Below are 436,809 nucleotides of genomic sequence, written 5' to 3' on the forward strand. Positions count from 1 at the left end.
AGATCTTTCTGCTTTGAATTGACATCTGTCTTCTTGCCGGGAGAGAAGAGGTCTGGACAAAGGGACAGATTATAGGAAATGAAACGGCAGGAAACTTACTGCACGTCCGGGGTAGCAGTCCACGGGTCTGCTTTCCTCCAAGGTGAGGTCCTGCCCCGCTGAAGAAGGGGCCTCGGATTAAAATCATCATTGGCTCTGATTAGACTCCTCAATGAGCCACCAGCTTCATTAGCAGCTAAATGGCTGTGTGAGAAGAGACTGCATATTTAAGCCCAGACAGCTGAACATAATTGTAAAGTACTTCTATAAATTTTAACAAATTTAACCGGGAATTAGGCATTCGGCAACTAGGACAGACAACAGCTTAAACAGTTCAAAACAGCCACAAAGAAGATCTATAAAAAAAAAAAAAAAAATTGAATAACTAGGCTGTATTTTAATCAAACATCAATTAATCCAATTTAGCTGTGACCTAATTAATGTCTGAGACACAGGCGGGTTCAGAACAGCAGCTTTAATTTACTCCTCTGTGATGTTGCATGATTCATTCGTTTCGGTACGCTCCCCGTCTCAGGTTGCTTAATGAGACGTGTCTGCAGACCAGGAGCGGAATATTTCCGCAGCAATACAACCGCACGCATCATCCTGGGAAATCACGTATGAAGTTCTCTTTAAATGCTACGCACATGGGAAACAGAAGCTGGTGGCAAACGTAACGACTCCCATGCATTGCTCTTCCTTGCGGTCCCTCCAAATTTAGCTCCAGTTGGTTGCACAAAGTCATGTTTCACTTGGGAACTCACCCGAGCATGCACTTGTCCCCTACCATATCCTTCCTTTCTTCCTTCCAGGTTTCTAAATCCCTTTGAAGATCTGCTTTTGGGACCAACCTACTTATAACTGCTTTGCAGGCCAACTTTTTAGGTTCTTTTAGAAGACAGCATCCCGGAAGGGACTCAGGGAAACTTTGCAGCTTTCCCTTCTTTACGGATTGCCATAAAGGCAGAATCTGCATTAAAAATAGAATAAATTGGTTTCCCCCCATCTAGCCCCTTGCAGCAGCACCGTGGTGCTCCCATTGCCTCCACTAATGCTTCCGGGTTCACGTGCAAGCTTTGTCGGAACGAGGAACGGCGCATATTTCTCGCAGTGGATGCAGCTGGACGCCGCGTGCCTGCAAAGTGCAAACGAGGGGAAGCCCTTTTGGAGAGCTAAAGGGCTGAAAACGATGCAGCCTCCCGGCACAGGGCACGATAACCTGAGCTAACTGGCAGAAGGCCCCTTGGCTGCTGTTATCAGGTGTTGCAGTTTAGGGTAGTCCAGGGGTTGCTCTTTATCATTATGCAGCTGCTGAAACAAGACCAAAGAGGGATCAAGGGGTCGTAACACGTACAAATGCAATGTTTCTCTGTGCAACATGTACCTTGGCATTGCGAAGTACATGCTTTACATGGCCTGGCATCTACTTCTTCGTGCCCTGCCAGACCTTTAGCAGTACCTGCAGCAGCAGGCGGAGAGGAGAAGCTGCTCAGGACTGACCGCCGTGAGCGGGCCATATGTAATCAAGCACCTCTGACACGGGCGTCCAGGGTCTTTGCTCCAAGGAGGCAAAGATTTCTCCGCACACCGCCTGCCCCTCCTGGGCTCTCACGTCCAGAAACATTTTGTGACCGTACCTTGCTGTTCTGCACCTCTGTCTTCTGGAGTCATGCGTCACCGCTCCTCCAAATAGTCAGCATTTTGGTTCATGCGCTGGAAGAGGACGTCATTGTTTTGTCCGTGACATAAGCAAAGTAACGAATAGTTTTTAATCTAGTCTCAGCAGTAAATAGGAAAAGCCTCCTTTGCATGGCATCAGCAGGCGTGTCTGCCAGACGACTGCTGTGCGGCCCCGGGGTGGCAGAGTTACGAGCTGACTTCTGCCAGGACGAGCAAAGCCAGACCTGGGAGGACGAGCTTCCTCGTGCGTGCAGCTGTCACAACGCTAAACAGACGTGTCAGTAAAATCACTGCAATAAAAACCCGCACCAGCGGCATGCGTTATAATTCTCTTTTTCATGTTACCTCCCTCTCGGCCCCCGCTTGCGCTGGTATTTGGGAACCCGCAAGATGAGGGCAGCAAGTCAGGGCCAAAGAGCCACGCTCCCTCCTGCAAGGCCGTTTTGCGTGTGTGTACGTACGTGTGCATACGTGAGGTTGTGCGCTTAATGCCGTGCTGGCTTGGATCCCTCTCCTATCAGCTTCCCCTGATGCCCCTTCTTCGTGCATGGGGTGGAGCCTGCAGCTCCTCGCATTTGACCCCGGGGCAGCTCGCGGATGCTGGACCGGGGAGCAGCCCAGCCCTGGTGAAGTCTGCCTGTGCTCTCAGGCTTCTTCATCACGGGGCAGTCGCTGCAACGTCTCAGTGCCCACAAATGGAGCTGCAGCCCCATACCCTGCCACGCGTGACAACAGGCGTGATGCTGCGTGTGCCAAGGCAGCTCGTGACCCTCCAAACCTCCCTATAGCACTGGCCGCTGGTACCGCTGGGTCGCGGTCCATCGCAGAGGCTGCGGATGCCTTTCCAGTGGGACTGAATGGGAGCAGGACTCTGGCTACACACAGCCATCGCTTTTGTGGCTGGATCAGCTGTGCTGGTACGTGTCGTGGCACAGCTGCTGCAGGTAGGGACGTCGGACCACGGGGCTGGGCTCCTGTCACTTCCAGGGCTTCAGGGGCCTGATTGCATGGAACAATGGCTCTGGTTGCTTGGCCCTGACCCAGGGCATGCATCTGAAAGCTTAGGGAGCCCCCCCGGGGGTCCCCAGTCTGTGCTCGCAGATGCACACGCAGGGTTGGGACAGGGGAATCCCTGGGGGAAGGGAACACGGGGCATATTGTGCCATGAATGTACAGACATCCACCACGATAAAGCACGGAGAACTGATAGCAGGGACCATCGTGCAACCCTTCTGGAGTATCGGGGCAGGGACGTCTGTACACCCATGCTCTGTCCCGCCATGAGAAGTTGCACGGCAGGACAGGAGCGACGTCTGCTTGCAGCCTCTGTCGTCCGGCACTTGCCCGCTCTCTGATATAACGTCTCTCGGCTACTTGCGGCCTGGGCTGAACCAAAAACTGCTCCCGACCCATGAGCCGTCCTCCCGGACAGAGCAGGGCTGCCCCGGGAAACAGCGCCCTGCCCCGGTGCACGCGTGGCACGGACGTGATGCCTGAATCCCCACGCTGGCTTTGGGCCCCCGGGACTCACCGGTGCCTCCTTGAGGGGTTGCTACTGTTGACCCAAGGGGTATGAGGCCGGGTTGTTGGCCTCCAAATCATGCAAAATTTGGGGCCCAAATCATGGAAAATTTGGGGCCCACGCTGTCCTCAGTGTCTTGAAAGGAACAACTAACGGGCACAAGATAAGCAGCTTGCAATTACCGAATGATAACCCACCGCTGGGTTCACATGGCAGCCCAAACAGACCTCTGAAGGGCACGGACCGGTGGGAGGCTCTTGGCAGTCAAGGAAATCCTGGGTTAGGATCGGCTTGTGCCAATGGTACCGCCAAATGGCATGCCTCGCGTTTGACCCAGGAGATACCAGCGTGTCGAAACACTGGTTTCCCCTTCTCCCTGGTCTGTTCATGGCGCCGCAGCTGTGTCCGCGTGACCCCGAGCTCCGGGATCCGGTCCGCGAAGGATTTCCTGGGCCACCTGCGTGCCTGGCTGCTTTGGAAAAGGAGGGCTTCCACCCGCCGCTGCTTCCAAGGATGGGTTTCCGCTCTTCCAGCTCAAGTCTCGGGGAAAGCAAGGAGATCTGCATGTTGTGGCTGTAAAGCACATCACGTCTGAGCAGAGACCCAAGCGCACGCTTCCCCCAGATATCTCCAGAGCAGGACTTCTGAAAGCGTGCAAGAGGTAACTGCAGGAGAGGCCGAGCGGTTGGGAGGAGGACGTGACGAAATGCAACCATTTTTTAACCCCTCAACACTGTCACTTTTCATAGAAGTGGAGACTCACCTCTCTGAGGGCTGGAAGGGCGAGGACGTTTGCTGGTGTGAAGATCCTGGGCCGCAGCCGTCGGAAAAAATCCAGTACCTGCTCTGGCTCTTTTCATAAGTATACATTTTAATGGAGGGTAGGGGGAAATGAGGTGTTATTTCTTTGATGAAAAACCCATAAAAATAAAATTAAGTAAGAATGATTAAATCAACAAACTTTCTTTAATAAATTAATAGCAGCATCACAAAACCCTGGTGTGACGAACCAAAGGGATGTCGGGTAGGTGACAGCATTGAACCATTCACAAAGATGTTTCTCATCTGATGGCGGGGTGGGGGGATTGTAAGGCAATCCTCTTGCATGTCTAAACAGATCATGTACATCGAAATGGGCTCGGCTGAGAAGCAGCGCTTACCATATTTACAGTTCTCGTGTTCAAATGGTTTCCCATTTTTAAACATCTATAAAAGTTTGGTAGACTCGGTGTTAAATTCTCAGTATTTACATCCAAATACAGCAGGAGCTTTCTTTGCCCTCGAACGACAGAGTCGGCCTGGACCGGCTGCACGGTGCCCAGTCCAGGATGACCCTGGCCAGTGGACTTGGCTAGATGTTTGGATGTCAGGACACGTGAACTATTCACACACGTGCTATAAGCTCTTGTCGTTCAACTTATTGCTTGATGCTTTTAAAGTCTGTGGTTGCTTTTTCAACCTACAGAGATGTCGAGATTTATGTTTTGGAAAAGACGTGCTGTGAATTTGCCCTGCCAAAACACCCAGCAAAAGAAAGCACAGCTCCGATTTGCTCCAGTGCTTGCAGGACCCAAAGCTGAAGCCGGGAGCGGGGCAGCCCCCACGGACGGACGCGAGCTGGTCTCAACGGCTCAGTCCTTTCCTGCCGGCACTGATGCTTGCAGGGAGGTGCCCGTGGGAGCAGGAGTAACGCTCGGGGCCGTGGCTGGCCCCTGCCGGGTGCATGCTGCCTTCCTACGCGTGGCAGGGTGGGCCCCCACTGCCGCACCACCCCCTTTCCCACTGATTTCAATTAAATGACTCTGGCTTTATGCCGATGTGAACAAAACCCATCGGCTTCAGGGGAGCAAGCCCAGACGTCGTATTTCTGTGACGGCCCCATTCAGATTGCTGGATACAACGCAATTCAACAGCATCGCTGGTCCGCTAAGACGGCAGCTCAGGCTGGCAGTTCCCGGACCTTGATATCTGCCGCTCACAGACCCAACAAGTAAAGCCAGCTCTGTTAGTCAAATGCAACTTGTTCTGGACCTGCAACAAGCCACGCTACTCTCGAGCTGCTCCTAAGCAGAGGCTGCCACACGCTCCCACGTGCACCTACCGCGCAGCAGCAGTGTCGGATCGGGGCATTAGCTGATGGAGCTGTAAAACAGTACGGGCTAGATCTGATGCTAAGTGATGCTCTGAGCACGAGGTGGCATGTGAAATGTATCCCTCCCAAGGGCACCGGCTCAAGCAGCACGTGCCCGAGAGCTCACCGACAGCGGCACAATCAGAAAAATCAGTCCAAATTACCTAGGATGCTGACTGCAAGTGCCTTGGTTCACCTGCATTGCAACCTGGTGTGGATGCGCTTGCTCACTTCAATGGGACGTTGCATCAATTTAGCTCGTTTCAGTTGGGAAGTCAGGTGGACTCATTCAGATCCACACCAGGGTTCAATACAGTTTAATCCACTCTAAGGTGAATTCAGATGACCTTTCCTGAGCATCCCCATGTAGACCAGCCTTCAGCTGCAACTTCCCCCCAGCCTCCTTCCTCCTTGCTGCGGGGTAGGACTTCCTTTCTGCTCTGCACCACCAGCACGCGATGACACCCGGCGCTCCCCACACTGGCTCTCCTGGCCCCGGGGGTTTCCGACACCCCTTCAAGTCACTCTCTGCCTCCGCACAAGCCTGGTGCCTGGTGTCTGCAGGGATGGCGCATGGAAAGCAAAGCTCCCGCTCCCGAATTTTAACCCTGCCAATCCCAGGACCTGCAAAAGCAGCATGTCAACATGCAAAGAAATGGCCGAGTTGAAAGACTGGGAGAGGATGCAAACCCGAGCTCTCTGGGACCAGGGCTCTCTTTCCCGGGTAAAACGAACAGCCTGGTGCCACAGGATGCCAAAGGCAGAGGGCTGGCCCTGATGGGGCTACATCCTATCGGTCTGGCCCGCGACCTCCGTGCACCAGCACGCCAGGAGAGGTCTGAAGTCCCTCCTCACTCGGCCGCTGGCCCAATTTGTCCTTTGCAAGGAAGATGTTGCATGGCATGAGTGAGGTCTGGGCCACTGCTGGCTCTGCGGCTGGGGCCGGGCCAGGCGTCTATGAACCGAGGGTGCTCTGGAGAGAAGGGATGCCAAGAAGCTTATGGGGTGGGGGGTGTGGCGGCTTGCACGCTCCCTTGCCCCAGCTGCTGCTGTAAGAAGCGCAGACCTGCCTGCCTGCTAGCCCTGGCACCCCAGGGTGCTCCCTGCTGCTGCCCCCAAGCAGGCTGAGAACAGAAAGCCAATGTGGGGTGTCCCAGCCTGGGAAGCTGCAGGGCCTGTCTCCACGTGGGCAGAGCCTTGCCCCGGCAGCATGCTCCCAGCGGCGCGGAGCAGGGCAGACAATCCCTTGGCACTGCTGGGATCCCAGGACCAGCTCGCACCAACACGCTGAGGTTGCACAGCGGTCCTGGGACGGTCCCCCTCCCCTGCGGACATGAATGAACATGTTTTAGTGCCCAGGAGCCCACCGATCTCGGCTGCCACGGACCTGCGGTCAGAGCCGACCAACATCGCGTCTACCGTGCCCCGGCTGCCGCGGCTGCGTCTCGGCGGGGCGCTGGTTTCCTTCCAGGGTTGTGGCAAGATGAATTCCTGCACTGCTTGCCTTTTCATGGCCCCTGACATGGGTGAGGATTAAAGTACATATTTACTGTCAACCTGGAAAAAAGTTAGACTGACCAAGACCATTTTCCTGTATTCAATATATAAGTATTAATAGGTCATTCTGGACTCCAGCAAACACCACCTGAGATAAATATTCAGCATTTTTGTTCATGCACTGGAAGAGGAAGTCATCGTTTAGTCCATGACATAAGCAAAGTAACGAATAGTTTTTGATCTACTATCAACAGTAAATAGAACCTTAAACTTCACTGCGGTGTATATATATATCTGTGTGTATATATATATATGTATATATGAGTTAAAGTACTGGACCGGAAAGATGGATGTTTAAAAAAAAAGCTTTGTTCGGAAGCAGTATTTACAACGCTCTTCGACGGAGACGCACATTGTTACACAACCGTGTTTGGGCTGCAGACGCATCGCCGCAGACGGCTGCAGCCGCGGGGCTCTGCTACACGCAGCTCACCCTTTCGCTTACAACATTGCAGCTATTTATCGACAACTGTGAAGTCCCTGGCTGCATTTCTAAGCCCTCCTCAATGTCACCCAGCTCCATGCTGTTGAATTCATTGCCATTTCGATAGCTGTTTAAATTGAGGTCCTTCCCGTACGAAGCTGTAGAGGGGACGTTTGGACATTGGTTTTGTCTCAGAGTCGATGTTTTATTGGCCTTGTATTGGCAGCGGATGTAGTTGGAGAAAGCCCTGCGATAGGTTTTATTGAAGAGTGTGTACACAAGGGGATTGACCCCGGAGCAGACGTAACCCACCCACACAAACACGTCCAGGAGTTCGGCCAGGAGGTCTTCGCTGCAGGTCTCCGTGCAAAGCACAGACATGACGTTAGTGATGAAAAACGGGCACCACATGATAAGGAACAAAAAGAAGACGATGCCCAGGACCTTGGAAGCCCTCCGCTCATTGTTGATGGACTGCATGGTCCCCTTCCGAAAGAGCACGGCCTCCTTGTTCGCGGGGGAGTTTAAGTGAGAGGTCCCCTCGTGGTTCTGGAGCATGGAGATGTTCTCGGTGGTGTTTTCCTTCTTGAGGCAGCTCATGCTGCTCCGTCTCTGCTTGGGCATCTCCCCGTACATGAACACGGTGGCTTGCCTCTGCAGCACCTGCACCGTCAGGCAGTACGTGATCACCATGATGACGAGCGGGACGAAGAACGCCACGAAGGACCCGACGAGGACAAATTTCCTTTCGTTCAGGACGCACCTCCCGCTGACGAACACCCGGGAATCGTCCTGCAAACCTATGACGGGAATGGGCGAGGAGATCCCTGGAACGGGGAATAAAAACAGACCGTTACGACAAGCCGAGGCCCGGAGCACGCGGGGCAGGGACGCGCGCCCTACGTTCGCCGGGCTGCATATTCAACCCATTCAACCCACGTCACTATCCTCTGGAGGAAACAAAGACTCCCCTTTGCCGCGCGGAGGCTCGCTAGATGGCACTCCAGCTCCAGCGAGAGGACGAGCTGCCGTCTCGACCGTCTACATAGGTATGCCATTGCGGATCCATGCACTGAATCGCCTCCCCAAGGTCTCGCTGTAACTCAGCTACCGGGCTGTCCTTTCTCTGACATTCGTTTTGCCCTGCAGATGCTCTCCCAGTTGCACACGCGGTGGCTATTTACAACACGCGCGGGCAACCCCGGTTTGGAGAGACTGTGAGAGCATGAGGGTAGATTTGGGTAGATGCAATAGCTTTTATTAGACCAACTAAACAGGTGGAAAAATGGTTCTTTGCCCGCTTCCGCCCTTCTTCAGGCCTGGGGAGAGTCTGCTGGGCTTGGGGCGCTCTCCCAGGTGGGGTGGAAGCCAACATGCAAAATGCAGGCCTGTGAAAATGCAAATGCGTGGGACATGCATGCGGGGAGCACAGACACTCTTAGCCACTGAGGGAGGAATCAATCACATGCAAGAGAGCTGCATCCATCCAGCTTTTAAGGGCTGATCCATGCAACAGGGTTGAAATGGGTCCGACAGATAAACAGCCGCCTTCTCCATGGCATCGTGGCCACGTGCTCAAGGCGAAGTATTTGCTGGTTTTGGTCTGATCCTGAGTGGAGCTGACAGGTGCTCAGTGCCTCTCAGGATCCAGCCCCGTGCCTGTATTGCTCGGGGAGTGCAGACATCCCGGCGGGGATGTCTGCAGGCTGCGAGCGCCTCTGGGAGCGGTGCTGCCAGCACAGTCGGACTCGCTGGCACTCTGCAGGCAGCTTGGTGAGACCCAAGCAGGGTTTGCCTTGCTCCTGTCCCCACGCAGCGCAGGCTGGCAGGGGAGGGCAGCGAGGCCCCAAACCCCGGGCGCCTTGTGTTCCTGCCAGGGCGGTGAGGAGGCACCCGCGCACGGGCCGGTCTGCGATCTGGAGCCAGAGCACAGCAACCAGGCTTCGGGCTGAAGGCATGCAAACTTGAAATGAATTCACTACACTGGTAGCTGTGCGCAGCGTCTGCGTCTCCGAGCCCCAGGCCTCCAGACGAAACCCCAGAAGTCACCAAACTTCGAGTGGGTTTTTGCTGTCTGACACCTTGTGCTATTCCTGCCGAGAGGCAGATCTGTTGAGGACAGGATGACAAATGCGAGATGAGGGAAGAGGACTCTCTCCTTCCCCACCCTGCTTTGCTTGGCAGGCTGTGCTGTCCTGGCACGCTGCCGAGCTCGTCTCCGGGGCCAAGGCCTCTCTCTGGCCACGGCGCTTGCTTGCTGCAAAGGGAGAAAACGCAGCCGGCAGCAGCGATCACATCGACAGCAAAACAGCCCTGCTCTGGGGGCTCGGGGCCGGGGAGGGATGTCAGGGAGACCATCACAATGAAACGGCCTGGAAATACAGGCACGCTAAACTACCCCGTCTCTCTACCAAGACTTTAGCCTCTGCAAAAGCACTTAGTGAATACGGGACAGAGAGGGTGGGTCTCAACGGGGGTCTGATTCCCACCTTTTCAAGCTGTAGCACAAGTGCAATGGAGAAGAATACGCAGAGACTGGGGGAAAACAGATGACGAGAGGAATCAGGTGCGTTTCAGGCTCCTTCAGCAAGATGGCAAAACTAGCAGTGGCAAAGGAAAGCAGGCTGGTAGGAAACAACGTGAATGTCAGATTTCCAAGGGAATATAATGAACGCCGGCGTGTGACACAAAACTACTAGTCGAAACAACCCGCGGTGGACAGACGTCTCCGTCTCCTTCTCCTACTCCATGCATTATTATTTACTGAGCAGTACTACAGGAGCTGCTTCGGACACCGGATCTGCTGGGGCCCATGGTGCCAGGTGCTGCTTGAACACACGACAAGGGGTGGTTTCTTCCCAGAAAAATTGATGCACTAAAGCAGCGGTCAGCAAGGCTCTGGAGCCGCGGGACAGGTGGGCTGGTGTCCCCCGAACTGGCCAGTTGTCGCTGTTTCCCCTCCCTGCCCGGCCACGGCACAAAGCCTCGTCCCCACCTCCCGGCACAAAGCTCCAGCGACGGCTCTGCAGGCCATATCCGGCTCGAGAGCTGTACCCTGCCAATCTCTGATCTAAACAGGCAAGGCAGGCAAAGCCTTGGGTAAAGGGAGCGCTGCTATCCCTGCTTTGCTCATGAGGCACCGAGGCCCAGATTGGGGCATCTACTCCCCCCGGTGCCTTGGGACTCCCCGGCCCTGGGGTCACACTGGCAGCTTGTGCCAGAGCCAGGAACTGGACTTGAATAAAAGTGTAAAAAATAAAACAACATGAAAATAACACTCAGTCTGTGGCTGCCGTCTCCCTCATTTGGGGGCCACGGGTCTATTCAGTTTGCCCGCGAATGCTCCCCTGTGCAACCACGTTGGGCGGTCTTCGTCCCGGGACAGTCCACTGTAGTCAGTGAAGTTGTGCAGTAATTGCTAATCAACCAGACAACAGCAAAAATATAAGTGTAGGATGCAAATATATTAAAAGATCCGCAATGATAAGAGATGAGCTGAAGCCATTCTGCTCCTGGATGCCAGTCCCCCCACCTCCTGCTGCTAGTTCAGTGGTTCATTTCACTCCCAGAATGACCTACATCTCTAGCAAGTCTCTCTCACCAGGTGATTATGTGAAAAGGAAAATGGGAAAAACCAGAGTTTGCAAAGCCATGGCCCATGCACATCGATGACATGAAGCCCAAAATGGTTTGTATCTTCAAGACGAGTGCTAAATGCAGGGAAGAATGAACCGTGGCAATTTTCCTGTTCGAGTGAAGTGGCTTTCTTGGAGTATATCTGCAGAGTATATCCAAGACCTGTCAGCACCATAGATGTAGCCTTTCCCAGGAAGTCATTAAGGGGATTTCTGCTGAACAGCAGTGACCTTACGAATGTTTCACAAGCATGCACAAGCTGTGCCCCTCCTAGCCCAAGCTCCGGCTCCAGCATCCAACCTTCTCTCTCTGTTCAGACTGGAAAAGGTAGCATCAGCAGTCGCTGGCCACCCTCACCACCTCCGCTCCAACTCGGACTACTAGGATCTCAATCCAGCCTGTCTCAGTGTCCTTTTGCAATGCAGTCTGGGAAGCAAATGCGCCTGCCGTGTGCAGAAATCAACAGCAAATTCACCCATGGTGCCGCTTCACTGAGTTCCCGGGAGTTTCACCGGAGTTGGCTTTCGCCCGTGGTGCTTATATGAATGGTCCAGGTATCACTAATGACTAACCGGAAGATCTTGTGCATATTTTGGGCCTAATTCCTTCCCCACTGGCATAAATCAGGAATATATTTACATCCTACACTTACATTTGCAGTCAAAACAGAGTTCTGGGGAAGGAGCACACCGAGCAGTACCGTTTGGATCTAGCCCAGTCATTCACAGGCACAAATGCTTGGGAAAATGTTCTTAAGACCTATTCTTGTGAAATGCTGTTATCCCGAAAATTGACTGTTTGGCAAACAAATCGGGGCAAAGCGGCCACTTGTCGAAACGGAGCGGGGAACTTCCACATCTGCAAAAATTAACTAAAATTAACTACTTGCTGATGATGCCTGACAAGAATATTCTGCTCTAAGTGTTTCTAATGTGAGTCATATTTCTTAATAAAACACATGGGTTTTTAACTGTTGTGACATGGCTAAGAGGGTTGAACTGAAGGACCCCGTTCCTGGCTGGGAGGAGGGGGGAACTCTCCCTCGGATCCGACCAGGTGGAAGAAAATGATTGCGGGATTGGTGCCAACATCTGAATCTGTTTCAGGCCTTGAGACATCCAGGGCGCGTCTACACAAGACACTTACCGCACATTAGCCTAATAACATGCAGTAGCCGGGCACTTAAAAACCATGCAAATAGCAGTGTTATTAGGCTAGCGAGCAGTAAGCATCCCCAAAAATCATCTGCCAGTGCTACTGCGTAATAACTCTAGTTACTGCACATTTAGTTAGTACATTATTAAGCAAGCACTAAATTAAATGTGCAGTATCTAAGGGGTGTTGGTTGCAGCCGTGTTGGTGTAAGGATGGGCTCTTTGGGTGTCTAAGGTGCACTGATGAACATGTAGATGCACCCCCAGGGTCAGATGGGACCACGAGATCATTCAAAGCCATTCACTTCCACCTACTCATCCAAATATTGGGTCTGAGAACTCACGTCTGACAAAAGCACCATTATCAGCTCAAGAGAGAGAGGATCCACTGTCTCTCTGGGAAGCACGTGCACCCCAGAGCCAGAGGCAGCATGCCAGGGTCGGTCATGTCAGTGCCGCACACAAAGCAGAGCCCACGTCTCCTCGCCGCTCCCCTGCTTACAAAGCCAAGCGTGGCACTCGCCCTTCTGCCGTGGCGGTGCACGGGGAGCTCGGGTCCAGGTGCCTGCCGGGGGAGAGCTGTGCCTGCCAGCTACACAGCGCCCCTCGCACAGGGGAAGACAAAGCATCCCCCTGGCCCGCAGCTGCCAACAGCTGCACCTCGGGTAGCGGCTGCCCAGCGCATTAGACATTGCCGTCTGTCTTGTCCACGGCCCCTGCCCCCCGAGCTTGCACACCGGACTCGGTCTGCAGGCGCCAGGGCTCTCCAGGTGAGCAGCTATCACCTGTGTGGGCACAAGTGCTGCGAGCATCACCGGGTAAGGGCGTGCTTGCACTGCAGCCGCCGCCAACTACGCTTGCTGGGGCTCTGATCCAACCTGCAAGCATTGCTTTCGCCCCAGACGGGGATTTCTGTGGGAGTGCTCAAGCTGGATGCTGCGTGGGCCCACGGGACTTCCTTCCAGCACAAGGACGGAGGAGCTGGCCCTCTGCAAATCACCCCGCTCCCACTTGACTCAAGCGATGCAACCCATGCTGACGCTGCCTACAAGACGACACTAGAAGAGACTCAGCTGGGGAAGGAAAGCCAAGCTTTCTAGCAGCAGGACGCTGCTGGAAGCCAAAAATCAGCCCGGAGCAGACAAAGCCGAGAGCTGCTTCTGCCTGAGAGTGCTCGGCGAGCAGCTGGGAGCTGTCTGCTTGCCCCGTGCTTGGATCCAGGGCAGTCTCGCCTGATGCTCCCTCGGCGGAGGACCGACACGCCGCCCCGACGAGGGGGATGCCCGTTCCTGCTGACACCAATGACCACCCCTCTCTTACCCCGGGCAACAGCTCTCCTGACACTGGCCCCGCATGCTCCCAAAGCACAGGCCTAGATCATTTATTACAAAGCCAATTTTAGGTCTCTGGTGCAAGCCCATTTTTTTTCCTGGGTTTGTACAGCCCCGAGCACCATGGCCCCAGCAGCTCTGTAATGAAGCCCGGCGGCCTTTTCCCTGCTCAGATACTGTGGACGAGCCACAGGGCAGTTAAAATGCCCAACCGCACGCGGCACGGAGGTGTCCTACGTGCCATTTCGGCTGTTCTGTTCTCCGTGAAAGACGCGTCGCAACCTTTCCCTTTTCCTCTTGCTTTTACGTTTCTGCATCTCCCTGTTACCCCAGGGACAGCAGAGGGACGTGGAGATGGAGGGGGGCCCGTCGGATGACAAACTCGATTACGGTTGTTGTCCTCGTGCCTATTTCTTGTCATGTCTAAGCTCTTCTCCAGCCAGCGCTCAGCTCTCCCAATGTTACTGAAATGCCGTGACAGACACGGAGGGGCAGATGCTCTTCGCAGCATATCCCCCATTAATAAAACAAAAGCCCAATGACCTCAGATATCTCTCTGTAAAATATTCAAGAACTGGCCCCAGAGAGACAGCCTTTTGGAAGAAAAACGTCCAATCGTACAGAGGACAGTCAGAAATTTCGGCTTCGGTGAAAAAGTGCGTTCGGTATCTTGCTTTCCGCAGAGAAAGCCTACCAGACTAATGGAGATTACTGGCACGATAAAGCCCTCAATGATGGATCCTACTAAAAATGTAAGTAATGGCCATTTTTTCTTCTTCTCTCAAACAAGCGAAAGAAAGGAGCACAGTCCTCCAGGGACAGAGCCTCATTAGAGAAAATAAGAGACCGTGTTTGGCTTGCTTTCTTTTGCTGCTTATTTTTCCTTGTAAAATGTTCACAGATGGAAACCAGGGTGTTCTCCTTTGATCACTAGACGCAGCCCGGGGACACCCACCACAATCCTTCTGCTTCCCCGTCTGAGCCGACGCTCGGTGAAGTCCACGGGAAGACGTCCGCTGACCCTGGCAGGCTTTGGATCTGTGACCAAACCCCCCTGATGGTTAGCGACCAGCTTCAAGATGACATTTGGGGGCATGCTCCCCAGTGAAGAACGAGCCGCAGGATGGGTTTCTCCCCAGAAACTCCAGGTCACTTCTTAAAACAGGTACCATGTACAGTCCTGCTGCGTGCCTCGGATGTGCCTGCAGCTGCTCAGCACGCACAAGCCGATGCATTTGGGTTGGAGGGAGGAGCGGAGGGCAGGATCTGGACCGCCCGGTGCAGCTGGTTGCCTCGTCTCTGCGTGAAGTCCATGGTTGGACCGTCCTCAGCTGCCAGCTTCCAGCCAGGGAGCCTGGGGCGATGCCTAACGTGTCCGACCTACTTTTGCTGTGAACGAGAGTGAAAGCGCTATGACATTGCGACGGCCATCCCGGGATTTAAAAAACCATATTTGACAGGCTGTCTCTCCACGCCGTGGCTATGTCAGATCGACGGCCCCAAAAACACTGTCTAGCTGTGTCTCAGCAGCTGCTGCACCACTTCCACTCAAGACCGCTCCGGGAGACAAGGTGTTAATTTTTCTCGATTCTCCCCAAAACCATTGCCCAAAAAAAAAAAAAAGGAGCAAATGATTTTGTTTCCTAACAAGAAGCATCTGGTGAAGGGCCTTGATAAAACTTTAGTAGTAAAATAAAGGCCCGCAGGCAGGAAGTCATCCTGGGGAGATGGCATCTACTCCTGCTAATGAACTGGAAGATGAGAAGGCCGTTTCAGAAACTCGGCTCTTTCCAGACACACAGAAAAGAAAAACTGGGCTTTTGAAATCCTTCGAGTTCTTTGAGACTTGAAATGAGACTAAGCCACCCCACGCCGGAGGCTCCCAGCGTGGCGGCAGATACGTCCCTGTGCACTACGTGCGTGATGACAGCAGTGAAAGACTTGTGCGGCAGGACCAGGTCTGGGTTTGTCTCAGAGAAAAATAATACAAGTCTTGCACTGGTTGAATGCAAGATAGAAGAGGACTGAATTACGCACGTACTTAAGTGGTGCTCCTAAGTGAGATGTAATTATGTCCTGTGCATCAAGAAAGCTGTTGGTCTTCATTTAGCTATGACGGGAAGGCTGAATCGCCCGGGCTGGAAGGGACCCTTGCAAATGCCACTCAAGGGGCGAAGAAATGGATGATTGTCTCACCTTCACCTGTCCCCAAAAGCGCCCTCCAGCAAGACCGCACGTGGCCGACTACCCTCCGCACCCGGCACTTGCATCCCACCTGTGTGGAGCTCTCATATCACAGGAAGGAGAGGAATTGCTCTGTGGTATTGCCTTCAAGCAACCTAATAAAGGAGGCCAAGGGCTTGCTTTTATCTTGAAGTGCTCGGTCACTCAAGGTATCCAGGTTTTTTAAGGGCTGATCAAGCCAGTAGCTGTCACCAGATACCTGCTAGCAGAGGCGGGTTATCTTGCTGCAAGCTGAGGACAAAACCCAACAGAGCAAAAAGCCAAGTCCAGGCTTCTTTGGTGGGAGTCATCCTGCGACTGCCTCCAAAGAGGTGTTGTTAGCCCACGGCAACCCTCACGGTAGCGAGATCAATGCCCCAGCGTGGTGGACAGACACAGCAAATACACCGGGAGAAGACCGGCTGGGCCCTGGAGAGCTTCGCAGCCACTCTACGCAGAGAGATCACAGACAGAAAGAGGAGACGGACGAAGCAACGGGTCTTAATGAGTGGTGACAGAGGCCCAGGAGAGCTAAACGACTGCGGCTGAGCTGGGACCAGAGCCCAGGTCACCCGGGTCCCAGCGGGGTCCTGTACAAAACTGCCCAGAAGCCAACAGGAATGAAGTTTGGGAGTTATTCAGCCCCCTCTGATCCCTGCGGGCTGCTACGGGAAGTGGCATTGCACACACAGCGTAGCAAACACCCCCTGGTTTGGTCAGTCGAAGGACGTCAACCCGATGACCGCTCTCAGCCCCACATTTTCTGCTCCCGTCCCCGGTGCATGATTCTGTCTCTCCGTGGCTTCCTCTGTCGTCGCAGCACTTACTTTGTGAACTGCTAAAGCTGCGCCTCAAACCACTCAGCGCGTTACCGGATGAGCTTCTGGGCCACACCTGGACTTGGACCGCTGGCACACCCGGGGCTAGTGTGAGCGGGCAGAGCCTTCGCGCCATCCATGGAGATTTACTACCGCTGCTTCGGAGCAGGACCTGCCTGCTCGGAAAGGCCGGGGGCAGCCGCTGCTGAGGAGTACCGGCGGCCAAACCCTGGTGCTCTCCTAGCATGAATGAAGCTGTGACAATTTATATCTGCTGAGGATGCAAGAGAAGGATTTTGGCCACAACAGGGGTTGAACAGATTTGGCATGCCCATTGCCATTTTCAAGCCAGAAGCAATATCGCTGCCTGCCTTCAGCACTGGGGAAAGTGTGTCGTTGCCCTGGATGAGCTTTCATTAATATGCATCGCCTTCACTGTTCTCAGCAATACTATTGCTGCACCTCCCACAGAAGGAGAGCTCAGAGGCAGGATTTTGCAGGAGAATTTATGCTGTTTTCCAGAAGGTGAAACGAGCCTGTTTAACCTTTGCTTCGCTCTTGACAGCTCTTCTATTTATTACGGACTTTCTTGTCTCCGAATGACGAGCCACGCACGGAAAGGGTCCACCCCAACGAAAAGGTTCGAGCAAAATCCCGGTAGCATATTTAGACTGCCCATCTGTTGTCCTACCCAATACCCGCGTTCGTGCCAATTCTGTTCCTTGCAACATGTGGCCTCAGCCTTGTTTGCTAACTTCGGGGTTGAGTCTGCAAACAGTTTCGTGTGCGCACCCTTGCTTCTCCGTGGAGTCCCGCCGGCCGAGCGAGGACCCTGCCCAGACCCCGGGAATGCACCTGTTTGCTTTAGGTGATATCCTTCCTCGCTGAGAAAGTGCCCAGAAAGGCAAGAATTCAAGCCAAACCAAATCAATCTCAAACCTCTCAAAGAAGGACGCCAGCAAGAGAAGAGTCAGCCTACCCATTGCTAATACCCCACGCCTTGCTCGTGTCTTATGAGCTTGAAAACTATCTCCAAAATCTGGCTGCCGTGAGCATTAGGGCCTAGTCCTACTGGGCGGGGTGGTGTCTGGTTTGCTCCCTAATGGGCCTCGTTAGGACTCCTTGCAGAGGAGGGGCTGCTTGGCGTGAGCACATCCTGACAGCTGTGACTACAAGAGAGTCACGTAATCAGTGCTAAGCAGTCACTGACCTATCCCTAAGTTGTTCGTATCGCCCAGTCTCACGGGGAAAGCATTACAATGCTGAGGGAGTCAAACACGGGCATGAAGGCCTGTTTAATGTGCTATTACGTACGTGATTGAACCTCTCTGTCTGAGACCAGAGCGGGGATATACTGCGGGCGTTGCGAGACAACAGACAGGAGGACGGCCTTGTTCCAACGTAGCATATATGTGCTTGACTATGCACATGCCTGTTTTTCTCCTTTCTTTAGTTATTTGTTCTGTCTTCAAGCCACAGAAGACTTGCTTAGCAAGGTACTTTCTTGAAATGGTAGGAAGCCCCCCATGGTATTCACAATTAATATTACATAAACAAGACATGTGGTGCTCTGTGGTTCATTAAGACATAATGTCAGGATGCCAAAGAGAAGTCGCAGCTGCTCTCTGCGAGGAGGAATACGTTCGAGACATGCCAATTACTTCGCTGTCGTGCGGTGCAGGAGACCTCCGCTGTCCCGATGCCAGACGGCAAGGGTGTCAGGAGAGCGGGCCGGGTAATAGATTGCAAGTACAGCAGGCTTCGACAACGGGCTTTCTTTGGAAGTGGGACGAGGAATGGATAGACGCGAACACCGCAGACTCTCAACAGGAACAGAGAAAAACGGGGGCTCTTCCATTCTCCGGCAACGATGACAATGTCAGATGAATGCCGCTACAGACACAGCAAATGTCATTCCCAACTAGGAACCCGCACGCTCGTCCGTGGCCGGGAGGGATGCTACGCAATGCTGCCGACGGGGAAGCTGGAACAGGCCCATTGCAGCTCTGCCTTCCTCCACAGAGAGGTGGGTGTGCAACACGCCCGCCGTGCCTGCTACACCCCCTCCGCTCGGACATACCAGACTAACCCCACTAGCAGCTGGAAATGGTGCCCGCACACATCGCCAGCTCCACAGGCGACTATAATAATACAGGAACCCAAAATGCATTTTGACTTTACCCCTGACCTCTGGCTCCGGATGAGAGGAAAGATGGGAAGTGAACCTGAGCTGGGGTTCATAGGACCCTAGAAAACGAGGGTTGGAAGGGACCTCAGGAGTCCAGCCCCTGCTCACACTAGCACCAGCCCCAACTGCCAAGGCTTTGTCTACCTGGGTCTTAAACACCTCCAAGGATGGAGACTGCACCGCCTCTCTGGGTAACCCATCCCAGTGCTTCACCACCCTCCTAGTGAGAGAGTTTTTCCTAATATCCAACCTCAACTTGCCTTGCTGCAGCTTGAGCCCATTGCTCCTTGTCCTGCTATCTGCCCCCACTGAGACCAGCCCAGCTCCATCCTCTTTGCAGCCCCCCTGCAGGGAGGTGAGGGCTGCTATTCAATCCCCCTCGGTCTTCTCTTCTCCAGACTCAATCAGCCCATTTCCCTCGGCCTCTCCTCACCAGTCCTGTCCCCCAGCCCCACAACGATTGTCATTGCCCTCTGTGGGACTCTCTCCAATGTGTCCCCATCCTTTCTGCAGTGGAGGGGGCACAGCTGGACACAGGATCCAGATGTGGCCTCCCCAGTGCTGAATAGAGGGGAGAATCACTTCCCTCGATCTGCTGGCAGCGCTCCTACCGATGCAGCCCAGGATGCCAGTAGCCTTCTTGGCACCGAGGGCACACTGCTGGCTCCTGTTCAGCTCCTTGTCCCCTGTCCCCCCAGGTCCTTTCCTGCAGAGCTGCTGCCCAGCCCATCACCCCCAGCCTGCCCCGGTGCAGGGGATCGCTTCCTCCTCAATGCAGGACTTTGCACTTGAGTTGGGGGTGTTTTAATCCCCATCCATAGTTAGTCACACGCGGTAACGCGGCTGACTTGGACGGCAGCAGCACCCTGAAGCTTTGGGGCCCCAACACTGGCTGCATCTTGAAGCTCATTCCCAGGTTTGCTCCCATGCTTGCTCAGGGGAAGCCCCACATACCTGCTGGGGGATGTGATCGGATCCGAAAGGTTCAGAACTGAAACCCACTATGTATGCTCACGGCAGCTGCAGCCGCAGCACACAGATGCAAATCCACTTCAGGAACCACTACGACATTTCTTTTGAAACCATATTGCCCTGTTTGTGCTTCTTCCTGGGCAACAAAATGCACCGAGCGGGTGCCTTTGTGCTGCTCACATCCCGCACACAACTATACGGGAGGCTCCATCTTGCACTAAACCGAACTGGAGAAGGGCAGCACTCCCTAGGCCAGCGCCATGGCACAGGGAGCCAGGAGCTGCGGGTTCAATCTCACGCTCCGGTGCTAGCTAACTACCAAATAACAGGTTAAAACAATGAATTCCCCGGTCTCTCCATCTGCAAAATGGAGATAACAGCTACTCTCACACAAGCTGCTGGTAAAAGGTTCTCTATTACACAAATTACCACCTTTGTCAGAGGGCATTTCCCATGGCATGCATGCTCTGGCCTCAACCTCTCAAAATTGTGGTTGATGAGAGACAGGTCTGTGATTTTTTTTGTGAATAATGGGATACGTGTAGGCCATGCTAGATGCAGTGCAATGGCTAAGGTGGTGGCTACAAAGAAAGGAGGAAGGAATTCATGTCGAACTGTTTCCACTCCACAAACAAACGCAGGTATTTCACGTGCACAAAGGAAGGGCTAGTAAAAGCTGCAGCATTGCTAAGATCTGAGACTCCTTTTCTCTCTTTCTTCTCTTTTTTCAGTTTTGCCAGTTCAGAATACCGCTCTTACTACCCTGTGTCACAGGCGGCTGTCATATCATCCATCTTACCCTATTAAAACATAACAGAAAGCAGAGATAAAAGGACCTCTGTTCCCATAGGAATCTTCCTTACTGCACATTATTTCTCCTACAACAATGCACGGATGCCCCAGTCCGGATCAGGCCCACCTCTGCCTCGGGAACAAAAACCAGAAGCAAAAAGCTGTCCTAATCCATCTCGCCTCACGTTGCCGTACGGGTACCCGAGCGGCGGCTGTGTGTGTGATCTTCCTGGAGGGAGTGAACACAACAGACAATCTCGAGACCTTGTGAACTCTGCTCATGAGAAAGTGAGGCTGCACGTCCCGTTAACTGGGCCCTCTCTGGTTCTGCATTATGGTTCTTTAAGGGCAATTACACTCTTGGCTAACCTCTCATTATCTACAGGTCGCATGGCAAGAGACTTCCCTTGCTATCTAAAAGGAAGCATCAGGGCTTTAACTGGAGGCGAACAGCGGCGCTCGGTTTAGATTGCCTGACTAAACCGCGTCGCAGCCTCTCAGCGGCTCGTGCAGCTCTCGTTCGGAGAGCCCTGCACCGTGCTTGCTCCACTTGGCCCTTGCAGGTGAGAGGGAAAGCACCCCAAGTCTCTGATCCTTGTAACCCCAAGAAGTCGTGCCTAGATGACAGGTTGCACAGCCCAGGTCTGTGCCTAGCCCTTCATGGCTGTTGGCTGTGCTACTTCCAGAGCAGGGCTTGCAGTTGCCTAGACCTGAATCCAGGGGCTTTGGGCACCTTCTTGTCCTCCGTCCCTTCTTGCAGTCTCCTTGTTTTAAACTAATACAACAGAAGGAAAGACTGGTTTTGCCACATCCTGTTCCTGCAAGATTGCGGCACTGTGGACACGGTCCCTCCCCATACAGAAATCAACAGTACGTCCCCCATCTCAGTCAGCTTGTGCAAGCTGGCACGTTCACGGCTCGAGGAGCAAAGCATCTGCCCTGCATGCTTCCTGCCAGCGAAGTCAAGGACAGTGGAAGAGCCCAAGCCACTCAATTAGACAAACTACAATCAATTCCCCCTTCCCAGTGCTGGAGCAGGCTGCCCTCTCTATTCAGACAGCTCTGAAGAGGCACTAATATCCTGCTGTAGAGGGATTTAAATGCATGCTGGCAGTTCAGCAAGTGCTTAAGTGCTGCGTGCATCGCGGACGTACTGAAGATGGTCCTTGCGATACCTGCATCGAGGGCGAAGGTGAATTTTATTTAGCCGGTTCCTTTCTCTTGAACACCACATTTTCAACAGGCTTTTAAGCTCGGAGGTGCGGAGGGGCATTTGCCATGACTACGGTCACATCGTGCAACAGCTCAGACTCCCTCGTTTCCTGTTGCGGAGCATCTCAACTCGACAATCCTTGGATGAGTCAGTTTACCTAACCTCATCGCGGGGCGCTCACGAGAGTCGTGCTCTTTGCCGGGATGGTAGCATGCACACAAGTATGTGTGTCTAATGCCTGTCCCTGGCCCAGGTTGGAATCGGTGACGTGCATTTTTACATCTGTCATTTTCTATAGCTCCCTAGGAAGCCCCTGGCGCCCTACAGACATCGGCATTGCATCCCATTCCAGTGATGAATAGCTCATTTTGGAGGCAAGAGGCTAGGCTGGTTCAGTAAAGTGAGAAACCAGGATGCATTTTTCATTTGTATACAGCGGAAAGCCACGGCTGACAGAGGGAGAAAAGGACTTTCCGTCACGTGCTCAATCTTGGCAGGCTGCTTCTCATGCGAGCGAGTGAATGTAACGGAGCAGAGCAATGAAGGCCCCGCAAACTCCTCTCACCTACATCTCAATGCAATATTTTAACAAACCTTCCCCGCATTATTCCCAGCTTGGGACTGCAATGCCTGCCACTGCTTCCCCCGGGCCTCCTAACTGAGCCCGAGTTTCCTTGTATTGAAGCAGACACAGGAGGGTCAGTCTTTTCCCTGCTGCAACCTCCCCGTGATGCAGACACGCACGGATTAGCTTTCCGGCCGAGGTGCAGCTAGCTGTGCGACTGCAGCAACCAGAGCTCAGCAGCGGCTGCAAAATCTACCTGAGAAGGGGGATAAAGAGGGGAACGGTTATCCTGTGCCGAGGGCACAGACGGCTCCCGGGCCTTGAGCTAGCTACTTCCACTGCAGGCACCGCAGTGCAGACACGCTCTCTGCACTGGCTCTTTTACTTGCCGACTCTTTGCTAATGCCACGTCCCTTCCGTAGCTGCTTTATTTACACACGGCAGTTTGATAGCCCCATTAGCTTGTCTTATGACAGTTTATGGCTTTTATTGGCATATTGATATCTATATAGTGATGCTCAGACATGCAAAATAACTGCGCTGCGAGAATCCGTGGCTTCGTGTGGTCTTGGGCCAGTCAGAAAGAAAGGTTTCTCCTTCCCGGTAGCCATTCATTATATTCAGTCATGCAGCCCGGGGAAATTAATTGGCACGGCCTATTAAAAATCCCCAGTGACAACAAGCGTAATGCCATTATGCATTCAAGAGAGTTCGAGTGCGAGTCGCGGTGCTTACCTATGGATATGGTCCAAACTGCAGCAATTTTCATAATAGCCTTGGTGCGGGAATTGAAGCGGCTGTGCTCGATGGGATTGCGTATTGCTACATACCGGTCGAGGGAGATGGCACAGAGATGCATGATAGATGCGGTTGAAAAGAGGACATCTAGGGAAATCCATATGGGGCACAACTGTTTAGGCAAAGGCCACGCATAATCTGAAACACAGAGAGAAAAGGAATGAAAAGAAAGAGGGAAGAAAACGGCTTGGGAAACTAGGCCAGCCTCCACCCTCAAACCATTCAAGTATTTTAACTCAGCGCCATTCATGGAAGGGGTGTGGGGTGGGGGGGTGTGCGCGCGTGTGTGAGTGTGCTTGGCTGGGAGCCACCTTCTGCATTTCCATCCATATGGTCCATGGCTCCAGACATCCAAGCAGGTCTCAGGCAGAGAACGTATGTTCTGCATTTCCCATCCCCACGTTCTCCATCACCTGCGCGTGCACCGGGTGAGACGCCGCGTCCGGATCACGAACTGTTGCACCTACAATTAGATGCTTCTGTGCATCCTCTCTAATCTGGTTGCATATTTTTCATATCTCCCCCAAAGCTGAAGGGCTGCATATTGCACCGCTCTAGTTACTTGGCTCCAGACCCCGGGGTAGCCTTCCCCGGAAGGACTCTGACTGGCTTCAAATTCTCCCTTGAAAAGATGTCCTGTCGCTTTCTCGCAAGCAATCTGGCATGTAGCACCACGGCACTGTTAGCGCTGAATTTTGCTTTGCAGTCACTCCCCGACGTGGCTGGTTTTAATAACTGAATAATACTTGCCTGCCTTACAGAGCGGCTGCCGTGATTGATTAGCTGAAGTTTGCAAAGGGTTTAAAAGCTGTAAAGTGCTAGGCATTATTATTTACAAAAACAAGTATCAGCAAACTGAACAGAGTAGATAGGTTCATTTGACTAGTGTTGGCACATAGCTAATAGTGTGGTGTCTATATTTATTTAGCAGTTTATGCTGCAGTGAAGTGCGGAGTGAGAATAAAACTGACCCGGGACGATTCTCAGGGGGCATCGGTATTTAAATCAAGGCTGAGAGAAAATTGACTTTTGAACGATACCCTCCACGTGTTAATACCCAGACTGGCTTGCACCAGATCAATACAGCATCTTGCCAACCTCTGTGCTCCCATCTTGCTCATCAAAGTAATGTAATCAATAGCATCTATAGCAGCTGGACATGCGAGACGCTTCTTAACATTTAAATAACGAGGCACTCCTCCACCAACAGCTAGTTGTTCCTCATTTCGAACATGGCTTTCTAAGGCATTTGCTGTGGATTAAAACTAGCAGTTTCTAGAGGAGCAACATTTTATGAAGAACAATATTCTCATCTTTAATGGAAAAGGCAAACCATTAGACCAAGCTTTGCTGAAACCTTTCCAAAACTGGTCACCTGGGAGAACAGGGACCCTGAGTTGCCTTACACAGAAAATCTGAAACGCAGGGTGCGTCTACACGTGCACATTTACTGCACAGTAACCAAAATTACTGCACAGTATGGGCATGCGTCTACACATGCCTGCCAGTACTGCACAGTAATACAGCGACTTACACCGACTTGAGTGCAAATTTGATCCCTGCATCATTTGATCCCTGCATCATGCATCATATGTTGTCCCTGCATCATGCAGGGATCAAATTTACGCCCTATTAGTTACTGCGCAGTAATGCACGTGTAGACACCTTACGGCACAGTAACACTGTGTGTGTGGACTAACCGTAGTCCCAAGTCAGTCCACACACAACATTAATGTACTTTGATGCCTGCGTGTGTAGAGGCGGGCCTATTTCCACTTACTGCGCAGTAAATTTAAGCCAGTGTAAGTGCACGTGTAGACATGCCCGCCGTGAACCAAATTAGAAAATTAAAAACTGGCCCAGTGGAGATCAGAAACACTTAGAACTCAGAGACGGAGGAAGACAGGTTCGCCCCACTTTACACACATGAAAATGGATGGAGAGCGTGGCTGAGGAGATGGCTGAATGGAAAGCTCCACTTCAGGAACACGCTTAGGCACATGCCAAATCTCACTGATACAAAGGAAACTACTCGTACATTCAAGGTCAGGTGCATGCTTCGACGGACAAGGTCCTTTGGGTAAATCTGGTATCTTCTATTAGACCAACTCAAATAGTTGGTGTATGCTGAAGCACCTTCCTGAACTCAGGAGATGTGGGACCCAGCCTGCTCCCGACCTTGCTGGCACCAGATCAGCTCATATAGCACGTTGCTGTTCTCCCATTCCCTAGGTCCAGCCCAGCCAGCAGGCACAAACTTCGTAGAAATCCCTCTTTCTGGAAACCACCATTTTTAGTCAAGCAGGTCACTGCAGGCTTGTTTCCCACCGCCAGTTTGGACACGTATCACCTGCGCTGCACCGACGAGCTCTGGCTTGGATACCGCTCCGTGAATCAGATGCCCACACTTCCCTCCTAGCGTTTGCTATATGTGCGACATGTCAGAGTGTCACGAGGGAGCCCGCGCCCTTTGCTGAGCCTCCACCTTGGCGGCACGACATAATGGACGGCAGCAGGATACGCAAGCTGCATCCGATCTGCTGGCCGCACTTCCTAACAATTAGGAAGAAGTGGCTAATCAGCCCTGAGGAGCGAGCTCTCGGAGACCCTTCCCGGCTGGAGCATCTTCAGTGCAAAAGGTGTCTGCGCCACGTGGAATCAAACAGCCGAGCTAGCTCATGACCAAACCTGTATGTGAGAGGCGAGATCAAATGTAAAGCCTCCTGATCCAGGTCACGTTTGGAAACAGCTACCGACTGGAAAACGCGTGCAAAGCTTTAGCCAAGAGCAGCTCGTATTTGCTGGATCTTTACCACATTGCTGGTGCTAATACCAATTCTGTTCCCTTGCTGCCGGCACCGTGAGGGTCAGGAGGTTGGTCCCATGACTGTCCGCAGCAGATGTTTCAGGAAAGAGATTGTGGTCTTCTCTAGGGTAGATCAGCGAAGTCCAGGCTCAACGTCATCAGTCCCAGTTAATCCCTTGCTTGGAGAGGACTTTCTCATGTGGACGAGCATAAGAAGAGAAGAGAGAAACCTTTCCAGATGACTGTACGCAGCGGCGGACCCCGTGGCCGGCTGACCGTGTAGCGGACGGACGGATCCATGCATCCGTCTCCGCTCACGAGGTACGTGAAGGAAGAGCTGCGTGCCGTGGGCCGGCCCCTTGATTTCTGCCAGGCAGACCCTGAGCAGGAAAGCCGTGGCGTGACTGACTGTCCGCACGGCGCGGAGGCCCTGTCCCGTGTGCCGGGGGCTCTGGGTGCTGACGCTGTTGCATGAAGAGGAGCGTGCAATGCCCGCCGACTCTGCAGCATCATTTTGAACTTGCTGTGCGCACCCCTTTGCTTGTACCTGGCTCTCACCCGGGGTGCAGCGGCATGGTTGCACCCCCCTTTCGGACTGGACCACACATGGGAGCCCCCAGGGACTTTTTAGAGTACCTAAAGCCAGTGAAAATACTCTCTCCCTTCCCCTTCCTGCTCCAAGAAGCCCCCCGTCCCACCCCTTCCCCCCATTTCTGCCCTCCTCCTCCTCCTGCCCCGCCTGCCTCTGAGCAGGAAAGGGAAGGGAGCAGTCTCCAACACAGCCAGTATCTGCTTAAACTCCTAACGATGAGACGAGCGGCTTAGCTCCCTGGTAGTTAATCCTTTTATTCATTATTAGCCCGGAGCGCAGGAGTCCAACCCCGTGCTTGAGGCTGCGAGGGCAAGTCCATCCACTCGGGAGAGCACAACGTCTCCAAATTTATTCTGTGATATTAAAAATGTCACTCTTCCGACTCCTGAGATTCAGCGGCTGCGTATAGCAAACGACTAGGACTTCATACAAAAGGCCATAGCATACAGCCTAGTGACAAAAAACAATTAATTCTCAGTAGGGTCCACGCGAGCATTTGAAAATCATCTACCTGAGATACAAAGCCACTCATTCGTGTAAAGAAATCATAATATTTCACTCCATTTGCATTTTGTATGCAATTTAACGGCAGATGTGCCGCACAACATGACTGAAAAGGATATAAATGAAGGGAAGAACGTGTTTGTTTTAAGCATATAATCTTTAAGATCTCCTGTTCTCAACAGGCAACACTTGGAAAGTTTTTTCATTTCACTTTGAGTTGCAATGGGGATGGCGCCCTTCTCAGACGTGCGGGTAGCCGGATCAGTAGCGGACAGACCCGTAGACTCAAGCAATTCTGAACGTTGATGTGCGTGCGTATACGTTTGCAACTTTCCACCAGAGAACGGGTTGCACCCGACCCGCAGCACGCCGCACGTTCGGATGCACGTCTCTGCTCCGTGGCTCAGATTAATCCAGCTCAGACGCTGCCGAGCACCTCTGCCTCCTGCGTCGTGTATGGACTCGTCAACCTTTCAGGGCAGCGTCTCTGGCCTGGGCTCGTCAGGAAGAAGAGAGAAAAACTGGACGGCACGTACAGGCGTCCTTGTGATGACACCTAGTGAAACCGCTGGCAGAAAGCTGTGTGTTTGAGGCAACATTTGGCACCGACAGAAGCCATCCATTTGGAGTCTGGCAACTGAATCCGCCAGCTGCCTCGCCGGCGGGAGAGCGAGCACGGTGTCTGGGGCTGCATCATGAGCAAGGACCGCGAGGTGCATGGGGAGCTCTTCCCCCCTCCTTGTTCCCCGAGCCTTTTTGCAGGACGGTTCGCCGGGGCTCGCTGAGGTTGCAGCAGCATGCTCCGAGCCTGGAAATGCAGCCAGGTGCCCATCGCCAGTCTCCAAGGTGCTTGAGAGGGGCAGTCAAAAGCCCCTTTCCCCCAACCTCACAAGGGCAATTCTGGCGAGAGGGGAAGGGCTGAGAAAGGTGGGCTCGGGGGCATCTCAGCTGGGGCATATCGTGACGGGACACAGCCCCGGGCCAGCCAACGCCTCCTCGGGTGCACCGCGGCCGTGGCAGTTCTCCGACAGCTCTGTCGTAGGAAGACCATGCAAGGGGGCACCGTGGGAGAGGCAGCCTGGCTGCGAAGCCCCGCTCATAGGGAAGAGTAAAGGCATGGTCACAACCACCCCAGCCCAGATGAACACACGTGCAACCCCAGCCCGACCAGACACATTTCCCCTCTAGGACACGTGAACCAGAAATGACATTTCCCATGCAAGAGAGAGACAGAAAATCCCAGTCTGCTTCCGTCTCCCACGGACTGTGCCCTGTGACACTTCTCTTCACCTCTTGGTCCCCATCTGCCAGATGCCGACAAAAAGGTTTAATTGCCTTTGGTAGCGCTGCGACATGCAAGGAGGAAAAGCCCCACTCCAGCGCGCTATTAGCTTCACCATGGAAGAAGCAGCGGGACCAGCCAGGTGAGCAGGAGGTGTCTGCATTAATCCAGGGCACAGCACAAGGGAGCAAGGTTAAACCTTGGTAACAGCAGCGCAGAGCTAGTGCCTGTTGTCCGCACCCTCCTGCGCAGGAGAAACACCGGCGCCGCAACCTGGGCATGAAGACATCCCTCGCGGCTGCACAACTGAGTGCAATGGCGCCGCACACCTGCCCTCCACAGACTACACCACAAAGCTGAGAGCTTTGCACACATTTTCTCTAGCGAGGAAGGATGGTATTTTGGTCAACGGCCCTGCCACATGTCTCTAGTGACCAAAGGGAAAAGACCCCACAGCATGGCATGTTACTAGATCTAGATCTCCTCTAGAAGAAACTGGCTGTCTTCTCTCAAGTGAGGACCATGGGAAGACCTGCCCTTCTGCACGACCGATGTTAACCCCGCTTCTTAGCTCTGTCAGTGAAGATGGGTACACCCACCTTCTACTTGGCATCGCGGCATTTTGTTAAAGCACCTCGAATTTCCTGATGTTTGGAGCCGTGTCCCAGCGTCAGGGTCCCTGAAATGGGATTTGTCCTGAATTTGAAAAATCGGTACTTAATTTCCTGTCTTGCCCCCTCGCAGCTGCCCAAAACCTTCCCGCGGCATCAGGGAGCGTGCTGGTGTGCCAGCAGACACGGCAACAAGTGGTCTGATGCGTGCGAGTGTGACTGATCTGGAAGGTGGCTGCAGGCGGCCTCCTCCATGGGAAGGGGTACAGCCACTGCCCCGCGTCCGGGCCGTGCCCAGCACACCTGGCTCCCCCATCGCACCGCATTCAGAGAGCGATGCTACTGGTACTGGAAGTTGCATGGAGCCCTCCTGCTCCTGGAGTTGTGCGACACCTGGGACTGCACCCTGGGCTTTGCTGCCTCGAAGCTGGCCACTTTGCATTTCGTTTAGTACCATCAGGCATCTGAAACGGAGAGTCGTGCTCTTTGCTTCCACTTCTGCATACTTATTGCAGCTCCGGTCCGGCCCAATAACAAACAGTCCTTGAAGTTACCCCCGAAACCTGCGGGATGCCATGGTGTTTCGGTGACTCTGGACCACGACGAAGACCTGACCTCACGCGCAGCATTTACTGCACCGGGTAGGAAGCAGAGCGTGTTTAAGCTGCTGTGTTAATCCCTGGATTTCCAAAATCTAACCTGCACTGGCCTGCACCCTACTCGGGTACAACTTCTCCTATCTTGACACTCCTCCAGTTTCATGGAAAATGAAAATATTGTTCTCATTTTGCAGCTGCTTCATCTAATTAATGAGAGAGTCATGCCACAACACTTAATGAGAGTATTCAGTCAGCCTGTGTCTGTGTAACCCAACGTCTCTACCACCAGGCAGTCCTCCTAGGACGGCAGCCCAGGAGATGCCACCTTCAGTGGATAGTTTTGGGCAGTTTTCCACTTCTCAGCCCGGGGTGGGGAAACAGTCCGGCTATCTCCCTCGCTAAAAGTTTAGAAGCTGCTTTATGCAGCAATAATATATTGCGATTGAAGGGTTTTATATTAACCCTGCTTTCCTATATTCACTTTAACATTTCATAGCTGCCATAGACTTTACAAAAATAGAAAAGCAATTACCTATGGTTTTAACTTTACTGCACTGCACTCTTCTCGAGGGAACTTCAGACTTTAATGATGCTCATTCATCTGATCTGAAAAGCAAAGTATTTCTTAGCCCGAAAGCTCACATCACTCGATGTAAAGCTATGTATCGCTCTTTCACTAATTTCCTTCCGTCTAATTTACCCCCGCAGAAAAGCGATTCAGCACCTGAGAGTCGTACAACGGAGTGCATGTTAAAATCCACGTCCTTCTTGAGAGGTGCAGCAACTCTTGTTTAATCGCCTGCAATTTTCAGCGATTGCCTTCCTCCTTTACAGAACAAGTGACACTCGGGCAGCCCAGCTCCCCGAGCCGGGAGCAGCCGGCCTTGAGGGCAGCGTCGCCAACACCCCTGGTTTTCCTGCGAGTCCGATGCTCGGGGTTTTCTTAGGGGGCTCCTGGCACCAGGGGACAACATGAAAACCATAGATCACGCTTTGAAAAGATATAAATGCCTTGCTCCCACATTTCTTCAGGAAAGGGGATGGTCTGCAGCTCTAGAGACTCAACAACCCAAAGGTGAATAGAAGAAAGCCCCAATTAATTGCTTTTTTAAGTCCTCGTGCTCGTTTAGGACCTGACTTTGATTCGTGAATGCGCGGAGTCGTCGGTACTGCACAAGGAAACACGAGTGTCCGCAAGCCCCTCGGGATGCTAAAACCATCAACCAGGAGGTGGAAGAAGGTAACGTCAATCAATGCACGTCTCTGTTCTGGGTTTGGAAAACGTAGGGTGATGAATTCACCTTTTACACTGATAAACCCAGTCTCTTCCCTCCTGGACTGGGGAGGGTGCTAAACCACATCCATGCGAGCTAAGACTTTTGTTTAAACCCATGGGACTGGCTATCCTGTCCCCGGAAACCTTCAAACACTGGCGGCCGAAGAGCGCTCTAAATCATTCGTGTGTTTTTCACAAATCCCTGAACAAGGATGCAGCTCCAGGAGACTGAAAGAGTAAAAAAGGGGCTAATATCACATCCGTGTCTAAAGAAAATGGCAGCACAACTAAGACTAGTTAATAGGGTTTTTTACAGAGAGAAACGTGTTGTCAGACAAACTTGATATTGCTGGCTGATGTGAGCACAAGTGTGGTACATGGAGGTGATTGTGTAACACGCTTAGACCCACGTGACCTTCCGATAAAAAGTGAGGCTTGTCATCGTGGCTCCCATCAGACGGGTCAAAACCAGTCGACGGTCGACTGCAAAACAAAATCACCGTCAGCACACAGCACAACGGGGACTGTTTTGCATGACCTGGTACGATGCACTTATCTGAAGATGTGTATAGTAACCCGGCCAAATGCACGGCCGGATAATTAGGCACAAAGACCAGCCATGACTTATAAGATGGGGAGTGTCAGTGTATCCCGAAATGCGCTCAGTCTGATACAGGACTTCCGGGCCGTGCCGTGCTGTGCAAGGGGCCGAACCGAGGGCTGTGGCTGCGGGGGACGCAGGAGATGGTCAAGCAGGAATAAGGAGTCGTAGAGGAGCAGGGACGTCCAGAGGTCGTCTAGCCCGTGTCACCGGCTTCCCATCCAAACGGAGCCGTCCCGCAGGCCCCGAGCGCTGCCTTTTGTTCTGCATCGTGGCACTATCTGTGCACGGTGACAGCATCGAGCGGGGAGAATAACCCTCGACCGAGCGCGCTGACAGTTCACCCTCCCCTGGAAATTGCCCGAGTGACAGGCGCTTCCCGACTCCGACTGACAAGTGCCAACCGAGCCGGCGGTGCTCATCCAGGCCTTTCACTTCTTTTCTCGCAGGCTGCACCTGCTAATTGACACATGACTGGATTTTACAGCAAATCCAGCAATTACCCCCATTATGGAAATGCTGCTAGCCATAATACCAACAGCTACGTTAGATCTTGCTCTCTAATCACCAGGGCAATGACGTGGAGCCTCGAGAAGACATCTAAGAAAAGTGCAAATTTAAGCCCCGGGCTGATTTAACGATTCGATTCAGAGAAAGGGTGGTGGAGGATCATTTCAGGATCGGGAACTCCCGTTGCGGGACTTTATCAGACACGGTATTTCAAAACACCCCTCGCAGCAGCCTATTTGCTAGGAGGAAAAAAATGAAAAAAACCGTATTTACATTTCCAAAGACGACGTCTGTATATGCAGAGAAATCTTCTGCGCCCTGCAGCACGGGCTGTCGTTCACTGAGTCCGTATGCAAAAGCAACGCCTCTCTTCCTTGCGCGTACGGGAAATTTGAGCACAGGCGCAGCGATGTCTCGCTTTCAGCTCAAGTACCATGAGTTATCTTCTGGAGCCTGCATCAGTATGCCAGGGTAGTTAGCAGAGTGATGACGCGATTGAATCAACCGCATAAATAGCTCGATACAACGACTTCCCTTCGTGCATTTTAACGCACACTGAGAACTGGTCCCCACTAATGGCAGCGAGACAGAGGATGTTCATAGGGGCTTATCAAACCGGCAGACCCCCAGGTCTATAAAGAAAGTACGTGCTAAAAAAGCGGTCTAATGCCCTCGTGTGTCCGGAGAGTTCCCCTCTGTATGTAAAACTTGCTCACAGGTAAGAGTAAGGATTAAAACGATCCCAATTGCATTTAAACAGCAAACAGGACTGTTCAATTGCTGTCAGAGTGGGAAACAATATGATCTGTGCAGGGAGAGGCCTAACAACGCCCCAATAACGCCCCTGAAGCGAGAAGGAAAACACATCCTCCAAGCCGCTCCTAGCCACAAGCAGAACCTCGAAAATCACAGGTGATCCATTTTCACCAAAAAAAACATCTGCCAAGCCATGCAGGTAATTTATATGCATAATTTGAAAGGCAAGGTCTTATGCATGACATATAACTGCTCAGCCACCAGCTCCCTTGTTTCAAAGCACAAGACCATCTGCCTGGAAGTCAAGTGCTGATGTGTAGGACATGGCAGTGCCGGGGGGGCTTGTGTGGCTTTGGTGACCTGGAATAGGGCAGAGAGTTGTCCAGTTTTTCTAGGTCACTGGTCTGATTGCAGCACAGGCCAGTCCCGGCCAAAAGCCATTGGCGTCTTGACAGCTTGCTCCTTGGTGGCCCATCTGCAATGAATCCGTTTCCTCGCCACCCCACCTAGTAAAGAAGCATGAAAAAATGGGCCTTTTGCACCCTGACTCTTGCAGCCCACGTGTTCAGGGTGAATTTAAGACGAGCTTCCACTAATTAGAGTCTGTACAAGGAAAATTACAACGACTTAGACATTTCCCCATGTACAGCATCTAATTATTGGGGGATGGGTCTTAAATTCAAAGTCGTCTTGGATTCAGGTAAATGCACTATGTGCATACCGACCATACAGTTGTTCCAATAACAGACCTCACCCACGAGACTCCTTGCTTCTTGGACACTTTTCTGCAACACTGCTCCAAGGGAGAGCGGCTACAGCTGCAGCTACATGATCCTAACTATATGATTAACTATGTTCATTAAAAATGTCTGCTGTTCATAATTTTAAGATTACCCCTAATGGCTTTGTCCATTGCTGTGGCTTTCAATTTGCAAAACACTGAAATATGTGCTGACGTCTTACCGAGCCAGCGGGAAGTAAAAAGCTTGGACAAGCTGGGGTCTAGAAAAGTAAAGCAGTGAGTTAGCCCGATCACGTGCAGCACAGGATCCCTTATTTAATAGGCTGAAAGCTGGGGGAGATGATGGATTAATTTGCTGACTGAACTCTAAGCCATCATAAAGTTAGTGGCATTTTGCTTGTCTGACAAGGTCAAAAGCCACGAGCATCAGCCTTTGTCGCAGCCTGTTCAGTGGGACCGATACGCCCCCGATAGCGGCAGGGAGGGGAACACGCGGCATCTTTGTCACGCAACGGGTCCACTTTTTTTCCATCCCTTCCCCGGCGCAGCAGACTTTCAATCTCCATTCCTCATCGGATCTGCTCTCTGCCTCTGGGGCTATAACATTTTTCCTAGCACGCTTCATGCCACCGTGGGTGAAAAGACTGATGCGAGGAGCTGTGTGGATAAAGCCATTTCCTACAAACAACTTTTGCTGGTCCTACCAAACCCAGAAGCTCTGCTACAGATCCTTGAGAGCTGTCTATAGGCGCCTGGCCTGTTAGCTAGTCACATATGCATGTCTCATTTACGGAGCACGCCTGTAGCAGTGCACACGCGCCCCCTCCCGCTCACACCTATCGCAAGGGGGAAAGGGAGAAGCATTTCTGCCTAGATAAAAAGTTCCAGTCTGGAAAAACCAGGGATTATCTCAGAAGGGGAAACCGTCACTGAGGCCCCTGCGACACATCACATATATTACGCAGCTGACCGGTTAAGTGTGCAATACATTTAAACTGGCCGCACACACAAAGCGAGACTGGCCACAGGTGCAGTCATGGCTGCAGAGTTAACTGGTTAAACATGCTATAAATTTAAACCAGCCCCACGTGCAAAGTCATGACCTCAGCTATAAAAAGAGCCGACCAGCTATAAAGTTAGTGCTTGAAAATGCGTCACAACTCAGGAGCTGGTTTCTATCCAGCTTTTCTTTGGACGTGTAGGAGCTGAAACTGGTGACACAGGGCGAATGCCGCCTCTGCACATCCTGCTGTCCCGCTCAGGCCCCGCTCCCAGAGCTGGGGCAAACGCAGCCGGGCCCCCGGCACAACCGGCGTCGCTGGCATCACCACAGAAGGGCTTCAACTTTCCAAACCAGCTTTCACCTGGACACGACCGCTAGACCTTGTGAGCACCGGCTCTGTTAGACGCTATGGGGGGCTCTTTCTTGAGGGCCCGCGTGCACGGGGGATGTACTACCTCCAATGCTAAAACAGACAACGTAACAAGAAACAGCGGTATTCCCTTCGCCAGAACAGGCTGCAGGGACCCCAAAGCCTTTCCTGGTTAGCTCTCTGCCCACTCCTGGGCCACCCCCCCTCCCACCCTAACCACCTCCTAACCTAGCCTGAAGCCCCTGGGCTTTTGATGGGGCAAACCTCCCGTTTACAGGGTCAGACATATCTAATGTGCTCCTGGGCAAATGCAGGCTGGAAAGCCCCGAAATGCTTAATGCTGCACTGCTCCAGTTGTTGTTTTAAATAAAAGGCCAAGGCTTTGTGTGGATCAGACAGGCCACACCTCAGCAAGACGTACCAGGTGCCACAAGTATTTGACCTCTTCCAGATGCTGACTATAAAGGATTACGGCACGATTTGAACAGAGCTGGTCAAAGCGGGGAGGCCAAGTTTTATTTGCGGTGACTATCCAATCTGACGATCGCATCGTATGATGTTTAAGGGGCCATGTGCTGCCAGAAGCTCAGTGTTGGAGTTCGTTTTCAACTGACGGGGTTTTGCGCCTTTGCACTGCAGCGTGCACAGTCCCGCAAGCCATTCTCATAAGTAATTGGACATGTTTGGGTCAGTCAGGATTGCCATCGAACAGATCCATAATTACCTGAATAAGCGCAAGCCAGGAGTGACTACAAATGCATGGATATCCAATTGCCAGAAGGTTTCAAGCAGGGTAAAAAAGGGCCAATTACCATTTTTATGAATGACTTGGGTATAGGAATGGAGAGCTTCCGGATCGAGTCTGCAGAGGATACGAAAGGGAGAAGGGTTGCAACCACTTTGCAGGATGGGACAAGGACTGGCAAAGACCTCGAGAGGCAGCTATAAATTAAACGTGAAATTCAACACAGAAAAGGTGTTCAGTATCGGGGAGAAATGACCGAACAGGGGCCGTCTGACCTGGCCGTAACGCGGCTGCGAAGGAGCTGGGACCGACGATGAATCACCAGTTCAGCGTGAGTCAGCATTGCGATGCTGTAATAACAAAAGCAAATGCAATTTTTGGCTGCAATACCAGCAGGAAGACATGGGAGGTGATGACACCACAGTCTGCTAGGTCCTGGCTGGGCCTCCCTGCAGCAGCGTGTGCAGCTGTGGGAACTGCTTTTTAGGAAGGATGTCAAGAAATCAGAAAGATGCTAACGGGGTAGAAATGCAAGCCGCCACACGAGGCAGAGCTAAAGGAACGAGGTGTCGTCAGTCTGGAGCGGGGACGCGATAGCAATTTTCAAATCGTTGCAGCTACAAAGAGGAGGAAGATCGACGGGTCTCCCTCCCCACAGTGTGGGGCACGAGTCGACGGGTTTAAACTGCAGCGGTTCAGATTTCCATTAAATCCTCCTAAGCACAAGACTTGCAGGGCAACGGCACAAGCTGCATCGGGATGCGGCATGGCCTCCTTTACCGTGAAGAGCACCGACAGCGGCACCTGCCTGGGGCGGTTCAGCAAGAACGCCGCTTGTCTTTGTGCAGGGGCTCAGGCTACGCGACCCCCCAGGTCGCTTCCAACCCTACGGCCCCGGGACCCTGTGAAAACGCTGCCTCGTGAAACGGCTGCAGACAGACAGCCCTCAGGAGAGTCGAATCTTTAGGGAAAGACCGCCATATCGCTTCGCCTTTTTTAAGGAAACCTCCAACAAACACATAGACCCCAGAAAGGGTTTTTGAACCCGAAAGCTTGCTTAATAACTATTCTCCAACCATTTGGGTTGGTCTAATAAAAGATATCAAATTCACCCAAGGAACCTTGTCTGCCTAGACCCCAGAAAGGCATTTGTTATCTTCTGCTTCCTGTGGATTAGAAAAGGAAAGAGTGGAAAAGCCTATCATGGTGTGCAGGTGTTTGCAGACTACACCCGAATCTATTTCTATTCGGAAAGAAACAGACTTTTATTCCCAAAATATTTTTTAAAAGCACAGCATTGAGGGGACTTCTCCCGCCCATCAGAAGGCAAACGTGGGTTGGCCGTAGATAACTACTGCACTTCCCCACATCTTCAGCCCAGCTGGAGAAGAGGGCTGGCTGCCAACTCCTCCATGGTGCTATGAAAACGCTTGCCTATAGCACGTCTGGAGCAAAGCTAGCTTGCCCACTTGCACCCACCATGCGCGCCTGGGCTTGCAGATGTATAGCGCAAAAGGTTTAGCCCAGTCCCGACACTACGTCCAGGCACCGTGCATAGGGTCTCCGATTTGAGACACATCTCTAGTAGCAATCCTGTCGACTCTACGGGCTCCAATGCCCAAAAGAGAGATGCTACCTCCCATGGGATGTCTCCAGGTGCCCACGGGATGTGTCCAGGCTGTGGGTTTACATGCAAGACTGCAGGGCAGAGCAGAGATACCGGAGCTGGCTTTCAGCGAGGCCAGCTGGGCCGTGGCAGCTATGTGCCAGGGCAGCGTGGAGTTCAGCGGGCACAGCGTGGGGCTGCCGTGCTATCTCTGTGGCTAGCCAAATGCCGGTGGGGTAGGTCAGGAGGCAGCGGCGGTAAGGCTTTGCTTAGCAAGAGGCAAGGATTTCTTTTATTGGATAAGCTGTATTATAAAAGATGTCACCCTGAGAAATCCCTGCCTCTTGCATAATCTCTGGCCCATCACGGCTACAGCATCACTTTGTTTAACACATCTGTTACCAGCACAAATGTTTAAGGGTTTAACTTGTATCGCCAAGGGGGAAACACTCAAGGGGTTTCTCTGTCCGGGCACCCCAAAGAACAAAACCGAACCAGTTCTTGAAGGGCCTTTGGCAGGTATCAATTCAGATTTCCAACTCTGGGTCCTAGGATGAGCTCTGCACCTGAACTGTTCATTAGTCACAGCCTGTAAATGGCTTCTTTCCCTTATTAATGCACTTTATGCAGACTGAGTGTGAAAGCACACCGGTACTTGGGTCAGCGTGTTAGTCGCAGAGCATTATGGGGAAACAGGCCCTTCCCTAGGCATATGGTCATGTTGCGTAAATCACTCAAAATGATCAGAAGGAATGCAAAAATCCAGACCTCTTGGTTCAGAGATGATACCTTTTACTAGACCGACCGAGACATGGCAAAAATAAATAAATAACCCTCCCCCCCCCCCTTTCTGCACATTCATCTCAAAACCAAATACATCCCAAATGATCAGTACACTTGACCAGCCTGCAGCAGTATTTGTCACGTCCATAAAGTATTTCGGCGTTAACTAGTGCAATGGATATGGATAAAGTCATACTTTTGTTTGGTGCACATGACCTTGTCTCCCTAGACCAGCTATCGCAGCCCGCTCAATAGCCGGCCGCTCACTTCATTAGCTTGATTTGGATGAAGCTAATGCTTGTTCCAGACTCACAGATGTTGAGAAGCCTCCTTTTTAGCTCCACTGTCTTTTTACCACGAACCACACAGCACGGATGCTACGTGCGCAGGGGCTGGACCCCACGATCTGGAAGGTCCCTAACGACGGTGAAACAGAGCTGGGCAGCCACCGCTACATATAAATGCACCACTCAATATAAATGCCTACCAATGCCTCTTTGAGTCAGGTGGGAACAGTGTTGGTAGGCAGCTATATGCGCTCTATGACAGCACTGGGGTCAGTTAGTTTTTTGATCCAGGTCTGGGATTTTAGCATCAACTTCCTACAGCTTAACAAGCCACAAACCTCATCAGTAGGATGTCCAACAACTTAGCTTTCTGTCCAGGAACACCTGCCAAAAGGTGAAGACACATTTTCCAGCAGTCCTTCAGAGAATCATCATGCAGGTAGGAAAGCAACAGTAAAATGATCGTTATTTTCCAGGTCAGATTTAATAAAGCCAAGTTAGTAGACAAGCATGAAGAAGTAAGAGGTCCAGGCCGCAGGTTCGTTAACTCAACCTTGGAAACATCATGCAGAGCCTGTGCAACTCAGCAGAGAGCATGGACTCTGGAGTGGACCTCTCGCTCCGGGAATATGCTTTCATCTCTTGACTGTTACTGAAGTCTCAGTAAGAAGAAGAAATCCCAGTAACAAGAAAGCCCGGAGCCAGCGTCGACATACCCTGGGAACGATCCCCGAGAACTGTGTTACCGCTTGCTGGGAACTGCTGTGAAACACGAGCTCCCCGCCTCGGTGTCATCCTCCTCGAGTAGGCTCGCGGGGAGAGATGGAGGGAACGTGCCCAGCAAAAAACAATGCCCCGGAGATATTTTTGTCCTTTTTGTCCTTTAGTGGAATGAGCTCTGGGCAGCTCCTGGGAGGTTGATGGGGCACGAGGTAGAAGCAAGGCACAAGGGCTGACTTGGCATGTTGAAGGCAGGTGGGAAGGGAGGAAAGTCACGGCAGTGGTGGGGCTGGGGTGGCCACCTCGGTGCTCCAAGCCTTGATGCCACCATATGTTAAGTGCCATTTCCCACCCCCCGGCGCCGCTGCACTGCTCACCTCTCCCTCCAGCCTCTCACGGGATTTATTATTTGCTTGGGGGGGAAAAAAAGTGTGATTTACAAAAATGAATGAATCCAAATGTCATGTCCTGAGCACATCCCAGGCATACTCTGAGAGCGCTTGGGTAGGCAGCATGCATTTTAACCAGGTCTCTCTCCAGACTCATGCACAAGGGAAGGGGGTGGACTAGCCTCTCAAACCGAACCGGTTCACAATAGTGCACCAGGAAGGACGTCCTGATCCCAAGGGCGTGACGGCACGAGAACTGCACAGCAAAGACACCGGACTTCAAAAGGGAAGATTGCACCAGTTGCAAGTACCAGTAGATAAACTGGAGGAACTATAAGGGAGAGGAATCCCAGAGGGGCGGCAGCTGCAAAGGGCATGACGCCGAGGGCTCGATGACAAGCCATTTCAGCACAGAAGAGCCACAGGAGACTGATGCTGGCAACACACAAGGGACTTTTTAGCTACCTGGAAATCAAACCAGTGGAAAGAAGCTAATGCGTGGAAAAACACGGCACTAAAGAAGGATGCAGAGGAACAGCAGACACGGTTCTCTGGGCAGATGTGATATCTTGCATTAGACCAACCGGGTAGTTGTAAAAGAAATGTTCTTTGCAAGCTTTCGGGCACAAACACCCTTCCTAAAGCATGGAAGAGATTGAACGTTGCCATTTGAAATGGAAACGTCACAACATGCTACCGATACCCTTACACCAACATGGCTACAACCAACACCCACGAAGGACCGGCACAAATAGGTAGGGATGGGTACCATCCGCAGAAACCCAAAGCCAGTGCTCCCGGGGCTCAGTGAAGCCGTGCTCAGCGCAGGATGTCATGTGCAACCGCGATTCTTTGCTACCTTGAAAGCTAGGAGCTATGAAGGGTGCCGGGGCATGCAGGGGGGGACTTGCATTGGCTAGAGTAACTCCAGTTCATCTGTGAATACCTGCAGGGCTCCCATAGGACCACGGTGGCAGCCAAAACCTCTGCAGTACGGTGCCCCCTTCGCCTCTCTCCCTCACTACCTGGGATGGCTTTTCAGCGCCAGAAGGGATGTGGCCCGAGACCTCAACCGCGCAGGTTTGTTCTGCGAAGCGACGGCAGATGGCTGCTGAAGACCTTCCAGCCCTCTGCGCTACAAAATCCTCCAGCGTTAGCTTGCAAAGCCTGCAGAGGAGCATCACGTACGTAGCTAAGTATGGGAATCTGCCATGTGCATTCAGTAAGATCTAGTCTGAGCGAAATACTTCTTGAGAAGGCTGTGCTCTAAAAATAATCTTCATTGTTGTCAAGTATTTGCAATTCTAGTCTGGTGACCACTTTCCTCCTCATGGAAAAAGGGCCAGTAAAAATAACTTAGGAAATATTGCTAACTTTTGTCTTTTTTAATGACTATTTCACCAAAACATATGGCACCACATAACAAACTGACAATTTCTTCTTTACAGCAGTTGAACATCAACTCATTATTCTTGTTATTTATATATTGCCTGAACACTTTCTGACTGTTAGCTTTATTTCTGTTGTTATCCTTTATCCCCTTTTTGTTTTGCCACAACACGCATAAGTTTTCATTTCTCTTGGAAAAAACCCATAAAAGTTAATTACAAGGAGAGGGAACACATGCATATGGTCCCTGCTGGAGCTAATGGAAGGGCTACTGGCACGGAGGAAACACAGACCTCATGCACGCTCAAGCCCATTTAGCTCCACTGATCTCTAAACACATCGGGCACGAGGATGTTGCACCGACAGCGCTGGGTTTTATTCAGATGGACAACAGGGATCACATAGGGCAAAAATGCAACTAAATACTACGTGTCTGCTGGGCCCCAGTGATCAAGTCAGGGACCTTAATGCCCTACGTACGGGTCACGGCACAGCTTGTACACACAGCTCCCCGTCCAGGCGTGCGCAAGCAAAGGAGCCAGCTCAACACAACTGACATTCACCTTTTAAAACACGTGCAGGGTGAAGTTCAGCGTCTCCTTGTGGTTTTGCTGGCGGATGGAGCGCTGCTAATTGCTGCAGCATCGAGGTGGGATGAAGCCTGTTGGTTGTGTTACGCGTGTCGGGCGCTATTTTAGGGGGATAGCACAGCTCTCAGCCAAGCCATACGACTAGATTACTGCAATCTGCTCTACGTGGAGCTGTATCTGGTCACGGACCTGCTAAGTGGTCGTATTGTAAACTGAAAGCCTCGTTCAGGTCTGGAGACCAGTGGTTATCATCGACGCACCCGGAGCCTGGTTTTTTGCTCACCATCTCTAACGGGCATGACCGGCCACCTCTCTCCCAGGTTTGCCCTCTCTCAGCTGCTGGCAGCGAAGGTGCGGATCGACGTCCTTGCCGAGGGAGCAGCGGGCCCCGCTGCACATTTGTCAGGGCATGCTCCATGGCCCCTTAATTTCTCCTTACAGAAGACTACGGGCATGTGTGTGGGGGGGGGGAAATTGCATTACAGAATTGGGCGTTCCTATTAAGCGCTGTGGCTTGCCAGAAAAACTGAAGTTGACTGAGATATGCATTTTGATTTGATGTATTTAATAACCTGGCAAGGTACCCGGGGCCTTGGCAGCAGAGCTGTGTGTTGCTGTACACTGAAATAAGCTAACTAAATACATGCAGATGCTGGCTTTGCAGCCCGCTGGTGGGCAGATCGGAAGGGAATTAGGGAGATGATGCCTCTGGCTGAGTGCCCGAGGCGGCAGGGGCGGGAGTCGGCGACCCGCGAGGTCCCTTCTCCTCCTAAGAGTCACAACTTCGAATCGGGGAACTTTCTCCTTGCAGAACTGCAACGGAGGCTATCTGCAATATCCAGGTGCAACCTTAACTATGGCTTTGCTCCCGCACCATTATAAGGAGGCTAAATTACAACCCTGCTGTTTGGTACTACGTGACAGAATTAAACAAAATAATGAGGTGACAGCTTAGGTGCCGTCGCTGCACGGACAGACAGACACAGGGCAGGCAAAGGGCTTCCTGGTCTTATTTTTTGCAGATAGATCGTACCCGTCAGCAAAAACACAACGCCTCTCTTTGAGAAGCTAAATGAAATGGCTTCCTCTGCCAGGTTCAAGCTGACTGCTTCTTGCTCACATAACGCTAGATCAGCTATTGCGGGCAAACCACCGCTCATATTTTTTACCTGAATCCTGAATGCACAGGGCAGGCTCAGCTAATCAGAGACCCAGGGGAAACACCACGCATTTTGTCTTCTGCGACCTCTACCAGGAGCGAACTGTGAGCAGCAGCCTCGTGGGCAAGCAAAAAAATGCAGTCAGCTTTTTATCCAAAATTTGCAGGTCCGAACACATCTGCAATGAAACGCTTTGCAAACCGAGGCTCCGGTCTTGAGAAGACTTGACTGCAGGTAGACCTTTCCACCCCTCCTACTGCTGTCAGCAAGGCTTGCTATTGCTCTGGGCACACGTGTCAGTGGGTTTGAACCGAGTGCCAGACAGGCTTTGAGCTGAATGCTCCACGTATCAGTCGTGTTAAGTCAGCTGTCGCAGGCCTGCTGCACTGTACGATGTCCGCGGGACGGCTGCCTGCACGTCGTGTCCTGGCGCGAGCGGAGCTGCTCCACGGAGGGAGCTGCACTGCCGTGGTGCAGGAAGCGATTAGTAACGCGTCGTTAGCGGGTGGAATTCATTGCCACGGGAGGTGGTGGGGACACGCAGCACGACCAGGTTCGAAAGGGACTGGATAAATTCTGCATGACGGACCTACTGATGGCTACAAACCAGACCAGTTGGAGGTTTTTCCTCCCACATCTCTAACCTGATGAATGGTGGAGCCAGGGAGGGTATCGAATAGGGGATGGGTCATTAGAGACACCCGGTTCGATGCTCTCCCTGGATAGCATCCGTTTCTGCCAGCGGTCCCGTACTCAGCAAGGGGCAGCTGGGCTCCGTGCCTGGGGCTGCGTGTGTCCGAAAAGCCACGGACAACAGGGCGCTGCCCTGAGCCAAAGCCCCAGGGTTGTCCCTTGCCCAGAGCCATGCATGGGGATGCCAGAGGTTGGGTTTTGGGGAGAGGCATGTTCCTCCCTGTGCCCTGGGACTCACCAGGTAGCTGCCGTGCACAGCGGTCCTAGGTGGCCTGCTCACTGCTGTGCACACCAAGGTCACGTCCGCATTAACAGTGCACGTGCATCCATCTGGAGATGCACACCATTTAGGACATTATAGAGAGCACAAGGGAGCTGGGGGGTGGCTCTGATCCCACTGACACTTCTGGTGTTTTCCTCCCTCTCCCTGCGTGCGTGCACAGACCCCACACCTGCTTCGGGACGGCAACAGAGATCTAGCCCAGTTTCTTGGTGAAAGCAAACAAGCAAAGGAAACAGTGCAACGAGGCAACATGAACGGGCAGGTGCCAGATACGCTAGAGCAGTCCCACGGTCCGGAGACCATATCCTTGCAACCTTGCAGGATGAAAAGCCACCGCCAGGCGGGATCCCGCAGACGCCCGTGAGCAGTTTCTCGTGCTCGGCCTATGGAGTCCGGTTGACTTTGCTGTTTTAACTGCCTGGGGACGTGACCCTTGACAGGTCGCAGAACAAAATGGTGAAGAGGAGGTGAAACGCAGCCGGTGCACGGTAACGGCATCGGAAGATACGATCGGATGGCAAAAGTTTAACTGCTTCTGCCTCCGACGGGAGAGCTCAGCCTTTGGCGTACAGGAAACTCGCGGATCGATGATGGAGGTTACCAAATAGGCTCGCTGATAGAATAAGAGACTGGCACAAAGCCTCTGGGCCAAGACAGCCCATTCATTAGCTCAGCTCGAAGTAGGTTTCCGTTCAAACCTTCTTTAAGGAGTGCTAGTTTACGAGGCGGCACGTGTGGCTGGTTCCTAACCACCACCCGGTGCACGTGGGGGAGGTCTCGGCATGGTGGAGTGGGTGCATTTCAGCATCGCAGGGGAACGGGATTTGGGCAGGGGTGGCCAAACCGCAGCCTGGGCTTGCTGTGAGCTGCAGCGGATGAGCAGCAATTAGCAGGCTGGCTGCGAAAAGCATAGGGTCGTGGTTGGGGGATGGAGGATGCCATGGTCCTGGCCTGCCCCTCTTCCCCCTGACGCACGCACAGGTGGGCAGAGCCTGCCGCCTCCGGCACAGGTGCATCAACCAGTCCTTGTCCTTGCACGCCAGCGAGCAGCACCGTTCCTGCAGGGCAGCTGCATCCCTCCCCGAGTGCTGGAGCACACTCCTGAAGGGCTCTTGCTGCTAAAGCAGATCGCACTTTAATGTCGTTCTGCATTGCAACAAACACGAGCCATTCCTGCCTGTACAGCTGTCTCGTATCTGTTTGCAGAACAGAGGTTTCAGCTGAAAGCTGGGCGCAGGGGGTCGCACCGGCGGCGTCCAAGTTCATGAGCTTTGTGATTCAGGGCACAGAAGGTTTTTTTGTCCCCGGTTGCTTTGAATCAGGATTCAACCAAATCTAGTCCCACATCGCAGTCCATGCCCAGTTTGGGTGTGGGGGTACACTTGTGTGCCCAAAGTGGGGAGAGAGACTCAATCACTCCCTGCTGAAAGCTGTTGAAGCTGGCATGTCTCTGCTTCCAACTACATTTGATTTAGGCGAACGTCTTCCACCCAGCATTACCTGTGGCAAGGTGTGCGCTGCCAAAACTACTGCACCAGAGGCACTTGCCTTTCGAATGCAGGCGACGGCCCAGCCCGGAGAAGTCCAGCGCACGGACTAACTAACACGCTCAAGTCAAACACGGGTGCTCGGGCAGCAGAAACAAGGATGCTCAGAGAGCAAGAGAGTCCATCACCAGCTTCCCAGGAATGCAAAGTCTCTCCTGCAATGCTGCCTCAGGGAGCAGGGTCTCTGCCTGTGACTTGTGCTCCTCGGTGCTATGGTAACACGAATCATCATGGTAACAGAAATTTAGCTTTGATAAAAATGCTCACTTCCAGCACAGGCAGCAAAGGAAAATGACAACGACGCTGGTTTTCAAAAGGAAGCGACACCTGGCAGACTCCGACCTTGACTCCTCCGCTCAGGGAAGTTAATGAAGCCTTGCCGAGAGTCCAGAAGGGACAGGCAGGCATTCGTTACAGCCCGTCATTTATATCCAGTGAACCTGCTTCGCCTTATGCAACAGATGGCGACTGAGCAAAGATTTATACCGATGTATCGGTACGTTCCTGCGATAATTGCATTCATTTGTGCCCGGGTGTTTTATGCCCCTTAGGACTTGCTGTGACTTTGGACTTTGCTTGTATGCAGCAAAGCACAGGCTGTGAGCTCGAGTCCCCAGCAAAGGACAGTTAGACTTGGCACAGCAGACAGCCTGTGATCTGGCACCGGCCCGCCTGGCTTGGCGTACGTGCGGGATGCGGTGCCAAGTGCACGGAGGAAGCCGGTCATTCTCCCGCGTTGCCCTGGGGAAAGGGAAGAAGATCTGCGGTGGATCTTGGAAGATGATTCAGGAGACACCCAGAAAGCCAGCCAAGGTTTCAGTGAAACCTGCGTTTTCATGGGGAGGATACTTCCCAAATGAAAGGCGAGAGGCTGCACGCTCTGTGCTCTCAGCTGCAGCCCTGCGTAGAGCTATTGGCTCGGTTACTGCTAAAGGACGGACTTCGCCGCCTCAAGCGAGGGGTCAGACATCTGGCAATTCATTACAGTTGTATCTGCTCCCAGAGATGCCATTAACAGCCTCAGCAGGCGGGCACAGCTTGAGAGAGCTGCAAGATAGTGTTCCCTGCAGGAGGCGAGCAGACCCCCGCTGTGCAGTCTGGAGTGGCGACACCACGCCAGCATGGCTCCCTAGGAAGATAATGGAAGCTCCACCACCCAAATTTGCTCGCTAAATGATCTCAGGCGCCGGCAAACCTTAGGAGCACCCACTTCCACGTCGTGCATGTGCTGCATCTTCCCGGCGGTGCTCTGTTTGCAGAGGAGCGACTCCGATGGGCAGGCCTTGCGTTGCGTTGGTTTTTCTGCAGCTCTTCATGCAACCGCATACAGAAGAGTCCTCTCCTTCCACGTGATCTGCTCTCATCCGACCTTCACTTGCCCTCTTTCTCAGGCTGGTTAGGGCCAAGATGCCAGCTTCAGTCATACTGTGGGGGGAGACCGAAAATCACCTGCATTTCGAGAACAGGTAGGGTGCAGCTGGCCTGACGCTCCACTCAAGCCAATGACAATAGGACACGAGAGCCTTGCAACCTGAACACACCATGGGAGATCCCCTCCTGGGATCTGACTGCCTCCCCGAGCCGGGATCAGGGCAAACAAGTTACTCTTGGCATGTTTCACCTGAGAGCTGCGATTCCCTTGCGCTTTGGTACGCGGCTTCTGCGATGCCCTTGCGCTTTGGTACGCCGCTTTTGCGATTCCCTTGTGCTTTGGTACGCGGCTTCTGCGATTCCCTTGCGCTTTGGTACGCCGCTTTTGCGATTCCCTTGCGCTTTGGTACGCCGCTTCTGCGATTCCCTTGCGCTTTGGTACGCGGCTTCTGCGATGCCCTTGCGCTTTGGTACGCGGCTTCTGCGATGCCCTTGCGCTTTGGTACGCGGCTTTTGTGATTCCCTTGTGCTTTGGTATGCGGCTTCTGCGATTCCCTTGCGCTTTGGTACGCCGCTTTTGCGATTCCCTTGCGCTTTGGTACGCGGCTTCTCCGATTCCCTTGCGCTTTGGTACGCGGCTTCTGCGATTCCCTTGCGCTTTGGTACATGACTTGCCCAGGACAGTTATACAGAAACCAGCACTGCCTTCATAGCCTAGCTAAATATGAAGAGCTATATTTTTCTGGTACAGACCTAAGAGGCATCACGGACAAAACTGCTCTAGGAAGCAGCAGTCCGAATACTTAAACAATAAGGTGTAGCAGGAATTGATGGCTTTGGGGTAATGGGATGTGACGCCTTTTGCTCCTGCACTGCTGGCACAGAGCAGGCTCCTGTTGTCAGGCGCTGGCCTGTGTCACACGACATATGCTGGTGATTTCAGTCCAGCAAAGGCCATTAGCTTTCACCCGCTGCCCTCGCACGGAGCCCAATGACTCGGGCTTGGCTAACATGCTTTTCCAGAAAGCTGTCCAATCTGGATTTGGAGGCATAGAAAGATGGCGAGTCCAACCTTTGCCTTGGCAGCTCAGTCCAGGGTTTAATCACCTTCCCTGTTAAACATTTGTGTCTAATCTGATCTGAATTCCTCTGGCTTCAGCTTCGCCCATTCCCGCTTGCCTTTCTTTGCTAGTCTAACGAGCCCCTTTCTACGCCGGGTGAAGTGTTTCGACACTGCAACGGGCTCACCTCTCAGGCTCTGCAACAAGCTACACAAACACCCTCTCGCTGGTGTTTCTCCCAGCTCTCCAATCATCTTGGTAACTCGTTTCCAGGTCCTTTCCAACGTTCGAACCAACACAGTAAGGAGCAGCCCCGAGTGCAGAGGGAAAGTCACCGCCCTGCTCCTGCTCGGGATGACACCGGCCCCCTCAGCCATGGCATCACGCTGGGAGAGGGCGCTGGGCCACTCGTCCTCTCTGCCCCGGCTCCTGGTCCCACGTGCTCTCTCCAGGAGACAGACACGCGGTCTGCAGGTGTGGCCTGTGCTCCGTCTTCCTCGGGGTAACCCTGCCGACGGCCGTGGGAATGTCGTTTGAAATGACCCGGTTTAGCAAGCAGCCCAGATTGCTGCATCCTCCCCGTGTCCTCTGCAGATTGATGGGCGGTGATTTTACATTTCTCTTTGCAGCTGCCAAGCAGCACCAGGCTTAGCAAACAGTTATGTATTTTCAGCACAAAAAAAAGGCATTATTCCATTTTTTTAAAATGTTTTTCAAGAGCATTTTTAGTTTTTCCACCACCCTCCAAACCAGATTTTTGTCATTCAAATTTTGAGCTTCAAAGACCAGAAAATCTGATTTTTAATATTTTTTTTTAAAAGTATATCATTTTCACTGAAACAAAACTTCATGCAAAATATTGTTTTTCCCCCCAAAATGAAAGTTTTGATGAAATGTTTTAGTCTGGTAGTTGTACTAAGTGGGAAGAGGAGTGCCGAGGGGTGGCAGAGGAGGCACCAGGGCTGCTGCCAGGTGAAACAAATTGAACTTTTACTCAGACAGAAAGTGAACGGCTGTCTGGGTGCTGGCCATACTTGTACTATCCAGCAAGTAATAAATTTGATTTCCTGCTTCCAGCACCTCGTTGTGCTTTCAGACCATACACTAACAGTGCTAAAATAAATGCCAAAGGGACAAGAAAGCAGGAGCTGAAGAGCGGAACGAGTTAAACTGCTCGGCCCCTTTCCCCGCACGCGTTTGTAAGAGCGGCAGGGAGAGCAAGGCGACGCTCTCCACGGCAGCCAAGATCTTTACTTCAGCATGCACTTGCTTCCCGCTCCCTAGTAGCCACGATTCACTGTGGTACGGCGATAAATCCAGTGTTAGGGACCATATAAAAATGAACTTAAGAGAGACAAAAGACAGAGCTGATAACCTTGCAGATAAAGTCATAAATTAAGTGTAGAAGAATGACCACGGGCAGCGCTGTGGTAGCTTTCTGTGCAGGACTTACAAGCTAAAAGCTGCTATTATTTATTTTTAATTTTTTTAACCTTTTTAGGAGACTTTGTTGCTAACAGAAGTGGTTGGACAGAAGCGGGGCACGTGCCACATAACCACCCCTGCCAGTGACTTCTTCTCCGGTCTGAGCAGCTCTCAGCTACTCCGACTGTCGGTCCTGACCCTATAAGCCTCCCAGTGCCAGGTTTTCAGGGCATTTAGGCAGGTAATGATATTTTCAAAGGTGGAAGTGAGGTACCTGGGCAATCTGGAAAACTCCAGTCCTAGGGGTTCTGCTTCTGTTTCAGGTGCCTAAACACCTTGAAAAGTCTGTGCCCTCAATGATCAATGGTAAGGGACAAATGTCTGGGAGGCTACTGACTAGTTTTTCAGACCCCAAACATGATGGAAAGTCTGGGTACCAGGACGGGAAGTCTTTGCGCTTCGAGGTTTGAGTTACTGACTGTGGCAATAGATGGCAACCTTTTTTGCCGAAAATACATAGCTGTTCGCTAGGGCCGGTGCTGCTTAGCAGTTACACGGAGAAACATAAAATCACCACGATCACATTTGCAGAGGTTCGCAGGTTAGCGCTATCTGTTACATAAAGCAAAAGCATAATGAATAATTTCTAATGTGCTGTGAATTCAGCAACAGGGTGACCTACCTTCTAAACTGTTCAATACATTGGAAAAGTGCATATTGAATGCCAGAAAACGTGGTATTTAACCAGTTAATACAATGTATTTAACAGTTAATACATGGTTAAATACCACGTTGTCTGGCATTCAGCATGCGTTTTTCCCCAGCGGCTGGAAACTCGAGTGCACGTTGCATGTGTATGAGCAGTTTCTGCCATTTACCGGGAAAAAACGAAAGTCAAGTCTGAGATCCACGGGGAACAGAGCAACGAGCAGCCGTGGCTCTCCAGGTCCTGCCACTCAGCTACAAGGAAAGACCTTTTTTAGTTCACTCTTTCAGAAACGAAGCACGTAACTTATTCTGGGGAGCACGACGCGATGAAGGATAATACATCTTGCTAATCATCTGAAAAGGGCTAAACAGTAAAACGGCAACTTTTCAGGTGATTTAGGATAGCAAAGCCTACAAAAAACCAAGAATGCTGCTTTGTTTTCAGTGGAGATGAAGGTAAGGGAATCAGCCAAAGCAGTTAATAGTTTCCTAGTTCCTCTCTGCTAGCTTCCTCCTGGCCTTTGCCTTCGAAGCAGCCTTCCTCTCCCTCGCTGTTCACGGGGGACCATGGCTGCATATTTAGCTCGTACTGGCAGCGGTTCTACTCTCCCTCTCCCAAAGTGATGCAAGCACCAAGAGCCTTTTGGGCCTTGGGAAATTCAAGTTTCGAATGGTTTCTTATCTCCCCTGTGGCTCCGGCACTGTTTCTCTCCCCCGATTGTCTCCTACCGTGTAGCACCGGCTCTTGCTGGACCTTGCAGAATTACTCTGAACTCTTGGCACATTAGTGAAAATGTTTCTGCGTGCTCCCTGCAACAAAACCTGCACTTCTTCTAGTCTGAATGTTTTCACGCACAAAAAAATGAAGGGTGCTTGTGCAGGCATAACACTGGCATTTTGCTACACGCTCGGTCCTTGAGGAACTAGGAGATTTCCTCTCTCACCAATGCAGATGCCAAACAATGCAACGCTTCATCATTTGACCACTTGTGCTGATCAGTCAGGGCTCGCTGACAGAAATGGAAACCGCTTTGCAACCGCCTTCCAAATGCTCACGAACCTGTCAGCCAGTTGCCATGAATAACTTCTACCTTTCCCATCGGTGGACTGGCTTGAAAGGGCGTCACCTTAACAGGAATGGATTTTAGCCTTCTCATTATCATAATCATATTAATACTTAATACAAACCGTATTCATATTTAATACCGTGCCAGGATGTTTTGAGAAGAAATTAGTTAATGTCTGTGCAGAATTAGGAAAACACGATGTGCTACATGTGATGAATATTCATATTACCACAATTACTGGAGATGCCTGTGGGGTTCTCTGCAGACGCAGCCCTGGTGCTACTTCACTCCGCCTTGTTCTTGCTCCTGCTTTTATCTCTTCTCGCTCCGTGGTGCATACTGCACCGTGGCCCCTCGTGCCGCGACACTGAGACTGGCTTGACAGCACCTGGCTGTGCCGTGACAATTGCTGTCATTGCTGCATCCTTGTGTCTGTGACATTCACACTTCTGTGTCTTCAAATCTTCTCAGATCGAGTGTCTACAAGGCCTCTGGCTCAAGTCACCTAGAGCGAATAGCCGGGACAGCGGCCATTCTTGGACTGCACCGAAACCAGCTGCAATGGAGACAACAGCCTCTGTATCCTGCCTTTCTACAGGCCTCTAGATGCATTAACAGCCAAAGGAATTTAATTTAATTTAATTTAATTTGAAGGATCCCCAGAGTTCATCAGGACTGCCACGACGCAAGAAGGATGAAAGCATCCGCACCGAGTGCAAAATGATTCATTGGGAGAGGCTGTGTCGGGGAGGAGACACTCTTCAGCATCACTTCATGGGTGCTGCGATGCCAAAGGCCTGTTTTCCTGAACAACTGACAAATTGCCTACATGGGTTGTTCAATTAATGTGGAAAGTTTAACAAGTTAGTTATGAGTTGGTGAAAAGAAGGAGATAATGACTGATGATGAGAACACAAAAACAGCCCGGAAATCTGGGACAAGTGGGGGCTGGCTCGCTGCCGTAAACCGCTCACCGCTGTCATTTAGATATACATGACTGCAGTCATTTCACTTCATGCTACGGTGGCAGAATGAACTAATTGATATGGTAAATAAGATAAATGAGGATTTCTACTGTACGACGCATCGCTTCTCTTCCTGCTTCGTTTCTCCCTCCCTCTCCATATGATGCGACATGTAGGGACAACCAAAAACCTCGCTGGCACTCAGAGAGACTTCATATTTTACCTTTTGTCCATACTCACACAGGCCTTTTCTTCAGACATTCAATTCTGACTCATGCATTTGAGGTTGGGTGGCCTGAGCTCAGAGTTCATACAGTCTTTTGAATCACTGCTATAAGTGATTAGCAAATCCACGTGGTGGGTGGCTCCTTCTAGTAAAGCAGTATGTTTTCCTACACTGCAGTATCAGAAAATACCAAGCATTTTCAATGCACGTGGCCTGTGTTAAGATTGCATAATAAAACTTTGGCAATTTCAAAGCAAAGAGCTATTTGGTACGGGGCACGGTCCCTTCATCGCACGTGTTTACTCGGGATGGCAGGTGAGGAGGGGCTAAATCTATCTTTGCAGGCATCGCGCTGCCCACCTAGTATCAAGCAACTCATTTTCCAATACCTCATTGTAGTCTTGCTTGATTCAAGACTTTCATCGTGACTAGCCAATGTCCCTCTGCTCTGCAAGACAGGGCCAGGCAAAACTAGACGGCTGAATGGGTCACTTGACCCGACAGCTGGTCCTATTCTCTCCGTTCTGCGGAGGGAATAAACAGATGAGTCTCCCACAAGTGCCAGGCGCCTCGCTGTCACTAGATAAATAATGATGATAATTATAAATAATAACAATAATCGGGTTGCAAAACCGCTCCGGCAGTTGGAGGTAACGCGCGCTGCATCTAATACCCGTCTCCCTGGAAGCTGCGGGAAGACGTCGCTTTTACATTGCCTCTTAGGAGAGCTGGGACATCGGGGCCCTCTAGTCGCAGCACACGGTGCTGGCCACTGCTCTCCACCACCTGCTATTAGCCATCGTTAACGTGTTCGTTCAAACCAAAGACAGTTCTTCCCTTTCTGCTGGAGTTTGTAACACATTTCACAGTGACTTCTGCTAGCAAGAATTGCTGGGACCATCGTGTAAACCACAGGGAAAATAACTCATGCACACGCTCAATCCGACCTCTGCCTGCTTGTAACGAGCAGTCAGGCAAGCAACCTAACGTCATACATCTTAACTCAGGACCATCCTAATTAACTGAAGGATCTTCGTCTATCATCCGAAACCACAACACCTCCAGAAAAGCTGATAACCTTACCTTATACTTCAGAAGCTGTTTGCCACAAGATCAGGCCGTGTGTCCCAAAACACTAAAGAAGTGTTCATTTCTCATCAACCTATTTATGTATTAGCAAACTCACTTACTTAGTGCTTTAGGCACTGCATGCCATGGAAAGCATCTTAGGCTGTCAATGCCAGAAATATTCCAACTGCTAACTTTCTCAGAGCATTGATTAATTGGTGAAAGATCTGGCCTTACGCTACCCATCATTACTTGCTTTGTAATAAGTTTTAGGTACTGCTGGACAACTTGACATTTTAACATTTAAAAAAAATATACGCAGAAGCCTTTGCAGAGAGTGTCTATTTAATTTCCCAGCTATGCTTCAAATGAAATGTGCTTAATCTACTTCATTAGATGAAAATTGAGGAAATGGACCTATCTGGCAAACCCAAATTTATCACCAGGCCTGAGCAAGCTCCTGTAGAAATCCATAAGTAACTTAATTTCTCATCTATTGAATATCTCATTTGCTGAGTTGTGTGAGGTTCCTCCCTGATTGCATACATCAGAAATCAGTTTATAAACCCGGCTCTGTTCTGCTGCATGTATTTAAAGTGACTAGCACAGGGCTCCTCTGAAACAGGTGCCTGCCATGATCTTCTGCATAGGTGACAAAAGGTGCCCGGCAGAAACCACCCTGTGACGTTATCACAGCTCACGACCGTGTCCTCGGCAGCATTTCACCCCTGATTACAGCTGCACTCATGCCACACACACCGGCCCCAGCTCCGGCACAGGAATCACGCGTGGCATCACATGTGTTGCACCTCTCCAGCCCCTTGCACAAGTGCTTCTAAGTTCATGAATCTCTTACCCTGGAAACAGGAGCTAGTGCTAATGATCACTACAGGATCACAAGGACTAGAGGTCTGTTTCCACAGCAGGGGAGGGTGAGGATTTATTTCTGCATTGCACATCTATGTATGTAAGTCGACAATGACAGCAATGATCAGGGAATCAGGGGAAACCAGAGCTGGAAGGACCTCAAGAAGTCTTTTCTCCAGTCCAACCCCTGCTGAAGGCAGGGAACACAGGTGAGGTTGCAACCAATGCAAACGGACGCTGGAGTACGTCACGTCACCGGGAAGTGCTTCAGAGTTGCTCCTCTTTTATCCAGGGTCATTTTTATATGACTAGGGCAGATTTGTAATGCTACAGAGCCATGCACCATCTGTCGCTTCACCTTGTAGAGTGCTTTTAAGGCACGTGAAGCACTACTATATCCGTCCACAAGCCTGGCTTGGCTTCACTTCCCAGTTTCCTTAGAAAAGCTGCCCTCTACCACGCACGCCGCACGCGCATTCTGTGCCCAAGGGACGAGGCGGTCAGATTTGGCTTTGAAAAACAACTCTTGTTGCTTTTAAAAGCTAAATCTTTCCATCTTTCTTTCGGTATCACTTTAAATGAGCATTTCAATAGGCAGAATGGAAACCCTCTTTCCCCATCCAGGGAAAAAGTATGTGCATGCTGCAGTGCAAACAGCAGTGGAGCGCAGGGATCAGTCAAAGAGTCAATAAAACATGGGAATACTCACTGGTAGTGATGTTTTCCATAGTCCCTCTCTTCACCCACGTGGAAGGTAAGCCGTCACCTGGGGCTTTGGCTTGATTCACTAGAATCGGGAGGTAAAAAAAGCCTGTTGGTCTGAATCAGTCATATCAGATGGCTCCTTTACAATGCTCCCAATCACGAACTTTCCCAAAGTCTCTGATCGAGAGTTTAGCAGGAAGGACAGAGAGCGGGTGAAAGGAAAGAGACTTAATTGCCACGGAGAGTTACCCGGTCTTCAGCGGTCCAGAATATAACGCCGGATTTTGGGGAGCTGGTGGGCGGTAAGCAAAGAGAGAAGCTGCTAAGTTTAACAATAGTCATTTAATCAAATGGACTAGCACATCCAAGAGTCAAGGCCTGGGAGCTGGAGATAAGCACAGCCAGATGAGCAGTAAGGTCCAGGTTCTTAACGGTGAAGGTTATTAACCACAGCAACAACTGGAGCAAGTCTGCGGTGGATTCTCCATCCCCAGAAATCCTTGACTCAAGAATGGATGTGTTCCTAAATAGACACGCTCCAGTTTGTACAGGAATGAAGCCAGGGAAGTACTCTGTCCTGTGCTATGCAGGACGTCAGGCTGGATGATCAGCACAGCTCCTTCTGGCTTCTTAATCAATGAATCTCCAACAGACTTGGAGCGGGTGCAGGAGGAGATGCATCTTATGGCACTTAGGAAAAGGAGGTAAGAAAGAGCAGATTGCACCTAGGAGGACCCAGCTCAAATTCAGCATCAGCACTTGTTACCAGGGTCATGAATGCAAGATAGCCAGGTGCTGCTAACACATGTAGAAATAAGGACTTGTTTGCTGCAGTCGGTTGTGGCAGCAGCGTTGCTGGAGGTATTTAGGCTGAATGTCTGTCTGTTCAACAAGGGCAAATCTGCAGTCTGAAGGATGCCTGGTCCATGGGGCACTGCCAGCGGGCAGAGCGGGGGATACCACGCCTGATCTCGGCAGGTGTGCTGCCCAATACAAGTTGCTTTGCTAGGACTGGGTGCTATTGTACCTACTTCTAGCAAATAAGCAGGCTTTCCTTTTTTATTGTATGCCTCTGGCTTCAAGAAGACAGGCAGTCAAACCCCAGAAGACTTACCTTCACAGCAAGAGAAACGGAAAGCGGGCCTTGGTCCAATGCCAGAGTCAGCTCCTGACAGTTAATTACGTAAGGCAAGGATTTTTGTGGGCGATGTCTTGGACTGGGCCGATTGCGTGGTTGGAATAAACTGTTAATTAAACACTTGAGCATGTCAAGAACTGGAAAGGAAAGCAAAAAATGGGTGAAGGCCATACTCCCCAGTTCAGAAGACAGAAAGGAGCTGCTTATGCCTTTTGTTGTCTGGGAAAGTCTGCAAGGGTCAGACAAGCTGCCACTAAAGGAGCACAGGAGACACAGCCCAGGAAAGGCCTTGAAACTCTATTTCCACCATCTTAATCACCTCTGGGGCAGGAGAACAGCTGGGCACACCTTCCCTTTGGGACAAACCCATTTTGAGTCTGTGATTTATCAGTCCTTAGCAGCTAAAAAGCCCCTGGTCTTCATACAGTGACTGTGAACACTTGCTATTGCTGTTTCCTGAGTCCTCCTGGGAAAGGAGAAAGCCACGATAATCCAAATGACAGAGAAACAGGAGTCAACGTTCAAGAAGGGAAGAGAAAGAAGGACACAGAAGTTGAGAAGTAGAAGTCCTACAGAGAACAAGCCGACTAGGGTTTGGGCATGAAGGCAGAGCTAGAGCGCTACCAGACGCAGGATCTGGAGGTCCTAAAGGTTGAAATTTGCTTTTGAGGCAATTCCAGGAGCTGAGCTATGGGGACTGTTAGGTCAGGCATGTGTACAGGGAAGACCCGCCTGACTCTGAAAGCCCAGCATTGGAGTCAGTCTTCTGGATGTGGAGTCCAGGCTAGCAAGCTGAGCGTGCAAAGCCAGTGAAGGAGTCACGGCAAGAGCATCCTTGGAAGGAGTGGAGGTCAGGCACCATAAAGCAGGTTGCGGTGCAATGTCTGGAGCTAGGACCCAGTAATGTCTCCAACAGCACAGACCCAAAGCAAATACTTCTCCCTGGGATCCTCTCTGGTAGGTGCCGTGGGCAAGAGGAGAAGGCACTGGGGTGGGACTGGAAAAAAAAAGGGCAATTGGCCACTCTTGCACACAGCTCCCTTGAAGCCTCCGCTCGGCACGCTGCGTCACTGCTTCCTTGCATCCTTAGAAAATCAGCTAATTAAAACAGAGCATGGGAAGACTTCGGTTATGGGAAAGGGGGGACTGTTTAAAGGGACAATGGCATTGCTTAGGTAAAATACCTTCAACCAACATACATTTGTACACAATACATATTAAATAAGACTTTTCTGTGTGTGTGTGTGTGTGTGTGTGTGTGTGTGACAATATTTGTATGTGTGTGTATTCACACGTAGGGGTATTTTATCCAAACCCCTCCCACCACGCCACATCTTGTTTTACAACACCCAACCCTGGCTGATGAATCGGGATATCGGCTGCATGGCCCATCCCTCACCTCTGCACGCTGCATACGCTCCCCAAACGGCATTCAGAGACGTGGCCACTGTTTCGTTAGCATTATGCCCAGGTAAAGTTCACCTGTTTTGAGGGACCAGCACAAGATCTATGGGCCAGATAAGCCCGTGCAGCTTAGCTGGATGCATTAGTGCACTGACGAGAGCTGCAGAAGGAAACGAGCAAGTGAAAGGAGGAACTTTGCTCATCTACGAATAACGCTGCTGTCCTGGCACTTCCCAGCAGAAAGCTGTTTTCTGGTGCTTCCCCGTCCCGTGTATCATGTCTTCATTTTCTGTACAGCACCACGTCGCACGTGGCACACTCTGGACAGATACAAATCAGGCTTCCTGCCACTTTATATGCCAAGATAAAACAGCAGACAGAGCCCCAGCAGTGGTGGGAGAGGGACAGGAGAGCGTGCAGCAAAAGAGACAAATGCACAAGGCAGCTGATTTAAAAAGAATGACTGCATAGTAAGAGAAGTGCTGCTTTTCAAGGGTTTGTTCACAGACACGCATTCAAACGTTTATGTCATGAAACAGCCGCACTTCTAAATGTTCTTCCTTTGACCCAGTGGCTCTCAACCTTTTTTTAGACTTAAGGCACCCTTGTTTGACTCAAGGCACCTTCATCAGACTCAAGGCACCCTTTGTCAGACTCAAGGCACCCTCATCAGACTCAAGACACCCTCATCAGACTCAAGACACCCTCGTGCAACTCAAGGCACCCTCGTGCGACTTAAGTCACGGCTCTGTAACTTCTGGGGACTGAGTGGCACCCTGTTGCAAAAACAAATGTATTTATTGCAGAAGGGCCAGGCAGGGCGAGCCTGAACCTGCCCGTATCTGCTTATGTCCTGTGGCACCCTTCAAAGGACCTCGCAGCACCCCAGTTCCCTGGTTGGGAATCACCACCCTAAACACAGCTTCAGCACAGCTCCACAACACACCTGCTCAGCTGGCATGGAGATTACAGAGGCAAATAAGTGGTCCAGCACATCACCCAGCACGTGCTACCATACAGACTGCCCTCGCCTCCAAGCAGGATGCAACTAAAACAAGAAAAGATCCAAGGAAGGGCTGTGAAGATAATAAAAGCATGAAAAGTCAGGGCTACTTCCTTGGAGGAAAGACACAGAAGTGGAGACCTGAGAGCTGCCTGAAATGGTACCTGCTAGAGTGGAAACACTAGTGATAGGAGGAGGGAGAACTAGTCAATGGACGTAGACAGCGGAAACACGGTAACAGGAACTGTAGGACTGGCCAGGGGAACGTAAGGTTAAGAGCTAAACAGGATTAACAACAGCACATTACATATGGATAAGAGAAATAAAATACTCATCTCCCATCCCTGGAGCTGGAAGAGGAGTATCCTCCTGCTTCAGGTCATGAACGAGCTAATAATTGTCTGGGGTTAGGAAGAAACTCCTGCTGCATCCCTACTACTGCATGACCGTTCATCGTGATGGTTTGATGCCTTCTTCCCGGGCTCCAGGAAGCAGGACACTGACCCAGGGGTTGGGTCCAGCTGGATGCATCCTATGCTGAGGTCCACGCTATTAGTATTGGCTGCGGGTAGATCACATCCACAAATGCCAGGAAATGGAAAGACAAGCTTCCCGAGTTCATCTTTATCGAACCAGCTCTCTTTGCTGCTGCCAGACGGCATTTTCGGAGCAGAGAACGCTGCAGGATCTCATGGGCAGGATGATGCATGCGCCTCTCTCAAGGCCCAGCAGCAGGAGCTGAGCCTGGCGTGGGGAACGTCCTACTTCTGAGGCTTTCAGGAAAAAAAATGTAATTTTGACACTGAGCCCTTGTTTCTGCTGGTTCACACTGAAATGCCAGGACCTTCTTCCCCCAACCAGCTGCCTTCCCGTCTGCAACCGACTGCTTTAGAGTTCAAATCTGCATTCACCCCTCGGAGTGACTCCGACCAGAAAAGGACAGAGAAGGCTAGAAAGACAGAGCCAGAATAAGTGGGTAAAAAAGAAGGAACTGGAGGTAATGGCACAATAAAAAGGTGAGCACGCCAGTGTTACAGGGCTGTATTATGCAGGCAAGTTTTCCAGGGGACAAAAAGGTTCAGCTCGTATATCCTTTACTCCAGAAGGCTTTAATGTGCTAATGTTAAGGAAGAACAACTCAAATGAAGGGAGCTCGTTCCATTTCCCTGAACTTGGAGATGCAATTTTAAGCTTTCGTTCCTCTGATTTAGTTAAGAGTTGCTAGCAACCAGCTGCCCGAGCTCCGACGCAAAGTGCTACGTCTCTGAATTATACAACTTCACGCTTAGTGCAACACAAATGGAGCCTGCACAATCTTGCGCTGGGGCAGCACGTTTCATCTACAAAAGGCAGCGCGCGGGACAAGCGCGCTCCAGGGCAGAAATCCTTGCGGTTGCACCTGGGATGCATCAGCCCTGCGTGAAGTGCAGAGAACTTGCAAAGGAAGGTCGCTTGTGGGCTGATCTAAGCCAGGGGTATCTGAGCCATATGATCCAGGGCATGGGTCTCAGACCGACCCCGCACGCGGAGGGCAGCTGACCCACAGACCAGCATCCAGCGCGTGGAGCCGTGAGCTTGACACCGCCAATGTAATCAGTCATTGTACCTGTCGGCAGCCGCCGATATTCTGCTTTTACGATGCCCTGCCGGCACGACGCTCCACATGCGATCACGCCGAGCGTCAGGCTGGCGGGCAGGACTCGGAGGCTTTGCAGGGAGTCTGCTGTGAAGTAGGGGCACAGAAGCCCCGAACAGGCGTGCAGAAAAAAGCGGCGGGACTCCTTGATAGTCGTTTCTGGGTAATCAAAGGCACCGAGCTGTTCTGGAGCCGGCTGTCTTTTCTGTTGGCTCGTGCTAGGCCTTGCAGAGCCTCTAAGAGCATAAGCACCCGGGGGAAAACCTTGCTTTGTCAAAAAATCATAATGAAGCTTTTGTTGTGGTGGCCGGTCCAGGATCACTGACTCCAGCCAGTCCTATTACTGCCTGAGAAAACTCCCAACTCGCCGAGCGGGAAAACGGAAGCCAGGAATATGGGAACTTGTAGGCACATCTACACGTGCACTACTGCACCTTTTCTAACGTGCATTAAATTTAGTTCCTCCAATGTGAGGTGATCAATTGAGGTGCATGAGGCTGTGCTAGCTACACACCAGCCCTCCTCTTGTCTCCCGTCCTCCTCATCCGGGGACAGACTCCTGGCTCTCCTCCGCCTGCGCCCCAGCTTGCCTCCTTGCACTATGCAGGTAATAGTGAGGTGGAAGGAGAAGGGATCCCCCAGTCGCAGGAGCCCGCTGGGCCCTGCTCCCCGACCTCGGTCCCAAAGCTCTTCCATGCACGGCGATTCCTCCGCCAAGCGAAGACAAGCAGGCACGGTCAATGGTGAGGGAAGCAGGAAAGCCGGTGCCCGTGGCCTTACTGCTGGTAGACAAGGCCCGGGAGCTCTCAGCCACATTTCCAGAGGTCATTTCCAAAAATGATTCATGCACATCCTGAGCAGAAAAGGATTACTGAAACCCCCACAAGCCTTCCTCCAGCAGTACGCAGCAACTTGCCTACGCAGGATTTTGCCATCGTCAGCTGTTAGTCCAGGCACTCAGAGAAGGAAAAATAATTACAAATGACCCCATTCATCTCTGTAGATCACTGTATATTTATTTGCTTCCAAAAATGCAACGTGCAGGAACTGGATGCTTTAACCTGAAGTAAGCAGAACTAATTTGCTGTTTAGACTGCACAAAAAATGTATTCCCAGGTGTTGTGGGAGCCTCCGACGGCTCCCTTGCATAAATTCACTTTCGGTCAAGCCAGGAAGTCACGCAGCCTGTAGATGGTCCCTTTTGAGCTCCAGGACACACGGGATATCGCAGTAAGACATCGTTTACTCGCATAAGGACTTTGCAAGCTCTCATCAGCATCGAGCGAAGCCAAACCAGCGGCTCTCTCCTCATCACTGTGCGACTCCATTTCTGGCTGGGTAAGTCTGAGTACTGGCAGAAGCATAAAAAACACCTAAAAACACAAACTCGGGAACTTCTGGGATTGCCAGACACGTCCGAGTCGAGGCCAGGTGGATCGCTCCAAATTAAATGCTTTCTGCATAAGATCGAAGCGATGCCACAATGATGCCCCAGTCAGATTTACCCCGCTGCAGACCCGGCACGTCGCTGGAGGAGCACGCGCACTTGGTCACTGGATTAAAAATGGAAACGCTGTCTGACTTGCTGTTTCAATCAAATGAAAAAGGCACATAAATATCCCTACTTTTAACTTTACCAGCCAGCAAACCAATCCAATCAGGCTCTTAAGTAAACAGCCTAATTTGTTTCTGAGGAATATTAGGGTTTTTTTGTTTTTTTTACACAGACAAGACCTGTCAGAAACGACGGCAGCTTCGTCTCCCTGATGGATGTAGACGACTGGAAACCCACCAGTAATGCTGTGGCTCAGCAAACAGACTGCGACGTCTAGCAAGACTTACCCACTTGGTTTCCTAGCCCTGGAAGATGCTCACGCTAGAAAGGCAATACTTTAGTAGGGTGTGGTACAGGTCCTCCCAAACAGCACGCATACACCGTACGCATGCACGCACACGCATACATGTGCACAGGAGTTAGTGGCACAGTTAAATAGCCCGCTACAGCACTTAGCTCCTGTATAGAGAGATCTCAAAGCACTCTGAGCTTCAGGGTACTGTGATTCTCATTCGACAGACAGGAACAGCAAAGCAAAGAAAGGCAAAGGGATTTGCTCGTAGAAAGGCAGTAGCAGAGCTGGGAATAGGACAAAAGTGTCAAGAGTCTTAGCTGCACCACATCTGCCCAGGTGTGTGCGCCCAGACCCGGGGAGCGCCCTGCGGCAGCGGTACCCCCCGCGACCACCACCTCTTGCAGACCCCACCTCGGCCGGCTCCCAGCATGGCACATCACTCCACTGAAATACTGCTTGCAATCACTTGGTGCTTCAAGGTGGCTCAGAAAGACCTTGCTGCCAGTGGGTTTTTTTCCCTGAGACGGTTTCTTTGAAGGAGTTGCTGATTCTCACTGGAGTGGGGTTTCTGCCAGATCAGGGCCTGACTTGAGCCTACACGGAGGGAGGGAGACGGGCATTAATGCCCAACTCTGCCACCAAATGATGGAGGCTCCTGCCTTCAAAGGCTGCTGGTAAAGCACATGGCTTCACACCCTTGGGAGGAAGCTCAGCAGCACAGCAGGAGCAATGGAGGTGCGTGGGGGGTGCGAGGGGCATTAGCTCCTCCGTAGGATTTCGGAGAACTGTTAGCAGGCCAGACACTCGGACCGACCCTGTCTGGGCCGGAGAAGGGAAAGGCAATGGGCCAGGCGCTGCCCCTGCGCCGTGACTCCCAGACCTTCATTGCTTACCCAGGGTAGAGAAGTAGTCTGACATCCAGGAATCATTTAACTCGTGTCTTGGGGTCTCAACGCTATGCATGCGGGGCCAAATTGACTGCTTTCCTCCAGGGCATATGCCCAAGACTTGGCCCAGCGCACGCTTTGCTGCAGCGAGCCTTTGACAGCGACAGGCGCATTACTGAACTCAAGTCCAGTTCTCCGTACGCTAGGATCCAAGCTCGCGGGCCGACGGCTGTTCTCAAGTCCCGAAGAAACCAGCACAAGTGCAAGGCACTCAGCTTTTCTCAAGAAGGGTCTCCGGTCTTACCAAAAGAGAAGTGGGTTTGGGTTGGTGGGTAACATGCAGTTACATCTTCGCTGCGCTCTTCGAGAATAGGTTTCACCAAAACCACTGGCGGCAGCTTGCTTGAGAAGGAAAACGATTCCTTAGCCCCGCTGTGCTCAGCAGCACGGGTCATTACTCAAATGTTTTAGGAGATCGTGCCCTCAAGACAGCACGGGAACAAAACCTGTTTTCAAAGGAACATGCATCCCACTAGCATAACCTGAGATATAACCTTCCTTCTGCGTGTCCTCGGGACAGGGCATTTAGCAGAATTTGCTGGAATAGGACAGGCCGCACCATGAACGCTTCTGCTACGGCCTTGAACTTGCAACCTCTCGGAGAGTCAACCGCGCACCTTAGCACCGTGCCACCCTACCACGGAGACGTGACAGTCGGGCCCGTTACTGATGCCATATTTAGACTCTGCAAAGGACGTACACCGTATGACGCCATTCACAGCGACCCCGGACACCACCACACTGCCAAACCTGTTCAGCGGGACGGGAGGAAAAATTCAAGTCACTTACCGTAGAGAACTGTAACGAGGGACACGGGCATGACTAGGATCCCCACCAACATATCCGCCACCGCCAAGGACATCAGGAAGTAATTCGTGGCGTTCTGCAGCTTCTTCTCCAAGGAGACGGCCATGATCACCAGGATGTTCCCTCCGATAGTTAGCACAATGATAACCAAGATCAGGAGGGCCGGCCAGTTCTTCTCCCTAATGGACATACGAGAGACTTCTTCCTTCTCCGAGGTATTGAAAGGATCGAACGTGGGCAAACTCTGATTCAGAGTCAAATTGCTGCTTAACGGCCAAGCCATCAGACCACCGTGCAGACTGAAATCCAGAGTCTCAGACACCGTCGTTAAGCTGACGAATATTCCAGCACCACTTAAAGTGCTCATCATCTGGGACTGGTTTTCCACTCCCTCAATTGTGCCTGGAAGCGAGTTTCATTTTCAAATGGACGGTCCACGGCAGGAGCCGAACTTCAAAACACGAGAGCCGTAAAACGGTTTGATCTTCCATAGTGGAGCAAACGTGGCAGGAGCGAGCGCGGCGCTCGTCAGGGTGACCTCAGGGACGACGGGAGGTGACCACCGGCTCGTAACGCGGAGGAGGTGGCGGCGTGGTGACGTCCAGCTCGCTTTCCTGCTCATCGTTCTGTAAAGACAAGAAAAAGGCACCTTCTTTTTCAATGAAATCACGACATACTCAACATTTCTATATCCCCACACCAGCAACATACTTCCTCTCTCTTCCTGCTGGCTAGCGTGCTCTCCAGACTGCCAGTAATTTATCTTAAGCATACAGACCATGCCTCTAATTATGTAGTGGGGGGGGGGGGGGGGGAATCACATCAGTGTGTTCTGGCTGGTTAAAAGCAGATTATCATTAATTAAATATTTGTGAAACCTGCAAAAGCAAGTCTGAAGAGCAAGACGTTTCAACTGATAGCCACTTCACAGAGCGTCTCCCTCCGCACCCGGTCGTGCACGGACAGTGCCAGCGATCCCAGCCCACTATTACCGCGACTTGAAACAGAAGTGTTTGGATATACTCTGTATGCGCCGCACTGGAGCACAGGTGTCATCAAAACACCACCAGAGAAGCGATTAACCCTCCCGCAGGAAAGCAAGCTGTATTTGATGTTTATTTTGGCAAACGCCTGGTAAAACTCCCCCCGCAGCGCTGTCGACGGTACGCTGCCAGCCTCTCCGAACAAACACGCCAAGCAAAGAAGGGGGAGACAAACCTTTGCAAAAGCTGAGCTGCATTTTAATGCATTTCCCTCCTCCCTGTGCTTCTGGGCCCGGGCACGCTTAACTGGGGGGTCTGGACGTGCCCCCTACCCTGGGGGAAGCTGGCCCGCGGCCCGGGTGCCCCCGTCGTGCTCAGCACAGGAGCATCGGACATTGTCATAGTAGTTACTGGTTTTTAGCTTAGATTTCCTACTCCTATCTTTCACTCACTCTCTTCTCACAGACGTGTTCATCAGGCCAGGCGGTGCCAGCAGACCGTCCAGCAAGATCTCCTGTGTGAGACAGGCCGGACAAACGAGTCCTGTCACTCCTTTAGTAATCTCAATACCATTGTTTTAGATCTCGGTTCAGCAAAGCGCTTAATCACGTGCTTAAGTTTAGGCACCTGCGTAAGTCCACGGGCGCCAAACAGACGTGCAGTAATAATTAGCTGGCCTGAACCACAGCTCAGCTGCTACTGCACCGCTGAGATTTCCGCTATTCATTTCCCCTGGAGTGGGATCAAGCTGGCAAGGAAAAGAAAAACTTTACAGTAATGAGAAATGGGGGGAAATATGGACAAAAAGCCCAGAAAGGATCATAAAGGGCAAGCAAGATGGCTTGTTTTGAGCACCCCGCCCGTCTCAGCTCCCCGCTGCACCCTGTAACGTTCAAGCTCTTGCGTCAGCCTTACAAAGCCAGATGAGAGAGATGTCAGCTCCCTAACATGGTCCGCACGCAACCCGGCACTTCGCTATCCAGGGATCAAAAGGTAAATGCAATTTGCAGGATTAAATTAAATTCTGGGTAAGGAAAAGAAGTGCTCAGAGTCCTGTAATAAAACGCTTAGCATTCATGGAGGCGTTGGTTACTTACTAATGGGCCTCACATGGAAAAACACTTCTTAAATGAGCAGCGTGCACAATGAACCCAGATTTGTCTCTAGACTAGAGTTAATTACTCCCAAAGGTTCTGCAGACCTCTTATTTAGGAAGAAATCTGTGCAATTTGCACAGAAAATAACAGTGCTTTCACACATGCAAATGAAACAACCAATAATTGCTGGAAAGGCTCAACTGCAGAGCTCGGAAAAAAACGCTCGTCACAAAATGGCAGCACCCTTCCAGAATATTTGTGCGAAACACGGTTCACTTTCAAGTCCGACGTGAAAACAGACTTTACTAGCACTTGTGTTCGCTCTGCCAACAGCGTGCTATCGAATGCCGCATCCCTCGAGCAGCCTCGTCGGAGAAGGTCGAGGTTGGCGACGTGATCCGCCCCCTATGAAAGCCAACAGGATTTATTGCGGGGTCTGATCATCCCGCGTGTGACGCTGGAACGAACGGGACCTGTGCACGGGGGGAAGAGGAGCGCCGCCTGCAACGGTACAGATGCGGTAAAACAGCATGACAGGCGGCAACTTGCTCAGCAGAGCAAAGCAAAGAGATTTCCCCCCCACACACTTGTTCTGGTAAACTGAAAAAAGCCATAATAGCCAACTGTCAAATAGCACAGCGACGCTGATGAATGGCAGGGGCAGTTTGCAATATCGAAGGAGTTTCAGGCAGGCATCGAACTTCAACGTCCCAGAACATCAATAGGTCTGAACGGAAGAGGAAATCCTCAGTGTCCGAGCCAATACTAGAGATGCCAAAGGTGCAAGTCTGCGACCCCACGCTCGCACGAGCTGCTCTGGTGACTTCTACGATGATGACTATTGACGGCAAGCAACGCAAGCAGGCTTTGCCTCTCCATTTCAACGTGACAGTAAAACCGAGCTGTGGTTATTGCTGCTGCTCCTTCCCCGCTGCCTTTGACATGTCTTTACAAGTAAGGCTCCCTGAAAGGGGCAACGTGCAAACATCCGCAGTAGATCGCTGTGTAGCAGAAAGCCCCTTTTCCTCTTACCTGCAGTTGCTCTCCCCTCCTTGGATATGTTTTTCCTCTTCTACCTTTTCTTCCTTCCTCTTTGTTTCACTTTAAGATAAGGAATTGTGTTTTGAAATTTGTATGTGTGCATTTTGTATCTCCCCTTGTATTTTGGTATTTTTATCTATGTGTGCGCCATGGCATTACTTTTGTAGCTTATATTTTATACTCCTCACCTTTCAACTTTCAACTAAATGTGTTTTAGTAACTTATACATTGTAACAATGTTAACAAGGGAGGAATCAAACTGTCCTTCCCTGTATCAGGCTGGCCCCTGAAAGAGCGAGTGAATCAGTGATTGAATGTGTAACAAGGTAGCACACAGAAATTATCACCTGGAAACTGCAGATCAACCAAGGGAAGAACTCAATAGAAGACAATGTAACAACCGGGACATCTCTAAACGTCACTGTTCAAGGACTAGAAGCCCTGGCCTGAGTTAATCAACGCCAGAGACCAACTTTTGGGCTGAATATCTCCAGATCGACCACTCCCAGAGCCCTATTCTAAATTCATCAACGGACTCCCAAACCTGCATGTACATGCGGACGACCCCTGGGGCTGAGAGATGCCATCCAGTAGCCACCGAGGGGGAAGTCCCACGAGGGTCAATGACCCCTGGATTGGGCAAACCTGAAAACTGGGGAGTCACCAAAGTCTGCCAAGGACAGATAAAAGGCAGTGAAAAGTGACCCTCAGCGGCGCCCTCTTGAGCTCCAACTTGACCAGACCTGTCCAGCCAGAAGGACCAGCCGGCGACCCCCTTCTGGAAGATAACACCACGCTGGAAGAAGCCTCAACGGCAGACTCCAGCGCCTGTGGGATAGCTATACCTGACTCTGTAGCCTGCTAGTGTGTGTGTGTGGGGGGGGGGGGACCAGCCCCAAGGTTTATGATTACAGTGTTTCAATCCGCCTAATAAACTAGAATTTTAAGGATCCCGAGTTGGACATTTGTAGCCAACAGCTGCACTGAATGAGCAAGGACGCTCATTTGACAAAAGTGCAGGCAAAACGTGCGCGGATAAAAGCAGCACAGGTAAAACAGATGCGGTGTGACGAATGCACATGCAAATATCCTCCTGATGCGGAGAATGCGTGGCATCATGAAGGCTGTTAAAAATGAGGCCCCACTCTGGATGCCAAAAGGAAGAAGAAGGAAAGGTGTCTGAGAAGGGACTTCACACCAGACACGATTAACTGGGTGGAGATGGTGCAAGCAGCTGAATGAAAGTTTCCCAGGGAAGAGAAGTCTGATGCAAACAAGGAACAAAAAAAAAATCTCAGACTCAATAATTACGTTCCATTTTGCAGAAATATGAAGTGTGAAGTTTCATCACATAAAAATCCCAGAGACAGCAGCCATCCTTACGTGCCGTACCCGGCGAGCGGCAGGGACACTCAGCGATGCTGGCACGGAGGCTGAACCGGTCAGCAATTGACTCCATCTCCAGGTGCCACGTTTGCTGTGCTCATGAAGAGCGGCAAGCCTGGCCCAGTATCGCTGCGAGGAACTTCAGAGAAGTCATTAGCACTTTCGTTTCTGAACAGATTTCATTAAGAAAGAAAGATAAAAGAAGTAAGTATGTGTCGAGCAAACCCTGAACAGGGTGGCAAAGGGATTTCAGCAGCCATAGGGAGTCCCAGAGATGGGTTTCCTGAACCCAAAGGGTCCAGTCCCAAAATCAATGGAGACAGAGGAAAGCTGGTGCACGCGCACACCAGGGCCACGCGCAAGCAGACAAAAAACCGAAACACTCATTTATTCCTGTGAAGTCTCCTTCTTCGGATACTGCCACGCGTCAAAGCACTAAGGGGCACAAAGCCACGTTTGATTCCCACAAATACAATTTGCATTAAATTAAATGATTATGAAAAAGAGAAGCTGTTTATCAGCCACAGACTTCAAAACTCATCTTCTTGCTAGCAACGAGCTGATTTGCATATGCAGAGACAGAGCCTTGCTGAGACGCCGCTCATGCCAAATGCATTTTGCAAATCTCATAGAAACGTACCCAAAATTTCAAATGGCAGTTGAGCCCCGCAAAGTCTATAGCTGGCTTCCCAATATACCTGCTGGCAGGTAGCCCTGCACACCCATCAGGAGCAGAATTTGGCTATGAATTTCAGGGATAAAATAAGGGTGGAACTATTAGAAACAATTTAGTTCGCTCTCCAGATTCTTCTTTTGCTGAGAAAACTAAACAGTGTGGTCTCAAACTCAGTGCATTAGCTTGGTGATTTTTCCCAGGGATGCAAGAGAAGAACTCAGTTGCCCTTTAGTTCAGGGGTGCAATGCAGCGCTCACAAAACAGGACCTAAAACGAACATTTTTCAGCTCAGGGATAAAATCCGTACGAAAACCGATGAAAATCTTCACGTGGCTACAGGAAAGCTGAGTAAGCTGGGAGAGGAAGGACTGGTCATCTCATGGGAGCTCTCCTGGAAGGCAAGAGCAGAAACCACAAAGTTTCCATTTGAGCTAGCAGAAAACATTGCTTTGGTACAGCACAGCTCTTTTATCCCCTCACACTGGAGCTGTCAGCCAGCAAAAGGATGGAGGCTTTCAAAGGAACGAAGATCCTGTGCAGGGCACTCAATCAGTGCCCGCTGCATCGGAGAACCAGCCCCTGTGCCACACCGAGACGGCCAGCCCCTGCCCGTCTCCGCAGACAGCTGCCGGCTCTCGGCTACAGGATCCCTGGCAGTCGGGGCTGAGCCAAGAGAGCCAAGGTCTGCAGACGCAGCGCGTGCCGTCTTCTCTGGAGCGGTCCCATGTCTTCATCCATCGCTTTGCAACCTCAATCGACTCTGCGTCAGCGAGGCGGGCAGTGCAGGGCGGGCAGAAATGACCAGGAGGGGCTAGCACCCGGGGGGGGGGTGCAGTTACATCCTCCTTTGACTCCTGCTCCACTCAAAACTTTAAAACCAATTTCCTGGGAGGGTCAGCAGCATTTCTTCCTTAAGGGAGTCCGTTCACTTAATGGCTTGTTATCGTCTACCCGATTCCTGCTAATCTCTCTTCACTCCACAGCTGTTAATAATGACCCTCTCCCCTCTTTTATGGTCTTGATGTGCCGCTCGTCAAGATTTCCTTTCTTCCACAACGTTTCTGTCTGTTATCCATCCCTGCCTGGTAATCTCTCCTCTATTTTACAGCTCTGCTGTTAGTTAGTTCTAGCTAAAAACCTTAACTCAGGTGTGGTAATATTAACTAAGGTGAACATTAACCGAGGTGTGGAAATGGCTGATAATGAAGTGTTGGATGCACTGGCATGCTCAAGAAGGCTACATTTTGTTTTATGAGTCTGAATAACAGATATACATTTCACTATAATGACTATTGGGGTAATAAAACAATATCTTTTGACTATTTTTGCCTAGTTTGTTGGATTGTTTGAGCTTAATATAAAACCATGCATATTAGTGCACATTTCAATAAAGTTGTATTTGTTTTTGCTGCATAATATAGCGCTGGGCCCCTACAATATTAGTAAATCTTCTAGTTTCTCTGGAACTGGAGAAAAATGTGCGCTGTGTTGTATGTAAGGATGCTCATGGCACCTGCACCCCCTTTTCAGATCCTGGATCTGCCCACGGCGAACGTTTGCTTCGTACTCTTGCATCCCTGGGCATGAGGATGTGAGCCACGAAAAAGGGAAGGCAGAGACAGCCGGTGGCATCCTTAGCCCATAAACATGAATCTGGGTTGCACCAGACTGCTTTTCTATTTTCCTGGAACAGGAATGTCCCAGAGAAGCTGTCAGGACAGAAAGCTATTCAAGAAAGCCATCTGACCTAGGGTATAACTGATACTCTAATTAAACAGTATAAAGGTAATCCAGGAATCTTTCCACCTAAGTTGATTTTGCATGCTAATACAGGAAACTTAACCAGCACCGTGTTGATGGGGGGCTTCGTCTTCCAAACATGCCCACAGTATTCAGCACCCAGGAATGTTACTCTAATACGTTCTTTAATAAGATGAACATGAAAATATCGGTTTCTTGGTAGCAGCCATCAAGTACCTTTCCCAGTACATCTTTTAGTAACAATGAAGGAAAATGCCGATGACTAATTTCTTCAGCCAGAGTCATCTAAGCATATCACTACAGCATAAAATGACTTGTTTTATTCCTGAATTCTGCATCTATTTTAAAAGTATCTCCATCACTTTAAACATTTTTTTTTCCTCTCACAGGTTTTGCTAATAGTTAACATCCAAGTGTATAATCTAGATCCTAAAGCTTATTACCAACAGCGGATCGATATGTCGCCGACAGTTCTCAACACGATGGTTGAGGTGTGACTAGAACGAACCCTATTCGGTGCCCTACATCTTTTGGCTGGGGAGGCGGGTGAGTGGGGCAACAAAAACCCTGTAATTCTTTGATCTATTAACTTGGTCCCTTGTGTACTGAAGCAGAGCGACATTTTCATTTATATTCGATGGAGAAGGCATGAATTATTTAAAGCGCGGGTTTGATAGGCTGCTGATCAGCAATGTGCTGGGAGGTAGAGTCAATGGGAAACTCGAGTTATGCAGGTGTGTAAGTCTGCAAGGTGCCAGCCATCGGGGGGATGGCGCTCTGTTCAGAACCACCTGCCATTGCAACTCAGCCCCTAACAGGGAACAAACAGCACATAAACCTTCTTGCAATATCCACCATCATTTTCCCTAGAAGGGGATATAGTCATCTTTAACTGTTGCAGACTTCACAGCTCAGGACAGATGGGTAGGCAATGATTTCCTTGGAAGAAAGCCAGCTCTCTGCTGGTAAATTTTCAAATCCCTGGAAGCAAAACTGATTCTGCCCAGGCAGGCAGAGGAGCTCTGGAGCGCCCATAAATCAGCCACGTTCGCCCTCGGAGGAGTTGATAGCTGAAACGTGATAAACTCCATTTGAAATTGGCCACAGCCGTATATGCATTGGCCACCTTCGTTGTCTTGGCACACTGTACACGGAAAGGTACACAGCCAGCTCACACTCATTCTGGTGGGGAAATTCAACAGCAGTACACACAGGGCTTGGCAAATCAGAAGTGCTCAATAACTCAAGAAAGTCGATGACTCTCAATAGTCCCTACTGCAAGGGATCAGTGAATGATACGGTGACTTGCCAAAGGGACAAGAAATCAAATATTGCATCAAAACGCACAGAGGCACATGATTATCTGAGCCTCCTTCATGATTTACACCATATCCAGGGGAAGGAATTATTTCTTCAGCAAGAGATTGTAAAATGGCTCAAAATTGAGTCTAGTAAAAAGGGTTTTATAACAAAAGCTTTTCTTGTTGTCTAGATCACAATGAGAGGCAGAAGAAAGCGCAAATCAAGTATCACTGAACTGCACATACTGTAACTTTCCATAAGAAAGATGACGGTGTCTTCTATTGCTTTGTCTTATAATATGTGGGTCATTTTCCTGGCTGGCATAAATTGTGCTTGGCGCCACGGAGATATGACAAACTGACAATTGGTAATGCTATAATGAGATACACACTGCAAGACATAGGGGAATACATTTAAAGACTAGGTTCTGAAAAAACGTCTGTATTTTCTGACATTTAAGTCTTTGACTTTTAAATATACAATACAGTGGGCACGTCTACAGGAGATGCTTACTGCACAGTAGCCTAACAACACTGCGCAGTGGCGTGGCAGTCAAAACCGTGCTAATAGCCTACTGCGCAGTAAGCATCACAAGAAAACATGCGCCCATACTAAGTGTAATGAGCATTTAGTTAGTGTTTCATTAAGCAAGTACTAAACTAAACGCACAATAACTACTGCACATTAATGAATGTGTAGACACACCCAGTGCTAATTTTTTTTATTTTTTTTTTAGAGTTGCTTTAACATCTCTCTTTGCAGGGAACCTATAGGAACCAGCTCCAGCAAACTGCACTAGTTTTATTGGCACAGGATATATTTAATCACCTCAGGACACACCACACCTGAGTTACATGAGTTGTTTGTATCTACTTATTTCTGAGAATTACCTCCATATTAGTCATTTGTGACTCTTCTTTCTCCCTATTGTATTAGTGCTGTTACTCATCATTAATCCCACAGAGATCTAAAATGGAGCGAAAGCTGTTTTATGTTCATCACAGCCTAACAAATGTAAATTTATTATACAGCAGAGTGATCACCAATAAAGTCACTGATTGCAACCTAGCATCTAAGACACCAGAGTTTCACTTTGACTTTTTAATGTTGACGTTATATTTTCAATCCTGTGTTAATAGGGAGAAGCCAAAATCCAAGACGTAACCTAGGGAAGAAAACTGATTACCATCTGGAAACTTGGGTTACTTCTTAAAAAGACCGTAGGATGCTAAGAGACCCACATCTCAAATGTGTTTTTATCCTGAGAGTGTGGACAATCAAGGCGAGAAGCCTGGGTTGCTGCCCCTTTGTGCTTTTAGGAGATCCTCACATCCTTTACAAGTAATAGCCTGATCCTGGACTATTAAACATCAATGCAAGTTTTACCATTGGCTTCACTGGGAGCAAGATTAGTCCTTAAATATGTGATTACATGAGACTCTACACCTACTCTAAAATTAACTCAGCACGAATCCAGCTTACTTAAGCTCTTTCCTGAACGCTTCCTGAATGGGGGCCAAAGGACTACCATTTGGCTTGAGTTCATCCTTTCATTGCAGGTATCGAAACAGTCTCCTAAGCTATTTTGTGCCTCCAGTGGCATAAGATGAGTGCTCGCAACCAATTAATGTGAAAAACATTTAATACCATCTCAAAGAGACTTCGCTGAAGTCAACTTTTTAACAATGGCTTTTTCATGTGCCGTTTAATCACATGCACAATAATAAATAGATAAATTCATCCTTCACTGCAAGAGAAAAATGGATTATCTTAAATAAACGATTTGGTAATTATATTTCTTTGGGTCATAATAATGAATCATTGCCATTCAGTCCAAAAACAAATGGCATTAGTATTCCCCTCCCATATCTCTCCTCATGCCGTGTCAGGAAGGCAGTAATTTATTTCCAGGTCTCTTTCTTCAAAACAAGGCTTAGAGAAGACATCTTAATCTGTCTTCAGTCCACAAGGCTAGCGCCTTTCTATTTAACTCTAGGCTGGTGTCAGATGCTGAGCACTCACTGGAGATGTTGGCATGCTCAACATCCTCTTAAGAAGATTTGTTTGCTATTCAGCTAAACTTTAGCAAAGAGCATTGCAAGGGGATGACTCAGGGTCTCACATAATGTTCCAACTGTGCAAGGATCGTTCTATAACCACTGATATTTTACCATTTATACATTTCTTTTCCTCCCTTCTTTCTTTGAAAAAAATTGGAAACACATTCACTAGCAATTTAATTCCATCTTTTTAGTGTTACAGTGAATTAAGTTTGCCAGGTAGAAAAGACAGTTCTCCCTCCCTTAGGTAACATATATGTCTTTTGCCAGCTCACTACACCCAAAATGGTGTCTGTTTAGGGTATGCCATGTTGCAAATCCTGGTTCAAGACAACACTTAAAAATGTACAGAACTAAGTATATGCTTAAGTTGCACTGAACTGCCTCGGGGTTAAGCACTTCCTGCCACTGGCATGGCCATCTCTCAAGTCTCTCTTAGCTTCAGCTGAAACCTGTGGCAGACCACGGCCCTGGTACGAGTCTGCAGTGTGACACCCACCGCCACACAAAAGGCGAATGTGATTTTGGGAGGCATCAACAGAAGCATCAGGTGCAAGACGTGGGAGGTGGTCGAGCCTCTCCACTTGGCACCGGTTTGGCCTCATCGGGCTCCGGTGTGAAGTTCTGGGGTCCACATTTCAAAAAGGACGTGGAGAAGTTAGAAAGGGTCCAGATGTGGGCAACAAAGATGATAAAGAGCTTGGACGGCAAGTCATCGGAGGACAGGCTGAAGGAGCTGGGCATGTTCAGCTTGTGGAAATGGTGCATATGAGGCAACATGACAGCAGTCTTCAAGCACTTGAAGAGCATCATGCAGGTATCAAATTTATGCCCAAACGAGTTACTGCACAGTATGCATGTGTAGACTCTTTACTACGCACTAACACTGTGTGAGTGGACCAACTCGGGACTAACTTTAGTCCCAAGTCAGTCCACACACAGCATTAATGCACTTTAATACCTGCACGTGTCGATGCCAGCCTTTTTCTGCCTACTGCACAGAAATGTACTTCACAGTAAATTTCAGCTGGTGTTAATGTATGTGTAGACATGCCCACTATGGAGGGGTTTTGCCTTCCTCTGTAGCAGGGGCATGGCCCTCTACCCGGGATCTCTTGAACACATCTTGACACCATTTTATAGAAGCAGGATGTTGGCTGCCCTGCTTTACCTGTGGCAGGTTAGAGGGTAGGTTGGGGTTAGATGATGCATGGTCCAGGATGGTGTGGACAGGGCTGGTCCAGCCTCAGGCAGGGGCTTGGACTGGACGTGACCTGCGGAGATCCCTGCCAGCCCCGCGGCTCTACGAGTCTACGAATGTCAAGGTAATCTCTTGGAAGGACGTGCTGTGTCAGTTTTTCACCCCGATCTCTGCTCTCACTGCTGCCGTAGCAGACAGTATATTGCATTTTTCTTTTGTTCAGCTCTGACTCCCTCACACTCCTCACGGTCTGCCATCAATCTTTCTTTCCTGTCTTCACAAACCTAATTTCTGCAGTCCTCCGATTATTGTGCATGTAATGGGAGGGAACAAGCCCTATTCAATCTGCTTCCCAAGTCCACAAAAAAAGTTCAAAACATCAAAACCTCTTATTTCCTTGTGTGTCTGGATTTCTCAGGGAGGCTGGGGTGGATGTTTAAAAGCCAGACTGAAGATTAGGTTATGCCCAGATTTGTAGAAAGCATGAAAGAATTAGCTGCTCATCTGTATGCCGTAACTGCACGTACCCGAGCCCCGTTACCCCCGTCCACGAGCCCTCCATTGACCCCCAGCACACGCACACCACAGCAGACGTGCCAGACTTTCTAGGCCTTCCTTGTGTGCCTTTCATTTCCATTGCTACAAATCTAATACACATGCCTTTTAAGATATTGCTGTACATATGCCAGGAGATGTTAGATGTTCGCACTACTTCCCGCTATAAAATTATTTTCCCAATGAGAAGAGAAATGTTTGCTTTCCACGAGGGTGGACATCGGCGCTAGGTAGCCGCGGTGAGATTTCTGGAAGAGTCTTGTGGGAATTTCATGCTGGGTGCTAGCCAGGAATGCGGGCGATTTGATTTTGTGAACAAAGCACGTTGGTGCTTTGAAAACGTCTTGTTGCCAGATCAGACCAGGCAAGGTGAAGCCCCAAACCCAGGCAAATCTTTTTCAGGAAGCTGCATGGGATCTCCCCAAAACTACATTTGGAAACAGATTCCACTAAACAAATCCATCAAAAACTGACACCATGTCACATCCCACCGCTTACCACCTCCTACCAATGTTTAGCTGACGACGGAAAATCCTACACTTCCTTCACTAGCAAAGTTTAAATCTTCAAATCAGCTTGTTTCTTTTAGCCCAGAACCCCCTATAAAGATTTCCCCAACTGTCGGCTGCAAACAGATGGCCTTACAGCGGTATGCGGATGCTGCTCGGCGCCAAAGTTCCTCCGCAAGGAAAATATTTTCCCCCTGTATTAACGGGGGACAACTTTTTCACTGTCATCATCTTGGAAAGATGAAGAAGCCAGGCAGAAACATTAATGAAGTTCTCTCATTTCCAGAAAAGTTCATATGAATGTAATATTATTTGTCTTGTCAATTAATACTGTGTGGAAGGCTTAGGAGATGTATCTGTACCTGTAGCTATATCATATACACATATGCACACACACACACATACATGCATTTAAATTAGATATCTATTTACAGATATACATCCAAACAATAAACAAACACACACACACACACATATCTGTTTATTATTTGGAAGGCCTAAGATATATATCTAATTTAAATACATGTGTGTGTGTGTCTATATCTATAAAGTAAAGATGCAGTAACAATTGGCATTAGAACAATTAGACTTCAGGAAAAAACCTCAAGTATACAATTGTAATAGCAGAAAGGAATGGGCCCGGAGTACACTTCTAGAGGTGAACTGTGGGATGCAGAGATGTATACATCCACCTCCCACATTTCACCTCTAAAAATGTACATATAAATGTATATACATGCATGCACATGCATGCACAAGTATGTGCGTGCATGCATGTGCGTGTATGTGTGCGCATTTCTCCATCCCACAGCTCACCTCCAGAGCTGTACTTCCAGCCCCATTCATTTCTGCTGTTACAATTGCACACCTGAGCTTTTTTCTAAAGTCTAATTGCTCCAGCGCCCGTCGGTCCTGCATCTTTACTTAGCTAGGAGGCAACTTGTTACTGACTTCAAACCAGTGTATTATGCACATGCCTTAGTTCTTTTCTCAGCTTCCTGTCTGAGTGCATCCTCACTGGTATAGATAGACCTGAAAGTACAAAATATTTAATAGGTCTTTTCTACTTGTTGGGATGAGACATTGCTAATACAGACTGTGACAGCTGTCCTTTATTCTAAGCATTGTTTGAACTTCTTTAAAAAGCCCCCACAGAATGAAACGAAGGGGGTGGGGAAGAAAGGGATGGAAAGAAGTCATACAAATAGTGTGTTTAATGAACTGGAAAACTGCCCACAGTTTTCCCCATAAATGTAATTAAACAGTAGCAATGAGGTAGATCAGCTATGACTAAAAACTCATTGTTACCCACAAAAATACATACCTACGGCGCAGGTGACAGCCATCAGGAGGCGTATTATTGGAAGAATAAATGATCATTTGACTTCTCCTTGTTTCGCCACCGACAACGGCTGCTGTGAGCATCCCCGAACCACTCGCACGTGTCGCCAGAGCAGCCAGGACGATGCCTCTCCACGGAGCTGCAACTGCGGTGCGGTGCAGGAACACCAGCCAGAGGATGCCCCCTCCTTCAGGTTTCTTTTTTTGCCATCGACATACGTTGAACAGCCATTTCAACGCTGATTTTCGGTGGCAAAAAATGAACCCAACCCCTGGCTCCTTTTGGCAGTGCCCCGGGCTCGTGTCCCATTGCGATCACCCACTGTGATGCTACTGACTCTATGGATGAAACTTGGGAGCGGGTCAAACTGGCTCCCCCATGCCCAGGACAAGATGGTGTTGGCCTCCCGTGCCTTGCTGCCAACTTGGCTGTCAGACCGGGAGGCCGTGGGCTCAGCAAGCGGCCCGAGCTCCACCGCCCGCTCGCTGCCTCCCTTCACGGTTGCTGGGGCGAGCGTCCTGCCTGCGGTCTGCCTCCGGCACGCTCGCTATAGGAGAAACGCTGAGTCTCCTCGGCCTGTTGTTTATTGATTATCCCTAAAGGCAAAACGAAGCTGATTTTTATGCAAGTGATGTGCTGCAGGTTTGGAAATCATTTGTTAAAGGCGGCGATGGATCAATGCTATTGAAAGATGGAAGTAGTCCGTTGCTTTTCTTCTTGAGCCGTTTCCTTCTCGGTCTAGTTTGAAATGGAAGAAGGCCCAGGCGGGGTATTTACTGGGGAACCAGCTTTCAGTGCCGTTCGCGCAGAAACTGCGTATGGTTTTGTGCGAGTTGCAAAAGAATCAACCCGCCTCTCGCTGCCTCGTGGGAGCAAGGCAGCTGCATCTCACAGCCTTTGCTTTTGATGTACAGCAAATCAGATGAAGCCATCACCAAGTATTAATATTTCCTCTCTCTTTGGAGAGACTGGTTTCAGGAGATATAACCAGAGCCAAATTGTTTCCCGTGCAGCCCCTAAGATTTCAAACACACCATTCTGCAAGTCTTCTCGTATCTACGTCTCTCTTCCAACACCGCCCTTCAATAAACGAAGGAAGAATTTGCATCTTGGGAGGTTACAGCACGCAACTATCTTATGCAAGGTAAGCGAGGGAGCTGCTCAGCGATATTAAAAACTGAAAACTGTAATATAGCATGAGACTCTTAGAAACAGCAGTCCAATCTATTTTGGGAGATTGATCCATCTGTACCGAAAGGGGATGAGTGTCACTGTACAAGCAGGAAGCCAGCACTTCTTTGATCTGATTATATAGCATTTGGATATTTTGGTAATGGATATTAAAGGAAACCTTGAGAGAGCAGTACAGTGGAAAGAAAGGAAAACCTTTAGCTACAGGTGTAACCATGAAGGATGAAAACTGCAATGGCATATGGGGAGGCTGGAGAGAGCTGGCACAAGACCCGGCAAGTCTGTCAGCTAGGATTTTTACTAACTCGATTAAGTTGGGGTGGCATAACACGACGGGAGAACGGCAAATGTAGCACCTGCGTGTAAAGGGGGGGAAAAAGTGGCCCAGGCAACTACGAGTCTGTTAGTGCGACCTCAAAAGTATGCAAGGCCTCAACCAAATTTGAAGGAAAGAATATTTAAAGACATGAAGATAAATGGAAAGAAGGGTAAAATGCAGCGTGGGTTGGCCACACTTTGATCTAATCTGGTAGCTTTCTTTAGTGAGATAACCGACTGTCCAGACAAAGAAAATGCAGGAGACTTAAATGATCTGGACTTCGAGATAGCATCCGATATGGGAGCACTTGGGAAAGTTTCAGCCGAGCTGGAGAAGACGGGGCTGAGCAAGCGCAAAAGGACCGACCGGTGAAAGGGAAGATGACGCCAGGCGGGACTGCAAGGGGAGGCGGTTACAAGTGGAGTCCCTAAATTCAATTAAAGTAAATTAACACAGCACAAACAGCATGCACAGACACATGCACCGTGCTGGAGGAGCCGTCTTGGTAGTCTCTAGGCAAAGTCTCTCAATGCTGTACTTTTTTATTCAAAGAATTCCCTGCATTGGCTCTTGAATCATGCCTTGACATGAAAGTACTCGGCCTCATCAGATACTCCATTAGCTCCCAAATCCATTCTTCCGAAAGCACAGGGTGATTTCTTCACCGTCCAACACAACAGTTTCCTTCCCACCCAGCAAACCACGATGCCAGGAGAAGCCTCGTCACAAACCTGAAGCTGCTGATGCCGAGCGGACAACCGTTAGGAAGAAATCTGGCTCTGATGTGGCCTCTTCGGCCTCCGCTGCTGCCCCTTCTCTCCCTGGGCCTGGCAGGGCAGTGGGAGGAATAACAGCCTCCCCCCAGGTAACGAGCAGCAGATGGCTCCCAGGTGCTGGCCCCTGCTCGTTAGCACGGTTTGAGATGCGAGTGCCCCCAAACCCAGCTCACCAGCTTCATTTAGCTTTTGATAAAACCCAGCAAAAGTCACCCCATCGCTCTCCACCCCTGGGGCTCAATGGGCTCGTACTCTCCGACATGGCAAGACAAGCGCCCGGAGCTCAGGCTGCATCCCTCCAGACACACGATTCCCACAGCACTACGGCATGTTTTTACCTCCTCCCCCCTTTTCTTCCTAAATTTCACTTTCTTGTTTTCTATTCTTCCCTCCACCTGTGCCAACTTCCATCAGGGTGCCTGTTCATCCCCCCTTACAGCAGAGCATCCGACTTATCTTTCATTTTCAGCACTGACTGGAGCCTGTTGAAATGCTTTCACTGCACAAGTTTTCCAAATAAAAATGTATTTTTCACTAACTGATCACTATCAATCTGCCAAAATTTTTAGGCTTTGCAATAAATGAGCCTCCCTTTCCTTCCCATCCTTTTCTGCCAGGGGAAGAGGGAACAAGTGGGACCCACAGATCAGATTTCTTTCTGTCTGGTTTTTGTTTGTTAGAAAGGGAGGGGAAAAAAGAAAAATGGCACAAAACTATTATTATTCAAATTTTTTTTTTAAATACTTGCCCTATTTCAACCAGCTCCAGTGTTAACTAAGTTCTGCTGGTGATTTTCTTAATACAATGGCTTACATTATAAAATGCTGAGCAGAATTTCAGAACTTCCCAGTTTCCGCTTTGTTTTCTAATTTCAGCTCAGGCTCCTGCTACCAACATACACACCAGGTAATTTGCTTCTAATTGTCATGAAGCTGAAAATGAAGCCTTACTCATTTGCACCTGTGGTAATGGGGGTTTTGCATCTCATTCACCCCTTAGCAGAGTGCAATCATTAGCAGCAAGTGTTTTTCCATATGCTCCGTTTTCGAAGCGAGCCTTGCGCAGTTTGACAATACCGGCTTTGAACGCGAACTTCCTTGCATGACAGAGGATGCTTTAGTTTGCAATGCCTAGCAGGAGAAAATCCAGTTGCAAGTTGCTGCTCCTAGAATAAGCCAGGGAGAGAAATCTGATTTCATATGGGTGTAAATCAAGAATAGCTCCATTAAAACTAATGCGTCTGATTCTCCTCTCGTGCCAAAATGCAAATGTGCTGACTTGCATGTAGTCACTCTTGATTTGTACTGGAAAAGAAGGCCCACTGGAGTTAAATCACATTGACTGAGGTGAGGACACAGCTCTGTCTTTACAGAGATCATAAAACTATTTGAGGATTTGAACAGGCATCATCTGTGAATGAGTCAGGGTGGGTAATGTACCTGAAGCAAGGAGAATAAAGGCTCATTACTTCGACAGAGCAGAGAGACGGGCCAATCCGGGCGCAGCCCCGGCCGTTCTGTATTACGTAAAAGAGGTAAGTGTGATGAGTGGAACCGCACGCACACACACGCGCGTGCACAAACACACACACACACACACTATTTGCAGAATTCATCTCTATGGCAGTAAATTGCAATGACACACACAATCACTTATGACATCAGGAAATGAGTCAGGCCAAAAGAAGCAAAGGAGGATAAAGACCATAGAAAATACTTCTGTTTTTCAGATGCATACATCCTAAACAGGCCACGACCAGGGCAGCAGTATAGAAATGTGGTGCCCACAGGTGTCCCAATTCAACCGTTCAGAATCTGCCAACAGGAGGAAAACCATGACGTTTGCTGCACTTACACACTAGCTTTGTGCTCACTTCTCCACCTCCAACCTCAACCTCCAAATTCCAAAATGCAATGAAAACCACAAGGGAATTAGTTTTTCCCTCGTGGCTGGTGTGAGGATTGGGGAATCCAGTCAATTAGGGGGGGAATAAACCTATTCCAAGTGGTGGGAGGCACCGCACCTGTCCCCAGGTCCACTGCAAGGTTCAGTAGCTTCTCAACCCTACTTTCCAGTCCGCTTGAAACCCGGTGTCTCTCTGCCCCTGGCTGACAAAGCCCACAACCCGGACAGGGGCTTGTTCTCCGTGCTTCCTTCCAGTTCCCAACACGTGCCCAGAGGGACCAACAGGTTTGCCCGCAAGTCGCTGGAACAAACTGAACCCACAGAGCGGCTCATCTGGAGAATCGTGGGCTGCGAGGCAGACGTCCTGGCTGCCCCACGCCCGCGAGCCCGGCGGCTCCTGTGCGGATGCAGCTCAGTGCACGTGTGCCAGGTACCCATGCCGCGCGGGTGCTCGTGCCCGGGGCAGCGGGGGCTTCTCAGCTGAGCGAATGCTGCAGTCCAGATGCACCTTTTCATAGCCGTGCACAGAGAAGGCAGGACACAATCCGGACTCGTCGTGCAGGTGATATCTTCTATTAGACCAACTAGATTTTTGCCAAAAAAAAAAAAAAGGCAAAATAAATTTGCAAAGATCTAGTTGGTCTAATAAAAGAGATCACCTCTACCACGAGTCCCGATTCCTTTTGCCTCTAGACCAATATGGCTACAACCCAGATACCAGACAGAGGAAGATGTGCGACAGCATACAGGGACCGGGACAGTAACGGGTTAACACCGAGGCAATAAAAAAGAAAGACGACATTCACTTTGTTTTGAGCATAAAACATGAATTATGGGCCTCTCCCCAGTTTTAACAACACATTTCTTTGCTTTTCTTTCACTTCTGTCCCTTTGCATCCTAAATCTACCGTGAGAGTTAATGCCCAAGACAGTCTCTTTAATTCCATCTTTTATCCCTCGGAGAGCGCCGGCGATCAGTCGCTGCGTTCAGAATTATTTGGCTTGACCTGCTTAGCAAACATGAATGTGATTTGTGCTAATTTTGCTCTGTTTATGAATATATGCAGAAACGAAGGCCGGATCCAATTTGGATTCTGTTGGGGATAAGGTTTGAATACAAAACGGTACAAACAGAATGAGAAGAAAGCCTCGGAAACATGGTTTAAACGTAGCAAGGAGCCTTACAGTCGTCAGGGTTGCAAAACAGCACGTCAAGGACTGCTCGGTGGCATTTTCGGGCCTGGGCTAGAAGCGAAGAACGTAAAAATAAGACAAAGCAATGGTGGAGAGGAAGAAAGCAGAGAGAGACTGGACTGGGAAAAGTAAACTGCCAGGCAGACCCTACAGCCCAAACGACAGTCTGAGCGGATGACCTAGTGCCTAAAAAGTACCCAAAAAACCCAAAACTGCTAAGTGGCCATTTTCCTTTTTAGAAGTCTTTTCTCCTGGAATAGAAACCGAGACATTAGAGCAAAACTGCCAGGAGGATCAGACCATCTTTTACAGCAGAGCACGAGCAATTATGATATTTTGGGTGGCTAGATTAATACCGAGAATAAAAGACAAAGCTTTGACTGCCTAAATAATTGATCGAAGGGGATCAATGCGGTCTTCCGCGAGCGAGAGGAGGCAGAGGTGCAGAGGACACATAGCCAAATGCACTTTTAATAAACTCAAATGAAGGAAAACAACGAAACCATCAAAACAATTCATAAATGAATTCAGGCAGCGTCTGCCCTTTAACTGCTGCAACAATGGCAACCGAACTGTAATGGAGTCAATTTTCTCTCGAAAATGATTACTAAATTGCCTACATTTTGTCAGCAAGCTAATACCGATGCGAACAGCTGAAAGTTAAGGAGATAACCAACTATCAATTGTCAGCAGAAGGAAATGCGGTACGGGTTTTTTCTTTGCAAATCGTGTTTGAAAAAATATCGCAGAAGCCAGGAGCTTTCCAGGGCAAAACACAAACAGCTTCCAAACGGAAAAATGAGTCCGGTTGTTTCTAATGATGGGGCTCATTACTCTGATGGCTCTTGGTCTTCCTCAGCCTCAGTACTGCTGTGTGTAAAGCCAGGGAGAAGTCGATGGGCAGTTTGCACTTGGCTGCAGTGGACATAGAAAGGGCAAACTTCTGGCCGGCGTCCGAAGGAGAGGACATGAGTTTGAATGACCGCTTCTCCAGCGCCCGATGCCTCTGACTCCAGACTCATGGTCCCGTTAAAAGCTCCCTAGCCCAGAGGGAAGTTGCTCGCTGTTTGGAAAGGTGCCGGGGCCAGTTCTGCGGGCCAGGCTGGACGATGACATTCGTCTGAAAGCCTATTAGACAAACCAAGAGAAAAGCCAGGGAAGAAAACCCGAGGGACTCGCTGCCTGGGTTCATGAGTCACTTACTGCAAGGAGCTACCTTGTGATTCTGGATTTCGCCGTGCTGCTAAGTTGCCTGGTCTGCACCAAAAGGACAAAGAACCGCGGGTAGATTAAGGCAGATGTGATTTCATGTGACCTTAAAAAATTTGTAGACTTGGCTTAACTTTAATGCTCATCTAACATTTACCCAAACATCCCGTTCTACTGATTTCACCAGAAGGGACCGTTTTCCAAGACAGCTGCTACTTTCTGGTGCGACAGGAATCGTGAGGAGCGCCGGGCACTTCTTTCCCACCGCGCACAACACAAACCCCAGTGTAAATGTCTACTGACAGACACTCGGGAGATGCCCGGCGGGTTGACATGTAAATGACACCAATCACGTGCAGCTCGTTTGCCAGCGAGCCTTACGCCACAGACTCGTAGACAGCGAGGGGGCAGGGAGCTCAGGACGTCACATCCTGTGCAACCCCCTGCTCACACCAGGACCAGCCCCAGCTCCAGCATCCCAGACAAGGCTTTGTCTACCCAGGTCTTCAACACCTCCAAGGATGGAGACTGCACCACCTCTCTGGGTAACCTGGTCCAGTGCTTCCACCCTCCTAGGGAGAAAGTTTTTCCTAATATCCAACCTCAACTTGCCTTGCTGCAGCTTGAGCCCATTGCTCCTTGTCCTGCCATCTGCCCCCACTGAGAGCAGCCCAGCTCCATCCTCTTTGCAGCCCCCCTGCAGGGAGGTGAAGGCTGCTATTCAATCCCCCTCGGTCTTCCCTTCTGCAGACTCGATCAGCCCAGGTCCCTCAGCCTCTCCTTGCCAGTCCTGTCCCTCAGCCCCACAACCATTGTCACTGCCCTCCGCTGGACTCTCTCCAACATGTCCACATCCTTTCTGTCGGGATGCCCACAGCTGGACACAGGACTCCAGATGTGTCCTCCCCAGTGCTGAACACAGGGGAAGGATCACTGCCCTCCATCTGCAGGCAACACTCCTCCCAATGCAGCTACCAATCCTACCAATACCCCCTCCATGCCAAGTCCACCAAGGAGAAGAGTCTGCTACAACTTTTAACCAGAGAACGTGGCTCGCAGCTGTACAGACTTGGGTTAATAATATCTCCCGAGGTCTCTGGGTCAAGAGGCAGTTGGCCAAGGTAGCAGTCATCACATGCACTGGGGGCCGTAACAAAAGCAAATAAGGACAGCATCTCATTCCCCAATTTGAGGCTTCAGCTCAACAAGATGATGCAGGTGCAAAGGTGGAGCCTTCCAGTGTCTGCAGGAAAGTAAAGAAACCCAGCATCATAAGACACACCATTAACAAGCACATCTTCAGAGGAGAGCCAGCTTCTAACACCAACTAGCACGCGCCAGTGAGTGTGCGCACGCTTAGTCCCAAGGGCCTAGTATTGATTGGCAGACACCACTTTCTCCTCCAAGGGTAACCCACCGTATAAGACCGGACGGGCAGAGCCATCAGAAGTGAACAACAACAGAAGAAAAATTGTCTGAGGAGCCCTCTAAAGGTATAAAACTGGGGGCCATAACACGGCCGGGTATGAAACTCAACCAACAAACTATTAGCAGTTTGTAACCCAAGAGGAAAGCTCCCCAACCCAATGACATCAGCCGAGCTTTAAGCCCTTTTTCTGCCAAGAAGTGCCTTATCCTTTTAAACTATCCATTCCTCCTTGCGCTGAAAACCTGTTGATGTCATCAGCGCTCAACAAAGACGTCAGACATAACCGTGTTGGACAAGAAATGATAGAGTTGCTCCGATCGGCCTTCCGGCCTGCGCAGACCGCTCACATGGGCAGTAAACACACTTGTTTAACGGCAGGGAACGACTGGGCTAGAAAGACATCCTCCTCCTCCTCCTTCCTGCACGCCCGGGGCGCTCGAAAAGGAGCGCACCCGCCGATCGGACCGGGCCTTCGATGGAAGCTGCCTCCCCAGCGCGCCCGGAAGATGTCTTCATCCCAGACACGCGCGCCGACAGCAGCTTTCAGAAAAATTACCTGAATCAATACTCTGCTATGTGTTTCGCAAAGACTTCTGTTTGAATCTTCTCTTCCCCCACAGGCCCAGCGCTCAGAAACAACTCTCCCACGGAGAAGTCTGGCCCGCGGCAAAGAGAAGGAACAAAGCGTCAGGCTCGAGAGCGGTTTCTCTCCAAGCTACTGCCTCACTCTTTCGTCGTCAGCTCTTTCGAGTGCTATTAATTTGGGGAGTTTTAAAAGAAAGTGCTAATGTTTTTTACCTAAAGCTTTAAAAACCTTCAGAGGATGTTACAGTGCCTGGAAAGGCTCCAAGATTTCCTGGAGAGAGATTTGACAACGCTTCTTCTTTCCGGTGCCGCTCCGCTGGGACGCTGCGATGCCGGCAGAATTCGCATCAGGCACGCGGCAGAAGAGCTCGCCTTCCCCTGGGTAAATGCTTCCAGATTATTTTTCAGGATGGAGATGATATCCCCAACCCCGGGGTCCGATTAGCACAAGTTAATTCTTTCTCCTGCAGTTTACTTGTAAAGGTTATTTTTTGCAATGGAGCTGTGCAAAAATATTTCCTTTCAAATGGAAAACACTGAAATTTTGCTTCATTTCAAAAACGGAGTTGTCTCTGGGATGTCTCCTGCCAGCAAATATTTGGCAAAAGGGGCTTGCAGCTTTGCAGCTGGAAAGCAGGGACACGGAAATGCAATTTCCGTGGCAGAATTTCACCATTGGAGCGGGAAGGGGTGGGCTGGGGCTCAGCGGCGGCCCCTTCAGCACCCGGGTGGGTCACTTCTCCGTGCTGAGGAGGGAGAGCAGAAGCCCTCCTGACCGCTTGCCAAGACCTCGGGGAGGGAGGAGGGAGACGTCCCACCGCCGAGAGACAGCTTCCAGACAAGTCCTGCACCCCTTCGTCCGCCCCGGGGAGCTAGAGCCAGGCTCTCTGTCACAGGACCGGTGCGGGGGACGGAGGCTGGTGGTCTCCAGAGCCATATTTTAGCCTGAGAGACCCAGATCACTTAAAAGGCAGCCTTGTCCCCAAAATAAATGCCAGCCCTGTCAAGGTTTGTCCATAAGTAGTATTTTAGGATGCCTTCTGCAGAGCACTGTTCACCGAGCTTGCTCCGGTGCCGCTTTGCTGGGCTCACAGCACCTTCCTTGCACTTCACCCAGCTTTGTCCTAATGGCTCGCTCTGCCCTTTTCCATCCCGCCTTCACAGCGAGAAAGCGGCTTGGCTGGATGCCCTGTCCACGGCCTGCTTTTCTTTTCATTCCTCGTCCCATCCCCAGAAGTGGACAAGAAACCCAGTAGGAGACAACCAGCTCAGACTGGGACCTCCAGACAAACGGATAGTTCAATAATCATTTCATCAATGCTTTGTACGCTCGGAAACATCCGCTTTGCTGCTTCACATTTCATAGCTTACATACGAGCACAGAACCACGGGGTCATGGTGGCTTTCGACTAGATAATACCATGCTGGGGCTTATACTTTTTAGGTGGCTTCCACCATGAGTCCACCCTAAATCCCATTACTTTCCTGCCCTGTAGATACATGACCTTACATTTCATGGCATTCAATCTCAAGATGTTCATCTTATTAAGCGATCCAGACTGCTATGGATCTTATTAAGCGATGCAGATTGCTATGGATCTTATTAAGCGATGCAGATTGCTATGGATCTTATTAAGCGATGCAGATTGCTATAGATCTTATTAAGTGATCTGGATTGCTATGGTCTATCACTACTCGCCACCACATCCATTCCCATATCATCTGCAAAATTTACCATGGGGGATGTTACCTTTTCTTACAGAGCCCTGAAAAGGTATTGAAGAGTTCAAAAGAGATTCTTCTGGATGCCACTAAAACCACCTCCTTGGAGTGCCTGGTCCCTATCAGACCTGCTTCTGAGATCCATCAGTTAGCCAGCTCTTAATCAACTAATACAAGTGCTAACGTTACTTTTCAATCAGGATGTCACGTGATGCGATGCCAACCCCTTTTTCAAGTTATGTGCACCCAGTTAATTTTGTTAGCCATCCAAACAGGCAAATATAGTTTGTTTGACAAGACCTACTTTGCATAATACCGTGTTGCTTACCCATGAAATTAGGGGTGTCCTCTTTTGTTCTCCGTGTTCAGCAGTCTATCCATCTTCTCCCCCCCCACCAAGCTGCACCAGCAGCTTCCTCTTCCCTCCTCTTTTCCATTGCAAAAGTGTGTATGAACAAATGCTTATTATTATGTAAATTATAAGTTTGTCTCTCTCCACTACCCTCCATTCTCTCTTTCTAAAAGAAAAAAAATTAAAAGTGGCCAACTGTCCTATTTCTTCTTCTACTGAGAATTTTGTGAGCATAAATTTTTGGGCAAAAATGGCTTTTGGAAGCATACCGGATTTGATGAGAAAAGTACAAGCAGGCCTAAAATTTTAGAGCCAAAGGAAATTTTGAATGCACAAAACCCTAGAACAGAATATTTTGGGGTTGTTTGTTCAGTACTTCACAAACACCAACGTCCCTCCCAGCCCCTATTTACGCACAGTGAACATCTCCGCTATCGCGGAGCGCTGCTCGCAGTAAAGGCTGGCCAGGGCAGGACGTTGCACGGTGCTTTTTCACATAATTAGCTCCAATTAACTGGCCGTTGATAACTCCTAGGAAATGACTTGTTTCTCGCACTCCTGCCAAGCACACGGATGCAACCTCTTGGTGCCGAAGCATCAACATAAAAGAAACGCACACAATCAATCACTACCGCTCTTGCCTAACGTGCTCAGGAAACGATGCCCGCAGCCCAGAAACACCTGGTCGCAGCAGCTTAGTTTTCTATTCTGATCTAACGAGTCCATCTTCAGCAGGAACAGGGCTCCAGCTTTCATTATGCCTAAAATGGAAACACTCGCTGGAAGGAAAACAGCGTACGGTTCTTCTGATGGCACGTAGCTTGATGAGCGGTTATGCGTGCTTGCCCTTCTAGCACACCACTATCCTCTTGTCACTGCCAACTAAAGGACTGCCGGGGCAGGGGCTTCGTTTTAGCTGCAGCTTCCCCAAGGGGGTTTGCCACGTCCCTGGTTGGAAGGAGGTAGGCAGGCGATTGGGAGGTGCTGAGAAACAACCCCGCGGCCCGCGCACACCAGACCTCGGCTGTGCAAGCACGAAGCATCCTGATACTGCTCCTTGATACAGGTATCCAGGCTGGGGCCAAATGGGTCCGTGGCAAAAGCAATCAGGACTTGTGGCACAGGAGTCCCGATTGCTCCTTGACACAGGAACTCGGCATCACACTGCCGAGCATCGTCTCTGCTCAGCTGCCTGCTAATACATAAGAATAAATAATATTCTTTATTTGGGACTGACTTGCCGTCAGCCAAGAATGCAAAAGAAAGGGCGCGGAGCCACATCTCGGGGCCTCGCACTTGTTGTCGGTGACGCGAGGGGTGAGATTATTACACACAAGCCTACTGCTGATGCCATTAAAAGATCCACACCAAACGCTCCCATCTACGCACTAATTCTCTCTAGTTACCTAGGTGCAAGTTTCCCTTTGTCTGCGTGAGAGCTCATTTCCTCTTCTCACGTACTTCTGCCAATCGGGAACGCAACTAGCTCTACAGTCCATCTGAAACCTGGAAAGAGGGCAGAGAAAAGCTCTCATTACGCTCCTAATTCACTCACCGGGTGTCGTGAAAGCGGCTGATGCGTGCTGAGAAGTAAAGCATTTGATAGGCACTGAAACACTTGCACGCAACAAATTCCAGGTGAACAGGAAGCCGCCAGTCTGTACTTTGATCTTCTTAATGCTTCAAGCCAGAAACATCACATTACTATTATTATTTATTATTATTAATGGGACTGTCTTCTTATCATGGCTTATTTTTCATAATAGTTTTCCCTCCATATTCTTTGGCAGAAGGACTTGGTGTTGTGTATAATGAAAGAGAAATAGTATTTGGAGCTGCAAATGAGATGCTTGCAGGTCTCTGTCGGGTAGAGAGAAGAGAGTCTAGCTCAAGGCATGTCTCAAAGTTTCACCTTCCTGCAATTTCTGTCAGTATTTCTGATGGACGTGCTGACCGCTGCGCCCCAAGACCAGCCGGTCACACTCCCTGCAACGGAGACCAGGAAACTCTGAAAGCAAGGAAATGTGAATGCAATCCGGCTGTCAGCTGCCTTGCGCGGCTGTGTGGGAGGACACGCATTGTTCAAACGCAGGTTTTAGGAGGAGAAAAAAAAAACCACCCAGAGATTGTAACTTCATTGAGGATTCAAAATGCATCCTGATGCCAACCGAGTTTTTGCTATTTGATGCTTCTGTATCGTTAGATTCGTTTTGGGGACTCAAAGGCATGTGTTTTGTACTTTCTACATAAAAGGGCCATTGTAGTCATTCTGATGTAAAAGGGCGCTATTCAGCTGAAAATATCGACAAGCTACTGCAGTGTATGAACCTGCGGCAGGCCCGAACACTGTGAAACTTGTCTCTCCATCAGGCCAAGTGATTCATTCAAAAATCAGGATGCTGCGCTCCCCCACCCCCTGCCTCGCTCCCACACAGCGATGATATCAGAAGTTTATTATGTTCCACGTACGGCACTGGGGCAAAACCGCATTTCTTCCTGACTCCCGTAAAAAGGACAACTCCATTACTCGGTTCCAAATGAGCCGAGGTCCCTCCAGCTGGAGCGGCACGTGGGGGCTGGAAGGAGATGAAGATGGGGGCTTTGCTCTGGATACCTAGCTTGTTTGCAGCGGCATGCGTGCTTACAGCACCACAGCAAGACCCCAGAGGCGCCTGGACCCCCCGCACCCACACCTGGGAGAGGATGAGAGAGAAACGGTCGTATGGGAGCAGTGTGAGGGCACAGAGACATGAACCGCTTACCCAGTAACTGCTCACATGCTTCCCTGCTCCCTCGCAGAAGTAAATGCAAGCTCAGCTGCTGCAGCCGAGGCCTTTTGCAGGGAGGGATAAACTCCCGCAGGGGAGCTTGCATTCACCCTGTCCCAGGAGCATGCCTGCGGGATGTCTCTGTGGCCCAGTCAATCCCTGCTCCCTTTCACCTTGCCGTAACTTGCTGATTGATGCGCACGGGCCCACAGCCACCTTCGTGTGATGCACAACTGGAAGGTATCTCGACATGATGGGACGAAAGATGAGACAAGACCCTGAATAGGAAGAGAAAACCTTTCTGGAGCAAAGCAGGGATTAGACCGCCGCAAGAGCGACGCCGCTGTCACATGCTCGCTGGTACTCGATGGCAAGCCGATCCCTTTTTATGACGAAGGGAGCTCCCAGCTTGGCACGGCAATGCCAGCGACAGCTATTTGTACTCCTACTTCCCGCTGTGGCTGGGAAGGAAAGGGCAGGCCCGACGTTGCGGCTCTCACCGTTTTAATCGTGAGTCTTCTGCTGTTTGGTGCTGATGAAACCTCCACCTCTTGGCATCAGGCGATGGTGTAAGCATCTTAGCTTTTCATTTTACGAAAGGAGTTTGTTTGGGGGTCTCCTGGCTGCGGAAACATCCCAGCAAGCTTGATCCTTCAAGGCTCAAAAACCAGAATGCAAACAAAGATAAGACAAGAGGTGGTAGCTGCTAAACCACGAGATCTGCCTGCACCTGAGCCCCTGTCTTCTGGGATATCAAGGGCTGGTGAAACTTCAGTCAAAAGTTTAAACAAGAATTGAAAAGACTGGAGCCCCACATGCCGAGCAGCCTTGTCGGCATTAGGAGAAGCAAGCCTTAATAATGAAGACTTTTACTTGAAAGGTGCCCTCCTAACTCGTACTAAAAGACAGGTCATGAGCTTTTGCAGGCGACAGAGTTTCATCAGCTATTTGACAAAGCAAGAAAGCTTGCGCCTCTCTGAACCAGTTAGTCCCGAAGGTGCCACGCTGCTGTATCCTCCACCCCCCCATGTAATATTTCCCCCAAATGAAGATTTTAGTTTGGTGGAACAGGCGCACAAGGGACCAACTCACCACCTCCAACCCCGTGACTGAACCGTGCTCGGACAAATGGACGACAAGGTGAATGCTGGTGCCCGTCCTGCTGGCTTGGCAGCCTTACCTCCCTGCTCACCCTCGCGCGGCAAGGATGCCGATGGGGATCCAGATCCTCCGAGGGAGCGAGCAGCAGAGAAGGAAAATCCTGGCTCTCAGCTACAGCACTGGACACATCACTTGGGTGACCTGCATTTCAGTTTGCCCACCTTTACAACACGGCCCTGCCTCCGTGCCGTATATAGGTGCTGCCTGGATCGAGATACAAGTCCTGATCCTAAAGCTGGGCTGAACTGTACATGGGGCAGGACTTGTGTGCTTAGCCAATATACTGGAGTATCTCTGATGCTGGCAGGAGCTGGAGCCAGCTCAGCCTCTGCAGCTACATCACCAGCATTACTACCCAAAACCAAATGATGATCTCGTGAGGTCCCTTCCAGCCCTGACACCTGTGCAATCGATGAAATGGGGAAGATCTAGCGCGTGGGAACCCCTGGTCCCTGGTGACGTGGCCTGCTGGGTGTACGTGCTTTCCCCCAGGGCACTCTGGGGAAAGAGGGGACTCGAGTCAGCTTGCACAGGGCTCAAAAAGTGTGAAGTGGAAGATCAAGTCTAAGTATTATCATCATCCGCGTTGCCTCGGTCTTATGCTGCAGCTTCAGCAGCTAGCCGAATAGATTTCCTTTCCGGTGCAACGAGAATGCCTCATTAGATAGGTCTAAAACAGAGAATGGATTAATCTTCATTGCCAGCACCATGACAGAAAGCTAACTGCGAAAAATGTGAAGCAAAAATGAATTATAAGCATGTAAACACGCACAGGTCCTAACCTCCCATCTCCCAGGCCTGTCAAGATAAGCTTATTGCATTTGCATCGAAGAGCTGATAAAATAATGCAAATGGGGCCGCAGCAGTTTACACCCATCAGCTGCATCGCCTGATCGCGTTTCACCCCTAAGCGAGCAGAACCGCCTGCACGGCTTGGCTCCGCATCGTTAGGAGATCAGAAAATGAAGCTGTTGCAGGCAGTGGCACCCCTCCCCTCCCGTCCCCTCCAGCCCCCCACAAACAATCCTCGCAGGGGAAGATGGCAGGAGGAGACAGACCTTTACCAATATATTCCTGGCTGCTCTCTTGCCGTGGAAAGCTTGTTTGGAAAGCTGTGTTTAAAAAACGCCAGCAGGAGGGTTGTTCGCTCTGGTGTACCTCACTGTGGGGCAGATGGCTGTCAAAAGCACGTATGCATGCACACACAGCACACGTGTACACACACACGCACACATGCACGAGGTGGGCGTGCATTCGCAGCTGCACTGAAGTAGGTATTCCCGTAACGCAGTCCCGACTGTTTAGACTCACTCCCCAGACGGGGCGGCGGCGACCTGTCCAGCCGCAGTGCACGGGACCGTCCGTCACTGGTTTCAAAGCATCCCGTGCATGGCAGGGCAGGGCAGGGCAGCACCAGCGCAGCCCTCTGCAACTCCAAACCTCGAGATGACTAGCTCTCCGTTAAAGATCTTGGTTGAGACTGGTCACACGCTCGGGATGGCATCGGGGGAAGTGTGTGCGAAGCAACACGTGGCCAGCTCCTGCGGTCATTAAACGGTTCAGCTCCGCTCCAGCGATTTACTCGCGAGCAAAAGCTGTTTATCATCTCGTGTGCTCTTGTGCCAGGAATGCTGCTCCTTAAAAATATATTTAAAGTGAATCTACTTTATCTCGATGACCGATAAAACCCAGCCGCGTCGCGACTGCATTTGCCGCACCTTCGGGGGGTTCGCTGGACCGGCAGCAAGGGAGAGAGCGGTTAGCACGAGACACGGACGGGAATTTTGTGACCAAACATTTTTTCATTGAAAGATGCTAATTTGTCAAAACTGAAGGTTATTGCCGGAAAAGGTCGTTTTTGATGAATTTCTCAAACTGAAAAAATTGGGGGAGAATTATGTTTTTGTAAGCGTCTCACGCTGACATTTTCAGAACAAACAAGTCCCGTTTTCCTGCTTTGTGGTGACTTCTTGTTGTGACATTCAAGCTGCTCAGAGCAACAGGCAGGAACCCTGAAAGGCTTGAAATCAAAACAAAAGGGTGACAAATATCGGAGCGAGAGACTTTGATTGACCTAAGCCTGTTTTTTCCGTAGATTTTTGGTTTACTGATTTCTCCAGTGTTGACGTCCAGTCTCGACTCCAAATAGGGAAAAATACTTGCAATCTTGGGTAGACTCAGAAAAATCATTTTCTGCCATCCTCGCTGCGAGGTCAGCCGTCCCGGGAGCGCTCGAGCTGCGGTACAATTTGCTCCGTGGATCCAAACACCTCCTCTAGCACGTTCAGATTAAAACGTGTGAATGCGTGCTACAAGGAACACCGAGTTCATTGTTTTTCTTTCCCTAACGAACTCTGCGAAGAATACACCATAATTATGCCTCTATAAGAAACTACCATGCTCTGAGACACACCAAGAAATGCTGCTTGTTGGCTAGCACCCATCTCTGCAAATGCTGTCACAACAGTCTCCAAACTGTCACTCCAGCAAGTGCCCCGCAAAGGAAAAAACATATTTCTTCTAATTAGACCAAATTCCAGCTCCATGCTCTAAGAGTATAATTTGATCTTTTCACTACAAACTCATTAACCACTTGAGTTTAATTATTAACATTTGCTTAAAAATGCACGGCATTAGCTCGCAATTGAGGAACTGTAGCTCTTCATTTGTCGAGACCGCGCCTGTCGCCGCGGCATCTGGGCACATCCCGCTGCGTGGCGGCGCGGGGCGGGCTCAGGGGACTGGGCTGGGAGTCGGGGGACGTGGGCTCCATTTCTGGCTCCGCGACGGATGTGCCACGTGACGGTGGGCAAGCTGCTTCCCATCGCCGGGATTTCTTTTCCCCTCCCTCCTTGTGCTCGTCTGCTCTATTCGGACCGCAGCCTTGGGGGCGAAGACGGTCTTTCCCCGCGTAGGATGGGTGTGTCACCGCTGCTGCAAAAGCAATAACGGCGAGAGCTAAGATTTCATCTACTCAGTGCTGCCAGTGAGCGCTTCACGCCAAATGGCACCATCCCTCCTTCGAGCATCTCAGCCCCAAGACCTGGCCTCAGTTACTGGGAAGACCCTGCATGGGCCCGGAGGGACCGAGGAGCAGAGAGCCGGGCAGGGGCCCTCGCTACAGCAGTGCCGCGGCTCCCCATGGGCGCCGCAGAGCAAGGTCTCAGGAACAGGCCAAGGAAGCTGCTGAGCTGAGAGCTGCCCGTGCATTTTAAACTCCCCTCTAGTAAGGGGGTGAACATATAAGCCATTTATGGGAAGGTAAATGGGAAGAGGGCGTCACCGTGCATCAGCTGCTGCACAATAACTGCCCGCGCGCATGCTGTTACTGCCGGGTAAATGAAAGCCAGACTTGGGTAACTTGCCCCTCTTTTACCAGGGGCTAAACTACCACTAGCTTCCACTCACCGTGGGAAGAGCCTGCGCAGGAGCAGGTACTGACGTGCGATGAAGCATCTCTTCCTTTCCCCCATACATTGTTCGTATTCCCAGGCTTTCGGTTTAACGAGGTAGACAACCACAGCAGTTCAGGCGGGAGTAGCTGTAACGTATGATGTCGATGACATGGAGATGTGGCATGAAATCCTTCCTTCCACTCATCTTCTCCAATTAAAGTGAGACTTGCTTCTCTGCTCCTGTGAGCATCAGAGAAGTGAATGCACTTGTGGGCATCCTTTAAAAGAGACCTGCCAGGCTACAGGGCCTTCTCTTGCCTCCTGAAAACAATCCTGTATCAACCATGGGTAGGTTTATACCCACAATAAGACATCCACAGACTTCCAGAGCAGGCTTTAGGGGCTCCCTTGATGTGCATAAGGATCCCGCAGTCGGTGCTCTTGAACGCGTGGTTATCTGTAGCGCTCCCCAGAAAACTGCCCTACTCTGGCACCAGCTCTCCAGGATCTGGACTGCTACATTCATCTTTGCTGCCTTTGCATCACAGCGCAGCACAGGGTCTAACAACGGTGATTCTGGCCTGGGCCAGACTCAGCGAGCTTCTTCTTTGGTGATATAAAAGCTCTGGGCTGAAAAATAAGCGCTTCTGTGCTGCCAGTTCCAACAGGGTTTTCAGAGGGGAATAAAAATATAAACTTATGCAAAAAACCCGCCCTAAATTCCTATTCAGGGTCTCAGGTGCAATCACACGATCTTTGCGTTTGGTAAATTCAGGTGTAGTCATTTCGGAAGTCCTTTGGCTCTTCCAAGCACGCACGATCGACAGCGTCTGCACGCCGTCTCCGCCACAGCGCGGTGACTGACAACCCCTTGGTGGATCGCCCAGGCAGCCTAGCAATGTCATTGTTCTCGACTAATTGCCTGCCTTTTGTTTCTTAAAGTGTTGATTAGGGTTCAACTACCAATCACTCATCACTAGAGCTTTCGAAAGTTCATTTAGACCCCCCCGTTGTGAAGTTTGCTCAGTGATGGGTCTGGTCCCGTGAACCACGGAAGTGGGAATTGGGAGAGGCAAACATCCTTGTCCCTGGGTGCTGCTCGTAGGACCGAGCGCCGCGCCGTTGCTGCTTGCTCTGGCAGCGAGCACGTACGAAAGCCCCAACGCATCAAGGGCCCTGCTCAGCCACGTATGCCAGTCCTGGCTCTGGCATTCATCCCTGCGTGCTCAGCCACGGATATTTCATGGAGAATGTGAAATACATCTTTGCTGAGAAGTCAGAAGTGCCCCTAACATATGCACATAGAAAGTAGACGCCTGTGTATCTGAGGCCAGAGGCCTGCGTGGGAACCGCGTGCTTGCATCTGAGTTCAGTGCGTTTGGCACAGTCTACCATTGATGAGCTACTCAGGATGGGCAGCTTGTTTAATTTCTGCCGAAAGAAATAATTAAGATTTTCCATCTAACAGAGAGATCACTTTCAAAAACGATGCAAAGTCAGGGAACAGACACGTACGTAGCTGGCAGAAAGCCAGGTGCCAAGAGGCGATGCTTTCTGAAGATCGCTGCGATTTGGATCTTTATGAAGTCCAATTAAACTCTTTTTTTTTTTATATGAAGGGTACTATTACATTGCATATGGCTCTGTCAATGTATGCATTAGGGAAGGATGGATTTTGGGTAGCAATTCATAAGTCATTCGCCCGTTACAAAAGCCAAATGTGAGCTGAATCAGATCTGGGGGTTGGACGTGGAGCTGGTCCACCTCCCTTCTGCACCAGGGCTGGAAGTAGAGGTCGCAGCAGAAATCCTGTCCTCGGGAGGGAGAGTCCCTGGCTGGAGCCTCACAAAGCGTCCCACTTTTGCTAAAAAAGCAGTGGGAATGAACCGTCGCTGAACGAAAAGGACTCATGAGGACAGGTGCAAAGAGCCAGGGTTACGTGGTCGGGTCAAGAGAAGACTGAGGGGGATCTGATCACGGTCTGCAAACACCTGCGGGGCGATTACAGCGAGGACGGAGATGGGCTTTCCTCTGTGCCCGCAGGGGACAGGACTCAGAGCAACAGCCTCAAGCTGCAGCAAGGAAAACGTCGGGCGGAGATTAGGGCGAGGATAAGGGGGTCAAGCGCTGGAGCAGGCAGCCTGGCGAGGCTGTGAAACTCTCTGCGTGGCAGGTTTCAAGAGCCAGTTAGACAGACGCTTGCCTGGGACAGTGATTAGTCAGGGATGAGAAAACTTTAAGTCTTTTTGAATTGTCAGAATTTGTCTTTGTCGTCGTTGTTGTTGTCATCTTTTCGAGCCATCTTCAAAGCCCTGCCTGCTGCACGGAGTCTGTCTGCGGACGAGCACATCCCCTTGGGATAGTCTCACCAGGTAGCAATGGCACGTGCCTGGAGAAGCTCTGGTTGCACGTTGGCTGGAGAAAGCAGTGCTGCAATGCCCAGGTTATTTTTGCCAGAGCCTTGTGGCATTAGAGCTGGGCCCCGTCCTACTTTGGTATTTATCTTCAGCTCTGCATGAGACCAAGCCAGGGATGGGCAGCTTTACTTGAAAATGCTTGTTCTCTCAGAGGCTCCCTCCTGGGGTATTGCTTCTGTGGCAACATCTTCTCCAGAAGAAACAAGCTGTCTCACTCCAGTTCATATTTCTGTAATGACTATTGCATGTCCCCTGCCGCTCTGCAGACGGTAGTTAAAAGCTGCCCTGCAGAAGGGCTCTCACCACGAGCCAGTGGCACGGTTAGGATCTCTGCAGGTCCAGGATATGCTCTTGCTAAACGGCGAATAACAAAGACATCCAAGGTGGTGCTCTCATTCTGCAGTGCATTGCACTCCTCAGAGCTGGAAGGACTTTAAGGCTCGTTTGAAAAGTTTTGCAAAAACTGTTTTCTAACAACTTAAGAGGACCTCAGCTTTTCTCCAAATTTCTTCCTTCTGACTCTGTGCTGTGTAGGCATTCATCTGGGTGGCAACCTTCAGAGCTGCCCAATCAAACCAAGCCTGGCACTTGCTTGAAAAGCCAGGGTTTATATTTGATGGAAGAATGAAAAAGACAGGGATTCACGTGCGGGGCCTGGCTCTGGAAAGGTTCATACTTGTAACAGAGCTTCCTATTCTTGCACTTAAGTACCAGACCCCTGGAAAAACAGAAGCAGACTTGAAAAGACTGTGGTGATGGGTTGGAATGATTTCTACTGAAGTATCCTGCAAAAACCATACGGGCTACTTACTCTGGGAAGGTACCGATCGCTCTTCTAGAAGGGAACACCAGCTTTCACATCTGGCAGCCTACGAGGCATTGCAGTGCCAGAACGGGGTACTAGCAGTCAAAAAAGCGATTGTGAGTAGGCAACGCACTAGGCCCTGCCTGTACCTACATCCTGGCGCACGAGGACCACGGGGCACCCCAGTCACTTTCGAACAAGCCGCTGGATCCGTGTGGACTCTGCACCAGCAGCTCAGAGGCAGGACCAAGGCCTGCTTTTGCACACGAGTACCTTTGTGGCCACATTTATTGCAAGTGCAAACCAGTAAACACGTGCCCCAGCCGGGCAGCCCAGTACCAACGGGCTCGTTCTACTCATCACAATTTGCGCTCACAGATTAAAAGCTGTGTCGGGGCCAGCTGAACATTTGGGCCTTTATGCTTTGTTAATTTGCTTTCTGCTACTTCTGAATGTGACCAGCATATTGATAGGCTCAGCGCTGACTGTACTGTCTACCGCCCTGGCCTCCATGCTTAATTGTGCACAAAATTGGTTTTGTTATCTATTGTTTTCTTCGTATTTTAAATGTACCGGACACTGCCTCGAATTTGTATTTGGGTTTATAATTGCCTATGGATTTCTATAAGGCTCATTATGCATCATTTTAATGGCTATCGGCTATTGCTTGACTACGTGAATGCGGATCCGTCAGCCAGCATCCTTGCTGAAGCCAATGCTACCGGCACGGAGTGGGTTGATCCTCAAGCACCAACTTTGCTGGACCGGACAGCGCGTGCAAATGGCTGACCCTTGCCTCCCAAAACAAGAGCTCTACTCCCAGCTAAGCGGTGACTTGAGAGCTCGGGGTGGCCAGAGGAAACACTACGAAGACGTGCTGAAGGCAGACCTCAAGAAAACGGCTGTCGACCTGCAGAGCTGGGAGGAGCTGGCTGCCAACCCACCCAGCGGCAGCCCGTTTTGAGGGAAATCTTCCTGCCCTGGAAGCAGAGGAAAGAGAGTGGAGGAAAGAAAAGGAGAGGAATCCCAGCCCATAGCGCGCTGCCCTGTGGAAAGACCTGCAACGGCTGCGGACAGAGCTGTGGCTCAAGGATTTGGACTCTTACGTCATCTCTAGACCAACGGATGAGCCGCGGTAGAAATCATCCTCGAATCGAGCGATTGCTGATGACAATGATGACGATTTGAATGCGGACAAGGAAGGCGAGTACAAACCACACAGAAGTTACAAAGCACAATGCTAAGTTTTGGCAAAAGCCCCTCTGTCTGCTACGTTCGCATGCGCCATGCGAAAGAGCTAAGGGCCACCACCATCTCCTGCCGCGCTTCCCAAGTCGACTGCACCCCTGAGACGTCCGCGTCTCCTTCGGGGGACCCCAAGGAGACCTGCTCCAAGCATGGTTTCATTCACGTCCTTCACTTCTATAAAGCACGATCCACTTTAGGCAGTGGTTACTTACCCAGAGATCCCACAACCCCTGCGGTAGAGGAAGGCAAAACCCTACACATGTTCATTAATGCGCTGTAGTTACGGTGCATTAAGGTTAACCAAGTACTAATTCAATGCACGGTAACTCGTGCGACTGAGCAGTAGCACCGGTGCATGCTTTTTAATAACACTGACTGCAACGTAGCCTAATAACACGGCACGGTAGCGTATTCGCATGGGGTCTGCCCAGCACACTACCGCACAGTGGTATTAGGCAACTGTGCAGTAAGTGTCTCGTGTAGACGTGCCCAATCTGTACCAGTTTGACCACAGTGTAAAACTCCTTCCTAATCCCAAATGTCACCATACTTGTTTATGGACGGTGTGACTATTTAACCAAATCATCTCCTTGGGCACATCTCTGCCGCGTGACACAGGAACATAGCCCTGAAAGGTGGAGACACAGCGGTCAGATAGCCGACAGCCCGTCTTGGGCACGTTGGTAAAACATAGATGTTTTTGGCAGGTATTTGAAGCTCAAGCTGCAGTAGAAAAATGGTTGGTTTTGAGAAAAAGCAAATGCAAGCATGTATGGCTCCCCTGTTCCCATCCTGGGCTCCGCCTCCAGCACCGCTAGCAAGAAGCCAGCTGTGCAACCACCGAGAGCAGCCCGTGCTGTGCTACGTGCATTGAAATGGGTGCAGCACAGCCCGCAATGCTGAGGTCTCCACGTTGCGGAGGGTGGCGTGAACACGTCTGCTGAGCGTTTGCTCTCCTCTCAAGCCCCCCTTTGCTTGACCCCAGGTTTCGCTTTGAGTTTGGGGTTGGAAGGAGCCAGGTGACACTCAGATTATTAATGACGTGTTAGTCCGACGTGGTACGAAGCCCTAACTCAGCCTGGGCTCCTTCTTTGTACTCACACCCCTCGGAGGGGCCTTCGGTGACCCGTGGCTGGCGTCGAGCTTGCAGCAAGCAGAGAACTCGAGCCCGAGTAGCACGATCTGGGAATTCACTATGAACAAGCTGAACAGCTCTAATTAGATATGGAGGGATGAGACTTAAGTCTTAATTAGCTAATTTTGTCACCTAATTGCTACTGTAACAACCTGTATGTTCCTAATGATCTTCCTCGATTTATGTTTCCTCGCAAGCGCGTCCAGACGCTGAGAAATTAAGAAATATTTAAGTTCCACTTTCATCAACTGTTTATCGGATCAGCCGAGTCCATTTTGTTTAGCGCCGCGTGCTCATTTACAAAAACAAATTCCCGTCCTTATTAAAGCACTCAGGTAGTTAAGGCAGTGACTAATTCCTCAAGTCCTAGTTCTGTGATCAAGATGTGATATATTATTAATAAGAAATCTCAAATTGGCATGAAAATGCTTTTATCTCAACATGTGCTTTTAATTCAAGAATGAATTAAATGAAGATAGAAAAAGTAAATTATGTTACTGGATATAATGGAGTCTGGGAAACTGAACTAAATCATTTTAACATTTCAAAGGTGATATTGGGACCAATCTGGTTTAATAGATCTGTATAAAAAGATCTGGAATGTGAGTGTATTGATTAAATTACAAATGCATCAAAGCTGAACGTATTTCACATAAACTCAACAGAGAATACAGAGAAACACAGAGAGGCGTAAACTGGGGACTGGATAAGCAATTCCTCTGCGTATGCAATACAAAACAATTACCAGATATCCGTGGGTTGAAGCAATATTCTGGGTTTAATTAATTTAATGTCCTTTTTCATTAGTTTTTACCTGTAGGCCCTGATTAAACTGAGAAAAGATGGGTTTAAAATGTGCTGTATAATGTATATTAACTAACATGTTTCAAACAGTTCTTGGCACCGACGCTAAAAAAAAAAATGCTAGCTGATTTGGTCAAGGCTGCATGTTTTTAGCAGTACGAGGTGGCATTTAAATCCCTACAGTTGGTTCAAATGAGTCTATTAAGGCATAGTAGGTAACACATTTTATTAAAAGTGTGTTCACGCCTAATCTAGCTAGGGTTTCTGAGACAGAGCCTGGAATATGTTCACAGCTTTGCTGTCATGTCAGGGCAGTACCGCAGCCTTCGCGCCCACGGCAAGGGGAGACCTCGGCGGTGCTTAGGCTAGTCTTGGGCTTTGGGATGGGAATGAATTTCCCCCAGGAGGAGTTACTGCACGTCGAGGGGCACCTACCTCTACATGCAATATTACTGAGGGCACCTTCCTGCAGCACTGGTGCGATTTATCCCTGCAATTTGCTGCTCTTGCCTAAAGAGTCTGACAATTATTCCCAGGAACTTCTGTGCCGGGGAAGTTTTGAATGCCGCCCTCTTGCTGTGAGCTGGGTCATCTAGTTAGCTTTCAAGTCTAAGACTTCGGAAAGAAAGAGCATTGCTGAACAGAAATAATCTTCCTGCCTGGCAAATGAAACATACTGTGTGCTCCACCTCCACCACGTTATTAGCCTCAGAAGTGCCACTGAGTAGGGAAGAATAATTACTTCCACCGCATTAATTACTCAGTGACAATCTCTGGGCTGCGCTATGCAGCAGTGCAGATTCGGTAATCACCGTAATCCCTTTTGACCTTAAAATAAATTAATCTGTTCCTCAGAATCCGGCATCCCCGAGGCGGTTTCTACTTGTTGGCTTGCCCGGGCACCCCTTCTTCCGGAGCCGGGACCCCTCGTGCGGAGGGTGGGAGCTGGCACGAGGGAGGGCATCTGCCAGCACGGCCCCTGCCTTGCCCTCACCCACCGCCACGGCCGCTGCTCAGACTGAAGGAGAAAGGCCCTGGGTCGTGAACAACACCCAAGGGGCAAACTCGGTGAGCATCAGGTGTCACTCAAATGTTCCTGGACCAGATCCACCTGGGGATAAATCACTGCATCTCTCTTGGCTTTAATGGAGCCCCACTAATGTATAACGGATGAAGATCTGGCCCCAGGGCCTTAGGCTCAATTAGCAAGTTCCTGAGTCTGCAAAACTGGCCTGGAAGTGTTGCCAGAAAAGCATCTCTCATGAGACTGTCAGCAGCTCCTGCTTCAACCAGGCTAATTAGCACGAGGTCAAGCTAATTGGCATGCTAAAAGCACCACACTAACACAGCCATGCTGGTTCTGGTTTAGCAGGCAGCCCAGAAGGATACGCAGCCAGCCCGCCACGCAGATGTGCATTTAAAGCCAACAGCCACATTCTTCTAGCCCAAGACATCCCTCAGCTAAAAAGCACCCGTGAATGTTGGCATCCTAATTGTTCCCCTAACGCATATTGTAGCAGCTCCTGCACGCTCGGTACACTTGATCAGTCCGAAGTAGCGGAGGCTCGGGGAAGAGGAAGCAAGCCGCAGGCTCCTAAAAGAATAAACTTTTGGAAACGTTATCACCTGAACCAGCTCTTGCACGTACTGTCAGCTTGTGCTGGATCAAGCTGCAGGTTCTTTAAAAACCATACATCTTTTCACTCACTTGAGCTAATCAGGAGCTATTTCCCACTGCAAACTGAAGGCACTTGGGAAGTCTCAGGAGGTCTCTTATGCTCATAACCACGTGTAAGTTAAAACTAACAACCTGGAAGAGATGGGCTAACCAGCTCTGCCAAAAGCAGGAGTGGTGGTGTCTTTGCTAAAGGAAAAGGCAGATATCATTATGCCTCAGGAAATGCATCTGCTCCAAAACACATTAAGACTGTCAACAACTTGGCTTGGTTGCTCACAGCATGATACACAAAATAAAACAGCTCCAAAGCTACAGTATATAATAAAACTTGGCTCTTCGCACTGATGGTAAGTATCTGAACAGGCAAGGGGCATGCATGCTCCTTATTTAGATCTGTGAGTCACTTGGCTTAGCGGAGGAATCATTGTGGGTGAAATCTTCTCGCCTGTGTTAGACACAAGGTTAAACCATGGTCCCTGCTTACGTGGACTGTTAACACAGCCGTCCCCGTATTTTTCCATTACCTGCCTGTTCAAAGTGCAGATCTACTGCAAAGTTACCTTGCAGACTTGCTGCCATTCGTGCAGAAGCTACCAATCCTACTGAACGCGGTACTGGGACTGCCTATAGGACCCTGACTGAGCAGGGTGACAATAAGGACTACATTGAGCCCGATCAGTCAAATCTGTCCATTTATCTAAGGACTTTCTGGGAGGTAGAGCAAAATAAAACTGACCCAGAGATTCAAACTTTGGAAAAGCAACGACTCAGCCAGATTAATCCATGGGATATACTGGAAACTACCCCTTGCAACTGAGGGACTTGTCCACCATGGAGCTAGGACTTTGAAAGGGGGCGCAGCTGGTGTGCAACATCATCACATATAACCCAGAACATATTTGCCCCCTTTTAAAGAGAAATGAGGAGTTTTACTAAGTGCTAGATACCTATCACTATATTATTCATCTTAAGATCAAAGCAGAAAACAAATATAACTATTGGAGCACGCGCTCATTTTCTAGACTATATAAAAGTTTAAAAAACAGTGCACTGGGCAAAAAAATAGTCCAAGAATATTGTCTCATTAGTCCTGCCGTCATTGCAGTTAAATGTGCATCTCTTACTCGGATTCATAAAACAAAATCTCGCCTTTCTGAATGTCTTGACAGCGCCTCCAACACTCTCCTGCCAGTCATTTCTACACCCCGGGTAAGACTACCCAGCCTGAGTTAAGGTTTTTTGCTAGAGGTAAAAGCAGCCTGCAGGCCTGTAAATGAGAAGAGAAACATCACCAGGAATGGCTAATGGGCATCAAGATCAGAGAAGAAAAGACAGTTTGAATAGTGAAACATGAAGACCTTTACAAAGGAGAGAGGGGCGTCAACACCGGTGGAGTGCAAAGAGATTAACAGGAATCAAGGAGAGGATGATTAGCCGTGAGGTCAACGCGCTCCCTCGGCACCGCCCCTCCCAGGCACTTGGGTTGAAAGTTGAGGAGCACCCCTCTGGATCCCCCTGCTCCCACCTGGAAATGCAGACTAATACTGGGCACGTACTGAAGAATTTATCCATGAACTGTGAATACATCACAGGACAGATATTTTTAAACTTAGATACATTATTGAACACCCAAATGTAATGCAGTATTTCGGTGACAGCACACATGCATCAGGAAACTGCAGATGCAAAGGCTACATATTGCACATTATTCACTTAGCCACATGGACAGTTCTTGTCAAAATTAAATGTGCAGTTTTGTGGGTAATGTTAAAAACTTGCCCTGGTTTGAAAAAAGTAGCGCCCATTTGGGTCTCCGTTCTGCCTTTCCAACACAAAAATGATATCTCATACCTATAAAATGTTTCCATTTTATAGAAAACCAGGGTAAGAATTGTCCTGATACCTGCTAAAACAATAAGGCGTCTGTAGGGTGAAATGCAGCTCTCTTCTAGACAGTGGTTGATATCAATGATCAGCTCTACAATATATCAAAAGATATACAGATTGCAGAGCAGAGCAGGTATTTTTGATGGCACCGGTTCCCTTTTACCATTTGTACTCATCTCACTCCTGCAGAGAGTAATCGTGAATCAGGACTAGAGCAGGATAAATCACCGGCTGCACTTGAGGCAAAGCGCTGACGGATGTGCGCAAAAATGCGGTCCAGAAGGCAAACGGCTGCAGGAGGAGCCTCCGTCTCTGCTCCGGTCACAATCCTGCTCCGAACCTCTTTCTGTGCGTGCTTTTTGTGCAATGATTTTGGGTGAAACCCTTCTGCTATCGTCTTCTCGCCATTCAGCCAACGTTGTGCGCTGCACTAATGCACGTGGTGGTCGAGAGGTTCACCAAGGCTCAATGGTGCGGGAAATGGTAACGGACACGGGGTACAGACTCAAACCGTGGAAAGAACAGCGTGTGCCCACCTGGTCCAGGTCCCTGAGCATCAACCCTGGACACGAGGTGGGGAGGGAGCCGCGGGGACACCCCAACACCTCCGCTTCAGGGGGAGGCAGAGGCAGGGCTGATTCTCACGAGAGCACCGGAAGTCTCCGCTGCTGCAGTGCAGACACACCTGCAGACAGACGTCTGCATCGAGACAGATTTACAGCAACACGGAAGCAAGACGCAGACACGAGGCACATGAAATAATCTACGGCGCCGAAATGCCACGCTCTCCTCTCTCATCTCGCAACCCCAAAGAGAGAGACTCATTTACAAATGTAGCCTCTTTTCCTCTCTCTGCCCATGTAAAGGCATCTTGAAGGGGACCCAAGTTAGTGTTTGGCTACACTTGGTTAATTAGTCACTGGGAAACTGGTTTATTAGTCACTGGGATAAGCTGTCACTATGGTCGTGGTAGCTGGTTCACTGAATCACTGCCAGAGGACCATTGATTTGTAAACAAACCGCTCAGGATAATTCATCCTGTGTTAAAAGGTACTCAGTCATTTGGAAAGGTAAGCGCCCGTGCTAAACAACAAGGGAATTTGCTCCTGGTAATTAGGAAGCTGAAAAGGCAGTGAAGGATGCCCTCCGGGGCACCTCTCCCCCCAACTGATGCTCCCAAAACGCTGGCTTCTCTCCAACTTTCCTTGGCCCAACAAGACACAGAGGACTCTCAGGGATCCTGGTTGTCTCCGATTTTAAAAAAATCCCCACTTTTCGGTTAAAAAAAAAAAAAATCCTAAATCCCCATTTTTCCATGATTAAAATGAAACACCACTATATATGCATCTATATATTAGTAGTGTTTCATTTAAATCATGGGAAAATGTGGATTTGGGGTTACTTTTTTTTTTTTTTTTTTAAATAAAAAATTGGGGATTTTTTTAAATCAGAGAAAACCAGCGTCCTTGTAAAATGAGGAACCTTTCCACTCTGCAGAATACTCTTCTATTTTGGTATGTATTTTTAAGCATGGCAAATACTGGATTCTGGATGACAGTGGTGATAAGTGCACATACGAGAGCAAGGCAAAAATTTTGACTGATTATTTTACTCCCCCATAATCATGTAAGAATGTAGCAGGAACTCAGAGTTTTTGTAGTACGACATTGTAAAATGCAGCGGTATAATCACAGTTTGCACCGAGCACACCGGAGCGTGCACACTCGGCACGCATCATTTTTGTATTATAAAGTGCCAAAAAATAATTCTTTCCCATGCTCAATAAGATATGCAAAATACATCTTACAGAAAGTTGCAAAAGGCTAACTGCTGATAATTATCACCCCTGGATAATTAGTCATTATTACCCATCTCCTTGGAGTGATGAATTAACTAGCTTCCACGGTAGCTAATTTAGAACAGGTTATTTATGGCGGAATGAGAGTTTCTTGTTACAAATCAGCTTTAATCAGAGTTGGCCTTACAGGAAGAGAAAAGCTGAGCCTAAAAGAAATGAAAAGGCAGCACACAGAAACCTGAGAAAAGGCGCTCTTTGTGCGTACAGCGCAGCAACCTGTGGCACCCACCAGCACAGGCTGCAGCAAGCTTCCCAACGTCACGTCTCTGCACGGCAAGACTGTCATCTGCAGTTACCCAGCTCTGATTTACAAAGGATGTGAACGCTCATGACTGTGCCATAAATCAACTATTATTTGTGCAAGGCTGCAGGAAACTTCCTCCACCGGCCGCCTGGCCGGGCCCTGCAGGAACAACCACTGTCAGAAACTCATCGCTGATCTCAAAACCCAGCCACGTTGATGCCTTCATCTAATGCTGCAAGCACGGCCACAAGCGAGGAGCCCCCGGGGTGCTTGCATGCATCTTCTGCTGAAGTCACCGGGAGCAGCGTGCGTGCTCTCGAGGACCGACCCATTCGTGCCAACGAGCTGCTGCTATTCAGGCAGCATCTGCAGCAGCTATTTGCTTCCCTCCCTAAGCCAGCGATGTTTCATCTTTAATAGACACAGCTTCACCCACATCTTCCTGTACCTGCTACAGGCCTGCTGGCCCCAAACTTGCAGGAGAGCAATCCTGTCCCACCCAGGCAGGTGTGCAGTTGTTTCAGGATGGCACCTGCACAGCCTGCCGACTTCAACGGCGCAGAATCATGCCTGCAAAATGAGATCCACGGGTGTCGAGATGGCGAGCCTCAGCCACCTCTTTTCGTAGAATCACAGACAAGGAGGGTGGGAGGGAGCTCAGGGGGTCACATCCAGTCCAGCCCCTGCTCCAAGCAGGACCAGCCCCAACTGCATCATCCCAGCCAAGGCTTTGTCTACCCCGGTCTTCAACACCTCCAAGGATGGAGATTGCACCACCTCTCTGGGTGACCTGCTCCACTTTGCTACCCTCCTAACGAGAAGTTTTTCCTAATATCCAACCTGTTTCCCTTGCTGCAGCTGGAGCCCATTGCTCCTTCTGTCATCTGCCCCCACTGAGACCAGCCCAGCTCCATCCTCTTTGCAGCCCCCCTGCAGGGAGGTGAAGACTGCTATTCAATCCCCCTCGGTCTTCTCTTCTCCAGACTAAATCAGCCCAGGTCCCTCGGCCTCTCCTCACCAGTCCTGTGCCCCAACTCCCTACGTGATCCCCAGTCATGATCTCCATCCCTACAATCGAGCCCAGAGAGAGGGAGGGAGCAACCCCGCGCTCCCTGGCTGTGACCTTTTCAGCGCTGGACGGCTCTGCGCCGACAGCCTTGCTGAGCCGAGGAGGAGGAGGAGGATGCACTTTGGAGAGACAACCGAGGCAGAATACTAACGACCTTGTAGCTCCTGTTGGTGAGTCAACGCAAAGTCCACGGCCTTTCACCAGTGATCCTGAATGCGGCACATTGATATCGCTTGGTGCGACCCCAGTCACAGGCGGAAGAGCCGAATGGGACCCTGCGTATTGGATGACCTTCCCTTCGGAGGACAGTCTCTTCCCCAGCTCCCTGCTCCTTCCAGACCATCCACATGTTGAATTTGAAGCGCGTTTCTCTACAAAGCAGAGCAGGCCTAAGCAATCGGTTAAGATAGCTGATAGGGAACAAGCTCCTTTTTCAAATACGTTTCTTGCTTTGTTCTCAAAGCCTTTTCCTACAGCAGAAATGAAGCAGCATCCTGCTGGATGATTACAATAACTATTATTTAATAAGATATATTTATACCCACTCTAGGTTGTGATGAAAATGTTAGGAAATTAGGGTGATGCATTTATTTGAGGATAAGCGCAGATTACTAAATGAACACAGGTAGCGGGCAATAAATTAAATTATTCTGCCTTGTGCAGTCTGCTTCCATCCTCTCTAATATGTTGCTGCTTTTATTAAAAGATTTTATTAACTTTATACCCTTCAGCATCACATCTTGAGACAAAATTACACTCAAGACAGCTGTTTCCCAACTCCTACCAGTCCAATAGACACCAGGGCCTGCTGGATTGAGATGTACCTTGCGTCTGTATGGTTTTGAAGGCTGGTAAGGATGGATAGCAGTGGTAAAAGTCAGGATTAGCGATCCTGTGCTGAGCTGATGCCGATTTGGGTGGGGTTGTTCACAGGGTAAGCTGCGACTTGATGGGGACTCAGCAGAGCGGACTCCACCTCAACCGACGTACTGCTCTGGGACATGCCGGGCAAACAGGGGTTGAGCTCTTGAGGATAAGTATCAGGGGGCTGATTCTGATCCTGCTTGCCGTGGTGCACAAGCAAGTCTGCTAGCGGCAATGGAAGTGCAACCGTCCAGAAGTGTCTGAACAATATTTAAAAGCAAACCCCGTAATGCAAGTCGCAGCCACTTAGGATCTCCTCTGTCTGGTCGCATCTGAACCTCTGCAGCTGGATGAGAGGCGAAGCGATGCCTTGAGAGGGGATGATAAGGGGCTTACAGAAATCTCATTTTACGGTGTATTTTCTTAAATGTTATTTTATTTTCAAAAGCATTTGAAATTAAACACATTATTTAATCTAATTGCTGCCCCAAAGGCAAGAGTAAAAACGTATTAACTGAATCTTTATATTTCACTGCAGGTAGCTACTAGTAAATTAATCAACTCAATTAATTAAATGCATTAAAGTACAGAGCGCTGGCTGGAATTAAGTATGGCAGATATCAGATTTGGGTTGAAAACTTCAGTTTTGGCCATCACTAGAACAACACTTAACATAGCACCTGTAGGAAAAGGACCAGTTTAATTCAGTGATTAAACGACCGGTCGAGCTTCCAGTCTGCGGTAACGCGATGGTCTGGACGCGCACCGCGGCCCGGGAGCTCTTAGCTCACCTGTCACACCGCAACACTCATTTTAAATGCTATCAAAGGAAGTTTTGAAACAAAAGACTCGTTTTGAATTGGAAAGTTAAAACGCCGCATTTCAAATATGTCGCCGTGAAACGTTTCGACCTGCTGGAACTTTCCTGGCGCGGTTTATTTTTACACCTCGATAGAAACAATTCACTAAACACCAAAAAAAAAAATGGTTTCCACTAAAAAAGTTTGCTCCACCCTCGTCACGGGACAGGCCTTCCATCAATAGGACCATCCATCTTTTCTAGGAAATAATAACTTCATAAATCACAGTGCTAGCATTGTGAACCTCCTCGGCTACGCGCCGCCCTCCTCGCAGGAGAGGTTTCTGCAGAAACGAGAGGGCAACTATGAAATGCATGAGCTTTTCTGACTAGCTCACCAACCACTTGAGAGCAAAACACCCTAATCCTCTGCCAAAGGGACAAGGCAGGCCAGCAAGGGCTCTCCGCACGAGGGCGAGCTCTCAGGGCAGACAGGCTCCGAAGGAGGGAGCAAGCGAGGGACAGCAGGTCCATGCTCGCTGCCAGGCAAACGGCTCCGAAGAGAGCAAAGCCCGCAGTCAGACATCCCTCTCCAACGTCCAGGTGCTGGGCCAGGTGCCGGCGCCAGCCTGGGAGATGTCCAGTGACACTTCCAGCTCGTTGCTTCAGGAATTGAGCCCCGATCTGGGAAAGGCTGAGCACGCTGCCGTCTCAAAATCAAGCCCGCATAACACACAGGCCTTCACTGCCTCTTCGTTCTGTCCAGCGTCACGCGCGGGTGGTGCTCTAGTCAGCTGTAATACATCCGCGGTCAGACCATCTAAAGAGACTGGGTTACGTGCCTTGCTATTACTAATTCACTTCTATTTTGCCTGGAAACCATGCTTTTCTGTCACCAGGAGTCAGGACAACATGCCAAACTTGATGCCATGCTGCAGCTGCAAGGCAGCGGATAACATGCATCGACATGCTAACAGCATGCAAAACCTGGTACAGAGAGAGCCCGAGGCAAGTCGCACGGAGAACAGGAACGAGCTGTTCACAACTGGGCAATATCTCTATTCACTACAGTTGACTGAGTCCACCCGATAGCAACCCACCCTTCCTCACTGGCTTGGGAAAGGCCAGAGGAAAACTCCCTCTATTTTCTGGTGGATCCAGCCGGCAACTCGGAGATCAGTTACGGACCGGCCGTGACTTCCAGCGGGGGCAGGCACCCACGCGACACGGTCTTTCCTGGGTTCAGAAGAGAAGGGTTTTGCAGGACGAGACTGAAGTGAGCCAGCAAATGCACAGGCGGAAGCTGCAGTCTCTCCTTCGAGGCCTTCCCTGTGAAGAGTCCCCACAAGTGTTTCCGAACGTGGTCCTCAACCAGCTCTTGCTGCGAGCCCAGGCCGGAGGCCGAGTGGATTCAATCTTCGCAGGTTAGTTTAAACTGCATAGATTGAACCAGTAAGTAAGTGAACAGACATCCACTTCCGATTCCTGGATGCAGACGCAGGCCTGGCCTGGGCAGACGCTACAGCCCACCTCCCTGCACTGCTGGAGCAGACAGCTTGGATCTGCAGCGGATCTGGGACAAAGTGCAATAAACTGATTTAACCTAAATCACTTCAGTCTGACACTACATCCATCCAGGTTTATCCTAAACTGGTTTCGGCCATTTCGAAAGCGGTTTATGTGCACTGAACTTCTGTTGTGTTACAGATTTGAACCGGTTTCCAATCACTTATACCGGTTGATGTGTAACCTCTGTCCTTAGCCACGGGGGTTACCACAGGTGTTGTGTTTGGTTTGTATTCACTCTAACCACGTGACTTGTGGCAAACGAGGCAGGCAGAGCCTTTGCTATGGATTCCTCCAAACACACAACAGCCAGGACCAAATTTTGCAAGGAAATTTGAAACTGTTTTTAATAACTCTAGTGCCTATCGTATCCTTCTTCACTATCATCACCCCACTCGTGTCACTGCCCTGGGGCGTGCTGTCCAGAACCAGGCTGGGAGCAGCATCAGCGTCTAGCAGGGCTAGGGACAGAGGTCCAAGACAAGCCAGCAATGGGAGCCATCTGGATTCAACAGGCACTTTTTCAATGCAAGAAAATCAACTGCAGTCTAATGCTCTATTTTTTTTAGTGCATCATTTCACATCTATATTTGAAGCCAGAAATAGGACCTAATAGAATAATGTATGGATTAAGCCATCAAACAAAACGCTGATGTCTCTCTGGAGCAGGTAGCAGCAAGGCAGCAGCTGTTTCTAAGAGCAATTTTGTTTTAAGTGGTGAAGCTGGCAGGCACGAAGTTAACATTTAGCTACCCGCTGCAGTTGTGGCCCTCAGTAACAGGAGGTGCGGAGTCAGCAGCCATGTTTCTGTCCAAAGGAGATGGAAGGAACAGAACTTCTGCCTTTAAATTCATCATTTAATATACTTGACACAACCCTTCTGTTCATAATCTATATCCACATGAAAAAAATGCAAGCTACCCCAAACCTCAGGGCGCTTCAATAGTTTCCGAACAGTCAGGAGGAACTTGTTGACAACAGCAGCAATTATTTAAATCTGTTAGTGCTCTCAGGCATGAACAGCTTGGCATCAAATCCAGATGGAGGTGGCTTTTCTATGGCTTTGTCTTTCCCCCCGTGGATGTCAGGGCAGCCAGCAGCACAGTCACCTCTGCTAACCCTGCTGTAGGCAGAGCAAGCGTGTACACGGCCACATTGGTCTCACCTAATCCAGCTGGCCTCTTGCTGGGGGGAGAGAAGACGCTGCTCCCATCCCAGCGGGGATGACACCAGTGCGTGGGCCGGGATGATGCGTCTCTGAAGACAGCGTCTCTGGAAGCAGCATGATAATCGCTGCGTGGAGCAAGCAGGGTTAATCATGTCCCAGCCAGCACACAGCCAGGGACCAGTGCTGGGGGGAACCAGCCCTCAGCTTCAGACCAGGACTTTTCTCCTGACAGCAGGACAAAGCTACAGTTGTTACTGGGATCAGCCAAAGGAATAAACCCTCCTTGGGGCAATGTACTGTGATACTTTCGTGCCCAAAAGCACTTTCCCAGCGGGGTTACAACTCTTTAGGCACAACCACAACAGTGGATTTCTTATGGAAACACCTGGCTTCTTTCAAACCACAAACCTCAACTATTAAAATCTGTACAGAATAGCCTTGCCACCCAGGGTTTTTCTTTAGGACGGCAGGAATATTATATCTAGTTTCTCCCAAGTAATTCTGGTCTCTTGGGTGTCTGTACACACCACGGGTTTTAATCCTCATTAAAATAAAGAGGTTTATAAAATTTAAACTTATTTTGGAGTGTCGCTTCTGTGTTTACATGCACTAGGTTTTTGAACAAATTAAGCTTTGGAGCATCGTGTCAGTGTTTACATGCACTAGGTTTTTGAATGAATTAAGCCTGGTCTCCAGCCCACACTGCAAGAGAGGACGGTCCAGCACTGCCCCTCGCCCCAGCCCAGGGCCCCTCACCCTGTACCCTGTGCCCCATGCCCATGCTGCAGGAAGCCAGCAAACCGCACAAGATTAAAAAAAAAGTTGGAAGCCATTCGAAAAAAAAAGCAATTAGAATGGGTGAACTACAAAAAAGTCGCAGCCATCTGGTGGACAAAGAGGCTCATTACACATCTTTGAGTACCTTTGTGTTTGCGCACAACGAATCCATGGATGCGATGCTTTAATTCCCAGTGAGGCAAACTAAACTACGTCCAAGGAGATTTACTTTAATGCACAAGAAAGACTGTTAAAGCATCTGAAAATCCTGCTCGTGCAAACAGACACGCAATTGCAGCTCATGAAAGGGCAAAAAACGTGGCATGTACAAAGGCCCTGACAGAAGAGTAAAAGCAAGTGTTCTCCATAAAGGGGACTTACATTAACAGCCTCCAATCCCCACTGCTTCTGTCCGGGAGCAAACGTATTTCAAAGTCCCACTGGGATTTGTCAGGTTATTAGCTCAGCCCCTAGGAGCTTTTCAAGGCTTCTCTGCCCCCAGGAGAGCATCTGCCTTTGCATGGCAGGCATCAGCTCCTTCTCCTGCCAGAGCTGGCTTTCAAGGACACGGCTCCAGGGTGACTGAAGGCATCTACCCAGGTTCAGCGTGTCTTTGCTTTTTAGGCTGCAGGTGCACACGGGAGCTGTGGACCACCCGCGCCTGTTGCTCCCGAGTCTTTCTAGCAGCAAGGTGTGGTCAGTAGGACAGGCACAGCCCTCGCTGACAGAAACACCAGACGTGCTTTGCAAGGTGATGGGGAACTAGAGCGAGAACTGCAAGTGCAGCCTGGGTAATAAGCACCCGATTTCCATGGCTCCTTTGCCCCCAGTGAGACCCTGAAGTCTTCGTCCCTTCATTCAGTTCCCTTCCCCTGCGCTGTTATCGGCTTCCAGCCGCGGGAGATGGGGAGAGCCAGGGCTGCACTCTCGGCTGCTGCTGCTGGGAGCGCAGCCCTGGTTCTCCCCTGGCTCTTGCTGCTGGCTTCAAAACTTTCAAAACGTTTCAACGTTTTCGAAATGTTTCAAGTAGCCTTGTTTTGTTTCGAGGCTGTTTTGATGCCCTTCATTTCGATTCAATCTCGCTGTTTCGAGCTCGAAATTAGTCGAAACATTGTCGAATCGAAACAACCGGAGAAATTTCACACAGCCCTAATTCCCAGGTGCACCCCTGAGTCTTCACTATTTACTCTGTAAAAACCAACTGGCCAGATAACAAAAACTAATCCATTTGCAAATGGATTCTTGCTCACTTCATTCCTACGTCCTAATCCCCTGAGGGCAGGACCCTAAGCCTGTACCATGCCCAGGGCAAGGGGACCCTGACTTCAGCTGGGGCTCCCTGTACTGCTGTAACCCAAACAACAGCTCCCAGCTGTGCTAGAGCCCAGATGGGCAGAGCAAACCAGGATGTCCTAGGAGCAGTGAATCATGGGATTCATGCAAGTAGTTATCTAGGGACCCAGAAGGTCCCCTCACCCTACGATTCTGTGATAGCACAAGTCACAGGCCCCCTCCCCACATTCATGTCATCTCAACCCTGGAACAAACGCCAAAGGAAAGGGACACTGTGCCACCCGGGTTTTTTCCTGTGCAGTAAGATGAAACACGCTCCAGCCTGGAAGGAAAGATAAACTCCAGGTGCACTCATGCTGGGAAATGCATCTTCAAGGACTTTTAAAGCTATTTTTCATTCACTGAAAGAACGAAGAAAGGAATGCAAAGAAATACCGGAGAGCATGTATGGCCTAAAAAGGAGCTTTAAGTGAGGCTAGGAAAGCAGACTGGAAAACATGGGCACAAGTTATCTTCCTGGCCAGGGCAGGAGGGACTGAGCCCGGACCTGACCAAGCAAAGCAAGGGGCTCAGCACCTTCGTCTCCAGAGCTGGGCCGTACAAGCAGTCATGGACTTGCATCCTCTTGTGCTGCACCCTGCCCAGTTGTGTGTGCTGGGCTCCTGCCAGGCACAGCTGGCCTGAAAATCCCCTTTGGAGGGAGACGTTCCCCCTCTTCCCTGCAGCTGGAAGGATCACTAGTCTCAAGCAGGATTTACTTTTCCTGGTAAATGTGGGGGGTCACTGCACGTTCTCCCTATACCCATTTCCCCAACTGCTCTGGTCCCTGCTCTTGACCTGTACGCACTCCCAGGACATCAAATGGCCCCCAGCAAAGCCAGAGGCAGGACGAGCAAGACTTGCAGAGGCAGCAAGGCAGGGGGAGAGAAACCTGTGCAGACCTCGAAGGACCCCATCCTTCGCCTCCCCCAATACATCCATCCCCAGGGAAAGACCTAGACAGTGGCAGTCTCCAGCAGAGCAGGTCATCGACCTGCAGGACAGGCCTAAGGCAAAGCGAGATGAGAAGACGTGCCGATGAGGCTCATTCACCTCCCTGCATTAGCTCCGGAAGAAGAAATGCTGCTTATAATGGGATGCTGCCACAGGTGCTATCACAATGAAATATTTTGAATGCCCAGGTTGACACTTTTCCAGAATGGAAAAGTGCAGAGATATGTGTCCTGCAATTATTACTAAGTTCAGTTCTTCCGCAGCGGCTGCGTGCACCTTCTCTAAACGAGCAGCCCTGGCTACTATACAAGGCGGAGCATCTCCCCGAAGTCTCACGATGTACTACCCAGCTTGCTGGTCCAGCTGCAATGGATGCAGATCTCTGACTGAGCGAACACACATTATGTGGGCAAGTACAAGCCCATTTAAAACCCTAAGAGGCGTGCGGGATACCGGGGTGAATGCGAAGTTGCAAGATATACAGAATAATGAAGGCAATGACATCTTTACTTTAGGAAATGTTCCTAGCCAATTTTTACCCAGCTCCCCGCTCTGAATATGCTTACGAGCAAACCAGCCGCAGCGACTCGGACCTGCGGGGTCCCAAGCAAGCCACAAAATCACGCTGCAGTCCCGATACGCGGGGGCAAGGCTGCTGCTCGAGACCCAGAGAGGCTGTCGTCCTTAAAAAAGGCATGTTTCCCCTTCCACGGGCAGTGACAGACAGGCAGGATTAGCTCTCTGCTGCAGATTTCTCATTGCTGTCTGTGTGTCTGGTGCTTCTTGACCTGGCTCTAGTGACTGGGGGTCTGTACAGGAGCACGGCCTGTGGGCTTGGGGAAGGAGGAACTACCGAGCGACTTACTGTCTCGCTAACACGGCGTCAGCGGTCTCTTTTCGGCAGCGCTCTCCCTCTGTGCAGGGCATGCAGCGGGGTCGTGCACGAGGAGACGGAGAAAAATACCAGCAGGGGGGCCTTAAAGAAAAGAGAGAGAGAGAAAAAAACTGAAAAAATTTTCCCTCTATTCAGGATGAAATGAATCTGTGGTTTCTATACGGGGCATTTCAAGCAGTCTCTGCCTCTCTCCCAGTCCAGGAAGCTAGCTTACCAAGATAACAGGTCACTGGACCAGACAATCTTGTCAGATGTGGCTCATTCAGCATTCGCTGTAGTTTAAATACACTGCAAACAGACACAGATGGAGGCATTAACCTGTAGGACACCCATTGCACCACTCAACCCTTCGCCTGGAGAGATTTATTAGCAGAAAGACTGGCTCGAGGAAGCGGCCCCGTTCTGAGCCCTCCCGCACTTGGCTGTTTGCTGTGTTTTACGGCCAAATAATTAATGAATCACTTTCTTCACTCGGTTAAACCGGCGCACGGCTGCGTGGAGCTGCTCCTCCAGCGTGACACCGGTGTAACAGAGATGAGCTCTTAGCCCGCACGCTCAACCCGGCTGCACTCTGCTTCGAGAGCTCAGCCCTGCCCGCTGGAAGTGGCAACTCTCATCATTAAATGGATTTACACAGTAAATTATTGCCAGGGAGCAGCAGCGTGGTTTTGTGCAGCACTATGGATCGTTATTGCTAGCTATTGCAGCTCCTAGGGAAACGAGGGCTTTGATTCGGAAAGCCCGTGCTGCCCGACACACAACGCTGCGCCGCATGGGGCGGTGGAGTAAATAGCGCGACTTGCTGCTCTGCAGAAACGACGTTTGAAGGATCATCAAAAACTAATAGAAGCAGAGGAAAGAAAACACTGACCAGGCAAAGCCAGTGTTTGAGGAGCGGAGGTGAGTGTCTCTCGGCGGGATGAGAGGTGGCTGAAGCTGTTCTGCAATAAGTCTGCTGCAGCCTGCCACGTCTCAAGTTTCCTTCTCAATTACTCGTGCTGAGCTTTGTGTGCAGCACAGCTAAACACAAGGAGCACGAACACGTGTATGTAAGAGTAAATGATAAAAGTGACTGAGACCTTTCAGTCCTTTTCTTCCCCAGATCTCCATGCTTTTTAACAAAGAAGGTAAGTGCCCGCAGGCTGGGTTGTAGCTGGAGGGACGCATGCCCCCTCCCTGCTCTGCAGGCCAGGTTCTTGAGCTACACTACATTTCCCATGATGCACCATACAGGCTTGGCTAGATGCACCGCCACAGTGCATCTTGGGAGCTGTAGTTGGCTAGGGAAGAGCATGAAGCCCTTTAAGTACAGCCCCCACAACTACGCTAGGGCGTTTCCTAACCACTACATTTAGTTTTTCACACAAAAGACTGAGCTTTCCCACTGACAGCGTCTTGGGGGAGGCATATTTGTGACTGCCTGTATTGTTTTATATAGCTTGCAATACCCTCTGGGAATGCTAGCCCAGACCAAATTTGAGTCTGTGAACCACCACGGCACCAGGGCAACTCTGCAAGCTCAGGCAAAGCACACGGTCTCAAAACGACCCACCCAACGAGGGTCTGACTGTGTCTAGGAGACCTAGCCTAGGTTTTCAAAAGGCCTGGTCACCTGTGGCCGTCACAGCACTGTCCGTGTCCCTTTTGGACACGAGACCCTTCCAAGAGGAAACCAAACCAAACCCGGTCTGTCCCACACAGATCTCTGACCCTGGAAACAGATGTGCCAGAGCCTCCAGCAACTCTGCTGCACCGTGGTCTCAAGCTGCAGCAAGGGAGGTTGAGGTTGGATATTAGGAAAAACTTTCTCCCTAGGAGGGTGGTGAAACACTGGGACATGCCTCCAGAGAGGTGGTGCAGTCTCCATCCTGGGAGGTTTTGAAGGCTTGGGTAGACAAACCTTGGCTGGGATGATGCGGTTGGGGCTGGTCCTGCTTGGAGCAGGGGCTGGACTGGATGTGACCTCCCGAGCTCCCTTCCCACCCTCATTTTCTGTGATCCTATAACTCCATAAAGTTGCTATCGATTTTAGGTGGTAAGCCTCACTCAGCACAGTAATAGGTAGCAGCATAAAACCCTGTGACAGAAATGAATCAACGCTGGCTTATGGATAGAAAACGGACCGCGTTGGTCACACCGAGGGCAGAAATAACAGGTTTTGACCTCTCAGGGCTGCAGTTTCCAAGATGACTAAACCAGCTGGTGACAAGCAGTTCAGAGACGCGAGGAATTCACAATGATTGAGACAGGTGAGATTTATGGACTAATAAGGTAGAGCACACAGTAAAGCCAGGAATAAAATGTTAAGAGATCAGAAAAAAAACCAGAACACATATTGTACTCCGATACGAGACGTGCAATGCACAAACAGACAAGAAATGTGATCTAAAGCCATTCACGCAGTGTTTAGTAGCAATATAAAACAAAGGCAGAAAAGGTTTGAAGTCTATATAGAGCTACTGATACGGAGGAGAAAAAAAATCAATGGAAGTTATTTTGGCAAGTGATGAGACTCTCATAGAAAATATTTTGTGAAATCCTGGGTTTCATTTCATGAACATTTGGTAGCAAAACTGACCAAATGTGAAATACCACATAGGACACTGCCAAGAGGCTTGGCGCCCAGGTCTGCTGAACGGCAGAGATTGGGGGAATTTGCTCATGTTAACATTTCGTAAAATGCAAAGCACCGCGAAGGACCGCACCGGGTCTGAACGATTTAGAGACGCTGCGGATCCCGGGGTCTAGCTTGCGAATCACATGTAGGTGTTTGCACACCTAACAGCGCTAATAGCACCTGGCACCTTTGAAAAGACCTCGTGGTACCTCAGTGCCTCGGCACCCGGGTTGAGGAGAATTGCGACCCTCGGTCCCACGGGGAGCGTTGCTCCTTCCTGATGGCACAGAGCTGCCCAACGGGTTCAGGTGCAGGCTGCGATGGCTCTTGGAGGCACCGATTCCTTTACACCAGTGGTTTTCAACCTGTGGTCTGCAGACCCCAGGCGGTCCACAGATTACGTCTAAGGGGTCCCTGAAAGATGATTAGGATCCATCAACCGTTTGTGAATACCCACACTTCCAATTCAAAGGGGTCCGCACCTCCATTTGAAATTTTTTAGGGGCCCACAAATGAGAAAAGGTTGAAAAGCACTGCTTTACACCATTCACAGCATTGCAAAAATATGGTGGTCTGGGACCAGGCTCCTCTGCTGAAGACTTTCTGGGGTCTGCTTCTCTTTAAGCTTAAGGATAGCTCTGCTGCAAACAACAGGACTAGCCGCGCGCCGAGATCAGGCCCACCAGCGCTGGCACAACCAGGGCCCTCGGCACTGTCCAGTAAAGGGCAGGAGGCCTACAGGTCATCACGGTGGTGCCCGAGTCCCGGGAACGGCGCAGCCTCCTTCCACGGTGACGGCCGAACCACCAGCCACAGCATTGGGACCCCTCTCCTTGCTTTCTTCCCTTATTTTGATCCGTGCCTTATTTCTTTAGGGATCCCCGCTCTCTCTGCCTAGCGTGCATCAGACAGCGAGAGCAGCAGCCGTTCCTGGAAAGCAGTCTTTTTAGGATCAACTTTAAAAAAAATGGTTTTCCTTCCACCAAAGCCCATTTGCGTTTGGAGTCCCAGCAGCACGTGCAACGTCAGACGATTACTTCTCGGATGCAGTAACTCTGCAGCCAATTCCTGCCTGGTCTCTTAACCCGACTCGGCAGTGGAATTATCACCCGACGACAGCAGTTTCCTCGTTCAAAGTCTAACGCATGATGAAAGTTTCAACAAATTCTATAAATATTTAAATGAAATATAATCTGCATCTGCTTAGCGATCTGCGTTAAGAATTAAACTGCCGTTCTCATAAAATCTGTAGCCGTTCAAAGCGTGTGCACTCGCGGCTAATGTTGGGGCATCTACATTTATGTCAAATGGATCAGTGAGCTTTTTGCAGTCTGCCGTCCAGGCAGAGCTCGGCACTGCGGTCGACTCCCCGTCCGGAGGGAGATGCCAATTTAGCAGCTCAGACTCGTGTTCAGAAAAACCTGGCTTCAGACTATCGCACAAACTGCCTTTCCCAGTTTCTTTTATCTTTATTCCTACTTTAAGTCTATTTTTTTTCCATACGTTTGCTCCGTAGATAAGATACTCGAGTTTATGAGTCAGCCTCCTTCAGATTTCTTCCAAATTTCACTGAAGAGACTTGCAAAGCATCAGCCCGCTTTAAAAGCAAAGCTGTCCGTGCCAGCTCCACGTGACTCGTTCGGAAAACTGGGCTGCCACGTGTTTGAAGACGAGTATTTGCCTCCTTCGTGAGGGCAAGATCTTTAAATGCTGCTGGTTGACTCCTCTGGTGCCGTGCAAACACAACGCAGCAGAGGAATAATACGTCTGCTTTGGCCTGTGCACGCGGCATACTCTTACCCACACCATGGGTGCCTCTGCACTGCCACGTCCACAGCGCCCGCAGAGTTACCCCACGTGGCTGTCCGACTGCCCGAGAAGCTGAGCAAATACCCAGGTAACTTGTCCACGCTGAGCTCCCTGTTCCCACAGCGGTTTTGCAAAACAAGACCTACATCAGAAATATGCTGCAGCATAAATGGAGTAGAAATACCCCAAGAACGAGTGACATGTCACTGCACATCCACACCCCGTTCACTCACAACCATACCGTGTGCAGCAGGACCAGAGTAACAACCAGCTCGCCCCAGCCCAGCGGTGTAGTGCAGACACCACCGTGGCGGGCTCTTTCCCCGGCAGATCTGTGCAACGGGGTTATTATATGCTGGGCTGCCAGGACGCCACGAGAGCAAACATCCACTGAGCTGCAGCCTCCTGTTTCAGTGAGGAGTTTCTTTACAACCCAGTCCACGGCAGGATGGCACCTGCACGGTCCACTGACTTCAGCAGGGCAGAATCACGCCTGCAAAATGAGATCCACGGGTGTCGAGTCTGGCGAGCCTCAGCCGCCGCTTTTCACAGAATCAGAGAAAATTCAGGTGTGAAGGGACTCAGGAGTCACATCTCATCTGACCCCCTGCTCACACCAGGGCCAGCCCCAACTACATCATCCCAGCCACGGCTTTGTCCACCCGGGTCTTAAAAACCTCCAAGGATGGAGAGTCCACCACCTCTCTGGGTAACCTGCTCCAGTGCTTCACCACCCTCCTAGGGAGAAAGTTTTTCCTAATATCCAACCTCAACTTCCCTTGCTGCAGCTTGCGCCCATTGCTCCTCGTGCTGTCGTCTGCCCCCACTGAGACCAGTCCAGCTCCATCCCCTTTGCAGCCCCCCTGCAGGGAGGTGAAGGCTGCTATTCAATCCCCCTCGGTCTTCTCTTCTGCAGACTAAATCAGCCCAGTTCCCTCGGCCTCTCCTCACCAGTCCTGTCCCCCAGCCCCACAAACATTTTCGTTGCCCTCCGCTGGACTCTCGCCAACGTGTCCACATCCTTTCTGTAGTGGGGGCCACAGCTGGACACAGGACTCCAGATGTGGCCCCCCCCCGTGCTGAATAGAGGGAAACAATCACTGCCCTTGATGTGCTGCAACACTCCCACCAATGCAGCCCAGGATGCCAGTCGCCTTCTTGGCACAAGGGCACACTGCTGGGTCCTGTCCATCTTCTTGCCCCCCGTCCCCCCAGGTCCTTGTCTGCAGAGCTGCTGCCCAGCCCGTCACCCCCCGCCTGCACCGGTGCAGGGGATCGCTCCCTCCTCAGGGCAGGACTTTGCACTTGTCCTTGTTGAACCTCAGGAGATTTCTTTTGGCCCAGTCCTCCAACGTGTTGAGGTCTCTCCGAATCCTAGCCCAACCCTCCAGCCGGGTAACATGCAAACGCACCGAAGCCTATGAAACGTGGACGGATCTACGAGTACAGCTGCACAGACTACCGCTCAGAAACAAGAGAGGGACCGTTCTGCTGGGGCATCCTCAGCTCACCTGGCAGAAAGGGGCAGGTCAAAACGGGCACAAAGAGCTCCTCATCCTTCCCAGAACAACGTATCGCACCGGCTGGTGAAGAGGAGCGCTCGCGCCTCATCCAATGAAGGATCCCGCGCTACGTAACTGCTGTCGCCCCATGACAGCCCGTTCTGCCCCTGCCTCGGAGGCAAGCTCCCAGTACTCGCAGCGTGTCTGCCAGGCGGGAAGAAACGCATGAAGGAGGCAAGAACGCTGGAGAGTGACAAATGAGATGCCCGAAGCGCTGGAGTGAGACTAAAAGCATTATGGCTATTTAATTAGAGAAGGAGCTATTAAAGTAGATTGCAGTTGTTTAATGGTAGTTTTGCTTCATCTTTGGTAAACTCATGCAATTAATCGCTGCATGAGAATGTGGGAAATGTAGAACAGCGACAGGACGTGGAAAGAAATCATCAGGGAAGCATAAAATACAGGGGTTATAGTACTGGGATGTACTGCCAGTTCCTTACTCTTTTGTCTGGCAGATAATATCCGCCGATTTCTTTATCTTGGTAGCATGAGGACTCCCTTGGTGACACGGTGCTAAGTCAGAGCTGCCCACAAAGCAAAAGCACACCCAGAAAATGACCCGTCTACCCTCCAGGCAAGGGGGCAATGCAGCTGGCAGGGATGCACCCCAACTATCAGCCTTGTACACCAACAGCAACGTCGTCGCTGTAGCACTGAGCACCCACGGGCAGCAAACCCTGCCCAGGCAGGACGTGGGGGACCTGCCCCGAATGCCACGCTGCTATCGTGAGCGGCAGCGGCTGCTGTGAATGCAGGGCGGACCTGCGCGAGTGCCTGGAAGAAGCCTTACGTTCTCCTCTCCCGGGATCAACTGCGCACGTCTCTGCCCGGGAGACTGAAGAGCACCGCGACGGCTCGAGAGGCTGCTCAAGACTGGCATGCGGCGAGCAGTCAGGGCATAAAGTCTGATTTACCAAACACCTCTACATGAGACCAGTGTGGCAGAAATGCCACCGTGGGTGCCCCTCTCCAGAGACCTGTCTCAGCCAGCCTGGGAGGCTGGTGTTTCATTCCTCAGGGTGGGGATCTCCCACCTGGTCTACATGACAAAAGCCTGGCGCCTGGGAGGCGATGCTCTGGTCACCTGGGCAGGGGGGAAAGACCCGGCCCTGCGCGGGCCCAGGTAGCCAGGGATGCTGGGGAGATTGGTCGGCTTGTGGCCAGTATTGGCAGCTTCGATTGGACCGGGCTGCGGAGGTCAGAGAGGTTATTTAAGGGCCTGGGCCAGGAAGAAGGTGCAGTCAGCCATTAGCCATGCGGTCATCCAGGTGAATCTGAGCCTGGCTCTCTCCTCATCACCGCATGCTCCAAGAGTGCCCTGCCTCCAGAGGAAACGCCAACCACCTCTGGACGATGCGAGTGAGTAAGCTGCTCGAGATCCGATTAGATATTTAGTTTCAGTAACTCAGATGCGTTTAAACGGCTACCTCAGCCACCCTGGTTTGCTCTATGGGATTCCTCTGATATTCCTGTAAGATTTCTATGATACTGCTCTACCTTTTACCCTGTTTCCGCCCTACCCCTGTCATCAATAAAGTTCTCCTTTGTGACCGGTGCGGGAGACTTATTGAGGGTGGGTCTAAATTATGCCAAGGAGGCCCCTTAGGTCTGTGAACTAAGGGAGGCTTCCTAATAAGCCCCTGACTTGGGAAGTGCCCCGAGTGCTTGTATTGGATCTAGCACCCATTGGACGATCAGGCCTGCGTTCTCCAAGGTGCGCAGAGCCAGAAGTGAGTCCAGAGCCTTGGATGGTGGCAGCGGGACCCCAGGCTAGCGGGGGTGCTCCAGGGAAGGGGTCAGCCGGACGGGAGGCACCCCAGGGAGGTACTCGGAGCCTGGAAGGTGGTCGGGCGCAGGGAGGTGGGCAGCTCAACGCAGAAGCGCCCCCGACTGGCCCGCCACACCCGCCACAGGGTCCCAAGCGCCCTGGCTCTGATCAAGTGCAGCCCCGAAGCTGGAGCTGAATCGGATGTACACGAGCAATCCTAATAACGGAAATATCACTTACCATTGATGTGAAACTTGGTCATTTTGCCCCAAACTTTGCAGTTTTGTAAAAAGGAAACTTTTATAAATCCTAGGAAGAATCAACCTGATTCCAACATTGCTTTATTTTTATAGCTCAGTGAAAACAGCTGTTTATCTTGCCATTCTTCGGACATGGTAGAAACAATTCAAAAAGGTGAACCAGAAAGTAAAACGGATCAAAAGATTAAGCAGCCCCAAAATGTATTTTTTCACTCTGTTGTTTTACGTTTGACTAAAGAAACGTTCAAGGCATTTTAACGACACGGGTGATTTTAAACATGAGGAAACCAAACGTTTCACTTTGCAACGCAGCACTGACAGCTCCTTTAAATAGGCGCGTGTCGTGTTAAACGTGCGAGGGTTTACGCACCAGACTTTCCCCTCTAAGATACCTGAATTATCATCTACTTAGTTCACAAGTCGCAACGCACTTGCTGGTCCAAGCCAGGGGCTTGCATCCTGTGGTCTGTGGAGGGGTCCACAGACTATGTCTCCGGCGTGCATGAAAGATGACCACGGTCAATCAAGTCTGCAAATAGCCACATTTACCGTCCAAAGGGATCCCTCACCTCTGTTCAAAATTTCATTCAGTGCTGCTGCTGGAGCCCTGAGCAGGTAGGTGCGTGCCTTGCTTACAACTGGGGGGCAGACAAATTGCAGATTTAATCACCCATTTGTTGGAAGTCTGGCCCTGAAATCCTTTCCAGAAGAGCAGCACATAAAGCAAACCACCAAAAAACATCCAGCTGTTTCTCGGCTAATAAGAAGTATACGAGCGTGTTCTTCTCCAACACATTTAAATCAACCCTCATCACTTCACCGCACTCACCTAATACTATATTATAATTAAACATGGCACAAGCTAGCGCGCTCTCCAAGGCTAATCCAAGATAGCATAAATCCCTAGGAGGGATTCTGCAGTGCCTTTCCGAGTCCCCGCGCTGCAATTTCCATTTTTATTGCAGTCCTTTGTACCACGACCAGGGGCTGGGGCAGACACCCTCTTTATCTCGGCCTTTGGGACACTGCTCCCCTGACCTCGTCATCACCGCAGTTAGCATACCACCTGCTATGCTAATTGAATACACCTTTCACAAATGATTTTCGGCGCAGTCACCCATTTCCTCCACAAATGAGGAGGTGGTAAAAAACAGTTTCCGGTACTTTAATTCTGTCAGGCATGAAAGGAGGAACTTGTTTCTTAAGAATAATGAGACAACGCTTTGTTTTTCCACGCATCCCAGACAGACGCTCGTGCAGGGGTCTGCCCCCGGGCTGTGCACGGCTTCCTGGGACTGGAGGAGCCCCGTTTTGGAAAGAGGAAACAATGCCATGGCATAAGAGTGGTGCCGGGATGGTCGTGCAAGATCCATCAAGTTCATGTGGTCTAGTGTCCTTGGCTGTGGCCAAGACAGACACTCCAGGGACAGACGTAAGAAACCCCGTAACGGGCTATCATGAAACCATCAAACAGCTACCGTTGGGACGACACGGCTGCCAGGCTCTCTCCTCTTGCTGAAGCAGCACTTGAACGCGGGCCCGGGCACCTTGTGGGGTTTGAGCGTATCAATAATAAATACTCGGTTCTGTCAATATTAACTAAGGAGGTCCTTATGGTAATCTCTGTTCTGCACGCTTGAATTGCAATCAAGTGACTTGTGCATGGTCACGGAGCTGGGATTGCAATTCAAGTGCCCCTGATTTCCAAGCCAATGCATCAAGCACTGGACCACATGCCTCCTTGCAGGCTCGAGTGGTGCTGATTTAATTATCAGAGGCAATGACAACACCCAGGGCGCTCGTTCATTGTGCTTTCCAGTGATACCGTTCAGGCCGTGGGTAACGTTTAGCAGGAAAAACATTCCCCTACTTGGCTCATCTGCACAAGAGATTTTACAGATCAGGAACCGAGCAAAAGCTGTTGCAGCAGCCGCCACAGCCCCGTGTGTGACGCGAGTATAAATGTAGTCAGACATGACTGAGGAGGCAGGATAATAGTGAATGGGACGCACACTGTCACATCGCGTTAGATGATCCTATGGAAAAGGCGCTCGTTATTCTACGAGCCAGGACAGCTTAGTTTGTCAGGAGCAATCCATCTCCGTGCTAAATGAAACTTCACTTTCATTATGTACTCGCAATAAGCACGTGGTAGCCAGTTAGGTATTGCAAATGAAGTCATCTTTAAACAGGCAGGGCACACACACATCTCATTCTTCAATGCACCGGCACTTACGTTTCACCGGCCCCGGCACCCCCGCACGTTCCCTGCTGTTCCTAAGGACACACTTCGGGATCAACAACGTGGGGACATGCTTGGTTATTTGGGATCCATCTCTTTCTGTGACAGGGTGAAACATTCCCCCTCCCCTTTTGCAGATGCAGGGCCAGGTAAGGTGGAGAGAGACAGGCTAACAGAAGTTATTTGCAGGGTCTGATGCTTCCCTCTACGCCGCCAGCTTTTCACTGGTGCTACCAGAGGCAGTGGAGGGCACGTCTCCACCGCAGGCAAAGGTGCGGCTGCCCCGGGTAGCTTTCGGCGGCGTGGCTCCGGTGCCGCTGGCAATGGAGCTGCAGCAGCACGGAGCCCGTGGGGAAATAAATACCTGCCGAGCTCCGTGCTGCTCCCCAACTTCAGGCCCTCCAAGAAGTTCCTGTAACAACAACTGTCATTTTTCAATGCTTTTTTTAAACCCCAAATTATTTTAAACGTGGACTTGGCAAGTGAATGCACCTGCATTTCTTATGTCAGCTGTCTGCAGCAAGTCAAGCGCTCGCCCTCAGGGCCGGTCTGCCAGGGCTCATGCGCTGTGTGCATCCCAGCGGACGTAGCAGGGCCGGAGGGTCGCTGTAGCCGACGGTCGGGGAGGAAGCAAACCCTGCGTCTTTCCAGACCTTCTGGCTAAGATGGAGCGCAGCTCGTGCATCTTTCCAGCACGAGGGACAGCTCCTTGCGGCTCTCGCCCAGCAAAGCGCCTGAACGCGGGACTCCGGCTGCCCCGCTTAAAACCTGTGCAAATGTTTAAACACCCAGCTGGCCTGGGGATGATTTCTGTGATGACTTGATTCTCCACCGCCTGCGGCCTGGTGCAATCGGTTGTAACTGCACAACGTCTGGTTTTGCTGCCTGCCACCAACGGCCGGATTCAGTGGCTGAAAGCTGAAGCCAGGCACGCGAGGGCTAGAAACACGGCACTGATTTGCATCACTGTGTTCAACTGATTGTCGGACCCTCTCAGTAAGGGCTATGGCAGATCCTCCATCAATCCCTGAATCTAGAAACCAGCCGTTGCATTCAGGTCTTCTCTTCCACCCGCTCGGTGCTGGAGCTAGCGTTTGCCAAAGGGGCAGTACAAGAAAACCCTGGATCATTATTCACATGCATTATGATCCTCCTAATCTGAGCAGAGCTCTGTGCTCAGATGCGTCTGTCGCCCAAGCTATCGAGACGCCCTACTACATTGTATATTCATTGCAACAGCTTTAAACTTTACAGATATTTTCAAGCATGTAGAAACAGCAGAAAGCCACTTGAAACGCCCAAATGATTCTGTTATCAGGACAAAACTAACTTTATATGCTAGTTTTCCATTCTCCAGTGTTCACTGTTCGCTGTCCGTGCTCCCGTCAGATGATAAGGCCGTTCGTCTGAATGCAGGGGGGCGAAGGAAGTGGTGTCTCTATCAACAGGAGCCACGTGGACAAGCCCTTCTAACCGCTGTGGCCAAACGCAGATCCCAAAGAGCTGAACTCACATACGAGACAGACAATTAGCGTCTGGTCCCAGTAACTAGAGCAAGACTGCCCAGTATTGCCATCGCTTCAAGCACTCGTCAACCATTTTGCCATTTCTACTCCAAAGTGCTGCACGTCCCTGTGATCCTGCACGCGGCGACTGCCAACGACAGAAGTGTGACTGAACCGCGGCCTCAGCTACAACCAGCAGACTCATTTAATGAAAAGCCTGGCCTCTGATGTTTAACACAAGCCCTCCTATATTTGGGGAGCTACTGCTACAAATATTCAGCTAATGGCATGGGAGGGAAGAGACCTGGGCTTGTCACAGCATCTCTAACCCGTACTTGCTCAGGGAAACTTGGAAATTTCTGAATCTGCAAACTGGGGAGGCAACCAACACGTTTCAGAGGGGTCTGGGATTACAGCTTATAAAACACTTTGAGATCAGAAGGGTGCAAAGCAATAGCAATAAATAATGTGTGTGTGTCATGGCTTTTATGATGTCCGTATTATTCCTCATTTACACACTCCTCTGAAGAAACAGAACGTTATTCTTAGAAGTGATGTTACACCTGTAAATGTATCATCACTCTCCAAACCATTTCATGCTTATATTTCTTTAGATGTAAAACTCCCTTCAGCATGAATACAGAGGAGTAACGATGAAGCCCTGGCAATAACACTTCCCCCTGCCAGACGATGGGAAAGTTGAGGTTTAAGGATTCCCTTCCAGGGGTTTCAACTGTGCAGCGGCAACTCTCAACATCATTTAGAGCATCATGAGTTTGGGAATTAAGAAGATCTTGTGAATTCATTACTGTCAGAGAGTGATGCAAAAAGTACTATGAGCATCTGTTTTATTGAAATGGGCCATTATCTTGCAAATAATTTGCTCAAATGAAACAGTAATTCCCGTGTTTTAAGGTTACCAAAGTCTTTTAGAGTGAATTTCACAAGCTTGATAAAAACCCCCCAATAGTTCCACAGCAGAGAAGGAATAGCGCCTCTCTTATTCATTGACTTGTGCACACACATAAGGGGTACCTAAGTCTGTAGCCTGCGCACTCAAAATGCCATTTAGGAGCAAGTCCTAACACGCATCATACTGAACAGTCGAATGCACCTGTACACCCCTGGCTCGAAACGGGAGGGCAAACACGATGCTTCTGTAGGGCTAACGAGCAGAGCGCCACTCGAACACAGCGCGTGGCCTCCAGTACCCCGGCCGGCACCGGGATGTCTGCATGGACGGCACTCCTGCGTGCCGGAGCTCGGCGCAACGACCGCCCGTCGCTTTGCTCCGCGGGCGGCAGGAGGCAGAGCGCTTCCAAACGTGTCTCCTATTTGCTACAGCGATTTCTCCACAGCTTCGCCAGGCAGCACAAAATGATTTGCTTTGCTGTAATGCTATTTTCCAGCCTGCTGAAATTGTTTCCTCCCTCGCAGAAGAAATCCTGCTGCAAACGCACGGTACAAAACACCGTGATTAGCGCTCCGGGGTGCTTTGCCAGTGGCAGGTGCGTTCTCCGCCTTATCGAAGGAAAAGCTTTGGGCTAATCCCACGTCCGTGCCTTCGAACTGCTTGGCGGGGTCCAAGGAAAGCAAAGGAACTTCCTCCGGAAGCAGCGTCTTCGGACAGGTCCTGGCAGGAGCAAGGCAGGTAGGCGCCGTGCTGGGCGAGAGCAGGAAAGGGAGAGACGTCCCTGCGACAGCAATTAGCCATCCTTCACCTTCCTCCTTGAGCACATTAGATAAAGCTTCTGAGCTGCCGAAACAACAAAAGCAGCCAGAGGCCTGCGGGAAGGGGGAAAGGAAGTCTATTTAATTCATCGTACCCGCTAAAGTTTAAAAACAGGGCCTGAATTTTCCAAATGAAAAGATTACAGTGAAGTTTCCTGCTACGGTGCCCAACAGCCTGAGGCTTTCTACAAAGCAGCTTCACAGATTTGCGTCTTGCTCTCCCAACTTGCCCCATTGCTCTCCACCACGAGGCCCCATCCTTGAAGACCTCGACAGGAAAAGAGCAGGATTCACGGGGGCTCTGCACAGCGGGACTTCGCAGGGACAAGCGCTCGCACGGCCCTCTTCTGCTGTCTAGCATCCGAGTGGGTATTATTAGGCCAGACCGGGTTAGAGTAGGCATACAAACAGATCCCACGCTGGAGACACCCATTCAACATAGCGAATCTTCCTGTAACTGGAGAACAGCCAGTCGGGATCTACCCAAAATGCGTCTTGCACCACGAGCAGAAGATCTCCCAGGACCTTTTATTGGGAGGAATTCACTACTGGGAAAACGGCTAGCGCAACACTTCACTCAGCTGCTCGTGGTGCTGGCGCTGGCTCGGCGCAGAGGGCCGTAACGTCATCCATGGGCAAGTAATCCTCTCCTTTCAGAGATGGAAGGGAGTCAACACATTAGCATAATGAAATTATTGCAGATGATGCCTACTTCAATGGAAAGGAAGCAATCAGGAGTTGAGCAAAAAGTGCTGCTTAGTTTGTTGATTAAAAGCAATAGTAAATCGCTGCATCCCAGCAGTATTTTACCTTCCTAATATTTCTCCTTGCAAAATTATTGCTTTGCCTTCTCAGAAAAGCTCATTTTGATCAGCCCGTTACGGCCACCGTTACTGTAAATGCCTTAAAATTAGCGCAGCACTTGCAGTGTTACCACGGTCAGGAGAAAATGTTGTGACGGCAGAGAAAAATAGCACCTTAAATCACTCCAAGACATTCAGGGTCTAATTTTCTCCTACACAAATGCACCACCTTCAGCAGCCCCTGGCAGGATGTACAGATACCCGCCTATGCAGGCAGCCTTGCTGATACTTGGTCTGAATTTTCCTTCGGTGAAGTTTGGCGTATTGCTCTCGTGCGCGCCCCTCGCTGTCGCCCCCCAAGACCCTCTCGCCCGCACCTCTAACCACGGGCTCAGACCGGGGCCTTGCAAGGACGAGTCTCACGTCTCACGTTCATGGCACAGAGTCCTTCGATCTGGGGGCTGCCGTGGTCCACGTGCCCTGAAACAATTTGCTGAGTTGCCCTTTGATTTGACTGCCTGTTTTATACTAAATCTAAAATTGTGCAAAATGGTTTTCACTCCAACAAGCAGAAGTTAATGAAAACATTTTAACCCAGGTCAGAAAACCACTTAGCATCCCGTGTCTCAGGGGAATCAAATACTTGCCTTTTCAAACATTCAATCTTTTGGGACTCCTACTCCTCCAACAAAAAGCCCCCGAAACATTGCATAAAATCCTCTTTTCATTAGGTAATCTATCCTACAAGCTTCTTACTGCTAAAAAAAAAATTTAATTTTTTTTTTTAGGTGTTACTATGAACATTATTTCAAAGTCAAATAACAGCAGAGGCAAAACTTGATAAAAACTGCAGCTTGAGTATTTTAAAGACTTACTTAACATTTGCGGATATCCCGCAGAGGATTTTATTAATGAGGATCAAGACCCTAATACAGCTTGTCAGATGGATGAGGACATCAAAGTGTTTCAACAGGGAAGAGCCTGAGACTTGACAAGCCGTCAGAGGCCAGAACTGATAAGAAATAAGGCTAATAAGATAAGGGCAATGCCTGAAGAGATGGTAGGAACGGGATTAATTTCACATTGTATTCCTCCAGACTAAGGATGGCCACGGTCTGCAGGAGAGCTGAAAATGAGGCCAGATATTTGGTAATGCTGAAATCTCCACCGCGTGGCCCCGTAGACGCACGCGTGGCATCGTTCCTTTGTCTCGTGAACCTCATCGCGTTCTCTTAACGGCACGCAGGCGAGGCGCTTTCGCTTGTTTAATTCTTCACGACGATTTGCAACATCCAGCAAGTGGGAAAACTTCCCAACGAGGTCTAGCAAGTCAGCCCCTCCCCGACCTTTGCCAAGCCTAGAGGCCTGAGCCAGGAGTCACCGAAAATTAAGGTATCGCCTCTGAACCAAGACTTTTACAAGTTTTGTGTTCCTCTCTTTTCCCAGACAGACCGACGCGGCTGCAAGACAGGTCCCCAAAAGCAATGGAGACAGCCGATGGACTCCGAACAAAACCCGAGCACCGCTGTAAGGGACCGCACCGGAGAGCGTGAACGACGTGGGCGCTTTTAGGTGCAGACGTGTCCGCCGGGACCAAACTCCGGCTCGAGGGAGGATATCCGGTGAGGTGCCAAGAAGAAAGGGAAGCCCGCTCGGCTGCAACGCCTCGTCCGCAGGGACGTGCGGCGAAGGTGCGGCTCCAGCTCCAGAAGGCAGGTTGACGCCACCCCGCAGCTCTTGCAGCCTCTCTGGAGCAGCGGGCATCGGCACTTGGAGAGCTTTGAAGAAGTCAATGGAAACTGGTGTTTACTGCGCATAACGAGGAGCTTTTTAAAAGGAGGAGACAAAGCGTAGCTACCAACCCCGCCGTAGCCTACAGAAGCGCAGCCTACGCGGGCTGCCTAATCACCCTCGCACTTTCCTTTGTTAGTTCACAAACTAATCTGTATCAGGTCTTTGTACCGTATATAATAGTTCCCCAAAGTTTTCAGAATAATATCGTTTTGCACCCAGCATGATTTATAATTAATCTCCATTTTTGTCTTGTGTAACGCACGCTGAGTCTGTGGTCTGCATGCTAATTCCTCTGGAGCAGAAAGGTTTAAAATCCCCAATGGAAAGAGCTACAGCTGCTCTAAATGTTAGGATTAATCCCTTTAATTCACAAAGATCTCATTTGAATCCCATCTCGTGGAATTCATTGCTATGTTAGCCTCCGCTAGGGTTTTAATTTTAAATGCCCTTGTGAGAAAGTATCGGAAAGATGATGTTTTAGCTGCGAATTTTATTGAATAAAGGCTTTTGGAAAGATGATGTTTTCTGATGCGTGATTATTTGAACCCCTGCACTTGCTCTTAAGAGCACAATGAACAAAACAAGACAGGCGTTGAGTCTCCGTTTGTGAACACGACCGTAGGCGTGCGAGAAACGGAGGAGTCCTAGAGGCCCTTACCGCCCGTCTCCCGGACCGCTCGAATAGACAGGGCGGTGCTGGGCCAAGATCCCTCCCTCCCGCGGGAGGATGGATGCAGGAGGCACATCCATACCGACTCCCGTCTGCTGAGCTACCAAACGGCTCCTGGGGCGCGGGGGCAGGCGATTCCCCCGCCAGGCGCTGGCTGCCCCACGCTGCTCCCGATTACCACGTCCAGGCCCTCACCTACGGGACAGCGAGTGGTTTTTGCCTCCGCGGTGGATTCAGGATAAAATACAGTAGCTGCAAACACTACCTGGAGCAAAAATATAATCACGGGCCATTGCTTGTTGCCAGCTGGAAAGGATGCAACACGCTGCCAGCAGACTCAGGCTGATCTAGTTGCCAAAGTAAACCGTGAATTTTCCGAAACAGAAAGATGTGCAATCAAGGAAACTCCGTAATGCCCCTGACAAATCAACCCCTCGTGCGCAGAGACCGAATCAAGCCACGGTATTTTGTGAGAGGTGATAAATGCCCGCTGGGTTTTCCTTTTCTCTCCCAAACAAAGCGAATCTTCCTGCATCAGATCTATGTCCTTAACCAATTTGCTAAGCTATGTTCATGACGTAAGACAGGGAGGGATATAATGAGCATCAAAACATACTTTGCTTTAAATCTTAATAAAAGCATAGCATGGCCATTGAGGGTAGATATAAATCATTTCTGATGGCAGGAAGGAAACAGTACCCGGCGAGCTCCATCACCATGGTCTGAATCAAATACTCCGGGAAAAGGCACTCTCTCTGCACCAGGCTCTTGAAAAATTAACAGAGAGAAACTATGCATTTAAATATTTAGGAATAATCATCACTGAGGATTAATCTAATTACTGAAGAAAACAAGGCAAGAATTTACCAGTGCTCATATATGCCTGTTGAGCTTGGAAAAAAACTAACGGCATCAAGGAAAATCTAAGAAAAACTTTTAAAATCCGGCTTTCTCGTACAACTGTTCAACCTGTCCTTTTCAACAGGTGCAAATCCTGGATGCTAATAAGGCCAAGTCCCGGAGGACTGGAAAAGGGCTAACGTGGTCCCCATTTTCAAGAAGGGGAGGAAGGAGGACCCGGGCAACTATAGGCCAGTCAGTCTCACCTCCATCCTTGGTAAAGTCTTTGAAAAAATTATCAAGGCTCACATTTGTGAGAGCCCGGCAGGACAAATTATGCTGAGGGGAAACCAGCACGGGTTTGTGGCGGGCAGATCGTGCCTGACCAATCTAGTCTCCTTCTATGACCAGGTTACGAAACGCCTGGACACAGGAGGAGGGGTGGATGTCGTATACCTGGACTTCAGGAAGGCCTTCGATACGGTATCCCACCCCATACTGGTGAACAAGTTAAGAGGCTGTGACTGGGATGACTGCACAGTCCGGTGGGTGGCGAATTGGCTGGAGGGTCGCACCCAGAGAGTCGTGGTGGATGGGTCGGTCTCGACCTGGAAGGGTGTGGGCAGTGGGGTCCCGCAGGGCTCGGTCCTTGGACTGATACTCTTTAATGTCTTCATCGGTGACTTGGACGAGGGAGTCAAATGTACTCTGTCCAAGTTTGCAGATGACACAAAGCTATGGGGAGAAGTGGACATGCCGGAGGGCAGGGAACAGCTGCAGGCAGACCTGGACAGGTTGGACAAGTGGGCAGAAAACAACAGGATGCAGTTCAACAAGGAGAAATGCAAAGTGCTGCACCTAGGGAGGAAAAATGTCCAGCACACCTACAGCCTAGGGAATGACCTGCTGGGTGGCACAGAGGTGGAAAGGGATCTTGGAGTCCTAGTGGACTCCAAGATGAACATGAGCCGGCAGTGTGACGAAGCCATCAGAAAAGCCAATGGCACTTTATCGTGCATCAGCAGATGCATGACAAATAGGTCCAGGGAGGTGATACTTCCCCTCTACCGGGCGTTGGTCAGACCGCAGTTGGAGTACTGCGTGCAATTCTGGGCGCCACACTTCAAGAAGGATGCGGATAACCTGGAGAGGGTCCAGAGAAGGGCCACTCGTATGGTCAAGGGCCTGCAGACCAAGCCCTACGAGGAGGGACTAGAGAAACTGGACCTTTTCAGACCCCACAAGAGAAGGTTGAGAGGCGACCTTGTGGCTGCCTATAAGTTCATCACGGGGGCACAGAAGGGAATTGATGAGTATTTATTCACCAAGGCGCCCCCGGGGGTTACAAGAAACAATGGCCACAAGCTAGCAGAGAGCAGATTTAGACTGGACATTAGGAAGAACTTCTTCACAGTTCGAGTGGCCAAAGTCTGGAACGGGCTCCCAAGGGAGGTGGTGCTCTCCCCTACCCTGGGGGTCTTCAAGAGGAGGTTAGACGAGTATCTAGCTGGGGTCATCTAGACCCAGCACTCTTTCCTGCTTATGCAGGGGGTCGGACTCGATGATCTATTGAGGTCCCTTCCGACCCCAACATCTATGAATCTATGAATCTATGAATAAAGGCAACTGGGAAACGGCCGCACGCGTTTGAAAACAAAGTGCTACGGAAAATATCTGGAGACTGCACAAGGCAGCAGGAGGCGAAGGCTTTCGTTGAGGTGGTTCAAGGCTCTCTGGTCTCACTGGCCTCGCGGGAGAGAAACTTTGTGCGGTCGATTATTTTTCCTGGCACTGAGGGACTTCACAAGTTCATCTCCAAAGAGGAGACCTCCGCAAGGAAGAAAGCACAAGATGTTTGTCATCGAAAGAACGAGGGTTGCGGGGCCTCCCCCGTGCCCGCTCTTCGCTGTCAGCGTTGTTCTGCTCCACAGCGAGGTGCAGAACCGTGCCCGAAATACCATCCTCCGGGTACGAATACCGCACAGGCGGAAGGGCTGTGAGCGCGCCGGATCTGCACATCACCTGGGGGAGCACAGCACTACCCATCTCAGACGGGACACAAAACCGCACGCTCTCGGGGACTGGGACCGTCCTTCTGCTCTCTGGACAGTAGCCGGCACGAAGGGGTCTTGCCCTGCAGCTGGAGCTCTTATGCACCACCTTGATATTGCTAGTGCTGACATTGGCTTTGACCTTGCAAAGGGAGCATGCGTGCTTTCAACACAGTCTCCGTCGCACAATGCAGCAGCTAGATAAAACTGGCAAGGAATAATCCATGGCTAACAACAGCTCAGAGCTGCAACGGGCTTCGCTGCTGCCTGGCAGCTCTGCAGCGGGTTATCTGGCGTCTGTGGGAGTTCGGGGCTCGCAGCTCCTAGAACCGTGCCCGGCAGAGAAAGAAAAGGTGGGGTTTGATTATCTACTGCCGACCACCACAGCAACGCGGCTGGGAGCTACCCGGCAGTGTTTCGATTGTGAACAAATGCGTTTAACCCTGGCTAACAGACGCGAGGCAGTGCCACGTGGTGCAGCTACAAGTGCCAGCAGTTTTGGACTCGGGGGTGCATCGTTTCTTCTTGCAACGGGGAGCGCCCCCCACTCCTCACCTCTTCTCTCTGCTAGGGCCTTGCCAACACGGCCATCACCGGTGCTTCCCTTTTCCCCATCAGCTGTCCCTCAACGCCCCATCTCCCCACTCGAGCAATGATGCTCTGCTACATTAATTGGTGTAAGCTTGGCAATGGCATGGACCCGTCTCAGCAACCGGCCCCTGCCCAGGAGAGTACTCAGCCCGTGCAAAGCCCCTGGTCCAACCACCTCCTGGCTCCAGCACATGGTGCAGCCATGTCCCCCTTACCACACAGAGACCCGTATCTACTGCTTTGTGTGAGCCACGGGTAGAAATAAGAGCAGCCGCCCGCCAGGCAAAGAACAGCCCCAGGATCACGAACGCCCAAAGGTCAGCAGCAGCCCTGGGCTGTAGTAAGGCAGCTGACCCACCTCACACCTGTATATCTGTGGGTCAATGAAGACGAAAAACAAGTCCCCCAGGTGGCTGGAGACGGCAGGAATCTCTCTGGCAGCCTGGCAGGCTCCCTGATGGAGACAGGTGACACGCAGAGGAAGTCAACGATAAAGGGAAATCGCTGCCACGTGCGTGTTAGGGCTCAGCACACCCACATCAGATCTGCCAGTTTGCATATAAAGCAGCCTGCAATCTCCCAGGACGCGGAGGGAGGACTGAATGCAGGGGAGTGTGAGCGAGCTGGAAGAGCAGCAACAAAAGGAGCTGCGGGAGGGGAAAGCGCTCCCTTTCCCGGTGCTTCTGCTGCAAGCCCCTGGTCCACGCGGGCTGCTCTCAGGGGGTCGTGCGTGCAAAGATCCTGTGCACCGCACCTTCTGCACCCTCCAGCTGCCCTGACTATTTACAGTCATCGCCCCTCTCGTCTTCTGCCTTCATGCTGGGGTTTGTTCGGCACCTGTCTCTGCATCAGCGTTAGATTTAGGTTTGGTTATCAGCCTAAGCCTAGCTCCTATTTCTCTCCTATTTCTCTATGCTGCGTCCACAGCCATCTCCGGACTGCTGCCAAGCAGCATGCCCTGCCAGCTTGCTCCGCGCCATTAGCATCCCTGGGCACGCTCCAAGAAGAAACCATTTTTCAGCGGCACTGCACATGGAGTAGGTGCCATGGGGCTGGGTCTCATCATGCTCCTTCCTAGGGCGACAGCTTGCATGCACCGCCCCGTGCCAGGCTCCCTGGGGCTGAGGCTCGGTCCGAAAGGGTCTGGGCTTGCGATGAATCTCAGGGCGGGGAGGAGGTCGCAGGATGGGAGAGCAAACCACTCTGTGCTTTCATAGCATCATAGAGAAGTAGAGCTGGAAGGGCCTTCAGCTGCTCCCTTTTGCAGGTGCCATTGCTCTGAGTGCCTGTAAACTTTGGTGCACCCCTCGGCCAGTCCTACACACGATATGGGGTTCCCTGCCCCTATATGCTACCTGGACCCCGGCCGGCACCTGGGCAGCATCTCTCGGTCTTTTGCTAGCAAACCACGGCACGGATGGTCCAGGTGAGACATCCCTTCCTCCCACCGCCTTGCCTCATCCCACGGAGCGGAAATGCGTTTGTCCCACCGACGCGGGGCCGGGGGCATTCCTCCAAGAACATCCTTGTATCAAAACGAGTCTGAAGGAAGTAAATGCAAGTCACCAATTAAGGGAAAAGCAAAGTCCCTCATGGAGGTATGTGACAGGTGTGCCAAGGCTTAAACTACTCCCAGCCTCCCCGAGGCCAAGCCAGCGACGTGACAGGAGAAAAACTACGGGGAATGAAACAACCATTCGCTCCTCTCAAATCCGGGGGAGCTTTGGTGCTGGTTTCAGTGGGGCTGGCATTTCAGGTCCCCAAGGCTTCGCAGCCTGCAAGCGTCTCCGCTACCGCCCTCCCACCGCTAACAAGACGGCTCCCAACTCGCCGACGCTCCTGGGAGTCCCCGAAGGGAAGGCACCGGCTCCAGGAGCTAATGTTGCAGCGAGGGAGTCTTTGTACCTGGGAGTGAGCGAGCTGGCACGCTCTCTCTGAAGACACAGACAGTTTCCCCATTTCTGCTAATGTACGCGTGAGCTTCAATACGGCCGGCAGAGGATGAGTCCCAGCTCACGCCACCCCTGCACGCTCGCCGTCCCGAGGGTGCGCCGCTGCCCGACTCTCCCCAGCCCAAAGCGGGATCACTTGTTTCGCAAGGGAAGCGTCGTCAGCCAAGCAGGGACTGCGCCCTCGTGCATAGCGGGGAGGGGGATGGAAACGTTTCAATCATTTTCCTGCTGAAAACAAGACAATATTTCCACCCCCCCCAATGGGAGATGGTCACTGCACGTGGAGCTTGCTCCCCTTGCACCAAGAAATGGCAAACTGGAGCAGGTATAGTCATTTTGGTCCTACGGGACAGTTCTGTTTCTCTGTGAAGTTGGGAGGGGAAGGGGGCCCCGCCGGGTGCAGCAGGGGCAGTTATGAGAAGGGTTTGGCTGAGGTTTCTGGGTGGTTTTGTCTGTTTTCCCTCCGGCTGCTCCAGCTTCTCCGCTCCGGAGGAGTCACCGGGCAGCGACCTGAAAAACGGACCCCTGAGACCCCGGGAGGAATATTTGCACGGTTTGATTCAGTGCCCAAAGGCCTGGGGCACCCTACTAATACCCGTCTCCTCCTGCCCTCTGCAGCTCTTCCAAGCCTTGGTGGTAGTTTTTTCCCCACACGTCTCAGTCTCGCCCCTGAAAAGTTCATGAGCTTGTCCGGGGAAGCAGGGAAGAGGGAGCCCCGCTATCGCCGAGGGGCAGCATCACCCCAACGTCCCACGTGGAGCCAAGAGCAAAACGCCGGTCTTGCGCCTTGGTGCCATTCGACAGCGCTCGGTGCCATTCGACTACCAGCAGGAAAGGGACGGGCTGCAACAAGGACGCGGTCATTTCCAAGCAGAGGCACTAGCAGCAGCGTCGGAGCTCACGCCCGGCCTACCGAGTTCAGACGAACGGCTGATGTTAAAACACCGACACGCAGCGGCTCTCCTTTGCCTCGCAAGCAACGTGCAAGCCTCAGCTCTGCAGCACAGCGCTAGCCGCCCCGGCTCGGAGGCATCGAGTCCGCTCCAGCTTCCTCATTAAAGTTTCCCAGCAACGTCATATAAAACACCCATGTGCGCCTTGCCTTGCCTTTCTTTGTCGTTTAATTGACTCGAGATCAGCATGGGGGAACGAGCAATGACCTGTTGTCCTTCTCATGCTAATATTACCCAAAAGGACAGAGCAAAAATGATTTGTTTTATTTACTGTGCGTGCGCATCTCTGTTAGGCGTATTCATGGCTGAAGAGCGGACATATGTTACCAGATATCTGGGAGGAACTGCTTATCTGTTCGATGCAACTCGAGCACGAGTGGAACAACGGATAAAAGAATAAGCTGGCCCCACCTGCGAGCTGCGTACCAAGCAGCCTGCTTCCCCTTGGGTGGCGAGGGTAAGAAACCGTGCGTGCGGACACTGACGGCAGGACGCCGCAGAGCAGCTCCATCCAGGCTACTTTACACCAGCTGAGGAGGGAGCCAGACCCGCACGCTCTGCACGCACGCTGGGCTCTGGATACCGAGGCCCTTTGCTTTCCTCCTGCTTCAAGTTGCAAACACGCGAGAGCGTTCAGCTCTGAACCACGAGACGGTCTGGAGAAGGACTGGATTTAGAGCCTGTTTCTTTTCCAATATATTTATGTTGCTATAAGTATGCTTTCTAGCCCCTAGCTAACTGAAAGGAGAGCAGGGTCCCGAGGAAGCTGGATGAAAAGTTTGGTTTCTTCTGCGATCTATATGGGACCTAAATGAAGAGACATTCAGCTCCAAGAAGGCGTCCGAGCTGGCTGCCAGCAACAGTCTGGAGGATGCTGCAGGCCTCGGGAGCGCTCCTGGTCATCTGTATGGCGTCAGCTGCTCGCCAGGACCATGGCAAGCCCATGCGGCGGACAGTGGCTGCAGGTGCTCCAGGACCCCTGGACAGTCCCGTGCTCTGGCTCTGCAGCAAAACGCAGCCCACGTCCCCGGTCGGTGCGAGGGGACACAGCAGCATCTTCCCTGTGTGAGATGTGGGGAACGCTCCCCACGGCCGGAGCCCGGGGAGCCCTGGCTCAGTGCCCTGCGATGGGCAGGGAAGCAGCTCCTCGCGGCTCCTGCTACGGCAGGTACGAGTTCGCTGCACTGCTTTGCAGCGAGTCCTTACGAACACAGCTTTTCTTCGCCTGCGGTTGTTTTGGAGGCACCCCTGCTTGCACCGTTCAAGGCCGAGCTGCTAAAGGCTAATGACTTAAATGAGAGCGCTGCATGCTCTGTGCCAACCCACCTCGTTGCCAAATGCAGCTGCAGGGTGTGGGTCTTCAGTGCCTTCCAGACACTCCCATGCACATGGTTTCCAGTTGCCTTAATGAGCTGGTTTCTCCCTGGGTTCATGCAGGTGGCCTTGTTTGGAGGGCAGGGAAGGCAGCTTCACCCCAGCACGTGCCTCGCACAACCCTGCAGTCAGGAAGGAGCAAACCAGCTGCAGGACCTGGAGGCAGCACGAAGAGGAGCTACGGAGCAACCCCGAGGTCTGAACCAGAGCGTGGCTGGATCCCCCCGCCTCGGCCAGCTAGGGCTGGGGGTTTTGCAGAGGCAAACCCACGGACAGCAGACCCAAGGAAGCGATCCCTCTGGCTGGATATTGCATTGCCCAGGGGAGCCGCAGAGAAGACCAGGAAAGGAGAGCGGAGAAGGGACGAGCAGTTAGCGCCGCTCTGACACCCTGCCCCAGCGGGGACCAAACCGCCCTCAGCTCTACGGGCACCCGGGAAAACATCGCCCGTGCCTGCCACCAGCACAGCGAGGAAGGCGGCCTACGAGCAGGGACTTGGGAAGCAGGGATGTAGACGATGCTCGACGGTGCATCCTTTACATCGCCACCACCGAGACTCGTTCCTTGTACCACAAACGGCCTTTGCGCGGCCCTGCTGGCACCACCTCAGCTCAGCCTTTGCTGGGACATGCCTGTCACTTTGCCTTCGTCCCCAGCGAGCGGTTTCCTCGGCTCGGGTGTGTGCATCGCAGGATGCACGTGTGTCATTGCTTACAACGCAATGCAAAAGCCACCTCTTACATGTGCAAAAACACAGCCCCGCAATAGGACTCCTCAGCACCACCGCGCTCGAAGAACCCCTTCCCATCTCTCTTTTCTAACTCGCCGCCTCGGCACTGACAGCGCGACAGGCAGAACTAGGTCAGATGCAAAAAAAAAATCGCAAACCTCTTAACTGGGAGAGAAAGACAAGTGAGAAATAGAAGCAGACAGCCCGTACGGTCTCCTCGAACCCGCAAGCAGAAGAGGGCTGCCAAATCATGATGTACGTGCTATCTCTACCCCCAGACACATCTGAGAAGGCACATTGCTGCAGTCTGCTGTGTGTGACCTGCTCATTCACTTCTTCATAGGCAAGGACCTTGCCTGCGATGCTAAAAGTGTTGCTAGCTTCAATCCTGGACCAAAGCAGCAAGAATTTCAGGTTCCTGGCTAATCCGCTTGCATGTCGGGAGCAGAGACCGTGCGGCCGACGGCCGAGCTAGCGACGGTGCCTCGGGGGTGTTTCGCTCTCCCCCTTTCGACAGTCAGCATTGCAGAGCCGTGCGAACACCTGCGTCTCTTCAAGGCAGCTGCGCTCTCCTCTGGCGCGAAACACTTCCAAGAGAGATTATCGTCTCGGTGAGGCGGCAAGGGCAGGGAACCTACATTTCACTCAGGTTATCTGATAAAGATGCAGTGAAAACAGAAGTCACCTGGGAACCTATTCAATCGACGCTTAATGAACGCAAGGGGAATCAAACAAGAAGCACGTTTTTAGGTAGTATGTCTTATTAACATTCGCCAAAAAATTACCAAGTGAAAGCCTTGCTTTTTGGAGTATTTCCTAGACCCTCATGGCCACAACAACCCTCCAACCCTAGGGAAATCAAAAGCAGCGGACCAGGACTTGCAAGGAAGACGGTGTGGTATGCAAAGACAGATAGCATTGGCCATATTTTTTCCTTTACCTTAAGAGACTACGCCAGATTTTCATGAGTGACGAGTGGTTTGGGGCACCCAGATCTGTCATGGGACCCGATTTGCAGAAGTTTGCTGATCTATACCAAATCAAGCTCTTTTATGACATCTAACATCAGCCACCCAACATCGCTGGTCTCTGCGGACCCTCTGGGCCGATCCTCTCGGCACAGTCACGGGGCACGGCCACAAGTATTGTGTGGTTTATAGCCAGGCTCGTCATACCGCTACCCTCTCCACATAGCAGAATGAATATCTGTTCGTCTGCAGCGACACAAAGCAGCAGCAAGCCTCCAGCTGTGGCCTCGCAGACGAAGTCCATCCCATGTGAAATCAGACTAACCGTGCAGCGCCAACACAAGCAAACACTCCTTTTTCTCATGTCAGCACTGCCGCTGCTTCTTGTCAATGCTGACTTGAGACGCTGGACGTTTCCCCGCACAAAGCATGAGATGGCCATGCGTGATTTCACTCCCGTTTCGACGGGGTGCAGTTCACACGTGCCCCTCCTGCCTGGTTCCTACACGAGCCTTGTACGCTAGCTCTGCCCACGGCTTTGAAAAGAGCCGCCGCGTCTCCTTCCCTTGCACTTGCCGGCGCCGGCGTCGTGTGCTGGTGCATCCGAACAATGGTGATTATTATTTCCGAGTTAAGAGCGAGTCCCAAATGCTTATTTTTATAGACCTTGGATGCATTTGCCAGGAGCCCAGGAACAGTGCTCAAGCAGTCGTTTAATTTATGCAGGGTGATTAAAAAGCAGGGGTTTTCTGCTGACCTAGTTGTGCACTGCAGGATGTTTTATCTAATGCCACAGCTCTGCTTTCTCTGACTCGGGCCTGCTTGTAGTCACCGATGCCATTTCCACCCTGAGTTGGGCCAACACATCTTCACCGGTGACGGACCCACAACCCTGCCCTGCGTCTTCCCACAAACACCACCGACGGCAACGCCTGGCCCATGGAGGCCCCGTGGGCTCCCCGCCTCCGCTCCGGTCCTTGCTCCATTGCACCAGCACAATTCAGGCAGTGCACGGCCCTTCCTCCTGCCAGATAACATGGCCAGGACGTTGAATTGTGGCCCGCACCGCTCAGTGAGCCAGCCCCGTCCAACAACCAGCTCCCCCAGGACTAGACACTGGTGCCAGCAGCATGGCGCAGCGGTAATAAATACCTGGTGGAGCCATCCCTGCTCCCATGGCCTCTCGGGGAATCGCTGGGGATCCCCAGGTGGTTTCTTCCACCAACCGAGTTTCCTTGCTGCAAGGCTACACCGGCTCAGCCAGCAGCCTTCTCCCCAAGCAAGCTGCATTAGAGAGGAGCACTTTTCCCCTCCCTTTTCTCTGAAGAGAGGAGGAAATGCAGGAGATAAGAGGGCTCGTGGTTAAAGCACCATGCTGGGATGCAGGAAACCTGGGCTGTCTACTCATTGCTGCCACAGGCTTCCTGCGTGACCTTCAGAGAGAGTTTAAATCCCAGGCGCCGTTTATCTGTTGCTGTCACAAAGCTCGCTGCAACGGAAAGAGCGCCACGGAAATAAAAACAAGTTCGCTTGCTTTTCCACTGCGCTTTCTTTGTGCTCCCACAGGCCACTCCGCTGTTTCCCCACCCGTCCTCGGTGCCCACGGGACCCCTCTTGAGCGCGTTACACGCATGTCTAAATGCCCACGGGCTTGGTGCAGTGGCAGGCATGTCTCCCGTGCTTTGCTCAGGGCTTTTCTAGGGCAATGCCAGAGGAAAAAAAGACTTTTTTGTAAAAAGCAGTAAAAGATGACTGGCGCGCTAGGGCAGGAACAAGTCCTGATGCTACCTTAAATGCTTTCCCCCTCCCTGCCAAACTGGCGCGGGGCAGACTTTAACCCCAGTGGAGGTCATTTTCCTGTACGCACGGCCCACGGGACCGGCTGCCAACTCGAGCATCTGAAGATGATGAAGGAGGCCCCCAAAACCTGACAGTGCCTGCCTGAGAAATCCTGAGATAGTCAAATGATAATATATAATGGGGTCTGTTCACCTGACGCGGGAAAGACTGGACTGACGAAAGCCCGGGCATTTCGAGAGCCTTGCAGTAAGGTCGGGGGATCAAGGAGCCAGGAAAGACCCCGAAGCCCTTTCTGTTGGCACTAAAGCACAACCCGGCCCAGCACAACCTGCAGTAATTACTGTTTGCTGCCTGATTTGGCTTCAGCAAATAAAGCTGATATTATTTAACAGAACAGGCTCTATTGCAAAAGATCTCATTACGCTCTGTTTTCCATTTTAATGTTCTTGTAGCGGTGAACTTAGAGAAGTCTAATTTATTGCAAGGCATCTTCATTTATTATGATTCGTGGAGTGCTTTTCATATCTTGTCGAGCTGACAAAAGAGCAGCGCCTCATTCAGTACGTGCGGCACTTGGACAAATGGTATCGGGGAGAGTGATGAAGCGACCGTCTCCGAACAGTCAGTTTTCTTTGTCTAATTCACGCACCCGTCTTTAGGTAAGTGTGAGATGCCGGCGGCTCCGGCACAATGCTGCTGACAGGCAGCCTGCGCCGATGGATGGGCAACCGAGGAGACATTCAAAGTGGTGGTTTGGTTCGTGTTTGATGCCACGGAGCTGGAGCAAGGGCCCTGGCATCTTTGCAGGAGGGCCTGCCCTTCCCTCAGGAGCTGGCACCAGGCCCAGCACAACAGAGCCCTAATTGCATTTGGGACCGGCAAGCGGTCCTGCCCTTCTAATAGCAACACTGCATGGTATCATCCTAAGCAGAAATTAGTCTTGCAAGTTCATGCTTCTTGCCCTGCTCCTTCTTGGTTGGGATGCCAGGCGGAAAGGGGGCTTTGGAAAGGACTTTCCTGCCTGGATTCTGCAGAGGACAATCCTCACCGCTTGAAACTGCATTTGCTTAAACTGCTGATCACTGTCGGGTGGCACGGCCCGCCCAAACCCCCCGGGCCGGCCGGCACGCTCACGTGGCCAGACTCTGTAAGGGCCTGCGTGCTGCTGGGAGAGGATTTCCTCTGCGAATCCTCGAGACAGTCGACTTCAGACTCAGTATGTTGCTGCTCCAAGGACTAAGAGTAGGTCGACCTGTCTGCCAACCTGTGTGTCTGAGTGCTTATGGTCACGGGGATTCGATACTATGCCGTCCTTGCCCTGTTCCCCAGCTATGAGGGGTTAGTTTCCAGGCTTGGGGCTGGTCCTAAGCCCCCTGCAATCAATGGACATTCCCCTGCGCACTGGGCTGCCTGTTTTCCCAGCTCGTTTTGTTGGGCTATTGATCGCTCGGGGCTCGGCCAGCCCGCAAGCGGAGTGATGGCTCCGTCAGCTGAAGTAACGAACCATGGAGTTAATAATCATGACCGAGTGGCCCAGACGACCTTGCAGTCTCTTCCCTTCCTCCAGGTTCGTGGTCCCTTCCCCTGTGCTGCTCGGGAACTGGCATTTTTCACCTGATCTGGAGATTTTGGAGGACGAGGGCATTCTCAGCTGGTGCAAATCAGCGTAACTCCACCAAAGAGGATGAAAGGCGTGCCAGCTCACGCCTGATGAAAACGGGCCTTTGCTCCTCATATTTCACTGGCTGGTTGTTGCACAGTCAACGGCCATCCATTATCTTCATACGATTTTGGCCATTGCAAGAGAAGAAATGTTTTAAAATATATATGCAAAGCTATGCATATACACATACGCATATACATGTATGTGAGGACCTCAGGTTTTGGTCTTAAAAGTATGGGGTTTGGTTTGGTTTGGTTTTTTAACTGCTGCAACCTCTATGCAGTTCAAGCAGGAGACGGACTCTCCAAATCCTCCCTTCCTCCTGACTGAATTAATGTTTTATAAACTCTGTGGAACATGACTAAACACTACATGAGTCGCTTGAACCAACCTAAATTGCAAAGATATTACTGGTGAATGAGGTAGCGCGGGCAATGCTATCGGGAACCGCAGTCCTTCCAGCAGAAATAGTCTGTCACGTGCTGTTTGGAAAAAAAAAAAATCAATGGGACGCTTGTTCCCACAGCCCCGCAAGCCACAGCCAGAAACCCGACGGCGTCTTGCCCACCTGTTCAACTCGCCGGGCGGGAGCCGGGGACAGGGAGCGTCTGTCTGCAAAGCTCCCGGCAGAGTCGAAGCGAGGCAGCCGCGAGGATTACCAATTTCTGGGGTCACTGGGTGAATGAAAGTCTTTCATCTCACAGCAGGCTCAAATAACCTTTATTTCTAACCGTAAAATGATAAAGTGGAAAGAAACTGTTTTGCTCCTGGGTTTCCTTCAGGTTTTTCAAGATGAAACTGGATGCTCATCTTGCTGGGATCCTATGACCCCAGCTGATGTCCTGCCCTTTGGGCGGGGGGCTGGACTCGATGATCTTCCGAGGTCCCTTCCAGCCCGAATGCCTATGAAATCTATGAAACCTATGAAATTTTCCCCTTCAAGAAAACAAAAATACAGAGCGAGTCTACAACTAAAACATTCGGGCTTTTAAAATACTGGAGGTTATTTCCCAGCTCAGACAATGAGGCAAAACCCAAATGTGCATTTTTGGGCGATGGCAAGCGGACTGCCTCCAGTCGGCCTGAACTTCCACACCCCGGTAGCGGCGCCCCGCCGAGCCGTGCAGACGGGGCTGTCCCCCGTGCCCAAATGCCACCGTTAGGAAAGCACAACAGAGGAGAGTTAAAGCTGTTTCAACCAACATTAACTACCCTGTAGATTTCCACTGGGAAATCTGCCAGTAGCTGCAGAGCTCATGCTGTGAATAGCAATTGTTCCCTGGCTCCTGTTCAGAGCTGCATGGAACGAGGTGCGCGCACGAGGAGCCATTTGCAGCGCAAAACAAGAAGTTTACCGGCCTTACAAAACGGAGGAACAAAACAGTATATTATTCGGCGTGATCTAGTGCCACGCACCCACACCTGCCCCCCTGTGTGCAAACAACCAGCTTCCCAGCGCGGGGCGGCTCCGAGCCCTCCTGCCACGGACAACCTTCAACTGGAGAAGAAAAGGCAACGGGGTTGCTGGGGGGGAGCGGTTTACAAGGCAGGACCCCCCCACACACACCCCAAGCCTCGCAATGCTTTCCCTGCGATGGAGCTGAACAGAGAGGCTCCAGTTGCTTCCAGCATCCCAGCAGGGGTGTGAGCTGGGATTTCTGGCAGGGCCCGACCTTGGTTGCTGTGAAGACAGGGGGCTCCGAGCAGGTGCCTTCATCCATTCTCCTGGCCTCGTTTTGCTTTACAATTAGTCTGAAACCAATTAAAAAGTCAACATGAAAACCGCATCGAAGAGACAGAACCAGCTTTGTGACACTGGGATGATTTGTGAAGGACTAACAATGGTAATGCTACTAACGCGCCCTTCAAAACCGCCAAGCCGGCGCGAGAAGCACGCCGCAAAGAACAGACGAACATTCACCGAGCAGACCACGACCGGCCCGACGGGACAGACAAACAGCCGCGACATGGGATCAAGTCTTTATCCCTTGCAACCCTCAAGTTCAATGGACGTTTTACGTGTAGACCTCCAAAACCTTCCACGTTTGGCCCGGGCACTGGGAAAGCACGAGCTGCAGTCTCTTAGAGGCAGCGTCAGTAAATGATACAGCTCTCTCGACAGTGGCCTGGGGAAGCAACGTGTCCTGATGGAAGATAATTGCAGGTAAAATGCCAGTGAGAATAAGCAGTTGGTGCAATTGCTCTAAGGTTTTGCATAGCTCTGTATTAAAAGATATGGTCCCACTGGCCGCGTCACGGGCACAGCGGTCCTCGGGACACGTTAACGCCAGGCAGACTTTAGGCCCGTTCTCACCATGCATGGAGGTACGGCGAGGTACGGCGCTGGAAGATGGATCAGCGATCTGGCCCTGGAGCTCTTCAAGTTTCTCATTTCTAAAAACACACGAGTCTTGGTAGTGAGCAGTGCGGCAGAGGTGTATGGCTGTTCAACTCCGCAGGCAAGACGCACCAACGGAGCAGCAATAGCGGTCCAGCCTCTACAGACAGCATTGCTGCTGCACCGGTGATAATGCCGGGAGTCCTACCCATGAGCCTGGCGGCCGTCTCTCACCGGCCTGCCCCATCCACGCAGCAAAACCATTGCTAAACTCCTTGGATGAGGTGGGCTGGTACTGCCCCTGCACCACTCAGCGGGAGTTTGGCCTCCGTTTTAGTGGGGAGCTGGCCTGGGCCAAGTCCCTTTGCCCCACGGAAGAAAAGGAGTGATGCATGTGGCTAATGAAGCCATTTTGCATGCTTGCTAGGTTGGGTATATCTCGTTCACAAAACTCTTTGCTGGCTGTGCTACTTCTGCATTGCTCCTCAACGCACAGCAAAGACGCAGACATCATAACCCAGCACGACGATCTGTGGCATAATGTACCCGTGTGATTTCTCTCTTCCACTCCACTGTCACAGACGGCGGTAATTTCCCCTGCATTCAGGCACATATCTGCATAGGCCAGAGACGGCGCTTCAATCGCTCTCTCCCAACCATTATTGTTTAGTGCCTTTCATCTTCCCTTCCTGAAACCCCAGGGTACTGCTAAGATGTATGCGCATATCCTAAAAGAAATGACAGGTTTACATATAGAGCAGCAATTTAAAAACCTCTAGGACCAGAAGATTACACCTTTATACATTTAGAGATGATGCGGTGATTGTCACCTAGCGAGACTTGGTGGACTTCATTTTCCCCCGAGCAGGGAAGTTCAGGGAGTTGCCCCCGGCTTTCCTGCAAGGACTTGGAAGTTGCTGCTGCTAAGCGCTCCGACGAGGGGAGCTTATCTGCTCTCGCTGAGGACGGACTCCATCCTTTTAAGAAAACCTGCGTTCCCTGCACACAGTATAGTGGTCATCTTGACGTGGGAACATGGGATCGCAGGGCTGGAAGGGGCACCTGCTGCAACCCCCTGCACAAGTGCAGAAATGCCGCTCCTGGAGGGTACCGTTTGCAGACAGCATGGTCCAAACCACTTCGTGCCAGCTGCTGGTAGCACTACACCTGGTTTAGCTGAAAGCAATATATTCTGGCTATTTTAAGAGCAATTTTCTAGAGCAGGAAGACGTGGTATATGAAAAGCACCCCCTCAATGAGAATTTATAGAGATTAGGTGAGGTATAGAGATTAAGTGAACACCCCCGGCAAGGATTCAGGATGATTTCTGTTTCATACGCAGCATGCTCTGCTAAAATAAGTCTGCAATTACCCTAGCCGGAAAAGACATAGTAGCAAAATGGTCTGGTACACACATCTCTCTTGACCTTTGTCATGCGTGCTGAAGTTGTGTGATTCAGAATACAAATTTCAATGGGCAGGCAGCTGTCTTTCTTGTCTGTAAACTGCTCAGTAAACCCATCTCCCTCTGTAATTAATAACCATACCAAAAATAGCTGCAACTTCGCATATCTCTGGGCAAAAGCACCAGTTGCCATGTCTCCATTTCTTTCGGTAATTATCAGCAAGTGTCACAAGAAGTACATAGCCGTCCAGTGAATGACATGATAGGCAATGAGGAGCACTAATGACATTGTCTCAATAGCAGAGCCCTGCGAGAACGACTGCATTTCTTCACGATGTCATCTTAGCATCAACAGAACTGATTGCCAAGTTCATGCCCAGTGCCATTGCTCGTCTGCTTCGTTAATCTGGCCACTTGTTTTGCTAAGACCAAAGCCACGGGCACAGCCTCTGCTGTGCATCCAGAACAGGGCCCGGGCGTGCTCACCCGTGCCCCAAGGCCTCCAGACGGGACAGTCGCGCTCTTCCTCGAGGCAAGTCTCTGGATGCTTCACAAGAAACCGCAGCCCATCGTTTTCATAAAAGTTGTTGCGTTTGTTTAGGATTCCCCTGCTGGGACTTCGTCCTGCTTGGACCCTTTCCGCAACGACGCCAAACCCCTGCAGGGAGGCCGAGGACTACCCACACGCGCGGGGAGACTGCTTGGTCTGGCCCTCCTCGGGACAGGACGGCGGAGACGTGCAAAACACAACTGCATAAGACAGACCCTGTTTCTCTCTTGCAACACCTACAGCGCCAGGTGCTAATCCCCTCCCACACGGACCTACCACTTGACTGGCTCCGGCCAACTCTTCAAAGGCTCCCGGACGTGGATATTCACAGGCTTGCGGCCAGACGGGTACTGATGAAGCCCGGTGCCCTCGTTACCGTTTCTGTAGGCAGACCTCTGAGCAGTCACTGAATCCGCTTCTGTGAAGGACGCCCCCTGAATACCTGCCCGTGCACGAATGACGGGAGCAAGCCCCCGAGGAGAGCTACGTCCCTCAAGTCAAAGGAAGCATTGCTCCTAATTTAGACGCGTTTCTGAATTCAAGTCCCAGTTCTCTGTGTTACCGTAGGCCATCGTATTGTTATTACAGCTCCTCTTCTAGCAGTCAGACAGTGTCCTAACTGCAACAACGGTGACATTTAAACCCGTGCAGGCAAGAGCGTTACTGCATTACGCCGAACGCCAGGAGACGCGTGCTGTTGCCAAGACGTGGACATTTCAGGTCTTTGACGAGATGTGGTCCTTTCCACAGAAACGGCGTCCGGGGATGCTGGAAAAAAGCAGAGTACAACAGCGAGAGCTAACGCCTTGTCACCTGAATGACCGCGTCCTTGCAGGGCCTGAGGTTTCATGCGAGCCAGTGTCCACAAAACTGCTGTTACCTTTCCAGCCCCTGGTCCACGGGGGCGGAACGGGAACGGGAACGGGAACGGGTGCCGGCACGCTCTCCGTCCTGAACCGGTCCTTGTCTAAAGCGAAGGGAGGGACCGGCTGTAGGGTTAAGGGCTCCCTTCAAGGAAGATGCTGGGTGAAATGCCTGGAGAGCTGAAATGGCTCTTGGTCAGCAAGCTCTCTTCCAACCACCACGCAAAACAACACCATGTTAACAAGCAGAGCCACGGCGTGGACTGGCACACCGGGTGAGGTGGAGGCAGTTCCCAGCTGACTTGCCCCCGCCAGGAGAGATGACAAGAGGGAAAAAAGACCGAGCCTCTTGAAACGAGGGCGGATAAAAGGGCGATGCTCCCCACAAACGGCCCAGGCTCCTTGAATCCATCGAGGTGAAGCCCAGGGCTGCCCCTCTCCCCGAGGCAGGTCAGATCATTAGGAAAACCCTCATCCATGCACAGCTGGAATTTGCTCCACGGGGAGCCACTAATGAGGCCGCTACATCGACGTAAAGGCTACAAAGCTGTCCCCAACACACGCCAAAAGTCAGGTCGTTCAGTCCCTCCAAGGGTGGCCCTGGTACCGCAGCCCGTCCCAGCCTGACCAGCGCCTCCCCAAATTACCAAGACGCACGAAAAACCAGCAGTAATTTAAGACAACCCAGCCGAGTTTGCCTCTGGGATTTGCTCATACCTGAAACAGAAAGGAAATTTCAGGGCACGAGGGTTGAAGAAATAATTAGAAATGAATAATATATCATTGAATTGGCTTTCTCCTGCTTGCAAACTATTCAGGAGCAAATCACCAAGCTGTCACATTTATTCATTACTCAGAATTATGCATGCATTTCCTGGCAAAAATAAATTCTTCTTAGGTGAGTGACTTGGAAACAGTTAGTTGCAGATGCACAGTATTCAGACATCTACATGTGCACTCCATTTGTTAATTATGCCGCTTCTGTTCCCTGACTAGATGAGTTATGTAACCTATACTACCCGATAAAACATGAATTGCCCGTTTCAGATATGACAATCAAACATACAAACTGAATTACATCGCCAGCAAAAGGCACTATTTTAAATGTGTGTTGTTTGCATCTATGTGAGAAAAGCTGAAGCCTTCAAATGAGCTGTAGCTATAGAGAGACCAAGAAGAAAAATGTTGTGTTTAGAGTCAAACTCGAATTCACATCCAAATTAAACCGAGTATTAGCAGAACTCTTTCCCCTTTAATGCTGTTCACTGATATTTTGAACCCAGGGAATACCGGCCAAAGGCAAAGCGGACACGACCCTTTCAGATACAGCTCCACTGCTTCTTGAAAATGCTCTTGTAAAGGCGACATCTCTTCTAGATTAGGGAAATTATTCAGGTCCTTGAGATTAGGCATTTTAAATTTATGTTTTACTCCAAACTACACAAATTGGCCAGATGGAAGGGATCATGTTCCTGGATGCATGGACCTGCTTTCAGTGTTCCCGACACGGTTATGTCTTAGGTAGTCTGTACAAAGCCAAATCTTGTTGGGTTACAAGAACAGAACAAAGCACTTTTAAAACCGGCAGAGTATAACCACCGTGGCATTGACTTGTCAAGTTGAGCCAGAGAAAAGTCCACTGCCTTATTCGGTGGAGTTGAGACTGGAGAAAATCTGTATAAGTGAGATATAAAACTAGACAATAGAGGAATATTGTAACCGCCAAAGACTTTTAACTGCAATAGCATCAGTAAAAAAATATATTACGTGTCATCAAAAACTTCCAATATAATTTTAGATAAAATCTGTTGCTAGAAATATGGGTCCAAATGAGAGTTTTTGACACTGCTGCTACTGGAGGTAAAACGACTGCATCGGCCTCGTCCGTCAAAACGACTCCTTTTCAAGCAAAATCTCCGAGACTCCTCGAGTCCCGATGCGTGGGCAGAACGGGAATCCTCGTTCCGCCGCTGAAGCAGTCCGTGCCTGCAGAAGTCAACAAAAACATCACTTTGGGTTCGCTGGGCACTGGATCAAGGTGACGAAGAGACTTCACACTTTTGTCGGTGCTTCAGGATTTCTCTCCGTGAATTTAAGCAGAGCTCAGGATGAGCTAGCGCAGTTTTGTAGTGGACACATGCGACATCCTGATGGGCGATGAGAAACCCCGCTCCACAGGCGGCTGCGTGTGCAGGGAGGACTATTGATTTACTTAAAAGGGAAAAGACAGAAACCTGCAGACACGTCCAGTCCATTAGGGCTCATCAAATACCGGCTGAACACAAACTCCTGATAGGAGCTGCGCGCAGATGACGCGTTGAACAGGCGTCCCGAGGGCACCGGGGCCCAGACACGTGCAGCCTTCCCCGGAAAGGCTCCGGTCTTCGTCATTAGCACAAGCGCTTGTGGCAGGGCTACAAGTACCAGCTCTGCAGGATCAGGACCATAATGCATACCCTTGCACAGCAGTGCTAGGACTCCTTTGACCCATAGCATGGACCCATTGGGCAACTTAAATGATGGGGATCACTGTTAAATATACATTCGTTAGGCGAAAGACTCAAAATGAATTCAGCTCACACTTGGCAAAGTTATCAGATGCCGGGCCTTCCAGCGCACCTTATGCCAGGTACTGTCATGTTGTGCTGCTTGGAAGTTGTCCAGCAAACCAGACTTTAACAGGAAAATGCTAATTTGCTGAGCCTGAAAAGTTTCCCCTGAAGCGTCTGGGGTTTGATGCAGAATCCGGGGTACGGCTCTCACAGATCCGACGCCTCCAGGGTGCGCAGCTCCGGGTCAGCCCCTCCATGCAGACTGCCTGGGCCTGGGGAGCAGATGCTTGCAGGGCACATCTACCAGGCACCCTGTCTCGGGCAGGGACCACGGGATCCTGGGTCTGCGACTCCCGGGCAGGTAGGCGCTCTGCCGCGGAGCTGGGAGCCCAGTGCTAACCAGAGCCGCGGCAGTGGGATCCCATGGTGCAGTCTAATCCAGACGTGGGGTGCAGCCAAGCCATCTGGATCCACCCCTGCCTAACACTGCAGCGGACCAGCTGCTTCTCCTGTGGATAAGAAAGCAAGATTTGGCCCCGAGATGCCTGTTAGGGACTGAGTGCACATTGCCACCGCCCTGGTTGCCAGCCAGGCTCCTCGAGTTCCCCCGAAGGCTCGTGGTCTCTCTCTAGGCCACGTTCAGCTCTCATGCCAGTGCCACCCCATACATTTTAATGGCTCGAGTCCTCACTTCTGGTGGTGTCAGCGTGGGCAGAGTAGGGCCCAAGCTCTCTGGCTGCGTGCAGACACGCACGGCCGAGCGACACTATACATGCCGTGCTAACTTCCAAATAATGTTTCCAATTAGGCGCGTGAAGAGGCCACTTCTTAAAGCTGATTTGAAAGCTTGAAAGTGATTGCATAATTAGGACAACTTCAATCAAGTCTTACAAAATACCCTGGATGCGGCTTAGCCAACCGAGGCACCAGAAAGCAGTTTCGTGCAAAACAGGGTTTGCTAGCTCTCTCTCCGCAGGCAGCCGGCACGCTGGCTCAACCGGCCCCAAAACCCTGCTCAGAGAAACGCCGGTTCAGCGCATCCGTTTCGGAAGGAGGAAATGCCTGTGAAACATCCCCCGTGTCCACTCCAAGAAGTTACGTGCTTGCAGCTGTGAGCCTTCCTCTTCTTCAGAGCATTTCTCAACTCAGCAAGGCTCTCCAGCACCTGCTTAAAGCTTGTCTGGACAAAGGCTGTTGGCAGATCTACTCCGCTGGACAGCACAAGCAGTGGTAAACAGCACGCCTAGTCCCTATTTCTAGCTTCGTTAGCAGCTCTTTTAATGGGAGACTCATTTGAAGGACAGATCCTGTCCTTGCCCCCAAAAGCGTCAACACCTCCTCTCCGCCCGCTGAACACACGAAGCCAGGTACAAAATGCACCGTGGCTATTTCTACCCCACCCGTGCCCCCTCCAATGAAGACGTGAAGCCAGGTAAAAATACACCTTGGCTCGTTCTGTGTCCTCGAGTTAAATACAGATGCTGAGGCTGCTGCTCTCTCGGTCCCAGGGGGCCTGTCTGCATCCGAAAATGTATGCATCTGCTGTAAGTGTTTTTCTGGGTTGCAACTTAATGCTCAGCACTCTGTGCAGTCGAAGATTTATTCTTCTGAGAGCTGGCCTTAAATTAGGAGACACTTACCATCTCCCTTCCTTGGCCCCGTGCCACTTCGCGGCATGGCTCTTTCTAATGGCGTATGACCAAGAGCAGCACGGATGCGACTCTTACGGGGAGGAGCAGAAACCGGTGACAGGCTGAGGTCTGCTTTGGAGAACCCCTTAGCTCTCCGTCAGGAAGCCGCTGCAGGCCAAGACCCAGGATGACTGCCTGGGGGCAACCAATGCAAGCACCGGGAGCAGGCTCACCCTGCAATTATTTCCAAAGCAAGGAAAGCAAAACCTGCAAAGGGTTGTGCTGGCTGATGTGTCAACACGGCAGGGAGCAGGCTTGACTTGGGCAGACCGTAGCAGGCTGCGCCATAAGCTCGTGCCTTGCTAGCCTGCCTCCGCTCTCAGTCCAGAACTGAAGCCAGAAAAGACCCCTGGATCGTCCAGTCCAAGCCCCTGAGCATCGCTGGCCATTTCATCTCTCCCAAACACCCTCTCTCAAGCCCAAAGGTTTAGTTAGGGCAAATAAACCCGTGTTAAGAATAAGATATGAACTACATGCAGAAAACAGGCAAGACCAAGGCATCAGCAAGACCCCAGCGCCCTGAAAAGAGAGGGCATGCACCCCGCTGCTGTGCTGCAAGAACTCAAGTCACACCAGCCCTCAGAAACGGGGGCTTGCACCGCTGTGCAGCAGACAACATGCGTCCACACTCCTGCACCCTCTCGCGGCTCCTTCGGAGGCCAGCGAGCTCCCGGGTGCGCTCTGCGCCGCCGGCCCTGCTCCTGCAGCAGAGCCAGGGACTTCTGTCAGCAGGAACAGGGAAGCGCAGGCGAGGCCTGAGAAGCTGAGAACGTGCACCCATGGTCCCAGCAGCCATGCAAAACCCCCCAAAGTCCCTGCCAGTCTGGCCTGGAGGATGATTCCTTCCCAAACCCGACTCTAGAGACCAGCGTGAACCTGATCGTGTGAGCATGACGCATGGATCGCACCCGAGGGGACTCCTTGCTGCCCCCCGGGACACCAGCCCACCAGCTCGGTTCCCCCCCTCAGTTTTGGGGGCTTTGAAGGAAGGTGAAGAAACCCCAGAAGCCAAACTATGTGCCAGGGGAAAACGTCATTCTGCATCATCCCATGTAACTGGCCGAAGCCTCGAAGCATCGGCTTTGGAGAAATGCTTGCCATGTGGATCTGGATGCCTTTTCCAGACCCCAAGCCGGGTAAAGAAGAATTTAGACTAATATCTGCCACTTTGACACAGCCTGATGTTTAGTGACAGCGAGCACCCAGGTGTGTCCCAGAAGTAAGGGAGAACATGGGCACTTGACATTTTAGCAATACTCTGGCCACAGGGATCGTCCCCCAGCTCTCCTTAACCGTAGAGTTTAGTCTGTCCGTATACTGTAAGTATTCTGGAGACATCAGACAGCCACAGGGATAACGATTTCATCAGCATCCGCACATCTGGCTCTTCATGCTACTATGGTGTTTTCCATTTCATGAAAATCCTTTCCTGAAACGCAGCAGTCAAGGGCACTGAAGGTGTTAGAGAAGAAAAAAAAACCCCTCACCTTTTGGTTTCCATTATGCCACCTAGAAAGTAATGATACAGGCAGGGAAAGCTTTTAAGAAGTGCCCTGGGCAAAATGAAATAGGTGACTGACTTCGCAACATCACCCATCATTCCCTGAAAGTAGCTCTTGGCTGTAAAAATACAGCGTTCATAACTCGTTGGGTGATGAGAAGGGAATGAGTCCTGCCGGGACAGCTCTACGGCAAACCTCACGTCCTTCTAAAATGCAGGCAGGGGCATATCTATCATTTTCATGCTGCTTACCCAAGATCAAACACCCGCACCAGCAGAGCTTCGCGACCGTCTCAGCGGCCGGACATAACATGCTTTGCAGGCTCTTCCAGACTACGAGTTGTAGCCGTCCCCAAACTTTGCACTCCTCCTGCCGCGCTTCCTCAGACTGAAGAGAATCCCTAAATAAACAGTAACACAATTATCTATTTTCTTGTAAACAGGTTGTGTGAACTTGCCTTTTAACTTGCACCAGAATCAAATTCAGTGTGATGATAAGAACATGTTGACATAGTAAGATGCGTCTGATGAATAATTCAGTCTGCTAGGAGTGATGCACCAAAAGGGACATTTTTCAGATGACTTTGTGTTGACAGGCCTTGGCGGCCAATATATGTAACACAACAGGAAATGAGTTGGAAAGCCCGTGTGTGTCATCTTTCCAGGTCATTTACTTCTCATCAGTAATAAATAACCTCATGGTTTCATTTAAAATTCCCAACTGGAAAGACTGGAGCATTTTTTACATTGGAAGACAAACGTGTATCAGAATGACGTCAATACCAAGACATTCAAATGAGTCACTATCACACGTCTGACTAACCAAGGAACGGCAAGATTTGTAGGAAGCCACTTCTCAACATGACCACAACATTCGCAGCAACGGGAGGACAAGAAAGATGCTTCCACCTGCCCGTTATCACAACTGTTGCTTCCTGTTAAGCTGGGGAATAACAACAGGTTTCTGCAATGCCTTTAGGTGCCGCTGATCTGGAATTAGAAAGACGGTCTAGAAATAGCGGACTCTTTTTTTCCCCCAATCCTTGCTGAGGCGAGTGCCAACGGAGCCTGTGGAAGCTGCTGGGATCACAAGGATTTTAAGATTTGGCTCAATGATCTGCAGAGCCCTGCACTGGGGACGGAGTAATTGCACGTACAAGCATGGACTGGGACGAGTGCTGCGGAGAAGGACCGGGGCGTCACAGCTGACCACAAGCTGAAGATGAGCCAACACACGCACTTGTTGTCAAAAGCCGACGGTATACCGGGCTCTATTAATAAATCTCACTTGCAAATCAAGGGGAGTGATTCTGCCGCTCGATTCGGCAGTGGTGAGGCCTCGCCTGGAGTCCTGCATCCAGTTTTGGGCCTCCACATCAGGAAGGACGTGGACAGATTGGAAGGAATTTGGCAAAGACCGACAATAATGACGAGGGGCCTGGAAAGCAAGACTTGTGCGGAAGGCTAAAAGAATGAGAGTCATTTAGCGTTCAAATACCTGAAGGGCAATTATAGAGGATGGAGATGGAGTTTTCTTGTGGCCAAGCACTAGGAGCAATGGCCTCGAGCTGCAGCGGAGAAAACCGAGGTTGGAGATGAGGAGAAACTTTCTGGCTCTGAGGGTGACCAAGCACTGGATCAGGCACCTAGGGGCAACGTGCAATCTCCATCCTTGGAAGCGGTCAGTAGCAGACTGGACACACACGGGGCTGGGATGGTTTAATCAGGGCTGGACTAGACCTCGTGAGGTCCCTTCCAACCCTGCTTTCCTCCGATCCTAATACGACCCGGGGAAGCGTCCCAGCTGACACGCAGCAGGTACCAGCCCCACCGACAGCGACGGGCCTGAGGCCACTTGCAGCATTAGAGGGGCTCGCCCACAACCCAATCCCACCAAAGAGCACGTGCGCCCCTCACCACCACCCAGTCAAGGAGGTCTGGACACCTCTCTCGCCGGGGGATGTCCTGCCACAGCACCTGGGTGCCGGGCACAGGACACAGTGCCCCGCGGAAGTCAAGTCCCTGGGACTCTTCCCAGGCAAACGAGGGCCGGAGCCTCATCTCCGTGATCCCCCGGGCATCTTCCAGGAGTAACACGAGACTGGGAGTTTTCCTGCTGACAGCCAAAGCTCAAAGATTATGAAATGAAATGCCCCTTGCCCTTTAATGCAAACCCACACTGTTTGCACATGCTTAAGCACTGTGCTCTTTAGGGAAATAACCTTTTTTTTCTTTTAAGCCAGAGGTTTTCTTTTATTGTTGCTAAGCATGTTCCTATGCAGCAATGCCCATCCGCCGCTCTTAATTAAATTTGTAGCCTACGTAGTAAACCCTGCACACAGACAACGGACCCCGTCGCCCTGTCGGCTGCGGCACTGAAACAGCTCATAAAGTGGGAGCACAAGCTCCAATCTTCTTGGAAATTCAGGGAGGCCCAAAGCATGAAAACAAACTGCAGGTAGAGAAAGCAATCCCGTTCCCTCCCCACACAAAAGCCCCCAAATCCCGCTGCGAGATGCCTGACCGCCCAGGGCACTGGGCAGAGGAGCATGGGCTGGGCTCAGGGATGAGCACTCCTCCAGGGGTTTGCCTACGGAGCAGTTAGGCACCGGGGATCTGGCCCTGCCGACTTGCAACGAGATGTTTTCAGGAGGCGAGAAACGGGGCGGCAGTGCAATCTTGGAGAGGAGGCAGGCGTCTCCCTCCACCGAAATGGGCAACTCCATACTTTGGGACACCTCCTCCCTGGGTGCACACCTGCATCATTGCACAGCTAAACACCACTAAAACTTTGCCCTTGGTCAGGCGCTTTGTTTCCCCTAACGCTGTGTAAATAAATTGTGCTCTTATCATGGTATAAAGCTGATTCACTGCATGTTTTGGCATCAAATCGGAGCTGTGACAAAGGCAGGAGAATTAAAACCATCTTTTGCATGATTTCAGTGCAAGCATATTACCTAAATGTCACATTTAATCAATGATGTTACCTTTTGCAAATCCCGGCCTACATGATCTATTTACAGTTATGCGTTGTAATTATGGCTGATACAAAATGATTAATCAATGCCATGTTTTCTACACTAATTGATTGCTGTTAACTATTCTATTTGCAACTCCCATTCCATTCGCTAGTTAATACTTATTTAAAGCAACTGAGCAGTTTTTGAATATATAATTCAAGTTAACGAAGCGCTGTCATATTTTCATGATGTCCTTCCCCAATGCTTGCCCAGTAAGTGGTTCTACGAAGCCCAAGGATAAGACGAGGCTGATTTTCGGTATGATTTACAACGGGAGAGTCATTGCACACTTGACAAGTGATAGAAGTTAAGCCAGTTCCTGCTTCCTTTCAGCTCGCGTCACTTCTTTCATTGGATTACAGTGATTAGAAATAGGAGGAGGAGGGTGGGCTGGGAAGGGGGGACTCGGTTTTGCTGCTCAATAGGCAGGATGAGTAACTTACTCGTTCCGGCACATACAGCAATGCCTATTTTTACACACTGCATTGCTCTCTCCCACCCCAAGATGTGCAGCCACCCACACGCCACTTGAAGATGGCACAAGTCACAACACTTATGTAATGGCAACACTGCCTCAGAAATGTAGGTCTGTGTCATCACACACGAAGGTGGGATCAAGCTTTGGCGCTCAACATCGCACGGAAATATCCGTGGCGGGCGTGCGAGAAGAGCCCGGGGTCCCAACGCTTACCTAACCCCCCAGCAGATGCTCTTTGCATCTTCCCGAGCATCAGGATCCTCACAGGCCACGCACGGAGCCACGCGCTGGGAGATCGGGGAACCCGGTTGTCGCCCGGTTGGTTATTATCATTAGTGAACACGAAGCGTGCGGTGGGGAAGGAGCAGCTCCCTCCTCCCCCAGTCTCTCGGGGTGTGAACCCCGTCCCTCTCCGGTTTCACTTCCATGGCTCCCGCAACGGGAAGAGACCAGGGCGAAGGCGTCTGGGCTGTGCCGCCAGCTTGGATGCTACAAATTAAAGGGAAAACAGCCCCACGCAGGCTCAGAGGGTCCAGGATTAAGGCCCATCTCTGGGGTTCCTCGCTGACATCAGCGCAAGGTCCCAATGCCAACCTGGTCTTGGCCAGGACGGGCCAAAATGATCATCCATCCACATCTTGTCCTGCCCTGGGAAGCCTCCACCCGCTCAGGCGTTGTTACCCGTTTTGGTTGGGATAAATGACTCCCTTGGCCTCTCCATCCCGCGCTCAGGACCATCTCAAGTACACGGTCCACCAGTCTGGCCTCATGACAGCCTCGGGAGTCTTCCCCAAGGGTACAGCCCCTCGCCCTTCACAGCCAGGGCCAGGAAGGAGCCCATGAGCAGGCGGCAGCTCCGTCTCCTGAGCAAACCTCTGGGGCTGACGGCGCAGTTCAGTGCCGTGCATCTTGCACCGCCGACTCACTCGTGAGGCCGGTCCCCAGCCTTGGTGCCGGTAGACCCTTTGATGGGTGCGCTGTAGCACCTTTTGGGGGCCGCAACTCTCAGGTCCACTCCAGAAGCACATGAGGTTGGGTTTACCTGCGCCATGCTCATGGATACTTGGTCCTGAGGGCACAGACCCCCCCATGAGGGTAAAATGTCATGGAAAAGATTAAATTAACTGTTGGACAACGTTCAAAATAAAGTTTTCAAAAACAAAACCCAGAAAAGCAGATGTGTGCAAGAGAAACGCAACACAACAACGGTAGGAATAAAAAGGCTTGGATGCCCCGAGGAGGCTTCCACCAAGGTTTCCGGCCTTGAATTGCAACCCAAGAGAGAGCTCAGAGGGACAGCCAACCGCGGAAAGCACGTGCAGCTCTTTATCCCCAGGTCACGGGAGCGGGAGAGGCGGTGGCACGTCTTGCCAGGGGGTAAAGTGCCCGGCTCAAGCTCCCCAGCAAACATGCACCCACTCCCATGAAGAAGGTCGATCCAGACAAGCCCTTGCAAGAGAATCTCTTCATCGTCCCAAGTGATCGTCAAAGCTGGGGACCGCTGCCTTTGCACTTTAAAGAGCCTCAAAAATGAAAACATCAATGTTTTAATACGGATGTGGTTTTTTCTCTCTACCCACTCCTTTCAATCTAGGGCGGTATTTGTAAGCATGCATTTTTCCTATTTCTTAGCACAAGAGAAGCAGTTATTAAAATGCAGATGTTTCAGGCTTCAATCGCGTTGCAGGCTTCTGATGTTAAAATCTCAAAAACTGATCTGTGCGCTGACTTAAAAACCAAGGCAGCTTTTACAGTTGGTGTTGGTAAAATGATACGCAGTACTGATATTTCTCTCGTGTAATACTTGTACAGGAGCCAGATTTCAAAAGTAATTTTAAATAGGATATTAAAATAATTACATAATGCACTCTAGATAGTGAATTTTTGTCCTTGAATATATTAATATGATATTAGCCACTTAAAATACATGTTTTTGTCCTCAGTGTATATCAGTTAGTGGCATCCTGCATCCTTCTACTTCGTGTTCGCAGAAGCACCATCTTGGATACACACCGACTCCAAACACTGTTCTCAAAATGTTTTCTTCTTCATAAAACGGGGGTTTAAAATGTCCAAACAAGCGAAGAAGCCGATTCGTCATTGCTTTGCAAGAAGCAGAAGGGGAAGAGTTGGGCATCTTGCACAGAATATAAATAGCTTCATCTACAGGTCTGTGCCATTGGAAAGACCAAGGAGATGCCTAGTGCAGGGACTGGACTGACCCGAGGATCTTGTGCGGTCCCTTCCAGCCCCTGACAATTGTGACTGTGCGAGATGGGCCGTGATGGAAGAACAAAAGGGATCCAAACTTAAGAAATTGAAATTAAAGAATAAAATGAACGTATTTGCCCTCCCTCCTGCACGCAAGCCTTCAGAAGTAGAGAAAAAAGCCAATTATTCGTTCAAGTTGGAAAGCGCTAACAGTAGGTTGAATGCTGAGCCTGTCAGGTGTTATTACAGAGTAGAGAAAACAGGTATTGAATTTAAAACATCTGGGAGCCTGGATCGTTATCTGCTTGCCATCCCACGCCCCCAGCACGAGCATCTCGTGTGCTACCCTACTCCCCGCACAGCTCAGCGTCACACTTGCGAAGCAATTCGTCCAAATACCTCTGAGAGCGAGCACAGCTGTAGCCACGTGTCTACACATTCAATGCTAAATAGCCATTGGAGGAAAAGAGAAAAACCCCAACAAACCAGGGACCTAAACCCAGGACCCCCTGAGCGAGCGAGCAAGCGCCCCAACCACTGGGATAGAGTCGGGCTCCCCCTGGCTTGCACCAGGCCTCTCGCACTCTTGGCTGCACGCTGGGGCGGGCACTGCCATCTCCAACTATCCTACCAGCTGGTGGTGGCACCGGTCTCCTTCGGGGCTGGGAGAGGGGGCTTGAACCCCCTCAGGCTGACGAGGCTGTGGGATCCCTATCTGAGCAAGTGCTCTAACCACTAGTCTTGTGCACGAGGAGGGCAGCAGCCGGAGCAGCTGTTAAAAGCACGAGCCCGTCCAAGACTTGGTCAATGAACGCCGGCGGGTGCTTCCCTCAGGGGGTCCTTTTGGGCTCATCGGAGGGGCGGGAGTTCCTGCTGGCCGGCTTTAAGCAACTCCCTGCTTGACCTTCAGGTTTTTGAGGTGCTTAACTCTCCTCTGGGAGCTCACATGCCTCCCTCCGGGCTCTGGGACCGGCTGCTAAACCTACCATGCAAACACCCCGCATCGCAGGGAGGCTGGCCCACATTAACCCTGCTCTTTGCTGGGTTTAAACCTTCTCCCGCTCAAGGGGTTACGGCGTCCCAGGCTCTCATAGGTGACGGAGCAGCTATCAGGGTCGGCTTTCTCTTTCTACCGCCGCTCTTGCTGGCTTCACCTACCCATCAGCAGAGCCGCTTCGCAGCTTTCCTACTGTCTCGCGCCACCCAAGGCAGGGCAACATCTCCAGGCGGTCCGTCACCACTCCGCGTGGGATGCACAGCGCCGGGCTGCACCGCACCGGAGCTGCACGCAACGACGCGAGACGTCACAGCACCAATTCCGGATCTGGCTCTGTCACCTTAGGGCAGGATAGATGCTGCCCCCACAAGCAGCTCGTGCAGGAGGGTCGGTCGTGCCTACTGCTAGCGTAGCTCTGCTCTGTTTGTCGCGGGCGCGAGCAGCGCTCCAGGTGTTGGAAGATCTTGCTCTACGGGGCCTGAATGAAAAGTAAGGCCATGAGTGTTATCATCGGGGAACACGCATTATTGAAAAAAGGAGCCAAAGGGGAAGGCTTGGCCTGCTCAGGGAAGCATTCTGGAAATTCACTTGCACAGGATCACTTCTGCCTTTACATAATTTATTACACTTGAAATTAAAGTTTTTGTTTAAAACAGACATTCCTGAGCGTCTCGCTGGAGGCGGCTCGAGCAGCGACACTCTGGCGAGTCCATCACAGAAACCAGCCGCTGAAGCTAGGAGCCAGGTTTCAAACGGGTCTCGGGGTAGAAGCAGCGCTTGCAAGCTTAACATCGTGTGACGGCTCAGAGACGGACGTGCCGGCATAACTGGCATACCGCAGCTAGCTTTACCGTTACTGCAAACTGGTTTATAATCCCCGGCACTGCTTTGGAGCCGCGCAACGGGAGCAATGTTAATCTGCGCGGTCACCGTCAGGAAGCGGCGGAGAAACGCCCATTCGGAGGTCAGACTCCCCAGCCCGCGGGGAGCAGAGTCGGCCCGGCGGCTTAAACCCACTAACAACATGACAGCTGACACCTCAAAGCCACGCCATCTCATTTAGCATCTTGTCACACCCTTTCAAGTACATCAGTAGTGCCGGGGTCCGGGAGCGAGAGAGAGACGGTGTGAGCTGGGCGGGGAAGGCGCTTGCCGTGAGCCCGGGGGCCAGCCCTGGCTCCGATGACTGCTCATGTATTCTGGAGCGGAGCGGGGACTCTGTTTTGCAGGACTGAGATTTAGCGAGTCTATGTCAGTAATCCTAGAGAAGACCGCTGTACCTGTCTGGGGCTGTTTAAGTCTCTTTTTTTCTGGTTAAATACCCTGAAGGATAACAGCTTCATCGTCTTACAGGGGCTAATGCTCACAGTGGGAGTCTACTTCCTTACGGCTCGGGCGTTTTTGCATGCAGTTGGAAACCGCACGTCTTATTTTCAGCATTGAAGTTTCTTAATAATCTAAAGACCCAGTCTCAGGGGCTCTACCTAGAAGAAAGCCAACTGTTGGTCGGGATTTGGGGATCAGATCTACATTTTATAATGGAGTGCTCCTCGCTCTGGACAAAAGACGGTCACACCTGTGTGCGCTGCTCATGCGCTCTGCAGTTGCTGGATGAGCCCGGGGTAGACACGGCTTATTACAGGCAGAAGATGAAAGCACAGATCCATGCATCACACCCAGCACACACTGCAGGGCTTTGGCTGAAAGACCCCAGCTCTCACTGATCTCCCCAGGATAAATATGGAAAGGCTGCCATAATGCTGGCAGCACCTGAATTTCACACCTTGATCTTCCACCTGCGATAGAACAAATGAATCTGTGAAGGATCAAATCAGAAAAGAAGTCAGCAAATACAAACCCTCACTTGAAATCATAAGAAGAAGAAAGATGCAGTGGTTTGGACATGTCACAAGAAGGCCTGGCACCGCTGCCAACACCATCCTGCAGGGTGCTGCGGACGGATGAAGAAGAGGAGGAAGACCTACGACAAGGTGGGTCACCAAGGTTAAAGCTGGTGATTAAGCTGACCGACTGTACAAGGATTGCAAAAGACCGGGAAGAGCGGAGGAAAGTTCTTGCTACAGCAAAGGTGCCCAAGCGGTCGGTGCGGCCTCGAAGCTCACTTACATACTGGAAAAAGTTAACTATTGCTTCTCACGTCACAAACCTGTTGAGCAAATGGGACATCTGACAGCCGACCTTCCACTGGCCTGGAGCTTGCCACCTGTCCTTCAGGCAAGGAGTGCTTTTTACTTGGTAACTGCAGCACTTGGGTTATTGCCGGCTGGAAAAACTCCAGTTCAACGAATCCATGCCCAAGCCGGAGCTGTTTCCATTTCAGTGCAGTCCCGGTGGCACCTGGCCACGTTTCACAACCCGGCTGGTGCCCGGCCAGCTCTCGCCGAGCTCCTTGGACTGCCTTGAACTCGGGAACAAGGCTTGCAAGGGTCCTGGCTCAGAGTAGCCTGCAATGCGGCGGGAGTTTGATGCCCAAGGGTGGCCCACCTGCCAAGCAGATGACCCCAGGACAGGGCTCCGCGCCCTTTGGTGGAGAACGCCGCCGTGTTTGGTTTTCATTCGAAATGGGATGAAACCGCGTTTCAAAATACTGAATTCCTCCGCAAAACCCCAATACCCTTGTCTGCCCAGCCTTAGTCTTCAGGCCACAGTGCTAGTAAAACACGAGTTTTCCAGGAGCACAGCCATGCTTTCCTGTTAACTAACAGGTATAAAGTAATATCTCAATCTGCCAGGATTTTGTAGGGAATCACCATACCATCTGTCTGCTCCTCTGCTCCAAGAATGGAAAGACAATTGAAAAAGAAACCATGTACTCACTGAATAAAAAGGTCTTTTTTTGTTTTTTTTACCCTAAGTACTGTCCAGATGAGGGAAACCTTGGTGAATTCACCTTGGTGCTCACGAGTAAAATAAACTAGTGACGGGTTATTCTGCACGAAGGTCTTTTTTTATCATTGGTATCCTCTGTCAAGTTTGGATCTGATTTATTATAGCAGGTGTTGTACCTGCAACACGAATGCTGTCGCTTCCAGAAAGGAAGCCTGCTGTCACCAAACCAACATTTTGATTAGCTCTATGACAAGCCTTTCCTATGACTTACAATCTCACACAGGCCCCTGAAACACGCTGCGCTTGTGCTTGGACTCAACCCAAAACAAGACAAAAGTTTGGCTGACACTCATTTGAACTCTGTGTTCAAAGCACACCTCAGCATGGGGCGCAAAGGGACGCCACAGAAATGGAAACAGGAAGGATTATCATAAATGGAAACTGCCAAATTCGGCAGAGATAATTGTGACATCATTGGTGGACATCATGCGGACAGCCAGAAACTTGATTGAAAAAGGAAATAATCAACTAATTACATAGTGACAAGCAGAAATATTGGGAAAGGAAATGCAGGAAAAAACTGCAAGGCATTTTAATGAGGTTTTAGGAAGCTATTGCTAAGCTGATAAGAGAAGTTTTAGCAGGTGCTACATATATTTGCTTGCATAATTTTCCTTCAGTCTTTTACTGAATTCCTAATTAAGCAATGAGTAAAGGCAACATTTGCAAAAGAACAGTTTGGAGGGGGGTTTGCACCTGCAAAATATGTCCTTGTACTTTTGCACCTGATAAGTGCAGGTGCAAACCTGGAAGTAAAAGATGCGAGTGGCAAGATTCGTAGCAGCCGCAGTTAATCCTTCTGAGGCAAAGATGCAGATGTATGTCTTCCAGGTGGAAGAAGGAAAAGCAAACGCCAGCCCCGCGGGGCGCCAGAGGAAATTCAGAAGTGTAACCCCACGCGGGAAGTTTGATGTTTGCTGCTGCGTCACGGCCCCTTGTATCGCTTCATGAGATCCCTTTATTCAGGTTACTCGCTACCGCACAGATCATGTCAAAGAGCTACCTGGTTTTCAATGCTCTCTTTTATCATAGACACGACGTTACTAGAACGTGCTTCACAGTGCTACAAACTTGGTTGTTTTTTCCCCTGAAATACAACATGCATTCACAGCTTATGAAAGCAGTTAATCCAGTATGCCACTGGGTTGAGCAGCTATCAGTTCAGGGAAGCAGAGGTATTCCAGAAACAGCTACTGCCCATTGTTAGAAATAATACTGCACTTGCATACAAACAAATTATCATGGATACTGCTCCTTTGGGCCATTCTGGGTTTGAAGAAAAGGGGCATAAATTGTAATTGCTATGCTACTCTTCAGCCATACAGAATTAACCTCCCTAGCCTGGATTTGAGTTTTTAAATAAATGCAAAAAGAAGCAGAGCTGCATTACCTTTTACAATCACCTTTTCACCTGGAGGCAACTCAGTTCCCAGCCTGGCTCTCCTGCCCACATCTACTCCCTTGAAATACATTTGAAGACTACTTATTATATATATGCATACACACACACACGCACGCACACACATACCTATATATATTTCTTAGAAAGGCTTTTTTTCACGTGGCCCATAGAGCTAGAAAGTAAACCCGCACTCTCCAGGAACCACTGAAATGAGGCGAGTTCACATGCACATGTTCTCCAGGAGCAAAGTGGGGAAAGGTAGTTCACACCAGAGCGGCACCGACCGTCTTGCTGATCACAAGGACCAGCCCAGAGCGAGACCTGGAAGGCAGGGAGACCTCGAGGAGGAGAAAACAACGCACGATTTCAATGGTAGGGCAGCAGGTTCTCAACATGCAGATAAACGAGACAAGGAAACGTTCATTTAAAACATCCTCAGATGGCAGAGTGTGCTGGGCAGGTGACAGGAAAGGCCGGGGAAGGCTCCCATAAGGACCAGGACCGCCTGGGGAGCTCTCCCGAATGGCTTGGGCAGCGTCAGGGGATGCAGGGCAGAGACAAAGGGATCTTATAATACGACAGAGCTGCCTGGTCCACGGAGGAAGCGCATGCCGGTGAGTTGTGCACTCGGGTCATCAGACGGAAATTGCCCAGGATTCAGGGGACAAGTTTGTGCTTTGCAATTAGTCTGTTGGTCCACATTGGAAGCCCGGCTGCCACGCCACATGCTTTGTCGCTGCAGGTCGGCACAGCAGTGTCGCCCCGCAGGACTATTTTCGCAGGTTTGGGGGCAGGTCGGGGGGTGCTATTGTGTTCTGCCTTGTATTTCACTGAAGGACTTAAACTCCCTTCCCCAACAGCGTGACCCCAGAGCAGCAAACTCAGATTGTCTCCTCCAGAGGACGAGGGGATATCGTACAAACTGAATTATGCTGGAAAAATTCTCACTTTCCTTTCTTTCCCCCACAGAAGAGGCACAAGCACCGATCCCGTCTGCTTTCGCTGCTTCTCACAGACTCCCACTAGGTCGCCGACCCAGCGGCAGGAGACAAACGGGCTGATAAACCAAGAGGAAGACTGCACCTGTCAGAGCGCCAACAGGGGAGGACGGATCCGGTGCTGGGGAAGCAGCCCCCTCGCACGCCGCGTCTCTGCCGCGCGCTCGCAGCGCCTCCGAAACAGCGACAGCCGGGAAAATGTCACCTCTTGTAAGTGATGTTTCTGAGATTTGTTTGAAGTTAAAAGAAAAAAAAACCCCTGCGTTTCAGTGGGGCTGCTTCCAAATGCCCTGTCAAAACAGTTTTGATGGAAAACTGAGTTTTAAACTAAATGAAAACGCTGATGGGAATGCCGCTTTTTCTGGAAAAAAAAAATATTTTTCATCAGGAATGGAAAACTCCAAAACAAAAAAAGAGCGTTTCTGGGTTAATAAACTGCTGCTGATGAAAACTGGAAAATAAAATAAACCCTGGCTTGGGGTTTTAGGTTGTGTTTGTTTCTTTACATGAACTATTTATTATGGAAATGTATTTTATACATTTGTTGAAGTTTTCCAACGCACAAAAAAGAAATGCAAACCAGCTTTAGCTTGGGAAACCAATGTTTTGGTATTTAGCAGTTGTTCTTTGTCGGACTCAGAGACCAGATCCGACGGGAGATCACCGAGCCGCAGGCTGGACAAACCCGGACTAAGAGGGAACACTTCCCCGAGCATGTTGCTCACTGCACGCAGGTGGCATTCATATCCCGTTAGCAATTCATTCCTTGGGCTCCTGAGCTACTGCTCCCCTACCAGCTTCTCTGGCCAGCATCTCTGGTCCTCTTCCAACAGAGAAACTAATGCTTGCTTCTAATTTTCCTATGCATTATATGTGGCTACAACGCTTTCAGAGCACGAACACCACTGTTCTCCCACATCTCGTTTCATTCACCAGTGGGAGAATGCAGGGATCGAACGCCAGTGTGACTCCGAGACGAGCACGATTCGGGGTGTCGCTACCGACCTACAACAGCGCCATGTGTTCGAATCCCAGCCCCCTGCGACGCTGCGCTACTCTCCACGCCTGAGCACCGACGTTAGGGTGAACCGACGCAGGCAGGAGTAGCTCGTGCTCTTCCAGTAATGCGGTTTTCTGTACCTGCCCCAGACTAGTGCTGCCCACAGGCGTAACGCGAGGGCCTAAGAGACTGTCAAGACTTGGGCATTAAAAGAGGAGGAGGGTTCGGAGGCAGACGGGGAGAGCATCCCCCATTGAATTTCCAGGCCAAGAGGCTTCCTTTGCAAGGCAAGCTTTTGGAAAAGAACATAAAGAGAAAAGAAATATTCATCAGTAATTTCTGCTGAGACTGCACACGCCACAGATTCATAATGTTAATGTTTTCTGCTTCTACGGATGTGACAAATATATAGCTTGCAATTACAGAAATGGAATATAATTAACGACTTACAGTTGAGTCCTGTAATGGGATAGCATCTTCAAAAGCAGAATTACAGCCCAAAAGGTGAATGGGAGGCCACTTCAGAGATCTGCATTTGTGGCATCGTATAAGAGAGGACCTGCTTCGAGGCCCCGAGAAACCTTCCTTCTACCCCGGGCTAGAGACCGGCGCTGACCTGCCCGAGGAAGGAGTTCGGTTCAGCAGGAAGAGCAGGGACTGCGTGACCAAAAGAAGGATGCAAAACTGGGAAGGAGCAAGGGGAAGTGAAGAAATGCAAGACAAGACCGCCAGAAGTGGGCCACTTTCCATCCAGACAGATTTCCTGGGCCCCGTGTTCATGAACCTCACCTCCGTCATGAGAGCAGGAGTGTCCTGTGCGACTGGAAACCAGGATCAAGGTGTCTGTAACTGGCCGTTCAGCAGTCAAGGAAAAAAAGATCAGCACCTAGAAAATGTGGGCTCGATTTGTGAGAGCCGAGTCGGGCTCCTGGAAGAAAGTACAACACGTTTCAAGACACGAACGGATATTAAAGAAAAGCAGTGTTGGGACACGTGGTTACCTTCTGCTTTCCCCGTTACCCAATCCATTCATCCTGGCCTCAGGCTTTGTGCAGAGGACGGGCTTCTCCTCCCCTGCAAGCCGGGTTGTGCCACTTTAGTTGATCTCGGCCGGCTTTTAATTGCCGCTCTGCCCCTGCTTCTACCGTCTCGTTCAAATTGCACACGGTCATTTGCAGCTCGCGTCTTGGGGGCTCATCCCGCTGTCCTTGTTCAGGCAAGACTCCCAGTGATGCCCATGGGACACTTCTCTGTAGTAGAGGAATACGACTTTCTCTATAGTAGAGGGACCCAGGGTATCTGGATGGAGGCACTTCCAACCTCAGTGCCAGGTCTAGAGAGAAAGGTTTCGATAGGCCTTTTATGCTTTTAAACTGAGCCCATTTGATTCTGCCTGACAATTTTTCTAAGCAAAGGAGCCAAAGCCTGAAACAACGTGTAAAGGCAGGTTTAGAAATGTTCCCTCTTAATTTCAGTATTTTCCCCACAATTCGATTCATTTGGCATTAGGTTCATTATTATTTCTTGCCTTCACTGAAGACGGGCTCTTGCCTGGTGGGGCCAGGCTGGGTCACAACCCAGCTGATTTGGGGAGCAGGCTCTGCAGTCAGAAAGGCGATGTCCTTGCTCAAGTCAATACCAAACCAATGCCTGAGCCCTGTGCTAGGCCGCGTAACACGGCTGCACGGGCCGTAAGGACCTGAGGTTAGAAACACAGAAACCCGAGGATCTCAGCGCTTACAAAATTAGACCGCTCGTGGCATTACGGTGCAGGCGGGACCACGCACGTGTGTGCTCGCGCTGTCGTTACACAGGACGGCCCTGCTGCGCCGTGTGCCGCAAAAGCACGAGGCCCCGACGAGCCTGCAGCCCAGCACCCCAGGCAAATTTGGACTCCGATCGTTATGTTAAAGCACGCCTAACCTGCCCCTGGACATGCGTCACCCTCGATCATCACCGCATCGCAGCAGTATCTAGAACCACAGCAGGATCTACGTCCCTCTGGGACGTGCATATGAATTTACACGTGCTCTTCTTCATTTTCCATCCCAAGCCATTGCATATATTGCTCTGAGCTGTTAAAGCTCGCCTTGAGGTTGGAGTGTAGCTCGAGCCTCTGTTCATCATCTGCTAAGTTTTAGTGCATTTCTGTTTGACTCCTGTATTCTCGTCTTAGCCTGTTGTGATGGGTCTTTTATCCCGCTCTGTACGGTGCAGGCGCTAAACGCTCCAGACTGAGGCTGACAGAAATCAATTGAGATCAGTCGCAGACTCTGCAGCTCTTTTGCTTATGGCAGGTTCCTTGGGGTCAAATCTTAGCCTCAGGGAGCAGATGAATTATTTTCAATTATTAAACTGGTTTGTCCTGTTAAACATTTAATAAAGCTTAATTAATTAACTACAAGTACCAGATTGGGAAAATTACAAGAGGAGGAACAATAATGTGCAAGAAACAAAGAGAATGTGTTAATTATTTTCCAGGAGGGACAGAAGAGCTTTGTAGTCTGAAACCCTTATGAGCAGGTTAGAAAGCAACCTTTTAGTGAATCAAATATAGAAGTGTTGCATAATGTTTCCTTAAATTCTGTAACGGCAATGAAAATGCTGAGGACTAAATATAACACTTCAGGGGGGAAAAAAATGTATGAACTTTGAATGATCTTGACCCGGGCATAAGCTAACTGAACAGAAAGGACTTTCAAGTACGGTTGGAGTCAGGGCATTTCCCAAATCCATCCCACCGCTCCGACTGTACTGACCCTAAGTTTGCATCTGTCTGTCATCGTCGTCTTTCTTTGGTGCTATATTTGAGCACTTTCTCAGCAAATCATTTGAAAAAGCAATTGCTGATTGCTGCAGGCCAACACACAGATCTACAGTTATTTCACGTGTGAGACATGGCCCGATGACCCGGGACAAGACGTGCATATGGTTAAAATGCACCGCAGCAGAAGGCCTCCCCACCAAGGAGCCCTCCTGGCATGCTGATCCAGCGTCCTGCACCATGCACAGAAAAGGAGCTAGTGGAGACTGAGATCTTGCACGGGACCGGCCCCGATTCCAGATGACGCACGTGACCGGAGAGCGCTCGCCTCGTGACAATGCCGGTTCTGCAACTCCTCCTCTGCTGCACACGTGCTCTTCTCGCCGGGCCTTTATCACGTGGCTCTGGACTGTCGCCTTCCTCAAGGACTGCATGGGAGAGGCCGAACGAAATGCATCTCCCCATGCAGCAGGAGTTAATGCGCTAGACAGAGGCTGTCTGAAACAGGCAGGTACGGCCCGATGGCACCACTCATCCGGCATCCTCTCCTGACACTGCCCCCGTCCTTGTGCCTTTGGTCTTCCCTCCCCTCCCCGCACACTCCTGCTCTTGCACCTGCGCCCACCTTTCTTCCTGTAAGCTTCACGTCCTCCCCTATCCCGGGGTTTCCCCTTCCAAAGCTGCCCCGGCCGCCTCCTCCAGCAGATCTGGGGCAGCGGAGGGAAAGGACTGGTGTCATTAGAAAGGACTGAACCGGGAAGAGGCTTTCCGGCATTTCTAGGAAAGCCACAGGAGGTCAGACCACGCGTGCCTGCTGCCCCGCTCAGTCCTACCCGTGGTGTGGGGGCTGCACCTGCACCCCCACGCCCAGCACGGGCACACTGGGCAGCGCGTGCACACAGCCCCATCTCTCTCCAGACTATTTCTCATCCCCGTCTCATTTCTCCTGCATCACCTGCGCTCCATCTCCTGCCCACCTCCTTCCATGGAGGAGCCTAACTTCTCCCCACAGCTACCCCCAATGAAGGGCAGCGGGTAAACCCCATCTCCATCCAACCCCCAGCAGCGCTTGACTTGCACTGACTTTCAGGGTTGGCGTGTGTACGGTATACGTATTATATCTGAGACCAGGAGGCAAGGTGGTTAGACCCTGACAATTGCCCCGTGCTGCATTTGCCCCATAACAAGATGGGGGCGACCTCCGACTTTGGGGGTCACTAAAAGGGAATGACACCTGAGCAGAAGAAGGGGATGGCTGCCTGCTAGATGAACCAGCTCGCCCTTGCGGCGGCAAAAGTCTCAGGAGCAGGTGAGAGAAAGCGCTTTCCGCCCAGGAGCGCCCACCTGCAGCATCGCGGGCTGGCAGGGACGGACCTCTTTGCATGCACCGCACTTGTTGCAGCTGTCACCGCTTCAAAGGCAAAGCATAAATGGCTCTTCAGTCATCCATGTGGGAGCCCCAGGGATGTCACCGCGAGGAGCGATGATGCAGGAGTATCCAGGGAGAGGCGAGCTCTGTCGGTTCAGAGACACCGCGGTGATCGGTGCTACAGAAAACTCAAGAATAGATCCTTAGATCAGAGGGGAAAAAAGAGAAGGCAAAACCTCCTTCTGTTTCCTGGTGGGATGTTAACAAAGAGCCCCTGCAATCTGCTTGCTCTACACGCTGGATGCACTAGGCTAGGCATTAACAGCAAATAATGATACCTTGAGGTCTTGATGCGAGGAACAGAGCAATAATGGCATACGTGCCGCGTTTACGAGTTAAAGGGTTTCGAAATAGCCTTCACCTTTTGTAATTTCCTGATTTGAGCGCTTGGTTTTCCAACCTTCGTGCACAACAAAAGCCGCACTTTATATAGTTCTAGGCAGTGATAACAAAAGGCATTTGAGCAGTGGGAAGGAAATAATATAGCACATTTACAAGAACATGGTAGATATATGGGTTTACGCAGTAAACAGCCAGAGAAGAATTCGTATAAATGGGGGTATAGTCGCACCACAACAGGAAAAGAACGCTATACCTTGTAATAAAGATATACCATTATACTTATCTGTTCGATGAGCTGCCTTTGCAGTGCTCTTTTATTCACACTTAGCGCAGAAGCTCTACTTTATTTTCAGTTACGTTTTAAGGAGCCATTTTACCATCCTTTGATACTGATTTTGGGTGATTTAGGTGTATTAGGCACTAAATGCACTTCATTCAAGCTCCCTAGATATCTGTCCCATGCAATAACATCTCACTCACTCCATATATGAAAGCATTTTGGCAATACAAATAATGGCAATAAGGTGTGTGCTTCGGTCTGGCTGGTGAGCACAGGCATAATGAGGGGTGTCTGCCCTGAGCAGAGGTGCCGGGGGTCGGGGAGAAGGGGCTCGGTGCTGGAGTCTTACCTGACTTTGGTTGCTACTACTGCAGCACAGGCTTCCCCGCTCCCGGGCTGCTGCTGGCGCGGTGCGAGCTCCCTGGAGCCACCGTCTAACCCCTCCGAAACGGTGCACCCCTTGCCCCCTACCCCCCGGTGTGCTACGGCTGGTGGGGAGACTGGAAATGGGCTTCTTTACCTGCGTTTGCCTTGGGACGTCTCACCGTTACCCATGCAACGAACACCGGGGTGTTGTTCTGGTTTGCCTGAATGCTGAGCAGAAAGGAATCGACAGCTTCCCACCTCTGAAACTTGCTGTAGACGGGGTAGGCTGCTTATTAAATGTAGTTAAAAAACAAAGCACCATCTCTCTCGCTGCCTACTGGTACTATCATCCAAAAGGCATCCTTCTCACCAGAGCTCCTGCCAAGCCCCACAGCCCCAGCCTTTATAGTGGGAGCTATAGAAAGATACGGCCTATGACCAACCTTCATCGTTCCTGCCCGTCGGGTGCCAGCGGAGAACGGACCAATGCCAAACAGCAGCACGTCCCAAATGCTTTAAGCCATTTAAATTATTTAATTTAATTACCAATGTACCAATGGTTCTCCAAAACTTGGGGGGGGAGATCATGCTCCTTTTTAAGTCACACTGCTGTGCATCCTAGGACCCCATATTATGGATAATAAGATGATAATAAGAATAAAAATAATAAGATGATAATAAGAATTTAAAAAAAGAATAACTCGTGTCACTCTAGTCCCACTGAAACTTCTCCCACTATCTAAGAGAGATTGGAGAGTTGTTTTTCATATCTTCCGATTCTGCCTTTTCCTCCACATATATTTCCCCTTTCCCTTCCTACCCCGCGTCTGTACCCGGGGAGGGACACATGCCCCGCTTGAGAACTGCTGCTTTGAACCAGCTAGATTAAGCGAATAATACCACTTCAAAGGCAGCCGGTCCCAGCCACTGCACTTAAAATGCCACACCAGAATAAGAATATCTAAAGGACTGAAACAACTGTTATCCATCTTACCAGTGGCAGCGCTCCCTGACATTTTTAAGCCTCAGTGTACTTTATCCCAAAGACCTGGGCAGGAGGAAGACAAATGTGTCTGCACATTCCTGCTAAGCAGCAGCAAAGCGAACGTGCCCTGTCAATGCACCTGAGAGCCCAGTAAAAGATGGCTTGCATTGAACTAAAATGCATTTCACATCAAACTGAAACTGGTTTCACCTCAACATAGTAGATCTGTCTAAAGAGATTTGCTGTAATTCCAATAAAAAGTCCCCTCCATCATCTCTGTATTGTACTGATATAAATGACCCTCCCAGCCCTTTCCCCGCAGCATGGTCTCCATACAAGCCTATGGATATGTTGTCACGCCTTACAACTCCAGGGTCCCTTTCAACATACTGCACTGCCTCAGCCTTATGGCTTAACTACTTGTCATTTGTGAACGGGGACAACTGGCAGCACCATGGAGAAACATCTCAGCGTCTCGGTGGATCACAGATGCAACACGAGTTTGCAGTATGATACAGCTATAAAAAGGGTGAATGCACAGGAGCGTTAGGTGTGCAGCACAGGAGGTGATAGTGCTCGGCACTAGGTACCTCATCTCACCAAGACCTGGAGATGCAGCCTGAGGAGCTGAAGGGCTGTGGCAGCTTCACCCCCCCAGAGCCGGGTGGCAGGGAGCTTCACCTGTGCCGTGGCCAGGGAGAAGGGAGAAGCAGTGCTGGTCCCATCCTGCCTCACACCTGAGCTGCCCTGTGCTGGCCTGCTGTCAAAAAACACTGCCAGCTGCTGATGTGGAGTACTGTGCGCACTTTGGGGCTCCACATTTTAAAAAGGACGTGGAAAACTTAGAGAAGCTCCACAGGCAGACAGCAAGAAATGATAAAGGGCTGGGAAAGCAAGACGGATGAGGAGAGATTGAAAGACACAGGCGTGTTCAGCTGGAGGAAAAAGTGATTAAGAGGGAACATGATATAGCAGCCCTCAAATATCTGAAAGGCTGTCATAAAGAAGAAGGAGAACACTTTTTCTCCTTCACTGCAGAGAGTGGGATGTACCCTATAGCAACAGCTTGAAATTGCAGCAAAACAGGCCTAGGCGGGCTAGGAGGAGAGCAGTGAGGCAGTGGAACAGATGCTCGGCGACGTGGGGGAATCGCCGTCCGTGGAGGTTTTGGGGAGGAAGTCGGGTAAGCACGGGTGTTTGGTTCTTCCCAGGTTCCTCAGCTTTGCTGGTTGCCGCACGGGGTCAGGAAGGATGTCGTTTCCCCTCCTGTTGCTACAAGGGTCCAGGGGAGCTTCCTCACAAGCGCTGGGTGTCAGCAGCGGCCACGGCTGGGACTTCTGAGCGGGGCGCGCCCATGCCCCCGATTAGAGGGTCTCGCTCCTCCGCTCAGGTCTGACTGACAGCCACATTTGGGACCAGGAAGAAATGTTACAGCCCACAGCCGCACGGGCATGGGCTGGGGGGCTCTTGGATCTCTCCAGTACGTTTTAGCAAACCACTTGCTGTCCTGGCAGCAGCAGAGTATGTCCCGATTGACCGGTGGCAGGTCTTGGAGGTTTGGGGCATCGCACCTGGTAGCTGTGTGAGACGGCGACTTGGGCAACGCTGGGAATAGGTTAGACATGCACTGTCTAGGGTGGAGCAGGGGGCAAGACTAGGTGACATCCTGAGGCCCCTTCCAGCCCAAATTGTCTATGATGACTAATCCTGAATTTGTGGCCTGTTGCAGTCAAGTGAGGAAAAAGCAACTCTGACATGGATCCAAAAGGTAAGCGGATTGCACTCATCCCCTCTCCTCTACCCAATAGCTGACACTTCAAAGACCGAAAACCCCCTCCATCCTAACCCCCAGCCCATCTCCATTAGCCAGTGGGTTAGACGCTTCCTGCAATCTGAAGGCACCCAGGGACGTTCCCTCCAGCATCGGCCAGGCTTTCCACGCAGCAGTCCTCTCCTTTCTGAACCTGGGACTCAGCGCATTAGCAAGCTCCTGCTCTCTGCATGCTCTTTCCTGACGGTCGCAGCCAGCAGACGCGCTGATGATCACAATCCCTGTATTTCAACAGGACCGGAGCTGCAGACCCGGCACTTGCTATGTGGACACCTTTCCTCCAAGGTCCATTTTTCCGGGCTGGACTGATCTGGGTCAAGGCAGGTCTCGTTCCAAGCCTGATCTCTCTACTCAAGGAGCCGACTGGCAGGATGCGATGTGCCAGGCTTTGGACTAGCATGGAGTCCTTTGCTTAACCAGCTCAGTTGTGCAATGAATGGATTTCACTCTCATGCACTTATAGGATGCAGCGAGCACTTTTTAAAAGTGTTTTAGTGTTGTTTCTTTAGAGTTGCCAATGTCCCTTCCTCCCTCCGTTCCTCTTTCGCTCGGTAGGACTATTCATTCTCTGCACAATCGCTCACTCATATTCTCATTTTTATTTTATTATACTTAGATATGATGCAACCTATATTTAAGAATGCATTACCATTTTCAAGGGCAAATATTTTGCTGTAATCCCAGCTATGTCATTATTCTCTTTCTACTACACGTACTTTAAATGTCAAAATCCATCTTCTAGAACTAATCAAATATAAAATAAACCTTGCAGGAGAAAGTGAGCCTGAATGGGTCTTCCAACTGAAATAAAAACTGCTTTAAAACTGACTGTTTTTCACTGAACTGATATTTGAGACTAGAAAGAGATCTGCCAGGCCTTTGGCACACGTTACAGTTATGGTATGATTAAATGCATTAATCTCACCATAAATAGCAACAATACTACATGCACAGCTGATGTATGGTCCCATAAAGTGGCAAACCAGCCACAAAGATACTCCACAAAATATGTGAAAGATCTCTGTGGTTTGCTTGCATGGCACCATAAATTCAACATGTGGCACCCCTATGCTGGTCCCAGGTCCAAAAACTGGCTGCCAAGGGAGCAGGTTGAAAGGTCCCTGGGAAGGGGAGCTGAGGGGCGCTGGCTGCTAGGAACCTGGCAACCCCTCTGCCCAGCAGCCTCTCCTTGCAGGGGCAACAAGCAGTGAAGGCACATTAAACGGTTGGGTAGTGGGGAGCCCACCTGAACCCAAGCACAGGGACCCTGGGAGGGGGCAGAGGCTCCCCAATCCCAGGGCCCCAGTACCCCAAAACTTCTAAAAGCCACATAATGCAGCTGGGCTGTCCCAAGGCCAGGCCAACCACCAGCTGATGGTCAGACCCAGCCTTGAACCAGCCCCAGGACTGTGGGGGCCTGGTCTGACAATTAGCTGATTATCAGACCTGGCACGGACAATCCTGGGGGCTGCTTGGGGCTGAGGATAGCCTTGGGTCTGGAAGAGAGCTACCTCCTGCCCAAGCTGCACATCTGGCAAGGCAGGAGGCACAATGTGAAGGATGTGGCACAGAAATCCTCTGATCCCAATCACACCGTTGTTTAAACAGCTGTCAGAGCCTCAGAAATACCCCATAGTGGGCCAAATTCATCCCTGGTGCATCTCCACCACAGGTGCAAGGAACTTGGCACAAATTTTGGGCACAACACAAATACAGAAATATCAAAGCACTAACAGCTTAAACATAAACTTTGATTTTAGCATATTTTCCCAAAATCTGATTAGTAAAAAAGTGGAGGAAAATATAAGCTAGGTGACTGAAATGAGAGAGTAATTCATTATGGAAATGGCAGGGGTACATTTCTATGTTGCATTTGTTTCTACCATTGTATTGAATCAGGTCAATGCATGACCTTTTTCATGATTTCCTCTATGAGTGCGGTATGAGTTCCCGCTACCTTCACAGTTTGAAGAATAAAAGTTTGCTGTCAGCAGCAGTCCGCTCTCTGTGCATTTATTAGGATTATATTTTAATGCAGTTGGTTCACATTTCTCTATCTCACCTGGCGTTGCATGTCTGACTTGCCCTGTTTATTTGCAGCCTGAAGGCCTGTTTTCCAAAAGGTCCCAAAGTAATGCCTTTCTGACACCCACAGTAAATAAATCCTTTCTGATGTCTATATCATTTTCATTAAACTATTGAGTAATTTACTTGCCTTTTAATCTCTTTCACCCATTGAGGGTTTCGCCTCAATAAACCTTTTCATTTCTGGCTTCTACTTTTCTGGTCCCTAGTCTATTTTTGAAAGCGTTCATTTAGTGTATCAAAACCTGAGCTTGGAAAACTGTGAAACTTCCCCCACAGACAGAAGTGATACAGATATAGAATCTGGTCTGCTTTGCATTGGATTAAAATAAGTAATCTCTCCTTTAGGATTTCAACATTTCCATATGCTGCAAAGACTTAATTGAAAAGCACTTAAATTATTTAACTTGCTTCCACCGCCTTTATCCATTCGTGAACAGGGAACTGCTGGGGTCAGGATTCCTGTGGCAGCCCCTGGCCTGATGCAAAGAGAAGTCGAGCTGGAAGGGGCCGCCGGAGGTCATCTGGTTCAACCCCCTGCATGACCTTGGGCGAGTCGCTTCACCTCTCTGCACCTGTGGTTTCCTTCTCACCTTGTATCAGCCTCGTCCATCTAGACTACAAGGTCTTGGGGGACCATGTGTCTGAACCAAAGGGGTCTCTGGGCCCTCGTGCAATACAAATCATTACCTGTCTGTCCACTCCCCTTTTTCAGGGTCCTGGGAAAAGATTTTGAATGCCCCCCAAATGACATAATGGAAGCACGTGCTGCCCCGCAGGCTGCATTTCTCCACCGCAGGGAACCTTCTGCAGGCAGGTGTGTTAAGCACTGCGCCCTACCGTAACACGGATCATAAATGATCATCCAGATATCTGCAGCTGCATGACAAGCCAGGTCATTGAATACTAGCAGTGCAAAGCTGGACGGGACCTTGAGAGAGTCCAACCGCTGCACTGAGGCAAGATCAAATATGCCCAGATCATGGCTCAGAGACGTTCATCTACCCTGCGCTGCAAGACGTCCAAAGGAGACTCCACCATTCCCTGAGGGAGCCTGCCCCCGTGCGCCCCTGCATCCAGCGTTAGAAAGCTGTTCCTAATACCTAAAATATAGACTTTTTCTTGCTGCAAGTTAACCTGATTATTTCTTGCCCTACCTCCAGTGGGCAGAACTGGTCCCTGTCCCCATTATAACTAGGTCGGAGAGATATCTGGCTGGGATATTATGATCCCAGCACTTGTTCCTGCCCATGGCAGGGGAAGGACTTGGTGATCTGTTCAGGCCCCTTCCGACCCTAGAAACAATGAACTATTTTTTCCAGGGCAGAAAACTTTATGACTCAAGTTTCTGAACAAACCTAGTTCCTTCAGCCTCCCATCCTTTTTGTTGCTATCCTCTGGACTCTCTGGTTTCTTTAAATCTTTTTTAGAGAGTTTCCTAAAAGGCTTCTTGAGGATAATGTCAAGCTTTGCGGAACGGGGACTCCAACGTTTCTAGCAGGGACATGAACGAACAATACTGTCCCCCCAGCAGGCTGAACACAGGTGTTTGTGGGCCTAAAGAGCGATGAGTTCTCTCGTTCCACCAGCTCTTGTGCCCTTGCTCCAGTCTCATGCTGGGTAGGTGACAGGATGCCTGGTGACATGATCCTGTGCAGTCTTACGCCTGCTGAGTTTACAGCCAATTTCAATACACATGAACTCTTCCGTGAAGCTGTAATCCTTGCATAGTATAATTGAAATCTTTATAGACATCCCACTAATGTGCAGTGAATACATTGCTCTTGCATTACTGTGCCTTCCCTGGCTACTAAATATGCAAGGTATTGATTTGAACAGCATCTCCGGAGATGGCACAATAAATAACTCCTATTTACTTGAAAGGTGCTTTATACGCTCTGTTTTCTGACCTCCGCTTTGGTCCCAAACATGGACCTGCCACAAGCTGCACCCCAGCAAGGGACCATAACTGGTTTCTGCTCCACTGAATGACTGATGTATGCACAGAGAGGAAAAGGCATTTCAAACTGCACCCTCCTTAATTACAATTTCAGTAGTTGAGCAGGATGAACTAGTTTGCTTGCTTCCTACAAGGGTGCCTCTTGACCGTATTCTCCCTTCTTTGGCAATCCCTCGCAATCGAGGATGACCGTCTCCCACGACTGTCTTACCTGTGGGTGCAAAGGAGGCTGGTGAAGCTGATCCAGGATCAACAGACTCTGCTGCAACTCGGGCAAATGTTTCCATGTGGAACGGGCGGCTCCGGATCCTTGATTTGGTCCGCGACACGCTGTTTCTGCCATTCCTGCTTTTCCATCTCCTGTTGTCGGTGTACCAGAGTACCGAGATCCTTGCAACAGACTCTTCCTCCGTTTCGGGTGATCCTGGGCGATAGTCTCCTGGGCGACTGTACTCTCTACCTACTGGACAAATGGAGCTTGTAAAGAAAGGACACCTTTGCATGACCTTTGGTGCAAGGTGTAGACGGCTCTGGTACAGCTGACTTACACGCAGAAAGGCTGCAAAAAAACCTCGCTGCACCATTAAAGGTTGGCACTGAGTATGAGAAAAATCTGGATAGAGCAGAGCTGGGAAAGAGAGGACATGCTTAGGATGGAGAAGGAAGTGGTTCTTGTCTCAAGGTGCTGCTAAGGCTTGCTGCCACAACGTGAGCACGGTCCATGTTCATTAGTGACACTGCGGTCACGCTGAAAACCCAGAATAGGGAGCAGCGTCGTACGTACAACATACGAAACAAACCCCGCGGCCCGAGGGCCGGCCATCGAGGGTCTGACAATACCCACGGAGAAAGCAAAGCAGGCGCAGCACGAGGAACAGCCCTGGGAGGATGAGGGCAGCCAGCACAAGCGAGATGGGGACCTCTGGCCATCGATGGTTTTTCCAGGATGGAGTGGGCCAGTGGCACTTCATTACCTGCAAGTATGGGAACACCTGATTGCCAAGGCCATCTGCCCAGTACTTTTCCCTGCTGTGCAGCTGGCCCTACCTTCCCTGCACCTGGGCAGTCTTCCCTAAGGTAAATGTTTGATAAATGTGTTTTAAACAAGCCAGATATATGGAAGGATGACATGATATCCATCACCCAGCGGATGCCTATGCTTCCAAATGTCACTCTGTCAGTCAAATTCACAACGCTGCATTTCCAGATGGGGTTTACGGTTCGGGTCACATATTTTGAATTTTACGATTGCCCATTCCCTGTTTTTCGGCTTGGCGACAATATTTCATTCAAGCAACAGAAGGCCGGTCCCTCGCAGTCCCCAGCTGCGGGAACCATTTGCTTGTGGCCCCGGGGCTTTGAAAAATGTCTGAATCGCGTTAACTCTGAAAGAAACTCACGGGAGGAAGAAAAACGTGGCACTAAGTCTCTCGGCCGCAGGGCACGGCTGAGCAGGAGAAACTCCACCCAAGGCAACGACCGAACCATGCAAGCTCTGCTGCGGCGTGGCAGCCCAGCCGGGGCTTGCTTACACCACGTGTTTGCCTGGCACGTGCAGAACAGGCCCCTAGAAAACCATCCAGAAAAAGGGACTATTCCAGCAAGCATCGTTTGGCCCAACTTTATAACACACCTTAGCACAGCACAAAGCCCAGTCCTTTTTCTGCAGTCACATGCGCGTTACACGTGTGTGCCCCGTCCCAGCCAGCAGAACATGCGCAGCTGGACGCTCGCATGCCAAACTGCCTGCTGCTGACCGGTCTGGCCCATGGCACGTCCCTTCGTGCCTCGGTGCCTCCCACACCCTGTTTGCTTGCACGGTGAGCTCCTTGAAGTGAGGACCGTCATCCCTGGCCGAGTGTCTGTGCAACGTAACCCGGCTTGGGGTTCACCTGAAGCCCTGACATGTCAAACCAAGGAGTGTTAATGCAAATGCAATGAATTGCAGTCGAGGACTAACATTTTCCTCTCTCCTCCTCATGCACATGCTCTCCAACACCTTCCCGACGCCCACCAGACAATCTGCCCCCCACTTCCAACCCCATCCTCTGACCCAGCCATTCTGCCACGTGCCTCTCCGCTCACCCCATCTCTTCCTGCTCGCACCAAGCTGCCACCTCTGAGTAGCTGTAGCACTAACGAGTCACGTCTCAAGTCTCCCTTTATAGATGCACATTTATATAATAAGTCCGGATGACAAGAGACTGGAGCGTTAACAGCAAACACGGCTTTCCCAAAGCAGCTCCCGCTCCACCCAAGAGCTGCGACCGACAAGCCCATCGCTCAGACAAATCAGGGGGAAAATACAGCTTCTCTGAAGACGTGTCGGAAGTTTTGACTTCCAAACAACATTAAAGAAAATTACAACTTGGGTTATTGAAATTAAAAATGAGCTCAGTGCTGTAAAATGAGGCAATCAAATGAAAGCACCAGCTATGATTTATTGAGGCAAACAGCAACAAGTTCTCCTTGTCCTGGAGGCCTCTCTGCATCCCCATTCATTCAGCCTCTTCTCCGGTCCCCAGACAGAGGCCTGCAGTTCTGCTCTTCCCTTGGCTTAGGGAAGGCACCCGGGGAAGCTGGAGGGTGACCTGGAGCACAGCATCTTCTGCTCCCTTCCCCAGGCCTGGGAGGAGACAGCTTGGCACCGGCAACGGGAAGCAGTCGGAGCCCGGGAGGATGAGGCAAAGAGGAAACAGGCCTGGCCGAAGGGAGGCAGGGCTGCAGCAACTGCAGAGCTTCATTCCCCTCCTCTGACCCCGGCCAGCAGCCGGGCTTGTTGGAAGTGACCCCCTGACCCCCTGCTGCGGCCCGACTGTGGATGGTAGCAGCTCTCTGCCCTCACCAGGCATCTGCGCCAGGGCTCACACCTTGCTCAAGTTTTTAGCAGTCTTCTTTGCAACCATAAGGGCTGGAAACTTACTTTGAAGAAGGGAGAGAAGAGAAGAAGTGGTAGTTAGAAACCCGGCAGAAGCTGACAGCAGGGTTTTGCATGCCCAGGAAGATCCCTCCTCGCTTCAGGGAATTCGGTAGGTGGGATTCTGCAACGCTGCTAAAAGTATTTGTGGAAAGCTCGTATTTTTAACAAGAAAATTATGCGCCACCACCTGGCTTTCACACCAGGGCGTGTTAGAACCGAGCAATGCCTCTGAGCGTTTCAAAGATTACATTTGGCAGTATAAAAACATGGCCAGAACTCACCAGCAATCCGTCCTACGGCACAACGAGAGCCGCTGACGGCAGGCGCGCTGCACGGGCGCAGGAAAAGAGGCCAAAATGGATAAAAGAAACCAAACACACAATGCACGAGGGCCAGCAGTCGGTGAGCACACCTAGTCCAGCCCCGCTCCGAGCCACCGTGTTTGCAGAATACGAAAACAGGCCGCCCACGTCCCTTCCAAGCGGTAAGAGCAGCCCTGGCGGCAGTGAAATCCCGGGGAAGAACATGGCTCTCCGCAGAGGCAGCTTCAGTTACTTTCTTACGTGTTTTTTACCAGTCGCAGAGTCGTGAGCAGCGAGACTGGAGCAGAGTCAGCCCCGCGCAGCGGGCGTTCACCACCCTGCGGTCTGCCCTGCAACCCCTCGGGCACGACGGGTCCTGTCCTAGCTACCGCAGTAAGGACGCGCGTTTTTCCTTATTCGCAGAAAAACCTAACATATGCTCCGTCTCACATACGGTTGATGTACGCGACTTAGAAAAATGATGGGAAAATGTGTTAGAGGCTTGTCAACAAGTATAAATTAAGAAACGGCCTTGAACGTGCTGATTCTGTATCTTAGGCAAAGGCGAGGGAAAAGGAGAAACATCAAGAAATTGAATGTCTTCCCTTCCAAGTGAAATAAATTAGAAGCAGTCGGAGTGCCTAAAGTGGTCTTGAAGCTTGAAGGAGAGCCAAGGAAATGTGAGGTGGCTGCTCTCCCGTCGTCCCAGCGTGCTTTGCAAAGCTGTAATCTCATGCAAGAGGGCACCACACACGCCTTTCCTCTAAAATGACAACCCTGAGCCACTTCTGGTGTCCAGGGAGTCATATTTGATGCTTCCCACTGATTATTGTAATCCTACCTCTGCACCTGGCTGGCTGGCCACATCCCCCCGCCCCAGGAGAAGAGTGAGGTATCTCCGTTTCTAATACACAAACTAAACTATCTCTGACAATGTCTATTATGGGTCACCCAGTGGATGCTGGGCTTTGCAGAAAGCCCCTGAAGTGCAAGGAGTCTTTACAGAAATCATTTCGTTATGGTTGGGAAACATTATGTTAGGACCGCAGCAAAAGATAAGACTCGGCTCAGGCTTGCGGAGCCATCCCACACCCGCCGGGATGCCATGGGGCAATGCTTTACGTACAGCGTGCTCTTTCGTTATATCTCAGCCCCCTGGATCTCTGCCACGTCCACCCGAGTCGGTGAGACCCCACAGGGACTCGAGGAGACCGCGCTGGCTGGCTGGTGCAGGATCGGGGCCTGCAAGTCAAAGTCCGAGCAAAGCAGATGGTTGATTTGATGCCGCGCTGACTTTTGCATCTGGTGGCCTTTTACACTCCTGTTTTCACCATCTCCTTGATATCTCTAACATTTCCATCAAAACGGTTAACAAGGAAAGCAAAAAATCAAACGACCCGGAGCAAGGCACAAAAAGAAACAGTTTAGAAAGTGACAAAATGCAGAAAAAATTAATTACGAATCTGTCATCCAAAATGTCACCACGAATGAAGACACTGCGTCGCCTGAAGTTTCTGCTAAGAAAGGTCTCCTCTCAGCCCGGGGCAGCAGGAGGAAGATACTCCCAACATTTAAAACGGGCTCCACGTTAAAGAAGATTCAGTCGGCTTTCCCTCTACTTTTCAAACAAAGCTGATCGTTTCAAATAAAAACACACTTTGCAACACCATTACTGATGGATTTTCTCTCATTCTTTGGTTCTTCATAATTTACTTTCTCTACTTAATTTACTTTGCCTTTAAAAATTAATATAATAAACAAATAACCCGGCATCTATTCTCTTTGGTCTTACAGGCTTTATTTCACAATATATTAAAAACGTTAACAGAAACATTAAGAAAATAAAACAGCCGAACATTACCACGTGCAGCACAATGTCTAAATAATTATCACCCGTGAGTATCATGGCCTATTTTTACACTTAAATTATCTTTTTATGCCTTTAGTCGTCTCCTGGATTTGTAGCTCTGAGGATGCAGGCTCGGTGCTCACGCTGAGATGCTCGTGCATGTGCTGAAGTGAAGGCGCCGGGGTTTACTCGCTGCCGAGCGAAACCAGAGAGCACCAGTTGGTACCAGAGCAGACCAGGCTCACCTTTGCAGCGCGGGGAGACCCTGGGACCGGAGCTCGATGCTGCCCATGCCAGAAGCCCAGTGCGGACAGGAGCCACGTAAGGCAGCAAAAGGACAAAGAGTAAGTCAACGCCAGGACTGAAACGCCAGGTAACAGGTGCCGTAGCTAAGTTAAAAGGTGCACCAGACGACGAGAAGGATGCGCCGAGTCTGGTCCTGGTCTCCGTAACCGGCTGGGTGGGTTGGGAGCAGAGATCGCAGAGACAGTGTGCAGCTTCTCGGATAAAACCCCTGGGAACTGGGAATCATCCGTGCAACAGGTTTGAAGCCAGAGGGGCACCGAGCCCATCATGGACCAAGAGGGTCGCTCCTGCCTCACAGACGGCAGAGACCTGCCTGAGCCTCTGCTCCAAAGACCCCCTTTGTGGCGGCCAGTCACCAGGTCCCCTTTGCATCAGGAGAAGCATTTGAGAAACGCGCCGGCTCCAAACACCATGGCACCAGCTGGTCCCGGCATGGCGCAAAGTGCCATCGATACTCAGACAATCACCTGCCATTAGGAACGGGCCAGGGCACGCGGGGCTCCCTCCTCGCCGGTGCCACTGCCGACCGCGTGCAAAACACCGGGGTTGTGCAGAGCTGGCCTGAGCCCTGGAGCCTGCGCTGCGGTCACTCCTGGGTCGGGCCTTGCCCCCCGTGAACGCCCTGGCCGAGCGCTTGCACGGGGGCGGCTGTCTCTGCAGCACCGACTGCTCCACGAGCACCGTTACGAGGGGAACGTTTCAGCCGGTGACTTTGGCCAGGTCCCATCTTAGAGCTTGTACAGCGCTCCCCTGGCAGCTCAGCGATGGCCCTGCAGCCATCTGAAACGCTAGCGATGCCCCTGACCTGCATACAGAGGAAGGCAGAAAAGCCTGCTCGTGAGGCTCATGGGGGACTGCTAAAGGAATGGAAATTCATAGGTAGGAAAGCACGACCGCGACAAAACCTTATAGCTGACTTGGGAACGAGGGCAGGCTTTGACCCTCGTTTGCATCCCAGACTAAGGCTCGTTTTCCAGCCAGATTTATTTTACTCTTACACACAGAGTTACCTTTACTAGTCATTTGTTTTTTTCTAAGAGATCAATATTATGATTCAAGCTTTCATGTCCCAATCCCTGAGTACACTCCTGGCTCCATTCCCAAGATTGCTGGCTGAAAAATATTTGCCAAAGCTTTGGGGCTTTTTTCCAAACAAAAGAAAAACTGCTTCCTGCCTAAATGGTGATTTGGGGAAATTGTGGCTCTTGTGGATATTCGTGGCCACTGCAGCGCTGTGCCTCGGCCCCTCCAGACGCCGAAGGATGCTCTTGCCGAGGGTCTCGTGGAAGACGCTGGCGGAGCTGCCGACTGCACGTCAACGGCAGAGCTCGCGGCGAGCACGGCGTTGCCTTCAGATGCCAATCTGGCCGTTTCTGCGCCTCGCGGGGCCGACAGACTCGAATGCAGGGGATGCGGGTTTGGGAGACGACTGCAGACTGGGATCATACTGGGGCCGCCACCGCCTCCTTCTGAAGTCATCTGCTCGACTGTCCCGAAAGGGGGCACGTGCACCCTGGGCAAAATCCCGCCCTTCTGGCAGCTACTGACACTTTTGCCAGTAAGTTCATTGGTGACAAAATACCTCCCAGAAAGCAAGTGCCTTTCGCCTCTGCAGTGCTGCAGAGCTGGAAGGAGTTCAAGTTAATAAAAGGCGCGCACGTCCTATTAAGCAACCCTTTGGGGGGGCCTGTTCCAGCGCAGTAGGCGTCCCCCTGACTTCTTCCCATGGGTGCGCGCGAATTCACTCGCTCTCCCTGCCTATTTAATGTTTTTCATACACAAGCCGTCGGCAGTGTGGTAGCACAGGCCCTCACCTCTCTAGGATGTATACATCTCAGAGACACCTGGGGCAAGGAGAGGGAAACCCGCTGGAGCGTGTCGGGGGATTGCAAATCACTCTGCAGCCATTACGGGGAGCATACACTGCTATATAATAAGTCTGGGTGACAAGAGACTGAGCGTTAGTAGCAAACACGGCTTTCCCAAAGCAGCTCATGTTCCTCCCAAGAGCTGCGACCGGCAAGCCCATCCATCGCTCAGACAAACCGGGGGGAAATACAGCTTCTCTGAAGATGTGTCGGAAGTTTCGACTTCCAAACAGCATTAAAGAAAATTACAACTTGGGTTATTGAAGTTAAAAATGAGCTCAATGCTGTAAAATGAGGCAATCAAATTAAATCACCAGCTATGATTTATTGAAGCAAACGGCAACATGTCCTCTCTGTCCTGGGGGCAGAGAGCTCACGTGGCTCCCCTTTGCATGGGCGAGGGGATGCTTTTAAGCAATACCTTTTCAGAGGAACCATTAGGATTTGCAAGTGTTGTGAAGGTCTGGCAGGTCTAGCCTCCGCCTTGATCCTTACAGCCATCGGACGGGAGCGGGAGGCAGGCCGTCCCCGACTAAAGGGGATTGCAAGGCATTATTTGCAACCAACCGCGATCTGTCTTGCTGCAGCACCGCCATGGGAGCCTGGAGCAAGTCCCCCACCTCTGCTTTCAGCGACGTCCGGGTTTCGCCGACTTGTCCAGTCCCCTTTTCCCACCCCGCTTCTTCTCATTAATTTTGTCTTCTGCTTCTTAAGTCCATAGGAATACTCCTCTGGATGGTCCCCTTAAAACAGACGGCGCGTGACCAAAACAACACACCTGTTCACATGCACCCGCACAAAAGCGTTAAGCTGTCAGGTCCCGAATACACTCTCGATAGTGTGGAGGGCAAATCTGCGGCCTGTCGTTATTGAAGGCAAGGCAAACTAGGCAGTAATCATCTCTAGCTCTTCTCATCAGTAGGGCAGAAAGTCCTGCACAAAGGATTCACTACCATTATCCCCATTTCACTGAGGGGAAAACAGAGGTGCAGAGAGACGTGAATTGAGAAAGGTCACTCGCCAGGCCAGCGGCAGAGCCAGGCGCAGGACTCGGGACGCCCGACTTCCAGCCTGGTGCTTTGCTCGCTCAGCTTTCGCCTGCCATTGCCATTGCACACACCTGCCCAGGAGCCACTGTCCAGCACACACCGGGTATTTTTCCTTTTCACACAAATCTATGAAATAACAGCAGTGCGTTTCCCTTGAGGGAACTGCAGCAATACTGTTTCAATAGGAAAAAGTGCACGGCAAAAGCTGGCAGCATCATTCCCACGCCTAATCAATGGATATAACTGATCTACCGTTTCCAATCAATCGCTCTAACAGATTCATGGCCTTGCAACGACCTTCTAAGATACTGAAGCCTGATCCAACTCTCGCATCTGATTTCTTACCTGGCATTTACTTCAAATCTTAACAATAAAAATGCTGTCAATGGGATAAGAGGCAATGAAGCAACTGCTTTCCCCAAGTATCAGGCAGCGCCTTTATGCAGCACCAGATAAAAGTCGACAACATTCACTTTGCCACGCGTGCAACCCGCATGCCTCTCCCTCCTTGCTGGCTCTGCACCCAGACACATGCACCTCCTTCACTTTAGTCTTTAAATCACTCTGTCCGCTTTGCTGATCATTTTTGTGGCTCTTCTCTTCTGTTCCCAGCCCAGGGACCAGAACTGAACGGGCTCTTCCAGGACAGGAGCACGCCAGAAACCTGCAACTCATTTCTCCCAAAATGCGAGTCCTTCTTATCCACGGAGCTAGACGGGCAGGCACCGTTCCTGTCCCCTCTCCCACTGCAAACCCCTGTCTAATTGCTTGGCCTCTTCCACGCGGGTTGCCATCTCTTTTATCCAGACTTTGTATTATTGTTTCCTGACTCATTGCTTGACTTTTTCTAGCCTGAACCTCAAAGCAGTTTTCTGGCTGTGTTGGGGCTTTCTTGAGAGACCTTTGAATTCTTCTCTGGCATTTGCAATGCACCAGGTTTAGTGTAAAGTCAAAGCTGTGCCCTTTCACCAGGCAACACTTGCTCCCCGGTGTAGATCATTAAGGAAGCCATTTAAAGCAAACACAAGAAAGACCGCGAGTGAGCATAAGCGCCCTCTCATCCCATTAATACCTGCGACTTCCTCTTGGGCAGGTATTAATCCTAAAGCAGCTGCACTTTCATAAATGGTAAGGCCAGGAGAGACTGCTTCCCCCGAGATGCCTCGGCAGAGTTGTAAGGAGCCTTTCGACACCGCTCAGCAGCTCCGTTCTCGTATCTAATTGCCATGGACGAGAGACCAGGTGTAAGCACCGGAGAGGGCCCGAGGGGAACGCAAACCCAGCAGCCAGCACTAAAAGCAATGCAGCCTGCAGGAGCCTGACCCGAAACCTGCCTGGCACGGTCTTGTAAGGGAAGCACTTGTCCCGGGACTCATTAAAGCCCCACGTCCAGGCCGTCCCAAAGCAACGGGGCTGTAGAGTCGGGCAAAGCAGGCTCCTATAGTCGATGCGACTTCCTTCTCTACAAGTCTAATACACAAAATAGCTCGAACCCCTGAAGTTTGACAGTCAAAGTCAGAACAAGCTGTTCTCGAGAGGATGCTCAGTATGCTAAGTTTGGTAGTACTTAGCATGCAGTACTTATTACTCACCTATGAACTTCTGAAATTATGTTCCTAAGCTTAGGAGAAAATATGAATTTTCAAAAGTGCTTGGAAATAGTCCAAGGCTCCAAACATCTGGTACCATACAGAAAATATCAATTAAAATCCTGCCAAAGCAGCTTAGGCAACAGAATACATGTTTAAAAAGCTTTAGGAAGGCAAGACTGAAGTTAATACAAGATTTTTAAAGACAGAGAAAATTATCAACTTTGGCAGGGAGAAATAACAAATATCACGATAAAATAATCTCAGGTAAGACGGCGGGGGAAACCTCATGCTTTTGTGAGGGCTGCTCCTTAGCTGAGCGCATGCACACGGCGTTAGCAGGTGGTAAGGTGTGAACGTCAGACAGATGCACGATCGTGTAAGGACGCCACGTCAGAACATAACCACGGTGCAAATGTGTGCAGATACCCGGGTCCTTGAATGCTATTGCATGACCTGAGAAGGTCATGAAAAATGAAACCTAAAAACCTTGAATTTTCCTCATCAAAAGTGGGACGAGCCAGGAATGGAAAATAACAAGGCAGCCATGCAACACAAATAAGGCAAAACTGAATGAACGCCCGTCAAACGAGCGCGCAGAAACAGTTATCGCAGAAGTACGACTGTCCTGGGATACATCCAGGGTCACCAGAAGAAGTCATCCCAAGAGCGCGCCGTGAATCCCCGTTCTACCGACAGGAGAAAGCTCTGCTATTTCAGATAACATTGCAGCTACCACCGCATAAGCCTGATTTTTATGATCATTTGCTGTTGTTACTGGCAGGCCTAGAAAAAAATATTTCTCCTTCCTTGGTGTTATTTATGGTAACCCAGTCTGTTCCCACCACTCTCTCGCAGAGTCATAATTTCTCAAAAATTCATTTGACTAATGGGCAGAAAATAACTAATATTTTTTATTGAGCCATGACACACTGCTTGGCAGCACATAACACACAGAAGAAGATGCAGCTCCAGTCCACGTGACCCAAATTATACATTACATGGACAATACATTACCAACACAAAGTCAAGACTGAAGAAAAATAGCTCCACAAATATGACTTGTCTGTCTGGCTGTTCAAGACAGTCACAGCTGTCAAGGACTGGTATAGCGTCGAGTAAAAATTGCCCGGGACGCGGGGCTCTGCCGAGGCGGTTCGCTCGCCGCTCAGGCTCTCGCTCCACAGCACGCCGCACAGGGGGAAATTGCAGAAGAATAACAGAAAGATGACAAGGGGAGAAGTTAGGAGAAAAGCGTGGAAAATGTGTTTATTATTGAGCTGCACAATTTCTGTTCAATGCCCCTCGCAAAGGAAACGAAGCAATGCTTATCGTTCGCCAGTCGGCAGATTGCTGCTCTTTGAAGATATCCATACAGCTCAGTGGTGCTCCAGCATTTGGCACAGCAAAAAGCAAACAGAAACTCGAAAACGTGGCCATGTTCCCCCGTTCTCCCGGTGTTGGCTAAACAACCTCCTCCTCCCCACGACCGTGCTTGCAACTGCCTGACGGCTGGACAGGCCAGCTCAGAAGAGGAGCGGAAAGCCCTGCACCAGCGTGCATTCAGAGGGAACTAGCTGTAGTTTAGCAAGGAAAAGAAGGGTCAAGCACCCCAAAACAGTTCCCCTGGCTTGAGCAGCAAGTACTTCTCATTCTTGGCAGACATTAGGAGTAGATCCTTTTATCCATTTCTTATCAATAGCACTTGATAATGCTGCAAGGAGGCATTCGGCTTGGCGGTGGTAGGAGAGGGTTTGAAGGAGAGATTTTGGAGATTCGTTGGATAAATACTGACCTGTCAACATGAGGACTGGCCCAGTGGCCCAGGGGACTCTTTATAGTCCCATATTCCCAACAAGAGCTAACGCCCTGAGCAGCTTGAGTGCCGTCCCCACCTACAACACAGGGGAAACAAGGGGACCCGCAGACCAGCGCTACTCATGCTTTGGCATTTATATGGAAGAAATGAATGGATCTGCCCGAACAATTGTTATCCCGCTGATAGGAGCGGTCAGAAGCAACTCTGATCCAAACCAGGAGGCCCTTTCTGAGTTGTAACTCAGCTCATCCACGGGCAAACTCCCACCGAACGGGATCCTACCCGTCTAACCACTACACATGGCCAAGTTTGGACCTCAGCGGTTCATCCCAACAAAACGTGAGCAACAGTGTTGAAGCTGAGAGGTAGGGGAGCTTCACCAGTGTCCCCCAACGTCCTTGAAATGTAGACACGAGGTTGTGCTGGAGTAAAGCTCATGGGCTGCTGAAAACGAGGAAACCTCGCCTATGAGAAGGCTTTGTATAAGGATCCTTAAATGCTCGCCACCACACGCACAGGGCTGGGCTGACCGGGCAGGACTTTCAGAGCCTGGCTTGGTGGACTCCCAACTCCCTAAAGCAATGGTCAGGTTTTCAGAGTGAGCATCACTGATATTGGGTCCTCTCCCAACGGCACTTCCGCGGGAGAACGCGGTTCAAGGTATCACGCTCTTGCCGCGTCGACAGCCCACAAGCCCGTGCAGCAGCAGACATGCAGCAAATGATGCAGTTTGACCGGCCATTGCAACACCCCTGGAAATGCATCATCCTGCCATCTCATTTCCTCCTAACGAGTCCACAAGCCTCCTCTGCCTGCCTTTGACCCATCCACACCTAGCGTAGGACGGTCTAAGCTAAAAAGAGGTGCTCTACCCCGTTGGATGCATCCTCCAGCATAGCACGTCTGCTCCACTGGACAGGCAAACGCTCGCTCCCCAATTCTTCACAAGCGTCATGATGCCCGGGGAATGAGCCTAGATGCCTCTGCAGAAGTGCGAGGGCACGGGCCACTGCCAGGGACTCTTGCCACGGCTGGATTTCCTCTGTGACACCGCGGGGCAGCTCTCAGCCCCTGGGGCCCAGCTCTGTTAGGTTTCTTCTCATGAACTAGAGCAGCGGTTCCCAACCTCTGGCAGGCTGCGCACCACCCATTTGAAACGATGCAACCCTAAGTACCACCGGCAGCTTTCTGTCATATAAAGTAATTATAATACACCTGTTAATGTGCACCACCGGCAGGTTGCCTGCGTACCGCTGGTGGTACACGTACCACAGATTGAGCCCCGCTGAACTAGAGACTATTTAAGGTCGGCTCTCCGAGTTGCTTAGGCTTAGAGAGGAAGCTGAAATAACCTTGTCTGTATTGAGCAGGAACCTCAGGGCTCATTTAACAGAGTCTAATGCAACTGCGGCAGCCCTTCTGTTGTGGTTGGGAAGAAAACATTGTCTAACTAGATTAACATGTTTAGCTCTGACGGACGGCGGGTCTCATAACCACAGTGATCAGCTGCAGGTCAGCGCCCCGAGTGAATGCCATTACCCTCTGGCACCCTTCCCAGGAGCCTCGCAAACACGGTAAAGCTGCAGCATGCAAGGATGCTCGAGGGGTTTTTTGGCCGATCAGAGCCCTTTGCTCGCAGTTATCCTCCACGGCGCCCAAGCGGAAGAGCAGAGCCCTCCTCGAGCTGCGCGGGGGCTGCGGGTTTCGTGCTGGGAAGTGAACTGGAAGATTTGAGAACTACCGAAAATGAAACGCAGCCATCCCCTCCCTCCCCAGCTGCCCTGGATGGGTCCCGTCTGCAGCTGCAGACTCAGCCCTTCCTCGCTTTTCTCCTCCCAAATGCAGCGGGTTTCTTCATTCGGTTGTCACTGAAAATCCTTTGGGCTGTCGATAACTTTCGTCCTTCTGATACTTCGGACACAAGCAGCAGTGCACACGGCAGTCAGAAACCTCTGCCGTAGTCTGCGGGCGGTAGGGGGGCACCCGCAGCCGTCGGGGGGTTTGCAGGTGTACTCTGCAGGGTTAAGAGGAGGAGAAGAGCGTGCCCCACAGTGCGCCCGCTTCTAGAGCCACCCAGCACACCAGATGGGGAAAAATATTTTGCCTTTGAATACCCAGGTTGTGAAGCTGCTTAAGAATAGTGCCTTATGCCGTCGCTTCCACCCGCTGCCTGCAGGGCCCTGGAGCTAACCCCGAGTGTTTTCTTTCTCTGCGGAGACATATGAAGGCAGACAGAAACATGGCACGGCGTCAGGAAAAGCTGCAGACTTCCACATTAGCATCTGACACACAATTAGCAGCGCCGAGCCCCTCAAACGCTGTACATAAGTAGCAGCCCGGGCAACTTTTACAGCCATCGAGACTTATAGCAACTTCCAGTATTTCTGTTAATGAAAGCATGTCTGGAGGCAGACCTTTCCCAGGCAGAACCCCTTCAACGCCGCATCAAGCAGACCTGAACGCAGCGGTCTTCCCTGCCCAGAGCAGGGGGCTGGACCCGGCGGTCTCACGAGGTCCTTTGCAGCCCTAAACTTCTGCAAAACTGTGAATGAGTCTGAGCACGTCTTTGGCCTTTTCAGAAGTGCTCATCTGGTGCATGTCTGAGCAGCGTGGGCTGCCTCTCCAGCCTTTCGCTGGGTCAGCTTCTGCCGTGGGCCATGCAGAGGGTCTCTTTACAGCTACCAAATCTCAATGCTCTCATCTTTCATCATTGCTGCGCCCATTCGGTCTTGTACGGCGACACAGGACAAGTCGTGCTGCGCTGCAGGAACTGCTAAAATGCCAGTGCAAATGGGAGAAGGGCAAGTGCTTTTGATGCAACCACTTTTGGTGAGAAATTCCCCCTGGCAATGGGCCGTGAGCCCCATACTGTCCGCTTGCATCCTCTGCAACCCTCCTTCCTAATGATCCTCGGGAGAGGAGTCCCGGACGAGCAGCGTCGCTGCCGCGGTTCAGCTGCCATCCGTACCTGGCACGATGCAGTGCTGCCCGCCACACCCGGTCCCGCAGACGCCAAATGCCAAGGAGCCGCGTGAGCACGGCGTGCTGGTTTGCCCTACTTCCTACGCAAGCCGTGCCGTGTAAATGCTCCTCCGATCAGTACATGGGCGTGAGTCTCTGGGGGCGCAGCCCATACGGTGTTAAGGAGTGTGCTGAGACTTGGGTCATGAGAAAACACTGGTGCAGTGATGGGTGTGCAACAAATCCACTAAACGCAGATGGGGAGGAGAGCAATGGTTTCTGCCCCAACAGGCTCCTTCAGGAGTTGTGAGATCCCTGAAAGACCGGCCTCCTCCAGGGACAGCCCAGGTCGACCCCGTCTCGGCACGGGGAGATGCTCTCTCATTTCCTTCCCAGTCTGGCTTTCAGGGTCACAGCTGTGCAAAAGAAGCATCTTCCAAAACAGCCGTTCCTTTCAGGTCGACCAGAGACCAGGCTGCTGGGGCAGGTTTAAGCCGATGCCCTGCTTTGACCAGAGCTGCTGGCTGAAGGATGAAGCCCTGCAGACAGCTCCCGGGAGGGGGTCACTAAAGCAGTCTGGTACCTTTGCAAATCTCCTGTTTCCCCAAATGCCGAAAGAAGCCAACAGCAGGCAAGTTTCTGGGTTCACAGCTCCAAGCACCTCTCAGCCAGCCCAAAAGGGCTCCTCTCTCTGCTTCAGCACTGCACGGGAGGCTGGTCCTCAGCACCTTCTTCCTCGCCTCTCTTGCACAGACGTACAAGCCTTCACGAAGCAGAGTCAATGCCAGCCCTCCACCTCCACACGTGCCTCTTCGGGCCTGTGTTGGGAGGGGAGGATGCTCTTGTTTCACATTTCTAGTTCTATAAAGGAAATTAATGGCTTTTGACAGCTCTCCTAATGAAAGGTAACGGATACAACCAACCCATAACATCTGACAGTTAAAAGTGCAGGAGCGGAAATGCAAAACACTCAGCCTTAGCTATTCTAACGCTTTAGCTTCTGCGTCCCCCGAGGCAGAGGCACAGGCAGAGGCGGGTAGTACATGATTTTGCAAATGTAGCCTTAACGAACCATGGGTAGCATTGGGTTGAAATGCAAGCTTGAACCGGCTGCTCCTATCACCTTCCCCTGACAACAAGTGGCACTTCCTGGTGTGGACAAATACGGGCTCGGGCCCGAGCGGTACAATCTGATGCACACTGTGAAGTTTCCTTCCACTTCCTGTGCTGTAGATCAAGCTGCCTGATGGCCAAAGCTGAGAAGCCAAACTCTTCCTTTGGAGATAATTAAAAATATTCAACTGTGAAATGGAACTAGCAGCATGTCACCTTTTAACGAGAACAGATTAGTGATGGATGCTGTGAGCCAACACAGCCCTTGCCCAGGTACCGTCCCCACCGAACTGGGAGCCTCGTAAAAAGCTGCTTTCATCAGAACACAAATTTCTGCACTTTCGCTGCGATTCAAACCCCGAGTATCTGAGCGGTTTGAAATGTGCTGATTTCAATTATTGTATTTGTGTCTGTTCGTCGTTCCCGGAGGCAGCACTGCAGAGGCGCCCGGGCCAGGAAGAAGAATTCAATGAACATGAGGAGCTTCCCCTGGCTTCAAGGGAATAACGTCTTGCTTTATCCTGGACATGGCCCTGGCTCCTGGCTCTCATTAGGCTCCTTCTAATTGATAAGTATTTGGTCTTTTAACCTTCTGCAGCTGGGTTTCCAGTTTACATTTCAAACTCTGAAAATGAACAAGCTCCCGACTCCTTTCAAAACAGAAGCTTTTTTAAAGCATCTTGGGAGGGGCTTTTTAATTAATCTTCGGAACAGATTGTAATACACTATTTCCGTTAATGCAGCCGTGGGAATGCTAGCGTGTGAAACAATTAAAAGCACTTTTTAGTACTTATCATTATTGACTGCTGTGTTCCCTAGGTTACAAATTCACAGAGGCAGGAATGAGTATGTCTAAGTCTTTGGATGTAAAGGTGATGGCACCTAAAGCATCACCGACTACTTGGAATTCATGACCAAACTATTAAATGCCAAGGCTATTTTGAAGGATGTGGACACAAGCCCGCATCCTGCAGGCATGCACGGGCAGAGCTGCTCCTTCATGCTGATGGCTACTGCCGCGTTTCAGAAAACTCCCTGATGCGCATCTGTTATGCAGGGAGCAAGACAGCCCTGGAGACAAATGCCAGCAGCCCCCGGTCTTGAAGCCTACTCCGTCATCATAAACAGGACTACATTGGAAAGGATGCCGATTTAGGGTTTTTGACAGCCTTTGTTTACTGGTTAGCTAGATCAATATGCAACGATGCTTGTAGGAAAAGTATTCGCCACCCCAACAAGCTTGTGTTCTGCCCCTCGCAAGAGCGCCGTAGCTTGTACTTCTCAGCGCTTTACAAATCTCCATTAAATGGGCTCTGGTTTTGGCATGGGTTTGATTTTGCTTAGAGAGAGGGAGAGGGTTGAGAGTGTTTGGGCTGTTCAAACTCCAGGCCATCAGCTGGGGCGGCCTGAGCTGCTTTAGATGCCCAGCTCTGCTGCCGATTCTCCCAGCTGCTCTGGGGCAGAGATACTTATTTAGCTCCATCATGTAATACACTTTGCGGTCTATGGATCCGAAGTGTCATAGTGTTAGAATAAAACTCTTGGGGTAGAGGTGATATCTTTTATTAGATTAACGAGATGGGTGCAATGTATATATATATAATTTGCAAGCTTTTAGGCCCAAATGCTCTGCTTCGGGCAAAGGAGACTTCAAAGATTGTAAAACTTTTCCCAAGTAGAAATGAAACTTCATTGTGCACAGAACTGGAAGATGGTATGGTTCTCCTGGGTGGGAAAGCTCATTTGTAAAAAACCTGCTTTGCGAGTATGCAAATTGGACTCAAACAAAAGGTTTTTACAATCTTTGGATTCTCCTTTGCCTGAAGCAGGGCGTTTGGGCCCAAAAACTTGCAATAAAAACATTTCTGCAACTATCTAGCTGGTCTAATAAAAGATATTGCCTCTACCCCAAGAATTTTGTCTGCCTATGCCTTTAGACCAACACGGCTACAACCAATATCCCTGAAATAGTGTTACGATTACTTTTACTACTACTATAGTCATAATCATGATTATTTAGATCGGACATAGCCTCAATCTGATTCCGGGGGCTCAAAAATCCATTTTATGCCAAAAAAGCTGCAACACTGGGTTAGGCTGAGGGCCCTGGGACTGTGACCAGTGCTCCCTGTGCAAGGAGCTTTTCCTAGACTGCCAGGACCCTGCTGGGTTAGGCCTTCGCAGACCTGCTCCACCCTAGCTGGCTTCTTACCCGATACGTGTGGGGGCATTTCACAACCACCTGCCAACCAGACCTTTTACTGGCTTCCTAATAATGTCTGGGTGAGACAGAAAGATGTTACTTGACATCTTGCATTCACGGTTTCCCCACATGCCTGCAACATTTCAACTGTCTCCTTGACAGCCACATGTCCCCATGATCTTGGCATTGCCATCCTTGCCATGTGGACAGTCTGGCCCTGACAAAGAAGCAACAAAGGTACGATTGAGTGTGAGCAAGTGCGAGTGCCTCAGCACCTGCTCAGAGGATGGCCGGTGTCGGGGAGGTGGCATCTGCTGTATCACTCAGGCTGCTCATCGACATCCATCACCTCTTGGCGCTCGTGCTCCGGCGGCACGCTTATCAGGCAAGACGCCATCCTAACAGACTGGCACAGTGCTGATGCGGGGAGATCTGCAGCGATCATTTCTGCTGGTGGCAGCAGCCTATAAATTACATTTTTTCCTGTTTCTGAAGGAAAGGGCCTGGCTCAATCTCTGCTGCATTCAGTGTAACCATGAAATATCTCTACAGATGAGAAACGCAGGGTGGGGAGTCTCTGTTGCTGCTCTCTCTGCCCAGGGGACCAGGCTCTCCACCCTGTACTCTACCCTCTCCAGGAACAAACCCCAACATCCTCCTGCTGCTCATGCTCCACCTTGGTGCAGACCCACTTCTGCGGAGAGCGCTGCGAGTGCACAGCGCAGGATGTGGGCTGTGCTTGGTCCCTGCCCTCAACAGCTCTGTTGCCGATTCTTCGCCACTGGGGCAAGGAAAACTCCCATGTCCAGTCTGACTTTCCTGGGTAACTCTGCAAGGCCAGAAGCAGAACAATGCACATCCCCCCCTTGTGTCCTTGCCCCCAGACAGCTCCTCCCACCTTCTTCAACTCAGGGAGTTTTGCACAGGGCTTGGGCATGTGGACTTAACACTGTGGAGTCTCCTAAACTACCTCTCTTGTGGACAGGAGTGCCACAGCTGGAAGACTCAAGGATGCCCATGTCTGGAAGGGCTCACTGCTCTCAGCAGCGGTCAGAATCTGCCCAGGTCTAGACAATGTCCCTCCGGTGCAAGAAAGCTACTGCTTTACAAAGCCGAGCAAGACAGAGGTGCAGAGAGTTATGGGAGAAGGGAGCGAGGAAAAGCAAGTCTACCCCCGGCATCTCAGCAGATGCATGCAGCAATGTTCGAGTTTCCCAGGCAAGTGCCAATTCTTTTGCAAGGTATCCAGGTTGTAGCTGTATTGGCCCAGAAGAAAATGCAAACTGGACTCATAGTAGAGGTGACATCTTTTATTAGACCAACTAGATTTTTGCAAAAAATAAAAATAAAAACATTGCAAAAAAAAAAAGCTTGCAATTAAAAGAATTTTTTTTTTTGGCAAAAATCTAGTTGGTCTAATAAAAGATATCACCTCTACCATGAGTCCTGATTGCTTTTGCAAAGAGCAAGTAAGTTTGGCAAGAAGTTGTGCTGCCGCTTTCCAGTAACACTCTGCTTTGGTAATGAACTGGTTTATAATAAAAGACACTGGTTTATAATTACAAAAAAAAAAAAAAAGGCGTGCTCACATCCTGGGAACACATCAGAACTGGGGGGCGAGCCTAGGATAAAACATGACTCTGGCAGTAAACTCTTGGTCAGCTCAAACACTGAGGTTTTATCATCCCATAGCGCTTGCAGCTCAAGCTCCTGCGCAATGTATATGGCTACCGGTGCATGGGAAACAGTGAAATCTTAAGTAGATCCTAGGTTCAAGATGAAACCAAGTCCAATATGCTCCCAGACACAAGCCAAGCTAAACAGCTGACAACTAAATTAAAATTTGACACACTCAGAGAATCAGTGCCCTGCAGTTTGGTTTGGATTTGGTACAGCAAGACATTCAGCTGCTTGGGTGCTTATCTAATGTCTCCACACTTCTCCATGACTGTGTCACGGACCTGGAAGTCCTGCAAAAGCAGATTTTCTTGTGGCACTTGGGCACTTACAGAGCTCGTTCCAGCCCAGGCTGGAAAGGGGCACTGGGGAAAAGGAAAGCAGCACAACAACAACCCTAAGCAACTACACGGCCTTACTTCTGACCAAATATGAATACATTCCCACACATCTGGATCAGGCTGTGACCTCTCATGCTCGCTCTCAACTCCGCTACAGCTAGCCCAAATGTGGGATAATATTTTTGCAAATGCTCCCATGAGAATGTGGGAACATCGCCATTCATTTTTCCCCATCAAAACTGGGAATTTTGATTGGAAAGGACAGCATGGTGAAAAGGTTTGTAAAGCTTCATCCTGTTCCCAGGAGCCTGGTGCTGCTGGATGAGAGAAGGGGATGTCTCCTCTAGCATCACGAGAGGGAGCCTGAATTTGTACCAAACACCGGCAGGGGGCAGGGCGCAGGTTGTTACATACCACACCGTACAGGCAGTCCTCGGACTTATGACACGATTGGCTCCCGAAAACCACGTCTTAGGTCGAAACATTGTAACTCAGAACCAATTTTCTCGTAAGAAACAACGTTATAAATGGGGGATCGGTTCCTGAACCAAGGCTCGATACCCTATTTTCACCAAAAATACCCCTCAATTTTGTACTCGAGCAATTATAGATGAGTAATGTAGCTACATTAATGTATTTATATTGTAAACAGCAACCAAGGAGAAATGTGGCGTAAGTATAAGGGAAAGCCATCTGCAGAGAGAAGCAGCAGGTGAGGACTATCTCTAGGGTGCGATGGAAATTTTCCTGGGGGCATTTACACACAGAGGGGCTTTAACAGTGGTGCAGCTACTGCAAGGACCATCCGTTACAGCAGAGAAAATTACTGCTTGGCTGAGAGGTTTCAGGGGCTGTGCCCAACTAACGCAGGGTGCGGACCATACCCCTTAGGGGGGAGAGGAGCTGCTGGGTAGGGGCAGGCAGCAGCCGTTATGGTCTAACTCTTACCTCTGCAGGCTTTGCAGTGACGCAGGCCAGCTCAAGGCTGTGCACAGATGTAACACTTGGAAGTGCTTCCAATGCCTTTGAAAACGCCTCTGCGGCAAGTGCCCACGAAGCACTGGCAGCACGCGGAGGATGTGCATGCAGCCTCGCGCACCCTTGCTCTAGCTATGCCCAAAAGGTGGCAAATAGCCAGTCCAGACACCACCGCTTCTCTATGCTGCACTAGGAACTGAAAGAGGGGAGACAGCACCTGCCTGGGACTTGTGCGAGCATCACGGGCCTGCCCAACTCGAGTCCGAACTGGAGCAAGAGGCAAAGCGATAGTGACTCGCAGCCCGCACGGAGCGCGCGAGGAGCGGCGTGTCTGCCGAGCCAGCCAGACGAAGAGCAGGCGCCGGCAAGCTTGCAGGGAGGCACCCGCTTCCCACAGGACCCACTTCCACTCAGATCCAGCCAGACCCACAGAGAAGTCCACTTACCCCCAAGAGAGGAGCTCCCCTCCTAGACTGCATGGATCAATGGGCAGCTCCTTCCTGAAGTGTCTGCGGTGGACGGGGGCACGAGAAGCCCTCCCCAAATGAGCTCCAGGGGACAGCCTGGGGGCTCATGCAGCCTCGCGATCCCCGACACGTGGGGAGAAGGGCTCCCCTGGGCCGCAGAGGAAGGGGCTGGGTGGTTGGTGATGGAGGCTGTACTTGCTCCTTCAGCTGTGCAAACACTTGTGGGGCTGCCAGGATGAGCAAGGGCTAGCAGGGCTCAGAGCCAGGCTGCAGAGCCTCCGTGGTCTCCGAGCTCCCTCCTCTCTCGCTGCTCCCATCACTTGGATTAAATTCTGACCAAGCTTCTCCACTGGGTGCTTCCTAATCCCAGCTCCATCGCTTCCCCATTTCAGTCTGTTCCTCCCCCCACCCAAGCCCCTGCAGCGATCGCACTGCTTCCTGCGCGGCACAGGGCTGTATTTTTAGCACGTGGCGCTCCACGGTACTGAATGCTTTTACCCTCTTTGGTCTATGGTGACCAAGCAAAACAGAAAGTTGCAGTTAATGGACATGGAATGAACAGCCTAAGTCAGACAGTGTTATTGCTCCGACGGCCAATTTATCAAGACAGCGCTGCCTGCCCAGAAAGGATCACAGGGAAATATAGCAAATAAAAAGCTAGAAGTGTATGGGGGGCATGCGCACACACACACCCCTTGCTTAGGTACAAAGAGCACAAGGACCAGCCTGCAAACACGAAGCAAACATGATCTCAGAGAGAAAGCTAACTTGGTTTTTAAACGACGTATCTTTTAACTGAAGAGAGAATTTGGGACGAGCTTCTGAGCTGTGCAATGCTTAGGGTTCGAAACTTCAGCAGGCGAAGCCGCATGAGAAGACAGCTCTGTGCATCAATCCTGACGGTAACGTTTTACTCTGTGGTTCTCCCCTACCTTTATTATGACCCACCTGCTCCTGCCTGGGGTCCTGGGTGTCACTCTCCAGACCAGTAGACTCATGGTCCCAGCTCAAAAGGGGGCCCAGAGGCTGTCCATGCGGGGCGCTAACTGGGTGAAAGCCCAAAGGGCTGCTCAGGAAACCCACCCGTTGTCCCGGGGCAGGGGGTGGGTTGCCCTGCCCTTGCCGCTCCATCTGCACCGAACTCCTGGACTCACGGGGAGACGGCTTCACCCATGCACTGTAAAAGACCAAGTGCGTACAGAGCTGCACGTGTTATCCTTGCTGATACACCCTTTATAACACACCAAACTGAGGAGAGGAATCAGATCTGCTGCATCCTGAACGTAGAAACTGTGACACCTTGAATAGGGAGGCAGAAGAATTGAAGGCTTAACCTCTTTCTGAGCAGAGACCCTCCAAAACTAAAGACAGACTCCCCCCGAAAAGGTCACTTCAATACCGGTCAGATTTCTGTGCATTTGCCCATACAGATAAATCGACAATATTGTGCTGCTGGTAATTTTGCACCTATGTATTTTGGTACTTTCTCCCAAAACAAGTCCTCAGTGTCAGGTGCCGTTGCAACATGATTGAGGGATCAGACGGACAGGCAGACAGACAGATGGGATGCTGAATGAGCATATGGCAAAGTGCAATTCTTGGAGTTCCAGGGATGCTGGTAACATAGCAGTTGATGTTATTAGACAGTACAAATACCATGTGAAAATAAAAATGTTATCATCAAAATGTTTAGGGCAAGATTTTCACAAGCACCTAAGCAAGCAGACGAGCCAACCGTTCCCAGCAATGCTGCGCAATCCGACTCGATTCCAGCAGCTGCGCTCATCGCAGGGGCTTGTCCTTGTTTGTGCAACGGACCATTAACCCGCTAGACTCAAACATTTCACATCCCAGAGTTTGTCTGCTGAGTGCTCACGTACAAAGGCGCTGGTGGAAGTGACACCTGGTAAAGTCCAGATGGCTGTGCGTGTCTGTTTGCCGCATGCACTCATTGACCGGAAGGGCTGTGCAACGCACACCAGAACGGTACTTGCTAGCGAGCCTGCGAAAACAGGCGGCCCAGGAAAATCATTTCATTTTGCTCCTCGGAGCTCTTAACGATGCCAACGCTTTCCCTCTTCCAAATAAAGAGAACATTATGCATAAGTTATGCCAATTTAGTGTGTTCAGGGAATTTCTTTAACACTTGGCTGCTAATGGGAGATTAGTCCTGCCCCTACCAAACTTCCACGCGGACTTCAGCAGAGCAAGCAGGGCTCCCATGAACCGTCATTCCTCATGCACGGTTGAATCCCAGGCAGTTCCTCTCTCCATTTCCTCCCCACTTTTTCCTGCACGTGCAGTCTTGCAGGGTTGCTAACATGAACACTTAATGCGCCGCACGGCTGTACCTCGCTGCGGCTCTGCATCACCAGCGAGGAAGCTGAACTGGGTAGCTCCAGTCACTGTGGGTACAGTCAAGAAGTCAGACTGGCTGCATTGTAATGAAGATGTGCTGGAATGAATTCATTGCCATCTGTCTTTGTGGCGTCTGATTGAGTGGGTTAGCAAAATAAATACACGCAGGCATGAGAAATATGTCAATGATTTGCGTAACGTTGCTTTTGACCACGTAACTCTCACTGGCACTCAGCGTTTAGGGCAGCAGGCACCCTTCGGAGCCGTGCACTCTCTGCAGCCCAGACCCCGGTACGTGCTGATGCCGTTTGAAACTCATGATATGAAAATAGTGCAAAGTCATGAGTAGCGGGGACAAAAACAAGGTAAGTTTTGTTAATCAGCCTTAAAAGCAGAGAGGGACCCTACAATTTCTATAATAAAAGCCAAATGTACAATAAATTATCCAATAGTTTACGATGCAAAATATATCTGTACAGAAAAAAGATAATGAAATGATAGACATAAAGAGAGATGAGAATAGACTGCCAGGACAATGAGGAAATAGGGATGAGGTAAAGAGAAACGGAAAGGAGAAAGGGAACGGCAAGACAGGAGGCAAAGTCTCGGCTCCATCATTCACACGTGTGGATGGATACCCGTATCCCGAAGTATGTCTCCCACCGCAGAGCCCGCCAGGCCAAGGCCAGCAGATGCTATGTCCAAAGCTTTGAGCAGTTTTCCAAAACAGACATGTTTTCGTACCGTGCGGGGGGCTTCCCGCCGCACCAGAGGAGCAGCCTTGGGATGACAAATGAACCGCGACAGGTCATGCCTGAAGAAGGGTGACTGCGCCCGAAAGCTTGCTAAGAACTTTTTTCCAACTACTCAGTTGGTCTAACAAAAGATAGCACATCTACCCAAAGACCCTGGCCTGCAACAGGTAGTTGTAAGGGGAGAGGGACCCCCCCACACATGGATATAACTGCTTCTCAGAGCAGGACGACCAGCAGCGAAGGACAGTGCAGACGGAGGGTGCTGGGATGGGCCCTGCTATCTTTGACCAGAAACCTTTCTGCTGGATTTCTCTCCGGCATTCGCTGACAGCCTGGGGGAAAGCCCAGAGCTGATTGCCACCACCAGCGGAGAGCAGGAAAGGGGGCAGCTTTGGCAAACAGGCCCCAGGCCTCAAACCAGTGGCGCCCACACAAGGCCGGCGTTGCACAACTGGAACGAGGGGATCCCGGCAGGAGCAAATTGCTGCACCGCTCGGGAAGCTCCCTGGGCTCGCGGGAACCCGTCAGACACAAGGGACCGAGAGAGGAGGCTGGAAGCTGGCTCTCCCTCACGTGTGCAGTCGCTGCGTACACGCGTTCCCATCTGTCGCGTTGCAGTCTCTTGCTCCATGAGTAATTAGAGACTTTGCAAGATCAGACAGCCCCGCGAGGTGCCTTTTGTTCAGGATGCCGGGAGAAGCCGATAGATGCCCCGCTGCTCAGTGGCAGCCGAAACAAAGGGGCAAGCCAAGGCTACGCAGAAGCAGAGGGGCTGCGTGCACGGCGGCCAGGTGCAGATGTGGTTCCTCCACCTGCCAGAGGATGAGGGGTATCTGCCCCCCCCAGGGTTGAAGATGTCTGGGCACCAGGGAGCGTGGCTCTGCCTGGGCCTGCTGGGACTCCTACCCTAACCCTAACCGTGGTGTTTGATCTCAGCGTCCACCTTCTGCTTTGCACTCCCGGCTCGTGCCCTTGCAGCGCAGGCGACATACCCAGACCCCTCTCGTCCTGGCCACTACAGCGCTGCTTTTGGGCAGAGTGCTGGCCAGAGACAGGCTTCGAACCTGTGCGCTAGGACCACGTCTCCCAGCGGTTGTGCCTCCTCTGCCAGGGGAACAGGACTGCACGCAACCCTCCCACCCTCGGACAGGATTGCACCAAAGGAACTGCCGGACCCAGCAATCACGTTTCCCTCCCGGCAGGAACAGCCTAGCAAGGCCCAGAATAACTGGCTAACCACTTGGGCCACAAAGCAGCGAATAAATATGAGTTTCTCCAAAAAGAGAGTTTCCAGCCCACAGGAAATTCCACCATCTGTTTTCATCTCAAACGGAGACAAAGTCAAAATATTCAAGAAATTGTCAAAAAATGATACAGAAAATTTTTCATTTGAAAATATTTTTAAAAATTCAATGTTTTCCACTGAAAGGAAACTTTGACTGCAAAGCTGGCATTGCAACTTAAAATAATCTCACTTTGAATGTCATGTTGAAACAACGTTGCTTTGAATCAACATATTTAAATTCATTAAAATGTCAACATCTTGATGCAAAGAAAGCAGAAGCAACATTTTCCGTTTCTACAGAACAGCATTTTCCAAAAGGAAAGATGCTGGTCAACACCCAGCTCTTTTCTACCTACACACACGTGCATACTTTTGTCCACACACAGACTATTAGGATTAAAAACTAGCAAAGCTGCAAATATTGCTCCCAAGATTTGGGGGTCGGACTCGATGATCCTTTCCGACCCTAGCATCTATGAATCTATGAAGGGAGCGGTGAACAACAGCGGTCCAAACACCCAAATCATTATGCAGTATCCAACCCGGGCCTTCCCTGCTCCGCAGTCTACCTGCAAAGGCTGAATCGATTCAGCCTCGGGCTTGCCGAGCGTCTGCGCTTAGCTGGAAAGAGGGAAGGTGGCTCTTTGAATACTCCTGGACCTATGCCGAAGCACCGCGGTTCACCCAGCACAGCTGCTCCTACTCCACCACGGGCTCCAAGCAGGAGACTGGCATGCACTGATGTGACGCTATCATACATTATCTGTTGGGGAAATCTCCATATTTTCTTCTAGGGCACAGCCCATATGCCGGGGCTTGTGCTCATCCGTTAGTTTTCCTCTTGTATGCGGTGCTGGCAGTACGTGCACGCAAAGAAAAGACTACACCTGGTAAAGGGAGTACAGAGGATTTATGGAGACCCAGGCATGGACATACACACACGATGCAAAATGAGCCACTTGTACATAGGTAGGAAAAAGCAAGAATGATTTCCACTTTCTCTCACAAATTACTAAAAATGATGCTACTAATCTCTCATCTGCCCAAGGAAGTTGCCATGGTTATTAAATAATTATTTGTGTTATGAAGCTGGTTTTCAAACTGCTCTGTAGAAATATGATTCAGAGTTTGAGTGACTTATTTTGGTTTCGAATAAGCAGATTCCTGATCAAAACCAGAACACACTGGGATTAAACCAACGCAAGAGTGTTTGTGCAAAGAGGCCGACCTTACCAATGTTCACACAACCTTTTCACCCCTTGGCTCCTAAACCAGCTTGCAATCACGTCCTTTGTTACGAGGGCAGGACGCCCACACAGACAATTCCCCAAATCCTTGGCTAATGCTAACCTCCTGGGATTACAGCTATTATAGATGTCTGAATAAAAGGGTCTATTCAATGTAGCAACAGACATTTTCAATTACCAAGGAGCCTTCGGAGGGGTACAGCCCTCCAAGACTGCCCACTGTCAGAGCAATGGACAAGAAATCCATTTTTGAGGTTAAAAAATGACAAAGGAAAGAGTGAAAATTTCACACCCTTCGTCTAAAAATGCCCAACGTAAAAAGCTCTCCCAGTGGGTTGACAAGGTTCTTTGGGTGAATCACCAACACGGCTACAACCTACACCCCCACAGTGGGTTAGCACGTGGCCCCGTAAGACCTTAACAACCCGCTGGCTTCCCGCGCTGCACATTGGGGCCGTCCCTCTCAGCTGAGGCTGCCTCCTCCTAGCCACGATCAGAGGAAGAACGATTACTCTTATCCCGTGGCACAGTGGCCCTCGGTGGTACGATCTGCAGCCTCCAGGAAGGACCTTCTTTCTGCCCTGCCGACTGGGGAGGCCCGAAACACCAGCGGGAGACCGAGCCCGTGCATGCGTGCACCGCAGCAGGCCGGCTGCCTGGGCAGGATGCGTCTCAGGCTATGAAGCCGCACGCTGAAGGCAAGCAGACAGTGACGACCAGCGTGCTCGGCCCAGTCTCACGTGGGTCGGGTGGAGGCAGTGCAGGCAGCGGGAAGGGTTTTCTTTTCCTCCCCTTTGCAGTGCATGGCTCTGGCCCTGGGCTGTGGCAGTGACCTCCTGACCGCACCAGCCTGCTGCAAAGCCACGGGGCAGGTGGGAATCCAGGACCAGGACAGAGGTGGTGGCAGCGTGCTTCGCCGTGGCTCCCCTCAACAAGCTCAGGGACCGTTACAAAATTTTGGTCCAAAAATACAAGGTGCGTTAGGCTGCTTCATCCAAAGTCAGGTTCTGCCCGACTACGCCGTCAACCCAGTGCCACGCCAGCAGAGACGACTGCCTGGGAAAGGACCCGAGAGACCAAACGCAGCCCACGGTTCACACCTTGCACTTTTCTCTCTCTTCTGTTTGCAGCTTAGTTATGCTGTGGCAACAGCACCAAGTCCTTATTCCAGAGCCCATTTACTCTGGGGCAAAATCTAGGGTAAATTACTCTACAATAACACGCTGGAGTCCAGCTTCAACTTCCAGCCATTGACTCTTGTAAAACCTATGTCTGCTAGCCGAAGAGCTCCTGGTTATCAAAGCCTTGTTCCCTGCACGGGCATGCACTGCTCATGTCACGCCAGACCCTTGTCTTTGATACACTAAGCAGCCTGTGCACAAAGAGTCTCTCAATATAAGAAAAGTTTGCCAATTTTTATTCATTTTCATGGCTCTTGTATGACCTTGTACACATCACCAACATCGTTCTCGAGCTGGGGGCATCAGACATAAGGTTTCCCCAGTGCCAAAAGCAAAGTCAAAGTCACCTCCCTGCTGTTACTCTACGTGCCCCTGGCCAGCCGTGCAAAGATCTCGCTGTGACTATAGTGCCCGCCTGTGAGTTCATGCTCCGCTGGTCATTCATCCGGACCCCTGAGTCTTTTCCAGGGTCACTGCTTCCTGGGATGGACACTCCTATGCTGTAAGCATAGCCTGTTTTGTGGGTCCCTTTGGCATTGTGCGCCCCGTCTACCAGCATCCCATCCCTTCACCGTTCGCTGCTGGCCCATTTTTTCTGTCATCTGCAAACTCTGCCCGAAAAGATTTTATGGTTTCTTCCAGATCTCCGTAAAAACACTGCAAGGCCCTGGGTCAAGAACCAAGCCCTGGGGGACACCACTGGACGTATGCACACCCGGATACTCAACTATTCAGTTACGTTATAATGACACTTTGAGACCTATTCGTTATTCCATGGTCAATCCTCTTAATACGGACCATGTTGATTTTCTATTGTCAAGTTTCTTAATGAAAATGTCACCCTGTTCAAAGTCAAGTGCCCGACAGAGTCTAAGCATGTTACTTCTGCCCTGTTATCTTTATGAACCAAACGTATAATCTCATCAAAAATTATAATCAAGTTATTTTGCAACAATCTAGTGCCCATAAACCCAGGCTGACTGGCACGTATTATATTACTTTCCATTATTTTTTTATTGGTCAAGGCCCATCTCAACTTCCATTATTTTGCCTGAGATCTGTGTCAGGCTGACAGGTTTATAATCATCTGAGTTATCCCATTTACCTTTCTTTTTTGAAAGCCTGAATGAACAGTAGCTTTCTTCCAGGCCTCTGAAATATTGCCAGTGCTCTGGGACTCGTTAGAAGTCAGCATTCATGATCCAGGTGGTTTAAAACACCTGGTTACAAGTTGCCCGACCCCGCTGGTAAGGACACTAACCTTCGCAGACAGAGTTAAACACCCTCCGTACCTGCTGCTGGGTTGCAAAGTATTTCTTCATCATTACACAGTACAACGTCGTCACCGCGTGGTTTTCCCCCAAGCGCAGAGTATTCAGAGGCTGCCACTTGGCCCCGCAGCGCTAGCTGTGCGCAGTTCAAAGCTTAGCAGTACTGCGACGTACCTGGAAATGATCTTGGGGCATTTATAGATGACACGTCACGTGCACGACACGATCGGGCGCGCTAAGCCGGGGCACCAGGAAATAAAACCTCTCCGAGCAGGGTTAACCTATAGTGCCAAAAAGACTTTTAAAGTGGCAGGAAATCCTGGTGGTGCAAACACAAAGGCAGCTGCGGCGGCCGAAATGGGAGGCCGCGTGTCGTCTACAAGCGCCCTGGGAGTAATGCTGAGGAAGTCGCTGGGAACTCCCGGCAGCCCGATCTGGGGTGAGGTCTGCACTGGTTACAGCCTTTCCAGTCTATCCTGGATTAAAAAGTAGGGCCAGATCCTGAAAGGAGAAAGGAAGGCTGGGGAAGGCTCCTGGGGGCAAGGTCCCTCAGCAGCAGCCGTGATTCGTCTCCTGGATTCAGATGTGAAAACTCGGGAGGGTTTTTCTGTTTGTTGGTTTGCTTGGTTGTTTTTGTTTTGTTTTTTTTTACACTTCTCAATTTTGCCAAGAAATGATTTAAAAAAAAAAAGTAGTAAAGGGAATTGGCTCCATGAAAAACACAGCTAGCCAGAGCAGCAGAGCTTTTCCAGTTGGGGCTCACTAGAGAGCTGCTGGTTTGCACGGTCCGCCAGCCCTCTCCTAGCCGCCCCGGGAGAGCACCGGCAGCTTCAGACCAACCCCATTACTAACACAGCCCCTCCTAACGCCTGCCGGGCCATCTCTTGCGGCACCCCGGCACAGGCAGCTAGGAGCCAAGTTCAGAAAGCAGGACCAGAGAATGAGCTCTCGGGAGTTCAGGCCACGCTGCAATGATTCCTCCTCTCTTGCAAAGGACTCCTCTGCCCTAGACCCTGACACATTTTGGCTGACTTCTGGAAGTACAGTCGAACCCACAAACATCGGGGTTCGGCCATCTCAGTCTCCTCTTGGATGCATTCGGATCACCAAGCAAGCAGTCAGCACAGGAACCCGAATTGCAAATAATTAAAAAAAAAAAAGTTACTGGCATTTAAAAGTAAAAAAGAAAAATATAAAGCTTTATTCAAGCTGTGCCTAAGAAACAAAAGCCAAACTAATACATAAAAGCACACAGCTGCTCTAGTACGATGATGAAATTAGTCGTGGCATTAATAACTCCTTCCCTCTCGGATGCAAATGCCTCGCCTCTGGGACGTGCAAACCTCCCTGGGCCGCAGGCTGGTCAGCGACTAGCCGCCCGGCAATAAAACACGGTGCTTCCCTGCAGTAGCTGCAGGCTCCTTTCCTCGGTCCCGTGAGGGGCAGCGAAACCCCCCCGTGCAGAACAGCGGAGGCAGCAGCACTATCGGGAAGCTGAGCCGGGCTTTGGCGTTCTCTCTCGGAGCCACAAGCAGAACCAACGGGTTCCTGCCGACCCCAAGAAAAGTGCCAGGCTCTTGGCAGCCCCCAATTACGAGTCACTGCTGAGTAAAACAATCATTGACGACCCTTGCGATACCAAATAGGAGCGCAGAGTAACTGCAAATCAAACCCCGAGCCCGCTGCGCAGGATGGAGGTGCACCCCAGCCCAACCACCGGGACGGGGTACACCGCTCCGATACCTGCGCACCGTGCTGGGGCGCGCGCACAAATTAGGTTTCAGCACGAGCCCTCGACGAGAGTTTGCATGAAAGCTCTTGATCTTCATTCGTGTTTGGGGATTTCCAGCGCTCTGCAGCTCCGACTGATCGTCTTTTCAAATCAAACTGCGCGACGTGCTTCAGATTCAAATCAGACCGATTGGGAATCCACGTGTTCACTCATTCAGGGCTCTTCTACGGGAGCCTCTCTCTGAAAGAGTTTGAAGTTTTGCCCGTCTCACTGGACAGACAGGGGGGACGTCGGGCTGGTAGCTTACAAGCGTGAGGCAGCACGTAACAACCCACGCAGCCCCTGGGCTGCTCCAGGGAACTGGATGTTTTCCCTGTCCTTTAAATAAGGACAATAAAGAATCTCAGGCTGCAGGTGCATTAAGTGGCACCGTGGGCACTGTGTGCCTACCCCAGGTGATCAAGGTAGAAGCTCCCGCGTGCATGGGAGCTCTCTGCTCTCTGCCCAGGCCACAACCTGCCCTCGTGTCTTCTCACCTCTATGCCATTTTACTGGATTACTAAATTACCAAGTTTTCTTGCATACAGCACACCTCAGAACAATACACCCCTTGTTTTTGAAAAGCAGAATGAAGAAAAAAGAGTCTTTGCAGAGTTATGGCTGCTGCATAGAGTGAGGATGAAGCCTGATGTTCAATTCACTCACCCTCTTTCCTGCTTGACTGCAGCTGAAACCCTAGCTGCTGCTGAGGACTGGTCTCCCCCGAGTACAACTGTGATTCTGAAAAGAGCTGAGGAGCCTCCAAGGCTTGAAATGGGAGGAGAGAGACCAGAACCAGATAGCAAAACTCCCTAAGAAAGATCAGGCTAATTAATGGACTATTAAAACCATTAAAACAGTGAGATGAAGAACACTGAGTCACTAAGTCAATTAACGCCCTCAGCTGCGTGAATAGCAATGCAACAGCTGCTGCGTGGCACAGGAATCGGAGCAGGGCGCTCCTATCCCAAGTTGGAAAACCAGCTTCCCCACTTAATACCCACACCCGTTTTGGGGAAGGGAGATATTGGGGGAAAGGTGCGTGTTGTCGGTGACAAAGTGCGGTATTCTGCTCCAACAGGTCAAACCCTATGTGCACAGCTTAGGGCCATGTCAAGACATCTAAATGAGCACCGGTCCAGGTAAAACGAGTCGGTGCCATCTCCTCAAACTGAAATGGCGACACACAGAGAAAAGGAAACGATGGGTAGCAATCCTCACACATTACTGAGGTTAAAGCAAACGACAAAGCCACGGAAACCCTCGTCTGTGTCTGGGCTATTTACTACGTGTCCTTATCGTATATATGGAGCCTCTGCATGGAAAGCACCGGCTTTTGATTAGGTAGTATAAAATTCATGGTTGCTACATACAGTAAAGCTGCAGGAATCCCTTTATGAGCATTAGGGAAAGAAACAAACCCAACTTAATTCCCTGAAGTTATGGCTTATGCCATCTGAGCATATGGAGGGGGATTCAGCGAGTTCTCTCTATATATCTCTATTTAGTCTTGCTACTGGGTTTCCACTGTTTCTTCCATTTTCCCCATGCAGCAGCACACTATATTTGAGGTACTTCAACGGTGCGCGGTGGTAATGGCACTGCTCGAGAAAGGATGGGGCTCCTTGCACACCAGAGGCCTGCAACTAATGAGGACACTTGAAGATTTCGCTGAAGACAGTCTCCTGCAACGTGCAATTTAAAAACACCCTAGAAGGGAAACTAAAGCAACATAAGATATCTCTCCAATCCTTAAAGGTGGGAGGAGGGGTTAAAAAAGGAGGGGGGGGGGAATCTCATGACTTCTAAGCCAATAACGTTATTTGGCAGGTGAGGGGGAGCGGGGTCTGACGTGTGATGATAAAGAAGTGTAGCTTCTGTAACACTGACACCGAAGCACAGCTCACCGAAACACCTGTCTCGGAAAACAACCAAATAGTCAGCAACTTCTTTTAGACATTTTAATGACTACAGTTCATCACATTTAATACACTAACCTCCCCAGGACACATTTTATATGAGATTTTGGGGCCTTAAAACAAGCTCGACTCGTGTGCGTGTTTCAGGTCACTCTTCCGCTGACTTTGCTGCATTTTGTAGTTACTTCGTGCATCTCTTGAGGCCGCATGGGAGTTATTTAGGAAAAGCAAAAGGAAAATCAGCCTTTTTTATAGTCTTCTTTTTCTTTATGAAAAAGCAGGTCCAGATCCTGCGTTATTTTGATTCCACTCCACATACACAGCAAAGAATCCTCTCTGATCAGAAAGGCTGAAAGAGCAGCTTGCAAACTGAATTGCCGGGTAATTGCGTATCATGAAGTAGGGCGTGTGGTGTATGTAACACAATGGCCAACTAATCACTCTCACGTACAATTATTTTTACGGAGCACGAGTGCAACCTACGGCTGCGCACCATATTTCATATGCAAATGCTTGCAACAAGGAACAATGGCAGGGGACCTGACTCTCTTGCTCCTCGGTTTACAGGGGCATGGCAGCCTGTTGGCCTCTGCGTCTTCAACACTCCTGATCTCTCGGACTACGCGTGTTGGCCTCTGTCTGGCCAGCAGGAATTTGCCAATAAAACCAGAAATCCTATTTTCCCGTGATTGCAGAGGAGTCACAAAGAAGGCAAAATGGGGTCCTGGGAAACAACAGGGAGCGAAAGGAGACTCTCACTTTTTGACGCATTATTATTACTACTACTACTACTATTGCAGATCCGTACGCTTGTCTACCACAGCCCTTTCCAAGCGCATGTTTTAAAATCAATGACCATGACACACTGGTCCAAATGCCATCGTAGAAATGCCAAGGCAAAGAAAGAGTATGCTCGGCCTGGCAGAGCAACTCGGATCCCTGCAGATGTGGGCGAGGATCTTATCCCCATCGCCACCGTCCCTGCGCTGATGCAAACTGAAGATCCCTTTGCTGCCGGGATGATCCGTGGGGAACAGCGACCGCATTGCCGCATCGCAGAGAATCGGCACAGGGCTGTAAACTACTGGGGACAACCTGGATTATCGCTGACTTCTCCCCTTTCAATGGAAGTTTTAATGCACAGAAACACCCAACGAGTTTTGCTTGATGGCTGTGAAGTGACGGGCTCTACCCTGCTAGTGCTGATGCCCCCATATTTCCAACGCGCATGGATAGGCCTTGTAGCAGACAGATGCATCGAAGGTGCGCAGGTCACTGTACCAATCCTTCGGGTGGGGAAGGAGCGGAGACTCCCACCAGCCCGCGTGTACCTTGATGAGCTGCCTCCAGCCTCACTAATCATCCTCCCTGGGACAGGGCAGGAGTCGAGGGAAACCCGCCTGCTGAAACACTGCCAACTTGCTCGGAAAGCTGGATGTCACTGCAGGTCTCTCGGGCACTTTCCTCCTCAGCTGCCGTCTGCCAAACCACGTCTCGGGGGAACCCCAGGGAGCCTGGTGCCCCGGGGCTGAAGGGCAGGCAGTCCCAGAGCAACCTGTATTCACCCGGATCAAGAATACGAGCAAAATCTGGGTCCTGTTCAACAGGGTTGCACCCGCCCGTGAGCTGGAAGCTGCAAGTTTGGCCACATTGCCTCGTTCTGCCTTTGGAGGGAAGTCACTTGAAGCTCTGTGGTCTTTCCTCCAAAGTCAGTGAGCATCTTTGTCTGACCAGCTCCTACTGCAATCCTCAGCTCAGCTCAGCTCAGCTCGTCAGTGCCCGGAGCCAAAACGCTGAGACTTAATTACCTCTGCTGGAACAAACGCTGCATCCATTTTAAAAAGTCCCAGCTTGCTGCTTAATGACATTTTCTTCTACACATGCTCAATCCTGCAGATTCAAAACATTCCCAGCTTCATTATCTGATAACCACTGTTTTCACATCTCGCAAAGCATGCGCTCATTATGATACTTATCATATACGTGGCTTGCACATTTCCAAGTTCTGCCTTTTTTTTAATTCTCCTTGTTGAGGTGGAAGGAAAACGTGCGGCTATATTTAGTCTTTTCGCCGATTCTGAAATCCAGCTGAAGGCGTGCCACCAAACTTTACAAAATCATAAAAAATTCTCACCATCTAAATGCTGCGAGTGTGTGAAAACAGAGGACCGGAAGCCATTTTTCTCCTGTAAGTGTCGCCTTCACAACCAGCAAGATTGCCGGAGACTTAAGCGCTGACTTTCATTTTGGCCAGGGGGACCTAAAAGGATGCCTCCCTCCACATCCCCCCCACCCTGCCACGGTGCTCCCGGGGGCAGAGCAGCAAGGGGGGAGCCCCGAGCCCGCATCGGCAGCCTGCATCCACTCCCGCCCCGTGCACAAGCCTGGGGGACACACGCACCCTCCCCAGTGCAAAGGGAACCCCCTGTTTGCCACGTGTTCCCACGGGGAACGGAAAGCCCGGATCCCTGCACAATACTGGGAGTCTGGGACAAATGCCGCCCCGGACCGGGACTCGATGCCTCTTCCCAAGGGGGGCCGGGGGCCTGGGTGCCTCTGGCTGGAGAAGGCGCACACGCGCCCGCAGAACAACCAGAGATCTTGTTGTAGAAAACATGACAGAAGAAATTAAAACAGCAGCCTGCTCAAAACAATGCACTTCCATGGACGTCAACTTATCTTCTCAGCCCAACGTGTACGCTGCAATTACTCACGTCCTCGCAGTCGACAGCACAGCGTCTCCGGCACGCTCTGCGGCACGTACGAGGCTGACGGATGGAAGACTTTGAGTCCTCCTTTTGTTGCGCGCTGGCCGAGTTTGGATTTGCGTCTCATTTACAAGCAGCACGGAGCCAAAATAAGAATGTAAAACAATTGTCTAGTGGCAATGACTGGAGTATCGATTAGAGCGCAGGCATTAAAATGTGTACTTAATGCAAAGGTGACATCGCTCACAGACCAACTAGATCTCGTGTCGGCTCCCAGGAAAGTGTTGCCTTGTTCGAGAGGCTGGGTCTGCAAGACCCGTTCTGCAGTCAGACCTCTACAGCTCTGAGGGGCTTGCGTATTCGTGTGGAAGCAGAGCCAAGCAGCTCGCAAATCTTATTCCCAGGATCGCTGCCCTCAGGGTTTGTGATCCACGCTACGATTTGGGAGCCTACGCCCGCTGTGGCAGAAATGCCACCGTGGGTGCCCCTCTGCAGAGATCTGTCTCCACCAGCCTGGGAGGCTGGTGTTTCATTCCTCAGGGCGGGGATCTCCCACCTGGTCTACATGACAAAAGCCTGGCGCCTGGGAGGCGATGCTCTGGTCACCTGGGCAGGGGGGAAAGACCCGGCCCTGCGCGGGCCCAGGTAGCCAGGGATGCGGGGGAGATTGGTCGGCTTGTGGCCAGTATTGGCAGCTTCGACTGGACCGGGCTGCTGAGGTCAGAGAGGTTATTTAAGGGCTCGGTCCAAGAAGAAGGGGTCAGCCATTAGCCATGCGGTCATCCAGGTGAATCTGAGCCTGGCTCTCTCCTCATCACCGCATGCTCCAAGAGCGCCCTGCCTCCAGAGGAAACAACAACCACCTCTGGACGATGAGAGTGAGTAAGCTACTCGAGATCCGATTAGATATTTAGCTTCAGTAACTCAGATGCGTTTAAACGGCTACCTCAGCCACCCTGGTTTGCTCTATGGATTCCTCTGATATTCCTGTAATATTTCTATGATACTGCTCTACCTTTTACCCTGTTTCCGCCCTACCCCTGTCATCAATAAGGTTCTCCTTTGTGACCGGTGTGGGAGACTTATTGAGGGGTGGGTCTAAATTATGCCGAGGAGGCCCCTTAGGTCTGTGGACTAAGGGAGACTTTCCTAATCAACCCCTGACTTGGGGAAGTGCCCCAAGCGCTGTACTGGGTCTAGGACCCATTGGACGATCAGACCTGTGTTTTCCAAGGCGCGCAGAGCCAGAAGTGAGTCCAGAGCCTTGGCTGGTGGCAGCGGGACCCCAGGCTAGCGGGTGTGCTCCAGGGAAGGGGTCGGCCAGACGGAGGCACCCCAGGGAGGCACTCGGAGCCTGGACAGTGGTCGGCGCAGGGAGGTGGGCGGCTCAACGCAGGAGCGCCCCTGACTGGCCCGCCACACCCGCCCAGTATACTTTTTACGGATAGTATTCAAAGGGTGAGCAAGCCTATAGAAAGCTAAGCACATCCTGGCAGACAAGGTTCTTTGGGTGAATCTGATATCTTTTATTAGACCAACCCAAATAGGTGGAAACTAATTATTAAGCGCATCCTGGAGCTCATTTACTCCAATGTCACCAGACTAAATGAAATTTAAAAATGAAGCAGTGCAAAGATCTACTCGAGATCACCATTCAGACTGAATTGAGAAACCAGTTGGTTCAAACAGCCAAACACAAAACTAAAACGCAGGCAAATCAAGGTGGGTTTTGAGGCTGAAAGAATTAGCTGGCATTTGTCTTCCAGGGAGAGAATATCTGGAGCTTCCTTTCAACGCAAGGCCCAGCCGGAGGTCCCTCTCGTACGAAGCCCTGACCCTGCCACCATCCCCGGGACGTGGGAGCCGGTTCTGGTCTAGGACCCTGCCGCAGGAGGTAGCTCGTCCCGTCCGTCTGCAGGAGGACCGAAAACCAGAGCGCTCCCGGGAACCCGCCGTTGCACCTTCCCGCCCCACGTTTCCAGGCGCCCTCTTCGATCTCCTCTCCCTCTCAGCAGAGAGAGAGGTGGAGATTAAATCACGTGCAAACAGCAGCTCAATACTTAGGCTCCTTCTTAACCTTGGGGAATCTCCAAATTACAGGTCTGGGAACCATTAATAGGGCCATCACCCAGGAAATGCACATGTTCACGTGCATGAGAAATGGAGAAGCCCTGTCCAGTATACCCCCACACCTCTTCTACCTCATTTCTCAGGATTTTTCTGTGTGGAAATCATATCCCACTTGCTCCTCGCCTTGGGGACCTCTCATCTTCTCAGTCCCGTTTGATGGATGCAAGGGCCCTGGGGAGTCGGCACGTCCTCGTCCTCCCGTGGCGGGCAATCCTCAGGCCACGGTGGCACGGTCCCACCAGGCACGACCTAGACCTGTGCTTTTGCACACTTAGCGCCTCTACTTGGAGGCAGACGTCCCCCACAACGTATGAAAAACAAGACGTGTGAGAAGTCCTCCCTGGACGGCGGCGGTCAGTGTTTTCAGGAACTGAAATGAGGCAAAACCTGCTGAAAACCGACAGCCCGATCAGCCCGTTCCCCCATGAGCAGGCATGTCACTCGTGGCAGCTGTTTCCTCACCCTAAGTTAGAGACCCAACACGGGGAAGTTCATGACCTGAATAACTAACTTTTGACCTGAAGACACAAGCTCCCGCTGCATTTTTAATGACAATCAGAATTTGTCCAGCACCGCTAATCCTCCCACACACTTGGATGAATGTGAGCGGTGAGGAAACAAGTTTTTTTTTTTTTAAAAGAAAAGCAGATAAGCGACCGAACTAAACCAATGGAGGCAACCCGGCACGAGGACGGCTCCTCTGCCGGGACTAACGGTCGGACGTGAGCGCACGCCGAGGGCCGCTGGCACGTGGAGAGACTCAACATCCCGCAGGGCTCAGCTCCACGACGGGACGAGAAGACCTGCCGCCGCCGTCTCCCCAGAGAAGACATCAGCAAGGAAAGCAAACTCATGCTCCCAGCGCCGTCCCGCAGAAGAGAGCCAATCTCTGCTTCCTCGAACGCGGCGACCAGAGCAGGATGCATTTTTCATCAGCTAATATCAGGGCTTTAATGAGATTTCTGTATGCTCAGACCCGATAATCAGATGAGGCTGCTGAGCTGACACCACGTTTTGTAGCGTGACCATGGCTCTCTCATGGTTTCCCTTAGACCAGCAGAACTTTATTTCACCAGATTTTTATTTACTGTGATGTCTCTCCACACCAGATAGCAAATCAAACCGGCCCGGTGCCATCTCTCTAAAAGAGGGTTTTATAGCCTCTCCTGTAATAACGAGATGTTCTCTAACGTGCTAGATTACAGAGATCATTTTTTTAAAATGAGACGCACCACTATATCAGAGCACCGTTATCCGTGCAAAAAATAAATAACGTAGCGCCCGCAATCATTGCGGTATTAAATCTTCCTTTGTTTTCATAATGCCACCTATGCGTTTTCTTTTACTGTAACTCCGAGAGCGAGAACATTAATTTATGTCCTCTGCTGCACAGAGCCCCGCGACGGCTGACTGATTTCCAGCACGGGAGGGACAGCCGTGGAAAGCAACGGGAGATTTTGAGTGCGTACTTCAGGATTTTCTTGAAGACAGCTTAGCAGCCCTGCAAAATCTTGTGCTCCCCTGAGCCCCATAAAAAGCAGGACTCCTAATTCTGCTCCCAGTTACATCGGTGTCAAATACGGGGGGGCTCCACTGAGCCCGGGGCCGTCTGTCGAGGCGTACAAGCACCGCACCCCAGGGAAGGCGGTGCACGGTTTTACCCTTCACTTCCAAGCGGTGCAGCCGTCCCGTTTCCTCGTCCCCTCGGGGGTCCCGAGGAACACCGCAGGCTCTTCCTCCACACAGCACGAGCCGGTTTCAGCTCCATCTTCATCTCACCTTCATCCTGCTCCCGAAATAGCAGCGGGCACAACGCCGCCGCGCACTCACAGTAATACTGCTTTAGCGAGCAGCACTTTGATGCTGAAAGGGAGGCTCTGACATCTCCATGGCCAATTTACTAAAGTGCAGGAACAAAAGAGTCGTGGTACAAAATGGAAACCGGCTTCTGAAAAAGATCCGACCAGATGTTTGCTTTGAGTCCATCCAGGACGCCGCGTTTTGAACTGGTCAAAGCAAGAGTAGCAGGAAAATAACGCAAAATGCAGCTTTCAAAATAACATGAAAAATCAGGATTAATGCATGCAGCAAAGTTGAAAACCAAAAAGAATGTTTTGCCTCTTTTTTTTTTTTTTTTTTGGTCATCAAAATGGAAAAAGAAAAAAATGGTGAAAAAGGGACTAAAAAGCGGGAGGACATGAAAAGAACATTCACTTTGCAGTTGAGAAAACTAAGGGGAAGGTATTTGTTTTTTAATCTAAAAAATGAAACGTTTTTAAAAATTAACATTTTCCAACAATATTTTCTTTTCATATTATTCAAAATATCCTGCAAGTGTTGCTTTGTTCAAAGAGTTTGGAGCGGCAGGTTCTGCCCAGCTCTGCTGGTACCGGACTAGCGGATGCCGACGGCAAACTCAGCCCGAGGGTTGCAACTAGCTCCCAGGGTGGAAATGACTCTGGCGAAGAGCATTATCGTGAGGTTTTGAGGACTGAGCGCTGCAGTATCGCCCGGGCCTCGTCTACAGCGCCGTTCTGCCCCACGAGATTGCCTTGCCAGGACTTTAAGTTGGCAGAAAGGCGCGTTGGGAAGATGTCTCGGAGCCTGCTGGTCTCCATTCTGTCCACATTGCATGCGCTGTGTACGTCATAAATATACACACAGCATGTACAATGAGGACAACATAGAGCCACGTCCACTGAGGTCGGAGCAGCAGCAGCAAAAAGGAAGGCAGCAGGCTGCTGCCAAAATGCTGGTCGGTTTTGGGGGGGTCGACCTTTATCGAAACATTCATTCATCTGGCTGCAGACAAAGACCAGCCCTGGAGATTGAACTGTACTGGAGAAAATCATTAACGCGTCACATTGCAGATTCAGAAGTGAGCAGAGTAATATAAAAGCCTTCCTAGAAAAGATGCACAGGAAATATGAACAGTTTAACTGGAGAGAGAGATCAATGTATCAGCAAGAATTACCGAGAGCTCCATGTACTTATTAACACGCTGACGAATTTTAAAAATAGCTTTAGCTACATTTTTCTAACACCTGCTCTATTACATTGGTCTTTTTCAAACGCCTTTTTATTGATAATTGCTGAGAACGCATTGAAAAACATAACCAAAATTCTCCCAATTATGTCAAATTGAAAATGGTTTTTAAACCCCACAGAACAGATCTGAAAGCAAGTTCTCACAACTCCGTGCGGCAGCCTTGCTATGAAGCTTTCCCATTAAAACCCAGAGATCTCCCACATTTTTTTGGAAGTTAGTTACCTGCATGTATAAAATCACACCGAGACATATACCTCTGGACACTCGGGACTAAAACACAGTCGGTGAAAGAGCTAACAATAAGCTAATATACTGAAAAGAAAGACTAGTGTTAAAGTGAGACGGACAAGCCCACAGAGGAGACAAAACCATCTCCATGTGTGAGGTGCAATTCTCTCTGTGCAAGACTCGCTCTCGCCAGCCTGAGGAAGGTGCAGGTGGCCGACCTGCCCTAAGGGCTTGGGCTACTTTGGACGAGGACATCGGGGAGGACACTGGTGCTTCCCAAAGGAAAGCAAACCTGACAAATCCCTTGGGAGGAACACTCTCATTGATACAGAGGGGCATCCACCGTGAGCATCTCTCCAGGTCTGAAGCGAGACACCATGTCCCGGAGACAAAACACAGAATTTTTACAAACTTTAGTCGATGTTGGTCGACTGCTTTCTGGTTGGAGGCTTTAAGGTTGACTTTTTCTAACTCTTCTCTGCCATCGGGGGAACCTACCTGTTCAGCATTGGGAGCCGAGTTTCTCTGGGAACCACTCAAGTCTCCAAGCCCAGACTTGACGAGTGATTCAAACTATTGAAAAGCTTGGAATGAAATCCTGGGAGTGATAACTGCCGACACCACGAGCAGAGGCAGGGCAGTGTCTGCAGCACTCTCCCCTGAGCCTTGTTTCTGGGGACGGTGCGGTTCATCACGGCAATCAGGAAAGGATAAAACGACCATCGTTCCCAGCCGGGAGTTTCAGCTCCCTTCTCCCAACCTGTTGCTTTGGGAAAGCTCTCCCTCCCCGGTTATTCCCGCATGGTGCGCTGCCTTACGGCGTTACGAATGCTGCACCCACCACCAGGGAAGTGGGCCAGCCCCGAACCCCACCCTGAAACCCTGGACGGAAACAGCCAACATGAAGCTGCCGGCACAGCGCACAAGAGGGTGATGGGCCACTCTCTTGGATTAGGCAAATAAAGCAAAAGGACTGGGAACACGGGGTGTTCATCCCAAAACTGGCACCGAGGTCAACATACACCGAGGTCTCTTTAGCAGTATCGCATGCAAACGGTCTTCGATTTAGTCTCCCAATACATGGATGACAAAGTAAACGCCTCCATTTCATCGGCAGAAGACCTGAGGCATAGAGGGGCTGAACCTCTGTAAGTCGTGGCAAGCCAGGCATCATTTCTATTGCTCCCGAACCAGAGCGAGCAGGCCCGGCCTGCTCCAAATGACAATAAACTCCAGAACAAGGTACAGAGCAAGGCGCGCTCGCCGCCTGGCCGGGAAGCCACAAGCGTTCAGAATCCTAAACGTACGTTTCCAGAACTAAACCACGGTGAAAAAGCAGAAAAAATACTTCAATGCTGCCTAAATTAGCTTGGTTTTTCCCCTGCAATAATGTCCTATCCCACACGCTCTGAATTCAAAAGAAGCAGAGTCAGACCCTTCCTACGCCCCTGCGGCACGTGCCGCATGGGACAGATGCTCTATAGCCATCTCCCCATCCAAAAGGTGAAGACCAAGGACCAGTGGAGAAAAGAGGGCAGCAAAGGCAAATGTTTTCCATTTTTTTTTCTTAACAGCAGCACATCCCTGCCGATCCCGTCCCGCCTCGCCAAAGGATGTAGATCTTGCTCTGGCGGCAGAAGCTCTGGCAGAGCTGCCAAACGGGTGGTACGGACTTGCCTCCTTTGCACGACAGCGCCAGGTTAGAACGGCTCGTGGGAAGACGGCGGCTTCGACCATTCAAGTCTTAAGCGTCCTGTATAATCAAAACTCATTACAACTCAAAACAAATCCTCTTTTTCCTACTGCTCAGCCCGGTGCCATGTGGGAACGTGCAGATCTGTACGGTAGCCAGGGCCCCAGCTGTTTAAACCGGTCTCTCTGGATCACAGGCATTTGTCTCGGAGGAGTAGGCAAGCCTGTGCTTAGCTGTCCGGTGTCATTTGTACCCTCTTGATGGCCAACTGATATGCAGAAGTCGTCGGGCAACAATAAGGTAAGTAAAACAGTGATGAATCCTGGTGATCATACTTGAACTGAACAGACAAGAAACACAAGAGGCTTGTTGTCCACCGTGCAGGTTGATAGTCTTAGCTACCAGCACAGCAGCTTCCACTCCCTTTTCCTTGACAACAACTTCTCATTACGGCGAACACTTGTTGCTCTGGATCAAGGAGCAAGCTGCATCGCTGACAGGATAGACCGATGCATCTTTTCCTGCACAGATAGGAAATCCTGGGCATTAACTTTAGAAAAAGCTTCCCATGGCAAGCAAGCTAGACTATGACTTGTTGCAAGGGAATTCAGCATATGCTAAATTCTCAGGCTCATTACAGCGAAGCCCCAAGGAGGGGCGAGCGGCAGCTGCGATGCTCTCCCAATGAGCTCTGGCTCCGGGATAAAAAGTCTGCATTTGAGACTGGTGCAACCTGCTCCCGGAAAATCACGCTTGATCGTAGCTCCCGCCATCCAAGGTCACTGAAAAATGGGACGGGGTTTACAGAAGAGTCAGGAGAACGGGCAGCTGGTGGGAATACGTGCCTTGCAGCGAGATACTCAACAAGATCAATCTCTCCAGCTTGTCAAGGAGAAGGTTAAGAGGTAGCTCGGCCAGAGCCTGCAAGAACCTACACTGGTATCAGAAATATCTTTAAAAACCTGCTGTAGTTCAACCACGGCTATTGGACTTGACACAGGAATTAATTCTGGCGGTCCTATCGCCCTTATTACGCTGGAGGTCAAACTCGTTGACAACAACGATCCCTTCTGGCTCTAAAAATGTATGAATATCCCCCGTAACCAGTTTCCAAATGCTGCAGGTGGAAACAAGGGCCAAGTCCTTACTAATGAAACAGCAGCTGTCCCGGCTTTGCCACAGCAGCGCTGCAGGAATCGATGCTCAGTAACGCGGTGAATGCTTCAGGGAAAGCAAAGTCCTCCCGTCGATGCCCAAATAAAGGTGACGGGGCAAGACAGGAGTTCCTCCAACTTCCCAAGTGACACAGAGACCGGTTTAACTGAAACGAGGGCAGAAACGTGGTTGTGGCTGCGCGTGACCACGGGCGTGAAAACCAACATATCGTTGGGTAGTATTTTTAATTCAGCTGCAAGAATAACGAGAAGACTTTTGTACTCGTTGCACTCATTGTTCTGCCAATAAGTCGGCTGTTGCTATGGCAGCCTAAACTCCAATTTCTACGATTCCAACGTGCAATTCTTCTTCCTTATCTCAAATATTTAGTGATCAAAAAAGGTTTGTGAATTAAAATTCTTCAGATGACACCAAACGGAGGGGCTTGCTGGAATAAGTGAAAAACGCTGCATTCTCTCTGAAAGAAGTCCACTCGAGTTGCAGTCTGGTCTGAAATGGATTCAATCAGAGGGTCAGGTCTGGCGAGGTCTTGCGCTAGGTCAGTGGATCACACCGGTGCTCTCTTGGGAATCTGCCGTCCGTGCGCTCGGGACGTACAGGATCCGACTCCATGACCTCCTCGCAGGCCGCGGCGTGAATCGAGAGGCACTAAGCCGTCTGGCGTTTCCAAGTAATCTGAAGGACTGCAGTCTACGTTCATTAGCAGTACATTAAAGACAGCCAGGCAGCTGCTATAAATCCTTATCATCCATAAACGTTATACAGATCTGTCACACGTACAGTAAAGTCATGTTTTTTTAAATGAGGTGAACGAAGCACCAGAGTCTCCACCACCATTAAGATGGCTGTAAAGTATGACCACCTCCAATCCCGGACGTGACGCGCATCACTCATTCCCACTTAACCATTAGAAATCTGCTTTTGAGGATTGCAGGAACACAGCCCCAGGCCTGCGGCCCTTCCATATGTCTCACCCGAGGCAACAGCATACGGCGAGTGAGTCAAGGCATGGGGAAAGGTCTGCCACGCTCCAGGGACCGGAGCAGACAATCCTCCGGCGCGCGTGGAAGTCCCTCCCGCAAGGGCGTATTGCTCGCCCGTCCGCCGTGCACAACTCCCATGCTGTCCTCCACTACATCTCCAACACACACAGAGTAAAATTCCTCTCCAGTGAAGGACTACACAATTACCCCAATATATTTTCTTTATTAATATGATAATAAGTCCTACTCGATATCCTGTAGTACATCTGAATGAACAACCGACTATTAGGAATATGACGATTAAAAGCCAGAAGCACACTCAGAATATTTAAACATTTGAAGTAGTTCAGCCGCTGCCAATGTTTTGAAACGCTGAATTCCCAAACCCCTCCGATCCGACTCACTTCGCTGGCTGAGGTCCACGACGTCGTTAACCCCCAGATCAGAAATTGCTGGCAGAATCAGTGGGTTAGACTCGACTGTAAGAAGCTATTAACTAGAAGACGTTGTTGTAAGTTTTCCTAAACTGCCAGTGGATCAGAAAAGGAATCAGTCGTGGCCTTCAATATATATTACGTGCCTTGTGCTCGGTTTCTTGCAAAATCAGCTACTCCACACGCTTTATGCATATGCATGTGCAGCTGCTAATTTTATAAACAACGCAGCAATTTGCACGGCCACGGCCAAAAAAAAGTTTCAATGTCAGAGACACCACGTGGTTCTCCCCGTACCTATTTTGGGCACTTGTGTTTATTGGGAAAGAGCCTAGCTAGAGACAGGGAGACGGGTCGAAGACCTGTTGACTAATCATCTGTCACAAACTTGGTAACAATAAAACTTGGCTCTCTGACGAGCAACAGCATTCTCCGAAGAGCTTGGCAAGGACAGCGGGGACAGGGATACAGAGAACGGGGAAGAGCTCATGCGACTTCCAAGCACAAAGATGTCACCAAACCGGTGCACAGGAACAGCAAGTGCCACGATGTCCCAATGAGTCCTGGACTCTGCACCGCAATTCACCCGCAAAAACTGGAGCGTTCAAGCACGATCTGACCATGGGTCACACCAGGAGCTCTTCGAAGTTGCACTTCCAGCAGAGCTGAGCGGAGAATCATTTTCCAAGCAAGGATGGTGTCCCTCTAGGTACGGCCAGGTCCAAAAGGACCTTGAGGATTGAAAAATCGGTGTAAACACAGGAGGGTTCGCATTTTGACTCCATCCAATTCCAGCAAGTCCATCTGAGCTTCTGGTGTCAGAAATTTGCTCGTCAAAATTAGCAGCTGCACATGCACAAAGTGTGTGGAACAGCGGATATTGCAAGAAACAGAGCACAAGGCACGTAATATATATTGAAGGCCACGACTGATCCCTTTTCTGTTCTGCTGGTAGTTTAGGAAACCTTATAACGATGTCTTCAAGTTAATAGCTTCCTACATTAGAGCCTAACCCATTTCTATCCCTGCTGCCCCCCTGCCCTGTCCACACCTTGCACGCTGCCACTTCTCCTGGACAGCCTGACGGTATCTCCTAGGTTTCCCTCTCCAAGCCCTGCAGAGCCGGCTTTGCCCTGCATGGCTTCCCAGGGCAGTAGAAACACTCTCCCCCCTGCCCGCTGGAGGGCAAGGCGGAAAACAGCATTTGGAGCCCCTCAGGAAGCACACCTTCAGGTTCAGGGCCAAAGCTCCCACTGCCTGGGTGCAGGAGGGGTGCAGACGACAGGGGAAATGGCCAGCTGAAATCCCAGATCCCAGGAAGACGGGACAGGTTGCAGACTCCCACCCACAGCGAGAGCAGAGGGGGCGCCTGAAGAAATGGTGAGCTACAAGGAAGTCGGGGCGGTGGTTGCGTTTGCAAAACCCTCCCAAAAGCAGGTGCCCCTGTGAGACGGCTGCCCTCTGCCCACCTGGATCCTGTGGCTCGGATGTCCCACAGCCAGAACCGAGCAGAGGCACTGCAGCGAGCTGCGTGGCTGCCCCTCTCCTGGCTGCACGCCCTTAGCCATCGGACACTTTGCAGCCCTGGGCTTGGGGTACGCCTATGCCTTTTAATATCTTCACGCTCCTAGAAGCAGGGGAAAAAATATCAAAGGGGAAAAGGAAATCATTTTAGCACAAGCTGATGCAATGCAATGTAAAAGTCGCCATATTCTTGCAGGACATAAATCCTCAGATAAAACTCACAGGGTTTGCTTTCGCCGCTGGAAGGATGGAACAGGACTTACATTTCTGAAAGGCAGCCAACCTCCTGCGCGCAGTGCCAGCATGCACTAATTAACAGGCAGCAATGTTTCTTTCTGAAAATATTCTAGCAACAGCAATTCCCAAGGGAGGCTTCAAAGCAGGGGTCAAGCCGAGCCTGGACTCGTGTCTGACGGAGGGCAGGGTGCGCTGGTCCCCGTCATCAAGGGAAACACTCCACTTTGAACTGGATAAAAAGGCTTACTTGGAGGGCGATGGGAGAGCATCTGTTCAGACGGAGAGTGAACCAGAGGGGCACTCCTCGGCCATCTGGACGAGCAGCTCGGCATCCGCTGGGGCTTTCACAGCCTCTCCATCCACCAGCAAAGCACTTTGATTGTTCGGGGGGACGGCTTGAGGGAAGAGAGCCGGGAAAGGGGGTCGGGAGCTCAGGTCGTAGTCGCTCCTGCCTGCCGGGTCTGGGCTTGTCGCCCGGGGAAAGCGGGGTTGTTTTTGTAGCCCCGGGACAGCAAGGAACGAGGATTTACCCCCATGCAAAAACAGTCCCATTAAAGGGCTGGTGACAGTCGTTGTCCTGCTCAGATTAATAAACCAGTAGATTTGCAGGTTGAATACAACAGCAATAAAAGACGTGGCAGCACCGAGGCAGGCTCTCCCCTCTGCCACGTTCATAAATCACAAGCCCCGCGTGCGTCCGTCCTCTCATCGTAGCTCTGCTCAGAGCCTGACCTTTCCGAGCCCAGCGCCGGCACGTCCGGAGGCGCAGCCCCTTCCCACGCTCGCTGCCAGCCCGCGAAGAGGGCAGCCCCCGTCTCCTCCTCCTGCGTGGTCTCCTCGCCTGTGCCGCGTGCAGGACGCCCTGCAACGGCCTTCAGCGCAGACCACAACCAACCGCGGCTGCATCAAGACGCCCAATAGTCTCCTCACCTCCTACCCTTGTCTCCGGGCTAGGCCAACACGAAATGCCTCTGGGGCGTATTATCAGCCATGAAAACGGCGCCTTGCGTTTTTCTCTGTCGGGGACCGGCTCCCCGTGCGCTGCGTCGGCTGGCAGCGAAGGAGGATCTGGTGACTGAAGTGAACGTCCCTACGTCCTGGCTTGCAGGTTTGTCCAAGCACGTTGCATTAAGTAAAGCTTTTCCACGTACGACAGTACTCCGTGATCACAGACTTTCTAGCATCAGACCACCTTCGCTCTTTGAGCCTGAACAGTCAATTCACCATTAAAAGCGACGATTGGGCAAACTCGCGAGGTGCCCAGTTCTGCCTTGGCATGCGCAGGGCTGGGCGCGAAGCCTCGGGGAAACCGGACTTCAAGGAAACCTGTCAGACAAGGCTCTTTGGGCAAGTCCGATATATCTTTTATCAGACCGACTCAAATCTGAGATATCACATTTACCCAAAGGACCTTGTCTGCCCCTGTCCTTGGACCAACACAGCCACAACCAACACCCGGTACGAGTGTCTGCACTCCTGCGCTCAGAGCTGGCTAGCAAACCCCCCGGCACAAGCTTCCTCCTAGCTCTCTCCTTTCGGACTTTGAGTCCCAACAAAGTACCGAAAAAAAATCCTAAAAAAATTCCCTGGCATTAAAAATGATCCGTTTGAATCTCCTAAACTCTAAAAATAGGAAGAAGTCCCAAGATAGGCAGGAAAAAGCAGTCCTCAAATCTTGCCCTCGCCCGAAGATGTATGGTGCTATTATTGCACAAGACTTCTTTGTCGGGAAATCAGGACGAGGGGAACGAATCACAGACTCGGCTTAAAATAGCCTCTTAGACATTTCCTTGAGCCGCCGCGCTCTCCCAAACATGCTCGTCATCCGGACCCCGTGCGCGGGAGCCATGAGCGTCTGCCCCCAGCCCACAAAGAGTGGGCTCCTGGTCCTGCCAATGGTCACCGCCAAATCCCCAACGCTGGCGTGGGGCCTCCTCGAAATCTGGCTCACGGCACTAACCAAGGCGCAGCGCGCAGGTGTCTGCGGCGCGGAGCGAAGCCATCCCAAAGGACACCCCCGTCCGTGTCCTCGGCAGGAGGACCGGCACCGGACCGGTCCTCGTCTGCCAGGCTGTGCAGGGCAGCGCTGAGGCGTGCCGGCAGGTGGGCCACGGGCAGAGCCCGAGCAGAAACGCGGCCCCGGTTGTGGGTACCCAAGAACGGCTCCTCCTGTGCTGCCCCGGCTGCTCCGACAACACGCGAACGTTAATGCTGCTTGCAAAGCGGAGCTGAAATGGGTGGTAGGCAAGGCAAGGGGAAAGCACTCCTCCGAACTCCCCGTTTCCTGCACGGGAGGAGAACGGCAGCATCTGCTCTCATCAAACGGCTTCAAATGAGGGTAAACAATAGTCAGAGAGTCCAATAAATCAGAGGAGTGCCTATCTGGAGCGCAAGGCAGCTCAGGAAAATAGCAGGGCTTAGCTTGCTTGCTTAAAGATGCAGCAGCTCCAGAGATTTACTGCAGAGGAAAGTGATGCTTCTGAAACGCATCTCATCATGAGGAATGCCCTGAAACACTGGCAGGCTCTTATTTTCCCCATCTTCACTTGGTGTCACCGTGCTCTTTCCCTTTCTCATCTTTCACCCTTTCTTTCCTGCGTCAACTCGAGTGAACGCTCTCCTCCGGCGGATCGCAGCGTCAGCCCCCGGTACTCGTCTACATCACAACTACCGACACCAGCTGCACCGAGCCCCCCACTCCTGGGGACTAGACCAGGTGGACTTCAGCCCAGACCCACCCTGGCAATGCTCACGCTCTCTGCACGACCTTCATGTCCTGTAGAAAACCAAAAGCAGAAATCAAACCGTTGGAGGAGAAAGGATCTCAGCTTTTCCTGCAGAAGCAGGGTTCGGCTGCATGGCAATCCAGGTCTTCCTCCTGGAGACGGTCCATAAATACCCCGACTCGTTCAGAGGCCGTGCCAGGCTGAGTCCACTTCAAACTTAAAAGCTCCCTTTGCTAGACAGCTTTCAACACGAGAGCACCTGGAATTCAAAACACAGACAAGCACGTTTCCCGAGTCAGTACCGTGTCTAAAACGTGACTGTTTGCAACCATGCCTTGCCAAGAGATCTTGTTAAACATCTTCTACGATGGCTAAGTATGCAGGAAGTCACATCCAGCAGTGGGGTTTCAATTCCATTAAAACCTGAAAAATCACAACGCCTTGGGAAAACGAAGGGGACCCTTCGACACTGCAGCGGTAGAGCTAATCACAAACATTGTCTTGCTGCCTTTCTACGACTAGTTTGGAGCGTGCAAAGTTCACAAGTTGTGGAAGAAGGTGTTAACATGTTGAAGGGTGCACCAGGTCAAATAACTATTTAATTTCTGTTTTATCAAACTTGGCAGCTTATGTCTTTTTTCTTTATTAGGTCAAGAAACACCCATCCATGTTAATATGGGTGAAGGGGTCATTATTTTCAGATTAACAGATTACATTCATAACATGCAATTATCGCATAAGCAGCAAGTTTATCATTTTTTTACGCTGTGGTGCAACTCTTGCACACTAACTGCCGCTATTTAACGTCGCAACGAGCCCAGAGGTCGTTTTACATTTAGGGTCTGCTTCTGAAATGTATTCAATGGCAGTCCCACGTAATCTCAAGTTTACGAAGATCACTTTGTTCGGAGAAGACTCACAAGCTCAGCTCAACTTCACAGTGCAGTTTCAGAAATTCATGCTGAAATCCGGCTTTTGAACGACATCCTCGATTACGGCCAGATTTGGCCTCAGCTGGAGCCGGTCGCCCGGGCGAAACTGCGGCCGGGCCAGAGGAAGACCAAGTCCCCCGCAATCGTGCGGGAGTCTGGAGGGCTACAGACCCGGAGCGGCAAAGAGCGTGAGAGCGATTTCCCTCTTCATGGGCTAGCCTGAAGCCAAAAACTGCACAGCTGCCCAGGGGGTGGCAGGAAGAGGAACAGCGGTTCGGGAGGGGAGCGCAGTGACCCCGGCATAGCCCAGGAGGAGGACGTGCGAGAGCGGTGCTGCCATAGGGCTCACAGGGCAGCCTCTTGCCGGGGACCTGGGTGAGATCCGTACAAAGCAAAGGACTGAGATTCCCGATAAAAAACCAACACCCCCGCCATCTGTTAGCTGCCAAACCCCAACCTCCATGCGCGCGGAGGCAGGCGGTCGGTGCTCATCGACTTCGTAAGTCCGTGTCTTTGCTGCCGAATTCCTTCCGCTTCCCCAGAGCGTGGGCTGGCTACCGGGGGAAGCAACGCTGGAAAGGCTGGAAGAGTCACCGTCGTATTTAAACAACGTCACTCCTGGAGCAAAGGGACAAGAGCACTACGAGCTCCTCCAGGTCCCCAAAACACCCCTCGGGTGAAGCCTGGTGATCTCCCTCGCGTGAGCCACCGCTCCCCGACCACGTCGAGAGCACACCCTTGCCAGGCTCAGCGCCGGCACCCCGAAACACCCCGTGTACCTGACCCGCAGGCCACTGGCACAAGGGGCCAGCTAATTAGCACTGCAGCCTACCGGTGCCAATTAAACTTCCACACCCAGGGCTACACAAGCGGTCCTGCTCCTGGTTGAGAGGTAGCGTGTACGGAGCAGGATGGCATGTTTGAGGGCACTGGCCTGGAGGAGGAAATCCTGTTGCAGGAATGGGTACGGCTGAATAAGGCTTCTCTGTGTACCAGCCCTACAAACGCCGGCTCACATGAACACAACACTGTCCCCCAGGTCATGGCACTGCTCACATGCATCAAGTTTGGCATGTGAAATGCCCATGAGACAAGGGACTTAATTATTTAACCCTACTTCTTTTGCAAGCACAAAACGACGATGCTTCTCAAGAGCAGCGCCGTGTAGTCAGGAAAGGTTTCCAGTCCTAGGGAACATGATCTTCTCAAAGGCACCCGAGGCAGAGGTAACCAATCCATCCCATCTCAAGTCAGGGCACGCTCGACTTTCCAGTATCATTTGCTGTCACTAGCATGATTATCAACCAGTCTCCCCTTCTCCAAATTCCAATGTCAGAAGAGTCTTTAATATTAAACAGCTGGCAAGCCCGACGCACTGGAAGCAGGATGATCGCTCGCACCTTCGTCACCTCTTGGCTGGACTACAGCGCTACGGCGTACTTGGGCAGGAAGCCTTTGGCGCACAGGAAACTCCAGATGGCTCAGACACCGCAGACCACCATAAACGCATCAAACCTGCCCCGACGCTTCCCATTCATTTCCCCAGTCTTCCACAGCTTGGGATGAGGATATCCAAGAGCCAGCCTAAAGCTCACGATAAAGACCGTGGTGAAAACCTCCACCCGTCTCGCTCAGTGGAGTTTAAAGCTCACTTGTGCAGGAGACGGGGCTGGTCCCAGTCCTTGGAGGCAATTTCTGCAGAAACCAGGAGCCCTCACATGCCTCTGTCCCTTCTACTCTTAGTGCAAGACGCGTTTATGGGCCTGCCTCGTCTAACCCAAGCATAATCGTATACGGTACAAGCCAAAGGACTCCGCTGCCCCCACTTCTGCCCCTGGGGAGAGCCTGACACATGCCAGGCCTGCTACTTGCATGCGTTATTGCAAGCAGCGCTAAGTGCGGCGCAAGGACCGCGTCTCGATACAACACAACTCTCCTTCCCTGCAATCTCTGACCCGCGTTTCCACTCCAATCTGGCATGTTCAGCACAACACAGGCAATCTGCTCATCTTGAGAAGCTGCCAATGTGCTGTATGTATTATTTTAACTTACGATTTGCATTTCTTATTCATGTGGGGTTTTAAAAAAATCATCCTCAATTGATGAATGATTTGCAGCGTCCCATTACTTTGGAGGTGCTGATGTACATCGCACTGCCGAGAAGATACAACTTTATTGCAGCTTCGAAACGTCACGCTACAGGACTTGCAAGGTCGCCAACCCCAGAGCACACAATTCATTACTGTCAGGCCATTCCACTAATTTTGTCTTCTAATTAATTGTTGCTTTATTATTATCTCAAAAAATGCTTCCGAGTCACGGCTTCCAGTTCAACCCACTCTGCCAAAACTGGACCACCCAAGGCAAACAAGAGGTTTAGTCTTAAGAACCAGTCCACATCCTGGAAGGTGACTTGGTTTTTCCTAGGGCTTGCATAAAATATAAGGTTAATAAAAAAATTCAAATCAAGCAGGCTGGTAGTTTGAAAGAGAGATCAAAGGATCCTACCTAGCACTTTCTACCCATAAGGTGTCGATGGTTTGGATATCTCATGAGCCCTCTCCACAGAGCCCTGACCGGACTGGTTAGGAGGTAGGCCATGAGTCCCATCCCAGCCCCTACTTCCAGCTCTCCCCACAACTGGAGAACGGGGCATTTTGGAGAAGAGACGGTCGGGGCTACGACCTGAGCTCAGGGTGGGAAACGGGCTCCTGGCTGCTGGTACTCAAAGGCCAAGCCTGGAGGGGCAGCTGCAACTCTCGATTTGCAGATAGTGTCCAAGCCCATTTGCAAAGCACTGGATATAGGGGTTTTTACGCTCATGTTAATTTTCCCTTTCAGCGGCACTAAGAGTAGTGTCCGCTGGTACGGTCGTACTGCTACTGGCGATCCTGAAGGCACGAGGCCTGGTAAGAACGTCAGTTCTTGTTATAAAAGAGCAGTGCCCTAAGCAGCACCACCAACCAACGCTGCATTTCCCGGCTTTGCTGCTTTGTGCTCTCCTCTTTGGTGAACGTCTTGTTTTGCCTTCAAGGAAAAAGAGCCTGAATCCAAGCAGCAGCAGCAGCTCCAGCTCATCGGTGGGGAAAACACTCTTTACCGCAAGAAGGAGAGTTACTAGCCTTAACAGTGTGTAGGAGACCAGAACAAGGGCATGCCCTCGAAAAAACTGCAACAGCTAAAGGCAAAGGGAATAATGGATGCTGTTAAACTACAGCTCTGCCTTAATACTTTATATTATTTCAACTGGTTTTCCCTTTGGTTTTCCTTTCCCTTTGTGAGTTTTACATATGGACGAGATGGTTGTTGCCACGGGCAAGACAAAGCGGAGGTCTCCATACTCAACACCCCGAGCGTTGTGTACCCGTCTACGGCTGTACAGCAACGGGGTCATATTAACACCGCTGTCGCTCCGGGCCTATTTATCCCATCAAATTTAATACAACTGTTTTGAAGGCACTGAGTTTCTCAGGGATGTTTTATTTGACTACCTGGACTGCGCCATGTCCACGTGTTTCACTATCTGGAGACAGTTTTTTTCCAGGAATCATGGAGCCGCACTAATGAAGTCATCAAGGAGTTGTTTTACCCAGACAGGAGCATGCCAGGCCCAGACAAGAGCATTGCCCTGCAGCCCCTGTGCGTAGAAGAGAAACAGCATACCCGCACCAAGCACTACGCAGCTGCGCCAGACCCTTCACGTGACACGGGACCGCGGCCCCGAGCCCGCGAGCCCAGGCTGCCAACGCTCACCAGCCCAGGAGCCGGCCGTCGGGAGTTTCCGATGAGTTCAAATTCCCAGCGTAGGGTTTTACCTTCCTGGGCTTTCCCAGTGTAGGGTGCAAGCAAACCCAACACAGGATTTCATTAATTCATAGCATAATAAATCACTCCACTATTTGAGCAATGAATCACAAATTTCTTTTGTAAACCGAGGCTCCACCGAAGGCAAAGAGCAACAGGTGCACACAAAACAGGTTAATAGATGGTGAAATAAATTGGTCATTTAGAACCAGGCTATTATTAGATGCCTCCGACGTTTTCTCCAGCTACTGCAATGTCCCTTTTGAACCTAAACAATATCAGCTATTAAACAGATGGCTACATGCTAAATACGTTTTAGAAAAGCAAATTATTTAATTTGCAGGTTGCTGCATGAAATATTAACTGAAAGCAGTTAACAGAGGCACTGCGCTGCCGTTTTATGTATTTACTTATTTTTTATTAGATTTATATATTTTTTTATTATTATTTAATAATAATAAAGTGTTATTCCCAAAGTGTTATTCCCAAAGTGTTATTTTCTGCTTTTGCATGCCAAATTGATTCTTGAGAAATCTGCTTTTTACACAGCTAGGTCGCTAAAAAAAGAAGAGTTTCAGACAACTTGATTTAGGAAGGAAAGACTCCGCATCTTGCAAACAAAAACAGCTTTCTGAGAAGACATGCAGGTTTCTGAAGGACTCTTGAAAACACAGGTTCCCCGTACAAAACCCTTCTTTGTTTGCCGCGTTATCTCGACTGGTCGGGACGTGGAGGCCCCCCCGCCGACAGAGAGGTGGCGAGGCTGGGGGCCACCACGGGAGGCCTGGGGCACTCGCCGGTCAGCAGTAAGCGATGGCAAGGCTAGTGCCCGTAGCCACGTCGCGCCAAGCACAAAGGTCTGCGCCACTCAAGGAACATGTTCGCATCTTGATGCCAATCTAGGAAGACCTCAGAGCAATTAACCCTAGGGATGGAAGCAGAGGGGTAAAACCTAACGGTGTGCCCGAGCAGAGAGCGCCACATGCTCAGGGAACATAGGGAGCCTGGCTTCCTCCTAGCGTACTCACCCCCCTTCTCGGCACCCAGCCAAAAGACAGATAACTAGGAACATGTGGGAGGCTGGGAAGAGAAAAAAACCCGGCTTCCTTTGCTTTGAAAGAGACCCCATCTACAGTCTGACCCTAGATGGTTGCACTACGAGCCGATTTATTCACAAACATGTTTGCCTTACGCCCACCAGCGGGACTGGATGTGAACCGAGAAGAGTGTTATGTCGCTGCAGTACAAAAGCTCTAATAAATTAATTATTCTGGACCAATATCTATTCTAGCACAGTGGTGAGAGAGGCAACATATGGCTGGATAATTAAATCTACCCAATAATAATGACTATTAGCATGATGACTGATACTAACTGGACAGAAAGGTGTAGGCAGGCAGAGCCCAAGAACATTCAGTACCCCGTATATTTGCGCTACCCCATATATTTTGAGAAACAGCTTCCTGCCTTGAAACCTGCTCTCCGTCATGCTGGATTTCTGTACGGCCCCCACCAACGTTTCCTTAGCAGACTCCCCTCTGCAAAGGGTCACGATGTGTTAGTTGTGAAGCACCCAATTGCCGCAAACTGCATTGTAGCGTTGCCGCATTATCCGTCCAGCATTATTAAATGAAACCTTCAGTTTGCTTTGCAAAAACAGTCCAGAACCTGAGAGGGCCCATGCACTAGTTCAGATGGAAAGATGAGAACGCTCTTGAAGCATCGCTGCTGTGTCGTCCTGCCCTGTACGCGGGTGGCATCGATCTCGGCAGGGCCACCTGGATGTCCTGGGCTCAGGACCTGACCCCTACAGCCCCCTCCACACATGCAGATAAAGGCACGGTGGGATCTAATGTGCAATGCACTCAATCACATGCATGGCAGGAGGCACGATTGTGGGAGCATGCATTAGATCCCATCGTGCCTTAATGCCAATGCAGGTGGTGCCCAATCCCAGGCTCCACCTGCACTGGCAAAAAGCAAGCTCCCACGGCTGAGAGCCCTCCAGCTGAGGGGTTGCCAGCTGCAGGAGGACCCCACGCACCCCGTAGTCTCCCAGCCTCAGGGGGTATAAACCCCTGGGCCGGAGACATCACCAGAGCAGCGATGTCCCCCCTGGGGTTTCACGCATGCCCCAGAGCTGGGAGATCACAGCTGCCAGCCCCAGCAGGGTCCCTGCACCGAGCGGCGTGCTGCGGGACCCAGCGGTGGGACTCCAAGTCCTGGCAGCGGTGGGGTGCTGCCGGGACTCAAGCCGGGAGCTGCTGGGGCTGAGAGTCCCCAGAAGTTGCAGGACTTGCCCCCCTAGCTGGGCAAGGGGCACCTCTGCGGCTGATAGGGCTCCCTGCTACACCTGCAAATTAAAGCTCAACAGCAACCAGCTACAAAGTTAGTACACAGTCCTGAGGTCTAACTTTATAGCTGGTTGGACCCTTGAATCGTGCAATAAGTACTTTGCACATGTAACTGGTCTCAAGGTAACGGCACAATTAATCAGTTAACTGCACGATGCCTGTAACGTGTAGAGGAGCCCTCAGGGGTAGCACCATCAGGACCTCGTTACACGCCGCCTGGCGCTGCTCAGATGTTGGCCGGCGTTGGGGCCAGCTCGAGGAGCGCGCACGCCTTAAGGTTAACACCTTCTCCGACTCTCCCCTGCCTGCACAACTGAGAGTTGCCAGGGAAGGGCTGGCTTCTATCCCTGCCCCAGGTGGGGGTGAGAGATGGGTTGGGGGGGGCAGGAACATGAACCTGGGAGGTGGAGAGTTAATGGGATAGGGGTGGGTAATAAAATGGGAGGTGGAAAGGAAACAGGGCTGAGGGGTGGGTGGTGAAGTGAAGGAAATGGGCCTCTGACGGATAAAATAAAAAGAATTTAAAAAGAAGTGCGGAGGAAGTAAATGAAAGGAAGTCTCATGTTTTAATAAATTGGGATTCGGGAGTGGTGACGAAAGGAGCTTTCTGAGGCGCTACTGCCCCTGCCCCGGGAAGGAAGCCCCAGCTCACGGGGACCTGATCCAGCCCTTCCCTTGCTCCCCCCAGCCCGCAGCCCCCACTCCTGGCCCCGTCCATGCCCTGGCATGTGCTCTCCAGGCTGTTTGCACGGGGTTGCACACTGCGGGGGGGGGGGGGAGAAGGTGGCACCCCCGGGGGCAGGAGGGGGAGGTGGCTTGGTGCTAGAACTGCCCCATGGGCAGCAGAGCTCAGGGAGTGGAAAGTTTGTCCACACAGAACAGAAAGGTGGGGAGGGGACATTGCATCCTGGGATGCTGGAGGACTACAGCTTGGGGGGGCTCAGAAACTTATGCTGCTCCAGGGCAGTTTTCTTTAAGCCACCTCAAGTGTCCTTAACCCTTGTTCCAGGTGCTAACGTGTGGGCAATCCAGGGGTTAGGAGCTCCAGGAGCTGCCTAAAATTAGTAAGTAACAAGGCCCTGAGGCCGGACACTTGACAGCTCTAGAAGTGGGTGCATGTTTGGTGCAGGAGTGTGGAAGCCCTGTGAAAAGGTATTGAGCGTACTCCATCCACGGGCCTGGCGTCATCACTATTCCTAAGCCCCTTAAGCAAATCAAAACCACACTCTGTTTTGTGACCAGGCTGGAAGCAAAGGAGCTAAACGCCACCAGAAAGGCTATTCTCCAGTTGTTTCCTTTTATTCAAAGCATCCAGGAAGAAAGATGGAAATCACGTTCTATCGTCTACACATGAACCATTCTTCCAACACGTTGTTTCTAACGGGAAAGATGGACTAGAGCAGTGGTTTCCACCTTTTATTCGTAGACTCCTAAACATTTCGAAGAGAGGCGCAGACCCCTTTGAAGTTCGGACCGGCGGTGCGGACCCCTTTGAATTGTGAGTGTGGGTATTCACATATTTTTGACTGATCAGTCATCATTTTTAGACCCCTTAGACGTCGTCTGCGGATGCCACGGACCACGGGTTGAAAACCACTGGACTACAGTGTTCAGGGGGTGGAGGTGGAAATTGGGAAACAGCATTTGTTTAAGACAGATTTAAGACCCCCAGATCTGGCACAAAAGGGAACGAAGAGGAGACTTGATACACAGGAACTGAAGAGGGGTGAAGACACAGGCCATACGCACGTGTGCGTAAAGGAGGCACGCGGCAGCATCCCACCTCGCGTTCTGCACCTTCGGCTCCTGTGTCCTGCCGAACGGGCCCCGACTCTCCGCCGGGAGAGGGAGGAAAGACAAGCCCCACGATCTGGATGACCTGACAGAGCCTGGGGCATCCCACCCAGGTTCTCCAATGCTTTCCACAGACTCGTTTCTCAAGCCCCGATGGGCTGGGGTTGCTGCCGAGCTACGCACTTGGGAGGTGGTAAGGGAAAGCACTGTCCCTCTGCACCGCCGTGATGCTCGGGGACAAAGCGATGGCACCGTTATGTGCAACAGGTGGGGGAAATGAAATGGTACCAGCTCCCTGAGTCAGGTCTTCCAACACATGCCAGGCAGGACACAAAGGAAGCCTACGGCACAGGCACACACTGCAGCGCTCCAGGAAGAAAACGTGCGCTCTCTCTAACGGCTACTGCCAATTACTGCGTTTGTGGGGGAGGACTCGGGGTCCAAACATGACAAGGAGCTAACATGCGCTGCCCTTCATCATCTGGTGCTGGATCATAGGAGGTCTGGCTCCTGCACAGGTGTGTCTGATGGGGACCGGGGAGAGGAAGACCCTGCCCTCTCCCTGCCACCCGGCGCGCTCTGGAGAGGAGGTGCCATTCCTCCCCTTAGCACCGTGCATCACTCTCCCACCCTGCCACATGGATCCAGCAGAATCTGCACAGCCTTTTGCACAGAAATCCACCAAAACATTTATATTGTTCATTAAAAAGTCAAAGTAGTTTTATTCTTTCATAGTTTTAGATGCAAGAAAAAAAAAAAAATAATGAAAGAAAGCGATGTAGAGAGGCCTCATTAGAAGCACCGCATAAAAGCACTGTTGCAAACTGGTAATAATATACTTTGCAGCTGACATTTTATTTCTTTTGCAGAGGTATTAAAGAGCTTGAAATAAAAGAAGATATATAATAAGGAAAGAAATCCTTAAGCTGTATTAGCATTTTTAAACGTTCTAAAACTGAAGGGCTTTTCAACATTTATGACACAAAGGTTTAAAAACTTAACTATTCAGGCAGGTTGCCGTGTTGTAAACTACTGGCCGCAATGGCTCTGTTCTGCTCCTTATTCCGACAGAAGCAAAAGAGTTTGTGGTAATTAAGAAATGGGGCTGGGCACTGCTTGATCGCTGTCTACCGATGCTTGCTTTTTCCGCTACCTGTTTAGCACTGAGGTCGCCTACCCTCCCTACAGCAAACAAGCAGCTTTGCTTTGCCATCCTTACAGAAAGCATCTGTATTCGGCTGTTGAGTGAACCTCGCTGTGCGCGAGCAGTGAAATAAATTGTGAGCCTGATTTGTTCTCTGGTTTACACCTACGTTGCACTCAAGACGGAGGAATTGCATCTATTCATGAAAGCTTTACTTCTTAGCTATGGCCCAAACACCAACCACAAGGAGGGAGACTGGGGGTGGGAGAGGGATAAAAATCCTATTTTGTGAAGAAGGTTGGCTGGGGGAAGAAGCAGCGTCTCTCTCTAGCTCAGGCTGCTTTTGCACGCATGTGCTAGTATTGCAGGCATCTCAAACATACTGCTGAACAGATCTGAAATCTATTTGAAAAGTTCCATTTAATTCACTCCGTGCTTAAGGATATCACCTCCTGTTTGCCGGATGAAGTTGTGGAGAAACAGTTTGGCTGCCAGTAGGCACAGTGATTTCTGGTCGTCCCGAGGAAGGAAGAGCAGATCCGGAGGAACGGACCGCGCTGGCTCCGGCTAGGTTTTTCACAACAGCACGGTTTGAACATAAAGTATAAAAGAGTAGCCAAAGCCACGCGATGCGGACCGTTGTGATCTGTAATATACCCTGCAGCCGACCTACACCCGGGGCATCCCACCGTGTCCCTCACGCTGCAAGCGGCTCCAGGAAGAGCCCGCGGCGTTGTAGCGGGTACAGCACAGGCGTACGGTGCGGTATCCACACTGGGGAGGGCTGCTCCTCAGAAACCAAGGGCTTCCTGAGCTGGGAGTCAGAGACTGGAGCAACCAAATGCAAAGCAACCTTCAGAAGCAAATCTGAGTTCTAGCTAGGGCTTGGGCATGTGATGTCAGCCTCCTAATGAGCACAGCAGCTAAAGGACTGCGCTTAGCACATTATGCAATACTGTCATGCGATGACGGGATGCGGCAGGCAGGTATCGTCACCACCAAGGCGCTGCTTGCCAGGTGCAGAGCCACGAATGCGTCTGCAGAGGAGCGCCAGTTAAAATGGTCAAGGGAGCGCTGTTTGCTCGAGATATTTCTGTAACCCTCTTTACCGCAACCTGAGATGAGATGAGCATAGTTGTCCTCCCCGCAGGGCACCTGTGAAACAGGGCAGGGGTATTTTCCCTGTTGTACAGATGAGGAAGGGAGACGCAAGGAAGCTACGCAACCAGAAATCTGCCAAGACTGACCCCGAGTCTCACAAGTCCCAGGCTAACACCAACCGCTGGACCGTCCTCCAACGGGAGCCCCGTGCCTCGGTCCTGTTGGCACCTGTGGAAAATCCTGCTCCCATCCCACCACCAAGGATCGGCTGCGTGCCGTTACAGGAAAACTATTACAGACACAGTGAGAAAGTTTTAAAAAACTCTTTTTCTAATACTTTTTTCCCTATCCCACCCCCATTTATGGTTCAAATACAAGTGTACAGGGATAGAAAGGGTATGTCCTCTTCCCTGAAACCACCAAAGTGTTTTAAAATAGCCTTCTGCTATGTAATAATACAGTCCCATATCGCCCTAATTACTTGGTCCCAGAGCCACACCATCATGATGCCAAACCACCTTCCCCTCCAGCCCTCCTCCCTCCCAAAAAACCCCTGCGAGGATTTTATTTTAAGTAAGCAATACAAAGCAGGGGCAACTAAATATTTAAAAAGGAAGAGCCCAGTTCCATAAGAATAATGGGAAAAAGAGAGAGAGAGAAAGAAAATGTGAATAAGCACAATGGTTTTTCAAAGGCAATTCAGGAGGCACCAGCTCCTTAGTTCATGTTATAAGGTTAATGCGTGAACTAAAGAAAAACTGGAAGCTTTGTTGTAAAGCTCACATATTTCTGGAAACAGGCTCAGAATTCAAACATCACGTGAGACTGTTCAGGCAGCCGGTTATTCAGATAACTGCGCCTCGTCTAGCTCCCCTAAAAGCATCGGTGAAAAAAAATGCAGAAACGCTATCAGTTTGGATTCTTTAAATGGACTTTAAAAGCTAGTGTCTATTTTCAGAAGCAGAGCCGTGGCGCAGTTTTTCCCCCTGGGATTCTGCATCGTGGCTCAGCTCCAGCACCCAAACAGGGATTTTCAGGGTGGGACCAAACTGAAATGCTAAATGCACAACCAAGACACACACCTTCACCAACTTCTTCCCATTGCAGGCATGCTGAGCGCTGTTTGGAGACCAAGGACAGCAGAAAATGCCTCTTGCTCAAAAACAAGACAAATGCACTGAGGAACCACAGTTCATTTCAGTAAAACGGACAGCGGGGTTCAACCTTTTTGGCACAGCATGTATTGAGTTTCCATAAGGAAGCAATTGTTTTATAAAATCTGGTGGGGAAAAATAAATGTTTGATTGAAACAAAATCAACATCCCACTCTGTCCAAAATTACCTTTTCAGGCCTTCATGGAAATGTTTGATTTTGTTCTTGCTTTATTCTAGAATGGGGGAAGAACTCCAAATTGCTTATGGGTATATACAGGTTAACTTTGGCCAATTCAGCAGTTTAATCCAAGCCAGAAAATACGTATGTACCGCTTATCGAATACATACGCCAGCCTTTACAAACCAGGGGTCGCAGCTGGAGCTGACCTAGGAGGTAGACTAGATTTCTAATCCGTGATGATTTACACAATAAAGAGCTCAAAAAATCCCATCAGCCCCGTTTCTTGGACGTTTATATCCAACGTGCTTCAAATGCTCAGGTTATGCATCGGGTCTCTGCTGCCAGCACTTCTGCACAGATTTTCAGGTCAGGTTGGCGATTAAGCAGCAACAGAGAAAAAGTAAAGCGATCACGGTTATCACCACGCAACTACCTCCAGGGCTGCTGCAATATTTCCTCTGATCATCTTCCTCCCCAAATTTCATAACGATTTTATCCAGTAGCCCCGAGCATCTGACATTTACAGAAAAGGATCCTCTGGACCAGCGGGAGAGCACTTTTCACGCGGGAATGCCCATCGGGGAACATGCTGCCGTGCAGACAACTTGGGGCGGGGGGAAATCACTGAGGACCTGCTCTGGGAAACGAGCATCTCTTGCTCAACATCGAGCACACGCAGAAGAGGAACAGGTCGCATGCTGCTAGCGGACCGGTGGCAGGCAAAGAGGCCTGCTCGGAGAAACCAGGTTTCTCGATCTCATTTGCTTACAGATGACTCTGGAAAGTTTCCCAGACGACACAGCTGCTCCTCTACTTTATTGTGCAAGGATGACACGGAGCTGGAGGATCAGGGCAGCACTCGCCTCCCTCCGAGGACGGCAGCTGGGGCTGGGGACCCTGCGCTCTCTCCTGCAGAGCCCTGCACCTGCGCAGGTCACAGCCGGGATAACTGCGCTGTCCTGCAAAGGTGCAAAACTGCATCACGCTGCGCTGCAGCCTGAGGACCTCACTAACGTAGTGTTTTCCTCACAAAACTAGTTACAGAAAACACCGACTACCACCAAACCTGGTGCTGAGCTGCTGCTTTGCTCTAAAAAGGAAAATCCTATGATCCAATACATGTAAAATATATCAGTTCATAAAAAAGAAACCACGTTTAGTTTGCAAGGGAAGTCTCAGCCTGCAAACGCTCCTTGCAGGTAGGTCAGGCAGGACCTGAACAAGCTGCGGGTAGAGTTTGCTTTGTTTCTGCATTTCCCAAACCTCTTGCGGTGCTTTAGGGTTCGATGGACAGGAACCCTTCGATCAAAATTTAAAGTTATTACCTTTAGGCCTAGCACAAGCACGAGTCTTGTGGTCCCATCACCTATCGTGGATGCACACAGCCCACATTCACGTTGCACCAAACATTGAGATGCAGTTAAGTCCTTGCAGACCATGAGAAGTGACGGTCGCCCAATCTTGCTCAGATCAAACTATGCAGCACCTCATTTGGCGCGCCGTTCTGAAGAGGAGCGAGTGCCTTGCAGATGATGAAGCTAGCCCACCACATACAGGCCCACGTGCCAATCCGGGGTATGCCCATGCAGGAGGGGGGAGAGGAAGCCCCAGGCACAGACTGGTTTTGTGGCAGGTCTGCATCACTTCTCAGTGCAGCATCACCATTACCATTTCTGAGTGCCCAATAAGTGAATGCTAATATATGTCTAGTCTCACTGTCCAGGCATCACCAACCATAATTCATTAAGATCATTTGTACTGCCTAGTAACCCATGTGTTATGGGAAAATGCAACACGTCTAACAACACCACGGAAAGCCGTCTCTCTCCGGGCACGTGTTGGCATTCACCAGGGACCTAACGGTTGTGCGCTACGCTCCCGCTCCAGAGGAGGTTTCCTTATTAAGGGCAGACTCTGTGGCATCTCATTTTTCACTCAGAGGTTTCCAGTTTTAGGTCTGCTTCTTGCAGAATAAAGCACACACGAGCATCTAGTTGTACAGTTGCGGAAGCAGAATATTTATGGGCCCTCCTGTTTTCTTGGCGATCACAGCCTTGCTTTGCCATCTAAATGTGCTAATGCCAAAATCAATGAGATTATGCTACACTTACAAAGGTATAATCTCTGGCTCATTAAAATCAAGTTCCCTCCAAGAAAAAGCATTTATTATCCTCTCTAGAAACAAGATTTGATTAAGTCCTTCAAGGCTAGCAGTAATATTCACTCAACACAGTACTCAGTATTGCTCCATTGGCTTCGCTTCTCCGTATGATTTCAGACATTTTCCATCTAAGTTGGAGAGAAACACCACTTGGCTTTTCTTGACATGCAGAGCTTCTCTCACTTTTTCTATGTACGAGTATTTAACGCCAACCAGAAGATGTTTTATCGCTTCTCACAGGTTATACGAGCCTGGAGCACTTTGCAAGCACATCACCATGCGTTTCAGCCAGCAGTCCAAGCCCGGTGGCCAAGGGGTTGGCGTTGTGAAGGCTCAACAGCACATGGGAGCACAGGTGTGCCCGCTATCTCGTTCAGCTACTTTGCACTCCCAGCCTGAATGAACACACACGTTTAAAGCTGGTTTGACTGGGGGCAGCCTTTGACATGAATCTGGAGCAAAACCTGAACTCACCCCTCTGGAGCCGTGCGAGAGGTCTTAGCCGCTCCACAGCTTCGCACTAGAGGAGGGTGCCCAATGCCAAGAGACTCACACGGGCTTGGACATGCGCGTGCACAAAGAAGAAAGGGTGTCGTGGAGAAGAACAAAGCAGAAACCGTGCAGATTAAAAACTGCCTCTCCTCCATAATGGAAATGCCTGTAGAATTTTAATTTAAATTGTTCAAAGCCTTGGCAGGTCTGTATGAGTCGATGGTAGTCTCTGCCATTTCCTTTTGGCTTCTGATTGCTAGTCGCAGGAACAACTCAACAATGGGCCCATTGTTTTGTTCCAAAACCTGACTGTCAAACTGGAGCAGCTGAAGATCTTCAGCTGGAGCGTCCAGCAGAACGGCGATTAGCTCTTTGTCAGCCGCCAGCGCGCGGAGGCCGCAGGAGACGCCTCCCAACACTTCCAAACCCGTCCGAAAATACAGCTGCCCGCGTCGAGGAGCGGAACGAGGTGAACACACCTCGCTCGCGTGTCTGCGCAGGACTGGGAAACACCAGTTAGGTCTTTAACCACATAAATCATCATCTGCCACGAGAATTACACACACCTGGATGCGGATGGGCCTGCCATCTGTTCTGGGCTGGAATATGACTGCTTGACAGGTACCGAAAGCGAACGGCAAATAAATAATGCAGCTGCCTCGTTTTGGTCAGGAGGAAAAGAATCGTTTGCAGCGCTCCCGTCTCTTCTAGCAGAACATTAAATTCCCCGTAAAACAACATTTCATTTAAACACCGGCGGATGCTAACTTAACAGTATGTGCGATGGTGTCCCCTGAGAGGGGCCCATTGATGCCGGCAACTGGAAGCAACAATGACAACACGCGGAAACAGGCAATCCCGGAGATCCAAATTAAATGAGAGAATAACAGGAAGATGAAAAGATGTGGACTTCCCGAGCAGGCCCAGCAGGACCTGTTTTAGGAACCCGACAAGAAAACCAGTTAATTATGCCCCGACTCACGCACTGAACCACTAGGCAGCTTTGTACGGGCTGCAAGGAAGAGTTTGTCTGAACAGAAATAAGTCTGGGTTTAGAGAGAGAAGGGGGGAGAGAGACCAACCTTTCACGGGGCTTTTCCAAGACAAATCCCTGCCTCCAGTCCCGTTGGAGGGCACTCATGCAGTCAGGGGCTTACAGGACAAGCCCGATGAGGGGAGACCGAGGGCCCTGGACCTCTCCGCAAGAGAAGGCTGAGCGGGGATCTTGTGGCCCCTACAAATCATTATGGGGACGCAGCAAGGGATCGGAGATGCTCTGTTCACCAGGGCATCTCTTGGGGTAACGAGGAACAAAGGTCACTAACTGACCGAGAGCGGATTTAGGTTAGACACCTGGATCGAGTACTCATCGGTGCACAGAAACCATCATTTCCCCCATGCTTCACCCACTAAGTTGCCGTTGCTTCCCCCCTGCATCTCGCCCTGCTGTGCAGTCCCGTCAAAGTCCTGTACCACGCTCGCTGGGAGGAAGAGAGGACGCTGGTGGCTGCGACAGCACCGGCAACACTTCCTCTCCCGTGGGATGTCCAACCTTAATCCTCTCGAAGGAGGAAAGATCCACAGGAGGAATTCAAAGAGACCGCCCCAAAACAAGCTAGGACAGGGTTGGAGTCTGCCTTCTCCTCGGTGGCTGCAGCAAGGCGCAGGCTACCTGCACGCGCCGCGGGGCGAGCAGACCCCAGGCCCAGAGCCGGCCCCTCTTGTGGGCAGCAGCCTGCAGGCATCTGGGCTCCGCTGCAGAGATGGACCGAGAAGAAAGCCCGTGCTGGCAGCCACTTGACAAACCCACCCCAGCATCGCCAACCCGAACCCCTGCTCAGAGCCTGAGCTCTCCCAGGGATCGCCACCCTGCCGGGCATCTCGGTTACCCAGCCGCGTTTTACAGCAGGGCTTCCCCCCTCTGCTAATGTCATCCCAGCTTTTAATAAAATATTTAAGCAGATATTTTCTAAATTTGCCTTTTTAATTGAATGTTTGGATTAGTTGTCTCAGAGATACTTGATATTTCCTCAAGATAAATTAACCGGGAAGTTCAAAGGGAAGATCTGACAGCAACTATTATCAAATTCATCAGAGAAACCAGTTATGTATCTGGGGAAGTGCTTCTTTTTCAATTAGTGTTAGAGGGGGGCACAAAACCTAGGGGGGAGATGGAAAAGTAATCACACCAGGCCGCGGTGGCTCTCTGCAGCCTCGAACCCAGTGCTCCAGCGGTCCGCACAGTCACGAGGGAGCAAAGGGAACATGATACACACGCAGACCTGGCCACGTATTTCACATCCAGCTCCCCAGCCTTTGCAGAAAGCATGGCTGTTCTGGAAAACGAGACTGGGTAGCACAGACTTGCAGGTCTCCGCCGTCCTGGCAGACTCTCACCTTCCCCCACGGAAGCAGACGTGTCTCTCCCTGCCTGGCGAACCCAGCACCCGCGAGGCAAGCTCGGTGGCTTTTCTCTTGCAGATCACCAGTGAACAAAGGCTGCGCGTGCTGAAGGAGGCCCTCCCGAACGCCCCAGTAACCTAGCTGCTCTCACTACGAATGGATTTGGGGGATTAGGACGCAGTAAGCAATTGCACTGGAGGATTACCAAGGAGGAACTGCATCCAGCTCATCCTCTCCAGTTTGGATGTTCAGCCATCCCTGACCTGGGTTTGGCACAAACTTCCAGTGCTTAAAATGCTTGAGGTCAGTAAGCTTGTGCTAAAAAGGTGCCCAGGTGTCATCTGGTAGCACTGTCCTCTTACAACAGGGTAATGCCACCTTTCAGGGGCTACCTTGCTTTGGTCGTTGAAGCCACGGAAACTGGCCCGGCACACCCTTTTTCCTGACCCCTTTCGGAGCAGAGACATGCGATATGGTGGCACAGTTCCAGATGTGAGTGCAGTATGAACTGAGAAATGCAACGCTGGCATTAAATAACCCCTTTGGAAGAGAGAAGTATGGCCAGCAAGCAGAACCGGGCCGCGGCAGACAAATGCCGTCGTGCAAGGAGCCGGGTATTCAGGACACTAAAAGCCACAGTGCCAGAGAGAGCAGACTCCAGCTCTGCAGCACATCGCGTGCCTGGTGTCCTGCAGAAATCACAAGCTTCCTAGAGGACACACCTACCGTAACAGACACCACGCACACTTCCTTGGTCCCCTTCCAACAGGTTGGAGTCGAATCATGGAAGCCTTGGGCTGGAAGGAGCCTCAACGCCCAGTCCAACGCCCTGCACAGACCAGGGTGCTGCTCCTAAACCACCCAGCCCCCTCCTGAAGGCTTCCCAACTTCTCTGGGCAGCTCATCCCCTGGTCCCTACTGTTCTTGAAGTTGCACGAGATTATTCTGAGCTTTAATCTAAATCTGTTTTGCTGTCATTTGAATCCATTGAGCTATGTCCCGACTGCTGCAGCAAGGGAGAACAGTTGCTCTCTCCCTTCGTAGCAAGTAGAGAGAATCCAGGCCCTCGGCAGCCGTGCCAGCTTGCCATCAACAGCAGCCCTGTTACCGCGGCCAAGAAGACTTTTAAAACTTTGGTGTACTGCACAGGCCAGCAGGCGCCCTGGCTGGGTAGCTCTGTTTACGCCGCCGGGTCGGAGGGGCTGGCATCCTCTCCCCACCCTTCTGCTGGCTGCAAGATTTGCTGTTGCTAAACCAGCCCAGAGGCCCGTCCAGCTTCTCTTCCGAAGATCTCCTATGACCCCCAAAGCTCCTCTGCTCTTGGCGAGGGAGCCAACATCATTGCGTTTAAACCACGTGTGTCGCCACCAACCCAAGCACAGTTTTATGCTTTCCCTTGTCCAGCCTCCCTCCTGTTGCTTTCCAATTCTGCCCGCTTCTCGTGCGCCCCTTTGCAAACTTTCCACGTCTTGGGTACAGCACGTAGCCGCACCGTGGAGCTCCCTACTGATCCAGGCCTGCCGTGATAAATGATCCTGCCTCGCTGTTCGCAGCCTCCACCAGAATCATTTCATAAATAAAGTTAACTCCGCTTTGGTTTTTAGCATGTACTTACATTACGAAGAGGAGCACATCTGGATGACAGCATGATGCATTTGCTGAAAGCATTGGTCCAGATTCCTCCTTTCCCTAAACAAGAACATATTTTCACTGTTAAACATTTAAATTGCCACAAGCACTTTAAGCTAGACATATTTAGGACAATTTATTACAGAAGTCATAAAATTCTTTGACATCGCTGTGGGCAAGCCACGGCCGTGGAGTTTCTAACTCTGTTGTAATTCAAGGGGATTCGTTTAAGAGAGAAATTAAATGGCGATACACAGAATTTATGGAGGAACACAGACTGCTGGTTTAATCTGAGATAACTAGAGGCTATTTTGGACACAAAGATGCACCAATTCTGAAATCTTTATTCACGTCAGTAATTTTGTTGGTCTCAAGAGAGACTATTCCAATAAAGCCTCAATAAATGTAATCTCAAGGTGGGCTCAAAAGCATTCAAGCACCGCTCCTCTTAAACCACGCTTACTTGGGTCAGAGCTACTGCTCTGCATCCTTTCCAGTTGTGGGCAGGAACGATATCCTATCAGAAAATAATCATTAAAAACCTTAAAACCCTGAAAGAGAGCATCCCTAAATTGGTAACGTGCACACACAGCACGTATGCAGAGCAGAGAGATTCTGCTCAGGGTTACCCGATTTAGATCCAGGGTGGTCAGCACGCGAGTCTGAAGACACGGGGCAGAAGGCAGGCAGGGTGGCACCGCAGACACTAGCTGGTCCAGGGGCACGGGGGTTCGGAGGCAACAGCCTACGTCGTCAGATGCGAAGACGGTCCATTCCTAGCATCAGGTGACGTAGGCTGTTGCCTACAAAAGCTCATTCCCCTCTGGACCAGTTCATCTCCATGGCACTGGTTCCCAACCTTTTCAGACTCACGGCACCCATCATTACTCCGGCCCCCCATGCTACCTCAATTTTCATACATTTTTTGACTAGAGAAAAATATAGGCAAGCAATGCTCCCGTTGCAAAGAACTCAGAAAGCTCACAACGTGCCAGAATGCCTGTAACCCGACAGATTCACACGGGCAATCTCTGGGTTCATCTTGTGAACCACGTTTGCACGCCCCGCAGTGCTGGTGTCCCGGTTAAGAACCACTGCTTTATGGCACTACCCTCCCCTACCGTTGGCCAAATACAAGCGTCTAACAGCTCATTTGACTTCAGTGCAGGTACTCACGACTGCCCTCCCCAATCAAATTGAAAGCAAAACTTGGCACAGAAGTTTATTTCAAAGAGAGCTTGGACTTTTATTCTTTGCACACTGCGGATTCCCATTGCTTCAGCACAGGATCAGACCCAGAAATTGTATTCTGTCTGAAGAAGTCTGGAAAAAGAAGATACTTCCTTTCTGCGCCACTTTTTTCTCCTCAAAGAAAAGCTATTGCTATTTAGGTGTTGTAGAGAGATTGTTATTTAAAAAGTTACTCAAAATATTATCTTTGCATTTAAATGTTTTGAGACAGTGAGCCACGGAGGCTGTTTGAGTGAGCGGGCTCTGGAGGAGTCCCAGGAGCACTCGCCCGTGTGATTTCGCCTTGCTCAGACTCGTCGCACGGCCCAGCACCTTCAGCGATCACTTCTGTCATCTCCAGAGCCTCGGCACATAATAGAGTTTAATTGTTCCTTCCACTTACCGTGGAAAAACGGTGGCTATTGCAACCGTCAGGTTTAACCGGGTCTGCAATCGCCTACAGATCAAAAGACTCATTTGACGGCAGCCATTAACACATCCCAGCATGATGCATGTGACATTTGGCAGTGTAAAATGGGCATTTTATACTGCCGGGTGGATTTAATTATTTTGTCCTGATTTACCTGTTAGAGTCCTGACACGAGACAAAAGGCCACTGCGACAGTCTGTTTTATGGCGGGCCCAGAGCGCAGCGTTACAGATGCAGGAAAGGGACTCTGCCGACTGCCTTGCATTAGCAATGTTTCAGGAACAGCAAAAGGTTGAAGGAAAGAGACCCAAATTAATAACTGCAGAGGCATAAGCTAGCTCGGCTATCGATCAGAGATGCGCCAGATCAAGGCAGTACGGCACGACTACCGGCAAGGGAAGGCAGTAAATAGAAACACTTTGGTGTACAACTGCTGGCCTTAGGTTGCTAGGCTCAGTGCAAGAAAGGGAAGAAGCGGATCGCTTGCAGAGGCGGAGGTATTGTTCCTCAGATACGGTTACATAAATGGAGAGAGGGAAGAGTTCAGAGAGGAATCGTGTTTCTAAGCACACAAACAAAGGAGAAGGTGGAGGGTGGCGGAGCCGGCAGTACTTTCTATTGCCTGGCTCCAAGGTCCCAGAAGCTCATTGAAGCCAGAACAGCCCTTGTGCTAATTTCGGTAGCCCACAGATGTGCGATCTGCATCCCAGATGTGGAGTACGCGCTTCTGGAGTACAAAGACTACACGGAGGAGGCACCACTTCCACCCCGCCTGCCACGCCGCTCCTGTTCAAGAGCCCGCGTCAGAGGAACGTTTGTCCCAGTTCAGCGCTGAAATCCAGGACCTGAACGCTGGGAAGCCAGGATCCAGAAGAGGAAGCAAGAGTCGATGGACTGCATTTGAATCTACGAATTCCCACCAAGACCTTCTCTTCCCAAAAAATTAAACACAAACCTAGAAGATTAACCTAAGCAAATGAGGGACATATCAACATAAATATATCGTGAGATGCAGAGTTTGCTCCTTCAATACTGTTAGAGGTCTATCCTCAGTTCACAGCTCTGCACTGGAGTGGTCTCAGAAGAACGAATGGTGCAGAGGAAAGCAGTTATTACTAAAATATTCAAGCACAGAAAGTTAGAAACAACTAACTTAGGACAAAAGTATGATGAGCGAGGGTGTGCAGAACTAGACCTAGATGCTGCACTTTTCCTCCTACTTTGCACTAAAATCCACACGTGCAATATTTTAACGCTTTTTCCAGACAGACTTGAAGTGGAAGAACACTCACATTTCTCGTGAAGGGGGCAGCACAGGAGTGGAGGGTCTACAGGCTTGTGAGCACGATAGGGCCTTGTTAGACATTACATTTAGCACACATTCGCTGCACTTAAAATGCTAGTGTTAGTGTCTAAAACAGGTGCCATTGCAGTGCAGCAAAGTTAGGACTTTTCCAGCTCTGGCGCGCGGTAAGCATCACCGGGAGACTGCTCAGACCACTTCCCAACTCGCAGCAAGGCTTACCGCGCTCTAAATAACACATGTCCAAGGCTCGAACGGGCTCGCTTTGTGCTATGCTGAAGCCTTTTGCAATCGCTGGCCACGTCTGCAGATAAAACTGAGTCTCTAAATACAAGACAAACCCTAAGTACTGGCAGCTTGTAAAATGCCAAGCACCGGGGATGACTATAACGTGCTATTTCGGGCTTAAGCTAACGTACAGAATGACAACAGCGCTGAAGCTCTCTCGGTCTTCCCAGAAGCCGGGAAATACAGGCCAGGACTCCCCCGGTCTTCCCCCAAAAAAGCGTCCACCTCAGCTTGACTCATGACTGAAGGAGCAGATCAATGAGAACCGAGTGAGATGTCACACAAAAATTCTTCCAGAGGAAAAACACCCAAAAAACTAATCCTACAAGCCCCCATTTCTGAATATTTGACAGTTTTGCCACATTTTGTTTTTTGTCTTTTAAAACGAGTCTAAAAATTCAAACAGCCAGTTTCTGCATTTGAAAATGAAGTATTTACATTTTAAAAATATCATGTGTAAAATTAAGTTTCAACACTCAGCGTTTTGTGTAAGCGTTGGCTGAGCTGAAACAAGAGATATCATTTGAATTTTTGATTCACAAAAAAGCCTGAAAAAAACTGTTTTCCTTGCAAACTGCTGATGTCGGTCCGAGTCACGCGCACGGGCAGTTGTACGGCGCTGCCTCACGCAGGCACTGGCTGCCGATGCCTGGATCCAGCGCTGGACAGTCCAGAGGAGACAAAAACCAACACCCGGCGCATGCATTTGCAAGCATGGAAGCGCAGGTAATAGCACGAATGCCTCAAAACATACAGCAATGTGCACGGTGCCTGGGATTAGCACGCGTATATTGTAGGGGAGTGGATGCACCTTTAACTGTTAACATATTTAAGTTGGATTCGTTAATAAATAGAGTTTAAACGAGAATCCTCCAAGGAGTCACAGTTAAGCGGTCCGTCTCCCAGTGCTGCATGGTTATGCGTGGCTTTTTGCTTCTCTCCCCTCGGTGCTTTGCTGCTTTTACCAAAATGGCAGCATGCTGTACTGAATACATGAATAAATGCTTACAACGAGGCCAACGCTCAAAGTAGGGATTTCCAGTTTGAGAAGCACACTTCAGATCTGTGCCGTTCTTAGCTGTAGGAGCGAGGCTCCACTCTCAGACAGGCTGCTCCAAATCCACAGAAGCAGAAAGAGCTCATTCACATTTAAACCGGCGAAGCACGGCCAGGATCCACTCATACACGATCGTTACACCTTAGCATGCCCAAAACCCAACAGGCTGTTCCAGGCAGAGCCAGAATCCATCCCAAGTGGCCGTTGTGTTCTGAACCTTTGCATTTCCCTGGTTTTTTAATTTGATTTCATATTTCCAGAGTCAGATTCTGCCTTAGGAAAGCAAGGTATCAACGCCTGCAGGTATCGCTGGCGGAAATAAGAGTGGAATTGAGCCCGAGACACGTGCACGCGACGCTGAAGAGCTCGATAATGACCGCAGTTAGTTCACAGCGGCATTCGAGGTCCCTCCGAGGCGCTGGGCATGGCGGGCTCCCTGCGCCGAGGAGCCGACAGTCTAACGAGCTGCTGACGCCCTGCCCGGCACGTTTATTAATTTGATGGACGCTGAAGACGGTTCAGAAGAGCAACGCACAGAGATTTGCTTTGGAAAATTGCATCTTCCGAGGCTTAGAAGTGCAAGCATGAGTCAGCCAGGCCTGGGTGACAATTGTAAGCAATTATATCATTTTTGCTGTGAAGCTGACTACTCCTACCTGTATGTCATTAAGAAAAGCGAGTGCTCGGAGCGCACAACATGTGACAGCTTATGCTTTGAACACAAGCAGAGCAGGCTTCTGGAGAGCACACCAAGGCAGAAAACAAGCCGTGATGCTGCTAGGGAGGTGGAGGGCGAGAGGATTTCCGAGCACCCTGCTGGGTTTTGCCCGCACCCTTGCAGGGGCGCACCGGCAGAACGGCAGGGGCTGGACTTTTAGACATCACTATTTCAGGCATCCAGTGCTCGGCGAGCGTGCATCCCCTCTTTGTCCTTGCTTTTAACCCTAGTCTTTAATAAAATCAGAGTTTTCTGACATGCCGAAAGATAACCGGGGGGGGGGGGGGGGGGGGGGGGAACCACAAAAGAATCAAATAGATGAGCATGGGCAAGAACCTGCCGGCTCCCCCCCAAGACTGACCCGACTTCAGGGAGAGCAGCTAAGCCAGCCTAAGCCCTTCTGCAACCCTGTACGTGTGCTCCTGGCTCTTTCATTTAATTCTGGAGTTGAGCAAACAACATTCAAAGTCTATTTTATTGAAATGGAAACCACCGAGAACAGCCTGGGCTGAAAAACCTTTATCTTGCTGCAGTTAAGGTTTCTGACCCTCCTTGTTTTTCCTCCAAAGGGCAAACCAATGCTTCATCCCCACATCCCGACTTCCCGGGAACAGCCCTTGCGACCCCAGGAGAGCAGGGCTTAATCGTGCCTCGCCGCTCTGCCGTGAGGATAACTGCCTTCTACTCACCTAACATTTCATTGCAACTCATTTGCCTCCGCGTTTGCACAGCTAACAGGAGCTCCCGTGACAGACGGCTGGTGACATCCTCTGGCAGCGCCTAATATTGATGCCATCCCAATGGGAGCCGCCTTGAGCAGGAACAGGTCCTATTGTTTTGATCCCCAGGTTGTGATTAATTCAGTCGACAGGATGAAGGGCTCACTTCCAGTCCCGCAGCAGACTAACTCCTCCGACTTCAATGAAGACACGTCTGATCTGCCCTCTGGGATCGGGTGCAGAGAGCTGGATCCTGTTCCCAGTCACCACCGCAGAACTGGGAGCAGGCCTACAAGAGACCGGAGTTCGGCCAAAGGGTGCCGGGGTCCAACAGTGAACTCATCACGAGCCTGCAAATAAGCGTGAGCTAGTTCTCTCCTCACGCGTGCAAGCGTGAAAATAATGGATCATCTCCCACCTCCGCAGATTTCCTCTCGACTCACCCCAGCCCCGGAGCCTCCTGCGTTGGGCATTCGCGTTTGGAGACTGCGCCCCCCTTCCCCTCTCTGTGCCGAGGCTCAGCCCAGTTTAGTTCGAGCCACTCGTCCTCGGCCCAGCTACGCACGCTTGAGCGAGACTTTCTTCTTTTACATTAGCCCTTATCAGGACGCTCCAGGCCGATACCAGCTTCCACTGCCAAACAATGCAGGGAAGGAGTACCAGTCGACTACACAAGCTCTCCGAATAATGAATAGGCAGGAAGCCACCAAGTTTTCTTGTCCGCAAAAATACTTTTCCTAGAGGACTTCAAGGTGTTTTCTACAGCTGTCCGCTACAGTCATTTATCCAGGTACATCACTGCTCATACGTGCACAAACAGCATCACGGGGCTCGTCCGATTGAGGCCCTTAGGAATCACTAATAATCCAGACAAAATGCTACGATCCTCATCATCCCGGTATCCAAAGTGCGCTCTTGCTCCCTCCCCATCTCACCAGATAAATCTCAGTTAGTTCGCAGGGCTTGGCTTGGACTCAGGACAGACCTCGGTGACCTGGGAACCGGAGCCCTGGGCAGGGAGCAGAAAGCATCGACTTCAAGACCTGCGCGACCAGCCCCCACACAAATCTTACCTTGCACATAGCCATGGCACGCCTGAATGGTGCGGGAAGCTTATAACTGGGCTCTATTCTTTTTTTACGTAGTCGAAAGTCTGGCAAGAGGCTCGATGTTGCCAGGGGCTGGCAGGGGTGCCAGCCCCTGGCACCGAGCGCTGTGGAGGCCCAGGAAGTGCAGGGCTGCTGGTGTCAGCATCACCAGTGCACACCAGTCCCAGAGCCCGATACTGGGAGCATGCTGGTCTCCGTGTGTGTTAACCTAGCACGCGAGGTCTCCACTCACGGTGTGCATCAACCTGAGCAGTGGAAAGGAAAGCAAAATAACTAGGGCGGAAGAGACAGGAGTCCCACAGGTAGGCACGCTGTCGCAGAAAGCGGTGTCGGCCAGCTGACACCACCGCACCCAGGGAGAAACCGAGCGACAGCTGTGGCCACCCCGCTCCATCTCCTTGGCCCCCAGCGCCGGGAGGGCGAGGGGATACAGGTGGAGGCCTGAAATGTACTGCTGTTCATGGGAATGAGATCCCATGCACATGGGATCTGTGCAGCCAGGCACCTGAAGCAGCAGCACGGCCCCAGGGGCCATCGCCCACTTCTTAGTTCAGTGTCTAGGGCTCAGGAGTCACCAATCCTCCTCCCAGAGGCAGATTAATGCTCTACCATTTGCATTTCCACTCTGGTTTCAAGAGAATCAGCTGGGAGAATACATGTAATCGGATTTACAAAGCTCAGAAGAACTACTGCATTTTCTTTTATTACCTGTATTTGCCATTTCCCGCTGCTCCATCCCTCCCTAAAAGAACACAGTTATTCTAGTGCAAACATTGCATCTGAAGATGTTTTTCTTTATTAAAAACCCACCTAAAGTTATTTCCACTGCCAGATGGAAAGAGACTGTGCAGCAATGAAACGGATGGGCTCTGCTTTGCATTTTAAAAGGACCCATACATTTGTGCACAAGCTCAAGGAGCTGCACAATATGCGGCGCTTACGTGGAGATGTTTGTATGCAAAGCCCCTCTCTTCTTCCCTGATTTTCCTACACGCCTTCAGCCTCAGCTTACAGGTAGGAGTGTGACATTGCAAAACTGCATGCCCAAGTCGAACATCTGTTTTCAGAGCAAGCCAGACACAAATGTACACTGCAGATCGGGCTAAAGCAGTATCTGGTCTGCAATACGGCATGAAGAATAACATGCTTTTAGCATTGGAAGGACAAGGACCGGTGGACTGGATTCGTTTGAAGGCAACATCTGCGAGAGCCCTCGATGCAAACCACCCGAATCCTGGCCATCACCGCCCCACTCAGTGAGAGAGACCCCTGATTACTGCAGTCAGTCATCAAGTGAACTGTTCCAGACAGGAGATTTCACCACCCCTTCAACTCCCCTATGAAATATGACCTTTCATTTCTACCTAGCAGAACTTCTACAATCTTTTCTCCTATGCCTGAAGATAGGTGCTTGTGCCTGAAAGCTTGCAAATAAAGAATTTATTTTTGCAAAAATCTAGTTGCTCTAATAAAAGATACCACCTCTACGGCTACAACCAGGAGCGCTTCTCTCTCTCTCACGTGGCGTGTGAAACCCGCAGGCCCTGCCGAGTGGGGCTAGAACAAGCCTTCCTGCAGGATGCAGGTGACATGCGCCATGGGATGCCAGGACTTCACCGACACAAACCACCTCATTAAATACCTTGCATTTGGAACAGAAGAACGCAGCCAGTTTCACTACAGCCACCTGCGGTAGGAGCCGCAGCCTCTGCCGGACACAATAACTGACCGCTCGAGTCCGGCGCTGGCAGCATCTGCGTGTATGCGAGCAAGGGGCAGTCAGGGGAGCAGCTGGGGGGCAACTCTCTGCACCAGCCAGGCCGGAGGAAAGGTGCTAGACGAGGCCTGGCGCCGGGTCCCGGGTGCCACGAAGGGACAACACCGTCTAGGAGAGTGCGGAGTTGAGGTGACATTGGATTGTTTAACGAAACAAGGACGAGGGCCGGGAGCTCTGGGGGACGGGCTGGCTGGATCGGAGCCCGCTACGCAGAGATGTCTAAACACTGCGGGTGCCCGAGGTTTCCATCCCTAGTCCAGATTAAACCGCAGCCCCAGGGCACTGGTTAAATCTTATCAGCTGAGCGCTCTTGAGTTTCCCAGGCCCAATTTTCACTTCAAGTCAGGGAGAAGAGTCCCGAAGAGAGAGGGAGATTTGCTGCAGCTGACAGCCCGGAGAAGGAATTAGCAAGTGAAGCCATCACCCTCCACCTGGCACGGAGCAGCCCAAGAGATGGCCATGCCTGTCTCTAGTCAATCAGCAATTCCTGTGCCTGCAGTTAAACTCTTCAAACTCTGCACTGCTAATAGCCTTCCCTCTGCGAGGCTGTCATGCTCTGGAGAACTTTGCTTCGGAAGCTAATAGAGTAACTGCAGTTTAACTATTTCCCCATGTGCTTCGTGAGCTGGAAGTACGTGCAACGGCTTCAGGCCCTGCCTCACCTGCAACGGCGCAGAAACCCAACCTTTATGCAACCGCCTCTGGCCTCCGTGGGGATGGGGCTGCTGCCAGTCAATAAAGAGGGAGAATAATTCATATTGCAAATGGTCTCCAGGCTGTCGGTGGAAGTGAGGTGTCGCGAGGTCCCCCGAGCCTCACTCAAACTCAGGCTCTCCACCCCCGGGTGTTAAATCTGCCCAACACTTCCCACCATCAAGACGCTGTTTTCATCTGTTTCTGATTTTGCCAAGCTGCCGCCCTTCGGGCTGAAATTTCCCGTGCTGGACATCTGACTCATGCTGGTATTTTTGGAAAGTTTATTCCAGATTAATTCAGCCATTTCCAAGAACAAGGCGCTGGAGACCCATGCTGCGCGGCTCACATTAGCAGATACCGTTGGCCTCCGAAACGCTCCATCACACCATGCCCAGGCCAGGGCTCGCCTGCATCAGGGCAGGGTCTTTACAGACACCGAAAAGCTGGTCAGACCCAACCCAGGGATAAGCCTTTGAAAAAGCCTCAGTTCACACCTGCTCAGGAGTCAATTTGGGGGGGGTTAAATGCTAAATGTCAGAGCTGATCAGGGCCGAGCCCCAACATCTGCGCTCTCGACTAAAAGCAGAGGTTGGACTTCTCCGGAGACAACGGCTGCCTTTACGCGTGCTCCAATTAGATGAATCGGGTCTGCTCCGTTTCAATTACAACACAAGAGCATTGCCACAGCGTCACATGTATAAGCCCCCCACAGGTTTAAAAATGGCTGCTGGGGCACTTCAATTATAGTTTAGTTAAAGCATCCCACAACCTTGGGAACCAGCCTAATTAAAATGCTCCCTCACCCCCAAGCACATGGATAGGCAGCCAATTTCCTTGATCTTGGGATCCTACAGACTACAAAGCCCGTTGTCCCATTAATGTACGTGTGAAGTATTGAGATCGTGCTTTTCCAAGACAGTCGGAGAATAACTGGAGTTAAATGCCATTCAAAATGCACGTGTGATCTTCTATCCGGGGCCCGTTTTGATGCAAGCCAAAGCCTGGGACAAACCCAATGTCTGTCTTTAGCCCCCCGACACCCGCGCTCCCTACCACACCGACTCTGCCCCAGGCAGAGCGGAGCAGGCGGCCCGAGTCAGAGCGGCAGAGGGAGCAGATGAAGATGAAGAGCCTGAAGAAGGGTGGGAGGGAGGGGGTGGAGATGGCTTGGCAAGGGAAGAGGAACTGCCAGTGCAGATGGGGAGCAGGTGCTGGGACTGAGCACACCCAGGGCAAGGGAGGAAGGAAAGCGAAAGAGCCCTCGCTAGAAAATGGGGTGCGTGGGAGGAACTGGGGCAGGAAAGAGGGGCCAAGGCTGGATGAGGCATCCAGGGATGGGGAGCCCAGGCAAGGGGCAAAAGGAGCCATGCCTGGGGAAAACAGAAAGGCGACTGCGTGCTCAGCCAACACTGGACCTCGGTCAGCAAAGAGCTGGCAAAACACCCCAGGGCTGCTACTGCTCTCGGTGCCCTGCAGAGATGCACCGACTAGGAGCCCTGGTACCGGGAACAGCACAGCCGTGCCCGCTTCAGGGCTCAGATGGCCAGGGAAGCATGGGGGCAGGTCCCCGCTTTGTTTGCAGAGGCAGGGGCTGCCGAGAGGGAGAGGACAGGCGACGGTCTCTTGGGTAAAGCAGCCAAATTCTTCCCAGGGCACGGCACCCTCCCCTGTCCCGGCTACACGGCTCCCACGCGCTGCTGAGCAAGTCGCTGAAACCAGACCTCTCCCGGGCAGCCTCACTCGCTCCTCGTTTTGTGATGAGCGACTAGCACTCGAGGCCGGATTTGCTTTAGGAGCCAAAAAAGGAACTAAATCTTCCCATATCAGAGCGCTGGCCTCTCGTGAGTTTTGCTGCTCGTGTACTATTCGTTACTAATGCAGGTCCTATTCCAGTAAGATTACTCCCCTCTCTGCCCTCGTGGGAACATGTAAAACATTCACACGTTTATAAATGACATACCAACATGCCTAAAAGCAAATCCCAATACTGCACATCAACAAAACAATACATCAGTTTGGTAAGGATAACCCGGGGTCTGGGCAGCGTGACACAAACCGAGAGCTGGCTCAAAACGCCTAGCGATGTCAGGAACGGGAACGGCGCGGCTCCGCCGTGACAGCTGAGCACAGCTTGAGAACAAAGTCCTGGAAATGAAGATCCTGCACTTGGTTGGGGAGAACAGAACGGGGGAAAAAAAAAAACCTGATTTCAGAGCCACCGCCTACCCCAGAGACTGGAGTCTGTGCCCCTCTTAAAACATTAGTGCTGTTCTCAAAACCAGTACATACTTTTCAGATTATCTTCCCACTCCTGTGTGTGTGTGATTTCAGCCTCCTGCCTGTTGGGCCACTTTAGCCACGCTAACTCCACGTGTGTGTTGTGCTTGGCTTCGTGGACAACACCTGCTCATTCAGGAGCGTCCCTCTGCTCTCCCGGGACTCCTCGTCTCCACGTCTCGCGCAGCTTGGGGCTCACACGCAGACTTCTCCATCGTCTTGCTACGGCACCCGTTGATCAGGGCTGACACTTCCCAGAAAAATAAAGGCTTCCAGTTCCTGGAAGCTGTGGCTGTATAACTGGCATGGTATCCACACGGTCTCTCTCACCCCCAGACATTTCACAAGTGCACGTACGTTGTCCTTTAGGGTGCTGCGTACACACGTGCATGTGCACACACAATTGAACAGGACTATACCTTGTGGTCTGTATAATTATACAATTGGATTTGTGAAAACAATAGGCAGGGTTGTCATGAAGTCCTGGCCTACAAGAGCGGTCCATTTTGAAATACTCCAAGCACCCACCAGGTCCTGGTGACTACGTCTGCGCACAGGGGTGTGGGACAGACACTGCATAAACTGCTTCGACCCAAATTAGTTAAGTCTGATACTACATTCAACCAGGTTTATCTCAAACCGGTTTCAGCCATTTTCAAACTGGTTTACGTGCACTGCACATCTGTTCTGTTACAGGTTTAAACCAGTTTCTGATCACTTAAACCGGTTTACGTGCAATGTCCGTCCCTAGCCACAGAGTAAAGTTAAACCTATCCTGTTCCTGGAGCGTGGCCCCCCTGTAACCAACAGGCCACAGACCGCCAAAGCCAAGCTTTCTCCCTAAACCGACCGGTCCAGGAATCGCTGCAATGCGAAAGGTGCATCACAGCAGACCAACTCAACAGCACAGCTTACAGCAGGAAGTTAAAATGCCATTTCCAGCTGGAGCGTCGGCAGGAACGCAATCGTCCAAACTAGAAGGAACCCATCGTGGTATCTGCAGTGACAACAAGTGCTCAAGAGCCTGACAACCGCATCCGATCCAAAAAGTGGAACTTCGGCCACCATAATGACGTTTCCATCATCGCACGAAGGCCGAGAGCCGGGAGGGCAATGACACCTGGCGCATCGCAGCCACCGCTGCCTTCACGTCCACCGCGGCTCTTCCACGGTCGCCTCCCAGAGCACTGGTGTGGCTGCGAGACCCTGACCACAGCCAAGTCCGAACGCACAGCACCGCACGCCAGCTTCTTTGCGCATCGGATGGGAAGCAGCCACGCTTGCAGCCCACCCGCAGATGCAACATGGGACCCAGGTCTTGGTAAGCGTCTCCTCCCTCCCCTTCTCAGCATCTTGTAGCAGCTGGTTGAGCAGTCTTTTGACAGCACAATTTACAGGCTGGCGCATGCAGAGGACGATCAGAAGTTTTACCGAACAGATTCTGCAAGCAAATTCTCTAGAGTTTGGTGCATTATTTTCTCCTCCATTTCCCCTGAAAATTAATATTTAGATTTATATGCACACAGTTTCTTGGAACACAATTCGTGTGTGTAAATAAATGACAATTTTTCATGCATGGGTACGATGAGCTTCGAGACCCAAACATATGTGCAATCCTCCAGCCAGCCAAACCCATTTACAGCTTAATAATGCCTGTTTGACCACCCAGGACCCAGCTCTGCTCTCACACAAGCTGATCCCGGGGACGGGCCATTGAGGAGCTGACAGCTGCCAAAAGCTCTTCCCGATTTGCATAGAAGTTTAAATCATTTTTGCCTGCATCTCAGTCTGGCTGTCCTGCTTCCGAGAAAAGCAAAGTCAGCCGGAGGGAGGTACCAATCTGGTGGGAAAGATGGGGCGTTTGGCTTTCACTGCTGATCAGTTATTTTAACACAGCCTTTGAGGCTACGGACAAATAAACGTGCCCCACAACTGCTTTAGAAGGAGGGCACCACCCTGGCATGCGGCAAGCTGGCTAGCTCACTAGCTTCAGCCCCAAATGAAACTGCTAAACTTGCAATGGTTTTGCTACCTGCAGATTGCTTCAAGAGCATCCCCCAGCACAGCTGCATCGCTACGAGCGTACACAGGGTTAGGCGACGGCCGTTGCTCCCCATGCGTGGGACCCAAGCAAACCCGTGGGATCTTGGCCCCTGGCCACGGGAGGCAGTCGGCTCTCCACAGTGGCAGGGTGCATGTTAGGGCGGCCAGCCCTCCTGGACTGGCCGGAAGCCTACCCGAATCGGCATCCATCTCCCAGTGACTCCTGAAAGCAACCCGGGGGATTTTAATAGGGTATTTTAAGGGGGAAACAAAGTCTCCTGGAATAGCTTCAGTCAGAGGTGGCAATGCTAGAGCATGCACACAGGTAGTTTTGGCGCACTGCCCTTCTCCACCTGGTTCGGGGGCCTGCACCTATGAGCCCACAAATGAGCTTTGCTTGAGGAAAGCATCTCTATTGCCTTCTGCTTGTCTCTCCCCAGCTCATGTCGCCCCACGAATGCCAGCCCCCTCCCTGGGCTCGCCAGGCCAGACGCTCTCCCCGCGTCAGATCAATTCCTGCAGGGACATCCCAGGCCCCACCACGACCGCGTCCGATTCTCCTGCTTACAATAATGTCTCAAAATCATCCATGCAGCTGTCAGCAGTGTACGCCTGCCGTGGCCCCTTGGCCCACGACTACTCCTGCAGCACGGGCATTTCTCGTCCCCCTCCAAGATCCCTCTGGACGAAGCGTTTCCAGTTCAGATGCATATTCTTGCTCTTTCACTTCCCCCCCCCCCCCACTTCCAAATCCTCCTCCCCGCACGCACGCTTTTTTGGAAGAGTTTGACATTGCTCTTCCCAAGTTCATCTTTTATCACATTTCTTATGGTCCTGTGGAGATATTACAAATGCTACGGCAGGCTCTTTCTGGCATTCATATCCCTCTTCATTTCTCTCTCCTTTAGCAGCTGCCTTGCCTCTCGAAATGCAATTCTACGTTTATTCAACTTGGCCTTAGCTTCTTTACTGCAATTTCTTTTCATTTGAAAATCGACGCTAGAACCAGAACAGATTGGTAGCTTTGCAAGAAATTGGAGAAAGGATCTTTCTGGTCTTCTGTCTACCGCAAGACAAACCTAAAAGGCTTTACACTGATTTCTATGTGGGCTTTTTCCTCTTTCCATTCCCTGGCCTTGATAACAGGCTAAATATCATTTCTGTTCCTGTCACTCCACATCAAAGATAAACCTCATTGTCCTTGGTACTGTGCAAGCAAGGGGGAGGAAACGCACTTGCCCCTGCCCAGGGGACCTGCCATCGAAGTACGCAGCATGAGAAGATGTGGGAGCACGAGCAGATTTGGGGGGCAGAGAAGATGAGGCAACTGCGGGGCGGTTAGAAAGAAGCAGCTTGGCCATCCGCAGACACTTGACAGGGCTCGGGAGGCAGCACAGCAGGTGAACTGGCACCCCTTGCAATGGGAAGCTTGTAGCTATAACCAGAGGAAGAGCTTGGCTGATTTAGAGCCCATTCGGGCATCCTGAGAGGCCTCAGCTCTGGTTTGGGCTACTCCCCGGCGAGCTCAGCCCCGAGGGAACGGCACAGACCCTTGCTCTCCCGCTTTCTGGAGTCGTTTTAGGCTGCCAGGAGGAGCAGGGCCTGGCTCCTGCCAAAGCGGGTGATTTGCGTGCTGGGCTGCTGCGGCTCAGCGCGCTCTCGTCTCCACGTCAGGAAAGCATTGCTTTTCCAATCTGCACCGGGAGCCCAACAGACAATTAAATGGGTATTTACAAACACGCGCAAAGTGAGGAGCTATTAGGGGAGCGAGACAATCGAGAGAAACCAGACCTGCATACAGAAGCATTTGCATTCGCCCAAGGACCTGCTTTACAGGGCCGTTCTCATCGGCAACGGCTTTAAATGCGTTAGGACCGGCCCTAACGCTGACCGCAATAAGAGACATTGAAAGACCCATTGGTTTTTCAGAGCCACGCAGACTTTGAGCCACCTGGCCAGCCCAGGGCTCCCAGCAGAGCCATCCCCACCCCACAAAACGGGGCAAAGCAGCAGACAAGAAGAGGAGGGTCCAGCTGAGAACCAGACGGCCCACCCAGCACTTCTGCAACGCTCTGCTTGGCGCACACTACAGGTCCTCCTCCGCGCGCTGCACTCGGACACCGTCTCTGAACACCGCAACCAGAGAGCCGGGGGTCCCTGGTTCGCACGGCAGAGGTTTGGGTGCTTAGCCTCCTTCCAAGCCCCGGCCGGCCAGCCCACGTAACAGCCAACAAGTGAGGACTTTTACGTCTGGAGCCTACAACATCTGGGGCTCTCCAGACTCCCCAGGAAACAGCTGCCAGGGCCTGGAATAAGGTGTTGAGGCCAGCAGGCACAGGACAGGGCTGGCCTCCACAGCACCCCTCAGTGCCCCGAGATAGCACCCCCCAGCCTGCCTCGGTTTCCCCTTACAGTCCCACCATCCGAAGCACTTAAACTAAACGCTCCCCTGCACGGCCTCAGATGCGTTTCAGCCTTCCCTTTGGCACTTCAGGCAACCCTCCCCTTAGCAGGCTTCGTTGCACCCCCAGTTCACATTCCCAGTCCACACCAGTAACCCAGGGGGCTTGGCCAGTCCCTCTGCAGAGCGCAAGCCTCCTCCTGCCCGTGCCCCTGGACTCACGACTCCTTCCCCATGGCCAAGAGACTCCAGCCCCTTCCTCCACGGGCGGTGTGGCCTCACACAGGCTCCCTGAGCCCACCCCACGGAGCCTACCTTGGTCCTGGGCTCGCGGCGTCCTCCTTCCTGCGTCTCCCTCCAGCTCCCCCTAAGCACTGGGAAGTGGCTGCACCTGACAAGTCTCCAGCCCATCAGCGTCACCTGTTGCAGGTGCGGCCGCTAACCGCCCTGGCGCTCTGGAAAGCCTGCTGCCGGCCTGCCACCATCCGCTCCGGCCAAGGGGAGACAGGCCTCAGGGCTGCGGGTTTGAGGCTCGGCCCTAGCAAACCCCTACAGGTGGATCCCGTCCACACTGGGGGTGCCTCATTTCCCTCAGGAAAGGGTTTAAACGACAGGAGACACCAGGACAAGCCCAGTGCTGTCGTCCTGCAGGCTGGGGCTCCCCGCTGTGCACGGAAAGGTGCCCGCAGGCCTGGCGAGGAGCGGGGCTTTCCGGACTCTGAGCCCCCCGGGCTGCGGCTTTTGCAGGGATTGTGCTGGGCTGGCCCAGGGGCCAGGATGCAAATCCAAGCATGCGCTACGCTTTTAAAGACCTGCTTGTCTCGTCTCCCCGTAACAGGCCGGTGCGCTGACCACGAGAAGGGGACAGCTGAGCGCCCATGCCAGCTGCAACCGGAGAGGTTTCTCAGCTGCCCGCCCTGCCTTCACAGCACTGCGGCCGATTGCCAAGCGTGCGGGGAGACCGAACCACAAACCATCGCTGCCGCTCCCAGCCGGAGAGCTCGGGGCGCGTTATGGCTCGGGATTACAAGAGCATTATCAGGTTAGGTACTGAACCGCTCTCTCCTCCGGGACCTGCTGTACGCTGGGGCACGCAGACAGCTGAACGACGAGGAAGGAAACAGCAGGAGCAGAGCAGGAGGGGGTTTGGTTTTAAATCGGGGGGGGAAAATCAACCCCGTATGAGAATAAAAATATAGGACAAAGATCCTCCCCTGCCCTGAGGCATTGCGCAAAAAAATCAACCACGAACGGGCCAACAATCTTTCCAAGAGACTTTTCTTTCCTCAAACCACATAAAGATTTAAATAAAGAAGTATCTAGGACAACCAGGAACGAAGCCAGCTCCTGGGTGGGTTCTCACTTCTCTGCATTTCCAGAGGGCCAGGGAGTAATTCTGGCACGAAACTACTGGTTTCATTCCCATTCAGTGCTCTAAGGACTTGTCCATGGCGGGGTTTCTGGCCAGAATAACCAGGGAGGGCCAGGACGGGGTCCCACGAGGTCCTCGGGATAAAGCACCCACCCGAGACATGGCACAGGGGCCTCTGCATCCGTGGGTCAGCACCAGCCCCCGGGGCTATGGCCTCCCCGCTTCCTGGGGTCTCCTGTCATTTCAGGCCTGTGCACAATGATCCCAGACACCGAACTACAATGTGCTCTGGTCACTCAGACTCAGCAGCACCACACTTGCACACACACCCCCCATGCACACCTATAAAAACAACCGTGAACACTGTGGACCCAGTCCTCTGCTTCACTCTGCCGGTTTCAGTGGAGGCTGCCAGATGTCCTGCAGTTTGGGATCCGGCTCCATTCTCTATCGCAGCTGCGCTGGACACAGAAAGGATTTTTCCAAAATGCAGCCAGACCAACCTGCCAAGACGTCCTAGGTCCCTGCGCCGCGCTGCCGCAGCACCATCGCTTCAGCCGCAGGTCTAAAAGTTTTCCTGATCTGGGGCCGGTACCTTGCACACCTCCAAATACCAGGGAGACGCGGCATTGGGGGAAGGTGAATAAACCACTTAGGAATTTAAAGCCCGTTTGTCCAAAAGAAGCTGCAGTTGGCGCAAGCCTGACCGATTCGTCTCGTCTGAATCGGGACATATTTTCTGCAAGTTTCCCAGAAAGATTAATAGAGGCAGTTGCCACAGCTTACTGTAGTTAAAGGGGAAGGCCATCAATTACTAGCAGTGGGAAGCACTGTGCTAGATTAATAAATATTACATTGAACCTTTTTCTAAAGCCTGATTGATGCTTTTGGAGGGGGCTTCCAGCACGGGCAGTCTGGCCGCATAGCGCGGTTACGGCCCCGCAAAGCGCACAGGATGCCTTGCCAGTAGCCATACGATGAAAGAAACTCAGGTTGCTCCCAGCTTCAGCGGCAGCTTGGAAAACGTGCCTCGAGCCAGGTCTCATTGCAGTCCTTCTCCCTGATCTTGTCCTGAACCAGGATTTCAGGACAGCTCAAGTCCTTGTACAGGTATGTTGCACAGAGGTAGCGCTCCCTCCACGGGCCTTTCCGTTCCCAGCTACGGGCACGTCTGTCTGCTCAGCGTCTCGACTGGGGGGAGCACCGGTCCGAAGCAAGCACGTGGAGACAGAGGCAGGCCCCAGGACGGTTCATTTGTTGAGCAGCACGTGGCCCATGGCACGGGGGATATGAGCACTACGGACCCATGCATGTTATACTGTAGACATGCGTGCAAGTGGGCGTCGAACCTGTACAGAGCCTGGAAATGAGCCCCTTTCAAAGCCGACTAATGTGCTTTTGCTGGCTGGTGGATGCACTGCCCACGGGGGGGTCCGATCGGTCGGCTGACTCTGCCAAGCCCTGCTTTGACGGGATGGCAGGATCCGGAAACGGCAGCTCCCAGCTAAAGAGGGAAATGGCTCAGATGGGAAGCTTGCCCCAACCCTGACTGACTCACAGCCACCACGCAGCAGGTCTCCAAGTCCTGAGAGCTAGCCTCTTCCCAGGCTGACCCCTCATCTAGTCTTGGCACGTTGCAGACATCTGCATTCATGTGGGCAGCGTCGCAACTCGCCCTTGCCAAGGGCTGGCCAAAGAAGGCAAGAGATGGACGTGACAAGGAGAAGCAGCTACAAGAACCTTCTGGTTTCTCCAAACAGCCCGCCCCCAGGAAGTTCACAACCAATTTAAACATTGAAAGCAAACTATTACAATGCCATCTGGCTGAACCTTAAGTCTCCATCGCCTGCCATAACCAGTATGACACTGGGACATAACAAGGTCACCAGCCAGGATGAGCACGGCCAGGGAGATGGGCTCCCGGGGACAGTCACAGCCACGAGCTAACTACCACAACGCACCCCTGAAGCCAGGTGCATCTCTGCGGGATGCTGCGGGAAGGATGACGCCGACACAAACCACCCAACCTCAGCTCCCGGCTGTGCGGAGCGGCATGGGAAAAGCTGAACTCTCTGTGCTATTTGCAAACTGGCAGAGACTCCAATTTCCTGCCAATTGGTATTATTATTATTACAAAAGCTTGGCCTATTTTTCCTGTTTTTCAGCCAAGAAATCTGGGAGACGTGCTCCTCCTGCTCCGAGTGCTTGTGCTGGCCGGCCCGCCATGCGCATGCTGAACTAGTTGCATCTCCTTCCTGCTATTATAAGTCCCTTTCTAATCACACAGGCATGCACAGGACAGAGCTGGCTCGGCCCTCCGGAGGCCACGGAGCCTGACCCCCGCCGTCCTCCTCTCGACCCACCCGTTACCCCACAGGGCACGGCGACGCTCGGCACCATCGCAGGACACGCCAGAGCGTGCACGGCACATTCAGCCTTCGCTGCCCTCTCTTTGATGTCTTTATGGCGTGTCCAGCTGAACACAACACTGCAGTACAGGGCTGGAAAGGGCGTTAGGGTTTAGCTCCTGGGCAGCCCCTGGCCCAGTGCGGGAACCAGGGCAGTCCCAGGCCAGATTGCCAGCCCCGCTTGGTGGGGACCTGGGGCTGGCTCTGACACTCAGCTCGCGAAAGCCTGTGATATGCACACACGCACGTCAGCACACACACACGGACAGGCGAGGTTCTTTGGGTAGATGTGATAACTTTTATTAAAACAACTAAATAGTTGGAAAAATTGTTCTTTGCAAGCTTTCAGGTACCAACACCCTTCTTCAGGCGTAGGGAGAGTCTGCGGTTGTTTTGTGCTCTCACGCGTGCTTCGGTTGGTCTGGAAGATGCAAATCTACCCTGCCTTCTACTCAGACGATTGGCAGGCCTCTGCCAAGGACAGCCCCAGTGTATGTTCAATTTAAGGCGCCGTACAAACCAGCCATAAGAAGTGATCTACATTATATGTGGAACATATTTATGGCTGGTTTGCCAATTTATGGAACCTTAAATTGGGTGCATGTGTAGCACCTTTGCTATTTCTGCCATGATTAACAAGTTTATCACAGCATAAATACAAAATGCAAAGGGACTCTTAAAGAAAAAGTGCTTTTGCCAGAAGGACCTGAATTTTTAGATTCCAGCAACTGTTTGGACAAAAGGTATAGACCTTCATGGCATGAAGTGTGCAGCCGCCGTCACTGTCACTGCAATGTCAAACAATGAGACTTTCTCCAAGGGTTGTGTGTCTAAATAAGTACTGGGAGAAACCAGTAGTGTGTTGCTCTGTATGACCCACTTGCTCCATTTGAAACCAGTAAACTAGCACCCTTATGAATGCAGCAGATCAGACAATCTCCAGTGAAACTTGCAGGAGCTTTCTTGGAAGGAATTTGAAGCATTTCTGTTCAAACCAGCAGCTGATCAGAAATCCAAGCCTGCTTCCCTCCAGCACTACCCCAGTGGCTCCTCGCTTGGCTTTCTCCTGCAGCCAAGCTAGCAAGGCTTCACGCGTTGCCTCCCTCCTGCCTTCTGCTTCTCCACGCACAGGCACGTAGATGCAGTCTGGCCAGTCCTTAGCATTCCTGCCTTTGCAGCGGCTTCTAAGGGACATGCTGCACGTTACACTTAGCATGTGTTGAAATGCGACAGCGAATGTGCAAGCAGTAAAATACGTGCTAAGCGTGGTCGCACTGTAGCAGAGTTAAGACTTTACATGTATTTTCAGCTGTTGTCAGATGGTTTCGTGGAGATACGAGTAATTTGGTCCTCACGCAGCCATGACATCACCCCTCTGCTGAGCCAAGTCTCCAAGCGGGACGAGGAAAACCGCACGTTAGAAGAAAACATCCTGGATCTTTCACCCATCGGGTCCTTCCAGGATAACGTTGAAAGCCAGGTGCCTGCAGCCCTGAAGACCCTGGGGCTGGCACCGACAATCAGCTGACTGTTGGCCCCAGGCCTGGGATGGGAGCCGGTTCAAGACTCCTGCGCGGTGCCAGGGCTGGGACTGAGAGTCCGGCTGCAGGCTGTGCATGGCAGAGACTGCAGTAAACACTACCGTGCAGGCGCTCAAAAAACAAGTCTTAACTTTAATACTGCACAGATTTACCCTGCACCACGTGTCCTGCACAACGAGACCCTAAGGGAAGAGCCTGGGACCTCATGGCTGTGCTTTCCCATCCTGATTAGTGATTTCAGCAGGGGCTTCTACTGCTACACTTATCATTAAATAATTTAATGGAGCATTTAACCACACCGTTAATGCTGAATGAAAGCACGCTCATTAGCTTCAGTAATCAAGACTCTCTTGCCGATAGTTACCACTGCCCTCCAGGACGACATGCGGCAGTGACCTTGAGCAGGAGCCCCTGGGCACACAGGTGACCGCGAACACATGCACACCAACGCATGCACACCGTACTACTCGCAGCACGCGGGCATGCTGTCCTAAGACACGCCGCATCGATTCTGTGGGTACCACCTCCCATGCCAGGAGCGATGCAGATGTCTCAGCGGTGCAACACAGAAGTCAGAGAGCAGCGGGGCTGGAAGGGATCTCCAGAGGTCGCATGTAGTCCAAAGGGGCTGGGAGCAAGCAGCAAAGCCCAGGAGCCTGGGAAACCCCCACGGTAGGACATAGCATCCCGGCTCCTAGATCATCCCGACCAGTGGCTGTCCAGGCTCTTCCTGAACACCTCCAGTGATGGAGAGTCCACTGCTTCCTGGTGCCTACGCCACTGCCGCGCTATCCTCACAGTGACGTTTCTCCTGATCTCCAACCTAAACCTCCTTTGCTGCAACTCCAAGCCATTGGTCTGTGTCCTCCTCTCTGCAGCAAGAGAGAAGAGGTGCTTGCCCTCCTCTCTATGGCAGCCCTTCAGGTATTTGAAGACTGCTATCGTGTCCCCTTTTAAGCACCGTTTTTGCAAGTTGTCTGTCTTCAGCCTCTCCTCTACGACTCACCTTCCAAGCCCTGGATCATCTTTGTGACCGCCTCTGGACCCTCCCAACTTCTCCACGTCCTTTGTAAACTGTGGAGCCCAGAACTGCGCACAGGGTCTGGATGAGACCTAACCAGCGCCAAGCAGAGAGGCACGATCGCCTCCCGTGTCCTGCACCTAACGATGCCTCCCAAAACCATATTCGCCTTTTGTGTGGCTGCATCACACCGCAGACTTGTATTGAGTCTTTGCTCTACCAACACTCCCAAGTCCTTTCCCACAGAGCTGCCATCCAGCCAGGGGTCCCCCGTTTTGTATTTGTGATTTTGATTATTCCCCCCAAGACGCAGCGCCTTGCATGTGTCTGCACTGAACTTCATCCTGTCAGCTCCCTCCCAGCTTTCCAAGCTGTTGAGCTCTGTCTGAATTGTGCTTGCATCCTCCAGCGTGTTCACAGTCCTTCCCAGTTTTGCATCATCCACAAACTTGTTCAAGAAGCTTCCTATGCCAGGATCCAAATCATTGGTATACATGTTGAACGGCCCCGGGCCGAGGACAGGCCCTGTGGGACTCCACTTGAAACCTCCTGTCGTTCTGGCATGGACCATTCATAATTACCCTTTGCTTGCAGCTATTGAGCCAGTTATCTGCCCACTTTGTAGTAGTTGTCCAGCCCACATTTCTCCAGTTTGTTTGTGAGAAGGTCATGCGGGACCTTGTCAAAAGCTTGGCTGAAGTCCAGATGCAAGATATCCACAGCATGCCCTTCATCCACCCAAGCAGCTCCTTTGTCCAAGAAGGAGATCGGGTTTGTCTGACACGAGCTGTTTTTCATAAGTCCATGCTGGCCGCTTGTGATCATCACTTCCTCCTCCAGATGCTTGCCCATGGTCTTCCTTAGCACGGCGCCACTTGACACCGGGCACCGGGCCTGCTCGTGGCCCGAACGTGCCTATTTAGACAAGAACGTGCCAAACAGCAGGAGAGAAAGCAGGGGGATGGCAGATCAAATCAACTGAGATTTTACAACCAACTATTCTAAAAAACACAACTTGGGCATTTAGTTCTCATTTGAAAATACCACATTTTTCTCTGTTTTTGACAAAAATATTGGATTGTTAAGAAAAACATCTCCCCTCCCACCCCAACACTAAGGCAGCATCAAGGACTGGGTGTAAAAAAAAAAAAAAAAAGACGACAGAGAGGATAGGAGGAAAATCCACTTTCTTCACAATTTCCATTGCAAAAACATGATTTTTTTTTTTTTTTAAACTTTTCAACTTTTTAAATACTTTTCCACAGAGGGGCGGAAATTGTGCATTGGTATAAAAGCACAAGTGAGCGGGTTTTCTGTTTTCTCCCACTTTTAAATTCCTTCTATTGGAAAAGTGGGGGAAAGGAGACATCTTTAAAGTTTTCCAGAAGAAAGAAATAAGAAATGGGGGGTGTCGCGCGGTGAGCAGTGCGGCAGAGGCTAACAAGCGTTTTCGGGGCTCTGAGCAGGGCGACTGCCGGGTGCCGCGGCACGGGGGGCACCAGCTGGTGGGTGGGATGGTGCCGGGCTGGCCTCTCTTCTGAACCAGTGCCCCTGGCTCACCTGGCCCACCTCGGTCACACGACTGCACTGAAGACATGCTCGCATGTTACCGCACCTGAAAAATCTCAACCAGGAGAAGACAGTAACGATCCTCCTAGGATTTTCACACCTTTCCATGAGGAACAAGAATGAGAGCACTTCCCAGTTACTTGCAAATGTGAAAATATTGCTCAGAAATTAGTTTTTATCTTATATTGTTGTCCAATCCAGCTCGTAGACCGAGGAGGCAGAGCCCCCTCCACAGCTGGACCCAGCTACAGACCGCAGGAGGCCTGGCCCGAGCCAGATCCAGCTGCCAAACCCGCTCTTCCCGCAGCGGTGCTGCCTGGAAGCAACCCTGTCACGCTGCCCATCGTCACCGATCCTGCCCGGAGACGATGCATCGCTGCCGGTCCCCGTCTTCCCAGGAAGGGTGGGTGGGTATTACTGTGCTGATCTCACCTTGAGATTACCTTTGCAAACTCCAGCTCCTAATTAAAGGCTTGGCTCTGCCTTTCCCAGCCCATAAAAAACTGCAGTGATTTAAGATGGAGTTTAGTTTCCATCAAGACCATTGATTTAGACTCTGAACTCCTTTAAGTGCCCAAAGTGGAGTCATAGCTACTTGAAGCAAGTCTAAGGAGGCATTAATCTGAGGCTGCTGCAGCTGGATGCATTAAAAAGCCTGCAGGCCACGGGTCACAGCTCTCTGTAGCATGACCCCACCTCGGCGCACCCGACTGAGACGCTGAGCAGCCCTTTTAAGTACAGGGCAATTATTGCAGCTTCACAATTAAATCAGCAAAGGCGCAGATAAGCACTAGACCGAAGGGTTTTTTTATATATAATTAGGCTCGAGTGCTGCGTACTCAAGTGCTCCGTTTAACCAGGCAGGAGATGCTCTGAAATACGTGGTCATACATTTTTTCAAGAAAGCCAAAGCAAAGCATGCTATCCAGCCGCAGTTAACCTGACCTGACATCAGCGCATGGTATTTCCATCCTGCCCTTTGCAGTAATGACAGTGATTATCGTGGGCACGATGGGGGAGCCCAGCCAGGCCAGTCGCAGGCCAGGACCCCACGGGGTAAGTCCTGAACAAGCAGAACAACAGCCCCGCGACGCTGCCAGCCAGCGTGAGTCGCTTCTCTCTCGCTGTTATTGCCTGTCCGAGACCAGCACCTGCGGGTCCCATCCTGCTGGGCACTGCACAGGTGCCAAGTGACAGGCAACCCCTTCCCCAAATTGCTCACCATGTTCCTCCTTCCAGCTGGCCAAGGGAACAGGGGCTTGGAGAGGGGGAATGATTTGCCCAAGGCCACACGGCCCATCGGTGGCAGACTGGGACAGGGATCGAACCCACATCTCTTAGCTCTGGTCAGTCCCCGGACCGTGCTGCCCCTCAGTCCGGTAGTTTCTGACCAAGCTTTGGCCATCCACCCCCCTCCTGGGCCAGGTTGTGACCCCGACACTCAGGGAGGCCCTGCTAGGGAGCCTGTTGTCTGGGACATGGTTTTATCAGTGTCTGTGTTGATTTCTATGGAAATCATTGCTCACACATCAAAACTAGGAACCAACCACTAAACTAACAACTAAATGCTATACACAAAATATTACGTAAGACCCAAGGGATCTGGCGGTTCAACCCGTCATAGCCTATGCAGCCCAGCTACTTCTCCAGAAGTTATCAGCCGCTCTCTCCTACCCACTGCAACAGGAGATCCTCGCTGCACGAAGAGCACCTCCAAACGTACACCTTTCCTCAGCTGCCTTCAGGTGCTAGCAACTTTGAGAGTTACTGATTATACCCCAAACCCAAAACCTCTCTCTGCACAACCTACTGATCTCCCTTTCTTCCTCAATTATTAGACAGGCTTTGGTGAGATTGCATTGGTGCTTGGGCGTTTCCTCTTCGCACCTAAAAGACCACTGAGTACCTCTTTTATCGTCTCACGTGGCAATGGTGGGAGAGCGGTTGCACGCCCGCATCCCATGACACCAAGTGAAAGAGTGTAAAGGCCCAGAGCTAAAACGTGGCGTGACGGTGCGCCTCCTCGGGGCCGAACTCCATGCCCCACCCCCTGTCTTGTGGGCAACCGCCCGCCACGCCTTTGATGTTAATTGATTCAATTAAGATGTCAATTAAGCAGGAGGCTGCCCATTTAGTGCCCCGATGCCAGGGGGCGCTCTCTGCGGCTCCAATCCTCCCCAATACCGCAGCCCAAGCCTCGCAGATGGCATCTCGCTGTTCCTATACTCGCCGGCCCCACAATCATCCACACAAGACCCCTCTATGATCCTCTCCGCCATCATCCAGACTACCTAGCCCCCCCAAAGCCATTTTCCCCTCTCGGGTGTGGTCCCCCCGGGACCTTTGGCCACTTGCCATGGCCCACCTCCAGACCAGTCGGGACCCCAGGCCCCCGGCTCTTGGGCGTCCCTCGCGGTGGGCCCCTGGCCCTTTTGACCCTCTCTGGTCCTGGCCCCAGCTTGGGCCAGTCGAGGGTACTCTCCCCTTCGGGCCGGGTCTCTAGCCCCTCACTCTGTCTCTGGGCCTCACCGTGCCACTGCTCCCTTTCTCCCAGGGGCAACCGCAGCACCACGCCCTGTACTCAATCACTCTCTCAGGGTCCGCCCTCCGGGCCCCCCCAACACAAGGGTAACCCACCTGGTGCTGGGGGCAAAGGGGTTAAGACGCCCCGACCCGCCTTTCACCGGGGTGGTAACTCACCTGGCACTTCCTGGGGGCTCCCGCGCCACTGAGAGCCCCACCAGGCCACCCACTCCCGGCAGCGTGCAGTTTCAGGTCGTGCCCAGGACCAGGAGCCTCCTGACCAACCCCTACAGCTCCCCCTTACCTCCGGGTGATCTCAGCAGCCCTCCGGCCAGGCGATGTTGCTGCCTGCCCCCTGCAGCCAAACTGCCCTGTTTATATGGGCAGCCCTTGCCTCTAAAATGGCCGCCCTCGTCAAGCACCTGGCGGCTGCCCGCTCCAGGCCCTTAAAGTGGCAGCACACCCAGTGCACTGCCACACGTGGCTCTGTGCAGCGTGTGTGGCATAAACGCAGCACTGGCACAACTTTTTGGTGACCACATCACCTGCCTTTACCCCAGCGGACTGTCCAACCACCCACCCCCGGGGTATTCACCCAGGGAGACAGGGGCTTGAAGCAAGCCACTCTCTCAGCCACATCACTGCCAGCCCCTTTCCCGTGTCATTTCTGCCTTAGCTGCGAAGGATGGGGACATATCTACCTGGAAGGCTGTCTAATAGTGGTGGCTGTTGGAAGCTGCTCGGTCTGGGAACATTTGAATTATATCATGGTCTAGTTGGCGCTGGTCCCGCTTTGAGCAGGGGGTTGGACTAGATGCGTCCCGTCCAGCCCTCGTTTTCTATGCTTCTACGACTTAAGCCCTCAGGTAAAATGTAGATGAGGAGCCAAAGGAGCATGATTAAAAGCAGCCTGTTCTTCGCGTGGCTCTCACCTCTGAAAGTGAGGTGCAGCCTGTTCTCCCTTGGCCCTGAGCTTGCTCTGCAAGAGGGAGAAATTCCCTCCCGTTTTGACAGAGTATATCAGACTACGGCCTCACCTAGCAGAGAGCCTGAAGCACGGTGCGCTGGTGCTCACGAGCGCAGACACGTCCACATCGGTCTGGAAACTCCTCCGCGATGCCGGGACGTACAGGTTGCACCGCACAACTGCCCCCTTCGAGCACACGCGCTCTGCACCGGGGCCTGCTCCTCGGTCCCCAGAGCTGCTTTTCTACAGGACGGTCTATGTTAGCCGGCACGGAGCAGGAGGATCCGTTTCTTGCTAACATATTGATTTGATGTTTTCCGACCGGTTCAGCTGCGAGGCCAGTAAAAAGGCTCCCCTGCAGTCAGGGATGCTGCCAGCGTGGTCTGGCTCCCAGGGTGTCTGCCACTCCAGAGCTCAGACGCATTTCATTCTCCAGCAGCTCTTGCACATGTGGGTAATGTGCTGTGGTCGTGTCCCACCGGGTCCCAGGACTCACCCCTTCAGAAATTCGGCAGTAAAAGAACTGGTGGAACGAGAGGCCGTCTCTGCGCAGCCTCCCGTCTCAGAGCGCCCCGCAGCCACGAGTCGAACACGCCACGGCCCCGCTCTGCTTCTTGCCAGGCCTTCAGGCCGGGTTTCACTGGCAGGTAATTCTGCAGCCGTCGTGTCCGGGGAGGGCCCACTGTCATTCAGGCCATCAGCCCCGCGCCTGCACACGTTGGCACTATCGCCACGCTGGGATGCAATGGGTGCCTGCCTGCTCCCCAGGGACTGGTGAGAAACACCGACACGGCTAGCGGCCAGTTAAAGCAGAGAGGGCAAGGACCGAGGGGAAGGAACGGGAACATCCTCTCGCACCTCTTCTCACAACCAAACGGGGAAACCTGCCAATGCAAAACCCTGTCTTGTGAACAAATTCATCTGAGCCTAATTTGCACAAAATGAATTATTCCAGGAGATCTTACACCACCTTCCGCTCTCCTGTGAAATATGAATTTTTATTTCCACCTAGGAGAAATTTTACAATCTTTGCATTCTCCTATGTCTGAAGAAGAGCGAGTGTGCTCAAAAGCTTGCAAATAAAGACTTTTTTTGCAAAAATCTAGTTGGTTTAATAAAAGATATCGCCTCTGCCATGTGTTCCGATTCCCTCTGTCTGTAGACCGGTACGGCTCCAACCTGCGCACCGTGTGAACAGAAGCACGGCGGTCTCCAGCGCCGGTGCCTCTTGAACGCTGCGCTAAGGGCCCTTTGGCCAGGTTTTGACCTGCAAGCACCGAGCAGCTTCACCTTCCACACGACTTTCCACCAGAAATTTTCCAGGAGTAAACTGAGCTGAAATTGCTCCTGAACTGGATGACTGTGTGCTGCTAAGGAGAGACACTGAGCACAAACCCATCTGTCCTCAAACATCTGGATTCCTTGTGCCTACGCTGCATCCACCCGTAATCTCAGATGATCCACGGCTCAGATTTTAAAACAGATCACCCTATCCCCTCGCAGTCCAGGCTGTGATATTAGGCTCTTTCTGGATCTCGGTCAGTCGGCCTAAAGGCTTTAATCTGAGAAAGAGCACAACACAAGAGGGCTAGCTGCAAGTTCCAGCCCATTCAATGATTTAATTGTATTGGGTTATTTGACTCATTTGTAGCTACATCAGCTTTAAGTAATTGCAATGATGGGAAAGCACTGCTTACCCTCTTCGCATCGATAGAAGCAGGCGGCGTAAGTGAAAACCCTCCCCGCTGAAGTTGTGTTATTTCTAGTCCCCTCCATTAAACACTGCACGGTGCATGCTTCGTTGGATCATTATACGGTGTTGTCATTCCAACTTGGAGACGGGCTGCTCCCATCGCACCAACCAGCAGGATGAAGGAGCGCTACGGCCTTGCCCACGGAGAAGTCCTGCCCCCGTAAACTCATTGCTGCCCTCGCATGAGCCAGGGCCTCGCCCGCGGGTCTGCTGTACCTCCTTCCTGAATGAACGTCAGAAAGCGTGGCCCTGAGTCTAACAGGCGGGACGAGCTACGATGATGCAGAGAGTTGGATGATGCAATTAATCACGGTCGTTATTTAACCTTAATAGCACTCGGCATGCCTTCACAAGTTAATTTTCAGACATCTGATGTCAGCACATCTGCAGGAAGGAACCACTAGCCTCTAAACAGCTAATCCTCACAACCTCCCCGCATGGCAGGTCAGCATCATCCGCCTTTTCATGGACAGGAAAACTCAGACCGCAAGGTTACATGACCGGCCCAGACCACGGATGGAGTCCATGTCAGAGGTGAGACTAGAACCCAGGACCCCACGATTGAGCTGCCCTGCAACCAGACCAGATCAGTGGCGATGTCCCAGGGCCTCAGAGATTTCAGCCCACCTGAAAACCCCCAGTGGGATCCCGAGAGCTGCAAGCCCAGGGCACAGAGGTCTGTTTCATCAACTCTTTGCTGGCTGGTTTATTAAGAAGCAGCTCTAAATGTTCCTGATGAAAGACTCCTTTGAGATGCTACTGCTTGTTAAGCTACAAGGCTGGTAAAGGGCTCTTCCAGAGCGGCCACGTCCATTGATCACCAAGACAGCTCCATGTTTAGTATTCTCACAAGTATTCAGCTCTTTCTTTACTGTTATTTCTATTTTGAAGATTTAAATGATGATACCTTAAGGTCAGTAGGCATGGTAATCACTCACTAACCAGCACACTTCAGTCTTCTGCTTCTTCCCACTCCTGGTCCAAAGAGACTGGACTGTTTATAGCATTACGTATGATTAAATATATACATAACATTCAAGTTGTGCATGGGGGTCCCTGAGCACAGGGTCATCAGCCGCCAGCTGAGCAGGATTTTGAACGCATCAGAAAGAAGTACGAGCTCTTTCAGCAAATGTCTTCGATGTTTGTGCTCGCGGTCTGCGCAGTGGCTCTCGGCACCCCGAAGAAGCCCAGGCTGTTTTGCACACGAGCAAAGTGGTGCTACCTGCTGGATAGGACCCGGAGGGCCGGTCTGTGGCACGCCAGGGCCAAGGAGGACAGCACTGAGCATGCTCGTGCCCTGCCCACCCGAGCCCGTCACTCCAGACCTGGAAGCTCACAGCAAGGCTCCCCACTCAGGCCTGCGGGAGACCAAAGGCACGCGAGCAGGGGCTGGGGACCAACCTGGAGCGCACCAGTGGGTGAAGGTGAGCTAGCTGAGCTCAGCACCACGATCCCCAGCACCCACCTCTGCCACGGGATGGATACACGCTCCATGTCTGCCACAAATGCCGCTGCCACACAATAATCCGGGGTAAGAAGTGAAGTATAAGCGCACACGTGAAACGGACCCGGGCAGAATACGCCTGCACAGACTGGAGTTTAGCGGGGGCACCTGGGCTAACACCGGGTATCAGCAATGCTCCCACGTGGCGTGGGAGACCTGGGCCTCAGTCCGAGATGTCAGCTGGTGCCTGCACGCCCAAGCAGGACGCTGTGCTGCCAGCTCCCTACCTCGCCCCCCGTCCGAACTGCACCCGCCTCGCTGTGGGCTCTCGCACAAACACGAGCCAGGCAAAAGGACAAGGAAAGCCCAGACTGCAGCCCCACGAGTTACTCGAAACGCTGCCCCCCACGCAGGCCTATGGAGTGGAGGCTCAATCCAAGCCCATTTTTGTGTCAAGTCGGGGCTCTGCCCGAGCTCCCGACTGCCCGGGAATGGTTCGGCGAGGGCAGGGGGTGCCGAAGCCTGGTGCTCCTGCTGCAGACCTGCTCCGCGTGGTGAGTGAGGGGCCCAGAGCTGACCCAGCCCCTTCGCAGGGGCTAGGGATGGAGCGATTTGCAAGCGGCAGCTGCAGCTTGCCCCCCCGCCCACCCCCAAGGGAGATCTGTGCAAGGAAGCAATGCAACCCCCGTTTCTTCCTTACAATAAAACTCCGTTTGAAATCAAGTATCTATACAAAAACCTATGTATTATCCTGCTATGAGTCACCAAGCGCATTAACATGGTTGTGTCAACGTGCATTCAGGAAGTTTGTAATGTGCATCAATTATCCTGATATTGTATTGGGAAAATCTCTTATTGTCATGTTAATAGGGTAGCTATGCGTTCTAAAAATGATATATCTGGAATCATTGTTTCTGCACACTGCTCTATTTTCAATTATAATTCGTTCTCCCATTTCAAAATGTAAAATGCAGGACCAAACCCCTGCAAAAATTAATTTGCAAAAGCTATTTTTGAGTCTATAGCAACAAGCTGTCCCCTTCTTAGCAAACACTGCACTAAGTCAAACAGGTAAAAATTCATTTTCCCCCTCTTTTTGTGCTGAATTCAAGTAAGGAAAATTGGCTTTCAGGCTTGAATTTTGCATGGCAAGCTTCAGCTCCATTTGAATTTTATGGTCAAATAAACAACTCCTGAAAATGAGGACTGAGAATACAAACACCACTTTAATAAAATGGATGGTGCAGTGATAATAATTTTCAAAGAGCCTTGAGGGCATAGTAAATTCAGTCCTATACTTCTTTAAAAAACAACAACGTGCCAAGTGGACACGTACCAAGAGCTCTAATCGTCTATGCGACTGTTTTCACTTCGCTGTCCTATAGATGCTGGGCTCGTGGCTGCTTATCGTTCCAAACCGAGACTTACCACGTCAGTAAAACGTGAGTCAGACCAGCTGGTAATGCCCCAGCATTCACCGGCTGAAAGGCAGCTATCAGCCATTTGCCTCTAATTCTCCACCAGCTCCCCCTCTCCTGGTAAATATTCATGCTGGAAGGGGCTCTTCCTGCCCACAGGGTTTGAAAGCTTTCCTCTGCCCATTCGTTATTGCATTCACGAAACTTTAAAATTAAAGACTTGCATTGTTTGAGATTAGATTAAGATCTGGAGAGTTATTTTCCCATGCACAATGGTACAGCGGCTCGGACCAGCCTCCGGGTCTCCTAGGTAAGCACTGCATGCAGAATAAGGCAGAGGGGTGCTCAGAGGAAAGCCTTCCCCTAGATCAAAACAGCTCTCGACAGAGAGTTGTTTTAGGTCCCTGGTGTTTGCCCTCCAAGAAACTTTCCCTTCTTTTGGGGTCTCCTGCAGACGCACGGACCAACTCCTTCCAACAATGCAGCTGCCATGAAAGCTTTCTAGAGATACTGTAAGCACTGCAGCAATACCTTTACAGATGGTGCAAGAGATGCCTTGTGCAATAAAGTGATTTAACCGATAGCAGAAAAGGGCCAAGTGGCCTTTCATATCACTGGGAGGTACACAGGCTTACCAGGCCGCCAGGAAAGCGAGCCCACACCGATGGATCTGGAGCACTATCTAGTGTGTCGGGAGAGGTGCAGGGGGAGACAGGACTATTTGCTAAAACCCTTTGGTTCAAAACACCCACCCGGATCCGGCGTGAGACAGCAGACCGGAGGAGTCACGTTTTGGCACGTTCCCCTGAGACAGTGCACTTTGCATCTCTTCGCAGTACGGTACCGAGACAGTCGTGCCAGGAGCGCTCGCACTTCCCTGGCTACGCGGATCGAATGAGATATTGTTCTCAGTTCACTTTGTAATGCTGAATAAAACAGCGGGAAGTTCTCTCGAAACACAAATGCTTCTGACCCACGAAATGGTTTTTATTTGATATCTCTATTCTCTTTTGAATGAATAGATTTGATTTTAAAGTTTTGTGCCTCCCAAGGTTTCTCCGCTACCTTTCAGTGCTTTCCTTCACATTGACTTGAGTAAACTCGAAGAGAGACCGCGAGATCTGCCTGGGCTGTGCCAAACAGTTCCCGTTCCCGACAGATCTGAGCTGTGCGCAGAACATGTGATACCGAGACCTCTTTGAAATGCGTTGCTATGATCATTGTTATTCTAACAATGGGTTTTGACAAGACCAGTTATGGGTAAGCACCATTAATTTGTTCTGTTCTCCTAATAGTTTTTATGGGGTGCTGAAATTACATATGTCGCAAAAAAGGCTCATTTCTGAAGTATAATTAAAACTTAATAGAATGGCTGAGGAATTAACTATATTGCACAATGTGCTCATTGTTATGACAAATAGGTAAATTACTAAATTCATAATAGATTCAGCGCGAAAGAAGGGCAATTTGCATCGCATACAAATAAATCTGCTTTCCAACGTGTTACCTTATTGCAGTACTTTCCCTACAATAAAATGAGAGGTTCAGTCAATTAAAAAACTGCATATTTTTGCAGGGTGCAGGAGTTACTGTCAAACTAAAAATGTCTGTAGTGCTTCAGTTTCTCCCCCAAGTGTCTCAAGAACACACAGTTATTGGATTACAGGGTGTCGCTCTGGGGGGCATTTGGCCCATTTTCGCTATGAACCAGCCAGCATTAAAAAAAAAAAAATCTAATTGCTGAAGCAAGCATTAACAACACAGAATGATTTTTCCATGGAAGTGCAATATAATGCATGGTGCAATATATAGCACGGTGTGCTAGAACGTGCGCTTCAGTTTGCACAGATCGCCTGGATATCCAGAACAAACCGGCGAGAGTTTCTCTCACCACAGAAAGCGAAGCAGCTCTGGATTAGCTTCCATTCCCATGTGAACGCTCTCCATGGACCTCTTTTATTTAAGAGACCGAAGAGCACCAGGCGGGCGCATTTCCAGCAGGGATGCCTGTAGTCTAATAAGAATCAGCGCTTAATCACCATCCTAAATGGAGGCCACCCAGGCATCTGCTGGCAACATCTTAAGAGGTGAGCGATCCCGCTCGCACTGTCTGGAGTCCGTGGAGCTCCCTGCCTCGTCCTCCGGACACAACGATCATCGTGAGCTGCTCGGCAGCCTGGGAAGCCCTTCTCCGGCGTGGGCCAGGGGAGCGCACCACGCAGCGTGCACGGTCCATCTGGGCAGCATGGTGTATCCTCAGTGACCCGACAGCGCTCCACAGCAACTAGCGCTGCATAATGCATGGCGTAAAGTCACGGTCGGAGATGGAAAGGAGCTCCCTATGGTTAAAGCATGGGGCCAGGACTCGGGCACTGCCTTTGCAATGCCTACCGCTCTTCCCCACCGGAAAGGAGCTCCTTCACCAGCCGTCTGTGCTGCTAGGCTGAGCCCCACGGCGGGGTGGCAGCAACACAAATCTTGCTCTCAGGAGCGAGCCTCGTCTCTGCAAAGGCAGGCGTGGTGAGGAGAAGGGCAATGAGGCCAAAAACAACCCCTCTGCCACGAGACTCTGCGAGACTTTGAAAGCTGGCTCCGTTTTGATGCTGACAAGAAGTCAAAATCTGAGAAATGTTCACAAACTAAACCCCTTCTTCCTCTCCTCCCCGTTGGGATCGAGTTAATGAAAAGTTTGTTCCCCTCCCCACACTTTAAACACTACGAACCAATGAAATACCAAGCAAGAAGACATCTGACTCTTTCAGAATGGGGCATTTCCAAAATTTCAAAATCTAGTTTTTCCAAACATTTTCTAGGAACAGGAAATTCACCCAAACGGACTGTCGGTCACAGGCTTTAAAAGACCTGCCCTGAGGAAACCCCATAGCCAAACAACATGCCCTGCCTTTACAACCCGAGACCGAAGAGTCTGGAGCAGAGTCCGGATCAGCGAACAACCCTTCCCGGATCCAGGACACCTCCCCGGGCCCTCGGTTGCGCCACGTCCCTGCACAAACGCGTGCCGGCCGCTTCGTTCCCTTAGGGACCTCGGGAGGACTCCCTGCCGGCGCGCGGCCCGTGCTGAAGGCCCTCGTGACTCAATGGAAAGAGTCAAGACAACAACGAGCAGTTTGGAAAACCCCACGTGTGAAGCTCGGACGTGATTGCAGCCCCTAGTTTTCTGCTTAATGAGCTCCCACGATGGAAACAGGGAGCCTGTCTCCTTCCTCCACCTGCAACCACAACCTGAAGACCTTGCAAGGGGTGCAAGGAAATAAAACGCTTCCTCGCCGGGTCCTTGCTCGGCTGGCTTGACGGTTATTTCCCTTCATTAGCAGGGGGAGCTTTGACTGCTGACGTGGGATCTGCTCTCTATTTGGGCGAGTCTGGGGGGCTTGGGGGGCTGCCAGGGCACAGGCTAACGCCTCCTTCCCTGCACACACAGTACGTTGTAAGGAGCTGAGGAACGCCGGCCTGGAAACCAACTGGGGAAGCTTCGGGGGCTATTTACTCTGCCAAGGAAGCTGATCATTAGCATCCCAGCCTCAGCGAAACCACAGGAGAGCTCGCAAGAGCCCAGGTGTCAACACATTCCACCTCCCCCCACATCACCGGAGGCCTGGTACACGGAGATCCTACCTAATGAGCACAACTGAGCCGACTGTCAAACCTGCTGCTACCACCAGACCGAGCCGCTGCAGCCGGTTCAGCTGAAGGTGCATGGGAGAGAAAGGCAGGCTTCAAAACACCTGCAGCAGCCTCGAGACAATTAGCTACCCCCTTGTCTTGCTTCACGTAAGCAAGCCATTAATGGGCGTGTCTAATGCGCATTAGCTTATGTTGATGTGCATTAAAGCACTGCTAAAAAACCCGTGCGCTTTTGCTAATGTGCATTAAAGCAGCACTAACAACCGTGCTCTTTAATGTGCATTAAAACAGGATAATGCGCATTTTCCTAGTACCTCAAAATGGAGGTACCAGATTTAATGCGCATTAACTAAAGTGCATTAATGCACATGTAGACACACCCATTGAGACTATCCAGAGTAACCCGCCTAAATACAGATGGGCACGAGCTCTGAAACAGCCCGACCACCGTGTCCTTTCACCCCTGTAAGATCGGATAGAAAGTGACGGCAGCACGTGCTGCTCCCCGAGGGCAGGAGCACCACAGCTGCCCCTGGAGCAATGAGACGTGGGCGTGGAGGCGCGGAGGCTCTGGAAGGGACCTGGGCAGGCGGCTCCCTTGGCACCAGCAATTAGAGAGTGGGAAGGCAGCCGCTGGAGAAGACCCTGCCGTTGCTGAAGGTCGGCAATATCGTGGCAGGGCAGTAGCGAGGCTCCACTTTCTCCAGCCCCTTTGCCACGTGCTCTCCATCCTGCTCCTCCCATCCCCCTGCTCTTCCCGATGCCCAGCACAACTGGCTCCCATCGCCTCTTTCTCAATTCTGCCTTTCATTCTGCTAATGCCAAGCTACCCCTCCTCGTTCGCATGAGCTTTCACCTCTCTTCCGCCCCATTGCCCGAGTCTCGCTTCTGTCTGTTCACTGGCCCACCCTGCCAGAGACCCCAAGCGAAGGAGCCCTGGGCACTGCCTCAGCCGTCAGCTGTTAGACTTGCCTGGTTAAGGCTCGCAGGCAGGGAGCTTTCAATTAGCATTCCAGATGTGACCACGACTGCAGGTCTTTCAAAGCGAGCTTATGAACATAAAAACCACGTTGTGTCGATGTGCGCGCGCACACAAGCACACACGAGAGAGAACGGCACCGAGTCCCTCCAGACAGAAAATGGACAAAGAGGAACTACGCCAGTTTAAATGGTAGTCATGCACGGTAGCAGGCCTTTTTGCATTTATTTTAAAAAGCAAACATGAATAGAGAAACTGAAATGCCTGTTCTGCACCTCAGCACGGGCGGCAGGAGAAATTCATGGAGACAGGAGAAAGTTTAATTCTAGCTAACTGAAGGCATAGTAATTATTTTAAAAACAAAGGAAGAAATAAAGAAAGAAAATAGATTTGTGTAGTAAACACAGGAAACAACCCCCAAATAAACAGCTTTTAAGGCAGGAGTTGTGCAAAGTGTTCAGGCTGGCTTATAAAATGCACATCCTAGCAGAAAGGGAAAACATAAATATAATAGCATGGCATTTATTTTCATTACCTTAAACTTCTCCCAGCCCTAAAACACCAATCTCCTGCCAATCACATCTCTGCTCCCGTTTCCATCTCCATTTGTTACAGCCGCCCAGAGGACGTGCTGGATCCACCGCTGAGCTCCGGTGGCGAAGCCAAGAGGCGCCGCTTGCGGCAGTCCAGGAAGACAGAGATATAAGCAAGTAAAATTCAATATGTTCCATAAACTCATTAATTTTATTCTCTGGGCTCCTTTTATAAAATATAATCTCTGGGAGCAGTTGGGAGGCTCTGCCTGGTGCATGACAGAAAGCGACGTGCCGCACGAGAAGGCAGCACAGTGCTGAAGAGGCCTGCCGATGCTTCAGACAGACGCGTGGCTTTTTATTCTTGGTTTTTTCCCCAGAGTTAATTCGCAGTTCTGTGACCATGACGTATGCAGGAAAGGGAAGGAGACAGTCACTTATTAGATGCACTCTATTTTTCAACACACAACTTCAGAGGCCAGAAAGGGGCAAAGGGAAGAAAGAAGGGGTAAATGGCAACGCACGCCAGCTGCCCAAAGCTGGCCTGCGACTCCGCAGTGTTTGCTTGGCCGGTCCCATCATGTTAGAAGAGATTTCTGTGGATGTTTGAATGAGAGGAGAAGATTGACTTTGTGTGCCAGTCCACAGACTAAAAGAAAACTGTCATTCCCCAATGCAATAAAGCTTTACTAAATGATGGCAGCATATGCCGGCTCTCGCGCGTCTCCAGAGCCCATGAAACGAGTAGCAGGGTGTTGTTAGGAGGACGCGGCCCCAGACCCCGCACCTGGGCAGGGCGCTGGATAACCTGACTCTCGAAGTCCCTATGGCTCGCTGTTTCTGGGATTCAAAAATGCACCGGGGGGGACTTCCAAGCCAGAGACCGAAGTGCGAGCAGTGCCCCGCGCCAGGCACTGGAAACAGGTGTTTGCTAAAGGGAGGGGATCTATACCAGCGCACTTCAAACACCAGAACGAGACAGGATCAGGGCAGGGCACCACTGAGCCGCTGCCAACGCTTTATCCAGAGTCTGCTATACCTTTGCTTTCATGCTTCAGCCTCAGTCGGCACATGAATTATCAAGTGAAAATGTGAGGAAAACAGCTCTGGGAATAATACGATTCACTGGTAAAGGGCACATCTCGGCTGACAGAGTCAGGCATCCCACCAGCATCTTACTGATGGGCAACAAGGCAACCCATCTGAAGAGAAATGCAGCTTTTGAACAAAAATGAATGAGACCTCTCTCGAAATCTCCCGCTTCTCCGTCTCCGGTGCATCCGCGTGTTCAGCCTGCACAAGCTGGCCACGGGCTGGACCCAGCTGGCAGTCAGGGGTTTGTCCCGTGCGTCGGGGGGACGGCAGCCGAGCCCACCCCTCCACGCGCCTGGGAGAGCACATGGGCGCAGGTCGCGCCTCTCTTCCCCTCTCTCCTTTCGTGTCCCAAGCCCAGGTCATTGCTCATTTTACAGCCTGGGTCTTCTGCAGCCTCACCAGAAGGTGTCTGCTTTTCACACATCTGGCTCCATCCTGGGGGAGGTCACACGGCCCTGACTACTAATCGCTGGGAGCGGGGCCCAAAAGAAGCGATGTTTTCTCCACCTGGCAATGTCCTCGCACCCAGCCCGGAGACCTTCCCAGATGTGCACTACACTAGCCCGACACAAGTGAGTGGGCTCAATACGGGGTTAACGAGGTGAAGTGTGATGGTCAGTGATATCCAGCAGACCGCACAAGATGATATAAGATCTCTTACAGCCGCAAACTGTATAAATGAGTTTTAAAACATGCATTCGTTTGGTCCAGATATTTTTAGGTTGATGGCTAACTATGCTTTAATGAAGCTGCCTAGTGCTTTCTCCGTACATTACTATCAAGTGCACAGTAGTGTTGATGCAGGTTAAAAACTGCTTTGCACAATAAATCAAAAGCAAACAGGAAACTAAGTCTGTGCCAGTTATACTTTGCTTGAAGGCTGACGTCCTCTCCAAATGCAGCACGGCAGTGTTTAACCTCCAACGGAGATGCGAACCGCCCAGCGCAACAGCGTGACAGCATTTATTTAAGGGCTCATTTTGAAAACTTGCATAACTTTACCTTTTCTCCTTTATCTGAAGCAACAGACACAACCGCCGAATTTAAACCTTAAACTCACCGACATAAACCATGTTCTAACCAGGATTTTGCCTGCTCGCGCACATTATCGTACTGCCCTGTAATCTGGCATCGCCTTATAGGGAGATTTGACTTTATGTGTCTCTCTCATAAATGACACCAGCCAAAGAAATGTCTGGTCCCAGACACATGGGCACACATCCTAAATGTCTCAGCAGCAACAAAAAGAGTCGGTGCCAGCCCCCGCACTAGGACTGTATGGGGCTGGTAGTGACTTCTTTTTGAGACACTTGGGATTGTGTGCCCGTGTGCCCGGTGCGTGTATCCATGCAAACACACACATGCACAAGCAGTCTGGGCTGGCATGTACACGTCGGTGGCTGGGCCTGGAACGTGCATGGGCCGCCTCACTTTAAATATGAGTGACAAAAATAGGAAATAGGAATCATTCCCTTCAGTAAATGCTGCTGCATCCTAAATACTAAGATCAGTTAAAGTAGAAAAGCTTAAAGGAAAGGCACGTGCGGGGGGACGGGGTCACAGCACAGGCTCAGCTGCCAACACCTTCCTCTCAAAAGTTTCCATCCACGTAATCAGCCACGCCGGGCGTTCAGCCGTGCCCGTGGCTCTGGGTCTCTCTCTGACCCGCACGGGTCTAGTCGCCATAACAGGCCTTTCAGTTCTCACCCTCGGCATCACCCAAATCACTTGTTTCCGGTGCTTCTCCCTTAGATGCGCTGGTAGTTTTCCAGCAGCTGTAGCAAATGAGCTTTTAAAGGCACAAGTTGCCCACCCCGGGGAGGCTGGTGTGGGGTTGTCTTTGTGCTGTTCCTACCACAGCTCGCAGAACAGGTCCTTCACCCCGTCCGGTCGTCTGGGTGCGACCAGCGTGCAAACAATCAACGAAGCTTCCCCTTCCCCCTTGGTAACCGGTGCATCCCCAGGGCCTCGTCTTGCAGCCGTCGCACCAGGAAAACTCTTGCCCAAGTTGGTAGGAATTGTGCTTCGGAGAGGCCTGAGGATTATAGCATTTACCCGTTTGCAGAAAGCTGTGTTTATGCTCCTATGACCTCTCTCTCAGTATGAAAAAGGCCGTAAGCAGCCCTGGGATTGTTGCTAGAGGCACACGTCTGAATCAGACCCGGTGCTGGGGGAGTCGATGCTCCGTAAAGCCGCAGCCTGGATTTTCTCTCATGAGAGAAATTATCAGCAAGGAGTGGTTAGTGCGCCGAGAGCCGGATTGCACCTTAATCCGCGCGCCAAGATGTCTGTTGTTTTTCTTGGCTATTAACAAGCCCAGGAGCTGCAAGGCTTTTATACAATCTCTCATGCTGAAAAAACCCAGTGAGCTTATCACTACACATGTAAGTACAACAGACTGAGGGACTGATTAGTTTTATACCACCCATATGCCCAGACTTTGCTAAGACGTACTGAAGGATCATCGCAGAAGGACCTGCTCCCGCATCTCATTCCCCCATCTGTGAGCTGGAGAAGGACCCCTGCACCAGCCCTTTCGGGCCCGGTCCCAGGTGCTCGCACCGCGCGTGTTATACGGAGATGCACAAGCGAGGCTGGAGAAAGGGCAGCAATGCTTTCATGAAGCTTTCCAAGCAGTGCTCAAGTGCTATTTTAACAATAATGGCCTAGACTTTCTGCTCCGACACGGCTGTGTTTGGCGGAGGAGGGGAGCCGTGGAGAGAGCTTCCAGCGTAAGCAGGAAGAGTCCGGAGGCTTGTCCCAGGCAGCAGGATCTCTCTCGCACGCCTCTTGTCCCAGTAACTCTCCAGCCAGCCTGCCTCTTGCTGAAGCACCACGAAGACACCAGAGTGGACGGGGACCAAACCCAGCGTCTACAATGAAATTCGAGATGTCAGGATGGAGCTAAAGGGAGCTGCTTTCCTGCACCCGCTATTAAAATGCATCTTGCATATGCATTTCCCTCTGGAAAGCCATGGCAGGACCACATCAGTAGCCTGGGTTGCTATTCACCATCAGATGGCATCCACAAAGTCTGATGCCAAGGTCCGGAGAGAGCCCTGCGGTCCAGCCCATGGCCCGTGACAAGGAATCACAACGGTGTCATGCCCTTGGTGGGCCAACAGCCTTGGCATTGCTGCAAGGGAAACCGGCTGGTTTCAGCGCTCAGGCCCGTGACTAGCATAACACAAACTTTGTTCGAGCTCTTAATGAGGCAACGTGAAACCGGGACAGCTCTCTTTCGCACACCTCCCGAGACCCGCTTCACTTCTCTCTGTGGGCTCGTTCAGCTCGCGCTCCCCCTGGCAGCCACTTCTGCTTCCCGGAGGCATGAACCCGAGGAGCGAAGCCCGGGAGCTGCACAGGTGGGGCAGCACCCAGCGCCTGCGAGAGGCCGCTGCCTGGACACTCGCTTTTGAAGAGAGGCGCCTGAGATGGCAGCTGGGAATAGCAGCCGCGTAGTCTGGGATCAGAGGACAACGGCCTTGCAAGCAGGGGGCCGTTAGCATCCAAGCAGCTTCGGCCCACTGCAGAGACAGTCGCCCAGAGACCGAGCTAAATGCAGACGCAGTCTGAGTCAAAAATAAAGAGCTGCCTGGAGTTTACGGTCTGTCAGGAGTGCAGCCCACAGGTTTCTTTTCCATCTATCGACGCAGTGCTGGACCGTACCCGCAGGAGACTCAGCCGCTCTCAGTCCCTGCCATCCTGCCCGCTTCTCCTCGCCACCCTTGGCCAAGACAAAGGGACCTTTTTGTGGCAGCCCAGGTGACGTTTGTAAGCCCGGGCACGTCCCCTATTAGACAACATCCCCACCACAGGATCACTGCCTTTCTTCTCGCGTGAAATGTGTTGGCTTCACCCTCTTCCTTCTGTCGCAAGGTCCTTTGATGTGGCTGAGGCTCGATTTCTGCAGACTCGAGAGGCCTCCTCGCAGAATAAACAACGCACCTGCTGCGCTGCGTCTCTGGCATCGTGCTATCAACTAGACATCAGCTGGTTTCCTTCCCAAGCACGGGAGCCAAGAAATGAGCAACACACTTCACAAAGCGCAAACCGGGGCTCTGTTTTTGCATTAGCATTTGGCATTTCATTTTAAACGTAACGCCCAGCTCACGCGAGCGGAGGGGAACTGCCACGTTTCTGGAGGGACCAGAGGGAGAACCATTTCCAACAAAATGACAGCACCACTTCATACGCAGTTTCAAAACACCCATGCATGAAATGTCAGGTTTTCAGCGAGGAAAGAGCCACTCTGTCTTCTCGCACCAGAAAGGGAAGGCTACCTGACAGGTCAGGGTTTGACACAACAGCAAACACATTTTATTCAGCTTTTCCCTGGTTTTGCACAGCTCTACAAAGACCCGAAGGCACTCGGACGTTGCCGTCCTTGTTTCGAGCCTATGGGAAGTTGTTGCCGGCCAGGCTGGCGAGAGCGATGTATGAATGGTCTTTTTGCAACGCACGGTCGCACAACTCGGGTAGTTCACCATTTCCTCGGCGAGCAGCCAGCAGGTCGTTTCACCGGCCGGGAGGTGAGGAAGGGGCTGGGTGAGGCACCGCTGCTGAGGGGCAATGGCAGACAGTGGTGGGAGGCAGGTTACACCAGAGACATATGGCTATCGTCCCCGCATCCACGGACATGCTCCACAACCCCAGCTGGCTCTGGAGTCAATGCCGGTCGCTCCGCAGGAAACATTCAACAAAAGACCGACCTGCAGAGCACAAGACAGGGCCGGCACAGCCATGGCACAGCCCGGACAAGCTGTAGCTGCACAGAAACCAGGGCTGTGCCTTGCTCGAGGAACCCCGTCAACTTCTGCTTGAGCGGAGCTGGAAATGGGAGCGGCAAGGGCCTTTCAACAGTGCTATCAAAGACACGCAGCTCACGCAACCAACCGGTCACCTATATTAAGCTCACTTTCTAAAAACACATGCACAGCCTTAAAAAAGTCTCAATAACTTTATACCATTCATGATGAAACGTCCCAGTCCAGCACTTTGCAGCAAATTTGCTCCCTGAAACATAGCCCTATGCTGTGCCGAACTTGCATCATGCCCAAAGCAAAGTTTTCCCGGTACGGTATGAAATTTGGGAGCCGCTGTTCTCGAGGAAAGATCCTTTTGGCAGCAGAGACTGGCAGAACGTCCTTGTCCCTGATAGCGTCGGCGTGCTTCCTGTGGATAGTTCCTTGGACAACAAAGATCCTCCGCGAGTACTTGGGTCTCATCAACCTAATTCAGGTCGATGGGGACAAGCCTAGGAGAGTCAACAAACTTGAGAAGAATAAAAAAAGGAAAATACAATAGAAATGAATTGCAGAAAAGTCCACATTATTTTACTAATTTCTGCAGAAGCTACCGCTAAAGATGGACGTTTTCATTACAAAAATAACATATAAAAACAAGCAAAAGAACACAAATAACTGCTCCAGCGCTAAAAACAGACGTTTGCACGCTGTCCTGGAGGTTCCTAGACTCAGGTCTGCATCCTCCTTAAACTCCACGCAGAATCAAAATCAGGAGGGTCCCGGTTTCAAACTCCAGTCCAAAGGAAGCCAAAATCCCATGGGAACGCCGCATCGTCACTTTGAACCTCCCGACACACGATGTACCCAGGAGGTGCAGGGAGCACACCCAAACTTCAGACCATTTGGGATCTATGGAAAGCCACCTTCCGCCTTTCAATCAATTCACTTGTTAGAAAAATCAGGGCCTACCTGCACTTAGATGAATAACAGCTCTTGGAGAAAGACTTCCTGCCACCTCGGCCATTTCCAAGGGGCCCCGGCCAAGCAGCGTGGCCACGCGGGAGCCCCGCAGCCCGTTTCTGGGTGACCGCAGCATCAACCTTTGCAGATGCGACGCCCGGCGTGGTCGGCAAAGTAAAGGAAACCATCCAACACAATTAAGCATAGCACAAGGCCAGAAAGGAAACATTATAAGGGAAGACTGTACATTAAATCAACCAAATACACTAAATCATAGCTTTATCTTAAGTAGTAGTGATTGATGTAACCAAAGGCACTAATGTTATTTTGCTATAATAGATATATTTTGGTTAAGACGCTTAGATAATTTGTAAGAACAAAAACCAGCCCGTCAGAGACGACCGTAAGCTCAGGTGAAGCAGCAACAGGCCGGCGCTGGGCAGGGAGGAAGGGAGATAAGAAACCTTGGGTCTTCCCTTCCCAAGGACACAAATCCCAACTCATGCACTCCTCCCAAGGCCACGCGAGACCTGGTCCTGTCCAGGTCCGAAAGTTTCAGAAACAGAGACATTTCAATACAACCACTCCGAGGTCATTTGTTGGACTATTAGATCCATCCCGCTGTCTATCAACGCGGGGCACGGGCTGGAGGGAAATTTGGAGAATTCCCTTGGCAAATACAAGTAGACCTCCTGCCACGCGGCGCGCGCCCTCCTCCCGCCTCGGGACAGGGGACAGGACAGCCCCGCTGTGCGGTTGCGGGAGCCACGTATGCTCTGGGATCAACGCTTGTTTTTATGGTTTAAAATGCGAGCAAAGAAAAGGTCGGCTCACCTGTTTCTGCCTCTTTTCTCAGTGCTAACCCGCAAGGTTGCCGGTAATGCAAGGAACAGACTCCATCCCATGCTGAAAAGCCGCCCTCGGGCTGTGCCACAGCCCTGTGCAGACACGACTAGAGCCTCAGCCCCTCTTCGGTCTCACAGCAGTCTGTCTCCAAGTGCCAACATGCCTGCAATCGCCGCTGGCTGCAGAGCCCCGCTGCAGTCACTCCTTTAGCGAACGCGGCCACCGGAGAGGTAGCGCCTATCAAGGGACGAGGGAAGGACGGGCGAAGGCAGGGTTTGCTCAGACAGACTGAGAGGTGTCTGTATTAAGATGGAAACGGGGGGTGGGGGAACCGATTCAAGAAAGCCCCGTTCAGGCACAGCACCACGTTCTTCTGCTGGCTGCCGACGCGTTTCCGATTACCCGATCGTTATTTTTCAGCTACACATTGCACTGAATCCTAACTTTAAATTAACTTTCTGTTGAGACTCCATGCTGCTTTTGATTTGTTTTTAATGAAATACCTTCCTCGGTTTCCTCTTATTCTTTTGAGTTACGCACGTCTCATTCCCTGGCAGCCTCTTCTGGCCAGTTCATCTGGAAACAACGGTGCAGTTGATTGCATGCCGTATTTTTTAATCCAATGAGCTCCCAGCTTCTGTACTCTGCCTCATGCTCTGCTTATTCTTCTGTGCCACAATATAATTGAAAAACAATGCGATGTCCACGCTCTGAACCTGGAATTTGAGCTATATAGGGCTTGTGTTTAAATGTACATGGGTTAAAGTGCTCGCAGCACCAGCCATATCAGAGCACTGCACTGCTTCATTAATGCTGGAGAAGAGCTCTGAAGCTGCTGGATCAAGGTTAAGATAAAACCCCTGTCATTATTATTTTCCAAAGGCACGATTTGGTTTGCCTTGCCGGTGTCATTTATTTTGATTTTGTAATATTACAGCAGTGACCCATGAAGTCCTCTTCTTCAGTGAGACTTATCTACTTATTGCGAATTAGAAAATCTCATCGGAGGAGGCCAGGACACAACATCTCTCTGCCCGTGATAAATATGCTTGGGGAATTTTGCTTTACGTTACGTTTATTTGTTTTAATCAGGCTCAGTCGGCTCCTCCGAAGCCTGGCGCCTCGAGACAGAGCCGAGCGAAGGCCTTGACTCTGCGACCGACTCCACAGGCGGTCAGCTCTACGCGCAGCACCACTGACAACTGGGCAGGTCGCTGGACCCACTGGGAAGTGAAGCTGTGCTGTGGGAGGAAAACGAGTCTAACACTGATAATCTTTGAGATGCCTTAATAGCCTTTTGCCCCAGTCTTTTACTCCTTTGGGATAAAAGGTAAAATGATTGGGTTTTGTAACCTCAAAACTGCACTTTTACTATACATTTCTACTTGCAAAATCCTCCTTGATTCTGATTACGACACAAAGAGAAATCTTAAGTCAACTTAAAACACGTTGCATTTATGTCTGTTCATTTTGTACCTAGCGCAACTACCCGTAACATTCATGACCACCGTAGCTTGGAGTTAAGCAGAAAAAATTCTTTCTCCCTAATCAAAAACAGTTTTCCCCATTTTTTAAATAAATTCTTGAAAACACTGACTGCTCCATCAGAAGCGGGACCTTTAAAAATACCAATCAGTTTAACTTACTGGGGAGTCTTTTAGAGAGACATGAGCCCCCAGAAGTCCAGCCCGAGCCCACCACTTCCCTAAGGTCCGGCAACCGGAGGACTACGGACCTTGTCACTAGCCCAGGTCGACGGGGCAGCTGCTGTCGTTGCCGTTCTGCCTCTGCAGAGCGCCGGAGCTCCCCGAGGCTCAGCGATCTTCCTCCCACGTTGGTGCTTGCAGCCTGGGAGCCAGACTCCTCTTCGCCTCCTCTCTGACCTGCAAACTATGCTGCTTCCTGGTGTCTCGCTGCAAGGCAGTGGGGGCTGCCCTTTTTGGCAGGTGTACTAAAGCCCCACACCTTCTCCGAGAGCCGCTCCAAACCCCTTCTCCTGCCCAATCTGCTGCTCTGCTTTCTGCTCCCTTCCTCCCCCATCTGCTGTGTGCCACATGCCATACAAGGACCACCCCTGCTCCAATGCAGGTGTGTCTGGCAGAAACCCCCTTCCTAATCCTCCTCGTCATCCATGTGCTGCTGGAAGCTGAGGTTTGCATGGACTCCACCAAGGTCCTCGAGTCCTTTTCAGAGTCATTGCATTGTAGGACCATCTCCCAGCTGGCAGATGTGCCTTACATGCTTTGTTCCTTGATGCAGAACTTGGATTTAGCTAGATTAAAATGCATGGGAGTATGGGAGTCTGCACTGATTTCAATGGACTTTGGATCAGATGAAGGAAGGAAGGAAGAGAGGAAGAAGGGAAAGAGAGATAGAGAGAAAGACAGAGAGAGAGAGAAGGAAGGAAGGAGAGAGACAGAGGAAATGGTCTGTCTCTTCAGAGTCGGGAAGGCGGCACACCACCCCATGCCTGCATCAGGCGTCTAACACCGAGGCCAAATCCTGGCCCTGCGGCCTCTGACCACGAGTTGGCCAGACCTCCTGCGAGAGAAGCAGGACCTCTCTGGAAGGGAGCTGGCACCTTCTCGGTGATATGCTGCGTATGGGGCTGTACGTGCATCTAGAAGGGAGGTTGGTGCTTGGTAGCACTAATGCAGAACCGGCACCAAATCCCATTTATTTTAATTGCATGCAACAAATTTAAATAAATAACTGAACCTGACAGGCGCTATGGAGAGGGCACGAGGCCAGTGCAGACCCACACGTATGTGCTGGAAGAGAAGCGAACGATGCCACACTGCAACAGAGGATGGCAATAAATAGCTCCATTTTTACAGGAAATCAATGGAAAATAGCTTTGCTTTGTTGGCAAGCCATTACGTCGGACTTAATGTAAAAGCCACTCCAGCTGTCAGATGCAGATGAGTTGTGCGCAGCCAGGGGCGCTCTGCAACGGTTTTGCAGAACTGCTACCGGCGACGGGGTCGCGCCCAGGGACGACGGGTGCGCCCTCCCGTGCTGTAAGTGCTCCCGCCGCCTTCCCTTGCTTCCAGGCACAGACGTCCTGTGTGGGCCCCGTCCTAGCACGACAGCCTGGACACACTGACAGTCACCACTCCCCCAAAGCAGTGATATCGTATGTTAATACTGGGGCCACACTTCAGCCTGAACTTCTCCTTTAAGCTTTTACCAATGCATAGAGCCAAAACAATAAAAAAACCCATAAGGACAAATAATGCAAAAGCCCCGTGCTGCCTCCCCCGCATCTGCGCTCTCCTTCCCCACGGCAGGCTCCACATCAAAAACCTCCTCTCCCCGGTAGCTCCAGCCAGGCCCCAGGACAAGGCAGCTCCCCACATACTTGCAAGGCGCCAGGCCCGTCTCACCATTACAAATCCAGGTGAGACTGGTGGGAGATCATCTCACGTTGCGGGGGTCTTGCACCTTCTTCTGAGACAGCTGGTCCTGCCACTGTCAGCGGCAGACACCGAGCAAGAAGGACCTCAGGTCTGAGCCCGGCTGGAGACGCCCAAGCCCCTACATCATCTGCCAGAGGTAGCATATAAGCTCCGGGAGCTTTTTATACTCTTTGTCGTACTCTCTGAGGCACCGCTGACATTCACGGCTCTCCCAAAGCAGCAATACCATATGCTAATGCAAGGCAACATCATTCATAATAAACACAGCCTAAGCGTGCCTGACTAAGAAATTAAAATGCCTGTTCCGAGGCAAGTATCTTACTTCTGGAGACTCAAAGCCACATCATGTCTCGCAGCCCAAGGACTGCTACAAAAGGCGGCCGGTTCTGCCCACGTGATCCGCAGTCATCTCATTTTCCATCACTCTGCGTGCAGAGCTCTTGCCCTACTGGTAGGGCATGTACCAAAAATGGTTATTAATACAGTAGTTAATATCCAAAAGGCTTAAAGAGATTAGGAAGGGAAAAGCTTTTATTTTAAGAATTAATATTTCTGCCTCCGCATCATTAACGTAGGCTTTCATCTGCCAGCAACACTCTCTTTGATTACAGCAGCCGCCGCCTCAATGAGGGGAGAAGAGTTGCTGGGAGCAGTTTACACCATGAGGATGCGAGCAGGATGGGACGTGGATGCTAATGTTGATCAACACGCCCTTGATCATCGTGCTATTGCAAACAGAGAAACTCGCCCGACTCATCAGTGTTGTGCATGCGCCCTTTCATGCTCAATTAGCTGAATGCATGCAGAAATCCCTCGTTCCAAAATGCACACGGGACGGGCAAGTGGCTGCTGAGAGAAAAATGTTTGGACTTTATTCTGCCCCTGCTCTTACTGTGCACAGGGGAGGGTTCACCTCCACGCATGCACCGTTTTTTTAAGGTAGCCCCAACACTCACATTTTTGTTATGTGGGCAAAGAATCCTCCTTCGTATTCATTAATGAGATGAATCAGAAAAACATGGACAAGGCAAAGCATTATGAATCAGAACGATCTGTCATACATCACAGATTGTTCCACAGCTGGTAAGTCGTCAAGCGGGGGGCATCATCCTAGCTACACAATGTTTCCTGTTGCACAAGTGAGGACTTTAAGATTTGAACCCCCTCTATACACAATGCAAACGAGTGTCCCTCGAGAGCCTGAGCAGGTTCAACAGACATTGCAGGCCCTTTTCTGTAGAGCTCTGACGCTGCCGAATGGGAGCAGGAAAGGAACATCTAAGTCCAAAGCAAGGATTTCTGACTTGTTCCCAGGTGCAGGCTGCAGCCCAGGACACACAGTAAGTACCCCACTCAAATGCACATCTAGAAAGAAAGCAGGGTTTGCTCAGCCTGTTGAGCTGGGACACGTGTGCACTACAATTCTCAGTGATACAATCACAGAAAATTTGGGTGTGAAGGGAGCTCAGGAGGTCACATCTAGTCCATTCCCCTGCTCAAAGCAGGACCAACCCCAACTGCATCATCCCAGCCAAGGCTCTGTCTACCTGGGTCTTCAAAACTCCCCAAGGATGGAGACTGCACCACCTCTCTGGGTAACTTGCTCCAGTGCTTCCCCACCCTCCTAGTGAGAGTTTTTCCTATTATCCAACCTCAACTTCCCTTGCTGCAGCCTGAGCCCATTGCTCCTTGTCCTGTCATCTGCCCCCACTGAGACCAGCCCAGCTCCATCCTCTTCGCAGCCCCCCTGATGGGAGGTGAAGCTGCTATTCAATCCCCCTCCGTCTTCTCTCCTCCAGACTAAATCAGCCCAGTCCCCTCAGCCTCTCCTCACCAGTCCTGTCCCCCAGACCCCAAACCATCTTTGTTGTCCTCCGCTGGACTCTCTCCAACTTGTCCACATCCCTTCTGTAGTGGGGCCCACAGCTGGACACAGGACTCCAGATGTGGTCTCCCCAGTGCTGAATAGAGGGGAAGAATCAGGTCCCTCCATCTGCTGGCAGCGCTCCTCCCAATGCAGCCCAGGATGCCGGTAGCCTTCGTGGCACAAGGGCACACTGCTGGCCCCTGTTCAGCTTCTTGTCCCCTGTCCCCCCAGGGCCTTGCCTGCAGAGCTGCTGCCCAGCCCATCACCCCCCACCTGCACCGGTGCAGGGGATTGCTCCCTCTGAAGTGCAGGGCTTTCCACTTGTCCTTGTTGATGGACATCTGGCCTTCCCTTGCCCAGGAATCCTGATCCTTGGCCCCACTGTGACAACCAGGCATTTGCCTGCGGGGGAAAGCATTGTTTGGAAAGGATGTAATGCTTTTTCAGCTGCTTTTAGTGCAAAGATAGAGCGTTAACGCTTCTGATACTCCCAGACAGCCCTCGCAGAGTGTGTTAATGCCCTTCTCTCTCTTCTGCTGTCTCAAGCTGCTCTGCTGGCAGTAATCATGCACCAAACGTCTTTGATTCGGACCAGAAGTTCTCCACCTGTGGGCCATGCAGAGCTGGGCTGTCAGGTCTTAGTGCTGCGGCTCTATCTTTGCACTAAAAGCAGCTGAAAAAGCATTACATCCTTTCCAAACAATGCTTTCCCCCGCAGGCAAATGCCTGGTTGTCACAGACACCTTGTGCATTTGCAAATGGCAGGAAGGTGCCCTCCAAGACCAGGTGGCCCCAAGCGATGTCTAACCAGTGTGGTCCAGACCAGGGAAAAGCTTGCAGAAGCTATGATGATGCTGTAATGTGGCGTAGTGTGGACCGGCTGCAGTGCAGACAACCAGGAGCGTCCTTCGGTGGGTCTCCGTGTCACGGGGTGAGATTAAAGGAGAACAACAGACAGCTCGTTGCTTGTTTAAGAGACGAACGAGCTATTTATAGAGTTCGGGAGTCCTATTAAACTGTCTAGCGGGCCAGCAAGATCATTCAGCGGCTCAGACCGCGCAGAAAAGCATTTCTATTTTGAAGTCTGGCCGTTGGAGAAAAGAACCCTGACAAATATATAATTTTGTGCAATTTCACTTGGATGCTCGGTGTAATAGCAGTAGTATTTATGACACCATGAGTCATAGCCACACGCTCCTTGGATAGCAAAGACATTATTACCCAAACTCTATTTAAAATCTGCGTCCCTATTCAGGAAAATCTCCCACTGAAGTCAAAGCCTCCTCATTTCAGCACACTTAAGTGAAACTTAGGATGAGCAGGACTGCAGCATCGGTCCATGAGTATGTTCAGCACCTCTATCTGCAACTGTGTTGCAGACTTAAAAGACCTATAAATTGGGATCGTAAAAGAGGGATTTTAGATGTCTGTGAGAAGCTCCCTCTAGTAATTCTTGTTCCGTGCCTGCCCACAAAATTGAGATCTTAATTGAATTCCCTCTTGTTATATAAGCACTAACAAAACACCATCGTGGAAAAACTAAATCAGAAAATAAAGCAGTTCTGAAAGAGGCAGGTGATGCCCAAACGTGGCGTCCAGGGCAAGCCGGGTGGAGCGGCTTAGTGGAGAGTCTTCACCCGGTGTGATGGAGGAAGGCCTGTCTTCTCCTCTGGTATGGCAGCTCAGAAAAGCTTAGGTGCCAACAAGAAACACGGCAGTGACAGCCTGTTCCCTCCACCACCTCTCTGGCAGCACATCTGGAGCACATCTGGCTGCACAAGGGCTCCATCTGCCACACGCTGCTGTACGGGGGACAGCCCCTCCACACTCCTGATGAGGACCTCGGGACACCCCAAGACGACACTTTCTCTAGTGCATCCTTTTCAGGCTGCACGTTGAGTCCCAGGAGTGCTTCGGCTTTCAGAGCCGATCCAGAGCTGTGTGAATACACATCCAGTGCAGGTATGATGAACATGCCTCATTCTTATACCCTCTCTGTAGAGCCACTGTCCTGAATTAAGGTGCTTCCCAGAGGCCTATGCAGATCCCCCTTCTCACTCATACATCCTTACAGACCAGGAACAGCAGACTCTTTAAGGACGGCTATCCATTTGCTATTCAAAGGCATTGAACAAAAACAGTTGTTCAGCAGCACCTAAGAATAAAATGGCTTTTATTTGCTAAACTCACTTACAAAGTCCTTTTCTGCTACATCCTTCATCCCATGTGCACAACAATCTACAAGTCTCCAAACAGCATATTTTTGGTTTTTTACTCTGAAGATACCAGATCCTGCAGAGGCAGCAGGGAAATGAAGACTGCTGCTGTTCCCAAACCCCAGCCTACTGCAGAGCACTGCAGCAACAGTGGGTTGCACCTGGGCTCCAGGACTCACAACACAGATAGCCGCCCCTTTGGAGAGCCAGGGAACCGTTAAGAAATCATTATGTTGCCCCCCGCATCCTTTTCAAACCTAAAACATTGCCTGATTTACATCTACCCTTGACTGCCACTGTAGGTGCTCGGTATATTGTACCAGCTCTTACAAAAGATGGGAACAACAGAATCATAATTCTCTCAGAATCACTGGTAATGATTTGTTGGGATGTTTTCCCAGCTCTTTAGGAGATAGCATCTACATCTCTCAAAAATAAAGAGTGAAAGAATGGCCCCTTGTCCAGGACATGGTCGCGCTGCAAGATATTGAAAAATGTGGGAGGCAAAAATGTTTTTCTTACTGTATTTCATTTGCAATTCAAAAATAAATGTGTGTGACTCGATTCCTTCATCCTGGAAAGAAACATAAAAAATGTAAGCCCTGTGCTGCACGCCACACGTCTCCAATGGGATCTGCTGCTATCGCATGTGAACACCCTTGCAGTCCCTCCAGACACGCGCTTTCAAACCACTTGGAATTTCACCGTCTGATTTACATTTTCTCTTCCTCCCTCATTCAGCTGGCAGTAAAAAGGAAAGGCCTGTGAGTCATGTTCAGCAGCGGAGATTTCTACCCAATGCAACGTGTAAGACCTCTGTCCAGACGACTCAAAACAAACGCACAAAATCCCCAACCATAAAGCCCATGGTTTCATGCAGGAGGACTGCGACCCTCTGGCTCTCCTCCCCCAGCTCGTGTCTCCTGCAAGACCAGATGCGAACCCTGTCAATCCTGTCTCCAGCTGCACCAAGTGCTCGTCTAGCAGCAACGATGCAGGGGACAGGTCAGGCCTTGGCTCAAATCGAGAGGTGACTGTGCCTGAGCGTGCCAAGGCCTCTGCAGAGAAACGTTTTGTAGACGGTAAGGAAGGGCTCAGTCTGTCTGCAATAAAAAGCCTTGCGCTCTGGCACTGGATTCTGTTTTCCATTCAGTCACAGCTAGTAATTGGATGACCTGCGGATCATTAGAACTGCATGATTAGCTAAGCTTGTTAAGCCCAAATATGACACTGGTTGGATAGCAATCTAGCATTGTGTTAGGCACCCCACACACAAACGAGAAGCATTTGTTTTCCCCAAAGGCTCTTTCTGTGGAGTTAGCCTCCTTGCTTTTCACAGCTTGGTTCCTGGAGCCAACGCTGATTTGGGCCGGTGCCAATTGCTCATCAACCCTGCGTAACCAGAACCCACGTACATTCAACATCTCGCCAGGTGATGGGCACATATGTCAGCCCATCTCTCACCCTGCTGCTTCGCGTCTGTTCTGGATGCAGTCGAGAGTCCTCTGCAAGAGTGATTTGTAATCAAGCTTCGTGGCGACTCGCAGCGGCAGGGCTCCTGCGCTCGGGCACGCTGCTGAACTTGTGCGCGCTCGTGCTGCTCCTGCACGACGAACGGGCCGGCAGGCAGGTTTAAAGGACGCATGCCATGTGCCAGACAGCTGTTTCAGCACAAGGACCTCAGCTGCGCAGCGTCTGTCTGAGTGCCAGGGCTCAGGACCCTGGACAGCACTGAGCACCCTGCGCGGTGACAGCTCCACTAGGATGGACACGGTGACATCTCACAGCCGCCGCACACCCGCAGACGGGCCTCTGCTTCCATTAGTGCAATTAAAAGCTTCCCAATGCAATGTTGAAACAGCGGTGCCAAAACCCATGAAAGCCCCTGCAAGGTCTGAGGATGTCATTTCAGCATTAAAGCATGCACTCACTTCAAGCCGTCCCACTCCGCAACGTGCCAAGTACTCTCAGCTCCCTCAGATGCCCGCAGGCAGAGTCGAGATGCGTAGCGTGCGTCAGGAGGAGCTGCAGCCTGGAAGGTCTCCGATCCATTTTGGGGGGGAAAGGAGCCAAGACGTTGGGTTTCAATCCAAAGTGTTCAAGTGTTGCAGCACGGGCCGGATTTGTTGTGCGAATCCCCAACAGCCTCCCAGGTGGAGAGACTTGTGCCCTTGCCTGTTAACAGTTGCTCTGCATATCACAGATCCATTCGTACAGGGCTGGGTGAGAGAGACTGAGGTGTCCAGCCTGTCACCCCAGAGAAACCTGCCCCCCTGGCAGCAGCTTGGGGCATGATGCAGGTGCAGTGCCGACCCTGCCAGCTGCAAGGGAGGTGGCATGGAGGAAAGGAATCACCCCTGATGCAAGCAACGCTTTGAAAATGTGCCAGCCACCCGGGGAGAGGCCACGTCCCCTGGCAGGCCCAGAGCAGCACAACAGACTGAAGACACAAGCAGTGAGAACTAGTGTAGAAACCCAGCCAGCAGCAGGAGGGACACAGCTTCACCCTCCAGGTCACAGTGATGATTGTTTCCAGGGTTCACCACAAACCACAGCATTTGGGCTTGCCTTGGGAAACCGTACTGCGCCTTGGGCTGAGAGAGGGACAGCATCCCACATCCCCACTGCCAGGTGTCCAATACGTGGAGCAATAGCAGTTCATTGCAATCCTATGCCCTAACCCACACAACCGTAGTTAGCCTATTGAAAAAGACACACACACCCCTGTTCTCCTGGGGAATACGACGGGGCTTCTTAGCTCAGCATTTCCTGGGGCTCCTCGCCTGGGAGCGCTCTGCACAAGGGTGCAGGGAGCAGAGGAGGCGGCAGCACCACGCAGACCTTAGCTCCCTGCAAGCCAGGATGCAGTCCCAGCAAGGGTGTCTGCTCCGAGGTCTTTGCACCATGGTATTTACCCTCACAAGCCCGGCCTGACTCACCTGCGCATCCAGACAGCCTAGCTCTGTGCTAAGGGTGAGCCGGGCAGGATTCTGCTTGCACACCTCTCGTGTGCACACACATAGCCCAGAAGTAGGATCGGCCAATGGTCTTCTCAAGCTCAGTGGCCCAAGGAGTCGGCATGAGGAAAGCACACTGGTTTCTGTAGCCGGCAGCATGGAGCACAGGGATGTGGCTAGCACCACAGCCACATCACTGAAATGGGCATGTGGGTCCATGCCAGCTTCCCCTTTCCGTTTCAGCAGAGCCAGGGCCCTCTCTCCCCTACCCTGCGCCCCGGCGCGGCACGCTGCAGCCCCCCGGGAGGAGCGTGGGGTCCGTCTCAAGCAAGCCCCAGCACAGGTCCAGACGCCCTCCCGGCAGCACCAGGAGACCGGAGAGGAAGACGCAGATGGCACCTCCTCTTCTCGCCGTCCCAGCGGTGCAGCCAGAGAGCCTGGGAGCATGGCGCAGGACAGACAGAGAATTAAATCTTCCCTTCAAAGGAGAGCTCAGAAACGCAGCTCTTCCTTCAGGGCCTCAAAGGAGCTGGGCGTCCCCGCACGCTCCGGAGCTGGTTCTGCCTTGGGATGCAGGAGGGAAGCCGTGCAGGAAGAGGACGGCGCTTGGGAACAAAAGTGTGCACGGCAACTCACCTTTGCCAAAAGAAACTGTTGTCCCGTCCCCACATCTTTCCAAGCTCTGTGCCCCAGTGACCATTGCACACATACTATGTACAGCCAGGCACGCTTGCATGCACACACACACGACATGCATGCACACACACACATACATACAACACCAGTAGTTGAAATATTGAAAAGAGACACATGCATGCTCTTTTGGGGCACGAGAAGAGTGGACTAGCCTGTAAACTGAGGGTCAAACCTGCTGTCAGGACATGCACCATTTAATCACTTTACTCCCCTGTCCGGTGCTGGGTGGCCAGCATGGAAAGCCCTCCTGGCTGGCGTGTGTTCACAAGGCAGAGGGCAGACACCATCATACCAGGAAAGGGAGTGAGTAGTGTGGGAGCAATCACCAAGGCGGGAGTGAGATAAGAAAAGAAGTGGACATAGGCAGCAGGCAGAAAATGCAGAGGCAACGAGAGGGGAGCCCCGTGGGGCCCTGGAGCAAGGACGGGAAGCTTTAAATTAATGACCGAGAGGAGGAAAAGCAGCAGCAGGTCAGGCAGTGGGAAGTACATGGTAAAAACAGCAAGGAAGGAAGGAAAGGAGAGCAAGAGAGGGTGTCTGCCAGCATCCCCGCTAGACGGGGAACGCAGGCCAAACGGGAAGAAAAGAGCTGCGGTTGTTGAAGGGAGAGGCGACCAGCCTGGGACGTCCAAGCCTGGGCAGGCTGACAAGGCAACAGGGGTCTGAATGCGAGCCTGTAAGATGGGGAGAAAGAGCGGGTAATACATGTTACATGCACACAGCGACCACCGAAGACCACTTCTGTAAGCAGGACTGGAAGGAAGCCAGTGTTGTGCCAATATTCATAGTGGGCAAAGAGAATGACTGGGGCAATTACAGGCCAGTTAGCCTGACTAATCTCAGACCAAATCATGGAAGAGTTGATAGAAGACTCGGCCAATAAGAAATTAAACAGCAGTAATACAATTACACATCAGTCAGCGTGCCCTTATGAAAACAGGCCCGTCAGATGATCCCGATATCCTTCTTCAACAGGACTCCAAGACTAGATGGCTAAGATACCAGTACTGATCCCACAGCCTTCGCTTTGCGCCCAACCCTGTAACACAAGATGTTCTGATTAGAAAATCATACTATGTGCGATCACGATGGTGCACAGGAAGCGTATACAGCAGGGACGAATCCCAAATCACCCTCGTCATGAGGAACCACTGAAGAACGGGAGCGGTTGCAATGGCATCCTCAGGGACCGAGTCCTCCGCCGACGGATGCCCAGGGCTGGCCAGGGTGGTAAATACCTGCGAGGCAGGTCCCGGCTGCAGAGCGACGTGGACTGGTAAGACAGGCACAATCAAGCCACAGGCGTTTTGACACAGCCAAATGCAAGCTCGCATGCCCATGCTTACAGAGTGGGAAATGTTTCCTTGGAAAGCAGAGACTTTGAAAAGGGCAACGGCATCGTGGCAAAGAGCCAGCGCAACGTGGATTCCCAGAGTGATGCTGGAGTGGAGCTAATAGCGGCCCTGGACATTAAACAGAGGCCAGGCTAAGCAGAAGCAGGAATGTGATGTCTCTTCTGAATCCTGCATTAGCAAGCTCCGTGCTGGAAGTGTGCCTAGTTCTTGTATCAACATTTCAACAAGGATGTTGAAAAATCAGAAAGGGTCTGGAAAAGAGTTACAAGAAGAATTCAAGGTCTGGAAAACAGGTTGTACGGTGAAAGACGAAAGGGGCGGCATGTATTTATTTCAACAAAGAGAAGGTTAAACCGTGACTTAATCACAGCCCAGAAGTACCTTTGAAAGCAGAGGGCAGCAGACCCTGCTGAAACAAAATCTAAAAGCTGGACATGGAAGCTCGACAAAATCAACACTAGAATTTTTTTTAAACAGTGGAGATAATTAACCGCGGAATAAACGACCCTTGGAACGGGGCAGATTCAGTCATTTGAGTCCCTGCATCGAGGCCGCATGCGTGCTTCAACAACAGGCAGGAACCCCTGGGCGAAAGTCTCTAGGCTGTGCTACGTGGGAAGACAGACTGCACAATCACAACGGTCCCTTTTCACTTTGAAAACCCATGGACATTATTGCAATGTATTCCTCACCAACACTTACATAAGCCACAAGTGCTCGTGTGCATTTTAGATTCACACCCGTTCTTAGGAAAGAACGGGAGGTTGTGAACAAAGGAAGCACGGCGGACTAGCACAGCTAGTGCCCAGGACGCCGGGATGCTTTCATTGCCACGGACCAAAGTGTGTACCGGGGACCTTTACAACTGCAAAGAAAGCTTCCTCCAGACTGGATCCATGCTATAACAAATGTATAATGATCAAGCTGCAGTTTGTGAATGAGAGCTGGAGGAGGCCCTGCACCTCACTTCCAATGACAACCGCTATACGTTAATTATCCAATATCCAAATAACATTGCCGATACAGCCATTCAAGTGCATTTTTGTAAATTTTTTAGCAACCAAGAGCTATTAGGAAATCATGAAGATAGATGCGTGCCTGGGTTTACTGCAGATTAATAAACCTCTGTGCTACAGACCGACAAGTGAGACATACTGGTCAAATGCTGCTTTCCGCATGCCAGGAATCGCCCCTGAATTCAGTGACAACTTTGCCTGGAGCGATGGCTAGCCTGCGGGGTGAGTCACTAGCATGCAGACGCATAGAGAGGGATGCAGTTACCACCGGAGAATAGCCTCACCCAACCAACAAAGATTGTGTAGCTGTTTCCCCACCCACCTGGAAGATGGGAACCAGCAGCTAGAAATGAAAAAGCGTGATGGGAAGAGATCTGTGAATGCCACTAAATTAATTATATTGTACTCATTCAACTTTACCTCCAGTCTCATACAGATGTCCCCGGCTCGGTTTCAACATAAAGGAAATGTAAAGCAGTGGATCTCAGCAAAAGATGTCTTATGCGCTGGGAACAGACACTGCTCGCTGCAGCGCTCTGGTTTATGCTGTCAACTGATGAAGTTGCTCATTTTCCAAAAGACAGAGTTAAATTTGGCAGGCCAGATCCTACGAGGTACTGAGTGCCTTCGCTCCCACCATGCCCAGCCAAGGCAGCACCAGCACCCAGGAGCTGTTCAGGGCATTGAAGGGCCAAGACCTAGAGGATGGGTCCCCGGTGCCTTCCAAGCCACGGTCATTACACCTGCGATCGGCAGGGAGGTCCTTCTCCTCCTTCCAGACATCGCTGCCACGTGAGATGGCAGTCGGGTGCTTGTGACAGCTTTGATGGAGGTGAGATGCCAACTGAGCTTCGCTGCCTGAGAAAGAACCAAAAATAATTATTCAGCCACCAATAAACTGCGGCAAATGGAAATGGGTCTCAGCGGCGCCGGCTTGTCAAATCCTCACAGCATCCGCTGCATTCCCCAAGAGGTGAAAGCCAAGGTAGAAATGTTAGTTAGAGCCCAAGTTAGACAAGTGAGGTAGGGCCTGCTGCACGGCTGGCTTCTCAGGCTGCGGACCTCGAGTGGAAACCTCGGAAAAGCCTGGCTTCGTTCTGCGCAGCAAGACACGGACAGCAAACGACCCGGGATGTCAGCGCGCTACAGCCGCGCGCAGAAAACCTGCCCCTTTCTCCACTCTGCAGCAGCCACCAAATGGATAGGATATTCACACGGAGCAGATAGCACCGACATGACATGAAAGATGACGTTGATTTTCGGTCATTTGTGGACTTGCGAGCAGAATGTGGTACCCAGCGGCTGAGAAACGTATCATTTCTATTCATGCTGCATTAAGCAGAAGTGCACTCAGTCCAATCCATGTCAGCTGAACAAAGGTAGCATGAGGCTTGGATGCTTGCCATCATCGCTTTGCAGTAGAGCTATGGGCCTTTGAACAGTTTGCGATCCACAGTTACACAGCTAGCACCGTCTGCGGTTTTGGACTGATACTGAAATGAATCTGATTTTGGAAAATTACAGCATGTCATTAAAATCAGTAATAAAAATGACGGCCTGCAGAAGAAAAGTAAGCTGGCACAACATTTGCAGAGAAATGACTGCTGGGATATGCTGCTCATCGTCTTTAAACTAAGAATTAGAAATAAACCCAAGATGATAACCTCTGAAACCAGAAATGATAGGCAAGAGGAGCCTCATATCTTTGAGGCTAAAAACCACTTGATACAGCTGTCCCTCCAAACACTTCCCCTCTGATGTGGTGTAAGCCCTGTGCCTATAATACAGGCCTTTTTCGATATACTTTCCAGATGATTAAATCCTACCACTTCATTTCGACTTTTATTGCTTTTCAGCCTGGCGAGAGCCCCATAATGATTCATCATTAAAGTAATCTTTAAGCAGCTTTCTTCCTATTTGCTGTTATATATATTAAGCACAAGTTGCTCTTTGAATTCACCTATGAAGTCAAACTCAATTTTTTGTCTAACAAGAACAGTATCTCCAATCATCCTCTGAATGCAGCAAAGTGAGAAAACCTTTGCATAATATAAATATGTGCATTCACAAAGAGGAATCTGATGCCACCACCTACTGTGTGCACATTTTACAAACTGTACAAAGCCACAAATATTTCAATTGCACTAGCAGCATCATTACACTCCACATATTAACAACAAGGCATCTTTCATCTTGGGCTCCACGGTTTCCGGACAGACTTGTGACCACCTGTAGCTGGTTCAGCAAAAGCATTCCAGGTGTCAGACTCGGCTGCCTTGGAAGCACTGCAGTCACGTAATGATTGTCTTCTGCGTGCATCACCATTGGAGCCAGGGAAATACTCCACATCAAACATTTCTTAAAGATTAATCTTTTTACATTTGCTTTTTAACTGTTTAACAGATCAGGACTTGGTTGTTATTCTCAAAATTACTTGCCATATAATTCCAGCAAATGATTCTTGATTACCATATCATTCACGGGGAAGTTCGATGCCAAGTATTTTATTATTCCAAAAGCAATCTGGTGAGATATGATCTGGGTCACATGCTGAGTTGCTGTTGACTGGATGAGCACAGTACTAAGAATGGGGATTGTAATGCAAATATTCACATTTGCAAATTCAAAATGCATTACCGGTGGGTGTCTTGAGTTAAAAACCTGCCCGTTTCAACAAGCTTCCCCTCCAGTACATGGACTTGCTACAACAGTGGTGCAAAACAAATAAAAAATACTGCCAACAGCCTTGAACCAAATTCATCTACAATTTGTGACGGCAGGTCTGTGAGGAGCACGGTGCAGAACTCAGCCGGCCCTAATTGCTGTTCTGTCTGTGTGCAATAGCAGTAAATGTGGTGACTACCATATAATCTTTCCAGGGGTGTCTGCATCTGATTACAATGGTAATTTGGCTCCTTACTGTCCATCACACTTTGCAGGTGATGGTGCAGAGACCAATCTGGATTCTGATCTCACACACGCTGGTGTAACTCCACCATCTTGGGTCTGGTTACTCCTGATTGATGCCAGGGTAAATAAGAAGAGAGTCAGACCCTCTTCACAGGATGCGTCTATGGACTGGCTGCGGAGCAAACCCTGTCTGAAGCTTGAGCACCTGGGAAGCTGCTCTCCCAGGCCACAGAGCTGCAGAGGAGGTGCTCCAGCGCTCGCACTGCAGCACCGCGCTCCTCTCCGGGGGACAACGCCTGGCCGATTCAGACAGCAGCAGATCTCCCAGTCCCACTTGCGCTCCCCTCCTGCGGACCCCTCGCCCTATCTGACCAGAGCAGCAAGGCCCTGCAGAGACGAGCTCTGGGTGACGGACCCTCTGCCGGGGGTCCCAAACCCTGTCCCATTCGCACACACAAGCAATGCAAGTTCCCTGCATTTGCTGGGGTAGAACTGGGTCCTTGTCACTAGCATCCCTGTCTAGCCGTCTTTAAGAGACACCGGTGCTTCCTGAAGCACGGCGCACTGATGCTGGGGAAGTTCAGGCAGAGGTAATAAGTACTCTGGCCAAACTGTTTAAGCAGCAGTGTATTCCCATCAGGAAGCTGCGACTAGCCAAACAAAAGCAGCTAAAAAGATTTGCAGGGAAGACAACGGTTGTGCTCTTTTTTTTCTTTCCTGAAGGGTGCAGTTATGAATAACAGCGTTTGCTCTGCCGCGCAGCCACATCAATAATTCTGGAAATGTTACCCCGCACCGGGACCCGCGGCTTCGCTTATCTTAATAGATCTGCAATGCTAGCAAGTGACACAATCCCCTCCGTGTGCCTGGAGTGCAGATCTGCACCGTGCCCACTCCAATTCCAGTCCACATCTGAAAGCACAAACATCCTATCAGGTATTACCAGCTTTCCTTGGCAGCATCTGCGTTCGCATGTCTGGAGGATGACATGCGTACGTACACGCGCGCACACGCACGTCAGTCAGAACCGCTTGCAGACAAGATAACCACGGCCCCAAGTCTGTCTGCAGGAAAAACTTGTTTGAAAACACCCCGTTCAGCTGGAGCCGCACAGAGCAAACCTCCCGGGGTACCTCATGCCAAAGCTGATCAAGGGCTTGCTCAGCTGGTGAGAAAGGAGCAATGACATGAGCCACCTGGGACGCTGGCAGAGCCTTTCCAAGAAGGCATCTTTCTAACGTGTCCCGGGAGATGTGAGGGCAGCTTCTCTCCCTCGGAGGTGTTAATACAACAAATTCAAGGGCAGGTTCAGGTGGGAAAGCTGTGAACAGGAGCGAACACAATGCCTCTGCACCGAGCTGGCAGGAAAGCCCCTTCCCTGGCGGCAGCAGCAGAAACAGCAGCTCCTAAAAATAGGTTTCTTGTCTTGGCAGAGCCGAGATCAACCCCTGGAGCCCAGAGCCCCCTCATCCCGGGGGAGCACTAAACCCAGTACAGACGAGCACGCCTCTCCTTCAAGCCTCAGTTGAATCCATAAAGAAAAAGCCCTTGCTCTGCCCCTGCGCATGCGTCTCTCTCCAGGTCCCTGTATCTCACCGTGCCCCGGGGGTGCAGAGCAAAGGGGCCTGTACGAGCAGCGTGCCCAGCTCCCTCAGCTCCAAGTGCAACCCTTTGCCACCGTACCCAGCACCCCCGGGACACGCACAGCCCCGAGGTGCAATTCACACAGCGCCAGGCAAGTTTGTTCTCCTTTTGGGCAACAACTTTCCTCCCAGCGATGAAAAATATCACTCGGGCTCCCCAGCTCCCCCTGCCAAACACCTCCCCACCCCACCTCCGTTCCCTCGTGGGAGGCTGGGACTCAACCCCTTCCTCGCGCCTCTCCCACCGGGCAAAAAAGCCTGTTTTTGACCCGCGTGGTCCTGAGTGGGGGGTCCAGCTGAGCACAGATCCCTGCCTGCGACGGGGCGAGTGGCACCTACCGTGGTCAGAGGGCAGATCCGGCAGGAGACTATAATCCCTTCGGAGGGGGGCGGCTACCCCAGCTCGGCGCGCTGGGGCTCTGCTGGCATCCTGAGGTCTTCGGACACGGCGAGGGAGCTTCTTCTGCCGGCAGAGATGCTTCTCGCTGGCACCGAACTGCAGCAGCAGCAGCAACAGCCGGCTCGGCTCAGCTCGGCTCGGCTCGGAGAAGCAGCAGCCGTTGGATTGCTGCACATGTATCCTGCAGATTATTTCTCGCTCGCACGCTTGGAGCCAGGGCAGATGCTCTTAACCCTTCGGAGGCCTGCGCCTCTCTCCCCCGTTGGCACTGGGCAGTGAGTGGCGCTAGGTTCTCCGTGGCCGGGAGGCAGGAGACTGCGTGGAGAAGCACAAAGCATTATCCAAAAAAGTGCCACGAACCTCGAGTTAGTTGCAGGCACTTTTTGCTGGACCGGTCAGGCGTGCCCGGGGCAGGCAGGGGAGCGGGATGCCCTGCTCTGGGGCAGCCGATGCCAGGGAGCGATTGCAGCGGCCCTCCCCGCTCACCCCAGCGCACCAGCGATGGGCAGGGAGAGGCTGGCACTGCTGGCGTCCTTGCTGCCCATCTCGGCTCCTGTGCCAGGGCTGTGCGGAGTCGAGTGCAACCTTCAGACGAGCGCCTCCGCGCGTGGGTGCCGCTCCAACCCGCTGCCCTCCTGCCCCCGGCGCGATGCCCACGTCCGGCAGGCGCTCGCCCCTGCGGCTGGCACGCGCCGTCGAGCCCAGGAGGGTCGGGAGCTGCTCCCTCCGGCAGCCTGCGAGTGCGACTGAGGAGCAGGGAGGAAAAAACACTACAATTAGCAAGAGGGAGGGAGCCACCACTGCTCTCCTGCTCGTCTTAAAGGCACACTGCTCACACCTTCCCCTGGGCGAAAGCACCTGCTGGGGCGCGGGGAGCTATTAGCAGAGGGAGAGGATGGAGACCGGGGCAGGAGCCCACAGGGCTCAGGGCAAGCAGTGGGAAGGAGAGCCAGGGTCGGCGCCGATTTCTCCCGGGCTGCGGGATGAGAGCCGGGCATCCCTGCCAGCTCCACAGGCCTATAGCTCGCTCCCGGCAGGGACGAGACGGCTGCTTGCCCTCCAAGACTGAGCGCAGCAAGGGGTCTGGGCTCCAGGGTTGCAGCCGGCTCGTGGAGGGGAAACTGAGCAGACAGCCAAGCAGCGAACAGCAGATCCAGGTAGCGGGCAAATTAACATGGGAGCGGGCTCTTCCGTCCACTGCCCTCGGAAAAGCAGCACTGGGAGGAGGGGGCGCGCCAGACGCAGATGGGGAACGAGCGCCGTTGCGGCCGCCAGCCCCAGCCCGCAACGGTCCTGGCCATGTGCACCCATTGACTCCAGAGCAGCCCCCGGGTCCTGCTGTCAGGCGTCTCCTCAGAGCCCATCTTCTTGCACCCTCTCGTTCCTTCTCTTCCCCAGCTTCCTCCTTTGACCTCGGCCCAGCCCAGACAGCCACGACGGTCTCCTTCGCCATGCTGCGTGAGCCCGTGACTGGAGAGGCACCGAAAGCAGCGTGAAGCTGGTAGCCTTCGACAGCGACGTGCCCGTGCGCCATGCCCGCGTCTCCCCAGCCTCAGGACACGGGTCAGAGCCGGAGCGCTGGGGACTAACGCCGCGGCTTCTGCCTTTGCTTTTCCTCTCGTTCCCCCCTGGGAGCGCTTCTGGTTTTGCTGCCAAGAACCAGGCTTCAACCTTGGCAACAATGGCTCCAGCCCGTGTCCGTTCGCTTGCCCCTGGCCCACCAGAAAGACCCATCTGTGTCCTTGACACCCCGGACCGACTGCCCAGCAGAAGGGATTTTCCTCATCTCTGCCTAAAAGGAGTAGGGCGGCTGATTGAATAAAACTCGTATCTACCACTGTACATTTAAATGCTTTCGTGGGTTTTCTTTCAGGAAAGCTTATACTGGTTGTTTTAAATGATGGTTGTTGCCATGGGACTAAGCAGGATGAGTCCTGGGTACCGAAACTCTCCAGCTTTATTTAACCACTGAGTGTTGCAGAGGGGCGGGGGCAGGTGAACGGCCCCGGGCCCCCTCGCTCCATCACACCTCGCACCGAAGATGTCTTTCCCCCTTTTCCCAAAGGAAAACCGCTCCCCGTCAGATGCCTCAGCATCGTTTCACTTCGCACAAGGATGAGCGAGCCACAGCTCGAAGAGGTCCTTGCTGCACGCGCCCTGATGTAGCGCCCCGCTGGAAGGAAGATCCAGGCCAGCGGCACTAAAGCAGGACGAGCCAAAGGCACCAACAAGCACAAACGTGCATCCCTGCACCATTGCGAAGGTCTTCTCCCAAGGATTTTTACTGCAGAAGCCTACTAAAAATGTGGCAAGCTGAGTACGAACGCAACACAACAACGCCCCGTTACTGCTTCAGGGCTGAGAAACGCTTAGGCAAAAAAGGAAACTGGATTTGCTCAAATTTGTCTTAAAATAATAAACAATGCACCAGCGTGCCTTAAAGAGAAGCAAGCCTCTTTGATGCATAACCTACAAAATATGTAATAACCAAATTGCTGACAGAACCACCTACACCTTATACCCTGGGAGCTTTCTTTGTGCCTATCAAAGACCACGTTCGGTCCGTCGAGCATAGCTGAGGGTGTCTGAAGTATACTGCTTTATGAACTAATCTGATTAGTATGGAAACACAGCAAAGTGACTTTACTGTCATATTATTACAAGTGTCTGTCCTCAAATGAAGCAGTTCCCTGCGGCACATGAAATGGAAATATCCAACTGCAGATAGACATTATTATTTTTTAAAGAGACATGAGCTGTCAATCAAAATTAAACTCCAGCCCACATGCTCCTTGCTAAATTCCTACGGTTATATGCTGATTTCTGTTCTTCCGTTCCAGGCAATGGAGTGACCTTGGTATAACTCAGACCAGAGGCCGCCCCTACGGGTCAAATTTTGCCTCCAGCTATAAGATTTGTCAACAGGAATTAGGCACACGTGTCTGCCTTACATGGCTGTAACTGGCTGCAGAGAGCATGCCAGCTCCTTGATTCAGGGCAATAAGAAACTCCTTTATAATCCCAGCAAGGGGAATAAAACCTGCCATAAATGCAGCCTTATTATAGAAAACCAGATCATTAAAAAGGTCCATAAATAAATGCAGGGCCTGCCATTCCCTTCCTAATTTCCACTAACCTGCATTGTCTACCTAGAATTACGCAGCCCACAGAGCCCACGGATTGCTTCCCTGGAACGAGGGCAATCAAACGCCCTTCTCGAAGGATGCAAAGTTCAAAAAGCCAGAACAGCGAGTAGCGGTAAACCTCCCACATCAGATCCACCAGCACCAGGGTGTTCAAAAGCAGCCCTGAGCATCAGGAGCATTGACGCCCCACACCACGACAGCTGTGACGGCGATTCGAACTGATCCGGTGAGGTCTGCCATGCAAATGCTATACCTACTGGAGCCCAGAGCTGTCCTGTGTCCCGTGTCCAAAATGCCTGCTCTGAAACAGCCATTTCAAACAATGCAGATATGGGATACACCTAACAGTAGCCCCTTACCTTAGAGAAGGGGTAGCCCACATTGCCTCTGCAGAGGTACTACTTAGGGCATAACAGCAGCAACCGATTCATCGGTCACTGCGACAGAAGGAAACGAGGGCTCAGAGACAGAGCGAGGGAGGCTGCCCTGCTAAAGCTAGCTTAAAAATGCTGGGAGTAGCAGGGAAAGTCCAGAGGGCCGAAAGGATGAACGGACGGAGAGCAGCCTGGCCTGGGTCACTCCGGCCGCAGACCTGACAAGGCAATGGCAAAGCAGATACAGGATCTACTGGATTCAGTGAATCAAGAATTAAAGGAGAGACCTGCAGTGAATGTCAGCTGGCACGTGCCCACGGGTAACCCATTTCAGCAAAGAAACCTGCCTTGATGCTTTGAAACGGCAAGGGTCGCGGGGCTGCTTTTCCCATCACATCAGTCCTTTCGCCCAGCAGCCTCGCGCCACTTTATATCCAAGGACTCGTTTTTTATTCATGCGCAGTTTATTAATTTCAGGCCTGGCAATAACTTACCGTGTTTTTTAGTAAATAATTTATATTCAGAAAGGATTCAAATGCTGTCTTTTGGCAAACTGATGGTGCAATAAATCTGGTTTCTCTCCAAACTTCGGCACCCAGCAGCTGAGCCCAGTGGCAGCTCCAGGAACGGTGGATTGACCACGGAGGAGGTGGCTCCTCACTGCTTTGCTCCACAGACGACCCGCAAGGACCCTTTGCTTCCCCAATCCCCATCAGTGTGACGGGAGGCACCTGATGGACCCAGGCCAGGAGGAGCTTGACATCTGCACCTCAGTAAAGACGCAGGGCCCCGAATCCTACATGGAGATTGGAGCCAGGTGTTGCAGGGACTTCTGGCTGGTAAGACAGCAAGGGCAAGAGAGGATCTACTCCGGGCAGCAACTTCAAGAGGGCACCCAAGTGTCTCTCCAAGCCCCAAGGAGATGCACTGGGCACCCAGTGGCGTGCCCCAGGAAGGGCTCCAGCCAAGGCTTTGCGTGCAGCCTCGCTCGCTGGAGAAGCTGGGGGCCGTGCCACGGGCTCTCTGCCCCTCTCTGCTATGTAGGGACAAGAGTACCCCAACCCCTTGGGCCCTGGAAGCGAGTCTGGCACCGTCCCCTCTATAAGAGGGCAGACTTTTGGGAGGCCTCCTCAGACTTTCCTCCCCTTCCAGGCTCCCCCACAGCCAGCATCCACGCAGAGCAGGGAGAGGCACACGGGAAAGACGGGAGAGGAGCTGTGTTCCTGACAGCCGGGGGTTCACCACAGCCGTGTCCCACTGCACGTGCCCTTTCCGTGGGACGAGGACACGGGCACTGCTGCAGACTTCAGCTCGGCGGCCTGCAGTCGGGAAGGGGGACTCTGCCGTCCCGTCCCCTGGCAAGACGCACGCATCCCGATTGCTCAGCCTGAACACATTAGCCGGCTCTGCAGAATAGAAATGGGTTTATCTGAACAGGGTTTGAAGGAAAATGACTGAGCAGCTCTAGCAGGGAGGGTGAAACCTATCATTAATTTCCGCAGTGAAGGATCTAAAGTATATACATACGTTGTCCTCTCATACAGGGACCCAGCTTCTCTCTGTGTTGCCACTTTAAAAATGTCGTGCTAGCTCCACCTAGCACACAGAATGATTACACTGGCACTGGTGATTCATTCAGGATTAAGTGCAGTCATTTTTGTTTCCGTTGATCAACTGGTTATTTTTTGCAATTCAAACTAGTGCTTCCACTGAATTCCTTCTAGAATCTCCCACTGGAAAAACGTGACCTTTGACAAGCCTCCTCCGAAGGTGCGCGGCAGCAAAACGCTCTGCAAAAGGGGCAAAGCCGAGGCACGAGTGCAGGTGCACGTGCATGCATGCCCAAAGTCCGCTGCAGGCTCCCACATGCATCATGAATCCTGGTGGGTAATTAATACAAGCAGCCTAACAGCAAAGGGCAGCTCCCAGTCTCAGCCGACCGATAGGGAACTGCTTGTTCAACAGATGTGCTCAGGCCACGGTCACTGCCTAATAACCCTCACCTTGCCATCCCTCCAAAGACGCCAGTCCACATTGGAGCAATATTGTTCCAGAAAAGTTTTTTCTGAGCAGCCGAGCAACGCAGCACGGAGACCCACGTTCAGGCAATGCTAATGCCAAGGGACGGTGGCAATGCAGTGCAGACCTAACACAGACTGCGTCATTTTTGGCACTGCCTGCCTCACATTTAAACTGGGGGGAAAAAAGCAAAGCTACAAACAAGAAGCCGGTTGTTGCTAAGAGTGCGTTAAAATAAAGAGGCTCGTGGAGAAGATGACCAGATGGAGACGTGCACTCCTACCTCGCCAATGCAGCCGGGGTGGTCAACCCCCAGCCCGAGGAGCCACCTTGCACCCGAGGTGTTCAACCCCCAGCCCACAGAGCTACTTTGCAGCCGGGGTGGTCAACCCCCAGCCTGCGGAGCCACATCATCAGCCTACAGGGTCCATCTAGCTCCGGACATTTGGCGGGGGGGGCAGGGGACGAGTGGTAACCTTAATTGCTGTTCCCTGCTCCTAAATGTCCAGACCCAGGGGGAGCCCCGTAGGTGGACGGAGGGGCCCTGAGCACTAGATCATGTGCATGGGGCTGGGGAGCGGGCTGGGCATGATCTGGGCAGCGGGCAGCAGGATCTGAGTGTGCAGGGCCCATTCTGGGTAGTGGGAGGCAGGATCCAGGCACACCGGGCTCAATCTGGATGGCACAAGGTGGGCTCCAGGCACTCAGGGCCCGAGCTGGGCAATGCAAGGTAGGATCCAGGCATGCAGGGCTCAATCCAGCTAGCATGAGGCCAAATCCAGGTGCGTGGGGCTGGGCCAACCCCACATGGGATGCGACTGACACACCGACTTTGCACCGCTCACCTGGCCCGCGGGGCCGCCGTGGAGCAGTCCTGGGTGGACTGGTGCAGGGCACAGCTCAGCTAACTCCCATCCAGTAAGGCTGGCTACAGGCATCGCCTTCACAGGAGCCGTCTGGCCAGGGAAGAGGCTTTCCCGAGCGCTGGCTCCTTGCCGCAGATTTGCAACCAGCTCTGCACAGCTGCTGAGGAGGGACGGATGGTTGCTGAGCCATCCAAAGGTGAGCAAGCAGACATAAATCAGTCAGGAAATATTTTTCAGTGTCTTTGTCACAAGGAGAACGTCCCCAGAGAAAACATCCCTGCCATTTAAATGACTAATATTTTTACAGGCCAGGGCATCAGCTCCTAGAGACGTTTGAAGAGAAGTCCAATGTGCATCAGTCAGCAACGGCAGGCTAAGGAGGGGGACTCTATGAGGGTGTCATCCCTGACCACCTCCTTTCCCCGAGCTTCATCTCTGCAGCTTTCGGACGAGCCTGTAGGCACAATATCTGCAGGCGAACCACATCCACGTGGGTCAACACTTTTTTGCAAAGAGGGAATTTCAGCTGTGTATAGGCAGGGCTGCCGTGAAAGCACAGCTGTGGGGACCAAGGACATAGCAGCTGGGAGCGTGCCACCCAGCTGCCCCTCTGCAAGAGCTGTCCCAGTGGGACAGCAAAACCAGGCCCCTGCCCCAGGGGCTTCTCCCATGAAGGGTCAAGTCACCCTCCCTGCAGGAAAGAGAGAAGTAAAAAGCAGGCAGCAGCATTGTGCTTTTGCCCTAGTGCCCTCCCCAGGGAGCTCTGCAGATCGTCTGCGATGACAAGAGGCGTCGAGAGGGTGATGTCCAGGCAAACAGCCAGAAGGGACCCTGGAGGCAAGGGGATTGGTGTGCAATCTGCAGCGGGGGTACAAGCCCACAAATACACACTGGGTTGGAAAAAGCACCAGCAAAGGAATCCCAAATGGTGAAGGCTTCAAGCGAGACGTGGCGAAGCAAAGCAATTGCACAGCCAGTGTCCCACACCCACTATGCACACGCACCACACGGGTGGTGACACACACAAACCACATGGACTGGCACACAGAATCCCAGGGCACAATGTCCCCGACACTCCTACGTGGGACTCCTGCGCTTGCTTTACACGCTCGCTGCCTGTGCCGGACAGGCTTGGCCCCGTCTGCTGAAGACCATATGCTGGCAGGGCACGGCGCCCGCGTACGGGACGTGCCCGTTTCACTACGGTAAGAGGTGCTAAGTGAAGATGCACAGAGCAGGAGCGGTACAAATGGTAGGATGAGGCAGTGCCAGGAGAGCAAGGCCGTGGCGGTAGCAGATGCTGCTCACACCTGTCGATGCATGCAGCGCTCTCCTTTTTGAAGGACCGAACTGGGGGAGGAAGGAAAGCAAGGGCCTTGCATGCACTTGGGGCGGTGAAAGAGATAATCGCTCTCCCTGTGCCAACTGGCAGCCAACAAAGGCTGCAAAACACGTGCTGGAAGGGGTAGGAGTGAATCCGCCGCAAGCGAGAGCTCAGGAGACAAAGGAAGCCAGCCTGCTGCTGAAGCCGTGTTATTCAGGGTAACGGCCAATATTGGGCTCCAGGGATTTTCAGGCGAGGCGAAGGCAAAGCAGGGAAAACATCACGTGCCGTCAAACCAGGCACCGTGCAGTGGTGAAGACGCCCCTTGTCCTAAGCCCGTGCCTGGACCACGGGCTGAAACGAACGGGGCTGGACACTGCTAGCGCGTTATCCTTCCCGAGAGACCCGAGGGGAGGGGCAGCTTGCAGACGCCGTGTGTGCGGCTCAGGCTTCTCCCCAAGAGCACGCCCACGGTCACGCTAACACACGCCTGGCTTGGTTCCTCCGATAACTTTGGCATGCCGAGGAAGGAAACCGTGGCTGTTGCGTGAGCCAGGGCTGAGCCAGCGCCCTAGTCTGAGCCAGCCGACTGACCGACGATGGCCTCTGAGCTCACCTGCCCTCAGAAGCAGCTGTCCTAGCACATCCGCCCCGAGGGGTGCAAGGCAAGGCCTCCTTCTCACCCACCCCACATGCATGGAGCGGGTCCGGGACTGAAAGGCACCCGCAGGGCAGGGCTGGTGCAGCAGCAAGGGCCAGCGTGCCGGGGGCTCGGACACATCCCTGCGAGAGCAGGCCCCCGCTCCGTGTCTCCAAACCGACTCTCAGAAAACGTCCTTAAAGCACCGCGCGCGTCGATCCAGCCCTTGCCCCCTTCACGGTGCAGACATCCAGCTCTAGGATATGACAGGAGCTGGCAGCTTCTCCGAGCAAGGACCGTCTCCTCCCCAGCGCTCACGCAGCGTCCAGCCGCGGGGGCGCCGGTAACAAGATTAGCCACGACTGTTCATAAAGCACCCCCCCCCCGCTTGCACAAAATATTGCATGCATTAACAAGGTTTTGGCACTGAGACATCTTGCAAACAATTCCCTCGGCCCCCAAGATCTCTGGCTAACCCTTGCCCCGCTCTCGTTTCTTGGTGTAATCTGTTGTCTCTTCATACTGATGCCTCTTCGGGCGCCTCCTTCCACATCTACGGGTTTTGCGGGCTCTGTTTGTGCAAAGGCGCTTTCCAGCTTCTTGCCATCCTCGTGCCCACAGATGCGTTGGTCATGGCCAAGTGTTCAAAGCTCACTCTGTAATCACGTGCCAGAACTGCCCATCCGCCACACTCAGGTACCAGATCGATGCATGGAGAATGCCGAGAGACCATTAAAAAAAAAGGCTCGTCTTCATTAGCAAGCTGCAGGGCGAGTTTCTTGGACAATTCTCCATCTCCTAACCAAATTCCAGCTTTCCACACCATGCTGGTTTGACACCGCATTGGTACAAAAAGAAAGCAGAACAATGTTCAGTAGAAAAATGTAATGTTCTTCATAACCTAAAATGGCCAAACCTTTCTCATACAAACTTCCCGCTAAGAATGGCCTCCCATGAGCAGCGACTGAGACTGGGACACTTTAGATAGAAAACTGAAACACTGAGAAAGTAATTAGAAAATGGTATTTAGAGCGGAAGCATCGGGGCTGCCTTAATTACAGCTTTTGCAGACATCCCAGCTCCGATATCGCATAACCTGGTGCGCAATATCAACCGTACTGGGATTCTCCTGCAATATTTGCTGCACTCCACGTGAAAGGGTAGAATAGATTGCAAACATCATACAGTCTTGCACTGCACTGCTGAGGTTTACACTGCATCCAATCAATTATCTAATCAAATGTACTGTGATCTACCATCAAATGAAGCACAAAGAAAAAGGCATTTACTAAATGCATGGACTGAAGTGAGATCAAGTGCCCGTGAAAAGCATATTGTTCAGTCAGTCTTTTTTTAAACTGGTAGATTTTCTGAAACTCTCACAATGTGATATCTCATACCCTACAGTTTAATTTCTTTGGACTCAATTTTCTGTCCAAGCCCTCTAGTGAAGCTTGCTACCGTGAAAACTGTAAAGCATTTTCTCCCAGTAATGCCAACAATCTGCTTTACTACATAACGTATTACACGGGGTCGTCACCCCGGCAGAACGTAGACACTTCTAATGTCTCAGATTTTTAATTTTACAGCTGTATGAAAGACACTGAATCACCATCACCAGCAATATCGGGATAACAAGCCTCTACCAGCAATTGCTTTTTGAAAGTTCAAAATTCCCGACGAACCCTAAGCTGATAAAGATTTCTTTCCCCCATAAATGTGGATTCCACGAAGCTGGTGAAAATAAGGAAAACAAGGATGCGCCAGGTGGATTGCACGCGGCATGGCAGAAAGTGGTGACCATCACCATTACATAGCACATGACCTGTTCTAGTGAAAAGACATGCCACATTTTTGCAAACCCTGTGTCTGTGGAGGGAGACATTCCCACTGCACCGCTATTGCTCCAACGCCTAGAGAAAAGCACAACTCTACTTGTGACACTCCCAAGAGAAAAAATATTTGTGCCACAGAAAGGAATAAGGGGAAGGTGGCATGTATTTTGGAGAAGAGGCGTGAAGTGAAAGCCAAGGCAAAGCACGGCACCTCGCACACAGAATACAAGTTGCCGCACACGCAGGCATTAGCATCCTAATAAAAAGGGAAGAGAGACACGGAGTGGCTGAACAGAGATCAGCAGGACACTGTCTAAACAAGCCCGGGGAGGAGGAGGAGGGACGCCACGGGCTTCAAAGGGCTGTCAGCAGCAAAGAATTTGGCCTCCCAACTCTAAGGATTATGGATGGGATTTACTGCCTCAACCAAAGGGAAAATTAATCCCCAGCAAGGAAGACCCGTTGTCCCCGCACCGCGTTACAAGAGACTCACGAACACCATTCTTACACAGGGAAGCGATGGGCTCACCATCACTTGACACCAGTACATACACGCTGGATTGCAACGGGTCACAAAACAGGTTACGCTTCCACAGAGGACTTAGCAACGTCTTTCAGTTAAATATAGAAAACGACCACGCGGGATTGCTGCTGCCACGTCGCTCCATGCTCCCAATGGGCCTAATAGGAGTGCATCCCCCACGATGCACCACGGTGCCCCTTGTGATCCGTGGGGCATCACGGGAGTCCGTGATCACGGTGCAGTGCGAGATGTCATCCACCTGGGGACGGGACACCTTGATGCCCACCCCCACAGCGCGCACGGCGGCAGTATTTCTGTGTCAAGACATCGTGGTCTTCAGGAATGCCATTTCCTAATGAGAAGAGGAACTTGTCTGTGCAAAGCAGCCGTCTTAAAACAAACTTTTTATGGATCCAAAACATGATGGTCAGAGAAAAAATAGTTTTGACAGAAAATTTTCAACCCACCGCCCGGCATGTCCCGTGTCAGGAGTCCTCAGGGGAGGCTCTGTGGCCCATGCTAAAGGAACGGGCCTGGCAGGGACCTCCTTAGCTATCTCGGAGTCCAGTCCCAGCTGTCACAGGCAACCCCGTGATTCGGTCCCTACCCGAAGCTGATCAAGCTCCATCTTGAAACCAGCCGGGACTTCTGGAGCTCGAAACCAGTTGGGATGGTTGACTCCTGTGCTACTGCAGGCAGGAGGTCCCCACACCCAACTGACCTGACAGCTGGAAACACCTTCTCCGAAATCCCAGCCGTGTTTCAGTCCTGGCCAGCGTGAGTGCTTTGTTTCCTAAGCCAACGCTATACTCTCCTCTTCCCTTCCTGGTCCTCACCCCAGTCCCGAAGGAATGGAGAGAGCAATCCTACCTCTGCTCAGCTGTGCTTTGCCATGGCAAACAGGCCACGCTCCTCCGTCCCCGTCTCGTAGGATGCTCTCTCCGGTCCCCCGCTCAGCCTGGCAGACCCTCTCTGCACCTGCTCTGGTCTGAGCGCATCCTGCTTAAACACGCAGGTGCTCAAGGAAGATAATGGGACTGGTCCATGCTGGTGCACACACCCCAATTAGCCAAGGACCGCTCACCCTGGGAGAAGTAGGCACGCACCAAAGCCTGCTGAGCTGGGGCATCAGTCCGCATAGCAGGAACACACGGCGGAGGCCAAGGAGGAGCTGTGCAGAAGGCCTGGGAGATCATCACAGCCTGCTCTCCGGGGATACTAGACGCCACCCAAAGAAAATGCTATGGAGCACAGCCATCTGATGTGGTAGGAGCAGCAGCGGTGATGCTGGCGTGATGGCCCAGGGATACGAGAGAAGTAAGATTTGTGGGCTGAGATGGTTCTTTTATGGGCCGGCCCATCTAGTTGGAATAGACAAGGGACAAGCTTTTTGATTTTTACTGGGGTTTAATAAAAGACATTAAATCATCTCACAAATCTTCCTTTCTTATTGAGGCAGGCAATCCTGAGTGGACTCTGTCCAGACCAGAGGAAGAAAAGAACAATAATGGAGAGGAATAGGAATGAGGACACGGCAGTGAATATAGTTCGTGTCTCAAATGTACAAGGGATGGCAGATTAACAACCTAGACAATGCGTTTCTCCCGTGCTGTCAGGGCTGATTGTCTAAGCTGTTCAGAAATTCCTCCGGGGAACCCTCCCTAGATATGCAGCGAGCACCGGGGAAAGAGGGAATCAGTCAATATTTAATAACTTTATCATTCAAACAGCACCGTGGCAATACGAACAGTGCGGCTCCGCTCAGAAAGAGCTCCTTTTGTACCAGTGGTCAGTCGTTTAGAAGTGTTTGTAGAGGTTTGGGGCTTTCTGTTAAGTGTAAAAAAGTCACATTGGTACGACTCCACTGGCAGCCCGTCTCAGAGATTTCAGCTAGAAGGGCTGCCTGGAAATGCTGCGTCGCCTATATTAAAAGTGGCGATTGATTTGTCAAAATGTTCCCAACCGCGACTGGTGGGACTGGGGATCTCATCCGAAATCTTTTGACCACGTGTGGGAGCAAACTGGCATGATGCCTCTTCCTTAGGAAGGGAACACATCTGGACACCACGAGACAGGTTTCAAAAGCACTGGGACAGTGGTTTTCAACCTGCGGCCCACGGACCCCCAGAGCCCCACAGACTATGACGAAGGGGTCCATCAAAGATGACTGTGATCAGTCAAAAGCATGTGAATACCCACACTTACAATTCAAAGGAGTCCACAGCTCCATTTGACATTTTTAGGGGTCTGCAAATGAAAAATAAAAGGCTGAAAACCAGTGCACTAGGAGCATTACAGTGCACAAGTCTCACTGATTCTTTACCCTGCCAAGAAGGAAAAATACCTTCAAAAGACAGTCTCGAAGCAGGTCTTCCATTGCACCCAGAAAGGCCAAAGCAGCGCCTGTATTATGGACTGAATATTCTGCAACACTGACTTTGCTGAGGATGTTTCTGAACGGTCTCAGTGCTGGAGACCGGCAATGACTGCGACCACCTGGATATCTGCATCGGTAAATGGCAGCTTGTCAGTCTGTGCGCAGGAGAGAAAACAGTTCTGCATACATCGCAGCGCTTCTTCAACCCCGAACACTACGGGGCACAGAAGAGATGACCTGTGCTTACTACTGTTTGCATGGTCACAGCACCTAGGAACCCAGGTCACGGAGCAGCAGCTCGCTGTGTGTGCGAGGCACTGTGCGGAGAACGACCAGGCGGTCGTGGCCCAGGGATTGCAGTCTGAGTGCAAGACGAGAGACAGAGAAGCAGGGAGGACGCGGAGGCGGGGACAGCAAGACCCCCACTTTGGGGGCATGCACGAGATGCAGAGAGATAGAGCAGCTTCTCGTCTGGAGAGCCGGGAGCGGCGCGGGAGATGTGGAGATGGAGCTGAACCTGTGTTTGCAGATGAGCTCAGGCAGAGACAAGCGCAGGGGTGGGCGTTAGGACCAAGGACAGAGCCTCTGCTCCGGCCTCAACAACGGGAATGTGCCAGCAAAGGTTGTGTGTCGCTTTTAATGCATTCACGGAGGGATTTTACCGCACTTCCTAATCAAACACATTGAGATCTGAATGCAGAGGTGAGGAGACCCTTTCCCAGGAGCAGCCTGGGGAAAGCAGGAGAGCGGCAGGAGAGAAAGAACAAGAAGACATTGTGGCATCGTGGGGCTGACTGAGCAGGGGCTGTCGGAGGAGACTCAACGTCCATGGGTGTAGAAAGGCAGCCCCATGCCCCGTCTGCATCACAGCCCCGTCCCTAGCTCCAAGGATGCACCCATTCCTGCAGGCAAAGGCCATGCATTCGGCTTCAAACACCCTCCTTGGCCACCGAGAGACTGATTGGGGCGAGGACACGAGCTGTGCAAGGGCTCTTCCACTGCCGCCTCTCCTGTGGACATGAAGCTGCATATGCTGAACACACACAGTCTGAAAAATACGCTCCTTGTACTGGAAACTAGCCCCAGAACCTGGGAACGACGTGAGAGGGGGGAAAGACATTAATATGGAGGAAAATCACTGATCTCAGCATTTTGCTGCATACCATGGTTTAAATGTTTTTTCATCAGCCAGCACCCAGCACCGCACTGCGCCGGCAGGAGTTTGCAGCCCTTAACGGGTCTGACAGCACGCGCAGGATGCGTTCCCCACGGAGCACGATGGCAAGACCCCACAGCTAAGCCAGGGAAGCAGGGGGAGTGGGACTACTGTCCAGCTCCCAGCCCGCCGTGCGAGCCTTATTCGTGCTTACTTATGCAAGCAGAGGTGCTACGGACCAAGCGGCATTATTCTGCCGGCATCTTTGCTCGTCGCCTGTTCAAAAAACCAAGGTTGTGATGGAGCCACATGATCCTGAGCTGGTCACTTGTCCTCTCTATGCCTCGCTTCCCACCTCTGCAAAAAGGACGGCAGTATGTGCCCACGCCGTGCAACATCTCCAGGTCCTCCGCGGGAAGTTGTCGGCGTCTCTGCAGCCGGAAGAGCTGCGGCAACGAGTGTCAGCTGGCTTTGCAGGAGCGGCATCGGTGCCAGCGAATCCTGTTGTTGTTTTTCCTCTGTTTTGTGTAGTTTAATCCCAACAAAAACGAGCTGCAGCTCATCTCCACTATGTCCCCCAGGCAGCTTCTCACCATGGCTAGCAGTGTGTACAGAGCAACCAGCTCTTTCTCCAGCTAGCAGGTGGGGAGATTATTTTTTATTTTCCTTTCCTGGCAGATTGACTCCATTTAATTACTCTAGTAACCTTCAGCTGATTGGTCTGTCCTCATCTGCCCTGAAACCTTTTTATGAAGTGAAACTGCAGCGGCCAGGTGAGCTCTCCTCCAGCTCCAAGGGTCCTCTTGTTCACGGGTCGCAAAGTCCAAAGCACAGCCCACCCGAGCACCTACCGCTAACGCCGCGTCCGCGCACTGGGACTAATGCCAACTTCATCAAGCGGCGACAGCGGAGAAGTGGTCCTGTTTTAAGTCTTTTGGCCTGATCTGACCTTCATTTCACTAAATGCCACACCTAATTACTTCAATTCAAGACTCCAGATACACGAGTAGATAGGTAAGCAGCATTCAATAACAAGGAAAACTGAGATTCAAGGTGGTTAAATGACTGCCATCTTGCCGCACACTGTAGCAGAGCCAGACAGAAAATCATTGGGAAACCAGAAAATTCAATGCTAAGAATTTGCACGCAAGGCCTGCCTTGCCTCACTGCCACCGCTGGCAGCCGACACACCTGACAAGTAATGGAGATGTTTTAAAGCCACAATCGAAAACAGCTTGACATTTCAGGCCCGGTACCCCTCAACATTCACCCTGTCGCTTTGTCTGAGTACTTAAGGAGTCTCAGTCCTCCAGGTGTAATGTTGCCGTAGGTCCTCCATGCTCCATAAAGGCAGGAGCTAACGGCAGCATCTCCCTAAAACGCTCTGGTGTCTGCCTGGCCCAGTGCTTATTCTGGGAAATGAGGTGCAGGAGGCGAGACAGGACAACCCAACAGCCTGCCTGAGTAACTCCATGCCCATCGCATCTCAGCGCCCAAGGATTCATGCCCGTGCAAGCCAACAAACCTTGCAAAGCAAAAGTGTCAACCTCCCCTTTGATTCAGGACACGCAAAACTAAAAGCCCAAGAAAACGACAACGCGGACAAACCAGCTCGCGGTCGCTGCAATCTGGGCTCACGGTTGCTCAGAAGAACAACCTGCCTGTCAAGATAAATGTTTCTACACACGCATTTCCATGTGGGATCACCAGTACTGTCCTCACAGTTCATACAGCGCGTGCTTTCCTCCGACAGGATCAAGAAGAATGATCCAAAATACAAGTTAGTCTAAATACGGGTGAAATTCGGTGACCTCTGACATTACGCAGATCAGAGCAATGGCCTGTTTCAAGAACAAGGAACGTAGGCCATCCTCCGTTCCTGGACTGTCACCTGGGGGGGAACGCATCCGGGACAGCAATGGCCCTGAAATGCGTTTAGGGATTGCACTGGACAAAACACAACCTGCACTCCGGTGTGATGTGCTGTGGCAAAAAGGGCTAATGCAATCCCTCCACAATGATTTACACGGTGGAGAAAATGCCTTAAATTGTCAAACTTTAAATCTCCATTTGCTCATCAAACGATCAAAAGGAGATGTTATTACAGCTCACAGATCCCACCCCGGTCCTGTCCTTCACTCCATCCTCCTGGGGAAAACCCCCGTTTCTCCCTCTCCTCACGACCACTGAGCAAGACTGGGCTTCTTCCTGTAAGACGTGCAGCGGGGTAACGGGCGACATGTCGGGGGCTCGCGAGAGACAGCAGGTCAGAGCAGATACCTAATCACCCCCCCCGGGCTTTATACGGGATTCAGCGGGTTCCGGCACTAACATCTATGGATCTCCATGCTCAAAACGCTCTCTAAAATGGTGTCTCAGAAAAAGATAAGGCGCGGCTCTGCATCATTTTGTCCTCTGTGCCTTGGCGAGCAGCTTTCTGCAGCATCCCCCGTGCACTGAACTCCAGCTGGTAATGCAAATTTAGCTTTTTCAAAGTGTTGGCAGCTCACCTGCCCTTGCCTGTACCCCTCCTCCAAAAGAAAAAGCAAAGCAGCAATAATTTCACAAGTTCATTTGACTGACAAACGCCTGGGGCCTTCTACTGATCTTTAAATGTACTCTGAGTCAAATCAATGCTTAAACACCAGGGCTGGAATACTTCACATGCCACAGTTTTATTTCAGTTCCTCTTTCTACGGTGATTGCTGCTGGACAAGGAGAAACTCCACGAACGTCAGCACAGCATCGCGGTAGCAGCACGGTGTATTAGCATGTTTGGTTTGGTTATGTTTTATTTTGTAGCTGGAGACATCCTGGATCAGAAACATCCCCCACAAACTTCTCCACGAGGAAATCCAGCACAGCCCAGGCGAGCCCTTCGACGCGCACATTTACCCCGCACAAGAAGCCTGCGGCTGGACCAGGCTGTGCCTACGGACCAAGGTCGCCTCGAGCAATGTGGGGCAGGCCATACATTCACAGCCAGTTGCTTTTTTCTGTATGCATAGAAATAATATTGCCATTGTTTTAAAGGCCTCTGGGACAACTCAGCCTGGGAGGTGTTTGGGTCAGCGGGAGGGAGGGCATGCCTAGATCGCCCCCGACCAGCGGCTGTCCAACCTCTTCTTGAAGACCTCCGGTGATGGAGGCCACCCCTTGCCTGGGCATCTGTCCCACTGCCTCCCTGCTCTAACACTGGAGACGTTTTTCCGGATATCCAATCTAAACCGACTTTGCTGCAACCTCCAGGCGTTGACCCACATCCTCCTCTCTGCGGCAAGAGAGAAAAGGCGTTTCCCTCCTCTGTGGCAGCCCTTCAAGTATTTGCAGACTGCTATCCTGTCTGCTCTTCAGTGCCTTTTTTGCAAGCTATACATGCCACGGCTCATCCAGTCCAGCTCCCTGCCTGAGGTAGATTCATCCCTACCCAAACCACCCCGAGCAAACCCTTGTCCAACCTGTTACTAAAACTATACAGGTGACCCCGTCACACAACCACAGGGCATAGCACCCTCACCTGCCCCAGGTAAAGCGGGGGGATCATGGCAACCAGCATCCTTCTGCTGCAGGAACTGAACTAAAGTACGCCCAAGAGATGCCAGGCAGAGGCCATGCCCCCAACACAGAGGAAGGCACCCCCCTCTCCATCCCGTACCAATCTGACCACAGGGTAAAACGCCTCCTGACCCTCTCTTGCTGGGGCCCTGTCCTGTGCTCCAGTGCCCTCTCTGCAAACACTTCCCTTGCACCTGCCCTGGGATCCAGGTTAGCTGTTCCTCCATCCCGAATCAAGGCCCACAACTCAGTCAGTCCATCAAGACACCTTACCTTGCGTTCACTGCTCGCACAAGCCACGCAAAAACATTGCCCACTTTGTTTTTCTGCTTGAGAGCAACAGCCAACCGATTCAACATTTTTTCTGTTACTGCAGATAAACGGAAGGAAAAAAGCCGTGCGGCTGTGTCGCAGCGGGTCAAAGGATGCTTAGACGACAGAAGTCCATCTGGGTCCTCCGATGGAGGAGAGCTCACATCAATCAGTAGCTTCGTCCCTGAGTCCAAGGAAGTGCAAATGCCTTTGAATGTCCCCCTGTCAATGGTTTCCTCCACTACACCTCTTCTCTCGAGCCGCTCGGCATGGGCACGGGCATGGCCACGATGCGCTCGGACCAAGAGGACAGAGTCAGAGGGCTCGAGAAAGGAGCTCTAAGTTACTGGTCAGTAAACAGCAGGTCTCGCCATCTAAATGGCACGGTGTACCCACCAAGGCCCGCGGCGATGTAAGTTATTCCATGCACGGGAGGTCTCAGCTAGCTGCCTTCTGGCCGCAAAGTGCGGAGCCAGCGGACCGCGAGGCGTACGTGCACTTCCTCTGCTCCCAGCCAGCCCGAGCCTGACCTGCTGAGCTCCACCGCGCTGTCACGTCACGTTACGCACGACGTGACACTAGATAACGTGAGTAGCGCAGCCCGTGCTGATGTGAAGCAACTCGACAGGCTAAGTTTGGGGAAGAAAAGGGAGCAAATGTTCTTAACCTTGTCTTCCGCAGGAGCAGCTGTTTGCTTTAATTATTAAGGTTTCTCGGTTTTTTTACCTGTTTCCTTTTCTAATGCTCCCCCCAGAAGGGAGAACAAGAGGAATTGCTCCTTCTGGCGATATATTTAAAGGGCTGTCAAGCTTGCATGGAAGTTTTGCACTATCGCTGGGGCCCTCCGGCACTCACCTCCTGCCCCTAGCAGTGCACAGACCTCTTTTAAGAAGAGCTCCAGGACTCGTCTCAACAGACGGATGCAAGCCTACACGGGGCTCCACGGTGGATCCGGCATTCGTCCCACACCGCCGCCACCAAACTAGGTGTCCAGAGACACTGGTATCTAGAGACTAAGAGGGAGAACCAAAAAGGTAACTACTAAGTCTTGTAGTCTGTCAAGGGAGCTTCCAAACTGCTGGGGCTGAGGGTAAAGCAGTGCAGACCAGACTACGAGCAACTTCTTTAGATCGGTTCTTGGATCAAGACAGGGCTCTGATCGCTCCCAAAGGACCTCAGTCCGAGCTCTCACGTGGGAACAGGAGGAGAGGCTCAGATACCCGCAGAGACACAGAAAACTCGCACCGGAAAGGGGGCAGATGCCCCGCTGCACAAAATAGCAGTCCCGACACGGGGAAGGCGAGACACGGTGCGACCCAAAAACCAACACACCCAAGGTCTGTGATTAGGACAGGTCTGGTGAGAGGAGCTGCCATGCCTGAACCCCACCAGGATCCCCATGGAAAGGGGCGACCATCAGGAAAGCTGGGTTTACATATAAGTTTTTTCTTTTCTTTTTAGATATGTATTCCTTGATTGATGTTTTCACCCCTTTGAAAGGAAAGTGAAAACATTTCATTTAAAAAATGTCAAATTTACAAAAAACTTTTTCTTCAGCCAAAGCTGCTCACCAGATTTGACCACAAATAGTTTCAAGGAGCTTTTTTCCTGCGAATATGAAGTTTGCCCAGGCCTAGTTGTGACATATCAGTCCCGTTTTCCTACAGTACAGAACAACCCTTCTTCCTAATTTTGTGCACGAAACACAAATACACACGCGACATTCACGTGGGACGTTTACAATCAGAAAGAAACTGGAAGGGGCAGAGGGCTGGTTTTAAAACGGTTGACTCTCCAAATGGCCATGGATGCTGGAGACTAGGGAGCAGTACTCAGTTGGTTTTCAAATTTAAACCAGTGGTATAATCTACCCTTTCTAGTCTCAAGGGGCTCCAGGTCTTCTCGGCACCTCTCCCTCTTCTCCGAAATCCCTCAACAGACCCTGCAGCTGCTCCAGGTCCCAAGAGGTTCGCTGCAGGCCTACTGAATCCCACCACGTTTCTGGCCCTCTCTGCAAACCTCATCGAAAAGTCACTTTGACTTGATTAATTTTTTGCAATTCAGTTGTCAACAGCTGTGACTCCACATTGCTGAATATCCACCCACCCCTTTACGCACACGTGCTTTTCCCGATACTCGGCACAGCAGGCGTCTCTGCCAGTGTCACACCCCTCGGCCATCCACGGCGCTGAGAAATCATTCATGCCTTGAATTGTGCACAGAGCTGTTCGCACACCGAGGGCAAGAAAGCAATTCCAGCTGTTTGCAGCTCCGGTCTGAGCAGCCACAAGCTGCTTTACAGCTACGAAGTGTGGTCAACTGTGAAGCCAATGACAAGGCAATTGCAGACTTGGCATGTTTTCCATATTCTAGGGGTTGCCCGAGCAATTGTGCATGATTTAACCATGTGGGGGGAGCGGGCGATTGAAAAAGCATGGCTGTGACAACCGTGGAGCAGAAAGAGCAATTGGGAAGCCTGACTTGGGAATTGCCAACCAAAGTGGGGAAGACATTCGGAGAGATGCCTCTGGTTTCCAACCTAGCACTTGTAAATGCTGTATTGCCTCTCAGCCACATGCAGAGACATGGAAATCACTAGAGACAAACCAGAAGGGAGGTTGACTGCATCTGCATGAACATAGGATTCAGGTCATCTGGCCAAGACATAAGTGTATAAAGAGCAGCAAATACCAGCAGTGACCATAATCTCTGCATTGAGTAACCATAAATCTTTGCCTTGTCAGACTGGGAGTAAAACAGAGAAAAAGCAACCTCTGACAGCAAAACGGCAACAAACACCATGCTACAAAACTGAAAAAGCTCTGAGCACGCCAAGAAATTCAACCTGAAGTGGAAAGCAGATGAGAGGCACGGTCAAAGGTGAAGGTGGGAGACAGGCTGGAATTGAAAACCAGAGGCTGTGCTCAGGAGCAACGCCGTTCAGTCGCAGCCGGATACAAGCACAGCGCCAACGGGGCAAGGCAAGAAACACAGCACTGCGCTGGGCAGGCAACAGCGCCGAAAAGAAATCCCCTGCGTCTTAAGACAAATGAAACACTGGGACAAAAGACAAGGATCAGTACAAGAAGGCAGATAAAGCCGTACAAAGCAAGATGAGGATGGATAAGCAGAAGTGTGCTGGCCCTGAAACTGCTGCTACAACAGGGAAACGAGGGGGGAAATTTCAAAACGCAAAATAAGTCTATCAAAAGTCGGAATAGAAAAATGCTCACAGATGAGGCGAGCCTGAAACTCAGCACACCAAAGTCGTCCCCGGCAGGCCCAGCCCCATCTCAACACCAGAGCCGAATGAAATATGTAAATCTGAGCAACGGGACATGAGCACCGGTCTGCCGGGGACGCCAGCAGCGAGGGCCGGCAGCCAGGAAACAGGAACGCGAGCCGGAGTCCATCACAACGGAGCAGGAATGCCGAAGGCAGCCGGCAGCCCCGCTCTGCGGCGCCGCATTACCAAGCGTCCTCGGGGCAGTCTCAGGAAAGGGGTCCCGTCCGAACAAGGGAGCTGGTTATGGCAGGGTCTGGAAAGGTTCGGGGCCGGGTATTGTTCCTTGATGCTCATGTTGAGCTTCCGGGAATCACAGTTTCTGTAACATTCGACAGCCCAAGGGCTCAGCTAATTTCCCTTTTCTCAACACCTCTCTGAGGATAAGGCCTCCGTATAATAGGACCACCTCCTAACAGGTGGTGATCTTCAGTTAATGAGCTTTGTCTCTTTGCCAAGGGGAAGGGGAAGGAAAGAAAGAGAAAGAGGAAAAGGAAAAGAAAAAGAAAAAGATCTCATGTAGGGTGCTGTAGAGAAGAGGAAGAGGAAGAGACCTCCTGTAGAGCGCTGTGCGTACAACTGGTCACCCCTGTTCAAGAAGGGTGAAGGACTCCTAGGCTGACCGAGGGAACGAAGAGCCTGCACAATATGGCTTTTTCATGTAGAAAACTGAAGACTAGGAGGCAATGTGGAAGTGCTCTATAAACACCAGGGAAAGAAAACAACTCTTTAAGCTGAAGGACAGGGTTAGCACAAGAATAAACAAGCCTGAACTAATCATGAATAGAGCAAGGTTGGAAATTGGGAGCAAGTTGTGGATCACCAGAGGAAGGAGGCTGTCCCAGCTGGAGCAGCCGTGGGGGAAGACCCCGAGCGCTTGGAGACGGTGTGATCGGCTCCTGCAGCGAAGTGTCCAACGCGATACCCTCAGGTCCCTCCCGGGGCTGTTTCTCAGGCAGGGGAAGTTTGGATTACAAATAAAATGATCGAAGTAACACAGGTTTCCTTTCCCCCTTCCTTCCCACATCCTCCAGAGGGTTTTCCCCTTTTGTTTTCATTTCACATCTGGTCTGAGTTTGGCAGGAGCGGTAACTGTGAATACCAGGGGTTTCTTTTAGAGCCGCAGTGCTGACAGCTCCCTCCACTCCTCCAAACGGTGGTTCCCGGCGTGCTCCTTCTGCACACTCGTGTCCCCTCCAGTCGCTCCGGGGTGTGCATGAGATGCATGCTGGTGCACACGCTGGCAGGCCAGGCAAGGGCTGAAGAGGGGAAATTTTGCCCAGAGCACACAAATGAGGCAATACGCAACTCCCCTTGCCTGAGAGCCAGAATATAGGCTGTGTTCAATACAAGGGAGACCGCCCCGGTCTGTTTTCCATGCTTCTGTCATTCACAACTGAGCTCTTCCCTTCATTTCTAACAATTTCCCAAATGCTTCAAACACACAATGCTTCAAAATCCTGAACTTCCTACAGGCGTTACAAGTGAAATGGCGAGTTCCTACGTCGCTCTCCCCAGCTCTGAGCGGGCCCTCCAGACACACACCGGTGTTATTTTTGTGTCTGCTGTTAAGCTACATCAGTACCTCTACTGTGAAGGTACAGTTGAGGCAACTTCTGACCTACCTGCCGTGTCTAGGCAGCGGATTATGGAGAGCGTTCTCCAAGGGTCACCGTCTGCATAATAACCAGCAGTGACAAATCGGCGAGGTGTAGCATCAGCCAGCAGCAGGCGTTGGTCGGAAAGTTTTGAAAACCCCTTTTATATTTTCACCTTCCATGGCTGTGCTGTGAAAAATCGAGCGGGGTGTTGGACAATCTCACCTTCAGGAAAAAAAATATCGAGGGGAGAGATGAAAGAGCTGGGAGTTTTTAAAAACATGTTTAACAGGGGCTTCTGTTTGTAGGAACAGTTGCCACATAATTAGTTTTAAAGTACAATAATCAGAAGGGCAATTTATGTTAAATTGTTGCTCTAATCCAGGAGCTGCTACACATATCCAGGCTGTTTTCCAAGAAAGCAATATCATCAGCAAAGCCACGATCATTCAGTTTCTTTGTTGGATGCTTGGCAAATTGCCCGGGAATAATAAGGAAGCAACATCCCCTCTAGACATAAAAATTATAATCTTGATAATGAATGACGAAGATGCTAGATGATGTTTACAAATACTCTTGGGGCCTTTCCCACCTCCATGGAGAGCGAAGGAGAGTCTCTTTGAACCACGCCGCGAGGCTGGTCTGTCTCGAGCGAGGCACATGTTTCACTGCTCGCCATCTGGTGCAATATCAAACGCTTCATTGGGCAGAATAGTCAAATAAATTGCTGCTTTCCTCACTGATCTGCTCTCATACTTAAAACCCTTCACTTGACTTCATAGTAAAGGTCATGACTTTACAATTTTAGGGGAGAGTCTTCGTCCTCTAATGATAACCAGGCCGACTGACCGGAGAGGGCACCGGATGAAGGACGCAGCCGAGCACTGCACCCGCCCAGCCCTGCGGTCCTGTTGCCTCCACGTGCACGCAGACATGCACGCGTCTTTGTCCTTGCTTCAAGAATCCCATGCCTTCAAACAAAACTGGTCTAATAAAAGCTCTCATCTCTGCCCAACAGTCCTAGAGTTTTGCATTTCTTTTTGTCTCAGACCAACACGGCTACCAAATACATCCCCGATGCCTTCAAACAGGCACACATCAATACTGCCTGGACGCGAGCGCTCTGTGATCCCTGCTCCAAAACTAGCTCTGATGGCTTGCGCGTTCAGCGGTACAGGGGTGAATTAACAAACCGCTCTCTTACGGCTATGTAAAAGGCACCGTATGTAAAGCCAAGGCTCTTTTCTGTAGCTGCTAACAAACCGCTGAAAGGATCATCCATCATCTGCTATCTGGCAGCCTGTGACGGTGAGAAACAGCATTTTTGATCTGAAACAATGGGACCAGATTCAACTTGAGGATCATTACCAAAGTCCAGACAGCTGCATCAGGGATGAACTGGCCTGTCCTGTTGCCTTTAGGATAGTGATAACTGGTCTGGAGAGCTACCCCAGGACCAGATCTCTGCAGTCATTCAGTAGGATTCCCCGGCTGTAGTGCCCAAGGTGTGAACTGGTATCTTTTATTAGACCAACTATATTTTTGCAAAAAAAATGTCTTTAATTTGCAAAAATCTAGTTGTTCTAGTAAAAGATATCACCTCTACCACGAGTTCTGGTTCCTTTTGCCTCTCGACCAAAGCGGCTAAAACCTGGATACCCGACAAGATGTGAGCTGAGGTTCTTCCAAGTCCCTTGCTAGAAATTCCTTGTTTTCATGCAGTTGGAAGGGGTCAGACGTGTTGGGGAATGAATGGCAAATCTCCCGTGCACCCCGGATCAGGCTGAGCTTGTGAAGGTAGTTAGAGAAACAGGCATGCCAGAGACGGGACCGATGCATTATTGTAACCTCTCCAAGGGAAAAGGCTTCCTCTGTGGCATCAGCTTCACCGAAGACTTCAGTTTTGCATGCAGATATGTAGAAAATATAAAGAAGTCTCCCACTCTTCTAGGTTTTGGATGCCTAAATCCCACTTAAATCAATGAAACGTCAGTGCCTGTCTGCAGCGAGCCCGTGGCGAACGTTGTCACACCGGGGCGTCCTTTGTCACGCTCCAGCCCTGTGCTCAAACAGTGGCAACGGCAGCTGGATGCCCACGAACGCCAGGTATGGTGAACACGAAGTTGCCTCCCCAGGTAAAACCCTTCACAGGCAGAAAAAAAAATGTAGGGGAGTAGCAGGGACATCTCCGGGCGCAGAGAGAAGCCTTTTCAAATCCTTGCGTTAGGTTTGGCTGCCCAGGGCAAACCCAGCTCACACCTGGAGAAGGCATCGTCCATTTTGCTTAACACGCGCTCTGCACACGCAGACGCACTGGCTTCGGACGTCAGGGCTTTGACTTTGGGGGAGCGAGGCCGTCTGCCAGCTGAACTGGAGTCGACTCAGCTGCGAGTACGGCTGACGGGGAGAGGGAAGCCGTCTGTTTTCTCTCCCTTATTCTTTGTTTCGTACAGTCTTTCCCTTCTGATTTATGGTCAACAGGGATCCATTTGAAGCCAAAGCGAAATCACTTTCCCTTCCTAAATCCCTTTGCTAGTATGTCATTTGTAAGGAGTTACAGAAACATTTTTTGTTTAAAACTACAAATTACTTCAGTGAAGTCTCTCCGAGGGGAGCGGCGCTGCATCGTGCGGCCAGGACAACTGTCTCTCTGCCCGTCGAAGCGTGCTAACTATTTTATCCATAATTCAGCAGCCTTTTTAATCAGGCAAGTGCTGGCAGAGGTGAGACCAGGCTTCCCGAGTCCTGCAGGGAAGACATAAAACACCTCTCGGTGGCAACAAAACGTAGAAGGGAAATCAGTCATCCCCGAGTGCCTCTCAGCAGCTGTCAATCCACAGCGTCAGCTGCCTCGCTTGGTGGATAAGTGTGCAGGGTCATTAGCACTGCCCGGCCCTGTCCTTCCTCCGAGCGCTCTCCCGGCCAAGGGCTGTGTTACCTTGCACTGGCGGGGCCAGCCGCAGCCCCCGGAGCCAGGGACCCAGAACCCCTCCCACGAACGTGCAGCGCTCGTGGGGAACGGACGGGCTGCGTGTTACCTGGACAGGAGCTATCCGCAGGGGCACAACGGCAGAGACCCCCAATCTCGAGGTTTTGGGTTGCAGGCTATTTTTGTTCTGCCCCATCACTGATGTGTAGCAGCCCCACTTCTTTCCTTGCTCACGTTTTAGTTATAACCTTTTCTTCTCTTGTTTAATTCTCCCGGCGAGGGCTCCCTCGGCACGACTGGTCAGTTCTCTCCGTTTCCTTAACTCGAAGACACAGCATATTTTGACAATCACAATCATAAAAATGAGTCTGCTTTACTTACAAATATGTATAGTTTACCGGTGATTCCCAATTTATTCTGCTGGGATCATCGACCTTACTTTGGCCCTCAAGCTAAGCCCACCTATCTCCATTAATTTAGCCAATTTAAGAGGAATCTGGGTACCCTGTAACTCAGTTTTGCATGCAGTGCTCCCTATTTCATATTCAACATTTTTACACCAGAAGTCGCAAGAACACAAAGCATGTTACACGAGGAAGGTGACACCTCCGTGCATTCACCTCTTCAAGCCCTCATACACACAAAACTCACAAGTAAAAGTGCTGTCATAAAACATATAGTACATGTTTATGGGTGCCATTTTAACTAAATTAATAAGAAACAGGTCATTATTGAGAAAATATTGGATGGGTTGTTAATAATTTTGCATCCCAGATTAAAAATGATCGTCAACAGTCATGTCAAATGGAGACCTGAGAGAGAAAGGTTTGTCTGCACAAAGAAGGTCAGCGTAGATGATGATGTCTGAACATAAAATAGCTGCCATCCCGTCCAGATGTCCTCACCCACCCCTTCTGCTGTGCAAACAAGCTCAGGTTTGAAAAAGAAGAGCCAGGCAAAGATGCAGCGTACGACCCTCCCGGCTGCTCAAGATCACTGGTCCTTGCCACAAGACTGCTGTGATGCCAGGCTCATGTGAAATCCCTCGTACCAGGGGTGGTGCGAGCGTGACAGATAACCCCGGCGTGTTTAGAAGTCACCTGCCATTTCCCAGACCTCGCTCGTGATTTAGAAGATCCAAATGGCGAGTCCGTAGACTCTCTCTGCAAGGGAAGCGTTTTAAGCAAATAGTCTCTATCTTCATGCTTTTAAATGGCTGTGTTTCTGAACTGTCTACTTTTATCCTGTTCCCATGTGAAATCTACTGGGAGGGCCTCGGAAATCTCCCCTCCTCAGGCAGCCCCTCCATGTCAAAAGAAATGGAAGTGTAATTCCTGATCCCCGAGGTCTGAGTGAGCGTCGTCAGCACTTCGCTGAGAACCACGGCGCAGAGCTGAAAATGGCTCGACTCTCCACGCTTTGATAGTCTGCAGGCTAATTAAAGGATATCTAGGATAGGGCTGCCCTACTTGCTTATAACTAATGATCAAGAATAGGAATAAGGGAGTAATGCAGCTTGACGTGACCATGAAGGAAGGGGCTGTTACACCGAGTACCGCTGGCACGCGGCATGCACCGGCTGCCCAGCGCGCACCCTGATGCAAAGCGGGGCCCGGAAAGGAGCGCGCAGAGAAAAATCCTAGTTAACGCAGAACTCCTAGTTAACCTTTGGCCAGGAGACATCGCGTCGTCTGTAATTCTCCCAGTTTTAAGATTTTTTTCCCCAATTGGAGCACACCCACCTCCATTCATTCCTTGTGCGCCGACATCTTCATTGAGAACATCCGACAAGGAGCGGATACAAGTCTTCCTTTCAAATACGGCTCCTTCATGTACTGCAGTTTTACATCACATTCAGCAAGTAAGATTTGACAGACAACGCTCTGGTTCATCTTACTTTCAAAGAAAAGGCCCTTATCTACTCCACGTATTTGATTCACTTCACTATTGTACTGATTAGTTTCCATGGAGCTGTGAGGCCACTTCTAAAGAGGATATCTTCAGATTACAAAGCAGGAAAGACACCTTCTGTCACTATTGTCGCTCTTTGCACACCATTATTCACTCAAGATATTGCCTTATATGCCAGACGCTGTTCAGAGAACTCTGTCCTTCTTTTTACTGTTCCCAAAGACGGTCCTTTTAATCTGTTTTCATTGATTGTCTTGAAAGGTGAATGGTGTTTTTGGAATGGTTAGCTGGGGAGAAGCAGCAGTCCATGTGAGCAGGACATGGGCTGTTCAAAAGCAATCAAATAGCTTTGCAGTTATTGTCTCTGTTAGCCTCGAGTGAATAGGAGAGCCATTTTCATTTTAAATTAATTAACCATGAATAGACATCAGACTCATTGTTGTTATCCTTCTCCATCATTCAGCAGACGCTCTGCTGGGAGCTAGCGCCGGGATTTGTTTCCAGAGCTTCCAAGTTCAAAGCCCAGTGTATCGCGTCTAGCAAACAACCGGGAGAGCTCCTAGAGCTGGTCCGGGCCCGACCCACGCGCCTCCAGGGGCACAAAGCCCGGGGCAGCGTGGGCAGGGATTGCTGCTAACTCTGAGGCTCCTCTGAGTGTAAAGGCACCAACTTGCACTTTGGCCCATCCTTAAAACCTACTTTGGTTTAGCCCTAATCTTAGATGTGTGATCCCGTGGGCCCTGGCTCCATGCTGCTGTCGAGCAGCGTTCACAGCAATCCAGCAGGAACCCAAAAAATGGGTACATGTTACCTGCAGGCCTGCCCAAGAAACCACGCAGAGCAAGCGCACTGAGCTCCCAGAGCCAGGAACCGGGGCTAATAAGGACGCAGAGCCTGGGATTAACCCGAAGAGCAGTGTTGCATTGCCGAGAGCGCTGCAATCCCGCTCCGTGGGCAGCTCGGCTGGGAGAAGGCTGCAGAGCAGCGGTGCAGGGATCGGCACTTACCACATGACTGCAAGGTGGCAAGCGGTCAAGGTGTCCCAGGGGAAGCTCGGTGCTGCTGTTTCACAGAGTTCAAAGTATCTTCAGTTTGAAGACTGAGATTCTGCCCCGTCTTCCCTCCTGCTGTGCCCGAGGTGGCCAGGGGCACGGTCCCTGGCAGCTTCAAGTCGTTCAAACTGCTTTTCACTACCATCCCCGAGCCAAACTGGGATAAAGCCAAACGTTTCCGGGCTTCACGGCAGATGTGGAAACCTCCGCCTCGCTGCCACGCTTGTTCAGATGTGAGCCTCGCAGCAGTGTCAAGCCCCCAGGTATGCTTGAAAACTGGGGTGGGGAGCGGAGGGATTCACATGCGACAGAGATAGGTACACTGGCCCTTTCCATTTCACACCAGTCAGAGCCGCTACCACTAAGAGCCACTTATGCAGGGGGTCTCCTGCTTATGCAGGGGGTCGGACTCGATGATCTGTTGAGGTCCCTTCCGACCCTAACATCTATGAATCTATGAATCACTCAGGAAAGGCTGGAGAAAACACGGGCTTTACCGGCTGTGCTTTGGGGCTTGCAGGGGCCCTGCGGATGCCGTCCGCCACCAGCACTGCAGTGCTGGGAAAGGAAGGAGCCACGTGCCGAGCGGGGCACCGCTCCCCAGGCATCACCTGCTGCAGCGCAGGCCCCTTGGCACGGCCGTCTCATACACTGAGCGTTATTTCACTAGTGCATGAAACCTGTCTCCCTATTTTACTTTCAGGTGGTTGTTCTGTCAACAAGAGCTGCACCCCCTTCCTCCTGCTGAGCGAAACGGGGACGCTGCGCTCAGGCTGGAGCAGACACAGGAGCAAACACTGCACGTCCGCTCCGGGGCTAGAGCTGTGACCCTGGGCAAGACAGCCGTTCTAGTCCATGCAGCTCTTCAGCTGCTCCGCAAGCCTTACAGCCGGCTCAGAAAAACCTCCGTTTGTAAAAACACGTGAGTATAAACGTTAGACCCACTGAAGTCAACACGGCTGCTCAGATAATGGAAGTTGTGCCTGTGTTTGCACAACGAGGGGCCCAGAACCCGCTGGTGCACAGCACACGGGGGTCTGCCCTTTTGTTCGGGGGTTTTGTCCCGTTTTGGTTTGGTGGGTTGCGTTCGGTCCTGTTGCTTATTCCCAAATCAGTCCCTCATCAGCCTCCGCTATCCCAGAAGGCAAAGCAATCAGCAGCTGGGAATCCGCAGCGGGTCACGCGCTGGGGTCCCGCAGGGGACCGCCTGACAAATGCCCTTTCTGCCACACGCGTGAAGCAGGACATGCTGCACCATCTTCACGTGCTCCTCGTTCTGGCTTGGGGCTGGTTTTTTCCCCGGGCCCGAGAGGCAGGCCGGTCATCCAGCGCAGGCTGGGAATGCCGTTAGCTTTGGCAAGTCTGCGCTCAATTCCCAGTCGGAAGGACGGATGGCAGAGCCAGTGCAGGGTTTTGGCAGCAGCAGCTAAATCCGAACAGCTTGTAGGCAGACGGGGTTTCTCCCAGAAACACCAAGCACAGGTGCGCCCTGCTTTGGCACAGCAAATTGTTCTGGGAACAGGTCTAGAACGGCAGAGAAACGCGCCGGCCAACGTGGCTGAATGCAAACCACGGCGGTTACCACTGAAAAGTCGCCGTTGGCCTCCGCGCTCGGCTGTTGCAAAGCAGCATCTCGGGCCCCGTCATGCAGAGATTAATGGGGGCGTGCTTTCTGTTCCCTGCCCTTTGCTCCCTGCCTGGTGTGCTGCTCTGCTTTCTGCTTCCAGCCCTATCTGCCACCCCGTGCTGCCGCGTGCCACACACAGAGGTGACCCGTGCCACTTGCGGCACCCGTGCTGCAGGCTGGCCACCCCGTCTGAGCAGCACGTGCGTTTTACCCTCCTCAGGAGGACAGCAGCAAACTCTTCCCTGAACCACGTCCCGAGTTCAGCCAGCCCTCATCCCTGTGCACTTCCCTGGCAGTCGCCCTTCGGATCTGTTCTGCGCTCACAATGACGGTCAGCTAGATGCAAAAAAAATACAGCGGTGCCACTGAGCTTTTAAAACAGCTGAGGTTAGTGAAAGAGTAAGAGAAAAGGAGCAGAGCCCTGTCAGGAGCATTATCGTCGCTGCACAGCTAACACGGCTCCGTCGTGGGCTGAGAAAGGCAGACCTGCACCGAGCCTCGGCCACGTGGAAACCTGTCACTTCTTGCTTCTAAAAGCACAGGAGACAGCTGGAAGCCATGGCCTCGCGAGCTCATATAGACATATTAAACTCCAAGAGAAGCAGAGGGCTTTGGAGGAAAGAGGCTGGAAGTTAAGCTATAAAAGGCTGACAAGTAAACTCCAGTTGGGTGTCACACTCTGCGCTCTTCACTTCTGTACACCCCTCAAAGGCACGGTAAGCGTTTCTTGTCTGACTTTTGCTGGATGCGCTCTGGCCTCAAAGGCAGGACTCCTGAGCAAAGCCTTGGAAGTCAATGCAAAGACACCCATTAGCTTGACGGCGCTCCGGGTCAGCCCCCCTGGACTTGGCAAACACGGTGAGCTTCAATAAAAGCAATTCTGCTCACCAGGGAAGATCCTTTAAGCTCAGCTGAACTTTCAAATATTAATCAGAAAGATTCTGCAGCAGAAAACTTCAGTGATGTTTAATCAAGCAGCTGCACTGACTCAGGCCAGCTAATGGTACCACTGACGTGCAATATTGATAACTATGCTTTTTAATCAGCTTTCCAACTGCTGCAGATGCTGGAACGCAAGCCTGACCCAACAGCACATGCTCATTACTGGGGAGCTTCAAACAGGAGTGACCACTGCACTGCCGGCGAGGCTGCGGAGCACATACTGCACTGATCAAAGGATGCCGTCTCTATTTGTACTATGTTCGGGCCAGCTCCTTCGTGGTCTTTTTAAGCCACTGAGTCTCAACCAGGGGGGACACCACACCCTGGGGTGCCCTGAGATCCTTTCAAGGGTGCCGTGAGGTGCCACAAAAGTTAGCACCGTTGTGAATCGTGTTTGCAAACCGAAGATAAGCCCAGCGATTTCACATAGGAGTACAGGCTGTGGTCTTCCCGAGTTCTTTGCAACAGAAAAACTACTCTATTATTTTCCGGTAGGCAAAAAAAGAGTAACAACTACAAGGTGGCATTTTCCAAGAGAGAACCACTGTTTCCAGCCAGGCGAAGGAGGCCTGATTAGCACTCACTGCAATAACGAATGCATAGGAGCGTGGCACTGCTATCAGAGGTCAGCTCCAAGACGTGTCTCTTCCAGTATCCTGCCGTGGAATAGCCGCGGGAGGAGAAAACCCAACCTTGAACCTCACCAGCTTTGCAGCACTATGCCAAAGGGGAAAAGTCTCTTCCTGGCATCCCCAGTTTCCTACTCAGGAAGGCACACGAGTCAGTGCACTATATCAGTATACAGCACTTCACACTGAGGTGGGGGCCCCGTTATCCGGGATGCCACAGAGTCGCCCTGCGCTTGGAAAGAGAAATAGACTCTGCAGGAACCATCAGAAAATGTCATCGCTGCACACAAGGAAGCTAAACATCAGTTTTTATGAAGCCCAGGTGAATCTCTCAATCAGGGGCTTCCAAGAAGTGTCAATACGCTATTATTACACGCAACCCAAAGGTCAGGGTGCAAGCGCCTCTGCCTTTGAACTCCCCCCACCAAAAAGGGGCGTGTTAATTGAGAAAAGAGGAATCCCTTCTATAAATCAACTAATACAATTACAGAAACACACTATAATTAACTCCAGTGAATGCAAAAGCCATGCTGTGCCATGAGTCAGCTGACAGCCGCTAAAAGCACAAGAGGAAGCTATAATGCTTTATGACATTAATACAGTTATTTAATCCTTGACAGTGCTGAGGCTTCAGTGCAATGAAGCATCAAGCAACTGGCTGCTGCTAATTATCTGAATTAGTTAACGTTTTTGCGGGCAGTTTCTCTCTAATATTTCTTGACTGGGCAGTTCGGGAGCTGGTTGCGGCTCCCTCCGTCTCAAGCATAGCTGCTCTGGCCCCGGTGTCAATCAGAGCAATTGACCTTACGCCAGTGGTCATGGCCTCCGATGGAGAGACCGGGCAGCTGAGGATGGGCGGAGAGCGGACGAGCTCCATCCCACATCCTGCCTTCCCTTCCACGCGGGTGTTTCCAAGAAAGTTTTCAAGCAAGTGGTGGCAGCAGCCAGATTTCACCCCACGTGCTGCCAACGTGGTGCCCAAGAGCATTGGGCTTGTCGCCCTGGGTCAGACCAGAGCTCTGTCCAGTCCTACATCTGCCGCCGTGACCGTAACCAGATCTATCTTTCTCTGCACCATTTATTATTTTACCACCCCGGGTCATAGACCTCAGAGGTGTCCCCTCCTATTTGCCTCCCTCCCGCAGTAGTAGTCTTCAGCTTTGCAAACTCTCTTCACGTGAGAGTTTTTCCATCGTCCTTCTCATCTTGCTCCAGACCCCGCTGGCTTTCCAACATCCTTTGCCAGCCGAGCGAGCAGGGCTGTGCCCATGGCCCAGCCCAAGCTGCACCGCTGGGGTGTGCAGAAGAGATACCACCCACTCTGCGCGATTCACCGTCCTTTGACGCTTGCTTTTCTGACTGCACCTGCACACAGAGCTAAGGCTTCCACTGAGCCGTCCACAACAATGGCCAGGTCCCTTTCGGATCGAATACCGCGAACGCTGCGATCCTTGACAACATCTTGTTTCTCCTCCTCTTCCTCTTTTACAAAAGATGTGGGGGAAGAAATCCTGTACCAAACCAGGCGCAGCTCCCTGGAGAGTCCAGTCCTGGCAGCAATGCAGTCTCGCTAGCCCGCATGCTCCAGGGACGGCCCGCGCTGCAGGTTTACCTGGCACCTGGTCAGGCACGCGAGGATCCTCGCATCTTGCCCTTCCACGCCCACGTGCCACATGTGCAAGGGCTAGCCCAGACTTCCACACCCACGGGAATCATGCCTCGGCATCTGCTGTCCTGATACAGAAACCACAGTGCCATGGGCTGCCTACCACTAACACCGAAGGGCCAGCCAACAAGGTAAAGCAGTGCACGTCTTAGCGAGCATGTGCAGCTACTCGGGTGCTGTCCACTAGGCAAAACTAAATCAACACTTAATAAAAATGACATGGTATGTCCTAGAAACCCAAACAGCCCCTTGGACAGGCGGCTTATGTGAATAACTGGGCTCAGTAGTGGCAACAGTATATGGTCAAGGAGAGGGACAAGCCAAAATGCTGAAATGGGCCAACACACAGCAGTTCCAGTTTATGGACAAGTACAAACCAGCATCCAAGCACTGGAAGAAAATGAGTTCTGGGATCCATCTTACGCAGCACTAGAGCATGCTCAGGCATCAAATGCCTGGTTTAGCCAATGCAAAATCAAACATGTTTCACCATAGGATTTCCAAGTTTGCCCAGTGTTTGCAGAAATGCCTTGCACTGCTCGTGGACCTCACTGAAAATTGGACGGGGTTTACAAACAGACGCTCAGCCCGGGTCTGAGAACAACTGACATCTATGTCATAATAAAGAATGGGCAAAGCCACCGCCCAAAGTGAAGTGCTCATGTTAAACAAGAAACGATGGAGGGATGCAGGAAAATAGGTCTTTACGGGGGAAACCAGCACAAAACAAGATGAGGGGCTGACTTACAGCACGATAGGAACTGTCAGCAGCACTGTCATGGCTTCAAGTCGTTTACAAGACGTCCGCAAGCCAAATGCTTAAGCCGACGAACCAGAGCCCGGTACAAGCACGCTTCATGCACTGGCTCTGTGGATGCAGGGAGACCAGTGGATGTGGTGGACCTTGATTTTAGCTAGACTTGTGATGCAGTCTCCCACAACATCCTTGCAAGCAAGCTAAGGAAGTACGGGCTGGATGAAAGGATTGCAAAGTGGATAGAAAACTGGCTGGATCGTCGTGTCTAGTTGGCAGCTGGTATCAAGTGGAGTCGGTCCTGGGGCCGGTTTTGTTCACTATCTCCATCAACAACCTGGAAGATGGGGTAGATTGCACCCTGAGCCCCGATTCTGGCTGGGGCTGTTTGCAGTGCAGGTAACCAGCAGCAAATGCTGCGTCGCAGGGGACCCCTCAGAGCCCTTCCCCACCGCGAAGAGCCTGCTCCCGGAACGTGAACATCACCATAACATTACCTACAAGCATCTTTCTTTATCATTGTCTTCAACTCAAGCCAGCAAACAGTCTGGTTCTATTTGGGAATCATATTTCTGGCCCTTTAGACCTGAACACTTTGTGTAAGCTGGAAATATTTGCATCTTTAATTAGTTCCACATCTCAGTGGAGCTGTTCTTGAGTTAACGTCCTGGCCCTGACTCCAAATTATCCCTAACCTTTTCAACGCCACTCAGATGGGGACTCCGGATAGTCATTTGTCATGGTTATTTAGGAGAGTTATCATTTAGGACGGTATGGCCATTGGTGCATATATTAGCATAACAATGATGCCGCCCAGCTCGGACATAGCAGTTGTCAGGAGACCCCAAGGCGCTGTGCAAAGTGAGCGTCATTACCAGGCCGCGTTGCTGATGAGAAAGCTGACCGCAGAGATGGGAAGCTGTGTTCCCAGGTCAGCAGCAGAGCTAGGGTCGCACCTGGCCTGGGGCTGCAGAGGAAAGAGTCTGCTCTGCTCCAGGCCACTGTTCTGCGATTTGGCCCCGTGGGCAATTTGCAGGGATTTAACTTTGAAACCCCAGCGGGAACCATTTCAGTGCTGGGAACAGTAGAGGCTGGGAAGGGAGGAAGGCGATGTGATTGTGCAAATCCACAAAGCACAGTACTTGTTCACACCTGTAAGCCCAGCTAGTCACCGGCCCGGTTTGCCACTTGGCACAGCACTTTGGTCCAATTCATCCATGCCCGTCGCAGTCCAACAGCTCTGTAGGGTTTCACTCATGGGTTTTGATCCTGCCCTGTTTACCTTAGCTCTTGGGCATCTCCCTGAGCAGAAAGTAAGTGACCTGCAAATGCAGTTCACCCCTGCCAAGTATCAGCACAAACTCTACGGGCCGTTGGAGCCCCACTTCAACCCTAGTGCAAGGCCAGCGCTGCCAGGCCTTGCGCACGGATAGTCTGCAGCCTATAAACACGTGCGCAGGACGGCGTGGGGTGAACAGCAAAATGGTGCGTTGCCCCAAAAGAAACATCTTGAAGGTGAAGCCTTGCAAGCCTCTGTCAAAGCTGTGAAGCTGTATTGAAAACCAGGAAATCAAATAAGTGGAATTTACCTAACAAAACTCTTTACGTTTCACTGGATGGCAGGGCTGCGCAGCACAGGCTGCTGACAATTAAAGCATTAATGAGAGGCTTTTACGATGATGTTTTAAAATATTCCTCTCAAAAATTCATGAGTCGTTTCTCAAATAATTCACGTCCTGGAACGGTAAGGGACCCCACGGCTCATAGAGCCACAGGTGGACTTCAACGATAATAATGAACTTGATGATAAACTTCCAGGGAGCAGCTTTCTACTTTTCAGAGAAAATGCAAGGCCGCCCGGGAGTCAATCACTGCGCTCAGCTAACAAATCAATGCAGCATTCAGGAGTCATGATCATCTGTTGACTGTTTTTGTAATCAGCCTCCTCATTATGTATTGAAATCATTCCACAGTTTATATTCTATTAATTAACAATGCTATATAAACCACAGAAATCTCAGATCACAGATTTATGCGTCCCCTGATTTATGAGATGACTTGTCCAATGCAATTTCCAGCTACTCATTATTCCACTGTGAGGTTTTTCCTGTTATACCTGGGAGGCTGAATATAAATGGAGCTGGAGATTCAATTCTAGTGCAATTCAAATTTAAATGTTCATCTTCAGTCTCCACAACAGCAGGATAATAAATTTCTCTGCATGTAAACAATCGGATCTCCAGAAAGGCAGACCAGTCACCCATAGGCTTTCAATTAGATTAAATTGCTTTAACAAACAATGGTGATTTAGCATGTAAGGAGCTCACCTTTAATAGCGGGAAAAGGATGAAACTCAAGGATTGGAGAAGAACAGATTTTCTTGGAAAGCCCTAGCTCTGCACCGGGTTGTGCTGCACAAACGCACACGACCCATGACATGGTGAACAGACCCTCAAACTGCAGCCACCATGGAACAAATTTAGTTCCTATCAGCTGGGGGAACCAGGGCAGTCTGCCCAGGTGGGTTTTTTACATTTTGTTGGTTTACTGATTTCACCTGTGAAACACGCAGCGCACCGCTGGGCTCGCAGGGAGGGCATGCCCTCGGTTCCAACACATCCCTCGTAAGAAAGCTGCAGCAAACGGCACGCTGGTGAACGACTCAGACGCCGAGAAGGAGAGTTTAGCTAAGGACCTGTCAGCTCATCACCACCCATTGGGCTAGCAGGACGTCTAATTGCTTCCCACAGTGGAAGGGAGGAAGGAAGGAAGACAATGAACCTGCGGCAAGAATCACGTGCTCGTTCTGGAAATACCTTCTCTGTGGGATACGCATTGTTAAGGCAAGGTTGAGCTAAGATTGTGTCAGAAAAGTTGAGAATAAATAAATGAAAATATGAACTCAGCACCAAAATAGTCACCCTGTTTATGCAATCATGTAATTAAAGGCAATATCATAATGCTGATGCACAAGGGCAGATTAGTTTGGGCATTTCCTCAACCTCTGGATGCTCGGCATCGCAACCAGAATTTTCTTTTAACATCATTTTTTGTACGTAGTAGTAGTCACCCAAACACACACAACTAAACTTTTCCTACTGAAAAAAAAAATGCTGCTATATATTATTTCCTGTTGGAAAATGAAACCTGTCAAGAGCCTTCAATGTCCATAGCTAAGCCAGAATTAATGCATTTAAAAGAGCTGAGAAATCCATGCCAAGCATACACAGAAACTGTGCCCACCCACACACCCCTCGAGCAGCGAGCAGGACTTGCACATGGCCCACTGTGTCACGTAAGCCCCGCTTTAGCTGTAAAAGGGAGTCCTACTCTGGATAAAATACTGTCCAGGCAATGGGCCCAATCTAGCACACAGGGCTGGGGACACAAAGCAGATCGTGCCCATGTCCCATACCCCATGCTGGATCGGACCTACGGACCAACCCCGTGTACCAGACCCGGCCCACGGATCACCCCTCACCATGCCTCTGGCCCTCCCCTCCGCCCAGAAAAGCCAGGCACCACTGTGTTAAACGTGCGGTCTAGTTTCCCTCGGTCCCACCTGTAGGTTGGACAAACCAGAGCCCTGGGTTTTACACCCGCACTCCTAGGATTTCCTGAGCAGAGCGCGGTCAAGGTCTGGGTCCATGCGAATGTCTAGGGCTAGCTGCATAGGACGGTCTAACGAAGCCAGCTGTGTCTAATTCTCCTACATCCAAATACGAGTCTATTCCCACAGACGAGCAAATGAAAATCACGGAGGGGATTTCTGGTGCTGGTGCCTGCAATAGCCAGGGGTAATGCTCCTGCTCCGCACCCTCTTCTCCAAGCAATCAGGAGGTAACACCTGTAAATTCAAAAATGGAGGTTGAGGGGCAAAAACACCCAGCTGCTGAATCCCTCGTGTACTTTCAGTTTTACAAACTTCCACCAACTTTAGTAGGCAACGCACCTTTGGCAAGTTTTATTCCATAGGGAGATGTAATACTTGACTGTGCTTGCAGGCTCTGATGAGAGCTGAAGAGTGGATGTCTGAAAACTCCAAAAGCAGGGAAATTACCCCGAGTTTGTTGCAGTTGGATTTATTTTTACCTCTCCGCGAAGTACACCATCTACGGCAGCAACACGCCTTTCCTCACAATGAGGAATTAAATGCCGCTGCGCCCTAAATAGAACAGATGGCTTTGTTTATATCTGAAAGTGTCCAACTGGTAAAATGCTTTTCCTGCTCATTGTGCAAAGAAGATTTATCAGAAACTTTCATTACCATGTCTTAGAAGACATAATGTAGTGGAGATCATGAACAAAAATCAAAGCCAGCTGTCAGGCTCCCTAATAAAATAGCTTTTATTGTGTCTTCAAGGAACCAGAATGAAAAAGAATATCTGCCTTATTTCAAAGGAGATAAGGGAAAGGAAGTGCTCTGCTCTGGCCTACGCTGTACAGAAAGGAATCCCGCTGCAGGCTGTCACGTCGCACTCTTGTTTATAGGGATAACCTAATGGATGCCATTAAAATTCAGGACCTGGCAACTTATCCCCAGGCTCTTCCCACTGGTCAGCCTAAACCTGTGGTCCGCGGACCCCTGAGGATCCACAGACTGCGTCTAAGGGCTCTGCAAAAGATGACTATGATCAATCAAAAGTCTCTGAATACCCACACTTACCATTCAAAGGGGTCTGCACCTCCAATCCAAATATTTTTGGGCTCCACAAATGAAAAAAGGTTAAAAACCACTGGCCTAAAACATGCACTGCTAAATGCTGATCAGCTGAAGCACTGCAGTAAGGCACTGAAAATCCCACGCACTGGATCCAAGATGCTGCAGCTGCAAGGCGAGTGACTCTGAATATTAGAGGTTTCTAAACTTGCAGAAATATTATAGTGTAAATAAAGCTGTGTGCATGCCAGAATGGGAAACCTTGGGTAACTACTGAAAATGCTGTGCCTTCTATTTTTAAGTGTGCAAAATTTATTATGGTTGTTTAAGTGAGATCCTCAGTGAACAGGAGCCAAATATACACTTTGCAGCATCTAAATTTTCAGAGCTATTTTAAAGGCACAAAGGGATTAGAGGCATTTCTCATAAACTAGATGTAGATTGTGATTAACTTGATTCTGTAAAGTCTGCTCAGTTATCGAGAAGCTGCAAGACTTACTGCTTCCTAAAATATTTATATACACCTTTTTATTATTTTTAGCAATATGTATCTTCATACTGAGCCATATCTTAAAGAAAACTGACTGGTCTTAAAGAAAACTGTACCCAAAGGAAATAACTGCCCCCTCTCAGACAGAATGAGTCCCAAAATCTCAGTGCAGAGGATGTGCCCTGTGAGTTACTGGTCTAGAAAATGGGGAATAATTTCATTGATCTAATCGATAGTGGAGCCTTTTTACTATATTAATGCTTCTGGGATGCCACTGAATATGAATTGTGCATTCAACTTCCTAGAGCTTTGGAGAGGCCTTTATTTCACTAGAAACAAGTAAATAGGGTTCCTCCTCGGAGCGGCACAGCTCGGACAGGAGCAGTCCCCAAGAACAGGACTGCAGAGATCAAGGGACCAGAGGTTTTAGGTGGTGCTCCGTGTCGAAGGCGACAGGGCCTGTGAATCGCCCTGCCTGGAGAGCTGCATACAAGAACCTAAACCGTCCCCGCACGTCACCTCCGCCACGAAGTGGAAGAGATGAGGGGAAAGGAGGGGAGAGGAGTAGGGAGTACAAAGATAGTGCAAAGGAGGGGACAAAAGCAAGCAGCCTCAAGCACAGCACAGCTACCTTTTAGCATGGAGATAAAAGGATTCAAAAGCTCCTGTCGCTGCGATGCATCTTCTGTCTAGTGATCAGATCTGACAGCAACTGAAATGGTTTACTTTGGCACGCGCCTGGGAGATGCAGCCTGTAGACAGAGATTCAGCCTCCTTGTTGGGATTGTAAATTCTCTCGTTCTTAATTGATTGAATGCTCTGGCAGGAAAAATGGAGGGAGAGATATGAGGAGAGACCACAAATCAACTGCTGAATTTTTCTTCATTACTAGCCCGGAATTGCCCGGAACGAACTGACGGCGATCCTCGTTGCTAGAGACTCGGCGCCCGGTTTCACTCGCACGCTTCCCAAAGCTGTGAAAAGGTCACAGTGAAGAGAAAATATAACTGCAGACACAGAAGTGTCAAAAACCAATGTTTCTTCTTAATGTCATACAGAAAGGATAAAGCTAATTAGAAAAAGACTTTATAAGTGAGAAAATATTGATTTGTTTTGTGTAACATTTTAATGCACGGTGTGAAACTATCACAGAAAAATGGGATCAATATAAACCCAATAACATTTGGGAGTTTCTATTTATGTAATAACATAAAATAGTCCAAATATTAAATTGTATTCACTTCGACTACAGTGACATTTTGAAATGCAAGAAAAATATATCAAGACTTGATAAAAAGGTGTCTTTAAAAACTGACATTTTAAAGCCCCAAATATATGCTCTATAAATCAGATCATTTCTATGCAACAACCCTACATCTCAAAGAACACTTTTCCATCAAAATATCTGAGTTTTAACTCATTTCTCAGTCCTACCATTTCCCCACGTATTTGCTGCAGAGACTGACCTCTGATCTAACTTTCAGGCACTTGGAACGGACACACGACACATTTACAAGCAAAGAAAATATAAAAGCGATTTCTCTAATGTACCAGTGTCTTGTCTTCCAGGAACCACCACTGTGTCAGAAAACGAGGTCTGTTCAGCTGGACGGACAACCAACAGCAAAACATATTTTTACCAGCATAAGTGAGTGGCGCTTGCAAAAATGCATTTGTCTTGGTGTTTTTCCATCCTGTGGAATAATGGAAGAGCTCCCCATCAAATTAATGTATTGCACTATTTCAACTCCCCAGTGTAAATGGAGTGATTTTTTTCCAGGCAGTTTTTCATTGAGATCTCATCTATTCATCTTAAGCAAGTCAGAAAAATAATACACATTTCCATACAGTAACATTTGGTTTGGTCATAAATAAAGTTCTGTCTTAAGCTATGGACTGGGAAGTCAATGAGGTTTTTTAATTAGCAAAGAAGTAACAAGGCGTGTTGAATTTGAGCCATCGTGTCACATCATCCGGAGAGACTCGGAAGGCGCAGCACGGCTGCGATGGAAAGCAAAGGACCACAAATCAGCATCCACATCTGTTGTAACCTGCCTTGCCCTTGGACCAACACGGCTACAGCCAGCAGCCTCTTGTCACAGTGACACTTCAGACCACTATAAAAGAGGAAGAGAAGAGAGGAGAAGGTATTTCCAGTTTACTTCGGGCACTTGACAGCTCTGCATCTCTTCCTCGTTTCCCCGTGTGGCAAGTTCCCTCTGCTTTGGTGCATCTTTCACAGAGCAAGAGAGGGAAGGCAAATGTGTGGGGAAAAACAGAGATGTAAGATCGTAACGCCTCCAAAACTGGCTGGGGTCTTGGTGTGGGATCTGAAATTGTTTTTTCAAGACCTGAACACAACTAGATTTCAAACTGGCAGCCTCCCTTCGAGAAGAAAAGAAAGGACAAAGAAATATTGTTTCAGGACAGGAGATTTCGCAGCACGACAAAACGTGTCCATACATATTCAACCACATACGCCATTAAGTTAGTTATCGTCTGCCAGTGAGGACGGCCACCAAGACATGAGACTTCAGGCCTACAGCACAAGCCGTGCCAAACACAGACGCGGGTAAACCACTCACCAGTGCTACTGGGCACGTCTGCACGTGCATTAATGCACCTTAGATACTGCGCATTTAGTTTAGTGCTTGCTCAATAAAGTACTAACTAAATGTGCAGTAATTAGAGTCACTGAGCAGTAGCACCAGCGCAGTTATTCTGTGATGCTTACTGCACGTCAGCCTAATAACACCGTGCAGTAGGCTATTAGCACGGTTTTTGACCGCCACGCTACTGCTCAGTGTTATTAGGCTAATGCGCAGTAAGCATCTCGTGTAGACGCGCCCTCTGAGTATCAGATGAGCTGCACCTTAAAAATCTAGCCATGTCTTCTGCATGGCTGGGGTTCCCGACCCACAGGGCCATTCAAAGAGGACATTAAGGCCAACATACCTAAAATGCAGCCCAAACTACAAGGAGATCGTATACAAATGTCAGAATCCTCATTATTACCATAAGTATGATTACATGCCAAGTAACAGCTTTAAAATGGAAAGGGTTAGGGTGTTACAGCCACGTCCCAGTGCTCTGCAAGGTTCATTGGGACGCAAGAATAAAAACGCGAAGGGCAGGAGACCAGCACAGCACTGGAGACGTTAATTATGCAGCACCTGAGAAGATGGAAAGGCTGGAGAGGAAGGGGAATTCACACGCAGTGTTTCTATGCTCTGAACAGTTTGGTTTTTCCAATCCAACCCTTACAGTTCTTGTCGGATGTTGGTTCTCAAAAGCCGACTGTAAAGAAAAGGCCGAGAGGAAAGGCACTTTTAAGACATCTTCAGTCTGCGTGTTCATAGCTGTCCCTTTAAAATACACACATTACAGCGTTGATCCCATCAGTGCTTTTCTGAGCAGGTTTGGCCTTCAGATCACACCCACCCTGAACACTCAACGCCATTACGGAGATTTATGGAGCTCTAGAAATCACACTGTTCCTTCAGAAGCCAGAAGGGTCTGGTTTCAAGGACTTTCTATACATATCTCTGGCATCCATCTGATAAAAACCATTCCAAGCAGACTGTTACAGTACTGCATCCAGATGCCATAAAGCAACATTTGCTATTGGAACGGGCTGGGAAGGAGAGAGATGAGATTTGTTCTGCATCAATTATCCTCTCTTTCCTCTATTTTCATAGTCATAACTTGTTTACTTGAATATTCTTTCATATAATGCCCACAGTCATTCCCTGACATCTGAGTAAATTGCTATAAAATATTAGGCCAACAGAACAATTGCAATGCAGAGATCATAGGAAGGTATTATTGAATGTTTCTTCTCCATGCATTTTTAATGCTCTGAAAGGAGAAAGAACAAGTAAGTAATGTAAAAAGGCCAAAAGGATACACAACGAACAGCACGGGGGTGGCGTAGCAAGAGGGACTAGGAGTAGGAGGCCGTGCTGAAGAGGAAGGCTTGGATTTGCTCGCCAGCGTCTGGGGCTGGCTACAGGAGGAGAACAGGACAGGGCATGGAGCCAAAGCTGGGGGAAAAGAGAGCTGGGAAAGGGCCAGGGTGAAGGGGACAGGAGCAAAAGGCATTGTGGTGGGGGAGCAGGGAGGAGAGACCATCCACGGGAAAACATGTCCCTCCAGAGCCAAGTCTCGCTGGTCCTTTGCTTCCAGCCTACCCGTGACACTGGCCCAGCCTCCTCCACTGCTGGTCCACAAAGCAGACACAACCTAGGAGTGGCATTGGGGCACTCTCGTAACTCAAGTGGCAGGTTTCTACGTGTGGCTTTCCAGGTGTGGTCCTGCAGATGACCCACGTCGGTGCCAATGCAGTGCCAATGTCGGGAGAGGTGAGAGTGCATATTTTGTTCGACCCTCATCATTCAGCGTGCAGCTCTGCGCCTTCTTTGCTGAACTCTATTCAAACCCTCCTCCGAAGACCGAGGTTTTCACTCCCTCCTGGTCTGTCCGTGGCACCCTCCTTAGAGCATCCGACTGCTTCACAACCAGCCGTGAATTTATCTTTCCGGCACCCCTATGAGATGAGGAGTCCCTCATTTACAAATAAAGCAAAACCGTACATTAATTTGGGGTGATTGGTCTGGTTTGCTGACTACTGAGCATCTATCATTTGAAGCACAGCTCCCAGTAACTTCAGGTGCAGCTGTGGGTGCTTAGCCCCAGCACCCCAAGTCAGGCAGTAGAAAACGAGGACCATGCAATTAGTGGGTTTAAAGCAACTGTCCCAGCATCACACAAAATCTCTGCATCACAGGTCTGGACAGGATCCCATTCCCCAGGGCAGCAACCCCGCTACACTACTTTACCGTCTGCCGGCCCGTGGCAACCCCCTGCCTCCTTCTCCAACGTACCCCACGTGGGAGCTGTAGACAAGAGTCTCCTTCATCCCACAGCCCCGATACAGTCTCCAAGCAAATCCATCCTGTGCCCCGAGTGGGGCAGGGATGTCCCGGGAGGATTACGGGATGATCCCGTCACTGAGGGCGGCACCTAACACTGATGAGCAAGAGGAAGTGCCGCCATCCCTGCCTTTCCGATCCCCGCCGCGGCAGAGGGATGACCCAACTTGCCCAAGGTCACCTTGCAAGTCCAGCTGAGCTGGGAACTGAAGTCTGAGCTCGGCGTCACCTCCCCAAACCACCCTGCGCCTTCTCTCTACCGTGCCAAGGCAAGCCCAGTGCCACAGGTGTGCGTATGTCAAAGGCAACCCAGGCAGGATCTGCAAGGCATTACAGACCCCTTCCCCCCACTATTTTATGCTTTTCCTGAGAGGTCCCCAAGTCAACCCCAGCAAACCAGCCAGAAGTAATCCTATCACAATGGCACCTGCTAGAATAATAATGCCATTATTTTAAGTCCCTATAGTGCATCTGTAATGCAGCTCTTCATAAGAGGCTGGAGGAGCACTAGTATGCCTTGCTTTACTGAAGTCTCTTACAGATGCCAGGCTCCAAGCTCATAAACACACAAACGTGTAACCCAAATCAGAGCGAGACGGTCAGCAAGAAAGCCTCGGGCGCTCTCTGACCCAGGGGTGCCGAGCTGCCTGTGGGCACGGCACACCGGTACGGTACAAGAAGCCATCTACGAGCACCAGGGTTTCTGCACCGATACAGCACGACTGCATTAAACCCTGATTTTTTGAAGGCAATGGAGTAAAAACTCTGCAAAGACATAAATTCACTGCGACACATTTCACCGCTTCAGCTGTATGAGAGGAGCGATGATACAAGGCTTGACACCGAGGGCACCGTTTTCCGAAGGTGCTTTTTATCTTGCTAATGCTCTACTCCAGTGCCTACGGTAAGAGCAATAGCACACGCTGCTTCTCTATTAGGGATGTTGCAGGTCGGGTCATTTAATAACAGTGGGTATTTATTTTCATCAGGGTAAGTGATAGGTCACCAGGAATATAAAGTAAAAATCAGAAGATGCAATTAGCAGTAGTTTTTGAAGGAAGAGGTGCCCTCCCCACCCCGGCCCTCGGATCATGTTAGGAAAAAGAGGTGCAGGTGTCAGTGCCTGGCTAGCAGCCTGGGGCAGCCCCGGGAACCAGCGATCCCCCCCGGCACGCCCCACGGTCGGTGACTGAAGGCCCGTCATTAACTCGGAAACGTGGGCACTTGAGTCAAGGGCGAAAGAAGAGATCAAGCAGATGGAAATACTGAATCACTAAGAGAGACAGGGAGGTCTGCCTTTCCACACCGTTAAAATTTCATCAAAAATCCTATCGGTTTTAAGATGTTCTATTTTCTATAAATGTTTTTAATCAAATGTTTGATCAAAAGTTACCGTTATAATTATTAAAACATTCTGTTTTCCCCAAACCCAGTTTTCAGTATGAAAATGATTTGGAAAACTGTATTCATGAACACTTCAAATCAATGCCGAATGCTGGTGCAAATCCCCGTCTAAGTGTTCAGTATTTGAGGTCTGTAGGGTTTCTTCTGCCTACAGCAACTGTGCCGGCTGGAAAAGCCTCATTACTGTAATAGTTTGCTATGATTGCGTGTTTATTCACTTCAAACCAAGAAAATAACTAGGATTAAGCCTAACCTATACTTTCTCACTATCACATGTCAGAGTGAAAAAGAAAAAAGAATTTGCTTATGAAAGGAGATACTTAGAATCGGCAGAAAAATCAGCTCCGTCTTTCAGGACTTTTTTTTCTAACCCTAAAAGAAAGGAGCAGGAACAGTGCGTGCCCCATCCGCCAGCCACGCGCCCCACGGCAGGCAGAGCCTCCCTTGCCGGATCCCCACGACGTGCAGGGCACAGGGCTGGCTGTGCAATCGCTCCGGGACCAAGCGTATTTACTTCTTGCTTTGTTCAATACCCGTTGGATGGTCCTGCAAGATGCGTTTAAGATGAGCAGGACCATACACGTGGCGGAGCATCAGATACCGCACAGCAGCTGCCTGCACACTGCAATTCCCGACTATCCTCCCATCTCCCCCATCATCCGTGAGTCCTCGCTCGCCCCCACCATCCTCAGGGACCCCTCCTCCGTCCCCGCTGGGTCTTCGGGATTCAGCCCAGCGCCCTCACCCTACAGCCCCGTGCCCGCTCCTGCTCCCCTCGTCCTCATAGCCCTCCAAACCACCCCGTGCCCCGCTCGCCCCCTCGCCTACCAGACCCCCATCTCTTCCAGGCTCCACAGAGGCATCCTCCCACCTTCTGCAGCCAGACTTGGCAAAGGTTGAGCTTCTCCCATCACCGGTGACGATGCCGTTAACCTCCTGTCACTCGCACGCTCAGCTCGGGGCTGACTTCGGGCTCCTCCGCTTCCTCCTCAACTCACACTCTGCACCCTGCCAAGCACACCGCTCCTCTTCACACTTCTAAAATCTGCTGTTTCCTCCACATCCCTCACGTTGCCAGGCTTTTACACGCCCAAAAGCCTCCTCCAAGCAGTCATAAAAATGTCTAAGTCCTGCTAACATCTCTTTCCATCAAACCAACTCTGACAAGATTTGCAAAATTAGACTAATCACCCTTGATTCAGTCCATCTTTCTCAATGGCCCTACCTCTAATTAGCTATGCCTGGGAATGCTGCTACCAAAGGGGAAGGTGCAGCGACTGTGTTAAATACCGGGTCAGGAATAAAGGTTGTAGCTGTGTTGGTCTAAAAAGCAAAAGCAGTCAGTGCGCTAGAGGCAATATCTTTAATTAGACCAGTTAGGTAGTTGCAAAAAAAAAATGCTTAACTTGACTTGTAATACGGAGTCAAACACTACGAACAGCAGTCCCAGGAACGGCAAGACATGCCAGAGCTCAGCGAGGCAGCAGTAGCACGTAAAGCAGCCGTTGCAGGAAGCCGGCCCAACACCACAATGCCAGTCCAGCCTTGCAGGCTTACAGTCACTTAACACTGCGCTAACGCACAACATGCGCAGTGTAAATGTGTCGTCGTGGCTGGAAGCTCCTGCTGCTCTGGGGGATGCTGCTCCTCACATCCCCCACGGGACAAGCTACTCTAGCAGCAACTTCTCTCAAAATGGGGGAAGCTTTCCAAGTGCTGCCTCGACAGCCTGACTGAAAGGGGCTGGACTGACAGTCCCAGAAAACCAAGTCGTGCTGAGCCGCAGAATAGGCACAACACGGGCAACGGCAGTGCAAATTTGCTCCCGCTGTCTCGTCAAGGTGCCTAACCCTGAATTTAGGAAGCTGCCATGAATGCACACAGTGGCTTGGTCTCCCTGCCAGGTTGACCCTTGTCATTTCTGCCTTGGTTGCCAGCAGGTTGTGCCTGTTTGGATCATTGTATGATGTACACGTATGTCTACTGCAACACGGAGAGGGAGTCACTAAACACGACCCCAGTGCAACGCCCCACCGGCACCAGACCAAATCTAACAGCTTCTTGTCGCTGCTGGGGTGGTACACGTCCGAGCATCTGATCCAGAAGTGAGTAAAAAGACTACCAAAGTCTCTGCTTCAAGAACCAGAGATGAGTCTGTATTGAAACAATTAGATGCAAGAACCTTAAGAGCAATCGTCTGCCATTAATAAGCAGCAGTATCGATACGACCTACGCTCTACGGCAGCCACAGGACGCGACGTCCTAAACCAGAACCTCACTGGCATGGAGAAGGTTTGTTCTTGGTCTGAAAATATTGCAGGTTTCTTATATATCATACTGGAAACACTGGAAACTGAAAGAAGTTGTGATACTTGATGACGTTTTAAACTTATCATGGCAGTGCCGGTAGTTTATCAGCAGCCCTTTTAGGTCAACTCATCATTGCAAAGAAAGATGTTTTTCATGAATTTTTAATGACCTTAATAAAAACTTTACATTGAGGCCATAAAAACATTAAGCTTCTAAATTAACAACCTACAGGAAAATTTGTAGCGCAGAAAATTAGTAGTGGTTCGCCTAAAACACACACACGAATGCCTCTTTCAAAACTTCCAACACTCTCGCTTTCAGTTCATCTTCATTCTTCGCACCTGGCACTTCAGGCCTTTGTACTTTACTTTGCGCCCAGACTCTTCAGGAATATGAATTTAGTCAGGATGCTTACGTCATAGCCGGGAGAGCTGGAAGGCTACACTATTTTAGTCAAATGAAAATCAGCTTATATGAGACGAGTGTCGTGCCAACACTGCCATCCAGGCAGGAATGCTGGAACGGGAAGAAAGGCGATGAGTGAAAGGTAGCAGCTCCAGCTACGAGTTGGTTGAGGGCAGCTGTGAGAATTTAGAGAGCAAAGAAAACAAAAAAGAAAGTGAACGAATGAGGAAATGGCTAGAATGAGAAACAACGCTGTTAGAGGAGACTTAAGAAAGACGGCTGTCAAAAAAGGGGTCTGGACAGGTTACCGTTCATGGCACATGCCAGAGAGCAAGGAATGAGAGAGACAGAGACAGACTACGACAGGGATTAACGCACAACTAAGAGATTTAAAGACAAAGTGATCCATGAAACAAGGTCAAGACAGAAAGCCTGTTCGTTTCCATCATTACTGCTGAGCTGACAGACAGAAACCCCCCAAAATCCCAAGTGAAGCGGGCTGCCAGAACCACATAGGCAAGAAGGAGAAGGGACAGATGTGTTGATGGACTTCAGCAGTCATTTCCCGACATCCCTATTTACTGGAAGACTGTCATCCTCGCATGGAAGGACTATCGACAACAACCGTCATGAATTATTCATTTTAGGTAGATGATACTAACCATCAGACTGGTTTAAATGTTAAGACATACCTGTATATAATACTGTGCTTAAACAGTAAAATCACCAGTACAGAAACTGAAGCATACCCTTGGATGTTTCAAAACATATACATTATCATCTTAAAGAAAGTATCATACCATATTAGGGAAAATATTGCCAACATGTAAATGAAAAAGAAGCATGATTCCTCGAAGGACATCTTCAGCAAAATTTTATTCTTGATAAGAACAATATCCCCAAATAAAAGCATTGCTAGGAGAATATGCCACTATAGTCTTTAATTTGATAATTCAGCAGTTTCTCTTGCACCTCCTTATCATCCACAAGACTGTTAATATAGATCTTTTTCCAAGTACTGAACAACGAACATAAAACGACGGCCCTGAACTTGGATGCAATTTCTGAACTGTTGTAAAGTGATGAGTCCGTAAAGTTTTAGATGTGCCAATAGATATTTTGACAGTCCAAAGATAATGATTAGTCATAAATCTCATAGACGCATATTGCAAGGTTAAAGTGACACAGGCTCTTTCAATTCATCGTTTTTGTTCATTTTATTAGAGTGATTGTGTGTGTGTCTGCATGTGTACACACAAGTGCATATACACTTGTGGGGTGGGGGGTGGGGAGAGAGAGAGAAAAAACTGGAGGTTTGTGAAGAATGTAATTATTTGGCCAATAACTGTCCCCCCCTCCTCCCCCCACCAAAAAAGAGGAGAAAATATGTTAGAAGGGTGCATTTTAAATGCTTTCTCTACCAAAGCTAGGAGAGGCGCTCCAAACTCAGGTACTGCATAGCACAGGAGCATCACCTGCATTTTTCCAGTCTGCAGCTCCTTGCTCTTGTCCACGTCGTGATGCTGGAGCGGCAGCATTTCAAAGAAGAGGAGGGAACTCCAGTGCAGAGAGGAGGCCGCCACCTCAGCTGCCTTCGCGCCCGGAGGACTTGGCTGAGTTCGCTCAGGTAGAGCGGAGGTCAGAGAAAACCAAAGCAGAGGAGCAGCAGCAGGAGGAGGAGGTGGCTCTCCTCTCTCACCGCGTGCACGCCGCCGTAACTCGACTGACGCCAGCCGAGCGGCTGCCAACGTGCATGCTCAAGAGGAAAGAGAATCAGGCGCTGGATGTGGGAAGATGCTTCCATTATGCTAGCTTGCAGGCACAGCTTGTGTTGCTATTAATTAAAACAATTAGAAAACTACAGAGTCTGGCTAATACTTTAATTGCTACAGAATAAACAAAAGAAAACACTCATAAAGTGCAGTCCAGAAAAAAAAATGAGAAAGAAATTATTTGGCTGTGGACCGATGTATTCAGTCTGCCCCTCTACAGCCGTCCCCCTGTCTCGGGCCACCGGCCCACGTGCACAGGACGCTGGACTAGGAGCTTCTGCTCTCCACGGCCCAGGGCACGGGACAAGCAGGTACGCACTGAGATGAAAAGGGGGTAAATGCAAAGCCAACCGACAGAAATACGTCTTCACCAAGCAAAAGGAGGTGATGAAATAAAGGCACGGGATGCTTTTGAGGCTAAGGATATAACAAGACGGAGACAGATCTCCCAGGCGTGACTCCAGTCCCCTACATCTGCACGTAATCATTAGTCCAAAGGGTCTGTGAGAAGATCTGCTGGGGGGCATTCTCTCAAAAAATAATATCTGAAATAGCCATAGGAAGAGAGTGGCCAAGACAAGGGTGCCACCAATGCCTGGCCACGGAAGAGGACCGGGCCCACGCAACAGGCAAGGCAACACAGCCCGCCCAGGAGTCCTTGCTCGTCTGACCTCCGGGAAATCGCCTCCTGACAGCAGATCTGTGAACGTGCAAGCGAGACGCCGGCCAGGCTCTCAGGACGAGGAAAGGCACCAGTTCCCCCAGGCCAGTCTCCCACCTCTAGCCACAGCCAATGCTCAATGTTTCAGAAGGAAGTGGAGGGGGAGAAAAAAAAGGGAACAACTTAGAAGCCAAAGAGGATGTGTGGAGAAGGGGAAACGGGGGAAAGAAATGCTGTCCTGGCCTCAGCAGAAGCCCTGAAGCCTGGGATTGCCAGACACAGCCCACACATGCAAGCAGGTCATGGAGAAACCTCCTCATAGAGAAACCAGGCACTAGAGGCCACATGTGACATGCCCCAAGAATACCCATCCTATCACGCTACCACCGCCAGAAACGCAAGGGCTCGGTCTTGACAGAATCTGGGCTCCTTCCCCCGCTACTTTGCTGAGCCCGCCGGTCCAGAACGGCGCTCCTCTAATGGCTAAAAACCTCTGCTTTCCAGTCTACGTGTGTTTGTGACAAATTGGTAGGCTCTCAATCTTGGACCAATACTTTCATTTCATTTAAATGGCTCTTCTCCTTCCCTGACCTTCACCCGCAAATGCATTTCTAAAGAGTTACTATATCACCTTTCAACCTCCCCTTTGCTAAGCCAAAGAAGCCAACGTCTATGAGACTCCTCTCTGTTTCCTTGGTCACCCTAGTCGCCTTCTCTGCACTTGTTCCAATTTACATTCATCCGTTTTAAGGCCTTACCAACGCCTTGTGCAATGGCATTAATACTTCCCTGTCTTCAAGAGACGTAGCTACATAGCTGTACTTTTCATTAATAAATATGCAAAACTTGAGAGTTTTATTTGGCTGAACATCAGCGAGCAAAAAGACAAGGAAAGTTAAACATCTTTCCAGAACTGCTACCCCAGAACGCAGGAACGGCGCTTCCCGTAAAAGGCCGATGGCAGGAGTCTGAATAAAATACACATCCGCCTGACAAGTTTGCAAGCATTTACCTAACAAGCGAAGGCAAGGTCACGCTTAATCATAAGGGTGCATTAAGGAACGAAGTGTAAAGAAGTGACTAACAGATGGCACAGGCTCGGCGCACGACAGCGGTGTGTACAGACATCACAACCTGCGCTGCCGGTTCAGCTGTCAAGCAGGCCTAGTGCTCTGCCCCATGCTGCTCCGGCAGGGACCGTTCCCCTAGACGTCCACTTTTTCTTCTCTTCGCATGCCTCCCTTTCTGTGCTGCCTGTGACACGCGTGGCAATGGTCAGTGCCATCACTGCCATCGTGCGGTCTGTGGGGGTGAGTATGTGCCGGTCTGTCTCCATCCCTCGTGTAGCGTCTGCTACTCCGGTCATGAACTGTCCGAGATGCAGACTGTCTTTCCGTTCTGTGTCCGTCCAGCACCCAGCACACTCGCCTAAAGCCGGCGCTCTTAGGTGCTAATGCTAATTCAATAGACAACAGGACTCCAATCACCTACAACTGATTAACCACCCGTTAACCCTTTCTAGACAGCTTGTAATTGTACTCTTAGTAGAAAGCATGACAGGAGGAAGCAGTCTGACCTGCCACCAAACACCCTCAGCTCTCTGCATGTACCCCTCCTTTAACAGGAGCATTTCAGCTGCTCCTAGGAGCCCACCTCTGCCGGCGAGCTACTCATAGTCACAGACAGCGAGGGTGGAAGGGAGCTCAGGAGTCACATCTAGTGCAACCCCCTGTTCACACCAGGACCAGCCCCAACTGCATCATCCCAGCCAAGGCTTTGCCTACCTGGGTCTTCAACACCTCCAAGGATGGAGACTGCACCACCTCTCTGGGGAGCCTGTTGCAGCGCTTCACCACCCTCCTAGGGAGAAACTTTTTCCTAATATCCAACCTCAACTTCCCTTGCTGCAGCTTGCGCCCATTGCTCCTTGTCCTGCCATCTGCCCCCACTGAGACCAGCCCAGCTCCATCCTCTTTGCAACCCCGCGCAGGGAGGTGAAGGCTGCTATTCAATCCTCCTCAGTCTTCTCGTCCCCAGACTCAATCAGCCCATTTCCCTCGGCCTCTCCTCACCAGTCCTGTCCCCCAGCCCCACAACCATTTGCATTGCCCTCCACGGGACTCTCTCCAGTGTGTCCACATCCTTTCTGTAGCAGGGGGCACAAAACTGGACACAGGACTCCAGATGTGTCCTCCCCGGTGCTGAATCAAGGGGAAGAATCACTGCCCTCCATCTGCTGGCAACGCTCCTACCGATGCAGCCCAGGATGCCAGTCGCCTTCTTGGCACAAGGGCACACTGCTGGGTCCTGTCCATCTTCTTGTCCCCTGTCCCCCCAGGTCCTTGTCTGCAGAGCTGCTGCCCAGCCCGTCACCCCCAGCCTGCATTGGCGCAGGGGATCGCTCCCTCCTCAGTGCAAGGCTTTGCACTTGCTCTTGTTGAACCTCATAGGATTTCTTCAGCCCAGTCCTCCAATGTGTCGAGGTCTCTCTGAGTCCTAGCCCTGCCCTCCAACGCATCTACTCCTCCCCCCAGCTTGGCGTCATCTGCAAACTTGCTGAGGGTGCAAACTTACCCCCACAGCCATGCAGGGGAGTGATGCTACCGGCCAACTGACCAGACGGGCTGGTGGGTCAATGTGCTGTCAAAGGCACAGCCGTCCAGACCGTGCCAGGTCAGTGGGAGTGTGGCACCTAAATATCTTTGAGGATCCAGACCAAATCTAACCTGCGGTGGCCTGTCTGTCGAGAGGCAGCAGACCCTGGGAGGCCTGGCACATCGGCTTCCTGTGGGAGGATGCCAACGGTATTCTCGGTGCCACCTCTTCATGCTCGTACGCACCGGTCACAGCAGGCAGGGATCCTTGCCACAGCTCCAGTGCCCAGGTCACAGGGAATATTTTTGCCTTGGAAATGATTATTGTGATCAGGGCCAACAAAAAATGCCCGTGCTGCTTGCTACAGGACCTGCACAAATTGTCACAGAGCGTGCACGGGACCGTTTGCCCACAAAAGACACCACGCGCCGACTCCCACCTTCTTGTCCTAGTAATTGCTGGGATTACCTGTCACTCTCCAAGATACAGCTGTTTCAGAGAGAAATACAGATTTCTGGTTTTCCCTAACACAAACATATAGCTCCTGTGGCACGAATCACGACAGCCGCAGTAGTAAAACCACTCAGAGGTTCATTTTATTTCAGATGCTACGTGAATAAGGTTCTTTGCTACAAGCAGGTCTACTCCATAAGTGTGCTCTGAAATTCAGCCATAAAGTACATTTATGTCTCATGACACATTTATTGTTTCACCAATTTTCCACCCTTTCCCCTTTTGCCCTTTAAGTCTGCTCTGCAGCAATCAGACTACAAACAACGCATACAAGCAGGAACTACTTGAGAAGTTCAAGTTTGTGGAGGAAAATTAAGATTAAAACCAGAAAGACGGGTAAAGTAGGCCTGTATTGGGAAAGTCTGTACATTTATACATGATCTCGAAGTACAAATAGCAAAACTATATAGTAACGTTCCCCGAGGACACCGTCGGGGCACTTAACAGTATTTCCTGCTGAGGGTTTCAGAGACAGGACGGCACTGCGTGGAGTTGACACAGGGGCAGGATGCTCACGGCAGATGCTAACACCATTTCCACTTCCACAGCCTCTTCAGCAAAGAGATTAAAAAATAAAGGACACAAAATATGTCAATGCTGGTGGTGCAGAAACTTTTTTTGAGCAATGTTTTAATATTTTATTCTGATTTAATAAATTATTTGTCTGTTCGTATAAGCTGCCCTGAGCCTTTTTGGCATCTGAAAGATAATAAATAAATATATAAACTGCTCTCGTGAAGAGAAACGGCAGGACTGCTGCAACAAAATGTGATTTTCCTCATAAAAACTGCTTCTATTCTACGCTGTCTGTGGCTCTGGTGCTTTGAGGTCCTTAAGGATAAAAGAACTAAGGAAATATCAGCTATTCATCGCTGAACCCTTTAAAGAAACAAAGAGCTCTCTCACTGCTAAGCATTCATTTAAAAATATATATACAGCAGAGTAACAACCAATTGTTCGTTCCCCGCGGAAAGACCGGCTCAGCCAGCTGTCAGGAGGGGATCAGCGCGGCAGACAGCAGAGCAGCACGCTCCGCCGCAAACCCGGCAAAGGGCTGGCAGCCACCTACGCCCCAGACTCCAAGACCTCCCTCAACACAATCTTTATTTCATTCCCCATCCAATCTTCCTCCCATTTGATCCTGCACACTCAGGCAGGACTATTTCCACACCAATTTCGAACTTCAGACACTGTGGAGATATCTGTGAACAAGTTATTGCAGGGTTTCTGTTCCTGGCAGCATGCCCTGCATTCACAATGGGGAACGCGCAAGCGGCTCGTGGGACTTTTGTCCAAACTTAAAAATATACATATTCACCGCGGGCAGAGACCAAGCACGGGACATTCGCGTCACAGACGAGCTGGGGCTTCTACGTCGTGTGCTTAAAGGCCCGGGAGTGCACGGCCACCTCCTTTTCCATCCCCGGGAGCTGTCGGTTAGGGCTCGGTGACTGCAGCAACCGGTTACCAGCCGGTCATCCCACGCCCGCTCCCTCCTCAGTTTGACGCCTGCCCTGCAAGGTGCCACTTTTCTTCATTCAATTTACAAAAATGCTGTAAATTAAACAAGACGCAAGAGCGAATGGCCAGTTGAGAGCCCTGCGGGACAGTCTCTCGGCACGCTGGTGATCAGCCGCGTGACCAGCAAGGAGGCCTGTCCCTTTGGATGCGAGTCCCCCCACCCTCCCTCGTGAGCCCTTTCACGATGGCAGATCAATAGGTCAAGGCTGTCAGAGGTGCACAAAAGTCTGCATCTGCTTCTCTCTTTGGTGTCCTAAGTCTCTTGTGGGACGGCAGACGCAAGGCGAGTTGCCGGTGAGGTTTAACACATCGCAGCTCCAAGTGGAAACTCCCCGAACTTCACGCATCTCCGAGGCAGAGCCCTTCCTGCACCATACCGCTGGCAAGGGGAATGCAGAAACGAACACTGTCACGTACCCCAGGGTTTCACAGGCCTCTTGAAGGCAGGTCTAGGGCGCCTTTAAAACATGGAAGTGTTTTGCTTCAAGGGGAGTCTGGGTGTACCAGACAGTGAAGCCTCCTTTGCAGAGAGGACAAGTGCGAGGGTCTCCTTGTGCAAAGGGAAGGTCGCAGGCACCAGGTGCAGGATGGGGAGAGGAGGGGAGGAGAGGGGAGGGAGAGAGCGGCGGTTTAACGCACTTTCCAGCTTCTGCATTGAAGCGGATCAAAACCCATCCTCCAGCCTGCCTGGTCCCTGCTTCCCAGCACACGGTGCGTGGTCTCAGCATGCCGAGAGAGCCGCCTCGCTGTAACACACTGAAGGGTCCCACCCCGTGTACGTGGGGATCTTCCTTTGAAAAAATCCTGCTTTTCAGCAGACGCGCTGGACGGAGCCAAGCAGCTAGGACACCTTTGCTGCCTGACAAACACAAGGGGCTAAGCAGACCATATAAAACTCTGCTTCTCGTGTGAAAGCTCCTTTCCGCCCAGGGGGGCACCCCGTACTCTTGGACGCATCCACAGCCTGTCACCCATATACCCACGTCTTGCAAAAGCCACCAAGGGCCGCTGAGAGATCCCCCAAAGCAGCCTGCAAAGATGTCCTCGTGCTGTGCAAGGACAGCGAGTGAGCGTAATAATAAAGGTCATCCCGCCTGCCCGCTGCACGGAGAACCGCCCGCTTTGCTCGTGAATGCCACGGTGTTTACCTAATAACATGCACGAGAACGTCTTTAATCGCAGGTTTTGAATGGCAACCTGATTTCCCAGAGTGCGCCACTCCTAGCGCCCTCAGCTCCGCCGTCCCGAACCATTACTAGGAGTGCTCTCGGCATCGCACACCTGAAACCAGCACCCGCGTCCCCCCGTCCCCAAACACGGCGCCTGGCATCTGGCACTGCGCCTGCTTTGCAGCCTGCCCGCGGAGCCGTTGTGACAGCTTCGTCCCTTCTTGCCACTACCCCCGATAACAGAAGTAAACGTTTGCATCCGGGGCTTCCCAGCCAGATGCCAGCATCATCCTCCCCATCCCACGCGGCGCGGACTAACAACTTCTTTCAAACAACAAACCTCCCCAAAAAGGCAACTGGTAGCGCCGTGCTAGATCAATGACACACCGTTAGTGCAATACATCATCAGCCGCACAGCAGGCAGGAATAGGTGCTCAGGAAATGCCCTTTGCAGTAACTAGAAGCACACACAAAATCCATGAACTTTTTGTTGTATGGATTGGTTTCATTGTCCAAAGGATAAGAGGCTGTCAGAATGAATTTTAAAAATACAGACGGATGCGTGCAGCGTGAAGCCGTACCATCACACCTAAGAATTGAATGCTGGGTCACGGTTTTGTGGCAGAAGGAGTCTCAAACAACGGGAAGTGAAGGGGAAAGGGAAACCAAGAGACAGGTATGAAACACATGAAAGAGGACACGGAGCAGAACGGGGCAGACAGAGGAGATCCAGGCCAAGCCAAGGATCTGCCATCACCCAAAACAATGTCAGTCCAGGGAGCGACGTGCTGCGCCAGCCTGACAACCAACCCCCCTCTCCCCTTCCAGGCTGACCCGTCAGACAGCTCATGGCCACTGGGGTGTCTCTTTCTCCAGCTAGTTTATGTTTGCTGATGGAGAGACTGTCGTGGGGCCGTTGTTTGTAAAAAAAGTACTACACGCTGCCCTCTGAAAGCCTGGAACCATTTTAAGACAGACACCCAAAAAGAAGGCGTCCAAAACCACTGGTCGGGTCAGAAAATCTTGACTCCTATGCCATTGGGTGGTGCAGAGCTCCTCTGTACAACACTGCTGAGCAGTCGAAAGGATCAATGGGCATCCCAAACACCCCTCTCGCAGGTGTTTCACTGGAAGGGAGGAGGGCTGTGGTGCTGTGATGCTCGGAAACGTACAGGAGGCGAGGGCTTCGTCGGGACATCTTTGACGGGACCGGCTGCGGAGCGGGGCAGGCGTTTGACAAGCTCTCGGGCACAGGCCCCCTTCTTCAGGTCTCCGAGAGGAAGGGAGGCAATCTGGCTCTACACAGCAAAGGCAAAATGCAGCAGATAACCACCACTCAACAGTCACTAGCGGCATCTTTTGCGGTGGCTGATGCAGCAGGGGGGCTGCAAAATATAAGAGCTTTATTGGCTAAAATGGACTGTATCAACTGCCAATAGTACTGCCAATAGTAAAATAGCTCTTGCATTAGCCTGACCTACAGCTGTCCTTATTACCTACAAATAATCCTTTGTAATTGCTCCCTCACACACACACACAGTCTCTCTGTGAATCACAGACGTTTCGAGAACACTGTTATCCCGTCACACAACCAAAAGCCAAACATTTCTGCTCAAGGGTTCCCTGTGTAATCCCTCCAAACTGCGCAGGAGCTCAATTAAATGAGCATCCAGCTCTCGAATTAACTGTGGAAAGTAAAAGCAACAGAAGAAAGGGGTTGTCTGTAGTCCCTCACTTTTCTCCCTCCTTGAGACACAGCCCATCCTGCTCAACAGGTTCACATTATAGTTTTGCAGATTCTGCGTGTACACAATGTCATGAATCCTCTCACGCGAGATCTCCTGGGAAAGATGCTAGTTCACGGCACAGAGTACTGTGTGAGGTACCACATTCAGCTAGCACAAGAGCGAGAGAGAGGCAGAGGCAGAGGAAGGGCAGGGCACCACGGGCCATCACAGGCAGCGCTGCTGGAAACGTCCTTGGCAGACTCGGCAGCGAAGGCAAGGGATGAATGGGCACGGGCTACAGACAGGAAACCTGCCCTGCTGCTGCCACCCCCCCGTCTGTGGATATAGCACCATCAGGCTGCCCAAGTTTGAGGACCTCTTTCCTTGCTCTGGCCAAAGCACCAATATTTGTTAAGTGGTGAGTTAATTTTCATCTAGCAGAAGAAACTACCAGAACAGCTCTGAATGGACGCAGATCCTGGGCTTCACTCAAATAACCATCTGTGCAACAGCCCGGCAGACAAGCTAGCAAACCAAACGCCCTGCTTTTGAAAAGAGAGCACCAAGGTCACCATTCAGCAGCGAGGTGGGTCTCTCCAACCAGGGCACACCAGCCCTCACAGACAGCCTCGTGGAGACAACACAGTGCTTTTGAAGCCTGGGCCTCCCACCTCGCGTTTGCCATTTTGCTGCCGGGAATATGACTGTATTTTGCAAAATGCTCCTTGGCCCAGAGCAGACCTGTAATGACCGCTGTTGGTCCACAGCTGGGGACCTCACATGAGCCTTGCAGATCCGAATGCTCACTTCAGATGCCTCTGGTGTGTCACTGAAGACATGGGAAACCATGAGGTGCTTCGGTGGGCGATATGCATGGAAAGAGATGGTACATGATGAAAAGTGCTGTCAGAGAGAAGGAAGCAATGGGGTTAACAGAACAGGATCTGTTCCAACACAAGGCCTTACAAGCTCACCCAAGCCAGCTCCTGCTCCTCTGAGATACAAGGACAATGAAGTACAAGCGACTTTCTAGCTCCTACCTTTTTAGGCACTGCACATGCTGCACATTCAAAGGACGTAGCAATGACTCTTCCCACCAGGGCAAGACTACAGACAGAAAATGTCCGCATTCTGCATTACTGCAGGTGGGGAAACTCTCCTAGAGGACTGAGCGAGGGGGAAACAGCACGGTGTCAGGGAGATCAGATGAGTGCGCGAGTAGAGGCACGATAGACTTGAGAACGGTCGATACACAGCAGGCATCAGCAGCTCTCGCAAAGAAATTAAATCCCATCATAGTTTGTCAGGATTCCTGCATGGCTGTGCCGCAGGCTGCCTCTTTACACTGGGCTACACAGGTACCGCGGGGCCAGCCCCTACTCCCGCTGAAGTGGATGGCTGCGCCCTCGCGCGCGCAGGTCCCTCAGACCGCGTGCTGGCTAGTCGTGCCGAGTCGGGATCTTACGGCAGCCACCAGCAGCGGAGCTGTACCAAAGAGTGAACAAGAAACAGATGAGCTGAAAGAGCCGAGAAATGTTGAGAAGAGAAGTCACAGACGTAACCAAAACCTTTGCCAAGTTACAGCAATAAGAGGCAGCAAAGAGAAGCCCAAACTTGGCTCCCGACAACCACAGACCACTTTGTGGTTAGTCCTGGACTGCGACGAAGGGTGATGCAAGCAGCTGAAACGCCGACATCTTGGCCCAACAGCTCTCAGCAGTTTTCATTTCTAAAAGCAACAGCGTGCACGGATGCACGCGCTCCAGTGTCCCTGTGTGTCTCGAGTCCAAAGCACCTGCGTGGAGAGAAGACCGAAGTTTCACGGTGCAGCAACTGACCCCCTGGGACACGAAGCTGAATAAAGGCTTGGCAGGGGTGGAGGAGCCTTCGAGAGGCTGGCCACCTTGGCACAGGGAACAGGGAACTGCCGCTGAATCTCCTGTAGATTTGACTTCACAAAATAAAAGCTTCGTGACCTCTTATTCAGCCTTGCTTTGTTGGCCTATAACTTTGCGTTATCACAGCCGCGCTCTCCGGCACCGCATTTCAACCCGCACCCGCCCACCCCAACAAAACCCCAGTAACTTGTTTCTAGGTCTGTTCAAGGGCTGTAGGAGCGGAGCCTGCTCCCAAACACCCGTCCCCAGCCCTCGGTCTCAAATACAACTGTGCTTCCTTTTGAGGAGAAAAGCCAAAGCCTCTTTCTTCTTGGTCCTAATTACTACCTATGCGCTACGCTGCTTTCTTCCACTCTTTGAAATCTGCATGCCTGCTTGCAAGGCTGCATGTACCCAGACGTCTTCTCTCCCATCACAGCTGTAACGCCTCACCAGTACCAGATCAATAGGTATTCAAATAACACGCTAGTCTCACAAAGTGAAAAGTACTAGTGCCTTCTCCTTGCTTATTATTATTATTATTCATTCAACCCAACCATCATGCAGGGGAAAACCTTTCCTCTACCATTTATCAAAGTCACTTTTCACCCAAGCTAACTCGGGTGCCAGAAGCAGGCCGGCGCAGGCCCAGCGGGTTACAGAGCGTCGTGCTGCTGCCACCGGGTAACAGTGGGCACAGGGTGGACGTCCCCGGAAGCCCCGAGCGACGAGCAAATGTGCCATGCACTTTTTTGGAAGAGAAAATAAGACAGATGCTTCTGTCACAACCGCAGGGAAAAGGTAGGCAGTGGCTTTCCCACTAAAGCAGAACTGCTCTGAAATTCAAAGCTGAGAAACCCAACAAAACTCAACCGCTCGCACTCAGCCCAGCAGGGTCTCAAGCGCCTGCGGAGAACACGTCACCCCCAGGCACCTCCACGCCCGCTCCAAAGGCCCCCGCCAGAAGGAGGAAGGCACAGTCCAGGGGGATGCAACACTGCCCAGTGGGGGTCAGAAGGACCCGGCTCCTAAAACGTGGCCACCTCCACTGCTTGCCCCCCGCCCGCCCGACCGCAGCATGTCTTGGGGAGGGTGCCCTGGTGCCAGCACCCACTCGCAGCTCGGCACAGACAGCTGCACCCCGCTGAAAGCTGCCGAAGCCACGGCCCCACAGACCGGATCTGGCCTGCGGACCGTAGGCGGCCGACCCCTGCACTAGCCAGCAATTTCACGGGTGACCTGTTGGGAAGGGGTAAGCAGCTCTTCACATGAGGGTGGAAGCAGAGACACATACACGGACCTTGCTCGCGAGTCTAACGCACACAGCAGCGCGGGAGAAGCAGGTGTAGATGCAAATATGTCCTTACCTCCCAGCCGTGTGTGGTCCTGCTGTTAAACCAGGCCTTCCTCTCGCCCAGCCAGACCTTCCTGCGTGGCCTTGCACGTCGTCTCCTGTGCTCCTTCTGCGAGCCCTTTCACCCCCTGCCGCTTTGTCATCTCTCCGTCCCCTCGTCCTCTTTGGGGACTTCCCCCTTCCCCCTCCCTGCAAGCAGGGATGAGAAAAATGGTTCCCCAGTCCACTGGCCCAGCGCTTTCCACCGGAATAAGGCTTGAACGACTGACCGTTGTTGCAGGTCTCGGGGAGGAAACCTGGAGCCCTCGGCAGCAAGTGGCAGAGTCCACATCCACCCAGAGGACGGACCCTGCGGTAGAGAGACGGCCAGAAATACCGCACAGTGCCAGCTGGCTTCCATGACTTGTCCGCAGACCACCGCTCTGCAGACCCTTCCCTCTCACAGACATGGGTCAGAGCGGCACAGACCTGGAGAGAAAGAGGGAATGGCACAGCCTGGGAGGAGGGACCCGCTTCAGCTTGGCCCTGATGGGAGGCATGAGGACTTCACATGTTTCCTCTTCCTGGACATCATATCGATGCAACTGGCCTGGGGAGATGAGCATTCGTATTGTCCAATACTATCAAGGATCAAAGCTTCTGTTCACTGGAGCTTTTCCTTTTTGTTCAGCCCACGTGATAACCTGTAAGAAGAAAAGAAAAGAAAACCAATGGCAGCTGTGGGGAAGGCATTAAACGACTTGCAGCATAAGAGCTCCAGAAGAAACCAAAACAAAGGTCTTAATAACTTTTTGCAAGGCTTTTAATTTATCTTACCTCCAGCTCTGGCACCCCCAAGCACTAAACGTTCGACCCCCAAGACAGAATAAGCATCTGCCCAGCAACAAACATCTCCCCGCCACGGCCACATGTGCAGGCTAACGAGGCGAGGCCCCAGTAAGCCGCAATGCTAATCATATCCTGATCACCACCAGGCTGCACTCACCCAATCAGTAGCCACAATAAAAGTATTTGGTCCCTAGCAGAAATCAGGAGCATGTTAGAAAGTATGTGCTGCCAGAAAAGGGGTTATTCAAGCATTTTACATACTACTGCAGAGGCCATAAAAAGCCTTCTCTCAGAAACAGGTCGTGCCCCCGAGCCACTACGGTTCCACGACTCGTATTATAACAACGGCCCGTCTTCCAGGAGTGCTGAAAAGCCCCATTGAAGATACTTATTTGCATGTCTATGTATGGATTTGGGAACTCAACTGTATGTAACGTTGATTTTTTTTTAATGTTAGTTGAATCCTTCGCCCACTAAAATCAGAAATAAGAATTTAAGAACACCCCAAAATATCCCTGAACGTACCAGACGCACACTCATTCCACTTTGACAGCCTTTATTATGCAAATGATCTTCACCGGCGTTTTGCATGCTCACTTGTGACATACTCATTGTTCAAACACTTAACAGAGGAATTTATGGCCCTGGAGGAATAAATACATCACCAAACAGTAACCACCATCAAACTCTTTACAGTGCTTGTGTCACCTCCCCCTTGACAAGCCAAAACATTTTCCACCTGAATAATTACTGAGCTTAATGGGCTGATTTAATTTCAATGGTAGTTTTGAAGTTGGAAAAGTGCACGGAGGTGGAAGGTTATGCACAGCCTCTCAACAATTTCTCAACTGAAGAGACCTGAAATCTGTCCAAATGGTTTGGCACTGCTCTGCATCCCTTTCCTACCCCAGCAATGCGACTCCCAGCCCTCCCGAGCCAATGCCAACTTGCATCAGCAGCTCTCTCCAAGATAATAACAGCTAGATTTATGTGTATTGCAACAGTACGGAGGAGTCTTAGTCACGGACCAGGATCCACAGTGCCAGGAGGTGCACAAGCACACAACAAAGGATGTCGCTACCCCAAAGAGCCTACCGGGTACATACAGTAGATGGATAAAAGACAACAGATGGGCATGGAAACGCAAGGAGATGACAAAGAGCAGCGTAACGGGCCGGAGTCCTGGCCCACTCGTCAAGTCTTGCGGAGGCTTCGCAGCAAAGGAGAGTCGTGAGCGTGAACCTGAAGGAGAAGGGTGAAGCGGACATCTCCCAAGCACAGGGGGAGCTTGGAGAAACCACCAAGATGCTTGTTGGAAATCTCCCAAGTGGCCAATGGATGCCGGCACCCCGTGCTACGTGGGGCCAGAGCGTGGTGACCGAAGACGCAAACAGGGCCACCAACGGTGCGGAGACTAACGCACAGGTATTGTACTGTGAAGGAGGAAAGACAGAGCTGAAGAGAAGGGTAAGGGAGGCGTTACATTTGCTGGCGGAGCCATGTCACCGCCAGCGTGCATCCAGGAAGAGCACACACCAACTGCTGAAGCTTCCTTAGCCTGACGAAGCGTTTTTGAACCCGAAAGCTTGCTTAATAACTATTCTCCAACCATTTAGGTTGGTCTAATAAAAGATGTCAAATTCACCCAAGGAACCTCGTCTGCCGGGAGATAAATGCACTTATGGACGCAAGCGCCAACGAGAGCAGAGACTTCCCTTCTGCCCAAAGGGCCCTGGAGAACAAGGCCACTTTCCGCACTCCAGGCTGTAGCACTTGCCCAGCTGCGGTCCCACCAGTAATTGCCCCGGGCCCCTGAGCTGTTTCAGCTTTAGCATCATGTTAAAATGTGCTTATTAAGAAATAATACTACTCTGCTGACATCACACGAGAGCATTCGTGACACACGTGCCCTTTTGATGTACACGATAGCCGTGTGGTCCTGCTCCAGGAGCCCAGACGTAGAGTTTATCACAAATGCATCAATGGTGCAATAAAAGCGACAGTAAATGAACTGGGAAGCATAGTGGCAGCTGTTAAATTGAAGCATTGCAGGGGAACAAACGTGGTTAAAAATGAATATTCCCTCCCAGTCCCCGGGTCTATCCAGTCTCTCAATGGAGCTATCCGGTCTCTTTAACGGATGTTTGTCCCTGCATAGGAGATGCGTTCACTGGTCAAAGCACTCTTCCTCTCCCTAGATGACATTTATGTGAATTAATCATGAGTTGTTTTTTCTAAATCTTCAACGGACGTACTGCAGAAGAGGACAAAGGGATTAGGGCTGTTTAGCACTGTGTCTTGGCAGACCCCTCTGTTTTTAGAAGCAAACACGATGTGACAAACGTGGGTTCAAAATGTTGCCGAGCTTAAAAAATACCTATCTTCCTTCCTCACTGCTTCAGGTTTCTCTTCAGGAGAGCAGGAGTCAACCGGGGAACATTATTACAGCAATATCCTGAGAGCAGCTTTCATATGGAAAGCTAGAGCAGAGCTGCCATCCTCTGCGTTTGATGAACGACACATTGAAGTTTTCAGAGCACCTCAAAGCTGGCCTTGGCTCAGCCGTTCAGTTGAACACCGCTAATTCACATCATTCTGAGCTGAACTCAACCGTGCCTTCCCAATCCAGCATGCATAACATCTGCCAACAGCAGCGAAAAGGAGATTTCAATGAATGCGGCTTCATGAAAATTATAGTGAAAAACAAAAAAATCAGCTTAAATGTAAGCTGCTTCCAGAAAAATATTGTTTAATTAAACGGGATCTAACGTTTTAATTCTTTTTTGGTGCTTTATTTTTTTACCACTAGTTACACCCAACTTGGACTCCCTGAAAAAGCATCTTGACTCTGTAAAGCGGATTCCAAAACTTAACGGGTTTTGTGAAAAAACTTCAGTTCGTTTCTATGGTAATGGAGAGCATCCTCATGGTCTGATCGCGATTACAGCTTCTGAAACCAAAGCGAAGGCATGCCTCCCCACCCGGCTCTACAGCTATTATCACAGGGAGACAGAGGATTAGCATTACTGGTATTCCCCCAAGTGAATACATTCCTGTTGAAGACCGGAGAGGTGGTTTATTCACCAGCGGTGAACACGGCACTGGCACTCCAGCGACGGGGGACAGCCTTTATGTGACCTGCGTGTCATGCTCCCTTCCCCGTCGCAAGGACTTGAGAGCATCGACAAACAGCTTTCCTGGGCGAGAACATGCTCCTCCTGCCTGCATGCACTGGCTGCCAGCCCAGGACCCAGAGCCGCTGTGCCGAGACATGGCCTACCCTTATTGCACTACATGCTGTGCCCCGATGCTTTTGCATCTGGGTACCAGGCCCGTATGTCCCCAGTGAGCACGAGGGACCCGATAAGGCGACAGCCCAAGGAGAGGCGGATGTGTGAGCTGAGGGCTGAAACCAGAATACAAAGCGATGGAAGGAGCATTTACTTCTCTAGTAGCTAGCATGTACCAGGCACACTGGGTATTTCTCTCTCTCTCAACTGCTGTCCGGTAATTTAATTGCACCTTCTGAGTCCTTTATATCCCACTAACCTTGATATGTAAGGGCTGTGTGTTTCTGGAGAGGATGGATATCGAAACATACTGGAATGGGGGCAAATTTATTTTTGGAATGAAAACTCATACTGGTTTTTATGTACATATCTACTATATGATGACATAGAGCTGAAATGATAAACCTCACCTCCCTATAAAGTCAAGATACACCTTAAAAACAGATCCCTATTCCCTATTTCGGGGACATGAATTCACTACCCACTTGCACATATAATGATACCTTAGAGAATCAAAGCAGCAGCTCGATGAGATCAGCGACACCATAATCCCCTCGTTTCATATCAAAAGCACAGTATGAGAGAAATAGCACATATGGAAATACAGACCTTGTTTCAATTTTTAAAAGTTGATTTCACAAATCTTGATAGAGCAAAATTACTTTCAAACCTAGAAGGTTTAGGAGTCCAGAAGAAAAGCTGTTTGATTTACAGAACAGGTCCAAAGTAGCAAGGTTACTGTAAACTGTCTTAATCGCAAGAAAACTGACATTTATCATAAGTTGTTTAAGCTTATTTTTGACTCATCCTGATGGGTACAATTGATTATAACAAGACTCCTGGCAAATGAGCTATTTTAAAATATTTTTTTACATTGAACTTTTCCATAAACTGAAGAGACAGTCATGTCGAGAGCGCTTCCCAAAAGTTTCCAGACTGAGCAACTGTCTCCAAATCTCCGGCCCTTCAGTGCAATGATTTCACCGCAACGGTCCAACGCCGGGATGCTGCAATGAGACGCTAAATGCCGGCACCCCCCGGCAGTGGCTTCTGGCACGGCTGGTTCTGAAGCGGGACGGGGGAAAAGCGAGCGCTCCCGCGATGCGCGACAGCTGAGCTCAGCAAGAAGATCGCAGAGAAGAGCAGGGCGTGAGCCAACCAAACTAAAGCTACCAGGAAGCACTGTGATGGCATCAAGTTTAATTTTCAATTCTCAGCCAAAAACCCCAGGTTTTGATTTTGCAAAGTCAGCATTTTCTATGGGCAATGTCAACCATTTTTGTCTGCTTTCATCAAAATATTCAATGGTCTAAACAAACAAACACTCGCTCTTGCCCAGTTTGAATGCAGGCTTCCTACCTGACTTCTTCATCCCTATTCCTCCAGAATACAAACCATTCGCTAAAGCTGTGCTTTGGCGGATGTCTGTCAAACCTCTCAGAGCAATAAAGGAGGTATGTGATCTATTTTTGAAACAAGAAGACAAAAATAGAATTTCTGAATGGAAAATCAGAGAGGCGATTCGGACGCTCTTATGGAATTTAATGTAATTAATGTTCAGGGATCAAAGGAGGAAAAAACTGATTAAATTCTACTGCTCTCGCGGTCCCTTTCCTCGGCTCCTGCAACGCGCCGCTCAGCCAGAGGGCAGAGTCTATTAGCAAAAGAAACCATCCTCAGCCTCCTGCAGAACATTTCTGAGGCCTCGGGAGTGACTTTAACTGAGTTCAACATAAAATGAAAAATATGTTATTACTGCCTCTTATCGTCTCTGCAAATAAGTAATGGTAATAGCTTCTAGAGAGAGCGTGCTGCAGTGCAACGCTACAGAACGGTCACGTTACGCTGGGCCAAGAGTAAATCATTTGCAATTCAAGCTGGTTGATTTAGGCTGAGACAGCCACTCAATAAAGGATTTCTTTTCCTGATTGATTACCAAGTTCATTGCACCCTCCGCTTGTGCTCTGCAGCGACGGGCAAGAGCCGGCCCCAGGTGTCAACGCTATTCACTCGCTAACCGATTAATAACCACATCTGGTTGACCCTTCACCCACGTGGGCTCTGCATAAAATCATTACCACCCCCTCTGTGTGTCACCTTTAAAGCCCCCTAGGCCTTCGCCGTGCTGTAACTCTTCCCTTCCAGTGCAGGCAGAGGGCAGGCACGAAACCAGGGTTTTCTTCCCCATGCTTAATAATTTTTAAAAAATCCAAGCAGTTTGCTAGACTGGGGGAGCAACTCACGTCATCCCGGCTGCAACAAGAGAGCCAGCCTCAGCAGCGAGAGCGCAGCATGCAGTCTGCGAATGAGGAAGCCTATGGTACCAGCAAAAATCAACGTTATTTAAAGTTAGAACTGCCTTGTCTCCAGACTAGCAGATCTTCCCCCAATGCACTAAGTGCCAGGGACCTTTTGTAGATTAGAGGCAGAGTTTGCCTTCAGCTACCTGGTGCCAGCCACCAGGCCTTTATCTGGGCCACGTGCAGTGGTGATGGGCATACGCAGCTATGGTGCAGTCAGAGACTGGTTAGCTCGCCCAGCTAATCGGCTGGGACCATAAAACAGCAAGTTTCTCCAGGTTTTCTCCAGAGTCAGGCAGTACAGCTGCTGTTGAACTCATGCTTTTCCTCAGCTGGATGCCCTGCACGCACACATTGATGTAGATCTAGACCGCACATCCAGACAACGCTTCTGCGCTGGCAGAGCGGGAGGCGGCAGAGCAGACCTCTAGGGAAGCTGCAGCGTTCGTCACCGGACGTGCTCGAGCAGACATCAGGGAAGCATGGGCCGTGGCCAGGGATGATCCTGGTGTAGCAAGGCTTGCGTTTCTACTCTGGGTATTGCCCGGGCTTCTGGGCTTTGCTGGCTGGCACACAGGGCCGGAAGGAATTGCTGCTCCGTGTCGGGGGGTTTCACCTTTCTCAGAAGCACTTGTGCGGTCTTTTCTTTTCTTTTTTTTAATTTGTATCTGAGGCCAAATTAGCCAAAACTAATTCCAAATCCAAAAGTCCAGAACCATAAGAGGCCCTATTACCGGCAAACATCCTCCACCCTGACCTGAGGCTTCAGAGGTTTCCAAATCCTTTGGCAGGCAACCTATTTGCAGGCCCAAGCCCGGAGGCTTGGGGTTTGGATGCCCCCGAGTTTTGCTTGCCCTCAGCCATACGGCCCTCGGAGCAAGCAAGGGAGGAGGCGCAAGGGATGTTGTCTGGGCTGGGCAATGCTCCCGCTGGAACGGCAACCCGTAGGTTGCGGGCTACAAGGTCTTGTCTCCTCCACTCAGGGTCAGGCCAATCCTCATATTTGGGGTCAGGAAGGAATTTTACCCCCGGTTCAGACAGGTATGGACTGGGGAGAGAGGTGTTGCCTTCCTCTGCAGCAGGGGTGTACCCTTTACCTGGATCTCTCGAGAGTATTTTAACCACGTTTCAACAGCAGACCATTAGCCGCCATGGTCCCATCGATGAGCCATGGAAGAGCTGATCCTCGAGTCGAGGGACTGATGGCTACAGTTCCCCTGCTTCACCCGTGGCACGTCACGGTGCTATGTCTTGTGGCTGTGACAGGGTTCATCGTGTAGTTTTGCTAGCAGGCGAGACAGCGGATTTGTATAGGATGGCTTGGATAGGGATGATCCTGCCTCGGGAACGTCCCTTCCAGCCCTATTTTTCTAGGATTTCTGTGCATCAAGTCCTCATCTGCAAAATGGGGACTTGAGGAAGACAGTCCTTTCTTTATCCTCAGCTGGTGCATGGCCTGTTCAGACAGCCAGCCTCCGAGGACAGGGGCCGTCTCATACAGAAGCAGCACACGCAGGGGCGGGTGCCCTGTGCGGCAGGGGTTAGCACCGCATTACAAGATAAATCGGTGGTGGCATCACCAAAGAGCCAGACGCGGGGAATCCTGAATGAGTGCAAGCCAGTCGCTGTAGCTTAGTAAAGGTAAATCATGATAAGCTCTTAGAGACACGGGACAGGCATCGGCAGGCCTGGAAACCAAGTTTCTTCCATAAAGCACGTGACAAGAGGCACCAGTGGATTTTATTCTGCTTTATAATTAAGAGGCGAGGTGCTTGCTTCCCAGGCCTTCCCCCACCCCGCTGCGTCCCACGTGTCCTCTAGCTGGATTCATCCTCCACCATCTGAAACATTTATAAAGAAAAACAAACAAACGGGTTCCAGCACATTTTGGAAAAAACAACCAAAAAAGAGGAGCCAGTTAATTAGCCACTTCAGAGTTTGTGTGGACCTCCTTAGCTCCATTTATATTCGACTAGAGTTGCAGCAGGATCGCTACAGAGTCGCTTAGGGCTTATTAGGGGCTTACACAGCATGTAAGGTCTTGTGACTGGCCCTGGGGTGAAGCTACACCTATACCGGAGAGAGGCAAACAGCACAGAGACAATTCCCAGGTGACTGAAAAATAAAGCCCTGCCAGCAACTGAACGGGGGGGACTGTTCTTGTCTTTCCCACCTCGCCGCATCAACAGCAGCCTCGAACACTTCCCAGTTGTGACTTCTCCGTCCCCCCCGTGCTTCCTCAGCAACAAGAAGGATGAGCGGGCGTGTCACGCAGCTACGCTTTTAATGAGCATCTGCTTCTCATGTCTTTTATTGAAGTTTCAACTGCTAAAATGATGTTTAACCTGCCTATTTAAAAATTACTCAGCAGGTGTCTTATTTGTCAGGCAGCTGGAGTTTGTCTCTTTGGAAACAGCAAACAAACAAGTAGCCAAAACAACGATTTCTTAATTACGCGCTTTTGCTAATCATCTGTTTAATGTTAAAATAAAACATTCCTCCGACTGTTATGATGCAGAATTGGATGAAACAAAATTGCTACCGTTCAGCGCACATAACCACGCTTCATTTATCTCATCGGTCCCTATTCCGTGACTGTAAAGCATTCAGCTTTTTGTACCTGCCAGCACTCGTCAGACAGAGATTACGAGGGCTCAAGAGTTAGCAGAGGATTTCACAAGTAGTCTGGATGAAGGCAGGCTGGCCATCAATATTTAACTCAAATATAAACTGAGACGTGCACGTGGCTCTCAGAGCTAACAAGGCAGCGTAATCAGGTCTTCCTACCTATTCCAGAATTGGTGCTGCTGAATTGGTGACAGATTAGGAAAGCATCCTATTTTTGGATGACTCGGGAAGCTGCTGAGGTTCAAACAAGACAGAGCGCGTGCGGAGAATAGTCTAGGTATCGTTTCCAGATTTCTGTTTGAGAGCTCTAAATTAATGTTTGCCTTCTCTTTCTAGCAGCTGATTCACTATTCTCCCCCATGGATATTTTTAATTAAGCAAAGCCACATGTGTGCATATGCTCAGGATAATATTTTTTTTTAACGTGCAGGAAACGGCTGCGCGCTGTGAATATTCAAACACGGGGTAGCAGGAACGACAGACAACTCAGTCCTGAGCACGTGGGCGCCCACCTGGCTTTCCAAACACCCAAGCCCCTCTTCCCAGAAAACGCTGATGCTACAAAGCTCCAGGCTTTCTGCAGAAACGGCAGAACGCTACGCCCTCGAACCTCTGACGGTGCAGCGACGCTCCCAATGCCTTTCCTCGGCAGACAGTAGATACCAACCTGTCTTTCCAGTCTGACTTTCTAGTCTACCTAAACCACAATTTATTAAAAACCCCGTCCTCCAAATCACTGTCCTGCTCAACTCTGAAACTTGAGGGGAAGGGGGAACAATCCAGAGCAGAGCTTCTCTATTGTGCGCCCCGGCTCTGGAAGGTAAGGTTGACGGGGAAAACGAAGTGAGATCTGCTACGGTAGGTAGGCTGGACCCAGCACAGCGGTCTGAAAACAAGCCAACCCGAGTGCCATCCTACTCCCGGTTGGTGCTCCTGGAGTACAAAGTTTGTCAGGAGAAAATCCACTTCTGTCGAAACCAGAAGTTTCCCGCAGAAAGGTCTGGCAGTGCAAGGAAAGCGAGTACCGTCCCTTCCTCTCTCTGGTGGAAAACGCTTTGCTTTTGAAATTGGCTTTTTGAATTTTTCTGTGGGATCATTTTGGGAGGGATCCCTCTCCCCGCACCTCCCCTTTTTTATGAGGTTTTTTTCAGTGCACGGTACTGCAGGTTTCTTGCACCACTCGCTCCAGAGAAACTTCAAGCCGTGATAAGTGGTTTCCCACCGGGCCGTGGACCAAAAGTGGAATGAAAGGATCCTGGGAACCATTTGCAATCCTGGTTTATGCAGGGGGTCGGACTCGATGATCTATTGAGGTCCCTTCCAACCCTAACATCTATTAATCTATGGTTGAACTTCAGAGACTGTAACCTGTTTATAATTGGGATGAACCTGATGCACACTTTGCTGTCTGAACAGCGCTCCTCCAGGACACCTGTATCACGTTCACCAACCGCTCTGGTCATCTTAACTCTATGCCCAGAGCACCTGCTTTGTGCAACAGGCTTTCAGGAGCGCTCCCTGGCTATCACTCCTAAAAGCACGCTGGACTGGGAGCAGGCAGCATTTGTGGGAAGTCAGGCCTGGGTAGGTCTGTGCTGTATAATGGCCCAGGGGAAGGTGCTGGTGACGAGGTCTTTGCTAACAGACCCAGGACGGGCTGTAAGGACCACAGGACAGCACTCAATACTCTTGTGATGGATAGCAAAACCCAGGCAAACAGACCAAGCAGCAGCCACACGATCCAGCAGCTTTTGGCTGAGAAATACGGAGAACCTGACAAGCAGCAGAGTCTAAGGCAACAGTTACACCATGACTTCAGCATCCGCTTTCACTTGGCTTTAATTCTCTGAAATAACTAAAGAAAATGGGACTAGAGAGGTGATAATAACTGGATAGGAGATGGGAATGACAAAATTACATTAATATCTAGATCGAGAGTCAACAGGACCCATTAAATACTCAGCCTTCACTCTCCCATGTACTTGCACAACTGTGGCACCATGGCGTACAGGAGCAGATGAGGCTACAGCATCTCAATCAAAGCTGAGCTACAAACACCGGTTTTCCAGAGGCATCCGATAATTCAGGTAGTTACAGTAAGGAAAAATTAACTTCAGTGAAATGCCTACTCAATGCACCGAGACAGACTCTCTGTCATCGGGCTGCTTTAAGGTAAAGGTCCCAAGCCCGGTCTCTGCTTGCGGTGAATCTGCTGTCACAGGCGGGTTCCCCAAAGGAGCCTGAGAGATGAAACACCTTTATACTGCATTGCAACTGCTGATCTACACGCACAGCAGCTGAGTCAGTGTGTATGCCCCTATACGTCCTGCAAAGGCTGGCGTGAAGATCCAGCGATGAACACCGCAGTCCACTGCCAAGCTGGAGGGATTCCCTTCCCCCTCGGCTAATGCCTCTCATACACAGCTCTTGTCGTAACCTAAAAGTCCTAAATCTCTTTGCCAACAAACACCCTTGTTCTGCTGCAGACAGGTAGCCTGAACACCTCAAGTGTCAGAATAAATAACAAAAGAAAACACAGGGGTTTTTACCCTTTCCTTCACAGATTTAATACCATTCTATCTCAACGTCCCCATTAAAATTAGCTCCGTGGTAGGAAATGAATAAATACTTGAACCAACGATTTTTGGATAGCAAATGGGTTAAACTTCCAAATTCCTCCTGAAAAACAACACACTGCATTCAAAAACTTGGCTAAGTTTATCTCCTCCGTGCAGTTGGTTCAACAAGAGATCGCTCACAAAAATCTTGGCCTCTCACACATTCCCTGGACCATCACACCTACAAGGTCCCTCCAACGCTACCAAATTCCCCCCAGCACCTCCAGCCAGCTGCTGTGTGTCCGGATTGGGCCCCAGACCACCCTCATGCACCAATCCAGCATGTTATTTGGCCCGCAGGCCTCCCCCGGGTCCAGACACTTGGCAGCAGGGGAGTGGCAATTGCTGCTACCGTTCCCCCACATTGAAGGGGGATGTTTTAAGGCGGTTGCTCCGGTTGAACTGATTTGTCTGCGCCCCAGAAAGGATCCTACTGATATGCATTGGTAAAGCCCAGGGAGCCAGAGAGACAGCAGAGTCCTAACAGAAATACAGGAGTCAGATATTAGAAGCAGGAGGATAACCACAACCAGCCTTCAGATGTTGGGACTGCTGGAATGAGAGATGATCGGGAAGGCTGCCCAGGACGCGGGCTGGTGGTTAGCATCATTTATTTTGATGCTTGGTTTAAAGTCTGGCAAATCCTATGCAGAGTACGACACAATAAGCTCTCAGCGGCACAAATCTCTGCTTGCGACATTAGTCCCCCGGTGACGTGCAGCTCTGGATCCTCTGGAACAGCAAGCAAGCAGAAGTGGCATTAGGTGGGCCGTGCAACGTTTATACCCTTCCCTTTCTCCTTGTCCAGATAACCACAGCATTTCCCAATCCAGTCATTTGTGAAAGCCCCGCGTGCAAAACATCCTGATGCCTTTTCTAGAGGAAGACTTCCTTCTGCATCACTGCACCGTTCGTAAGTGGGGAATTAAGCTGGGACCTCAATACAAAAGGTGCCTTTTTGAACTAGGACTCTTGAACAGAAAAGCAATAAAAATTAGCAAAACTTGCCATTACCTTTGATGGACGTGCATATATGGAATTGGTTTCACACCAGTTCTTGGTGATCTGCTGTCCATATCCAAGGCAGGCAACTATTTTCACCTGCTGAAATTTTCAGCGGAGGGTTTTACCTGAACCCAAAAACCAAAGCAGGTTCCCCAGAGACAAGCCTGCTCTGGAGAGGCTGGATCTTGCACCGCGACTGCTGGACATTGCGGCTAAGCAGCACCCCAGCCTCCAGCACTGCTTGTGAGCACAGCAGAGCCCGGCATGCAATACGCTGGCGACTGGTACCGAGGATTAACGAACCAGCTTGCCTATTAATGGCACCGTCACACGCCACTAACTGACAGCGAGGGTTAATGAATGAGCTCCTGCATCACCGAGGACTTCCTAATATGACATAGCATTTCACAATTAAAGAAGGGGCGATTATCTCTGAAGACATCCGTAAATTGTCCGGGGACATTGGCATTCCAATTACAGCGCGCTCCACGGCACCCAGCAGCCTTTTAATTGTTCGCAGTCGGCTCACAAACAAATAGGCGCTGCACGTGTTTACTTCCGCTCCTGTAACATTTACTTTGGGCCTTCCTTAACAGCTCCACCAACTGCAAGCAGGGATCAGTCCCAGGGCTTACTTCCACGGAGCAGGTGGCACAGGAGCTTTCCGATGCGATTGCTCACCGAGCAGGGCCACCCATCCCGAGGCCCGGAGGGAGTCAGACACGCTACGAGCCGAGTAATACGGGGCCATCCTGATTGCTCCTGAGCTCTGTCAGCTTCCCTGAAGTCAAGGCAAGATTTTCATCATGTACATCATCACAGAGTTAGACTTGGCAGGACTTTTCCACCTGCTCCCCGAGCCGCACGCACTGGCTGGGGCTGGGGCTGATAGCAGGATGCTGGAGAGCGGATCCGTGGCCTGTGGGAGTGAAGCAGCCGGGCAGGGCAGTCCTGCGGGGACAGGTGCTAGCAGCGGTGCATCAGGACAGTTGACACCAACGTCCGCTTCGCCGGCTCGGTTACCAACAACTGCTCGTGGATCTAAATCACCTGTAGGAAAAGTGGCAGCAAAGCAAGTGCATGGGGACTGTGTTTCCAAGTGGCTTTCGAGCTTCAATCAATGCGATCATCATTCCCAAGCATTTAGACCGGTGGCTCTCAACCCTTGCAGACTTGATGCACCTCTCGTCAGACTGGAGGGCCCCTCCATAACTGTTGTGAATTAGACAGCACCCCATTTCAGCAACGAATGTATTTATTACAGGGCTCACCTCCTTGCAGAGGAGCCAGGCAGGGAGAGCCTGAGCCTGAGCCTGCCCTTCACAGCTGACGCCTGGGCCCAACTTTATCCGCGCCCGGTTGAGAATCACCGACTTAGACGGACACCGCCCTGACTCGCATGGCGAGATCCAGAGACGTGCTGTGAGCCTAGGTGCCACTCTGCTACATATTGATGCAATGCTTCTCCATCACACATTTGGACTGAAAAATCTTTGAGACCAGGCTTTAGGTTTCATTTGTGCAGTGCCAAGAAAACCGTAGCTCAGGTTCCCACTGCAATCACACCAAGCGCACTCCATCATTCAAGGGCTTGTCTTTAAAAGAAGCCGTCTCTTCATGCATCTGGAACAGGCAATCTTTCATTTTAGCTCAAGGGCCTGAAAGCGGCACAGCGATCAGTCAGTACAGTCGGGAGTTGGCACAGCCAGTTGATGGAGCTAGGGACCGTCTACACAAGGGGACGCACACAGGTTGCTATTGTGCTTAGCTCCATGCTGGACCCTTGTGGCAGTATTGCTTTTCCTGTACACTTACTAATGGCTGATTTCCTTTAACCCAGATGAAGTTTGTTAGGCATGGTTAATTCTGGGTTTTAAAATACATTTCAGTGTGATTTCATTGCCCTCACTGTTAGCAGCAGTATGATTAAAAACACAAGTTTCCAGTACAAACCCCATCGGGCACACAGTAATGTATTCTGGATGTTGAATCCAACCCACACTCCAGCCAGAAGAATAATCTTCTCTTAGGTTTTATTAGACTACACTTATAATTAACTTTTCATGTTAAGAATAGCTCACTGCAAGATACTCTCTTCACATATGAAGGAGGGCAGCCAGAGCACTGCTTCTGTGAAGCTACAGACTGTGGTAACTTTGACATTTAACATTCAGCTTGCTCCAATATCATGTCAAAAATTATTTCACTGAAGTCACACCACTTATATGCCCTTATTCGCCATTATATACAGGCAAGCTCATTTCTCTTGGAAAAGAGCAGGGCCCAGCTCCAGGAAGGGCTGAAGCACACTGCTACCACAAGCAAAAATTGCTTTCCTCCCTCCTCTCCTGCCTCAGAGGGCAACCAGAGCCTGGACGTTTTCAGAGCATACCACACGACCCACCTGTGATAGTGATGCACAATTACCCTTGCAGGGGGTCCCGGGGACCAGGACATAATGGTTTGGTGAAATTCAAGAATGATACAGACCTTTTCCTCCGCAATGCTACCGCATGCTGCACGGGGTCCTGGGCGCAGGGTAGTGCGGGGGTTTATTGGCGGCGCTGCTTGGGGTCCGGTGGTGCAGGTGTGGGGATTTATTGGCAGCACTGCATGGGGTCCCAGGTCCAGGTGTGGGGCGGTACAGGGGTTTATTGCCTGCAGCTGCATACATCAGGCCCTTGCTCAGAGCTGGTTTGGGATCATGCAAACACCAGCAACTTCTCCTGCTTGGTGCAGTGCAGCTACAGCGCTTTGGAGCCCTTGGATGCCAGGGGATCCTCTGTGGCTTGTTTGCTGTAGGCCGCGCTGAGCCTTTGGGAGAGGGTGGGATGCGAGTCTGAACTCAAGGAAAGACCCACTTACCTGGGAGCAGCTCTCAGTCTCAAGGGGATCTCTGGGCTGCAGCGGGAACCAGGCCTGCTTCTGGCTGTACTCTGCTCTGGCTTGGTGCAGCACGGGAAGGGCTTGTAGCCCCCCAGACCCCAGGTACAGGTCAGCCCAGCTGTGCTCTCTTCGAGGGGGAGGCAGTCCTTGCAGGAGTCCCATACCCTAGGGTGAGTCTCCCATCATCAGCCAAAATGAATTTGGGCAGCCTTGCACAAAGGGGCTTGGGGATGAGCGCTGGGCTTGCTCTTCAGTTCTTGGGCTGACCCTAAACGACAGGCTGGGCCCTCATGTAGCTGTATGCACCACACAGGACCCAGCGCTGCTTGGAGGCAGAGAAGGGGCGTTCGGAAACGTGACCTCTGGTTAATTCCCCATGCCAAGGGGAAGGCAGATAATGGTGAGTTCCCCGTTATTAGGATTTGATAATGGGGAATGGGCAAGCACTGGAGTAGAGGAACCACGGTGAACTAAGTCACAGTAGCGAGTTATCCATGCTCTCCTGGACAGGAGCATGGCAGCACTAGTTTGCTTCTGATTTCCATCTCGTTTCAACCAGCAATAAACACAACAGGAAGAGACGTGAGGCCCACACCAAGGGGAAGCCCAGACAAATGCAGGCATCCATCCCTTAGCACGTGGGATGTGCCCCCCAGGCCTGTCACAGGTAAACAGCACCAGAGCACAGACTGCAGAGACAGGACTATACGTTTATCTACAAAACCCAAAAGACACTTAAACAGAAAGCACACAGTAACTGGGAGACTGTGCCCCAGCTAGGCAGCGCCAAGGGCACGGCGAGGACAGGGACTCTGCAGGTCTGACTGAGCCCAGGCCCCACATCCGCCCGAAACCCCGCACCTCCGTGCTGGAAGCAGACGAGCATCCTGCCGGGCCCAGCTGCTGTGACGTCACCGGGATTGGGCTGCGCCCCGCCAAGGGCCCCAGCTGCACCCTGCGCAGCTGTGGGGTGCGGGCACCAGGACCCCCAAGACACTGGCGCGAGGACAGACAGACAGATGCAGGCTCCAGGGGTGACTTCCTTTATTCCAGGGAAAGGGGCAGCGCGGCAGGTATGTGGGCTCCGGGGCAGGGGGCAGGGGCGAGTCCGCAGTGGGGTCCTACCCCTCCACACGTGCTGGTGTGGGAAGGCATTGCAGGGAGCTGGGGGTGCTGGGGGTGCAGAGCACAAGCATGGGGCTTGGGGGGATAGCACATGGGGGGGTTCACAGCTGGGGGCAGGGCATGGGGGTCTGGAGCCACAGGGTGTAGGGCACTAGCTATGGGCAGGTCACGGGATAGGGTGCATTGGAGATAAAGTCCTTCTTGAGGGGAAGGGGCCCAGATCTGGGATCTGGGGGGGGTCCTGCCGTCCAGGACGGGCTCCTGGCCCTCCTGGGGGAAGAGCTTGCTGACGTGGCAGATGCTCTCGCTGTAGCTGAGCGTGAAGCTCTCCACCATGTCCTTGGGGACGCCGGCCCACTCCTGCAGGACACGCCAGGGTGTGATGACACCGAGACAGGAGCTGAGGTCCAGCCAGAACGTGACCCCTCACCCAAACGTTATCTGAGACCCAAACCCAACTCCTTATTCAAGCTCACGGCTTGGGCATGGGGGGTGGTCAGCTGGCAGCCTGGCACGGCCAAGCCGCGCTTTCAGCCGAGCGAGACTCTGGTCAGAGACATCCAGGAGAGCCCCCGGTGCCGCACAGTCATGGCGTGGGGTGGCCCAGAAAGGATTTCTAGCTATAATCCCAGCCCAAAAACCACGCACTCAGTATAGTCGGCAATTGGGGACAGTCAGCTGGCAGCCTGGCACAAACGAGCCGTGCTTTGGGCCGGGCAGGACTGTGGTCCGTGGCATCGAGAGGAAGTTTGGGTGGCCCATGAAGTATTTTACCCCATAATCCCATCCTAATCTGACCTTCATTTAGGGCTCTGTACTTGATGCGGGACACTCTTTTACATATGAATTACTACATATGCATAGCTAATGAGATTCTCTCACTTTAGGATGTGCATTTCATGAATAACAAACTTTTATTGAGTCTAGATTAGCTCTGAAAAAGGAGCTAGCCACCGGGAATAAGGAGCTACAAATAAGGACCCAACTTCAGCCTCATGCCTGTGGTCGAGCCGTGACCCGCGGGCCCGGCCTGGAGCTTCCCTCTGCCTCGGCTGTGCTGGGGCCAGGCTGGGCCGGGCGGCCGGGCAGCCCAGCACAAGGTCCCTGCCAGACTGCTCCCTCGAGCCGCGGGGTGAAGTCGCCCCGGGAAGGCGCTGCTCGCCGCCGGGCCCCAGCGGGCTCCGGGCTGGACCCGCCTCACGGCCTTGACTCAGCGCTTCCCGTTTCACACCAGTTATTTAAACAAAGGTTTTGTCGACACCCAATTTTAATTCTTCCAGAGCGGAATTAGAACTGTGCCAAACAGCAAAAAGCCGATTGTATTGAAGTGGGCAGGAAACAGGTTTCCTTGCCAGCTGGCAGGAAAGAGGGCCGTTTTGCAGCAATCCACCTTTTTTCTTTCTGCAAAGTGGACCTTTAGTTGGTTCCAATGCTTTCCTGTAAAGCGATGCGGCAGATACTGCCGCGGGTCAGGACTCGAGCTCCGACAAGAGCTGTGCTGGGCTGTGCAGGGCCATCCAGGTTCCAACAAGAAAATACCCTGATTAAAAGCTACCATTCTTTCTTGTGGACGAAACACTAAAAAAGAGGCAGTTTTCCTGCCAATTCTTTTCAAAAGGAATTGGTTTGCAAACAAGCAGGTTTTTGGGTTTTGGGGGGGTTGCCAAAAAATTCATTGTTCTATGTTTTAAAAAGCCTGAGTTAAGTGACCATCCTTAAAGCTTTTAACCATCCCAGATAGCGACCTCCAAAATCCAGGGAAATCCAGTTCCCACCCAAAGCACATTTAAATAAAGTGAAGGTTTTGCAGAACTCGACAAAAGCAAGACACTTGCACATTTGCAATGTCTTGGGTGCATCGCTTCACGGCCCCGTATCCGGGCAGGGAAGGATGTTTGGTATCGTGCGCGTGGCAGTATTTAAACCATTGTGTGCGTGCGCTAAGCAAACAGACACACGCCCGGAAAGATCTCCTAGTTGCTGTGATAGCATCTGTGCAGCTCGCACTTACATTCAGCAACGGTTTTAATTAATATGCTCATATGTCGGTGTTGATGTGATTCGATCCCCTTTTTATTCTGAACGTTGTCGTTTACTTCCCTCGCTCGCTTTTTTAAACGTGAAAAAGAAACAGAGGCAGAGCAGAAAGAACAAGGAGAAACACGTGGATAATTCTGTAGAAACCAAGTTAGACGTGAGGATGGTTTTGATGGCTATCGCAGTGAAGTGGAAAACCTGCTGGCAGCACGACTCTGAGGCAGCCAACAAGTGTCAGGACAGTGGGTCCGACAACACCAAGCAAGATGACGTGCCGTCGCCCGCGCCAGCACGGTCAAGAAGGCAGGCAGGCTGCATCGGCATGTTGACTGCACTGCATTTACAGCCGGCGAGGCTTGCACGGCTAGCGCAGCCCGCAGTCTGCTCGCAGAAGCCCGACGGGAGAGGTACAGCCGGCGATAAGAGACCTCACTGAGGAAACTACTAGATGCAAAGTCAGTTTGGGAGGTTGTTCTCCTTCCTGTGCGGCTTAAGTCTTGCATCCATGTGACAGGCTTTGAACAACCGTCGAACGAGGCACTGAAAATGAGATCATCCCACAGAAAGAGACCTGTGCTCAGGTGTGGCCTCTCGCACGCTGCGCAGCAGAGCCCAGCCTCATCGTCTTGTGCGGAGGAGGAACAAGACAACCTTGCACCGTGAGAAGGACTTGCTCCAGGCTCTGCCAAGCAGGGAGCTGAACTCCTGTCTCCCAGGTCCTCAGCTAGTGTCGCAAGCACTACACCAGCCCCTGGCGTGGCTTTTGTAGGAGATGCCAGAACATCCCGTACCGTTCTCGTGACCCTGCTTCAGACAGCCCAGAACAAGGCTAAGTGCTTCGGCTCCCTCTGTGCCACCAGCACATCCCCACCTGGGCAGCTAAAGTCCACGTACTTCCATATCTGCAGCAGTTGTGCTGCAAAACCACCGGCTAGTCCACCAACTACTCGCCCATCCCCAAGGGTAAGAGGCCACAGAGATCCCTTATTCTTCATCTTCTAACCTCTCCAACATGCTACTGACAACTTAGACTGCCATTTTTCAGCTCCCAACCCATGAGGATCCCACCCAAAATCTATAGGGAGAAAGCCTTTTAAAGCATAATTGCACGAGGAGGTGTTGTTACACACGCCTGCTTAACTGCAGACGATCTACCCCAAAGGCGGGTACTGCATTAGGCTACTTGAGGCGAACACAAAGCTAAGCCTGCCCTAGGCGCTCCCAGTGTAATAGTTTCCCTAGATATAGCCCCATCCTTGAAACAATGCATCACCATAGCAGCACGGGCACCGAGCCGGCCTCTCTCAAGGTCCTCCGCAGAGTCGGCTGTTCGGAGAACACAAGACATTCCCTTGCACCATCATGTCTTTACCTTCAGAAAAGAGAAAAGCCTAGCCTGTGGGTACAGCCAGCTGGAAGGAGCCCTGTGCAACGCGTGCCACAGCTGAGTTACCTGTTTCGGCACTTTCGCCAGCCATCTTCCAACTGGATCAAATGACCCTAGAGGTCGTGGCTGAGCTGCCCAAGGCTTCTCCAGGCCATAGGAAGACAGCAACTCTGCCCTGCAAGCAGAGAAAAGCTTTGCCTGCTTTTCACCCCATTTGCAGCCAGCTAGTAGCATGGGCAGAAGGGCATTTTCTACTGGGTTAAGCTAGTCCAAATGATGTCCCTTGACCTCGTCTCAGTTCCAGATGGGCATGCTGGGGTTGTGTTTGCTCCATCCCGGCACCCTTTACCACAGTGGGACTCTTGCTTGAGGCATGGTTTCTGCTAACTTAATACGTACAGAATAGCTCAGTCCAGTGAATGTATACATCTCTCCTCCCCAGTGAGCTTGCTTTTCACTGCCAAGAAGCTCCAGTGAAACACCCGATTAACCCAGAGCAAAAGGTTCTCTGCGCTGTATTAACTCTGGTCTAGCTCCAAGTCAGATCTGTGGTTATTTTCTTCATAAAGCAAGCCACATCTCTTGCATAAAAAGATGTGCTGCTAGAAAGCTATACCGCATACATAGCCAATTACTGTTTTTATAATTTGGGCTTCTAGTGGTTTCTGTGCTGGAAAATGGTTAGAAGAACACTTCAGGATATAAATGCTGCATAAATTATCATATCTAACAGGAAACAAATGGGTTGATGATCTTCCTCCAACAAACCGCATGCAATGGCAGCAAGAGAGCGTGGAGTTTGCTGTGTTCCTCATTAAAGTGCTTATTGGTTCTAGCTAGGCCTTACAAATTGCAGAGCACAGATGGTCTCATAAAAGGACTCGGAAACAGAAAATAGATCTTTGCCACTGGAATTTGCCAGCTCTAGATTAAAATCAACAGATCTGGAATTCACAGGATGGGAGAGAAAGCGCGATGACACCACTAGGTCGTGAAGCATTTTAACATTCTTACATAAAAAGCAAAAAAGACTGAAAAAATCCAACATTTGAGATCACTTATTCTGTTTCTAGAAGTCTTTCCCTGTAGAATGACGCTATATTCATTTGCTTGTGTTAATCTCAACTATTTGTCAAACAATAAGCAGTTAATCCACTGCAGCTCAACTTTGAATGACTATGCTGATTTTAAAATAATGTGCTAAACTAATAATGATAATTTAATGTGAAAAGATCAGGGTGACGTGAAGCATTTGAAAACTGCACTGCAGAAAAATGTGACGGTGCACTGCTTTGTTTATGCAAGTCTTCTGCATCATGCCCTTTTGAATTTCCTTTTTCTCAGGTGGAAACGTGCCACCTGGGCCTAATATTTCACCCTCCAATAGATCAGCAAAACCACATTAAAAGCCCCACTACGCAGAGCACATCGCACAGACAGAGGACAGAGACAGGGAAAAGGAGGACATGCTCCCCGTACCTGGCACCCCGTACCTCAGTCAAGCTGAACCCCTTCACCTGGCCAGGAAAGCTTTAGGCCACTTCATTAGTTTACAGACACTCTTAATCTCCAGGTCACCCTGACACCATCGTCTCTGAAAAGCCTTTTCCAGGGCTTTCCACAAACACCGAGTTTCTCTCCGAAGGCCCAGACATTTCAGCCTGATAGCAGAGCCGGGAGTGATCTGGTTCCGTGGCCACGATGGAAAAGCCGCTTTGGGCTAAGCCATTTTATTTTTTAATAAGCCCAAATGTGGTCTATTTTTCAGAGGGTGCATTGCAAAGTTTGTAATTAATCCAAACTAATGTCACGTGGCATCACAGTGACCTTGTTCCGATCAGCAGGAGAGACCGCAGAGAAAACATCTGCATTTGCAACCACTTCTAGAAGCTGTGCATACTATAAATCAGCTAGTCAATAGTGATTCATAATACACGGAGCTTATTTTAGTTGTGTTACTCATCACCCAAGTGGGTTAATCCAGCCTGCATCTGGAGAATTTACTACTGAAATTAATGAATGTGCTGGATCCGATTAGACTTGCTGCGTTCACCTTGCTGCCAGGCCGTTTGGCATTTTCCACTGCTTCAACACACTCCCACTTTGCTTTATCCTTTGACCTTCCTACCCCACGTAGGTTTTTTTGCTTTTGTTTTGAAACAAAGAGGCTTTATTTCTTCCATTTCGATGCATCCAAGGCTCTTCTTTTACATAAAAGCCAAGGTTGGTACTGCTCTGATTAGCCTTTTGTTTTAGCATTTGTCCTGGCTGCTCCTGGGACTTTGGAGAGCTGCTCCCAGGATATGCAAGGTGAACCACCAGCTGCATGGGGGGGCTACCGGCACCAGCCCTCGAAATCATGACCTGAACGTGCAAGACAAAACCGGAGTCAGAATGGGAGTGAGTGCTGCAAGGGAAATTCAGACAGGAGCTGGAGCTGGGCCCCACATGCAGCCCCTTACAAAGACCCCCTAAACTATCAAGTCCAGTCCCTTGCTGTCTTGCAGGCCAAGGCATCAGATAATCCTGTTCCTGATCAGATGACGCTCAGTTTGAAACGAGCCCATTTTTCCACATTACTTAGAGGAAACTGCTCCAGACCCTCCGATCGTTAGGGACCTTCTTCCAATTCCCACTCAATTTATTCAGGGCCTGTTCAGACCCATTTGTTTTTGTGCTAACTGCTCGGGCTGAAGAATGGTTTGCAGGTCGTTCCCCACCCACGGTATTTAGCATCGCTCTAGCCCCCAATATATGTACAGAAAGCCATCACATTGCATCGCTTCCCAGGGCTCAGGCTAATGAATCCTATAATATCTTTGCTTCCTCTCTTTAAGATAGGATCTCCGTTTTCTGAAAATCCCAGTGGCCGATCGCTGCACCTGTTCCAGGCTGAATATCTTCTTTCAAACATTCATGGCCAGAAACACCCCTGGCATTCCCACTGAGCACCTTGTTCAATGGCATTAACATTTCTTATCTCTACTGGACACACTGTGCCTCCTATATCATAGGATACCATTTGCCTTTTTCACAGAGGTATTTCGCTGGCACCTCACTATTTTTCAGTGATCCACTAAAACAAACCTGCTTTTTCATTTCCAATTGATGAGTGCTCGGGTTATAATACAAGTCCTTATTATTAGTTGTTAATAATTGGTTTTAATCCCTAAATGATTGACCGGACACTGTATACTATTATATTGTGCCCCATTTAGTTTTTCCCTGATCTTCAACGTCACTCAGTTTTTCCTGCCATGATATTCTGATCCTCCTCCGTACCAACGATGCCTCCCAAATGTGTGTAATTAGTGCTTACCTACGACTGCTTTTTATGCCAGGGCCAGCGACAAAAGTATTAAATTGGATTGGTCCCGAAACCAATGGATGAAGGGCTCCACTACTAACATCTCTTCCCCCTGGCAGTGCCTCTCATCACACTACTTTGTTGTCTTGCCTTTAGCCAGATTTTTACCCGTGTCAGCTTCTTCTGCTCACCTCCACCTTCTGCAGCCGCAAGAATAATTTCCCACGTGGCAGCAGATGAAATGCTTCGCTGAACTCCAGATATGCTAGATCTGCCGCATTTCCTTTGTCCAGAAAATCGGGTATTAAATCAACTCACTCCCTACCTGGCTCTGAAACAAGGAGGTAAGTAACTTATTACTCCCTCCTCCCAGAATCCACCTCCTTTTGGAGCAGAGACAGGAAAACCTACCCCGCAGTGGGCCATCCCCTTTGATCTCCTCTACCTGGTAAGTTCTCAACACCACAATTTAATTTTGATAAGCAAAATTAAGCTAGTGATAGCAGAGCCATCCCCTGAAGCAGTCAGAGCAGACAGCAAGAGAGCAGGGTCCTTTCCGATGTATTTATTTATATGTACAATCCCCGATTGACCAGGGTGACAGGCAATAAAGCAGACAGAAAGTGGAGCTGTCAGGGTCAGTCAGCATCATGGGGTTAGCTTTATTCAGTGATGCTCGGGGACCACCAGGCTTATCCAGAATGACTAGGTCCTTCATCTCCATCCCCCAGACAGCACGAGCAGAGATGTCTGCAGCATACATAAAAGCACTTCCAAAATTAGTTCCTTCTTCCTCATTCACAAGTCTTCAGGAAAAACCTTCATAGCTACAACTGCATGAATAAACCTGAAATGCACTTCCCTAAATTTAGCCAACTAATTTAGCCCAGGAAAGCTAAATGACTCATGCTGCCCATGAGCTTAGTCCTGGAGCAAGACAAAATGTTCTCTGATACGCAGGAACTAATGCATTCACTGCACTTATTGATTTTTCTCTGTATCTTCATGCCCTTAGTGCCAAAATAAGGGTGGCAAAGTCACAATGAGAAGTGAGCATCTGCTGGGTGCAGACTGGCAGGAAGGCAGCACAAGCACGGGTTGTTTAAAGATTCTTCCCCTCGCCTCGTCGCCTGAAATTACTGCCCACGTCCTAGGAGATCTTATACTGTTCTATCACAAATACTGCGGATTGCATTGGCTACAACCAAGCCCCTAATGCATCCTGGGAGATCTTCAGTGGATACGGAGGATTGTACAGAAGAGAAACACAATCTAACGAGCAGAGGTAAGTCTGATTTCTGTGATGTGTTTCCACCTCTTCCCAGGAAGATGGGCATGCAGTAGATGTCCCCGAGTTTAAATACATTTTCTTTTTCACTTTGTAGGTTAGATTTTAAGGGAAATGATCGAGGAGTTGTCTCTTACGGGTTTAATCAGGGATATACTAAGCACCTCGCTTAAAGCATCCCCTCCAGAGATGTCTGGTTTGATCTTACAGCATGTGATATTCAAGGCAGGAACTGGGCACCATAGCAAATTTCATACCGATGCTGCCTGTATCTGCATTTAGCCTTGTGACGTGTAGGTATCAGGGAACCACGTTCCAGGCGATCAGTGAAAGGCTTTCACTGAGCAGGACAACACGGCTCCAGACACTCGTGCAGGGGGTGCACGTTCACGTCAACCTGAGCCGCGTTTCTTCTCCTGCTGAACGGCTAGCAGCCAGGGAGGCACATCCAGCTAGCAGCAGCTCACATTCATATTTCATTATTAAACGGGATGAACAATGTCTCTCAAGGCAGTTGGAAAAGCAAATGCCAGAACCGTGTAATTGTTCGTGGACTCTTGCCTTGCCCACGGTCCCAGCCGTAGTGCAGAATGAGACGTGGAGGGGCTGCGTGGGGGTCTGGCCTCTATTCAGATTGCCACCGTTAGGGTGCTGGGAGTCTTTTCTTTATATCGAGAGCTCCTGCCTAAACATGACCTTCTCCTGCTGTCAAGAACGGGGCTTTTTCCAGTGCGTGAGAGCATCACACAAAGTTCTTGTTAGCGGGCCTACAATCTCAGCAGGTCAAAGGATCATCTCCCAGCAGTGCCCAGAGGTCAGGGGCTCGGATGCTGAGCAAGACCTCCGAGTGCTTTTGTAGGTAGGTAATAACAATTAATGGGAGCTTTGCCTCAGTAGGGACCTCTCATGTCCCTTCTGCAATTTCAACACTTTTGTCAGGAAAGCTCTGTTGTGCTTTGGGAAGTATTGGCTGACTGCGAACACGAATCACTAGAAACCTCCCAGAAAAAGAGAAGATACTGGTTTTCCCCAAATTCAGGCAGGCTCCAGAGCACTTTTCATTTGTTTTCTAAACAATGACAGGTGACAGTTATGGTGCGAACTCGCCCAGCAGACTCAAACTTTCACTTTGATCAGTGCACTCAAGTTTCAGCCCTCGGGATATCAAACATTCACATTTGTGCTAGAAACAGATCGTCCTGACACCGTTCACACCCCTCTCTCTGCACCTGGAAAAGAGGCAAAGAGACTTACCCGAGTCTCACACAACCAGAACAGATAGCATTCGCAGAGACCTCTCCAGCAAAATTGAATGAGAAACACTGTAATTTAAATTTCCGTCTTTCCGATGGAACAGCCTAAAATAGGTGAGACAACAAGCCATCACAAAGCAATGGGGCCATCCTGTTCCTGCAAGCAAGGATGGGTATTCTTGTGGATGTCTGGCACGTTTGGGTATAGAAAACCCAGAAAACATCCAGCTTGGCCGTACGCGTATGCTGCAAAGCAGGAAGGGCCAGCGCAGGAGAAGGGGAGAGAGGCCAGACGGCGTCCCAGGCACAGGCTGCTCTCATTGCATGCGTCTGCCACCGCCTGCAGTACGGGGAGCTCGGGTGGATGCACAGGTGCTGCACGCTGCACGCTGGAGCATGGTGTTGGCACTGGGGTGGCTCCAGTCCTAGTCGAGGAGGGCCAGCACATTAGGCCTCTGACGCTGTGGGGGGAGAGCAGCCCCAGCACCTAGTGAGGGTGGTAGAGAGTCTCCACGGGTTCTTTTCGACCCACTCGTGCGTGGCTGCCTACAGTGCAGGTCACACGTGAGGCTTGCCTCGCTGTGACATTTCAGCTCCTCCGACTATAACTGCAGCCCCCATCTGGAACATTTCTTTAATCCCATCTCTAAGGTCGGCAGAATCCAAGAAATCCAGGAGAGCAAAATATCAGGTAAAGGGCAAGTCAAGTACACACTCGGAAAGATCACAGCACTCAGACCTCAACCCAGTTTGGTGCAGAGATCAGAGTAACTTCTGCTCCCCCAGCATGCACAGTACAACACCCTGGGTATGAATTCTCTATGCAAGCACAGGGTTTTCTCTTCAGACACTTCAATCAGAAGAGCAGCAATGTTTAATAAACACATGTTGAACTGCATCATGTGAAGAGACCCTTTCAAAGGGAGCGAATCTCTCTGGCTAAGTCAAATGCCACACTGAACTTTCCCATGGCTTCCCAAGTTAGCAATGCAATTATAAGGGGATAGGAAAAAGATGGTTACCAGGGAATTAAATATTCATTAGCAGAAGGAATTGCACCTATTTTGACTTTCCTTGTCCAAAGAGTCTGCGAGAAAAGTGTCGGGGTAGTCTCCCCCGTGTGGCTCTTTCAAGAATCACAGCTTTCCCAAGATCGCTTTGTCCCCAAAAAATACTGGTTTTAAAATTTTATCTTGCCCACGGCAAACCTTTATAAACAGCACGCAAGACCCTTTTTCACCTGATGGCTTTTTCAGTCTCACTATAGCAAAACTTTCAAGCTAGTAATCACTTCAGAGGAGTGCCGTGTTGCATTTTGGTTTTTTCAATGCAGGATTTTGCAATAGACAACGAAGCAAAACCAGCGAGTGCAATCAGGGTCTAAATGTGTCACACACAGAGGGATAATGCAGGCAGACAGCCCAGGCGCAGGCAGCCCTACCCTTTGCCCCAAACACCCCGGCCACCACCTCGGAGGCAGGAGCAATGGGGAAAGTGGCAGGCAGGAGCCCCAGGGCTGCACTTCAACCCCTCATGAGCTGAATGCAGTCCACAGGCCACCGGCCAGACAGCTCTGCACCAGGCACTTGTCAAAATCAAGTGTCTTTCTGGAAAAGGTTTAGGTCGTGATGAGCCTGCAGTGACCAACAGAAAACTATTGGGTTGGAAAAATTCCTGAGCAGCTCGTCTGGGGTCTGGCGTTCAGTGCTGGCTGCGATAGCATCACCGATTTTAACTGGAGCTGTAGTGTGCTCAGGATCTCCCCAAAACCAGCTCAGCTCTACAAGAACGGGCCCCAAGAAAGTCTTCCTGAAGTCCAACACGGGGAGACAAAGTCAGCTGCCACAGGTCAAGGCGAGGAATGCATGTCACTGCTCCAGAAAGGGCTCGTTCAGCTTCAGTGCTGGACAACTACATCAAGAGATCACCGGTCAAGACCCCCGTGTGCTTTTCAAGCCTGCATCGACCAGAGAGAGGGTGATCCTAGTACCGCTGGGGATGACTCCAGCTGCATGTCAGGGCCCCTCGTGGCACAAAAGTGGGGCCCTCCACTTCTGGAAAGAGGCACAAACATTTCCTTCCAACCCTTGTCAAGTTGGGGTGCCACAGGGCACACGCCCAGATGGATGTGAAAACATGCTACGGATGCAGTCCTGCAACCTCAGATGTCTTTTTTCTGCAGAAGGATGGTGTCTTTTCTACAAGAGCACACAGACCCTGCAGTAAAAATGAGTTACGGTCCAGGAGGAGATGGAAGCTTATTTATTGGATGGGAAGCAAAAACCTTTGGGGGTTTTATGGAAACAGCAGCATCCCAATGGAGAGGAGCCAGCATGCGGTGCAACACGGGGAATTCTGAAACTCAGAACCGGACCATAAATTCAGTAATCCTCCCATGCTTCTCGGAAGGAGGGAGCTCTTTCTTCTTGCGCGTGTGAAAGCAGAAGGAAAAAACAGCCATTCAGTTTAGAGCTAAACAGTAGCCGAGAGGCAGCTTTTAGCAGAATTGGGCTTAGAAGATGGAGTTTTAATTAAAAGTACACCTAATCTGAAAGCCAAAGCCTGTTATTTAATAGGGTAAGGTTTTATCTTCTGATGAATTTGCTGCTAGAGTCGTTGGCTGACAGGGATTTTGAACATTGATCATTCTGAAAATGGTTGGAGGATTTATAGTGTTGAAGAACGGATTAACAAGAAGCAGTTGTGGGGAGGAGAGAAGATGGGCGATTCTGTAATTGGACGTGTGCACAGGTTGAGACTCACGCCGTAACGCTGGTGTTTCCGAGCTCCTCGGTGCGTGCACCTTTACATCTCTCTGCGCACCGTGTGTGACAATACTTCTAGCACAGCAGGTCACAGAAGCTAAATTCATGATCCAAGCCCTGTTACACAGCTGGGCACCATGTGCATGCACACGCAGAGTGCACGCTCCCCGGCTCTGACTGCTGGGGCCGACAGCGCAAAGGCCAAAGAGGCAGAGAGGGAGAGGCAGAACCACTGGGGGTGGGCAGTGCCAGAGCCGCCAGCCCTCCATACGCTCCTCTGCATTTACACTGTTTTGCTGGCCCAGTTTGCTCTGTTGCTCGGACAGTTTTACATGCATTTTGCTCTACAAGTTCAGGGAGCTGCTGCACGGCTCGGCCGGAGCTCACTCCTGCTCTTGCCCAATTAGGGCAAAGCAACCGGGACACTCTCTCCCCCCTCATTGACAATGCCCAAATCCACCGCCAGGGACCAATAAACCCGCAGGCCCCTGGTCAGAGGGCTACTGCTCCCCCATTTGGACTAAGCCCCACCCTGCTTTGCATCTAGTCGGGTACTTGGGGAGTCGGGGCCAGGACTGTCGTTCCCCCTGTGTCCTCCAGCATTACCATCCCCAGGTCTCTTGGCTTGCACAGGGTTTCACACCACTTAGCTTTCCGACGTCCCTGCTTTGTCTTAGTTACTGCGACGGAACTCGAAACAAAGCAGGCTGGAGAGGTTTCGCAGGGATTAGAGCCAAACCTGTACAGGACTATCCTGTGATGGGCCTGCCCACTTCCCTCCAGCCTGTGGGTCTCTTGGGGGATCTCTCTCATGTCTTTTTGCTGCTGTTTGATAAGAGCAGTTGGATAAAGCCAAGACTCAGCTGCACGTGCAAGCTTCAAGCTTCTACAGAAGAAACGGCTTTCCAAGTCAGTCTTGGAGCAGCATCCCCCGACGTCCCTCACATATGCCCAAACTGCACGGGATACCTTGTAGAGACAGATGTTCTTGTGCACTTCGCACGGTCAGTGAAAGAGACTGCTCCTAGCGCATACCTGGTCTGGGGAACAAACACTGGACCTCCAGACCAGCAGTGGAGAAGGAAGGCTAGCAACTGCACAAGGATTTAGCTGTACTGCAAAGTGCGGATCCCAATACAAAAGTTGCTCGAGTTCCTCAGAGCTCAAGGAGATCCCAGTCTGGCCACGTCCAAACAGTTCAGGTTTGGTAAAGCGAGAGGCAACTGAGAGACCTTGGGCAGCCTTACCAATAAGGGCACAACCACTCCATCTTTCCCTCTCAATCGTGGAAGTCTCCAGACACTGCAGGTGAACGCAGGGTTTCATCTAAAGCATGCTAGCGTGTAGGAAAGGAACACATTTCTGGGGGCAAAGCTTCACCATCAGAATAAAATATTTATGCTGGCTGTTTCTGTAACTCCACACTCTGTTGTCAGACCCTCTCGCTTCCTCCTTCAACCGAACTCCTTTTGTCAATAATTATCAGTTAGGAAGAGCATATAAAATAAGCCTTAACCAGAAGCAAGCTTCCCTTCTGCACAGAGCACCCCATGCAATAATTACGAACGTTACAAACAGTTATCATAATTGAAGGGCATGTGCAGCAAACTTGGATGTGAAAGTACCAGTACTGCGCTGGAAATAGCAATGGCTGAAGCCCGGCAGAGCTGGCTGCCTCCCAGACGTGCGCAAAGGGATTCCAGCGCGGCGCTCACGCTCGTCTCCAGACGGGGCTTGAACCTCCTGCCCCCCTAACCCCTGCCTGGGGGACTCATCGTCCAGCAAGCACAGACAGCACAAACCCTGAAAAAACTGTGGTGGGCACATCAGGCAATGAGCCGCATTCAGAACTGGCATGAATGGTGACAAAAGGGTCGTGTCAGCCCTTGGGGGAAGTTAATGCAATTAATCCATGCGGCGGGACACAAGTACGACATTCTCCTTCGTGTTTGTAAGCTCTCCCAGCGCTAGCGTCTCCTTCAGCAATCCAGCCCTCGTGCTACCAGTCTCAGCAAAACCAGCGGCCCCCACGCGCCTTCTCCCCTGCCTCGTGACCCAGAGCAAAGCCTGGCTCCGTCTGATGGTTTTTCAATATCAGGATCCCATGCTCGTCCCCAAAAGCAAGTGCCCTCTTTTCTGTGGAACAAGCTTGTGCTGGGCTTTTAGCAACCCTGGAGCCAGGGGCGAGGTTACGTGTTACACTTACACCGCACTAAGGGCGTAGGGGTGCTTTAGAGCGGCTCCAAGACCCGCTCCAATTAAAGCTCCCGCAGCGTCTCGTGTATCAGTGCCCCCCGCTTCAAAATGGAGGCAGGGTACTTTAACTAAAGCTCATTCGACAAGCTTTAGTTAAAGCACCGCTGCCATTTGGAAGCGTGGGGACACGGATTATCATGCTCCAGCAGAGTCGATTAGCTGAGTAATTACAGCACATTGAAGCAGCCTCCTGGCACGTCTACAGGCACCCTAAGAGCACTTAAAACAAGAGAGTCCACACATTTACAGCTCATTAACTCATGCTAAGTGCCCTCTGCACATCTCAAAGTGACACCACTTCAGGCGAGGGTTAACTCTGGGCTGTGCTACCCAGCTTGTGTTAGGGTAACTTTAGTCTGCTCCATGCAAGTAAGCTGATCAATTTGCAGTCCTCCAGCATCCCAGGATACACTGCTCCCACCCCATCACGCTGGGATAGAGCCCAGGTGCCCTGGCTCCGAGCCATGCCCTTGCTCATCAGCCCCTCGTGGCAAGTCAGAGCTGTGCAAGCAAGAAGCGGTCTTAGCCCTCGACGCGCGACTGCTCACAGCAGGGTCTAACTTTAACACCGCTTAACATTTGAGAGGTTTAGTGTGGTTCAAGTGTAACATGGGACTTCGCCCTGATGACAAGATCCTGGCGCTCGCAAGGCTGCTGTTAAAGGCCCAGTTATCCAAGTAACAAAGTAAGGAGCCTTAGTGAGGTGCAAACAGGTGAGGGAGGGGCTGAGCCCAGGGCTCGAGCATCAAGCTTTCATGAGATGCATGAAGCCACGGTCAGGCTGTTCCTGCAAGAGCTGGCAGACACACTGTCACCAGCGTAAGCAGTGCCTTGAATGGCGAGGGCACTGAGAGACCATTGCAAAGAGGTCCTTCCACAGGCCAAGCGAAAGGGGGGCAATGAGACAGCTCGGTGGTCGCTCCCATATTGGCTGTGACAAACCATGAGACCCCGCGTGCTCGACAGTCCGGTTCGCGTAAGAAGGGGGAAGCAGCGCAGCCGCAGGTTCGGCTCACGCTGCCAGTTCACTGGGTGAGACGTTAAGCGCCATCTTTCGTCGAAGCGACCACTTGAGGACGTGGTAGGTGTCATTATCAGCAACAAGCATTTTTTCGTGAGGCAGGAAAGCAACAAGACGGGAATCAAAATTAGATTCTCTCTCATTGTCGAGGTAACTGTGGCTTTTACTGCTTCATCCTTTTATGATTGCTTTTTTTTCCTCTCTCATTACAGCTGCCGAAGAGACACAGAAAGCAGTGTGCCACGTCACAGGATTTGTTGTGCGATACGCAGCTTGAATACTGAAAAGGGGTTTCTCATCGGTGCAAATCCACAGCCAGAGAGCCTTTGCAGCCTGATTGACTGAAAGGGAAAGCATATTCAGGGTACCTGCGTACCAGAACGGGGGAAGGGACTACATCAGAGGGGCAAAGGTAATTGAAAACAGGGACTAAAAGGCAGAGCAAAAGTAGATGAAAGCACGCTGCAGAGAGGTGGGATGTCACAGCTGGTATGAGCAATGTGGAAGCAGGGAGCCCTGCAAAGAACAGGCTGAGTAAGGTTGGAGGAAACATTTTGCTCACCAGCAAATCATAACAACCTCCTCCCTCCCCAGCTTGGAGAGCGGCTGTCAGAGGAATCGTCAGCGTTAGGGATGGTGCCTAAGGGCCCTGCCAGCTGCTCTTACCTCCGCTTTATGGGCTTCTCAGGCTCTAGAAACACGTTTCTAATAGCCAGGAGGGTTTTCTTCATCAAAGATATTGGCTCATGCAGCCCCTGAACCCTCATCGACTTGTGAGAGTCAGAGGTCTGCAAGGCCAATCCCTTGAGCCGTTTCTTGTGTTTATCAAACGGACTAATCATTCTTCGGCAGATCCATGAGCAATGCATTTCCTGCACATAAAACTCCCAGGCGGCTGAGCTAAGGCAACCCAGAGCGCTCTGGAAAATCCTGGTTTTGGACTCAACAAGTTACCGTCACTGTCCATGTGAACAGCTCCTTTTAGAAAGGGAAACAAAACAGTGCTGTTAACATAGGGAGAACGTGTCCTAGGTGGGAGAAGAAGTAGCCAAACACATCGGTGGGCATCGCAGGACTCCAGCGCTTTCTTACCCCTGCCCTCAGGGCAAGAATCCGCGTTGGCCGCTCCCCAGATGTTCCTGTTGGGTGAGATCAGTGCTCCCCCCTGAGGGATACAAGGGGGAATGCTGGAACCAGTGGCAGGGACTTGAAGGCTGTTGTCAAATCCCCCCTCAGGCCTCTCTTCTCCACACTAAATCACCCTACCTCTTCCAACCTTTAATCATAAGTCTTGCTTTCCAAGCCCCTAATCATTTCCGTTGCTCTCTCCTGGGTTCTTTCCAATCTGTCCACATCTTTCTGGAAGTGTGGGGCCCAAAACTGGACCCAGTACACCAGGCGAGGCCTTACCAGTCTCCGATACAGCTGCAGAATCACTTCCCTTGACTTGCAAGTGATGCTCCTTGTGATACAACCCAGTATGCTATGCGCTTGTTTTGCAACAAGAACAAACTGTGGGCCCATATTCAGCTTATGTTCCAGTGTGACCTCTCGGTCCTTCTCTGCAGTTCTGCAGCCTTGCCACTCGTTCCCCCGTCTGCATTTGGGCATCCCACTACTCCATCCGAAGCGCAGGACTTCGCACTTGTCCTTGTCCGATTCATTGCAGATGGTTTCTCCAGTCTGTCCAGGTCATTCTGAACCCTCGCCCTGCCCTCCAGCGTGTCTGCAACTCCACCCAATCCACCAGTTTGCTAAGTGTGCACTCAATCCCACCATCCAAATCATTAATGAAGATGTTGAACAATACCAGACCCAGGACAGACCATTTGATACCTCCTCCCAACTAATCATTAGGCCATTGACTGACTACTGACTGAGCATGATGATTCAACCAGGCAACGTCTTCTACGATGCATCTTTAGCACGGAGAGGATGTACAGCTGACTTTCATATACAGGAAAGTAATCCAAAACAAGAGGCTTAAGGTGCTTGTCCCTGTTTTAGCTTGGTATTACGTTAAATAACAAAACCTGATAGAAATCAAGGCAATGTCAGAGTAGCAACCCAGAATATTAAACATAACCTTAAATATGATAAATGAGCTCAAGCAAGTGTTAACAACTTAAGCAACAGACCACAGAATTTAGCAACCACGATGTGTTCTGCCAGTCCTCGTTAGGTAATGTCCCGGAGAAGAGTTTGTTTATGTGGCATGGTAGATGGTATCAATGCATTACAAACCAAAAGAGGAAACCATTCAAAGGGTAATTTCTATTCCATTATGCAAAGGCAGAGATCATTTCCATGAAGAGCCAATCTGGGGACTGCAGGGCATGGAAGATCCTGGGGTGTGTATGCATACCAACTGGCTGTGCTGCCGTGAAGTGATCTCTCCAGTGAACTGCATCACTTCAGAGGCTGAATGCCAGTGAATCAGCATTGCCTGGTGCTGCCACATCACTCCTGCTAAAGCTTCTGTAACTTATACAGAACTACAAAACTACGACAGAAAAACCCCTACCATATCCCCATGTCCAGCACTAACTTAAAACTGGCCAGCAAGTTTTAGACTTACGGATTACTCTCCTAGACAAAGCCAACAGTACCACTGCGTACTGTTTCTGCCAGCAGCAGGAGTATCCTCTTAACCTTGTTACTATAACGTTAATGCCTAGGCTGCATATAACATTTATCATCAACAGCTTTCAAGGTCCTTTAGACATGGACATCAGTGTCTTAATCTTAGTTTTAGAAGAAGAGAAACGGAGACACAGGAAGGTAAAGCGACTCCCCCAAGGACAGTCGTCAGGCTACTGGCAGAGCTAGGAATACAACCGAGGTGCCTGCAACCTGGTCTAGTGACCTGACCAGTAGGTTACCTAACCAGTAGGTTACACTGCCCCTCTTTAACATGCTTTTTAAGTATCAATTACAAAATATTGTTAAATCACTTCAGATTTAGCCTTATAGCCCAAGAGTCTGGGCATGCGACCAGCTAGAAACTCAAAACATGCCCACAGAATTCCCAGCGAGGGGCGCCGGTCCCCACGGCCTCCGGGGCGCACGCGCTAACGCCGACAGAAGGCGCGCTCGCGGCACCAGAGCCTAACGCCCAAAGGGGTCGGATACCAAGAGCGACACACGGTTCAGAAGCTCGGTGGTCCCAGTGAGAGTCCAAGAGGATGGATGCTAAATGGATATTTGATGCTTCACATTTTTAACAGTCCTTGAAGCTGAACCACCCACAGGACAATGTTGCTTCCCTATGACTCTTGCCCACCCCATTGCCAGACACGTTCTGTTACCTGACTTACGCAGCATGTCTTTCAGACTTGCTTTGCTATGGAATGCACCCTCAATTAAATTTTCCCATTTTCCATTTGTAGAGGGAAAAAGAGAAAGAGAGACAGACTTGCATATGAAAGAACCTGCAAAAACATTGCTCGCTATGCAATCAACTCTTCACCAGTTTAGCCATGAACCTCTGGATATTTGGCCTTTTTCCTGAAGTGCTGTTCCTGGAATCAAGTGACGACGTGAGTTTCTGCACTTTAATTTCAAAAGCAATTATACACTTGGTAAATCACATCCCTGGAGAAACCTGAAACCATGTCTGGAGTCCAGCCTAAAGATAAAGAAGTTTAATAGCAGCCTTCACCTCCCTGCCGGGGGGCTGCGAAGAGGATGGAGCTGGGCTGTTCTCAGTGGGGGCAGGTGACAGGACAAGGAGCAATGGGCTCAAGCTGCAGCAAGGGAAGTTGAGGTTGGATATTAGGAAAAAAATTCTCAGTAGTGGTGAAGCAGTGGAACAGGTGACCCAGAGAGGTGGTGGACTCTCCATCCTTGGGGGTTTTGAAGACCCAGGTAGACAAAGCCTTGGCTGGGATGATGCAGTTGGGGCTGGTCCTGCTTGGAGCAGGGGGCTAGACTGGATGTGACCTCCTGAGCTCCCTTCCAACCCATGCATGTGTGTGTGGGACACACACACACACACACACACACACACACACACACACACACACTCTCTCTCTGTGAGGAGTACAGTTTGGTTTGGTTTTCTAATTCATGAGATCTGGGGTCCAAAGTGCAGATGTCTGAACACCAGGGACTGGCAATAACCATGCTGATAACTTCAGCCTCCAAAGCCTGGCTGCTGCAGGGCCACTCCTAAAGCATGCAGCAAACCCATCTTCACACTTCCACAGGTCCCCAAACTGCCTTCATCTGCCTCCGAACCATGCAAAGATTTGAGGGCCACGCGCATTTCCTGAGCACTGTCAGTGGGGTGACAGGGGCACCAGATGGATCTCATCACTTTGCCTTTCCCCTGCCCCTCCAAATCACCAGTGCCAGGCAGGGTCACAGAAAGCAGGTTGGCCCCTGCATCCATCTATGTGATGCTGCTTAAATCCTTTAGCAGCCTCCCTTGACATCTGTCAATTTGCCTGTAACGTTTTAATAAGAAAAGGACTCTTGGTACATGCCAAACAGATTCATCCTGAACTGCGTATATCAGAGCAGACTGTGGAAAAAGCAAACAACGTATTCAGGGGTGTAGGTTGTAGCCGTGTTGGTCTAAGGATATAGGCAGACAAGGTTCCTTGGGTGAATTTGATATCTTTTATTAGACCAACCTAAATGGTTGGAGAATAGTTGTTAAGCAAGCTTTTGGGTTCAAAAACCCTTCGTCAGGCTAAGGAAGCTGCAGCAGTTGCATCCATCCAGGAAGAGCACGCAGCAACTGCTCTGCAGTGCTGCAGCGCTGTGGACATAAGGTCAATCCTCCTGAATGCAAAGGGAAGAGCAACCACGAGGATACTTAGACCTCAGTAAGATCTGCGGGTCCCTGAGATGGGATAGGAAGCAGTAAGTCAACAAGCAAGAGGACAAGGTTGCACATCCCAAGGGGCTGACTGCTAGTCCCCCCCACTACGCATATTCTGAAAGAAAGCCACAGGATTTCACCAAATATTTCCCACAGCAACCACTGCAAACTGATTATAAAATATTGGTATTGCGGTCTTAAAACTTGATGCAACCTGGTTATTAGCATTGCACAACCCCCCAGGCTGTTATATACCTATGCCTATAAACCACACGCACACCTTGTATTTATCCTGTCATACCTTTGTAGCATGATTTCACTTTGTTTTAGGAGCCTGAAGTGGAATCTCAGAATTTACCACTTCACCGCCTGGAGAAAAAGCCTGCTCCACATCTCTTGAAATCCCTCACAAACCCTCCAGCAGCTCCGGTTGTTCCTAAGTGACTATTTGGGGATTCTCATTTGTATTTCTCCCAGTAGGAAGGAGCTTCCCAATATCGCTCTGATCATCGGGATTACCATTTATAACTGAAGCAGATGTGTGCTGCCTAGTAAAGTAATTTAGAGATAAGTGACCTTGAGATGCCACACTACTTGTACAACCACAATGCCGCTTAACCCCTGCTCATCGGTACAGACTATTTGCTTATGCCACTGATGTTATAACTAAAGCTGCTTCGCGCTGCAAATGATTGATGCATGTGGGGGAGAGGTTCACACCGTGCATTTCCATACAGAAAAGCATTGCTGCAAAGATGGGGAGTGTGCTCCTGTCTCTAGAAACAGGCTGTCGGTGCCAGGGTATGATGAAGAGCTTTCCTAACAACTGGCACGTCCTTGTCTGTGTGTAGGGGGTGGGGGATGTCTCCCACGTTCAATCTAAATCCTGTTTTAAAACAAATAGTTTTCCTCTGTGGCATTTTACTGGTGCACAAACACTTCACGCAAGGACACGGCCAGCTTAGCATGCTTCCTGCAGCCCTGCTCCTTCAGGAGATGCCCATCCAGCAATGCATAATGTAAGGAAATCTTAGGAGGCTTATCAGGGTCGCTCCACATCTGGCACTGATCAGTACAACAAATGTTTAAACAAACCTTCTCATCTCTTTTGGCTCTGTTGAATCAATTAAGTGGCCCAGTGGATTCAGGTAACTCATTTTGTATCCTGTACGTAAGCTCCCTCTTAGCCCGAACTCTTCTCAATGAATTTATTGTACCTGGTGCTCTTTATTCTTGTTCTTGGTTAAGTGATAAGGTTTGTTGTGGTTTTTTTTAAATCATATTAACAGCTAAACTTAATACCGTTTTCAGTTTAACAATAATTTCCCTAATTGCTCCATAATTACCATACATTAAAGTTTCTTCTATTTCAAATACTGTAAATTTAGTGAAACCATTAGAGTCTAAGAGTAGGGAAAGACGCCTTTACATTAAAATGACAAAAAATACAACCCAACAATAAAATGTAACCGACTGAAGCTGGATTATCTGCAATATACCGCAAGTCATTTGCTATCATTCTGTGCTAAAAAAATACCAGTCACGTGAGGCAGGAGCAGAATCTAATTACGCCTGACTTAGAACCACGTTTGATAGAAACAGAAATCAATTTGAGGGCAGACAAGTGCTCTAAGGCCATTTATATTTTTCTTTAGATTTCCCAGTTGTAGCTAACCTCTCGGAGGTCAGCTCGCTTCGGTGGTAAGTCCGGACAAAGACGGAACATTTTAGTTACTGTTTTGCTGCCGTCCCCGACGCGTGTGGCAGGGCTGACTGACTTCCTCCGGACCCCACTGCCCCCGCTCTGGACGGTGACGTGTCCCGAGGATGAGCAACCTGAGAGAAGATACCTGTGATAGCCCTTTTCTTGCCAGCAAGCATCTCCTGGCTGCAAATATAAGCAAGAGGATGTGAATATCAGCGTCCTGTTCTGATGTCAAATATCAAACAACACCGAACCCAACAGTTCATACTTAGGCTTTAGTCACTGAAGCAGCTCTTTCTCACTGTATTTTTTTCCACTTAAATCACAAAGGGGCCCCAGATGCACTGACATGTGCTCATGGCCATATAATCCCTCCTGCAACATTAAAAAGCAAGCATGTGGATGGGAATAAACAGCTCAGACAGGGCAGCCAACTTCAGCCACTAGCTCCCTCGCCCACCCCAGACCTCGGACCACGAGCTCAGAGACCCCCCAGCAGCTGCCTGGCAAAGGGCTCCCAGCACACGTCTTCTCCGGCGCCCACTCAGACCCACTGGGCTCGCTGGGGCGTTCAGGCCGTTACTGTCTCCAGCTCCAGCATAGCACAGCCAGGGCCATGTGCAAGGAGGATGCTGTGAATAACAATTCTGCCGGGAGGTCAGGCCTCAAGAACCGACCGGGAGCTGCAGGCAATCTGGCTTTTCTCCAGGTGCCGACAAACACAAGGACCCTACAGCAGCTGCACCCAGCCTTCTCGCAGGAGGGGCTGCAAGGCAGTGCCCTCCACCCCGGAGCGGCCCCCGGCCCGCTCACGACGAGGAAGGGTACTCCGGCTTCTTTGTGTTTCTCCAACGCACTTTCCGAACTATTTATGCTTCAAGCGCTAACTGAAGAGGTGGGCACAGGAAGCTGTTATCGCTCACTTCTTGCTAATCTCTGTGGGAGGCTTGCCAGCTCTCCCGCCACCTGCTGCCAACCACTTCTTTCACAGTGAGAAAAGCAAAGCCAACTACGCTTCCTCAAAGCTTTGTCCTTCTTGGGTTTAATTCCACGTATCCTTGACACCAGCTTGCACAAATGTCTGGAGAAACGATCCCCCGCTTGCAAAAACAGTTGACAAACATAAATCCATTGCCTTTCTTTACTGCCTCTCAATCCTGACATGCGAGCTCTTCGACTCTAGTCGCATTGTCCCCTTCTGCAGAGCCAGGCATTGTCTCCAATATTATGAGACCGAGCTCCTTCGCTGGCTCTTCTGTCTCACCTGAGGGGTTGCGGCACGTCTTGTCCATCCAGGAACTCAGAGGGGAAGGTCTGGTTCGGTTAGCTCATCCCGTCGGCCTTTTTGGGCAGCAGAAGGGCTCTTCTACCTCATTTGGGCACTGCCACCTGCCATGCGGTTCCTCTTCCCTACCACTGTGGGGATATGGTTTGCTGACTGCACGTATGTACGTTCTCCTGCTCTGTGAACTGAGCACAGTCACAGCCAGCGAGGCCCGAGTCGTAGCTGGTAAACACATCAGGAAACTATCTGAGAGGCTGTTGCTGCCCCAGTCTCTCCTGCTCAGGATGCACCACGGGGATCGGGCAGCACGGCCCGTTTAGAGCAGCCCCGACCGCGTGCCAAGAAGTGCAGTGGAGGCAGAGAGCATGAGACGGGCTTGCCCACAGCCCCAGGCGTGGCATGGAGGTTTGCAGAGAAGTCCTGAGTGAGCACAAGCATCTTCCTCCCACAGCATCTTCCTTCCACAGCTTCCCCAGATGCCAGTTATTCCCATGCGCTACAACCTTCTTGTTCTTGGTATTCCCACTAAGTCCACCCACATTCAGTGAGACCCTTGGGTCCCAGTTCAGGAGGAGTCAATACGCATGCTTCAAGCCCGGCATTCACAGGTTGGAAGTGGGCTTAGGAATCCCCCTGAGCTGAGACCTTTCTGTGCAAGACCTAAAAGGCATCGAACATTAATCAAGAGAGCTCCTTCCCTCCATCACCACCGGACTGTAGTATTTCCTTTTAAAGGCTCAGGAGGTGCTAGACAGGAAGACGAGCACTTGGGAAATAATCTGGAGGGCGGCACTCAAGACATGTTTAACCTCAGTTAAGCTTACTTTAGTCCCGTGCTCTCTTCATAGCGACCAGAGCATGCCCGTCTCAGCGCCTCTCTCCTGTTAAAGACATTTTAAGATTTGTTTCTGACTGCTGGCAGTTAGCACTCGGCTCTGCAGCCCTCCGCACCTGCGTCATCATGGCAGGGGTGAAGAGGTGCAGGTTTAGCAGCGAGGGGACCCCAGAGACCTGGCTCCACCACTGATCTGCTCAGTGTCTGCGGTCAAGTCGCGTCCCTCCGTGCCCCTTATCCCGACCGTGCGCTATATCCCTACCCTCTGGGTCTGCTTGGGCTATTTATCCTGCCACGTCTTTGTGGCAGGGCTGGTCTCTCACCAGCTCAATGGGGCCATGATCTTGGTCAGAGCCTCTGGGTGCTGCTGTAAAAATAAACACCAATATAGCACCCCTGTCAAATTCTCCAAAGAGAAAACTCACTTTAGAGTGAGAATCTATCAAAATACCCATGTTTAGTGCAACATTTCACAGACCATTTAAGGCCTGATTGTACAGTGGCAGTATTTGCTTGAGGGCGAGGATTACTTACACAAGTAGAGTCTGCAAAATTACGCTTTTTTCCCCCTGACTTTACTACGTAAGAGAATTGCAAGCCAAACACTATCAGATTCATTTTCTGCTAGTGTGGATTCCCAAATGAACATCAATAATTTCTGTGCATAATTTAATATGTAAATTTCATTATTAAAGATCAGAGCAAGGAGGACTGAAAATGTCAGCAGAAGAAAGTAAATAGCAGGGTGTTATTGCATTAGTGGCCATTGAGTCAGACCCTTTACAGGGAGTTAGCATATTCAGCAGATATTGATTTAGTTTCTTGATAATTGTAACACTAACCGATAAAGAATTAAATAATACATCTCTCTCTACCGTTTCTGCATACCAGATATATGCTCTTGGAAGCAGAGAGTATTATGAAGGTCAGATGTGTTCGCTATTGTAGACTTCAACAATGAGAACAGGCTTATTCTGGAACTGCAAATTACGTCTCAGGTACTTTCAAATTATGGTAGAGATTTTAATCAGCCTTCGTGGGTTAAAACATATTGTTTTTGTTGAGATTTTCCAAATCTTTGATGAACAGATATCAGAGAGATCAAAACTGGCACTTGTTAATGGAAATCAAAACCCTTACCCCACAGGATAGCCCTTTACAGTAGTGATTTTTGCTTTCACGGTGCATGAGCATAAGCTTGTTTTTGATCTACCCTGATAATGGTGCAATCTTCAGATCATTTTAAAACCCTTTTTATTTTTCCGAGATCTTTACTGAAATGTGCCATTCCACCCCGGATAACAGCGTTAAAAACATTACACACGTCTCTTCATTCTCAGCAGCCTTGCACCTCTGAAACAAAGGAACAGCACTGGCCAGACAGCAGGATTTATAGGGGTATTTGCATGCAACTCTCTCATGATAAGTGCTTTCACAGTTAATAAGATCTGAACACCAAAATTAACATTTTGTATTATGCCCCAGAGCTCACGTTCCTCTGACTATTGTTGTTATATAATGATAGCATGAAGGGAGCATGTGTATGCTCAAGTGCAGACAAAATTCCTTGTAATGTAAAACACTGGTGACAAATTTAAACACAAACAAATCCAGTCATTGCTTAGGGTGTTCAACAGGTGTTCATTTGAATATAGAAAATAAGAATTAATTATTGTAGCTACAGAATAGCCTGTCAAAATATGAGAAAAGGACTAATTAGTGAAACATTTAAAACTTTACTAAGATATCATTACAAAACACCTAAAAATGTGCTCAAGGTGACTGCCAAGACTTATGTAAATGCTTTAAAACTGAACATCTGACCATTTGCAGAGACCCACGACCTCCCTTTTGGCATGTGACAGAGTCCACAGCAGCCAGATCCCAATAATCCAGGAACAGCGGGTTCTCACGCTGCGCCAGGGAGCAGCAGCAGGTTCCTGCCCTGCCAGAATCAGTGCCGGGAATGTCATGTCCTGGGTTGAGACGACTGGCATGCCCGGGTCCTTGCCGAGCTGAGGGCAATTGCTAAAATGCTGGCATCCTACCGCGGAGAAGTGGCACGGGCAGGTAGGATGTCCCCGAGTCAGTCCTGGCAGGCACCTGCACGCCAGCTCCCAGCACCCTTACCTGTGGAGTCCCATGAGCACGTGTCCATTGCCCCCTTCTTCTCCAGAAGCTACGTGCAAACAGGAAGGGGCAGCAACGGGGCGGTTTGCCCTTTAAGGGCCAGGGCAGCTCAGAAGTGCCAGACCCGTCCTGAAGCAAAGCACCATTCTCAGACCTGGATGGGATGGGGCCAGGCAGGACTTGATCTACAAGTACTTGATTCCTGAGAAGGCAGAAAGGACTCGGCTGAAGAGGAGAGCTCCCTGAAGCAGCTTAAATACTATGCCAGGAGGCAGGCAGACAGCCTGGAGAAGGCCTGGGGAAGAAGCAGGGGAACTTAGGCAAGAAACCCCCCGAGTCCAGGAAGAGGCAGCCCCTGGACTGCTGTCGACTGGTTTCATTTGGGGGTTTGCTGACGATCGATACCATCGCTAAGCAGTGCCCGAGGATAGGGCCTGAGCGGAGCATGAGGTATGACTCCTTCCTGAGCTGGGAGACGAGCTGGCAGCTGCCTGCCTGGCCTGAGATGCCACCAGTACAGAGGTGGCAGTTGTCCCCTCCGTCATCATCTCCCTGCGAGCCCAGCTAGGATCGACTGCAGTCTTGCCCTGGAAAGACTCTAGGATGCTGAGGGGAAGAGGGAAGCAAACTACAGGGCTTTTTATCACACGGCCTGTCATTAACTTGTGGAATTAACTGCCACAAGATGTCATGGAGGGACTAGAAATGTTACCCAGTTCACCAAGGGGATGAGACACAGTCCTGTCACCTCAAACTCAGCACTTGGTAAAGCTCTAAATGCTGGAAGCTGCATGGGAGAAGAGGGTGGACAACTGTGGACATACCCTGTCCACCTTCCCCCCCCGGCATCTGCGCGTCTACACTGCCGTGCGAGACGGGCTAGATGGACCCATGGGCTGATGCATGAATGTTTCTTACAATCCTGCTTAAGATGTGTCCTAACATCATTGCATTTCCCTGAAGCACCTCTCCTTGGTTCAGCAATGCCAGTCCTGGTCTCAGAGAGCACCAGGACCCCTTCTTCCCCCCACAAGGCAGAAAAAACAGCTGGATCAATAATGCTTCCCAGCCTATTCCAACCCACAGTAGCTGGTCAGGGGACTATTACACTTTTTTATCTAATTCAGCCGTAAGTGCTTGGGCCATTGTGACCCGACGTTCAGTTGAGAAAAGCACCGGGAGGCGTGAGGGCCTGCCTCCTGACAGCACAGCACAGCACATCACCCACCCGTGCCTGGTGTCATTCCCTAGTTCCCTGCTGAATGCTGCGTCAAACCCAGCAAGGGCTCACTTCACATTTCTGATGCATCCATTGGACTAGATAGCAATAGTTATGTAACATTTTAATTGCAGAACCATCTGAAGGGCATAACTAGGCTGGCCCCACAACCAGGATCCTTGCTGCCTAGGATCGGAGCACAGCCCCTTCTTCAAAGATGCCAACGGTAAAGGCAATACTCAATACAAGTGACCTTCAGTGGCAAAGAGCATAGGGAAAACTGGCAAAGCAAATCCTTTTACTTTCCTTACTGTGAAGGAAGCATCACTCAAGAGAGAAGACTTTTACACTTTGAGGGCAGTCAATTTTAATCTTATTTTTCACTCTGTTTCTTTATATATTTAATGCACATTACAGATAAACCTCTGACTGACACACAGATATGGGTTTGCATTTGCAAGTGATCAAAGAGGCGTGTCGTGAATTTTGAGAAAGGTCTAAGTGGCTACGATGCATGAATGTCATTGACTGCCAGTGGGGTACAGCTTGCTCTTAAGCCATTTTGGCATTTAAGAAAATCCAATATGCTTATTGAAAATGAACACATGCTCACACATAAAGCAAAACATCTTTTCCTTGATCAAGTGAGGTCCGAGGTGATTGGAAAAGGGCAAATACAGTGCCCATCTTTAAGAAAGGGAGGAAAGAAGATCCAGGGAATTACAGACCAATCAGTCGATGTCACTACCTGGAACGATGGAGCGGGTCCTCGAGGAATCTGTTGTGAAGCTCCCAGAGGAGAACAAGGTGATCAGGAACAGCCAGCATGGATTCACCACGAGCAAATCACGCCTCACCAACCTGACTTCCTCTATGACAAAGTGACAGGCTTGGTGGACTGAGGAAGAGCAGTAGACATGATGTACCTTGGCTTTAGCAAGACTGATAACAACGCCTTCCATGACATTCTCATTAATTAGCTAAGGAAATACGGACTAAACAAAAGGTCTGTAAGGTGGATAACAAAACTGGTTGATATCAAGTGTGGTTCCCCAGGGGTCTGTCCAAAGTCTGGTATTATTATAATAACTGCACTAATGATTTGGACAGTGGGGCTGAGAGCATGCTTAGCAAATTTGTGGATGATACCACATTGGATATTGTTGCAGACACTCTGGAAGGCAACGCTGGGATACAAAATGACCTGAATAGACTGGAAAAATGGTCTGCAATCAACCAGATGAAATCCAACAAGGAAAAGTGCAAAGTCCTGCACTTGGGATGGAATAGTTGCATGCACAAATACAGATGGGAAAATTACTGGCTAGGCTGCACTACTGCTTAAGGGTTACAGTGGACCATAAGCTGCATACAAGCTAGCATGCTCTTGTTGCAAAAAACAACAGTATAATGGGTTGTATCAACAGGATTTTCACTTGCAAATCGAGGAGGTGATTCTTCTGCTTCATTCAGTACTGGCGAGGCCTCACCTGGAGTCCTGTTTCCAGTCTGGGGTGCCATACTGCCAGAAAGATGTGGACAGATTGGAAACAGTCCAGGAGAGAGCAACATAAAGTTAAACACCAGGCCTCCAGTCCTGCAAGGGTTCAGCAAATCGCCATTAGAGACGCATGGTCAGTCCCCAGCAGCATTCAGCGCACTGTGTGGGCCACTGCGTCCAAGCTAAACCACCACAATCAAACCGGTTTCATAGTAGGCTCAAGCAGGAGGTGAAGGGGCCAAGAGTGAGGAGAAGGAGAGATTAACCCACAGAGATCATTCACAGGTAGCTTAAAGGAAGGAGGAATAAAGAGACACGAATACAGAAGATGTCTGGGAAGGGAAAGCGTGCACAGATCTCGACATGTTTGCATATCAGTTTTTGTCCTGGTTTGCACGAGTGTGAAAGCTGCTCTCCCAGAGGCTCTGTCTTTTTGCCCAAGTACGTTCTGCTTCATTGTCTTTAACCAATCCCATTATGTAACAAGCCAAATTTGCATGGTATTTTAGGTCTTTGTGAACTAGGGTTTGTTTTTGTTGTTCTCTTTGGGGGTTAATTCTGTAGGTTTTCCATTATTGGAAGAATTTTATTTATTCTGATAGGCTTTGCTGTACCAACAGTGAGAGCTTGTCTGGAGGAGAGTGTGTCCTAGCACAGTCAATAAAAAAGCTATTGAGCATTTCAGCATGCAGCCAGCATCCCTAAGTGCCCATCATTCATAAATCTATCCTCCACACAGAGTTTAACTTTGGAGGCTTTTCCCTCTAATCAGGGAGAAGGAGAAACGTACAGTGAAATGAATGTCCAGAGAATCAGCATCCTGTTCCCCGAGACCTAAGTGCAGTGACAGAAAATCGGATGAGCTCTATCAACCCAACTGCCCTACCCAGGGTGCTCCATTTACCAACCTGCCCCTGCCCCTGCCCCTGCCCCCACCCCAGTATAAATCCATTCCCAAACCACGCTGGATTTCATGCCCTGGCAGCCTTCGGTTTCTCTTACCTGGACTGCAAAATGCTGAGAAGTGACCAGGGGAGGAGGGGGGGTTTGAAAATGAAACAAACCTTGCTAACATCTGCATAGCAAAACACAAGCCAGAGCCTTCCTGTGGGAACAGGCGAGAGACTGACTCTTGACAGCTGCACCCACCCCAACAAGCATCTTCCCGCTGGAGCGTTAGCTCAACCTCTGCATTTTCACTGTGAACTCCACCTCCCCGTTCGCCGTGCTGAGCGGTGATCTTACCGAGACAGGCAGAAACAGCAACCTACAGACTGGAAAATACTCTCTTGTATGGATGGAGGTGGCCATGTCTCTACCTGGCATAATTCACGGTGAAAGTGTCATAGTCCCCATCCCATCCCCAAAACCATGCTGTCTGAGCCAGGCAGCTGAGACCATCCCTGACCAAGATCCTGAACTAAGCAGGCAGAGCTCACCTCCCAGGAGACAAGCTACCAGGCCAAGCAGGACACCATGGTTCGGTGGGACAATCTGCACAGCAGCGCCAAACTGCAGCTCCGGGTCCTCCCTCTGAAATACTGCTCACCTCACTGGCAGAACAGGTTTAAGGTCCCAGGTCAGCGCACGGGCTCCGATGCTCAGCCCGAGGCCTTCAGGCTCTGGGACTGCCCAATCTCCCACACCCAGGAGCAGGAAACAAAATAGGTTTCCTTTTACCTCTGTGGCAGATCTAGTACAGTTGCATCCAATTCAGCCCTATGACAGCTCTCAAATCTCAGGGAACACATCTCCTGCACCTGTTAACAACGTTTAATATTAAAGTCTCTCTCCAGCTAAATGTCTTCCCTGCCATTAAAAAGTGTCACGTTTACACACCATTATTAGTATGCTGCACACCAGAACGCCTAAGAGCAAGCGCAGAGCTACGCTGCCGAACCCCGTTCTGATGTATAGCTGTGGATTTACTACGGTTTCCCATGGCTGCTCAAGTATGATGCTTAACCTTGTCCGACAAAGTTCTGACGCAAACTGGAGAGAGAACAAAAATAATAATTCTGCACGACAGCGATGATTGTGCAGGCCCCTCTAAATGTGAGGTTCCCAAGGAAATCAATAGGACTGTGTGTGCAGAACTTGCCTGCTTGCACCGTGTTTCTTTAAAAAAATAAAGCAGCTGCACTTTGCAGAAGACTGCATTTCCTGACTGCCATACTTATCGCATGCCTCAGTGGGTCGCAAGCTGTGACACTGAATATGCAAAGGAGACCAGGGGGAGGTAAATAAGTCTAATTCCACCTCTTTTATTTGATCCATTATGCAAGTCACTTGACTGGTGACTCAGTTTCCCTACCTACAAACTGAAGAACACAAAGCAGGCTACACTTGTAATACCCTTTGATATCTGTGAATGCAGACTTCTCTACAGGTAAGCACTGTTACCATGAATGGCTCATAAAACCATTGCTTCTTGTCCCAGAGGTCTCCAAGTGGTTCGCCATCTCCATTGGAAAGGGTGATCTAGTACTGTTGATCGCAGGTCCAGGTCACAGCCAGTGTGAAAGCATGCTGCATGGGACGGTACTAACAGGAAGCAATCTCAGTCAAGCAAACATTTAGGATAATTAACGCAAACCGTGTCCTTTATAATGTTTCAGACAGCGTAAAGCATGAAGCAGAACTGTTATTCTGTACTAGGGGGAAAGGACAGTAACGTGGGCATTCATTATGTACTGGACTCTTCATTTCAAGAGCTACTTCTCTCAACAAAACAGTAAAACCTACATAACATCAGCGCTAAGAAGCTGCAGATTTCCGTAGTAGGCATTTCAAGAGCAGGGTCAGTAGATGCCAGAGTCTCCAGAGTCCCCATCATAGCCTATAGTTTTCACATAGCAAACATATCACCAAAAAACGATGCAGGAAAGGTCGGTAAGAATGCATAAACCTGCGCTGGGAAGAGCTGTCCATGAGCTGTCCAGGACAGAAAGGAAAGTACTGCAAGGACTAGCACATTAAGGTGTATTGCAGATGGAGCTACAGCTTAAACCATCTCACAGAAACCACCCTGATATTATTAAAGATTAGCAGTAGGTAAAACAGAGTCCAGTGGTGCGAGAGCTCTCACAAGACTGGTTTTAAGCCTGACCCTGAACTCCTTACCCAAAGGTCACAATCACTCATTCAAAGAGGTTTCCCAGAGCAAGTCGTTCATAGTCAGCCTGACCAACACTTCAAATGTTAGCAATCCTGTAAATTAACTACTTCTTCTGATAAAAAGGGGAGAAGGGAGGCTAGGCCACACCTTTAGTAAAGGTTTATAAACGTGCTCCTGACACGTGATTACCTATTACATTTTAAACGAACAGTTGAATTTGACTGAAAGCATTTGGACTATACCTACTCCAAAAGTTCTGACATGACAAGACATCATCTCTAACAAAGGTCAGACATCTGACAGGATGATTTATTTTAAGCAGGCACCTAATGAATTTGCACTTCCTTAATCAAACATATTAAAACAAAAGCCCAATTGCAGGCAGCCCTCAGATTTGCGACACGATTGGTTCCTGAAAACTGTGTCTTAAGTCGAAATGTTGTAACTCGGAACCGGTTTTCCCATAGGAAACAATTTATAAATGGGGGATTGGTTCCTGAACCAAGACCTGATATTCTGTTTTCACCAAAAATAACCCGGAATATTCTACTCAATCAATTCTAGATGAGTAATGTAGCTACATTAATGTATTTATATTGTAAATAGTAATCATATCGATTTGGAAGGACTTCTTTGAGGTGACTTTGCTGGACTTTTTGAAGTGCTCTTGGTTGGACTTTTTGCAGCGGTCTTGGCTGGGGTCTTCTCAGGAGTCTTGTCGGCTTTCTTAAAGAAGGTGTCCACGGAAGTGTGGACAGACGTGTTCCAGGGAGACGGGCAACGCCATCAGCTTGTTCGCTGGTGTGGCATGGGATCAAGCATTGTAAAGTTGAAACTGATGTCAGAAAGTTGAAACAGGGTGTCAATTTATGAACGTTGTAAGTGCAAAACGTTGTAACTTGAAATGTTGTAGGTCGAGGACTGCCTGTATTATTCCTGATTGATTTACTGATGTTTTGGGGGCCTTATTTCAGTAAAGAGGTGACTTTGCAAAATATTTCAGATTCCCCTCCTTCAGGATTACTGAAGTGTGTGCTTTTCATCCCACAACATAATGAAGGGTCCCTTGCCCATCTTGCAAAATCTTGGAATATTCTTTATCCCCTAAAGTCTGAACTCTCAACTGGTCCCATTCAGCGCCTTTGGGCTCCATTATAAAACACAAGAATACCTCTAAGATCAGTGTACTAATTAGGTCTCTTTACAGCCAATAGTCAAAATATGCAAAAGGTTAAGTCAAAAAGCAAGGTATTTATTGACACCATAGTCTGTGGGATCAATCATTAATGGTTCGGTTAGTGCCCTTGGGTTCCAGTGCGGTGTAAGGAAGACAATTAGCAACCAACAACTATTTACAGAACATCGGCCGTGGATGCCTGGGAAGACCAGAAACGGAGCAGTGATTTATTGCACGTTTCACCGTGCGGTGGCAAGGGCTTTCGTGACATACACGGGAGATACACGGATGACACACGCATGGTCACATGTGGAGACCCATCATTGTCCCGGATTAGTAAGGTGCTCTTGCTAATAAACAGTACTGCCCGTAGCAATGGTTTAGAAGAGAATACAGGGTCACACACAGTTCTCGGTAATGTAATGCCTGAATATCTTAAGGCTTATTTTTCTTCTAGGTCTGGTTTTCTGGCCCATTTTAAAACCATTTCCTAATTAGAAATATTGACATTTTAGAGGTTAATCCTACTTCCACGGAGACTGATGGAAAAACTTCCCTAGATTTTCACAGAAGCAACAGCATCCCTCAGAAAATTAACTATAAATAATAATAGTAATAGCTCATCATCTGCGAACTCTGATAAAACATGCATAATTTACAGCAAGAAAAAAAAAGCTGAGATTATTTTTCTAAAACTAAGTAACGCAAAGCCTAAACGAACAACCTAATGCAAAGCTATTAGGCAATGCTTCAATATCCTGAATGCATCATTTTGCAGCATGTGAACTAGTTTAGAAAAATTGCTCCCTGGAGGGATCGAGCTATAAATATTCCAAAGTAACATTTTAATAGAACTAGCTTGGAACATGTTAAAATTTATTCTAGGCTCCCTTATTTATAAAACTGCCTCCACTGCCTGCAAAAAGGGGTAAGGGAAGGGGCTTGAGGACACATGCTCTTCCAGAAAGCACAGACCACTTCAAGGGGAGTACGGGGAGCATCTCCCTTGTACAAGTCGGTCGGTGAGTCCTGCACATACAGGCAAGAACGCACAGAGGGGAAGATCAATGTTCAGCCCCCTCCGCACATATTTAGGGGTCAGATATTTATGGCTCGCTGGTGAAAGCAAACGAAAGTCCATGGTGCACACGTGTAAGAACTCGTCCACCCCCCATCACCCACGCCTCAGACCCGGGCAGACAGTGCCGCTCGCGTTGGGTCCATCTTTGATAGACTAACCCTTGGACTCTGGAAATGTAAGTGCACTGGCACACAAGTATATTCAACATCTCTCACTGGCGCTGCTGCCAACCTCCAAGCCGATCACAAGCTGCATTAGGAGTCCAGTTCTCTGGTAGCCAACACTGGCAGATTTCAGCTCCGTTCGTACCAGGCAGAGGACATGCCATAAACCGCCTCTGGCCAGAGGCCCCCGTGTGCAAGGCCCTGTGCTACCCACCCCAATAATCGTGACCTGAGCAGGTCCTGCAAAAGCATCTCTCTTCACTGCTTGTGCTGTCTGGCTCAGCTGTTACAGATCAATAATGATATTATGGCTCTTGTCCCGGTTCTTGGTTGCTTGGGGTATGTTTACCAGGGAGCCCTGCCCTTCGATTAACTCAATATGCTGTATTTCCAATTTCCAAAGACTGCCAACTTTATTTTCCCAAGCAGGTGACAAGCTAAACTAATTCAGTATTCATAGACATGACACAGAAACAAGAGAAGCTTTTCAGAGTAACATAGTGTTTGCAATGTGCTCACTGCAGATTAGATGCTGAAGCCAAAATGTACTCCAGACAAGTTGAATCGCTGAGGGCTCAGGGGGAATTTGACTTGGTTTCGAGTCCTGAGGCCGACGTACCCGCCTCTAAAAGACTCCACGCGCATGGGGCATGAAGCATGGCCTGAACAGCGTCAGATCTTTCTGATAGCTAATCCCCTCCAGTTTTTGCGCACTAGCATGCGAAGGAGATTAAATTAGTTTGATTTTATGATCGACTTATAAGGATCAAGCCTGTGCTGGGTTCGCTGGCAAGGAGAGCAGGTGGAGCTGCAACACCCCAAGAGCAGAAATACTTGGACAGGAGACCTGCATCAGCACAAACCAAGCTCAGGATCCATCCTGTTCAAGCTTTGATTCTCTTACCAGGCTAGGAAGCTTTCAAGATAAGGTCATTTCAGCTTCTTTCTAAGCAATAAAACTATCTCTTGCCATCATACACAGCTTGGGTGGGAAAAACTGCATTTTGCAGTGCAATTTAAATCAACATCTTCCATCCAACACTTGGATCTCAAGTGCTGGAAGTGCTGCCAAATAAAAACCTTTCGCTTGGTAAATAGTGTTAAAATATTTTGTACTAAGGTGATGTCATTGGTTTGGCCACATGCGCTATGTTGCTGTTGCTGCACTTTTCTTTTTCTTTAAAAAACTGTTGAGCTATAATCACTGAATCCTAATCTTAAGCCGACTTCCCCACCATATTATCTGTCTATTCAGGCCAAGATTTTCAGGAGAAAATCTTGCCCTGGGGAATTGAAAGCCAAGCTACTTAGTTGTTCCTGCTTCTAATCATGTTTCCCTACTAACTACTGGTTTCTGTTTTACTCATTTGTCCCATTTTTCTTTTCTTTTTTTCCTTGCCTTCAATAAACTAGGACAATAAATTTGGTTATGACAAATTGATTTACAGCAACACTTTTCTGGCAGTTTAGAGCTCTCTTTGCAAACCCTTTTGTGTCTAACATCTACACGCTGCACACTTTATTGTATGTCTTAAGAATCAAAAACAGGATTGCAAGTAATCAGCAAAGCAATTCAGATGCTCAAGGTAAACCCATTATTCTACTCAAGTCCAGCATTTTTGGCCTGGAAACGTACCATGAATTACCTGATGGCTCTGACACAAGTGAAGGAAGCTAATAACTCAGAGCATTATTTAGGGCATTTCATTTCATGTTAAAGAGAGTTTAAATTTGCTTGGTAGGACAATATTTTTCCTGCTGTTTTTTTCATGCCAGATTAGTGTCATTCTGTACTTTCACCTACTAGGTTGGTAAATAAATGCAATAAACTACATGATTATGCCCTAATAAAATATATCCTCCGTTACAATGAAACAAAGGAAATTATACAAACTATACTCTCGCTCAGGATCAAGCATTCTCCGCACAGCATTAACCACTTGTTGCGATATGAAATGTCAGTAGTACTGTTGCTCTACATTAATACTCATCAACAGGGCACTGCTTGCAGCATACAGCTTTGCCTGCAATGTTTATCAGAACTGGTATTTCTGCTTCACTTAAATGATCTCCTTCCCAGGCATCCGATTTCTGACAAATGACTGTTTGTCTGAAATGTTCTCTTTTGCCTTTAGATTAAAGCAGCAGCAGCCAGTGGACCTCGGCGAGAATCTGGCAAAAGACAGAAACCATTACTCTCAAGTACAGATAATCCACGTCTGAGAGCTGCTGATCAAAACAGTTCAAGCGTGGAAAAGATATTGACAGCCGTTCCCATAATCTCCCAAGAACAAATGGATTCACAGCTCGGCACAGGGTTCTGCTCATTAAAGCTGGTAGGAGGAATAAACTTCATAAATGAATAAATTACTTGAGCATTGTTCTGTCGCCTTGCAAAACTCCCAGTGAACTGGTGTAATAAGGGAACACCCGGGCGAAGGGAGTTGCAAGAAGGGGCTGTTCTCAGCATTGCTGGAGCAAGCTCAGTATTACTTTTCTGCAGTACTGTATATGTCCACCTATGACCACGAGACAAAGGGCCCATGGCTTTCTTAACCCATCTTAACCCCAGTGGCTTCAGCGGAAATATGCACACCTGTAAGGTTACAAATTGGTCCTCCTTAAAACCCAAAAAAGGGCATATGCCTCCTGAAAGGGCCATTCCAGCCAGGAAGGGCTTGGGGATGAGCTCTCAACTCCTAAAAAATGGTGAACAGCTGGTGAACGTAACCTCATCTGAGAGCCAACTCGCCAGCACTTGTCTTCATGCGTTTCTACTAAAAGTGGAGGAGCTAGCAGCCCTTCCCTGATGATGCACACACGCTTGAGTTTTTCTTGAAAGTTAAAGTTTGCAGACCTTAAAACATTTTCACATTGTTCTAAAGCACTGTTACAGTTCACTAACAAGTATATTTTTTATGCAACTGAAAAGAGCAGAAATTGGCCCAGACCCTCCCATTTCAAGTTTGCCTGGACACCTCTGCCCCACACTGGGGTTGGCTACGTAGGTGTGCGCTCAGATTCGTATCAGACGGGCAGCTCCTCCTTTCCAGTTTGCTGGCAGGGCAGATGCTACAGTCACGGGCACAGAAGAAACACAACAAGACTTAGAAGAAAAGCAGTATTTACAATCCAAGTAATACCGCACATGGCAATGATCACAGTTACAGGGCGATGGTGGCAGGAAGAAAAGGCCTATCAACTCAAACAACTGGCAGTGACTTGTACTAGTTGTTCCCCTTGTCCTAAGCAGCTTCCAGCATCACCAAAGCTTTTCCACCCAACACCTTGCTCTGTGCTACTTAGCCACAGCATTTCGACTGCGACAACTTTCAAGTTCTGCTTCAGCAGCAGTGGCCAAACTCAGAGTTTCAGTATGTCTAAAATATCCCCAAAGACTTTCTCTAAAAGCATCTTTCAGAAGCTCTGTACGGCCGGCCGACTTGGGCAGGTGTTTAGCAAACAAAGCTGGGCCGAGATGCTGCTTTGTGCTTCTCTCTCGTATCGATAGTCTAGTTCCCATTTTAAGGTTTTTTGCTCTCATGTTGCTCGCTTGTTTTATAAGTTATTGTGCTTTCTTACTGCAAACCCCCCTGAACGCTTGTTGGGAAGCATATAAATTGCATAAATAAATAATAATAAATAAATCTCCACGAATGCAAATAAGAACAGCTATAAATAAGTTTCATGACAAAAGAAAATCTTCAAATGATACTGCTATTAGAAAACAGGGGATCAGAGACAAATGTAAATTGACCAAATCCTGGGATAGATGTATGGTTTTCCCAGTCAAATACCCAAGAAAGGACAGCAGAAGTTTTACTTGTAAGCAGATCAGACTCTTATGCAATGTTGGGAGGATGTTACAGCATGAAGCAGTATTGAAATACTTCTCGTTTGCCTCATTTTACATGAACTCCTTTACCTTGATAAATCAATAAAACTCCAGAGATATTCTTCACGGTACAAACATGGATCTTTGCATTTCTTGTGAATAATGCAGGAATAGCAATACACTATTATACTACATTTCAGAGATTGAAACAAATTGTACCAGCGTTTCCTAATGAGAGGCTATTGCTAAAACTAATGGCCACAGTGAATTGTACGTTAGTGGGGATCCAGAATAGAGCTTTTTATTTCCTAACTGCGTGAGTGCACGTAGGATGCAGGCCGGCCTCAGGCACAAATGACTTGGAGCAGCCAACAGCATATACTGAAACATCTTTTTTTAATGCAGGAGACACTAGTAATTATCAAGGGATACTTGTGATCAAGAGCCTGCATAGGTATGTGAACTGCAAGTATTACATGTTTTCTCCACAAAGAACAGTTTAAAAGGAAGGAATGAGCACAACCCTCCCATAAGCAGGTAACATGGCGGCAGGCAAGCATTTGGGAGGTGGACTCCCCCCAAAACACCCAAAATAAGCAACCTCACTTGCAGAGCTGCTGAGCTGCCAGCTGAGTCACGAAGAGGTCAGAAACCTCAGGCCAGCCACCTTTCATTCAGGTGTCTGAACACGGATTTGGGAGCGAGACTGACGCCAAAGTCTCAAAATACCGGCCTCTCATCCAATCCATGACTGCTCGAGCATAAGCAGCGACAGATTGTAGGAGGCATGTTGTCATTTGCAAAGCCACGTAAATATAAGCTCGGAGGTATGAAAAATATGCTTAGGAAAAATATGTATCCCCCTTCAAGAAGTAATTAAGGAAAGTATGCATAACAAAACAAGTTGGATGCAAATGCAAACGAGCACTGTGCAACTTCAGGACATTGTAGAGAATAAATAGAATTTAATCAGTTTATGGTTCTTTTGGTGTGCCTGCTGTTTACTGCTGTCAGTCAAGCAGTTATAATCACAGCCCTGTGTTGGCTGATTTCCTATTGTTTAGTAGTTTCCAATATTACCCCCTAGATCTCACGTTCTTCATGATCTTTAAGAACTAGTTTCTTTCAAAGCTGCAAATAGAGGATTATCTAGAAAAACTAACAACATTCATCACGTAAAAATTAAGAGGACTCAATTAATAGTGAGACAGACTAAATTAGCACTCACAGCTACATTAGAAGACGTTATTAGGAAAAATAAAGCCACCCCACATTTTTTGGCAGGAATATAAAATCCACCTGCCCCATGCCCCAGGCCTATCTCCATCTGAGGAAGAAGAAAAGCACTTCTGCTAGGGCAGGATTTCCAGGATTTGGTATCTCAGCTTCCTTGCTCTCTTCCTTTCAAGTCACAGGTCCTGGAGACTATTAGAGACTCCTGATGTAATCAGTCCTACCTGGCAACTGTTATGCTCCCAAATCCTAAATTAATGGTAGAAGGCGATGATGAGTCAGGGAAATCCAGGTCTATTGAACACTAGGGACTCGAGCACAATCCTTTTGCCATCAATGAGCATCTTTCTATTGACACAAGCAGGCACTACAGAGACCCTGAGGAAGTGGGTTCATCTTGCACTCCTGTGAGCAGAGGCTGGAGACCAGCTGTGGCCTGATCCTGCCCGACTTCGCTGGCAGCTTGGTTTGCATGGGGGTGCTGGACCATGCCACCGGCTGCCGAGATCACAGGCTGCTGTGAGGTGCTGGATGACGGGCTGTGTTTGTTACTGCCACGGTAAGACAGGCGAGGGCTGCAGGACTTGAACTTCTTTGTCTTTGCCAGCATCATAAACCTGCGCCTGGCCCTAGCCGAATTGCTCTTCCCCATGTGCCTTCTTTATTCTTCATCCATAAAAAAGAAAACTCTTGTAATCATGTAGGAGTCCTGAGATGCTCTTAAGTGTCAGGCAAGCCATAATATCCAACAAGGGAGTTTATAGGATCAAGCTTTAATCAGTTCAGACAATACGATGTGCAAATATTGGATCTGGGCAAGCAAATATCCATTTCCGTGTAGAAAACACGTGCTCACCTATCTTAGCTCTTCATTCACGCACACTGAAGAGCTGTTACTTGCTGTAATTCGGTCCCTCTCTGCGCAGGCGAGAGATGTCGAAAATGTTCACAGCACAAAAATCAGGCAGGTTTGGGCATAAGGCCTCCAGCCCTGTTTGCTGGAAGTTTCCTGAGACCCCAAACCTTTCAAATGACCTCAGGACTCTGTGCCACGGTGTGCGGAAAAAACGCACAGTTGTGCGTGGCCGGGGACTGAAACCAGGCTCAGCTGAAAAACCACACTGAACAATGCAAATCAATCCCAAGAGGAAGCAGCGGGTGAAGGATAAGCACCCGCCGAAATATAAAGCAAGGAAAAGGTCTCGGTGAACGTTTTCTCTCTCAGGTCCATTCTTGGCCTCTGATGAATTACATTGCTGTCTATGAAAGTTCATGTCTCTCTGAACCGGCTATCCCCCCAGGTGCCTGTGGCGGGCCAGTCGGGGGCGCTCCTGTGTTGAGCCGCCCACCTCCCCGCGCCCGACCACCTTCCAGGCTCCGAGTGCCTCCCTGGGGTGCCTCCCGTCCGGCCGACCCCTTCCCTGGAGCACACCCGCTAGCCTGGGGTCCCGCTGCCACCATCCAAGGCTCTGGACTCACTTCTGGCTCTGCGCGCCTTGGAGAACGCAGGCCTGATCGTCCAATGGGTGCTAGACCCGATACAAGCACTTGGGGCACTTCCCAAGTCAGGGGCTTATTAGGAAAGTCTCCCTTAGTCCACAGACCTAAGGGGCCTCCTCGGCATAATTTAGACCCACCCCTCAATAAGTCTCCCACACCGGTCACAAAGGAGAACTTTATTGATTACAGGGGTAGGGCGGAAACAGGGTAAAAGGTAGAGCAGTGTCATAGAAATATTACAGGAATATCAAAGGAATCCCCTAGAGCAAACCAGGGTGGCTGAGGTAGCCGTTTAAACGCATCTGAGTTACTGAAGCTAAATATCTCATCGGATCTCGAGTAGCTTACTCACTCGCATCGTCCAGAGGTGGTTGTTGTTCCTCTGGAGGCAGGGCGCTCTTGGAGCATGCGGTGATGAGGAGAGAGCCAGGCTCAGATTCACCTGGATGACCGCATGGCTAATGGCTGACTGCCTCTTCTTCTTGGACCAAGCCCTTAAATAACCTCTCTGACCTCCGCAGCCCGGTCCAATCGAAGCTGCCAATACTGGCCACAAGCCGACCAATCTCCCCCGCATCCCTGGCTACCTGGGCCCGCGCAGGGCCGGGTCTTTCCCCCCTGCCCAGGTGACCAGAGCATCGCCTCCCGGGCGCCAGGCTTTTGTCATGTAGACCAGGTGGGAGATCCCCACCCTGAGGGATTCAACACCAGCCTCCCAGGCTGGCTGAGACAGGTCTCTGGAGAGGGGCACCCACGGTGGCATTTCTGCCACACTTCCCCCCCCTCCTTTGCAAGCTCGGACACGGGGCCTCACAGGGCCGTGGGTCCGGGCGTGTCGGGTCAGGGAGTTCCCACGGGATGCCAGAAGAAGGAAAAGGGAAAAACCTGGAACATGGAACAAGTTAAGACAATAACAGATAGAAACCATAAAACCTGATGGCAGTCTTACACTAGTGATCTCCTCACTAGTCCCAAGTCCCAAGGACTCACTACCCAGAGTCCTTTCGTGACAAGGCATCCGCTATCACGTTCTGGCTTCCTTTTATGTGTTGGACCGTAAAATTAAATTCCTGCAGCTGCCAAGACCAACGTTGCAGCTTGGCATTGGTGTTGTGCATGGTCTGCAGCCACTGCAGCGGGGCATGGTCCGACAGGACGGTGAACTGTTGTCCCCACAAGTAAGGCTTCAGCTTGTTCAGGGTCCAGACGATGGCCAAGCACTCCTTCTCGATGGAGGACAGGTTTCGCTCCCGAGGGATTAGCTTCCGGCTGAGGTACACCACGGGGTGCCGTGTCTCCTGATGCTCCTGTAAGAGCACAGCTCCCAGTCCTACGTCGGAGGCATCCGTTGCCACGTAGAAGGGTTTATCCTGGAGCGGTGCCTTCAGGATCGGTTGTTTGACCAGGGCAGCCTTGAGGGTGTCAAATGCTTCCTGGCACCCCTGCTTCCAGACCACCGGGTCCGGGCTGCCCTTCTTGGTCAGCTCGTGCAGCGGGGCTGCGGTTGCTCCAAACCCCGGGACAAATCTTCGGTAGTAACCCGCCAGGCCAAGGAAGGCTCTGACTTGCTTCTTGGTCTGTGGAGGTGGCCAGTCTTTGATGGCCTCGATCTTGTCCCACAAGGGAGCAATCTGACCTCCACCCACACGATGACCCAAGTACACCACCTCCGATAGTGCCCACTGGCACTTCTTGGCTTTCACCGTAAGACCAGCTTGCTTGATCTTACCTAGCACGGTGGTCAGGTGAGTCAGGTGTGACTCGAAATCTGGACTGAAGATGGCGATGTCATAGATGTAAGCCATGGCAAACTGCTCACATCCTTGCAGCAGATTATTGATCAGTCTCTGGAAAGAGGCGGGCGAGTTGCGCAAACCGAAAGGTAAAACTGTGAACTCGTATAGCCCCGTAGGTGTGGTAAAGGCAGACTTGGCTATGGCATCCGGGTCCAGGGCCATCTGCCAAAATCCTTTGGACAGATCGAGAGTTGAGATCACCTTGGCTGGGCCCAGGCGATCCAGCAACGTGTCCATCCTGGGCATAGGGTACGCATCAGGGGTGGTGATGGCATTCAGTTTCCTGTAGTCCACACAGAACCGGATGGTCCCATCCTGCTTCCGGACGAGCACCACCGGACTGGCCCAGGGACTCGTCGAAGGCCGGATTACCCCCAACTCCTCCATCTCTGCGATCTCCCGTTCTATTTCTTGCCTCACTTTCTCATTGACTGGGTAATGTCGGGAGTATATAGGGCGATGGCTGCCCGTCTCTATCGAGTGTACCGCCAGGTCCGTTCTACCTGGTTTGTTAGAGAACACAGTCTCAAAGTCCTCGAGCGCTGCGAGCAGCTGGTCCTTGTCCTGGGAGGGCAGATGGTCCGGCAGGCGGAGTTCCTCGATCCCTGCCTCGCCATCCCAGTCTCCATACATGACCGGCTCCTCGGGGTCCTCCGGAGTTCCCTCAACGGAGGGGACCCAGAATAC

The 436,809-nt window shown here is 50.7% G+C and overlaps 1 protein-coding gene across 6 annotated transcripts; it reads right to left on the minus strand.

Moving 5' to 3' along the window:
- Window positions 1-7,218: 7,218 nt before the first annotated feature.
- HTR2C (5-hydroxytryptamine receptor 2C) lies at window positions 7,219-377,400 on the minus strand. Of its 6 annotated transcripts, XM_059732932.1 has the most exons (8): window positions 267,826-268,297; window positions 251,449-251,522; window positions 182,407-182,658; window positions 116,525-116,635; window positions 63,118-63,761; window positions 54,355-54,432; window positions 22,981-23,181; window positions 7,219-8,180 (listed from the first exon to the last, which is right to left on the minus strand). In XM_059732932.1, exons 5-8 carry the CDS (start codon window positions 63,503-63,505, stop codon window positions 7,348-7,350), a joined length of 1,500 nt encoding a protein of 499 aa, XP_059588915.1. In that variant the 5' UTR covers window positions 63,506-63,761; window positions 116,525-116,635; window positions 182,407-182,658; window positions 251,449-251,522; window positions 267,826-268,297; the 3' UTR covers window positions 7,219-7,347. The 6 variants fall into 6 exon arrangements, with proteins under 6 accessions (XP_059588915.1, XP_059588916.1, XP_059588914.1 ...); XM_059732933.1 differs by lacking the exons at window positions 182,407-182,658; window positions 267,826-268,297 and adding an exon at window positions 376,735-377,400; XM_059732931.1 differs by lacking the exons at window positions 182,407-182,658; window positions 267,826-268,297 and adding an exon at window positions 278,249-278,299.
- Window positions 377,401-436,809: the final 59,409 nt, after the last annotated feature.

The sequence above is a fragment of the Alligator mississippiensis genome, chromosome 8, assembly GCF_030867095.1.
Source record: "Alligator mississippiensis isolate rAllMis1 chromosome 8, rAllMis1, whole genome shotgun sequence".
Lineage (NCBI taxonomy): Eukaryota > Metazoa > Chordata > Crocodylia > Alligatoridae > Alligator > Alligator mississippiensis.

Bases quoted from the DNA above. Each gene is read 5' to 3' on its own strand.
- HTR2C (XM_059732933.1), bottom strand. From the start codon at position 63,505: ATGATGAGCACTTTAAGTGGTGCTGGAATATTCGTCAGCTTAACGACG. The intron at 54,433-63,117 runs GTAAGTGACTTG...TCCCGATTCTAG, and splicing joins CCTCGTTACAGTTCTCTACG to TGAATCAAGCCAAAGCCCCA. The intron at 8,181-22,980 runs GTAAGCACCGCG...TCCCCGTTCCAG, and splicing joins AGTTTGGACCATATCCATAG to GGATCTCCTCGCCCATTCCC.